This window comes from Falco punctatus (assembly GCF_963210335.1).
Source record: "Falco punctatus genome assembly, chromosome: 5".
In the NCBI taxonomy this organism is placed as follows: domain Eukaryota; kingdom Metazoa; phylum Chordata; class Aves; order Falconiformes; family Falconidae; genus Falco; species Falco punctatus.
This window is the reverse complement of record NC_137584.1, coordinates 34,650,543-35,227,258: the sequence shown is the minus strand read 5'-3', so window position 1 is coordinate 35,227,258 and position 576,716 is coordinate 34,650,543. Positions and strand designations below refer to the sequence as shown.

The following is a 576,716-nucleotide window of genomic DNA, read 5'->3' as shown; positions in this document are numbered from 1 at the left end:
ACAACACTCATTTTTAAATCCACTCTTTTAATATCTACCAAATACAGACCAAACGCTATACACTGTCAGTTTGTCTTATTTGATTCCTAAATGTCTCTCCTAAAAACAGAAGTAGAGATACTGGAAATAAAGGGTAGAGTAAGTATTAAAGCTCTGGTTTGCCTTCTAGAAAATACTTTCTAAATATATATATATAAAATTCATTCTTAATACTGCCTTATGTGTATTTTGAAAACAAATAATGCGTTTTGAACAGTGCTGCAATGTGTATACATAGCATACCTGCTGTGGTTTTTGAAGTGAGTGAAGCAGGTAGGTATCACCTGCTCTGTCCTGAAACTTTACGGGAAATGCTAGGTTACATATAGGTCAGTACTCTTCTGAGTTAAGAAACCTTAAAATTCCAGAAGTATTGAAGATCGGATGAGACTGGTAAATAGTAGAGTGATAACTAACAGCACAAGTTACAAATTTAATTAAAATTGATGTCTGGTGCAATTAAAAGACAGGCCTGACAAAACAAGCAACAGTGCCTCTGTCAGAAGGTAATTACTGAGCATATGAATGCAAGTTTCTGTTTTTAACATTGATTGCATTTTTAAGAGTGAGGATTCAGAGTCAATAATACCATTGCCCTAATATTAGCTTATTTAGATCATAAGCCTGTGATACAAAGGCCTGAGGAAGAACTAATTCCCAGGATTTTCATTGGAAAATTATGTGTTCTTCATAATGTTCACTGAAACTTCTATCACCTTGTTTAACCTGTTTGGTTTACTGCTTAGTTGAATATAGAAACAGTATGAAAAGCAGGATTTTGATCTGCGATGAGTCAAAGTAGGATAAAATAAGAACAATAATCTTGATTTCAAGAGACTTAAATTTTTTCAGTAACTGTTTGTTTCACTGCTAATTAAACATCTGATTTCTTTTCAGATGTATGTAGTCAGAATTCAAATAAACCTATAAAAATTATTTTTTCTAGGAAGTTAGAAGATGTTAAAGTAGCCAAATGTACAAACAGAAAAGGAAGAAAAATAAACTGAAAAGCAAAATCTGTGATCATTCATCAAGAATCCAAAGTAAAACATGAGAATGAAGAGGAAATGAAAGACTAAAAATAAAAAAATGTCTAGAATGGTAAATGGCATAATAACAGGGTTTTTTAAGTAGTGTTGATTTTTTACAGATTCCTTCATAAAATCTTGTGATTTTGAATCTCAAAAAATTTAGATTTCTATTGTAATAACTACGTGAAATAATTCCATAAAAGTGAGTGAATCATAAACATATGATAAGAAGTAAATTTCAAAACCAGTTAGGATTTATAGCATATGTTTCAAAAGAGCTCAACACCCTTTTGAAAGCCAGATTTCCCAAGGAACTTTTTATGCTGGGTGATGTGATCTTTTGGTTCTGTATGCATATGTATATGCATAGCACTTGAAAATCAGAGACTCATCTCTTCGGAGAGTTGGACCAAACAATCAAAATTCAGTATCAAGATACATTGCACATAGCTTGAATTTATTTTGTTTTCCTACTGCAATTAATATGCTTTTATAGAAGATAATAGAGCCAGAAATCAGCATTTTTCATGCTAATTTAAAATTGAGTAGAGAGAAGGGGAAAGCAGTCAATTAGGGCATTGAAGAATTGTTCACAAAAGGAGCATGTGAAGGGGACATCGTGGAGTTTTTGAACACAGACTTTGAAAACGTGTAGTTAAACTCTGAGCATGGCTATAACTCTAGTAACTGAGACCTAGTCATTAGAAGCTCTGTATTAAAATGTAATTTCACTGGCAATCCTGAGCCCTCACCAAAGAAGCTGAACTACTTCTTCAGCTCTTTCCTCTCATTGTATGTGATACAGTTACTCAAGCGGCAAGGAAGGACTTGGATTGGAACTTGTAGTTAGAAGATGTTACTTAGAATGGACAGTGTTGTAATTAAAAGTTGTTGTTTTTTTCTGTCATATTGTTAATTTGTTCATTCCCCATGGGTTGCAGTGAGTTCTAGGCATGCTTACTTTAGAGGCTAGAATGGAAAAATTTATTCCTCTGCATTAGCTTCTATACTGAGAACGGCGTGTTCTGTTTGGAGAGTTCACTGCGGGAGTGAAAGGAATCAGAAAAAGACACAAGCTATACAAAAAAGTTATAAAATCTCTGAGCTTAGATTGCACATTCACTGCGTGTAGGACATTTCTAATACACTATTGAATTAACTTCAGATAAATACTGGAGAATTTTTTTTTCCCCGTCTTTTTAGTATTTCTTTGATTAGTGATTATTTTAGGGGCATTTTTGCCAATGCCACAATGGATCTTTTCAGATACCTGAGGATGTGTTGAGTGACTATAAACCCATGCTTCGAGAACTATATCAAACCTTAGATTTCTTCTTAAGAATCACCCTCTGTGCTCTTATGACTGAGGTTATCTTCAAAATTAAATGTAATAGAAGTCCACTTCCTTTTCCATTTATTTCAATGTATAAACATTTGAAATGCTTGATTTCTGTTGTTTGGATACAAGTCTACTTAATTGTGACATTTTGGGGGGAAAAAATCATTAGAGTTTGCTCTTTCATGTGGAATTTAGTGTTAAGTATACATTTAAGTGGAAGTCCAGGAACCACAAATATATTTAATAAACTTGTTACTTTTGGAGTACTGTAAGAAAGTTCAATTAATGTTAATGAAAATAGGCTTCTAATAACTTTTTTGCATTTCTAGTCACTGGAAAATTGTAAGAAAATTCCACTGCATTTCAAATTCCAAAAGAAAGCATTAATTCTGTATAAGGAGTCAGATTCACTGAGTCTTAATTCTTCAAATTCTTGTTCTTAGTTCCACTTACTACTCGATGACCAGTTTTATTTGTGTGATAAATCAGATGTGATAATTTTGCTCTTTCAGCAGATTCCTGCCTGTATTCCATTTGTAATAATAATTAAGGCTAAGAGCAAAGGAATTTTGTAATTTTCCCTTATTTAAAATGCTTACAGTTCTGGGAAAGTCAATGCGAAGATGGAAAACCAAGCTGACTGAGAGAATTCCTCACCCCCTCCTCTATCTTTTTATCTTATTCTGATACCCTGACAAGACTTGGGGATAGAACTTCTATCTTAAGCCTCAAATATTCCTTGTTTCTTTTCTTCCTTTGACAAGAATACAAGGTTTGACTTTGTGTTCTGTTTGTTCTCAGTGTGTATGTCCTGGCTCACTTATCCTTCTGTTCACAGATACAACAAGTCAGAACTTGTTCTGCTCTTCTTCCTCCAGAGTGTGTCATTAAATTAAGCCACTTAATGGTTAAAATGGTAATGGACTTCCTTCCAACACCAAATTGCTCTCAATCTTTTCCTTATCTGTCTACTAACCCTTCTAGCCAGGCAGGGCTGTGGACTGTGTGCCTTTTGAGGGCTAACTTCAGTGAGTGGTGAAATACAGCCTCTCCAAGTGTCTTAAGTAGAGCACTTGAAAACAGAAGTCAAAGGATCTTGAGGCAGTGATGGAAGATCATGACTTTCCTTTTTCATCAGCAAAATTAGATTCTAAGTGTAAGGCTGGTTTCTGATTCACCTTGTTCAGCCACGTTTCCTTAAACTGAATGGATTGTCATTGAGATTTATTGGTAGGTATAGCTGTATATTGATGACTCTGAAAGCTGTTGGTTCAAGACAACAGAAAATCTCATTCTTAATACTTTCTTTTTGTTGAGCCGTCTCTCCACTTTAAGGGCATATTACTGGTTCATCGTAAGTAGTAAGTGTTCCAGATTATGTCTACACGGTTCATGTTTACCAGTCCATGTACCTTAAGGGTACCTGCAGATGCAGTGTAGTGATCTCATGAGAGTGCTACACTGAAAAAATAAAATCCCACCCTGTACTTCCAAAATGAAAATGGAAAGAATTTCTTCTGGAAAGTGGCAGCTGCGTTCTGACATTCATGTAATGGGAGCAACTGAAAGCTTTATGGTGTGTAACTGTGACACTGCATTCCAACATAAGCTACTCCCTGCCCTTCTTCCAACCAATAAACTATTCTTCCTCTCTTTTCACTCTCTCCCCTCCTAATCTTCTTCTGTTTATATGCTTTAATCATAATAGCAACAAATCCATCCCTGCTGGTATTACCACACCGTTGCAAATTTTGGCCATCTCCTTTGGCACTTCCCTTGTAGATGGAATGATACTGCCCACTTTGATGGGGCTTAATTCTCGATGTAAAATACTGCTCTGTCAATGAATATTTTCTCTATTAAACTACTTTCAGTCCAACAATAAGATACAGATTTTTGGGAGAACAGTTTTCTCATTACTACCTTAACCCATAAAAAGACTTTTTCTTTTCGTGTTTTTTCAAATATTTTGGGCAAGGCTTCAGTTACCCAAATATTTGTAGTACAGAATAATTTGCATTTCATCCCTGTGAGACTTGTAAATGTAATAACAGCCTGTGTGTTTTAATATTTTTTATATTTTTAATAATTTGCAAATAGTTCTGTATGTAGAGCTGACCTGTTGAGAAATAGTTTGCAGTGTCTGTAGAGAACACTTTTGAGTTCTAGTCTTTTGTGTGTTTAGCAGAATTCTGGGCTTTGTCTGGAAAAATTGTTAAGAGTACTTCTTGCTGGAAAATATCTCAAGTAATGTGAAACAACAGATAATTTTTTCCTGTGCCATGACCCACTTGTAAGGTGAGGTATGGATGGTCCCTGTCCTGTTACTGTTAAAAAGGTTTCAGCCTTGGAAGTCAGGTATGGAAGATACTGACAACCTTCTGAAAGGTGTGATTGAAAGTGTATTGATTTCAAAGGGAATTGTCAAAGGTCTCAATTTATTTCTCAATCCATGAGGTTATTCTGTCACTACCATGATAATTTTACGGCAGTCATGGTCTTCATGTCTCCAAGAACAGATAAGAGAATCTTTGTCTCTAGAGCTGGGAATGTTGTGTCTTTAGTGAGATCCACATTGAGTGTAGACTGTCATATTTAATAACTGAAAACTAAATCCTTTAATCAGAATTTATTCACGGGGCAGAATTAAGGCCCATTACGTTGATGGAAATTTTGCCCGTCATTTCAACAGGAGCAAGACCACACCCAGCCATACAGTGGGTGGAATCACAGAGGACCAGAAGCATCCAGTAGGATATTGGACATACTGCAGTCTCGTCAGGGCTCTTCCGTTTTTAGTTACTTGGCTTGTGACCACTGTTGGCAAAAGTGATTTCTTACTCTTAGCAGATGAAGTTAGATACTACCAAGATTTCCATGCCTCTCACTTTCTTGCTACTAAAAGATGTATCCTGAGTTATTTTCATCACATTTTAGTTCTTCTGTAATTAAACTCTGCAGAGCAAGTTTTACTATACTCCTAATAATATTATGTAGAGTTAATGCTGGAGAAGCCTGATCGTGATTCACATTTTAAAAGGCCTTCTTCATACGGCTGGTCCAAAGCGTTTGGATGCGGGATTCCAACATATAAGGCTCAGAATCAAATTTATGCTAAGTCAGTGGAAAGTGGCCTTAAAGTAGACATAAATGTAATCACACCTCACCTTGGTGCAAATGACACTCAGGCCTACATACCTAAGGATGTAATCATTGTACCCAGCACTGTATTCATTGTCACACTGAAGACTACAGTTTGAAATACAAATACATTTTTTTAAAAAATGCTGGTCCTTGAATTTTGTTTCCACCCAAGTGGAACTGCCAGAAAGCACTGGAGGCTTGGGGCATTAAAGATGTACTTCAAATAAAATTGGATGATGTGTGTTAAATAAAGAAGGTGCCAGGACATGGAAAAACTGTGTGATCGCTGTAGAGCATTTTAAACAGATGAGACTGTTGCTTGCTATTCATGTCATCAGGTAGAAGCTGAAAGAAAATAGTGAAAAAACAAACCCAAGTTTTCATTCATTTGAAAAATATGGTTTATATATATTTGAACACAGTGGGTCAAATTTCGATGTTGAAGGAGATGCAATTTATATGATAATATTGGATATATTGAATGTAGGAAACTAAATTAGTACGAGTAATAGATGGGCAGACTGGGAGAAAGTGTAGTTTTTAAAATGGTGTGGAACCAGGTGCATTAACTTTTATTTTCAAGGCATCCTAATAATTGCTTTTTCTGCTAAATTCTTCTTTTTATCACATAGAGTAGAAGCAAAGCTGTGCTACATACACAGCTGAGTTAAGGAAACTCTTTGCTACTGAAAAATTGGTCATAGTTCTGTTGGTTTACACAAGGGTGTCCTGACATTTTTTGTCAGCTGGGAGGTTGAGTTTTTCTGTTTTCCTGTCATTGAATAGCATCAGCTAGAAGTTAACATCTACTTAGATCTTAAAATATTCCTGGTTGTTTTTTTTCCAGTATAGACTGTAGAAGTACGGCACAGGTTAGCTGCCTATGAGGAGCTTCAGTATGTCATTAGTAAGGAATCGCATGGCTATTTGTAGCTAGTGCATGTACTGCAGCTAAAAGAATGCCTTTGACTAACTTGTCCCAGAAACAGTGATGTACCTCAGACAAAGAATATACCAGAGGCAGAGTGTGAAAGCAGGACATGCTTCTTAAGATTTTTTTTCATAATGCGTCTCTGATTAAAGCATGAAAATTAATGAAAAGATGTGGCATTGTCATTGAGCCAGTAGAGTGGGGAAAGATAAAAATGCAATTTGTTGTGATGCATTGTATTACGTTTGACTACTTCAAAATGCAGGTGCAAGAAGACCCGTGGTTGGGAAATCATGAACCAGCATACACAAAAAGGAAGTTTCCCCTTAAATTTCATTAACACTTGCTTGGCTCACATATATTTAGGTGCCATTTACATAAGTGACTTTGTCTAATATCACTGAGGATGGCGTTGTCCATACAACTGTTTAACCTTCCCTTTAAAAAAGGAATATCTTAGGATGACCTTATATTTTGCAACAGTTAATGCCACAGTAGAATACTGTTAAGTTGTGAAGATTATGCACAACTTCATCTGATGAATATCAGTGTGTCCTGTATCTTTCATTGCCCTGTATCCTGAAGGAAATTAATGTTGTTGAAATATTTGGAAACAATGCATTTCTGAGGTTTTCAGGAAGACTTGTACATATGTTGTTTCTTAGAGAAATCTTCTGTGGAATGTATAAGGAAGTATATGTGTATGCATACTGTTTCCTGAAGTACTAATATAGCTGATAGTTTATGTGTATGTCCAAATAGAAATAGCTAAAAACATTGGATATGTGGTTGTTTGATTTTGTTACCCTGAATCCAGTCTGTTGTAGCCTCCAAAATTCTCTTTTCTGTAATTCAAAATGATAGAGACATATGTAAGTTGACCAGCTTCCTTAAGGTCAGTAATAGTCATGAAGTTTTGTAGACATGAGAAGGGGTCTGCGTGGGTTCTCCCTGCAGTCACAGAGAAATGAGTGGTCTCTCTCTCACACACTTTCATAATTCTCATTTTGCCTGTTTTGTTCAAATCCAGAATAGGAATTGAATTGAGTATCCCAATCAATTGAATTGTGCTATAAGTAATTTGAATTATAAAAACATGAAGCTAAGTATGAAAAAAAAATACATCAGATGCCAAGAGGCAGAGACATCCCTGACATCAAAGATAAACAGAAACCAGCACTAGAACAGGCAGCATCTTGTCACACAGCCAACCTGAGCTTAGGGTGCGATGCAACACAATATTAAGGCAATAGTGTTTTGTTAGAAGTATGAATCTCTAGTTACTTTGCAGATCTGTAGAGGAGGCATTGATCAGAGCTTGGCTACCACTTCTTCCATGCCTCAGCTCTTGCTGACTGTGTTCTAGTTTGATCTTTGAGTGAGAATCTGGCCAAGGAACGAGAGTGAGAAGACACCCATGTCAGCAGAGCACTTTAAAGAGGCAGCCTTGTCTATTCGACACATGTTGTAAGAATTAAAAGTCTGGGTGTGCAGGAGGGGGACTTGAAAATGTTATCTTCATATTTTTGTACTTACTATTTCTTACACATCTCATGAGTCATATTTGTAGATAATGTTTAAGAAAAGTCTTTCTTAAGAGTCTCCATCAGTACTTTTGTGAAGCTGAATGACACATGGAGAGAACTCACACACATTTTAGTTCAGCATGATATGATTTATAGGACAGAAAATTGTAAGTACTATCATACAAGGTAATTTCTAGCCAGCTGTGTTGAAGAAAGATGAGTTCAGACTGTAGAGGGAAAGCCTAGGAAGATAATTTATCTTGGCTCATTTAACCTCATCAAACAGAGAATGTGTATTATGAGTGTCTTCTATAAGCATTACAAAGAGTAAATACAGAGAAAAACTAGAATTGTTATGCAGTTACCTATTATGTTATATTCTAATGCAATACTTATGTAGGATCATATGGATATAAATACATTCCAAAATTTAAAAAACGGTTTCTGGACAAAAAAATATTAAATCTGAAGTAATCATCCAAATAAGTAATAGCAAGAAGACTATACTGTTTTTAGTGAATGTGAATAGTTAATGGAGAGGACTGTAAAAAATAGAAGAGAGTATGTTTGTTACCATTGCTGTAGTTTTTGCACCATGTATAATTATGTAAGTTCATATATTTCAGTTATATATTGTAAATGTCATTCATATATATGTATATGTATGTATGCATTCTAATTACTAGTATGAACCCTGTCTTACATTTCAGTACCTGAACTCCTGTTTATGGACTTTCCCATGTGCAGAATGCAGTACTTCCAAGAAATACTTTTTGCCCTTACTGGAGGTATAGCTTCTGATGCCTCAGTCTCCTTCCTTGGAAGCAGTGAAGATTGACCACAGATAGACAGTATATAGTGTTCTGCATAACACTGAAAACTTGTAGATGACAGCTGGTGTATCTTGTTCATCAAAAATTTCAGATCACAAAGCAGTCCTCCATTGGCACTGATCTCTGTGTTTCATTTTGGTAGTTCTGTTGGCTAAAAAAAAACACCTTTCCTGGGATTTGTAAAAAAATTTAATAAGTTCCATATCAGAAAAGGGGGCCCATGCCAGTGGTAGTGCTGTGAGTCTGCCATCTTCTCATCCTGTGCTGGATCATTGGGTTTAGAGGTTTAGATCTTTTTACAAAGCATTATGAAATATGTCACTGGGTGCTGGAGGATTTCTTACGGCCTGATGGGAAGAAAATGCAGAATGCGCTGGGTTTATGATCAGTCTTGTGGTAGAGTGTTAAAAGTTTATGTTATTAACGTAATTCTTTGAATTAGAGAGAAATACATTTTCTGTAGTGTTCTCAACTTCATGTTTCATTCTAACTTTTTAGAGGAGGGGTAAAAACTTTGCAAATAACATTTGATTGGTTTTCTCCTGAAAGGGTATGTTTCTTTTCTAGGCATAACCACTCTGCAAAGGTTCTGCTAGCTTGATGTGTAACTGAAACATGCTGTAATTATTTTTTTTTTAATCGAGTAACCACTTAGACAAAAGGAGGGGTCGAAAGAAAACAAAAATCCCCACGTTCTAAGTCAGTGCATTTACTTTTGATTCTTCCTGAATTATTAGTTCAGCATATATAATATGGTGTAGTTCCAGGACACTGTGGCTGCATGAGAGAAATGAGTGTATAATTAACATTGTCGGGCTTTATGTTAATATTTTTATAGCTTCCTGACACAATATTCTGGTTTTGGAAATTGAGGGTGGCTGTCACATCTGTGTAAGGTGGCATTACTCTCTGTTGCACTGTTCCTGTTGGTAACAGTTCTACAGTTGGAATCTGATAGCTTGGTGCAGCATAAAAGTTGATGAGACTTCTGATACCTCCTTTAACATTTGAATTTTTTCATTTCTTTCTATTTCATCTACTTATGTCACTTGTCCCACCCAAAATATTATTTTGCATCCTTTGCATTTATAACCCTTAAAAATGTGTGGAGTTATGGTTCGCTGCCCATTGCCTTTTTGTTCCCATTTGCCAAGCTATTAGTATTATTTTATATATATTTATATAAAATTTCCATCAGAAATATTATTATCCAGGCCCTTAATTAATTTTTTGCTGTATTTGTGGCTGGCTTGTTTATTTCTCCATAAAAAGCATGCTAAGTCTTCTCTGTGGGACTTAATTCTTATAAAGCACTGTGAAATGTTCAGTGATGAGATTCTTTATTAACTGTGTTTGAGATGCTTGTTCTGTTGCCTATCTAATATGCCCAAACATTCATTTAGGGTGACAGGAGATCTATAAGGTAGAAGGGAAGAAAGTGCACACAGTACGCTCTTACCTCAAACCAGGAGTGAAATAATGTTTTTTCACTTGTGTTCATTCTTTAGTTCTTTTGCTGTGATGAAATCATGCAGGTTTGTTGATATTGAGCTGTAACAGGCAGCTTGCTGATAAACCAACCAGATGGCAGCTTGAACAGCTGAAGAAGAAACCATTCAAGATTTTAAAATATAACTCTATTATATATTATATTGTATTATACTATACTACACTACACTAATCTATATTTTTTATAATTTATGACTGAGCAAAGTGAATGGGCAAGTCCAGAACGTCTTGCTCCAATGAAAGGAAAGCCCACGCCCCAAGCCAACGCTGTCTGGTTTGCCCTATGCATTTTCTTGGAAATCTGCTCGACACAGCTGTGATAAAATAAAGCAAGGACTACTTCCCTGACCCTTGTTGTTTTGCCTGTAGGTTTCTGCATACTGAGTAGAAGAAATTGTGATTAATGTGGCATTCCATGTCAAGCATAGACTGTAGATTACCATTAAGTGCATCGTTATGTTATCTTTGAAAAATTTACTAGCTTTCACTTGACAGATAATAGCTATTCCTCTGCCAACACAACAGAGGAATAACAAAGGAATATGTGGGGTGAACTAATATATATCAAAAGAAGTGTTACTTCTGACAGAGAAACGGCTTTTGCTTTTCGTAGGATTTTGAAGGAATTTTAAATAAAACTTCCTTGCTTTTCTTTCTATCCCTGTGATTTGAAGTCATGCACGTAGTGATGCTGTTGCTACGGAGCAGGGGTGTGTGGCTGCAGGGTCTGTGGGCGAGCTGCAGAACCGTGCTTGGATGCTTTACTGAGTGTCAGTCGGTGTGATGGGTCAGTTATAAAACATAATAGATTGCTTCCTTGCTTCTGCCCGCTGGTTTGATCTCTGGAGTTCCTCGTGGGCTCTGAGTTGCATAACTGGCGTGTGAGCTGAGCCTTCTGGTTTTTGTGTTGGTGGTTATTATGTTAACCATTTCTGCACACCTGGTGATTAAGAACAGATTATGCAGCAGAAGCAAATACTCTCCAAAACCTTCCCCACTCAAAAGTCAGTGTGAGCCTCTAATGACTGCTGCTTCTGCCACTAAAGCAGGGTGTACCAACTGTTTATTTCTGAGGAAGTTTCATTTTCTGATATTTTCGTCAGTGGATCAGAGTCATGTGTTACGAATTTCTTAAAGATCTGAATATGCTTGCAAGGTGTCATGGGCAGGGATGGTCCGTCCATTGGGAGCCAAGGTATGGGACTGAGAAAGCAAATTCACTGACTTGGAGTCTCTTCTAAAGCAAATCTTTAAAATGGCTTCTGCTCCTTTCTGTCAGTTAGCGTCTGCCTTTTCACATCCTGCCTGCTTTTCTCTCCCATTTTGTCACTCTGTATTACGAGCAAGCGGCATGGTGTAACAGCTGTCTCTGGGCCCTCAGCTGTGTGATCTCAGGAAGGTGCACATCTGAGGTGCCTGAATCTGTAACCAGCATTTCATACACATACTCAGGACTACCTGATTTCAAATGTATTAAGCTCCTCCTGGCATTTCAGGAGTTAATTGCTCTGAAAATGGAATATTTTTTTTTAATATGGTTGTAAGTGTAAGTTGTATGGTTTTTAAGCGTGGTTTTACATCCTCAGCACTGTAGTTTACCAGTCCCTGTAACAAATCGTATTACCACTCAAACTTCAAATCATAGCTGATGAATATATTTCAACTCTTTCAGTAGAAGACAATAATGAAAAATATTACTGTGGTGTTTTTTTAGCTTTATCTGATTTGCATATTTTTAGTCTTTTTATAAGGAAACAAACATTTCACAAAAGTCCTTTGCCTGGTATGGTTGAGACTATTATATTGTACAGTGTTAAACAACAATTTACTGTAAATTTAATTCTTCGGCTTTTTATACTCTGTTCTCATTTTAATCAAAACAAAAAAAAAATCCAAATGTTTCTGCAAATCCAAAAACATGCTGAGATAGCCATTAGCTAGCAAAGACTTGAAGGTACTCAGTTGTCACCTTGTCATCTTCTTTTAGATAGGTTAATAGCTGAATACAAACCCCAGATGTACAGAAATATATGTGTTCTTTATTTAAGTAGTTTGGAGGAAGTCTTTGTTTTATTCTTTAGTATTTATATGAAGCGATCATCACATGAAATGAATCATACTCATTTAGGGATCCTGCCTAAACAAAGCTTCTTGGTCAATGCCATACTTTGGGGAACAGACATGTAATATTCTTTGCTCTGAGGGCTCACTTTTCCTGTGAAATAAATAGTTTCTTCTATGTTGCAAAATTTTACCGTGCAGGTCATACATACCTGAAGTTGATGGACTGATTGCTCTAGATACCAAGGTGTATAAACAGTTGATGGACTGATTGCTCTAGATACCAAGGTGTATAAACAGTGACAAAAGTGAAACTTTGAAATTCCCCACGTCTTCCTACTGTGGTGTGTGAAGGAATAACAGGCACAGTATATTGGGCTTCTAGGGTGGTTTGTTCTCTGGACGCATGCTCGGACCATGCCCCATTCATTTTTTCAGTGATACATATTCTGCTTGACTAGGGACTAGGAGCTGCCTTGGCACCACATCGAATTATGTGAAGGGCTTTCAGATAATGTTAGCTTTTTGTTACTTACGTAATATATGTACTTATGTTTACTTGTTGTTAACAAGTTCTAAAACTTCTGAGACACTGTGTCATATTATAGTTCCTTGAACCATTCAGATCTTGAGCCCTGTGTGATTTATAGAGTTAAAAATTAATGATGAAAATAGAAGCAGCTGCCTGGTGACTAACCCAAAGAGCATCTTTGTCTTGCATATTGAACTTTAATGCATGTGTCATCCTGAGTGTTGAAGTCTTGCAGTTTAATAGCATGTTAAATAAGTTGAATGACAGTTTTACAAATACCGTTTATTGTCACAAAAATCAACAGTGACAATTCCAGTATAATGTAAGGATACATGTACTATTTTTAGCGAGTTGACCAAAGCACACCAAGACTAGGTGATATGACCCACAGCTCTCAGTGACTCCTGGGCACAGGGGGTGTTTGCTTTCAGTAGAGTCACTGGCCAACTTTCAGTAGTCCCCTGATCCGCTCAAGTCTCTGTGACTAGTGTCTCTACTTGCCTGACTCTCTGCCTTCGCATGTGTTTAACTGATAAAAACACTGGACTTTGAATTTGGGGTAATTTGGTTAATCTGGATTTCTCTCTCTAGCTGTATGCAATATTGTTTGTATTTTGCCTGATTGGTATCACAAGGAACATCTATCATTAAGTATGAGAATGGTTTCCATAAATAAAGGGGTCATTAACCTTCACACATTACTTAATGGTACGTACTGCGACATTCATAGCTGTGATAATACCTGGTGCTTATGATAGGCAGTGTCCTCCATCTTCAGAAAGACTAGTTTTATAATAATTCTGAAAGTTGTAACTTGGATATAATTCTGTGCCATCTACTTTATTTCAGCTAGTGTAAGTTGGATATAGGTAAGATTCTGGCATTTGAAAGCTAAAAAAATAATTAACTGATATTGACCCTTTGAATCTCATTAATGTCCTTCATTTTACCTGTATATTTCTACTTCACTTACTGCAAGACACAAATATGACATACTTTTTAATGAACATATGTGTCATTATATTAAAATATGTTAAATCTGTTGTATCTGCAGTTGAAGCAAGCCTGCAGTCAAAATCCTGGCTCAGGAAGCTAGCAGTAAGCTAAGAAATAGCTGATAAGTATCTGAAAAATACAGATGTTACATTTCTCTATTACTGTCTGCACAAGATTAAAAAAAAGGAAGACACTAAATAAAATTGTCTTGCATCTTACCACCATTTCATAAATTTGTGTGCCATTAAAAAATACAGGAATGCACGGGACACTCTAACAGCATTCTTGGTTTGTCCTTTTTCCTCCAGGGTTTACCAACTTCCCCCAGTGGTTAGTACAGCACTCCAAGCAACTAGTCCTGTATCTATAAACTGTAATGTCAAAGGATTAATGTGTGCCAGGGAACGCAGGTCAAATCTGCTTTAGATCACAACAGTTTGAGTTCAGCTCCTAGCTGAAGTATCACAAAACTACTATATAATTTAGTACAAGTCTTGCACTCCTATACTTCAGCTGCTGGTTGCCTTTAATAAAAAGAGGCCCAGGACTGCTTTCCCTGAGAATGTATTTTTCTTTGTCTAAAACCAAAGCAGTATCAGCTGGAAAGTTGAAGGATTTCTTAAAATAGTTCTGTATTTGATATAAATAGCACTTTCAAAGTCTGCTTTTGAGACACTGTGGAAAGTACAGCGTGGCAAGTTACTGATGATGGATGCATGATATGGAGGATTCCCTGTCTGCTCTCTGCCTGGATGAACATGGTGACTGGAGGGATGGGGGGCAATGGTGACAAGTTCCTGCCTGCTACAGCAGGTGCATCTCCTCTGTGCCTGCCCCACCAGCCCAGGTGCCTGTGCATGGCAGAGATGAGGCTCGGCAAGTGGAACTGGATGAGGATGGTGGTTGTTCTAGCACAGAGGTGCTGCCAAGTTTAAACAGGCCTACACCCTGCGTCAAAACTGCTGGCAGGTCATTGTCATAGGAGACTCCCTTCTGAAGAGAACAGAAAACCCGATGTGCAGACCAGACCCACTTCTGAGGGAAGTCCGCTGCCTCCCTGGGGCAGCCAGGGTTGAAGATGTGAAGAGAAAGCTGCCCACCCTGGAACAGCCCTCAGGTTATTGTCTGCTGTTGATTATTCAGGTAGGCAGCAATGAAGTTGCAACAAGAAGTCCAAGGGCAATGAAGAGAGACTTCAGGGCCTTGGGACAACTGGTTAAAGGATCAGGAGCACAAGTAGTGTTCTCCTCTGTCCTTCCAGTTGCAGGGAATGATGAGGGAAGAAACAAGGAGAGCCAGGAGATCAAGGGGGTCGAGTGCCCCTCAGTGAGTCCCCTCAGTGAGTTTGCAGATGACACCAAGTTGTGGGGGAGTGTTGATCTGCTGGAGGGCAGGAGACTCTGCAGAGGGATCTGGGCAGGCTGGATCCATGGACTGAGGCCAGTGGTATGAAGTTCAACAGGGCTCAGTGCCGGGTCCTGCCCCTGGGTCACACCAGCCTCACGCAGCACTACAGGCTGGGGCAGAGTGGCTGGAAACTGGCTGGGGGGAAAGGGCCTGGGGGTGCTGGTCAACAAATACTTTTTACAAAATAGTAGTCTAATGTGTGCAATGTGTAGAGTGATATGTGCAATAAGCAGACATATATAAATACATCTATTTTATTTATGCTGTCACAAACAAAGCACAGTGGTTTATATCTAATTATCCGCAAATGCAATATCTAGAACCTCTTTACTTTCTTGATACTTCCGTTACATACTGTAGTCTTCTGTCTGTGAGGCATTTTCCTGTATGAACGCTTACAATATGCTTTTACTTGCAGAAAAAAAGTTGCAGATATCCTTTCAGAATATTTGTTTGATCTTACCATTGGAATATAATTGATAGTAGGTGTATTCATTCATTTTTGGTTAGTGTGGATGGGTTTTTCATTCTATTTTAATGCTACAGTGCATTCTGTTATCATAACTCGTTTTAAAATACATGTGTTTCCCTATGACACAGTGATACTGTGCACCGCTGTGCACACCTTAGTGAAGGGGCTGGGTGCTTAGACTCTTTTTCTGACCAAGCTTACCTATGTTGAGCTGCAGACTGAAAACCCTACGTGTTGTCAAAACAAAGTTCCCATTCACAGAGGCTGACGTGTTTTTAATTTGTTTGGTTGGTTTCCTTAGAGAAAATAGGTTATCAGATGGAATGGGAAGCACTGTACTCCTGCTGACAGGAGAGCCGGGACAGCCCGAGGTGGCGATGCTGCCCGATGCCCCTGGCGGGTCGCCATCCCCTGATGCCGTGCTTCCTCCTGCGGGCCACTCTCCTGCTCAGCATTCCCCCTCCTCACCCATAAAACATCAGGAACATGTATTTGTTTGCATCGTCTTTTAAATAATGTAACCTGGGCCCACCACAAAGCCTAAGTGTCTGAGGTGCTGCATGCCTGGAAAGCCGACTGCATTTCAGGCAGAGACTCATTTAAAAACGCAGCCTCCTAGGCTGGGCTGTGGTGCGTAGGCCTTTGCTGACAGATGTTTTCTCCTGGCCTGGCAGGTTCTTCGCTCTGTGCTGCTGTTTCCAACCATAGAGCGTATGGCTCAGTCCCCTCAAGGAAAGCTCATGACCCCTTTGCTGTGCAAACTTCGTTACGTTCTGTACATGCCCGTCTACCTGCTGTCCTTCCTACCAGAGGGAGTCAAAGCCTCCCTGGTGCGGTTTGCTCTGCGGGGAATGAAGACCTGCGATGAATCATCCATAACAACTTCTGTGAATCTCTTCAGTGTGGACTGCATCGGTGAGCACCTCTTATTTTGTTACACCAACTTTTTTATTGCTTTCATTTAGTAAACGTTGATGTAGTTTTGTGGGCAAAAACTTTATACTAAAGCATGAATAAGTTTTGAAGGACAGATCTAATTTTTCTCAAACTTAAGAGCATGGGTACAGGAAAATCTCAAATGAGTCAGTTAAAAACAAAATCTTAAGGGGAAAAAAATAAAATATTTTTCCAAAGAATATATATATTTTTAAGAAAACTGACCTATATTGCTAACAGTATCTCATGATTAAAACAGTTTTGCAGTCAAGTTTATGTTACTTAATGTCTGTTTACGTTTTGCATTTCATTCATACTGGACGGTGAAAAGAAATCAGTCATCTGTTTCACAAAGTGTTCTTTGCATATGTTTTTTTAAGGCTATGATTTAACCAGCTGTATAGATTTTGTCTTCTGAATTGGAATATTGGTAAATTCAGAAAAGGGGCTTCAGCCTACAGGGATACATTGAAGTTACTTTACGCACAGAAGAATTTCAGCACTTTTTGGGGCATACAGAGAAAGATAGAAGATCAACGTTCCTCCAGCGCGTATTGTACACGTATTTTTCACATTGTAGTGAAAGAAACAGTTTTAACAAAGGGAATAATTTCAGATGAGTTATCTTAAGCTTAGAATGAAAACCAGAATATGTATCATACTGTACTCCAGGTATTTTGGTAAGTCAGCAGTTGAAAATAATTTGTAATAGAGTTTGCATGCTAACACAATAATAATAGCGAGATGGAAGTTTTGATTACATTAATAGTAGTAAGAACACATTTCTACATGACCAGTTACGCTGCATCTGTGATTGCAGCGAGGTCCTATAGCTTTCACGAATATCTGTGGATGTGTTGGTCTGTATTGGAGGCTTGCTGTAGGACTGCACAGAGACTGAAAGACTGAAAACAGGATGGACAGTGAGGGTTCTTACTGCCAAACCTAGACAGCCTTGTTTATGTTGTACAAACCTGGCATAATGACAATCGCTGTGTTGCAGAACCTGGTGCCTGACAGAATCAGGCTCCGGGTTGATAACGTATATTTCTGATAAGGAGTACTGTGGTTTATTGCTTGAGTTCCTATTAATGTATGGCAGTTTTATGATGACCGAGGAGAAAGCAAGCATTCAGTTATATGTACAGTAGCCTTTCAGGCTTCTTCCTTTGATAATTTAGTCTCAGAGAAAGGTATGTGAAGGGCTGTGGGGTCGCATCTCCACAAGCCAGGAATCCTTCTCTGGTCCCCACAGATAAACTTTTACCTCTCAAAACACATTATCCACATCCAGGGTTGTATTGCGAATGGTCCTTGGCCTGCATTAACCTCAAAAAAAAGCACAGCCAGCCATTGTCTGTGAATGCTGTTTGGCCCAGACCACAGCCGTGGCAGGCATAATTTAACAAAACAGATTTTATGTGCTGCTGTCGGAGCCTGACTGTCCAAGCTCTTCAGTCCCCAGGTGAATGAGCCCAGCTGATGTGTGCATGTCAGCCTGTTGTGATTTTCTGTGTGCACCGGTGTCTGATCTGTGTCCAAGCTGTAAGGTAAATTAAGGCAAGAAACCAGGCTGAAGGCTCATAGGATGCGATCTCTGCCTATGTTCATTTGTCAAATATTGACTGAATTTGTTATACCAGAATGAAACCCCCTGTGAGCCAGTGTCCTGAAAAACGTGCATAAATAGGCCTTATTGATGCAACTAGTTTCTTTGGACTTAGGATACCATCTCTTTCAAGCAGAATCCCCTTTTGATTTCATCTTTGGAAAATTACGATGTTTTACAGCCCAGTGACTCAGGACCACATGTGTGGATTAATAATCTTAGGGCATTCCAGATATTGCCTGTTAACCTTCTCTTGTATTGTTTGTGGATAATAGAAAATGTTAGCATTCGGCAAAAATTTTCTAAACCTAGCACAACAACCAAGTCTGTCTTATGGACTGCTCACCTGTGAGTTACTGAAGCCTCTGAATTTGTGGTAAATGTTTTTCTGATTGATTCCTTGTCCCTTAATAAACTGCTAGATATGGTTCAGAAACATTCAGCAAATGAAGTTGTTTCTCCTCTCCAGGAAGGTTGCATGTCAACTCATTAAAAATATACATATTGCCTTTGGCATGTACAGCTGTTGCATTACTGTAATTGTAATAAAAGCTGTGATTAAGGGCAGAAAAGATGGTAAAACTTTCCTTAAAACTAATACGTCCGTTAAAACAAATCAACCTGCCAGGGATTTGTTACCACATCCAAAGCTTAGTCACAACAATGTTTTCTCTCCTCTTGAAAGGAAATGAGATTTGAAAACTTAATTATAGCGGAACTCTAAGACTGAGTGCTGCTCCCATTGACATCCAGAGTGAAAAGCTCCATTCAGTGGCAGCAGAGTCAGACCCTTGGTTGAAAGAGTCAGTGAAAGAAGAATTACATTACCTCTCTGTCCCACTGTTTCAAATTGTGTTTGTTCCTGCTTCTTATTCAAACTCATCTTTCCATTGTCCTAACTTTACGGTTGATGATACATAGAAGCCCCAGTCACACAGCAGAAAGCATTGCGATGACACTGTGCAGAAAGGTTGCATCATGTAACATCTTGTCCCAAAGGGGAAATAGTACAGAAAGAGGAGAGACAGCAGGGACTGTAAAGAAAATGGATTGTAAGGAAGGGTGGGAAGACATAGTGCATAAATAATAAAGGACCTATTATAAATAAGCAGAGGGGTCTGAAGGCAGTTTGCCTACCTGGATTAAACTTCTAGCAAAGATATCTTAGGGCAGAAAAAGCATTACAATGAAGAAACTAGCATTTGAGTACTTGCTTTCATGAACGTAGGAGATGAATAGACAGAAAAAGATGTTAGTGACCTTGATTTATCTGAAACATTGTCACTTTGTTTATTCAGGCTAGCAAAACAAGGCTACCTCTATCTAGCACAGTGGTGGTTGTTCTACAAATCATGTACAGCCCTGCAATGCTGGAATACTTTGGCACTCCAGTCCATTGAAACTGGTAAACATTTCTTTGGTGACAGATGCCAGTAGCAGACTTACAGTGACAGTAAACCATTCTATCTACACGGGACAGGATTTATTGTCCAGCCATTTGACTGGCAAACTTCCTCCATTTGTTTCTGTAAAATTTCCACAAAAGTACAGACATTACATAATGGGTAAACACTGCAAGGCTTTTATGAGAGGCAGGCTCACAGGTCAGAGGTTAACGTCTGGATGACAGTGAAGATACAGATAAGCACAATAGCAAGAAAAAACTCCAACTGGCCCAAATGAAGTGTGTCCTTTGTGATCTTGAACCTGTGACTTGCCCGGAGGAATCTCCCTGTTTGTTTAACCTGTTTGGGGAGCAGGGGAGCACTGTACTCAGGGGCAGGGGGAGGTCTGCTTTGTGCACTTCGGGCAGGTTGGGAAGGAGGGTACTGAGAAACCTGAAATGAGGTTTTCAGATGGGTTTAGACTGTCACATGAATGAAGGCTGGAGACAGTAAATTTGCAGTTTATTTTCAGCGTCCAAGAGATGTTGTAAGACAAGGAACTAAGATTAAAATTAAGAGTTTGGATTAAAATTTTTTCTTGTTCCAGTTGTGGAGACATTCAGATTTCATGTGAAGTGTTTACATTTCACGCATTTTACAGAGAGAAAGGGCTAAGGCAGTTTGGGACATTCCACTTTTATTCCCACAGGACTGTATATGAAACAAGAGTCCCAACTGCAGTATTGAGCCTTGTCTCCCAGCAGTAGCTAATTCCCTCTGTTGGCTGTACAGGATGACAAAATTACATCCCTGAAGTGCCATAGAGTAAAAAGCTTTCTCATAAGATAAAAATTGCAGAACTGTCAAATAGCACCTGGGAGATAAATTTGTATCAGAAGGCAATGAAACATAGGCTTCCAGTTGCTATGAAAATGGAACATAAGCATTTAAATTGACTACGTTATTTCAAAATTTTACCTCCGGGGAGCCAACTGGAAAACTACATTCTGAGTTTGAATTATCCCAACCATGGGATCTGTCATGTCTTGAGATCTGCTTCTATTCCAGTTCTGTCTTCCTAATCAAAGAGATTTTAAACGTGACATTATGGGTGGTCTTCATCTGACCAGTGTGGACATCATGCTGTCTGAATAGCTGACATGTAAAGCATGACAGGGAATCACACCCTACAAATGACTGTTCCTTTTTATGGACTGCAAAGGGACCCTCTGTCTACTAGATACCTAAAAGTAGAGGAGATAAATCCCACTCCGTATTTACTGGCTGTTCGTTTTGCTGCAGACATCAGGAAACAGCGTAGTCTGAACTGTCTGTGCAGCCTTCGCCCTTGCTGCTAGGACAGTAAGATATCCTGTCCTTTGGCTGCATGAGCATTTACAGCTGCTGGTTTCTAGCAAGAGTCCTGTTTCCCACCTTCTTTGAAACTTCGCTTTACATCTTCACCTCCGTTTCCTGTAAGATGGCAAATAAGTAAGACAAGATGGCAGATTTTTGGAGAGCTCTTTTGGGGGACTAAAATGCTGTAGAAATAACTACCCATCTAACTGAAGTACTTGGGTAAGGACAATGCGTGGTTTTATATTAATGGCACTCATTAGTGCCTCCACCTATTCTGCTTATATTTTTGAGAGTTAAAAAACAGTGTTTAAAGTATTAGGTAAGCACTTGATAAATGAATTCACCTGAAATGGTGAAATAAGAGTGCTTTGCCCCATGAAGAGTATTTTTAAAACCTGTATAATCACATAGCTATTTTTTTGTTTGTTTGTTTTTTAATTCAAATGGTGTTCTTTTCTTGCACTGAAATTAAAATTTAACTTGTAAAAGTAACAGAAGATATGATGAGCACCTCTAAATTCAGCATGGAAGGCAAAGCTCTTTTGGTTTTGTTTTATGCAGCAAAATTGAAAGAGCTCTGCTTTCTGTGCTGAATGGAACTAAAACTCTCCATTGGGGCATGCAAGGCCAGGGGGGAGTTGCACATTATATTCTCATCTAGGTTTTATTATTTCAAGCGCTGTACTAGCACATTTAAAAAAGAACCTGACATTCAAGAGAAGCAATGAGCTATTGCCCAGCATCACATAGCTGATAAGCAGCAGAACTGTACATAGACCTATGTCCCAGGGCAACAGTTGATCTACTGAACCTGCTTTAACCATTAGTTTAACCTTATAAATATATATACATATGTTAGTCATGAACAGCTTCCATGAACCACATTGGTTAGACAGACTGACATGCATGCAGTGCATTTTAAAGTAGAGACAGAAACTGGTACTACAAAGGATTTCAGGTAGCACCTTGCGATCTCACACCTACATTTTTTATAGTGGGCAGGAGAATAAAAGTTTTCCCTCCTCCCTCACTGCTGGACAACTGTGCAAAGATCTTTGAATCTAGACCGGTACATTTCCAAGTTGATTTTCCAGGCTAACTGAAATCTAAGTCCTGTAGTAAAAAAGTGATTGTCTTGTTTCTTCTGATGAATGAACATTTTAAACAACTTGTGGCTGTAATGCAGAAATTATTTCAAGGTTATTTTTCTACTTTTACAATTAAATATGTATAGAATTTCAGACATGATGTATAGCTAGACAGAATTTCATGGAGAACAGAATTTGCTGATGTGGGACGTAAATTACATCTACATAAACTAAACACTATTAAATCTCTGCAGTGTAGTGTAGTATATCACAGGCAGGCAAAAAGGATGAATCAGCAGGTCTCCTTTCTTCTTCCTACACGCATTCTTTGATACTCAGTGGGGCAGAAAGAGGTCAAAATGATACAGGAGATAATCTCCCTCGCTCTCACTAGCATCTAACATTCAAGAGAAGTCATCTTTCCTGAAATCAGGTAACTCTACAGCTGTCTCTTACAAGGTGTTTTTTGCCTGTATCTGAATTCACTACTGCCAGTTATTGCCGAGGGTCAAAAAGCTGCTTTAGGTGGCCCAGCAGTCTGGCCCGGCATGCTAAAACTTCTGATTCTGCAGTTTCTCGGCAGGCTTCTGTATGCTGTCACAGTTGAGTCCTATCCACTTCTGACATTTTAAGTGATGATTGTAATATGTATTTCTGCAAAGTGTTTAAGAGCGTGTTTCCTTACCTGTGGAAACACAGTAATATTTTATCACCTGCTTCGCAGGAGAAGGGGCCAAAGAATAACAGTCTTTAATATTTTCATGTTTCCTCTGCTACTGTTTATTTTCCTGTGTGGTGCCTGACTAAAATGTTTGTTTAATGCAGTTGGACAACTCACCTTACCAAGGCAGCACTTAAGCTGACGGAAAAAACTCACATCTGCTTTATTCTTTCTGTGAGTGAACTAAACTTTTCCTTATTTCGTAGTAGGATGCTCATATTAAATTACTGGAGGCAGGCAATGACTTTTATGTATTTATAGTCCTATTTATTTTTTAAAGTCAATCTGCTTCATAATTTACCCTATTTCCAAAAGAAAGAAAGATGTTTAACAAGGACTTTTATTACTTGCAAAAGCTTTTACTTTCCTGTGAAAGCCTTGTGAAAATAATAGTAATAATGTGGAAATTTCTCATTATTTATTTCTGTTAATTATTCCTCTTTTTCTTCTTGGAGGGAAAACCCAACGTAAAAACCTCCCGTCATAAATATTACTCATAAGGCGTGAATGTTTTGATAGTGGAACTGGTGATCGTTTCCATGAAATGTGAGGCACAGTTGGGATTTGGTTGGGAAAGGGGAGATTGTTTATTCACCCCTGGTGGGGTTTCATCCCCAGGGATATGATTTACTCCCACAAATTTGCAGCGAATCTAATGATGTGTTGCAAATGGCATGAAAAAGGAAGGGGTAACATCAACAAATCAGAAAAGATGTTGAAAATAAGTGTGTGCCAGTTAAGTGCTAGCAGCTTTGTGCTAGCCAGTGCCAGATAGCCATCTGCAAATGGGCACTTTTATTTTCCCTGGGCCAAATACAAAGACCCCTGAATTCAGGGGAAGGATTCCCTTCTGCAGTAGGCTCACACCTTTTGTCTCAGAGGTGTCTGTCTAAACTTCCCCAAGGAATATCTGGAGTAGGGCTTGTAACTCTCTCATAACTTGTGTTTACTTGTTGGGAATTTAGCTTGATTCATCAAAATCTTTCATCATGCAGTCCCAGCAAAGCACTTAAACACAGGCTAAATTCATACACATGAGTAAACTATAGGCATTTGTGTCTTGGAATAAGGTGTGGGTTTCTTGAACGTGACGTTTACAAAGCTACTAATGAATGCAGTACCTGTCATTCCATGTGCCTAAAGGGGACACTGGTCTTGATGTAATTCCTTATAGTCAGCTAAAACCATATTGCAATCTGCCTTGCTGCTGCTTCTTGTCATGAAAATGTCCCCCAGCTTTTACCTCTCCCTTGCCTAATTCTTTTGCATGACAGTATTGGCAAGAGGATAATGCCTGCAGAGTCTTCTTGGATCTTTGGAGGAAATACTGACTTGTCTTGAGGAAACCCCATGGTGCAGGAGATTGCTTGCTTGTTAGTGCAATGGTCAGGTCTATTTAAAATGAGCTTTAAAAACAGTGGTTTATGTTTAATGAAGGATGGTGTAGAGTTCACCCGTCAAGCCAATCAAGGCCACTCCACATGAGAGGAAGTTCACCTTGTTCAAAGGATGGGTAGTTCAGTTGCTGAATTTCATCAGGGGTTCCTCAAGAAAGAGTCAGCGTCAGGTCCCTATCCAGAAAAGCACTTAAACTGACCTCCATATGCAACTCACATGCATAAACCCTCATCTAGTAGAGCATATTAATCCTAGTAAAGCTCAGACAGGAACCACAGTGTGGAGATGCTAAATCGCTGCAGTGTCCATCCTGGCCGCTCCCTGTGGGACTGAGCACCACCAACACCAGACCTTTCTATACTCCTTTTGCAGGGTAAGAGAGCAGACACTTTCCAAAACCAAAAATCTGGACTCCAGCAGAAATCCCGTCATTACAGCCATCTGCCAGGGTATGTGAGATCTTAAACTGGAGATTAATTTTTCCAGCTAAGGGATAGTTCTGTCATTTGAAGATGATGGGAGTTGTTCCAAAGTAACTTAGGGCAGGATTTCAGTTTCCATCACACACCCCACTTCACCTGCACATGCTTCATCACACAAAATAAATGTTTTTCACACTCCTCAACAAAGCATCTATTGTTTGTAGAGCACCTGGGTGTAATTGTTGAATAGCTTCTTATTTTTGCCTTCAGTCTCTACTGTGGTTTCTCAAGCACAGCTGCCTGATTTTCTTGTATAGTTTTGATCTTCCTGCAGCTATAGTACCAAGCATATTGTAGAAGTCCATCATAACAATTGCAGCTATTTCTGCCTGTTTATGTCGATCATGGTTATATATTAACTGGTATGTTTTCATTCTAAATTCAAGTGTAAACTTAAGCAGAACCCAAAGTCAATGTTTATATCTTGTAAACCTCTAAACATCAACATTTTATCTAATGTGTGTGTGCATGTGTGGAAGCACATGTTCCTGCATTAGTCATCCTTGATACTAAGCAGTTCCTTCTGTTTGATGTTTTAAACAATAAGTTATACAATATTTCCGAGATTGCTGTTGGCAATAATTACTGGTAGAAAATATGTTTTCCCCATAGGAAATTACACTACTGTTTGGTATTATTAGTTCTTACCACTGTTTTCTGACTCCTTCTGAGAACACAGATTGCTTCCTCAAGAGCAAAGAATAAACTGGAAAGGAAACTAGTGTTACCCCTGAAGAACCTTACAATTAGATGGGTGAACTTACCAGGAAAAACTGTGACCAGCTAGTAGTACATTCCCTGAGTTCAGTCTCCTTTTTGCAGGGCATTTCGATTTAGCCTGGGAATCCAACCTAGAATTGATTCATCACTTTGCAGTTTAAGCAATTTTGCTTTAGAGTTTAGAGGACTTTTGAAAGAGCCATGTTACAGCATGTCAAAGTACAGATGAGCTCTGTTGCACATGAAAATAGTAGGTTTTGGCAATAATTGTCCCATTGAAGTGATACTGTTTTCTTCTAGTACCCTCTGCTTTAGTCTCTCAAAAGGATGAGCAAATCTCTGTATTCATATCTGCAACTCAAGTGTTGAACAGTCAAGAATTTCGAATTTTAGACTCTAAAATCTTTAGAGCAGAAATTGTGTTTTTCCTGATGGTCTGAATAGCCTCTGACACACTGAAGTCAACTCTTGGCTGGGACTTTCAGCATTCCCACACAGTATAACTACTTCTTAGTTGCAAAAAAGATCTAATAAGGCAGTCGGTTAGGACTCTTTCCTTCTGCTACAATTTTCAGCAAATTACCAATTTACTTATATATTTTCCAGTTTACCTTTACAAATGCCAGGAATGAATGGGAATTAAAACTTGCCAATGATTTGCATATTTTTTAAGTATTTCTCAAGCATTTTTTAATACCAGTTTATTGTGAAATTATCCTGCTGCCAGGCAGATTTACTAAGGGAGGCATCAGCGAAGCCTTCTGGGAAAAACTGGACTAAGAATCTGTAGAGGTTCTGTGGGAGTCTCTTGTGTGACAGAAGAAAGCATCCTTTCAAGCTTTTCTATCTGCAGTACTGCCAGTACCTGACAATGTGTCCCCAGTCTCTACTGTGGTCCTTAGCCAATGCAAACAAGTGTCTAAAGTAATAGCAATAATAGCAATTAAATGGCAAATAGTGAAATAGCAGATGCGTTCTGTGAAAAACTTGACAGTAAATGATAGTTTTGTAAGGCAGAGTATCAGAACTGTCCTGGGAAGCTACAGGGTCAACATGGGAAAGAGAGATGTATGGAAACAAGCTATAGAGAGTGAGAGACTAATGAGAGTGTAATGAGGTTGCTTGTTTTTCACAAAACATAAGACATGGTTATTAAAACCACTGTACTTCCTCAAAAGAATATTTGCAAGTATACATGGGTGTATAGAGGTTGGAGCACTTTCAATCAGACCAGTGTCATGGGAGCTTTGGCTTCCTTGACCATGAAAAAGTGATTAACATTGAATCATTTAGTAAAGAAGGCCTGATGATGAGTTTAAGGGGAAAGATAAAAACAAATTCTCTATCATGAGCAAAAGTGCACTCATGAAGGATCTAAAATTATGCTAGAAAAAGAGATTTATAAGACATCAAAGAAATACTGGCAGGAAGATGGTAGATGATCTAGGTGATGTGCAAGTAATGTAAACTTCAAAAGTATGGAAAATAAAGTAGTCTTGCAAGCTTTTAAAAATCATCAAAATTAATAGTTAATTGGCTTAACAGACATAGGTGAGAGAACTGACAGAACTAGAATATCAATATAAAGGGACCTAAATTTATTGGTAAAGAAGAGCAGGGAGAAAGGAGGATGTATGGACCTGTATTTAAAGACAGGGAGACTTGCTGAATATTGTGTCCACCAGACCATGACAGATGGATTCAAGAGACTTTTTCTGAGGAAATTCCAAGCCATCCAAAGAGCAGTATGTAGTGTGCTTGATGTCTGTAGAGGAAGGAATTCAGCAACATTTAGACTGTTCATCCAGTTTTCATAATGCATTGCCTTTCATTTATGTATTTATGCTAGGACAGTAATAGTTAACATGTCTACAAACATAGAGCTCTATTCATCCACTAATCCCCTTAAAATCCTGTCATAGTTGGTGGACGCTTGTCTAACCTATCTAAGTGACTACTTTAGGATAACATGAATTGTGTTCTTTCCACTGACTGTGAAGGAAGAAAAATTAAGCTTTAGATACCCATATTTAATGAGGTGAATCCCATGACAGGTGTCAAGTAACTATGTCCTTCAAGGAAAAAAATATAGATAAGAGTTGTTTAGACTAAACAAGGGACAACTGATAGAGGTGGTAAGAATTTTCAAGTAAAGAACAATTTAATTCACATGTCCATGATAGACAAGGTAACGTGTAATGGAGTACATTGCAACAAAGGTGATTCAGTTTAGATTTTAGTTAGTTTTAAGAATAGAATTGTAGACTGGATTTCGTAGGAAGGTAATAAAACTTTCATTTGTACTTCCTAAGGACAGGATGGATAAGTATCTGCTGAAAATGACACAGTATCATTTATTCTCCTTAAGACTAAAAGACCGATGGAAATTCCTCCAGCCCTGCAATTTCATACACACTAATTAAAGATCCAAGAGTAGGATCCAGAATTTCAGAACTCTAATAAGAGGCAATTTGCCACAGTAAGAACCAAGCAAAACAGATGAACAGACGCAACAGATAATGTTTGAGGAAACCAAAATATAAGCAAAAAACGTCAGGCACTAGTGGAAAGCAGATCTAAAAATTCAGGAAATGTCTGAATATCTAAATGAATCTACATTCTGCAGGTTGAATGTATGACAGAGAAATGTTATAGTACGACCTGGCAAAGATAGGTGGGTTGCCTCTAGAATCAGCTAAATGAGCATAGGACTGGTGGTTCTACTGGCATATGATTATCTGTACTGTTTAATGGGTTTCCTGGTATGGTTTTAGCCTTCTCTAACTAGCATTCTTCTAGTATTCAGGCATGGTTCAGGAGTTAGCACTGCCATGTACCCTTCCCAATAAGCTGTTTGGGTAGAGGAAAAATTAAACTGTGAAAACAAGCCGTTCTATTCCAGCTGGCCTCAGGGCCACAAAATAGTTGCTGGCTTCTTTTAACCTGCAAAAGCAGCAACAGTTTGATTGTTGAAAAGCAGTTGTGAGAGAACAGACTGTGGAAATTTGGCTTCACAGTTGTCAAAGCAGAAGCTGGGAAATTGGTAAGTCCAAGTAAGAGATGGTGCATTTAGTGTTTGAAGGGGGGTAATACAGATTAGGAAAAGGCATTTTACAAAGGTATTGATCAGTGAAAAGAGGAAAGGCTATCAAAAGCAAGCCAGTGTGGAATATGGTCTTTACAGAACACTGTTTATGGGACAACAGAGCAGATTGTTTTCTAACAAATGAGTACTTGATGATGATAAAGGCAGATAAATCATTATTCTCCAAACCATCAAGCCACGTCTGGAAGTACTATACTATGCCTTGGGTTTGAGAGTAAACCTGTAAGTCTCTAACATCAGAGAAGGCAAACTAATAAAAAAGATTTGTTCAGACTTTTATGTAAGAAATGCGGACTAAGTAAGCAAGTTGTAGCCACTTTTCAGTGTTTTACCTGAATCTAGTAGAATTGATGTTCAGTACGTGTGACCCTGATAGTACAGTACTAACCTAGCAGGATATCTTCCTAGAGACAGTAACAAATATTGCAAAAAAATTAGTTCCAAATTTGAGGAATGTAGGCATTTTTATACTAACTGAGATATACCGTTGAGTTACACAGGAACTAATACCTGGAAATGAGATCAAAAGTCCATCCTGTCCAGCCTCTCAATTCCAGTAGCAGTCAGAACAAAATGCTTCCAAGAAGAGGGCAAAAACTCTGCAATGCAAAAGTGTCTGCCAGTTGGTAAAGGCATCATTCTTAGAGGTAGAAGCTTAAAGACCTGAAGCTTTTCTAGTGGTATGTATCTCTAAACTTTGGCTGTAGCTCGTTAATAGAGTTCCCAGTATTTGTTGACTTCCAGTGTCTTTGTTGTCACTTGCTACTTTCTTAGCCCTGAGAGGTTCTCACTGTAACAGGCTGTATCCCACGTGCTGTATCATATGTGGTGTGAAATGGATTTCCTGTTACAGGTTCTGATTAATTCTACCTCTTAATATTCATTTGTAAATGAGTTGCAAAAGTTTTTTTTAAGAATTAAAGCAGTATCTTCTGGGCCTGGCTGCACTTCAGATTTGTGTTTTTTAATCATAATGAGCTGTCTTTTATTAAATGCGCCAAACACAAAGGAGGACAGAGACAGCTGGAAAGTGTTATTTTACTGAAAAATGCATGAATTAACTAAATGACATTCAACCTGGAAAAATAAAGTTAATAGAATACATATGAAAAAGAACCTATGCTTTAGATATTTTTCTGTAGGTGGGGAACAGAATCAAGGAAGCAAGAAGTAGTGGACGGGCAAGGTAGGCCAGGAGGGGTGGTAAAAACTTGCCATGCTGCAGGGTCTCAGAATACCCTATAGAAATACAGAGAATACCCACAGCCTGCACCACAGTCACGAGGGGGTCACTGGTCTCTGTTACAAACTCCTCCAGTTCTAGCTAAAGAAAGTTTATTCATTTCTTGGTGAAAAAAGATACATAGTATACAGTGGTCTTAGTAAGACAGCATAAGAAGCCCCTCCAGTCTCTGTATTCATCTGCTCAGGGAGTCAGTTAGTCAAAATATGGTGAGAGTGGTGGCACCAGATTTGCATTTGGGAAGCATATTGAAGGTAGGGCTGTAGTCCCCTTTTCCTCTGAATTTGTCTACTCTGGGAAATCAGATAGTACGTTCTTCCAAGGTTAATGTTGTTGAAATTGTGCTGTCTGGACCCTGAAGTAGAAATTTGGCTTCATGTTTCTCCCTGTACCCATTCCAGAGCATAGCTCCTACTAACTTACAAAATAGAACAATATTTTGATGTGTGGGACTTAATAAATTTACACCTACAGCCACAATCTTGTTGATAGAGTCAACATAATCTGAAGCCAACAGCAGTAGGGAAATGAAGTGAGCTCGGGTAACCCTTTGTAGTCTTATGTTTATTTTAGACTGATGAACAAGCTGTTGAAGAATGCGTGTGTCCATCCATTAAAGTGTGGAGATTGGGGCTATCTTCACAGCCATTCATTTTTGTTGGAAAAGGAACTATTCTGATTACTTCCTGAAATTCATTAGCCAATGAAGTTAAAAAGGTAGTTGTTTTGTTTGCTGGGGTTTTTTTAGTTTGTCATTGTCTCTGTTGTTTCATTGGTATGGCATCTCTTTCTATTCTTTCTGTCACAGTAAATTCATCTCCTTAGCCTAGCAAAGAATACAATATTGTTTTTATGTAATTAAGATACCGACTACAGGGCAAAACCGCACAGAACAATATCTAGTCATGTCAGCACAATAGAGTTGATTTTTAAATTAATCAAGGGCATGTATATCTCTCAAAGTTTATTAGGGTTAAGGCAGAAATACTTAACCCTCTTTTATTTTTTACAGATATGTGCATCATGTGTAGGTCTTTTTTTTTTTTTTTAAGATTTCTTTCCATACAAACGTAGTTTTAACTCAAGATTGAATTTCCACAAACAACGTAAAGAAAGTAATAATAACCCAGCTAGACACGTGTTTCTTCAAAACTTGGAAATCTTCTATTTCGTATGTCACAGTGCTTGACTGCACTGTAGATATATCAATGTGTTTGAAGTTCAACTCAATAGATACAGGTATTCATCTAACAACTGGCTAATTGAATTGGTGGTTAAATAACCCTAAGCACTGAAAAGCTTGATTGATTTCAGTCGTTATTGTTTGTGAAAACTAATAATTTAGCTGAAGGATATTAAGTCCTTACTGTGACACTTTGGGTTAAAGAGCTACCAATGATATAAAGCACTCTTTTCTTTTCTAGATCCTTGATTTGAGCCCAATCAGGGTTCCTCTATCACAAAACCCCCACAAATAAATCAGACGCATTTTGGCACAGTTTGTCGTCTCTGCTTAGCAAATGTATAAGACTAAACTGACACTGATCCTTAATCACCTTTAATCCATGGAGAGGGAATGATCCTACCAGGGCAGGAAAAAGGTCATTGGCAGGATCATGGGGAGAAACTAAGTTGGCAGTTAATTTTATAAGCCTGACCTGAGAATAAATGAAGGGCTTCCATTTTCAAGGTAATCTGTGTGTATAAAAGATTTTCATATAAAAAGTCAGGACATTTTAAGAAGGTATTTATGTTTTAAAAGCACAATAGACATGGTATTTGTCTATTAAAACTTTTGATTTCACTTTTGAGCTCTAAGGCCATATTGTTTATGATAATTATATAATTAACAATAGATTTTTTTCATTATTAAACTCTGGTGACCTGGTTATGAATTACAAGGGGGTATCATCAACTTGAAATGGAATAGAATGTATTAAAAATGCTTTGAGGTTCTGTAGCTGTCACCAGGTATGTTGACCATTTTCTGTAGATTTGTAACCAGTTTTTTCTTTTTTTGAGAAATGCCTTTTCTTTCCTAGTTGCTATGTGAAAAACCCACATGAAGGAATATTTACAGAGGCCATGATGCTGCAAAGATTCATGTTATATGCTTCACATTCTGTGCTTTAGATTATACCACTGACCCAGGCCAACTCATAATGTATCAGTCCAGCATATGCATACAGATTTGAAGGAATGGGATTAGACAAACAAAAATAAGAAAAAAACCTGCTGAAATTGGCTTTAGACTGTTAAACCAGATAAACGAATTGAATAAGCAAAAATTTGTTGGCACAGAGCTAAAGAGCTTTGATATGTTCCATTCCTAGAAATCCTAGGCTGATTCAAGACAAAATCTTTAGGAGCCTGTGTCCTAGATAGGAATCTAGAGATCAGAGGTACTGGGTTGTTGCCATGCAGGCAAAGGATGAGAAAAGAATAATCTTTATTCCTTTCTTCCAAAGTCTTTTCAGGAGAGGACTGCAGTTCATGTATCCTCAGTGGATAGAGATGGCTTCTTGAGTCAAATCTCTGTGAGTCAGGATTTAGGACTGAACTCCAGCCTTGATACTGCAAACCATCCAAGCCGAGTGCTGTCAGGTCATTGTGTGGGTCTCTGACCAGAGTTCTGAAGCACCCACATTCAAGTCCATGAGAACTCCGTTCTTATTTCAGGATATGAATATCCAGGTTACTAAAGGAACCTGTACATTTGTTGTTCATCTCATTTACACATCTCATCATACCTATGCTGTGGGGTTCTTCAGACACTGAACGTTTTTGTGATTTATCACTGGTTAAGTTCCACCTTCAGCAAGCAGATTGGCTTGCTTTCAGTAGAAAACTTATCAACTTGCCGTAAAGCTCATGCAAACGCTGATTTCTTTTTTTTTTCATTCATTGTATTTCAATGCAAACACTCACCATTTTATGACAAGGTCAGATTATTTCAGTTGAACTGAGTTATCGGTTAGGGATTGATGGAACACATACCTCTTTCAAACTACAAGACAGTTCTAATCCTTCAAACACTTAACATTATCACTTTAAGCATTCCTGTTGAAAGCAGAGGCAGCAGATCTTATGCAGAAGTGTGCGTGTGTGCGCGCAATATTGTGTCCTCCAAGCCTTTTGTGTTGGTTTCGCTGAGTCAGTTTAGAGAAACATCTGAAATTCAGCAAATACAGTTTTCTCATAGGGACACATCTTGACTTCCAGTGCTTACAGGCTTGCCCTTAACTCTGTTTTTGATGTGTTTTTCATTGGATAGCTTTTAAGATTTTACTATTTGCTCACTGTAAAATGCAGCATTCAAGGTAGTAGTGAGCAGTTCTAGAGGGACATGATCAGTCTGGCTCCGTAAATTCCATTATTGTTAAAGAAATACATTTTTCAAGGACTAATTAATAGTCATTATGTTTACATAATGCTTTTCACTTCAAGTATTTTTGAGACAGTCTACAAAAACCACTCCATTGACATAGCAGCCTGAAGTATGTTTATAAAATGCGGAAACTGAGACATACAGATTTTGTAATTTGCACAGGGTCTCAGAGGACTTCAGTGATAGTTCAGAAAAATTCCAGGCCTCCTGACCTTTCATCCCACATTCAGGCTTATCTTTCACATGTAACGATTTTTCAGAATACTAATTTCAAACTTCTTTTGTCTTTACTAAACCCCAGATGTTACTCTCTCCAGTGAGTAGTGAGACACAGTGGTGAATGCCAAACAGATTGAAGCTACATTTTCACCCCAACTTCAGCATGTACACCAGGGTCACAACTCCGATACAACTTCCACACAGCCCATTATGGGAATTTCCTGTGTTTGCATTTTGAGCCAGGGTCCTGCAGACTCCTGGATGTGCTTTATTTTGTGCAGTGACTAATTCTGCAGATTGCGATGAGACAGCTTCATCACTCAGGAAGTTCAGCACATGGGCTCTAGTTTGATTTTTATATTGTACTTGAAATCATGACAGTCAAAACCAATAAATATTTGTTCCAGGACTCTTGGTAATGATTCTGGGAATCTTTAGAGATTTTCTGCTAAAGCAAGCATTAGCACAGGTTGGAAGTCTTTCCAGAGACTGTAACCCCAGAGAACAAGCACTGACAAAGTGATCTCACAAGACGACGTTCCTATGCATAGCCTAGTAAAGATTTCAGAGGCCATTCATTTTGTATGCCTCAGCTTCTGGTTGTGCCCAGTTCACAGCCTGGTTTTCAGAGCTGCTGAAATGCTCATAGTAACAGTCCCTGGGAGCCTTTTGAGATGGCTTTCCAATTACACGCAAAAAGGCAGTGAATTCTTCTGAGTTATTTCCTTTGAAAAAGCAGCTTGGTATTCATGAAATAAGGAAACAGAACCAGTTTTTTTTGAAAAGGAAAGAACTAAATATTCAAAAAATGCCAAGGTTAGCAGAGTATAGCATTAGGAAATAGCAGAGAGATTTCTCCCTGAACTTGTGACTTAGCTTTTGAGAAAAATAGCTTTTCTGAAGAAGCCCAGTTTGACATTCCGCAGCAAGCAAGAGAGAAGGTTACTGTTCCTGCTCTATAATGGTATCTCTTTCAATACAGCTTTCCATAGACATTAAACATCTTACAGTGTAATGTGGATTAGAGGGAAGCAGTAGATTTAGGATATTTTGTCCTTAATAAAGATTTCGACAGTGTTTCCCATTATATGTTCTTATAACAAATTTGGGGAAATATGACATACCTGAAACAAGTACCAGACAGATGTATGACTGTTTGGAAAATGGGATTCAGGAGGATTTTTGCAACTGGAAAGATGTAGCCAGTGGGGTTTTGTAACAGTCTTATCTTCATTCCTTTAGTATTCAGTAGTTGTGGCAGGGATATGACTGACAGAATACAGTGTGTGTTTGCTGAGTTTACGGATAGTGCCATGCTAAAATATACTGCAGATACACTGGAGAGGAACAGGAGCAGAATGACCTTCGCAAGCTAAGAGAAGGGGCTGGGGGGCTGGGAGAGGAGAATGCTGTCATTCCTTAAAAGAGCCGAGTTGTTCTGTACATAAGTTAAGCGCAAGGGATGGTAAATTCACTCAGTAGTTAAGCAATAGTTCTGCAGGACAAAATCCTGGGAATATCGTGGGTCACAAGCTGATGTGGGTTAATATGTCATGTTGTAAAGTAAGACATGATTTTTGTATGTATGAAGAGGTACATGGGCTGAAGCGGCTCTACTGTTGAAGAGAGAGACACTCTCTAGCATGAGCTGAAACAGTGTCAGTAAAATTCAAGGGAGAGATGAGCTGCTGGGCATATCCAGAGGAAACCAAGCAAGAATGATAGCAGACCTAGAGAATATTACATGAAAGGAGAGATTGTGGGAGTGTAAGTTATCTTGCCTTTGTAGATATTTGCCCTAAGATTGATTGTATTAACTGTATTAACAATTAGAGGAGCTCAGGGCAACATGCATATATGTCAGTGCAGCAAATAGGTATACTTATCAGTTTCCTGTGGCAGTAAGCTTCATAGTTAATTGCATGTGACAGTAAAAAAGTACTTCCTTTTATTGGTTTGGATTTTGTTGTATTGTGCTGTAAGAGAGGGAAAAACAGTGTATTGTGAAGTATCATGAACATGATGGCAAGAACGCATCTTTCATTGTGCTGCTTTGATTGTTTTCACCACCATTCTCAGTTTTGCAGTGCCCTACAGAGGTTGTGCCTGTCAGCATACACAGTTTTTCAGGTGTGGTCATGCTGTGTGATTTCTATAATGGTACTGCAGAATTCTTTGTCATCCTCCTCCTACTGTTTATGAAACATAATATATGATTTGATTGGAATTTTGAGTAAATGTGCACAGTGAACGACTGTCATCTTAAGGGTGTCCAGTTTCTGATTCCATTCTTTGCATTAATTTAGAAGCTAGTAATGGAAAATAATGTTATGATTTTTTCCTGCGTGTATGTTGGTTACCATTTCCTCAATTCAGATTTCATTTGCTAGTGCGTTGATTTTTTCTCTCTCCTCTTTAGGTCTGTCCCACACTTCTCACTTCCTGGTCCTCACAAACTGACTAGCATTGTGTCCTGTGCAAATGCTATCCATAATCTACTTATCCATTGACCAGATCATTAAGAAATAAGTTACCCATTATTTTAATATGAAGCTGGACTAGAATCTTAGGTCAGGTTTCATCTCATCTCAGTTTAGGCATTTAATTCAAGTTAAGCTCTAAAGGCTTTATGACTGAAAAGAGAGTCATCTTGAGAAGTGATTTAACCCACCCCAGAAATTATCAAATCACCAGGTATGTTCAATAATTATTTAAAGATTTCAGTAATAATCATGACTTTTTTTTGTATTTGTGATCAATCTAGAACCTATTCCTTGTTGTGATGAAAACCAGCTAATCTAATCTACTCCTAATCTTTTTCCTTTGCTTTCAAACTATTTTTTAACACATTACAACCTTTCATTTTACAGCTGTTTCATTTCAACCAAAGTTTATTGTGTGAAATGTAAAAGAGAGCTTTTAGAAGACCAGTAATTTTTGTCATCTGGTTGTGTTTATTGAAGTGTTCAAGAAATAATAGATAAGTAAAATGCTATTTTCCCTTGTAAAATCGGTAGTGGTTAGACAGTATTTTCTAATCCCCAAGCCACAGGACAGGGTGACTTCTAAGTAGCAGAATTGTTATCAACTCAGCAATTCTGTATTTAAAGTTCTTTAAAACTCTTAAATGTACCTTCTAACCTTGATATATTCTATGTTCTCCACTGTTGCTATTTGTTGATACCTCACTACTCAAAGAGAAATTGTTATTGCCAGAAAAACAATATAGAGAGCAGAAGCCCCCTGAATGTATTGCACAAGAAAGTTGAATGCAAAAAAAAAGAATGCAAAGTAATTTAGCTTCCAAACAGTGTCATTATCCTCTTTAGCTGCTCCCATAGCCTGTACAAATTCTGTTGTAGCCCTCTTGTTTCTGATATACCTGAGGAATATTTTATTGTTTATTTTTAAATCTTTCAGTGTTTGTTCTTGGAAACCTACTTTTGCTCTTTGCAATTTCCTCTTACTTAACGCTTGCTGAAGTTTAAGTTCCTGTTTATTGGTTTCCCTAGGATCATGTTTCCAAAATTTGAAGGATTTCTGTTTGGTTGAAATAGACTCTTGAACCTTGCCATTCATCCGGTTTAGCTTAATCCTGCCTTCCTGGTTCCCTTCCTTGCACAGTACACAAGCCTTCAGAGACAGTTCCTTTTCCATTGCCTTTGCTGTCTTACAGTTTTACTTTTAGGGTATTTATGATTAATCTAAGTTTACTAAATGTGTGAATTCCACTTCATTTCTTTTTTTACTGCAAAAAACACACAAGCAACTCAGAAATATGAGCAAAACCCATCAAAAACAAGAGGTAGGACAGAGAAACCTGTAAGACGGAGAAGGGGAGCAGGGGAGTACTTACTGTTCCCACTTTTGCTGTATGACTGAGCTGGAGGTGCAGAACTGCCTTCAGAATCCTAGTAACATTGAATTGAACCGGTATGTGTCAGGTTCTGCACTGATGGCCACCAGTATTTTCATCCCTGCCTACCATCCACTGCTGATGCTGCAAAGTAATGGTAAAAGTTCTGACTGTGGGTAGGCTAGCCACTGTTTCCTACTAACAAGACTCTTATTCTGGACTGGAAAACAGAAGACCTGGCGTACTAAAATCCTCATATAATGGGTTGGGTAGAAGTCCTGTTGCCACATTGTGCCAAATCCAGGCTCTTGCACTTACTGCTTTGTGAAATCTTGTAAATCCACAGTAAGCCACATCCATTACCTGAAGGACCAGTACCTAGGATAGCAAGGTCTGCTCTCCGTGTTCTGCCTTTCATTCTGACACAGAGCAGTGCTTTTGATGGACAGACAACTTCATTTATACATAGGAGTTTTGAGCATTAAGGTTGTATTTGTCACATTAGAAACAGGAATCAATCTGAAATTGATTCAATACCTATGGAATTCCTCATTGTCTTTCATGCCTGTCATTTAAAGTTTTGCTAGATAATTTTTGAAGGTGCATTCTAAGATGTGTATCCTAAAAACAAAGGTGTATAATGCATCAGCATTTGGAGCTGAATTGAGAAAAAGGCAGCCAATGTCAGGTTATCAACTTAACCATACTGTAGATGGACAGACTTTTGCCAGCTGCGCCACAGGATTAGATGACTGAGTTGCTAGACACAAAACTGTGTGGAGGCTCCTTTGCCCACTAGAACAGGACGAGATGAGCACATTTGCTGGATTGTCTATATGATATCACATCAGCAACCCTTTCATCTTGTCTAGGAAAGGAAGAACTTCCACTAGCTGCGTTCAACATTTAATTAGAAAAGACAGAGCTCTGCAGGCATATAAATGAATTGCATGTTCTTTGGCTGGCTCAGAAGTAGATAATACTTTCTAGGATATTTTTTTTTCTCACTTGAGAGTACTGGCTTTGTCTTTTAACATTTGATCTCCGGAGCCATCACTCATCGGTCCAGTGGTGTTCTGTTTCCGTAGAGCACTGCTGGAATTCAGCCAACTCCATGTTTTGGTCACCACCGAAAACCTGTGTGATTGCCATTTCCTCCCCTATCACACATTGTAAGAATGTATTACTCCTGTCTCAGAGAAGTATCAGATTCAACACTGTCATTAACTATTTGTGCACAAAACGTCATTGGTTCAGATTTACAAAATAGTCAGTGTCTTTTAATTTTCTCCTGTTTTTCAGGAGAGGGTTTAGTATTTAAGAATACTTTCGGTCATTCTAGGACCTGGTAATTGTAATGCTTTAAAGTAATTCAGCCATTCAGGGTCTTCACTGGTTTTGCAAACTGGTGAGAAAGGAGAAAAATATTGCTTTTCATTCCCACATATAGATTATGAATGTCTCTGTAATCCAACAAGCACAGAGGCTTCAGATTGTGTTGACAGGAGAAGCCTGGCCATCTTAATAGCACAGTAAGTTGAATGGGCAGGAAAAAGGGGTAAAAGAGGTGCTGATTCTTTGCATAGTCAGATCTGCACATTTGTTCAGTACAGCACTGATGTCAGAAATGGATAGCCCTTATTAAAACTGGGCAAGTCTGAACAACCTCTGAAGGACCTCTCACTATCTGCAGACATACTGCAACATTGATGGCCATGTAGCGACTCTTGATTCTGCAGTTGAATACATCAGGTTTATTCTAGTAGCAAAACTCATAATCTAATAGGTATGTGCTTGTTCAAAGCCAGGTTTTGGACTGTGCACTAAAATTTCTTGCCAAGCTTCTGCAGGTTCTGTTGTAACAGAAGCCAGGCTAGGTAGACACAGTGTCATCTTGCTGCATCAAAATGTTTAAATTTATGAATATTTTAGGCATCCAGGCAAACTGACCCACTTTTCAGAAATGCTTAGTTCCCACTGCTGTCTGACTTACATGGGACCTGCCAGAACTCAACACCTCATAAAATTAGACTGCTTTTCATTAGGTGTCCAAATGTTAGACTCAATCACTGATGTCTCTAAGACAGTACCTTGCAGACCAACTCACAATAAATTACACTGAGCCATTTTTAATACTTTGCATTCCAGAAAGGTAAGACTTAGACATTTGGTGTCCTGTCCAGCCCTGTCAGGGTAAGTACCATCAGTATTATGCAGGACTGCAGTTTTCAATGATACTTTTATTTGCCATTATTTTTATTATTTATGCTGAATATTTGGATGACTTGCATATTAAAATGACAGCAATTTAATAATCTATTGATTGGTAATGCCTTTTAATGTATGCATTGTATTTAAAAGTCCCCTCTTGCAAACACTTCATGGTTGATTTATTATGCTTACCTTTACCTTTCTAAAAGTATGTAGTGAAAGCTAGTCATCAAAGTTCCTTCTCTGCTCAGGAGAGAGAGAGTCATCACCGTGGGCTGATTCAGAAGTCTGTAAGATAGATGGATAGAGTTACATTCCAAAGGTGACCTTCCCTTTCCATTAATTATGGAATTAATTAAGGGGGGGGGTGACTGAATTTAGTCTATATGCCTTTTTAATGATTCATTTAGGTCAAAGAAATGCTGCCCTTTCTGTCACTGGGATTCTTTTCAGTGGGATAGTTGGGATGATAACTCCTTGAGTTGCCTTACTTCTTTGCAGGGTTGGGCATGTATTGTTTTTCTAAAAGATTTGCTGTGTACTTATATTATTGCATGTTTCTTTTTCTGCAGCCAACATCTTGTATATGGCAAGTCAAGAAATGATGAAGGTTGTGGAGAGAGACAGTACAACCATAAAGCAAAATTTAAAGAAGGTAACTATTTAATCCTCAGAGTTTTCATGGGAAGCCCATATACATGAGGCAATGTTATATTTGTGCAAAACCAGAATTTCAGCAGGCTTGCTTTTGCTGTTACGTGAGTGTCATGCCGTTGACTTTGGAGAAGCCATGAAAGGCATCACTGGTCATTAAAATGTCATTGAACCACATCTTTGTAGACGTAGCATTCACCACTGTCAGATGTAGTATCCCATCTGGTATTTTTTCCTTGGTGGAGGAGAAACAGTCTGTGTTTGCTGAGCCTGAGGTGTCGTTCTCAGTGAGGCTGGTAGTTACCTGGGTTCTGATCAGACAGGCAGATGGTCAGCCAGGACGTGAGTGCAGGCTGATTGACCAGATCTTCCGACTTTGCTGCTGGTCCAGTCAAGCAGAACATGTACCATCTGTGCTGTGTGGTGTCAGTTAATATCATGGGATTCTGCAGGCTTGATTTTTCCGTGGTATCAAAACAATAGAGAGGAGTCAGCAAAATTATTATGACTCCACTGTTTCAGCCACTCAACTGTAGTGTAAGGGAAAGGCACAGCAAGTGTGTTCCTCGGACACTGGAGCTAGCGCTGTACAAGTAGATGAAGTAGTTTTTGCGACCTTTCTCCTGCACTGAACTTTCTTGTCTGTGCGGATTTATTGTTGAAAGAGATGCTGGTACAGTTTCAGTCTGGACCAATAGCATTCACCCAGTCAGTTCCCAGGCATGGTTCAGGGGTTGGCACAGGTCCGGAACTGTTCCTGACTGGAGTTTTGATGTGGTCACTCTGTTTTGGAGGCCAAGAGAATTTAATAGTGTGGCCATTGTCAGGCCATCCCACATGGCTTATGAGCCAGAAAACTGTCACATTTAATAAGCTACTATTGGTGTAGCCTCTGTGAGTAGATAAACAGTACAACATATCATTTCACTGTGTCTCCTTTCTTCTCTCTATTTTTTTGTATCATCCTTGTCTTTTTGCTGGAAGAATGATTCCAGCACTTAGCACTGGCAGAGATGTTCCTTGGAGAATGAAATTTTCTGGGACAGAGGTCCTAGATCTCTGTAAGATTACTTTGTGCCTTGTAAATAGATATGGTACAAAGTTCACTTCATGAATCAGTCTTTCTTTTTTTGGCTGAAAATGGATCTGTTTTTTACTTATCCCATTTGCCTTCTCTGCACTTTGAAAGTTATGTTCAGATGTTTCAGTTCAGGTTTTTTTAAAGGAGCTGAAATAACACACAGGAACAAGAAACACTACAGGGCACTAGGCATTCCTGTTTTTTCACATTTTTATTGCAGGTCATTCAAAATTCTCCTGCACTTCTGGGGGAATCTCAGTGAAGAAACTGAAGGGCTGATCTTGTAGACTGAAAATATTCTCATTTCTCACTTTCCATGGGTTGATCCAAAGCCCAATAAACTGAAGGAAAATGGTTGATCTTACTGACAGAATGACCCCTCTGAGAGTCTGTGAGCTGTAGTGTCTGCCTGTTTCCCAAGGGTGACCCCAGCACAAGTAGTGCCCTCACCAAACAGGGTCCAGTCCCACAGTACTGGAGCAGGGCAGGGTAACAGAGTCTTTCAACTGTCCCAGACAAGGGAAAACAATAAACCAGGTCCAGCATCCCTCCAGAGAATCCAGTCAGGAGCAAAAAGAGACAGGGCCAGGGACAGAACTGGAGACAAGGCAACAATGTAGGTCCAAAGTCCATCCAGGAGGCACGGCCATGACGGAAGGCAGGTTACAAGGTAGGATCCATCCAGGTGACAAGCTATGTACAGCGTAGGTCCGATGTCAATCTAGGACACAGGGACAGAGGCAGGGCCAGAGACACATACTCCTACGACAGTACTTGAGAGGCAGAGACTAAAGGCGAAGGACAGAGATGTAGGCAGGGAGTATGGATCAGGGTCCCAGGCAAGGCTGATAAGGCCTGTTAGTGCCCTGAAACTGAGGGTAAGACGGCAGGTTACTGTGTTAGTCAGGGTAGAGAGGAGAAGAGTACAGGAGCGGGACTTCAGGTGCTTTTTGAAATCTTAATTGCAAGCACATGTGCTTGAAGTTAAGCATAAAAGCTTTGTTGGATGAGGACAATAGTGGTGACATTCAGCTACAGCTCCAGTGACTTCAAGTGGTTTACTCAGATGCTTCACATTACAAAAATACTTGTTTCTTGTACTGAATGAAGGCCTATAGCCAACAGTAAGAGTTTGCAGGTGTCCTAGTCTGCTTCATCTGTGCTTTTGTTGACTCTGTCAATGTAAGCATGCCCTCAGCAGGCAGGAGCTTTTTTAAACCTGTGTTAACTTTCTTTTATTGATTCTTCTATGTCCTCATACTTTTAAAGTGGCAAACATACTCAAGAAAACAAGAAGCTAAAGCAAGTTTATAAGCAGTTGGCAAACTGAAGAAAAAGCAGGTCTAAAAATGAAGCTAAATGCTTCTCTTTTTTCATCATCCTAGTAATTTCTGGGAACATAAGAATTAAGGAAAAAATTTTGAGTTGGCATTATGTTAAATTTGAAGTGTATTGACAATAAAAATGGGCTTAACTTATGAAGGTTGGAAGTTTATAAAAACAGGAACTATAGTCCAAGTTGCTATAGAACTGGCAAGCTGTCACTTCAAAAAATTTATACTGTTTAGTAGGCACTGTGATCGTATGCTAAAAGCCAATCTTAACACCTGACTTTGCCAACTGCTGTGGAATAGAAAAGTTATTTCTGGATCTTATTTGCATTCTGTGATCTGAAGAAGAAAGAAGAAGAGACACTAAATTATTCCGATCTTTCCATGCCCAGGTTTAACTATAATTATTACTAGTTAGGGACCAGGAGAAATTTTATCTCCAGGCCCCAGATTCTTAGTCTAACAATGCTAATTGCTCAGATTTATGTTGAAAGAATGGGAGCTGGAATATTGTTTGGATAACTGTGAGGTATTTCATTTATAATCTTCTTAAGGCAGAAGTCGCGCACGTTAAATAGCAGTGTAACTGTATGAGGAGGATGGAGACCTGTCTTCTAACAAAGTAATGTATGATAGGGCATTTAAAATATTGATTCTAAAGCTATTCATCTGGATCAAGCAGTACATGAATGTAGGCATCTTATTACAATGACACAGGCAGTTGTGATAAATCACAAAATCCAAACAAATAAGGTAGGGGATGCTGATAGAAGATTTACTCAGCTTTGACAGTTAATTATCATTAGCTGGTTGTGTCTAAGCCAGCTGAGCTACGTTCTTTCACTATAATAACACCAACTCCCTTTCCTAACAGAAACTGGAGGCAAAGATACTACTATACTAGAGGAAGTTTATTGTAATTCTTGCACAAAAGGAAGTGGATGTAATTCTGTATTCTTAAAAGATGGATCAGCACTGAGCATCATGGAGCTATTACAAATAGAATAAAAATTCAAAAAGGAAAGGGAAAATGGTTATGTTGTGCATTGACTAGCATGCCTGGGATGGACAATGATATTTCCATATAGAGGCTCTCTACAGCACTTAACTTTTTAAGTCTGCATCATGCCACATTCATTGCTTTACTTTAAGATTTAGCTTCATTGACTTTTCCTGTCAAGTGAGCTTATAAACCCATTGTAATCAAGAAGGTACTGCATTAAAGGGTAAAACTAGGTTCCTTATAGAGGAAATTTTGTTTTAAAAAAATCACCCCTCAGATTTTGTATTTGTTGAGATACATTTTGTTCATTACTCCCTGTGTAATACACAGTAGTTCTATTTTTAATTGTAGGATCTGCTCCAAAGCCCATCTAAATCAACAGAAGAGTTTCCACAGACTTCAGGAGGTCTTGAATCAGTTTGGCAGTGAATTTTCTGTAGTCATTCATAATTTCTTAAGACCATAAATCATCTCCTTCAACAACTGAAAATCATGATTCTTTTGGTTAGTATTTTAAACCCAAAAATGTTTATACATTGAATTTAGTTTTGCCAGTGGTCTGGTGTAGCAGATGCATCAATTGTGTAAGGAAAAAGACATGAAACATCTGAATTAGAGATACAAAGTGGAAAAAAAAATCTGTTGTCTGAGAAAAATAAATTTTAATCAAATAGGAAGAAGTATAAACTCGAGGTTTATGGACACATGAACCTTTTTTCACTTAGATTGAGGAAGTCTGTATTGTGGGTGTCTTATGGCCACCCCTATATAGATGGTTAAGTGGGGAAGAAATTCACTTTTGAAAAAATTAAATGAATGAAGTATATGTTTAACACTTCCTGCTTATTTCAATGGTGTATTTAGAATTAAAAATAATACAAGTTTATATCACACCAGTAATACCACAGAAAAGGTGTTCTCCAAGAGTATCAACTACACGGTGGTATGCAGAGTTTTAGAGTAAAAATGGCAAAAATGAAGGATTACCTTTCCACAGAAAAGTGCTAGGTTTTCCTTTGAAAAATTGCCTTTTCTAGAGAAAATTTTTAAGACTGAGCAACCAAGAATTATTTTGATCCCTGAAGCAGCTGTTTCGATGTTGCCTGCTGTTTTTGGTTGAGTCTCTGTAGACATCCACAGGGATTTAGTAATTATTCCCAGCGACAGGAGCATGATCTAAGATAAGTGGTTAAAAGAATACTACAAATACTTTGCCTGCCCACAGACCGAGTGAGTTGCTTGCCTACGTTTGTGAAAAAACTTCCAAACACTCTTTCTGAATAGGTGCAAAGTGCTCTCTCGAGCCAAGAACACCTCTTTTTTGGCTGGTCTCACATCCTTTTTGGCCTGCGCTCCCTGGAGTTACAGAGTTGAAGTTAGGGAAGTTGCACATGTGCTTGGCGATTTTGGTGCCTGTGTCATTTGACCACAAGGACAACCTTCTCTTTGAAGCACCCAGAACGCCTAATCAGCGATCAGCAGTTCCTCTCCTCAGTGGAAAAGGATCCCAGTGAGCATTCAAAAAGTTCAATGTACCACAATATACAAAGTGACTGAGCTCCTGTTACCATCGTTCATGCTGTGTGGTATTCTAATAAAGAAGTGATGACATGAATTCCTAGGATTTTTGCGATGGGTATGAGGTGTGTGCTACATGCAACGAGCAGACAGCAATATTTCCCCAGCTTTCTGAAGAATAGTTAAGAAGTTACTGTCTGACCTGTACTACTCCCTTACTGCTTACTTTCCCTCCCTTTGCCACAGAGCTCATTGCACAGCAGTGAACAAAATTTATGTCATTTGTGGCCAGATGCTGATCCTGCTGTTGCAAGAAAGATCTGACTGATTCACCTTAGATAAAGTCTCACTGAATGTAGAATCAGGCTTATATTCAGAAGGAAATACTGTTTGCAGTAAATATGGTTGAAAGAATCTGGCCTGGTAACAGTATTGCTTAAATAGTGGTTTCAGGTCTGTTTGTTTTTATTTTGGTATTTATACACCCTTGACTTCTGAACTACTCATGTTCCTGGCACATCTAAATATATACCCTCAAATCACTTTTAAGTCTTGAAAAGTTAACATAGATAATATAAATAAGTTAATCACCCTGGTTTGTTGATAAACCCTGTACATCCTTTTTAAAGCACATTTTTACTTTGCATTGAATTTGACCCTTCATTATCTCTGAGAAAGTGGAAATAGAAGTGGCCTCTCTTGATCGCTTGGATCTATATGCAGAGGAGCCAGCAGCATTGCTAACAAACGACAACAAAGTTAAAGAGGAACCCTATCCCCTTCCTCAATTTACCATATTTGCAGTTAACACTAACAAACGCATGAAAATGGGGAGCCTGCGTGTGCCTGTTTGGTAGAACACCATACCTTCCACTGGGGAGAGGAATAATGCATCTTAATTGCTCTGAAAGTAAATTCTGCCCTCTCTTCCCAGGCAGAGAAGCTGGTTTTGTTTATTATTTCTGTTGGTTTAACAAACCTGACCACATTCCTTACATTAAAACCACCACAAATACCTGAACTACCTATTACACCTTACTACAACCCCTGCAGGTTAGTATTTAAAAATAATGTTGTGTACAGCAGATTGTCAACTGCCTCTTCTCAAAACAGTCCAGCAGAAAAAGGTTGGGTTCACAGTGCCCTTGGGAAGTTGAGAAATTGCAGTTCTGGTAAAACAAGATGAGAAGCATGTTCCAAAGACCTTGCCATCAAACACGCTGATCTCAACCACAGCAGGATCACAAGGGGAGAGAGATGGTGCCTCGGAGAACCAGATCCCACAGCATTTAGGGCTTCCTAGGGCAATGCTAGCTCTTTGAATTCATCCCAGAAACAGATTTGTAAAGCCAAAGTATAACTGAAGCAAGTCCGGAAAAAAAAGTGTGTCCCAAACCAGTCTGTTCCCATGTCATTTATATTATTATTTTTGCAGGATAAGGTGGAGATGCTTCCATAATTCCAGAAAAGCTAAGTCATTTTCTATAAACCATGATTGAAATTGAAATTAATTCTGGGCTAATGCCTTTTAAACTAATTTTCATCCAAGAGTAAATGAAGCTGGTTACTGTTGAGAGATGTCACCCAGAGAGAAGCTGCTGTTTTAACTAGTGAATGCATGTGGGAGTAATACTGATAAGAAGTTAATGTATGAGAGACAAAGATTTCAGCAAGGTCACTGGTACAGTCTTGCTTGCCATTGCACTTGTGCCGCTAGAGATCAGTCCTTCACTCTTTGCCATAAGCTGGAGTAGTGCCTGCCCATGTAATAAGATCCTAAAGTTGTTATAACATGTACCAAATTCCAGTGAGATAAAGGAAAGTCAATTAATATTTTTTAACTTTTTTGATTTGTTTTTCAGTGTTGACCTATGGCAGCTACAGAAGAGGCATAAAAGAAATCTCTTTGTAATTTATACTTCTGTGAACTGTCATACATACTAAAACAAGTGCCAATGGAGTCAACTGCAGGAAATCTTTATTGTTTTCTTAGAAACTCTTTAAAATGTAAACATCCTGTTGATACAAATCTCAGATTCTTCTGATGTTTACTTAGCAGCTGCCATCATTGTGCAGTGTCTGAGTACACATACCATATTACAGGGTACTAGGCTGACAGAGCCCTATTCTGACTTGTGTTTTATTTTACAGAAGCTAAGGCTGAAAATACTTCTGAGCAATGTAATGGTAAAACAGCTTACACATTGCTGTTATTTTACAACCATTTGAAACTTAGAAAATGCATAACTATTTCAAACACAGTATTGAAATAGCCAGCCAAAGATAACCCACATCCCTTTCACTGTGCCCTCGCCATCAGATCCTGAAAGAGGAATGTATTTGTCACTCATAACAAGCAGGGTAGCATTAGGAATCATATATAAAGTTCTTGTTGTCTCCAGTGGTAGCTGCCATTTCCTTTCTGAGTCGGGAATACCTGGATTCAATCTCAGCATTCAATATTGCAAAAGAACAAAAAATAATACTCTTGCCCTCATGGCAGAAAGCTTAAAAAATGCAAATATTGAAAAGTTTAAGCCCAGAAGAAAAAAAGAATGTTCTATTTCTTGTTTTGTAAATCTGTTTATTTTTAAGCTTGTCTCATTATTTTGGGAGCCTGACTCACCATTTTTGAATGCTTAGGTTGGCATCAGTTTTCCATTGCTGGTACAGTGGTTGTGCTGACTCAGGATGTCTTTACAGCTATGCACAGTCCACAGGAAAATATGTACTTTACAGATCCATGCAAATCATATAGTGCATGCCAGTGTTCCCAACCATTAATGGAGTTCCCATGTGCCTCTGGTTGCACATGGTTCATTAACTATACCTGTCTGCTTGCTGCAATAGCAAAACTCCTGATCTTAAAATGAGGATGAGAACATTTGGGTCTTGGAAACTTTTGCTTAAATATGTCTAAAATTAACCTGTCTTAATATGTTAGGAAAATAGGTATCATCCTAACATCTCTATATTTTGTGTCTGTGTATGGCATAGGCAAAAAGCACAGACATTTTGTCATTCAAAGGAAGAAACTCAATGCCACAAATGACAGTCAAGTATCTGTCAGGTTTCATAGGCCTTGTACCACCATCTGGATCACTGAAAATTTCACCGTAATTGAAGTCCTGCTTTTAGATTTTATTGCATAAACCATTAATAGGGAAGCATTTTGAAAACAATTCTGAACAAACTGTTGGCAGTTTGTAATTAAGAAACATGTATCTTAAAGTTTTAGATTTACAGGCATATGCACAGAGACACACAGAATGCACACACCAACATCTGCACATGAAATAAGCGGATAAAATAGCTGCAAGCATCAAATAAGGTTCCCCATGTCTTCCTGTTATAAAATTAGTTCATTATAATGTACCCAAACATTAGTTGCATATATGACACAAGTGTCTATCCTTCCTTGACTGTTAATTTTTTATTTCAATCCAAAGGGTTCCACAATGTCTACAAATAAGGATCAGGGCAAAATGCATTGTTTTCTTATGGTAAGAATTCTTGTCCTGGAGAAGGAAGATATTCATTCCAGTGCTGAGGTAATACAGAGGGAGCTAGTGAGTGAGGGGTGAACAGAGAGGAGGAGGAGGCGGCAGGAAAAACCAAAGGCTCTGTTTGCTTGGCCAGAGGTAGGCTTCTGGTGCTGTATGAGGTGGTGGATTTGATCTACCCAAGCCAAGACTGGCACAAGACACACAAGCTGCCTGTAGCAGCAGTGGAGACCAAACAGGATACACTAGCATATCAGTCTTAAGTTGCATGGGATCATAGGGTGGAGAAGACCCTTAAGATCATCAAAGATCATCAAGTCCAACCATTAACCTAACACTACCAAGTGTTTATGTGTGGCACCTGGATCATGCTTTATGAGTTTACTTGTAGGAATCTACAGGTGCAGTAAGCATTAGAGGTGTGGATGACCCCATTAGAGTCAATAGAACTCTATTGAAGAAGTTAAGGTGGAATTTGGCACTTAAACACGGACATCTGATTTGATTTGGGGCACTGTGAGATATCCCCATCTGGCCTCCAGCTGTTTTGCCAGAAAGTTGTGGGTCTCCTATAAATTCTGCCTGTCATACCTGTCAGTCATGTGCAGGTGCCTCGGATATCCAGAGCATCTTAGATGGCAGTAGGTGCCTACACTTAGGCAACAGAGTTTTTAGTGGAGCCTGAAGTGCAGCTTCACCCACCTTACAGTAGACACCTGCTGTTTCAACTGAATAGCCTTCTAAGCACTGATGGCTTTATTGAGTTTATCTTTCCTGACTGTGTGCTGGGAATTTGGATGCCTGGTAAATATGTAAACACTGCAGTGCAGTTACCTGTATTTAGAAGGATTTATGCTGAACTGAAACCAACCCTGACACTAGGAATGACTGATAGTTTCAGAGATATTTGAGGAGTAGGGCTGGGAACAGAGGTTCTGCTGCTAAAAAAGAACTTTTTTAGACTGCTAAAAAAGCGGAGAATCGCTGGGGGGAAAAGCAACTAGGGTCGAAATTGAGACTCAGAATGGGATGGAGAAACCAGAAGACTAAAATCTAGACTTGGCAGAGCAAGAATGTGGGACAAGAATAAGAAGCAGAAGTAGTGGACATTGGAAATTACTAGGTAAGGAGAATAGAGCTGAAACAATGAGCCAAAGAGTGATAGAGTAGTCCTGAGACCAGAAGGAGACAAAGCAGAAGTCATACTTTGAAAGATGGGGAAAATGACTGGACAGCAAGGCCAGTAGCTGGTAAATATTCTGCCCTTTTCTGCTTGGAATGGAACCTACATTTCCAAGAATCTTATTGTTTCTGTTCTCAACAGGTGCCTTTAGCTACATTTGCCTTAAAAACAGGAGCAGCACAATAGAAGAGAATTCATGGAGATAAATAGCAAGTGGTGAGGCCCTGATGTTCCCAGTATAGGCATCTCAGAGGGTTATTACTTTAGCCAGCAGTTGTCTTACCCATGGACCAAATGTCCATTAGTGACTGGAGTTCACAAAGTGTGATCCTGAAGAGCATCTTTGCCTTAGTTTCAGTTGAAAGGAGTTCAAACACTCTGAGACTACTCCACAATGTGAACCAAAGCATGGTAAATCTGGACAAACATGACATTTGCTTCAAAAACACACAATAGATCCAAACTAAATCACCAGTTTCTTTACTGGACACCCCCAGTGCGACACCCAGCAGGAGGGTGTCCCATGTTTTGGCCAGAAGCTGACAGTGCTGCTTCTTTCAATTACACCATTACTTTTGAGGGACAGAGGCCTAAAGCAGTAGAATTGTAGGTGCTAACACTGTTGCCAATATATTTAGGTGTCACATGTGAAATACCTGGTTCTTGGTTTACCTCCTTGAAGTCTCACAGACTGTATACACAAGCTCTGCTAAAACCAGTTGATATGGCATTACCAAGCATTTCAAAGTTACAGAGCACCGATCCTAATTCAGACACCTTTTATGTATGCATAAAAGCATACATAATTTCTTTCATTAAAACATCGCTTTTCCTTTTTCCTCTTTCATTAACCAAAAGAGCTGTGCAATGAAGGAGACAGCAGGGTGTAGCACTGCTACCTTATTTGTGGCAGAAGCAGTGAAATGCCTGTCTAAAGAAACAGGGAACGATATGAAGTAAAAATGGATAGCTTCATGGTAGAGGCACCTCAACTTCGTATCCAAGAATGAACTTTGTGAAGTCATTAACATTTTTCATGGATGGTCACAGTTTGTCGTCACTTTTCTGAGTGACCTTGAAATCTGTTTTACAGACAGATAGACAGTGTTTCAGAGCACCGCAAATGAAGTCCAGGGTGCTATCCTTTGAGCATAGTCAATACTGTGTAATGCTATACACACTGGAAAACCAGCTGTAGGTGTTTCAGACTACACGACATACTTTCAGATTAATGTATGTAGTTCGACATTGATTTCTGCTCTCCCTATCTGCAAAACGGAGATAGTAATGGCCACTAAGGTGTTGCAAAACTAAATCAAGAAATGCGAGCATGCAAATCCTCTAGTGGTGTGTGCCAGAGGAATGCACATAAGAAAATAAATTCTGTCTGTAAACCATGAAATACGTAGTAAATAAATCTCCAGACCACACACAGAATTTTAAACGAAAAATACTATCATCAAATAGCAGCTCATCAGCTGAACATCATCCTGTCGGTGGATTGAATGAGTCAACGATCCTTTGGATCATGCAGTGAAAGATGAAACCGCAATGCAAATATACCGGAGGCAAGCTAAGAATGCACATAAATCTTTTATTTAGGCATTTCCAAATCTGTGAGTTCTCAAGTTTACAACCTTACCTGGAGAACAGCCCATTTTGCAGCTCATGCAGACTAAGCCAAGTATTTTATCCACCTTTGTAAGTGTAAATGACTTTTCATCTTTTTCTAAATGATCATGCGATGAGACTCTATGACTAGCCTATGAAAATGTCATGGACTACTCCATTAAACTGGAGTTGTTCCATTTCTTTTCTTCTCAGTTTCATAGTCTTTATTTTTGTATTTGTTGGTAACGGAGCCCAGAGTTAAACATAATTTGGTCAGATGTTTGGCTTTCAGAAAGCCTTAATGCAGCTGGCCATTTTATGTTGGCTTTTTTGAAGAATTTTTGCTAGTGTGACATCCTGTGATTTATGAATCGAGGGCGAGATCAAAAGAAATGTTCTGCTAAAGCAAACGACATACCTTGTTTCCAGCAATTAGTGAGTGACAAAGGAAACCAGTAAAGTTTGGTAACATGGGATGCTTTATGTTCTATGTTTTACATGTACATAGAAGTATAACTTGGGTTGGTGTCTGTGCAACTGAGATGTATTTTGAATGCAGCCAGTAATAATGTCCAAGATTTTTGTATGCTTCAACAAGGGAAAAGTGAGTTAGACAAAAACTTGTAACATTTTGTGAAATGCAGTCTGGGCTCTTAGCCCACCTCTGCCCCAGTGGGTGCATTTCTTTATGTTCCACATGGCTACAAAAATGATGGAATTGAAGATTTTTGTGATGAAAGGAAAACTTCTTGTCCCCTAATTTATGTTAGCATTGCTCAATTATTCACTGAAGTACAGAAATGAAATACGAAACAAATGAGAGTAATGGAATTGGACCAAGCTATGTGTGTGATATGTTGAGCAGTCAACATCCTTCTGGTACCTGCATTCAGATATTTCAGTATAAAGAATCCTTGTCGTTAATCTTGTTCCTGTGCAGTTTTAAATCCATAGGTTTTTACTCTCTCCCAGACAACCACTCTCTGTTCAAATACTTTATGAAAATTGAAAAACATAGTTATAGCATGCAAAGTTGAGATGAAAACAGGGGGAAATGATGACTTGGGAAAGAGTGACATTCATTGTTTCTAACAGAGAGAAAAAACACTTCATCGAATGTGGTATTTGCCTGGAATTTATGACTTTTGTGTTTAGGTGGTCCCTGTAGCACCTGCTTCATGTATGTCATTGAACAAGGCTATTAGGGCAAGATCAAAACAAAATGGACTTTGATAGAAATTTAGTTCCACATTACAACACAAAAGAAAATTGCTCATTGATTTCCAGAAGGTGCCTGTGCTTTATACGGGCAGCACTTCACAAAGAGAGAATAAAGTTGGGGTTGTTCAGCCTGGAGAAGACTCTAGGGAGACCTTACTGCAGCCTTTCAATACTTAAAGGAGACTTAGAAGAAAGATGGGGACAAACTTTCTAACAGGGCCTGCAGCAGTAGGACAAGGGGAAATGGTTTTAAACTAAAAGAGGGTAGATTCAGACTAGATATAAGGAAGACATTTTTTATGATGAGGGTGGTGAAGCACTGGCACAGGTTGCCCAGAGAAGCTGTGGAAGCCCCATCCCTGGAAACACTAAATGTCAGGTTGGACGGGGCTCTGAGCAACCTGATCTAGTTGAAGATGTCCCTGCTCATTGCAGGGGGTTGGACTAGATGACCTTTAAAGGACCTTTCCAACCCAAAGTATTCCATGATTCTGTGTTTCTAAGATTCTATGAATATAAAACTCTCCAAGCAAAAAAAGTTTTGCTTCTCAGAATGACCATAGTTGCTGTTATTCTAACATGGGCAAGTGAATCTAACACCGAGGTTAAGAAAAATAGATCCTCCTCCACCTAAGGCCCCAACCAGGCAGGTGGTTTGAGATCATACCTAACAGATGCCAGTAAGACTAAGCTACTCGCAAATGTGGAGTAACCTCCTACTTTCTTTTAGTTTATATCCAGAAGCAAGCCATAACGGTTAGCCCCTTCAACTGAGACATAGCATCAAGTTTACTGGTAATTTTGCTATTTGATTAAATAGCTAGAAAGCTAACACAGAAAACAGCTAATAGCTAGGGAAAACACAGCAGCTTGCTTATTAGGGGTGGACTCCATGGACAGCGAAAAGTTTTGATCCATAATCAATTTTTTAAGACAGCCAAAATTCCATCAGCAGATCTCTTGTTTTCAGAGTTAAGCCTGTATTGTGTTTCACAGTTTTACAGATTAAGAAAATGAGTCAAAGAGCAATTAATTGGCTTCATCGTAATTGCAGGCTTGGAAACAACCAAGAACTACCAGTTTGCTATTCCGCATTGTATATCTTGAGTCATGAAGCATCACTTACTTCCAAATAATTCAGTGCTCTTTGTTTGGATATTGGTTGCTTCATCAGCAACTTTTCAAATTAATGATTTGATGATATGCTTTGATTTCTAGCTGATCTTCTACTATGGAACTGGAGACAGCTGGTGTCCACAGCACTACTACGATGAGATCAAAATGGATTTTCCAGATGGGGACATTCGACTTTGTGAGAAAGGGCTCCGCCATGCCTTTGTGCTGGATGCCAGCAAGGAGATGGCTGCCATGATTACAGACTGGTTACAGGATGATCTGACCAAATTATAAACATAGATTCAGTGATCAACAAGAAAATTATGTAATTATTTTGTGAACATGTAATTTTTTGTGAGAGAGTCTGTCCTATTTTTTTCTGTTTATTATAGATTATGGCTTGTTTTCTATTGACATGTTTTAGAGAAAGCTGAAGAGAGACTGGCTGGTCCAAAGTATAGTTTTATTGATTCAGTGGTGATGTACCTTCATCCTGCATCTTGAAGACTCTGCAGGACTTGGCAGAGGGTGGAATATTTATTGTCTGCTAGCACTCTAGACAACACTGGTACTAGATTCACTGGCTACAAGTGTACCTGAGTTACTGTCACCTCACTCATCTGCTGGGAAACTGCCAGGGATATGTTTAGGGTATCCCAGCTGGCTTGCCTTAGAAAGAAATACCAGGCTACTCTTATGGATAAAAATCTCCCTGGGGACGGATCCTGACAGTGGATCCTGGTATGTTGTGAAAGACCTGACCCTCTCCATATGTCTCATCCGTCCATGTAACCCTGGTGCGTGACAGCCAGAACAGCCCAAGGCTCCAGGACAACCCTAACAGTGTATCCTCCAGGCCAGAGGGGGTTGGTGACCAATCAAAGGTCAGGCTGAGTTCAGGATGAGTGCAAGAGAGGTGTGTAGATGAGGTGTGCAGTCTCTCCAAAGTCTCAGAAGAGGTTTAGGGTGCTGCCAGGACTCCACAGGGTGTTAAAAATACCCATAAGGTAACTGTGGCCACTCAGTGAACACATAACAGAGCTCTTGTCTGGAATGTTGCCAACTGTTTTATATTTTGATTAACTGTAGAGAAAGTAAAGGACACTCATCAAAAGTGCCAGTATTAAAAGGCTAAAATAGATTTCAGAATCCATATATAACTACTTATAGGTGGCCTAGCTCTCATAATGAAGTCCATGAGAACAGTACTTGCTCAGCAACTTTGAGGAATTAAACCAGTTTTGATGCATGCGTAAATTGCAGTTCTTTGCCCTAAGGACTGAAGTATAAGTTTTTCTGCCAAGCCACAAATTAGATAAGCCCACAATGAGGAGATGACTGTTGCTCTCCTGTGATTGCACCCATGAAATGTCATGAAATGTTACTGTTGAGAACCAGATCCTTGCTATAGCACATTGCGGACAAGTAGACTGTTCCTCACAGTTGTTCATCCCTCTCCTTTACAGGTGGCAGAAAACTAGAATAAGACATCCTACCAGTTGTGATAACAGAAGAAGTTACAGGCAATAGCTAGAAATGAAAAATAATGTAAGTGAAAGGAACAGAGCCAAGTGTAATCAGGAAAAGCTTTCTAGCCTTGAACCTGTGAAATAGTCTCCCTGTGGAGTTCATAGAGACATTTATAAATAAGCGAAACACTACAGAATACAGTCAGGGGAAGTCCTGCCCTTGCAAGCAGATGAATTTAGATGATGCACTGGCTATCTAACTTACATGTTTTATTAACAGTTTTAATGTGATGTAGAATGACCAATTAATTCCTGGGTTTTCTTAGACAATTACATACACACCTTCCACTTCTCTCTTAATCACCCTTGAATCTTTCACTAATATCTAGAGCAATTTGTAGTAGAACTCACTTCCTGGATATTTTGGACTAGTTTTCAAACCTGCGGACAGACAGTGGATTTAAGTGACCTTTGCATCAGAAACTGGTTTAGCTTTTGAGACTAGCCAGTGGCTTTTCAGATTACACTGCCACATAATAAACAGATACTGATGCTTGAGGCAGAAGTGCTGCGACCGCAGTTGCAGCAGCGTGGAGAGGAGCCAGATACATTCAAAGTGACAGGACTGTGCCCATGCAACTGATTCTGTTTATTGGAGAGTCATGGGACTTCCCTTCTTTTTACAGGGCCATATTCAGTCATGATCAAAACGATTCTTGTTCTCACTTTAGGAACCCACAGTTGAACGAGTGTGTGTGTGTTTAAATAGCCCACAGATGTTGGCATCTTCTGTTGTTCCTGTTGGATGGCCTTACAGCAGATGCCAAATACATCTGTTGGCCTAGGTGCTCCCTGGGGCAGAGTGAGGTGGGGGCATTCACATATGTGGATATATATATGCACACGTATATACAGACATATGCACCTGTTTGTATGTTAGCAACATAAAAAATACAGTTCACTTGGTTGTTTTGGTTTACACATTGATCTGGTTGAACTAAGCATTTGTTTTTCAAAGTATATGGAATCAGGTAATCAAGCAAGGACTCAGTCTGTAAAAAGTTCAGCTGTTGTAGTGGATCTCCTGAGGACAGAAAAGATCGTGCATTAACCAAAGATGACAAGCAACTATTAAAGTCTGGAAACTGAAGCACCTATGAGAAGCAGTTGTTTACAGTGCATTATTCATATACTTTGTATGAGGAATTAATTTAGCAATACTTGTATTTGACTTGTGTATGCCTTTTATACAAATGTTAATCCATTACAGTAGATCCTACTGACTGCATTAAGACCTAACCTGAGATTACATCTGGTCAGTGATGACCAGATCTACTGCAGGATAATGCCTTATGATTTTCTTAAATGAATTTTCTCTAATATTATCAAAACTATATTGATTCAGTTGCTACCTTCTTCCTAGAAGCTGTTGCTGTAAGGCTAAGATGTGAAAATTTGCTGCTCTCTTCATTGCAGAAAAGCACGAGTCTAGTTGTCACAGCTGTATTTCATCAGGGAGGCAGATCTCAAACAAGGAGAATCTAGCTCCTCTGAAGCCCATGGTGTTCACCGTGACACCAGGCAAAGAGTGTCAAAAGTGCTTGTGGTCCAAATGTGCTAATTTACCACGAAAATACAGTGTGGTCTTGCCTGTTTTAGACTGTTCTAGAATTGTGGGGAAACCTATCACAAATGAATTGACTGTATGCAGTAGCACCTAATCTCTGTCATTCACATTTGTGCTTAATTCTCACCACACGAGTAATCCTGCTAGCTTCAATGACTGACTCGTGTTCAAGTGTTTTGCTAGATCTATACCTTTTATGAAAAAGTACACAAATCCAGTAACAAAAATAAAGACATTTATGGTAAAATGTAACTTGATTCTTTATTTTGATAACTTGTTTAGTCTCTAGTTCACCTTCTTCATTACTTCATGTGTACAAAATTTGCAAAAATACTTGCCAAACTCCAGATTTCACATGCAATGTAGACATCTGCCAAGTGCAGAGAAAATCAGTGGGTGGTAGGCACCTGACTCACTTAAGCATTTTTATCCATTATACCACTCCAAAATAATCAGTGTTTCCCCTTGCTCCCTCCAGCTCCATGTTTGCTGCTTTGAACGAGCTATAGAGCGTCTGGATTAGTGAGGTTTGTCCCATCAGGAAGCTTGATGAGTGTTTGCGCAGTGTTTATGGTGAAGAATTTGGAGCTGGACTCCAACCTAAACACCAGTTTCTTAACTCACAGGAGACAGATTGCATACATGAGCCACAACAGATAATCTCTTCTCTGCAGCTGAGGTCATTTACGTATTTATTTTACAGAAAATGGGTTTATACATGCATCTACTGCCTGTCCCTTTCTTTGGTCTAGCTAATTGTGAGCAAAGACTTTAAACAACATGTTCAATGTTATCATTAATAAAGTCACTCAAACTATTACTGGGTTTGGATAAACTTACTAGACCCAAGAGACTTGTTTTACTCTGTGTCACAGGTCACACTCAGACTCCCAACTACACTATGTTTCTGAGGCTCTTCACTTGGAGACAAATGTTCTCTTTCCTGGCACATTTACAAAATAAGAATCCAGAGAGCGTTTGTGAGTGACCAGGAACTATTAAAACAACATGTATTTCTGGAACAGCTGATGGGGTTTGAGTACAAGCAGCAGATACAGCAGTAACACTACAAGCCAGCTGCCAGAAGCGATCTTTGCTCTCAGTAGCATCATGCAGAAGTTATGAAACAGGCTAACATGCATGCTCAGATGGGACAAGCAGGGAGAGAATTAAAGACTGTTTTCAAGTACTGAAGCTGATAGTAAATGGACTAGGTTTTTCCATTCCATCTATTGCAGGAACATGCTTGCAGGAAAGTAATTGTGTTGTGGAAAGTAGTTTGCAGCAGCTAATAAAATGCAGAATGTTAAAATGCTGATTCAGTCTGTATCTGACTGCAGTGTTTGCCAGTCAGACACTCGAAGATTTTTTGCCAATGTATCTGAAGCAGTTCACAATGAAACAGGCAGTGGGGGATGCCCCCACTCCTCCAGTTTATGAACATCTTCAACAAACTCACCTGAAAGCCCCCAAGCTCTAAAAGACGCTGTGCTTCATGTATTAAGAGAAATCCTTACGTATGAAGATGAGGTGGCTTGGAACTGAGAAAAACAGGCTTTCCCAGTGTCAGGACTCAGCTACTCCTTTTCCCTAAGAGGCACCTTGAAAAATCTATAAGGATTCAGCTCTTCCGATCTAACTTGTTGGAAACAAGGAATAGCATTTACAGAATATAAATGTTTTGGGGTGTTAACGTCATCTGCTCTCATCATACTGCAACTCATCAGTGTTCATTAGGAAGGAACCTGTATTTTCACCTACAAAAAAAAAAACCAAAACCAAAAACAACCCACCAACCAACAAAACCAGAGCAAACAAAAACCAAACAAAAAAAACACACCAGGTTTTGAAGCATCCAGAGCAAACTGGAATGTGTAACTCCAACTACAGCCCTAGTATAGCCTCAATAAAGTCAATAGGATTGCACGCAGGCTTAGGGAGACCCAAATGATCAGTTAACTGAGACTAGGGCAACAGAGGTGGCATGACATGAACAAAGAGCTTCACTACAAAAATATTACATGCAAGACAGGAGTTTCCTTTTATCCTCATACCGCCTTCTAGTTTGCACCAAAACAGGACAGTCCAATGCAGCTGGATTCCTATGGAATTAAGCACTTTGTGATAATGAGGATTTAAGTTTTCATAGTAATGAAAACCTGCCTGCCTATTATCAGTTATTGAAAATAAGATGAAATTCTCGTACTAGAATACTTTGGGACTGCAGCTGAGCCTCACAGCAAACATGTCCTAGTGATGTCCCCAAGCATCTTCTGAACTTGCTGCATTGTGGAGGACTGAGCGGGATGGTACATGAGAGTCTTCAGGTAAGTCTCAAGCAGATGCTAGAGCCTGGTCCAAAACCTATTTACATTAACGTAGACATTAAAAGTAGTTTCACTGGACTTTGGATTAGATGTTAAGAGGAAAACTGGTGTTAAAGCAAAGCTGAGCTGGCTCACCTGACTTACCCCCAATTTGTAAGGCTGTACTCCCAAAATAGTTGTCTAAATTCCCTGTCTGGTCTAACTTAGTATCTGCTTGTCGGGGTACCAGATCTCCCTCTGGAGGTGCTGGCAGGCACCAACTAATTTTTTTTACTCCATAAGGGGCTCAGGCATTTGCTGTAGGGTTAATTCACTAGGTGCCCGAGTGAGACTGTGCCCTGTTTCAGTAATGGCCTGCATTTTCTTCTCACCTGCCTTTGCTGTGCCTCTGATTTCTCTCACATACAAACTGACCATGACAATGCTCAGCTTTCAGAATATGTATGAGGATTAACTTGTTTATGCTGCAAATCACAGAAGTCTGAAGTGCTGTGTTAGTACATGAACTAAAAAACTGCCTCCACTCCACCAAAGGCAAACCTACTGCTCCTGTTGATTTCAGTGAAGACACGATGGGATTCCTGTGGATAACCATTTGCTCTCCCCCTTCAATGTTTTGTTGAAAATAACAATAATATTTTCCTTTAAAACTGAACATAAGGGGGGCAGGGGGGCAATGGCTATCCTGTCTCCCTCCACGCACCTAGCCAGAGAACTTGTGCCAAAAGCCCTCTCAGCCAATGTGACAGTAAAGGAGCATGTGAGGATGCAGGATACTGCCCAAAAGGTGGCTCACGCTTGGTCCATCACTCCAGGTGCCACTGGGAATAGAAATCACCATGCCTTCCCCAGCTTAGCCTTGTATTTGTGGGTGTGCCTAAGATTAAGGGACAGCCTAGAAAATACCAGTCTTGTAAGAAATAATTTTTAAGTCCCTCAGGTAAACCTCTCTTTTCAGTTCTCCATGTGTTTTTTCTGGGTCTTGAAAACTGGGAGTGCTCTGCTATGACTTAAACACATGCCTGATGCACTGAAGACTTCTTCCATGCTTCCAAACATGCCTTACTCCACACCTGCATGTTCACAGTACTGTATGCAGTAGGGCTGTAGCGGAGGCAGTCATAACCCTATTACCTTCACTCGCTGTCTCCAAGGCACTTTAGTGATGTCCACCGCAGGAGCACATGCCAAAGCAACTCTCTCTCCCTGAAACTTCTGGGTTTGCCATTATGATGTCCTAGTGAAAGCAGATGAGAAAAAGGCCGTATAGCTATTTGACAGCCCATTCCTGAACATTAATCTAATCTTACAGATTCCCTGCTTTCTGGGTGTCCCATAACCTTTAAAGTCCACCTACTAGAAATGCAAAAGGATGTCATTTCCCAGGGTGCTTTATTAAGCTATTAAAAAAAACCAACCAAACAAACAAAAAAAAAAAAAAAAAAAAAAAAGAAATTTGAAAGAAGGAAGAACAAACTAATAAAAAACGATAGTCAGTTAAAAGCAATCTTTAACAAAACATTTGCTGAGGTGGTAATAGCAGCATAATCTCTCAAGTATTAGGAAATGTATCATGTGCACCAGTGATACGCAACAGGAATGAAACTACCAGACCTGATTTGAAGGAAAAAATCTCTCTACTACATTTTTTCTAGGTATTTCTTAATTTCTCAAATTTTGAAATTCCTCATTTCCTAAGGGGATGTTTTCACCAGACCTAACCACATCGGGTTCCTCCCTCATCCCTCCAGCAGACCCTTGCCTTGGGCTCCCTCTGCGGGGACCACGGCGAGCCGGGCTCCTGCAGGGTCAGAGTCCTGTGCTCAAGCCAAACCTGTCAGGCTAGCTTTGTGTCATCAAAAGCGTGATGTGAGCAGGGAATGTTCTTCCAGCTCTCATATTTATCCCCCCAATTCAATGTTTCTGAGCCTCTAAAGCTGTCTATTCAAGGCAGCAGAGAGAATCCTGTTTGGCTGACTGGAGCTAGGTAGCTGCTAGTCAAGACAGGTGAACTCTATTCAGAAACACAAGGGAAGAAAAGGGATGTACATTTTGATGATAAAGCCATGGCAAACACACACTGTTCTGCAACTCTTTTTCTTGGAAAATACCTGAGGTTGCCAAGGAAGGCAGTTTAAAATTAATTAATTTAATTAATTAATTATAATTAATGGCTTTTTCATTTTGGGTTTTAGCACCTTAGGTAGCCCAGGAAGTAAAGGTGACTTAGGAAAGCTGCTCTGAAATGAGCTGTCTGGTTTCAGGACAGAGGCACAACTCTTCAAAAGAAAAAAATCTTGCAGAGATCTATTTATCAATAAAATATTTAATAAACTTATCTGTACAAAATATTAAAAAGATTATTGAAGAGTATACAAGAATACTTATTTAACAAATATATACTGCTATATAATATATTCAAGAAAATATAGATTGCTGTTTACAGTTCATTTACAATCCCATATGTACAATCTATTTAAACTTTAGAATACATACAAACAGTGCATTTACACCATCACTTACAGAGCTATCTTCTTTAGAGATATTTCACACACTCAGACCTGAAAAAGCTGAACAAATACATGGATAGTTTAGAGGCACACACAGGGATATGAGTATTGCTTAAAAATTTTTAACTACTAGAGATACAGCTACTGGAAATGCAAGTCCTTTTTCAGTTTCCTTTCTAATCAAAGAAAAGAACATATAAATAAAACCATGACTGACCAGCAGAGAGGCTCATTTTGTCAGAGGAGCTCCAGATAGTGTTGACTTGACTTCAGAAAAAGAGCATGCAGTGATGGGATATGCAGGGACGTAGCAAATTGGATCAACAAGTTGGGCTGACGTTGCTCCTGCCTGCATCTGAAATGAGGAGCACCAAGAGCAGAGCAGGTCTTTCCTGCGTGGACATGCATTCAGTTCTTGTGAGCAGCATCTCCACCAGCTTTTCCAGCAAGGAGCTGCAGCGCAAGATGGAGCTGGTCACTCCAGGTAGGCAAAGCCCCTAACTACTCCTCAGGTTGTAAGAGCTCGATTTGCAAAGGCACTGCACAAATGTGGGTTTGACTGAAACCCATGGGAGCACTGGATATTTGGCACCTCAGAAACTCAGACCCTTCTTTCCCAGTGCTATATAAAAGGTCAGTTACTCACAGTACATCGGATGAATGTAACCAGGGTGATCGCCTCCCTCCCTGGCCAAGGAGAGGATTTGCTGCCCCTACAAAACGCCCCATCCCCAGCTGATCACCACCTACACAACCCCTTAACTTTGGCACCTCTTCCAGGACTAAAGCCCGGCCCCTCCATGTGCGACCATCCCTTTTCCTGGCCTGTGGATGTTATTTCATGCTCTACTGCTGACAGCTGAGCTCCTGTGAGCCCCTTGGTGCCCAGCAGTTCCCAGCACACAGCTGGCATGCAGCTCCCTGGGATGACCAGCTTTGGAACAAGGCAGCCCTAAACTTTGCCTCTATTTTTTTTCCTCCTGCTCCCCTCCTCTCTCTTCACCAAGGCAGGATGGAGGAAATGAATGAAATTCTGTGGGGAACGTTACCATCTCCCCAAAAACTGGGACCAAAACCAATGCCACAGCTCTCGGGAAGGTTCTCATTCCTCTGATGGTGGAGACCTCGGTGGCACCAGCATAGGCCAACACCACAGCAACCTGGAGGGGAAGGGAGACCCGAGCCCTTCCACCTTCCTTCAGAAAACCACTTGAGCCTGTGACCTGTTGTGAGCAGGTCCTCTCCTCCCATTGGCTTCAACCCTGCCAGACCTGTCCCCTCACTGTCCCCGGCTCGAGGGCACAGGCTGCACCCCAGGCTCCTATGCTGAGACTCAGCCTTTCCTGCCCCACTGTCCCCCCACCCACCGAACACCACAGCAAGTCTCCGTGCTCCCCATCCTGAAAACCTGAAGTATCAGCGCAAGTACCAAAGCAGAAGAATGAGCTCACAAAATGTATGAATGAACCAATAACTGGTGATGACAGAAAAGCGAAGAGCAAAACCTGCTGTAAAAACAGTGAAAAATGGCTGGGTTTCGTTTTCAGCCATTTCTGGGAATGGATCGAGCTTCGGTTTAAGATTTTTCAGTATCGACCTCCATGAAAACACTCTGCTGCCCAATGCTTCCTCCTCTAGTCCACTCAGCCAAAAGTTAAACGCGGTGCACCAGCCAGCCCGCTGGTATGCTCCCCCCCACCACCACGTACATCAGGCTCCCCTCCAACACGGTGAGTTCAGGGGGCTGCTCAGATACATGTGCCAGTAAAAGGAAAAAGCAGCTGCATGGCTACACATCTTGAACTGCATCCTTCGAGACGTAGGGTGGGGTCCTTGGTCAGTGGGTTACACCAGCAGGAGTTCCTAACTTTGGTCGTTTTTCAAAGGCCCAGGATGCTTGCTGATAACTGATAAGGATAACTGATTTTCAGAGACATCTTTGTGCCTCTGTGTACCTTGCAACATGCTGTACTAGGAATAAAGAGTCTTAAAAGACCGAATGCAGCTGGTTTTACCATGGAAGACGTAAACCAGCTCATGACAAAATTCATGGTGTCATACATATATCAGCCTGGAACATCTTGCTCTTTTACCAGCCGTTAATTCAAAGACAGGAAAGGCAGAAAATCTCCCCCCACGATGCAAGGTCACAGGCTTCTGACTATCAGTAATACCCCATCCATGGGACAGCTACTCCCAGCTCCTCTCCCTGACGTGTTTTTGTGGAGGACACACTCCAAGTAGTAAGGCATGCTGGTATGCTCTCATGCTGCTACCCAGCATCCTCATTCGGACCCCATGTAGCTGTAGAGGGATCCCCCATGCTGAGGAAGCTGCTCTGATGCCAGTGGGACACACATGGTCTCTCCATCTGCTGGTCATGGTGACTTCAAAGAAGAACCATGCCACTCTCAAAGACCAGAGCCTGGTTTTGCCCACACAGGTTTTTCTGCCCACTCACCTCCCCTGAGGGTGATGTGAAGGGTGAAAAATCCACGCCACAACTTCAGCTTCACCAAAGACAGGGGGGACAGCAAGCAATTTGGTGGAACTGCCCAACCAAGGTCCAAGTGTAAGCCTTTTGGTCTGACCATCTTTCAAATCCAGTGGCACAGCCCATTTCATGACAAGCCCTGTGCAATACCCAGACCCTCATTGCCGCTGCCCCACGCAGGTTTTTTTTCTCCCTGCCACATGGCTGTGCTGCCCCAGTGCAGACAAAAGAGAAGGCACTTGTATTTCAGGGCTCACTATGCGCTCGGCAGGAAACCATGACATTTCCCACTTGGTTTAGTCCAATGTGAGTATAAGCTGAATTGGTATTTACGACATGTCTGTCACATCAACACACATCATGCTTTTTGATGCGAGTAACTGTAGATGCTGCTATCGCAGACAAGCACATCAAGCCAAAGCTCACAGCAAAACTGTTAAGTCTGGAGAGCAAAGACAAAGGCAATCCACCAGCACCCGTGGTGCTCCGTTCCACTTGCCCAGCTGTAGCCCCGTGGGATCCGCATCCCCAGGGCATCTTAAAGTGATGCCCCAGCCTCTCCCATCTCATCCTGCCTCATGTGCCTGCTGTTGCATGAGGTCCAGCAGAGGTGACTCTCCCTAAACACACATGTTCGGGTTTGTGGGATAAGGGCTTAAAACTGCCAACAGTAAAAGGAGTTGCTTGTTCTGCAATGGGAGTGTGACCAATAAATCACTGCAGACCTACCCAGTTTTCTCCAGTAACAAGAGCTGTGTAATCAAGACATGAGTTAAAATCCATATGGTGCAAATATACACAGAAGTCGCTGGCACGCAGACTTGAGCAGAAGGCTCAAGACTTGGGGTTTGCTTTTAATCGGAAGTGGTGCCTTTCCAGTCTTTTCCTTATGGGTACGCCAAGCACCAGCAACAGCCAAAGAGGACATGGCTTCGTCTGCCAGCACTGACCAGGAGCAAGGCTGCTGGGATCAACACAGCTAGCCAGGACAGAGATGCTGCAAGCCTGAATCAAGCCCTTCTCCATATGAACGTCCTTCTCCCTGCCAGGGGATTCTCATTTCCCTTCTACCACTGGATGTGAAGTATGATGTAAAAAAAATAAATAAATAAAGGGGGGTGGGGGGGATGTTAGACAATCACTTTGTTTTAGCAGAATTAAATAAAACATTATTCCTTAAAATAAAAAATGAAAAAGGATAAAATCTGTGTTTGCTGGGAATTATTTCTAGGTCAGAAGCACCCCTGGTCATCAGGCAGTTAAACTGGGCATAAAGCCATTTTTCTTCAGACTGTCCCTGCTATGGGACTCCACTGGACAGGGGGCTTCAGGACACAGAGCAGGCAGTGCCTTAAGCACAGGCTTTAGTTTTATAGAGCTCAAGGAGCCCCAAGGCAAGGCACACACACCAGTCCTGTCCCGACCGGGCGTCCTTCCCCAAATCACTGGTGGGGGAGACAGTTAAGCTTACATATCTAAGTCCTCTTCAAATGCTTAATATTTCTAGCTTCACTGTAATTAAATCCTGCAGATAAAAATGTGCTGAAGGTCAAACAAATCCTCCAGGAGAATATACTCTGCATGGAAACTGGCTTTTTTAACTGGAAAGGTCACATAAATACTGTAGAATGTGAACCTAAAATTATCCATTAAAAACACTCTGAGTCCACTGAATTCATATTTGTCCATGTTCAGTCTCTAGTCTCTTATTTATAATGTTTACATGTGCCCCAAAATCAGCTCAGGCAAGAGGTGACCGATCAGAAATACATTGCTTCTGGACCATTCCTATGGCAGAGGGTGATGCTCTGCGGAGGACCAGCTCCAGGGTTGGGGTACTGGACTGGGCTACCACCACCCTGCAGACGATGCCCAGCTTACCTGCCTCTGAAGGCAGGAGTTACTCCTCCCTGCCCTTTGCAGATACAGCCCCCCATTGCTCCCCAGTGCAGCAGGGCTGCAGCATCTCAGCTGTGGGAACCTCCCTGACCACAAAAGGCTTTTGCACGTCACCAGGGCCTCAACACTTCCATTTGCAACGGCTCTGGTGGCTGCTGGCCAAGCCTGATCCAACTGTCTGGGTGCAAGCTCTGAATCTGCCTGGGGATGGAGAGGCAGACCTTGCAGCCAGCACACAGGTATTCATAATAGGAGGACTAGTGGCTTTTGCTCTGGAAATACTTCTCCAAGAGCAGTGAGCAACATGACCACCAAGTGCTGCAGTCAGTGTGCTTGCCCAGGGGGGAGCAGCACAGTTACTCACCAAGAGCCCCAGCCCCACTCCCCGCCAGCCTTGCCTTGCTCATACTCATCATCCTGGAGCAGTCCCAGGTGCTTCCCTCTCCTGTCCCCTTAGGCAAGCAGAGTGTCCAATGCTACCCTTCACCCTCCCGTTGTCCTCCGGAGGTTGTTTGCCCAGGAAAAGAGCAGATGCATTCTTAAAAGAGTGGCTGGTTTGGTCACCATGGCGGTGTCACCATGGGTGTGAATGCAAAGGGCCACACTGCCACTGGGCTCACCCTGGGTGGCTGAGGTTTCATCTCCCACCAAACATGCCTGTTTAGGGAGAGGTACCTGCAGCCAGGAGAGCCAGGACTGCTTCCCACAAGGGCAAAACTATGGATGGAGTTTCTGCCAGCCGTGGCCTCTGCACCGTCCCCAGATGGTCCCACACACACACTTTTATCATAGCGCTCCAGGTGATGAAACTGCAGTGACTGAGCCACAGGTTTTCTCCCCAGGGCCAGCAAAGCCATCGTGGGGTTCAGGACAGAGCCCCAGCAGCACACAGGACCCCAGCACTGGGGTCCTGGCAAAACATCGTGAGACCCAAACCATCACCCCGCTCTCCATCAGCCATCTCCAGACCTGAGGTGGGTGACATCTATCTATCTGTCTGTTCATCCCCTGCAGCTGTGGCTGAACAACAGCCACAAGGACCAGGGTCACTGGCATCAGCACCCCCTCGGACGTGGTCCCACAGGAGCGGGTCTCAGGCCACTTGTTTGGCCAAGACTCACAAAAGCCACCAGGTGGATAGAGCTGCCTATAACTTGCCTGGATTTGAACTGCTCACGAGCTTCTACTGCAAACACTTGGAGGAAGGGGAGGGGGTAAAAGAAATGAAAACATAGAAAAAGTTGTCTCAATAGTGAGAAAAACTATCAAGCAACCAACGGCAACTGAAAAATTAGGTACTTTGAAAGCCTGGTAACTTTATAAATGACGTAGCGTTCCTAGAGCAAGCAGCTCCGGTGCTGCTTGTGCCAACCTCCTTCCCTAACCGCCTGCGCTAAAGCCAAAGGTCAAAGGAAAGCCTTGAGCCCTCCCGCCGACCCCTCCTCACCACTAGTTGCACCTCGCCCCCCACAAATGCTGACAGTGAGAAAACCCACCAGCACAGACCTGATTCTTCCTCACCCCTGCTAACCTCCACCTGTGAACACCCCCTGGGTATGGGTACGTCGCACTTAACATATATTTACATTCATGCTGAGGTAGGGAGCCAGATTTTCCTCTCGGATACGTGGATATAAAGCCAGAGAAGCTCCGCAGTTGTCAAGGGGGTTACACAAGGCATACGGGTACCACACTTGCTCTCCTGAGCTGCCAATGGCCACAGCCTGAGGATGCAGAGCAGACCTCAGTGGGGTAAGGATGGAGGGGGGCTGGGGAGTTCAGTCCTGCAGATATATATATCACTGTTATTGATGGACATGGTTTACTCCCTGCTGACGTACTATTTTTTTGAAGGGAGGGGGCTTTTGGACCCTCACTGAGGCTTTCCCGACCTTTGAAATCATTTGGATCTCTGTAGAGTTCTTTGAGGTGACTCCCTCTCTGCCCTGGCTAGGTTCAGCCCTCCCTAGCAGAACACCCCCACGATGGAGGACAACTGGCTTTATATAGAAAAAAATCCCACGTTTTCCAGCACGAAAACCCCCAAAAGCAAGCTACCATCACTAATGAACACTGATGTTTACACACCTTGACCACCAGTTTAAAAAAAAAAAATCATCAAAAGCAGAATCTGTGCAAATACATCTCTGGTCTAAGCCAACCTAGCCATGAACCTGAAGTTCGGTACCAAAAGCCACCAAGGTGCAGCAGAAATGCTTCCCAGCATCCAAAACACACCTTGGCATGGATGCCAGCCTTCTCTGCTTTAAAGGTACAATTTATGCTCAGCTCCTGAGTTACAAAAATCCTGTAGCCGTTTCAGCATGGGTCAAAGCACCCACTTTAAGTAGCAGTCTCTGAGGGTGGCATTCAGCCGTTTGCATGGGAAACATCTGTTCCCAGCAGATCCAGGCTCCCTAAATGGAGTGGGGAGAGGCAGGCACACTGGGCAGGGACGGAGCCCACTGGGGAATCGGTGCCAAAGGAAGGTATGGTGGAACTTAGCGCTGTTAGACATTATTTGGGAAAAGAAGAACCCGAGTGAAATCGCTCTTCCCCAGAGAACTCGGGACCTTTGCTTCTCTCCAAACACACTGAGGACAGCTGTGTGACTCATGGGCCTGATGCCAAGTGCCTAGTGTGCCTTGGAAATGGGGTTTCGTGCAGGAAAGGGAGCGGACTCGCCAGCCAGTACCTCCTGCAGGACATCAGCAACAGGGCCAGCACTTTGAACCATATGGAGCCACGGCATCCCCAGCTAACACCTTCCAGGGCCGTTCCCATCCCTGCTGAGAGCACAAGCTCTGCTTCAGACCTGACTCTCACTTTAGCCTCCAGTTGTGGGGGACTTCTTCCCTGTCCCCAACAGAGTCACAAATCTCTCCCCACTGCAAACAGGCATGGACCAAATTATTTCAACCTGCCACAGCCACGGGTTCTCCACGCCCTGCCTTCCCCCCGGGGTACATCCTTCTGACTCTGGCAAACCCAGGGCAGCGGTTTAAAGGCAGCCAGAAAAACTCCTTTAACCCAGAGAAAAGAGTGTTCCCACCTCCCCTGCACCCCACTGCCACAGCTGGAGAGTGATGCTGGCCCGACACCTCTGCTGCAGCCACCGCTCTGGTCCGCCCCCCAACCTCAAGACAATTTTGACCAGACCTTTCCCAAAACCTTTGGGAAAGAAGGTGTCAGCTCAGCTTGGGCAAACCAAGCAGACCAGGTGGAGCTCAGTGGCTGAACGTGCATCCCCTGGGGGCTCTGCCAGGCTGCGTCCCCCTTTCCTGGGGGGAAGCAGGCAAGGCGTGGAGATGGCAGCAGCTCCGGGCAGGGAGCCCAGCCTCCCACCACAGTGCATCAGCCCCAGCTGAGCCTGGGGAAACCCAGCATGGGTGGTGGGGGTCACTTTCTTTGAGGGGGCCCAGGAAGAGGCCAACCTACAGCCTCACTGTCTTGGGACGGGGCAGAGGGGGCATCCCCCATCCCTCCCAGGCTTATGGCCAGCACGGCCCCAGGAAGACAGGGGACACCTGCTGTGAGCTTGGCTTTTGGAAAGGCACAGACCAAAATGTGTATGTGTGTGTGTATATATATATATATATATATATATATATAAATTTATATTTATATATATAAAATGGGGCAGGGCTGCTGGGTGGGGAAGAGCAGAGTGGGGAAGGGGAGAGCTGCAGAAGTTGCTACCTGCAGCCACACGTCTCCACGACCATGTCCTCATACTGTTTGTAAACCACATTGTTCCCAGAGTCTATGTAGAGGATGCTGATGGGGCTGAGCTTGGAGGGCACACAGCAGCTGGGGGGAGTAGACTCCGGGTCCATGGAGTTCATCAGGGTCTGGATGATGGCATGGTTGGTGGGCTCCAGATGGGAGCGCAGGGGGAAATCACAGACCCCCTCGCAGTGATATGCCTCATAATCCAGGGGGGCAATTATCCAGTCGTCCCAGCCCAGCTCCTTGAAGTTCACGTGCAGGGGCTTCCGGCTGCAGCGGGTCTTCGCCTTCTTCCCGTGGCCTCTGCCTCCAGACCGGGCAGGGATGGTGGTCCGTCTCTTCCTCCGCTTGGGGTATGCCTCCTGGCCAGGATCGGGGGGCTCTAGGAAGGGGGGGCTGCCCAGGGCCTTGATCTTATCCCGGATCTCCTTGAAGAGGTTCTCCTTCCTCTGTGTGCGGGAGAAGGCCACAAGCAGGGCTCGCTCATGGGGCTGTGGCCGGGGCTTGCTGAAGCCCAGCTGCCAGGGGGGCAGGAGCCGCCCCGACTGATCCGAGACGATCCTCAGCAGGAAGCACAGCAGCTTGCCCGAGAGAGACCTCTGCCTCTGATCCCGCAGGGCTTCCCAGACATCAAACACCTCCCATCTGGAGGAGCCCGCATCCAAAATGTCTGCAGCCCTAGAGTCCAGCAGCTGGGGCTCCTCGCCATCCCAGGCTGGGCAGGTGGAGAGGAGGAGGTGGTGGAAGGTGCCTTCAGGGGACAGGGCCAAGCTCCGGTTCTCAGGGAGGGAGCGCAGGACCCGCAGCTCTGCGCCTGTCACCTCCTCTGCCTCGGGCAGGCTGGAGATGTCGAAGAGGTATCGCTGCTCAGGGGCAGATGGGGAGGCATCTGGAAGATATAAAACAAAAAATAAAATAAAATAAAAATATATAAAACCCCAACAAGCTGAAGCCAAGCTCTGATTACAGAGGCGCAAGGGACACAGCTAATGGGGCAGATGATTGCCTCGCAGCAAGGCTTGCTGAGCAGCCCAGGAGGGACAGCCTGTGTGCCCTGTGTCAAGGAGCATCACTCTGGCTGGAGGCACCGGGGGGGGGGGGGGGGGGAAACAACAAAAAAAACAAAAAACCAGGAAGGAGAAGGCAGAGAGGGAGGGAGGAATCAATTCAAGCAAGTGGCTCCTCATCAGCACTCTTCCCTGCGTTCTGAGAAGGCTTCTGTGGCTCCTCCCGGGTGTTTCAGTGCCCACAGCTGCATCACTATCCTGTTTTGACACGGAAGGTTTTGACACGGAAGTCCCATCTGAACCTGCACAGTACAGTCCCATCCCCAATCAGCAGGTTGTCACCACCCCCAGCCCCAGCCATGCAAAGTAAAATGCTGTGAAAAAATCTCATTTTCCTTTGCAGGCAAGCACAGGCACACATGTCAGGGAAGCAGATGCTGTACCTCGGGGTGTCTGACAGAGGCATTCCCAGGAGCTGAAATTGAGCCCAGCTTGAATTTGTCACTATGTTTGGTGGATCCAAAGCCCAAACACAGACTCGCACAGTTTCTGGCACTAATTAAATATACTCAATGTGAATTAAAAAAAAAAAAAAACAAACAACCAAAAACAAAGGAGGTGGAGTTGGGGAGAAGAGATGAATGAGTTCTGGGAGGGTTGTTTTTTATTTTCTCCCTCTCTTAACAAGAAATCTGATCCGGACATGCTGCAAACATTGCTGCTGTGCCCAAGTCCCTCCAGCCCGCTGCCAGCAGAGCCCTGCCCGACACCCCCGGGCTGCAGCCCCCTCCTACGGGCACTGCCGCCGGGCTGCAGCCTGCACCGCCCTCCAGGGAGGCAAGATTTTTCTCCCTGTCATTCGTTATTATTATTATTGTTGTTGTTACTTTTGCTACTATTATTATTGTTATTTTTGCTACTATTATTATTTTTATTATTGCTACTGTTGTTATTATTACTGTTATTGTTATTATTAGTTTAAAAGCAGATCTAAAATTGCTGTGAGGAGCAGATAAGGAGATCCCTTTGAAAAGTTCATCTGGTTTCGTTTTGCGCTGAAAATTCCCAGGACCTGTGCGCAGTTTTCCGCAGGCTATCCCAAGCCGGGCACTACCCACCCTCCCACCAGAGCATCCTCTCCCCCCGTTCCGCCTGGCTCCCCCGCCGTTTCCCCACCAGCTTTCAGCAAAAACCTTCCCGCAAAGACTGCCGGCAGGATCCGACCCCTGCTGGGCTTGGGGATGGGTTTGGGGAGCTGCGGGGGGCTCCGCACCACCAGCCGCCGCTCTCCCAGCCCGGGGCAGCCGGCGACGGGCACGGGGGGAGGCTGGGGCTGCTTTTCACTTTGTGTTTTCATTTTATTCGATCGGGATATTTTTTTTTCACCCATCCGACTGAATTTCGTCGGCAGGGCGCAATGTATATGTATGCATACATACATATATATATCGTTAAGTGCATATACCTGTTTATTGCATTATTATCATTAGATCCGCGGGCATGAAGGGGGCAAAAGAGAGGGAAGAACGAGAAGGGGCCCGCGATGCCGAGCTCAGACAGCGGGGTCGGCGGGACCTCCGCAGCCCAGGGCTGAGCCGCCCCTCACGGGGCACCGCGCCGGCTTCGCTCCTTTCCCAGCCCGGCCCGGCCCGCTGTCCCGGGGAGTTTCTCAGGCTGCAAAGACTCTGAAGAGGCTTCTCCCTGCCGGTCCCGGGGACGCTGCCGCCAAACCGCGCCGCACACCTCGGGCGCCGCTCTCGGGCAGCGCATCAGGTGGCAGGAGGTGCCGAGAGCTGCCCGCACCGCTGCCCGCCCTGCCCCAGCTGGGCTGCACCTCGCACCCCGTCCCCAACCGCATCCTCAGCTCCGAGAGTCGTCCTTGACCCCGACTGCATGCGCAACCCCATCGCCACCCCCATCGCTCAAGCACAGCCTCATACTTCTCTCCATCGGCAACCCTCTTCCCCAGCTCCGGGCACAACCCCTTTGTCATCCTCATCACGACCCCGTGCCCGCGCGCAGCCCCCTTCCCACCCTGTCCTCACCCCCATTTCCACGCTCAAGCTCCTGCACAGCTCCATTCCCGTCACACAACTGATGCACGGCCCCCACCCCGTTAAGCTCCAGCTGCATCCCCGTGCGCTACCGCATCCCGTGCAACCACCCCGGGAGCAAACCAACGCACGACCCCGCTCCCCGCACCCCACCCCCTCGCACGACCCCGTGCCCAGACCAACGTGCAAGCTCCATCTCCGTGAGCAGCCACGTCCCACAACCCATGCTCCAAGCCACACGCAAACCCTTCCCCATCCCCAAACCCACGCAGAAGCCCGATCACCACAGCCACGCACGAGCAGCGGCTCCATCCCCGCACAACCCCGGCTCCATCCCCAAACCCATTCCCAAGCCCCGTCCTCAAGCCCAAACCCACCCACATCCCCCCGCCCGACGGCGGGGGCCCGGCGGGGCAGCCCGCCCCTGCCCCCCTGCCCCGCTGCGGGTGCTCCTCGGCGCTGCGCGGAGGGATGCGCGTCCCGCACTCACCGCTGCGCGCCCGCTCCGCGAAGCCCGTCACCGTGTCGGCGCGGCGGCCGGGGGCGCGGCGGGCGGCCAGGCGCTGGTAGAGGGCCACCATGTAATGGTGCGGCACCACGGTGCCGTTGCGGAGAGCCCCGTCTCTCCGCGACGGGGAGGAGAAGGGGGAGGCGGCGGCGGCGGCGGAGGAGGAGGAGGCGGAGGAAGGCGCGGCTGCCGAGGGTCGCTGGGGAGCGGCCGCCGACGGGCCGCGCACGGCGGCAGCCTCCAGCCCGCGGCGGAGGCGGCAGGCGCCCAGCAGGCAGAGGCAGAGGGCGGCGGCGGCGGCGACGCGGAGGCGCATGACGGCAGCCCGGTGCTCGGCGCTGTGCTGCTGCCGCCGCCGCTCCCCGCCCGCTTTTGAACATCGTCTTCGCCCGCCGCCGCCGCCGCCGCGGCCGCCGCCGCCGCCGCCCGCCGCCGCGGAAGCGCCCCCTGCCGGCCGGCCGCCCCGCCCCGCCGAGGCGCCGCCCGCGCCCCGGCCCCCGCCCCGCCTCCGCCTGCAGGTGAGACCCGCCGGGGCTCCCCCCCTGCCGCTCTCTGGGGTCCCCCGGCCCCGGCCTGCGGGGGCACCCGCCGCCCTGACCCGGAGGGCAGCCCTCCGCCCCTCCGCCCCTCCGCCCCGCGGCCCCGCGCTGCGCGGCCCCCCCAGCCTTGTCTGCGGGCGGGGGGCGGCTCTTATTTTTGGTAAATCCGTATTTTGGGAGGCGGCCGTCGGTCCGGGACTGGAGGGGGGACCCCGCCGCCTCCCTTTGCAGGGGCCCGAATTTCGGAGAGGGGACTCCCCTGGGCCGCAGTGGAGGGGCAGCCTTTACCCCGAATCGGGGGGTAACCCGCCACCCCCTGTTGGGGCGGGGGACCCCGATCCCCTGTCGGAGACGGGGAAGCTTGGCAGAGGAACCGCCGCCCCCCGTTGGAGGAGGACACCCCACCGCCGTTTGAGGGGCGGGGACGACACACGGGACCCCCGCCGCGGTGTTGGAGGCCCCCCCCGCGGTGGTACCGGGCGGCGGGGGCAGGGAGGGGGTGCGGAGCGACCCGCTGCGGGGCGGCCCCGGGGGCCCGGGCTCCGCGCTGCCCCGCGCCTCCGGCAGCCCCGGTAATTCCGCCTCGGGAGACCGACACAGCCGCAAAACAAAAGCCCCGGCCGGGCTGCGGGCTAATGTTTTTCCCTTGCACGGAGGGTTTCCTTGGTAAAATTCAGATGTTTCCTTGGGTCTCGATTAAAATAACAAAGTGGGGTATTTACTAGGATGTTATTTCAAGTCTCTTAAGTCCCTGGTTATGTCTGTTGCGATTTCTCTGCAAATACAAAAACAAGTGCTGCAATGATTTATTTGAAGGAATGTAGGTGTTTGGCCAAAACAAACACGGCATTTTTTTTTCCCTCTACCCCCCACCCCACCCCACCGCCCCAAACAATCTCTTCCCATGAGCATTTGTCGCTGCAGCCTCTCGGATTTCTTTCTGCTGTTATTTTACAGGTGCTCTGTCCCAGTATCTCGAGCGGGTTTCATGCCAGCCAGCGGGTTTGCTCCATACGGCCACCCAGCGCGGAGCAAGGGAGGCAGCTCTCGGGACAACATCTCGAGAAACCCCTGGCCTGGCCCGGAGCCCTTGGCCCACCTCACACATCACCTCCTGTTGCGTTCGCACGGGGCTTGCGCAGCCTTCGCACGGCGGTTGTGCGGCGGTTGCAAGCGTTGCGCGGTTTGTCCGGGGCCTTGCGCGGTGCCGAGATGCCACCACCCCGCCCAGCAGTTAGAGGACACCGGAGCTGGGGCGGGAGGCAGAGGAAGGGCAGGCAGAGGAAGGCTTCATTAACTGTTTTTCTTCCGTCAGCCTCTCATTAAATCCAGCCTGATGCTGTTCAAACACTAAAGGTCACTTTAAAAAAACATCCGACAAGACCTTCCACCCCCTGACATCTCACTCCCCGCCCCCTACACGGTACTGGGACCCCAGCTGGGTGCCCTCACAGCACCAGGGCAGGCAGCAACAGGGCTGAGTGCTCAGGGGACCCCGTCCTGAAGATGGGGAAGGCTGAAAACCTGCACCTCTCAATCCCACCTCCACCAGTGGCCCCAGACCCATGAACCGTGCTCCTGATGCCTCCACCATGGGGTATGTCAGTGCTCCCTTCCCTGGGCAGCACTGGGAAGGGAACAAAGGGTCAGCAGAAGGCTGGGAGGATGATGTGATGGGAAGGACTGCCAAGCTTTAGAAAATGGGCAAACAAGTCTATCCATAAACCTCTGGGTTTCTTGCAATGGTTTCTAGAGCCTCCTGCCTGGAATCCTTTCATGCAACCAGTTTCATGGGAAAAAGTGAAAAATACAAAAGCGGTCAATGCAGGCTGTGCCTGGGGCCACCCGAGCCTGTTACCTCCTCCTGTGTGTTGGGTTGTGTGTACCTGACACACATGAGGAACCCCAGGCTTCACTAAATTCCCAGAGACTGGAGCTGTCACTGCATTTTTTTCTGTATATTAAAAGTTAAAATCACATTGATGCAACAGACAGCTAGGCTACACTCTCTGGTTTTTCTTTCCCCCCAGTTTTTTCAACCCCAGACCAGGCACGTTCTCAGCTGCCAGTGTGGGCCGCAGGGCCAAATCCCTGCTTGGTGCGAGCTGCTGGAAGAGCTGAGCAATAGGTTCCTCAGTGGCGATTTGCACCACGCCATCCTCAGCCCTGTGCACAGCCATCCCCGTGGCAGAGCAGTGCACTGCTGGGTGATGAGAGCTGTATCCCTGTCCTCACTGTCTGTAGGGACACCCAAACACAGGCATACATATACTCACACAATCCCAAGCCGCACGTACACACGTCTACACACACCAGGCACACATGCCCGCACCAGCTGGCACGCACACACACACGGGTACACAGACCCAAGGAGCAAATCCTGCCAGGCTACGACAGAGGGGAGACAGGAAATCCCACAGCTCATCCTCTCAACCACACAGCGCCTATCAAGGTGCTCAAGCACTGAGTTTCCCATCTGTTCTCCATTGCAGCTTCTTCTAAACCCTTTTGGGCTTTCTTGAATTTCCATCAGCCCAGCCCAGCCCAGCTGCAGGACCTTCCCAAGCCGCCCCAGCCCTGTGCAGCGGCACAGCAGCTCCTGCCCCCAGCCCTTCCCTACTCCAAGGGCAGGCTCCCTTCTCGCCCAGTGCAAACCTTTTGTGCATAATTTCATGCTGGCAAAGAGCCACCTTCTACCAGCCCCCTTCCAAAACCAAATTAGCACGCTGCTGCAGCAGCAGAAATTGGAGGGGAAAGGCTGCAGTTTTATTTTACAACTCAATTAGCAAGTTTATACAGAAAAAACACCCATATAACCAAAGGAGGTTTTATGTCTGTTCAGCTTCAACAGCAAATAGACTTGTTCCTCTTGAGGGTACTCCTAATTGCTGTGGGTACAGTGATGTGCCCATGGTGGCCCTCAACCAACATGGTGACACTGGCTCCAGCCCTGCACATTTGCTCCATCTCTCTTGGCTCTTACACTTTGCAAATCCTCTGAGTACCTCCAGTACGAACTGAAAAACACAGTTCTGAGACTGTCCCATCACTCTGTTCGCTAAGTATTAAACAAATCAGAAGTCTGCTGGAACCTAAGATGAAGGGCCACATATGCCTCCAATATTTCCCTGAGAACCTGTCCCAAATAACATGGAGCCAATGGCTTGTACACCCAGGAGAGATCCTGACTCCTGTACCTTAACTGCTTGCATGTGTCCCACCACAGTCTCTCCCTTCCTTCACTGACAGGCCCTCCAGGACGGGTGTTTGGAAAGAAGGGGGCAGTCAGCTCACTAAGCCTGTGGGGTTTTTTACTGGGAACATTTTGGGGATGCTGATTCCTTCAGAATCAGGAAGGAATACTTCCCTCCTGGCTGACACTTGGGCTTGTCCCCTCTGTTGCCATCTTCCTCCCTCTGCTCCCTCTCTTGGTCCCAAGTGGTGCCCTGCTTGCCCTCCTGCATTGCCCGTGGTGGTTGGGGACTTTTGTGTGTGGAGCATTGATTCATTTCCATGTGTGGGGTTGAGTCCTGGGCATGGTGGACTCTCCTACCATGGCTGCATCCTCTTTTGCAGCTGTGGGCAAGGTCCCAGCCTGGAACTCTTGCCTGCCAGAGAGGGGTTGCTCTGCAGAGGGTCTTCAGCAAAGGAAAGATGTGGGCATCTGATTTAACCAGAACCCCATCAGCTGTGGAAGACCACTTCTCAAAGGAGGAAACCGAGGCAGAAAGGAAATCCTCAAAATTTCCTCAAAACCCCCCCTCCACGTACCTGGTGTCATAGCCATGTTCCCACAGCCCTGTACCTCCACAGATGTTCACCTTGCCTGTCATCAGCACTTTTTGATGGAATGAAAAATAAACTGCAGTGACAAATCCCCTCCCTGTTTCGAAACTGGAGGTGTTTGTGGCTGTTTCCATTAGCTAAGCCAGTGGGGCTTAACCAAATTTGGAAGTCTTGAGCAAGTTCAGATTGGTCAGAGTGTTGATGCTAGTGGTTATTTGGAAAACTATGTTTTCATGTAGTGACCACAAAAGAAGCTTCTTGTGGCTTCACTTAACAATGTCTTCTAGCGAGATGGCTACAAGTGACAGCAAGGCCAGCTCAGCAAGCAACCAAGTAACAGCATCGTTTTCATTCCGAATCATCCAGCAGCTCCTTCCAAAACTTGCTTAAACTGAAGCCAAGCAGACTTCTTTCTGATTGTCTGCATGGAGATAGCTAGGGAAGATAAGACAAATCAAGGTACAAAATCCATGCATGAAACATCAGATGGATTCGAAGGCCCCACAGGGCTGCTTTCCTTCAGGCCCAGAGAGCTTACGTCACCTCAGTCTGGATGTCTAAAGCTATGTTTGTCTCACATCACTTTCTATTTGAACATTGTATTCTAGCTAGCGGACAGGAGACTTATGGAAACGCTTTGCTGAGAGTTCAATCCTTCTGGAAACATGAAAGCTTTTTGGATTAGACTTTCCATTCCCCTCAGGGAAAATTGTCCTATTCAGCATCTGGTCGACAGGGTCTGGCATAAGCCACCTGAAGATAGCAAGTCAAAACACAGTTGAACACTCAGTCAATTTTGGGGAAAAAAAACCCACCAAAAAAACAACAAAAAAAAAACAAACAAGAAAGAAAAAAAGCCCATTTACTTTTTGAAAAGTGCAGTCAGCAGGTAATTTGTCAATGCACCAAGCCACAGATGCCGAATAAGGGTGGTGCCTCACCCCGTGTCCTTATGGTGGTAGTCTAGGCTAGCATCTGGTTGGAAGGGGTGGGATTCACCTTGCTTCATTTTGGCTTCTTCCTCAGTCTAACTAATCACCTTCCTCCCATTAACAGTTACTGAAGGGAGAGCCGTAGCTCCAGAAAGTGATTCCTACAGCACTAACTGAAGAACTCAGCTGAGACAGCTGTTACAGACATTCTGGTCTTCTTGTGCAGAAAGACCTGAGTTTCCTCCCCACCCCTGGCTGTCCTGTGTGAGATGTCACGGGGGGAAGTGCTCTCCTACAGCTCTCCTCACAATCTGCTTCATGCTTCCTTGTTTTTACATATTCCACACCTTTGACCTCCACGCAGTCCCTTTTTCTTTCATCAATGATTTCCCAGATCATCACATTTCTCCCCAACTTCTTGTCCTGAAACTCCCACGCTCCTTCTGAAGGCTCTTCAGATTTGGGGCATATCAGACAATTCTGAAAAGGAGACCTGGCTGGGAGAGCATCTGCCAGCAGGCACCCAAGGGAGCATCAGAAAGGGAACATTGTACACAGTACTTCATCCTGATCTTTCCAGTTCCCAGGAGACCCCTTCTCTACCCTCTCCCCACCCCTCCCCAGCCAGCACAGCTTGTCATGGCTGTTGTGTCATTCTCGCTTCTCTGCCACTCAAGGCAAAGGATGTCTCCATACCAAACCCAAGCTCTTTGGTTTGCATCTCAAAGCAAATTCTAACCAATAACTCCAGCTCTGGCCCACTCCTAACTTTCTGGATGCAGGTGTTCACCACTATGAATGTGGAGGGAAGGTGGGGATTTTGTCCCCTTTAGGTTATTGTCCCATCTTTTGGTATTCTTTATTCCTTGCCAGACAGCTATTTTTGCTCTCTCATTCACATCAGTGCTCTTAACCCACATTTTTATTTTCCACTGCAGACAAGCCAAATGGAGCTAAACTCTGAAGTCCTTCTTCACAGCAAGACTTCTCAGTGACAGGGGCCTGGCAAAGGAAGTCCTCCCCCCAGGAACTGATTTCCCTCCCTTTTGGGAGTATCATCTTGAGCAGAAATCAACAGGTGGATGCATCCTACCTAAGTGCAGCTAACAACACAAGGTACTTCGTTGGAGGTGTCAGCTTTGGCTTCCTTGACAGTTACTCTGGGGACACCAACAAGCCATGGGGATCAGCTGAGGCATGCGGAGGGCCAGAGCAGACCTGCCACCCCCTCAGCTCCAGCCCAGTCCTCCCTTCGCTCCTCTGTGTCTGCTGCTGGGCTGGGCTGTGCGGAGGAAGGTGGGTGTCTGGTTGGGGAAAAGGATGTGGTCCAAGGTCCTGTTTGATTGCAGCTTTGCATAGTCTGGATCACTCCTCCCAGAGGCCGTTGTCTCTCTGACCTTGCCAGGGTAGCATGTCCTTCCGTGATGGACATGGGTGATTTTGGCCAGACACTTGGCAGTTAGTAGAGATGCCTCTCACCTGAAAGGCTCCACAGAAACCAAACACAGGGTAAACTGAGCAGCTCATAAAATACTTTTTACCACCACTGTGTGTTCTGGCCTCCTGTCCAGTTCTGCATTTTAACCCCACAATTTCTGTGTTCCTTTTCCATCTTGCCTTTTCCAACTTTTCTTTCTAGACATCTCAAGCCCTGGCCCTCTTTCTCCTTCATCTGTTGAGCAGCATGAGGAGCTCCGAGGATAGGAAACCACCCCAGAGGGCTATCTGGACCCACCTCAGCAGAGGGAGAGGGTGGCTGCCGTGGGACAGAGCATCAGCGCAAAGGCGAGTCCCGGGGAGTGCCCGGCTTGCAGGCAGGGATCACTCCCAGGGCAGGAGCACCATCTCCCGGTGACGGGTTTTGTAGCAGCAAGCCTCCACGCAAAGTGTTTCCCAATGCACAGCTGAAATGTAGAGGACACCAGCAGTTTGGAACACAGACACTCTGGTTTCTCTCCCCCTTAGGCTGTGAAGCAGCTGTACAGCGCCCCAGTACAGTGTGTATTTTGTATGAGAGGGAGCGGGAACACTGGCTGTGAACAGGAATACGTTATGCAGCCACATCCCTTTCCCTTTGTGCCATGCTGTCAGATGGACTTCTGAGTGGGAGTCGCAGGATCAGCTGTTAAAAAGTTTTTACTGCAGGTGAAGCTCCATCTTATTTTGCATTGCTCTGACTCTGTCTCAAAGAGCCCTCGAGGCAACAAAATGAGCTAATCACATCTTGCTTAAGGGTCCTTTGCATAGTTTTTCTGTGTAAGTCAGAACACGCTTTTTGTCGATGCCTTTGCCTAGGTAGATGCATTATGAGGGTATATATGCAATGTACTAAATCCTGCAATCCTTGCACATTTATTTAGCGCTCCCACTAAAGTTAAAGGCATGCCTCTAGGCAGTGACAGCTGCATGGATGAAGCCACTGATACATGTCACTGGGTGGGATGTCAAATGCCCTGTTAATAATGACCTTGATTTCCTAATACATTCTAGTGGCACGTGTTCACAACAGCGTATTTACAGCTCTTCACAGACACTGCAGGTTGGTGTGGGCTGTGCTGACATGAGTATTTTGATAACATACATTTCTGCCTTTTATATTGGATGCAGACAATGTGCTTGCTTTGCCTTGCCCACTTGCCTTGTTCCTTCCCATTCATCCACTCACGTGCAGGTTCAGGCACCTGAGACCATCTGGCGGCACCTGAGGCATCCGGACCCCCAGTTGCTGCCTCAGAAAAGGGTGGGACTGTCCTATACCTTCCGCCTCACCTACCAGCACCATGTAGATGTCTTGGGTGCCTTGCAGCCTGCAGAGACACCAGGTACCTCTTTTAGCACCAGAGCAAAGCACATTCCCTTATGAGAAAATAATCATAATTTAGTGGGCAAAAATATATAAGATGGGACTTTCCAATATCGAGGAGATCCTTGAAGAGCAGCCCGCTATTTGTGGGTCACTTCAGCAGTGTCTGGGGAGCTCTGCCTGTTTCTGTGGTTCACGTATTGATCCCACCAGGTTAGCAAGTCAAAATATGCCATTTGGGGCCTTTTGCTCTGTGTCCAGAAGAAAAGTGCAGCTGAAAATTATGTGATATGACTGTCTCCTGCATGAAACAAAATGATTGTCTGGCAGGCAGCTGCCAGTTTGCTAACAAGCCATTTGCACTTGGAACAAGGAGGTGTGAAATTCTGCTTCTATCCTTTCTGCAGGGCCTCACCCTGCAGTGCTGATTGAGTTTGGGCTGACAGTTTTAGGAAAAGCCAAAGGCACAAGGACAGTTAAAGGTCTTCCTGGACCTTGGTGATTTAGCTATGTGGAAGCTGCAAGCAAACCCAGCTCTGAATCTTCTCAGTAGTTTTTTCCCCTGCACAGTGATGGCTTGTGGATACAGTATTTGTAAGACAGGTTGTGAATGTAAAGATCTGTCTCATGAGCTCTCCTGGTGGATGTACTTGTGCAAGTAGAGCTAGCCACTTAGGCTGCACCTATACAGGTAAATTAAATTATTCCATGTCCACATGGATAAATTCCCTTAGCCTCCAAGGCTGATGGCCATGTACAGGGTGTCAGTTGAGAATGGTCCCTCGCCTGTGTCAACAACTGAACTGCCCCCAGGAACCATTCAGCACAGCCCTAGGCTGAACACGTGCCAGGGATCCTTTTAGCAATGTGACAGTGCTGACATTTCTCCCTGGTATTATTTAATTTACCTATGTAAATGGAGTGCTTGGAGACCCTGGAGACCAGAGTAGCTGATGAGCTTTTGAGTTGGAAACCTAGCTCCTTGTCATGATTGTCTGTAGTCTTGCCTTTGTTCCTTCAAACGCCTATTCCAGCAAGGTTGCGGTGAACCTTAGCTATGCAACAAACAGTGGCTTTTCTTTTGAAGAAAGGTCCAGACTTTTGGTATTTGCTGGTGAGCTAGAAAGTTGGCAGCAAGAGCGATGAAGAGCACTGCCCTGGAGATGGACCTAAGCCAGCACTGTCCAGGTTTTTGGGACAGCCACCCTCCCTCACATCCCAGTTTTTCCCCACTCTGTAGTTAAGGGTCCCTGCCTCCCTTGCGGGAATCTTGGGCAAAGGATCAACGAAATACTACAGGTATATTTCCAACCTTGCACACGGTCAGTACAGACATTCCTGATGGAGTCCTGGGAAGGAAGAGCACCTTCCATGCAATCAGTTTTTCCATGATTCCTGAATCTCCCTTTCTACTTCCCAGCTCAGCATAGCCCAGATTGTGTAATGCTTGGGTGGCATTTATCATTCTGGTTTTGTAATCATACCTTTGCAGACCTGAGTGACTGATTTCAGTAGAGGATCCAGCCATATGAAGAGGGATTGGATACAGCTGGTTGTAGGACCAGCTAGAACAACGTGGTCTCTCAAGGAGGCTTCATTTCCCTTCTCCTCAGTCTGACTGTTTCTCTCCACAGGTGGTGAGTTGCTGCTTCTTGTGTTACAGGAACCTGAAAACTTGACTCATAAGAAAAATATCCAAAGTGTGTGCTACGACATTGTACTATAAATGACTACATCTATCTCCAGAGCTGTATTTTCCTCTGTCTTTCTGAAGGACAATCATCCATTTCTATAAAATCTCCAACACCTGTATAGTATCATTGTAGTAGTTACTGTTTTGGAGGAGTGTGGTAACGAAGCACTTAGGGTGGATACATTTCACGTGATCTACAACACAAATGTGAGATTTGCTAGACATGCATCACTTATACCACTCTTTTAGCTCCAGAGACCACATTGACTTGATTTCCAATTACTGTCATAAGTACATATATATTTGATGCACACGAGGACACCAACTGGTGACACCTGCTTCTAAGGTCATGAATTTCAACCATTTAGGTCTCATTCCATTGCCCACACACAGACGCTGTAAACTGAGACATACCAGAGATCCAAGACATCTGTCTGGAGATGCAGACATAGCACAAGACCAGCATGAGACCCACAGCCCTCTAGGGTAGCAGCTGGAGGCCAAGTGGGATACACCAAGGTCTCTTCAATGGCACTAAACCATAGCTGAGCAGCTGAATTGAGACCTGAACACTGGAGCTGGTTGCGACATTGCCCCTATAGCCACTGGAGAAAAGCAGGCACTTTTAGGGCACAAATCATCGTATCTTGAAGTGAGCACCTGAAACAGATCCCAGTACTCCCAGAAACACCCTTTTTTCCATTAACTACAAAGCCAGTCTACCAGATCAGCACAGAGGAAGATGCTGAGCAGGTCAAAATCTAATTTTCAGCATGAGTAATCTCACTGTGTGTAATGGATAGGCAAACTGCTTTGTAACACCTTTACGATTGGAACACTAATATCTTCATTAAAACCCACAGATTTCAGAAGCCCATGCCCATGACCTGGTGAAACCCAGACTGTGATTGCCAGCCACTTTCTAAGTAACAGTCAGAGTGTCTGACTTAAAATGTCTGTTGTAAAACACCTGTGATAAAAACTCAGTTCCTGGATTAAATAGCATTGACCTGGGAAGATCTTCACCTTCCTACTACATCTGTGTATGAACAACTGGTTGATGAGACGGATTGTACTGGTTGTGCTATGAGACAGAGGCACACTTACAGGTCTCCTTTGACAAATGGGTAACTCTAGCCTGGCTTGTTGTCACCAAGAAACGTTTGGGTTGCTGCAATCTTTCATAGCAACTGCCAAATTAGTTATCTTGAATTGAAAACAGAACAGCAGAACTATTGTGACTCAGTTTACCAAAAGATCTGCATTGTACTTCCCTTTTACTTCCATCCCACGCTGGAGGTACGCAAGAAGTCACTAGCCTACTGGCAAGCCAAATCAAACAGGTATCCGCTGAGTTTATGCTTCAGGCTTTCCCTTAGATGGACGCAAATGCTGGCCTCTCACCTCTTGAGCTGCCAGGATTTTACAATAGTTGGAGGAGCTGAAAGCTGTCCAGCCATCTCTTCCTCTGTTGTATTTGGTTAAAACTGGCCATTGGGTTATTACAGCGTTATTAGGCGGGGAGCAGACAGTTAGACTGGCAGACACATGGAGCAACAGACAGACAGAGCAATTGCACACACCTTCTTTTTTTAGGAAGAGATGCTGAAGTATAACCTACCAGCACCCTCTTGCCTCCTAGCCCCTTCTCTTTCCCTTGCTGCTTCAGAAAGTTGAAATTTTTCCATTTGGGAGAATTTCAGTCAGGTCCAGAATCACTCATAAAATGGAGGAATTGTTCCAGCAATGTCCCTGGAAAGTCTCCTAATTTTAAAAAGAAATCCAGGCACAAAATCTGGCCAGCTCTAACATGGCTGGCTTGAACTGTGTTGTGATGGGTAGTTCAGCAGAGGAGCCTGCATCTCCAGGAACCTCAGCCTTTTCTTACTCCTGCAGGCAGGATCTTCGTAAAGGGAGTCAGCTCCACCCTTCACGCAGGTAATGAGCAACCAGGGGTCAGCACCAAAGTCAAGCAGACCTTGGGCTCTTCTTTATCTGCAACCAAATACATTGGCATGGACATAAACACTTCCAGAACTTATTTGGTGGGCATGAGGGAAACCAAGGTAAAGTCCTTGGGCAACATCTTAGGTCGTGTGTGTGGAGAAGATGTACTTGAAAAACTTGGCAATGTATTTGGGAGTCTACCTGGAAACTTGTGCAGTTATTGACTGTTCCTTCACCTTTCCCTGATCTGGGGAAATACTCTTTTCATTGTGCCTATTCAGAGAGCCAACTACCCCAAAACTATTGTTTCTTTTTGGGGAAAAAAAATAGTCTACTGTATCTACCTACTGTAGATGTGATTTTTTAATATAGACAATTTTCTGTATTTTTAAGGCTTGATATTATTAAACTAGGGCAACTCATCTTTTCTTCCTCACTAACTACCATGAAATTTATCCATGATTTACCTAGGACCCCAAATTTAAGAGAGATGGGATTTTAATTCCAGGGCTGCAGCAGGTTAAGAGCCAGGTTAATCTTTCACCAGGGATTACTTATGGTTTCTGCTAGATTATTCCTGACATGTGGCTCATCATATCACAGGTTAACTGTTTAAGGGTGGGGTGGGGGGAGCATGAGGCATAATGAAGAATGGGTATATAACTCTCCTCCCTTCTCTCCAAAATAAATCTATCCTGAGTTTAGGAGGTATGTAGATAAAAAGGCTGTTTTGACAGGCTATCAACAACCTTACCACACCATATAACAAGAGTGAACGTTAAATCCAACATTTTGGCTACCTTTGAAAATCACAAAGAAGCCCAGTCCTAATATAAAGTCTCCTGGTGATTCACATCTGGGTTTTGTAATTGTCATCTGAAAACACACAGCGGTAGGAGTGATAAGTGATTGGTCATCTCACTGGAATCCTAGTACTCTAGTGCAACCTTTTTCATTAATCAAATAATATTGTATTTCTCCCAACATGAATCAAGGCTGAAAAAATTTCATGCTCAGTTTTTAAACTGTGTTTTCATAGCCATTTATTTCATTTTTAAATATGTTCCTCTGTCCTTGCTTCCCCCAACCTCCCCCATTTTATTTACTATACCCTAAGCAGGGCTCCTATTTCTCCTCATCCTGCCATGATTACAGGCAGAGTCCTCTGCCAGAGATTCAAAAATTGGTGGAAAATTCCCCCTGGGTTTTATAAACTCACTTTTGTTTGCCTGCTGTCTTGGGAGAGATGAAAAGCAAATCCACGATCTGCCAAGAATCACACCCAGGCAGGGATGCAATGCTGCAAGAGCTGGTCCCTGCTCTGTGTACGGGTGACAGACGTGACCCTGGGATGAATTCATGAGGTCACACCTTGGCTCTGATGGAGACCCCTGTCCCCTTGTGCCCTCATGGGGAACAGAGGTATTAAACTGCAGGGCTGCAGGCCTTTGCATTGAACTGAATGAACGGATCCCAGCCACAAATCACTGAATATTTTAACAGGCTTTGGGAGGTTTTCTTTCCTTACTTCAACCCTTTGTGGGAGTTCAGGGCTTGTCTGAAGATGGCCGGTGGGCAGTCCTCCAGCACATGTGGTGAAAAGGCTACCTGGTGCAAATGTGCTTTTTCCATGTCCCAGCCAGGGCTGAAAGGACAGGGAGGACTGTCCCCTTCACCTCTCAAGTCTTGGGTCTCCACTACAGCTGCTCTCCAATGCACTCCTTGCTGCCGGTCTTTACCTTTGCCTACTCACCAAATGGGTCCCCAGTTTGGCACCAAGCTGTTCCCCAAGAAGGCCAGGATTTGGTTGTCACTTTATCTCACAGGCATTGGACTGCAAGCTCTGCAGAGGACTTGGCTATCTCACAGGTGTCAGATCACGAGCTCTGCAGCCACTTGCCAGCCCCCAAGCCTTCTAAGCTTGCCCACCTCCTTGCAAACTTCTTTCACAGGTTTTTTAGGTTGCCACAGGTAGGGCCAAGGGGGGAGCTTGTGAGTCACATCTGGCAAAGGAGAGCAAATGCATTTGTGCCCCTTTCTGAGTTCTGGGGAGGGGGATGATTGCTGCACCTCCATCATTTTTCCCTGTACTTCCTTGCCTGTCCTGCCCCAGGCCAGCAGAAGGAGAACGATATATTCTTTGGCAGAAAAGCCCAGTGCTAATGCAGGGAGAGGTCACGGAGAACAGGAGCTGTAGCCTGCTAATTTCTAACCTTTAGCATTTCTTTCTTCTCCCCCTTTTTCATCCCACTCCCACTTGGTCCCCTACAATCCTCTTCATGCTGAGGCAAGTGGCTGAGAAAACTCCTCTGGGCTACGTGTCAGTGAAAGGCTCTTAGTTCAGCTGTTGGAAATAAAACTGTGCATAAAAATTAAATACAAACATCAGCCCCAACTGCAAATGCAGTCATATCATTACTGGCTTCAGCTCCATAGGAAATCCCAGTGTAACTGGTCCCGGAGTCAGGTTTTGAGCATGAGCTGAGGGTTGGACAGGAGGGAGTGGGGTCACTTGTGCAAGTAAAGGGTGCAGGGTGAGACCTGCACCAAAGGGTGAGACCCAGCTGGGGACCACAGGTGGCACTAGCGGCCTGTCCCTGGTGCATAGGTTGTGTGTGAGTGCTCTCTAGTGGACAGAAAAATTAGTCCAGCGGCAAACACAGCTGGCGCTCGCTTCCCCTGAAGGGAAACCCTCAGCTGGGGTGTCTGTGCAGTGTCTGGGAGCAGCGTTTCGGAGGGCGGCTCCAAGCAGGATCTTCTTGGTCAGTGACCGTGCAGGGCAGAGGTCTGACGCGGGAGCAGTGCAGGGTTGCGGGGGACGCACACCTCATCGGAGGTAAGAGCTCGCACATGGCGCACAGGGTAACACCCCAGCCCCTTCCCCGTTACACGGCCCTTCAGTGCTTCTCCTTGCGTGGAAGGAAAACCCTGCAGGGCCTGCTCCTGCCTGCTCAGTCAGCAGGTAGAAGAGCAGATATGTACTGTGGAAGGAGAGTAGAAACATTTTTTGGTCATGAAAGGAATTTCTTGAAGAGGTAGGCAAAAGTAACACTTGGAACAGTCATTTTTGACCTTGCCTTATCTAATCAGAAACCACTGAGGCTCTGTCCTGGTTTCAGCCAGGATAGCATTAATTTTCTTCTCTGTACCTGGTACAATGTTATGTTGATGATGTTGCTAATACACTGACATTTTTACTTGCTGCTAAATAATGTTGACACTAAGTCAAGGATTTTTCAGTTTCTCAGGCCCCCCCCAGCCAGCGAGAGGGCTGGAGAGGCATGGGGAATGGGGAGGGGACACAGCCGGGACAGCTGAGCCCAGCTAGCCAAAGGGATATTCCATACCACTGAATGTCATGCTGAGTATATAAGCTGCGGGCGGGGGGGGGGCGTGGCTGGGAGTGGGGCTGATTGCTGCTTGGGGACTGGCTGGGCATAGGTCAGTGGGTGGTGAGCAATTGTATTGTCTATCACTTATTTTGTTTTTTTCCTCTTGGATTTTATTCCTCTCTCCCTCTCTCTCCTTTTCATCACTATTATTATCATTACTATTATTGCTATTCCTATTATTATTACAATAATTCATTTTATGTCAATTATTAAACTGTTTTTATCTCAACCCGTGAGTTTTACCTTTTCCCTGATTCTCCTCTCCATCCCACTGAGGTGGGGAGTAGTGAGCAAGTCACTGCGTGGTACTTGGTTGCCAGCTGGGATTAAACCACAACAGACTGTAACACAGTACCACACATACGTGCAGTAAAAAAATATGGAATTGTGTATGGGCAGTTATTCTACACAAATCCATTAATGGTTTTGTTACAGAGGTGCTGCAGCTATGCATAAGTCAGGCTACTGAATGAAGACTGCATGAATATGTTGATCCAATTTATTGAGGGTCCAGAAAGGAACAGAAGAAAAAAAGGAAAAAAAAAAAAAAAAAAGAATGGATAAAAAAACCCTCAAGCAACCCACCAAACCAGTCAGCACTGGAGAATTAGGAGGCAGGAAAAAAGCTGGCAGTCCCAAAGAAAAGAGCCTTGAAAATTCAGAGTTTCTTACTCTTCACTCATACACAGTTGAACTGAGGGAAGAGAGACCCATGAAGGTGCGAGGAGCAGCTGAGGGTAACCCAAATATTGGCAAGAAATAATAACTTCATTAGTGATGACTGTTACTGGTATTGGTTCTCAGATTCACTGCACATTCTCCCATAGGCCTCCCCTTGCAGGTTTCCAGTTGACGATCAGCTACACTAACGAGTCCCAGTGCCACTGTGCCTGATGGCCTGGCCGCAGGGTCTGGCCAACACTCATCAGTGTGGTCTTTCTGCCAGGAAAAAAACATAAATAAATGGGTCCAGTGGAAGATATTTTGTATGTAGCTTCCAAAGCAATATGGGAATCAAACTCCAGATATTCCGAGAGTTTGCTTCTGAAAAAGGCAAGTTGGTTGCTCAGCTCCAGCAGACAGCTCTGTCTGCATATTACAATTTTCTTCCATCAGGTTTGATTTTTGTGCACCTTTTGCTGAGATTCACTCTTCAGTCAGCACCTGATGAAAGACCCTGCTGTAACCTCATGGGTAAGTCATCTAATTTTTTCCACAACTTCAGAAGCTAGCAACACTGAGGCATTTGTTTTATTTTCCAGCTACATGATGCTTTTGATGATATGGGCTGGGGAGTTATGAAAATGCCATGTGATGAGATTTGCTAAGAAATCAGATAAATAGGCAGTGCTTGGACTTCTCCATGAGCACACCAACGCGGCACGCACAGCCTCTCAAGGTCAAAGACAGGACCCAGCAGCATATTGGGGCTGAGCAGACACTTCTGTTTGGGGAGAAAAGGCCCAGTCTGAAGCATCTTCACAGGCACTTGGCGATGTTCGGATGGACACTGCTCAGCAAGTGTGACAAGCGCTGCCGCAGCAGGGGCTTACAGCTCAGGTCCTGCTCTAGTTTTGCTGTCTCAAGCAGCAAACTGCCAGCTGCTTACTCCTCGGTACTATCTAAATAAATTGGATCATCCAGGGAGCCAACCGGCAATAAAAATGCCATTAGAGTAGTAATTCATTTAGATATATAACTATTTAGGATATACTCATGCTTTCAGGAACTCCAGCCCAGAGCTTTGTAACCCTTCAGAGGCCACAGGAGAATGATTCACATTTCAAAAGCATTTTTCAGTGGCTTGCGGCACTTCTGGCAACCGCAGCTCGTGCGCCAGAAAAGCTGCAGCCCTGTGATGGTATTCACACTCTGTTTAACAAAAGGTTTCCAGGGGCAACAGCCAGGTAGAGAAAACAACCGGGATTTAGCAAGGCACTCCACTTACAAAGCTTCCTTTTTTCGTTTGTTTTGACTCATGAGTTTCAGGCCCCAGACTTCTCCTTTCACTCGAAGCTGCAGAAGATTGTTCTGTACCTGCCACCTTTGGACTCTTTACAGACTTCCATCGCATCCCCAACTCCTCCAGCTGTTTCCTTCCGGGATGAAAAGTCCTGACCTACTCACCACGTTTTGTTTTAGGGGCTGCTTCTCTCTGGGGGCACCCCTGTGCGCCGCTGCGGGTACTCGGGGTGCAGAGCCCTTTTGGGGAGCAGCTGCACTGATGCAGTGGCAGCGTCTGGCTTCTATTGCTTTTCCAATATTCCTCAGCATCTCCTTAGGTTTCTGCTGTGACATTGAGGCAGACAGCAGAAAGCTGTGCCTGGCATGGTTGGTTTTTTCCTCCGTGCTTCTCTGTGCAGAGAAGCACTGAGATAAAAGCAGCACCCAGGTGCACCCATGGAAAGGAAGCTGGGCTGCCCAGGCCAGCGGTGAGGGGCAGCGGGGAGAGCAGCTGCTTGCTGCTTTCTTTCCAAACTAGGGGCTGGAGCAAACGGCACCTGCGGGCATCACCGGGGGTAGCGTTAGGTCCGCGGGGGCTTGCAGTAGCCGGCGGGGGACAGTGGGCTGTCTCGTAGTGCAGCCAGCGCTCTCGGGCGGCACCGTGCCGATTGTTTTAAGGCAGACGGATGCGTCCGGGCTGCTTCCACGTAGAAGGAGCGCACAAGGGTGCCGCCGAGACTTGGGGGAAACGTTTTGGTGCCGTAAAGGAAAAAAAAAACAACGAACCAACAGGGAAGCGGGGGTAGATTAGTGGAGCTTCCGTGCCAACCCAGCCGCCCGTCGGTGTAGTCGTGGCCGAGTGGTTAAGGCGATGGACTAGAAATCCATTGGGGTCTCCCCGCGCAGGTTCGAATCCTGCCGACTACGCAGCAGGTCGCTCTTTTCACCCCCGGCCCGGCCGTTTTCCTCCCCCCCGCCCTTCCCGGCGATCGTTTTGCACCGCAGCCGCCCGCCGGCAAACATCCGGCAGGGCGGCCAGTGCCAGCCCGGGGGAAGGGGGGCGGGACCCCGTGACAGCGGGACGCGGCCTCTCCAGCCGGGCCGGCACCGCTCCGGAGCGACTCCGAATCCCCGAGCCATGCAGCACAGCGCGGCGCCCGCCGTGCTGGTCACCACCAGGTACCGGGGAGGGGGCTGAGAGCAGCGACCCTGCCGCCAGTTGCGGAGCCGCCCGCTGCGGCCTTCCCGTGGCGGGGCAAGGCCCGCGCAGCCGCCCCAGCGCCGGGGGCGGGAAGGGAGGGGAAGGGAAGGGAAGGAGCGTGGCGGGCGGCGCCTCACGGGGACCCCGGGCGGGCACTGAGGGGCGGCCGAGGGGCCGCGGAGGCCGGGACGAGGCCCAGGTGGGAGGCGGGTTGGTGGTGCGGGGGTTTGTCCGCGGGACGTCTCGGATTTGTGCGGTTCCTCGAAGTGTTTTGGCTGAAATTCCACAGCCGGGAGAGACCCCTGTTGCCCGGCCCGCCCTGTGGGACGCCCGCCGTTCGGTCCTTTCTTCCTGTGGTAACTTCCACATTGACATCCTTTCCCTTCCGCATTGGCACGGCCGGGGACGCAGCCAGTGCTCCCACCCTCTGGAAGCATCTTTCCTTGTCAGCATGGCGAGGTGGGCGGGAAGGAGCTATAACTCGTCCTCAAGCGTACGCTGGCGTCTTTGAGGTGCGGTGTCGCCTGCTTTTGGCTGGCCCCGCTCCCGCCGCCATGCCCTTCCCGTCCCGGTCCACAGGGCCACAGGGAGCCTGTCCGGCTGGCAGTTAGGCCAGCGATGGGCAAAATAAGTTTATTCTGTTTTCCCACATTTGTGACACCGTGCCCTAAGTGGGAGCTCTTTTCAGTTGCATTACATTCTTACAACCTGTATTTTCCTAGATGTGTCAAATGATCCTTCAAGAGAAATGCTTCAAGAAGAAAATGCTTGTGGCAGTCTTTATAGAAAAATTATAGAGCTATATCTCTCTTTCTTTTTTTTTTTTTTAACCCACCACAAGAGATTTGAGACCACCTGTAAGCAGTTTCCGATCAGATGTGACACCAGAAGCAGAAGTGTTGATTCATCAAGGTCCTGGCCCTCACACCTACCTCCTAGGACATAAGTAGCACCTATGTCAATCACATGAACTTCAAAGCCATTATTTTAGTCCTTAAATATTTGGCTATATCAGGGCCTGACTTCCTTTGGAGCAGTGGCGTTGAACTTTCAAGTGTATCTGACTTCTATACATGTTTTCTAGGACTAACTTTATATTATTGTATATTTATTTCCAATATTTATATATTGGAAAGGGAAATCTGAACACCTGGATTTATTTTACAGTCAATAGACTTTGCCACTTGCAAATTGTCCCACCAATACTGGAATGCTTTCAGTGATAAAACTGGCTATATGCATCTGTGTGGAATAAAGGCTTTAGCAAATGAATGTATTTTCTAGTTGTGAGGTAAGATAGTTCTGACCTTTTACACTCTTTTTTACAAACTGGGTTTGGGAATAGGATTCCTAGTTGCTGTGTTAATATAAATAAATATTAATTTGTATATTGTAGTTAAGACTATACAGAGAAATAAAAGTGTTTGCTGGCTAATTTGTGATTGATACTTTGCCTGCACTTAGTGAATAAACTAGTTGTACAAGTTTTTTCTCCTTTTACTATGACCTGGGTCGTCACAGAGGCTGTTGGAGCTGAGTGCTGCTGATAGGGCTGGCTTTTATCAGGACAGAAAGTGCAGAGTCTGCTCTCCTGGCTACACAGACACTGGAATAAAGTTTCTGTCGTCACAGCACTTGTAGCTCTTTGCTTTGCTTGCAATGGCTGCTTTCCCCCCTTTCCCATCTTGGACTTTCAGCACAGAAAGCAGATTAATTAAAGTACAAAGCCTCTACATTGTATGCAAATAAAAAGACAGGAATGAAAAGCTCTTCTGTAGCTCTTCTGTGAACTGTGGAAACTGCTCTGTTCAGCTGACCTTTATATAATTTTTCCTTCCTCTGTCCTGTGCCAATCCTGCATGATCTGATTATGCAAGCACAGTGATATTGGCATGAATGGTCTTGTATTCAGGTGAAGTAATTCATGTTAGGGAAGTTAACCATATGCCCAAGCCTCCCCTGAACAATCTGCATTGTAGACAAAAGTGTAACTGAGAGATACACAAGTCAGGTTTCAATAAGGAATAGAAGCAATAAACGTGTATCCTATTTAAACAACCAGCTTTCTCCTTTTGCTTCTTTTTTCAAAGCTACTACTGTAAAAATAATTGTGTTTCATGTGAAAAATGCAAAGAAACTATACTCTGACTTGGGATTTGTAGGTGCTGCTTCTGTTTTAGTAACAATAACACTGTCAAATTAATTAAAACCCTGGGACTGCTTATTTTGAAACTAAGACATTACAAGGGCTAGTGTGCACTTTGGCTATTAGGCTGTATCTGTCTCAGCCTCCCTGCTGATTTCTGTTAGTTTAGAATCATGTTTAAAAAACTACACAATCCTGTTGCTATGGAAAGGATAATAGGGGTAGGTTTCCTGTAAGAGCTGAAAATGAAAGTGATCACAAAGCCTAAAGCAAACAAACAAAATGTAGCCATTCCCTCTAATCGCTTTCCATTACAGTCGTTTTAGCTCAGACTTTGAACAACTTTAAAGGAAGAACCCTGGGTGTAGTTAAGGTACTTACTACATGACATTTTTAGAACTCTTTGATGCAGCAGCTCTTAACAGTGAAGTTGTGGTTGTGCCATCTCAGAACATCTGTTCATGGGTGGTATTTTGAGCTAAATTAAGGCCATTCAGGAAGGATGGTTTACTGGTGGTTTTTCCTTTTATTTACATCAGAGGTGAAAAGCAGGTTAATTTGTCATCTGTACTCTGTGGCTGTGTTAACAGAAGTCAGTCTCTCATGAGTACCATCTGACAGACCTTTTTGCTGTCATAGCTGCAGTCACAACTTCTGAGTGACTACGCATCTGGAGAGCATTTCCTCTGCTGCAGGTATATTCTAAAAAAACCCAGCTCCAACTCATTTTATTGGCAGGTGTCCTCTGAGTTAGCATTTTGGCTGCCACTAAAGGAGACAACACTCCAGATAATGACTATTACTTACAGGTTTGACAGGCTGCTGTGTGAAAGCCAGGCACCTATGTATTTATACATAAGCACTATTGATTCTGTGTTTAGAGCCCAACAGCATGTAACTGAGAACAAAATTTTGTCTGATAGTGTAAAGTCAAGTCCTTAACTGGCAGAAAATGAGAACAGAATCAGCAAACAGATGGCAGTCGGGTACCTAGTATAAAATCTTGGCAACAGTAGAGCTCTTGTTAAATCCATAATGTTTTAAACATGGCTTGCAAATAGGATTGGGTACAAGTTGGGCCTGTGCCCTTGTATGTTGCTATCCAATTTATAAAGAACTGTTGAGGTGCTCTCTTTAAAAAGTTTTTATTCAGTTTTGCATTGGAGATACAGAGGTTGCCTTCTTGGGAAAACTCAAGTTTCAAAAGAACTAGTCAAGTTTTGACATGAGAGGAGTCTTTTGAAACTTTATTTGAAACTAAATTGTTTAAAAGTCTTTAAAGTGTATTTTAAGTTTGTATGCCTCATGTATCCTTAGGCAAAATGGCATCTGTGTTAATGAATCTAAATTTCCTAAAGAGGCAAGAATGCTGCTAGACACCTCTGCAATCTACAGGAAGTCCAGGGAAGATGGGACGTGACATTAGCCATACGGCTAGGATTAAAAAAGAAAAGAAAAAAAGGCAGAAAAAATGTTCAATGAAAATAAAATTGTGGGTTTTTTCTTAAACAGTCCCTTCTGATTTCATTAAAAAACATTTATGCACGCATAGGAAGGATGCACTCAAAGATAAGTTCAGAGAGTATTCAATGCTCTGGATGATAAACTTCTTTCTGATTCTGGCAGAACACTTGATTCCAGTGACAGCAGTAGTGAGTGTGCTGTGGCTTGGCGTAGGGCTAGCTTTGGGGAAACAGTCACTGTGGTTTCCAATCTACTGAGACAGACTTTATTTCATTAGATGTACAGTTCTCTTGTGCCCCAGCAGCAACTGCTCAGTCTTACTCTTGATGTGCAAGGACTATAATATGATCTTGGCATTCCTGTTGCAAAAATGTCATAAATAATTGTTGCATGGGCATCCAGGGGGAGGTGACACCATGGTTCAGCGGATCTGAAGCTGGCAGGAGAAGAAAATGCATTGAGTGAACTGCAGCAGCAGCTCCCTTGTTGCATTTTCCTCCAAGAGGAACCATGGGTGGTTCTGACTATTGGCAACTCTCAGAGGTTAATGCTGTGATTCTTTGTCTACTTTAACTCATTATGCAAGGACAAGTGGCTTTGTTTCCACTGGGATCTTCTATGGGAAGGCTGAGATACTTTAGCTAGTGTACCCTTTCTGCTATTTGGCAACAAGACTATCAATCAGACAGTCAAAACCAGAAGGCAGTTCAAAGAGATCGTGTACTCCTTTAACTTGGTTAGTCTTGGTAGGTGTTTGTCTAATTTTCTTCAAGGACTTCCACAGATGGAAACTGTGTGGTTGGCACAGCAGTCTGCTTCAGCACTTCTCTTTGTTTCAGGCTTTAGTCTAGTTCCCTGGTTGGCTCTTAACAAACCTCAGGTTGTCCCTGCGCTCCAGCAGACTCCTTCTTCCTTTTGCGGCCTTTTTCAGCTGTTGTCTCTGCCACTCCTGGGTTTGTCCTAAGAAAAGGAGATGTGGACAGGGCTTGACATGAATTCTAGTGAGCGGACCCTTGCTTCACAATAAACTGTAATGAGAGATCATGAGATCTTCTCATCTGCCCTGCTAGGTAGGACAGCACCTTCAAATCCTGTGAGTGAAGTCCTGTTCTGAATGAATCCACATCTGTTCCTAGAAATGCTGTGTTCCTGGCATTTTGTCTGCAGTGGCCAGTGGCAGATGCTTTGGGATAGAATATAGCAGGGGTCCTCAACCCACCCCACCTCCCCCCCCACCAGGGATTGAGGGGGGAAACCAAGCAGCCGCAGATGGCTGCCTGCCACTTCATCCGTGCGCCAGACCCCTGTTTAAAAAGTTTGAGGACCCCTGGAATATAGGAAGCAGGCCATGTCCAAATTTGTATTGTTGCAGAGTAGGAACAGTGCTGGGGTAGGGTCGTCTGGTGTCCTGTTGAAATATTAGTCTTCACATTGACTTTCTCAAGATTTGAATTGGATCCTAGGAGAGGGTCAGTTAAAAGTCTTTGTGCCAGTGCCTGAACTCTGCCTGTATTTTCTTCCCTAGGCAAATTCAGAATACGCACACGGGGCTGGATTTGTCAGTGCCAGAATACCGGGAAATCCGGGGGAAGATGATGTCTGGCCATGTAGAGTATCACATTGTTGTTGTTACCCGACTGGCTGCCTTCAAATCAGCAAAGCACAAGCCTGAAGATGTAGTTCAGTTTATGGTAAGCGTTTAATCAGTGCTGTGTCAATGATCACTTTTTTAATGAGCTTCGATTAACTATTTTGGTCCTGGTGTAGCAGATACTTTGTCATCACAGCCTCCCTGGGTCAAGGTCCTTGGTAGGACAACACAGTCTGTACCATTTCTGCAACAGAAGTATTATACGTATGTTAATTGAACTTTTTATTCCAGGAGCTTAAAACAGCAATGACTCTGGTTGCCTTTAAGGCATTTTGCATTACAGGTCAACAAATAGAAATTAATTAAGCTTTTTATAAGTCTTGCTACAAAATTAGTTTCTCTGATAGGTGTATCAGCACTGGGACTTGGTGCATAAACATGAAATAAATATATAATAGTCTACGTGAATGGAGAAAGAATCATGTGAGGCAATAACAGGAATTAACCTGGCAGTAGGGTTATCCTTGACCTATTAGCCTTGACATGGCTTTTAAAATCCTTAGAATGAGAGTTTTACAAGGAAGTGTCCATATAAAACATTATTGAGTCGAATTGTCTTTTTCACGATACCTGCAGAGTAAAGGTTTCGAAACATAGCACATGAGATTCATTTCACCTGTTTTAAAGTCACCTATAGCATGTGCATTACCACTTAAGCTGTCTCACCTGGGACTGCCTATTGAGTCGATGGAAAAACACACATTTAGGGTACATTGAATTTGATCTGTTTTAGCTGTCTGCTGAACTGCTCCCAAGAAGTGCGTTTCTCTGCCGATTGACTATAAAGGGACTCTAAGGGGAGGTACCCTGTTGCATGCTATGGACATCTGCTCTTTTTTTGATGTTTTGAGGATAACTGTAATGTCAGTGATGTGAGTGTGTGGTTACCTGCTAGACCATTAGCCCTAGTGTAACTCACACTCCATAGAAGGTAGCTCACAAATGGATATTTACAGTCTGATTTGCAGATAAAGCCACATCTGTCAGTGTTGTGAAGAGGTGCATGGTGAGGAGATCTCACACATTTCTTGCACTCCTAATGCTATATATAACTTCATGGTAAAAGCAGCAATGCTGGTGTAAGAGTCTGTTCTGTTCTCCCTTTTTGTCCCTGACTGCTTGTTCTCGCTCCTGCAGTGTTTCCTTCTGTGTGTCAGTGCCATGTGGCTATTCTGTGATGTCAGCTGAGGAACTGGTCCTGGCTAAAAAATGGGTATTTGGGGGGTTGTTATTTGTTATTTAGTACTAATTTACACCTGTTTCTTGAGCCTGTGAGTTGCACAGCCCCATTAAAGTTTGTTTAGGACAGGGGAAGGGCCAGACAGGCAGATAAGGGAAGGGGATGTAGAATTGCTTTTTTTGTCTTCAGCAATGCCTGCTTGTATTATGTAATATTTCTGTGCAGCTCTGTTCAAGAAAGAGCCTGACTAAACCTGAGGTGTTAAATGGGCTGTTGTCATCTAACATTTTGCTTCATTTAAAAAAAGTACATAAAATCAGCTTGTCTGTAATGAGGAGAAACAGAGTTCCTACTGTGGCCCGCCTGCTCGCTGAGATTGTCCATTCCTGTGTCCATTCTCTAGGAGGATCTTCAGCACTTATTTGCTCTTGTCAAGTGAAATGAACTTTTCTGATTTCTTCTCTGGTCAGAGCTCCTGAGAGTTCATTCTTCATAAAGAAGAAAACTGGTGTAGTCTGACAGGAGTAACATTTGTCTCATCAGATCTGGTATTTTTCAACTGACTAAGTCTGATGTATTATGTAGTTTGGTGTGTGAAAGTAATTTAAAACTATGAGCTGGGAGGTTGGAGGATGGAAGCTTTGCATCAATTCATTCTGATGAGTCTTTTCTGTATGTGTTACTGGGAGGAACAGAGGGATTCACCTGTCCTAACTTATCTCTCTGTAAGTTGGATATTTTCATCTGTCTCTCCGTGCTTTTATGGTCAATGGAGAGTAAGGGAATGAGGTGACTCATCCTCTGGGAATGCTTGTCTTCTTTAACCGTAAAGGGAAAGCATTCTACATTTTAAACAGCTGGGACAGGGGGCTTTAACTCTAGGCTAAAATACTTAATACTCAATTGAGTTGCACACAACTCACTGTTTATACCACCAGAGGTTCCCTGGGCTTTTCCATCTAGCTTCAGAAGGTTGTGGGTCTCCTCTAGGTCCTGTGTGATACCTACCAGCCCAGCACAAGCCCCTTGGAGACCCCAAATCATCTCAGATGGCAAGAGATGCCTGTCTTCAGGCAGAACATTCTGTCTCTATGATTAGATGTCTGCATTTGCTGTGGATTTCTAAGCTCCCATCCCAGTCAGTGCAGTACTGTTGAGAATATAGCTGAGCATCTAAAGTGGGGGGAATCCATTTTGCATAACATACATGGTACCATGTGAGAAACCTTAAGTTATCCTAGGTGTCTGCACAGGGCTAGCAGATGTGACAGAGGACATAAAGGCATTGGCAGCACCCTGGAGCAGAATGAAGCAAGATGCAGTACACCATCCAACATACCGCTAGCTGCCTGTGTTCAGGTGAGTTCAGTTTCAGTCACATCTTCCCAAATGTAGTGACTGTATCTGACTGTGATGAGAGCCGAGGAGCCTCCTGTGTGTAGGCAGTTGTCTTAACCCAGAGGCAAGTCCCAACCTTGTGCAGCCAGGTGAGGTGAGTTGCACACGTAGCGTCTGTGTTCTACTGGATGTTGTACCAGCACAAACAAGAACCATGGCCCTTCCCCAGAGAGTTTGTCAGTGCAGTGTAGGAGAAGCAGGTGGCTGGGGACCAGCAGAGAAGAATGAGGTTACATTAGGCAGCAGATCTAACACGTTGAATTTGTATCACAGGGCAGAGTGAGATGAGACATCTGAAGGAGGAGAAAGAAACAACTCTGTGCCTGTTCTGCCTTCCCAAGTATGGGAGCAGGATAGGAGAGGGAACATGGTTTTTTGCTGTTGAAATTGTCAAATTTGAGAGGTTGAAGGAAGGAGACAATGTAAGTTAGAGAAGATGGGTAGGCATGTTAGGATTTTCATTGGTTCTGGATATGTTGAACAGATTTTGGCTACCTCAGAAGCCAGGTCTGTGTTTTGAGACCTTTTGTCTTTCTTATTCCTGGTTCCCCTTTTCATGAAATACTAGCTCAACTGATTTTCCTTGTCCAGCTGTTCCACCTGCTTCCAGTTGCAGTGGCTGCTTTCCACACTCGTGCCCTAGGTGGCAGCAAGGAAACTGGCTTTGTGTGCGTTAGGCTGTGAGCATCTGCAGGCAGCGATGTGACTGAGCAGAATTTATTTCTCAAATAGCTTCCCTGTATCCCCTGGAAAAGGATGGTGAGCAAGACAGCGTCCTGCAAGTTAACTGTGATCTGTGGGCTGCGATTTAGACCACACTGGATCAAGATATGTTAAGGGCCTGTGACCAAAGCCAGATGAACATCAAGAAGATTTCAGATCTGACCTGTGGAGTTACTAGCCTTGACTGTGGGTCTAAACAATCCAGAGTTTCCCGTTCCCCAGCCTTAATGGGACTATGCAAAATCAGTATCATAACGTTTTTAATTGAAATATTTCTGAAGCATTAACAGAAGAAGAAATTAACTTCTGTGATGACTTTCAGATCCAAATTCTTAGAAACAGGAAGGATTTTTTTAATAAAAAAAATGCCATTTGTAAAATAGGGCAAATGGGTTGCAGAACTGCTTAACCATTAGGTTATATTTGGTAATTGAAGGAAAAGTCAGCTGCATTTCTTTCAAAGATCAGAATACTCTTGCCCTATTGAAAGAGTGAATTTATTTTCATCTTTGGTACTGCATCAGAGGTACTGCTGCAAAGGTGGTATTTAATTATTGCCTGACGATCTCCCATTTTCTGTGAGAAGGAAAGGCCTTTTTTTTCTTAAATGTGTTTCTTCTAGCCACACCTTACCTTTTTTAGCGATTAACTTCTCCCTTCACAGCCTTATTAAAAATCCACCCAGCCTATAGTGCCTTTTCTTTCTATCTGTGCCCAATTCAATTGCCTCTTTTTCATAAGTTATGTTTGTTAGCCAAATTCTTTCTTTTTTAAAGCTAAACAAGTAACTGCTGGTGTTTGACAAACAGCACATTTTTGGGAGGAATTTACTATGGAACTGTCTTTCTCTCATTAAATGAGGGGGTGTAAGTATGTGGGTGTGTATTCATCTATGTTTTTATGATTGCCTGTTTGCATATGTTGGCCTTCTTTCTGTGGGCCTCAAAATCTGTGTGTTGGAGTTGCTACTTCCTGACCATACAGGTATGTTGTGAAGAGAATTCCTTCACATTATAACCTCTGTGGTGTGAGGGGGGGGGGGGGGATGAAATCCCTGCTCAGTGTAGCAATAGGTTCAACAGCCATTAAGAATTTGTTGATTAAAAAGAAATATTAGAGTGCTTGCTCTTCTACTGGGCAAAACAGATGGGGAGAACAGCATGTGATCATGTAATTAAAATCTACCATAATGCATACCCACGAGGTCACCAAGCAACATTAATTCTGGTATGGCTTGAATTAGGAGTGTACAAGTGAAGGCTTGGTTTGTGCTGTATGTGAGAAGGGATGCTTTTGATTCCTATATCCAAAGCTAGTGGTTGTTTTAAAGTACAGTGCTGCTTCATCTCAATTTTCTGCAAGTGTTAAGAAGTGGGCTTTGTGAAAACAAAGTCACCGTAGCCATATGTTTTTCATTAAATACTATAAAATGAAGAGTGCTCTTCACTAGCATGCATTGGCTGGCCAAAGGGCTTGAGTTAGCTTTGAGATCTCTATTTTCTTGAAATCCTTGCAGTAGATATAAAGCATATGAAGTTGAGGTCAGAAATGGGGCATTAAAAAGAGCATTAAAGGGGAAGGAAACATTGAATCTCATTAATGCTGAATGGGATGAAATTCTATGCACAACTGAGAGTCCCAGCCTGGTATCCTACAGGCATTCTGGTGTGTGTACTCATGTATGAGGTTCTCATGATGAAGGGAACAAGGCACATGCATGAGATTTGAGGGATTAGCAGCAAACTTCAGGCTTTTGCTTTGAACTTCCCGGTGGTTTTCCTAACCCTCTAGCTATGTTTGATCATATTCAACTTACTTACATGTTCCTGGTGAAAAAAAATATTCAACCCATCCCTGTCTCTTTTTAAGTTCTATGGTGGATATTAATTGTTACAGGCAAATAGGGTCTTGACCTGGCAAATATGCACATGCTTTGCTATATTTGCATGATTAACTCTTTTGAAGTGAAGTAGATTAAGCCTTTGATATTGTGACTTGACAGAACTCCTTGAAGTGCGTGCACTCACGCTGACTTACAGGTGGTGGGCGTTTACCTCCACGGTATTCACAGAGTTCAGTTAGAGGCATGAGGTCAAGACCTAGAGGAGTTACAGGAAGCAGAAGGAAAATATTTGAATATTGATCAGCTATGACTTTGTTTACTTAATAGAATTGATAAAATGGATTTTAAAGCCACATTTATTTTTTATCCTAACATTTTGGGCCATAGAATCCATCAACTATTTTCAAAGGCTTGTGAATGGTAACCAGAAAAAGCCAGATTTAATTTTGTTACATGCTGATATGCCGTTCTCCTGGAAAACTGTCAGAGGACATCAAGTTAAAAGTGTCCGAAATTGTCACAGCAGAGCACTGCTTTCTGACTGGAGAGGTGTGAGAATGCTCTGTGATGCTTGGGCCTCAACCTGAGAAAATACACTCTGCAAGACTTGGCTGGTGCTTTGTAAGGCCCCTCTGCATGGCCTCTGTGCTGCTGCATCCAGCTCTGGTTTCCCTGGTACAAGAAAGATGTGGACCTGTTGAAGCAAGTCCAGAGAGGGCCGTGAAGATAATCAGAGGGCTGGAGCACCTCTCCTGTAAAGACAGACTGAGAGAGTTGAGGTTGTTCATCCTGGAGAAGAGAAGGCTCAGGGGAGACCTTACAGCAGCCTTTTAATATATAAAGTGGGATTATAAGAAAGGTGGGGAGAGAGTTTTTACCAGGGCCTGTAGTGACAGGACAAGGGCCAACAGTTTGAAACTGAAAGAACGTAAATTTAGATTAGATATAATGAAGAAATTTTTTTATAGTGAGGGAGGTGGACAGTGGAACAACTTGCCCAGCGAACTGGATGCCCCATCCCTGTAAGTGTTCAAGGCCAGGTTGAATGGGGCTTTGAGCAACCTGATTTAATGAAAGGTGTCCCTGCCCATGGCAGGGGGGTGGATCTTCAGAGTTTTTTTCCAACCCAAACCATTCTGTGATTCTAAATACATCAGTCTGACGTTGGATTCAGCCAGTCTGTCTTCTGCGTTTCCCGCACAAGGACCGGGGTAAAGATAGCAGTAGCGTTGAGCGGAGATGTAGAGGAGCCAGAAGCAGCCAGGGGTTGAGGCAGGGGGACAGCAGGCGAAGAGCCTCAGCGGACAGGGCCTTGCAGAGGCCAGCATTGGGCATAGGTAGGTGGGGAATGGTTTAGGCTGGAGGTTTAACATCTTGCCTGTGTGGTAGGTTACCCCAGCAGAGGGCATCCCCGCACTGCTGGATATGGGCTTGCATGGTGTGCCGCAGGTGTGGGGTAGCTATTGCTGTGCTTTGGGTGCAGCCTTACCGCACTCTCTGCGCTGTATCATGTGTTACGGTTGTGGTGGTGGTCAAAGCCCACGCAGATTCACAAAGGCTCAATTAGCGATAGGATGCGAGGGTGTGCATTCACTTTATGTTCAATGGTGTAATTAGACATAAATTGAGATTTAGGAATAATTTACAGCGTCTGATAGAGGAGGAATAAAAATTAAGCAGAGATAGGAGTACGTTTGTGTCTCTCAGTTCAGCGTTACTTTTTGGGTATTTTAAAACTGTTTTGGCATAGTCTTGTTTGGCTGCTGACTTGTAATACTTTAAGACATCAATTTGTTGTTTATTATGAAAATTAACTAGATGTTAAACATTTTTCACAAATCAGACTTGATTTGTTTTTTCTGGGTGGAGGGTAATATTGTTCATTCTTTAAAAAAAGTACCAGTAAATTCCTCACTGCCCTTACATTTGTGTTTACACAGTGGTTTTGGGAGAGGATGTGGCATTATACCCTGTTCAGAGTGCTACTGGGACCTAGCAAACTAGAAATGTAAACCAATTCAAAAATTCCGGAGTTGCTTTCCTCTCTGTTTTTGTGGTATCTTTCAGAAGGAGGACTGCCTTATTCTGGGAAGATCTCTTTGTTGCCATCACTTTAGTGCTTGGCTGCCGAATTGTGTGTCAGATCCTGCATGCAGGGCACAGTGTTGCTCACATTTACCTGTGTTGCTTACAGGAGACAAGTCTAAAATTCTTGGTTTTCATTCCCCTGACAACTCGGGTTTGCTTTTGTGCTTCGGATCTTTCTTGTAGGGCTGCTTACCATTTGTGACTGGACACTGAACCCACAGTGAACATTTTACAGCTGGAATGCAAATAGTTTTCAGATCAGCTTGTTTGGTTGATAATTACTGCAAAAGGCAGGGAAGCATGAAAGTGAAGGTGGTTATTACTCTTTATGCCTACATCTGATTTAGTAAGCTAGTCGAGGTGTGTCTGTAATGTCAGGACCTGTTCTCTGGTCTGGAGGGCAGCTAGCACACGCTAGCTGCATCCGTAGTATTAAACTTCCACACCATTTGCAGCGAGCATTAGTACCCAAGCTGGCTATTGTGTGGTCTCTGCACCAGGCTAAATCTTGGGCTGAAGAATTATCTGGAGAAGTGCTAACTGCCCAGAATCAAAATCGTGCTGGACGTTGTCAGGTCCCAATAGATACTATAAGGTTCCTAATAGATACTGTCAGGTTCCAGTGCCTGGGAATATGGCTGATAGTGTTTAGTTTGCTAGTGTAGATGTGGTTTATGGATTCTGGGTTAATCTACAATTTGTTTCCCTTCTACTTCCATGCTTTTTGTTGGGTTAACTTTCTTTTTTCACTGTGTTGGTAGAAGAACTGCCTTCTTGTATCCCAAGATGTGGTGCTTTCCATCTTTTTTTATGTTGCAGTATTAATTAGGATTCACTGCACTAGAGTTCACCAATATGTGTTACAGGAGGATAAGAGCTGGATCCTAGCAGAAGATCTGTGCCATACACACTCCTCTAGCACTAGGTTTTTGGGTTATTTTTTTAATTCTAACTCTGTATTCATCAAAACATTCATAGCTTATAGGGCCATGGAGGGCCATGGTGAATATATTGTCTGTATGATACCACAGTCACAAAACATGACAGTCCTCTCCATTGTGCCTGTAACATCACTTAGAGATAGCATTTTGTTTGTGTGGGGGTTTTGTGTGTTGATTTTTTAAAGTACTGAATTCAAAACTTAGTGTGGCATAGAAGCCACGCAATTTCTAACCAGCATTCCCATGGTTATTGCTTTCCGTGTAATATCTTGGGTCTTATTTCTCCTCAGGCTTCCTGTCTTTGTCTGCAGAAGGAATGACTCCATTTACTGTTGGCATCTTCCCCCTATATGGGAACCTGTAGGCCACGGCCAGGTTGTTGGTTTTTATTTTCTCGTGGAAAAACTGAATAGTTAGTGGTCAGATGAGGTCTCTGCCAGAAGGGTGTTAACAGCCAGAAGGGCACTAAAACCCACGAGGGCTGAGAAATGGATCTTCAGGCTCAATGGTGAAAAGATTCAGGCAGCTTTCTCCATCACATAACTACCTACTTAGGCTTCTTTTCCCTCCCATCTCTCAGGGCTGGGCATTATATAGGTCATTTTTAGTGGACAAGGATTTTTGCTGTTAGAGAAAAGTATCTGGAGCAGTGACCTTCCCAGTATTTCATTAGTTGATGAGTCAGACAAATTGACACTGGGATCTGGCAGTGAACTTCAATTCCATTAGGGAGCAGATTTTAATAACAGGATTAGAAGATGAGCAACATTGTTTGGGGATTCACTGTGTAGATAACAGGCTTTTACTAGGCTATATGTAAAGCTCCTTGGTAATACATGTTTTTCCACTTCATTTTCCAGCATTAATGTTTCACAGTGCTTGAACTGCTGCTTTGCTTCTCATGTCTCCCCTGTAAAAAAAACTTCCTTACCCAGGCAGCACGTTTCATTGCAGGTTTCCAAGAAGTACAGCGAGATAGAGGAGCTTTACCAGAGACTGGCGGCACGATATCCACAAGTTTCTCTTCCACTCTTACCTAGAAAAGTTCTCTTCGTGGGAGAATCTGACATTTGTGAACGAAGAGTTATGTTCAATGATATAATGAAATTCATCTCAAAAGATGAGGATCTAGCAGCAAGTCCTGAGTTACTGGAATTTTTAGGTAACTAAAAGATATGAGTGTACCCTCTCCCATGAATGTGATTGATAAAAGCATTATGAAGTTCTTGATTCAGGTGGTCAAAAACTAGAGAGTACCAGAATAAAGGCTGCTGCTAAAAGTACCCTCTTGTGCATCTACAGTGCTGCATAGTCATGTTTTGTTTGCTAGTGTTTTCCCCTTCTCTCAGTGGACACGTGCCTCATTAAGAAGACCATGCTTGCTTTGAAGGTACCGATCCCACCATCTCTGATTTCCCGTAGGCATATATCTAAGCTGTGATTCCTAGTTAGCTGTGAATTAACATGCAAGTTTCAAAGGCTGAAAATAATCATACATTGACAGTGGAGGGATGGACCCTAAAGGGGCAGTGCAGAGTCTCCCTAGTGGTCAACTGTTCCACATTTTGTCTGGTTTTCATTCCTAATAAAATTGTTAGGCCTTGTTGAAGAGGGTCCTAAAGCAATTTATTGACCCTGAGAAAGATTTGAATAAGAGACAGATTCTTTATTAGTTAAACCCATTCTCTGGGCTCTGGTGGTTTTTTTTAATTACTTTTTGTTAGCCTTATGCCCTCCTTTTGTATCCTCTTCCAGTGATTCATATAGTTCCTTTCTTATGTTCCTTGGACATAGCAGGGACTCACTGAATGAATGGAACAGATGAGCTCTCTGCTTTTAATTCAGCTGAGAGATGCTGAGCAGGGAATATTTCACTCTAGTGCTGTGCAGGATTCTCAGTATAGCATTAGTTTTAATGAAGTGAAGTTGCAAGGTGCTAGCAAGATGCCATGTGTGAACAGCTGATTCTGCAGAAGGGTTAAGTGTGGCCAGATTACAAGTTCTGTGAGCCAGGCAGCTTCCTAAAGCCAAGGGGGGAAGGGGCTGGGGGCGGGGGGGGGCAAAATTGCACAATATTTGGCAAAATCCTTTTGCTAATAAAGTTTTGGAGTTTTGGTTTGGTTTTTGCCATGGTAGTGTTCTCTTTAAAGTAGACCCCTTGCACAGAGAATTCAGAATTCATGTTGATTAATCTTTGCATGCTGATTAACCTAATGATGGTGCACATGTCTACAGCTGAATTAGTCTGGACTGTCTTTTACTGTGGACAGATTGGGTGCAAGCAATGTGACCTGTTCATTGAAATCTGCCTTAGAATAATCACAGTCTCACCCTACCAAACCAGGTGGAACACAGATCCTCAAGCTAATTGTGTATACTTTCCTTACAGGTGCTGGAGACATAGTCAATATATTCAGGGGTGTTTAGGGAGAATCAACATGGTAAAACACAGATGACTGTGGGGATAAGATAAGCAGCATCCTAACATTCACTGCTTACCCCAACCAGTATTGTCTTGCCTGTAAGAGGAGTATAAGACCACTTGCTCAGCGTAGACACCCACATTTAGTCAGTGAAGTCTGCCCTGGGTGATTTAGCAGATTCAAGCGTGAAAAGCTGGGTGAGAGGAGGCTGCCATGTTACTTTAACAGGATGAGACCATTAATTTTATCCATCATGGTTTTCATTAGCCTATTTTTAGGTAGTCTTGTTGTTTTACATTGCTTTCCTGAACATCCAGGAACACCACAGCAAGGAATAGTTCTCTCCTCGTTCTCCTGGGCTTTACATGTTAACAAGTATGGTTAGAAGACTTGGTCAAAGTGCATGTTCCAGTCTGCTGCATTTGCTCAGCTGGATGGATCTTGCATCCTGAAGGGAGTCAGAACTTCAGGGTTCATTTTTGAAAGTAAATTGAAGAGCTGCTGAGTAAACTTTTTCATGTTGTCTGATGCTCTAATTTTAACTTAAGTGAATTAAATTAGTAACAAAAAGTGGACTTTATCTCAACATGCTATGTGAAAGTTAGCTACCTACATCTAAGCAGAGTATTTATAGCCCCTCTGTAGCCAGTGGAGAGAAATAAGGATTTCAGAAGGAAACTCCTTCGCAGAAAACTTTATTTGGATGAAATGAATCACCAGGTGGAATTTCTGTTGTTTCCATTGACTATAGAAGAAACATAAATAAGCAGATTAGACATGAGCTGCTATGTCTCAGATAAAGTTAATTTCCTCTGTCCTTATCTGCTTAACTACTTTAAATCAGTAAACAGATCAGATACATAATGACACATAGTGGATAAAAGGGACAGTCAAGAATGTTGATAGAGTTTCACAAAAGCTGATTGTGTTCGTTCCCCAAACAAAACCATCAGGAACAAGGGCAAAATATTAAATAAAATATGGTTGTTACCCTGTGTACTCAGTTTTGCATTTGTTACTGTATTTTGCAGGAACAAAATCTACTAGTGCCATTGACTTCAAGGGTAAAAACATTCCTGATGAGAAGGAGAAAGAAGAAGAAAATGAAGCACTGGATTTTTTCAAAGAGGAGAAGACACCTGACTTAATCTCACAGCTTTCGTCAGTGGAAAATGCCAAAACGGGGGAGAAAAAAGAGGAGGAAGAAGAGGAAGAAGATTTAGACCCTCTTGGTATAATGAGGTATGGCTGGTGGTGCCTTCATTATTTTGTTTTTAGCCTAGTTTTCTAAACAAGTAGGGCTGTTCTATGTCACTGTCCCCTTATCCCAACATTTTATAACATTGACCACTTTCAGCTGAATTTGACTGAGGAGGAGAGGCCTCTGCAGGTCATAAAGGAGGTGCCTTAGTAGAGGGAGAGACTTTGTAGTGCCTCTTTAGTGCATTCCTCAGGAAATCCAAGTGACAGAGGGACATTGTGAATGCCTTGATAACATCTTGGCTACAGTAGGCACTTCACACTGCAGTGTTCCACCACAAAACATAAAGCCACCAGGGTCCATTGGATGTGCCACTATGGCGTACACTGATGTTTACAGTGTCGAAACTGCTTTCGAGCTCACTTGTGTCTAGAAGGAGGTGAAGTTATAGCAGCATAAAGACCAAAAGAGCCAATACTTCAGTCATGATGTTCACAAATAGGCTTTTCTTTCCTTCTTCCCTTATCTGAACGTGTCACATGCTAAATGCTGCTAAGGCATAAGCAATAACAGCTTGAGAAACAATAACTGAATTGAAACTTGCTGGTGTTAGTGTCTGGGTTTGCTTATCTGTCCAATAATTTTCAGACAGTTATTTTCTTCAAGATGGAATTTCTTACTGAATTCCCAAAAATATTTTTAATGTTTTTGGAAGCAAATTTGGTTTCTCAATGGCTGGGATCATGAGTAGTGACTACTTTTTTGAGGGTGCCTCAGTCTGTATATGCCCAAGTAGGAAAGGCTTAGCTGTGCTTGATCTTCAGTATGCACTGACTGACTGAACTGAATTGTTTCAGCCACCCACAGTCACCAGCCACTACTGAACGTTCTTTGTCTTGGACTTTGACAGTGCTTTCAGAATGCTTCTTCATAGCAATAGGCAGTAACTGATAGTAACAAGCCAGAGCCCTCTCTTGATGTTTCCCAATTACCTTGAATCATTTCCAAGGGGATCATTCACTCCAGGCTCTTAAGCCTCCCACACCAAGTTGGGTCAACTACAATGATTAATACTGGAAGTGCCATTTGGACATTGCTCCTGCTATTATAATCATATATAATTGCTGATGTCCAGGAATCATCTTTTTTTACTTGAAGTACTTAATCCTTTAGATATCACAAGAAAACTTCAAATATTATTCTTTTGACAAAGCACATGCTTAATTACTCAGTATCAAAATTATTCTTTTGTTGAAGAAGAGTTTTAAAAAGTTAAATAACTATTTACAATGAGAAGTTTGATAAAGCAGTGCTTCCCACAATATGGTCCTTAGCTGGTAAGTTTACAAAAGAAGCTGTCCTTTTTTGGATAGGAAAATGATCTACTGGTTTAGCAAATGCAATGTTGTATTTTCCAACTTAAGTAGAAGCTGTAAAGAACTTGCTGTGCCAAAACAAGCAAGAAGTTTGCTTTTCTGTTCTGTACAGTTTGACATAGTATTTGAAAGTCTTGATTATTTTGGTCTTTTAGTGCATTGAAGGATGACAAGATCTGGTATTTAATCCTTGTGTAGTTTATTGCTTCCATTCCTTTTGAGAACAGAATTCTTACTGGATCAGAGTAACTTCTTTTCTGTAAGAAGTTTGGTCTTTACTGGCGCAGGGCTGCAGCATGAAATGTTAGGCAGTTTTTCACTCTAAACCAGTGGTTGCCTATCTATAAAAAGGATAAAATTTCCACATGTATTTATTGTTATTTTTGTAAATCTCACATGTACAGTGTCAAGGCAGAAACATGAAAGTGGAACCAAGAATCCTGTATCTGATTTTACATTGTCTCTTATTCTCCTGTAACTCATCCTGCTTCCATGGAAGGTATTTTCAATTCACATCAATGGAGATCAGATTGCACCTAAGCATTGTATCCCAGCTTTATACCATCTAGTAGTAGGTGTCTAGGTAGGAGACCAAAGGCAGGAGCTTAGCTGTCAGTAGATGGGCATTTCTTGGGTGACCATTTTCAGGTGTCTTCTATGTACATTATAATGTTAGGTGCTTACAGGCTTTAAAGACAGAGCTTGCAGGCCTCACAGCTTCCGTGCCTCAGATGTGCCTGAAGTTACTTTGGGATGGGAATGAATAAAAAAGGAGCTGATGCAGGCTGGATAAATATGTTTAGTAGTAAACTGCTCCCTAATGCCTAGTAAATTCAGGTTAAAGAAAAAAAATAATCCCCTGTGAAAAACCTGTGAAAAGATGTAAAGTCAGCACTGAACCAGGCCAGTCTATTCCAAGTAGTATCAGTGGCCAGGGTGCTTTGAGCAGCAGAGCTCTGACCTAAATTGAATCATGTGTTTGGCATAATCTTACAGGGTGTTTTTTCTGGATGAGGATGAAACTGCTTCAGTAGCACAGGCCTCCATATGTTGTCAGCATGCTTCATTTGGTAACAACTTTTCCTCCTGGGCCAGAAGGCTGTGACTTGGATTTGGCCCAGCACTGCTGCTGTGCTGCTGAACCACCAGATATCCAGTTAAATATACTGGCCTTAGGGGTAAAATGCTAAACTAGGGCCTTTTTTTCTGGTTTTGTATTGCTGGTGATCATCCAGGTGGAAGCTCATAATGGTCTGGTTCCCTTTGCCTTGAGGAGACATCCCAGTTGTGCTCATTCTCTTCCTCACGTTCAAGGCTGTGTCTGAGTCGCTCCTCCATGTCTGGTGGGCATTTCCCTTGCCAATTCTGCTCTTAGCTTTTGTGGGTATAAATGATGATCTACAAACTTTGTGTTTCTCTGCTGTATTGTTTTCATGCCCAAAAGCTTTCTTTCTGTTTTAGCAGGGTGATCTTGGGCCATGTCTTGATCTTAACAGAAAGACTAGTTTTATTCTTGTCCAAGTCAGTGATGGTTCAAAAACTGTAATACCTATTTCTGATTAAGTTTTCTGCTTTTAACACCCCTTCTCCTTTATTTTTTCCCCCCAGGCCTGGTTCTTCCTAGAATAAAAGGTGTGCAAAAAAGGTTACATTTGTGGGGTGCAGTGTTGAAATGCATTTTGAAATATGTTTTTGAGGGGTGTACTTTCTCCTCTTCACCCTTCTTGGTAGTTTGGGAGTATTGTTATTCCAGTGTATTGTCACCAGTTACTCTGCAAGTTTTCCCGGATGTTTGTAGAAATCTTCTCAGCTTTGGGCAGAATATACAGGTCCTGTAAGAATAAGCACTCTTAATACAGAGTAAGATGGTCCTTTGACATCAGCTGTGCAGTATGGAATTAATATAGTGTACTTGCTTTTGTAGTAGTGGCACACGTCTAGCTCTATTTCATTTTTCTTGGCAGTGTACATATACAGTGACTTGTAAGTCACAAGGGCTCATAGCCAAACTATTTTTTTCAAAGTTAACATCTCTTTTTTTTTTTTTCTAGTAAGCCATGAGCAGTAGAATAGCCCTTTATTAAAATGTTTTAATTCCTTTATAAGTGGAAAATCTGATATTTTACCTCACGTTGTAGGGACAATATTAGGTGTATTGACATCTTTGTCTCTATTGTTCTCCTTAAAGTGAGTGCAATAATGCTCTTTATCACTGTTCTCTAAATCTATCTATCTCAATGTTTGCAGAGACCTATTTTTAGTGTCTACCATGGTGCTTTGACAACATACCTGGGTTTTTAGAGGTGCAGTATCTTTCAATACTGCTGTCTTTTCAAGGATTTTCCTTGTAAATTGCAAAATAGTACTGTGTGGCTAGTAACAATTGCAGTCACAAATTTCTCCAACTGGAATGCCTTCAGGAATGAAAGAAGCAAGAATACTAGATCCAAAAGGGGCTAATCCTCTGAAGGAAAAGGCATGGAAGACAGCCACAAGATGGAGGAGCTATTCACCCACAGCTAGGATATCCTTGGTGATACTGCTGAAAGTTCTGCAATGGGAAGAGGTATAATTTGCCAGTGATTTGAGAGAAGATTTTGCATGGAGTGAAGAGAGCTGTGTGAAGCAGGAATTCGGAGTCAGCTCAGCTGTGTCAGGGTGCGTTGCCGAGGCTGACTGGGCAGTATCTGGCCATGTCTATACCATTATGTTCTCCTGTCCTCCAGGTTAGATTTGCTATGTCCAGAATGCCCACTGGAAATGGCTGCTGTCCTGTGCTGCCTCCTGGGCTGTGATTTGGGTGATTTAGGAGAAGGCAGCTTGTCCCATGTCAGGGAAGTATCAGGGACTGTCCTAACAGGTGAATTGTTGAACTGAGCTCCTGTGTTCAGGCCCAAGGTGTGAAGGAATTACTGAAAAAAAATAAAATAGTACGGCCCTGAGCTCCTCTGCCCACAAGGGTTAGCTTTCTGCCTGCTGCTGTGTTTGCTCCCAGTCTGCTCTAAGGGTTCTCTAGGGTCTTGCTTTCTGTAGGGAATTCAGGCAGCCAGTAGTGGATTTTTTTATTTGATCCAAGCACAATCAAGTTAGACGTTTCTAGCTTTGAATCATAAAACAATTTTAAAAACACACCACAGTAACTGAATTGGGTTTTGTCTTCTCCCTCTGTGTATAAACTATACAGTTTTATTGTTTGTAGGTTGAAGCCAAGAGCTTTAGCATCTCTCTCCTCTCTTTGTAGTTAGAACAACTGAATATAGTACTTGTGTTCAGTTTACTCCAGTAAACCTTAGACAGCAGCTGATTAAAATGACTCAGGACCAGCTCCTCTGAACAAAGCAGCAATAATTTTGCAAAAGGAGAGCAACTGCTTCATGGGTTAAAGCATGTAGCAGCCCTTTCAGTGCATGCATTTCTTCAGCTGCAATTTTCTGAGGTAATATTTTGTTCACCAGCTTGGGAGAACCCACCTTTTCCTGTGCTTCCCTTTCCTGTCTTCATCAGCCCTCTACAGCCCTTGCAGGAGCCTCTCCTCCACACATGATTCCCTCCCTTCCGTCCTTTTTCCTTTGCTTCCGTGAGTCTTTCAGTGACAGCATATCTTCCCTCAGACCTACGTTTTTCCTGGCAAACTGCACAGAGCCCAGTGCTGGGTATTCCCCAGGCAAGAGTTTTTCTGTCTCCTCTTGGGTCCTGGAGAGTTTCTGTCTCCACTCTCTTCCTTTACTATTGTTCAGAGGATTTTCCCTCATGGCTTCTCCTCATCTAAATTTGTACTTTTTCAGAGAAATAAAGACACGTGGGCAGGGGGAAGCTTTGCATCTGTTGTGTTTAAATGCAGATACAGCTGAGACCTGACAATACTTAGGAAGGGATGGGGCTGGTGAGGGCTGGCCTTTTGGGAGCCTGCTGCTGGAAGTTTTTAAAAGCCTTGTAGCAAGTTGTTGCTGAGGTCAGGCTCAACCACTCCTGGTGCCAGAGGTTTGCTGTTGCTGGGTTTAGTTGGTAAGGAGATTATTAAAGGACTCAGGGCCTTTTCTGGCTGCAGATGAAATGGCCGATGGCTTTGAGCAACAGCTTGGCAGGGAACGAGCAGCCAGGCAGCCAGCCGTGGCTTTGCCAGAGCCCCCCAGAGTCAGGCTGGCTGCAGGAGGGGGTAGGTTGGCGCACAAGCCAGCAGTTGTTTCTGGGTTGCATCCTACTTCATGTTTCCCAGCCCCTTAACAGCAGCCAGGCTAGAGTTTGTCTCCTGAGCTGTTCATTTCAGTGCTCCTTTTCCCTTTTCCCTTTTCCCTTTTCCCTTTCCCTTCCCTTCCCTTCTGTGGCAAAAGAACCTAGGATAGCCTCAGCCTTTTGTTTTTAGGGGAAAAACTGAATGGCAACGTTTGATCTTGCTTCCTCTGCCAGAAACCTTGGGCTGCCGAGAATGGCTGACAGAGGCAGAAGTTGGTTGCAGGGGAGTTCTGCAGTTAGCATCTTTCCAAGTGGTTTTATTGATGGAGTGCCCTGAGCTGCAATAGGTGAGGGCACTGTGCTTGCCAGTGGATTTTCACCTCCAAGGAAGAAAATTTCTGCAGGCTAGAACAGTGTCGTGGCACAGCTGCTGTCGCCTGGACAAATTGTCTGAAAACAAACTTGTGAAAATGTATGTTCAGCTGCTGTGCCTTCTGGTCCTTGGTTGGCAGGGTTGTACTTCTGCTGCTCCTCAGGCATCCTCCTACTCCTTAGCCACTCATAAATTCACAACTGCCTTTTGATCTAGCCAGGTACATGGATGACTTCCCCTCTGAACACAGTAGTATTCATATACAGTAGAAACACTTGTCTGTCTGTCCTGATCAGCTGAGAGGGAGTGAAGTGTCAAAACATCGAAGAAGAGAGAAGATATAGGTTATTTTTTCTTTAATGAAACTCAGATAGTTTAAACAATGAACAAGAAGAGAAAGAGGGAGCCTTGTTTTCCTAGTAGTGTCTGTATCTGTGCTCACAGCTGTGAAGCCTTTGGAGATTTAAACAGGCAGATCTTTTATTTTTTGTCAGTCATTGAGTCACAAGCTTAGCTTGCAAGGCATGCTCGACCGTCACTTTGCCAAGTGTCACAAGTATTTGTTGCAATTCCAGTCCAGCTGCTGTCAAATTGGCAACTTGCAAAATCCCAGTAAACAACCCTGCTCGTCTTCTACTGAAACATTTCTGACAGCTGAAATTTTCCCAAAAGCCAAGGATATACTTTGGTATACTTTTGTTCCCCATCAAAGAGAGGAAAAAGAAGAAAAAGCAGCAAAAGGTGTGTATTACCTGTCCAGTTAAAGGAAAAGCCTCACTTACGTTTCATAAACTTGTCTGCTCTTGACCCATTTTACGGGCAACTTTATAACCTCTCCTTGGAGGTGTTTTAACTGAGTTGCTAGTGAGTAAAGCAGGATGGCAGGCATGCTCTCCTTCATCCTTCCTGAGGAAATTCAGTCCCTCCAGTTTGTCTGTGCTGAACTTCTTTTTATGTTTATAGGTGCTTTGTGTTGTTTTCCCATGCAATGGGCTTTCCTTTCTCTTCTACTTCCAATCCCATCTCCTGAGCACAGCTTCCCATATGTTTCTTTACTGCAAATTTTGCTCTGCCCCCACGGATGGAAGGTTGAGGGTGATAGGAAGAAAGCAATGGAAAATGAAACCATATTTAGCTATTGAATCTCAGAATTGTCCGTATACGTTCTGTTTTGTGTGTTGAGTAGAAGAAACATATTCTCTTGGAATATGTTTTCCTTGGGAGAGCTCTTCCAAGGCCTGTGTGGCTCCAAGTAGTGGAACTGAGAACCTTTTCTAGCTGTACTTTCCAACCAGTGGAATCAAGCTGGGTGTGTGAAGGACTCAGTCCTGCTCTCTCATTACTGTTCTGTGGTAGTGCTAACTGAATGTAAGTGTGCTTAGGAGAACTGAGATTTTCTGGTACTCCTGGGCTTGTAGTTGGCATATGTTACTAAGCACACCTTCAGGAGCCTGTATTTAACAGGTGATTGCAAAAGCCCTGCTGCTATGTCCACTTCTGGCTATCAGAACTGTACCTTGGGAGTCACTCAGACTGTCAGAGAGATTTGGAGAGGAGTGGGTGCGTAACTGACAGATCTAAAGTTGGCTACTCTGTCTATTTTATTCTGGAAATAGTCACTTCCCTGACCTAAGGAAAAGTTCTGAGAGCCCTCCCCCATGCCAGCATTGTCCTTATCTGCATTCATATTTCCTGGTCTAGTGTAGTTTTGATCCCATAAGATTACGCAGTCATTATTTCCCCAGTTTTTATGTTGCATGTTGAAGCAATTGCTTAGTTAAACTTCAGTGGTGAGTTTCTGTCATGGCTGGCCTGAGTGATTCCAGTACATACACAGCTGGAACACGAGGACCCTTTGGGAAGGAGTTTAACTAATTATTTTAATGTGCTTCATTTTCTTTCTGATTGGAACACTGAATATACTTTAATGGGTCTTATAAATAGTAAATTTCTGTTTATACCATCGTCCTAAACCCTAAGGACTGCAAATAACTCTATAGTCTGGGTAGTGTTACAGCTGTGTATTGCCATCCAGCAGTGTTTCCAAGCAGAACACAAATGTAACTACACCTGGGGTAAAATGCAGCAAGGACTTAATAGCTTACTGCAACACTTCATTGCAGCATCAGACAGTAAGTGAAGAACCTGTAGTTCAGCTGCAAATGCAGGGGGAGTTGCACCGATGTAAATACTCAACTTGGAATTTGACCAGCTTGCTGAAGTAGATAGGTCTGCTTTTAAGAAAGATGTCACAGGATTTTTAACAGGCCTGGTTCCTTGTTTACAATGTATTAAAGCAATAAAGCTTACACTTTTCTGTATATAGAATAATTGTGGAGCCAAGTAATGTCAGGGAACTGGAATGAAATATCATTGCCACTAGCTGGCACCAGCTCTCAAATAATTCCCACAGTCCTCTGAATGAACTCTCAGCTTTTGATTTTCCCATCCTGTTTTAACAGCAATGTGCGGTCATTTGTAGCAGTGCAGCACTGAGCAGTGATGAAGGCGTGCAGAAGCTGCCATGAGCTATTCTGTAGGCGTATTAAGCAAGTCCTTGCATAACTGAGACAGGTTCGTAGGAAGCAGGAGATCCTTTAGAGGGTGTACAGGATAAATTTACAACTACACAGAATCAAAAGTGTCTTTTTTTTTTACTTCTGCTTTGGAAGAGGATTGAACATGATGTAATTGGGCAGATTTAAACATGTTTTGTTTCACAGACTTTACAATAGTGGGATGACTCAAGTCAATTAGAATAAAAAAGCATTACCTCATCGATTAGCCTGCTCCTTCCACCAAGGCACGGGAAATCTTTAATCGACAGATGCGGGGAGCTGCTTGTAGATGAGACAGACTGCTAATGAGGGATGGATTCAGAGCTGCCCCATTGCTTTTCTGTTCACCAAGTATAACAGAATTGTTTGACATAGAAGAAGCTGTCTATGGAGTGAATGTGTGCTTGGTTTAAATAGAGGTGGGAGACTTTTCCTTTCATCTGATGCTGTCAAGTTCCTAATTCAGCAGACTTAATAAAACCATTGTTCTCTTTTCCCCATGGATCTGCTGCAGAAATTTCTGTCTTGGTTTCAAAGGATCAAAGAACTGGCTTTTGGAAAACCATTTTTGGAAGCCATCTGTAAAACTTTGCCCAAAATGCATGAATTAGCAGTTGTAACTATGGGCTGGTACTAAACACACCTGGGGATCACATCTCTTGCCACTGCCCTTTGCAGCAGTTGGCCAGATCTGGGATCATCTGAAATGCCAGTGAAAGGAGAAATGTTTTTTAGGACAGATACACATCTGGGATTCAGTAGCTCTTCGTTTTGTACTTTAATTTCTCAGGTCACATCACAGTACTTAAAAGTTAGATCTCTCCATTATCCCTTTGGTAAAAGGAATAAAACCGATTTTATAGGTCTGCTTGGGGAAAAGTCTCCCTTTGTACAGAAATGTGGCATTCAGATTGTTGTTAATGACAATTGTCATTGAAATGAAAGAACTGCTTTCTGTTACGTTCCATAAATTTTGGATAAGACTTGAAACCTTTCCTTCCATATTGCCTGAGATGCTCAGTCATGTCCGGATCATAAGGGGGAGTACGATTTATCATCACAGTGAAATATGCAGCTGTGGTAGGTGGTTTGACTGTGGCTAAACTAGTAAATAAAAGCAGACAGGAACTGTTCTTACTCTGTGCCAACTAGCATGAAGTAGCTTCTGTCCACAGCTAAATCCTTCCGCTCCCCAGAGCAAGGTGGCCACATCCAAAACAGGAAGGGCCCTGAGCTTGTGCTGATCCCTGAACTATGTCCAGGCATCATTCGGGAAAGCAATAATTAGTCTGGGCCAAATTCATGCCAGGGAGCATGCTACAAACTCACAAGACAGATGCTGTGTACCATTGTCTCAGCCCAAGCCCTGACCATGTTATTTGCTAGTATAGATGTTGGCTTTATTTACAGGGCAACTTGAAGAAGGTGCACATTTGGGAGTCAGGATTGGAGCCACTGGGGCCCTGTAACAAGGCTTTTCTTGGTGCGGGTGGTGCTGAGCGTGTGCCTTGGCACTTAAGGATGCTCTGTGATCATAATACACCAAGGACGTTTTGCAGCAAGTATGTAGCTGGCTGCTGTGGTTCCTATCAGCTAGCACTCTTTTTGGGTGATGGTGGGCACAGCTCAGGAGCTAGCCTAGGACTGCAGGGGTGCAGCCAGCTTGTTCTGACGTATAACAGAGTTCAGTTGTGTGGGTGTGAGCCATGGTGTGTCATTTGTCTAGGAAAAGGTCTTTGACTTGGGGTTTTGCTAGTATAGGCTATTTTCTGAGGTCTCGTCTCTGAACCATGATTTTCTGTAATAACTGCTACTTATTTGGCACAATACACAAACTGGTCAGAGTGGCTTGATGGAAGATTTCCAAGCTTCTCTCTTCTTTGCTTTATTGCTTTTTGTCTGTAATAGCATTGAAGGCATTCTTGAAGGCATCATTAAATACAAAACATGGTGTCATGCCCTCAAAACCAACTTACAACATTATCTAGACCTATTTGCTAAAGGCGTCTCACTTTTCATCTGTGTGATGGGTTATCAGCCAGCATAGGCTGTTGCTGTGTATAACAGTCTTGTCCTGGAAACTTGTTCCTGAGTCATCCATCTTTTTTGTCTTGGCTGTGAGTGATAGAGCCATGGCCCTGACTGTTCATGTAATATGAAAAAAGCAAATGCATTCTTAAGAGGCTCCTGAGGGCTAACCCTCACTTCCTCCCTCAGGGGCTTTTACAGCAAACCCTGACCTCACTGGAGTTGTTTTTATTTGCTCAGTGGTGCTGCCAAGAGACAAGGGCAGTGCCACACAATGCAGGATGCTCAAACGGGAAGGAGAAGAATATGGTCCAGAGCTGCTGGCCAAGGTCTCAGGGGAATGAGTTTCAATTCGTCTTTTCAAAGACATCCTGTTTAGGCTGCAGACAGTTCACTTCTGGTTTTCAGGATTGTGTTTGTTCCCAATCTGTAAAAGAAGAGTGCTGGCATGCCCTGTCACATAGTGGTGCAGAAAGAGTGAATTCTGAAAGGTTGTGAGGGTTTTGGGGGCTATCCAAACATTGCAGCCTGTTAGCAATAAGCATTGTTTTAGTTGCTCCATCTGGGTGGTGAAAGGTGGCTTATCTGTTTTTCCTGGGTGGGGCTGGTACCCAGGACCCCCTCCAAAAGGTGATGATGTGGAGAAGACTGCATCAAGTTTGTCTCCGTACACAGTCCTTTGGCAGTATCTCATCAAGGTTTGCTCCTTCAAACACCACCACATGCCTTTGTTCTGTGCCCGAGGCATGTTGTAGCACAACCCTCACATTATTTCCAGCACTTTGAACTGAAAATCAGGTGCAGAATAAATAGGAAATCCAAGTCACCACAAAGAGAAAGGGAAGACCAAGACTAAGTGTTTTATAGTATGGATACAGTCCTGCCCCAGCTGTCTTTTTCAGCAGGATAGGTGTGTATGTGCTGCCTCCTGTGCTCATTGCATCTCTGCTGTGGAATTCTGCTAGTCATGGGAAGGCAGGCAGCCTCAAAAGCCTTCTCTTCCCTGGAGACACCACAGGCAACTGTGGTGGGTTGACCTTGGCTGTATGCCAAGTGCCCACCACAGCTGCGCTGTCACTGCCCCCCTCAGCTGGGCAGGGGGGAGAAAATGCAATGAGAGGCTCGTGGGCTGGGATAAGGGCAGGGAGAGATCGCTCAGCAATTACTGTCATGGGCAAAACAGACTCGACATGGGGAAAATTAATTTCATTTATTACCAGTCAAATCAGTAGGATAATTGAAATAAAAACTAAATCGTAAACACCTTCTCCCCACCCCTTCCTTCTTCCTGGGCTCAACTTCACCCCGGATTTCTATATCTCCTCGCTGCCAGCAGTGCAGGGGGATGTGGAACAGGGGCTGCAGTCCGGCCATCACATCTCTGCCACTCCTTCCCCCTCAGGGGAAGGCTCTTCACACTCTTCATCTGCCCCGCCGTGGGTCCCCCCGCGGGGCGCAGCCCCTCAGGCCCGGCCGGCCCCGGCGCGGGTCCCCGCGGGGGCACCGGCCCTGCCCGCAGCCCGGCCCCGGCCCGGGCTCCTCTCCCCGCGGGGCCGCGGGCCCTGCCCGGAGCTGCTCCAGCGCGGGCTGCCCGCGGGTCACAGCCTCCCTCGGGCACCCCCTGCCCCGGCGTGGGGCCCTGCCGGGCTGCGGGGGGGGAGCTGCCCCCCGGGGGCTCCGTGGGCTGGGGGCACAGCCTGCCCCGCCGGGGGCTGCGCCGCGGGCTGGGGGGAGCCTCTGCCGCGACGCCTGGAGCCCCCCGGCCTCCTCCTGCCCTGCCCTGGGGGCTGCAGGGCTGCGGCTCTCACGCATTCTCACTCCTCGCTCCCCAGGCTGCAGTTATGCAGGTTTTTCCCCCCCTTCTTAAATATGCTTCCCAGAGGTGCTACCACTGTTACTGATGGGCTTGGCCTTGGCCAGCAGTGGGTCCATCTTGTAGCTGGCTGGCATTGGCTCCATTGGATGTAGGGGAAGCTTCTAGAATCTTTTCACAGAAGCCACCCATGTAGCCCCCCAATACCAAAACCTTGCCACACAAATGGAATACAGCAGGCACCAGCATCGTCCCTTGGTGGTACAAAGGAAATGAACAGAGACAGGACTGAGGCCAGGAGCTGTAGATAGGAGCTGGGTGGGAAGCACGGAGGGGCTTGGCGAAGGGCATAAGGCAGCTGCATGAATCAGCACCTGGCATTTTGGCTATGTTTGATGTACTATATGTTTACAGCCACACTGATCCTGTGGTGTTGGTTCTCTGTCCTAGCCATGTGGCATGTAAAAGGTCTGTAGCATTTCTTCTTATGGATCCAGATCCTGAAATGTCCTGGGTCTGTGTTTTCTGTCTGAAATCACTCTTTCCTCCAGCACTGCCACAGCCGCTGTAACAGCAGGGAGCAGAATCTTAAAACATTGAGCAGTTATTTGTAATTGCTACTCCCCTGCTGTCATCAGCGTCATTTCTTCATTTTTCCACTAGTCCCTCCTACTGACAGGGATTAGCGATATAATTTCTGCTCCCTCTGTGTATTCAACAAGAGATCCCCCTTCATAAATCTCAGTTAATTTCTCACATCTCTCCTATTTACTAGATGGCTTAGTTGCACAAGATTCTCCACTAATGTAAAATAACTTATACTTTAACATACTTTGAGTCCATTTAGGATTTGTGAGTCAGCAAACTGGCCCAAAGGATCAAGTTACTTGACCAAGATCACACCATGAGGCAACAGAAGCTAATCCTGCAAGAGCTCTCCTTGAGCTACTAGAACACTATTCATTTGCTGCTTTTTGTCCCTGCGCAAGCCTAAGGTCTCACAGAGTCTAGCATTTGAGAGCCTAGCATTTGAGAACCTGAGATGTTTACCAGCATTTCAACCAACAGTCTGTGTTCCCTGATCCATTTTCCCTGCTGCATCCTTTGCAGCACATGAATCTTCAGCATTTCTAATCTAGCCAGCCCCAAGGGGGGTGGCTGGCAGTAGCAGATCATCAGGTAGCTACGCAGGAGCAAGGAGCAGGGTCTGCAATGAATCAGTTGGGTAGATCTGCAGGCTTATGTCACTTACGTCAAGTCCTAATTTTCTGGGGATAAGAGATGCTCGTTGGAGGCTTCGCTGAGATCGTCCATCTGCCATTTATGAAGAGTGCTTTGGGAATAGCAAGTGTTGCTCTGGGTGAGCTGAGCTCTGAGAGATTTTTTGCCAATATGAGAGGAATTATTTTGGTTATGATTTTAGAATATTGTCATGGCTGTTAAATAACACCAGTGCTGAGCTGGATCTCATGTGTAAGCCAAAAACACTTGTAAAGACTACTTACTTCTTCCGTCATGTGTTTGTGGATTGTTTGCATTTATCAGGTTTCTGTGATTCAGCCCCTAGCCTTGCTGTGCTCCGCAAAGGGCTCACAGTGCTTCCCCACTTGAACCCATCCATTCAGCATGACAGCCAGCTGTTGTGCGCACTGAGCTCAGTGCCCAGCCCCTGAAATTACTTATGTTCCAAAAGCTTGTGTGCTGAGAAATCAGGCCAGTTAGTGATAAAAACGTAAATAGGAATCCAATTAAAAAAATGCAGAACTATGTCAGCTATTTTTCTGCTTGCAGCAGAAAGAAGCCCCTTGGCAGCTGCCTCTGCAGAGCCTCAGTATCTTGCTTAGGAGGGAGAGTTGTATGTCTCTGGTGATTCCTGGTGTGACTGTTTGACCTCCAGCAGTGTCTGCAACATCAGAAGTGGAATTGCTTCATGCAGTAGGTATATCCATGGTCTAGGGAATATTTTACCCAGAGCAATTTTATCTTACCTCTGTTAAAAAAAACCACAACAAAACCCAAACAAACAAAAAACACACAAGAAACCTCTAGACAGGAAAGCTGCATTTTCTTTTTATGGAAGAGGTTTTGATCTCGTGATCAGCAGGAGAGGCAGCAGCCAGAGCATGGGGCTCCGTCTGCAACAGCGGTATCATTTAGCTCTGACAATGTCTCACTGTGTCCTTTTGTATTTTATTTCCTGTGGAGCCATCTCTGTGTTGCAGTGAGAGGTTTATTTTACCCATGGTGCCGCCAAGAGAAAAAAGTGACCTCTGTGAACAGCAAGAAGTGTGTGTGTGGGGGTAAGGCAGTGGGGAACCAGGCTCAGCCCCATCTTCCCTCCTTGGGCTGTATCATGGAGCAGTCGAGACACTGCGCTTTTGAAGCAGTCTGCCTCTTGAGTGCAAATCCTGCTTGGCTGTTGATGGAATCTGCTCACTGCCTTGGTAACTATCCCTCCTCTGGCTTTTCATAAACACTCTAGATGTGGTGTGACAGGTATGTCAGGCAAAATTTTAGACTGGAACATCATTTGCAGTTTGTTAGAGGTTTTCTGTAGGTTGTGGGTGGATTTGTGCAGGTACCAGGCAAAAAAAAAAAGAAGGGTGCCCTTCAGACAGAGTTTTACAGGGAGCCTTTGGGATTAGAGAGGCCAGAGGTTTTTGATGCAAACAACCTCTCTTTGTTGCATTATCTGTTTGAGGCTTTTCTGTTCACAGGCAGATGAAAACTGGAGTTGTGCCCACAGTCTGGGTTCTTGTACCCATTCTACTTTCGCATGCCATGAGGAGGAAATTCATGTGAGGCAGCAGGATAGGGGGAATGGTCTCCTCCTGAGGAGCACAATATGAGCCTGTGAGGCTGTCAAACATAGGTGGCAGGAGATGCTGCTGGATATAATTACATTTTGTTTGCAAGGAGATAAATATTAGGTAACACAAAATTAACTCTTTATATAGTAGATGTGGAACAGTTAGGTTGCCTGTCCTTGGGAGGAGGTACCAAGCAGTTGCAAGTCCTGCTGATTTGACTTTACCAAGACCTATAGTGACAGGACAACGTTAAAACTTTCAGTTTAAAACTGAAAGAGGATAGTTTAGATTGGACATAAGGAAGAAATTTTTTACAATATTGCCTGGTGGAAAAGGACCTGGGGATGCTGGCCTACAGCCAGCTAAACATGAGCCAGCAGCGTGCCCAGGTGGCCAAGAAGGCCCAGAGCATCCTGTCTTGTATCCAAAATGGTGTGGCCAGCAGGACTACGGCAGTGATCGTCCCCCTGTGCTCAGCACTGGTGAGGCTGCACCTTGAATCCTGTGTTCAGTTTTGGGCCCCTCACTTCAAGAGAAAGACACTGAGGTGCTGGAGCGTGTCCAGAGACTGGCAACAAAGCCGGTGAAGGGTCTGGAGCACAAGTCTGATGAAGAGTTGCTGAGGGAACTGGGGTGGTTTAGCCTGGAGAAAAGGAGGCTGAGGGGGAACCTTATCACTCTCTGCAACTACCTGAAAGGAGGCTGTAGGCAGGTGGGAGTCAGTCGCTCCTCCCAGGACAAGAGGAAACAGCTGCAAGTTACATCAGGGGAGGTTTACATTGGATATTAGGAAAAATGTCTTCACTGAAAGGGTGGTCAAGCGTTGAACTGGCTGCCCAGGGACATGGTGGAATCAGCATCCCTGGAGGGATTTAAAAGACATGTAGATGTGGCACTTAGGGACATGGTTTAGTGATGGACTTGACAGTCCTGGGTTAAAGGTTGGACTTGGTGGTCTCAGAGGTCTTCTCCAACCTAAATGATTTGATGATGAGACAGTGGCACAGGTTGCCCAGAGAAGCTGTGGGTGCCCCATCCCTGGCAGTGTTCAAGGCCAGGCTGGATGAGGCTTTAAGCAACCTGGTCTAGTGGAAGGTGTCCCTGCCTGTGGCAAGGGGGATTGGTCTAGGTGAACTTGGACCTTTGAAAAGGGCCCTTCCAACCCAAACCATTCTCTGTGTTTCTATTATTTAGAGGTGTGAGTGCCCAACGCTTCTGGAAATGAGGCATGAACTATTCAGGTGTTCAGTGTTTTTTCAGAAATTATGCAAATGTCTAACAAGAACCTACAGTGGTATGTTCGTGTGTTTGTTTGGCTTTTTTCACAGTTCCATTGTTGAGGAAGCCAGACGCTTCTCCAAAATGGTCGCTGTTTGCATTTGTCACTTTTACTTGCTAGTTGTAAGAACTATTGCCACAATGCTGGATACTTTTGGTACCATCAATTTCCTATTTGTGAGGCTTTCTTTTTTTTTTTTGTGTTTGCTCCTGAATCTGTTGAGTGTGTGGCAGATAACATGCTCACTAGCTAGTTTTTTTCACACCCTGTTTGTTTCAGCTTGGTTGACTTAGATTGTGAAGCTGCTCAGGACATTTTGTGAAGAATGTCTCATAAAGGGACAATGTTGGCAGGTTGATTTCATTACAGTTGTCATATTTATATTCTTGTCATGTCGCACATTTTATTGCAGTTATACGGCACTAGACATCACTTTACAGGCATGCAACGCAGTACTTGCCCAAGAATTTGTTGTCTTTCAAGCTACAGACCTGTAACAATTATTAATTAGTGTAAGAGGATGGATTTTTTTTCTTAGAGTATAATTTTTATAGGGTCAAAACACAAAGCTAAGGCCTATTCCTGGAAGTAACTCCATTAGCTTGAATAGTGACCTGAAAGGAAATAGATCAAGGAATAATGTCTGGCAGAGTTTGTTAAGTCCAAACTGTTCGTCCTAGTTTTTTTCCTGATAAAACTTCCTTTCTGCAGAAAGATTTTCTGTTTATTTAAGATTTAACATGACTTTTATCTTTTATTGAAAACTGACTGGTAAACATCCTTGTTTATTTTGGGTGGTCAGCAGGTACAGCTGGTTATCATTTGTGATCAGCTTCAGCCTCTTAACTTCCTCTGGCTTCGCTAACTTATCTACTGTTACCTCTGCTGAATTTCATCCTTTTTTTCCCTTACCCTCCCTTCTGCATTTTCCCACTTTCCCATTGCAGCTTCCTGTTTCTCCTTCAGTTACAGCCTGTGGTCTTTTTCAGAAGCATAATTTGACCAATAGTAGTAATCTTTGGAGATAAAGCAGAAAAGAGTCCAGGATAGAGGTCTGGAGGGTAAAAGGTACATGATGCCAATTGGGGGAGAAGCAGGCTGAAGATGACAGGGAGGCCTAATTGTCAGTCTAGAGAATAAGCAATATTCCAGATTCTGGAGGTGTCTAATACTGGCCATAAATTTGGGGAAATGGATTGAGGAGGGATGAAAAGGGGGATGAAAAGGATGATGTGGAGCGGAAATTGCAAGGACTAGGCACAGGGAAAAGAGAATGTGCTCCAGAAGAGGGAAACAGAGCAAAAATCAATGTTTCTCTCCTTCTATCAGTTTGAAATCAAGTACTGCCAAACGTACAAATAGAGTATTAAGGGCATAATAGAAGCTGGTGTACACCAAGCCCTGATGCTGCTATCATCATGCTTGCCTTGTAGCTCTTTTACTAATTCATAGACTGAACAGCAAGGCATAATATTCTCTCCTTCTCATCCCATGAAAGACATGGAGAAGAACCAAAAAGAAAGAATTCTGGTTTTGTCCCTCCTTGCTTGAGGCATCTGAGTGCCAAAGTTAATGCAGAGATAGCTCAGGTCCTCTCTCTACAGAGAAGCAGATACCTGCAATGCTGCAGTGACATCCCTGTCTGCAGGAGCAAAGGATAGGAGCTTCCCATTGTCTTGGTCCCTGCTTTGGAAGAAAACAGTGGAAGGTCTCAGGACTGCTGTGTCAGTCCTTTGATAAGATGTCTTTATTAACCAAGTCCATAGGCTTATAAAAGGAAAACAGCAGCATGAGTCTGGCAAGACTTTAGTAATGAATGCTTTTTTATCTGCCTTTCATTAACCTTACCAAGCATCAAGGCAATGCTCGCCAGCCCATACTTCTTTGTGTTGTACTTTTGTAACTTTTTTCTAGTTTCTAAAATAGCTTTATTTTTAGCCCTCTGTAACCTCCCTGAAATTCTAAAACATGTTGAGTAGTTATATCCAGGGTGCAGAAAGATGCCTGGCAAGTTTTTTCCAAAACATGTTATTGCACATTATCTGGTATTGCATGTTTGAAAATGTGCATCATTAACATGAGTATTAGGATAAGAACTATTTCACTGTTGTCAGAAACCGTGAAAGTACCATTATTCTGCTTTGCAGATGAAACACAAAATAGTAGTGAGTATTTTTGGCTTTTTCACATCGTTATTGGCAACTTTATTACGCCTGTCTTTGTGTCCTTGCTGTGGTTTAATTTAGTCATGATTGTAATTTGAAACTTATCTTTCATTGTCCTTAACTTGTTTCAGCAACTCTCACATTCTGATTTAGTCTAGAAAATCAAAGGAAAACGATAAAGAAATTTCCTTTATGTTAATTTTCTTTCTTTGCAATCTACTCTGTAACCCTTGTTCCCTTGCCAGACATATGAGTGCCTGTGTGCTTTATTAGTTACTTAGTTGAAAACTTTTTAGGAAATCTTTCTGTATTATGATTATTGTAATGAGCTGTCGTCTGTCTGTGATCTTGTTGTCTGTTTTCAAATTATACTGAAAAAGGATATAATCAGAAAGCTTAAGGACAGATTATAAAACCAGCTTGGCTTCTTTTAGGAAGAGCAGGTACTCCTGAGTGCTGAGCCCTTCAGAAAAATCTCTCCACAAAAGCAGGCCCCTAGATGGGACCTGAAAATCTATTCCTTCAGGCTTTCTTTCCATCTGTTGCTCTGCTGACACAATAGTCCAAAGCAGGCCTAATCTGGGGGCTGCAAACAAGAGAGATACTGCCTGCAATTGAATATTCTTCTTCCTAGTGATTTCTAATAGGAGATATATTCTGTCTATCATGCATTATCTTACTTTGGGACATGCCAGGGCCATTTAAAACACTGCAAGTTACTGTGATGTCCACAAGAAAAAATTACTGTGTGAGGTAAAATATCCCTGCGGCCAGCACTTGTCACTGTTGCTTAATGCTTAGCAGTCAGGCTGTGTTGAGCTGACGGGCTTAGAATTTCTATTTGGCATCCCTTGCCCAAAGCAGATGAGAATGACCCCTTTTGTCCTGTCTGTTATTATCAGGCAGCTTTGGAAAATGAGCACTGTTGAATGAAAAGAAAGCAGCAGATGACATTTTGTTTTCTGCATGAACTAGTGTATAGGTTCTTTGTTTTTCAGAAATGGTTTTCAAGGAGATGTGCTAATATTGCTGCTATTTTAGCAGTAGTTCTGTTGTTCAAGCCTGAGCATAGATTTGTGGGAGTTGCGGTGTCCATTTATATTAGTGTGAGCTCTTTCCTTGTAAAATTCCATGGGTTTCTAAAATATGAATATGTATATTCTGAATAAGTCTTCATAAATATTATTGTAACATTCCTTTCCTGGAGTAGAATCTTATTTCTGTAAAAAAGAGATGGTCATATTTTCAGAAGAATAAGTTCTGAAAATTTTTGTCCGTGCGCTGAGACTACATTTACTCTGAACAATTACATTCACTGTTTTAACCCCAGCAGTGAGCCTGGGTTAGGGACTCGTGTCTGTACTGAGCACAAAAGACAAGCCCTTTGGTTTAAGCTATTTGTCACCGAGCATGAGGTCTGGAGATCCAAGATTTCAAAATACAGCTGTCATACATACAGGTCTGGAAATCTGACTTCGGAGTGTCTTAGTCATCCTCATTGTTGTTTTCTACAGCTGACCACTAAGCTTTCTGCATTATTGATGTGCCATTGAGACATGGAGGCAGCCAAACAAGTGACCTACATTGTGTTGGTAAACAATAACATGAGTATTGCGTTTACAAAACGGGCTAGGTTAAGTGAGTGTCTCCTGCATACAGGGTTTTGTTGACATTTTCATGGGTGATTTGAGATTCGTTTGGGAGCCAGGAGTCTCAGCTGGATTTTCCAAGTGTGCCAGCAGCCTGACTAGGTTGATTCATATTCCCTAATTTTTGATCATCCCGTTTTGGCCCATGTCTGATAGCAAGCTAGTCTTTATCTGTAGTCACTTATGAAGCAGTTTGGCTCCTTTTGGACTCAGAGCAGAAGACAGTGTTACCTGAGTCATTCTCTCAGTGCTTTCTGTGTAGAAGTGAGCTCAAATGACTAAATAGGTTAAGCTGAACAAAGGATACATCATCTTTAGGGCTGGTTTGGTTTTTGTTAAGATTTTTAAAATTCAGTAGAGTGATATTCCAAGGTTCACTTGTTTCAGCAACAAAAAATTAGCAATGATACGGGTCCTCTTCTGCCAGTTGGATGCGGGTAGTTTCAAAATGCCTTCCCAAGAGCCTCTGCATCCCTGCACTAGTTTACTGCACCCTGGCACATCATGATCATTGAATTAACTATCCTTGCAGCTTCTCCTCTGCATGCCTACCGGCATGTGTCCTCACAATCAGCTGTTCCAGTGAAGCCCCTGGTCCCCTGTTAATGGGGAGGTAGCCTGAACATACAGAGAGGGGATGAGCGGGCAGGCAGGCACACGCTCAGACCAGCTGAAGCTGATTGTGAAACCAGAACCTCAGACAGACTCCAAACTTGCTACACACCCTTTCTCATCCATTAACCTCTGCTCAGCAGTGCACAGCCTGGACTGGCACAGCTAAATACAGAACCGTGGGAATCCTGTTTCCCAGTTAGAGACTGACCTCAACAGAGTCCCTGTATGGATATGCTGGAATTACTTGGCAGTCCAGCTGTGGCTTCCTTAGAAGGGTTGTGAGGGGAAACAACGTGAAGGCAGAAAAACAACTTCCTCATGTTCCTACTGGTAGCAGTCAAGCCCTTTGGGTTGGCCCAGTGCCTGTAACCACCAATGGAGTCCCATGGCAAAACAGAAAGCAAGCCAGTGTAAGTGGCTGGTTTGATGGCCCGACTAAACAGAGGGTTATTACCAGGACCTTTCAGTTAATTTCATTTTGGTTTAAGTGGTGTTCTTTATGACACTCTTTATGGTTCTCTTCTGTTTCATCAACATTTCCGACCTTTCTGGTACTTTTTGTTGCAAATAGCTAACTATTAGTAAACTCCTTGTTAACTTCACTGGGGTGGAGACCTGTTGCTTGGAAATTTGTTGGCTTATGTATGTAAGTACCTGTGGCATAACAGGACGTTATACATCAGGAGAGCTGTTGTAATTCTGAATGGGTGAGGGGTCTTGTCAGAGTCTTTTTGGCATTCTGTAGGATTGCAAATCCCCATCTGTATTGTCATTCACTTCTCAAATAATACTTTGCAAGGCATGAATTATGCAAATAAAGGTTGCTTCTTCCCCAGTAGATTGGATTTATTTGTGTCTACTAATTCTATTTTTAATCAATCTGCCAGCTCTGAAAGACTCAGTCTTACTGTTCTGGTTTTGTTGTTCAATATAATGGCTCTCGTTTTTTACGTTTTCCTTTAATACTTAGGTTTATTTGAGTGATAGATTTCTTACCACAGTTAATAAAGCAATGAATCTGAGTTTGTGTATAAATCCTGGGTGAAAGCTGTCTGGCTTGTATGTATCATAACTTTAGATTTTGTCAGGTTTTGGAAGAAGGCTCTTTTACAAATGCTTCAGTTTGAGGCAGTTCCTTGGAGCTGACCTTTCAAAAGTAGCTCGGAATTCAGAAGTCACTTGAGGTATATCCATAATGAATATATATTAAAAAAAAAAAAAAAGACACGGAAATTTCATCTGCTTTAAAAAGATTTATATCATAAATAGGTCAGCAAATTAGTTGCTGACAACTGCAGATACCTTTAGTATATTGAATAGGGTGTATTTCCAAATAAGGGTGTATTTCAGTTCTGCATGGGGCTTGCTCTTAGGCCCCTAAAGCACAGCATTTCCCATTGCTAAGAGATGAAGTGGTGGTAGTCAGGTAATATCATCCATGAGTTCTATTTTGGTGATAATAAACTTGTTAAAATAACTGGAAGTAACTGGACTCCACTCTTTCATGTGTAGCTGTAATCAGAAGAGGATTTTACAAGACTCTTTAATGTAGTTGGAATGTATGTGTAATCTTTTGACCTTGTTCTTAGTTTTTGATGACTATGGCATGTTAAGTGCTGATAATTGGGTTTGCTCTAGGCTGAAACCTGACCTGCTCTCTGGGAAGGAGAAGATCAGATCTTCTATTGTAAGAGGCACTCAAAGGGGATACTTTAGAAATGGCAAGGCCATGACTGCTAAAAGTAAGGAACTCTGAAATAATGGCAGTTTCTTAGGAAGAACACTGTCCTAAGGAACTCTTGTCTTTCAGCTTAGTTTGAATTGGACTTTTCACCCAAAGCTTTTTGTCCTGTTCTCTAAATTTTTTTTTAATATCATCTGGTTTGCCTCATAACTCAAGCTACCCTACTGTGAAAGCTGCCTTGTAGCTTCATCTGGTAGAATATGACTCCTAGGTGTAAGAGCAAGAGGCACACGCTTTTCACTCTGTTCTTGCGGGGGGGGGGAGGGATTCAGCTCCCCTTGTTTGAGCCATATGCAAATGAGGCCTGTAATCCAAACTATTTTTAGCTTCTATCTCCAGCCAGCGGGAAGAGGAGGAGATTTTCAGAGATTTAGTGCATCCAAATATGTGTTCAAAATAGATGGGATTAATTGTCCTGTGGAGGTGCATGTCTCTTTCCACTGAGTAGAGAAGCAGCCTAAAAATTAACGTTGTTTCACTGACAAATTTTAGAAAACTAAATTTAGAGGAAGTTAATCCAGTCCTTAGTTCAAGAAAGTACTGAGTGACATTTGTAGATTCTGCAAATAGCAGTCTGTCCAACCAAGCATCTTCCAGTCCCTGCTTGCTTCAACTTGAAGATGATGTAGTCTTCATATCATGTCTCCTCTGAGGAGGATGAGGGGAGTGTCTAACGCCTTTATGAAAGGAGTGTGCAGCAGTCAAAAACAGCAGCAGGCACTGGCAAGGAAATGGAGCCAAAAAGGTTTTTAAAAACTTGTCCAAAGGGATCAATGCAATGGTCCAACCTGTGCTTTGCTTTTCAAGCCATCCCTTTTCTATCTGTCTATGACAGTGTTGCTGGAACTGGTCTTCTTTCTTATTTTAGGCTTTCTGTGTGGGAGGAGTAAAGCTGCTTAAAACAAATGTGATTGAGTGGTAGTTTGTGCAGTACAGCATTGTTAGCCCTGCTCTTCCAGTTCCCATTGGATTTCTTGATAGTTCTTAAGAATACAAAACATAAGTACAGGTGGAGTATGTCAGACCAACAGTGTTTGCAGCTCAATATCTTGTTCCTGCCAGTGACTAACAGATGCCTATGTACCTTTCTCTGATCCTTTCCCAGCCTTCATCTATTTTCAGCTTATGAGGTTTTCTAGCCATAAATCTTCCTTGTTAAATGAAGAATTGTAGCTGACTTTCTTGTCTCTTATGTTTTAGAACTAAAAAACCAAAGAAGGCATCTGCTTCTCCAGCCAAGGAAGAGAAGCCAAAATTAACGATTTTTGAAGAGGACGGAGATCCAGATGAAGGTCTTTTTGGCCCAGAAAAAGATTTCTCATCAATTGGTCCCAGGAAGAAGATGAAAGAGAGTAAATCTTGTTTATATTTGTATATACACAGATTGTTTTATTTAAAGCATGTGTATAACTGAGGTTTCAAAGTGTAGCAATACAGAGTATACAGGCTAAATAATGACTTGGGAATGTTAAGGCAAATCTTCAAAATCACCTAGAATCATTCAGAAAGAATAAATAAGATGTGTAGTTCCCGTAGGGCAGGGGTCCTCAAACTTTTTAACCAGGGGGCCGGCGCGCGGATGAAGTGGCAGGCAGTCATCTGCTGCTGCTTGGTTTCCCCCCCAACCCCTGGCGGGGGGGCGGGGGGAGGGGCGGGCAGGGGGGTTCTGTAAATACCGGGTGCCAGATTGAGGACCCTGGGGGGGCCGTATCCGGCCCATGGGCCGTAGTTTGAGGACCCCTGATGTAGGTATTTACTGTTGACATTTTGGGCTGGGATATTGTAGGTCAGTGGGAGCTGGCTGTCCCACAGTCACTCATGCCACACTAACAAGTGATGTGACCTACTTTTGAGTGCAAGAAGAAAGCAGATTTACCAAGTCCTAAGAGTGCAAAGAATGACTGCACTTGTGGATTTGAAGTCCCTGTAAAAAAAAAAAAATTGTCTACATGATCTTTTTTTTTCGGTCCAGTAGCCAGGTTTACTAGCTAGTATTAATTGTGTTATATAGCATGATTTAACTAGAGCATTTTCTGGTTCCCCATTCTAGATCTGAAATTATTTGAAAATCCAGACCTTGGTGGGGTGGTAAGACTGGGTGACTCACTGCTGCTGCCAGCTGCCTGTAAGAACAGGGAGTATGTGCTGAACACAGGTCCTGAGGAGGACACTGAGGAACTGCTGAGGTACACATCTCAAATCTGTCTTGTCGGATGAAGGTGATCTGAGAAGTTCTTTAGACTTCCAAAGAGGTGAATTTGTGTAAATTTAAGCTGAAAAGGCTTAAATACTTTGAATGCTATCTGAGTCAATACTCATACTTACAGGTAAAAGGTAAGATATGTGTCATGGACCTTGGAAATCACACGCATTAAAACAGAAATTAGGAAGACCCTTTGAGAAAGGTAGGGTGCAAGGTATTATTCTGTGACTGTAAAGGAAGGGTCTTGGAGGCCCAAGGCATGCCATCTAGTCCTTGTTTTCTAACACGACACTTCTGCTTCCTGCAAGCGATCCTGGGGGTGAAAACTGACTCCATTATGAAAAGTGAGAAACGAAGAAGAATTCAGCTTTAGTGAGCTGAAATCAGGGGTTCTTGCCACAAGAGGAATGATTTTCTGCTGGTGGCTCATGGGCACATGCATGCTTCCAGGAAGAATCCTGTGCACACCTCTGCAGCTATAAAAGACTCTCATTAAAATATCACCCTGCTTTTAATTTTTAATCTGGTGGAAAGGAGGGCTCGAGCTCAGAGTCATAGGAGGGAATAATGTACTTGCTCTTACACTTACCTGCCCCCTTGATAGTGTAGCACTGGAACATATCATCACATAATGTATTTTATTCCTGGTATCTCTCACAAGGCTAGTTTGCCTGCACTGCTAATCCTCAAGAGATCAAGAGGAAGGCAATGTTCAGAGAGAACAGCAGCATCAGGGAATCTGTGCTGCAGTAAAGAGTCAGATTCATGCCTTCTGGATCTCAGGCTGGCATGTGAATGATGAGGCCAACCTGCTCTGAGCGCTAATTCTTGCTCACAAGCTCCTGTTAGGAAGTATGATTTCCGCAGCAGGTACTAAACCCAGGAGAGAGAATCTCTGTGTGGTTTCAAACCTCTCCTGGAGCAGGCAGTTTTGCAGGTATTGCTTTCTACATATGCAAAGGTGCTAACTATTTCAGTGGTAATACCTGACTTAATTTAAACAAAGGTTAAATTGGGTTGGATGCCATCTCCCATTACATCCTGACAGCCCACCTGATGTTTATAGAAGCTGATGGGGCAGGACATGACCTGATTTAGTGCTGTGGTATACTGGGAGCAAACAGGTATGTGCTTTCCATATTTTCATGTTTGCTTTCTCCTCTGCTAGCAATCTCAGCACACAATGCTTGATCCAGATTGTTACAGCTAGAAGTGCCTGTTCCAGTCCAGTCCTGGCATTATTGTCCACTAGTGCAGTGAGCTTCTCCATCTGTCATGTTAATATCCTTTGAATTATATGTTTTCTTTTCCTCTGTGGCAGAGAAAGGTCTCTGAAGTCTGCTCTGAGACCAATAGACCATGCTTTTGGATCAGTTTGAGGTCATCAGTCTTAGCAGCACACCCAGATGGTTAAGGATACCCATGGGAAAAGATTCCATTTCTCTTAAATTTGAGAACTTTTCATTTATTCTTGTCCCAGCACTTTCAGTAGTTGACAAGTTATCACGGTCCAAATGCAAATGAAGTAGTTTGATGGGAAAGTTGCTACAGGAATCCAGAGGCAACTCCTGGCTGTGCAAGAAGTATAAGCAGATAGGTCAGGATCTGGTGACCTGTTCAGGTGCCTAACACCCCCTGAAATCACCCTAATAAACCTAGTTCACATTGTTATCTGCACATGATAGAGAGCTGGTGAATGGAATGCAATGTGATTGGGGTTAAAGGAGAAGCTGTTAAAGGGGAGGAGAGGAGTGGCAGTGCTGTTCTAACCTAGTAGAATACTTCACCTCACCTTTATGTAAATTCATTGCAGTCACCTGAAGTCCTGTAGCTGAACTTTCTCAAGTGCTTATGCACAATGCACTTTGTTTTCTGTTCAGCTGGAAGCCTTAGCAGAACTGTCAGGTCTCATAAACATAGAAACAACATTTGAATCATCTCCCACCTTCCCTTACAACCAGACTGGTGTTACATGTTCTTGCAGGGCAGTGCCACAGTCCCTTTTCCAGGCAGTGACCCTTTGTGGTGAGAGAAATCTTCAACATGAGGCGAACCCTGCAATCTCTCTGGCATGGGGGCCTGAGTATATTTTGAGGCCTAAGAATAAATCTTGCCTTTGCCCAGTAGTTGTTGACAATCGCTCTCCTGTCCCAAAGGGGACAGAGGAAGTCTCTCCCCAGCCCTCAGGTCCGTTCACATGCATGTGGTAGATTCAAGAAGTGTCTGACTTACTGAAAAATTTACTTACCAGTGAATCACAGGCAGAGATAGGAGAGCACTGCCTAAGGCAGACAAGGTAGAACCTTTTTCTTCCGAAGGGGAGGTGAGAAAGAGATGATGTTCAGAGTGGAACACAGGAGCAACCAAGTCCTTTGTGATCTTTATGGTACCTGTGTGGTTGTAGCAGCAGTAGCACCACAGCACTCTCAGCACAGCAGTCAATCCCCAGCAGTGACTTGTAACTCTTGAGGAAGAGACTATTATGGAGACAAATGAGTCTGCAAAATGTGCGTGGGCTGTGCTTGTCACAACATGAGGGAGAAGAGAATATGATAAATGTTCTTATTGCAAACTGAAGACTGTGCTTTCTGTGTATACCTGCTCAAGTGAAATGAGAATTACTATTTTAAATAGAATCACCTACTTTACATTAACAAGTGTTAAGCTTTGAGAAGAACCAATTTCTTTGTAAGTTTAATGAAAGATTTATTTCTATGGCAAAATATCCATGTCCATTCAAACAAACATCTTCCCTCTTCCTGTCCATTGATCAGCCTTTTACTGGTTACAAATTTCTTGGCCTACCAACAAATATTAAGTGATAGTGATGGAGAAACTGAGTGAATTACCTCACTCGAGCCACTGGCATTGCAGATGCAGGCACTCTGTCCTAGCACTACGTCTGCCATAATACATGAGTGAGGTGCCTGTAGAGGACTGTAGTTGCAAGTCCTTCCAGAACTTGTGGAAAAGAGGTAAATTGCTGTGGTAGAAACCAGCAAGGTCATGTCCCATCATGTTGCCTTCAGGAAAAAAAGGAGTATGTCATACTCTTCCTTCATGGGATGTGCTTTGAGAAAAGACGGGAGAGGTAACCAAGTCTTTTTGGCTTATCTCTTCACCACAGGGATACAAAGGAACTCAGACTCTTCCAAGAAGTCCTGAGTCCCTTTGCTTTTGACTATTCCAAGGTGGAAGGTGACCAACTGCAGTGAGGTGAAAGGGTATCTGATCAACCCTTTCCTAGATGTTAAAAGAATTATCCTTGGGAATGGATTTAGGATCAGGCTTCTCTTCTTCATTTTCCTGGATGACATCATACTATATAATGATTCTTTCTGGATGCATTCAGCCATCTACCTCCACTCTCAAAGCTCCTCCTCGCGTCTAATTTCCATTTAAGCTAGAAACAGAAGTCAGACGCTGCAGAAATCAGTGTCCTGCAAACTTTCCCATCATGGATTCTCATGCCATCTTATTTTCTCATCTGCATCCACCCAGTGGCCACAGATGTGCAAATTAAGTTTTCATGCAACAGGACTGCAGTTGATCTCTTCTTCCTTATTAACCTAATTTGTTCCTGCCTAGTGTTATGGATCAGGTTTTTGTGGAAAACCAGTGCTAGAAGTGACTCTGTGAATGTTGCAGCAGCATTGTGGGCCCACAGAACAACATAAATTATTACACATCCTAGCCTGAAATAATTATCACAGTTGTCTGAGCAGCTTTGTAGGAGAGATTTAATTAACTGCACCTTTGATAATGAATAGGGAGTTGACCTGGAAGGAAGCAGCTGTCAGCGTTAACATTTGTCTTTTTCCAGTGCTGAGAAAAGTGTCAGCAGCGGGATCCTGGTTCTTCTGCCCTGTGATGGCAGACCTGGTGTATTCTTTCTTAGGATTACACTGATCTAAGACTGCTGGTTTAGAAAGGGACAGACCAGCTCTTATCTTTGTGCTCCAGCTGCATCGTCCTGTCTGTACCCTTAAAAGATTCATTTGGTCTGTATTTACAGGTTGATCTGTTTTTACACAGCTATGAGCTGTGCCATCAGTGATAAAAATGATGACCCTTTCAGAAGCATTATATATTTTTAGAGACTGAAGCTGTTTGTGAAACTGCATCCTGACAATGGTCATTTCTAAACACCATTCAGTCCATACAGCTTCTTGAGCAGGTTTGTTAGCTTCAGGCTTGCCAAGAAACTGTTGCAACCCTTGAAGCAGAAAAAGTTTGTATGTTCTTCATTCTGCAGGCCATTCAGACTAGCCAGGAGTCATATAGGACACCAATCACCTCCAGCACCACATGATGAGTAATGCTTTCTCACTGTCCTGAGGATATGAGAGCAGCACCACAGCTGGGAGAAAAGCTTTGAGAAACTCCAGAGGATTTAAATCTAGATCCTTTGGGCAGACAGTTGTTTAGGTGATGGGCAGGTGGCAGAGGAGGTTGCAGTAACTGGCTTGGAAATTTCCTGACCACTCCAGGGCAGTTTCCCTTGCTTGCGGAGACCTGATTGTGAGGAAAGAACCTTGATTTGGCTGCAGTGGCTTTCAGTAAACAAATAAATTCTTCTTTTCCGACCAATTTTTGGCGGATTTCATTTGCTGCCCAAGAGCACTTTCTGTGATGGTTTTCAAGCATTTTTTTTTGTTTTGTTTGTTTCATTTTTCCTGTGATGTATAGAGATGCTACTTATGAACACTGGAAGAACTACCAAGTAAACTTGCCTAACAGAATAGAAAGGCTTTTACCGCACAGGAAACGTTAATTCTTGCCCTATGCCTAGGAACATGTATAGGTTGTATAGAATAATGCAGAGAGGTGACCTGGAGTCCTAGCCTCTCCTAGTGTAGCAAGAGATGCTTTTGCTAGGCTTGAGAGTCTCCAGAATTCAACCATCTTGCCCCAGGTTACTTATATTTTTGACAGACATCTTTAGCTGGGGGGATAAAAGCTGCCTGCTCCCCCCTTTGCCTGGTGATGGGGGAACTTTCTCAAGAAGCAGGAGACAGAGGTTTGAACTCCTTTGGGCTGGGGGAAAATTGAACCAGCTCTCTGGTTCAAATTGTACAAATTGAATTATCTCATTTCCTGGGTGAGTGATCTAACCAGTAGGCTGTTTTCTTCTTGCAGGCATATGCATGTAGGACTTACCTGTACTAATGAGCCTATTCTCTGGCCCTCAGCCAGACTGCGCCGCCAGGCTGCATCCGTGCTATTAACACTCTCTCCAGCTGCAGAGCAAGGTGACTGTATGCAGCTGCCTGCTGGGAATGGTCCCTCCCATGCCAGCTCCAGGTTGTGCCTGGTAGTTTTTCACAGGAAGGCTAATCTGACCCAGACCAAAGCTGTGCCAGTGGTTCTAAGATTTCAGTAATGCAAACTGTCATGTTCCAGTGTCCAGACATATTTCATGGCACTGGTTAAAGTACCAGTATGAATTTACCTGTAATGGATTGCAGGAGAAAACAGGAAAAGGAGGGGAGATACCTCCTACACAGTCCCCTATGCTGTGCACTTCTGTGGTTAACTCCAGCCTGTATAATTTCCACGGGCCTTGTTAGAACATCACAGCCTCCCTACTGCCCATAGCAGAAGAGGTGGTCAACAGATACTTCAAAGCCTCCTGCCTATTTTTGGGCACAAGTATTTTCCCAAGTCATATATGTTAATACACCTCTCCCCAAGGCTTCACTAAGGTATCTGTCATATTTGGAGTTAACACCAGACAAAGTAAAGACACCAATAATAAGATAGGGAAAGATAAAAGTCTATTCTGCAAGAACTGCTGTGAGTTGCATAACCTAGCTTCAAGCATGATCCTTTTGGATACTTTAATAAATTATGGTAGTCTTTGTCTCTTGATTTCATTACTGATTCTTCTTATTAGAGCAAGCAGAGGTCACTGTCCCCATCATGCTAGGTGCTTACACACATGTAGTCATTCCTGTTCCAAAGATCTTGTCCAGATAGACAGGATGGAGTTCAGGGAAGTGGCATTTAAAATGGTGATGTTCTGATGGCAGCTGTGTCTGTCTCAAAGTCAGAGCTGGGTTACTCTCTTGAAGCCCACATGCTAGCAGTCACATCATAGGGCTTTGCGATACACTTTCTTCAGTAAGGGTTTTGGTTGCTTTCTGTGTCTGGAAACAAAGAAAATTTCCACCAATATAGAGTCTGTGAATCAGCACAACAGTATGGCAGGAATTTTAAACAATGTGCTGCTGCTTTTCCATTACAGAAAAAGAAAGAGACTAATTAGAGAATGATTAATTACATGGATTCTGCGCCTGATTGTTTATAAAAAGATGGGGGTGGGAAGGTTCTTCCTTTAATCTTGTTATTTCAGAATAGTTGCTGATTTTTTTCTTCCTTCTCTGGCCTGGAGTTAAATATGGTGGTAGTTATGCACTGTAACAATTCATTTGCCTCTCAAGAAACAGAATTCCTTGTTTCTATCTCTGCCTAAGGCATTTTGCATTTTCTCTCTTCCGTTTTTTAAAGACAGTTGTGTCTCACATGATCAAACAACAGTGGATCGGTTTGCCTAGCAGTGCAGCACTGAAAAGCAGGTTTTGAGACAAAGGCCACATATTATCTGCTGTGTTCTCTGTAAAAGACTTCTGTCTAACCAAGGTCTTGAAAAAATCCAGGACAGCAGATTTATATGATCCACTTCCAGACTTGCAAAAATCATCTCCTGCATAATTTTGGCCTAAAAAACCCCCCACCCTCCCCACCCACCACCCCCAAAACCCCACAGCCTGCTGGACTGCATCTTTTAAGGGTACTCTGTGACTGTGCTGAGCGGTTTTGTTGCTGTGGTTAGCACAGAAATTAATCTAGAGCTGCACAGGAGCAGAGAGTTCAGGAAGCTGTACCATCTGATCAGGTTCATGAGCTGTATTTACTGCTGCCCCTTCTGGGCAGTGCACCTAGTTCTCAGGCAGCGCACCTACTCCAAAATCATGCTTCCTCTGTATGATATATATGTATATGTATGTATTCTTAATCTGGTTATTATGGTTTCTGTTATTTATGAGCAAAACTTTATGACATGGACACTGATACATTCTGTATTTGTTCATGCCAAGAAGGGAGGCATCAGATCAGCTGAAGAAAACCAGGCTTCAGAAATACCAGCCCTAACATGTTTTGTTTATTACACAGCAAAGAGAACAAGAACATGTCTTGGCAATGTGATCACAGGTGTGATATCTCTTAGATATCAGCGTTTGCAGCAAACAAAAATGCCTGGGCTTAAACTTAATTAATTTCTTCTATGTAGATGAAGTATTCAGGAGGAAGAAATACACTGACAAGGTGCTTTGTAAGTTAGGTGGGATATGTCACCTGCAGGGAATCATGGAAGCTAAAAGACATCAGAAATCTTATCTAAATAAAAGAGAACATAATCTCCAGGATTACTTGGGGGATGAAATTTGAGGTGCTGCCAGCTGGAGTACAAGTCCACAAGGTAGAGTTCAAGGTGCAGAGCTCTGGAACAGTGGCCCTGACTTGCCCATCCGTTGGTCTGTTTAGGTATTTTTCCTAGTTTTAGATATCAATGTTCAGGCGGTTGATTTTACAAGATTAGCCTTGGTTAAAACTGATCCTTCTTAGATTCCCTTTAGGAGTCACAAAAAGATCTGACTTCAACAATGATTTTACCTTAAAGGGTTCTGACCATCTATACGTCAGAAAATTCAGGCTAATCCTTCTTCACTTTATGGCTAATTGATGGTGAGTGTGGTTTGTCTCAGCCTGAAGTACAGTGTAAATTCCTCACAGCTTTTATTAAGGGTGAACGTAAAAAAAGAAACCCTTGAAATTACGCAGTTTTTCTTAATACTAGTGGGATCCTTAGCTGAGGGTGCTAGAGCTCTTGAAGTACCTGTGGTTTTAACATTCAGTGTTCACTAGGGATGGAGTAATAAAGTGTCTCAGAGACGATGATTCTTCTGTTGATCATCTTCCCCATGGTCCTGGCCAGTTACTCTATAATCAGTTGCTTCCCAAATTATGGAAGAGCTCAGCTTTGCTTTAACTGCTTACTTTAAATGTTGGCAGGAGGCCCCACCAATTGTTCTGCTGTGTGGTAGAGGCATTCACAGTATCTCTCCTAAAGCTACTGGTGAACAAAGAAATAAAGGGAGGGATCACAGTCCCATTTAGTCAACAGAAGTTGTCTCAGTGGCTTCACAGGTATCTGAATACCCCCCCCCCCCAAGTCACCCTTGCTGCCTGGCAAGTGAGGAAGATATGAATTACAAAAGGCAAATGAGTGGAAAGACCAAAAAATACCTGCCATGAAATGAGGTGAGACTCATTCATGTGCCAGGGTCTGCCTACATATGGGGCTTGTTTTAAAAAAAAAACATGAAAAGGCACCTTCCTTCGACTCCCTGGAGTATGGTATCCTGTTCCAGTGAGTGGAGCTGCTAGAGGGCTGCTCCAGCAAATCCCTTCCAGTCATCAGGGGCTCAAGTAAGAAGCTTCAGAGAATCCTCCCAGAGAGAAACAGCTGTTGTCTGTTCCCTTAGTCACGTCTCCATTTGCTCCTTGCCATGAGATAGTTATGGTGCTGTGACCAACAGAGAGCATCCAGCCTATCCTCCTGGAGGGAATGTGCCACCTCTTGATGTAGTGCTGGAGCAGAGACGGAGGGAGGGGATGGGCTGCACATGTACTGCCAGCTCCTTCCTTGTTTAAGAATCACTTGACCAGACTTTCTTATCCTCACAAGTCCTCTAAGAGTGAGCTAAATAAAACTATTTGAAGGAAATTTAAGCACCAAAGCAAATTCCGGTCCCTTTGGAATAACTCTGGCGCCTTAATTTTGTCTCCTAGTTCATTTGTAGCTTTCCTGTCAGGCTACCCTTTGGCTGAGGCAGAGAGAGTTTTATTGCTGGCACTGTTACAGCCTAATGGGCTGATTCAGTTGATACTGAAGTTTCGTAAAAACAGTTCTTATAACAGTGCTTGTAAGCAATTAATCAGTTAAATCTTTTCACTGCCTAAGACACTATGGTCGTGGAGAAAGTGTATTTCACTAGAGCTGGGGTCTGGCAAGGAGATACCCACATATTACAAACCTACTGTTCTTGATCTTTGGCTCCTGGCCCCCCATGTAAAAGTTTTTGCTTGCACTTGATGTGCTGTAGCTTTCTTGGGTTTGTATGCTACAGTTAGAGGTGGAGTCTTGTATTTTGTAAGCACATACGAAATACGCATTTTATCAGGGGCTTCACTTTTGTACCTGGTCATTACACAGCTGATTATCTGCGTGGATTTCTAGTGGGGCTTTGACTGCTTAACAATTATTTATCAACCAAGCCTTTGGGAAATTAACAACAATGTTTACTCCTTATGGTGTTTTGATTGACCACTGTGCTCAGAGGACCAAAAGAAGAGGTTATTTTGATTCGGAACACAAATTACTGTGGCCTGTAAAGACTTCTCTAGCTACGCTAATTTTTACTTTGCCATCTCTGCTATATCTTTTACAGATGTTATGTGTCACAACCTTCCTTGCCTTTCCTCCACATACTCACTTGTCTTGTGACCTCTTGAAGTCACAAGACAATCTGTTATAAGGGCTCTCTCGAAATCTTTAAGAGCTCCTGTGGGAACAGAGCTGGGCATGCACAGCAGTGCTCTGTCTCTTGATAAGGTCAAACAATGCAGGTAGAAAACATCCTTAACTGTTTCAAGTGTTTTGGATTATTTCACTAGGAAATAGGGGGAAATGATCACTAGAAAGAGTTGTAGCCATCACAGATTGCAAAACGTCTTCAGTTCCTTGTAAGCAAATGTGTTCACAATATTTTTAAAGCCATTAGTGTTTCCAGTTTCTCGGGATTGAGCATGGGGGATGCTCAGTCTCAGGAGATGGGGATGAAGCGGAAGCAGAGCTGAATGTGAAAAATTTTACTACCCCATGAAAAATTCTGGGAACTAAAGCATCCTGTCACAAATCAAAACCATTTGCTTCCCAAACTAAAATCAAGTTATTTTACTTTTGATAATTGCAAATTGCTTTTAATTGAGACATTTGAAAGCATGCTTTAATATTCATTAACTTTGATGGTGAACTGAAAAACCACATTATAAAAAGACAGTTCTTATTTTGGCAACATTGAAACTTTTATGGAACACTCTTCCATAAAAGAGAAATTAATCAAAGTTGATCCTGCAGAAAGTTTAATTTGCAAGACTGAATTTTCTTACAAAACAAAAAGCAGCTCAGAAATTCCCAAGATTTTACTGATGTTTTCTTTTCATTTCAGAGTTGAAGATGATTTAGAGAAACTTTTGAAAGTAACCTCCAAACCAAAACCTAAGGTACGATCAAAACCACCACTGCCTCAGAAGCCAGCAGTTGCCCCCAGGAGCACTAATTCATCTCCACTGGCAAAGCCAAAGGAAAAGAGGATTCAGACAATGAATGAAGTGGACATTCTCCAGTATATCCAGGAAAATGAATCTATCAACAATCAAGATACAAGTCTTTTTTGAAGATAGTATTTTTAAAATGCAATGATGCCTTCTTGGCCCAAACTTCCAGTGAGCTCAGGTGACAGTAGCAAAAGTTGACCAGATGTCTTTACTGTCACGGTGCTCATTTGTGTACCATGATATAGAAGAGCAACAAGTTTGACTAGTAGAGGCTCAACATGTTTTCAAAACAGTGCAGTTGATATAATGTTGCCTTAGATTTTCAGGGGTTTACAGAGGATGTGGACAAGGACATAGCACTACAGATTTTCTGCTACTATTTTAGTATCAACATAGTACAGTTTTAGCTAGTTTAGTCCTGACTGAAAATGCTAAGTGTGTTGCACACATAGCCAATAAATGGTCTGAAGCAGGGCAGGGTGCTGTTCCTGTCACTTTAGATAGTGTATTTCAGCTCACTGGAAAGGTCATTTTCCTTTTTTCCTGCACATTTTTGTAGCAGTCCTTTCCTCCCTGACTGGTTTTTCAGCGATTTATAATCAGGAACTGTTAAGTATAGGTAACAGTTCCTCTGTAGTGGAGAGACTGAAATCCCAGCTAAGCCTGACAATCTGCTGCCTTTGTTGTTGTGCAAATGCCAATTTATAAGAGAACTTGTAGGACTGCAAACTTTTAGGATGCTATGCACCTCTGGCCCCTGGGGAGAATACCAAATGACAAGATGGCTAAGAGTGCAGCTGCAGATGTATTCGGAGGCTGCAGTGTGTAAGAGGTTTGGATGCTGTAGGACTCTTGTGAACCTACTCAAGATTCACAAGGGCTAATTTTTTCCAGCCAGGTCTTCCTGGGCTTCCACTGCAGTTAGTGGAGTGAAAGAGGTTTCTCCAGGAGGTGATTCAGTGCAAGTGTCCTGATGCAGGAACTCTGAATTGCTGTCTGGAGTCACTCACTTGCTCTTTCTCCTTCCCTTCTCCCAGAACTCAGAAGCCATGGTGATTAATTCCACTTAGATAAAATGATTTTTTTTGATAAAACAGTGGCCTGTTCATTACTATGGCAATAGTTAAAACAAGGGAAGGCAAACTTGGGATTATCCAGAGGGAAAAATCGGAAGAAAATATACTGGAGAAATTTTAATATGCAGGAAAAGAAAAACATAATAAAACAGGTATCCTGGACTATGCCTCTTATTCCCCAGCTCAGGCACTCTGGCTGAACACGCTGAATTTACATCTAATGTGGGTTGATACCTGCTATCATGTCGAAGGAGATTCCTGAACTCATTCCACGTGTTCTATCCAGATGTGAAAACAAGCCACCCAGAGTGAAAAGATTAATATATTTAAGCCATATTACTATCCTCAAGTTTGCCTTTCTAATATAGAACAAAATAAATAGAAAGCATTATATATATATATATATATATGTTTAATAATGAAATTAAATCTTTTAGTATTTCCTTTTTAAGCCAATGGAAAATATGATAAAGGTCTTTTGATTTGATAGGACAGATAAAACGCAAGCATTGGCTCTTACCTATGTACAGTATGTTTCAGTATAATAAAACATTTTGCTAACCTGCAGGTGTTATTATTGTTCTCTAGGTTGTACAGTAGCAGCAAATCAGAGTTAAGAGATGGATTGCATTTAAGATCTGAGGAGCATTACATGGAGTTAAAGTGCATGCTCCACTAAACCCCTGTGTAACTAAGTATGAAACCAAGAATGTAGCTGCACTCATATTTCCTTTGAGAGCTGCTAAAAGTTAAAACTCTATGTGGGCAGAGGTGGTACCTGATTATGTCTGTTCTCATAGTGCAATTAGGAAGCTTGTTGATCCCATCCTGCAGAAGGGGAACAAAAGCATGAGGAGAAAATAGATGACTTTCCAGAGAGTAGGCAGAGAATAGCAGTCAGGAGAAAAATTCAAGAGAGCCTTCCTATTGCACTACCTGGTGTCATGAACTACCATAGTATATTTAACTGAGAGTTGAGGAATTTTGATTGCCACTTTTTTCAGCACTATTTAGGGAGACTGTTTGCATTTCTGTATTTTTGGTCAACAGCCCATCACGTGGCCTGAACACTGCTAAAACTGCCATATTGAGGGCCTTCCTGGTTTCAGCCGGGATAGTTAATTGTCTTCTTAGTAACTGGTGCAGTGCTGTGATTTGGACTTGGTGTGAGAGCAGTACTGACAGCACACGGATGTTTTTGGTTGTTGCCAGGTAATGTTTATACTAAGTCAAGGACCTCTCGGTTTCTCGGGCCTGCCAGCGAGAGGGCTGGAGAGGCATGGGGAATGGGGAGGGGACACAGCCGGGACAGCTGAGCCCAGCTAGCCAGAGGGATAGTCCTTACCACTGAATGTCATGCTGAGTATATAAGCTGCGGGAAGAAGAAGGAAGTGGGGGGACACTGGGCATTATGGCATTGGTCTTCCCAAGTAACCGTTACATGTGATGGACCCAGCTTTCCTGGGGATGGCTGAGCACCTGCCTGCCCGTGGGAAGTGGTGAAAGTGGTGAGTGGACTCCTTGTTTTGCTTTGCTTGCGTGTGCGGCTTTTGCTTTACTTGTTGGATTGTTCTTGTCTCAACCCTCGAGTTTTAGATACCTTTCCAATTCTCCCCATCCCTCTGGGTGGCAGGTGAGTGAGCGGGCAGCTGCGTGGGGCTTGGTTGTCAGCCGGGGTTAAACCATGACAAAGCCATAGATTTAATGATCAGTAGACTAAGTTCAGATCTTCACCCTGAGTGGGGGATCAACAAAGGAAAAGGATTATGATTTTTTTGAAGTAAACTAGAGATATCAAAGAAGAACAGAGCTGGCAGTGGACTGGGAAGACCAGTTTGTCCACCTAAGCAGGAACATCCTGCTGGTGGCAGTTCTTGCTGGCCAGGACAAGATGTTACTGATGTGATGTTGCAACTGAAGAGTAGGCAGATGCCAGAGCAGGACATGGTGGCTGAACACATGGGCTGGAGAGATACTTGAGCGTGGGCACTGGATTGTTCTTGCAGTGGCAGTAATTATGCCTGTGTTATCTCTCATAGACATTTTTCTAACCTGTCTTTAAAAATTTGTCTGTCTGGAGAGCAGCACTGGAGATGTCATAGCCTCCCTGGGTGTGCCATTACAATTCTTTGCCATCCTATTAGAAATGTTTTCCTACTGTTTGACACAACTGTTCCTTCTTGCAACTTAAGCTCATTACATTTAATTCTCATCACCACAGAAAGAGAGCAAAGTGTATTCCTTTCAGTCTTTTTTCTAGACTGCACAATTCTGCCTGGTGAGAGTGGCAGCAAGACAGGTCAGGACATTGCTACGATACCAGCTTCTAACGACTTTCTATGCCCTAGATGAATGTTGACATCTTGCATTTGATTTCTTCCGTTTTTAGACAGAATTGCTACATATCCACCTATCAATTTACCAAGGGCAATGAAGGATGCCAGCATCCCACACCTTTTCATTAACACCACTTGGTGCAGTGACACAATGTACAGCCTTTGTTCCAGCTGGGACTACGTTTTTCTTTCACCATTCCTAGAAAGAATTGTTATAAGCAACATCATCTATCTGCCTTCCACCATCTCAAAGAGCTCCACTCAGCTTTTGCAAAGCAGTGGGAGGGTAGATATTATATATTACCATCATAACCATGGGAACATGCCCAGTAATACTGATGTAACAACAGTATAGCTGTATCCATTTTGAGTGGCCAAGGAATACTTTGCCCCCCAGCCCTCCCTAAAATTGTCAAATTACCTAAACAACACAGGGAAGGAAGAGCTGTTAATTGTTTCCTGTGCTAGGTTTTTAAGATGATTTTAAGGTCAATGCTTTACTTCAGAAAAAATCTATCTTTCCTGTCAAGGAACTAACATAAAAAGATCCTTCATAAAACCCAGCATTATGCATTTGTTTTACAATGCAAATGTCTAGCAGCAGTAATATTTATAGGCACTTTGAGGTGATTTACAGTCCTTGAATAAATTATATATAATGAATCATTACTATACAAGAGAAGAATGTCAGGCACACGTATCACAGAAAAATTGAACATATTATTTGAAATGACACAGGGAAACCACACGACATACTTTGCATCCTGCCAGACCAGAACTTTCAGGGCTTTTTTTTCATGCATCACTTCTAGTAGCCACTATTTTATTAGTCTGCTCTTGACAACTCCTGAAATTCAATTATGGACCCTAATGTGGTTCTTGGCTGACAGGTATCACATTTTGACATTAGTAATAGCTAGCTCATCAGAAGATTTGCAAAGCAAGAGTTGTATTTAAACCCTTTCAAACAAAAGATGTTTTCTTTAGTGATTAGATCTCTTAATAGGTATGTCTGTTGCTTTAGAAACTGCTTCTTGTTTTGCATAACCTTCTGCTTGTTATGTGGTACCGCACTAATTACATTATTTGGGTCACAGTTAAAATACTGGTATCACCAAACTGAGTATTCCAGAGATGAACTGTGGGTCATCTGCTCAGGTCTGTTATGTTGCTGATTTTTTAGGAAAGCTAATTCCCACATAGCATTTAAGGCCTGATTCTTTCAGTCACAATTTGTGTTGGGTCTAAAACTATGTATTAACTCAAACTGGTATTTCTGCTAATATTTGCCCAGATGTTAGCTTCTGTAAAGAAGCTGAGCTTGCTACAGCTGAATACACAAGTCAGCCTGTGATTTAAGGTCATGAAAATCCAGCACACTCAGGGCACTAAGGCATTAGCTAATGAAAGGAAACTGTAAATGACCAGTCCCTGTGGTCATTAGATTTAATATAGAGTAAAAGAAAGCACTGGTATTTCATTTAAAAATGTTGACTGTCACTAATGTCACCAAGGATTCTTGAATCTTTGTGTGTGCATCAACCATGTTTCTTATCGATGTGATCACACGTTTGTGACAATTTAAAACCTCTTGAGAGAGGGGGTTTACTGTGAAGTTTTATCTATATTCTTACTTTTAATCTCTGCATCAACAACAGAACTGGATAGTCACTCAGTTGCTTTCTGTATTGCACCCATTCCTTCCTTGATTCATCTTTAAACCCTTCTGAACCAATTTTTTCAGCCCTTAACACAGCACTGATCTTCCTTTACAGCCTTACACATACTACTGGTATTTGATGTCATGCATTGAACCTAATGAAGAATTCAAATGAAGGGAAATCATGTACCTGTGTTACCAGAGAACTGTCTGTAGGGTATACTGCTTTGAGTAAAAATACCAGCAGTGAAAGGTAATGATAGTAAATTAAAGTAATAGTCAAATTAAGTGCTGCTGTGGGAGTTCAGAAGTCAATGAAGCTGCTTAAAGGATTGATTAGTCATAGATATTTAGGGACTAAGTTTTAATCATACCAGCATGTTATAGATGCTAAAAATTTATATGGGGTCAGGGAGACACTGGTTAGACTCATGAAAGAGAAATCTATCAAGGGTCGTTAAAGATGCCACTTAGAGCTTGGGAAGTCCTTGAGCTGCAAGTTGCTGGAAATGAGGAGAATATTCAACCAGTAAATATTTTTGTATTTCCCTATAGTCATCTGCTTTTGACTGTTGTGAAGAATACTGTATTGAACTAACCCAAACTCACACTGAATGAGTCCCTTAGTGAGGATTTGGTGACTGAAAGATCAGAACATACTCAGTGCTTTATCATCCTGCTTCCCAGCACCCTCAATGAAAGCCATCTACTTGCCTTACAACAACAAAACCATTTCTCCTATTCACTCAGGAGAGATTCCTGAAGTCAGTGGGAATTTTGATTTGCAGTATATACTTTTTCAAAGCCACTTTTGACACGTATGTGTTATATTTGCAGTGAGCGGTGAAAGTCTTACTGTTATCAGAGGAAGATTTCAACCATTCTTGAATGCTCCTCCAGATCCCACCCTTAATGGTAAGACTTAGTAGATACCATGATGTGCCTAGGAAGTCAAATGTAACAGATTTGCCAGGGGTAACGAGGCAACAAACGACATCATCACAACCCACAACACTCAGCAAATTTTCATGGAATAACCCCTAAATAGACCATCTGAGGTTATGTTATGCTTGTGAGGTGCTCAGGAACCTCAGAGTTTGAAGTCAAAAACCAAACACAAAAAGACGTAAGAGCCCGCTGGCCTCTGCTGCATTAACAGCCACTACAGTTTGTTACCCTCAGGTATATTGTTTTTCTTGTCAAGTACTTGGGGATCATAGTATAACATTTAGAGGTTTGGAGCTGTTAAAGCCATGGGGAAGCATTGTGGTCATCATGCATGTGGTCTTCAAGTGGGAGTTTCAGTCACCTAGCAACATCAGGATGATGTATGAAACCATCATTTTGTTGGGTTTTGGTAAAAAAACGCAAGCCAGTCTCTCCTTGAACTTGTTAAATACTCTCTGAATGCAATTTAGCCATTTGCTGCCAAAGGCAGTGTTTCTGTGCCATTTATGTCATGGAAAGGTTGCTTCCTATGACTGCTGGGGGAGCTGTACAGTCAATCTAAGCTGCCAAAATCCCATGCAGATCATTAGAAGCCTGGTGATGCTGATGCTTGAGAAAGGAGGTACAGGAATAGGATGTGACACCACCGACAAGCCTGATCAACTTGGAGAGCACCGCTGAGAATGGGAGAGACAGGACAGAATGAAAGAAGGTATCTGCCCGATTTATACACAGAGCTCCAGAGCCTTTCACATCTCTTGAAAAACTGGGGCTGCAGGGCTGAAAGAAAGAATTCATTTAATGGTTCTTTGGCGAGATGAGCACCATGGTTTTTCAAATGAACATAAAAACAAACAAAATAAAATCACAAAATTCCTAGGGTATTTACTGAGCACTTTTCTTACTTCTCTGTTAATTTCTTTGCTTTTTTAAGTTCTTCCAGGCAATTTGTGCTAATGATCACAAACTTCTCAGATTATTTTGTTGGTAATAACAATGTAAGGCCACTCATTTCACCTCAGAGGAACTTCTAGAAATGGTTGTTTGATAATGTACAGCTATGTTAACAAGTTCTTGCTGTGAACTAGAATAATAATTTCTTTACCTTGAATGCTGATAATCAAAGCTACCTAATGCTCCCCCCCTGCCTTATGCAATCAAATCTGCAGGCTGCTATGATTTGTTTCCCTGCTTATGCCTTCCTGTGTCTTGACCTTTAATAGCATACATATTTAATCTTGTGTACAGACCCTGAAAGGAATTTTTTGTGTCCAGAACTGCTATCTAATTATAGTTGCAAAGCCTTAAGCTAAAAAGAAAACCTAATTGTACATGGAATGATCTGGAAAATTCATCTTTTTCATGAGGAATAAAAAAAAAAAAATCTGGAACTGTCTTCATCAGTGGTTTAGCTTAGTTCAAGGGAGCACTTTCATAGCAAATCTCCTGATTGGCTCCATTGGCCATACGCTGGTTCCCATCACAGAGCTGCCACAGAGCAACCTGGACACTTGGGTCCAAAGGACCCAACTAGAAGTAGAAATAACTTCCCCAAAATGTGCCAATTTTGCAAATGTGCAAATTTGCAAATCCTCCCTGTTGTGTTGCTGCACTTGCTGATGCCATCAGTGCGTGTTTGGTGGTAAACTGAGCCCAAAATCCAGCTGACCTCAACCTGTTTCCTTCCACCTTTGCAGTAAGACATTGTACTTAGCAAAGGAAGGAAGGGGCAAAATCACAGGGAGGTTCAGGTGTCCCCTGGTCTGCAGATGTTGGAGTGGATTTCGCAATACCTATTCAGGTACTCTTAGTATCACAGTTTGGTCTCTGTTCATCTGTCTCTGTGCTCTAGGCAGAGAGTTAACAAGTTTTGCATTAAGCAAACATTGGCCAGAACTAAAGGAGTAATTTAAGTTGTGTGATAATAAGTAAGTTGTGTGAGAGAGACAGGGAGAGGAAAAAAAACTCCTACATCTCTTGCTCCCAAGTAGAAATACAGAAGCAGAGAATGGTTTGGGTTTGAAGCGAGCTTAAAGATCACCTAGTTCCAGCCCCCTGCCACGGGCAGGGTCACCTTCCACTAGACCAGGTTGCTCCAAGCCCCATCCAGCCTGGCCTTGAGCACTGCCGGAGATGGGACATCCACAGCTGCTCTGGGCAGCCTGGGCCAGTGCCTCACCACCCTCACAGTGAAGAATTTCTTCCTTATATCTAATCTAAGACTACCCTCCTTCAGTTTAAAGGCGTTACCCCTTGTCCTATCACTACACTATTGTGTAAAAAGTCCCTCTCCAGCTTTCTTGCAGGCCCCCTTTAGGTACTGGAAGGTGCTATAAGGTCTCCCTGGAGCCTTCTATTCTCCAGGCTGAACAATCTCAACTTTCAGCCTGTCTTCATAGGAGAGGTGCTCCAGCCCTCTGACCGTCTTATCATCTCATATGTAGATGTCCTTATTACTTGCTACAAAATCCCTGTTTCTTATTCTGTTTCTTTCCAGTTTCAGCAGGAAAGGTAATGCTTGATTTTGCCACTGCTTTGCTTCATGTTTGCTGGAGTAATGGCAGATGGACGTTCGAAAGTCCCTGAGGCTGAGGAAGGCAAAAAGCCCACATTTCCCCACCACCCTGGGTGAGTACATTAGGCAGAGTACCAGCAAAAATTTAGAAGAAATAAAAACTTCCTTAATCAACAAGACAGGAGACTGTCTGTCCCAAGCCTGGCTCAAAAATAGTGACTGGGGGTCACTCTGAGACTCTGTGGCTTCCTCCCATTTGCAAACTGGCACCCCACAAACCAGGCCAGATGGGGTGGCAGGATGCTGGTATGGCTGTGCTCCACGCTCCCAGCCTGTGCTCGGGGGACTGCTTTCAGCTGAGGCTGACAAGCAACAAGGCTGTTCTGAATGGTGTTGCACTTGCTAGATTTACCAGCTCCATATTTGCAAGTCTGTGCATGATGACTCTGTTTCGTAGTCACGAGCTGACCCATTTCCTTTTAATGCAGTAATTACCAGATTAACCGCCTTCCCCTTCCAGGTGCTGACCTACAGTGGCTCATCCAGTAATTACTGTGGATGAAATCTGTAATGTCTGAATTTACCACAGCTTTTTTTTATCCATTTCTGTTGCTGTTTCTTTTTTTTTTTCCTTATTTTTCCCTTTTCCTTTTTTTCCCCACCCCTTTTTCTTTTTCCAACTTGACCTGCAGATTTACCAGCTTTGTGAAAGAAAATCATGGCGGTTTTTGGCTCAGCCATATGATAAGAAGAGAAAGAGAAAAACTGGGAGTTTAGTGGAAAAAAATAATACCATTTCCCTAGAGCCATATTTGAATAATGAATGCCATTTAATTCTCCCAGAGATCCACACAGGGAGTTACACAGGGCAGCATTAGAAACCAGCAAGGGATCCCAGGCTAAGAGGTGTCATCGTTGTCTGCTGTCTCACCTTACTGTGAAGACTGTGCTGCTGGCAGGGACATTTCAAACTGTTCTGGATAAGAGTGACAAAGTGAGCACAGCACCACATCCCTGCCCAGGGGCTGGGGTATTCACCTGTGTGTGACTGTCGGAGACCTGCTGCCTCCTTTTCCTTTCCCAGTAGCCATTTTAATAATGGCCATTTCATGGAAACAATATTCAGTTATTTTAGACACTTCAGTAGAGACTGGGATTTAAGACTGAAGTCATTTATAGGCTCTGCGTTTCTCTCTGATAGTACATATGTATATAGTACATATGAGAACATGGAAAAAACAGAGAGGCTTTTTAATCCTCCCACAGTTAAACAGGGACTCTGTAGCACAGCCAGCAAAAGATTTGTCTGGTTTCCTATCTTGGCCATGAACCTCAAGGCTGAACTAAAAATACAAACAAAACAGTCTTGTGGGTTAAGGGATTTTCTGATTTGTTTTCACTTTTTTGTGATGTGCATAAGGATGACCTGAAATATTCTCCCTCTGAAAAACTTTTGCCTGCCTTTTCTGTTTTGTTAGAAATTTAGGAAGATGCTTGGACTGCTGGGCAGCCAGTGAACTGATGACATTGCAACAGATGAAAGGGAGGGAGAACTAGCAACAGGACAGGATATTTTGGTATTACAAGTTTTAATTTCTCTTCTAGTTGAATACCTGTTTTGTGTTAAAATGTCTAACAAAGTTTGTGAGAAAAACAATGTTTGTTAGGAGTGCTAATGAGTTTTCCCAAATGAAGGGTGTGAGAATCTGGGTTTCCTCCTATTTTTTCCCAATAAAATATAAGAAGGAAATGAATGACCTTTAAAAATAAAAAAGGAAAAGCTAAACTGTTTTCTTTATGATGTCACCAAAATAGGCCCAAAGTTCAAATTCCTTTGAAAGTCACCTTTCTCTTCCCATCCAGTCTCAGTCCCTGAACCAGTCACTCTTCAGTCACTACAGACTACTCAGAATCAATATGAATAGAAAATTTACTGAATTCGTGTCAGAACACTGTAAGACAAAACTTTTTAAATGGAAACTTTTTTAAAAATCATAGTCAACTTGTCACAGCAAAAACCACAGATACCTTCAGAGGCATAAAAATTAGAAAGCTGTCTCTGCATGGCTTTCCCCTAAGCACTAGGACTATATCTTTTGTGGTTTCCTAAAAAAAAAAAAATAGGTACTGGATGCAGATATGGGGTAGGCCCCCTTTTTATTTGAGGTTTTGCACAGCTTCGCAGGGCTGCTGTCTGAGCAAAACAGAAAAACACTGCTGCCCCTTCAGCACGCACAGGCAGGGCTGTAACCATGCCTGAAATGGAAATGGTATCAGCCACCGCAGGGGCTGAGTTGAGTTTTCTCTTATTTGAAAAATTTCTTGTCTGAAAGCAAAGTACTGGTGGCAATCCTGATTCTTGGAAATACAGTTATGAAAATGCTTAAAGCATGATTAAATGCTGACTAATGAGCAACTACATAGGAGTGTGACTATGCACAAGAAGGGAAAGCAAGGTCAGTGATTTAACAGAGAAGCTTTCAGGCCACTGAAGCAGGGCAGGCTGCGGCAACAGGGCTTTCTGTCATCACTGTACCTTGCTACGTGTGTGTGTAAGGCAAGGGACTTGCAAGGACAGTGAGAAGTGGGATTCTGGAGTATGACTAAAAGAACATTTTTCTGGGATCTGAGTTGTTTCTAATCATTGGAGGCTTCCTATTATTCTTTCCTTATTGATTACATGTCACAAATGAGACAGTAATCCCATTTGGCACCTGATTAAACCAATAGGAACGTGATCTTTATTAATATTAAGTGGCAAGTTATTCCTGCTGCAGACAAAGATGTCTAGCCATTTCCTTTACAGGGCACTGGTTTTAGTTCCTTAAACTTTGCCAGATTTTAATTGCTCGGGATAACATTTCACATGCTCGGTTATTTGGCTCCAGTTGAGATATTAAGAAAGCTTTAGCTCAAACAGTTCAACAGTCTTCAGGTGAAGATGCTGTACAAAGTTCATTTAGCCCGTATATTTTCTCTTAAAACTGTGTGGATGAAAAGGCTTTATAGACCCATGTCTTGAAAGAATGATTTGGGAATCAGCATAGAAATCACTTGGATGTCAGAGCTGTGCCTTTTGTCTTATTAATTAGAAGCAGACAAATAAAGCCTAAACCTTCCGAAATTTATCTGTACAATAAATGGAAAAAAGAAAGGAAAAAAAAAATCAATGCATATACTGCCAGTACTATAATATTGTGAGCATTTCTGTACATTTTCCTGTGAACATGGTCCCCCCTGACAGAGCCCATCTGCAGCCAGCCAGGGGACACAGCATCTCTCCTCCATAAGCCCAGTGCAGGAGGAGGCTGAGCAAGACTCACTCTGCAAACACATCTTTTGGCTGCCAATGTCCAGCTCCAAAGGGGCTGTGGTGCCTAGCAAGTGATCATTTTGGAGCTGGGGGGGACCTACAAGAAAGACTTTGGCAGCTGCAGGCCAAGCAGATATTAAACATCTGTGTTTAGGCAAAGGAACCAAACCTCAAGAGTAGTGTTTCCTATCTCAGAGCTGGCAGGTGAGAACATTTTTATAGTCAATGAAAACAACTGGCGTTTCCAGACTGCTTCATCTGACCTTCTTCTAACCTGGGGTGAGAGGAGATACCCTCTGGAAGTGCCTGTTTTCCTCTCAACAGGACCCTGGCCAACTCAGCTGCAGACTGTAGGCATCTAAACTTAGGTGAAATGGATCCTGCCCGAGGAGGCTTTCTGCCCAAAAGTCATGACGGGTCTCCCCTGAGCTGTAAGTGGAGGTGGCGGCTGCTGCCACCCGCCAGCTGCTGGGAGGCTGTTCCAGGCTGGAACCATCGGCTGGAGCTGGGCCATGAGCATTATTTTGGGCCTGTTCCTGCACGTGTGCTTTGGGTCATGTGTTAGCAGACAAGGTAGCCAAAAAACATACTGGCAGTGGCTACATGAGGAGGTTCACGTTGGCCAACACAGGGAAAATGGAGAGATGGTGGCTTGTCCCAGGTGGAACTTGTCTCCTCTCAAGCCATGATGAGCAGTCTCCTGTGGGTAAGCAAAGGTCTGTCCCTCTCTGCCTTGCGGCAAAAGTGCATCTTTACAGGGCAACTTTAAAAAAATGATTCATACATGTTAGTCCTGGGAGAGCTGTAGTTGGAGGTGTTGGGGTGGTGGGTCTATGCGTCGGGAAATCTGAAGGTTTCAGAAAACATCTCATTCTCAAATTGCCACAGAAGAGCAGAATCTCAAACAAACAATACCTTCTAACCAAAACCGTGAGAGAAAGCACTGACCAGAAGCAATGGAAGTAGGCTTTCATTTGGAGTATCGCTTTTCCCCTAAAAACATAAAGTTATAATTTAATTTTAAATCTAAACTAAAAGCCAGGGATGAGATATGTAAGCAACTGTGACAGGTTTTTTTTAAGAAAAATAAAAATTTGGAAAACCAGAAATTCATTCAGAAAGACACCGCCCTATTTCAATTCTGTTTCAATAAAATTTCTTTTTTGGGTGTTAAAAATGAAGCAATTTTCTGCCCTGCTACAGAACTCAGCTGTGCTGTGCCACTGCATCCTTGGACAGACAGGACTGCCAACAAGGACAGATGCACTCGACTCCTTAACCAAACTAGAAGCTTTGGTACAGGCTCCAAAGGAGGTAAAGGCCTGAGCTGTAAACAGGCCAAGAACTCCTCTAGATCCATTCTGTCCTCTGAAAACCCACTAAGGAGCAGAGTGACACAGTGAGCATCGATGCAGATGGGCTTGGAACACCAATCATGCAATTAACACAGGAATAGTGGGTGGCTTTTCCAAGATTCATCTATCAAGGAGCAAAGGAAGTTGTGGGTACAAGGAGTCTCATGCATGCCTTTCCCATCACATGTAATTTGATTATGAGCCAACCACTTTATTCCATAAATATGACAGCCTAAGTGAGGCTCCTTTGAGCTCTTCCAGCCAGGCAGCACGGCTGCATGGTGGTGATCTCCCCTTGAGCTGGGATGCCCCTCAAGATTGCTCCTCAAGGCAAGGGAGACCTTTTACCAACAGCAGATCTTCGGTAAGTGACCAATATTGCACATAACCTTGTAGTACGATAACACTGATTTTGTCTTGATAACTTTGATTTGTGCCTTGGTAGTTTTAAATCATCATTCAAATGACTGTGCCTCAGAGTAACAGAGTGAACCTTGAGGAATTTCATATTTTGTATGCCTTTTACATACAAGTTACACTTGTATGTAAAGTTACACTTTTACAACACCATATTAAAACCACTTCTGCTAATACCTTTGACGGTGATTCTTTAAGTGATCTAAATTGCCCATATTTGCAACATAACCCCATTTCAGCAGGAGCGTCACTGTCTCGAGACTGGCAGCTCACGTGAAGAGCTGCCTCCCTGAGCAGAAGAGCAGCAGGCTCTGAGACCTGCCAGTGGGAAAAAAACCACCACATTCTCTGGCTGTGAAGACATTAAATATTTACAGTGTCAGGTGCAGGCCATGGCTGTGGCATGGCATCGGTGGGCTACTTGCCTGTCATGAAGGTGGCCTGCCAGTGATGAATCCAGACCCAGGTGTGTTGCCTTGTGTACCATTAACCCTACCAACATTTCCTTGTCACCGTGACCCGCGGTGGGGGGCCAGGAGGGTGTCTGCATGTCTGGAAGTGGAGATGGGATAAGGCAGCAGCAACAGGAAGGTACATCCAAGTTGTGCAGTGGAAAGCTCTTGTAGCTCTGCAGTTTTTCAGGCTTGCATGAAGGTGGTGGGAGAATTTTTGCAGGGGGTTTCACCCTGCTCTTGCAGAGTGTTCGTGTTCACCCCAAGTTCCTTTCAAAATGAAAGTGAAGAATGTTTTAAAACTCACAAGGTGGGACACGAGGAGGAAAAATACCTTTTGCTCTCCTGCAATCAGTTAGATTAGTGGAGTATTTTGGAAAGCTTGGGTGATAAATATTTCAGGAATAATGAAAGGGAACTGTACCTGCAGCTGGCCTGTGGGATTTTAACAAAACAAGCTCTCTGATTTGCAGTGCAGAATTTGCACCAAAAAAAAAAAAAGCACTATCTTGACTTCCTTGTGCTGACTGAGGGCTGAAGAATGATGCCTCCACCCTTCTCATTCCCCCAAAGGGCCCTTTTTTCCTGATTTTGCAACAGGTGCATTTGGTGTCAGCCTGTCCAGACAAAGAGATGAGATGCTTATCTCATGTAGTGATGGAAAAATAATTCATTGACAAGTTATCCAAAGGACCACACACCTACATAAAACCTTGTAGTGTAGCCAAGATCATGCCTTTCCTCCATGTGTGCAGTTACAGAAGCTCCAGGCTCTTTGCAGGCAGTAATTAAGCTCAGTTTGTTGAAAGGATCACAAGCCACAAATAGCCCTTCATGTCTCCTGTCACACCAAAACTATTCCAACCTGATGTGGGCGCGTTTCTTTTTAAAATAAAACCTCCAGGTCTCCTTAGAGAAATTGAAGGAAACCAAAAAGCACTCTGGTGTGCTCTGACTTGCTTCAGGCCTTTTATGGATCACCTCTAAAGTTACCTGGAGATGATCTCTCAGCAGCAGTGCTGGACTGAGGGGCTAAACCAAATCACACGTGTGTGCCCAAACCCAAGCTACACTGGGCCTGCTCCTCAAGCCAGGACAGAAGTCATACCTGATGGTAGACACGGAAGGAGCCCTTCACCCATTTTTCTATTTTTCATGTGCATGCAAAGAAACCCCATCCAATCCCATCCTGAGAGACTACCTTGAGCAACTGAGTCAGATAAATACATCACACTCTAGGCGAGGGGACCCTGCCTTTGCAAACAGTCATGGGAGGCTGGAAATCAATTAGTGGGTTTGTTCCAACAGCCGCTAATAAGGAGCCCCACTTCCCTTGCTAGCTACTCCTAGACCTCCTCAGGTGTTGCTGTGAGCAGGGGTACCCAGACCTGCGGCTGTGTTGTCTCCTGCTGCCACAGGCAGGGTGGGAGAGGTGCTTGGAAATACAGTCCTGAAAATTTACTTTGTGTGACAATGAAGGGGAAATGTGGGGGGTAGGTGGGAGAAAAAGGAGGCAGTATAGGGTGAGGGGAAGCAGGGTAGGCTGGTGAAAGCCAGTGTCAATGCCCCACTATTTAGTCTGTGTAGGGGGCTACCTTGACCTGCCTCTTGCAGGTCCCGTGGAGCAGGAGCCATTCAGGAGTGCCCTCCAGGGCCACAACACCCAGTCATTTAATCAAAAAAAATTCATTTTCTCTGAGACCTTTCCTTGATGTGAACTGAAGCAATAACAGGGAGAAGAGGGAGAGTATCTTCAGAAGTTCAGACTCCTCCAAAGCAAAACACTCAGGTAGGTGCACCCAGATTGCCTTTGCTAGTTCCACTAGGGAGGCTCATATGGGTACAGACTTGCAGGACTGGGTGTTGTCTTTGTACATGGGATGATACAGATAATTATTGGATGATTGAAAGTACCTGTTGCTGTTAACACCAACACAGTGCCACCAGGGGACAGAGAGATTGAAAACAGCAGTGCTCAATTTTGCTATGAAAAGGCTGAAACACTGTTAGCAAAATCCTAAGTGGTTCCCTCATTGTTAGGGTGCCTCTGTTTCTCCTTATGGGTTTTAGGACTAGGAAGCCATAGGTGATGCTTTGGCAGTTTGCTCATCTGTCGCAGCAGCTAGTAGTTCTTTATTTTATCTGCCCGTTTTTAATGACTGCCACTGTTGCTGCCTGCCAGGGGACAGCCTGCTCGTGAACATGGTGATGGGGGAGGGTTTGTCCTCAGCAAATTTGCAGCCTGAGGGCTCTGTGGCCAGCTTGTAAAAGAAGAGACAAGCCCTTGGGAAAGCCACAGAGAAGCTAAAACATGAGGCTAATACAGCATTTGAGGGGGCAAGCTAGGGTGTGCAGGAGTGGGACAGAGGGCTGGAGCCGCTGCAGGAGTTGCAGCCTGGTACCAGCACCTCTCTTCTAGATGTCTGTTCCAGTTCTGAAGTGTGCATCTCAACAGGCCTGAATTTTGCAAATGACAAGCATTAGCTGCAATGTTGTTGCAACAGTGGTGACCTAGGGACACAAGTAAGGTGTGATTTGTAGGAAAGGTCTGTATTTTTTGATAGTCCATTTTCAGTAGTAACATTGCTGCAACTGGGAGTGAATACAGATCTGCTTTTGAGCGTGTGATCCAGTTCTTACTTCTTGGGGGAAAGGCATACAGAATATGAAATTCCTCAAGCAACAGATAGACTTAAGCCCTTAATCCTCCCCTCTCCTCCTCCCCTTCCACTCCCCACAGCAGGGCTGGAAGAGGCACCATAATTTACTGCTTGGCTAGTAAGGTGTCCCCAGACATGGAAGATTGTAGTTCATATCTTTCCTCTCTCTGAATTTGTTTTAACCTAATTCTCTATGTTAAAACATGTTCTAGAGTTTGATGTTCCCCTAAACACAAACATTATTTCATGGTTTTTTATGCATAAGAAAAGCAAATGTTCTTTGGGCCATTGAGTGCATGTAAATTATTATGTCTTCATAATGTAGACGTGACAGTATGTACCTCATTTTAGTCCTCCCTGAAGATGAACAGAAGGATGTGTGGCCAGCAGGACTAGGGCAGTGACTGTCCCCCGGTACTCAGCACTGGTGAGGCTGCATCTCAAACCCTGCGTTCAGTTTTGGGCCCCTCACTGCAAGAGGGACACTGAGGTGCTGGAGCGTGTCCAGAGACGGGGAACGAAGCTGGTGAAGAGTCTGGAGCACAAGTCTTATGAGGAGCGGCTGAAGGAACTGGGGTTGTTTAGCCTGGAGATAAGGAAGATGAGGGGGAACTTGAAAGGAGGTTGTAATCAGGTGGGGGGTAAGTCTGTTCTCCCAAGTAACTAGTGTCAGGACAAGAGGAAATGGCCTCAGGTTGCACCAGGGAGGTTTAGATTGGATATTAGAAAAAATGTGTTCACCAAAATGGTTGTCAACATTGGAACAGGCTGCCCAGAGAACTGGTTGAGTCACCATCCCTGGAGGTGACTTGTAGATGTGGCACTTAGGGACATGGTTTAGTGGTGGACTTGGCAGTGCTGGGTTAATGGTTGGACTCAATGATCTTAAAGGTCTTTTCCAACCTAAATGATTCTATGATTCTATGAAAAAGGTTCTCAAATTTATAAGTACATATATTTCATTCTTTGGGGCAGCAGCTCAGAAGGCAATCTGACCAACCTTTGATATCTGGCTGGATGTCTGGGTTCAAAGAAATTAGGAGACCTAGGTCCCACCGGCTTCCATCTTTAATGAGGAAACTGTGGCAGTGCCCTGGGAACTGAGAACAAGTGATGCTGGCAAAAAAGGAAAGTGGTTTATGCCTTGCTGACACTTTCTCATCTCATTCCCATTCACATCCTGAAGAACGTGGTGCTGTAATGCAGCAAGCAGATTGCATGTGAAGCTGATAAACATGAGAGAAAGCTACATGTTCCTGAGCATCCCAAAAGCTGCACGGTCTCCATTTCCCTAGAAACAAATTTTCATCTGTGTAGAGATGTGCCTTCAGGATTGTTTAGCAGATTTTCATACCCAAGGACAATGCATACATTAAATTGGTTTATTATCTGATTCTGGGGCTTTTTCACTCTTTTCAGTATGTAAATTGCTCCATCCTTTCAAAGGCTGCCTGTGGTCTGAGCAGCTCCGCATGTGTCTTGGAAAGCCCCATGAAATGAATAAAAAGGCTGGCCCCCTTTTCCTTTAACATCACTGCCTTTGATAAGGTCTACAATAGTCATCACCTAATTCCTCCTATAGGAGTGTCAACATAATGAAAACCCAAAGGAAGTGCTTACGAGACTCAAAAGGAGTGCACTCCATGCTCTGCTTTTGCCACACTGGGATTTCCAGCAATGAGCCTTGGACTGGCACAGGATGCTGAAGCCCAGCAGCTGGGGACCAGCGCTAAGCAGCTGCTAGCACAGGTGATGCTTTGCTGTGGGCAGCAGGACCTTCTCGCCTTCTCCAATCTAGCACGCGTGAACATGAGCTGCTGCACCAAGACTCAGCTACTGCCTTTCTGACACCAGCCTGACACCTCAACAAAATAAATACAGCAAATGGGAGCAGAAGCGTCAAGAGAACCTAAAATCTGTGACTGCTTTTAAAAAAAATCTCCACAGACATTTTGATCTTAAAGGAATTACCATGTGGCTTTTGTATCTCAAGGAATTATTTGGCATCGCCTGTACATCATATAGGAGGGATTGGCATTGAATTGAAGTATTTGGTAGTGAATTTAAGAACAAAAAGACAGATTTGTATCTCTGTTCCCAGGTTTTCCCCAGCGTTGACATATTTCTCTTTCTGGGGGAAAGCCAGAGTCCAGCCTCCATCCACCACATGGACAGACACAATACCTGTGTGATTTGTAGTGTTATGCAAATAAAACGGCAAGACTTGCTGGGTATTACTATTGCTCATTTGCTCTTATAGCCAACTTCAATTTTCCCATAGAAAGAGCTAATGGTAGAGAATTTAATAGGTTTCCAAATGCTTCCTTGCCCTTCAGGATAAAACTGCTGGGTTTAGAGGCTAGATTAAAAGAGTCAGGAAATTGCTTCAATAAGCTCAAATTTTTGTTGATATTGAAACCTTTCAGAAATCTTTGCTGCATTCTGCCAGTTTTGTCCCTAATCTGTGTAACTCCTCTACCACCAGGGTTTAAAAGAAAAAGGTCAGGTTGAGATGAACACAGTCTTTCCTGAAGCTAACAAAACCCTCAGCCTCACAGCTGGCCTGGGACCACGCTCCGAGCTGGAGCTGGGGAGCACTGAACAGCCAGGGTGCATCAGCACATGCCTGGGATAGCAAATGCCACTGCTGCAGCACACTGGGGACCATGACACTGGGTGTCCCAGCAGAGGTGCTGGCACTGAGGGTGACACCTCCTTATCACAGGCTGCGGTGGGGGAGCCAATGCAGACAAACTTTCTCCTTCAACATCTCTCCTGTGGCTGCTGCTTCCTGACCCATGTTCCCATCGCTCCAGTGGGGTGGGTGCAGTTTTCTGCAGAGCTGTGCTCCAGGCCAGCCCTGTCCTTGGAGGTGATTTACATCTGCTCCATATCCTTCTATCCAGCACAAATTGCTTCTTCCTTCTCCCATTCTTCACCAGCCTCTGCTCACCACTGGTACGTAACCATCTTTTGGTAAAGGCAGACCCCTGCCCATACAGAAAACATTTTTTTTTTGGTCTGTTAGTACACCAAAATGATGAAGACATCATTGTTTCAACACACAAGTATGGGGCTGAGTTTTTATTGGAATGGCCCAGGAGTTTGTGCTGGCCTGGAGTTGCAGGTGACCAGCCAGGACAGCCCCATCTGCCTCCCCCATCCCCGCAGTGTGGGAGCAGGGACACCCTCACAGCCCAGCTTCAGAGCATAGGTCTGGACTGCTTGCAGGTGGCACTGGTACATGGGAAGAGGTTGCACTTCAGTTTTCTTATGAAACTATGGGCTATTACCAGCATCTAAAACAAAGTACCTTTGCCCCCATGTTGTCTTTTGTTCCTCCCAGATCCAGGAGGATGCCTGGAGTTGTGATACCCTTTGGTAATGGTGAAGAGCTCCTTCCCCATAGCCCCAGGAAGTCTCATCCTTCAGGAAATGCCCTTCCCAGGCCTGATCCTTGGATTTAGTTGTATATAACATCAACAAACACTGAGAGTAGAGCAGCACAACTGCAAAAAAACAGGGGATGCCACTGACTTTGCTGTGTGAAAAGGCCTCTCTGCGCAGCAGCATCACCCTCGCAGTGACACTGTGTCCTCACCTGAGCTGAGCCAGACTTTTAATTTATTACAGGCTAATCAAGCTGGGAGACATCCAGAGCTTTTTCAGCCATTTTGATGAATCCCCTGCAGGGCAGGGTGGCTTCTGAGGCACTGTGGGTTTGGTCTAGCCATCTTGAATGGCTGTGGATCCAGACGCTGGAGTTCTGGTATGGGGTCCTTGGTGGCAGATCTTAGGTCTGTGCGGCCATGCTGAGCTCTGTACCAGCCACCAATGCAGAGGTGGGACTAAGGGTCGTGCTGCTGGTTTTGGGTTGGAAACCCAACTTGTCTGGCCATAAGCTGGCTTTGCAAAGGGTTGGGCATATCTCTTGCTGTTAGGCACTTTGCACTTGTGCAGCATGGAATGGTGATGGTGTCAGGCCTCTCTTTTCCCTTTAGAAATGCTGCATGGAAGAGTGCCTCTAGAGAAGACAGGCAGTTAAAAATAACCCTGCAGGCAGCCGTGACTAATGTGCTCATACACACAGAGCTGCCTCCCCCTCCCTCTTTTGCCAGTGGTCACGTATGTCTCCTGTGCATGTCTGTGGTCTGCAGCCTTGGTGGGGCTGCAGAGTGATGGATTTACATTCACTGGGAGAACATCCATTATCAGCAATGCTCTGGGGTTTAAGGTCTTCAAGTCACTACCTTAATAACTGCTATAATCTGGAGGGAAAATTGCCTAGTTTCAGCAGACACCCTGCTCAACATTATCTTGCGATGCCGCCTGGTCCTGAGTTCAGCCCCACAAAGGAGAGAGCCATTGGCTGAAGAGTGATTTGTACGTGCAACAAGAAATAAAGCTCTGTGTCCTTTTTCAGACACACTTTTTCATGGCCATGTGCTTGAGCCAGTCTGGTTGCCCTCTCCTGGGGAACATTGTTTCAACAACACATCCTCCAGCATGCCTGCCTGGGATGGCAAAATGTCAGCCTCTATTGTGCAAAGCTTCACACAACGTCGTAAGACTCAGACCTGGTGTGAGAAGGTACCTCCTTACCTCCTGCCATGAGAGTGATGCTCCCTCTTGCCTGCCCCACCCCCCCCCTCCCCCCCAGCGTTGCCTAACCTCTTCTCACTGCAGGCTGTGCTACTCCCATCCTTTCTCTGCTGGCCCAGGGCTGGCCCAGATGGTGAGCTGGGCTCAGGCACAGGTCTCAGCATGCAAAACTAGCCCTGCCTGATGAGGTGTGTGCATCCTGAGGTGCTTACTCCAAGAACATACAGCTGTGGCTGCCCTTTCCAAAACCATGGATCAGTTTATGCTAGAAGTGCAAATGCTTTAGCTCTGGGGTGCCTCGTCCTGCCCTGGCGTGCCCCCGCCGTGTGATATGGAGCAGTTTCATGTGCAGCTGGCGCAGGGCTCACGCAGCAAAGATGGTCCTGTGCTCTTCTGACCAGCATCTGGTCAGGCATGGCACAAAGCAGAGCTGCTGCTAGTCCTCCCTGCACAGCTCAAGTGTTTAAAGAAACCATCCAGGACTATTCATGCTTAAGAATAAGATGTGGCATTTGAGAAATTTCAGTTGGCCTGCATCTGCCGTACAAAGCAGGCTGTGCTCTGCTTTTGAGGACTGACCTTGTTTAGGCCAAGCCTTTCAAGGACAGACTGCACCACTGCTGCTGAGGAAGTGTTTGGCTGGGAGACAACGGCTTTCGCTTTGCACCGTGGCAGGCATGTCCACTGTGCTGAGGCCTGTCTCTCCTGTGCCTCCACCTGGGCACTGAAACACCTGGGTTTTAGTAAGAAAACCTCCAGCACCGAAACACAGGACATGAAGAAGATCAGTTTTCAGGACTGGGAAGTTCTTGGGGAGGAAAGGAAACGAGGAGATGGGTTGGCAAATGACCTGATCATAGTCTATTAATATTTACAGGAGGAGCCTGTACCTGCTAATGAGCAGCTGGTGAGTCTACCTCTTCGGGGAGCAGATAACATTACAGACCAAGAGGCAGACACAAGAATATTCAGGCGTTTATTAAAAAGCACCTTACAGCTCTATTGGTAGATGCAGGACCACCAGCCCCGAGACCAATTGGCACAGGGGACTATGGTATTGTAGGAGTGCTCCATGGTATGAGCTGGCTTCTAGACCTGGGGAGACCATCAGGGCCAGATGTGTGCCAGGGACCACCAACGACCTCAGCATCATAGGCAAAGTCCTTCTGCTGCCTGACCCCCAGGACTGGTGCAGATTGCCTTTCCCCAAGGGTTTGACCCAAGCACTGGGACAGCAGCTTTGCTGGGGTATTTGTTGGAAGTCACCACATGAAGCAATGGCACAGTAGTTCTCATAAATGTCTTATTTCTTGCTGTGTTACACAAGGTTTTTACATTGACTCAGTCCCAAGGACAATGTTTTCTAAATAAAAAAACTTCCCATGCTAACCATGACTTCCCAAAGGATGTTAATGGAGGAAAAAAATGCACTCACCATGGCGAAAGATGACTGGCAAGGACACGTGGAAGACAGCAAAACTATTTAGTGTCACGTGAGCTCAGAAGGAAAGATGTTTCCCATTACACAGCCCATTTCCTGTAAATCTTAGCTTGAAGCAGTTACTTCAATGAGTGCCAGCCAGGCTTTTTTTTTTTTTTTTTTTTTTCTGTACATTTTTGAGTAATGCATGACTAACAGGCCTAGCCTTGCTGATAAATGCACAGAAGGCTCATTGCTGATGCTTTGCAGCAGTGTAATTGACTTTTATGGAGTTGCTCCTGATTTGCACTTGTTAAAAGGCTCGGAAACATGACTGCAGAATGGCAAGTTACCACACAGCACCCCAGCAGCAGCAAGTGCCCAAGTGTGATCTGAGCCTCTGGCAGCAGAGATTAGGTTTGACATCATTTAGCTTGCAGTGAGAGAGGATGCAGCTATACCAAATTACCTCATATCTCCTGAAGGCTGAAATGTCAGTCCAGACGGCCATCACAACTCCCACTCCGCATGGGAGCAAATGTGTCTGACCCTCTTCCAGGCAGAATATGCCTCCCATCCCTCTGGGATGCTCTTTGTGTCCTTGTCATTGCCCCTGGCTATTTTAGGATGTTGCCTCCACTCACATCCAGGAATACTGGCTCCAGCCAAGCTACATGTCCCGCCACAGACACACCACGTCCTGGAGCCTCATACTGGCCAGTGTTCAGCAAGGTCTCATGGCCATTTAGCTCTGTCAGTAAATCTGTGCCTGCTGAGGATGGCTGGTCTCCAACCATTATAGCTAGAAAGAGCTAGCTAGCACGTGGGGTGGCACGTGGGACTGCCGTGCACCTTTTGGAGGTACACCGTTTGGTGGCACTGCCTCCTCAGAGATCTCCACCACCAGAAGCTTCATCCAACTCCAGTTGTGAATAAGGAATGAAATATTCCTGCTGAAACCCGGGGGGGGGGCTGCGGTAGCAAGTGACAATTTTAGAAGGTGAACATGTTTCCCACTAACTGACCCAGCCCCTCACAACCTCCACCCAGTGCCTCACCATGCATGTTGGGGTTGCAGAGCACGAAACTGTGGCCTACCAGGGACCTTCCACATTAGGCAAGCATCCCCGTTTCAACAAACAGCCCTTCTTTGTGAGCTGTAACCAAAAGCAAACGTGTATTTAGTGCTTTTTTTTTCAGCTAGATCAGGCAGTCGGTGCTGCAAGCTTGGATGCAAAGAGGAAACAGGAGAAACAGAAAGGATGGTGTGGAGGGAGTTTGTTAAGCTCCTTGCAAGTAAGGGAATGCTTGGTAGAGAAAGAGAAACATTGAACTTTTGAATCTTACTGGTAATTGATAGTTCAAAGCTTCCAGCAATATAAAACATTTTAAAATATTGTATGTTTCGTGAAGATTTTATACATGGCATTTTTTCCAACAGTCCCAAGTGTTTAATAAATTGTATTTATCTCTCCTTTCATCTGCCCTTTTGCTCATGAACTAGCTAAGTGAGGTCAGACAGAAAGAGTGAAAAAGCATTTTTGGCAAAGGGAAGCTTTCAATATGTCACATTTAATAGAAATAATAAGCACACAAAATCCCAGGATCTATAAAAGGCTTTGTAAAGGGGGGTTAATTTGCATCTCTATTGGATATCTTTCCCTAATTATCTTTTTGTTGTTGTTCTTTCTTCGTTTAGTGTGTGGATGAATATATCAAGGCATTTCCTCTGCCAAGTAGGGAATGGTTGACACAGTTCATCGCAGAACTGGGACCCTTGAGCACAGACCAGCCATCGAGAGTGCTGCAAGCTCCATGTCACACCAGAAGTGAATTGTTAGGAAAAGATGGCAACAGGGACTTCAACTTCTTTTTCCCTGTCTTTGCAGTCACAACATTTTATAGCCCTCAAGACTGCCTGAGCAGAGGCGTGCCAGATGTTATTTCTGAATCTGTGGATGGAGTTGAAACACAGAAGGCTGGAGTCAAAATAATTCTCTTCCTGGTTTCTGAGGCATCCTTTATCTCTGAAATGTTTGCAAATATTGAAGCCTGTTCTGTGCTGGCAAAGCCAGGCCAGAAAAACCCTCTCTTAAATGCAGTCTCTTCAGCAACAATGCTGGTTTACCACATCTTTTAAGGACTGGCATATTTTCCCATAAAATAGGATGAGTAAGTGCCCAAAGCCTGGAGAAAAGCAACTGTCGCTCCTATCTTCAAGAAGGACAAGAAGGAGGACCCAAGGAACTACAGGCTGATCAGCCTCAACTTCATCCCTGGAAACCATTTCCAGGTACGTGAATGACAACAGTAACCAGGAGTAGTCAGCACGGTTTCACAAAAGGGAATTGAACCTTTGACCAACTTGACAAAGTTGTGTGATGAAATGACTGCCCTGGTAGATCAGAGGAGTGGATAGTGTCTACGTGGACTTCTGTGAGGGTTTTGACACTGTCTCACGTTAGATCCTCATAGACAAGCTATTGATGTATGGGTTAGTTGAGCAGACAGTGAGGTGGACTGAAAACTGGCTGAAAAGCCATGCCCAGAGGGTGGTGATCAGTGGCATGGTCTAGTTGGAGGTCAGTGACTAGCAGTGTACTCCAGGGGTCTGTACTGCATCCATTCCTGTTTGACATCTTCATTAATGATCTGGATGAGGGGCAAGAGTGTACCCTCAGCAAGTCTGTAGATGACACAAAACTGTGAGGAGTGGCTGATATGCTAGAGAATCATCTGCCATCCAGAGACCTCAGCAGGCTGGAGAGATGGGCCAACAGGAACTTAATGAAGTTTAACAAGGCAAAGTGCAAAGTTTTGCACCTGGGGAGGAACAACCCCATGCACCAGTATATGCTGGGGGCCACCCCACTGGAAAGCAGCTTGGCAGAAAAGGATTTGGGGGTCCTGGTAGACACCAAGCTGAACACGAGCCTGCAATTTGTCCTGGTGGCAAAGAAGCCAAATGGTATCCTGGGCTGCATGAGACAAAGTATTGCCAGCAGGTCAAGGGAGGAGATCGTTCCCTCTACTCAGTACTTGTGAGGCCACACCTGACTCCTGTGTGCAGTTCTGGGCTCCTCAGACATGGGCATACTGGAAAGAGCCTAACAAAGGGTCATGAAAATGATTAAGGGTCCAAGGCATCTCTACTGTGAGGAAAGGCTGAGAGTTGGGACTTTTCAGTGAGGAGAAGGCTCAGGAGGAATCTTATCAATGTATATGAATACCTGAAGGGAGGGTGCAAAGAAGTCGAAGCCAGGCTTTTTTTTGGTGATGCCCAATGGCAGAACAAGAGGCAATGAGCACAGCACACACTAAAACACAGAAGATTCCCCCTAAATTTTAGAAACTGTGGTAGTGACAGAGCACTGTCACAGGTTGCCCAGGGAGGTGGTGGAGTCTCCATCCTTGGAGGTATTCAAAAGCTGCCTGGACACAGTCCTGGGCAACTGGATCAAGGTGGCTGTGGCTGAACAGGGGTGAACCAGGTGACCTCCAGAGGTTCCTTCCTATGTCAACTGTTCTGTGATTCTGCAACGGCCTACAATATCAGGAAAGTCACATACTGAGGTATTTTGGTGGCCTCTGTTGAAGATGGTTGCTCTGGATGTCAGTAGCTTTTATCAACCCGATTTCAGAGCTGAAAGAAGAGCAGTGAATTGCCACAACACTCAGTGCCTACCAGCCCCCTGGGGATAGCCCTCCCTTGACTTTGCAGCCCAGCTTATTGGCTTCACCCACTGCCATGTGCTGGGGGAGGCCTCCCTTGCCTGCCACCCGCCTTGCAGCAGCTATGACAGCGCTCTGCCAGCTCGCCACAGAACACTTCTGTGGAAGTCAAAGAGGACTGAGGGCAGGATAGGAGCTGTGGTGTACATGTACTTTTGGACATTGTGCCTCCCCACTGTTTGCGTCACCCTTGCCTTCGTTCTAGATGCACACAGGCCTCTTCACTTAAGCTACCATGTTTTGCCTGCCAACTTGCGCTCAAATCCCATGCTGTTTATCAGTGTACTTATTTCCTCTGGAGGAAGGTGAGCAATTTAATTAACACTGAATTTCAGCTTGCAAGAAAGCAGGCTTTCTTACTAGCAGATGAAGATGAATGCAGAACCTTGCCCTTTTTCAAGACTTTATACTTGGCTGGCCTGATTCCTTGCATGGATGCACCCTGCATGTTTGAACAAGGAGCAACTGTTTTTCAGGCATCTTTGGCTCCTGCTGCGCTGAGATCTTTGTTTTCTGCAGCACAGTGGTGATTGATAGATCTTGCACCCTTGCCAGTGCCTGAAGCTCAAAAGCTGAGGATGCTGGGCAAGCTGGAGCTGGTGAGCTGTAGGGGCACCAATAAGCTGGTTTTTAGCACCCTCCAGCCATCTAAATTAGGAAAAGGAAGAAGCACAAAAATGGACTTTCTCTGAAATACTGAGACAAACAGTTTAAATGCTAGATGTTTCTCAATAGCAGAGTCCATGCTGTAGCTTGAACAAATTCACAACCCCCCCTCTGGTTCCTAATATTGTGTTCACTTTACATGGAGACCAGCCCATACTCAGCTGTGAGCCAGAGGTGACATTTGGTGCTTCAGATGTAGATGTATAGTCAAGAAGAGGAAAAGAAGGATCATATGGACCCCCAAGGGACACCAATCATTACTGATCTGGACACCGAGCCATTGACCGCTACTCTCTGAATCTGACCATCCAGCCAATTCCTTATCCACCGCACAGTCCGTCCCTCAAATCCATATCTCTCCAATTTAAAGAGATGGATGTTGTGGGGGACCATGTCAAAGGCCTTACAGAATTCCAGATAGATGTCATCAGTAGCTCTTCCCTGATCCAATGTTGTAGTGACTCCATCATAGAAGGCGAGTAGCAGCAAGACTTGCCTTTGGTGAAGCCATACTGGCTGTCTCAGATCACCTCCCTGTCCTTCATGTGCCTAGCATAGCTTCTAGGAGGATCTGTTCCATGATCTTCCCAGGAACAGAGGTGAGGCTAACAGATCAGTAGTTCCCAGGTTCCTCCTTTCTACCCTTTTCAAAAACAGGTGTAACTTTTCCTTTTTTCCAGTCACCACGGACTTCGCCTGACTGCCATGACTTTTCAAATATCATGGAGAGTGTCTTGGCAGCTACATCAGCCACTTCCCTTAGAACTCTGGGATACACCTTGTTAGGTCCCATAGACTTACGTATGTTCAGGTTCCTCAGGTGGTCACCACATAGAGGAAGAGCTGTGATCAGTGTGAACACTGTGTCTCTTGAATTTAGAGGTGTCCACCACTCCTCCCAAGGATGCTTTCCTCTGCCTGTGTTTGCTGCCTCTCCCTGCATACCTTTTGAGAAGAAGCTCTGGTGCAGGCATGTGTTGTTCTGCAGGGACAGGAGCAGGTGTGATCCTCCTGCAGACACCAATGGAGTCAAATTGGAATGGCAATACAGGTTGCACCCTTCCCTTTGAGCCATCTGTGCCCCTGAGGAGACCCCAAACTTATCCAAGCTAGTTGTTGAGTGGCATGGTGCAAAGGCATCCCTCTCTCATTGCAACTGTACGTCCTTCAGACCATGATACCCCCTTATGGGAAAGATCAAACCCCGATCATCAGAAGGGCCACAGAGAGAAGGAAACTCTTGTAGTTCTCATGTATGCTCTTTGAAAAGAAGACAGCCCTTGTTCCATCCACTTGCTTTGGCAATGAAGAATTAAAGATGGGTTGGGGAAAGATGCAGAAACTGGGAGTAAGAGGAAGCTTATGGAAACACACCGAGTCTTCTGTCACTCAAAGCATCAGCAAGGACCTCTGTTGACCATCAGGCCAGAGGAACAGCTGTGAGGACATAGCCCCTGCAAGACACCTGGCATTATTGCTGCTGCTGGCCCTTTGCCTGTTGTTTTCCTCCCCTGTCCCTGGAGGGAGGAGGCCAGTGGAAAGATATTTGCAACTTATTTAGCACCTATCCGTGCAAAATGTGTGCGTCCGGACAGTTTTCTGGCTCTGCAGGGTCCCAGAGTGGTACCAGCAGCTGTTTGTTGCAGCTTTTGCTGCTGCATTTTTCTTTCTGTTTCCCTCCACATGTTTTTGCTTTGGCTCCTCCCTCCCTTTCAGCTTTTCACTTGATCTTGAAGCCAGCAACTCAGCAGTGAAGGGGAAAAGTTTGATTCAGCTGGCTGCTGGAGAGATCCCAGACCACAAAAATGAGCCACAGCAATGAGGTCTGATACTGACTCTGATGATACTGAACCCCCCAACTCATTTCCCTCCTCCCCACAAAAAGGAAAATAGGTGGATAGGTAGGTACATAATATGGATCCACCAAGTACTGCTGTGTACTGCGGCTGGATTGACCAGAAAAAAAAAACTCCAGGGTTTGGAGGGATGTCAAAGATGTCTCAGTGACCTCCCCATCGTTACCACCATGATAGCCAGTCTGACAGGGGCATCACTCCTGGTAGAGACTGAAGAGGAGGAGGGTGCTGGAGCCTTCCTCTCCCTCTGCAGCATCATCGCACCCCTCTTGGGGAATTGTTGAGGCTGGGAAGGGAGCTGGGCTTCCCCAGCATTTGTGGAGCTGTGCAGAGCCAAGCCCAGGAGCTGAAGGAGCTGTTTGATCTCCCAGCACCTTTAGTAGCTCTTCACACTGTGTTGTAGACGTGTGGAAACACAACACTACTGTGACCCTGGGGTATCACCCATCTGAAAATAACGTGCAGCAGACCTATAGCAGGTGTGCATCCACAGTTGCCCTGGTGCCTTGTGGCCTGAGAGGTTCAGCAAAGCTGCGGTCCCCTCTTTCCTTTGCTCCACAGGAGTAGAGCCAAGTCCCATTCCTACCTGAAAGCAAGTAAGAGCTTACTTTGCAACCAACTCGAAATGCAGTGACAGAAATAACCCTTCTCTAATCCTTCTTCTCTAAGAGGGACTGAGTCTCCTCTTTCCAGCAGGGACGCCACAGTGCGACTGCCTCTGCCTTGCCTAACCCTCCACTTCAACATGCTGTATGCTCTGGTTTGATTCCTTTTCCTCTTCACCTCCTAGAAGTTTCTGCTGTTGTCATGACTTTTCAGATATGCCTGCTGGCCTTCAAATGGGCCTCATTTCCACTTCTTGAACTGTTTCAAGTAGTGAAACTTGTAGTGACCTGTTAAGCCAAGCCTTTATTAACATCACAGTGACAGAACTGCCTTGCACTCAGCACATCACCATCGGGCTCTCCGGGTTCAAGAGGGTGACAAGCAATTGACACTCATGCTCAGAGTGACGCAGTCCTGACACACTGGGTGTTAAAAGTAAGTATGCAGTTGTAGCCAGTTACCTGAGCACTGTCAGGCTATCTATATGATCCACAGGGAGAGATAAGAACCTCTGGAGGATAATTCAACCTCCTTAAGATATATATTATTTTCTGTTTGTTTCCATTTTCTCAATCTCATCTTATCTACCTTCCCAAACATTTCTGCAGAACTTAAATTTTGTTCAAGGTGGCATTTAAGGTAAAATATCCATGCAAATTAGATTAGTTCTGGATTGTTAGATCCCTTCCCAATTTCTGAGCAAACACTGCCAACCATTTTCAGAAGTGCCAACACCCGATGAACAAACCACCATTATCCTTGCTGTTGCAGACTTATGTCTCCCAAGATGTAAGCAAGCAGCCAGCGTTATTCTACACTAGTTAAATAACATCATTTCACAGGTAATTTACACTAAGGGAAAGCATAGCAACAGGTGTTTTAATACCTGGGAATATAATTTCCAATTTGAGAAAGTGAGAACTCTGGGAAGTGGCATAAGCAAAACACCATTACTGCAGATAAAGTGCAGTTTACACGGAGTTTAGGGCTTAAACTCATAGAATGAATGAATTTGGGCACCAGACTACTTTTCCAGGTACCACATTATACCCAGGCTGCTGTTGCTACTCCGTGTCCTCTTGCATCAAAGCCTCAGCAGCTACTACCTGGGCATGCCTGGCACAAACCAAGTGTGTAGCTGTCAGCAGTGTTTTAACACAGTGCAGTGTCTGTGTTCAGGAACATACTAGCAAAGCTGCTATTCATCTTCTGCGTGACAGTGGTCAGCTTTCACCTGGGGGCATATCCTATTTTTGTGACTCCCTTTGCCTCCTCCTCCCCAAAATCTGACACACAGCTCCTGCATGCAGAACTCTTTAACCCACTACAGTATGAAACTATTTCAGGTGAAAAAGCTCTCCGTGATTCCCATGGAGGCTATAAGTTTGGGAGACAAGGCTCAAGGCTTGGGTTTGTAAGTAATGAAGGGCTTCAATCCCCTGAGTTTGGAGAGAGAAGGATGAGAAAACGCCCGCTTTGGCAGAGCTGTGGGGGTAAGAGCCTTTTCCTGTCACCTTAGTGTGTTGTGCTGTCCCTCTGCGGTCCATGGGGATAAGGATGGGGTGGCCAACAGCAGGGAAGTGTCACCTGGCAAGGCAATTTGCAGTACGTCCTCAGTTATCTCGGGTCAAAATGAAACATGTCTCAAGAGGGCACAGCCTTGCCTAGCTAATTAATTACTGCATGGGGATGTGCTTCAGGCAGCTTCATGTAACATACAGCAGGCAATTTCATGTAGCATCGAAGCTAAATTGGTGACCAAAATCCCGCAGTTAAGAGTCCACAAAGAGCCAGCTTCCACATCCATATGCACAGAGTCATTGCAGTATTGCTTTTTAATATCTCAGGGGACACACAAACGTTGGCCGTGGATAGAAGATCTCAGGACACAAGGTCACATAAATCTGAGCAGCACAAAGAAAGCCCGTCAGCTGAGCCAGACTGCTGCAACAAACCTACAGTTCCTGACATTTGCTATTCTGGGACAAAGGAACCCTAAATGATCCATTTAAGCTCTGGCTTTGAAAGGCTCCTATTTAAATCCAGAAGGACGCTGCCAAAGCCAAAGCAAGTGACACAAAGGCACATGGGTGTCTGGCATTTTCCCATGTAGCGCTCCAGTTATCCCCTCAGAATATGTGAAAGCCAGTATCCCGTTTACCAGAAATTATGTGGAAGGGCTGAATTGCCTGTGACTATTTGTGGAAAAGGCTTCTCAACTCAAAACATCCTTCCAAAACTCAGCACACAGAAATCCACTCGTCCCTCAAACAGGGTGCGCCAGCCACAGTGCTAATGAATGAACGCAGCTGGCAGAGTTGCCTCTCACCCTGCTAAATTGCCAGTGGACATGGACAGTCTGCTTTCTGGACTCAGGCAGAGACAGGAGGAAGGTGTGACACGTCTCACGCCAAGAAGGACCCCCGTGTCCCCCCTTGCATGGAGAACGCGTGCAGGGAGCGGAGCTTGCAGTGCTGGGAAGCTGTTGCATTAGCCCTTGTCATGGACTGGACTGGATCCCACAACAGCAACACAGTTCCTGCCTTGAGGTTTGCAGAACAATAGTCCTTTCAATTAGCGATTAAACTGGTATCTTTGCAAACTCCAGTTATTTCTGGTTTGCAATTGGCACAGATAACCGGTTGTTGTCCTTTTTCTTATAAACCAGTTTCAGAGTAAGTGTTTGCATCTTACTGAGCTCTTTTTAATGAAATACTTTGTTCTCATTGAACTGATGCCCCAGCTTGTCTGCAAGCGGTTTGATTTCTATTCTGTTATTAATGTGCCTAACTAAGTATTGCAAACAAAAGGAAGATGGGTTAAGGCACTTCCAAATCAGTGAATTGATTGCAGTCTCCTTCCACTTTCAATCTTCAGCTGTTGCAGCACAAAAACTAATCTTCCCTGTGAAATTGAAACACAAGAATCTAATGTTGTTTGTGAGATTGTTATCCTCAAAAACAAGGAGGTGATGACCGAAGTCAAAGGAAGCACAGTCTCTCCCTCTTATCCCAGCAGGACAAAACTCAGACATGAGGAGGAGGAAAGGATCACTGCTGAACTTTAAAGCCTAAAATAACTAAGAGAAAGGCCCGGAAACTTTTTGGCCTTTAAAGACATCCAGCCTATTAGTAAGAGAGAGCAAAACTGAAGGACAGCAGGTACTGGACAAAGCCGGCCGAGCATGGTCGGAGCAGAGAGGCAGGGGTATTCCCGCTGCTGGCACTGGGAGCGGCAGAGGTTTTCAGCCCCCTCAAGGTGGCTGCGCTCACAGCACAGGGATGGCTGCGGCAGGAGAGCACCGGGCTGCCTCCTGCACCGGCCCTGCCTTCTCCCTTTGCACTGCAGCACTGGGCAGGAGCAAGTTCCAGTAAGGTCCTGGAGGCTGATGTTAGGGAGTGCCACATACCCGCATACCCGCAGTGGTAGCTGATGCCTTGGCAGCCAGCTGACTTTTAAAAATAGTGTGGAGGGGGAGGAGAGGCAGGTGCCTCTGGCTTTCATGCCGGTCCTTCAGCTGCAGGCTCAGGAGAAGCTGATTCAGCCTCAACTTGGTCTTCTGAAAGAGGGCAGATTTAGATGAGATATAAGGAAGGAATTCTTTGCTGCTAGGGTGGTGAGGCACTGGCACAGGCTGCCCAGAGAAGCTGTGGGTGCCCCATCCCTGGAATTGTTCAAGGCCAGGCTGGATGGGGCTTTGAGCAACCTGGTCTAGTGGAAGATGTCCCTGCTCATGGCAGGGGGGAGATGGAACTAGATGATCTTTAAGGTCCTTTCTAACCTAAACCCTTCTATGATTCTATGATTAATTCTGTCCAGAGAAAGAAGAGCAGGCTATCAAGACTGGATCCACGGCTTTGTGCTGTAGAAGTAAATCAAATGAAGGTAAAGTAATTGCTGAGATTAAAAAGATGAACCGGGGCTGGAGTAGGTTTTTTTTTATTTAAAGACAATGGGAAGAGAAGGAAGGTGAGCTTTTAAGATCCTTGGTAGCACTGTTTTCCATTCCTGGAATGCTCTTGTCTGTGACAGTGCTGTTTCCCCAGAACAGAGGTGTGCAGAAATGCGCAGAAAGGCTTTCAGTGCTGTTCACTGCAATACCATAGATCTCACAGACCCGAAAGGAAACCTGTGCACAGTAGAGCCCATAGCTATTGACTGCTAAAAGTAAATGCACAGGAGAAAACTACCGAGTAAAGGGTTTTTCATGAGGTGAGCAACCTCAAGAGGTAGGCTGGGGTGGCAAGCGTCCCACCAGTTGGGATGTACCACACTCTGGCACCAAAACTCACCGATGCCTCTGGTCTCTAAGCAATGCCTGAATCCCCCCCACCAAACATCCCAGTGCCTGTGTGTCCTGGCGATACATACCCACTGCTCCCCAGAAGCCCTTTTTTTAAATATTGAACCTCCTTAGCCAAGAAAACTGGGTAAGAAGACATGTTTCTGAGAAGCTCAGCTGGGGCATTGTCCTGTCCCCCACGCTGCTGGCACTGTGGGTTGTCCCTAATGCCTCCATGTGGGAAGGAGCAGCATATATTGACCTAGAGTAGGCAGCAGCCAGGACAGCACTGTTCCTGTAGAAGATTATTTTAGTGTTTTCAAAGCCATTAAGCTTTGGTTGAACCAGCCAGTACCAAACTTTGATGGGACTAGAACTGCATCCTTCTGGCGATGGCAATTAGCTTATAAATGTTTTTTCTGCACCTTGAAAACTGCAGAACAATGTATGAACACAAGGTCTTGTTATTAAAACCAATCTGGTCCACATTTGTCCCACATAGCCAACTTCTTTTCCCAAAAGTATTTAGACCTCAGCTTGCTATTACCACAAAACAGGAAAGCTTAACAATGGTTAGAATAAGTTTCCCTGGTTCACTTGCAATCATCCTGGCTGCAGACAACATGATTTGAATTAGTGAGAAGACACAAACACAAGTTTGATTTTCTTCTGAAAGGTTGTGTGCATTCCAAGCAGCTTTTAAGAGCACTTCCAATGCTAGCTTTTAAGAGAAACTTTATTACACTGAGATTAAAGGATTAGAATTTAAAAAGAGTTCCTAGACAAGCCTGAAAATCTACAAAAAAGGAAGAAACATGTTAGAAGGAGAATAAAAGATCCGTTGTGAACATGGCAATGTCTGCTTCCAAAAATTGTAGAAGAGAGTGATGTTCTCCACAACCTGCTAAGATGCTTCTTCCTTTACCCATTATGATTTGAGAAACGGAAAACCATCTGAAATGAATTTCATCTGGCTGGATTAAATGGGCTCTGCAGGAAGTTCTGTTTTCAGTTGCTTAATGGCAGGGATTACACAGCGTGCGTGTTCCCAGCAGATCCTTTTGCATAAACCTTGATTACCTTACAGTGGGAAAGCCTGCTCACTCCAGCAATCACTCTGCCCGAGGGGCATGGGGCACTTATAAAAATGCATAATAATAAGCAATTACAGCATCATGATACAGAATTCTTGATAGCTGAATCTGTAGTTTATTGATGGATCAGATTACAGGCTTAGAGCCTGCCTAGGTGAAGGAGGTATTTTTGCTAATGAAACTCCAGATAAATCTTGCAAGTACCTCAGGAAGCCTTCAGGCAAATTTGATTCTGCTCCTGGCACTACTCTTCTCCCTCTGGGCCCTGTTCAGCTAAGTATGTAAGTACATAAATATATACCCAAAGCTAAACAAGTAGGTTATAATAGCTCTGAAAATGAACAAGGGCTTTTGTGCTTTTCTGAGATACCAGTCTCACTTGTGCCCAGGATAGATGGTGTCCTGTGAGTGTAGGAGGTGAGCTCTGGAGAGGTCTGAGAGACCCAGATGCTCTTCAACAGTGCAGCCAGGGAGTTTGCATCAAGAGGACTTCACCAGGGCAAGCCTGTGAACCTGGCGGGTCAAAACATGCTCCTGGTACTTCTCCTGCTTCCAGATCTCTTCTGCTGACATCTGAGTGATGGAGAAGAAAGCCTCCATTGAGTACAAAGAAAACATTCAAACAGGAGAGGAGAACATCATCCAGCTGCATCTTTCCACAGTTTACATGTTGGTGACCTTCCATGCATGCATCATCCAGCAGAGGTGACAGCAACAGCACTTACCTCCTCTCAGCCAGCTGCAAGGCAGGAACAAGCATATCTAGACCACCTCTGGTGAAAACTCATCTAACCTGCTCTTTAAGATCTGCAGTGGAAGAGGGCCAGGAACTCCCCAAGATGCTCCTTCCACCGCTTCCCCACTTTACAGTTAGAAATATTTTCCTACTATCTCACCCAAATGTTGCCTGCGGCAGCTTCACTCAAGCATGTTTTGCTTCATACTACCAGACAGAAAAAGCTGGTTGCTGTTCCCCCTACCACGTTCAAAGAGGCTGCTGCCCACTCCTGTCCCCTCAGTCCTCTTTCCCAGAGTAACTTGTCTGCCAGTCTTCCTGACCCAAATTTCTTAAACCTTCTGTCACATCTGCCTGTCCTGGACAGTAGCCAACTTTTCTTAAACTGGATTTAGCACACAAGCCCAAAACTCATCAACGAAGTGCGGAGCAAAATCACAGCCTGTGACATTCTCATTGATACTACGCAGAACACATGTCCCCTTTTATTTAACATTTGATCTTCTATCTAGTAGAAACTCATGGTTGGGGCTATTCAGGTTTCTTTTTGGGGTTGGTGGGGTGGGATACTGTTTTGCTGCTTCCTTTGTATTTGCACATTTGATCCCCCTTCCCAAATTCAACAATTTACTGCTTTTGACTTTGTTGGTTGTGCTTCTCCTCTGACTTAGAGATTGCTCTGAGTCCTGCTGTGTGCCTCAAGTAGGTTTGCAAATTTCCCTCCAGGGGCTTCATCCCACCACAAATGAAAGTGCATCCTCTGCTCCATTATCTGAACTTGAAGTTAAAACCTAATTGAATAAAATCCCTACAAATTTTTGTAAAGAAAAATTTGTTAGTGAGCTACTGACAGCTTGCCTTTGGGTGCCATATGTCAAGCAGTTCAGCGCCTACCTTGTTATGATTTAATCTCTTTCACATTCTGTGAGATTTTATATTAGAACATCATCTGGCCACGACAAAATCATTTCTGAAGCCATGATACAACATATCAGATACTTTTCAACTGGTTCACGTGACCAGTTACCCTGTCAAAGAAAGGAGTCAGACATGACTCATGTTACTTGTGTCTGAAAAATCTGCTTTTCATATATTTGCATTTTATCCTGCTAGTCCTTAAAAAGTTGAGAATAATTCACACAGAATCCTTCCAGGTACCAAAGCGAGCCTGACTGGTCTATCTTCCCTCCATCCACATTCTTCTCCCTTCCCTCCTGTTGTTTGCTCTTCTCCAGCCTGTCGGGATTTCCTCTTCCACCCTCTTTGTGCACTCAGAGATAATTGCCATTGTTTCAAGGAGTGTTTCAGCTGGTCCCTCACTTACCCTAGGGTGACTGTCATCTGTCCCTCCTGGCTTATCTCATTTCTCTAATGTATGCCTTACATTTAAAACATTCAACTGATCTACACAATTCTACACTGAGGAAGGGAAATACCAAATAATGGTTATTATGCATTGACTTATCAGTCTGCTGACTCAGGACAAGTAATGGACCTTTTATGTCCCATTACTTTCAAAGATAATTTCAAATAAAGATAAACATTAGGTTTATTAGGTCTAAGGATAATAGTATGTTTATAACTCTGTTTAGAAAACAACATTTTTGCTACACAAAAATAATGAAAGATGTGTTTGAATTTCCTCTTTATATAGCTGTGACTCCTTCAAAGGCTATTTTTTATCTTCTATAAAGCCAAAACCTGCTGTATTTTTGCTTTAACATCAAACAAGTTTTTTAACCCAATGGCAATGGAAGTTCATAATTTTGTTTCTTTCTCAAATCACTCAAACTGTTGCCATGGAAATAATTCTATATGGAGATGGGTCAAGAGAAAATAATCTCTCAGAGAAGATTGCTACTTGTAAAGTACATAAATTATAATAATTTAATCAAAAGCATAAAGTAGTCAATCTAAAAACCTATGCAAGTATAATAATTCAATTCAACTGCCTGATCTCCTGTGCATATCTTCTGCACTATTGTTAAAAATCCATTACTAATTAATCTCTAATACAGTTTTCCAGGACACAGCCCAGTTGGCCACTGAAAGTATACTGCAAAGGAGATGAGAAAGGATTGCTGTTCCATAAAATAAAGAGCATTGTTCTCACACTTGCTTGGCACTTTGAGATAAATGTGATTTCTCCTGGATATAGAATCCTTTATCTTCCTCTATTTCTGCCCTGCCATATTGCTGTGGGAAGGCTTGCAACACTTAATCCCTGTCTCAGATGTGGCTCCACATACATTGTGAGTATTTTATCTCCAGGAACCTGGTCCCAAGCTCAGTGAAAATAACCAAGAATTTTTGGAAAGAAAACATTGCTTTTTTAAAGTTAGGAGAGGTTGTAGATACTAGCTGAATTGTAAACTATTTTGCTATTGAAAGTGGTTGTTTTTTTTTAAGTAAAGAAATCCCATATTCATATCATCAAGGAAAGACCTGATTATTTTGGGATAAAATTAATGCATCCCATAAGTTCCAATTTACTTTACTTTTGCTCTTCTCATTAATCCTCCCGTGAACACTTGTGATGTATCTGCCACATCTGTTCAAGTAAACTGTAATAACAGATTTTTCCTGAGCCTTCTCCTGAGAGGTCACATTGTCCTCGTCTTTGTCCATCTCACTATCTGTTCTCTGCATGTTTTACCTGGCCCCAGCTACATTTTTATCTGGGAGCTATGCAGAGCCCTTTATCCAAGCCTGCCCAAGAAGTTATGTTTGAAATGAGCTGCAATTAAAGATTGACAAAAATTCATCCCATGTCAAAGACAGCTGAAACAAGATGGATTTGTTGAGTGATTTTTTTCCTGGCTATTGATCCCATTCTGCCAGAAGTGGGCAAAATCCAAAGTGCCCAACTCCAATGTCATCCTCCAATTCAGCTTTTAATGCCATGTCATTTCAGTTTCAAGGGTGACCCATGAATGTATGAGACCTATTTCTGCCTAAAAACTTTGGAGAAAGATGGAAGGACAATAAAACTTGAAAAAAGTTACAAAATATAGAAGAAGAAAAATGCCAAAAATAAGACCAAGTATCTCAGGAGAGCAAAATTAAGCAAAAAGATCTGAAAGCTTATGATTAATGTCACTAACAGAGGAGAAGTATTTTTCCGTGCACAAATGATGTAGAGGTAAGTCTAAACTAAAAAAAAAAAAAAAAAAAAGGAATAGCAGAGTTATTAAGCCATTGTTTATCTAGTTTTAAAGCAGGGAAGGACAAGCTTTTACCTAAACTGGCGATAAGATTTCCAGAGAGAAAGAAGCAGGAAAATAAGGAAGTCTGTAAGATAAATCCTAAAATAGCTTGTGAAGGGTTTGAGCCTCTTGGTATTGACAAGGCATTAAATGCAGACAACATTCGTCCAAGGATGCAAAGGGAAAAAGGGGTGGGATGGGGAGAGGTCCAGCTGAAGTTTTTCCAAGGTCACACATCCCCCAGCACCATGGACAGACCAAGTAAACACGGGTGAGTCAAAGGCGCCGGGAGCTGTTCAAGGCTGTTCAATAGCAGCAATGGAGAAAATCCCAGAGTATGCAGGAGTACATTGGGAAGGGCTGGAGAAGGGAGATTGTTCGGTACCAAAAGGCAGATCTAGGCTTCTGCATCCCTCCTTGAAGCCCCCAGCTTTCCCCATTAAAGGTGCGGGAAACAGCAGGATTTCGCTTCTAGCAGAGGTGCCTAAAATTTGGCAGCGTGAATGTGCTTTTCCTCTTCACTTTGCCTTCCTGCACCTAGCCAAGGGTGGCCACAGTGAATGACAGCTCACAAATACACACTTTAGCTCCGGAAAGTATCCAGATTTAGGACAAACCCTGGGCATTTCTTTCAATGTCACTGAAGTTAAAGGAAGCAGACACGTGGGAAGTTTTTTATATGAGTTCCTAAACTGAGTCAGAATAATTTAGCTGTTGACTTTTTAATCAAACAAAGCATTTCTGAAGTAATGAAAAAAAGAAATTTATTACTAGTAGGAATTTACCAGACAGTTTCACTTTTTTTTTGAGATGATTACTCATTCTGACATGACAAACATGAATATTGATGGTCAGGTTTAATAACAGGTTACCTAAAGGATGCTTTAGTGTTCCTATTCACCAAATGGGTTTGGCTTTTGAGCAGAGTAATAAAAAATGACAGTATAAGAAGTGCTGTAAGAAATGCAGACCAGTAATGCATTTGTGCTAAATTGTGCTAAAATTCTAAAATACTAAACCACCTCTGAACTCTGAATAATTAATTGTTAACAACAACCAATTTAATAACTCTAACGGACAAATATCACAACACAAGTGACGTGGTGGTCATCCTCCAAATCATTCATATGTTCACATATCTTACTGAACTTTGTCACATAGAATTAATTATTTTGGATAAGAAGGTAGCCTTGTCCTTGGAGGCTTTGATTTTTCTTTGTTGACCCACCATTGTAAAGACATACCGTTTTAAAAGAACACTATTGATTTTCAGAAGGTCTTTGGAAAAGCAGTATCTTGGCTTCATTAAAAACTGAACAGCTTAGTATAGCAATACATCGGGAAGAGGGCTGAGGTGGTCTGCATTTAGCCTGAACTGACTAAAGAAATGAGGCAAACCCCCGGTAAAAGGTATAGAAATCCAACTGGGACTTGGGGTTTCAGTCTCGGGCTTAGACCTGCAGGTCTGGAGATATCTCTGCAGCTGCTGCCTCTCTGTGGAGGTACGTGAACTACATGGGCAACCCAGGATTTTACCTCAGACTTTCTGAAGACCCAGAACTTCTTCGTTGTGGGCTAAGTCCACCTTACACCTAAACCTACTCATGATCCAGATAACAGATATGCCCCTGCCCTCCCCAGCTGGCTTGGGGTTGCTGCCATAGCAGATGCTTGCCTCCATGGTCACACTGCTCATCTTTGACATCGAAAATACAGTTCCTGACAATGCCTCATTTCAGTGTCTCTCTGGCATGCAGGCTACTTCAAACCCTATTTAGGACTTGACTGTCCCACATGTGTGTAAGATCCCTAGATCTCTTCCAGAACTCAATGGAACACATGTTGCAGCATGCGGCAGGAGTGATGAGCAGCCCATCATCAAGGACCGTTGTTGGATGCTTGCTCTGGTCATTCCTATTAGTTTTGGCACCTTCAGGAGACAGAGCCTGAGAGATAAGTTCTCCATGGCTTTCCGGAATTCTCTGGTGTTTAAACTGCTCTGGTGCATCATCTGGGACTTATCAGCTGAGCTCTGGGTTGGCAACTTGGTCCCTGTGTGACCTGGAGGTTCTTGATATTTATTGTCCTGTCTGATGGATAAGGCCATACAAATGCTACATAAACCTCAGAGGTAAAGAACAAAGTAAAAGTCTCAGTCAGGATTTCTGAAAGTTATAAAACTTTTTCCATCAGTCCATTCCCAGCAGGCAGAAAAATCCTGGCTGAAGAGTAAAGGTTCCTGAAATGAATAGCATAAAAAGATGTCTTTTATTATCTTGCTTCAAAGTACGGATCATGACCATTAAGTTATTCAGGGCTACAAGTTCCAGACCTCCTTTTCCCACCCCTTTCATCTAACCAGCAGAGGAAAAGGCTGTAACAACTTCAGCATTTAGCACAAGCTAATGTATCTTTCTCTAGAACAAAACATAACCCCTCCAAAAAAACCCAAATGGCCCGCAGCCCCCAGTCAGCAACATCTGTGCAATATACACAATGACAGACCAGAGACAGTGGTATTTGTCAGCTGTCTCCTCGTCGACCTCTAGGTAAGAGCAGCCTTCCCCACTTCTGGCCACCAGAAAGGAAAAGGTCTGCACTCCAGACATGCCCAAGCCAGGGAGCGAGCTGCAGCGTACGGATTCACTTTCCCAGTGCACTAGGCTTTTTCACCAGCTGCAGTTTGGAGGCCAGGACAGAGTGCCCCTCCGATCTGCACAAAGCCATACTGATGTCATTGGTTGGGCATCCGATGCGTAAAGCTAAGAATGTGAATGTTCACTGTCCTTGGGCTCCCTGCAGAGGCTCTGCTGGAGGACACCAGGCTGCTGGAAACCCTCCTGTCTGGCAAGAAGGAGGAGGAAACACATCTGGTCATTCAAAAAGCAGCATGTAGGTGCCCTCTGCCTACAAGCACCTGGGACCATACTTGTGGATATCCCTGCTGGCATCCCCAGGGACCAGACACCTGGGGCGAGGGCACATATCCTGCTCCATGTGGAATGGCTGTAGGATCCTACTGGATGCCAGCTGCCTGAATGCAAACATACACACCCGTGCTGTGGGTGTCAGCGTCCTGGACCCCATCCTGCCTTCTGGCATGCCTTTGACCTGAAACTCTTGTGGTTCTCTTTCTCCAGGGAGGTGCTCTCCCCCTCTTCTGCTGCTTCGCTTTCATGGAGTTTGTTGGAAGTTAGCACCTTCAGTGCTTCTGCACTAAATTTGGCTAAAGCCGCTGGGTGAAGGTCTTGAAGAGCTGGGTCTTGGTCCCACAGGGAGCAAGAAAAAAACCATACCAGGTATTTCACTGTTGACCAGAAGAAATATCTTCACCTGTACAACAGGCAGTAATGGTCCTGAGGCAAAGCAGCAAATTGAGGAGCCACGAGAGGTCATCTCAGTGCTTATCCTCAGCCCCTGTCACATTAACTGCAAATGCATTCACGGCAGCCTGAGCAGGTCTCCTGGCTGTCCTTTTCCCTCCCCTGCCTCGTCTCCCTGCCTTCACCCCAGCTCTGGGCCATGTCAAACTTCTCAGCACCCTCATCTAACAAAGCAAGGAAATCTTTTGCAACAGCATTAATGCTCCAAAAATGGTTCAGTCAGGCTGTGGTGAAAGTTGGAATACAGGTTTACAGGAGAAGACAGTGGTGAGTTATTGGGGTAAGGCAGAGGCCAGGCCACCAGAGGCTGATAATTAAAAGGCTGGGGACCACCACAGCAATTGTGAGAAGCAGGAGGGGAGCCTGGGCACCAGCAGCTCTCACATGAGTGTGCACAACAAGCATCCTTGCTGGTCTCAAAACCACTGCTGCTAGGCAAACAGCATGAAACAGCGTGTTAGAGCATTTCACGCTTTTTGCAGCAGCTAACTTTCCACTTTAAGTGAGAGCTGATTTGATTTCTTTCTTCAGGTAAAACTACAGCCCATTGGGCTCAATAACAGGTTACATACAGAAATGCAGAGGAGCATAGATGAAATATAAACTATCCAGTCTAATATATTAGCATATTTTTGAGTGATGAATGGCCATTGCCTTGTGAACAGCTTGCTGCTATATCAGCCTTTTGCAGCAGCAAATACATAATATGAGCTATTTGCTAGCATCATATTTAGGCAAAAGCCTCCTGTGTTCATGTGTGGCTCCCCAGTAATCTGCGCAAGCCATATATCATTTTCACACCCTCACAAGGCTGAGTTGAACCGGTGGCCTTGTGAGATGATGGCCATCTTCTGAATGCCTCCAGCTCTTCTTCAAGTGAGCAGGGAGGGGTTTGCACACCCTGCATGTGCTGAGGCTCATTGCACAGACGTAATCAACAAAGGTTGGTTGCCAGCTGGTGCTGCCCACCTCAGCAGGGCACAGCAGGGCTGTGTGGTGGCTCCCACCTCCCTGCCTATGCTTCGAGCCTCTGCCAGGGCTGGTGGTGCAGGGAGGTGAGGCTCATCCAGCAGTATGGCCAGCTCCCACCCCTCAGGGCTTATGATTAACATGCGTGATGGGGAGAGCAGGTGGAGGCAGTGAGCATGCAGAGCGCCTGAGGAGATGCCCACTGTCAGCACCGCACCAGCTGGCTTGCTGGTCTTGAGGTACTTGTCACCAGGAGGTGATGGAGCCGGTAACACCAGACAGATGGCCCTGCACCAGGGCTGGCTGCTCTGCAGCCTCCATGGTGCTTTTAAGGAAACTAATTTGTGAGGTGCCTGCATGTATTGCCGGTGATACCACAACCATTGCCATTGGCCAGCACTGGCGGCTGCCTGTCATGAGCTTATTAAGGCAGTGGAGCTGGTCAAAGAGGCAGCACATCCTCGCTCTGCCACTACTGTGAAACACTTTGGAGCATGATGCAGCAGGAGCTTCCCTGAGAAATACAAGGGATTGCTTGGGGCACATGCTGGATGAGGCTAGGGGCATCATGGGATGTGCGCCACAGCCGTGCCCCAACACTGCACAGCCAAGCTCACACGTGGAAGCCTGGCCAGCTTCAAAGTCTGGGGTACAACAGGATTTTGGAGGGACAAGTGATGCCAGTGGCATGAAGGAGAACGAAAAGAGATGCTTGCTGGTTTAGGCCTTTGCATCCCACATCGCATGGCCGGGAAGGCAGGCATCTCCACCAGCCTTTGCTTTTGGTCTTCATGACTGGTGTGCTTTGGGATTGCTTTAGCCAGAGCTACAGCAAAAGCAAAGCACGCTCTGGTGAATTCTGTGCTACCACTGACCACAGGTCAAAACAATGTCTAGTTTTGTCAGGATCATCCCAAAAAATGCTGCAGAAGTTAGAACTAGGAGAGGACAGAAAATATCATGGGGGGTTAATGCAGAAGTGGAGCTTTATGTGGGGACACAGAAGTGTGGCTTCTTTGCGGTGGTGCAGGTGCTCCTCAGCAGACCTACCTGGTGCAGTGCTGCGTGCAAGGTGTTAATAAGCCATTTTACCATAAATCTTTCCCAAACATGCCTCTGATAAGCTCCAAGGACAGTGATGGCCACATGTGCAGGCTGGTAGGTACTAGGCAGAGGGTTTTGCTGTGGCTGCACCTTCCTCTTTATGACAGAAAGGAGGGAAACTGCCCTTGCATGAAAAAAAGGCAACATTTCCATTTAAAGGCAGGCTGAAAGGATGCAAGACAATTCGTGTGTAGCCACAAGGCAGCTCATTCGAGACAAAAAGGAAAGCTATATCAGTGCAACTTTCCCAGACAGACAAGCCATAACTCAGAGCGCCCTTTTGCCATCTCCTGCAATGCAACGAGCTTCCCTTTAGCTGCTGCAATCTCTGCTCATTCATTTCCTCCCCTACTCTCCGCTGCTTCTTTCATTACCCATTACAAGACCTATTCATGGACATCCCTGAAATGTCCCATTTGTCGAGGGGGTTGCAGCGCTTGGCTTGCTTTCACTTCCAGCTACTGGACGTTTTGAGCCAGGGGCCCAGTCCTAGATAATAAACATCTCCTTTGTCAAAACGAAGCAGAGTTTAAGTACCAGCAAACAGTGTCTGTCTGCTAGACAGGGGGCTGGTCTGGCCTTAGCCAGCTATTGAGATGTCTTTGTGCCATGTTGCCATAGCTACCCTCCAGCTAAATAGGGAAAGAGCTGCTTTGTCCCAGATTAAGACCAGCAGACTTTTGGAGCAGAGCCTGCTGGAGGAGACTGTGGGGAAGGAGCTTGTCTGCAGCTGCCAGGACTTTTGCATTGCTCTTGTGTATGCATTGGGCTGGGCAGAAGAGGAGACAGAGGACTGCTTGAAATAAATTGATGTTATAGACAGGTATATATATGTATGCATATGTACATATATTTTATATCTATATGTATACATACACACACAATGAAGTCTGTGGAATGGTAGTGGTTGAGGGATAGGTTTATCACTAAAGGAGGTGAAACCTGAAGTAAAGAGGACTTGAAATAAATCAAGAAGCCCTTGCAGCACTTGACAAGATGCCCAGGGACAACAACAAAATCCCTTGAAAGGGGACCACAGGTCCTGACCGAATAGGGTATTTCCAGACGAGGCTCACAGAAGACTCACATCAAACTAGCAGGCACTGTCCTCTCTCCCACCTTGGGCTAAGCAGTGTCAGTGCTGGCCCTGCATGTCCTTACACATCCATCTTTGCAAACCCATAAGTGTCTGGGATGGGGGGTGCATGTGTTCTTGCAGCCACTGCTGCAGGGGCAGTGAAGCATGGCCAAACCGGGTCAGCGGGGCAGGTGCAGCAGATGAGGACTCGGAATGAACTGCAAAACCTCCACAGAGGAACAGGGAAGCACTTGCCTAAATGCTAAATATGAAGGGGATTAGTCCACAACTGATATTATTTTCTGCCTCAGCTGGACGTTTAGCTCAGTAGAAGTGGGGCTGAGAGTTCCCACGTTGCACAGTAGTGCCATAGACAGGAGTGCCATAGACCGACACGGGCAGGGTAAAATCATGGTGAGTGGTGAACAATCTTGTGATTGCTGTTTTGCAAGTGCACTGTGATGCCAAGTGTAGCCATTACTTTCTTCTTGAGCACACTGAATGAGGAGAGTTCACAGCTCATTTGCTCCCATTAAATGGGGGGGTCCAGAGAGACAATGAGCATCCTCAGGATCAACAGGCCTGATCTAGCTCCAGCTCAGAGTTTTGTTTCTGCCCACCAGAGACTTCCTAAAAAGACCCCATTTCTTGAGGGTGCTTGAGCAGCAAGGAGAATTTCAGACCTCCTGAGGCTGGGATGTGCAAGTAATACAGACTGCTCGGGGACTGAATTCACATGAATTCAGAGAAAAATGGCTGGATATATTCAGTGCAAATTTTGGATGATACGTAAAATAATTTTGAAGGAAGGACTGAAGACAGGGAAGTAAAGGAAAAAATACGATAAAAATATAACAGGGCTTTACCAAGGTCACTTGAGTCCGTCTAACTTGATAGCTCTTGGTGATAAGAAAAGAAAAAAACATAAAAGAGCAAACAAACTTTTCCATAGGGTTTTTTAGACATGGGAAATGCTTTAGATCTAATCTGTCTGGACTCCAGTAACACTTTTGATAAAAGAGCCACATGGGAAATTATTGTTTGTATTGGAAGAAACAGGGACTGGTATTCCAGCTGAAAGTCTGTCAGGAAATAGCCAAGAACAAACACAACAGGTTCTTCTGAAAGGGAAATGATAGGAGCGGGGGGACATAATGGGTGAAATTCTTTGGAGCCAGTTTTAGTTTTCTTCTGGAACAAAAAGTAAGCAAGGGCTAATGATATTTGCAGACAATACACAGTTGGGAGGCATCAGTGAATTGGGAATATCATAAAGGAAAAATGCGCTACGTTTGAAAGCTGGAACAGTGGACCTGAAGCAAAGAGTTCAAAGTGCCCATCATGTTCTAAGGCTCCCTCTGCGCTAATTAATTAAACCGAGCCAGGGCAGCTTTATGAACTGCCCTGTGACCATCAGCGAGGATAAATGTTTACGTGCCTCCTGGCGCTGTTTGACTGGGGCCGGCCAGCTCCCTGCTAGACAATGCCCAGGCATGGTTTGGGGATTAGCGCCGGCTGCGGACCGCTTCCAGCAGGCTGTTTGGATGAGGTCACTCTGGTTTAGAGATTATGAGAGCTGAGCTGTGTGGATGCAAGCCATGCCGCACCGTCAGTCCCTGACTCACTTTACTGGCCTGCCGTGGATGTGACCTAAGAAATTACATTGTTTTGCTGTAAAGTGGAGTGCACTGATCAACCACAAAATGGCTGTGAGCACCTATGCAACATGCTTGCACAAGGCAGCAAATACAGTCACAGTTTGCATCAGGAGAGAGACTTCTGAAAGAGTGAAGGCATATTTTTGCTCCTTTACAACTTTTTCTGGAAAAGATGTGTATAATCATAGCCTCCCCTAGCCCTGAATATTTCCAATTGGAGCAGGCTGGCAGGCAAAGAAGAAATGTTGGAGGGAGCAGCAAATGTGTCTAATGAGAAGGAATTGAATGAATTTAGCCAGTTTAGTCTGGCAAAACCAAAGCTGAGAAGCAATTCACTTGTGCTGTCTATTAATATGTCAAGGAGGTAAACACTAGTGAAAAAAAACCCACTATGTCATCTAAAGGCAACAGTTGGCACCAGCACAAATGTATATCAACCAGCCACAAATAACTTTAGGCTGGAAATTAAAAGTAGTTTTCTAGTCACTGGAGGAGAGTGCTTCAGCTGCAACTTTGCAGGAGGAGTACTGGAGGCAGAAATGAACCGTGGTTTAGGAGATGGCTACACGCCTGGGAATACATGTGACATGGTGGCTTGTGACAGCAGAGACTGGTCCCACTGACCCTCAAGGGCCCTCAGTCCAGCCTCTCCTCTTCCTAAATAATTCATAGGAAAGCTGGCCAATAATGACCACAAGAAGTGATGCTGAACCTAATTTTTCCCATCACACATCAAGCTCTTTCATTGACCACAGCCCTTGTGTACTTTAGATGAGGCAGGGCTGCTAATGGAAACAGGCGTTACGATATGCACAAGTGCCAAATGCTGTGCTTGACCCGGGGTTGCTGCTTGAACATATTGCTTCCTTAAAGACTTGGCATCACACACGTTAGTTATTACAAATGAAAGCAAGTGAAAAAAAGAAAGGAAGATAAATAAATAAAAAAAAAAGGGATTCCACAGTATGTGTAATAAACTGCAACCTGAAGATGGTTTAGAAGGCAAGAAATTGTAATAATTGCTCTGGTTAATAACTTTGTACATACTATTTACTTCTTTTTGCTTTTCCCATGCTTGCTTGTCTCAGCTGTTAGTAGTGTTCCATTTACTGAACCAGTGCTTTTCAGCCTGTGGTCTATGGAACCTGGAAGGTGTTTGGACTACTTGTAAGCAAGCGTGCAAAAACAAATTAAGAAAAGGACATCTGTTGTAGGAGCCCTACATTTGCTGTACAGAAGTCTCTGTTGCAGAGCAGTCCAACTTCCTAACTAGCAGAGTTCAGCTGTACCCCAAAATGTGTGTGAGCAGCACACGTTTACATAGTGCCCAGCACAATCAGTCTAACTCATCCAGCCTCTGCAGACACATCCACAGCGTATCTTCTTTTTAATGTAGCCCAGAGCTGTAGGGCCTGCCCTCTGAGTTTCCATGATATAAAATATATACATAGCACTCAGACCCTGTAGATGGATAGGAAATACATATCCATGTGAGAGAAGTTAGAGAAGGGTCTTTGCATGTCAAAAGGCAGCAAGACCAAATGATTTCACCCTGCAGTACCTCCTGTGCTCTCATAGTGGGAGATGTCTCAGGGATGCGGGGAGCAGTTGAGAAGCCCCAACTGTTGCGGAGGAGGACAAAAGGCAGCAGGAAAGCAGCTGCTTTTTTTCAGTGCTTCTTTGGACACTTGCCTTTAAGCCAACTCATTCAGCCCCCATATGTAATAGTCATAATATTGCATAGTTTAGTTTTAATCTGTTATTTAGTCATGACCTGATGACCCAAAAGGCAAACTCAGCAGCACCAGTTAAATGCTCCAGTAGGAGTGTCAATAGCTCTGAGATGTCTCCTGAGACACAATTTACAAATCCTTCCTGCTTTTTAGGCATCAGCTGCAAAGTTTGCATACTGATCCAGGGTTATTTGGATCCACGAGCTTGAATCTACTTCTAATATTTGCAATTTGAAGCCAGGTACATGTGTCAACTCCTCTTTCTTAAAAGCTCCCAGTCACTTACAGGTGGCACTGGAATAGAGAGGGAAAGTGAAGGAATGTTTCAGGTCTGGAACTCAGGTGAAACAAATTGATGTCCCTGCTGTGTCTCAGACAGGGACAAATCGTCTAAAGTCTTTTCTTCCTATATCCTGGGCCACTACGAGGAAAAATGCGCTTAAGAACATGGGAAGTTCAGGCTACAATGTTGGGAGCATCCACATCTACAAAGGTCTTAAGGCATGATTGATTTCAAAAAGCATAAAGGCTCCTAAATATTTGGGTAGATCTGGAGGTGAAAGCTTGCATATATGTTGAGCCAATCTCAGCAGTGTATCTACACCACAGAAGAAGTTGCCCCCTTCACAGGAGGACAGCAGAGAGGCAGAGGCATTGCCCTGGCCATACACATGGCAGCAGAGGGTTGCAGTGGCCATGTAGCTTGCGTTAAAGTGAGTGCTGCTTTGCCACCACAGCTGGTTGCCCTGAGAAGTCGTGGAGCCTCAGTCTTGGGAGACATTCAGAACTGACTGGAGACGGCCCTGAATGACCTGCTGTAGCTGGCGCTGCTCTAAGCAAGGGATTGGACTAGATGATCTCCAGAGGTGCCTCAGGACCTCAGTCCTTCTGTGACTGTGATATATACATACAGCTGAGTTGCAGAAGCTCAGTGAATTACCATCCATCAGCTGATGCCAGTGGAGCTTGTGCACCCATCTGCAGGCATCTGCACATGCAACATAATGTAAACCTCTTTTACTGAGGTGTCAAATTGGTCACATTATTTGTCTCCAGAGATGGGCTGGAAGGGCACACCTGGACTACAGCAGCACAGTCACCATGGCTCAGCTGGCAGGCAAGTAACCTGTGAGCTTGTCATAAGCGGGTTTCTGAGCCTTGCAGGTTAAGTAGATTCAACTACAGTGATCGGTGCTCACTGGAGCAATGAGGAGAGGTGGTGAACATTTTGTTAACTTAACCTGATAAAGACTCAAACTCATTTAGGAAAACAACATATAGGCATGTTCTGCCACTTGCTGGAGCATATTTCACTAGTAATTCTTGTGACACCTCGCCCTAAGCCTTTATGGGAAAAATGATCTGTAAAACTGATGAATAAATACATTTTTTTAAGATACAAAAAAATATATGTTTGAGTGATAATGCAGTAATCCACAAAGCACTGTTGCCAACAGTAAAAGCTCCTAATCTGGGTCAACTAGTGATTTAAAGAAAAAAGAAAAAAGCTCTTAAAAAAGATTGCTCTTTAGCAGTTGAGTATCGGGAGCCAGACTCACCACTGAGCTCCATCTGCTTTGTATCACGCTGTGACGCAAGCCCAGATCTGAACATCACTGGGACTGTGTGGAGCAGCTGGAGTAGATGGTGAAGGCTGGGCCAACTAGCCTTCATCTTCTTAAGAGTTTTACACATTCAGGGCCCCGGTGGGTGGGGTGTTCTTTGGTCTGTTTGTTATGGATGCTCTTCAGGTATCACAATGACAGTCTCCCAGACACCAAACCCTCTGAGCTGTGCGATGGTACAGTGGCTGGCCTGACCTCTCAGAGGAGGAAGTTTTCTGCTTACAGGATAGTGGAGGGAGACCCTGCTATGGGGATTCCATTCTCAACCGGGAGCCATATGCCCTCTCCTACTGCCTGGCTCCCCACGGGAGAAGAATTCACATTGCTTCTTCATCCCCAGCCACTTTTTGTCTGTTTTGGAGACCATATCTCTGAGGACAGAATATCTCTTGCCAGGCTCATACAGTGCCCAGACCCCACAGGGCTTGTACTGCAGAAGTAAAGGAAGATGCTTGCTAGGAATCTGAGCAACTGCCTACCTCTAACAAGAAACTTTGCTGGTGCTGTCTGTAGCGGACATAACCTTCTGGGAGGGGACATATAGTCAATACACTTGGTGTGGAAAGTAAAATGTAGGCAGGAGCAAGGAATGAGAGCTCTTTTAATCACTGTCATTGATTTTCTGAAATGGCTCAGTGTCTGTTCAACAGAAGGATGCAGTGACATCCTATGTTTATTCAGTGTCTGCTCTGGGTGGGAGGAGATGGCCAAGCCGATTAAGAAGTTTAATTAAAGCAGCAACCTTTCTGTTCCAGAGGTGGGAGCCTGTCATCTGCCAATTTATTTTCATGAATAAGTCATTAAAGCAGGAGCTGCTGAGGACTGAAACAGCTCAGGTTCGTAGTGCATCTTCCCTCGTTCCTGGAAATCATTGCGAAGCTCATATCAAGGCCTTCAGGTGAAACTCAGGAATATGAGTCTAAACAGATCAGAATTATGTCTGTGATGTTTTACTGCAGTATTGAAATCTCCCAACATCAGAGACACACTGTTACAGTCTATAGGATGATTAATATAACTGAGTTTCATACACATTTCACACCCAATAAATCTTCAGGACCACTGAATCCCCATTTTTTGTCCTGTGCTCACCGTGCTTACCTCTGTTGATCGTGTTGCTGCATCAGACAGAAAAGGTGCTTATCATATCTGAGCCACAGCTTGCTGGCTGTCCATCTGCTTGTGATGTGCTAAGTTCCTCAGTGAACAGACGTAACCAAACTCAGATGGTGTTATGAGAGGAATCGGAAATGGCAGATTATGACCTTGCTTATGACTACCTGATAAATTAATTCTGTATTCAGGCGAACAAACTCAAGTCTGAGTTCAGGCTGCTTTGAACTACCTCTGGAGGTTATTTCATCCCACCTCATTCACTGCATTGAAGCTGGTAACTCCTGTCATAGTTGGCAGAGGTACACTGCTCTGCAGCTGAAACAGCTATTACTGTTTTGATGCGGGGAGGTGAACTCATGAGCCATAAAAAACACTATTTGTTATAGTTTTGTAAGCACTTTGTGACTATTCTGCTGCTTTCCAAAGTAACTGAGTCATCTGTACTGAAGGGCAAAGCTTGTCCCCCTAGACCAGGTGAGACCTGAGTCAGCATTTGGGTGCTGCTCATCATCTCTGTGGACTCCTCCAACCAGGTTGTTTCTTTCACTATTAGGATAGCCATGGCTCTTCCAAACCAGCCTACAGATGAGGAGACACTGGCATTAAAGGAGAGCAACTACATAAGAAGCAAAGCTGGTTTGCTTCCAGGACCAGTAACCAGTCTGGCTTTGTGAGGATTTGTCATAAGCAAAAGAGGCAGAAAGGCCAGCACCATTTCAGTGCTGTTGGCTTACACATCCTGGTGCTTCATCATAGTCTGTTGAATGTCTGCTAAACTCTGCAGATGAAAAAAACAGTAATTTTGTGGAATTGAAGAGATGTCCCCCTAAAATATCAGTCCAAAGAAATTTAACACGCTTATAGACACAGATAAGACAAACCCCATGGGTTCATGCTGGTACATGTGTGGATTTGTACAGGTACACATATAAATGTCTGTGTATGCAAGTACTCATGCACACTACATAACATGTTAAGGGTCAAAATTAAGTAATTTGGAAGCTGACCTAGTCATTGCATTGGTAGTGATGTTAAGGAAATATTGGAACACTGGAGGGGACACAAAAAACCTTAAGAAAATCAATTTGGAGGCTGGGAGAGATGTCCACTCTGTGGAATGACAGGAAGAACCAAAAAGCTGAGGTTTCCAAAGCTAATTTGGAGTGGCAACCATATAACTCTCACAAAAATATATGCAAAATTATATGGCTGAATCTTCTGATCTGTTCCTGTTGTTGAGGTTTTTTTTCCCTTACAGCTGTGGCTGAATCCCTGAGTCTGCTTTTAAAAACTGATCTAAGTGTCCAGGCTAGTCAGACAACAGCAGAAAGGCTCTGTGTTGCAGGTTGTGTAACACCAGGGCTGGAGAGCCAAAATTCAAGCTGATTCAAGCAGGTATAGATGGAAGCAGTGAGGTGAAACTGAAAAAAAGAAGCTGCAGATTAAATGTCAGAACTGCTTTTTCCAAAGCCAAGGTCTATTAGCCTGGGGGACATCATCCAAAGAGAGTTATGGAATCCCCATTAGCTGGCCCTTTTGAAAGCTTAGCTGTACCAATAACACTCAATAATACATTTTTTGGAACAAACTTACGTTGGCAGAGAAACAGGAGGTGAATTAATAGGCCCTTTCTGGCTCTCATTTTTATAACTCTTCACACTGAATCCTAATACAAGAGGTTATCTTTATAGCAGGCAATGAAAGATTTTCCCTGAAGATTACCACTTGAAAAGTACATGCTGCATGTCTTTAAAGTACAGGACATTTTATACTTTCATTTGATTTCAAGTGACTGGAGTACTCTATAGCCAGCTTCAAGTTAATATTTTAGCAAGGATCAATGGCATAATTAAACTTTATGGATGTCCCTCATCAACAGTTCCATGTGACCATGTTTACAACATGGTGGTACTTGGATAAATCATTTTGTATTTATGGATGGCTCATAACAAGTCAGGATGGGGACTTAGCCACGAGGGATGATGGAGTAATTACACTGAGCAGTATGGTTTTAAACATAAATGCAATTTTTTATTAGTGCTATGAACTGAAATGTGTTTGACTTAAAGGGACAGTGCTGTGTCATTAAAAAAGCCTCATGATAGGGCCTGGTGTTTGGTTTAGCCAGTCTTACACTTCACCTCCAGAAGGATGTTTCCTCCTAGCTTTCTGTCTCCAGTGGCTTGAAATGTCAACCTGTGAAAAATGGTCAATCGTCAGAACCATTCTGGGCTGTTTTCTTTGTCTCAGTGGAAAGCGTAACTGGACATGGATATCAGATTTAAGTGCTCAAGTCAGGCACCATAAACAGGTTGTTCGCCTCTGAGAGATCCCAATGGCTCACATGCAGAGCCAGGACTGTCTGGCCTGAGCAGCTTGTTCTTCTTCGCTGGTCACCCCTTTTCAAACCCACAGCTACTCTCAGGACCTCTTCTAAGCCCATCAGAGGAAAAAGATATATTTTGTCACACCTTTCCCAGCAGGCTGGGCACTATTTTCCCCAGTTTGTTTTCCAGTGTTAAGCAGCACATGCAGAGCCCAGCCTTAGCACAGACTAGCCCTGTGGGAGCTACCCAGGACGGAGAAAATCCTTGCTAAAATCACCCACACCAAAGCATGTCTTCAACAGCCTTCCTTGCAACTAACCCAGACAGTACCTGGAAAAACAGGTGGGTTTGAGGAACCATGTATGCTTTTCCAGTGTTTGGATCAGAGCAGGACTTGTCCCCCAAGGGGCAGCGATGCCCAAGGAGATGTGTAGGCTGATTTCCTACCTGCCCAGGTCTCCCTCTCTGCACGCAAACATTTCTGTCCCAACTGAAGTGCAGCCTCAGTGCAGCTGACCATTGCACCTCCTCTTCCAGCCCAGCTTCCCAGCTATTTTTACCAAGAATTAGCCTGCAGTGCAGGTGGAGGTAGACTGTGATGCCCAGGAGAAATAGTCATCCTGCCATGTAATTATAGAGCAACAGCTTATGCTTGATTAACGGCAGTATAAATTAATTCTAATAAATAGATGAGGAGAAATTAAAAATGAGCAAGCTGAACATCACTGGCACAACTCACTGCCTTCTGCTGCAACAAGTGTTGTGCAATCCCTGCAAGTTTATTCTTGATTACTCTTAATGCTTCATTATTGCTTCCCCTAAAAACAAAACAAAACAAAACAAAACACAGTTCTGCTTATCTTCTGGTGTGTATCTTTCTTAAGAAACAAGTAAATGAAGATTTTCTCTCTCCCTAATATACAACCCTGCTATCACTGAGTCCTTTTGCTCACAGTGCAAGGATTTTCATGGGGTCATTCTGGCAAAACTGTAATTACAATGGATTGAAAACCGGAGCAGATCATGTTGCTGATTTTGAAGCAAGTGAGATGGAAGATGAAGGAAGAAACAGGTTAAAAGGGGAAAGCAGGGAGGAGGGAGGGAAAGGATGAATAATTAATGTTATAATTTTCTACACTGGAGTAGCCATGTCAGTTAATAAAATCTGTAGTGCAGAACCGTGATTTAACAAATTCCTCGTAAACTTGATGTGCTCCTTGCATATGTGTGTGTTTGGGGAAGAGGGGTCTCTAGGTGGTTGCTGGCCAAAGCATAAACACCTCTAAACTGAAGACTTGCCTATTTGGTGCTATTGAAAGAGCGCACTGCTATTAGGGACCGGGTTTGATGCATCAAGTCCTTCCATTTTTTGACTGAAAAACATGAAAACCACTGATCTGTGCTGCCAGAGCTCTGTGCATGTTCTTTGAAGAGACAGGGTGCCTTGGTGCTCAGCAGGAGCAGGCATGGGGTGGTGGGGCTTGTGGGTCTGACCACCATCTGCAAAGGCTGGGCAGAGCATCGTCTCCTCCACAGGCACCATCAGCTGCTGACAGAAGCAAATTTGAGAAAATATAAACCTATTTGGGCTCCTTTGGACATAACCTGGAAGCATTAGCAGGCCCTATGTTACAAGTGTAAATACTATCATCAATATTCCAGCATTTTTCCTTAACGTGAGCCTTTCTCTCTTTGGGAATAATAGTAATTTCAGATACTTGTACTCTGATAAGATAGCTGCGTGGTGGGCCATGCTGACTACTGTTTATACCAGCTGGCTGCTGGCAGCCTGCAGCCTCGCTAGGGTGCATGTCAGTCTTTTGAAAGCTACAGATAAACTCATTGTAATGTTTATCTGTACTTATATAAGCACAAAATAACCTGCCAGGAGTTTGAGTTTGCTGTGACCTTCACCTGATACACAGCTACAAGCTCGCAGTATGTTAGTATATTTAAAGAGTGTAAACACAGCCTTGCTGTGCTCCCCTTTTAAAAGACTGTTTATGTTTAAGAAACCAGCTATGGACTGAAATAAATTTGTTCAACCAATTCATTGCATTTCCTTCCTAAGTAACTGCTGCTAATGTGCTCAGAGGAAAGGTCTCCCTTTTTCTGTTTGCTGGAGATTGCTATATCAAGGCTCAAAGCTGCCTGTAGGGAAAATAATCACTTATGAGCTGAGATATACTTAAAGTGGCATTTTGCCAAACAAATGCATTGCTACTGTCATGCCAGGAGCCCTCTCACTTTGCACATCTTTAAGCATCCAGAAAGGACTTAATTATAGAGTGGTTCATATTCTGTTGGGGAGGTTACAAATGTTCTTGGCTGGCTTTTTTTGTTTCATCAAAAAAGCTTTTTCCTTAACCTCCTCATGAAACTGAATCTTCCCTGGCAGCTTTAAAGTGCAGGGTTAGTGGCTTTTCTTTCTGTCCCACAAATTCTTCAGTTCCATCTCCAAATATTTCTTGTTCATTTGGAAACATGTTGAGATTGCAATCTGTTTCCAAGGACAACTAGATCCCCAGTGGCAGTTTTACAGGCTCCTCAAAACAGTGATACTCAGTGTCACACTACATTGAGTATGAGAAAGAAAATACAAGCCCATAAGGAACCTAAAATCCTCAAATTTAAATTGTTTTGGCTGTTTCAGAAAAGCCAGGGGCTGAGGAGACATAGCTGGAACTTCCTTATTAGCCCTGAGCTTCTGCTTTCTGACCAGGTGTTTGAGTGCTTCCTTGGATGATGGCACTGGGAGCTTTGTCCTGCCACTGCCCCTTCCTGACACCTCAGCTCTTGTTCAGGTTTCCCCCCAAAAGGACACCATTTGCCATAGTGTTATTAGGATGGTGTATCCCACCAGAAACACGTTGCTTGTGACCATGGAAAGGATGGTGGTTGCTGCACCTCACTCACGCAGTGGTACCTCACTCAAGTTCTGACCACAAGGAAATGTCATCAATAGCTTGGTGGCCTGAAGTGGGGGCCTGATGCTGGTCATCACTGAAGAACCAAGCAACTTATTTCCCTACAGACAGGGTGGTCTCACTCCAGACTGCTCCTCAGTCGATTTAGTTATTAGGCCTTCCTCTTCAGCCATCGTCTGCAGCACTACTTAGCGTGGAAGGGAAGACAGCCTTGTGAAAGCAGCCTGTCCAGCCACTTTCCTCGTCAGTGGGGACTTGCTCTTGAGTGACATCCTGGATGGAAAGGAGAATTCTTTGGCTTGTCTGGTGTCCAGATGGAGGGCAGGTGTATGGAGAAGGGGATCATTTCCAGTTTGGTGATTTTTTTTTTGAGATTTCAGAAAGAGAAAGGCATGTCAAAACACCCTGTATTAGTAGTTAATGGAACAGTTGCCTGAGCAGTGGCATTTCCAGAGCAATCTTCGCTCTGAATAAAAGAAACAGAGACCTGAACCCAATTCCCTAATTTTATGAGTGAACAGTGTATTAATGCAGGAGTGATTGACTACCAGGCCTACTGCAGAGCTACAAATCTTTATTTGACCCAAATTAACATATTTCCATTTAAAACTTATGTTTTGAAAAGCTAATACGCAACAATTAAAAAAATGAGAGTTGAAAAATTCTCAAACAAACAGCTTCATTTTGGATCTTCTCTCTTCCAAAGTATCCACAAGATACTGTGATAAACTGAAAGCCTCTTGGTATAATTTGTAATGTCTTAGAAGCTTCTGGTTTAGAACAAAAAGCATTCCTTGAGATTAAATAGCCGCACTTTGTCAACATTTTGGAGTTTCCACTCAGTGAACACAAGGATTAGTTCAATGGTCCAGCCAGCTCAGCTCATTGCCAATAAGAACATTATAAATACAATACTAAGAAGACTTTTTTTTTCAACTTTTGACCTCAAGGTAGCTGTGGTAAAACAGGAATATATCTGGACATTGCTTGCAATGGAGGCCTGAGTTATTTTCCTACTTAATGCCAGCTGATACCTCTTGTGGGGATGCATTAAACAGGAGAGTTAACTGGTGTCAAACAATGATAATGCTTAGTGCTTCCTCTGGAGAGAGCCCTAGAAACAGGGTGGGTAAACACCATGCAGTCTGCAGACAATATGGCATGTTTGCCGAGGGGACCTTAAACTGGTGATGCGCAAAGTCTGCATAAACTGGTCTTTTCTGCAACAACAGGCCCTTATTCCAGCAGAACGTGAAATTGTTTCTTCTGGATGAGTTAAAGGCACCAGCAAAAATAATGAGTTATTAAGCTATTCTTTAGCAACAGCTTTGCAAATGCTGCTGAATTCCAGCTGAGTCCTGTTAGCCTGGGAAGACTGCAGACAGCAGGTAAATGATATGAATAGCTGATGAGTCAGGGAAGTATTTTTCATATGGTTTTGAAGAGGTCGAATATGCAGTTTTCCCAAGTGGCTTATTCTATTGTACTTTGCCTTGTGCCAAGCACTTTCATCAGTTTATTTTTACCTGACTTTTTTTTTTTTTTCTTTTTTAATATTGAAAGGTGTTAGATCTTTGTCTCAGCATGTCTGGAACATAAAGGTCATGTTAACCTTTTGCTACCAGGAGAACATCGGAACAAGTCAGAGAAGATGCTTGTAGGTGGGTGGGATGGATGTTTTGACACATCTTCACAGGATGCCCTGGTTTGCACAACCATTATTAGTGCTTAAAGTAGGTCTCATCTAAGACCAAGGTTCACAAAGTTTTGTACACCCATATGTAGCAAGAAACCACCCGGGCTGAAAAGAGCTTTGGCCCAGGTCCTCCATGTCCTTTGGAAACTCTGTTCTCGAGGTGCATACCTGACACATTTAAGGACCTGCACTGCAGCCTAAGTAGCTGATGCACAGTTTGACACAGGCATTATGACTCAATTTTAAGCCTTACAAACTGATACAAAGAAATTCAGTGGTTTAGGCAAGGTCAAGCAAGAACTCTCTCAAGCCTGGATCCACACATCCAAAAGATCACTGAAAAGATCAGTTGCTGAGTGTGAGTAATGGATAGGGAAGGGAGATGTCTGGAGGCCAGCGTAGGGGAATAAGGCAAGTGAGGAGCTAAGCTGATGGGGCTGAGGTTGGCTTGAGAAATAGCTGAGAGGGAGGATACAGGGGGTAGCTTGGATAGGACTGGAGCTCCTCAGAAGGGGTTTGTCTCCAGTCCTGAGCCTGCACACCACAGAGTGCCTTGCACATACCCCAGAGCAGTGCAGACTTAGACTAAAGCCAGGCACATCAAAGTGGAGAGAGCCAAATGAGAGTCTCATCCCTAGCTAATTGCCCCAAGCCTCATCAATCATTTAGCTGTAGCCTCCCAGTGAAGGACAATACCTGATGATCGGTGTGTTTTAAACCTATTCCTTTATGGTTATGGATTTATTTAAACTTTATTTATTTACATAAATGCAGTTATTTATAATTTATTTATTAATAATATTAAATCTTATTAATTTTTGTTTAGAGGTTATTTATAAATTTATTTATTTACATACATGCGGTTTTAAGGCAGAGGCAATTTTTAGGGAGAGGCAATTTACTGCTCCCTCATTTGACATTGGGTACCAACCAAGCCATCAAACAGACGGGGTAAATCCACCCCAATGGTCAGGGGGATGGAGCTGCACTTTTCCTGCACAGACCTGTGATATGTATAATCCGCCGGGGCTGACACTGCTTAATCTGGGCTGGCAGGAAGGCCATTTAGTGGCGTGTCCTTGACACAAGTATCTTTCCTCCGTGGTTATCACAGAGCCCAGACTCTCTAGGTTTCAGGGTGTGCAATACAGTTCAGACATGGAATTTGATTCTTTTGTCTTTCCCTGTGGGAATATGTGTATGTGGAAGGGGGAAGCTGAATCTGAGCCTGCTCAGTACATATATTATTGATTTTGAGCAAGAAGGTTTTATGTGCTAGATGGGGGGATGTGAAGCTGTGGAAAGCAGATTTCTTTTACTGCTTTTTGCTGCTTTTGCATGGATGTTGATCAGCAAAAATATTGCTGTGGGTTTATGAATTGTGGGTGTTCAAAAGGAAGGACTGGTAAAACCTCCCTTTGTCCTCGTGGCAGTGTTCCTTACATGAAGATGGATTGGTTGCTCTTTTTGACATGAGCAACGAGGCCAGAATTTTCTTTTGTTAGGATTGATCATGTAAATGAACAATAGAAGAAGACCCTTCTCCAGCAGATCTGTATTCCTCCTCTGCAGCACTGCAATTTGCTACTGCCTCTAAGTAGAAGCTCTGAGCTGCGTGACTAAAGCCAGCTCTGTAGCCCGTGCACCCCTATCAGCCCACTCCCTGGGCTACCCAGACCTCTGGCATGAAAAGGTTAACTTCACCACTGTATCTCAGTGGTCATTTTTGTGCAGCCTGTTTGTCTTCAGTCCCCAGCTCATTAATAAACATCCTCTTTCAAATACTTTGGACATCTGGAATATGGCTTGCTTGTCTTCTGAGACAGTGATATCCTTTTAGGCTGGTAGGGGAAGGATGAAGACTAAAGCTCCCCTTCTTTGGAAAAACACAGTCAAAATTGTCTTCTCTTTTACACCAATGAATTCACCCATCAATTGTGATTGCAGTCTGCAGGAACATTTAAGCAGGCCTCTGACTTTCATGCACAGCCCTACTGGCATCACCTCCCTTTAACCATCATTGTAAAATGTTATAATTGCACCTTGAGTGCAGGCAGAGTCATCTGGAAGAAAGCATATCTGCTCCTGTTATACAAGACTAATTACTAATATACTTGCAGCAGGACAATGAATCTGGTAATTTTCAGCTCTCTTTACTTCCTTTAATACTTGCTCAAACAAGAATTCCAAAAAAGTATTTTTCCTTTTCTTAAAAAGAAAAATAGCCAACACATGAAGTTCTTCATACAAGAGCTAGGAGGAACACCAAGTGATTTTACAGGCCTGTTCTGCTCACAGGGATCAGCTGCAGAGCTCTGAGAGGGGAATTTGTTTGACCTATTTTACACTTCTACTTGAAAATGAACCAAATCCACAAAAAAGCGTCTTTTTCTGTGTAACAGCCAGAGAGGGAATTTAAAGTTCTTAGCTTAGACAGAGCAGACATCATGAGTTAGGTGAAATGAATCCCTCCACTCCTGGGTTCAGCAGGATGTGGTCAAGCATTGTGGTCCCTTTTGTGCTTTGAATGAAGCTGGTTTTGTGTGATGCTGTGCTGTAGCATCTGCCGTGATTAGTGGGGTTGTGGGACAAGGCTCCAGATACTTTAAATCCTAAATCATCCCTGGGAGGTACGGGTTTGCCCACTGACTATCAAGAAAACCCTACACAGATCAGTATACATGACTTTTTAGACCAGCCCCTCCTGGTGGGCTTCACTTTGCAGGGGAGGTCACAGATCACAACAGTTAACTTAGGTAGAAGATACCACAAAACAGTCCCAGGATTTCCAGCCAGAAGCTGGGTCTTGGCCTTTTCTCCAGCACCTTGTTGAGGAGGCTGGAAAGTCCTGTGCATATGTGCACCCTCTCCCTGCAACCCAGCAAGCCACGCATCCTTGGCTGACTGCATCAGACACACAAATCGAGCAGGCATGGAGCTACCTTCAACACTGCACCTCATTTTCTACCTATAGTAGCTTTTGCCAGAAACATTTTAATGAGGCCTTCTTAGGCTTGGAGCCCTCCAAAATACCGAACTGCCCATGCAGGACCAGCACCTAGCAATGCATCTAAGTAATCATCTATTGATCATTCATTAGCCCCTGACAAACTATGAAGATTGAAACCTCTCACTGCATGCTCTGCAGACATCTGCCATCACTGGGGAAATGTCCTGCAAAATTAACGTGCTTTTGGGGCCACTCTCCATGCCCCCAGGCTGGGGGGGGGTGTGGGGAAGAGGAGAAAAGCTTCTTTGTTAGCCATCTCCCACCAAGCCCTCCCAGCACAGTGTCGCCTTAGAGGAGCAGTGGTTTAGAGACTTCAGTGGCTGCTTTTCATCACTCCTCTTTGAGAACACCCTCTCTCCCACAGAATTGAGGCAGGAAAATTGTGCCTGGAGCTGGAGTGGGGTTAGGGGTCAGCAGGCAGCCCTGGGTGACTCAGTGCTGAGGAATGTGCAACTGGACCTGCTCCTGAGGTGGGCACAGTTCTCCCATGGCTCCCGCTCCTTGCCTGGCATCCAGCGATCTCCTTTCAGGATGAGCACCTCGGTGTCACCTTTGCTAACTGGAGCAGCTCCCGTGGCACGCTGAAGACAAGAAATGGTTCTTAAGGCTTTCCCAGTGTTATTTCCCTATGTGTGGTGCACTAGGCTAGGGTAGCCTCTTGGTCAGGCACATACCCCTACCCCAGAGTGAGTGACCAGGGGCAGAGGCTGCAGACATCTTTGTGGGAAAAGACACAATCAGACCAGCTGTTTCAGCTGGGGGCAGTCTGTTAGCAGCGTTTGTCTCTCCAGACAGTCATCCTGGCCTCTCATTCCTTCCAGTCTCACTGCCAGAGGTTACTGCCACCTCAGTTTTGCCAGATTCACTTGTCCAGCTGTGTAAAATGGTCCAAGTTTAAATAACCCTGTTAACCTTTCAGAGAGGGGCTGCTCTGTGCTCCCCACATAGAAGAAATTCCTGGAGATGATGATGTAATGCTTGGGTAGATCAGAAATCCTGTCTTTCTTCCCACAGCTTTTTGCCAGATTACATCTTTGTTTACTGCCTCCAAACTGGAGAAATATTAGTGAAAATTATTTGCTGATAATGCCACCGGTGCTTGGCTAATTCCCCTACCCTGTAGGAGCTGTTTGTGGCAAATACACATAGCAATCGCTAATATTCACTCAAGCAGCGGAATGGATGATGTAAAAGGAAGTTTTATTGCCTTTAATTTTCAGAGGTACCCAAAACCACCCAGGCACACCCAGGGCCTGTTTAAAGCAGCACTGTGAAGACAGGGATCATTGAAATATGGAGCCTGCAGCAGCAGCTATTTGTTCAGGACCATCTGTGGCTCTCCAGGTAAGAACGAAGAGAGGCTTGGCAGTGCCTCACCCAGTACAGAGGGAAAGGAGGTGGTGTGATTTTGAGACTTCAGAGTTGTGCTATGTCTCCTTTTTGTCTGCCATATCAGTGCTCCTAAAGCCATAGGTTTGTCCCTGAAAAATGTGGATATAAATCCAGATCATGTTTGGTCTGGACAGTCAGCTGATACCATACTAAAATGGTCTACATATGGTAAGGAAGGTTTTTGTGCCAAAACATGCCTGGCTGGTGCTCCTCACAGCCTCAAAGATGTTGTGAGATGCTAAAGGAAATTAACCAAGGACAGCACCTCTCCCCATGAAGCACTGCCCGGTCCAGCCTGTGCTTGGTGTTCACGTCAGAAGTGGGTGCATGGGTACAGCACAGCCTCCTCCTCTCCCGCTTTGTGCTCTGGGTCTGCACCCCTCCGTCAGAAGCAATTTTTCCTGTCAGGTCTGCTTCTGGCTTCAGGTCTCCCTGCAGAGGCACATGCAAGAGGTGCAGTTTCAGCCTGGCTTCCAGTGCATGCAAACTGCAAATGCTTTGCAACGGAAAAAGGATTACCTGGAGAAACTCTCATTTTCTGTGTATACCTGTACATATGTCTATACCTTAATGCCTATTGGAATAGAAGAGTCAAATCCACTGCCTCTGTAGGACTAGAAAACTTTACGTTTTTCCTACTATGTTTCATCTGCTGTGAGCTTGGCTTGTCCAGGATTTATCTCAGCTCCTAATGTGTTTACAATGAGATAACTCTTGGCATGCTCTTTTCCAATTACCTAGACAGGATCTATGACTCTAGAGATAGCAAATGAAATGCAGGACCACAATAAAGAGTATGTATTTCCATGGCATTCCTATAAGAAAAGCCATTTGGCAGATGATGCATTTGTTTTTAGTGTTCCAAACTATTGCAGATGTGATGGATAAAGGTTTACTAAGCAAAACTACATTTGCTAGTGGCTGCTCGGGTACATTTGAGACGGACGAGTTTGCACTGGCTTGCTAGGGAGCAAGTCTTCTTTGTACTGAAATGTATCAGCAAGGCACATAATTTATGGTCTTTTGGGAGTCTGCAAAGGCTTTGAGCCGTAGGGGAAATGCACAATAACTCCCACATAACCTGATTCCTTACAGAAATCAATAACCACCCTCTTTCAAATCAGGCACTTAAACTGAGGTCTTGACCATTTCCTGTCCTTAAGGATTGCAGGACACCCCTCTCAAGAGCTGCACCATTAATTAAAGGCTCTTGGTTAAGTTCCAGCTTTGCATTCCTGCGCTGCATCTGTGGGCTCTGCACTTCTGCTTTGAGCAGCTCCACAGCACTGCTGTGCACTGCAAAGGTGCTACAGCACACCCAGAAATACCACATGGGTGCATCTCACTTGTTGGGGAGAGACTTTCTGTGACAAATTTCCATGGGATAATGGCATCAGAGAAAATTAGCCTGAAAGGGAATTTGAGAGGTCACAGTGCAGATCCCTTGCCCCAAGACAGGATCAACAGTATTGAAGCTAATCCTGACAGGTGCTTCTCTAATCTGTCCTTAATAAAAGATGGTGATGTGAAGACTACACAGCTTCCCTTGGGCATCTAACTCAGTGCTTCATTATTTCTAAGTTGAGAGTTTTTTTCATAATTTGTAAGTGAAATACTTTTGCTGCAGTAAAAGTCCATAACCTTTGACCCCCTTCCAGGCACAAAAAAAAAATTATTCCTTTCCTTTCTGAGGGCACTTTTGCACTGTTTGAAACATTTAACTTTCCCTGGCAGTCATCTGTCCCCCAGACTGATGTTCCCCAAGTCATCTGACTCCACAAACCTTATCTTCTAGACCTTAAAACATTCATGCTGCTCTCTTCTGAAGCCCCTCCAGCTGCTTGCTCTACCTTCAAGGATGTATGAGGCCCCAGGCAAGATCTGACAAATGCCTGACAAATGCCAGTGCTCCAGCTGTCATTGGGGTCATTCCTTGAAGAACAAAGTGACCCAGGGATGATACTATTCAAAGTTGTCACCGTCATCAAGAAGGAACAGGAAGCCTGCACACTTGCAGGTGCTGCAGGCTGAAACAGAACGAGGTCTTAAAATAAAAAGATTAGTCAGGATGAGTTTGGTACAATGCTCCGGGTGATGCTCTGTTTGTGTGAGAAAGGAATGTACCCTGAATAATTAGAAAAGGTTCCACTGAATGTACTCTGAATAATTAGAAAAGATAAGGTGGGCACCTAAAGGAGATAAGGAGCCCATCAAGTCAGGAAATCACTGAACAAAGAAAATTGAAAGGTCTACTCCACCTAGATCCCACCTATTGTGAATTGAATGATTAGGTGTCAAAATCAAATGAGTATGTATTTAAAGATGTCATGTAACCTCTCACGAAAACTAAAAAATACCTGACTTTTCACTGAAAACTTTGGAGCTAGTTTGTCCGGTGCAAATCGGCTAGCTCCCCAACATTGCACGAAATAAGTACCTTTGCTGCTTAAAGACAAAATTTGTCTCTGAACAGTTACTCTGTTCGGTTTTGGAATCAAGGTGTGAATAAATACCCTCAACATGTGAGTTGTGAATACAGTTGTGTGGATCAATTGGTTGTTTTTGGTACATCCCTCACCTTGCTCATTAGCTGTTCATATTTAACAAATTAAAATGAGAACTGGGGCATCTGAGATGGTAACCAAGCCATGGGAAGATAGGTTTCAGGAGGCTTTTATCACTTTTGTATATGTTACATTGGACTGAGAGTGGTCAAGGGAGGTTCTTGACAGCTCACTTGTGCAAAGTCTTTGCGTGTCTCTTAAGAACAAGCCATGTCCTTATAGCCAGCGCTAGGCTGAAAAACACAGACTGGTCCTTGGGCCACCCTGGAATGTCACTCTGCCTCTCTGTCTCGGTACTCCCATCCTTCTCCAAAATGAAAGGAAAATTATTTGCTGGACATAGTAACATTGACTAATGAAGAGAAACCCTTGTAGCATTGACTAACAAGAGAAATCCATGACACCAGGAAGCGATGCATGCTAGGGGAACATAAATGCAAAAAAATGTGCACTAAATCAGTTCAGGGAACTGACCCACCAGAAAATTATTTTTTTTTTATCTTTTCCCTTGAGATGGTTTTCAACCAGACCTCTTCCCTGATGGTACAATGACATGAGCCCTAAAATGTCATAGGTAGCCTGGTGGGAATGAGTGGCCAAAGCCAGGGAGAGAAGGTAAGAACCTGCCTCTTTTAATAATGACTGTAACTTAATGCTGACTAAGTTTTTGTGATTTGGATGATTCCCACTCAAACTATCTGCTCTGTCCTCTGAACCCTCTGACGTCATCTTGTATTGGGAAACATAGAGCACATTTCTACAAGGCATGCAAGTGTCTCCCTCGCTCCATTAAAGTGGTGTGAACACCTGCAAAAGCCCTGATCTTCCAACACACAGAGGCACAGCAAAGCAGTAGATTGCCTTTTTTGTTTTCAAAGGGTTAGAGGATCTAAATATCCAGGGCATTTAGTCTATATTTTTAAAAAATAAGTCAAATCTTGTGAGGTATATGCAAAGCAAATTGATTTTTGGCATCAAAAGATCATATCTGAAAGAAGCATAGTTTTGTAGGTGCCTTTTTTCAATTATGCAGCATCCAAGGCCTCAGAGTAGGCAAAATTTCCCTTTAAGAATCTGAATGCTAATATGTTTAAACACAAAAGAACCCTCATCATTGTGCTTGTTAAATTTCAGCCTTGGCTATGCCAGTGTAATGAATTTATTAAGCCATGACAGAATTAATTGCATTAAAAGCAGAGGCTCCATGCTGTCTGACTATACAATAATTGCCATTTCATTCTGCTGGGTTAGGTTGTTCACAGACTTTTTCTTCTTAAATTGTCACCTTCTTATATAGCCTACAAAGAAAAGCACATCTTTGGTGGAGTGCATCAGGTAGCTATCAGCTGGGACAATTATTTATCCTATTTTAAACAGTGACTGCGGATGATTTAAGCACTGAAGTCCTTTACATGCTGACTCTGCTTAGGTTTCACATGACTCCCTTGGCCCTGCTGCTTTGAAAGGTTGGATGAGAGCCAGAAAGAGATGCTTCTCCTTCTAGTGCTTGGGCATTTGCCCCAGCCAGGGTCTCCAGCCATAGCCAGGCAGGATCAAGCCAGCAACCTCCCTATCATCACAAGGCAAAGGATGAAAACTCAGCCATAGGGCTCAGGTGAGGACTTTGGCATGATGAGGTGCTGTGGCATTAGTTGAGGGACACTGCAGTGCTCTGACCCTAAGAAGAGCAGATGCAAACTGAAGTTCCCCAAAAGTGGGGAATTTTTAAATCTAGAACTGCAACCTGCAACTCCTGTCTCATCCTGGGGCTTCTGAACTCCACCAGTTTCTTGTGTTTTAGCTTCTGAGTTTCTGCAGCATCTAAGAGAGAGCTGGTCCAAGATGTGCTCTGGTCTTGATGGAGTCAAACAGATGGATATTTAACTCCTGCCTTAGTCCCAGGATCCAGGAGCCCTCCTCCTGCTTGACCTGGATCCCATGAAATTTCTCAAGCACCTCGAGCACTCAGCAACCAAACCCAAGTGCAGTTGCACCCTCTCCATGGTGAGCTGGCAGAGCCCAGCCTGAGGCCCGCTCAGATGAGAGCACATTGCAGAAGCACTTGTAGACCCAGGCTCTGTGCTCCAAGGACTTAAGACCACACTGCAGATTCCCAGAGGAATGCCCTGAGCACAAAATGAGTGCTAGTGGTTGAGGATTAGGACAAAGGCATGCTCCATGCCTTGAGTGAAACCACTGAGGTATCAGAGGTATCACCACCACTGAAATGTGGTGAGCTCTCACCAGCCCCTTTCCTGCCACCTCTCACTGCCACCTGTCCATGCCCTGTGGGGCCAAGGCCAGGAGAGCATCTTCCTCTGATTTGAAGCTATTTTAATTTCCAGAGACACGCCAGGAGTTACAACGAAGTATTAAAATCCTAGTGTAGTCAAGTTTGTTTTAAATAGTTAATCAGCTTAGGGGAAGCCTGTAAGGCAGAAGGGAGTTGCAGGTAACACCTGCTAGCACATTGACAGGTCTTGCCGACACCTTAAAAGCACCCTTATTTCCCCAGGGCTTTGACTGACAAACTTTTGTGAGACTCATTGATGCTGTTCAGACACCACAGTTTCAGCTAAAGAGCAAACAAAGCACCGCCAGGGCACATTTTCCATTCCTGGGGGCAGCTGGCATGGTCTGGTTGGGCCCGGCCCACTGAGCCCTGATGGCCTTCAAACAGGAGGGGATGGCCCTAAGCTTGTGGTGACCCTGAGGTGCCAGGAGTTGTTCAAAAAGGACAAGTTAACTTCAAATAAACCACCTGACCCAAGGCTTTTTAGCAATTTAAGAGTGCAGCAGGTGCTGTTGCAGAGACAAGATCGAAGGCCTGTTACTGCAGTTTCTAGAAAAGACTGCAGTGCATCTTCCCCATGCACCAAACGTGAACTCTGGGATCCTACCAGAACCCCCCTCGCCACCACTGCAAGAGGCCATGGCACGGCTCAGACCATGGCCCACTTTCCTCTGGGGACAGTAGGGACGTCTTGGTTCCAGCACTTGTTGGTCAGTTTTACTGTGATAACCTGCTTATCTTAAAAGACCCACTTGTGCCTGATTCAGATACCATCTTGACTTTGAGCATGCCTGCCCTCCGAAGCCTGAGCAGCACATACAGCAGCTCAACACACCTTTAAAGGTATTGTGTGCTCCCTAGCAGAGACCGCCCCCAAACAAACAATGTTTTCTCAGTGATTCGGGAAAGAAGGCTGTTATTTCAGGTCTCTAAAAATAATCTTGACCTCTGCGTGCCTCTGCTGGCTTGCAGCTCTAACTCTTCCAGCAGCTGTTTTTGCAGGGTGTGGTGCAGGGCGCTCTCCTAATGCCTGCTGTGCTCAGGGGCAAAGTGCCACTGCCGTGCTCGGGTCTGGCTGGCTTCAGCGTCCCACTCCTCTGCCAGCCTTGGTGGTGACATTTGCCTTTGCTGCCACTTCCCTGCACTTTCCTTCATGATTCAGCCCTAGACTATGAAATTAATCTTGTGCAGGAGTGGTAGAAAGTACAGTCATTAGAAGGGGACGCACACCCATTATAGCTGAAGAGGCCAAACAGAGGGTTGGGGAAGGTTTATGTTGCCTTAGCTACAGCAGCAACACTATACCAAAGGCCACTGGAGCAAACCATCTTCTGATCTTTCCCTTACTTTGGATTGGTTTATTTCTTCCTTTCCTTTTCTTTCCTAGTTGCTTCACTATGTATTGCTTGGCAACTTTCAGAGTCTTATGCTCGGACATTGCACAGCTACATGCATGTTGGCACGGGGTTGTTATCTGACTGCTGGGAAACGATACACAAGCAAAGAGCTGTCTGGGGAGTAGCAAGAAGTCTGCTCACACATCAGTGGCTATGTATTCATCAGACTTTACAAGTTGGCCTGGGATGTTTCTGAGAGAGAAATGAACCTTTCTGATTTCAAAGGGTGTAATTTATTTTTTTTTTTCATTGAGAGCACTAGATTAACTTTTGTAGTCTATCTTATTTGTTTAGTTTGGCCTAAGGGAAAACATGGAATTTCTGGCCTTTGGTTGTTTATTACTGTCAAAAATTCAGATTGAAAAATGAAAATCTTGCAATTTAGTCTCCAAGAAAATATCTAAAAGCATTGCTATGGTAGCAGAGCATTTCATTTAGTTATTGAGTGCTGGATTCATCTCACTTAGCATTAGATACCTACAGCGAGATATCAACATCTGAGCCAATTTCCCTGCTCTCCTTTTGCAACGTAGGGAGACGAATAGCTTTCATGTTATGGTTCATCAGATTTATTTCAGACCCCCATTACTGGACAGCCTACTTACAGCTCTCCACTAGCTGTAAGAGGATTCTAGACAACTGAGACTAGATTCAGCCACCTCCTCATCAGTCTTGCAGATTTGCTGATGTATCTTTCCTGGTTTCTACCTTCTGCTCCAAAAAGGTCTTCTGTAGGTCTTGTCTTATTTCTGGCCAGTCCTGTGTAGATATCTTGGACTGCCCAGAACTCCTCAAATGGCACCAGGCACCTACTAATACGCAACTGAAACCCTAGTCTGGACTGTGATTGCTTAGACTATGCATTGGCCCATTGAGCATCCATTGAGTCTGATCACAACATTCAGGTAGTCCCAGTGTTTGTTGCAGTTGGTGGCACAACTGTCACCTCCCAGCAATGGTCTGCTTTGAGTCAGGATCAACATTAAACTTTATTTTCCCTGATGGCACAGTGCTTTATTGGAGTTATGGTTTATGAGACTGCACTTGAATTTGTCTAGCTTCAGTTTCCAACCACTTCTTCTTGTAATGTGCTTCTCCATAAAATTTAAAAAGCTCTTTAACATTTTAACCGTTTTATTGACTATAACTGAGTTGCCACTAAATCTTCTTTTCCTGTATAAATCAAACTGATCGCTTTAACTCTCTTAATGTATTTTTCCAGGTCTCCAACATTTGGGGTTTTTTGCTCCTTCTGAATATTGATACCATTTTGTCAACTCTCTAGAAACGCACATGCTGAATGCAGGTCTCCTTCTATTAGGCATCTCAAAGGTACACATCTGAGTCTGACCGCATCATTCAAAGCAGCTTTCAGTCAGTAGAGGGAAACAGGTCTCTCCACAGGGCGGTGCATCTGACTTGAACTTTTATTTTCTAATGAAATGAACCACTGACTGGAGGAGGCTGTATCAGTCATGAAGGCAGCTGAAAAGCACAGCAAGGCAGATGGGAAAAACATGGGAAACAAAGTCTGCCAAGAAAGTGTCTCTGAGTGCAGATCTCCCATCAGTCAGCCTCCAGGGAAATAACAGGAAACCTCAGCGGAGGCTGGACCCCCATTTTCTTGCACAGTCTGGGTAAACAGAGATAGTTTTCTCTGTGATGTGAGTCAGCTTCTCTAAAACTGAAGTTCAATAGGAAAGTAACCCTGGATTTGGGGAGTGTTAGTACTGGACTTCTAAAAAAAATGTGATGGAGACACATTCTTTGCAAATTTTTTGCAAAAAATATTGCTAAAGATTTGCAAAAATGCAGTGTCAACACAGTCCAAATGCATTCTGCCAGCTTTCCCTTATCCAAAGCTTGTTGTTGTTTTACTTCCATGGCCCATCTAAAGCTGCCTTGAGCACTCCGTTAACATGATTTCATGCTCACAGGCGCACCGGAGCCAGCTGTGCATGTGCTGATGCTACCAGTCAGGAAACCAAGCCAAAGTTTCAGGAGGGCAGGAGTGAATGGAGGGGAGTCAGGTGGTGAGGAGGAGGAAGCTGGACAACAGGTCATTTATACTGCTTTGTGCCTGTGTATCATATACAGAAATGAACAGAAACTGTGTCACCGCAGGCAGCCTGCATGGTACTAAGTAATGACAGATGCCAGGGAGTGGTTAAAGAGGTTCACCTCCCTTCCCCTCCCCAGCTCTTCCTTCCACATAATCGTTACTGATAAGGAGAACATGCCAGCCCCTGGGGTACCATGGCATCCTGCTGATACTGCCTGTGTTCCGTGTCCAGACACCATGGTGGCAAGGTGCACATAGCATTAGCACTTTGGGGGCTGAAAATAATAATGTGGCTGATGCAGGTGATACAATGACAGGATGATAATTTTGCTTTATGCCTGTTTTAGCTACAGCCTCTCCGTTTGCTGTCATGGAGGAAAATACCAATTACCTCCTGTAGGGAGGATAGATTACTTGGTGCTGCATCAGTCACCCTACCACTGGTAGCAGGATAACACAAACTCATTTCCCAGAGGTCTCCAAACAGCTGTCAGAGAATAATGACTTTCAGTTGCTACTAGCCCACACCAACTCTGAAGCGGTGACCTAGAGGCAAAAAGACTGAATCACATTACATATCCCTTCAGCTTTCAGATGTGCCTCCATTTGTTCTCTAACACCAAAAGATTTAATTAATAAGGATTATAATTTTTCACGGCATGGCTCATTTTTGCAAAAACTGGTTTGGAGACCAATTTCCAAGAACTCCTTCTCTTTAGGAATTTTTCCTGTGATATATACTAACACTCTCCTTATTGGTATTTTTTTCTTCTGTTTTAAAGCTTCAGGAATAAAATCTAACCACTCAGTGCAAAAGTAAGCTTCCTTAATTGAAAACTGGTATTTTTTATATGGAGGTGAAGGCATACAGGTAAAAATACTCAGTAATGCATCATCAAAGAGCAAGACTTCGAAGCTAAAAAGAAGTAGTTATAATGCCATGCCAGGATTTCTAGATACCCTCAGATTCTCACATCCCATTTTTGTTACTTTTTATGTTGCAGTTGAACTGAAACATCCATTCCTTGGTTTTGAGTTTTATTTTCATTTCTGTCCATCTCTCAGTGTCTGAGGTCAGACTTGCCTCTCATTTATGCTGTTGCATGAAGTAGTCTCACTGAAACTGCTGAGATAAAGCCAAAAAAATGTGAATAATCAGCTACCCAAGCTGTATGAAATTATTTCAGGTGTTATTTCCCTAGCAGACAGACTCTGGTCATGGTATACTCACACCCCTAAAACTGTGATTTTTATCTGCCTTTGATAGGTTTAGCATACATGGTGCTTACCCACAGCAATAACTCTTGGTGACAGTGGCCTTGCAGGCACAAGAGAGGACCACTAAAAGATGGAAGATAAGAAATTCTGTATAAAAGTAATTTAAAAATTAGTAAACAGGTTTGTTTTAATCTTGTTGTAAACAAAGCAGTTTACAAATAAGCAGGTTTTTTTACTGTATAAAAAGTGAACGTAATACAGTGTGTTTCCACCATGCAAACCTAGATGTTAAAAAAGGATTGGATTTTTTCCATTACATTGACAGCTAGTGTTCCAGCCGACTCCGGGTTTATAAAAGGATGCTGCTGCTTTGATGGGTTGGCAATTGGCAATTGGCTCTGGTATGGATTGGAAGAGCCATGTGTTGACATCAAAGGAGCAACAAAAGTTCACTCCAGAAGTCCTTTGGGTTTAGCAAAGGCATTGCTTGTTCTTGCAATTCTATCCCCAGTGATTTTAACGATCACCAAATAGCAGATGAAAAGCTTAATCCTTCCATCCGCACAAGTCCACTAGAGGGAAACCAGTATAGGGAAATCTCTACAGAAGTAAATTAGCCATCCTTTTCCTGCAAGGCTTGTGAAAAGAGCTGGAGGCTCCAACAAAAAATACTTCCATGCTTCAGGAGGAGTAAGAAGAAAGGTCAGAGTGGCCACCAAATATTAACCAGAATCCATAGTCCCTGCAGAGGAAACACCAACAGCATCCAAGCAGCAACCAAATCACTCACATCTACAGGCATCAAAGACAGCAGAAGAGGACCTGAGCACTTCCAAGACATTTGGTAGGATTCAGTTCTCTTATTTGGCATGTATTCAACATAAATGTCTGTTTCTGAGCCAGCTACCATGGCTCCTTTCGGTAGCTTGGCCATCCCCAGTGCCTGACCATCCCAGCTGATAGAACAGTCCCTAGCATTATTTTGACCTGGGCTGTCTAGTGCTCTCTCAAAGGCCTAATGGGCTCAGTTCAGGGTGGTAGCAGTCACTTTGGGGCAACCTCACTACATTTGAGGGCAAGAGCTTTCACTGCCATTTCTTTCCCCTCATCATCAGTGCTAGAGAATGATCTATGGCATTTTAGTTTTCTAGTGCAGACATAGCCTGGACATCTGTATCAGAGTTAGTCACTTCAGGTTCCCTTTACAGCCAGTGGAAAGAAACAGGCACTTTCAGGGTGCAATATCAAAGCCCTTGTAGATATTAGGATAAGGAAAAATGCATTCTGAAGTGCCTGTATTTCTCCGTTGACTATAAAAACAGTCTAGACACTTAGCTCATAGGCAGAAATTGACAGTGTGAACATCTGGAGTTGGTTGGACAAATCCCACCTCTCCTGTCAAACATTTACAAACTTCTTCCATAAAGACACCATTAGCGTGGCCTGCATCTGTAGCACAGTTGCAGGCAAAGATATTTTCCCTTATTTGTTTACCAAATATTTCAGGCAGAAATTTACTTCTCTAATGAATAAGAAAAGAGGACTTGTTGTGAAAGTGCATAGTTAAATGCAATGCTTAATTTAGAAATAACACAAAGCTTAGTCAAATAAATAGAAATGTTTTTTGAGGTTAGCATAATCTGATATAGAAGATGGTTGCAAGGGTTACTCACTAAGAAATAGACCAAGCTCTCAAAAGCTGTATTGGAAGGACAGTCTCTCCCTGACGGACTAGGTGACCTACTACGCCTTTTCCATCTGACATGAAGCTGGAGTCACACAAAACCCCTCTGATCCAATATGGAACATGCCCATAAAAAGTTAATTTACCAAAATGATGTGAGCACAATCGATTCAGTGGACTGAATTTTTAGCAGGTCAGCATTTTGGCTGTCTGACTGCGGTGTTTCTGGTAAGACGTGTACTTACTGCTTTTCTGTGCTATCTGGGATGCTTCCACTGAAATGCTTAATGTTTTGATGAGGGGAAAATCAGATCACAAACATTTTCAAAATCCCATCCTTAATCCCATTTTAAATGTACAAAATGACATGAAGTTTAGCCTCAAGCACAAATGAAAAACTTGTGTGTTGTTGATAACTGGGTTTAAATAGAAGTAGCTAAGCTAATGCTGCTCTATATTTTATCATCTTCACACTCTTATTGATTGCAGACTGCACTTAAAGCATTCCTGTGGCTGAAATAGTCTTTTCATGCTGAGTATGCACATGATTGTGTTGATTCAGTGAATGACAGTGTTTTTAATTTGAAGCTTCTTCCCCTTGATAAACAATTCACAGTAGAAGTACTTTTGTGAGGTGAGCAGGTAGTAAAATACTTAATGCAGCTTGTGAACCAGTGCATGGGTGGACTTGATTGTCTTGACCACAGCCTGCTTTTGTGAGTGATGGAGCTGGGATGGGAGGGCCCCCTTGCTTCCCGGGACCGGGGAGGTGCTGGTGACCATGAACCACCTCCTCCACTGGTACAACTTGGCTGTAGCTGGTCTTTGTGGTGGGGCCACCTGCACCCATTTTGTGGACCTATTCCAGCATAGCATACACATCAGCAAGAGATCCCACAGCCCTTCTTTTCCTGAGTGTGAGGAATTAACGGCAGATGAACATTACATCTGGGTTCCTAGATGACCTCATCGAGTTCCCCATTAATGGTGTTGGGTTCCCCTCTGGCACCAGCAGTGACTGTGTGTCTTGTTTTCTTTCCAAACACAGGAAATCTCCCACCTTAGGACTCTTTTAGACAGGATGGATGATTCACTCAGTGCTACGCTGCCCATTCCTCAGGCTACAGCTGGGGACTTTAAATAGAAAATTGTCTCAGACAGATTGTGCACCGGGGAAACCCTTTTATGACCCAGAAAATGCTCTCTGCACAGTATCTGTTTCATTGTCAGGGCCACAGACTTCCCGAGCTCTATCCTCACTCCCTGGCCTCTGGCTGCCTGACGTCAGCAGTATTTCCTTGCATGCCTGGGATGCCTGAAATTTCTGGGGCTTAGCTGGGAAACAGAGAGGATTTGGGGAAACAAGGGTAAGATTCAGTTTTCTTTCCCGTAGGAGGAATTTGCTACCGGACACCACTTTGTTATGCACTGGTCATGTTTACTCCCCATTTTGCTACAGCTCTTTTGACCGCTCAGGCTGCCACAGTCTGCAGATGTTTCCTGCCCAGATCCTGCTCTGTAAGAGCTGGTGAGGTAGGAGATGGCCCAGTAAAAATATGGCTGCTTAGTTTTGAGCTGATGTGTCTGTGAAATATCTGGGACTAAGAGACCACAGAGGCAGCAGCACAAGCACTGCCCAGCGGGTTCGAGCACCCCTGGTGTGGGCATGGAACTGGGCAGGGGATGCAGCCCGGTGTCTTCCCTCCATCACCAAAAGCCCTCAGGCTTTGTGCCTTAGGTAGGATCTGAAGCATTCCCAGGATGAGGCTCTGTCTTCTAGAGAGAATTAGACTGATATTTTCCCTATATAGCTTACTGAAGTTAGGTAATTTGGGTCATGTCTGATTTAGGAAATTAAATAGGACTAGGGTGCAGGCCTGGAGCCTTCCATATTGATAAGATATTAACCCCATTGCTGTCATGGGCTTTGTCCTGAGACCATCTAACACAAGCAACTGCTGGACAGGGTATGAACTATGGACTGTTCCCACCAGGCAGTTTCTCTATGCCTACGCTGGTTTTAGGACAAGACTGTAATGATAAGCCATTCCAGAGCAGGTGGCCACGTGATGTTCTGCTCAGCATGATGGTGTTGAACACACATCTGGCTGGAGAAAGGAGCAAGGAGAGGGGCTTGTGAGCCACCGACAGCACAGAGCCACAGTGATGGCATGCACCCAAGACCTGGGGAGGTATTAGTGACAACTGAGTTATGTCAGTGATGGAAAATCCCTAATTCAGACCACAGGGCTGGGGTCAAAATCAGTGCTTTAGTATTGAGAGAAGCAGATTTGATTTGCCACCGAGTTGGCTATCATGTCCTGGGAGCAACGTGTCTGGCCAGCAGCAGGCAGGCAGAACACAGCCAGGCAAGAAGTCTCAGTTGCTCTCGTATTAAGAATATCTTCCACCAATGCAGATTTCTAACACAATAGCATGCAGATGAAAACCAATCTCAGGACAAAGGTTGGGGAAACAGCCTGGCCTTGCTCTAACTCTGCATACTCTGCAGCTTTAATCACTCTTATAACTGCAACAATGAAAGCCCAGTTACAGTTCTGGCAGTGGCGGTGCTGGGGGAAGACCAAAGGACAAATACATCTGCAAGAAGCAGGCACTGATCCAGACCAGCAAATGGTCTGCAATAATAATTTCATAAGGAGGTTTTTCAGTGCTTAGTGGGCAGAGTGATGGCTGGGGACACACAGACATAGCTCTAGCAAAGGCTCTGTCCCTGGGGAGGGGTTTCTTGGAGCCTGCTGCACCTCAGCCTGAGAAACACATTTCAGGATGGTAGTGTGTAAAAAGAGCTGCCATTCTCCTTTTACAGCCAGGTTTGTAAAGGAAGGTCTAATCTCTTAGATTAATTGAATAAAATCCTCAACCCACCACAGGTGCAGCAATGCTATTGCTACCACAGAGGCACCATTGACCACTGTCTACGCGTCTCAGAAGAGAGTGAAACCAGCCTAAACAGCAGGATCTGCTTTTAGCAGTTTGAGAGACTTTTCTTCCTCTCCTTACAGTTCCTGTCTTGCTTGTAGCGTCAGACCCTGGCAGTAACACAGCGTCAACTGTTTGGTTAAATCTGCCACCTGCTAGATGCCTACAGTCTTGTTGGCCTTATCTCACCTCCCAGGAAGGATGCCACGGAGCCCCTGTCCCCTGCCTCCACCTTGTCACTCTCCCAAGAAGGGAAGAGCAAGCAGCAGGTTGAGCCCAATAGTGAGGAGGAGCACCGTGCTGAAACAGCCTTGTTCTCTCACGCTGTCATCAGTAGCTAAAAGAGGGGTGTGGGAAGCCTGCAACAGTTCTGTTAAGTAAGCAGGACAAAGCAAAGCAGATAGAGTGGCTCTGCGTGGGAGCCACATTTCTCTGCTTTAGAAATGTTTTTTTTTCTGTGTCCTGGCTATTTGTTCCAGTCCCTGCCCTGCTTTTCCTCCTATTGCCTCTTTCCTTCCTGTATCTTCCTTTTCCACTTTCCTCCTCCATCACTGGTGAAAGCATTGTGGAATAGGTTGATACACATGGCGCTCATAGTTTGTGCTGCCTAAAGTATCATCCTCCTTTTTTCAGTCCATAACAGACTTTTCGGCTCTGACTCATCATCACAGACCCATCCAAACAGTCAGTGACAGTGCTGTGGGGACTCACACTCAGGTGGTGCCAAGGAACTGTGAGTATTAGCTTGGTTAATCAGAATTAGGAAATAAACCATTGGGCAAGAGATGACCAAGACAGTATTTTCCATGCAAGCAATATTTTCCACCATTGGTTTCTCAGATAAAAGGCAGGAATTGCTTTCAAACAGATTGTAGGGCACAGGTCAACAAAAATGATCCGTTTATAATTTCTGCTGTCAAAACAGTATATGTACATAGATCTCAAACAGCCTTGTAATCTGCTATTATCTTTTCTGTTTGTTTTCCAGCTGAAACCTTAAATGGCTTCTCAGATCATGCCACTGTGCAGTGGACATGTTCCAGCTCCCAAGTGCACTGTTTGGTGATTAAACCCATCTCCCTCCATGCCACCACTCCCAACCAACTCTGCAACCCCAGGCCGGGTGTGCAGCAGCACCCCTCTGCATCTCTCTCTGTTTCAGCCAGGGGAAACACACAACTCAGACTCTGACTTTCACTGGCATAAGAAGATAATTTGGGGAACCCAAATGCAATTTTGGCAGTAAGGCCAGGGAACCCCTCTTTGACTAGTTAAGCTGGTGACACCATGGCATTAAAATGCCTACTAATGACATGCTAAACCGAAAGTCACAGTGCAGGATAGTTGTTCAGGGATAGCATCAAGATGAATTTCAGTGGGGACCTGCTGTGAGAACCCTGACCTCCTGGCTGGCACCAGGCATGTACACAACACAATGCTCCTATTTCTAGGAGCCAACCTCCTGTCTGTCCAAGTCATGTTATTGCACAGCTATTGACGCTATCTGCTACGGCAGGATAACACAAGGTGACGTTAATGCACTGAGATACATCAAGGAAGCAAGAAAGCAGGGGACAACATGCTGTTTACATGTCATAGATATTACCTGACATTGCAAGAACACCAGACTGGGCATCAGATTATGCAGCAAGGTGTTTACAGGCCCAGGGAAGACAATCCAGCACCAAGTGTTGACAACAGCAATACTCACTAGCAGCTGCCTTCAAAGCATCATTACTGACACCGTTACTAACATTATTAGATGCAGACATTAGTAGTTACTACTAGAGCTCAAGACTGCAAAAAATAGAGGGAAAATCATGTCCGTTGATGTTGAGATTGACCTGCTAACGTCATTTGCAGAAAGTGTCAGCAGACTGTGCTTTTCTTCCATTGCAGACTGCTGTGCACATAGCAGGCAGAGGCACGGCTCCGGAACAGGGGCAGGTTGTGACAGTGCTAAGAGCTGTGCAGCAGCTCTGCTTCATTGCAAATAACTAAACACATGCTCTTAGCTGGGACATGTGTAATGAAGTTTATCCCCTTTCACCACCCTATGCTGGAAGCAGGGCAAGTCCCAGCTGGGGAGATGGTTTGTGTGCAGGAGAGTGAACACAAACCAGAGATGTGGAGATAGTTCGTGTTCACTTTCCTGGCTTGGTGGTACAGGAAGGGCATTTCACCCTGTTTCACCTCGTCAGGTACCACTGGGGATGGAGCTTGGTCCAGCTCTGCTGACTCCCATATGCTCAGCAAGCGAAAGGCAGCACCGATATCTGTGGTAGATCTGTCAGATCCCTATTACTAACTTGCAAAGAAAAAATAGATCTATTTGCAAAATACCTCCCTGTTTTGGAAAGCTCCTGTTACATGGCTAGTTGGCATACCTTAAATTTAATTTCTCCCAATGAGATAAGGGTATCGTCAGGGGAGAGGTGGTCGTCCCTTAATCTCCTTCCCTTAATCTTCCCAGCCCATAAATAGATATAACAATAATGTTATCTCCCACTTTCTATTTACCTTGTCCATGTAGATTGTAGGCTCTCTAATGCTTTGTATTTCCTCATGGCAAACACAGGAGTGATTTATTAGTTCTTATAGCAAAGATATAATGTAAGCAAATATGAAAAATCTTGTGACCTGAGAAACTTGAGATATGTAGGTTCGGGTAGTCAGGCAAGGGGACAGCACTAACCCAACCTGCACCAGCACTCCCCTCCCTAAAATGAACCTCACCTCTACCCCTGCAGGTGCCCATGCTGATTCCTCTTTGATCTCACACAGTTCGTTTTCCATTCGTCATTTCTTTCCTATCTTGATTCTAACTCCATTTTGGAAACAAAATTTGGTACAACTATGAAAAATATGAGGACAGCTTCTCTTCTGGAATAAACTGGCTCTGCTGAATTGAAGCAGAATATACCTACATACACTAGCCAAATCCCTGGCCCCTAACATCAATATTTATTAATTTCTGTACCAGGAATGCTAACAGCAAGTTTCAACGTGTTGAAAAGCAAATATTGATCTGTTTGCTTGAAAGTCAGATTAGGCTATGTCCATAGGTAAATATTCCTGCTAGCAAGTAGAGGAGAGGTTATTTCCCCTCCCCCCTTCCCGAAGGGAGGCAAACCAAATAAATAATAAAAAAATCTATTTGATACCTAGTGAGTTTTTAGTTAAGGAGGCACCAAACCTGAGGGAAACAGAAACCCTGGGGAGCTGTCAAGTCACTGTTCTGGCAGTTTTGTGGCAGGGAGCAAGGCTCGTAAAGACAAGTACCCATTAGTGCTTCCACTCCTTCTGAGTGGGGAGAAAATGCTCCTGGGGGAAACAAGATCAAACTTCTACATGAGCAGAGGCAAAGGTACTCAAAAAAACCTGGCTGAGCACAAGCATTTCACATTTTGGTCTTTGGTTTGCTCCTCAGCTCTGCTGCTTCAAGGCAATCATTCCCAGTGCTGACACATCCTCCCCTTCTTCCTGGGATGTCTCACATGGAGATAAAGACAGAAGGCCAAATTCTTCTTGGAAGGAGCTCCTTGTTCGGTATTACCAGCATCTCTGACTGTGTGGCAGTCTCCTGCCAGCACCCAGAAACCCACGCCAAGGCCACCCTGAGTCCGTCACAAGATGGGTTGCAAGGATTGCTACAGGGTGATGGGAGAGCTGTGGGCTGACAGCACAGGCAGGGCCCCTGGGCTGCACATGTCCCTGCCACTAATCTTCCGTGTCTGCACAGGGCAAGCTCAACTCGGTAAGAGCCAATCCACCTGACGAGCTTTTGGAGTGCTGCAAGGGTTACTGAAGGTAAAGATTGCTCAGGACTTTGCCAAACATTAAACCTGGACAGAGGATAGCCAGCTACTTTTTCTGGTTTGTGCTGATTTTGCATTACTGCTAATTTCTAGCCCAGCATAAGGTACCTTCAGACCTGATGCCACACACCCCTATTTCCACCTCCATAGGACTGGGGACATATCAGCCTCTTGGCTTCCTGAGGACGAAGTTCTCAGTTCTCAATGGCTTCAGGAAACCTCTCCATCATGCCTCTTGATCACAGAGAAGACTCTCACTCCACTTCTGTCACTTATCACGATAGCCCTACGATGGATGTGCGGGCAAGATGTACCCACACTACAAACTTCCTCATACAGGTGTTGGTTACCCATCAAGGTGGTTTCATCCCCCTTGACAATGATGAAAGGCTGAATTAAGATCTGAATGTGCGGTTCCAGGGAGTGCAATTGGTTCAAACAGGCTGCTAAATATCTCAATAGCCTTCAGCTAGCAACAACAGGTATATGAATGTCTTCCTTGCAAATAAAACAAACCTCTTGCTTTTATTATGCTTATTTTTCTTGCCAGTATGGAGGAAATCTACCAAAATTGGAGGTACCAAATGCACAGGCTCAGTTCATTTATGTGGAGGGACTAAATTCAGCTTTAAGTCATCTTCTTGCTCCTGAAACCAAGATGAGAGTATAGTCAGAAGTTCGCTATTCAGAACCACCCCAAGGCCGCTCTATAGCCACCTGGGCTGGTTCCAGAGGGACTGGTTCCCTCCTGGGAGAGGGGATGGAGATGTCTGCCCAAAAGGGCAGGGACACTCGCAGAAGGGGGTAGCCCAGATTGTAAGTGCTGAATACCAACCACAGCTGGAAATTGCTCTTTGCTGGTGGATCTTGCATGTGTTGCTGGTGGGAACCAAGTTACTCAGTGCTCAGACATTTCAAACCTGTGCATAGAGCAGCGATATCCTACTTACTGGTATAGTCACATCTATTCCCTCTGCTCCTCTCCTTGCTTCTGCTCCTCCTGGAAGAAGGCTGCACAGCACCAACAGTTTGACTCACTTCTGCCTCTGTTCCCAAGATTAAAATCTAGTTAAAATGCAAGAGATGTTTTTGTAATTCTTGAGAAAGCAACTGAAGCATGTTTCATCTTCTTCTCACCTCTGAGCAAGGCTGTGGTGTCTTGGTTTAGCCAATAAATGATCTAGTGTGGATTGGGTTTTGCTTCATACAGCACCTAGCACACTGGGCATCTCACCTGAGACAGAAACAATTAGAGAAGAACCCAAATAAGCAGGATCTTTAGCCATGTGTTTCCCTTGGTTGCTCCATTTCTTCCTGCAGAGAATGGCACTTAACCAAGGAGTAGACAGGATAAGGAAAGGGTTATTTCTTTCACCGTCACATCAGAAAAGATACTAATTTCTCCTGTGGAGGCTGTCTCAATGAGTAGTCACTTGTTCCTCTTCTCCCAGACCACATATTATTTTACAAGTTCACATTAAAAAAGGTTAATGGGGGAAGCAAGCACTGACAGTGACTTTCACTCCCCCAGAATGATTCACTGCATTGCTGTAATTTAGCTCAGTGTAAAGGTCCATATAACAGTAATACCTATACAAACTAGCTGTTATCAAAATATTGTTTTACTTTTTCAATTTCAGTACAATTTTTTGTCTTGACCCTTCTGTGGATGAACTTTGTCTTGAATAAACAGCAACATCTGGAATTCAGCAAAACACACCATAAAGGGAATAATATGTCCACAGCAGTTTTGCTGGAAAGGACAAACCCATTTATTACTCAAATGAAAAGTTACGATTGCTAAATGTCAGATGAAATTAGAAAAAAAAATTTAATCCTCTCTGTGTCCTTTGTGTCCTTGCCAGCTCAGTGTGTGTAGAAAGCTGTCCCTCCGTTATCACTGTTCTGTCTTTCTTCTTCCTGGCTTTGTTGAAAGTCTGCAAGGACTTGCTAATTGCAGACACAAGATCAATTTGGTTACCTTTACACAGGGGCAGAGTTGCAGGCAGTGCTTTTTTAGCTCAGATAAGGAAAATACATCTGACAGAGTGTTTGTGATCATATCATGCCATGACTCTAACCAAGCTGCATTCTCATTGCCCCTTACCTTGTTTGGGCTGAACTCAGAGTGGCAGCACCCTGCAGGCTGGGCTGGCTGGTGAACTGGTGCTTGGAGGCAATCAGCCACCCCAGGAACACCCTGGCTGCTGGGGACAGATGAGGACATGCAGCTAGTGGGGTAATGGGGAGAAGAAAGCACTGAGAACCTCAGAAAATGAATGCCAAATGTCATCTCTCCCTCCCTCCATCCTCCCAGCTGAGCAGCACACAGATCCTCCAGGAGGAGCAGCACCTTCTGCACACTCTGAGATTTTGATGGCACAGGGCACCTGAGCCCCAGGCACAGTGTGCAGAAAGATGGAATCCATCTCCCTTTGTTTTGTTTTTCAGTGGGTAGCTCCTGGTTTCTGGTCTAGACTTGCTTTCTTCAGAGCACGTGTAGAGGTCATGAAGTCACAGCTCCCATAAATCAACACAAGCTAAACACATTAATCCAGAAACAGAAGGAGGTCTTCAGCTAGTTGGGCAGTTTTTGTCATAGGAGATTGGTTCAAGGATTGAAATGCTGCCAGCCTGGAGAATAAACATCACTTCAAAGGGTGACTCTCTGTGCATTTTAATTTTGTGCAAGGAAACATCTTGGGTTTTAGGAAGGGGAGAGAGAGATTGAATTTATTTGCACAAGGCTGGGGTGGGACCTGCTTCTATGCCTGCTTCTTCCAAAATTTCATATGTGATTGCAGATATATTTCTGATGGCCAGATCCACCAAGAGACATGACACTCTCAGCCCTGCTGACACTCCTGGGATAAGGTGGGTGACTTTTAAGCACATGTGACTCTTTTAGTTAAACCAGTAAGTTTAAAATTGAGTATTACTGGCTCCATCTCAGCTAGAAAGCTAACCAGTGCATGCCATTAAGCTGGTGGGACATTGTTTTTGGCCCAGACCAAACTGCAGGCAGCAGTGCCCTCCTCAAAAGCACTGGGTCTGCACCTACAGCCCAGATCTGGGCCACCAGGGTGATGATGCCTGTGGCATTCTGCCACCTTTTGTGTGTCCTTTCACAGCAGTGGTGATGTAGAAAGCCTCTTATCACTTGTGTAATCAAAACCTAAACAGACTTCAGCCAAGCTAATGTATTAGTAAGCAGCATTGTGGGAAAGCGGCATAATAATTTATGTAAATAAGTGAGAAGTTTTTCCTGTTTCCTCTTCTTCCCCATGGAGAAAACAGAGGTTACATCCATACTAACAAACTCAGCCTGAAGGTCCGGGATTGCAGGTTTAGGCCCCCAAACTTGCTCACAGGTACTGTTAAATTGGCAGTGCTGACATAGCACAGTTTAGGTCTGAGCTGTCAGTACTGTCCTCGCAATCCCTGTGGACAGTTTAGGATTTAGCAGGGGCCAGAGGTTATTCCCAGCTGGCTGTTTGGATGTGGCCAGCCTGACTGGAGGTGTGGGGACGACACTTGTGGGCAGGCCACCTGCCTGCGGCTGGAGAACTCTTTCTGGCTGTTTAAATTCACCAGTGAGGATATACCCTAAACGTTTACGTTTCTGTCCTTGGGATAACTGCAACCTGAGAGCTACCCTGCAGGGCAGAAGAGACAAACTCACACCGTCCTGGGTGATACTGCAAGAAAGCAATACCTTAGACCATAAATAAGTAAAATTACATTAAATATAACGTAGCCCTCACTGTGAGCAGGAACTGCTTAATAGTGTGGGTTGCACATCGGTTAACCACAGCAATCACATCTCCATGGAGTACATAATATTATTTTAGTTAACATAACTACCTAAGGGTGTGCTTATATTAGATATTTCCTACTACTAGCGGGGCTGAAGTCTCAGCAGGAGGTGCAAGGGACCCTCCCTTCCCTGGCTGGGTCAGCCACTATCCCAGGGGCATCGCCACCTGCCACCAGCTCCTGGGAATGAGTGCCTGGGAAAACAGCTTGTTTTCCTCTAGAAAATGATGGCTCGTATCCCCCCAGCTGCAAAGGACAAGCAGCCAAAATGACAGTGTGTGCTTTCAGCTCCCTGCATGCTCAGGGTAGGGCATTGAGCTGGGCAGTCCCTCCGTCCTAGCCAGCTCCCACCGAGCCCCCCTCACCTGTCAGGTCCCACAACATGTTTGGACCTTCTCTAGCCCATTGCATTTCCCATGCATGTCCTCATCAGCCTGGTGCAGTCACACCGAGTTCTGCCAGGCAGCAGCTCTGCCTCACCGCCACATCCCTGCCAGTGATGGGGCAGAGCAGAGCACTGGGGCACTGCCTTCAGCCTGGCCTGGGATCCCAGGCTGCTTGGGAAATGCACCCGCTCCAGTCCTCCTCTCTCACTTCCTCTGTTTTGACAGCTTTTCAGGGATATTCCTGCTGCAGACCGGGCATGGTCCTGGATTTTTGGCAGCTTTTCAGGTGGGGGAGTTATTTTACACCCAGCTTGAATGATGAGATGTTGGGATGTGTACAGTATCAGGGAAATGTAAATTTTTATAAAAGCCTTACATATGAAGGCAAGGTTTTACAGCAACAGATATGGAAATGAGGTGGCTGGCTACTGCCTGCTCCTATTCTCTAGTTTCAGGAATCCTGTTCCTTGCTAAGGAAAAAGAACACATATTTTATATTTTACTTTAAAAGAAAATAGACCCAGGATATAAATGGGACCATGGATTACTCCTGGTATCCTTCAAGAAAAAAAAAAAAAAGTTCCAAGAGATTCCCGTAAGAAGCAATGAAGCAGACCTTCAATTTCCAATAATAAGCCTACAGTCCATATAAACATATGGTGCCGTTGGGTTGGAGATGCTGAGAGATATAAATCTTCAGTGGCTAGTCAACTTCATGTCTGGTATGTGCCTTGCCTCTACTGACATATCACATCCATCCAAGGACTACCATAAATTTTAAATATTTCACATTCTCTCGATCTTTTTTCTTACAAGTACCTGGAGGAATGCAGTATTTACCCCAGTACATGCAGCGCTGCTATTTATAACCGTGGACCTATCAAGATGTTTTGGTTTTTTTTTCCCTGAAATCTTGGAACAGTTCAACCAAATGAAAAACAACCATCTTTCATTTCTTTTATTTAATTCATTTAACTACCAGGGCTGAGAATGTGGAAGCAATCCCAATATAATGTCGTCTCAGATGATACTGAATTCTTGCAAATAATTTATCTATGACCAGAAGGACAGATTCAGTGTCTGCTGTATGATCTACAGGGAACCATAAAGAGCCTTGCCTCACAGAAATTAATGCCTGTGTTCAGCCACTGCATAACAGACCAGACCTGGCAATGCCCTAAACTGTGCAGAAAGTCACACATGATCTAGGCCCCCAGCAGTATCGTGCCCACCGTGAAGCTTGGCAAAGGCAAGCATCTAGAATTATCCCATCCTTCCACACTCCCACATTTTCATTTCATTCACTTGTTACATCTTTCGCTAAACAAGAGAATGGGCTCTTTGCAGAAGGAACATTTACTTTATTCCTGGCTTGTACAGCGCTTGGCGCTACAGGAGCCTGTCTCATTCCAGGCAGGGCTTGTTATGGTAGCATTGCAGTGTGAATAATAGCTGTATTTTGAGTTCCTGCCTCCTCTTGCTCAAGTTCCTTTTGCTCACATATGCATGCACATACCCAGGCTCTCCAGGACCCATTAACAGCCCCTCAGGAGGCTTGAGTCTGACCTAACTTACGCCAATTTTATAAGTAACAAAATTTACCTTGATAGAAATTGCTGTTGATTTATACATGAACCAGAAATAGGCACTGGACAGATATTGCTGGAACTGGGTACATGTGATTATCCTTTCCAGGAGATGAAAAACAGAAACAGAAAACTCAAACACAGGCATGAGAGGCTGCGGAGACAGGCGCTTACAAATGCAGATGTGGAGTGAGCCCTGTGCCAGCCTGACCTGCTCTCCCTACACACCCTGGGCACGGTTGGGCATGCATGGGTGGTGCACACCGGTGATGCTGCTGCTTCTCCTGCACCTGCAAGGAGGCCAGGGAGTGCAACAAGCACTACCCTCAATTGTTACTTATTTCACTTCCAAGCAGGAAGGTATTTTCGTGTCAGGTTAATTTTTGCAGCTGTAGGGATGTTTTCTTCCCCCAGTGACATACTGTGATTTGCTTGTGCTCAGAAGAAGTAAGGACCAGGTTTGTCACATGCTTCCCTGGAGGCAGAGGGATGTAAACCAGCTGGGAATTGCTAATGGCTTGTAGGAATATAAAGAGAAAGATTACATCTTGGTAAGTGAAAGTACTGGAAATTCAAACTGGGTTAGCTGAATCCAGGTAGGAGGTAGAGCCTCCAGCTGTAGCCATGAGGTGTCCTGTGGGACAGCAAAGACTTTCTACAGCCTGATCCTTCACCCCAGGTTCTTCCCACCAGGGAGATCATGTACCGTGCTCCCCTTGGCCAGAGTGAAAGGGCTGCAGTCACCCAGGGATGCACTACCAAGATGTGAAGGGTGATTTCACATGCCACGAATCTGTCACGAGGTTGCATGGAAAGTTTCACCCCCCAAAGTGATCCCATCCTCCCAGCTGTCAGACATGGACCCCACTGCAGCTGTACCGGTAACTGCGCAAGGTGCAGAGCACCAGTAAGGCCAGGCTTTCCCGGATGAAAGACCAGGCAGAAAGGTCTCAGCTCAACACATGAAAATCAGGCAGCCACAGCCTGAGAGTCTTGTCTTGCTGAACTGGTATGTGCCAGAAAGGAGCAGCTCCCCATTCACCCCAACACATCACAAGAGAAATTTTACTGTTACTGACAAGTTAGGAGCAGATGGAATTTACTCCAATTGAAACTGAGGAGTCCCAGCAGCCAGCTTCCTAGTGCTGTAAGAGTACACTGTTTGTAAAGGGCAAAATGTAAAATTTCTGGTTGGGAAAGGAAGGCTGAGCCGAAATGAGATCACCGACAATGCTGTATCGGAGCATAAGATGGGATATTTCTTCTTCCTTTCTCTTGCATGTGAATAGTTTTATATGGTACATTTATCTGTAAGAATAAAACTCTGCTCAAGTGCCTTCTGCTTTGTCTGTTTTCCAATCTAGGGAGAAAAAATTAATTTTAAAAGTCCAAGAAGAAGCTCTTTTATCAGCTAAAACATCCCCAGTGTTCTGAGATAAGGATTTATTTCAGCAATTTCAAAACTCTTGCTGATCCTCCCCAGCATGGGGGTTGCTGGACTCTAAGATTCAGTCATAAATTTTGCAAATGCTCCCAGCAATTTTAATTAATGTAAAATTTGCATTTTAATGAAGAGGGTGATGGAGCCCTCCAGCAACAGAAACAATTACATATTGACCTGATGAAATAGCAGCAGGATTGTTGCAGTGAGCACGTTTAGCTTGGTTTGTGATGGATTCAGAGTGTTTTCTTGGGTGCAAGCTGTGGTGATCCAGCCCTGCCCACAAGTTAATGAGCAGAGTTGCAATGCCCAGGAGCAAATGCCTGGGAGTCCTGCTGATCTGGGCAGGTTACATCAGGTAACCTACCTCTTGATTAGAATTGCTCAAGGAGCAGAAAGTGAAATGAGGAACTGAGCCTTCTTTTCTTCCTTGTCCCCAGCATGGGTCCTGGATGTTCTCTGGGAGGATCCAGTGGTGATCTGGGTGCACTGGGAGCACAAGAGAAGGTATTCTGCAGTATTCCTTGCTTTTCCACATTTGCTGCCCTAAACAGAGACAAATGGCAATTTAGCTCAGTTTCTTGGTTCAAATCAGTATGAAACATAGAGAATTCTTTTCACCACTTTTGCAATCCCTCCCTCCAGTAAAGCAATTTTCACTTTTTCCAGGTGATGATAATCTGCATAACTGCATTTCAATATGCAGGACCTGCTATGGAAGCTTTGAAAATCTACAGCACTTGGCATCAAAAGGACAGTCATTTTTTTTGTATCAGAGAGCTTGCCTCAGCATGCATGCTTGAGAATAGGGCCAAGGCACTAGAAAATGTTTTGCATCCAGAAATTATTTATAAGCATAGATTAAGTTTAACATGACAGGAAACATTAAGACTTCAGCCTGTTGAACAGAGAGGAATATTATATAGTTTCCTAGCAAGGTCTTGCTGTTCACAAGATAATTTATACATTTCCCCTCTCCAGATGCTTTACAATAAGTAACAAATGAATGGCCTGGGGTTTTTTTTCATTTAGACAGGGACAAGTAAAATCTCGGTTGAGAACTGATTTCAGATCATCTGAATCCAAACTCAGTCTTACTTGTGTGACCATTTTTTTCTCCAGCACATCAACCCCAATGAGAGCATGAGCTCTACTTATGCCCCAGCCCTTAGAAACAACAGAGCAGTGTGGTGTCTGTACAAGTGGCTCTGACTCAGTTTACCCAACTGTCCCTATCTTCCTGTGAAGTGACACACTGGGAATTGGATCTCCCTAAATGCTCATTCACCTCCAGATCATTGATTACCAGAATAAAAGGGGAAAAACTGGCAGGAGCAATGGAAGAAGGATATTTTATCTGCATATCACAATATAAGAGCTATTTACTCAATCTCCTAAAATGATAAGAGGGTGAGGTTTACACTGTAAAGTCTGGAAGAGAGCAATGCAGGCAGATTTAGCCAACCACAGTAAATGTTTTTTTTTTCTAGACCAACCTTTAAGAAGACCTTTAAGTCCTGACTGTACTGCATTTGCTAAAAACTCGGCTCCTCTTAGCCTAAATAGCAGCTCTCCTTTCCCCACCCCCATTGCTGCGGTCTTGACCTCATGTGCAGTCTGTGCGGTTATGCTGGTATTATCTGATCAATCCCTCTGTACTTTCACTGCCTCCTCTGCTCACTCACCCCCTGTTTTTCCTCTGTAGGGATAGTGGTACATTACTTTTTGTTATTACACCGTCAAGTGCCATCTTGAGCAAACCTGCCTGCAACATATAATCTCTACCTCAGCAATCCTTCCTAAACAGTGATTTGCACAGCCATTTGCAAGTAAGAGCATGTCACAAAGGGAGCATGGGAGCATGCAAACCAAACAGCACTCCTGAACTCTAACCAAGTCATTACAGAAAAGGAGGCAGCTGGTTTTGGGGCCTAGGTTCTGCTTAAGTCCTACATCAGGTGCTCAAGTGAGGATCTCTATTCTAGGAATTGCATCTCAGTCTATACTTGATCTTCACTTCTTTCATTCTCCTTGTTCTATTCATATGGGAAAGAACATTTTGCTACTTCATATCTGTCAGGTCTAACTCATCTCCCCACTCAGCAGTTCTCATTTTACATCTCTTTTTCCCTAGCTCTGACACAGCTGTGTCTGTCAGTCTTTTTTTTTTTTTTTCTAAACTTCATTAATTGTCTACTTACTCTAGCACTGCCCTTCCCTGCATATTTTCTTCTTTGGAATACCATATCTGGATAGTTTTAGTAGCTGTGCCTACCTTAGAGAAATCCATCCTTTCCACTCTCCAGGCTCTGAGCTTCTCAGCCCAGGTGACTTTGTTGTTTCCTTAATTTATCAAAAGTCATCCTTCTGAATACTGACAACCTTGGCAAATTATATATTTCGGTTTACTCTTCATGCAGTTTAAATCGAATCCACTTACAGTCATGCAAGCTGAGGCCATTTCCTACAAGCAGTTCTCTGTCATAGCCATAGCATGACCAACATTAGGTAATGTAAATCAGAAGAGTATCTCCAGTCTGGTCATTAGTCAATTACATCTAAAAGAGACAGCAAGAAAAAGTGCAGCTTATTTATTATCCTAAAGTATTCCCTGTAATTATAATAAAAAGAAAGGAGAAGGGACAAATTCTTGCCTGCCCTCCTGAGAACCAATGAATGCTCTGAAGCATGACAGCAAATTCTCCAGTCTAACCTGCTGATTTATAATTTCAGTGAGTCTAATATCATACTGTTCACTACTTGACCCTGTTACCTGCATTAGGCTCAAAATCCAGGTACCTTTAAAGTGGAGGAAAGCTTCTAAGCTCGAAGAAAGTTATGCAAAGGGGTCCTTGAACCTCTTCTGTACTCATGGGCTGTGGAAGAAAAGCACAAGACAATTTATTACTGCCCATTCTTGGTATCAGGAGATCATTTGAAATCTTGGAGAGATTTTTCAATTCTGTGTCTCAAAATGTAGGGGAAGTTATTCCTTACAGCAGACAATAAACGGATGTCAAAATAGCTGGTTTCTTCAAAGATCTAGTCATTGTTTCCTAGTTTTGTGCTTGGGGATTTGAAGAAACTTTTAAGCTGAATGGATGCTTACAAAATGATAACCAAAGACACACTAACAAAAACATATGCAAATCAAAATTTAAAAATGTCTACTTCCCTGGCTGGTCAAGGGAGGGCATCTTTTACAAAATGTTATCAATATGTGTGCCTCTCATATATAAAATCCAAGCTTGAAAAAGACAGCTTATAATTGCCACTAGTTCTAGAAGGACCAGTGTGCGAAAGATAGTATGATCCCGTTGTTGTACATAAAACACCTTGCTTTAGCTTACAAAAAATGTGCTACATTTAGAGGAGCAACTCCTCTCAGGAGCTAAAAGTTAGCTTCCGATTTGTGAACCTCCACCATCAATAAAGCTTCTTAAGGATAAACTCTCCCCTAACTTACTATTGTGTTGCTCTATACCCACAGATTTAGAATTTACCTATTACCTCTTACAAGAAGAATGGTTATCTTTAATCAAAAATGAGAAAAAATCACCATCTGATCTTGTCACCTGATGAAGAGGGGAAGACAGAGATATGAGACATTTAGGGAAACAGTAGATTTGTTCCCCAAAATGAAGTTTCAGTCATTTCAGTACATTCATCTTATTACACATGAGATAAAGGTGACCTGCCTGAATTTTATTCATGTTTTTTTCAGTTGTAGAGATACTTATCTTGCTGGCAGATGTACAGCTCCTTTTCCTGCCTGGTGGGACCTAATGCTACAGGGAAGTCCCCAACTGCAAAACTACTGGCATTTGTGTGGGACTTTTACTGCTGCCTTTTGACACTTCTCTCCTGAAAACTCATTAATGCAGAACGTGCCACTGAGCTTCTTCTCAGTCAATAACCCTTCAGCTGGAAAGGACTGTATTTCTCATTTGCATGCAGGCCAGCCCAGCAGACTGCACAACCTCTCTAGGCAACCTGCTCCAGGGCTTGACTGTGCTTATGATAGAAACCTTTTCCCCACATCATGTTTGAACCTCCCAGGAACATTTTATGACCACTGTCTCTCTACTTGTTGCTGCAAACCTCCAAAAAGAGCCTAGCTCTGTCTCCTCTGGCAGACACTGGCAAGTTGTCATTAGATTCCCCCAAAGCATCTCATTTCCAGACTAAAGAAAATCATGCCACTTAGTCTTTCCTCATAGGACAAGTGTTCTGGCCATGGTCCCTGACCGATGGCACTGGTAACACTTACCTGAAGAATACTCCATGGCCACACTCTTAAAGTACCTACCAGAAAGCTTCAAATCCACAATTTGCCTAAAATGAAGAATTGTTTACATGCAGCATCCTGAAATATTTATTTCTTATGATTAAACCATGCACAGCTTAGATTATCTGGCAGCATATGGGAGCTACTTTTGTGGGTAGGTGGCAATAATGGTTAGGAAGATAAAATGACATATCTCACTGCAAAATATTTTCAAGCAGAAAAAAAGTAGGTTTTCAAGGGCTTAAATGTATTTCTGAAAAAAATCTGCTTGCTCTAAAATTAAAACCTGGAGGTGAAAAATTCTTCAAACAAACACTGGAATTCCAATTTTCAACCAAAAAAAGGGTCAGTTTTCGGTTATCATTGAGGTAGCAGCTTTTTTTCCCATCAATGGGCAAACAACTTTCTTGAGTAAAAAAGTTCTATTGCACTCTTGTGAACATTATTCATGGCAAAATGTTGTTTTTTTCTAACCAGCTCATACAGAAGACATGATCATTGCCATTGCATGTCATAAATTTGCACAGTGGAGCACTCATGACAGTCTTCTGATGGGACCATTTTTTACACTGTAATAAGTAGATCTCCTCAGCCTCTCCTCCAGTCTTGTCATAAATCTGTCACACCAACCCCTGGCTTTCCATTTCAGCCTACACACACCTGACATATCCTATACTTTCGCTAACATACTTTATTTGTGCATAGCAGCTTTCCTCATGAGGATCTCACAGCTTGGATGCACAGCATCATCACTGCCTGCCTTTTGAGTACTGCTTGACTTCCTCTGGAGCAGGATGAGAAGTGCCATCAAGGTTGTAGTGGCCAGAAGTCATGAGAAACAGCACAAGTTGCACAAAAAGGCTCATCTGTGCACTGTGCCAAAAGCCCTTCTTCGGGTGAGGTCCCCATGGCAAGGAACTTGCCCTGGAAGAAGGAGCAGAGATTGTAAAAGCAGCTGGTGTTCTTTAGCCTTGGCCAACACAAGAAGGCAAGACGAAGATCATAACATTGTATAGGTCTGACAAGAGTATCAGTGTTTTCTTTCCACTTTTGAACTGGAGAAAGGGCCGGAGCCCTTTCAGTGCCACGCTCCCTTGGATCAAAACAGAACTCACCCAGCAGCTCCTCCTCCAAATCCACCTTCCAAACATTTTACCACACCATCTGTTCTTATTTCTGAGTCTGGACAACCACATATACATGCTTATATGTACAAAGACCATGTAGCTCTTACCTTAAGACATATAGGTGCCCAAACTGAGCTGATGACCCTCAGGGTAGAATCATGGTCTTGTACCTATTTTAATCATCATGCCTTCTTTGGGGCACGGCCAAAATTCCTGTCATCAGAAGTCATGTTCAGAAATTTTTAATTTTTTGAAAATCCCCCTCACATCTCCAGCACAGCTGACACCACGGTTCCGTGTAATTTCTGCCTCCCCAGCCCCTCCTTGTCACATCCCAACCTTCCTGGCTCCCACAGCAACAGCCTGCATGCTGCTCCATCACAGACCCCAGCTATGGCACACATGAAAAATATTCTGCAGTAGATTCAACACCTGGAGAGCTGCAGCACCTACTGCCTCACCCTCCTGTGCCCCAGCATAGCCAGTTCTCTGCAGTCCCAGATCTGCCAGCCCCGAGAAGCTGCAGCACTGCAGTCTCAAACCCATGCCCCGGGCATGGCCAAGCCCCACAGCCAGAGCCATGAGGGCAGTCCTGTGGGGCTGTGATCCCTGTTTGCGCTGACACCCCATGTGTCAAGCGTAACCCTTTGGCACAACGTAGCATCCACCTTTCAACTCGAAACCAAAGCAAGCTGGCAGGGAACTTAACCTATCACTGTGAACCATGCAGTGAAGGCTTCCCAGCAAGGGCTTCAAGGTCAGTTGAAGGTGTGCATCAGGCTCCTGCCTCTTGCCACTGCCTTTGCCCAGGCACATCACTCAACACCTTCTGGACTCTTTAAGAACGACCTTTGAGAAGGCACCCCAGTTGGTCATGAGCCTAATATACTGACCCTGTAGCAGAAAATAAACAAGAAATACCAAATGTTGTTAAGTCTATGAGTTCCCTCAGAGCCCCTTGGTGTAGGCATCATTCCTCTAGACTGCAACAGAAGCAGCTCCTCTGCCCTGACTCAGGCTCCCACAGTATCGCAGATGAATTACATCCTCAAACAGACTGTTCCTCTCTGCTGACTTTACTGGAAGCCCCAGACAGCTGGATCACGGGCATCAGCTCTACAGATGCCCACACTCGGATATTTGGATCCACTGCTCTGGGCCAGCTGCCAATGAGAAGTAAAGCCCTGTTCCTTCCCACTCCTCCAGCATGCCTAGAGCTGCCTGGAGATCACTGAAGCTGTTCTGCAGAAAGGGGACATCTGGGACTGGGCTCCAGCTCTGTACTAAGCCCTCCCCAGCCACTTTTCCCTCATTTTTTCTGCTTCCTGTGCCACACCACGGTGGCACCAGCAGAGATCACTTTGGTTCATTTCCAAATGGGAGGCAGCCTGCAGAGGTGGAGTCAATACCTGTAGAGTAATGGAGCTGGGTTAATTAGCATTGATAATATACAGCTGTGGGCTGGCTTCAGGGGCGGTGGGTTGGCTGATGTAGATATGGTGCAGCTGTGGCTGTTCTGTTAAGGGGTTGTGAGCCAATGAAGAGAGAGCAGCTGAGGAAGAAGCAAGAGGAGGGAGAACGCATGCCCTGGGTGAGGTGAGGTGAGGTGAGGCAGCAGAGGGGCTGTATGAAGAGTATGCTGGTATGAGGTGGTGAAAGACTTTGTGGGAGCATGATAGTCTGGAGAGTGCTGTGAAAAATACCCAGTTTGGAGAAGTCAAAAGGCCTTCTAAATTATGCCAAGGGCTTTTTCAGCACTCAGTAGCCTTAGGACTGGGGGAGGAGATCAGGAAAATAGTTTTGATCCACCCTCCTCACATTTCCCAGGTCCCCAGTTTGTTCAAGAGACCTAGCTGAATGCTAAGCCTCAGATTTTCACCCAGAAAAATTAGCATATTTTCAATACAAGCATTTTCTGTGCAACTTGTTGAAGTTATAAAATCAAGTTTGTGTCATCTGTTGCATCCTGCTGTATGGGCATAGCTCAACACTTTTGTTGCTACATGGTACCATGTCAACGGCCATAGGGCTGGTCTCTCCTAATCCCCTTACATGTCACACCCTTTGAATCCATGCCCTCTAAAAATGTGTTTCTCATATTGCATTGCCTTGGCCTCTAAACATTTATTTGAACAGACAGCTACAGCTGGGGATTTTTGTCTCTGCACAGACTGAACAGCTGCTTGTGGTTACACCCAGCCCAGCTCACAGAAGTGCTGTGCTCTGCCTTTGGTGGGAAGCCTGTCAGGCTGGGAGGAATGAAATAGCAGCAATCATCTGAGAGTCATCGAAAAGCAACAGGAGCAGGGGCACAGCCCTGGCCAGGCAGGCAAGGTCAGCAAAGAAGGGGCTGATGAATTACACAGGACAAATGTGGAGCTCACTGAAAGTCATCAATGAAAAATGGGGGCTTTTTATAACACAAATGGTAGATGACCCTGGCTGAGGAACGGCTGACTGCATGGGAAACAGCTCTGCACAGCCAGGCTATACCTCTTCCATGTGTCTGTCAGGCCCAGGGGAGGGTTGCTGGGATGTGCACATGCCTAGATATGTTCATGGCACTTAGAGATGTGCATTGAGCACAGGTGATGGCATCAATATAAGAATTTTTTACCACTTGAAACTGGAGAGTTGCAGAAGACTTTGCAAACAAACTGTGCCCTTCTAAGAATGCAGCTTATGAATGGCTTAACCCTAGCGGATTAGCTGCCAGTAAAAGGAGTGGTCCTGCTCTTCCATTATCCCATCCCTGCAGCCTACTCCTCCCTCATCATTTTTGCTGAGCGACACTGGAAGTTTTGTGGAATGGCTTTGTTGATTTGGCTGGGAATTAGCTTAGTTCTTGTTTTAGTGTTTTTTGATGGGCTGATTTTCAAGCCTGACCACTGACCTCATCTGATATACTGAGCAGGCACAAGGGCAGGCACTGAGCTGACCCAAGGAATGGAGTTTAAAACATATGAAAAGAGAATTGCCTTGTCCGCGCAAGCAAAGCCAAAGAGCAGACAAGGTGTCATTGGTATGGACACTACAACCCGGCACAGTTACATTTTTCATGCAGTGCCTTGCGCTGTGTGTCAGTATGCTGATGGTGTTGCTGCAGTAGAGGTTCACAACTATGCAGGAGAAGACTTTCCCTCAAAGAACCATCTTCCAGGCAAGCCTTAGCCCGGAGTTTGTGTCTCTCTCTGGAGAAATGTAAAATCTGACTTGTTCTGAAGGGGGTGAGAAAACAACCTAGATTTCTCGCAGAAATGATCCCAGAGACACCAAGATTTTATTCCTCTATCCAAAAACCTGTAGAAGAAATTCAAAGCCTTTCTGTGGTTTTATGCAGAAGGCTGCACTAACACATGTCTGGAGTAAGTTGTTCAGATGCTGTCCTTATCAGGGGAAAAAAAATCAATGATGGTTTTCTCTCTCCTCCCATCTGTACAACAGGTCTTCAAGGAGACACACACCCAAGATCAAAATTTGGTGTTGCAAGGGGTATGGTGATTTGAGTTTGTTTTCTCATCAGTTACAGATCATCCTGAAATTTCTCAAAACTATTGTTTTGCTAAGACTTAATTTTTAGATTTTAAACTGTGATATTGAACAGTGCTGTGAAAGCAAATCAAAACCCCCACTTCAAAATAATAATAAAAAAGATGTTTTATTCTGAAATTATGCTGAGACCAAACACACCTACGTGATGGGAACCTTCTTCTATTTGAAGTAAAACTTCACGCTAAATCAACACACCTTTGCAAAGCATTTTCATTGCATGGGACTCTTTTTCTAATGCAAAATAATTTCTCAGTGAGTTACATCCCAAAACTCTGGAATGTGGGAACTCCAGATCAGGAGCAAGGTGTGAGTGTGCCTAGTTGGGCTCTTTGCTAACTGAAATGAATTAAGGTTTTGCTGTGGACTGGAGATTTTCTCAAAGGTGGGGCAGTGAGGTGTTCTCTCTGGTGAGATTAGGAAATGTCTTTTTTTCCTTTCCATTGCTGATACCCCAGACAATATAAATGTGCAGAATGTGATCCTGTAAAAGCTTTCAATCTCAGCTGAGGCTTTGCATTCCAGCTGTCAGGTTTTTACTTGTTTACCTTGGAGACTGGCTTCAAGGGATACGATGGAAGTGATAATTGGAGCAGAGTGGCTGCCAGCAAGCCAAAACAAATGTTTCAATAAAAACTATTTTATTCTGCTAAGGATACTTATATGAACAAATGGCAACCTTGGGTACAAACCAGAAATAATCCTAAGCATTTGTCTCCCTCCCTCTCTCTCCACATACCTCCCCTGCAGCAGGTTTCATACCACACACAGCATCATTGCATGCAGATTTCTATCAATGTTTCAACGCCTCACCTGATGGGCCCCAGGAGTTTTTGGGACCAGGCTTGCCATACTATTAAAGAGGCACTGTGGATGGGGGGAGTTCAATAGCTGGAGATGAGCAGGGGCCTGGGCTGTGCCCCTCCCGGGCACCTGCCTCCCCTCCTCACTCTCCCCAGGGCATCACTACTGTTGCAGATCTGCTCTGGGGAAAGGCTGAGCCCTAGGGCTGCCCCATCTTGCTGTCCTGCCTGACGGTGGCCTCCAGCCCTTGCCCACCCCCCAGATCTGGAGGGTTTGCTGCTGTGGCTTGTCCAGTGCAGAGATAAGAATAAGCCCTGAAACTCAAATAGGACCTCACACTTTGAACTCTGTTTCCCTCCCCGCAGCAACCCAAACCTGGCTTTTACAAGAGATGAAAGGTTTTCAGGTTATGCAGGCCCAACCTTTGAAACATGTTCATGACCAAGTAACCTCCTTATCCATTATTAGCACTTCTCTAAACAAAAGCTTCTGGAGGAAGCACTGTGTTTATGTGCTGAGCCTGCTGTGCCTTCTGCTTCAGCAAGTCAGGAACACAAAGTCTGACTGCAAGAGCAGCCACAAAGTCAAAGGGAAAATAAGTCAAGGCTATGACTGGCTAATACTAAGTTTTTGCTGCTTAGCCCTGCCTTTCTGTGTCCCCTACCAGCAGCTAGGCCTATGAGCTGGATAAACTATTTCAGCTGGCCTATTCAAATCCCCTAACCAGGTATTTAGCAAGATATTTAAGTAGCACAGTGCATGAAAAAACCCTGACGCTGCATGTTTTGGTTGCTACCACCAAATGGAGCTTGAACTCTAGTGAAGATGTGGCCAGTTAAACCAGCTTTTCCATCCAGCGGCTGAAACCCCACATGAGCACTGGGAGCTGCTGCCTCTGTGTCACGCAAGCTGTCAAAGTGTGGCTCCATGCCCGGTCCTCGGCCACAGGATGAAGGACGTCCCTGGGGCTAAAGCTGTGCACAGTGGTAGGATCAGCTGCTGACTTGGGGAGCAACAATGCAGGACTAGTCCTCCCCACACCCTGCAGCATCACAGAGCTGGTAAGGGCTCTCCTGAAACTGCATGGAGCAGTGGGTCAGCCAGCTGCTGCAGCTGCAAATGCAGCCAGGACAAAAACGTGATCAGTTTTCAGGCTCCTCATGTCCCTGCCCTGGCTCCCTGCAGGAGCACCAAGGCCAGCACAGGCAGCCCTGATTTAAAAAGATGTAAGATGCTGTGGCCTTTGCCATCATAATTGCTTGCTAATGGTGTAAATTTGAAAGTTCACTCTCCCCTGCCTGGCCCAGTCCTGCACAGCTGATGGAGCTAAGCAGCTGCACTGTTGGTCTGCTCTTGGTGACTGCATGGGAAGCCAGAACCCACTTCTGCCTGGCTCCTCATCTGGGTGTGCCTCTGTCTTTTGCCCTAAAGCTCTCCATTAGCTTGCAAAGCCAAAGTTAAACCCTTCAGGTTTATCATTTAAATATGTCTCTCTGCAGGTCTGTGTCTTCATTAGTAAATGCATGTATGAATTGTCACTTCTTTTACACATATCCTTCTTACCTTGTCCTAATAGGAAAAGCAATTAATGACACGAATATTTTCATGCCCTTGTTAAGTGATAAATGTCTTTTACATCAACTATGCAAAGATCAGGGGAACGTGCAGGGCAGTGTGTTTCACTGCATGTTGCAAAGTATGACAAAACAAACCAAGTTTCCTCTTTTTTGCTGAGTATCCAAGAAAACAAGGTTTCCTTAATTAGAGTGTTTGGTATGACACTTGTTTCTCAGCAGGAGGAAGTTAAAAAAATGAAGCTACTGAACACCATTGGTGAGTATAAATTTGTTTTTGCTTAACGTTACTATTATTTTCCAGTCACATTTTTAACTGCTGAACACTTCCTGTACAGGATTTCCACCAGTCTCCTTCTGTGTACTTGTCCCAACGTGCAGTTACGACCATCTTTCACTAGATACAGATGCTCACAGAGATAAACTGATTTTTTAAATGCTTATGGTGCTGTAGCAAAACCACATCTGAATGATCTTGAGACAGTTATTTATCCAAGGCTTAAATATTTCAGAAAAATTGCAAATTTATTTTTGTTTTAGTTTTTAATGTCAATAGACAGATTCTGCAGCTAGTGACATATGCATGACACCTGAATTCACCTCTCTCATCATGCTGCTTTGATTTCACTAATTCACTTGAGTGTGGTGTTTATGTACGCAATGGGAAAAGTTGTCAAAGCACTTTGATTTATGCCAGATTTATACTGCTCTCACTAATGCCATGGTGTGGTTTATGCTCTGGGATGTCTGGGAGCTGGTAGTGCTGTGGGCTCCCTTGGAAGGACCTTAATGTCCCACGATGGCTTCTCCCATGGCTGGGAAGGGGCAATCGGCCTTCTTAGATCCCTGTCCAATCTGTAAGGGCTACCACAAAGTCTCCTCTTTGCACTTTTTGTGCTGTAATTTGGCATATAAGGCATAACAAAGAGTGAAATCTTGGAAGAATGCAAAGTTTCTCAAATAAAAATTCCTTCAAAGTCAAGCCCAGTGTGAGGCACTGAGGAAAACATTTCAAATAAGCACAGCACGAGCAGTCATGTGTCAAAATAGCCCTTCTCCAGGTAACCGCAACAATAAAATAACTACCACAGCTGGCACGTCTCAGACCCAGCAGGAAAAGCATGAAAATGCAGAGCCCTTTGTGACAACCCCGGGTGTCAGCTGAGGGTGCTGGAGAAGGGGCAAGGGGCATGAAGGGACTTGCCAGGGTGCTGTCTGCATCGGACTGGTTTCTGGGCTAAAGAGCCTGTCAGCTCACTGCTATTCAGAAACCTGAAAAGGGAAACCCACAAACACAGGCATGAAACAGCAAAGCACAAGGAAGGAAGCTCATACCTGCTTTATCTAAACAGAGCTAGCTGTTGCTTGAACCCAAATGGATGGCAGAAATGCCCCTGAGGTTAGGATCTCAGCTTGTCAGCTCAGATTGTCCTTGTGTAAATCCCACAAAGCAGGGGGCATTCCTGCACAGTGTCAGGGGGCTGCTTTGCTTGCTCAGCCACCAAAATGCCTGCCAGGGTTTCTGAGCATGCTTTGCTCTGGCAACATGTCTGTGCATCCTGACAGTCAGCCCCGAGCCCAGCACATGGTGCTGTGCCACGTCAGGCTCCCTGGTCCAGCATGGGGACAATAACAACAGAAACCACCTGCTCTTAGGGGAAAAAGATGAAACCACAGTCCAGAGAGATATAAGGGCTTAAGCAGGGTGGGTCAAGCCTTTTAAAGTGCTGTATGATCAGATTTGACAGAAGTAATGCTAATAAAAGGCCAGATACTGGTAGATTTTAAGCCACTGGGAACAGACTGGGCAACTTGACCAGGTGTGAAGGAGGGCCCTGCAACAGCAGTGTTTGAGGGGACGCTCCAGGCTTAGACCCTGATGCTTAAGGCTTTCAGCCCTGCTTTAGACAAGGGTGGGAGGCTGATCTGAATTATCCCGAGTCTATGAACATTTTCTAAATGTGCTGAAAAACTTACTGAAATTTCTGAAGTTTCTTGAGGAATTGTAGGGATGAGAAACATACCATCATCGTAATACATGCTCGTGTTGTCTTCTGGTGAGTGGTCTGTGCTGAGGCTGAAAATATCTCAGTTCAGTTGCTGGCACTGCCTCAGACTTTCTGGGTGATGTTGAAAATAAACCCAAAATATCAGACCAGTCAGGCTAAATGTCCCATTAACACAGCATCCTTTCTTTGGCAGGAGCTAAACCAGGTGCTGGGTTAATTGTTTAACTAATATTCCTTGTACTGTGCTTTTGGTGCCCACATGTTCAAGGGTGAGATTAATCTTTTCTTCCTTCTACTGTTTGCCTCTCTCTAGAGCAGAGCCCTGGTTTTGCTCTGTGTTTGTACAGCGCCCAGCAGAAGAAGCCCCAAGTCTTAACTGTGTCCTTGCTGCATTCAGCTGCAAGCTCCTCTATCCTCTGAGTGGCCATGGGCATGGCACCATGAAAATGCTGCTTTCTGTAACTTAATCTATCATGGTTTGTCACTGAAGAGCAAACCCTGCAGGATAAATTAAAATAATACTTCCTCTTTCTTTTTTTATAAAATTCAGAAATACATTTCCACTCCCCTTTGGTTTTGAAGGTGGTTTTATGAAAAGAGTTGGCACACGAGTCAGGCAGCAGTTTCCCCTTTACAGGTTCATAATGTGAATCACACTCTCCTGCTTGAGCTTCATACCGCTGCCTGGCCTACCAATAGTGTAAGGTACAGTGAGGATGGGCAGAGGATGGCCACTGCTACCCTCTGGGATAGGAGGCAGTAAATCCTCCAGCACAGTTCCACTGCCCTCGCTCAGCATGCGGGGAGAGTACCTGTGCTAGGCAAAGGTGCACAACTCTCCTGCCGCAGAGCCAGGGGGTTAGTTTGTTGTGATTTAGGGAATCCAAAGGTTTTGCTCAGGTTTCGTGCCAAACCCTATCCCCAACACTCGTGTTGTCACCGATAACTATTGCAGGAGAGAGCCAGAGGAATCAAGCAGTAAATTCAAGAGAATTAAGACCATCTGCTGCCCAGGACTGCCAGCCCACGGCTCCCTGCAGTCAGTTGGGACAATCAGTAACAATATCCAAGTTAAATTCCCTTGAAAGCCACCTAAACCCAGGTGGTAACCCTGTCTCTCTTGCATGCAGCAATAGGTAAAAACCAACCGAAGCAACAATTTTGCTAGACATCCTAGAATTTCTTTACAGAGAGTAGTCAGATATATGTACATAATAAGTGAATACATTCATAGACATACATGCACATCTTCTGGTTGGATCTGAGTTCTGACATCAGTTGAGTACCTGTCCTAAGGAAGCTCCCACATAAATGGGCGTCCATGTGAGTCTAGTTTCCATAACCTTGTAAATGATGCTCTGGATTCAGTCTCTGGGATCCCAAATATGGACAGAATGTGACCAGAGACAGTGATAACACGGTTCCTTACAAAGGTATATTCGTTATTTATAATTTAAAGGCAAACACCATCAAGGGGACAGTAAGATCATTTATCACTGGACTGCATATGGCTGAAAGATGAGCGTCCTCTTAATCTCTTTCTAAATGTCTCTGAGCTGAAAGCTCTCCTGTCTCAGCAGCAGTTTTCTTCAGAAGCTTGCTAGTGCTATTAGAGCCTTCTGCCAATAGCAGCTATAATTACATTAAATGGTTGATTTGCAGAAGCGGAAGGAGGAGAACAACATGCGCAGAGCAATGTTACACAACAATGCAAAGAGTTTGCACACTTCTGTCACTCCAGCAAACCACTTACAATGACACTCACATACTCCTATTTTCTCACTGTATTTTGGAGATAAGCCTATTTTGAATTCTTCCGTGGGATTATCTGATGGCTGCAGGCAGCTTGATTCATTGCAGCCATTAGAGGGGAGCTGGATGACCCCTGAAACAATTCCCTGCTATGAATAGCCATTGTGATCCCACATGAACAGCAGCACAAGATGTCATGCATCCTTTCCTGAGCTTCAGAGAGGGATGCTCAGATACAAGAACTTAAAACAGCATCAGTTCTGTGAAATGGAAGTGACTGCAATAGGCACTGCCTCTTCTCTGGGAAGCATACTGGTCTTCATGTAAGTGCTTTTTACCTCCAAAAGCTGCCCTTTCTCCCCAGGCCTGTGCTGTAATTAGAATTCTACCTTTAAATCTGAGTGCACTTTGCAGGCTTAATAAGGCAACCAGCAGCAATAATAGCAGCAATTACAAATGTGTGCAGTGTTCAGAACTGAAGAAAAATACACTAAAGATGAAAAATGCCATCACTCAAGATTTTTTTTTTAAACAACACAGGCAGAAATGGGCAAGTTTGTGTGGCTATAAATACCACAAGCACAGAGCTTACATTATTTAGGGCACGTGTGTGATGAGTGTTCTTCTGAAAGACTCTGGGCAGTGTTAAAGCATGAGAGCACAAGCGATCTGGGAAATATCAAAATATTATAATCTGCTACGGAGACACACAGCTTTTCTTTATGGCTTGCAAAAATATACTTGAGATTCCAGATGCACTCTGCTGCAGGAGTGCCTGTTTATGGCAAATTGAGAGTGCACAGGGAGGTATTGCTAAACAAGTTGGCAATGGATCAGCATAAGCGACTCCGTAACAAGTTATTTTAATGGTATTGTATATCCTGTCCTGAGTGTCATAGTGAAATGTCTCAGGGAACAGTTTGTAACAACCACCTTACAGTCATCCCACATGTATCATCAGGATCCAAAACACATGCAAGAATGGACAAAAGACAAATTGGTAGGGATCTTGTTTGTCACGAGGAGTTCCTGGGCTCTGCAGGAGAAATTCTGCTGGAATTTGGCAATATCATGGACACAAACTGTCCCCAGTAAGCCATCAGGAGACCTCAAGTACTCTGTTTTCCCATCTGCCCTCCAAAGGGCAGAAGGATGAATTGGTGTGTCTAAACAACAGATTGCTGTAACTAATCTTATTATTATTTTTCATTTGCCAGTATCCATGAAGCATTTCTCCCAGTAGCTTCTCTCAGACATTACTAAGCCTGGTCCATAACAGAACGGGGAATTTTCCTATTTTTACAGCCCGGGAAATGAACCGTGATAAGACAGAATTTCTCTGAAGCTTTTATTTAACTCCAGGCTTCTCCTTTCTCCAGCCATTATGCAATGTGAGTCCAAGCTGTTCACCCAAGAGGTGCCTAACTCCATGCACTTGGTCTCAGCACATGCAATTCCATGAGGAACAAGCCATTCCAAAGGTTTTGGAACCTTTGCAGTTCTTTGCTCTGTGAGCTCCTTCTGGACTTTCCCACTTCTTTGGCCTTCAGCCTCTCAGGAGGAAGAGGTGGTACATTTTTTCTGCTGTCAGCGCTGCCACCATCCCTGAGCTCTCACATCTCTGCTGGCAGGGAAAACAAGGTCCTAGGCTGAAAACACGACAGATACTGTTGGCAGCTGATGCAATTAAGACAAGACCTTGTTCTGCAGAAACAGGCGGAAGTCTACACAAGGCTCCCCACCTCGGATACGTCAAAATCCAACCTCAAACTGCATGCTGGTGTACTTCTCCAATGCTGTTATCAGTTTAGGTGTTGTTGGCGGTAAGAGAAGCAGCCCTCTTGACATGCAATGTTTTCACATAGTTGAGAGTAGGAACACGAAGTGGTCCTGAAAAAAAAGTCATTTTCTGGCCCTGCTCTGAGTTTTGATGCTGGAAATGCTCTGTTCAAGCTACCAAGGCAACTGCTGCAGAGACGAGGCTCCAGGTACGTGCTAGATTCACCCTTTATTGCATTCTTTGGAAAAGACACAGGACCCACCCAGGTCGCCCACTGCAGTCCCCTAAAGGCTGCTGGAAGGTTGAATCTACTGTCTCCGCAGGCAGCGAGCCTGGAGGAAAGTCCCCTGCTTGAACAGACCAGGTAGGTTAGTTATTCTCAGCCCAGAGGAAGGTCTCAGTCCACCACTGAGGACCCCTCAGAAGTTCAGATGCAAGTGGGTTGTGAAGCCCATGCATGCAAAGTGGCATTAGGCTCAATGCAGTTGCCCAACCAGCAGTGCCCAGTGCTATTTAAGATGCCCTTTGGCCTTTGTTCCCTTACTGCTGCAAACTCTCTGTTCTTCTCCTAACCACTGCAGACATTTTGGCTCCCCTGGGATGTCTCACATGACACAGGGTGCCTACATTTCAGCTTGGAAACCTGGCCCACAGTCCTCAAATCCCTGTTTTTTAAAAAATTATCAGCATCAACAAAACAAGCCCAGACGTACAAAGTAGAGTGCCTGTCAGTTCGTGTTTGTGTGTGTAGGATCCAGTGCATGTGGATGAAGATAAAAATATGCGCCCAAGCTTATGCAAACTTTCTGCCAGGAGAGCAACAGCTCAGATGTACTCACCCACTCACCGGTGGTTTCTGAATCTCATTTTCTAAATATAACTTGCCTGATTCATGGGGGGAACACAGTGTTTGGCACCTCCTGAGGGGAAACACAGATGTTTGGCTCCCAGTCCCTGGAATTTCTTGAACTTCTGTGGACAAAAGGGGAAAGGCCAGAGGTCAAGCAGCACTATTTATTCTGCCCATTTCCTACCAATTGTTCAAAAACACCCAGCACATAGACAAAGCAAGGGCATTTCTTGTCGGCAAGACCCATGGGGGCTGCCAACAGGGTATAACAAATTCCAGCCATTCCTCCAGGCTCCTGGGGGCTGCCTGAGCCCCACTGAGGAAAACTGGCCCCACCAGCCCACAGCCTGCTGAGGAAGGACCTGGCCCCAGACAGACCACCCTGTCCCCATGACACCGGCTCCATTTTTTTGCTGTCATTCAGCAGGGTAAAAATCCTGGGCCTCAAGAGGTGTCTCAACAGCTGGGAAGCCAGGTACCCCACAGAGGCAGCCCCAGTGAGGATGCCCAAAAGCCTTCTTGCTTTTCAAGCAGGACAGCAAGGGAGAGAGGGAGAGAGAAGAAGAGGCACTTGCCTGGACTTTAAATATTTTTTTCTTTTTGTGCCATTAAGCTTTAATTTAATTAAATTAAAGAGGGTGGTGAGACAGTGGAATAGGTTGCCCAGAGAAGTTGTGAATGACGTCCTATCCCTGGAATGATCAAGGCCAGGCTGGATGGGGCTTTAAACAACCTGTTCTAGTTGAAGGTGTCCTTGTCCCTGGCAGGGGAGTTGAACTAGATGGTCTTTAAAGGTCCTTTCCAACCCAAACCATTATGTGATTCTGTGAATGTCAGAGAAAAGAATCTGGAGCACACCCACAATGTAAAAGGCACTTGCTCAGAACTAGGTCATCAGGATCTAGGTAGAAAAAACCTGCAGCCTTAAGAAAAGAGCTGGGACCAGCATCCTCACCTCTTGTGGCTTTCTCCTAAAATGATGACTGCTTCCACAAGGACACAGACTGTCTTATAATTACTTTTCCCAGCCCTAGCAGTCACACATGGCTATCAGACAGCAGCCCACACCCACACCTGGGTACTCACTGGGAGGGGTACTGAAAAGCTGCTGTGCTCTGAATTGCTTCAACCCACACAGAGCAGCAGCCTCCAGCTGTGGCAGTGCTTTCTGTGTCACCAGCAGGTCTGCAGTCACTGCAGGCACTGAGCATGGGGTATCTTCATCTTAAAAAAGAAATCTAGAATGTGCTCCAGCTGCTTTTTCCATAAATATGCTCTCTACTAAAAGCAAAACACTGCAGTAACAACTGTAATGGTTCCCTGAACAGCAGGTCAGGATGGCGTAAAGCTCCCTGGCTGGTGTCCCTGGCATTATTGCTACTCAAATAATGGGGGGACACAACAAATGGTGGCCCGGCTCTCCATCCTGCTCTCACATCACCTGCAAGGATCATAACTGAGTGGTACTTGTCACATGAAAATGCCCCCAGTTTGCAGGATCTCTCTGCCACAGAGATGGCATTCATTCTATGGTACTGTCAGGTATTTCTATGGTGAGAAGAGATAGGACTGAGACCTCTACATCCTCCAGACAGTCCTGATCACTGGATCACTAGGATCACTGGGGCTAGAGAGATTTGTGCATCAGCTGCAACCTCCCCTTAAGGTGGCACAGAATCACCATCTGGCACTGGTTGGTTTCCTAGCACCTGGGAAGTGTGAATGTGGAGCAATGCTTTCTCTCCTTTCCCTCCCTCTGTCTCTGCCCTAGGCGTGTTTTGTGCTTATTCACTGTGTGGGCATCTGCAGCTTCAAGGGCTGCAAATACTAATAAAGATTTAAGAAAATGAAAGCTTCAGCCTGCATTCTTGTTGAATGCAGTCAAGATTTTTTTAGAAAACAGCCCTATTTCATTCACTTATATGTTCCTGCTGATTTAACATCTCACAGAAGCTTGTTGGGGAGCTTTTCAGTCCATAAAGCAGTAACATTCCATGTTGCCCCTCTCCTCCCTTTCTCTTATACCCAGGCCACAAGATGGTCACAAATGCATCCTCATCCACCCCTACTCCTCCAACAGGTAGAAACTCTGTTTAGAAATAAGAGAGAGAGCATGGCCACCTCTCTGGTCATTACTGCCATGCCTGCTGCATGCCAACACCATGAGGGCAGGCTAACCTGCCTAACGCAAGTCCTACAGTGAGCATTGAAGCGACCTGTCCCAGCTAGAATGCACTGGTGATGATACATGGTGGCTGCCTAATGTGTGCTGGAAAAGACTCACCCCTCAGACACTGAGGTGCTGGAGTGTGTCCAGAGAAGGGCAAGGATCTAGAGCACAAGTCTATAAGGAGCAGCTGAGGGAACTGGAATTGTTTAGCCTGGAGAAAAGGAAGCTCAGGGAAGACTTTATCGGTCTCTACAACTATCTGAAAGGAGTGGGTAGCAAGGTGTGGGTAGGTCTCTTCTCCCAAGTAACAAGCAATAGAACAAGAGGAAGTGGGCTCAAGTTGTGCCAGGGGAGGTTTAGATGGGATATGAGGAAAAATGTCTTCACCGAAAGGGTGGTCAAGCATTGGAACCAGCTGCCCAGGTAAGCAGTTTAGTCACCATCCCTGGAAAAAAGACATGTGGATATGGCAGTTAGGGACATGGCTTAGTGGTAGATTCGGCAGTGCTAGGTTAATGTTTGGACTATATAATCTCAGAGGCCTTCTCCAAACTAAGAATTCTACGATTCTATGATTTCAGGGCATGCTACAATCCAAACAGGTGTCACGCAAGAGTTAAAGCAAACAGTGCTGTGTCTTCATCACTGAGTAGAACCAGCCTAACATTTTGCAAGTTAGATGTACCCAGGTCTCTATTTTGTTCTGTATTTCTACAGTACCTAGCACAGCAGTACTTTAATTAATACATGATGTTCCTAGGCAGAGTCCCAAAACAAACAAGAAGTTGCAACTCAGCAACGGCAGGCTTAACTGATGGAGCTTAAATTGCCTGCTGCAAGCCCACTAAAATGAAGAGTGTAACTTGGTTTCTGTTGGAGCAGAAGCACTTTCTATATCACTTCTAGATCAAGAAGCAGAGCCCAGGAGGTCAAAATTCTTTGGCCTGGCCACCAGACCTTAATTGGTTGATTATAGGGGCACAAAACAGCTGGGTTAGTACTTTGCCATTCCTGCAAAGGCATTTGGTCACACAGTTTGGATCACATCTCCCAAGCTAGCAGCGGCCCTGTGACAGTATTGCTGGCATAACATCAGCCAGCAGAACGCTGTGCCATGGCAGCACTAGTGAAACTCCCTGTAGACAGCAGTGAAAGGCTATGCACAGCCGTTTGGGGTCATCAGTGTGGCCAGCACGTGAGCTACATTGCTCACAGGTTCCAGATCTGGAAATAAATAACTAACCATCTGCACCTCCAGCTTGTCTTCAGTTAAACTGTATACCCCCACTACCACTGTTCAAGTGAATTTGGACCCTGACTCAGTGAAGCATTCAAACATGTGCTCCATTTTAACCACTGTTCTTGGTGGAGCACAGACATAAGGTAATTGCATGTGTGGAGTTTGTCTTCTACCCTGGCAGGGACAGATGCCAAGCTCATCCTTGTGTTTTTGCTGATGGGCAGTAGTAACCATGTTTGAAAAGGGCTGGTATCCCCTGCTCTGCTTGTCCCCAGGGGAAGAGCTGTGTAGTCACAGCACCTCTGCTCTCCTGTGTCCTGAGTGCACTCCTCCTTGTCCCTGCTAGCTGTCTTGCAGACCCTGGCGGACTGGTGAACTAGGCTGGATTTGCCCCAAAGTGCTGGTGGGGTCTTGCCATGGTTTAACTCCAGCTGGTAACTGAGCCCCACACAGCCGCTCGCTCACCCCCCGCACAGTGGGATGGGGGAGAGAATCGGGAGGGTAAAAGTGAGAAAACTTGTAGGTTGAGATAAAGACAGTTAAATAGGTAAAGCAAAAGCTGCACACGCAAGCAAAACAAAACAAGGAATTAATTTACTGCTCCCCACCAGCAGGCAGGTGCTCAGCCATCCCCAGGACAGCAGGGCTCCGTCACACGTAACAGTTACTTGGGAAGGCAAACACTGTAACTTCAAATATCCCCCCCTTCCTTCTTCTTCCCCCAGGTTTATGTGCTGAGCATGACATCATGTGACATGGAATACCCCTTTCATCAGTTGGGGTCAGCTGTCCCAGCTCTCTCCTCTCCCAGCTTCTCGCTGGTGGGGTAGGGTGAGAGGCAGCAAAAGCCTTGGCTCTGTGTACACGCTGCTCAGCAATAACAAAAAATTTCTGTATTATCAGCACTGTTTTCAGCACAAATCCAAAACACAGCCCCATATCAGCTATTATGAAGATAACTAACTCTATCCCAGCCAAACCCAGCACAGGTGTCTGCCTGGGGCTGCTCTCCGCGGCTCCCTCCTGCTTGCGGGGCTGGGCAAAGGCAGTGGGTAGGGCAGGCTGCAGCCCAGATCTGTGCAGGCCCTGTGTGGAGGCTGTCTCCTTCATGAGCCTGCTTAGGTGGAGTGTCCCAGCTCCAGAAGGTCCCTAAACACCACCACCACAAAAGCCAAGGGCAGGGTTCTCTGGCCCACTCCCAAGTGAAAAAGGAAGGAAGGGCTATGAAGCAAGCAGCAGAAACTGAGGGTGCTCCATGCCTCAGAATGACTTTCAACCTCTTATTAGATGAAGCCCAAGTGCAAATATGGTCCTGCTCAGAGCCAGAATAAGGATTGATGCCATAAGCAAAGCAACTAGCTCTTAAAACACTTGCTATGAATGTGGGAAGCCACACAGAGGAACTAGAAATAAAGCAAAATGATGGGGGCTATGAACTCAGGAGCTTAGCTCTGGCCTGCTGGGATTGTTCTCATAACTCCAGTCTTAACACATGATCTGTTTAACGGAGATAGGAAAGGAAGAAGGAGTGCAGGGGTTCTGTTATGCATCAAGTGTACATACCACTGCCAGCAACCTGTCACTTGACAATGAAGAGTGTAGTGATGGAGCCTACTGAGTGCATATGGCATGTGAAATGAAGGGGAAAGCATTGAGGTCTCTGCTCTGGACCACCAGGACTGGTGAGCAGGAGAGAGAAATGTTTGGACTGACTCTCAAGCTGCCAGAAAAGATGCAAAGGAGAAGCCATTATCCCTGACTTGGGCTGAGGGTGACTGCTGGAAGTCAGACATCCCTGTGTTTATACTTCAGCTGCCTCCTATGGAAAGTGCACAAAGTCTGGCATTTCATAGGAAATGTGAAACACCAGGGACTTTGATTCACAACTGGGATTTATCTTGGTACTACCCACGGTCCTTGTGGTAAGGCTTAGATTTTACAGTTCACTGAAGGTTGTGATTCATGGTGAGAGAGGCCGTTAAAAAGAGATTTACAGAAGATACAGGAGAACTGCCCAAATTATCCACTAAGGCTAAGCAGAGGAGCAAAGATTTGACTCTGCCTCTGCAAAAGAAAGTCACTTCCCTTCTGCCAGAATTAGACACCTAAGCCTGGTCAGTCCTTTCTTTCTTGCAAAAAGAAAGATGCACAGAGTAGCAGTGCACAACCAGACTGTACCTATACCAGTAAGGTGAGCAGGAAGAGGGCTGGGCCATGGCCCTGGTACTTCACACAGCCCTTGTCCATCCTGCAGGACTCAGCACAGTCTCCAGTATAGTTTTTCCCAGCACAGAAAGCAGCTCCTTATCTGGAAGAGACATTTTCATGGAAGCAAGCTAGGCCATGACGTTGGCATCATAATGAGAAAACAGGGTTTGGACTGCTTTATTTACTCATTAGTACAGGTGCAACATCAAACACTAGAGATCTGGTTTAGATTCCCTTAGATTCAAGTCTTCCATCACTACAGAGAGTGCAGACTATATGATGTGCAAGGATAGGGCTCACTTTGTGTCTGCTGCTGAAGGAGTTCTAGTATTATAAAATGAGTACACATTTATTGAGGCAGACACTGGACATCTCATCCACGAGCCCTGAGACTCAAAACCCCTAGTACAATATAGCTGTTACTGGCCCAAAGAAGAATTAATTGTTTTATGTAAAGTGAAAGATCCACAAACCCCAGGATTTAGAAAGCCACACTCTGACAACAGTCTCGTATATAGGATGCTCTCCAGGGCTGCCTGAGAGACCTGCTTCCGCCTCCTGCCTGCAGATAGTGACCCTACCCCTGACCCTGTAAGCACATGTTCTCATTGGGCACTTCTTTACCCTGGCAGTATTGGACTCTTTTTCACCCATGCCCAGGAGAGCTTGTTCTCCTTAAGACCAGGCTCAGTGTTGCCCAGGTTGAGGCAGACAAATATCCTCAATGCCATGCACATCCCAAAAGAAGTCTAAAAACCTGTAGCTGCGTTAGTGTCCTATTGCATCACTGAGCAGGGATACAGGATCATTTTCACATGTTATACTAGTTAAAATAGTAATATGAACTCCTTGCTTCACGTACTGAGGAATTTAGTCCAGGCAGAATGAAGCTGGCCGCATGCTAGACGGAACTGCATGTAATCTCCGACTGGGCCATGACAGAAGGACTCCAGTGTGCATCCCTGAGGCAGATGCATGACTGTTGTGGGTTGGGTGGGTTGGATTTGGGAATTTTCTTTGCAGTAACATCATTTTTAACACAGATAAAGATGCACAGATGCGTGTGTGGGTCCCATGAAAATGGTGATGCTTCAGGAGTCACAAAGGGCAACCAACACACAGACAATCCTAACTGCTGTGAACGTGTCAGGCAAATGAGAGGGAGGACAAGCTGTGCCTGTGGGAAGAAGGGCACAGCTGAAAATACTCGAGGGCCCATGGCTTGACCCTTAGATGAGCTGAATCTTTGATCACAACAGAGGACTCTCATAAGCTTTGCAAGCTCAACCAAGCATCAGCTCGTGGATATGCACAATTCCCTTATTCCCACAGGGCAATAGACATGCAGAGTACATCTTCACAGCTCCTCACTTCAGGGTCAATTCTTAATGTTTATTTGTTGACTTGAGTGCTTTCTAACATGGCACATATAGAAGATTTATTACTGGTAGTTATTTCCATTAATAGCACAATAAATGGTCATACTTATACACTCGTATCTAGAGGCTACAAATGCGGGTCCAGCTAACTCCAGCCTCCCAACAGCCAGGGAGGGAGGCCAGCCTCCCTGCACTGGGTAGGTGGCATGGATATGAAGTTCCCTTCCCCTCTTATTCGGTCAGAGCTTGCTCTGCCCTCAGGCTGTGTTGTTAGGCTGGACGAACCCCCCAGTTCTTCACATCCTTTAGTTGTCTGAAATAGGACTTTGTTTCAAATCCACCTCCAAAAAAGTCTTGTTTTTTCAGACAAGAGGACTGGGACATCTAGAAATTAAGACCTGATTAGACAAGTGGTGTAAGTTTGAGTCTAAATACTTCATCATCGTTTCTTGGCAAGTCTTTGTGTCCCAGTTTCTTTTTTTCTTTTTTATTTATTTCCTCAAGAATCACATTTTACTCGGGATTAATAGGTTTTCATGTTGTACTTACACCAGTCCTACCTAACCCGCAGACTTTCTCTTGCAACACCTTTAATAGTAACCTGTTTGCCTTCCCTCCTGTCTATCCTTCCAAACACTCCTTTGTTAAAATAAATAACTGCAGAGTCTTGAACATGTTCCAGGGAAGGGTAAGACACTGCACTAGGAAACACAAATGTCACAGTCTGCATAGGGAAAAATATAAGCTTTGTTTAATCTCTGTCTCATTAGAAGCATTGTGCCCTGGCTCTGAGAAACACGAACTCAAGCTGAGTCGATTTCCTTGAGAGTGAGTAACGGACAATCCAGCTGGCTTCCCAGAAAGCATGACCCCAGGGCTGTGCGGTACACAGCCTCCAGAAGAAAGGGCTGTATTTGTAAACAGAAAGCAACAGCACACATCGTCGTTAGCAGAAGCAATCCCCTATTTGACAGGTGCTGAAACAAAGCCACCAAGCTCTCTTCTTAGGGAGCAAGTCTACCAAACAGGAAGGTCAAAGATGTGACAATGTCTGGATAAAAGAATTATGCTGCATACAAGACTAGTAAATATTCCATGATTGTTGAAAGTATGGCATATTGTGCAAGTGCTTTTGTTCTGCGGGATGGTGAAGCCAAGCCAGCAAGGACCATTTTGGTCCCACTCCTCAGAGAGGGTTTACACCTGCCCCGTACTCACTGGCACAGTGGTGAAGGTGTCTGTGCAGCATGAAGGGCTTTGAGCCAAACAGGAACCAGTCCATCTTGTGGGTATCAGCACTCACTGGTCATGTTGTCTAACAAAAGAGCACAGACTCTTCTTCATGCTCCTCAGAAGTCCATAGGAAAGCCAGAGACAGGGGCAGATGTCAAAGGGTGAAATTCTGGCTCCTGCCAAATCCAAAGCAAAACTCCTATTGGTTTTAATGGACTCAGTTATTAATCCTTAGATTTCAAAGCTGAAGCAGACTGCTGAATGCCTTGTCTAAAACTCCCATGAGCAACAGCAGTTCAGCATCTCATGCCCACAGCAGCAGTACCCAGCTTCCCTTGTCCTTGGGCTACACAACAGCAAGTCAGACTCTGAGAGAAACAATACATCTTGCTCTCCTCATAGCCTCAGGTCTGGTTTTTTATTTACTAGGGCATAAGCAATGTCATGCCTTTTATGACAAAGATACCTGCCTGTTATGGATGGAAGGCTGCTGATCTCAGAGACATCTCTTAGAAAGCTATGTAATCTTGCTTTGATGGTTTCAGATAGCAAAGAGCCCATACATGCCCTTGGAAGTTCTTTCAGTGGTTAACTGTCCTCCTCTGTGGGCATTTACTGGATCTGTAGAGTCTTCCTTCCCCCCGGCTGCTCTTGGGGGCACGTGTTTTGGGTACTAATGCTCTACGCTAGCACCAGGCTGCATTTCATGGGGAAAAATATGCAGCCTTCCATAAGCAGATTAGGCAACAAATGCAAACACTGAGATAAGGGGAACAGAGCAGGAAAAGAACTTGTCTCCAAACAACACCGACAGCAAGAACTGAGGTCTCCCCTCAGTGAGGAAAACAGCAAAAATGTGGGATTTAAAACTGCAACTGATAGGAGCCTCTGTTACCTTACAGCATTAAAGAGGTACCCTAGTGCTCCCTTTCTTCTGACAGGCCCATCATGGCCCCATCTAATGTTAAGCTCAGTTCTGTGTGAACGTCAAAAGATGTCCCTTGTTCAAGTCAGTGGCACAGAGTATCATTTGGGAAAGCAAAGGCATCTGGATCATTTAATGTTTACATGGTCTTGTGGGTCTTGTTTTACAGGAGCAAGGTGCCTGGACCCCACTAATCTACTTGCCACCACAACTGAAAGAAGCGATTTTAGCTTGACCTAAGGTGGACAATTGCTGAAGAACTCATCTTCAACAGATGGCTAGTCCACCAGCTGCCACTCTCTCCAGTGTTTGTCCACGACTGCAGATGTTACAACTATTATTAAGTGGGTTTGTACAGTGATATTGCTAACCTACCATAAACCCCTGGGTGGACTCTGTCCAAAAGATCCTCTTGAGTCACACTCTCTATCTGGATCTTTTTCTGAGCTTATACAGGTAGGTGAAACCCACACGCTGCTCCTACCTCCTCCAGACCTTCACCTCTCTTTCTTCTCTCTTCCTCTCTCTGCTTTTCTCTCTACCTTGTCCCTTGGACCTTGCACCATCTCCATGACTCAACATTGTACAAATATTGCCAGCAAAAACTGGGCATTACATTAAATAAAACCAAAGACAAAAAGAAGGCAGAAATACTTAATGCATAGATAGACAAGCTGGTTTGTAGGAATCCTAATGTCATTACTTTAGGAGAATAAAGGAGGACTATAAATTCTAATGCAAATCTCCCACTCAGTTGTAAAACATGCTGCTGTATTCACACTAAAATAATCATCAGACAAACAGATATGTTGGGGGTTTTTTTTCCCCAAAAAGCTGTATCCTGAATTTGTTCTCGGAGAGGAAGTTGCTCACAGCCTCTCACACTCCCCTCTTTGATGCCTGCTATTTTAGGATTGTTCTACTCCTTTGCCCTTCTCCCTGTAAAACCGGAATCACTTTAGCCCACAAGGTTATTTCATAAAGCCGCCTTCTCAGTGTATGAATCCAATTTTAGATTTTTAGGCTTAAAAATAAATATCTGACAAAAAATAAGGTGATCTACAGAGGGAGGAGAGAAAAGAAAGATCCAACATCCATTGTTTCAGCCTTAGCAATCTCCAACATATTCAGCAGTTGCATTTATTTTACTGTAAGGGAAGTGTAATCTCCGGATAAATCTGCTTAGTAAAGATTTAGTATTGAACGGGTGATGCCTAAAAGAATAGAAGTGTGGTTGTAGTGTGCTGCCCAGAATAAACAGTGTATGCATGCAAATTAGAAAACCCTTTGGAAAAAAAAAACACTTACATAATAATGGCCCAGCTCTCAGAAAAGCTGTTCTGTAAAATAATTTATTTGTGGAAGGCTGTACTTGACTTTTATACTTTCTATTAAGTGCATAAAAATACATTATTAGCCTTTTGCAAAAATGGCTGGGCAACATTTGCAGAAGATGTGGTCACTCGGGAGCTGTATTAAGATGTACAAGCATCATTTTCACACAAGCCTGAGACTACAAACTGTTAGCTGGAACAAGGGGCCAGAACAAGCCTTCGGGAGAAAGCAATCTGAAATACATTTGAGGCTGTCTTCCCCATGAGAAATTGTTTCAGCCATTCCTTCATAGTCATCTTCCCTCCCCAAACTACAGTTCTTCGAAGAGAAGGGGGGTTGTATATGAGGTAGGTGTCCAAACTCCAATAAGCAGTGAAGATGTGCCTCAGAGAAAATGTCCACTCCAAAGCTCTGGTTCCCATGCACAATCCCTCTGTTACCATGTGGGACTTGGTTTTCATTTCTTCTTTTCTTGCTGCCAGGCTGTCAGCTCAGCCTTTCCCATCCCACCTCCTCAGCTCCTTGTGAGAACCCCCAGCTCCTCACGAGATCCCCAAATCTTCATTTAGGCAATGGCATTTCTCCAAATTATTACTGGAAATGTGCCAAAATGGATGTTGGCAATGCTCAGATGCTAATGATGTTTTGCTTTGGTTTAAATAATGGAATACCCATTCTAAAAAGCACAGAATTAAAACTTCTGGAGACTTAACACTTTGCCAGGAATAAGCCTTTATTTTTCAATCCATCCTACCCGCACTTGAACAGTCCTGTTCAACTTATTCATAACTGGGCAGTTCTCACAGCACCCAACAGAGAGCAGCAATACATACACACTAACTAGAGTTAATTCCTTACCAGACTTGATCCCTGAAGAAGTTATACGTTGGCTGATAAAATTATCATGCGTGTGTTTATCTCACTGCTTAATTACATTTTAATCAATGAGAATTCTTCTGCTACAAGTACCCAGTAAAGCACTTGAATAAGTACACTTTCATCCTGGAAAAATCTAACTTCTACAATTTTCTTTTTTGCGTGGGGGATATCACTTTTATTTTTAGTTTAATTCCTATCCAGTAGAAATTTCCTACCCTTTTAAGCAGAAACATGGCAGGCAAATTGGATTTTTGGAGCTCAACCATACATAGCAGTAATCCTGTGCTCTCATGACGTGATGCAAGTGGATTTGCACAGTACGGCACCAACCAGCTGCTGGGGTCCCATTTTGGGACAATGAAGGCTGGTTGTTGGGAAGAGACAGCAGCTCATGCCTCACCCTGGGCATGGTGTCAGGGGAGCAGCACAGAGCTGCGACCTGCAGCTCCTGAGGGATCTGAAGGGATTTACCTGGGCATCTTCAGCAGGAAGGACTGTTGTAACACCACCCCCCCTACCCCCTACAATTCCAAACAAATCTCCCAGTTACAGCCTTTTCCTGAACACAGGTTCACACACCATCAGGCAGAAGAAAGGAATTTTCAGCTTGGATTGCTTCTACCTTGGAAGAACCCCGAAAAGCCTAAACTACACTGTAAAAAGGAACAAACACAGCCCCACTTTTTACATCTATGCTCCTACTCTGCTCTTTGTTTTTCCCACAGATGCCAAACATGAGACGTTTCATAGCAGGGCTAAGTTGGCTGGTTTGGCTGAAATCAAACACTATTTTTCAAAAGGACTTCCAATCCAGAGAGATATGCCTACAAAGCTGCACAACACATTGTGTTTGATTGACAGCTAATTTTTCTCCCTACTTTTCTGTCTGGCTGCACAACCAGGAAATAAAATGTTCTGCACAAATCTTCAATATAGAACCTCTTTGCCATCCTTCAGGATATGGTATTAACAGGCTACATTCTCAGGGCTTCCAAAAATCCTGGGATTCATGCCTGGTGGCACAGTACTAGTGGTGGAACTTTTAAGATTCACAATAGATTTTGGGAGAGCAGGGATAAACTTACTGTGATTGGCAACAAAATCAGAAATCACATCCCTGGCTTTCTCCTGGTTTACATCTATCCTATGATGTTTTTTGTTCTTGGCAAGTCATTTACGGCAAAGTTTTTGGAAATGAGTAAGCACTGCAATAAACGGCTTGATCTTCAAATGCATCTAAGAGCCTATCGGTTTTTCAGAAATCGGAGTTGTTGAGTGCTCAGTATTTTAAAAATGAGTCTGATTTTCTCGTGCCCAGCTTTGGATAAAAAAGCTAATTTAAGTGTTCAGAAACAGAGGATTTGCTTGTAGTGCATAAGCATTCTGTAATCATAAGTTTTCTGTGATCCTTAGAGCTTCTAAATGTGAGGTACTGCTGTTAAATCACTTATTCTGGTGTGTGGGGGGTGAGGTGTTCAGTAGAATAAATTGGAAATGTAACTTGGAACATGTTTTAAATGCTTTGAGGAAACAAGATCCAAATGACAATTGACGTGACATACTTATCACCTGCAGCAGAAAACCACCACTGAGAGTGAAACCTTAAGGCTTCTCCCCATGCCCACAGTGTTCTGTGTAATTTGTGGTACAGCAAAAAAAGTCTTTGCAGCCATGTATTTATTTGTGTTGCTTGGTGCCCTCTGTGTTACTCCCACACACCGGACTTTAAAGTTTTCTTTGACAGTTTTATTATCTTTCATATCTTGCAGCTTTTAAAGACATTGATGTTGCAGCCTGTTCCGGGGAACTGGTGGCAAAGCTCTCTTTGTTTCTCCTAAGGGAAGACCCCGAAGGCCACTAAAGCTGCACAGCAATGTTTCCTTTCCTTTTAAGGGTGAGCTGAGGGAGGCAGCCTGCTTTCATCCTTAAATCTTACCAGATGAGAGGGAAGCTAGTGCTGATGACCAGGCAATGGTGACCAGTGCTAGAGTTCCCACAGCCAGTGGAGATGCAGCATCAGCCAGAGGACGGGCGATGTCAGGGCATTGAAAGTTGGGGTCTGTATGCCGCCCTGCTGCTGTCTGCAGTTCTTCCTCAGCATCTTGTCTGTAGAACAGAGTTGACCATCTCTCTGCCTCTGCTGGCAGGATGCCTAGCGAGCCCAGGCATTGCTGGAGGACAAATACTGGTGATGGTGGCACAGATCCACGTGCATGAGAAAGCAAAGCTTTTCCCAATGACGCTTGCTGTATCCTTTTCCCTAGTGGGATCACTGCCATTCCTTACTTAACTACAGAGGTCCCCCCTTTCCAAGCAGGGAAGATTTGAAACTGTATTTGAAAGAGGCTGTATTTAGATGCTTATTTCCCTCTTGCTGAAAAATTTTTTAGTAACTTTGTATTGTAGTAAAGCTCTTTTCACAGGCATAAATGCTAAGCAAGGAAATACTAGCTAATAATAAAAGATGGACAACCTATCTCAAAAATATGAGCACCTGCCTTGAGCGCTGGACTATTCAATGCTGAAAATTAATCATGCTAACATGAGCCTCCACTGTAATAGCAAACTGTGTCATGTTATGACTTTCAGCCCAAGAAGTAAATATGTATACTGCAAGACTAAAAATAAATCATTGTCTAGCAATAAACAACGATCACATTTCCTTCCGGGGGTAAAAAATCCCACCAAACAAAACCACAGGGAGATATATGGGACTGAAAAGGGGTAAGGAGGGAGATGAAGAGACTTCTTACCAGGGCTCGTTGTGGTAGGACAAGGAGCAAGGCTTTTAAACTGAAAGAAGGTAGATTTAGATTGGATATAAGGAAGAAAAATTTTACGGTGAGGATGGTGAGGCACTGGAACTTGTTTCCCAGAAAAGTTGTACATGCTCCATCAATGGAAGTGTTCAAGGTCAGGTTGGACAAGGTTCTGAGCAACCTGATCTAGTGGAAGATGTCCCTGCCCGTGGCAGGGCCTAGATGATCTTTAAAGGACCTTTCCAACCCAAACCGTTCTGTGATTCTATGAGGTTATTCCAGAAAAAGTTATTAGTTAAAAATCCTCTTCTATATGGGCTATTACCCCTCAGCCCATAGAGATGTTTGCTTTCCAGGGTCTCCTACAACAGCATGCCATGTTTTTATGGATTTAAAGATGGTCACCAGATGCTGCAGCCTGATGATGTGGTGTCTGGTGGCCCCTTTTCCCCAGGGGGTCATCTGGAGACTCCCCCAGCACTGGCACTGGCTGCTCAGCAACCCTGCGAGCAAAGCTCAGGCCTCTCTCATGGGCTTCACTCGGTTCCTGGCTATTGAGTTGACATCTGACTTGTCTGATTGTTGCCTGCCTGGACACAAAACAAACACTTGCACTCCTACCAGCATGAAACCAAGGTCCAGGAGGAGGTAAAGGTATTTCAGCTCTGCCTCCATGATGGAGTATCTTGTTCCCAAATACATCCCATGGCTACCTCTGCTTCTCCACCTCTCCCTGTGTAGAGCTGGTTGCTCTCCTGCTGCCTTCTCTTTCTTTCCTTTGTTTCTCCTTTCCCTTCTCCAGATGAGTCAGTACATGCTTTAAGTTTGGTTCAGCTGCTTTGCCTGACCCCTGCAGGGTCCTCTGGGTCATTTTTCTTCCTGTGGATTAATCGTCTAATTCAACATACACCTCAAAATATTCAGCTGTCTAATACGCCCTCCACAGCCTCTTCAAAGCCCTGTCTGAACTCCAGGATCTTCTTCAGCTTTGTCTCCCCGATGCATCTTGTCTCCCATAGGTTCCTCAGATGCTGTTTCCCACCCAAGGAGTTTCCATTAAAAATATTAGCCAGGATTATCTACCTCCTGCAGCCAGGCATCCTTGCTCTCTCTGTCTTTAAATGACATTCACTGCTTTCAAAATTGCCTTCATCTCCCTCCTCACCTCTGCAAAAACACCAAATCAAGCTGTCTCTATAAACTAGGCAAAATCACAACCCTTTTCCCCAGTCAAGGCCTCCAGCAATCATCCTCTGCTTGGATTTTAAAGGGGTTTGCCTGAATCAATCTTGTTTTGAAATGGTAAAGATAACAGCTTGCAAAGTACATACATTTACATACCTCACTTCATTCAAATTAACTAGGAAAGATAAGAATCTCCAGCAAATTAATTCTGCTAATGTTCTAAACTGTGAATTTCAATCAAAGCTGAAAACCAAACCAATTCAGCTAAATTGCTGACTCTTGTTACACTTTAAGTGATCTAAAAGCATGCATCAATAAGCAAAGCAACTTCACTTTTGTGCAGCTGAGCTCCAGACTGATTTGCTGCTTTCCAGGATTGTCTGATAAAAAAAGCTACAGTCAGCTCCAGCTAATAAGAGAAAATCAATCCAGAGCCAAAGAGCAATAAAAATGTGGTAGCAAGTTCAGAACATTTTGTCACAGCTAAAATTGGTTTCCTATGATCCATCTGAAATAATACGGATTGCAAAGCTTTGCAGATCACAGCCACTGAAACAACAAATGCCTGGGTGAATAGCAGTTCCAGAAGCAAGGGAGAAAATCCACTTTTTGCCCCAGAATGAGATGACAGTGCCAAGGTGAAGAGTTAGATGTGTTACACAAAGGGTTTGGAAATTAACTAACTGCTCAGTGTCCTGGGACACTTGAAACCCAGGAGCTGAGCTGGAGAAACTTTGCAATGTTCAGACTATCTGCATGTTTCTTCGGGTAACTTGCAACTGGGCTGCAGCTTTTGAGACAAACAGAGCCTTATAGATAGAGATCAAAGTAATGTGGAAAACAAAAGAGCAAATACAAGTGAAAGGTCTGGAAACAACTGGGATGTTTTATTTCCAGAGTTCCCACACTACCACAGCAGCCGGGTGCCCCACAGCCTCTCTTATTTGGATTTCTAAATATAAGTTACACTGGTGCAGCTAAATCCCAGAAGTGCATGGGGAGAGAGGAGAGCAGCGTTTACAGACTCAAAGATGCAAGACTCCCACGGGGACTGTGGGTTCAGTGTGGACATCCCCACCTCAACAACAGCCAGGGCAATTCCTAGTAGCTGGGTCTTGGAACCCAGAGCAGAGGGCAGGGGGAGGAACACAAAGGGCTCCAAGCAAATAAACTAACCACGCAAGGAGCAGAACAGCTCATGACAACATTTGGTATTTTTTGTGTCCTGGGAGGCTGGGGCTGGTGATGGCAAGTGCAGGTACCACAACACTCTGACAAAGAGGTGCCCGTATGGCAGGGCCATCTGGCACAGCCACAGCCTGGCTGCTGCTCTCCAGAGACCAAGGCCACCTCCTCAACCTCCAGTCCACGTCTCCCACCTTTGAACCACCAATGACTTGATCTTGCTTTTGTAATCAAGAACCAGAAACATTTCCTGCAAGCCAAAGCAGCCCCTGACCTTTTTTTTTTAAAGAAAAACTTGTGTTTCCACTGCTGGAGGAAGCCTGAGTCCTCTGTATGGCCACAAACAGACTTCCCACGAGCAGATGTGCTCAGAGCATCCACCCACACAGCCCCGAAAGGTCGAGCCTTGGGAGGGAGAGGGAAGCTTGGTCTCCACCAACTCTTTTTACACAGATCAATGCGTACTAGCTGAACAGAAACTCCTTTTCATCCACAGCAGTGGAGGCCGTGCTCCAGCCCATGACCCTACAGGACTCGAAAAGAAACCTTGATTGATGATAAAAGACTGCTTTCCCTTTTGTGCTTCTCCCCATGACACCACACAGCTTGAGCAGTGTAGCAGTCTCAAACAATTTTAAAGCAGGGCTCTGCTTCTATTTTTGCGGTAGCATTGCAACCCTGCAAAGTTTGGTGGCTGTTGCTTATGGTATGAATCGTCCTCCGCAGGCAGCGTGGGGATTTAAGCAAACAATCCCCAGCTCCAGAGGGAATATGATAAATAAGTCCATATGATTCACATGGAAACGGTTTTCAATGGATAAAGCAGCTCTGACTCTGCTGCCATCGTGGTGATGAGCACAGCTTCCATGCACAGTGTGGAGGGCTCCATATTATACTCTGTATTACCCTGACAGGGTGTTAATCTGCTGTGGTCCACCTTGTTCCCATGGGCAAATCGTACATTTAATTGATTATACTACACACATTTCATTCCTTGCTGATCGTACAAGCTGATAACTACCTTGATAGGACTATTAATTTAAAGTGTTTGGATATTTTCCTTGGCATCTGCTATGAAGAAATCCAAGTGATGTCCTTGAACACTGTGGGTAACACTTCCTTCCCCTGAGCCTCAGAAATAGCTTCTCAGCACTGTTGGACCTATATCTCACTGATTTTCTATGTAAGATATTTTTTTTCTCAATGTGGAATGATCACACTTCCTTTACCCCCTTGCTCACTCAGACTGCTAACCCTTGGTAGAAGAGTTTATATTTTGCAATGGTCTTGCAAAATGGTTGCACTGCTCTGCTTTTGCTCAGTAGTGCTACTGTGATAAAACTGTAGAAGATAAGTAGTGAGAGAGGAAGCTGCAGGAATCAGTCTAATGACTTTTACATGCACAGTCAACCACTTTTGTATGAATTATAATGCAATTAACAGTTGCAAGATCACACAGAATTTTTGAAGTGCTATTAGAGCAGTGTTTTTATACCAAGGGATAGGCAAGAAATGGAGCCACCACAGGCAGAGCTAAAAAAAAATGGCTTATCACAAGACTGGGTTTGTGCCTGTGCTATTCAATGTCTACATAACTGTCCAGTTGAGCTACTCAGGCAGACAGGATTTTATCCTTGTGGAACATTTTTGAGCAGACACCCAAACAGTGACAGAAAGGACCAGAGATACCTTCAGCAAGTGAGATTGTTCTAAGATAAAACAGATATGCATGTGGGGAAAGCAGACTGCAAATCACCAAAGACACAACCAGGACTACACAGGGGCCGTTGCAGGAGGCTGGGTTTGGGGGGAAAAAAAGAGTATTGCTGCAGTAAAAGAACATAAGAAAGTGAAGAATTTAATGCTGATTATGTGTGTCACAACTAAACTCAAAACCACCCCTGCTGTGAAATGATGGGACTCACAGAGCTCACAGAGAGGAAACAACAAGAAGGCAATAGGGGAAGAGGCAGAACAGCTTCCCAAAACCCACAGCTGCCTTACTGGCTCTGTGCATGACTTAGAGTCCTTCATTAAGATCTTAATTCATCATTTCTGGGGGGGAATGAAAATTACCAAGTGCTACATCACTCCCTCTCCATGCACTGCCTGCTGTCCTGCTCAGCATGGCATGCATTGTCATCAGGAAAATGCTGGCTGGGCAGCCAGCCTCTGCCCATCGATGCAGGTTGCTGCCATGCCCTTTATGTCTACACCTCCTCTTACAACATCCAGCTATTCTGCTAGCCAGGATCCCACAGCACATACACAACACTGAACAATTATGCTTGCTGGTGGCATGGTTTCTGCCCCAAAATCAGATTCTTATTGATTATGATAACTAAACCAGCCTTACAGGGAAACTGTTTTGGCATTTGAGCTACTCTAGCACTATTATTTGTCAGAAAATTAATGACATCCTTCGATTTGCCTTCCAGATGGACAATGTAAGCATCTTTAGGCTCCCCTGAAGCTACCTTCTGCTGCTAGCTTTTTGCAGCTGTGTTCAGCAGAGCCCTGGCAGGCTGGAGCTCAGCAGACAACTAGAACAGGGAGAGAAAAGTTTCTGAGTTTTGACTTGCATTAAAATGTTTATCTGCTTCGTACACAGCTGATGCTACTTTATAATATATGAACATGCTGTTGCTAAAACTTTAATGGGCATAATTACTGCTCTTTGAAAATTCTAATTATATGGTTTATTAGGAAATAAGAACTTGGATAAGATCAGGGGATTTGGATGGGCTGTCAGTGACGCAACCTCTGTGCTTATAACTCCCTGTAAATTAATCATTTTCCATGGTTTAGGTATACATTCCACTTCTCCACGTAATATGACACTGCAGGCAATGTGTTTCATGGGGTGGATTTCACATCCTGCCTTGCTCAGTCACTCCAGGTTTGGCCCTGTGCCTCCCCAGGAACGCCATTGCTTCTCTGCAAAGAGCTGCTTGTTGTACCTTCTTACCAAGCAGACCTTGCCTGCGGTCCCTGCTAGACCCCAGCACTCAAATACTTGTTCATTCTACTGCTTTTAAGGTTTTCTGCTTATTCCTGTCTCATATGAGTAAGATGTAACTTCACTTTAAAAATATCTATCTTGAGGACTTTTCTGATAGGTAATTTACAGGTTTATGTTTTCATATTTTTAGATTTTACACGTTTTGTAATCAGCTCTGCACGATAACAAGAGTCAGAGTTGCAGAGGAGCAAAGCTACAAATCCAGCATAAATCCAGATTTCTTCATTCACCTTTGCCTTAAATGGATTCTTACTCTTACTGTTGGACGTTATGGGATGAAACCAGGAATTGAACTATTGAGTATTATGAGAAACCGGCTTGCCAATTTATATACTGATTATAATTCTTGGTCTAAAATGTTAACCTGCTACTAATCAAATTGCTGACTCCCTGTATTAGAACATGTAAAACTGTTGTCCTCAGCTTGGGGCAGCACAGACCAAAATTTACCTATGTGGTGCCTTTTTTATACCATGAATTTGTCCTGTAAACAGACGAGCCCTATGACAGAGATATTTTTTTCTTTTGAATTGGCCAAAATGTGTTATAAATGAAGATAACAGTGCTTGCAGGCAGAGTTTTCTGGCTCATACTTGGAAACTGCAGGCTGTCATTTCCTTTTCTGAATGTAAAAATGTAGTTAACATTTAGGTGTTTTGTACAAACTCTCAGCTGACCAAGGAAGCAGAGCTCTGGGTGCTGCATGGCATCACCTCTGCTCCCAGACTCCACCACACAGCTGGGACCAGTTATAACAAGCTGTCCCTACAAACTCACTGCCCCTCTCAACCTGCAGATGAGGTTTTGGGGAGGTGAGAAGGACACTGTATCACCTCGTGCCTTGGGAGAGGGAAAATATTTTGACAGGCCTCCTTACATGCTGCTGATTCCGCAGTCAGCTGCACCCACTGCTCATGGACATTAAGATCTGCTTGAGCAAAGTCTCCCTCCAGCCCTCAGAAAGGCTCAGCACATGTGGCAGGAGTAGATACCTGTGCCAGACCACCCTCCATCCCTGCTGTCACTGCTGGCTAGCCACCCAAGTGGGAATCCATGTTCCGGAACCTCTCCTTGTCCTTCCCATCCAGCCAAAGCCCTCTGAGGTTTGTCTGCTCTGATCTACCAGCCTGCCAGCCCCAGTCCATGGTGTTCTTCATGCAGACACAAGTTACAGTACTATCCAGAAAGTTAGAAAGGCTCTTTCTGATTTTCTGGAGCAGTTATAAATTGCCTGCCAAAATTTAATTAAATTTCTGTGAAGACACAGAAAATTTCAGCCCATAATGTTCTCAATATAAAACTCCACCAGCTTTTATTGTGCATGGAAGATTACTTATATAGGTGTTTTTCCAAGACATAAGAAACCTCCGTGTGGTTAAGAAAACTGTTCAGGACAGTCTGGGAAAGAAAGCAAGGAGGAAAGCTGTCAGTGAGGCTCAAGCAATTTCCAAAGCACCGCATGAGATGTTTCAGATGGCCACAAAGTGAAAACTGATGTCTGGGCTGCCCATCGGCAGCATCATTGCCTGCACATTCTTTGCAGTGGAAAAAGCTCAGAAAAGGTCACCAACACAGAAGAGAGGTTGAGTGAAACTGGGAGAAAGTTGTGCACCAAACACTTAGAGCATCCAACATGAAAACACAGGATCAATAATCCTGTCTATTACAATACAAAATCAGACCAACAGGGCTGGCTTTCATCCCACATAAATAGCAGTTCCTGTCACTGCAGCCCTTTCATGGTATGCTTTTAAGTGATTGTAAGCATTTCAAAGATTTTCATTTTCAGAAACGTTACATAAATAATTCTGGGATTTGAAATGCTCTTTGAAACTGTAAGACGAAAAACTGAATAATCCTCCCCTTTCAGGGATTATCCATTCTTCATCTTTACAGAAAATACAGGAGTGCATTAAGTAAAGAACATTCAGGATAAAGTTGGTGGGGTTATTAAACAATGAGTAGTTTTTATTTAAAACTTTGTTACGACTATCAGTGATCAAATACATCACATCAGTATGTATAATTTAAGGAAAATGTCCGAGTTCAGCCTTCAAATAGCCTGAACACAATGTTTCTTTCTATTCAAGACAATAAATTTGGTTCTACAGTTTTTAATTATTTGTTCACCATTATGTTTAAGTGCTCATGACAGAACTGGACAAGTAATTCGTAGGGAATAATTTACTCAATTCAGCCATTTTTCTGCTTGCTTATTGTTCATAAGGAGACTGTAATATTCTCACATTTATGCCCTCCTTGAATGTATTCATCAAATAAGCTCATCATATTATTATCTGCTTGTAGCCCCTGATTTGATCCTGCTGGAGCAAGACATGAGATGTGTTCAGGGGCATGCAGCAATCACTAGAGGAGAGAAGACATAAAGAAGAGAACCCCTTATCTCAGACAAAGGATGATTAGAAGAGAAGGGGTTGAAGTAAACAAAACAATACAAAGGTAAAGTGATGAAAAGGAAGGGCACTTATTTTTCCTCTCATAATACAAAAAGGAGAGTTATTCAATGAAACTGCAAGCCAGAAACCACACAATGTCAAAAATAATAATAAAAAAAGACCTCAAAAAATATTGCAGCATTGGAACCTACTTCACAAGACAGTACCAGTGCCAAGAGCTTAGCACAATTCAGAAGAGGATTAGACATTTATATGGATAATGGGAATAACAGATCTGAGAATATGATTTTAAAAGCAATATAAACCCTTTTGTTTCAGGGCATCAGCAAGTCTTGCAAGGTCAATTCCTTACAAGTGCTTGTATTTGAAATTCAGAATATGAGTGTCTTGGTCTCCCACGATCTAAGGACACAGTTTGCATGGTGTATTTCTGGTTCTTGCTGGGATAGGTGAAGATTCAAACTGGGTGCACAATTTATACACACAGCCTTGTAAATTTATTTTTTTACAGCACTATCTTCAGCAATATCACTTACGTCAGTGTTCCTGAGGGTGAGGAATGTAGCCAGATCATAATCTGGAGCACAGGCTTTCCCTGGGTACACATAGGGTGTGAGCTGTTTTTCAAGAGGACACTTCTGGAGCCATTTTTCAGAGGCTAACCCTGCTCTCCAGGCCTGTTCTGTGGCATCAGCTGTGGCTGCATGGGAAGACAAAGCCAATTTCCATAAGCAAAGGACCAGAGAAGGAGGAGGGCTGGCAGCTGGAGATGTGCTGTGGCTTCACTAGGAGTAAGGGGCAGCACTTGGAAAGACAAGGAGACCAGGGAGCATGATCACCTCCCAGCCTTAGTCTTCTCCCAGCACTTAGTCTGTATCAGATACATGGAGGAGGGACATCAAAAAGGTACCTAGAGGTATCCTTCTCATTTCAGTCCTTAAACGTCATGGGATGTCAATGCATTTGGTAACACCTTTCCTCGTTTCTAGTAACCAGGGTTTGGCAGCTCCAAGAAGAACTGAAGCTTGTTTACAGGTGAGGAAGTTGAAGAACTTTTCCAGACCCTGTTTTCTATAGATTTCAAACTTTTAGAAGTGAACATGCAGATTTTTTACTTCAGCTTCACCATCTTTATGAAATTTTCCCTCCTTCATAGCACTAGCAGGCCATTTTATGATACATGATTTGTAAGACAATAGGCATTTAATCAGCTTAGATGTTAAATAGGCTCTAACATAAGAACCTGGCCCCTGCTTGTGCAGTTCCATTTCCCTCCAGACTTTCTATGAAGAATCATCTTGTGTTTTGTAATAAGAACAGTAAATTACAGAAAGCCCATCGGGTAAAACGGCCACGAATCTCCTGCACTCCTCGGGGAGACCCACAGTAATTAGAAAGGTGAGCAAGGGTTTTCCTGGAGCACAGCCAGGAAGCAGGTGCCCGTGTCACCATTTCAGAAGGTTACCCAGTGGTTTGCAGCACAGGGTTTCCATTTCTCCAGGGTTTTTCAGTCAGCACTGTTGAGGCTGGACCCAGCCATGTTCTGCTGATGCACATTAAATGATGCCAGCCCAGGCCACAGCTCAGGATTCTTCAGGGGAATTTTTCCCGTTCTGGTTTCACTACAAATAAGTGAATAACATTGCAGGTGCAAGGGTCCTAACCATCTGGACTTCGAGCATAGTTTCAACAAACCTGCTTCTGTGTCGATCATTTTGTCTAACATATCTTGTTCAGTGCCTCTGTGTACCTGCACACACACACGAAGCTCCAGGCGCATCTATGCCCTGCCCTAAGACCAAACGGCATAGCCTGGCCTCATTCATGTTAAACTCTCCCAGCCTCCAAAACTGTGTGGCTATCTCCAGGCAACCCCAGGGGAATGCTCCCTTGCTGGCTCCTGACGCAAGCCTGAAGTCCCTGAGATGCTGTCAAGGAGCCTTTGCCCAGCATTAGTTACTATGAGGCAGATTCCTGGGGAAAAAAGAAAACAACAAAACAAAACTATAAAGTCTACTGCCTGGCTCTAATGGGGAACGGGATGCCATATGAGAGGGAAACGTCTCACTTTAAAAGTTCCCATTTTCTCTGGGGCAAGGAGTACACAGTTTGTTCTGGTTTGTCACTAAAAAAAAAAGCAGAACTGACAAATTTATTTAAGACACTGTGATTTTTCAGTCTGTTTGTCACACCATATCCTGGTTGGTCTGTCCTGTGTGAGGCTAACACTTTGTATTGTTGCATCTCGATTGCCACCCACATGTAGGAACTGAAAAGCAACCCCATAACATTAACTCAGCCTTTGACCATCACATAGAGCATCAGGTCACTGGCAGGGAGCAAATATCCTTCCTGTTAGCAAGAGATAACATGCACTTTCTTCATCAGCCTCTCAGTGAAGAGCACAAATGCTCTCTGTCACCAAGAACTGATCTCAGAAATCTCTCACAAAGGGCATCCTAGACAGTAATGAAGTTTCAGGAATATCCAAATAAATATCACTCCTATGTCAGTCAGCTCAGTTGTGTTTAAATAGTATCATCCACACAAAGAACAGAAACAAAAATTTGCTATCTACCCCATTCTTCTTCCTCTTTTTTTTCTGTAAAAGAGGAGCTGGCATGTTGGTTTTTCTTCTCTTTTTAAATAATATCACTGCATTTTGTGGAGCACACCTCCTTCTAGGTCTCCTAGCAGTGCAGAGAGGCAAACAACCCAGAGACCAGAGACATGATCAGGAAGATGGCCAAAGGCTCTTGCTGAAATAGTACAAGTGGGGTGATGTTGAAAACAAAGGCTCCAGAACAGGTACAGATGACAACATGGAACTGTTGCATACAAATGCTACGTCAGCTAATGGTCCATCCTTGCACCAAGTGCGGAAGGAGCCATCACAGTTCCTTCTGTTAGCTACCAAACCTCAGCAATCTATGTGCAGTGGGGGGAGAGGGGAAAGGCTTATTTTAAGATATCACTGTTCTTTGTGTAGAGAGCTGGTAGTCATGTCGTGGAGTTGTGGCTCCCATGGCTGTGACAGCCCAGGAAGCTCTCAGCTTCTCTGCTCCCTCACAATGCCTCAGCCTACATGTCAGGAGGCTTGAGGAATGTTGCAGGATACTGGTGAGAGCTCAGTCCTGTTATCAAGATGCTCTCAGCAGTGACAAACCTTAACAGTTCAGGCTGAGACAAATCAATCAATATGGCTTGGTACCCTTGGTGTCCATCTACTTGAAATTAAGGGCCAAGCTAAAAGAAAAGACTTTTATCTCATAGCAGACATTCTGCTTGCAGCCTGCACACTCCATACATGCAAGGAAATATATATAAAAATATCCATGAATGTAATAAGCATGGAAATTTTGGCAGGCACATTCTCTGGAGCTCTTGAAAAATGTGTGCTAAAAGCCAAACATGCATCCTCAGTTCTAAAACCCAAGGCGCGCTTCGGGAAGATTGCTAGTCTGCCTCAACACACTAGTTTGATGTACATTCAAAATAAACCGTATTCTTTCGAAAGGATGTTATAGATCCAGTGTGAACACTGGAGATAGGAGGCGCAGCATTCTAGTAAATTAAAAGTGCCAGGACACCAGACTGGGCATGAGAATTCAATTTTCTGTGGGCAGACTTTTGTCCTGGATGTGTTATGGGTTTCCTACACATTGCTCAGGAGACAGCAGACAGCAGGGACCATTCCCAGCAGCAATCTGGACAGAGCCATACAGCTCTGGAGGTGAGCAGAGGTCCATAGCACAGACCAGGGCAGACAAGCCCGCCTGCCTCAGGCAGGCACCAGGCTGTGGCAGTGTTTGGTTCACTAGTATTGATGTAGCCAAACTCTCTTGAACATAGGGAGTTGGTTTCTCTTGGGTTTACTTTTAAGGATGATTAAGAACATGAGCTGAGAAGGGAAAAATTTTACCGCTTTGCCATCCAGCCTCTCTACTCAATGTCAATACCAACTGCAACAGCCCAATGATCTGCCCTACCATAACATCTGTATTTTCTTGCAGGCAAAGCATGCCCTCCTTGAATGACATTTATATCCAAAAACACCTTGCAGACACCTCCAGTGGTTTACAGACACTCTAGTACACCAACCAAAATGCAACAGCAGTCAACCCCGTCACCTACAGGGATGAAAGGGAAGGCATCAACAAGGGACCATGATCCTTAGATGTATCCATAGTCACAGTCCCTCCCCTTCCCTCTGTTATGAGCATAGAAGTGCTGAGATCCTCAGAGGTTTGAAAAAGATTCTTAAACGCCTTAGAGGAACTGGGCTTCAATTACTTTCTTCATCTGTATTAGTTCCATTTGCCTGGCTAGCTGCTATAATCAGAGGGAAAAGAGATGCAGTCAGAGATCTTCCCATCTCTTGCACTTCCCCATGTGCTGGCTTATGGTAGTCAATAGGAGCATATCCGTTCGTCACAGCTGGCATTGTGACCTAGAAAAAAGGATGATGAGGAAAATAAGAGTTGCTTGCACACAAGTATGTGTGTACACAGACACAACAGAACAGCAGACCGTAATAAGCAACCTCCGGGGAGGCACACAGAGGAGCTTTGTTGTTCTTAAATTTGGTGTCAGAACACGTAAAAGAGGGTGGTTTTACTTTCTTTCTCATTTATAAGTGTGTGCTCTATAAAGCCTAATTAAAGCCACCCTGTTTCCAGACAGGTGAAAAAGCACAACCTATACATAAATCCTTTCTCTACAAGCTGAAAAGCCAAAATTATGTTATTCATGTCTATTTAAAAAACAAGCACATTTTAAACCTGGAGCAGAAGTAACATCTAGCTATAAAACAAAGCAATGTGAAAACACAGCTTTGAGAAAACATGGCCCTGCCTCTCATTTAACAGACATGTTTATTGATGGTAAGGCATAATGCACTTCAATCTCAGCTGAATAACTCACCTCAAAGGTTTTGAAAAGACACACATTTATTTTAAAAATATATTTCATTCTGTAAGCACAAAACATGTCCAATTTACATTTTTCAAGTATTTCATCTTTTCTGAGCAGAAAAGCACGTTAAAAAGTAAATGCAGAAGTCTGCAAACCTGCAACATTTTGTCCCTAAGAACCTATGTTTTATTTGTGTCCTAATAAACATAAATAAATCAAGGTAGCATCTAAGAAAATTAAGAGCTAGGCAGAAATGTAGAGGAAGGTCTGACAGCAACAGAACAGAATATAAAGTATTGTTTATGTGTAAGCTTTGCAATGTAATGTGCTTAAGTAATTCAGTCCAAAGAGCAGAGGGGAATTGTGGCTACTGGGTTCTTTTGCCAGGAACAGAAAACTCTCTTTTTTTTGGTGGCAGAAAAATATATAACTGACATCAATACTCAGCTGGAAAGAGGACCCAGCTAAGAGACCCTGCTCTGGGCAACACCACTTCTGCCTTCTATGAGACAAAAATTTTTATGGCCTTTCCCTGCAATACTGTGTAGCTCAGGGAAAAACAGGGATCCCCTTCCCCATTTGAGAACAGTTAGCTTTACATTTGAGTTGAGATCCATTTTCACTTTCCTGTGACATTTAGTCATCTCTCCCTGCCTGGCTTTCCTGTATTTTACATCCGTTAAGTACTGAATGTAAGAGCAATTAGTGGCTTCGCATGGGGAGCAACCTGGGAATAAGAGCTCTCCTGCACCTCAGTGCCAGGCATCCCCCACCCCACACCAGCAGCTCACAAGGATAAAGCTGAAGCAGGTTTCTGCCTGCCTGCAGGATCTACCTGCACACAGATTGCTTTAGGCTAGGATTTTACCATGTGCATATGACATTTCATCTTAAGCAGCTCTTGTTGTAGTTGATATCTGATAATCAGCTGCTGGGAACAGCATTGGCACCGCCCCAGTTATTTCCCAGGGGAGGATGTTAAAAATCTGACACTGTGGCTGCTTCCACAGCAGTGTGGGCACAGCTCTGACAGGGATATGCTGTTACACAACAGATCTACATCTCTTCCAGCGGGGATGGGAGGCAGGGGTGATATGGCATCCTTAACCTCTTCTGCTAAACCTATTCCTGCATTTATTTGTTACTAATGCCCAGCAGTCCACTGTAATATTAGAGGTGGCATTTTGGGAAGGAACTTGTGAAAGGATAAGGTACTGGCACAAAAGCTGGGAAACATTTGCTTCTGCAATGCACAGGTGAAACTCTGGGGAAGGCTCTTCCAATCACATGATTTCTGTGATCCCCCTTGCAAAGGGGCTGTGTGTGCAGTGGTCGTCAGCTGTGCCATGACGTGCCACTAACAAACTGCATAAAACACAGAGGAATATTAGCTATATTAAGTCTGCCAGATTCAGTTGTTCTAACAAAAGGAGTTGCAGGACCTGATCCAGAGGGAGGGATGCCGCAGTGGGACCTGCACCATGTTACACAGCTGGGAAAGACTCCCTGACTCTCCTGCACCCAGTCATGGTACCCGGCAGCCCCCCAACCCCCCACCCCCACCCGCCACCCTGCTCCTACACCTGCTGATACAACTGTGCCAGGAGGGACAGGACCGAGCTGTGGCTTGCCCGCCTCTCCACCTGCCCTAGTGACAGGATTTGCTCCCCAAACTATTTTTGCTATTTGCTGAGACTTGTTGAGGAGCAAGGCAAACACAAAACCTAACTACTAGGCCATAATCAGCTCCTCAGAGCAAATATTCTCAAGGATTTGGTACCTTGAGTGTGACAAGTGACTTGCTGAGAGCAAAGAGGCTGAATAAAAGCACTGAAATGCAGCAACAAGCACTGAGGTCTCCTCAGAGAGATGTCCCCATCCCTCTCTCCCTCCTCTCACTGTTTCCCTGAGGATGAATCACATCTCATGGGCACCATGAGCTTTTTTTTCAGCAGATCCCATCCTTTGGCACTTCTTCCATGCAGCCATTCAGGAGCCATGAGTTTGCTGGCACTATGTTGGCCCCCAGCAAGAAAAGCACCTGACAGCAAAACATTGGAAAGCCTGCACTCTTTTTGTAAATTTAGCTCCTAATCATGCTGTGACTTGATTCCCTGTTTGGAAAATGAGCATATTAATCCTTCCTTTATCTCCCTGTTCATCAGCCTTGACTCACAAGACTATAGACTCTCTAAGGCAGCGCTGTCTCTTAGGATGTGTGCTTGGTTCAGCAGAGCCTTGAAACACTTAGAAATTTCTGAATGCTGTTGTTCATATATTATCATATTATTCACCCTAATTAATTTCTGTGTTGCATCTTTAAATGAAGATTCCTATTTCCTGAACCTCAACTCCAGAGCCTAGAATCCAAATTTATCCCTGCTGTAATGCCATTAAGTTACATTACTGTTAATAATTCCTCATTCTGAATGCACTGGCTTGTACTTTCCCATTTTGTATTTCTTTCACAAGTGATAAAGGATTGCTTTGAGGAATTTTCATGGCAAAAGAAATCAGTTCTCTGATAGCAGGGGAAGATAGCAAGCTCCATATAAGGTGATCTCATACCACCACCACTGCCTTGAACAAGAGTATATTTTTTTGCAGGCTGTACATCTGGCTGGCAGCTTTCTGAGTGCTGGGGTTGATCTATCAAACACTGCAAAACAATCTATCTTTAAAATGAATGATGCAAATTGTTCTCAGAAAAGAAATCTATCAAAAAAAGAATATAAATTACAGACCGGACATGTTGGTAGAGGAGGAATGCTATGTGGTTTATATCAAGTTAATCCACTGCCAAAACTTTCACTGATTTATATACTGAAATGGCAACCTTAGGCTAAAGGTAAAAGGGGCACACTGCCAACAAAGACCCTGTTTCTTCAGAGGCTCTGCACATACCTAACTCTTTGCATGCTCTTAGTCTGCTTGGAGGAAAAGCTTCTTAATCCGCTGCCACCTCTGAGGCGCTGAGATGCTCCTGGATGTACCGCAGGGTGGTGGGTGCCTGCAGGGAGGCAGTGAAGCAAAGGTTGCCCAGCTGGATGCCCAGCTCCAGCCATGCTACTGAAACAGGTACAAGGAGGAGTTCAGCGAGTGATGGCAGCTCCTGCAACGCTGGCAGGCTCAGATCCAAGCTCAGCCTTGCTCTCAAACCCCAGGGGCTTATGCAGGCAACATGTCCCAGAGGCCCCGTTAGTTCCAACTCCTCCACCACAGCACTGGCAAGCACCGGCCCCGGGGCTCAACCCCAGCCCCAGTGTGGTGGCTATGGTGCTGTTCACCCTGCTGTCACCCTGCCCAGCGGGACCCCAGACCTGACCTGGGGCAGTGTGCTTATTATTAGCGATAAACTCATTAATAACCATCAACCTGCCCCTGTTGTCAATCCTTCAGCCACTCAGCAGAGCCTCCTGTTCATTTCACTTGTGGTAGCCCCTCTTTTCGCAAACGGGCTCAGAGCAAGTCGCGCCAAGGCTGGCTGAGCCCAGCAGCACCCATATTTCTGGGCTATACCACTGGCTCCTGCAGCAAGGAGCTCCATGCCAGAGAGGACAAGTAATCTGGTTATACAGGAGGGTTGTTCAATGGGACCCAGCCAACCTTGGGCCCTGTGCAATAGGAAAATGACGAAGACTCGTTGCTTACGGTAATTGCTTAGAATATACAGTGCACATCTGAGACTCTTTGATATCTCCGTGACAGGTGTTGTTACTTGGGGGACATTAAATACTGCCTATGTTACACACAAATATTAGACTGCATGAACATTGAAACTGCAGTGTCAGACACTCAGAAGTTGAGAAGTGCCAGAAGTAAGATTGCAAATGTGTCTTTCATTCAGTATACTTTTGCATGTGTACTTGATAAGGTCTTTAATTACATGATCTAATGTTTACAGTTGTAGTATAAAATAAGCATAGGGAAGCTCAAACCAAGCTGTATGGCAACTTCAAACATGGTTTTTACTAAATTCTGAGTTTAAGAACTAAGGTGTCAGCAAGGCAATGTATTTTTGAGCAGAATTTTTGTTCATAAAATACACATTTGCCAAATCTATTTTGTTTCTCACATTTCTGCTTTTCAGTACCTCTGATACAATGCTAACTGAAGCTATTAGCATTGCTGGGAAGAGCAATCAGAAGCCACACATGAATTAGGCACTCTCTATTACAGGCTGAGCAAAGTTTCAGCTAATTGATGAGAAAAGGTAATTTCTGGGATTGAAAGTCTTTACTACAGATAAAGCACCGCATTATTATCAGGTAATGCTTTGATTTTTTGTTAATTACTATTCTAACTTTGGAAAAGGGAGGAAGTATTTATCCCACATAAGGCAAAGAAAACCAAAATGTATACTTGGCACAGTCACAGTGTATTTGTCTGGGCTGAAAAACAGGACGTGTCTGCTGGTAGACAGCTATCCAGTGAGGTATTTTTCCCCTGCTGCACTGTTTCTCTTGGCAGCACAATATTCTAACTTTAGAAGTGTCTGAATGCCTTCGCTAAACTATTAGCACAAAATAAGCTCCTTTGTGTTTTACCCATTCATGCTTCTTAATTTATGTTCTGGCATCACTTTTCCTTGTATTGTGCAAGTCAAGAGCCTGCACATGGACCAAAATCTGTTTGTGCATGGGCAACGATCAGGATAAGTGCTCTTGAAGTCGATACAACTGCACCCAAGAATGCCAGACCCCCCTGTGTCTATTATTTACAATCCAATTCACACATGCCTTCCTTAAAATCTTGCTCAGAAAGTAACAGTCCACCTTCCTCTGCCTCAAGAGCTGATGACAGGCTAACCAGAAACAGGAACAAGCCATGGTGCTTGGGGCCAGAGCCATGCTCCCCGTAGTGTGTGGGTCTGGACTTCCAGTTTGCCCCTTGCTGGGAGAGCCAGGGGCCACCATGAAGTCCATCAGCAGAGCCAAAACATCCCTAAAGTTAAATGATCCTTTTTCTTTTGCTACAGCAATATGTTTTATTGCCTGGGAGTGAGACAATAAAAAAAAAATATCTGCAGCAATAAATAATGTGAAACAGTATATTCAAGAACAATAATCCAAAGCACTGCATGAAGTGAGGGCCTTTTCCTTAAAACACTGGACACTGCAAGTTCCCTGGGGCATCAAAACACATTCTTTCATTGTTCTTTATGGAACCAAGGAATTACTGGTGCTTGACCTATCAAGAAAATATATATTTTATAAAGGGTGATATCAAGCCAAGAAGGCTAATGCCATGAAGCTTGGCTAAGTGACACCACTTGCAGAAGCAACTGTAGCCCAAGAAGTTTAACACTTTACTTTTTCAAACCCAGAGGAATTCACCACCTTCCCAGTGCAAGGAACAGAGAAGCAGAAGTGTTTTGGGAACATTTTGGGAGTATTGATACCCCAGAAGGCTGTGCTGCCTTTCAGCAAGACCTGGACAGGCTAGAGCAGGGGTCCTCAAACTACGGCCCGCGGGCTGGATACGGCCCCCCCAGGGTCCTCAATCCGGCCCCCGGTATTTACAGAACCCCCCTGCCCCCCCCCCCCCCCCCGCCGGGGGTTGGGGGGGGAAACCAAGCAGCCGCAGATGACTGCCTGCCACTTCATCTGCACGCCGGCCCCCTGGTTACAAAGTTTGAGGACTCCTGGGCTAGAGAGTTGGATGTGAAGAAACCTTAATGAAGTTCAACAAAAGTGTAAGGTCCTACACCTGGGGAGGAACAGCCCCACGCACCAGCACAGGCTGGGGCTGACCTGCTGGGAGGCAGCTCTGTGGGGAAGGACCTGGGAGTGCTGGTGGGCAGCAAGCTGCCCATGAGCCAGCGGTGTGCCCTGGGGGCCAGCAAGGCAAATGGCATCCTGGGGGGCATGAGGAGGAGCATGGCCAGCAGGTCCAGGGAGGGGATCCTCCCCCTCTGCTCTGCCATGCTGAGGCTGCATCTGGAGTGCTGTGTCCAGTGCTGGGCTCCCAGTTCAAGAGAGATAGGGAACTACTGGAGAGGGTCCAGTGGAGGGCTACGAAGGTGATGAGGGGACTGGAGCATGTCCCTGATGAGGAAAGGCTGAGAGAGCTGGGCCTCTCTAGCCTGGAGAAGACTGAGAGGGGACCTTATCAATGTCTACCAATATCTTAAGGGTGAGTGCCGAGAGGACGGGGCCAGGCTCTTTTCAGTGGTGCCCAGGGACAGGACAAGGGGCAATGGGCACAGACTGCAGCACAGGCAGCTCCACCTGAATGTGAGGAAGAACTTCTTTCCCTTGAGGGTGACAGAGCACTGGGACAGGCTGCCCAGAGAGGCTGTGGAGTCTCCTTCTCTGGAGACATTCAAAACCTGCCTGGATGCAATTCTGTGCAACCTGCTGTTGGTGAACCTGCTTTAGCAGGGGGTTGGACTAGGTGATCTTCAGAGGTCTCTTCCAACCCTGACCATTCTGTGATTCCATGATGTACTTCTTGGGGAGAGGGGTGTTCTTTAAGTTAATTCCACCTGAGGCGGCAATAAGGATTGTCCCTAGGGCAGGCTGCACAATGCTGGGATGGGAGCTCACCTGGAAACACTAAGTGCTGGATAAGGCCTGGACAAACCCCAAGAAAACAGGCCACTGACACCCATCTGAACCCCTTTTTACAGATGAGTGGCAAAAAAAGGAAGGGCTTATCTAACAGGAATCTTCAGCCTCCTTGGATCAACGTATCCTTTCCCTGACAGAGCAGCCGTTGTACCACCTGGGAGATCAGAGTGGGACATGAGGGCTTAGTGTTGGGGTTGCCTGGCCTCTCTGCCCCAGGGTAGGGGGACGTGGGGTGCTGATGTCTCTGAACCTGCCAAAGCACCTGAGGTTTGGCATCTTGGCAGAGATCTGAGCTCTGACAGTCTATGGCCTTTCCTCTCATGCACATGTCCCCAGGCTGCACACATGACAACAAAACTGCATGCCAAATCCACAAACCTCCATCCTGATTCCTTGAGGGCTTTTCCTTCCTTTTCTGTCAGATTTCAAGTCTTAGAAACAGGCACTTTTCATCCTTTAACTGTGCCTTGTTCCACCCTCTTCACATGATGATGCTTCTCCAACATTCATGAAAAGCTGCAGCCCCAAAGCAAAGCTTAGCTCATATAAGCAGCTCAGGTTATAGATGACTGGTAAAGAGGAAAAGAAAGATGAACAGCATAAGGAGAAGATCTCTCCTGCAAGCACCAGCACACCCAGAGTCTTGTTACAGCCTACCAACACTCAGGCCAACACAAAGACATGATGACTGCAAAGTTGGCAGGTAAAAGTTAAATAGTGGCACCTGCCAACTACAGGGTGAACACGATGCTAAGAAAACATGGCTAAGTACAACACATGAAGCCATCCAAAGGAAAACAAAATAAGCATCTACATTATCTCTTTTGAACTGTTTATAGCTGGGGTCTGATCGCAGTCCTATTAAGGTCAATGGAAAGATTCCAGTTAGCCAGGGCTGAAGCTGGGTTTGGCTCCATAGCTTTGTTCTAACTAACAAATATGTTTAATGGTGTAAGAGGGCTAGAAGCACCACCACTGCCTCTCGGCTGCACAGCTCAGGACAAGGAACTGGCTCAACAGCCTTGGAGGAGAAAGGCAACTCTGCTGCAGAAACACATCGCCTGATTCAGATGCAAAACCTCTAATTTATGCAGACAGACATACTTGTACACATACAAACACACTTTTTCATCATGTTTTTTCATCACAGCATGTGGATGAGTGGGCTAATAAAAAAAGATGACATATCTTTCTCTTACACACACGCCGTCACCTACACAAAACCATGCTAAAAATATTTTGTAAAGGCAGCAGTCAGGCACACAGAATAGGGGATGGCAGAATTAAGACTGCCTGTTCATTTTGATACAATTTTAAGGATTAGAGTTAAGCAATAATAGTATTGTCTTCAGTGTTATGCTAACAATTCCTGCTCTGTTCATTCTGAGAGAACACTTATTGTACTACAAATACCTTCTTTTTTTTTTTTTTTTTCTATCTAAAGTCTTGGGGAAAAAAACAGGAAACAAGCCCCAAGCCTTTATTTGTAAAAGTTCCTGAAGAGTTTTCTCAGGAAAAGCAAAAGCAAAACCAGAGATTAGGAAATGTCAGTTAGGACTGCCCAAACATGGAGACGCCTTTGATTTGCTCATGTGCCCATCTCCAAGGAAAATGAACCACAACTGCATAGCTAGCCCTGACTTTTGAGTGACTCACTTTGCAACCTCAGTAGCAGTCTTTTAACAGAAAACATTTATGTATTTAAATTCGAGGGGGGCATTTGCTTGCTTGTTTTTAGAAAAGCAAGATGAACACCATGTCATGGTGGTGTCCCCCATCCCTGGCGCTAAGCTGAGTCCCTGGCAGTGGTCCAGGCTGCCATGCCCAGTGAGAACAGCTTGAGGGAGACAAGACTTTAGCCAGGTGTTTGGTGACTAAGTTGTCACATTCTCTCCTTCATATCTATTCCCTGTTGGAGCTCTCCTGTCCTTTCCCCTCCAAGCTGTCCCTGCTCTGGGCCTGTCATATCATTTCTTCACTTATCAAAGTCCTAGTCTCCTCATCTTGCCAGCCCCGTCCCTATTCCTCTCCTTTCCCAGCCCTTATCTCATTGTTCAGCCATTCCCAGTTCCCTTGCCCAGTCTCTTTGCTATGCATTTCCAGTTCTCCCTTATTTATCCACCCCTTCTCTCCCTCACAACTCACCTTCATCCTATCCAGCTCCCTCTCCTAATTTCTTTTCCCTTCTCTTTCAGTTCAGTTCAGGCAGCAACATCCGTACTGCCTGGGCTCAGTGGGATTCAGGGACACAGTGGGAACAAGTCCTGTGCTCTCAGACCTGACCTGCCATTGCTGGGAAGGTCCTGTACATACCTGCGCTGGAGCATGCTCTGAGCAAATATGTCATTCAGGGTGCAAATTGAAATTTCAAGTGAGTCTTTGCTGAGCATGTGAAAATCAGAATTTTTCCTAAAACTTACCACTGAGGCAGATTTTAACAACTACTGAAATGGGAGGGAAGGAGTAAAAATACACACTAGACATAGGATCAGCCTGTGGTAAGTATACCCTCCCCACTCAAAAGAAGTAACCTCATCTTCAGTATAGGCAAACACACCATTTAAAATCTTGGTCATTTCAGGAATGATTTGACAGTAACAGTTTTTTGTGTCTCTGTAGCACGTCTTAACCAAGACTTTTGGATATGGCTTGTAAGCCTCAGACAGCTCTGTTCTTCCAAAGGTCAGGGGAATGATGGATAAACAGATGGAGGATGATGAGCAAGCCATCAGTGCACCCACAGCCAGCCCACCAGCTCAGGCTCCTCGAGTGGCCTGAAAGGCACCCCCCTGGCAGCTCCCCAGAGGTGTGATCTTTCTAGATTACCCTTTAACTGTACAGTCACTACGTCAAATAAATGGGGGGAAATATAAAGTTTATGCACATTTATCACCACACAATTAATTGTTTTACTTATGGACAGCACAAAAGCACGTACAGCTTATTAAGACAGTAAGAGACACATCTCCTCCTTCAGAATATAACATCCACTTATTTTCACACAGAAAGCCAGATGTTTGTCATCCCTGCCTTTATTCCCTCCTTAGCTGAGCCAGGACCTCTTGCTAGCGTGCCAGGACCTCTCCCCAGGTAAACCTGACCCTTCCTTTCTGTATGTGGAGATTCTGCTCAAAGAGACTCTAATATATCTCTGCCTGCTGGCTTCTAATTAATTTGTACTGTTCCATGCCTCCCTTTTCTGCTGAAAAATAGGAAAAAATGGTTAAATTTTTTAAATCATCACCTGAATATAGTCATCATCACTAAAAATTCAACCTGAACTTGCAGACATGGACCATAATGGCATAATCTCAGTCTTGGTCTAGAAGGGACAGAGCGGGCAATTTATCAGAAAATGGGTGGGGGAAAAAAAAGCCTTTATGCTCTCCAGTGCCTAGGAGAGATCCAGAACTCTATTTCAAATCACATTTGAAAGGTAAAAACCGTGAAGACTTGAAAGACAGCACTGAGGCTTCCCAGGCTACCTTCTTATACTGACTTTACCACTTGGACCTGAAGAGCTTGAACAACATGTTTTGGTTATTACAGGGAACTTCACTAAACAGGCAGGTGCTGGCATGATTTTAGGACTGTAGATGAAGTTCTCAGAGGAAAAGTGCTCCATTTGCCAGTCTGTCTCCCCAGTCTATTTCTGCAGTCATAAAACTAAGGACGTAGTTTGCATAGCACGAATTGCAACTGATGAAATGCAGTTACATTCATTGGTTGAGAGTGAATGCAAAGAAAGGAGGTGGGTGGAAAGGGATTTCTGTTGATATGTGATGAATTTTGAGGGCTGGTAAACCACAAAATTAGAATCTCAACTAAGGATTTTCTGAGTTTTCATATTTTTAAAACTGAATGCTCACAGTCCTACAGCTCAGTTTGTGCCATTTCTTCTCAGGTCCTCTAAGGACTATACAGAAACAATATTTTTTTCTATTCACACTTTGCTTGGCTTATGTTATGCACTTGCAGCAACAAGTAAATTCATGATTCTTCATGTCACCCCTTAAGTCTGGGTTGACATATTCACATCTGAGATCTCTCAAGACAAAATATACAAAATACACATCCACATGTCCAGGAAGTCTGCAGCTACTGCAGTGGGAACACCCAGCCTACTCCCTCTAGCTGGTCTTAACACATTTCATGATGACTATGTACATCAAACAGCTACAGTCACATCATGCAAGTCCAGTGCTTCCCAGAATTGCAAGTTTACTGTACCTGCAGTGTACAGCCAATACATGCATGTGCAGTAAAACTGGCCAGCACAGTGGGAGTGAGATCTATTGCTGTGCAGGCACAGTAAGTGCAATGTTTTCCAAAGGCATCAGACTTCTCTTGTACATACACCATGGACATGACCAAGGTTTCTGGATGCACAGCAGCCCAGATAGATTTATTGCCTGTTAACTCCAAGCTGGTGACAGAACATCTGGAAAGCCTGGACAAATACAAAAAAGCTCAAGACTGTCTGAGCAAGGTTTCTGGTCAAAAAAAGTGATCATGCCAGTGGAAATGCCAAAACATCATGGTCTAAATTACAGTTTGGCATTAGGATCCACTGGTATTGTCTGCCTGACCATATAGTTTGTAAAGAATTCATTTTTATTATTTGCAAAAGAAAATGTTTGAATGCCTATTGTCAGTGAAGCAGAATTACTTGCACTCAATCTTTTGACTGTCACCTATGGCACATCTACAGGAAAGCATCCTTTTACCCAAACACATGACTGTTGGACATATTTGATGACAATATATTTCAAAATGATCAAAGTCAACTGTCAGAGAAATTAGATTAGTTATTATTAGTCTTCAGTAGTTCCCATGAGAACTTTAAACAGTTGGTGGTTCTTCTTAAAAGATTAGAGTAAGCATGTCAGAATATATGTCAGAATGAAAGTGGGAAAGATTTGGAATAAAGGGCAGAGTGCTGTCTTTGTTTCTAAAGGTAGACGGTTTCTAATCCAGGCTTTTATTTGTACTGAATTTTATCAGCCCGTAATACAGAAAACATTAGAACAGTACCTATATCTTTCCATGAAGTGCTGGAAATGGTATTTTAAATTCATTCCTATGAAAGAATCTGGTTCCTATTGGTCAGAATCAATGCCAGCAGATATTCTTATTTCCACACCATTTCTCTTCACTCTCTTTGATTCTTACTAATGCCAAGATGAGAAATGATGCTGATAAGCAGTCACAGGACTAATTATTACAAACTGAATCCTACAGCCTTATCAGTGAATTTGAAACAAAATTGGCAGTATATTAGCCATGACCTAAATGTAAAGGTGGAGTGTGTCCAAGCAAAATGAGGTGAGGCTTTAGCTATTATGACTGTTGGTCTGCAGTATAACAAAAAAAACTTCTGCACTGACTGTTTTATTCTTTCCACAATGGGAAAGTTCTATGATGTGAAAAACTTGGTGTGTAAAAATGAAAATACTATAAATTCAAATAATAAGGGGTATCACTTAAATAATATTTAATCCAAAGAGGCATTCAGATAATCTAGGATATCTGTAAACAATAATTTCTTCAAAGCAGTAGCCAAGATTTCTCTTTGAAATGGCTTGTTTGAAGTCTCTTTGCATGTCCATAAAACAAAAGGATCTCTGTTTAAAGGATTACATTAAAGGAGCCTTTTCTTACTGCATTTATTTGTTGAAAAATGTTGATGAGAGAGAGACCCCCAAACTGCTATGGAAAGTATTATGACTGTCATTTCAAAGAAGACTGATAAGTTCTTTAGATCTTTCTCCAACAGTGAGGTAATCATGTATCCTTGTCCTTTCATTATGATTTCTTTGCCTAAAATTTATCAAAGAGCATAATTTTACTGCATTTTGATGTTCTTTATTATTAATGCTTTCTTTTTCTTTTTTTTTCTTTTTATACATCACTGAAGCACATACCTCAGATAATACAAAAGGATTTAAACCCTTAATAATAATATAATATAATAGCATGAGACTACAAAAAACAAGGTATGTGTTGACCAAGTGTTCATGCTCCGTATTTGTGCAATCGGTCTACATGATGTTAGTTAAGGCCATTTCTTCAATATGTGAAAGCTCATAATGCAAACAATGCACAGCCATTGCTATACTGTGTGACTTGGTTACATGAGGTCCTTCATGGCAGCAGCTTTTTTCCTGGTTTACCTAATCAGTGCAGCCCCTCCAAAACCACTGAAGCAACAACAGCAGTAACATGTTAAGTCCCTCTAGCCAGAGATTTTTAAGGACAGAAGGGATATCTGTGAGCATTTACCTGGCCACCACCGGCACAAAGACCATGGAAATTTACCCCAGGGACAGCCCGAAGTCAAAAAAAAACAGTGGTCTGAATCTCACTCAGCCTGCATACAGTTGCTGGTTTTCTGGAAGAATTGCAAACTCTGTACGGAATTTAAATTTCCTGACCAGCTACTTGCTTTTTTCTGTTATCTTCCACAAACCCCACTAGAAGCAGTCTCCTTGACTATAGCAGTACCAGTGAAATGATGAGAACTGCGATGCTGGCTCCAGTGCTGCCCCAGATCACTCACACCACTTGACTTTTAGCAGTCTCCTTGGCTTGGGTTTGGCCCTGGCCAGCTCTTCCAAATAATGCTGAGGCACTGTTTGGGAGACAGCCAGGCCAGAGACCATTCCTAGCTGGTGATTATGGACAAGGCTCCCACGTTTTGGGAAGGAAAGGGGATGGAGTCTAGCCAGATGGATGAAAATCAGGCCATGTATTTCTTGCCCTCATGGCCAACAGTCCCTGTGGTTCCGTGATTTCCTGAGTCAGAGTCTTTTTGGTAGTTTAGCTGTTCTCAATTATTTTTTCTTCCATGAATTTGTCCAAATGCCTGTTGGACCCATGGAAAGCTTTAGTATCTGCAACATCCTTTGACAAGCAGTTCCACAATTCATTTCAGTATTATTAATACCACACTTAAATGTAAGTGACAATAATTCTATCACATCTTGGCAAACTCTTCTAGGAGGTAATGGTTTTAATAACTGTTAAAAAGGTTTGCTTTCCTTTCTGTCTGCCTAGCTTCAACATCCAGCTATTTGGTTGCTGTTAATGGCTTGTCCATTAGCTGGTAAAAAAAAAAAAAGTATTACCAAATACTTTCTCTGGGTAAAATCTGATGAAGCCACTCCTTAACCTTCTCCTTTACGTGCTAAATCAATTAAGTTTGTGAAATCTCTCCTAACACGACTTGCTTTCAAAACTCAAATAATTATCCTAAATATGTTTAGACATGATTTTCCTTTCAGAAAGGAGCCCTTTTTTGCTGCATAAAACACACATTGACAGAAATAAATAACATCTACCCTCTCTTTAAGTTTTTGACATCATGAAAAAGTTACAGAGAAACCTTTGGTCTGTCTCCATGAAGAAGCCTTCTAATTGTAAAATAAACAATTTCACAATGAGTATCCCAGAATATCCCCTTATGTGCAAACTGTGCTCCAAAATAAAAGTGTATTTTAGTCCAAAAATGTTAGTCTGGGTTCAAAGCGTCCTAAGTACTATGGAAAATAAACAGCTTATTCAGCACTATATGCTTTGGGACATTTTTCCATGGAGTCAATCTCTTTCCAAACATGAGAATGGCACTAATTTGTCCATATGCATATAATTAACTTAATTCCCCTGATTTTCTTGCACATTAGTTAGAAGATGAGGATATCTTTATGATAACTCCACACCAGCAAATGCAAAACAGATCTTACAAGATACGTATTGCCAAAGGAAGAAAAAATAATGTCAGTATAGTTCTGGTGATTTGGCAGTAGAAATACTCAGTGTTTCATGTAAAATCTGGATTTCAGGTGTATCTTCTCTCACATCTTCATATTGTTCTGTTGTATAAGATTAATGTTGAAACATGACCTTCTGGTTGAAAACTAAGCATGCATTAAATTTCTTTCATAGAGATTATACAGTGATGATAGCTACTAAAAAAATGAACCCTTATTTAAATCTTGATTTTCAAGTTCATACCACTCCTTAGAACTCCAGGCATATACTGTAGATTTCTGACTTATTTGGAAGGAAGAGATCCCCGGAATGCTGCTCATGGCAGGGGGTTTGGAACTAGATGATCTTTAAGGTCCTGTCCAGCCCAAACCATTCTATGATATGATTTTACACATCCACCTTACCAAAATATTATGACTCCATTTACTCTGCAGAAATTTCATTTGCTTTAGTGCTGACACTAGAAGCACTCACTGCATGGAGATGTAAATCACAGATATGCTGTATTTCCAGTATCCTTGCTGAAGCTGAAATGAGTACATTTGAGGAAAAACTGGTGAAAGGGCTTTTCAAAGCAAGTGACTTGGAGCAATATTGCCACGGAGAACTTTTTCTCCGTAAGCGAAAATACTTTTTCAAACTCTCCAAAGTACCTCCACAGTATCAGAGAAGGTGTAAATAAAATCAGTGGAATTTGAAGCTCAGCAGGAACTGTTCATAGCTGCTGTGTGGAAGAAGATCTGGGAGGACATGGGAATACCATGTAGGATTCTCTGCTAAGGACTGAGCACCTTCACTGGAATCCAACCCTCACACTTGTGCATTGCAAAAGGTTTCAACAAAGCCCTGCTGGAAACCCGTGCTTTCACCTTGTGAAATGAAATAACTGAGTTAAAATCATTATCACTGGAACCTGAATCCTGAATATGAACATGAATCTCTTCCATCCTGAGACGTACACCACATACCACATACCACACATTTGAGAAGATGGTCACTTGATTCAGAGGGTGGACAAACTAAATTCTTACTACAATGGGATGTGCAAATCAGACAAGGGAATTTCATTTTACTGATTTTCTCCTCCTTTGTAAAAATTAAACTTTAATATATCATTATTGTCCATTTTGCCATTTACTGCAAGAGAAATAAGACCATGTCAGTTGCACTTACACAACAGCTTCAAAAAGGTACCTCAAGATTGAACAGCATTATTCTGGGAATTTTCTAGGTTGCCAATACTTCAATAGCACTAAACTTGCTTTGCAATTAACATCAAAACAGACATTCAGGGGTTTCAAACCTTCTTTTGAAATTTAATTCATTATCATAAGGTTAACCCTCGCCTTGCAGGCCCTCTCCCCCGTAGTGGTATGCTTTAATCTCAGAGGAAAGGGCCTGGAGCTTTCAAATGAATCAGGCTGGAGTGTGATTCCACTTACTTCCTCTGTATTTTTTTCTGACCAAATTTTCTCATCATCAGTTTCAGCTTCCCTGTAAAATATATTTTCTATTTAATTTTGTTTTATGTCTCTAGCACCGCAATTTAATGCCACCCTCTTAAAAAAAAAACCAAAACCAAGGACATTGTTTTACAGATGAAAAAAAAAAAAAAGCAAGCCTTTTAATCTTTCCTACATTTTTCTCTGGAGGGCAAATTTCTTTTAATCACTTTCCTGAGCACAATTTCGCACATGTAATTATACCTCAAAACAAATGGAAGTGAATCACCTAACATGATGTTTTGCTTTTAGGAAATACTAAATATAGTTAATCTAAGGATTTTTTACTATGCTTTTGATATAGTCGTTATTGTCAAAGACAGAAGTGCTTCTTAGGGCAGAATAAGATAGTGTGGCGCTTGTTACAGAACAATCATTCTGAAATACAGAATTGCTGTCTGGAGGGATCATGGTTCCGGTCTATCATGTAAACGTGCTGCAAAATAACACACTTGGTTTCTGGCCCACTGTTGCAGCCCTGCTTTCAGAAAAATCATTTTTTTATTTTCTTTTTATTACCATTGTTACTGTAGTTCACACACACGTCCTAAAAGCCACACCTTCCTAAACCTGTGCAATGTTGTTAAGCACAACAGAAAGGATATTTCCTGAAAGACAAGCAATCCTCTCTCCACATAGTCATCCAGTGAACATCAGAGTGATAGCCTGCAGGCCATTTTCTCAGGGTCAGAGTATCTCACTCTTAGGGTTTCTTCCCTATCTGACCCTTGTTTTACAACATCTTGGTGCCCCCTCGATGTCATATGTCCTAGCTACATCCTCTGTGGCTGATGAGAAGCTGGTTTGCTCTGTGTTCTTCACAAGGGTCACTCTCCAGCCACGCAAGCTTTTCTTTCCCACTGCTGACTTTGCAATGCCCTTACTCATTAACAATCTATTAACGTATCCACTTTCACTGCCTAAAGTATTGCACACCATACTCTGATAAAACAAAAAAGTAAAATAGTTATCAGGACTAATAGCACTATTATAACTCAATGAATTTGATAGAACTGTAAAGGCTAGGGAGGTGACATTAAATTGCAGTGGAAGAACATATGCAGGAAACACAAGATGCTGAAAACCAATTTTTTTTTTTTCTCCAGAACTATTTGCAATTAAGCACCTGCAATAAAACCTTCCTGTACTCTTTACTATGCCTTCAAGAAAGGGCAAAATGAGCTGAATTTTGCTTTTGGTTTAGTATGTCAGAAGGAGGAAGCAGTTTTGTATTGAGTTGCCCATTTTCTACACCATATGTGCCTCGTCATATGTGGGGGGAACCGACATTTCCAGTAGTGCTGGTGAAGAGCTAAGTAACATTATGCACTTTTGGAGCCAAGATACACTTTTTCTAAGGCACCTGGGACCCACAAAGGGCACAGGCGTCACAGCACCGAGATGCACAGCACTCTGTTCCCAGGCACTCACTGCCTCATACAACAGAGCTGAGCAAGGTGTTTGGGCTCCCTAAAAAGAGGCTCCTGAAAACAGGAGCCACAAACCAGCCCAGTGGGCAAGGAGCCACATAAGCCAGTCACTGAGAAATCTCAGGGTGGCATCAAGCTTCACTCCACTCAAGGGTACCACATTTGGACAGTGTTTACAGCCCCATAGGGTGGAGAGCCCCATTCCCAGTCACTGCTGGAGTGTCTTTTTCCCATAATACACAACCCCAGGATGCAGGAAACAGGAGTTCACATCATCCCCTGGCCTAAGGAAATGCTGTTTGCACATCAGAAGGATGGTTTCCAGGGTCGTTTTTCTCTTCAGGGGAAAAAGGAAGATGCAAAGCATCCAAAATACAAAACTTAGCACTTTGAAAAGCTTTTCCAGTTCCTTTTTTTCTTTTTTTTTAACAAAAGAAGTCAACAGAAGGGAAAAGAACATAAGATTTTGGCCAAAGTAAAAATCTATTCTGAGTGAAAAGGGTATTTTGCCTTCCTCTGCCCCATGAAAGCTACCGAGTGACTCTTGCTGTTCAAGGAATAACTTTAGATACCACTAAAACCCCCCTGCCTCTCAGTTAAAATGACAGAGGTGTATAAGAAACAACCAGCCATACCTTACCAACACTCGACTAAAAACAGAGGTGATGAAACAACCATTGCAACGTGGTCAGAGGTGAAAACAAGAGCTATTGAAAGGCCTGATCCAGCACTGCCATGTGCAGCAGCACTGTGCCAAGGATGATGGCAGAGAGGCAAAGGAGGAGGTTTCCCAGCAGGAAGGATGCTTAGGCAGCCTGCTGTCACGAAGGTGGAGTCTGGTCCTCTCACCAGTCTTCCCAGGACCCACCTTCTTACTGCTCACTCCCAGCAACATTACATGACAACAGAAGGGAAATTAACCCAATTTCAAATGACAACCCTCTGTGAATGTGTCTACACACTGACATCTTCACTGCTACACGTAACACAGTTGCCTACAGGTGGAAACGCACATGGTCCCCAGATACAGTCCAAGTCCCTGGGTGCCTGAAAGGGGTGGAGGCATCTTTTTTTGAGGTAGGCTTGACACCTTGTCCCATTTTGGCTGCCTTCTTTGAAATGTGCTGGAAATTTTCTTTTCCTGATCTGTAGTTAATCTGTTCACAAAGCCGTGCAGAATGTGAAATTATAAATGTGACAGGCATTTTTTGTTGTCTGCTTGTTGACAGAATTTGGAAAAGAAACTGAACTTATGGCTTTTTGCCAGAAAGCTTATGTTCTGTTTCACTTAAGAAGAATGCATTTTTCATAAGCAACTATTTTACATTGCAAACTCTGGGGTTTTATTCCAGACAGATAGACTATTTTTAATAAAGTTTCCTCCAAGATCTCAGCTGGCTTTTAAGTCCATGACTGTTAACCTAGAAATACTGTACTTACAGAACTGCACACAAAAGGTATATTCATCAGGTCTGAGGCTGCTCTCACACTGAAATAACCCTTCAGGGGTTAAAAAAATTCGTAATATATTCATAAATGAACCCATTTGAGTATAACACATAATTATAGAGATCCTGTACTTGGTCTTAGAAGGCTGTGATCACAACCTGTGACTGTGGCTGGGCAGGAAATGCTTTTCCTGCCTTGCAAATATTCCTAGGATTTTAGAAATGCCTCCCATTTCCATAAGAAGAAAAAGAGTTATTTTACAGTTTTTCTTTAAATGAAAGAGGGGAGAGACAGGCAGACAGCCCACAGGGCTGTGGTTAGAACTCTCACCTAGGATGAAAGAGATTTAGGATCAGATTAGCTGTGCTTAATTTGATTTGCAAAGGCAACTGGGGTGCTGGGTTCTCAGGGACACCAAGCATTCATTAGGCTGCTGGCTTTTTCAGCCCATTCAGTTGGAGATTTCCAGTTCTGTACAAACAATTAACTGTTCACCAGATCAGGGACTTGCACCTAATCTCCACAGCAGGCTGATGCCAAAACCATCTGCTTTAGGCATCCAAACTGGTTAGGCAGGACAAGTACAAGTTAGATGGGTAAGGCATCACAAGGGTGATTCAGCTCACCCAAATTTGGTGTCTAGACTCCTGGCAACACTCCTGAGCAGACTCCAGGAGCTACATCTGTCTGCCCACTGTGGGCAACTGAAGGGTGACTTGGTGAGCAAGGACATACCAAGAACAACTAACAGGAATGGGTACTGGTGGTGTTGCATGTTCCTTAAGTGCAAACAGCAGGTCCTTCCTCCAGGAGGAGTTCAGAAAACTGAGTTTGCTTTGGTAGGCGTGTGGGTCCTTCTGCACAGTGGCCTAGGAGTCCTTCACCCTCACCCACATCAGCCCTTAGAGGGACATGATCTAGCCTTCAGGGTAGAAATTGGGCTAAAATAGAGGTGTTTTCTATCCTTCATAAAGAAACCATGTCATTCCTGCAGAAAAACTCATGGGAGTAGAAGAAATGACCCGAGCTGGGTTCATGGTAGTCTCCTGAGAAAGAAGACGACTCTGTGGCTCCCTCCCTACACCCAGCACTGTCTATATGCCCCTTGTCAAAGATGTCAAGCCAAACATAGTCCTCTTTGCTCCTTTCTCACCTCCTCCTTGCATGCCTATATCATGCTCACTGCACAAAGGAAGACCTCCAGGTCCAGAAACTGCCCTTATTTAAAAGATTTCTGAAAGTATTATAGATTCCCAGTGTCATGGGAAGCTAGGCCAGGAAGAGATCTAACTCAATCTCCCACATATGGTAGGAAATTAATTATCACACAAATTCCTTTGCATAAGCCCATTTCAGAGGAACAAAACACTACATTTCAGCACTTGCTTTTTATCCCTCTTTGTTCTCCTTTGCTTCTTTTCTCTGATAAACAAGCAAAATGAGGGTGCAAGAGAGGAAAAATATGAATATAAAACCCTTACCTAGAAGCATTTTATGTTCTAGGTTCTTAATCTGGGGAGGAGAGAAAGGCACTGGGAAAATTCTAGAAGAAAATATTTTATACATTTATTTTTTCACTTTCTTTGTCAAAGTCAAAATAAATTTCAAGTCAGGAAGTTCACTTGTACTCAATTGATTTACAGACACCAGCTTTGCTGTAGAGAGCTCAGCCCCCATAGAATTTTTGTGTCCCAGACAACTCAAAAGGTTACACACAATCAGGGGTTAAAGTATTTCTCATCTTTTCCTGTAGCTGCTCTAAACTGTCTCTGTAATAGGTCTGATGACAGGCTGGCCAGGGATACACTTGCAAATGAGTGCTCTTGAGGTGATAGCCTAATGAATAAAATTTAACAGTGCATGATTTTAGATGTCTCTCACTAAAGAAGTCAGCATTTCTTGTTGAGTTTTTCAGGAATATATTTAGGATGAGTTACAACATACAGCAAGTAAGGGTGTGTTTGCATGCAGATTTTTAGATCCTCCCTTGACTTCATAGTGCCCTGGCTGCTTGTTGTGAAACCATTTCCAGTGTCTTATTTATCATGTTTTCTTTTTAAATACATTATTGCCTGCTTAAAATTGATACTCTGTTTAAAGCAAAAGAAATTAATATCTCAGAGAGCTCAGAGAAGACAGAAATGAAGATACCCTGGATGCAAATGGGAAGGATGAGACTTCCCCCTCCTAGGTCCAGCAGGATCTCTTCCTGAGCACATGTTCTGGGTAGGTCTGGGCTGGCCAGCCTCATCTTTGACCTTTATGCCCTGCATCTCACATCTGTTTAGTCTGTGAATACTTTTATTTAAGGACCTGACTTTAGATTTTGAGCTTTCAGAAGTAGTTTACATAAGCTAGCATGCTTAGGTGAGTAGACCCAAAATGAGATAGAAGAACCCCAATTTAGCCCAGTGATGACAATGCCAAGAAACCCCATATTAATGGGAACTGCTGAGAACACTGCTTTGGTTGGGTTTATTTCTAAAATCCTTAAATATGGGATGGTGTCGGTCTTTCATACTTTTCAGAAAGTTTAGCCAAGACATTTTGCAGAGATGTATGAAGTGAGATGGGTAGACAACACCCCAAATACAAAAAAACCCTGGAATTCCTCTCTTATGCCTCCCCCCCACCAAGAGGGATCAAGCAATGCCACACTAGTCACTGCAGACAAAAATGCAACTGGGGAAAAAAGTAATTTCTGTAGAGGATGAAGTGAGCCTCACTTCAATTCCATTAACTGCCCTGTTTCTCCCAGCCACTCTTCAGGCAGCAAGAGAATAAAGAAGATAAATTTCAAATGGTGAAAAGGAATATTCCTGAAAAGAAACTCCTGAAAAAGTTTGACTTAACGTACAGCAGCTGCAGCAGCTATAAAACAATTCTTGCTATTTAGGTCTGAATACTAATATTTTATGGTGTATCTTGACATAGTTTTCCTAAACATTTTCAGAGATTTCCAAGGTCTCTTGGACCTTCTCTTTTGAATAACGATAGTGAGATACTTAATTCATCTCCATGGACCAAAGGTTCCTATTACGATTGTGTCAAAACCTTCAATCCCTGTTCAAGAACCTTTACTAGACATCAGGTTTCCTGTGGGCTTGGAAGTGCTTTGGAAAGGAGTAGCTACTGTAAAGTAAATCCATTACCATTTTTCTAAAAAACTATTTGTACAAAAAGTGCATCTCAAAATGATTGCTGATCCTTGATCAATGTCCTTTGCTGACATTTTTCTTAAACAAAGGTATTGAGAACAGCTTGTACACAGAGGACAATTATCACTAAATCTTCAGAATCTCATTCTATGACTAAGAAACGATGATAGACTCTTGGGCCTCACCTGAGGCCAACACAGCTACAGTACTTCCAGTTGATGTGCAAGACCAAGGACAGATTTTTCTCCCATAGAACCTAAAGAAGAAAGGGAACTTGGCATCCAAAGAAATACCAGCATGGAGTCAACAAGCTTCTTGCAATTTCAGTGGGTGCCCATCACTGTAGGTCCATTGCCTTCCCACTTATTTTTCCCTACAGGTCAAGAACAAGGATAGTGTGAACTGTCTTAGAAATGTGACATATTTGAGACCTACCACTGTAGTCACCTACACAGATAATTCTCAGGTGTAGTTTCACAACAGTTCCTACTCACTCTTACAAGCCCTAATGCCTGTGGAGTAGCAGTGAGCACCCAGGCAAGACAGCAACATGTGCAGGAAGGCTGGTATGAGGGACCTGACCATGCCACCCTTCCTCACCAGGAGTAATCCCATAACTTCCCATTGCATGAATGTGTAATATGGGACTGCGCTTCTCTCCTAGCTGATGCCCAGACCTTCATCTGATGTCCGTGGAGGTATGTGCAATGACTTTGCAGCTCCAGTGACTCACATGACTGAGTACTCAGCTTCAAGCTGATCACGTCCTCCAAGGTCACCCTCCAAGTGCAGGACAGACACTTCCATACCAGTGCTTCACAAATGAAACATGGTCTCTTTCAGGGGGCAATTGCAACACACCAGTTGGCAGTGCCAACAGACACCTTCACTGTTTCTCACAGTGTTGCTTTCATATCTGAAGTCTCTCTGAGCTCCATCTAAATACAGACTAAGCAGAATCCATGCAGTGGCGTATGCTCGTCTTGGCTAAGACCCTGGAGCACTCATTTGGAAAGACACAAACACCCTTATTCACATCACGATGCTCACCTAAAGATCAGTCAGGTAGTTTAAATGTCATCCCAGTATACTCTATTGTTCAAAGGAGATACAGATGTGCCGTGCAGGGTTAAACTAACATTGCCTAAAAGGCACAAACAGCTAATGGCAATGCAGAAAACTGTAGGAAATGTATAATAATGATAATAATAATGACAGTGTAGTAGTAATAGTAATAATAATAGTAATAATAATGATAATATTAAAAGGACATGTAATAATTGAGCAAAGGAGGGAAGAGAAAGGAGGGAATTGCCTGAGATCCAAAATTTTTTGGCCGATTTCTCTGGGATGTGTTCTCCAGTGCTTCATTAAATCACCCAAAAGAAAAAAAAAACTTTTCCTGACTAAGGATGTTTCATCATCAGAAATATGTTCCCACATTCAGCAACAGCTTTTGCTCAACTTTAACTGACTTCTGTTGCATCAGAAACTTCCCTGGGCTCTTACATCACCCTGGCTGTGGACACAACTGTAAAATCATGCTCTTCCCTAGTCAATGTAAGGCAAAATATTTATTTTAATAGTGCTGGCTAGGCCAATTTCATTCATAATTGAATCAGTAGTTTATTCCTAGGTCTTTTCACTGACCACCCATTCAGCACTTCCAGCCAGAGTTCAAAGAGCTGCTGGAAGGCACACTTTAAAAAATCTGTTCAAAAACTAGCACAAGCAGAATGGCAAACCCCAAGGGCCAGACTGTCAGCCATCCAAGGCAGGCGTGCTCTGCCTTCACAGCCTGTCAGCCTCAAGTAGGACCCCACAGAAGATACATTAGCACGCTCCTGCAAAGATTTCAACTGTAACTGGCACTTTAGGGCATACATTCAGTGGCAAAGGAAAATGCACTGGTTGAATCAAAAAAGGCCCAACACACACTCAACTCATTGTCTTGGTGTCCCCTTAGAGCTGCTGATGGTCCCAGGGGAGCAGAGCTATTCGGGTCCTGTGATTTTCACCCGTGTGACTACACACAATCCATCACAGATGAACACTGAACCCATGTTCTCATGGTATCCGAGACAAACATGGTTTGTTCAGGTATCTGGTGTAGGTGACTGAGGAAGCCGTACCTGCTTTCTTATAATTGTTACCATTTCACAGCTCCTGTCCTCCAGACCTAAGTTGCCAAAGTGCACTAAAGCTCCCCCTTGCACTTCAGTGCGGAGCCACAGAAACAGTGGTGCACAGAGGGATTTTCCAGCTCTGCCCTACAATACTTCACCTCACATATGCTGCAGGAGAAGAGGTCTGCAAAAGATTTAATGCTAAGAGCCTTAGAGCAATGTTTTAGACCAGTGATGTATCTCAAGTGTATCTTGTGGCAACAAGTTCCCATGTACGGTAGTACACAGAGAAGCTTCCTTTTTCAAATAACTGCATTGTACGGGTAGAAGTAAAAGTGATGGCAAAAAGAGGCTATGATTTGGAGCAAAGAACAAAGACACCAGACATTTGTCTCCGTAAGTCCCAGCCCCCAGCAGGCAGGCAGTTTGATATATATCCAGGACAGCTAGGTAATGGTTTTTTTTGTGGATTCCTACCTTTTATCAGACCATATTCTGCAACTTTTTAGACTTCCTTTTCTAAGCAGAATTGTTTACTCTGCTGCAACTCCTGCCCCAGTCCTTCCTAATCTAGCCTAGAGCTGCACTCATAGCAAGAAAATCACTTTTTTCAGCCAGCTCTGTACCTCTCCCTCTTGTAACCACAGTTGACCATCTCCAAAGTGGTTAAACCATTTCCAAAATGGCTAAGATGATCAATATTCAAATTGAACGACCTAAATCTCAATAAAAGACACAAGTTTATTTCCAGTTTTACTGCAAATTGATACCCCTATTAACCAGCCAAACAGCTGATGGAGAATTTGCATTAACACCATAGTTTAAATGATAACAAAAAGAAAAATACAGTTTTTCACAATAAAAATTTCACATTGTTCAGACTCTAATCTCCTTTCTAAGTTCCAATATTGCAAATATTTTGATCAACTTTCCCCTCTCTCCTTCAGTCACTGCTCCACTTCAGCTAAATGTTTCACAGAGCCAGGCTCTTTTGATCCATTAGAAATCTGCCCAGCATCCATTGCTAAAGTCAGTTGGAACACAATTATCAAAAGGATAACATAGATCAAAGAGTAAATCTGTGATTTTCATGCAAACAACACGGGAGCCACTGACTGCTACTGTTTTAGCCAAATCATCCACTGCTCTGACCAGGAAATTCAGAGGCCTTTTTCTCTGGAGAACTATACTGGAAAAACCTCTGATATTCTTGCTTTCAGAAGAGGATACTGAGCTAAGCAATATTTATTTTATTTGAAAAAGTAATTATTTTATAGTAGCTTCTCAGTTGGAAAAAAATCTCTTAAAACTGAGCAGAAGGACAGATATGATTTCCACTTTGGTAACATATTTATCAAGATAAGAAACAATTAATTAAACAGCTCCTCTGAAATATTATACAAACAGAGAAAATGTGTCTATCTGAAAACCCAGAAGTATGTGTCTTGGAACAAATCCAGATGCACCAAATGTCTACTTTTAAACTCAGTGACTCATGAAAAGAGAGCTGCAGTGATTAGTTACAGCAGCTTAAAGTGTTAAATAAACATAAGCTAGGATCGGCTCTGACTGAATCTGTGCAAACTGACCTCCAGAATTGAGAGGTGACCCTCAGACTTCAGAAAGACTTAGTACATGGAAGGGGGAGATCTGCTTGGAAGAGCAGAGCCTGAGAAGCATTGCATGATGTAATTTCCAGAGAACTCTTAGGAGACCTTGCCCCTGTTCTCAAAAACTGTAAACACCTTTGGTGTCTTGCTATGTGAAACTTGCCAATGTGAAAATTTTGGGCCAATAGTCTATGGAGAGGAACAGTCCCACACAATATAACGACCTGTAGCTGTGCGGGAACAGGCAGTAGTGATGATTAGGAACAGGCAACCAAGCCCTAAGCCCAGCACTCTGACTCCTATCTTGTGTGGGTGGGTTTGCTTGCAATAGCAAGCAAAAAGAAATGCTTGCTTTTTTAGCAAGTCCTTTCCAAACAGTTGTGTGGCCTGTGGTCGGGTCACACCTCATTTGCAGAGTCCCACAGCCATTGCTGCACTCAGCTGCCCACATGTGTGAAATGCCCATTGCCCCATTGCTACTCTGCCCTCAGACTTGATCCCGTCAATGCTCTGCTCCCTTCTAAATATTTGGGCACATCTACTCCCATGGGTACTACTGCCAAGCATGCAGTCAAGCTGTGAGCCTGATCAAATGAAACCCTCTTTTTTCTCTTGAGTGAATATAAATGTGAATCCCAGGCCTGAACTAAATGATAACAAATCTTCAAGAATTTGAAGTGCAGACAAGACATACGACTCAAGGCTCAGACCATGTCTATTGCTAAATGTTTTGCACAAGACTTACTTTATCAGATCAGAATCACACACGCTAATGAATTCAGTGAAACAAATGGCATTGCAATTACTGCCTGTGCATTACACAGTAATTGTCAGACAAAGAATGGCAACACAGCAGAGACTCACACAAAATTAGATTAAAAACTTTAACTCTTAGTGCATCATACACACTGTTTCCATGGATCTGTAATGACCCAGGGAAAGAATTTGCAGTGGAAAGCAAAAAGGCTTTCTCTGAATTTGCAGTGAGCAGTTCACTGCTGTTAAGGCTGCAAACACTAGCTATAGACAGCTGACATCTTCTGAGTGCACATCATCCCTGAACTCTGATTTATGTTTAAAGCCTTAAGAAGGATTTATCTTCAGAGCCAGCTCAAGAAGCATTATGTGAAAGGGGAATGAATAAAGCAAGAGTGCGATAAATTTCTCTTTCAGTACAAAAAGCTGGACACTGAGTAACCATGCAGAAGCCGAGAATTGTGTAGAGCACATCAGGATGATTGTTGTGATCCATGTCAAAAAGCTTTTCTAAATTCCTCATTAGCATTCCTTGATAGTGCCAGCACAAGGGGGAGGGGGGTGGGCAGATGTTTATATATCATGAAAGAATATTAATTTTTAAGTCATCAGCTGTTTTAAATCACTTCCTCACTCAGCCATCTAACGAGCAGAGAAAGAAGTTAGGAACTGGGGAAAGAGATGCATATCCTCCTTCTCTCCCTTTAACCAGATTCAATGCACAGACTATCTGAAGCTAATTCTGCTTTCTGCTGGCTTAGAGGGGATCAGGCTTGGCCAGTTGCTTTAAATGTCCAGCACGGCTACTGGCAACAGAAAGGTGCTGAAAGAAGTAAATTATTTCTTTTACTCTGAACAACATAAGTAAACTGGCAGAAATGACTGAATAAAAATCTAGGTTACATAATGCTGGCTTAATTTTATTTCCTATTTAGGTTTTATCTCCTAATGATAAGTTTTTACTAATTCACTCTTGCCCCACATTGCTTCCCCTGTGCTTCAGTAGTGTATTAAAAAGGCATTCTTTGTAAATTTTGGTCTAAAAAACCGAAAGAATTGTCACTGATAATAGTCCTATGGCCACATATAAACAGAAAACTCAATGACTCCCTTTAAGAAAGGGAAACACACTAGTAGAAAGGAAACACACAGGAAAGCAACAAAAATGTTGTACCTACAGAAACTGTAAATGAGTAATCTTTAAAATGTCATTCCTCCCTTGCAGGACAGAGAAAGTAATGAAAACTCAACTCAGAGGGTGGAGCACTCTTGAGGTCCATGCATGAGTGATGTGGGAACTCCAAACTTCTACAGAAAGTGCATAAATGTTAAAAAACCCAGCACATCTCCTGAACATGCCCCACTGTTAATCTCTCATCACTTAGGTTAAACGAGTTTATTTACACTGAATAGCAGTTCTTGTAGAACACAGCAAACAATGAAGAAGAAAAGTAAATTCACCTGGGAGAGAACAGAAGTAGATACACAACAGAAGTAGACAAACAAAGAACATGCTTATGCTAGAGCCAGGCCTCAGCTCTAAACCTGCTCTGCCTCCAACCTAGGCTCAAGCACACTGAAACTCAGCTGACGTCTGAAAAATCCTGGCCAGGTACTTTTCAAACCCCTGAGCTATTGAAGACAACAATTTACAAGCCTCAAGCAAAATTTGGAAGGACAGCAATACTGTGAAAGCTAAGTGTAAACTATACCAACACACAGTCTCAGTACAAGCTAGATGCAAGTACTCAGTCTATTCAGCTCTTCTTCACATTTACTTAAAATATATCTTTTTTATTTATTAGTACTGATAAACTAAAGGTCAGCAATCCATGGCATATTACCATTGTGCTGGACCAAGGCAACTGGAAACAGCAGATTAATAACTTCAGGTTAATAAAACCATAAAATCACAAGTAAATGACTTTCCCTGTTGCCCATGGGCTCATTCTGCAGCAACGTCAGTGTGTCTTCAGAGAATAAATAGGGCCATATAATGGCAATTATCGTCATGGGCTCATTGCAGACATGACCTCACTTTCAGGACTTGGAATCTCCCCCTGTCTGGGCTAGTGTTCCCCAGGAATTTTAATGATGGAGCATGAGGGTCAGACCATGCTCGCTACCTCTTTTGCAAAATAGAAACCCATTTCGGTGAGGCTGACTGAGACTGGTTGCCATCTGATGTTCCCTTAGTGTCTCCAAGGAACATTCTGTGCAACAGGAAGCCAAACTTTGAGCTTACTTTCTGTGCCCTGACAGAAATATTAAAAAAAAAAAGTCTATGGTTACAGCCAATACTCTGAACACTAGTTAATGTTGTTAGGGAGAAACCTCTGGTTAGGGCTAACACTTTCCTCATGGATCTAGAACATCCTTTGCCTGTCGTATTCCAAATGACAGGACAAGGCTGTCTCACGCTCTCAGCTTTTACTCATCGGTAGTTATGTGACTGTTATCTTCTAGGGATCCCCATCTTACCCAGAATGTCAGTAAGGCATTCAGCAGCACCCAGGAACCAGGAGGAAAGGACTTGTGCCTGCACCTTCCAGGAGGTACCAAGCATGGTGGGAAGACTGGTCTTCCATAATGCACAACCACTGTCAACCCAGCTAAGAGATTTCTTTTGATTACTCTGTGGAAAGCTAACTCCAGCTCCCACTTGGCACCAAATATAAGTATCTCTGGGACCCAGTTTAACTGGTGAAGTCTTCATTTTGTCAGCTTCTGGCATAACAATCCATTAACCTTAGCAATTTATTTCATATTCCCCATCTATCAGTGTCTGGTTACCTGATCAGATGAAGAGTTATTTCTTGGGTCTGTCACTGTGTGTCAGCTCAATGGCTAAATCATTTATTCGATATGATTAATCTACTATATCCCAACTGTATTGTCTGCCCTGTCAACCTGAAATTTGTCAGGAAAGTTCCCAGGAACACCAGAGACAATAGCAATGGGACTGTCAAATTGCACTTGTGCATGTCAGGCCAGGGGCATCCAGGAAGGCACAAATTCCCTCCACCTCCACACTGATGTTGGAGCACAGCTTAATTTGAGGACAATGAACTTCAACAGGAGACAGAAAGGGCAGGAACCACTCAAGAGACAGCAAGAAGTGTTTCAGGAAGTGAACTGAGAAGATGTGCAGTGAGAAAGAGCTTTCAGGGTGAAGATAAGAGTGTTCAGATCCCACGATGAGCATCGATACCCAGAAGTGCCATTCCTTTCACCTAGTGAAACATCTGGAATATCCCAGATCCATACCATCACTTTGGTTTTAGGCTTGCTACACCAGAATTGTACCTCACAGCCTGCAGGGTTGCATGATCCGAAAACAGCACTCACTCACTGAACTGAGTCAGTCATATCTGGCATCCTGCCTGCTACCTGCCATTGCATGTAATCTCTATCCACCACTGCAGAACAAGGCTAGCTGTTGCCTTTCTTCCTTCACTGTCATCTAATCCTTGAACCTGGCTCATCTGCCATGAAAGAATCTGAAGTACTACAGCGTCCATCAGTTCAGCATGTGCTAGCAAGGAGCAGGCTATGGACCAAACTCAACAGCACTGGTGGCAGAAGAAAGCATTCAGCACAGACCGTATGTGCAGAGTGATACACATGGAAGGATTGGCAAGTTCTTGCTATTCATTCTTGAATAGTTACTGGGCTTCTTTCAATTACAATGCTTAGTGCCATGAACTTCAGATGTAAAATGGTAAGTATTTTTCTAAGGTCATGGGCGGTAACTGAAAGTCAACTTTGATATTTACATTAAAAGATAATGCTAATAGGGAACTGCTCTGAAATCAGCCCAGCATGATGCCTTTCAGACTTGGTAATAATGAATATACAAGTGACTCGTAACAGTCTACTCAGTGGAAACAAAACATAATTTGGCTGGTCATTTGCTTTTGTTCATCTTTTGTTGGGGGAACGGGAAGGGAGACAAGTCCTGTGGCAATAGCCTTGAAACAGACCATCTCCGTTTTGAATCTGCTGAGATGAAATATCTCCTTTCAACAACAAAGGCTGAACTCTGATCAAAGCCCAACCAGCAGCGCGCCCTGCAGTGGTATACACCAGATCCTAATTCCTCTAAGTGCCCAAGGGGATGTGCGACTCCCATCAGTCAAGTAATACAAGGACAGGAGAAAGCTGTAATTTTCAGTTCAGCCCAACAAACCCTGCAGCCTCTTGGCTTGTAGTAACCTGGAATGCATCCTGTGAACAATTAACAAGATGGCTTTCCAAGCTGATCAACATCACACGACTCTTCTTTGATATTGTTTTATTCTTCCTCCTCTCCCTGAGCTTTTTCAGGAACTCCACGCACATGCTGCTGGGAGTACAATTATAGGACAGCATGTACGGTAGAAATTAATTCAGCATGTTTCTGTTTTTATGCAAGGGCCTCTGTGCCTGTTCTGCCACACCCAGTGTGTGTGCAGTTATATGAGATGCTTGGACAAGCAATTACCCATCATGTGTGAATAAAGGCTTGTTTTGTCAAGCAAATATATATGTGCAAAAATGTGCAGTCCTGTGTTGTAATTGTCTCAAATACCACCATGGCACGACAGTGAGTTACAACATGCCAGAGCACAGGGATAGTTTGTCTCTAAGCAATTACTTGTCTTCTGCACAGACCCTCCCAGAGGCTCTTCTCCAGCTGTACTGCAGCCATTTATGTAGGACAAACACTGCTGTCAACAGACTGAATGAAAAGGTATTTTCTGTACTTAAAACTCAGATAACAAAATTTACACTACTTTTCAAAGCACGGCTCAATTATACCTTTCTGCAGGATGAAAAGGGGGTCTGCAGCAGCCACTCGCAGGCAGGCAGGGTTTAGCAGTGGGCAAAAGTGTCACCCCTACTCTCATCTGGCTCACTTTCCCTTTGTCCCTCTTTCTGCACCCAGAAACAGCAAGTCTCTAACTGTCCAGCCTTTTACCTTACCCACAGGACCATGCTATGGTCAACAGCCCACCAAGTGTTGCTGCTGAGAAATTATCCGTCCAAACAGGCAAGTTCCTCAGACAATGTGTCTGAAAATAGTAGGTTTGTCCGTTCTGTGCCCTCTAGGAGGATTCTGCTGCCAAGCTTTCTGGTTATGGTCACTACATGTAAATGGCAGGTATCAGCTAGAGGTAGCCCCCAGACTCATAAAACATCTCAACAGCTCCTGCTTTCCTGCTGCTGGGGTGATAGTGCAAGGGACAAGAGCACAGCACAAGGACTCTGGGCTGGTAAAGTGGATTGGTCATTTACTGCCCAAGAAGGAAATGCGGCTTCAAATCTAGGTTGAACTACGGATGGTCAATGTGATGTTGACACACTATCTGCCTCTCTATGTCTCTGTTCCAGGGCAGAATCAGGGCTCTAGGAGTCTGTGCAACTCACCATAAGTGTGTGGTTTTGGGAAACCGGCAACTGTTAATGTAAATGTTTCCAAGTCAAAATTTTCTTTCATACCCTTAAATACTTTAGGAAGATGTAACCACCCACTCTAAGTCTGTAGTTTTACTCTGGATCTTTGGTCTAGAAAATATTGAGAATTTTCTTTTCTATTTTTAGCATTTCAGTTATTTTAAGAAAGTAACAAATTTGTTGGACAAGTGCATTTTCATGCACATCTTACAATCACTTCTGAAAGAGAAAACTCTAAAACAAAAGGGCTCTCTCGTATTTGTCCATTAGCACTGAAAGATGTCCTACCAAGCAATTAATAGTATAGACTCAATGACTCAAATATCCCTTATTCAGCAACTGGACTTAACTGCTCTGTTAAATTCCACTGAAATCCATAATATATAAACATGTAGGTGCTTTATCAAACAGGGATGTAGTTACCTGCAGAGCCACGCTGCAATGCAGAGAAGAATGTGCACTGGCATGGATATGTTCTTCTATTTTCTGTGATCCTGTGTTTATCTGTAGGTCTGTGAATTCCCTTTGTGCATACTGACAGCTGCCTGATAAATGCATGGCCACTGCAAAAAGAGATAAACGCTGCTGCAACAGTTTACCGATAGCATCAGTGCTCAATCTAAGGCAAACACTAAACCACAGAAATCAACAGTTCATGCAGAGATCTGAGATTACTAGGTTTCAGAAGGTAAGAAGCACTGTGACTTTGCATTGGAATACAGGAAAACATAGTTCAATTTTCCATATATGTGTCATAGTGTGCAAGATGCAGATTTGGCAAAGTACTTCTGGGAAGTTGGGGGCAGAAGGAAATTGCTTGTGGCTTTAAAAAAAATACTTGTTATTTTGTATATATTCTCCACAAATAGCTCTTTCCTGTAGTTCTTTTAGAGGTGTTTTTTTGTAGTCAGTAAATGCACTCTCAGACTGGGGACACACATCAAACAGCATATTTGTGATCTCTGGCTGGATAATAGTTATTCTCAGGTTCTTATTTCCTGTGCCATATTCATAATTCTGAGCTCAAAAAATCACTTTATGTGCATGATTTGTGTTCATTGCTTAAAAGTCAGTAAACAATTCCGCAGTTAACTCATTCTGCCAAATATTCTTACAGAGGAAATGCAAGTGGCTGTAATTCTGTCAAGGCAAATCCAAAGCATATTTACAGAACCCTTGATGTATTTCTTCTAGACTAACAACCCCATCTGGCTATATTTTGTTGCTTTTCAATACAAAAAATGCCAATAATAGCATGAAGTAATGTGATCAGATAGCTTGTTATCTAGGAAAAGCCTAGAGAATAGCCTGTGTATGTTTTCTTATAGTTTGCTTGGCTGTTGGCTGCCAACAGCATAAACTGTAGTCCCAGGCAGAGTTCCTAGTCCCATTTGATCTCAAAGAAATTTTGGTTTTGATTTGAGAAAAAACAGAATTTCAACTCCATTTATTCACCTGGATTCACACCGCCTTAATTGTCTTGAGAAATTAAAGTTTTACATCATGACTCCTGGTGCAAATCAGTAAGGGAAATGCTTTTGGTGAATTAGTTGGTTGTTAGTCCTACAGAATTAGCTGTCATCCAAAATGCCTTTTTCTCTTTCATTTTAGCAGAAAGCTTCTATATTTTGCTCCTTGACTTTATAGAGATCTTGGGTGTTTCCCAAGATTTCTAAGCATTAATGTTTCCCCTTCTAAACTATACCAGCTGCTTTTTCTATGCATCTTTTCACACCATCATCAGTGCTAGATCCTTGGCATTACAGGGTCTAGCTGTATCTGATATCCACATAAATACAAAGAAGGGTATAATTCTGAAGAGTTCATGCTCACATAAAAGCAATTTTTTAAAAGACAGATTAATATCAAGATATTCCCCTAAATTTATTTCTCATGCTGTCATTATCAACATTAGAAATCAGTATCTCACAGTGAAGGAGACATCCCACTTCAGCTAGGTGCCATGTTCAACCAGTCCAAACTCCAGAGTACTTGAGTATGTTGTTTCCTATGGCCTAGATATCTTTGATGGCCAAGAACTAGGCAATGAGAAGTTCTAGGCACCAACTTGAAGGCCATCTCAACCTTGCCCAAACCAACCAGTCAGTGGCTCTGGTAGAAAAAGTCCTCTGTCACCCCAATATCTGCCTGATCCCTGCCCAGCAATTAATTTTACTTCAGTCCAGAATAATTTCTGTACCCCAATGTGTGCTCATCACAAACAGAAGCAGCTTGAGAAGGTCTGCTCTTCTCCCATCGATTCTGCAGCTTTTCCCTGTGCTTTCACAGGGAATGGGATGGGTACAGCTTTAGAGTGAATCCTTCTCTCAGGTTGGCTATAGGAGGGACAAAGGGAGAAGCAAAGGAACCATCTACCCAGGTGAAGAAGGAGTGGAGCCACCAAGTGCTGTTGAACTTTTCCTGCTCCTTCAGATCCTGTGGGAACAGGATCTTGATCGAGCAGAAAAGCTAGGCATCTCACCTAGGAATTTAGCGACTAGGACAGGCAGTCTGCTTTCAGGTGGCAGTAAAATTTGTAATGCTCAGGGACACCATTTTTCTCCTAGGAGCTACATTTCTTTAGTTAGTAATGTATTATCACCTGGTGCTCTCCAAGCACTGGTTAGCACTGTACATACATACATGAATAAGCTTCAAATCCTTAAAGACTGTTCCAGAATATGTAGTATAATTAATCAACTGTCTTTTCAACAGAGGTCACAACATTGTGCAAATCTCATAGTTTGCTAAGTGAAACCAGAGGGCTGTTCTTTTCCTCCAGCAATCATTCTCCTTGCAAAATCCAGAGCTATTCCATTTAAGTGTTCACAGTTTGCCAAGGGAGAGAACTCTTCTTTTTTCTTAGTATGTGGCAACCAAAAGCTAATAAAGATTTTTCCTGAGAGCTGGAGAATGTACAGCGTCTCTCCAAAGTAATAAATATCTGCTTGGTGTCTGACTAAAAACAGCTCAGGAAAATGTATCCAGTTTTCTAAAGCAATCACACACAAATGTCCATGAACCTACGAGTCCATGAACTGGAGGCCACAGTCAGACCCTAGCTTGGGCAGTGACTTAGGTATTCAGAGAAATGCTGCTTGAGACATGGGCCTGAAAAGAAGGAAAGAGGGACAAATCCTCAAGGATGGATGGATGGGTAGCCCTCTTGCTTTCTTTTCAGCAGAATCTGTGCAAGCCAGATTCCATGTCAGTTTATACCAACACAGTCCATTCCAGGGATGTGTTTTGCTGCTGTTGCTGTGTTTGGTTTTGGTTGTTGTGGGGGTTTTTTGTGAGAGAGTGAGAAACTAGGTTGTTTCTGGTCTCTGGAATGTAGTACCAGGTTTTAGACCTGGGTTGGAATAACTCTCTAAAATTTCTGGTCCTTGGTAGCATAGAAGACAAAACCAGCTTTTTATGTGAGTAGTGGCCTGGGCAGCCTGACAAACCAGTGCCCCACCAGAAGTATGTGCAAGGTTTCCTTGGCTCCATCTGTAGACCAGACTCAAGTCCAACAGGACAGCTGCAGCAGGTTTCTATGGGTTCAGCTATGTTTCTATCTCAGTGCAACAGACCATCACAACACCTCACTGTCTTTAGTACAGAGAAGATTTTTCCAATTTATTGGACAGTTTGCTAGTTAAGCCAATATCCTTTGTATTATTAGGATGACATGGAGACAGCAAGACTTCTCTTACTTTAATCACACATTAGACTCTTGCAAGATCACTGGCAACAGCAGTCAATTATACCATATAAATTGTGCTATGTATAATTCCCTTCCTCCAAGAAGAAAACAGCCATGTGGTTAGATGCCAACTTTATGTCTGGGCATGCATAGCTTAGCCTCTGCTTAAAGCTTTTGATAGGCAGGGGATAAAGTCCTTCTGATTATATCCTTGATGTCTGCCCTGCTCTCAAGATAAGATTTCATGCGGACTTGTTGAGTAATCCAGGTAAGCTTCAGAGTTAGTAATGTGCTGGTAAATGATTTTTGCTTTGCAGACCTTTTTGTCCAGTCACAGAGCAAGTGAGCAATGGAAGCTATGATAAAAGACAAAACTCTTGCTCCAAAGAACTGTTCTCTGCTCTTCTTTTATGGGTACATATCAAGTACTCTAGCTCTTAACTGTCACTGCACCCTTCCCACAGTGACTAAGCTAATATCTCATTAAACCTTGGAGCCTCTAAAACAGGAGACTCAAATCCTATCCCAGCTAGACAATAGCATCACATCAAATCAAACTTGGCCCACTATTCTGACTGTTCCAGAAAGCCTGCTATTTATTTCTCTTCCTTCTTAGAAGCAGAGGCTGAACAACAACTGATTAGAATTCTGTAATTTGCATAATCAGGACCTGTATGCAAAATTTTATCCAACTATTTGTAGCACTCAGTGCCAACCTGAAAATTTTTTGAGAACCCCCAACCTCATCAGGTGTCAGCAACCGCATTTCAGGCTGGAACTTGAACACAGAGAATCATGGCACAAAGTTGTTGAATTGCATTAATTCATTGTTCAATCCCTTCTGTTATAACCACCTCTTTTAAAACCTTTTCCGACTATACAGCAAAGGCAATTTTACAAGATGGTATTAAGGGCTTGGCTGTTTCACTGTTATTGCCATGAAGGTGCCACCCACCCAAGCGGTGGCTGCTCCAGCCTTTGTCAGAAATGCTGCAAGAATAGCTCAACTTGCAGCAAGTGACAAAGCCCTTGCTTGGACAACCCCTTAATGGCCTCCTCTTCTCATAGAAGCGGAGATGTTGGTACAGTCTCTTCACTGAGCTGAGGACAATCAATGAGAAGCGTCTCTGAGTTACAAATTGCAATAACACGGCTAAAGGCAGCTGACTGCAGGTCAAAGCGCAGTGGGCCCAGACACAGCAGGTATCTCACATGGCACCAGCAGGCCAAAGGACAGAGAAGCAAGAGAGAGGGTTATGATGGTGACTAACATAGTCTAAGTGTTGGCAGAAAATGTTCTAGCAACAACAAATAATGACCTTCCTCCTGCTGAGCCCTGCCACGGTGGTTTTGGATGGCAGCACACCAAAACTCAGATTCTCCTGCCCTGACCTCACAATCTCTTTATTGTTCAGTACAGAGGTTAGCTGCAGGTTTTCTTCTCTACCCTGTCACATTCCCCTGCTGACATGCCTCTAGTGCGTGGTTTTAGCTCTGTTTTCCCTGCATCCCTATGCTATCTTCTGAAGCATGGAAACTGTCTGTAAAACAGGCAGGCTCACTGCCCCAGGAAGTGCCTATAGAATAAAACAAGAGAAGGGTGGCTGCAGGTTTCATCATGTTCTTCACCTGTCCTAATCAAAATGAGATACCCTACATACAGTTTAATGTCCTTGTTGCTTCACTTTATGCTGTGTTTTGTTAAGTATGGGTAACTCTGTGTGCCTGGGAGGACAGGGAAATAACAGTTTTGCAAAGGGTCATTTGTATTTTGTTTCAGATGCTTCAGGACTTCTTTTGTTTTTCCTGTCCTCTTTACAAAATGAAGATTGCAAAATCCTGGTGATGTGAAATTCACTAATGAAAGTGCTACTAACATACAATTCACTCAGAGTTCTGCTGCTTCAGAATTTGGGAATTAACTCTAAACAACCAGCACACAACTCAGTCCTCCCCAAATACAGTGTATCCTCATTAATATGAAAATCATAATCTAAATAAAACGTTGAGACTTCTCATTTTTTAAATGTACCTTTTGGTTATTTGGGTTTTGCTGTTTGTTTTTTGAGGCTTCTGAGTTTGTTCATGCAATTTATGAAGATGATGTATAAAAATTTCAAAAGTTAGGACAACAATATTAAGCTGGGAAAGAGAGAGCAAGTCTTGAATTAAAAGAAAGGTATGTTAGTGGGAATTAAGCTCTTTGATCACCTTTAAGTTATCCTTTTGTGATATCTGGAAAAGCACAGCTTGTTTGGGTGGTTTTTTTCTTAGAACAACTAAACTAAGGCTCACAATTCATTGCTTGTCTACAGAAATCTGGACTTTAAGCAAAACACTAAACATATAGGACTGATAATAGAAACACCAAGTGATAAGACTAGAACTTGAACCGCTGCTTTATCGCACAGCATAGAACAATGTTTAGACTGTCTCCAAAACCAACCTGCCCACAAGTCTCTGGACCTCACAACTAGATTCAACTGGGGCAAGCAATGGGGCTCGTGACTTATGTTCTGCCTTTCTAAATGTGTGACAGCATGTAAATGAAAAAAAGGGACATTTCCTTAGCAGCTTTAAAATACTTTGCACTTTGAGTGTTTACTGGTTGCCATGGCAAGCAGGCAGGTTTAAATAGTGAACGTGAAACAGGGACCTGCTTGGCCAATACCATGGGGTGGGAAGGCCCTGCGTGTGCAGCAGTATGGCAGTTTTGCCACTTCAGACCCCAGATATGTCTGGGACTTTGCATCCAACTGCTTCCTTTTATTAGTTTCATGTAAGACAGAAGCATCAAGGATAAATGAATCATTGTTTCCAAACCAGGAGATCAGAACAGAGGTTTGAATACCATGAGATGTTGGCACTGGTGGTAAAATAGCATGTCTTACTTCCCTGTTTCCCTTACACCCATCCCATATATCACAGCCTCCTCAGTTATGCCAATGTAACTGAGGCTGCAGTGTAAACAAATCACTAGAATGATCTGGGCTAAACATCTTTTTGGAGGGCTGTTTGAATATGGGAGAGATGACCAACATTAACATTTAAAAATCTGAAAATCAGCTGCATGATCTGCAACCATGATGCCTTTCCTTGAATATACAGGGAGCTCAAGGCAGCTCCACTGGATGTGCAAATTACACATTTAAAGGAAGTGTGTTGGGGCATGTAAGCAACTTTGAGAATATATCCTCCAAAAAGAGACAAAAAAAGAGAATCATGGCCTGATACTAGATTACAGGAAATAGAAAGGCATAAGCTCAAGAAAGAGAAAAGAATAAAAGTTGGGAAGAGAGAACAACAAAAAAGAGTGTACCAAGGACCAACCTTATCTCAAAAATATAACTGCACAGCATGATTCATAGAATAACACAGATTCGAAAGGACAAGTCATCTCATCCCTCATCCAGCTGCCTGCTCCAAGCAAGGCAAACATAGAATGCATCACTTAGTGCTTTGTCCAGTTGAGGACTGAATGTCTCCAGCTTCTCTGGGCAACATGTGCCAGTGTTTGACCACTCTCAGGGTGAAAAAAAAAAATAATCCCTTACAGCTAATGGGAATTTCTCGTATTCCAGCTTTTGTCTGTTGCCTCTCATCATTTCACTGGGCACCTCTAAGAAGAATCTGACTATGTTTTTTCTATCTCCTCCCACAGACAGTTAAAGAAACTCTCAGGATCCCCAGTTACCTTTCTCTCAAGTCTGAACAAATCCACTTCTTTCTAGCCTCTTTGAGCCACTCAACATATGCTCCAGCACTGTGGTCAAGCCCCATGGTCCAGCCCCCTATCTTGCTGGCCTTTGCTGGACTTGTTCTTGTTCACCAAAGCCTTTATGGAACAGGAAGCCCAAAACAGGACATGGTACTCCAAATGCAGTCTTGCAAGTGCTCAACAGAGAACAGGTTCACAGAGTAATTCTGGTTGGAAAGGACTTAAGGAGGTCATCTAGTCCAACTGCCTACTCAAAGCTGGGTCAATAACCATCTCCCTGGACCTGCTGCTGCGGTCTAACACAGCCCAGGATGCAGCTAGCTGCCTTCACCGGTAAGGGCACACTGCTGACTCGCTCACCTCACCCATCCTTACATGTCTATGATGTAGATCTCTCTAAGCTAGGCACCAAAAGCAGCCTTTGAAAATAATAATAGAATTAGACGTCTGACCCATTTCAGACATCTACTTTAGCAGGAGATGAATCACACTCCAGCAATGCCTGTTTCCATCCACTGACTATAAAGGGAGACCAGGGTGATTAGTTCTGATATAAACGTCCATACTGGTGGTATTGACTTTCAGCCAGATTAATCCTACCTCATAAATTCTGCCACATCCCCAGCTTTTGCTGGTAGATGTTACACATTTGCATATGTGTGTGTGAGTTTGCACTTGCAGGTTTCCTTTGAATGTGAAGAGAATACAATTAATAAGGATATAGCTACACAAATATGCACTGAACTGGAGGTACTTGAAAGAGCCGATTCACATTTCAGTGGCAGATATTCTAGCAAATATCAACCCTAGTGGTTTCTGAAGGTTAGACTGCTTTAAATGTATGCCTGAGATTTTATTTTTAGTACTCTAGGTAGCATGAAGATCCTTTTTCTTTTTCTTTTTCTTTTTCTTTTTCTTTTTCTTTTTCTTTTTCTTTTTCTTTTTCTTTTTCTTTTTCTTTTTTCTTTTTCTTTTTCTTTTTCTTCTTTTAATTTGGTAATATTAATTTGATTTTCTAAGGGGAAATAGAAAATTCTGCGTTAAAGCAGTCAAGAGTACCAAATTCTGCATGCTATCCCCATTGAGATCATCCTTAATTCTGTTTTTTCTCAATGACAGCTGCAAAAAGGAGCATGTAGTCAGCAAATCTGACTGCCTGTAGCTCCTGGTGGAAAGGTCAGATAAAGTTCAATTCCTTTATAACAGAGCAACAATTCAGATCTTTAATCGTTTGTCCTGTAGACTAGCATGATCATCATCTTTCAGTGAACATAATGGTTAAAAATTGCATTAAACCTCCTCTTTCTGAACAATAGCTCTCCTTTTGACCTCTCTGTAACCCTGAGTATGATGGGCTATTATCCAATTTGAATCACAGATGAGTGTTACAGTTTTCAGATGCATGTTAAATAAACTGCCACTTTCTTCTGACTGAAGACAGACACACCATCTATGCAGGAAAATCCAGGCAGATAAGGGAAAAAGCATCACATCCCATTCCCAGAAACCAGTCTAGACAAGCAATGTGCGTATTCTTTTAATAAGTATGTTTTGAAATGTTGAGAAACTATTGATCTTAATCTTAAGAGCTGACTTTAGCTTCCTTTCATGTACTTTGCAGCAGCTTTCTCAGAAGTCCACTGCAAGTCTTCCCAGTCATGACAGTGTCACATCTGAGCAGCAGTCTGCATGCAGAAGGGACCAAGATAAGTATCTCTGAGCAACTGGTGGTGTAAATACAAAATAGAAAAGGGTTTTGTTTATGCTGGTCAGAGTAGATAGGAAAAATGAGTCTGGGAGAGAGAAGACAGGACTCTTACAAACTAATTTTGAACTATGAGATTTATTAGCCTCTGCAATTATTACTCTGAAAAAGATGTAGATATCCAGCCACTTGACTCATAGGGCACAGCATACAGTATTGCATTTAGACTACTGCATTAGAAGAGGATGGTCTAAAGATCTAATTCAATGCAAGGAGGTTTTCAAATCACTTGGTTTGGTCTTAGCCAAATGGTATTGCCAAGCCTTCCTTCAGTGATTAAGTTTTCTGCAGAAACCTCTCTCGGACAGGTCTCTAGCAAAATTCCAGGGGATCTTTGGAGCAACTGTCTTCACAATGGAGAATGAAGCAGAACTCAACAGGAGTCTGGCTGATTACCCTAGGAGGATTCAGAAATGAAAACTGGTGTTCTCCACTTTGTTCCATCTGTTTATGCCTTTCTACATTCTTATGCTCCTCAAGTTCAGAAGCTGGCAGTCAGTTCCTCTCTTAGCTTCCCATTATTTTAATTTAACTTTTGACATCACATGTAACTCTAACCACGCTGGAATTTATACCAGGCCTGGAAGGGTAAAGCTCCATGTTCCTGGGGAAAGAAGTATGGGGCTCAGAAACACGGTGAGATTTGTCCGAACAGCAGTGCAACCCCTGCACCATCAGAGACAGGGAACAAGCATTACAGATAAAACAATTAATGGATTTGAGGCAGTGCTATGCTCCGACCAAGCTCACTTCTGATCCTTTTTTAGCCTTCCATCTCTTCTTAACCTCACTTAATGGTATTTAACACAGAACTAGATATATTCTTCAAGCAGTAAACTACCACACTGTCCATTGCAACAACTCTTCGTATCTCATATCAGGTTTATATGTTGGTTTGTATGAGCCCATGTTTTATATGTAAGGGATAGAAACATGCAACCAAGGTGAACAAAACCTATAGCTCAACTAGTTTTGTGGTGCAGGCAAATCCCTTTTTTATTTTTATGTTAGTTAACAGTGAATTTGTGTTCAGGACACACAGAGCATACTTATTAGCAGTAAACCTGGATTTAGTAGTAGTAGTTCTAGCTGAGGTACATGTCCACCAATTTCATAGATATGCATAACACCTCCAGACCTCCAGTAAGTCTCTCAAAGGATATATAGACCTCAAACATATGTTACCTCTCAAGCTATACATGGACCATATACTCCAGAAACATGACCACCACTTTTGAATGATGCTTATCTTGTTATCATCTGATTGCTGGGGTATCACCAATATTATAGCAGAAAAAAAACTATTTTGAAGCAAAAACGCTGTCACTGAGGGTAGCAACACAGTTCAGCAGTAGCTATTTAAAATAAACATCTCATATTTTGAGCAGAATCAGTAGGATACAACAGACGTTCAATGCAAAAGGACCATTTTCTGCTTGGGGTGTTAAAGATTTAATAATAAATGTGGCCTGAGGATTCAAATTTATAGTCTGGTTTTATGGGAGCTTCTGAGCACTCAGCACTTCTGAAACAAGCCAGCAGTGTTTGTCAGAGGTATTAGATTACCTCTGGGCCAGCCAGATGCTCAGGCTGTAAGTGAAATGCTTCAGCCCAGGCAGTGCCTTGAACAGACACCCACACCCCCACAGAAAGCAGCAAGCCTGTCCCGAGGACTCCTCCAGCAACCCTGTCTCCACCCACTGCTGAACCTGCTTGTGGTGTGCCTGCTCTGGGGCTTCTTGTCATTTCCCGCTACCCATGGCCTCCCCTTTGCAGTTAGGTGGACAGTCACTAAACCTGGCCTGAATCTGTTTTCAAGGTCACCACATCCACTCCATACACCGCAACACCAACTTCCAACAAAAGATGCCCCTGTACACTACTTATTTCACTGTCTCCTTTTATAACTTTTCACGAAAGTTTTAGAAAGTTGCCTGCACAGCAGGCAGAGTGAAGATGGAAGCCTAACACTAACGCAAGGATCAAACAAACATTTTATCACAACAAAACCTCTGGCAGCTAATAGGAGCAAAACAAATATTAAACATCAGACTTCATTGGGAAAAGTCAACTCCTAAAAAAGTGTTGCAGATAGCCCATTTGTTCTGCAGATCACCCTGTTTCTCCAGCCATCTTTTAAGTGGGATATGTACAACCTGCTATAGATGTATATTAAACATGACTGCAGATTAGCTATTACATTTGGGCCATTTCAGCAAGAAAGGCAGCAGTGTTGCAATCACCAGCTGCACCAGTATCTGAGATGGCCTTGCAGTCCTCTAGAAATGCCTGCTGTCAGCACATGCTATCTTTTCTTATGTCTGATAAGGTGTTGATTGTAAAATCTGCATGTTACCTCACCTACCCCCAAATCCAAGTACCAACAGAATATATTCTAGAGTTACTTAAGCAGTTTATTGCAGTAATAAAAGCCATGTGCCTTTCATAAGCAGTTTTGCTAAAACTTTATGCAGATATTTCTACCAAAAATATTTTTAGTGTAATTTATTGAAGTGAATAAAGTCTCATGTGAGGTCTCCCAAGACCCTGATTTGTGTTTATTTGCAAATCTCATATATTACTGCTAAAAGATATATGAAAAGAAAAAATGTACCTTAATATAGGGAATGCAATGAAAGACACACAGAAAGCACAAGCTCAGGCTGGGGCACAGCATCCCCAAAACAAACCCAGATCCTGCATGGGCTTCCCAGCAGCACCTCCATGGCTAGAGAGATTTGTCAAAAGATAATTTGCTTTTCTCTAGCACAACCCAGCCTGGTAAGAAATTAAACTGGGGGCCACTGGAGGCTGGAGATGGACACCTGAGAGAAGATCCCCATGGCAAAGGGGGTAAATGCACCTAGAGAGGCCATGGCCCTGAGCACCCACACTGACGTGGGGACACCCCTGAGAGACTGCAGCTATGGGGAACCCATGCTGTTACAGGAATGCCCCCGAGGGACTGAGGCTATAGGTGAACCATGCCACTACTGGGATACCTCCAAGGGACTTCAACTATGGGAGAAACATACCAATGCAGGGACACCCCTGCAGGACGGTAGCTATAGGTAATGCGCACTGTAGTGGAGACACTAAGAAACAGCTCCATTAAAAGGAGTTAGAAGTAAAGAGCAGTAGAGAAAAATCTAAATAAGCAAATGATGTCAGACAAAATGAATAAGCAAAATGCAGCAGCAAGAAACAGTTCCACAGACAACCCCAAGCTCTTATGCTACCAAAGAAACTGGGACAGACTAACTGTTACATGGGGTGAAAGTCAGGGAAGTTGACGCTAAGAAGGGGAGGGGGGATGATAAGTGTTTGATTTTAAGGTGAGTCAGGGGAAAGAGGACAAAAAGTGTTTGTTTGTGTCTTTTTTTTTTGTTGATACCCTAATCAGTCATCAGAAAATTGTGCTGTTTGCAAATAAATTAAGTAACAATTCCCTGAGTCGAGCCTGTTTTGCCTGCAGCTTCCCTATCTATAAGAATTAGTCTGCTTGAGGCTTTTATAAAGGAGCTTCCCTAGTTATTCAGCTGTCTCTCCTCAAAGAAGCAGCCACAGAGCATTGCCAGTTGTGCCTGATGAAACAGGCCGTGCAAAGATGCAATTTATGCCTGCAGAATTGTTTGGGAGGCTGAGGGGAGCAAAGTGTTTTGCTGAAGTTTGTCTGGAAGCCATATAAGTCTTAGTGCCATTTGCTTTTGCTTTACATAGGTGTTGGTGCCACGTATGCTAGAAGGAGACCAGGACAGTGAAACAGAATTAGCCAATTTCCAGCATTTCCTCGATGCGGTGGCCACATTTGCTGTGCATGCATCCCTCAAACCACCCCAGGCCAGGCTTGAACCAGCAACACTGCTGAGTGAGCCTTTCTGTACTCAGAGTGGTAAGATCTGAGTAATACATTCTCCGCTACAGCTCTTCTTTAGTGAAGCCTGCCTGGTGGATGCCTGGTTTCCAGCCTTTTTTAAGATTTACAGAATTTCAATTAAATTTATGTTCATAAACACATTGAAATTGCTCAGCAAAGTGAGATGTGTGCACACCTATCTGCATTTCAGTTTGGATGGGATGGGAATAATTAACAGCATTCTGCTTAGAATGAACAGGTTATGATCTTCACTAATTCATTTCTTACTTGAGTTGTTGCTTGTCCCAGACCACACCCCCTCCACTTGTGGTGCAGCAACCTTATTTTCTTCCCAAGCACACTACACAATGTGTCTTAGTTCCTTCCTACTGATCAAATGTGCAAGGTTCCCTATTTTGGACCTACTAGCTGCTATCAATGCCACTGACTTAATGAACAGAATAAGTTTTCTAATATGCCTGACTGTAAACACAGTTTCCCTGACTGTTCTGCAGCACAGAGCTAGAGACTGCTCTTTCAGCAAACACTTCTGCTAGTAAATTTTTTGCCAAGATGTTTGTGGGCAACAAGCACAAAGATGAATGTAAGTCAAGGCAAATGTGTTGAAAATTTCAAACATGTTTATTTTTATCTTTTCCCAATATTTTTCTAGCTTTCTAATCTTCCTAAGAACTACATAAATTAGATTAACTCTTACCCACTGAAAAATTCCATGCCAAATTCTCATAAGCAGAGCTGGAGGTGAGGTTTTCAGTCAGGTCACCCCCATCCTTACCTCCAACACACCTCAGCAAAACAGTCCAGAAAGATAATATCTCTAACTTTCACCTTAAACAACATATTGTGGTAAATGAAATACATTTATTCAAAAATCTAAAAAAACTTTTTTCAAAGAAAATGTTTTTCCTCCAGTTCTAACCGTGAGTCATGGTGTCACTCCAGCTATGAGTTTTATCCATTATTTCAGTTATTACAGTCTTCAGCACAAGTAATTTTACCTTTGGTATGCTGCTCCCACCTCTGCCTTTTAAAAACCAAGATTTTCAGTGTGTGCCAGTGTAGATGCCCTGGACAAAAAAACACACGTCTGTTTCCCTGCACACAAAAATCCAAATGAAGCTACCCACCTAGCACTGGTATCTCAGAAATACACCCTCACATTTTCCCTTGCTGTTTTCCCACACTGTGCTGCCTTAAAAGACACAGTAACTTGGTTCCCAGTCACAGATTATGCAGAAATATAAATGACAATAGTACTGTGAAGAACCCCCACTCCAACCCTCATGCCATGCCAATACACACTGGTTGGCCTAACACAAGCTTCACACTTGGTGAGCAGCTTTGCTGTGTCATCCTAGTAAGGTGTTAAGGAGCTGATGTCCTTGCTCAGTATGACAAAGGCACTGGACATAGAGCCAAGAATAGGCCATAAGGGTCTTTAAGGTTCTCAGCCAAGGCAGCAAAATCATGACAAGTTTGACAAAGGGAAGGCTAGAGTTGTTTCTTGTCTCCTCCTGCTTCTCCTCCTTCTTAACATCCGCACAACAGATCAACTGTCACCATGCCCACAAGAGGCAATGCTCCAAAGCAGGACTCCCAAACCTTCCACGGTCAAAACTACAGAGCAGGAAAGCTAAGTATGCACACAACAAAGTCCCATTTGCCCCCAGTACTACATTTGCTGCATGAACTGTGACTTGCACATCCACCAATGGTGTGTGTCACATTCAACAAGATCATCCCATGTGTGGCTTAGCAGATGCCACCAACCATGAACGAGTCTAGTCATGCTGTGACTTCCTCTCATGTCTGTGGGTCCTCCTTAGTGAGTGTGCCGGAATACTGAGGGGGACTTGATTCCTCTGATCAACATAAACATGAGCAGATGCAATTTTGTCCCATAGCATGGGCAGAATAGCTAGAATTTCAAGTCTAGCATGAATCAATGTTGGAATGTTGTAACATTTGCAGCAATACTGCAAAGAACAAAGTGCATGCTGATCTCCACTGGTGAAGAAAACAAAGTTAACTAAAAGAATACCCCTATGACTGAGTCAGAAAAGAAACCTGGAGTATACAGAGGTTCAAGATGGCAATGACCAGATGTTGCACCTTGGGAGGATCAGATTTGGCCCTGGGAAACTTCTTAAGTAGGAGAATAATACAGTCCTGAAACAATACATCTGTCCTATATAGAGGCATGGTGGAGTCTTCATCCTTAGAGATGAAGTGTAAATCAGACTAGCCATGGCTTTGTCTGATGCTGGCAATAGTCCTGCCTTCAGCTTGAGGATGGACTAGAGACCTTCAGAGGTCCCTTACAACCAGCATTCTTGGCAACACAGACTAGAACTGAGAGCTGTATACAATGGTTTGATTATCTGCACAATCCCATCCACTCTTATTTGCCTGAAGTTTATCCCTGGCCTATGTGTTGCAGCATCTTATCTAAATATTTCTCAGCCTTCCTTTCTAAAAATACTGACTGTAGTACCCACAAGCAGTCTGTTCTTTGAAGGCTCCCTTCTGTTAGGCTGCAGCTTCTTCTTCCCTGTGTAGGAATAAGTACAACAGGGAGTAAGGAAAAAGGGGTGACCCCTCAGATAAGGTGAAAACTTAAAGCTGACACACTTAATGAAGTTTGTTATCAGGCAATGGAAATGGATCTGACCTTTCCAAGTATAAGCTCTGCAATGCTACACACTTGCACATCTATGTCATTAACCCAGAGCTCATAAATAATGTTAGATAGATTAATTTGTGATTATACACTAACTTTAATGCCAGAAAGGACTATTTGAACATTTGTTTTGGCCTCTGGAATATCCCAGATTTTTACACTTAACTCAGCCACTCTCACAGAAGGACTACAAACCTTGTGCTTGACAAAGTACATTTTCCAGAAAGACTTATTTTCAGAAATCAGGAAGAGCCATTTACTGCACCCACTGACAGTCAGCATCAACTTTTTTTCACTATCTCTTAGAAAAAGGTGCTCAGTGACTAGAATTTCCTTGGTATCAGCAATGCAGCTCTTGGTTCTTGTTCTCTTTTCCTGATAGATCATTTGGCTTACATATATGTAATATTTTTTCCTTAATTAGATTTAAAGCATTGATCTCAATCTTTCTCTTTGTAAAACAGATTTAACTCTTTAAAATCTTCTACCCTGTGAGTTTTGTTGCATAGAGTTCTTGAATTATTTCTGTACCTCAAAAGACTCCTCTATACCTTCTCCAGGTAGGTACATAATTTTTGACATCATTTTTGAAATATGGAGAGTGGATCTGCTCCCAATTTCACTGTACCAGTCTCACCTTGTAATTGCTAAGTAAAAAAGAGGATTGTGAGGTGCTTGAATTCCCCAATAGAGATTCCATTATGTTGTCAGATGTACCTAACTTCTTCCCAGAGATACATCAAAAGGCAGTAGCTCCTCATTTTGCCAGCTTAATCTTCACTTTGCATCAGCATTGATCTCTCTACTGAAACAATTCAGAAACCTGTGCAGCAGCTCTGTCCACATTAATATTTGCTGTCTCACCAACCCACCAAAATGTTCCAATGTTTCTTAGTTGAATACTTCAGCAACAGTTATTCTACGACTGATTTATATTAAATGAGTGGGACAGTATCACGCTTTGTGCCAGTCATTAGGAGGTGAATAGAACTATTACTTACTGTGGAAAACAGGAACTTGTGTTACACAAGTAATAGAAGGAGGTGGGCTAAAGCCACAAGTAAGCATGTTTCTGTATTACACTGACCCTGCTGGATCTTCCCTGGAAATATCAGTGACTTCCTTTAGTCTGATTTGCCACCCTTCAGCCACTGATGGTGCAGAATTCATGTACGGAAACTAAAGTGTTGTAGGAAGAATGACAAGACCATGTCAGATTTGTTCCCTGTTACTCAGCAGTTTTCAGCATGCCCTGTCATATATGATTCTTCACTCCTTATGCAAAGGGGCTGAAAAGGTCAGTAATTTCTGAGCAGTGTTGACAGTACTGAATTGTAGCAAGGCATGCTCACTAGATTTGCAGAGCTGTTCTAAAGATTAAATGTGGTTTAGACAGCCATCAGGCCCTTTAAGCTGATGCTGTTTCAGGGGAACAACTGTAGCAAAATCCCAGGCACCTTCTTCATGGTATGAGAGGGAAGATGTCCTTTCTACATCTACAAGGATCAGGCAACACCTTCCTTAGAAGGATAGTTTAAAGTCAAGTCTCTACTTTCCCATGGTTCTGAAATAAGTCTGTAAAGTTATTCCTTTGTTCCTACAACACCAAGCCAGAGCAGAGCACATTTAGTCATTTATCTGTTAGCAGAACTGATGCCTTCATTGACTTTTGTTTATAGATCCAAAATAACAGGTTTTTGCCAAAAAAGTCTATCTTTCTCAGTTTTCTCTTTCCTGATTTTGTTTTTGTCCTAGAATTCATAAATCCTGCCTGAGTTCTCTCTCTAGCAGTACATCATTTGGACATTTAATTAATAACTCTTTGGATTAACTGCTTGCGTTAATGCCACAGCTTATATGCTCAGTATTTAGTGGTCCCTCAAGGACCTCTATGCTCCTTCTCAGTTACCTCATAAAATACTTGTTCATGGAGTGGAGTTGCGTAGCTTAAGAAGTTGCTAATGCAGCACAAAGATTTCAGATTAAATTACTGCTTCAAAAGAGATGAAATCAGGAGTCTATCTGGTCATTCAGGTTACCTGCAAAATACTGTCATTTGGCAGGGATCAGGAAATTGTTTTAATCTGTATGGCTTCCTGCCTGAAGCCTTCTTTTTTCTCAGCCTGAGTTCTTTAGCTCTTCATTGCCTAAAAATGGTACCTGTCCCCATTCATAACTCCACCCTTCCTGCTTTGGAATGGAAACATCAGGAAATGGTCACTGTTGCTTTATTTCACAGGCACATGTTGGAAGCAGGTGAGGGACCATATGCTGGTACTTGCCCACAGAACAGTTTTACTTGTCTCCCCTGATGGGAAGATGTGCATTTCACACAGAGAAGCATACTGAAGAGATTCCCCAGGTTACCATGGAATTAATTCCTTATACCTTCACGGTGTGGCACAGCATGCAGCATTCACCATGGGCACCCACAGTACTTCTGCATCATTCTTCTTCTCCAGCTAGGCATAACCAGTCTGAGTCTCACAGCTCTTCTCTACACTTGCATATTACACAAAAATCTCCCCACACTTCGTCCAGCAAGACACCCATATATCTATGAAAAAAGTCAGAAGTATCTACTGTTTTATTGAAGCGAACACAAAATCCATGTGCCTCACTTTTAACCACTGTTTAACGATCACTTTTAGCAACCTGTAACATTTGTGATGCTAACATGTAATGAGGACAAGAAGCAATGCTTTGGTAAACAAATATGATACATTTTCTATAAACAATTATCTGCAGTATTGGCATCTTCAATTACAGTTACAGTGTGATTCTGCTATTGGGAATGCCTTCAAGGACAGCCTATGAAAAAGCTGTATCATCAAAACCACTCCTAAGAGGAAATATTTGGCAAACTGCCTATAAAACCCACAAAAGCAGCATAACCAAGAAACCTTGGTGTTGTGGTTTAAGCCTGGCTAGCAACCAAGCCCCATGCAGCCACTCGCTTACTCCTACCACAGTGGGATGGGGGAGAGAAGCAGAAGAGTAAAAATTAGAAAACTTGTGGGTTGAGATAAACAGTTTAATAGGTAAAGCGGAAGCTGTGCACACAAGCAAAGCAAAACAAGGAATTCTTTCACTACTTTCCATTGGCAGGCAGGTATTCGGCCACCTCCAGGAAAGCCAGGCTCTGTCACACATAAATGGTTACTTGCGAAGACAAACATCCTAACACCAAATGTCCCCCTTCTTCCTTCATCTTCCCCCAGCTTATATACTCAGCATGACATACAATGATATGGACCATCCCTTTGGCTAGTTTGGGGCAGCTGTCCTGGCTGCGTCCCCTCCCAATTTCCCATGCCCTCCAGTCCTCTTGATGACAGGGCCTGAGAAACTGAAGTCTTTCACTTAGTATAAACATTACCTAGTAATAACCAAAAACATCGGTGTGCTATTAACATTGTTCTAGCACCATATTCAAATCACAGCACTACACCAGCTACTAAGAAGAAAATTAACTATCCCAGCTGAAAGCAGGATACTTGGAAAGTTCAGATCAAAACTGACTGAAGGTAATTATCTAAGTGCTTATCCAACAAACACTATGGCAGAAGCACTGCTTCAGGAGAGAAAAATAGCTGTGAGTCTAGCTACCATTCACTTCCAGGGGTGGGCAAGACAGCTAAGATGTGACACAGAAAAAGGATAAAGCTGTAAATTATTGAAACGTTTGCTGAGTTTTTTCTACAAAAATATTTTGATAAATGAAATCAGGTCACAGAAAGTGTTATTAAAAACAATCAATTTGCACTAAAAAAAACCAAGGTGCAGCAGCCTGTGAGCTTTTGCAACAGTTAAAATTCACTGTAGAAAGCTGGACTGTGCCAAAGCTGGGTAGCAAGTGAAAAATGTGTCGTTTTTCTCTGATCTGAGTGGCAAGACACAACCATCTATGGTCAGAAAAGAAGAAAAAGCATTGAATGACAAGGTAAAGAAAACCAAAAAGGCTTGAAGCTCAAGCATTCTTGATAAACATTACAGCAGCTCTTGCCCAACATAGGAGTTTGTATGTGGAAGAAGTGAGAAAGTTTGTGATTTTTGTGCCCAAAAGATCAAACTTAGTTCCAAGATGAGAATCATTCCAATGATGCTTTGGCACATATACTCACACGTAGCTGGTGGGACTAAAAGTTTCAGCAGAATTGCTGGCTTAAGAAAGATCAAACCTGCTCTTCTGATTCCAGAAACCATGAAGTTGAGGTTGAAACTTTCAAAATCCTTTTTTTTTTTTTTTTTAATTGTACCAGTACTGCAAACGCAAGTTGGTGTACTGCAACATGGTTACCTTGTTGAAGAGCAAGAATTTGGTAAGTGCATTTCAAAGTTTTCACCCAAAACTGCAGTCCTTGGCCACAAATATTTTTACAGTGTAAGAATCCAAATATGCACGTAAACTAGACTTCCAGATAATCATGGGAGATCTTACAGATGTACAAAAATATCTGATAGGAGAGTGTAAAGAAGACAAAGCCAAGCACTTCTCTGTGGTGCCAGTGATAGGAAAAGAGATAATGAGCACAAATAGAAATACAGGAAATTTCTGAAATTAAGAAAAAACTTTTAATGTGAAGGTGGGTGAGCACTGGAAGAGGGTGCCAAGAGAAGCTGTGGAGTCTCTGTCCTTGGATGTATTCAAAACCTGACCACACAAGGTCCTAGGAAACTTCCTTTAACCGACCCAACTTTGAGCAAGAAGGGTTGTCAAGACGACCTCCACAGGGCTCTTGCAACCTCAGCTATGCCATGATTAGTCTCTTTGCTCACTTCAATGACATGAGAGTTTATTTCCTGTAAAAGGATGAAGAGATTTGCAGTGACAGAGACATAAGACAGAGACATAAGCTGGCCCATGCAAGAGCTGTCACACACTCTTCAGTGCACTGACCACCGAATAATACTTACAATTGCAAAACAGCTTCATTTATGGCATAGGCCAGGCCTAGTGACAGGCATAGCCTTTCTACTGGCTTGCACAGTGCCATGTCTTGGGACTGCGATGGGATGGTGGTAGACTGGCTCCACTGAGGTTATTCTAGTGGTGCTAGCAGATGTCAAGGGCTTGGATGATGGTTGCTTGCTCAGAAACCCAGGAATCCTGCTCAGGTTTCCCTGATCAGACAATGCAGACTCAGGACACCAGTCTCTTTTTAAGTCCTGGGACAAAGAATCACAGCTGTTTGTGAATTATTTGAGGAGGCTGTGAAAGCAGTAACTGAATCAGCAATGCCTCCTTTGTTCCACATATGAGGAGGTTATAATTTGCCTGTTTGAAGATTTGGCATGTTACAGGGATGTCTGATACCTGGGGAACGAGATTATGCCTACTTCTAGGCACTTTGTCTCCTACTTACATCTCCTGGGCTTCTTGATCCTAGCGCTCAGTTTCTTCTACCTCATAATTTCGGTCATGACAAAAGTACTTCCAGGGACAAGTACCTCTGGGTTCATCAAAGTGATGCAAAGTCCATGGGCTTGAGTTGATGTGGTAATAACAGGTCAAAAACAGATGTAGAAAACTTTCAGTAACAAACATGCAGGCACCTAAGGAAATGATACAGGTTTTATATATCATCTGGTGAAGTATCCTGCCACCAAACGATAATAACTGGGAATTTGATGGTGCCATTATGAATACCTTTGAGGAAGGGCTGTGAAACAGCTGCATAATCAAAATTATATCTACAGGGAAATTCTCAATTAAATATCTGCAAAAGCCATATAAGTAACATGATATCATGCACTTGGTAAATTTTTGAAAAAAAATTGCTAGCACAATGCTGGCTCATGTTCACCTGGTGTCCACCAGGATCCCTCAGTCCTTTTCCGCCAAGCTGCCTTCCAGCTGGCTGGCCCCCAGCATATACTGGTGCATAGGGTTGTTCTTTCCCAGGTGTAGGACTTTACACTTCCCCTTGCTGAACTTCATGAGGTTCCCAACAACCCAAATGTTTATCATCTTTGCTTCCCAATAGCTATACCAGTAATTCTATGTTCAAAATTAAGATAAATTCCCCAAGTGTCCTTTGCTAATGACCATAGTTGGGAGAGTGATTCTTCTGCCTTTATTTCCACACGAGTTTTTTCGCTGCTGTTCTTCCTGTTCTCCCTCCCTGCTTCCATGGGTGCATCTCGTTTCTGTGTGCATAGGGTTTTCCTTGACAGTGTTTTGTAGCAGGGATGTCCTATGTGAGAGAGGGTGAGGGGCTGCCCCGTACTGGTAAAATGCAGCCTTTTCTTTTACTGGCTTTGAATTAACACCTTCCAGTTCTCTTGAAAATTACTTTGTTCCTGTGCCATGAGCCACAGAGCAGCTCCCAAAGGCCCTTCTCTGCCTGCTGTGCAAAGTGGAGCAGAGCTCCTCAGGGTTGCCCACAGTCCCTGCCCAGGGAGATCCCCTCGCAGTGCCTGTGGAGGTGCAGGGAAGCTGGAGCCACAGGGGTGCAGCTGATGCCTGGAGAGACCCTCGCTTTGAGAACCTGGGGGCTACGGCCACATGTCAATGCTGCCCCGCAGAGGGAGCGAGGCTTTGGCATCGGCTAATAGAGGGCTGTGCAGAGCCACACACCGATCCTGCAGTTACTGCCAGCAGCTGCCCCCCAGGAGGGACGAAGTGTGGAAGCTGTGATATTGGACCATTCGAATGGCTGGAGGTGTTCTTGGAGGTGTGTGTCATAGCAAGACAAGGTCAGCTGGCAATGATCAGGCGCTCCAGCTGCTGCATGTCTGTCTTCTGGTGCCTTGCAGGGGCGGAGGGCAAGGGTTGCTGGGGGCAGGGAGGCCTCGTCCCTGTGACCACCCCTGTTCCCCACAAGACAGGTCACGCTTGCAGTGTGAGTCTGTGGAGGTGGTGATGGTGCTGAGGGCAGAGTCTGTCACCAACGGCTGCTCCGGTGGCAGCTCTTCAGCCTCGGCTCTGCAGGGGTGAGGGGGGGGCCTCTGCTGGGCACCAACAACAGGGTCTGGGTGCGGGGTGCTGCAGGCGAGGCCTCTGTGAGAGGCGGCGGGGCCGCCTGTACCGGCCGCAGCTGGTTCTGGTCGTTTCCAAAAGGCTCCGTAACGACCCTAACGGCTGCCAGAGCTCGGCCAATCAGGGGAGTCGATGGCAGCTCTGGGCCAATGAGAGGGGTCCCTTCACGCCCTAGAGAAGTTGCCTGAGGTAGGGCGGCCTGCAATAGGAGGGAGGAGCAGCAGGGGGCGTGCCGCGGCGGGATGGCGCAGCCCACCAGAGCCTGGGGCCGGGGGGGAGCAGCAAGCAGGGCTGAGGTGTACGGAGGGAAGTGTAGGCTGGGCTTAGCGTGGAGAAGCTTTGTCCTCGGTGTTTAAATGTTTTCCGTCTTTGTTTCTCACTACCTAAACCATTTTTCTGCAAGAATAATTTTGCATGCCTGCTTTCATCCCCTGTTCTCTTCTCGGCCCCCCCTTCCACGGTGGAGAGGACCATGATGGCTGTCCACATGCCTCAGGCACTGTGGCGGGGGCTGAGCGATGCTGGGTGTGAACGCTGAGGAGAGCAGCAGAAAAGCATTTCCACTGTGACCTGGGACTTCCCCCGTGCATGGAATGGGGCAGAGTAGCAATGCTAGTTCCAGGAGGGTGGCCTGGGGTGTCCCGAAGGGAGGTCCCTTGTGGCCTCCATGCTGGCTGCTGGGCACTGTCCACCCCAGCCAGCTCCTAGCTGGATACCTCCCCCTTCCGCCGGGCCCGAACTGGGAGTGGCCCAGTGCCTCCCCCTGCCCCAAGCCAGCGCTGTCCTGAAGCAGCTCTCTGGGCAGGGCCGGGGTCAGGCCTGCCCTGCAGTGCGGCTGTGGCACTCCCTGCTGGAGCTGGGCCCATAAGCCCGTGTACATATAGTGCAAAACAAAACATGTTTGCTTTTTGGAATAAACAAGGGAGTATTTGGCTTCAAGAACATCAGTAATGTTAAGGGGGGGAGGGGGCGGGGGGAGGTTAAACACTCATTCCCGAAGCTTCAGTATACTTTCTGGCTCCCTGGCTGTGATACAGGCCTTGCGTGCCTGAAGAAGTAGCAGCAGGCTAGGCACTAGCTACAGCCCAGAAAGCTGTGTAACTGGCCTTTGGAGGGGAAGAGGTAGCAGTGCTCTGTGAAGATTGTACCACGGTGTTTCTTACTGGTCTTACCTCATTTCACATCAATGAATGGAATGGAAAGGTGCTGGAGGATTGATTGGAACAGAAGCAAACTTCTCAAGAGGCACTTGTAAAATAACATGCAAAGTGTCCTAACTGGCCAGAGGAATTCTGTTGTGCAGGATCCTCCTACACATGACGATCAGCGTAGGAACCCACTGTGATAATTTCAGATCTCCTTTTGCTCTGAGGGGTTTTCTAGATGAATAGTAATGGCTCCTTGCTCAAGGCAAAGTTGGAGTTTATGTTGCCCCATGTAAAGAAAACGTGAGGAGCCTGAGGCAAACTTCTATTACTCATTGCAGGTAGGGAAGGGGAAGGATGGTCTGAATCACGTGCTACTGGGGTAACAGGAAAACAAGCTGGAGCAGGCATTAGAGGCAGTGGTGCTTGGTAACAAGGGAAATGAGCTCAACGTACAGAAAACATGCACTTTCTCAGAGCAATTCAGCTTCTCACATTACGGTAATATGTAAGTTCCTGTCCCAGCCTAAACTGCCTTTGCCGGGCAGGAGCCACGGTGAGGAATGGAACCACAGAAGCTTGCTGAGGATTCCCCCTTTCAGTCCCCAAATACAGGGACATCACTTCCAGCAATACCAGAAAGCTGCACTGCCTTGTTCCCAATTCTCAGTTCTCCTAGATGTACTCAACAAGCAGCTTGAATCTAAAGGAGCCTCATTTATTTGTATGAAAGAGACTTTGTTTGTTGCTGACTTGCAATGGGCCATGTGACACAGGCCTGGAGCAAATCAGTAAATTCAGAAGCCAGACTAATGTATAAAGAGAATTTTCTCTTGAGACGGTGAGGGTGGGGCAGAGGACATGGTAATTACATGCTCCTCATGAGCGCTGCTTTTCTTCCTTTGCCAAAAGCAGCTTTGGAGAAAGCATTCCTATTTGTGTATCTCTCATTTGCACTACCTTTCCCCCCCACCAAGACATATTCACATTAAGAAGGTTTGTCATTCTTTCAAGGGAATTCAACAGCAGTGGGAGGAGAACAGAATCCATGGTTGTCTAATTATGATCTGGGACCCTCTCCTGGAAGCCCTGAAGTGTGTACTGCAGCACCAACAACTATCAGAGGCCAAAGCTCGATGCAGAGTGGCCCTACCAAGTCACACATTCCTAGAGGGGATGCTGTCCTCTTTCTCCTTCCCCTCTGAGTTCTTCAGCTTTATCACCTCTGAGAAGATCTGGAGAGAAGGACTTGGAAATCAAGTGCAGCATACGTTGCTGAAGGCCTGTGTAAGAATGAGGTGTAGTAACCTGTAGAGAAGAGAATGACAGTAATGGATGACGGCTTTCTATTGAGTAAAAAGCAAGAGCACTTGCTACAGTCTTTAGTGTCATCTTGGCAATGAGCAAGGGTGTCCTTGCTCCTCACGGGCCTAAAGTTGTTACAATCACAGAGCCCTAAGTCATCATTTGGCATCACCTGCTTTGCCTCAGGTGACAATGAAATAGTGTGGCTAAACACTCTTAACAGTGTGAGTGCGCCCTTGCTGCTAAGACCTGCTGGTTTGGGAACATTGGCTGAGTCAGCTCTACCTCAGAAGACATTGGTTCATGGATCCAAAGTGGACCCAAGGGAGCAGGACACAGTGCTCAGGAAGGGCTAAATGTCCTTATGCAGCCGTTACCACCTGCAGCTTGCTGTCTCCGGCAGCCATCATGCTGACATATTGTCTGGTAGTTGCTTCAGAATGTACAATGCCACAGGGATGCTATAGTCCATGCTTCCACACTGGAAGGTATAAACACAATCAGGTTACGCAGAAAGTGGACCCAAGGGGAGCTGGACTCCTGAGGCTGTTGTGCTTCCTACTGTGACACAGGGGATGCCCTCTCTGTGATGGAGGAGGAAGGACGAGCTCTCTCACAGTAGGTTATGTTGCTATGTTGCTTTTAGGCCCAGGAGTTGTGCGCTGAAGTTACAAGTTCTAAATTAGCAGTCAGGTGTCAGGAGCTGGGAGTTGGGAGTAGGGAGCTGCGAGTCGGGAGCTGCGAGTAACGAATTGCAAGTTGAAAGTTGGGAGTCGGGGGCTGGCAGCTGCGACTCATTCTCATTTGCTGTTCAGAGTGCCCTTGCACTAGACAAAAGCTCCTAAGCACAGGCCAGGCCCACTTTGGGAGCAGGAAGGGGGTGAGCAGAGAGGTGAGGAGACCCAAGGGAAGATGACAAAGGGGATGGGAAGCAGAGCCTTAGTGCCCACCAGGTGCCAGGCTGCGGGCACCACGCTCTTTGGCTGGGTGGGGCTGGTCATGGGTTGTTGTGGGGCTGGAAGTTTGCCTGGGCTCCCTGGGGGATGAGAAAGCCTGTGACCACCTTGCGCTGACGTGGCAAGGCTTTGGTAGCGCGGGGGTTGCAGGAGTGGCTTCTGTGAGAAGAAGTCAGGAGCTGCTCCCATTTGGGCAGAGCCGTTGACAGTCATCTCCGAAACAGACCCGCCACTGGCCAAATACGAGCTGATCAGTGACATTGGTTGTGCCTTTGTTCAAAGATATATTTAAGAAAGGGTCAAAGACTGTGCAGCAGCTGGGGGGGGGGGGGGGGGGGCGGGCAGAGAGACAAAGGTCGGAGAATCAATCCTGCAGGTGCCAAGGTCAGTGGAGGAGGAGGAGGTGGAGACAGTCCAGGTGTCAAAGCAGAGATTCTCCTGCAGGCCATGGAGAATACCATGGTTGAAGCACATTGTCCTCCTGCAGCCCATGGAGGAGCATGCCCGAGCACCTACCCACATGCCAGCCAGTCAAGGACCCTGGAGCAGGCTAAATGGCATGAGGAGCATCAGAGATGAAGCATCGTGGACTGACTGCAACCCCTGTTCTCCATGCGCCTGCACCAGTAGAACAGGGAGGAAGACGAGGTAGAAGAATCAGGAATGATACTGAGCCTGGGAGGAAGGGTGGCAAGGCAGAAGGTGCTTTTATTTTTCTTTTTACATCTCATTTTCCTACTCTATTTTTAAATGGCAGTCAGTTAAATTAGTCCCCCCACAGCAAGTCCGGTTTGCCTGTGATGGCAACTGGTGAATGGATGGTGGTGGAGTGGCCCCGGCAGGACAGCCAAGCTCCCACCCAGATGCTCATGCCCCACCACCCACCACAGGGCAGGGGAGAGCATGGCAAGAACAAGAGTGGGCTCAAAACATAGATATATTGAGAAAGAGGAGGAAAAGGGGGAGAGCAGGGTCCCCAAGTCAGCAGAAGACAGCAGCGAGGTTTGGCAGAGCCAGGGCCCGTCCCAGCACCCCTGCCAGGAGCAGAGCGGGTGGGGACAGCCCCAGCTACGGACACTGGGCATGGCACGGAGGATGGGGACGGGGTGGCTGGGACTCGAGAGAGCCAACAGGCAGTTCACAGGCTCTCGGGAGGGGTGGCGCAGGCCGGGACCCGGGCTTTGGCCCTTCCTAGTGAGAGGCCAGAGGCTTTGTGTGGCCCTACACAGGGCCAGCTCTCGGGACCGGGCGTGTTCAGGGCACTGTCGCCTCCCTCGGTTTGGCTCAGCTCAGGGAGGGTCACTTGCCCCCGTTGCCCCTGCATCACAAACGTTGTCATAGCGGAGCGCTGGTGACATCACAGCTGGCGGAAGGGTGACATGTCTCAAACGCGGGGCCAATAGGAACGTGGGCCTGAGCGAGGCCAGGCAGCACTTTGCCTGTGAGCTGCCGGGCGAAGACAGAGGCTCTTGAGCTGGGAAGGGAGAGCAAGCGCACTGCGAGCTGGGTGCGGCTGCGCCTCCTCAAGCTCTCCTTGGCTCTCTCTGGCACGTGTTACAGGCATGCCCGTCACGCCCTCGGCAATGAGCTGGTACCCCAGGCCAGCAACCTTCGTCGCTTCCTCTGCTTTCGTGGGGCTGCTACTGGTGCTTGCCTACCGCCGCCTCAAAGTGCCCACGGCCAAGGCCCAGGTAGGAGTCAGTGCTGGTGCAGAGCTGTGCCCTGGCCAGCAGGGTGGGGGGTCAGCAGGGGCCCGGGAGCAGCCCCAGGGGTGGGCTGGGGGGCCCTTGCCTGGCACAGGAGGCCGTTTCCCAGCCATGCCCTGGCCGGGCTCTGGGGTTTTGCCGGTGCCCAGCAGGCGCAGGGAACGCTCCCCTCTAACGCACTGTTTGCCCTGCCTGGGTAGGAAAGGAGACCAAAGGAGCGCCCATGCAGAGGCAACAAGGAGGACGCCAGAAGTAAGCGAGCCCTGGGCAAGGGCAGGTGTCCTGCAAAGACCCTCGCTGGCTCCACGTGCCTACTGACCCGTGTGAGGGGGCTCCATCAGCTCATTCCGTATCCTCTACCTGCGGCCTCTGACCCCCTGCGGTCCCCACAGCCCTCGAGGACACGGTAGGTGGAGCCGTCCCCGCTGGTACCCCTCCGGGATACCCCCACCAAGAGAGGTCCCGCTAACGCTGCCCTCTGCCCCTCTGCAGCTCTCCCGTACACCTGGAGATGGCTGGCATGTATGAAACAATCATCCATGAGTTACAGAGGAGCATGGAGGACCTAAATAGAGATTTGGACATGTGAGGCCACTGAGGAGGGAATGGGGACAGCAATGGGGGGCATGGCTTGGGGCTGCTGGCTGGGGAGGGCGAGGGGAAATCTATGGGCCAAAAATGTAAGGGCAGATGCCCTTCTGGAGGCAACGATCTCCATGACGCAGAGCTGCCAGTGTCTCCCCTTTTTCCTGGGGCAGAGGGAACCGCTGTGCCCAGCAGGCACGGAGGGGGCCTCGGGCACATGCTGGGTGGGATCCCACCGCAGAGGGCAGTGACACAGCCTGCTGTCTCCTTGGGGGCTGGAAGGATGGCCCCAGGATGCTCTGGAGTGCTGGGCTTAAGCTTCCCCTCTTCTTCTGCCTCCTCCTCTTCATACAGGTTCAGCCTGGTGACATCTGAGGGCAGCGACACTGCCTGGACTTCCCTCATGGCCAGTGAAGATGGGTACTCTTCAAGTGTCTCTTTGACACCTTCAAGTGACGACTCCCGGCCTTACACCACGGCCAGTGACTTTGGCTGCTCTTCACAGGCGTCTCTGGCTTCTCTTGTGCATGGAGCAGACATGGCTCATGCCTCCAGCATCCACCCTGGCCTGGGCCACCCCAGGGCTGACCTGGAGGATCACTCTGGCCCAGAAACTCTCCCACCATGCAGGGAGGAAGTGGACAGATGCCTTGAGGCCGGCACCGTGCACCAGCACCAGCAAGATCTTGAGATCCAGCTGGGTGCTCCCACTCCACCTCCAGAGGCACCTGATGTTTGCTCCAGGGAAACAGAGATGCCTACCAAAGACCACAGAGGCCAGGACGCCTTGGAGGACCTCATCCCAGAAGCACAACTGCTGAAGGACCTGGGCCCGCCAGCCAATGTGGACGAGACTCCGCAGACTGTCCCAGCCTCAACTCCTCCACCACCTCAGCGAGCAGAAGAGCACAACGGGGTGGTGGTTCCCATGGACAACGACCCACCCTTCCTGGACTATGAGGCTATGAAATGGACACCGGAGTATCGCATTGCAAACCTGAAGACACAACAGAACTACCCACTGCCAACCAGGGTCCTGGAAGACAAGGAGAGCTCTGAAGACATTGCCCTGGGGCAAAATGCCACTCAGCCTCCCCCTCTGCAGGGGTGCACTGAGCTGCCCGAACGCTCTCCCTTCTGGCGCGGGGACAGGCACGTCGAGACCACGAAGCCGGCAGAACAGCTCCCTGGTCCGCAGGATGACCCTGCCGACCCTCTGGATCTGCACACGGCTGGCTCCAGCAGGCTCTGCCCCGAGCGCAGCGAAGCCCCACGCCACAGCCTGCCTGGCAGTGAAGGCTCCCAGACTTCAGCTCCATCTGCTGCAGCAGGCCTGGGAGCAGGAACGGGAGGGATGGTGGAGGAAAGGCCTCCTCCCGAGGACAGGCCCAAGAGGCAGCAGGGCCAGAAGAGGGCTGCTGCCATCCAGCATTCTCGGCACTTCCATGTGTGCGGGTCCACCCTACGGATCCCTCTCTATCGGCATGGGCGGCTTCTAGTGCGGTGGGACCACACCAGGCTCGTGCCCCCCTGAGAGCAGCCAGACCCAGGAGTCCTGAGGCAGAGACACCACCTCTGCCAGGCAGCAGCTGCTGTGTGCTCGCCCTCACCCTGCTTTGCTGTTAGGGCGCCCGTGCACCAAGCTCCTAGGCACAGACACGGCCCAATCTGGGAGCAGGAAGAGGAGGAGACGAGAGGACAGGAGAGGAGGCCCACGGGAAGATGACAAAGGGGATGGGAAGCAGAGCCTTAGTGCCCACCAGTGCGTGGGCCGGTCGCGGGTTGTTGTATGGCTGGAGGATTGCCGGGGCTCCTGGGGGAAGCAGAAAGCCTGTGACCACCTTAGGAGGTGATGGGGAAGGACTTGGTGGGCTCTCAGGGTGAGGCTTGCTCAGTGGGAGAGACAGGTGCCATCCGGACACGGTGCCAGTGAGGCCAGGGGACAGCAAGGTGGCAGCAGCCCTGGGGACAGCAGCTCCTCTTGCTCAGGGGGAGCCTGTCCACATGCTGCAAGTCGGGAGGGCAAAGAGCAGCCCGACCCCGGGAATGTGACCGTGCTCTTCCCCTTGCAAGTGGCCAGAGGAAGCAGGGCTCAGCGGCGTATGGACCCAGGGAGCAGCAGGTCCCCTCCAGGCCCTACCAGGAGCAACAGCCCTCCCAATAAATGTGTCTCCTCTGAAGTGAGCCCATGGGAGTCTTTCTTTGCCTGGGGAGCAGCAGCTCCCTGGCCCACACAAAGAGACCACAGACCCTGTGGACACCTGCCCGCGAGGGATGCAGGCTCCAGCCCGCTGCGGGCCAGCAGCGTTCTTGAGAGCGCAGCGAGAAATGCCTCGGGAGGATGAGGAGACACCCCCATGCAAAAGGGAACACGGGGAAACAGCTGGCAGCAGCATGGCCAGCAGGGACACCCTGCCGGGCACCGAGGACAAGGAGCAGGGCCCTTGGACTCAAGGGGCCTTCCCCTTCTGGCCAGGCAGAATGGTCAGAGAGCGAGGGAGCTCCCCAGGAGCAACCAGGCCAGGTGCCTGAGAGCCCCAGCATCTCCAGTGAGGGCATGTGATTGTTCACTGAAATCCTTGTCCAGTTTTGGGTCACGTGGAGATGAATCATGCTGAGGCCTGACATATGTTGGCCATAGCACCATTGCGTCAAAGTGAGAGCAACACGGGAGCAGGACACGGTGCTCAGGAAGGGCTAAATGTCCTTACGCAGCCGTTACCACCTGCAGCTTGCTGTCTCCGGCAAGACAGCAGCGAGGTCTGGCAGAGCCAGGGCCCGTCCCAGCGCCCCTGCCAGGAGCAGAGCGGGTGGGGACAGCCCCAGCTATGGACACTGGGCACGGCACGGAGGATGGGGACGGGGTGGCTGGGACTCGAGAGAGCCAACAGGCAGTTCACAGGCTCTCGGGAGGGGCGGCGCAGGCCGGGACCCGGGCTTTGGCCCTTCCTAGTGAGAGGCCAGAGGCTTTGTGTGGCCCTACACAGGGCCAGCTCTCGGGACCGGGCGTGTTCAGGGCACTGTCGCCTCCCTCGGTTCAGCTCAGCTCAGGGAGGGTCACTTGCCCCCGTCGCCCCTGCATCACAAATGTTGTCGTAGCGGAGCGCTGGTGACATCACAGCTGGTGGAAGGGTGACACGTCACAATCGCAGGGCCAATAAGAAGGTGGGCCTGAGCGAGGCCAGGCAGCACTTTGCCTGAGAGCTGCCGGGCGAAGACAGAGGCTCTTGAGCTGGGAAGGGAGAGCAAGCGCACTGCGAGCTGGGTGCGGCTGCGCCTCCTCAAGCTCTCCTTGGCTCTCTCTGGCACGTGTTACAGGCATGCCCGTCACGCCCTCGGCAATGAGCTGGTTCCCCGGGCCAGCGGCCTTCGTCGCCTTCTCTGCTTTCCTGGGGCTGCTGCTGGTGTTACAGGCATTCCTCTAATCAGGAATGGAATTGCAGCAGTAACCTTAAAACAAACCTTAAAACACACTTCAGCCACTTCATTACAAGCATCAGCCTTGACTGCCTGAGTCTTTGGTTACCTGAAGGCACCACAAGCTGGGTATAGGCAAATGGTTATACTACATTGGGCAGTACACAGGGTATGCTACCTATAGGTGGTATGTAAGAATCCTTTCAACAGCTGATGTGGCAGCATGGTGATGCATCTAGCCTGCTCTTAGTTCCAGTAAGAATTTGTCAGCTCTTTACACGGTTTTGTTATGCAAGTACACTCTGTTAGTCCTAAACCCCCAAAACCCAACATAGACGTGACAGCAGCTGAAACTGCACAACAGCATGTCCATCTCTGCCTGCACCATCCTTCCCTCACTAACCCACAACACTGCTGTCTTAGCTGGCCCTTCTATGAGCTCCTGATTTGTATCCTTTGTCCCAGGTATTTGTTTCCAACAGAAGCAATTAATCCATCCCTCTAGGTATAACACATGCAATGGTTCTTAGGTTCCCAGAGCTACTGAACACCCTTACTGTCACAATCTGTTGTGACATTAGTGTAATTGTCCTATTCCACAGGGAAAAGGTTGTAGAGACTGCTCATGCAGAACTATCCTATGATCCAGAAGCCATGGGTACATTTTCACCTCAGGCTGGCAAATCCTTCTGGAACTCCGCCAGAAGACTTTCAAGATAACCCTTTGTTCATTTGCCTGGACAGCAGCTCTCGGAAGAGCGGAACGAGGTTTGGCAAGGACAGCTTTTTTGCATGAGGTTCAGTTTCACTGCAGACAAAGCATTTCTTCCAGTAGGGCCTGAAGGCAAGCCACAGAGAAATATCTCATTTCAAGGGCTGGGTTGAGGGAACAGCCAGCTACACTACTGGTGGGCAAAGCACTTGCACAGATAAGGACTATGTTGCCAGCATTTAAGCTGCCAATACCTCTGGGTCTCTGGCATTAGGACTAGCTACAGCAAGGAGGATAAACAACTTGTGTTAGTCAGCAATACCTGTGTTTATATGTTCAGCAGAAGGATCTGTCACCACTTGAGGGAAAGGCATAACAAGTACACCTGAGGTTTCTGACAAGCAGAGGATAGCGAGCTATTCAGATCCTGGTCATTTCTTAAAGTCAGATATCCCCACTCGCTTAGAACTGCATGGCATTCGGTGTGTCACAAGAATTCGTTCAAATTTTTGCGTGTCATCAAACAGCAGTGCCCAATGAAATAGCCAGAGCACTTGAAATGGGACATAGAAGCAGGATTAAGGATCTGACAGTCCTGTAAGAGAGAACAAACTTGGTCTTCTGCTAGAGGGCCTAATCTGGGAAACTGGAGAATGGAGCGAGGGTGTGGGTGTTACACCTCTCTCCAGCTCACTGAGCAAAGTAAGCCTTCTCTTCAGCTCAGTTCCTCTCAAAAAATGAGACGAGTCTACCCTGCCCCTATCCCTGCCCTCTCAGTGCCATCTATTTTAGCCTACAAAAGTATTGTAGAGAAGCTCTCTTGCATTGCATTGATACACTACAGTAGCAGCTGAGGTGGACTTAATCTGATCACATGTATCCACTCCAGTCATCCAGGAATACCTTCATGGCATGTTTGGGATTGTTCACTACATCCTAAAGGAGTCACCTAAACTGGGTCACATGAATTGTTCCATGAAAGACCTGTTTCTCTCCATAAGCAAAGAAGGAAACCCAGGGTGGTATTTCAAATCAGGAGAAAGGAATTACATTCATTTTCTAGCTTTTCTAGTTCTTTCACAGATATCTGAATGATCATGAGGAGCAGGTTGCAACCCGATAGGTAAATGCCTAATGAGACAAAGAAAACTTTGCCACCAATTACGATTTAGCAAAACAATACACCCTAATGGCAAGGAAACATAAATACTGCATTTCCTCTCTGGATAAAGGAGATAGAAAATCAAAGAAGGAGCCATCTGCTGTAAGACTCAAAGAGTCCATGCCAAGTGGGATGGACAAGCTGACTCCCTTTTCAACCACCCTGTGGCATGGATAAAAGAAGCCCTGATCAAGCTCTGTCATGTTGATCTGAGAGATTTCATGTCACGGTGTGGCAAATATAAGAGGTTCTCCTACAGCTCTGAAAACTTGTCTGTGATTGCTTACAAAAGATGTGGCTTCTCTCACAAAATCCTCCCCTGCCCCCCAGAAATGTCACTGCACCAGAAAAACACAGCTTGCTTGTAGAAGAATGACATGTCTGAAAAACATTCACATTAAGGGAAGCCAGAAATATCCTTGGGCTGGCACACAAGGAACATGATGCCAAATGGGGACAGGATGATGATGGACAAGATGAACGGCGTCATCGTGATCTGGCACTGCTCTCGCACATGTTTGTCATTCACTAAAAGGCACTACAGAGGGATGGAACAAAAGCACAACACTTTCCTGGTGATTTAATCTCATTGTTGAATGAACAAGGACATCTTTCAGATATTCAGGCTTTTAACTATTTCCAAAAATTTCAGAAAAGCAGCCTGAGAAGAAGTCTGAGCAGGCGACTGTCTTCGAAGGATATTAGGTACAAGCAGGGAGCCTCTCAGGAATGCAAAAAAGGGATTTGCAGAGTCTAAAACACCACACATCGATGTGGGCCAGACCTCATAAACAAAAAGGGGCAAAAGTTATAGAAAGGGTGTGGAGTAACATCTAAGGATAATATAGGCAAAGCCTGAAAGCAAATATTACCATGTTTTAACCACGATGCCATGGTTCATTGTGTGGACATGGGAATAAGCACACAGGACAGCTTCTGAGGGGAAAAGAAGTCAAGGAATCTGATGCACTTGAACCAGGGCCTAAGTAACATCTATCCCAAATATTATAGATATGCATATTGCACAGGAAACTAGGTCTGGTAGCAAGTTTGTTTGAACAAAGCTGTCAAGGAAGGATGGCTTTCCAAGTGGCATCCAGAGTTCGGCTTTCTGAGCCTAGGAAACCAGAGGCTAAAAAGGTGTGTTAGCTGCTTTCTATAAATACAGCAGGAAGGAAGGGGGAAGCAAACAGAGGAGAGTAAAGGATCCATTTAACCTAAAGCACAGCATTGGCAGGAGAACAAATAGGTACAGACTGTCCACAAATATACTTAGGCTGAAACTTAGAAGTTTTCTTGCCTCTCAGGTGATCAGGATCTCTTCCAAAAGCAAAAAATAACACTTCTTTGAAAACAGACTTTCAAGCTGAATTCTTTCAAAAGCTTATAGAGATTTCAGTGATAGCAGGGGAGCTAACTAGTAAGCTGAAAGGTCTCTTGTTTCTAAAAACAGCTGTCTAGATCCAGAAGAGTTCTAAGAAGATGGTTTAAAAATATTTATTTTGCATGCTTAACTAGAAATCATTCAGCAGGCAATTATGCAAAACCCCACTAGTCCCTCCACTGACTTCAGTGAGGTCTGTTTGTGAATCTCCATCTCATCACTACTTCAGGTCTCTGAGAGCAAAGGAAACAGGGAGAAGAGCCCTGCGGAGCTGACACAAAAACTGACAAATGCATTTCTTCTCCAGGACCATATGAAACAAGACAGAAAAAAGATCTGGCCTTTGTATGTTCTTCTGTGGAGCAGAGGTGTTCTGAGAGTGCCACTGACATCTTGGTTCTTCCAAAATCAGTGCCTGCGCAGATTACTCCAGTGCAGCTGTGATGCTTCAAGTTGATGCTGCACCTCATTCTGCAGTAACTTCACTCCATACAGAAGTCTGCTGGAGTTGGCCAGTGGTACCTGGTGCCCCTGACTACTGTCTGAATATTGATGCTGCATTGGGGTATACAAAACAAAAGCAGGGAGAAACACCTAACATACGCAAATCTTTGAAGCTGCAAAATACTTTGAAACAAAACCGCTAATGGTAAATTTGCCAAGGGACAGCAGTAAGGCGGCAAAGAGCTAAATTTTCCTTGTGTTTCCCATGAAGCCCACACTCTTTCCCAAGGCAGCAGTTATGGGGGGGGGATATAGCTGAGCATTTGACACATGCAATAGTTTGGGCAGTAAGAGATGTTAATAGCTTTTGGAAAAAACAGGAAAAAACACTAAGTTTTCTCCCTGTTCCTTTCCAGCCATTTTCACTGCTTCATTTGCTGGGACTTTTTATTATGATAGAACATTTCATGTGGCTCATTCTGTGTTGAGATATTGTAGCACATCGTTCAAGGCACAGCACTTTGCATTTGAAATAAATGGTGTTGTCCACTTTTCTGGATTTTTTTTTTTAAACTGTGGCAGATGACTGACCAGGGCCAAACTGACCTGTACTTTCTCAGAGCATTTGATTTCTTAAATCTGTATAGGATGGGCCATGGTGGCATGTCGTTTGTACCTCTAGCCATGGACAGGTGTCCCATTCTTTAGTAGAAATTCAGAAATAACTTTTCTTTACATGGGGATTTCCCTCAGTTCTAAACACCACTGAAGCAGTGTCAGCATCAGGGCCCACTTTAGGCAGCAGAAGCTGTAATTTGTACTGGAGCAGTTTCTCCTGCCGTGCAAGGCTCCTGGATCCAGACCAGCAGCCTATTGTGAGAGAGCTATGGCTTTCGCTGAACACAGTGCAGGAGCTGGGACAAATCTTCAGCATGAAAATCTGCAGCAAGAAACCTACCACAAAGAGAGCTACTTCAGGGATCTTGCTTGCCAAAGGGAAGCAACAGGCAGAGCAGTCAGAACACCATTTCCAAGGGGGAAAAAAACGTTCCAGGTTGGAAGCTATTCCACATCAGTTAAGGGTGTTCCGGCTGCAGCCCTTACCTGAGTCCAAACTTATTTTCCTGTCTAAACAAGCTAGACTCAGTTCTCTCAATTTGAACACTGCTGAAGCCCCAGTAGCAAGAGGCCTGAATGTTCTGTAATCTCAGGCAAAAACACCCGCTGTCTTCCATAGGCCAAAGCAGTTCTGCTGAAATAGAGCAGCTAGATCAGGTTGATCCTGTGGGGCTATGAAGAGGCTGCCAAGGGAAGGTGAGAGCCACCAATAGCTTTTAATCCTGGCCACTTCTGTATGGGAGCCCAAGGTGGTGGGTGTCCATTTTAGATCTGTTGTTCTGACTAGGGTGAGGGGGTAAGTGAAGGTGAGGGTTAGGTGGTAGAGCAAGTACAAAGCCCCATGTTACTGGGGCCGTGAAGGTGCTTTCCAGGATCTGAAGTAGAGACTTCCTGGTCTCAAATTCACAGGGTCTCTTTCGTGCCTCTTTTTGAAGATGGATGCTACATCTGTCCTTTCCCAATCTGCAAAGGTTGTACATGTGCTCCAGTAGAGCTCTATAAAACAAACATAATAGTTTAGAAATTCATTCTGCTGGCCCTTAGGTATCCTAGAGTGCATGTCATCAGACCCTTCCTCCTTCGAATCTACCCAGCCTGCCCAGATTTAAAGCCTTGAATATGATGTCTCAGATCCCTTTCAAAAGCAGAAAGCTTTCAGTTCCTATACAGAGCACCACTGACTTCAGGCTTGTACCCGCAAATCTGTATTTCTTATTATTATCAAATTGGGATAGTAAACTATTTCGGAGTCATATCAGCATTTGAAAGAGCCTGAAGATACTGAGCAGAAATGATAAATTATCACACTGAGTGAGAATTTTCACTTTTGCAATTTTTAACAGACTTTACTGAATCAGACATTCCAAATCTGTCCTATTTTTTACTGGAAATTACTGTTTTCTTCCTGTAAATGCCTGATTTGTTATTATTTTCTATTTGCCTTTAGCACACAGGTCTAAAGTCTGTTTATTATGCACACACAAGACTCTTCCCCATTCAAATTAAGTACTTTGGGTGTTTAGAAATGCTGTGCAACAGTTTTCTGCCATTACAGGTAGTATCATAAACGTGTTCAGAGCCTGTGAGAATTTGTTGTAACACAATTCACTGCTAGAAGATGCTCAAAACAGAGCAGATGAACCTGGTATCAAAGTCAACATCCAGTAGAACCAGCAGTGTAAGTTCTACTGTAAGAAATTGCAACTTGCTTCTATTTGAGTGGAAGTTCACAAAGTTGTTACTTGCTCAGCTTTGAACTGACTTCTAAGTCAGTCTACCTGCTTTCACACAATGGAAATGGATAAAACCAAAGGTAACCCCCTGACGTTTTGTGATGTAAGATGCTTTCCATAAAGCCAGGACAAAATTGTAACTTGTGTGCAATAAAGCTGAAGACCCTTGGCCATGGCTCAGTATCCAATCACATTACTTGATGCACAAACAAAGCAAAACCACTGTTCTCCAGCAGGTCACCAGTCACTTCAGGACGCTCACTTACACTTCTCCTGTGTTTTCCTGCCTCCCTTCAGGAAATCTCACTGTGGTAGTATACCAGGGAAGGAATCATGGGACCTTGGCTGCAATATGGACTGAGCTGCGTGAGGGACTTGACTGAGCCACTGGCCAGAGTGTGCGCCAGAAGGAAGGATGTACATTTACGTCCTGTCCCAGAGGGTCTCATTGCTCTAGGACCAGACCAGAATGCAGGTGTCACAAGATGGATGGGCTGCTATATTTCATAGAAAAAGCATTACCTGCCTATTATTTTTCGTTCAGAGTCCTTTTTAATACCAAATTCATTCAACAAAGGGTCATGATTAAAGTTAAAGTTAACAACCTACTTAAAAATATAAAGTTATTACATTAAGGCAAATGGATGAGCTCTCAACTTTGAGATGGAAAGACATTTTGCCAGACCATGGGGTTCTGTGATCCTGAGCGCTGCAGGATCTAAGCATCTCTTGCAAATTTGTTTTTCAGCAAGCACTGACTTGCGAATTAGCAGAACTGCAAGTCCGCCTTGTAGCACATAGGCACTGGCAAGCACTTGAGTTACAAACGTACATTTTAAAATGTTTAACACAATGGCAGTTCCCTGCCATATAATGATGGCCAGAACAAAACCAAAGTGTAACTCTTGCTAAAGTGCTCATCCACTGAGCCATGATAACCAGTTCACTGCACCCACAAAGAAAAACAGCTGCAGAAACCCGCACAGCGGCCCCAGCAAGACTCAAAAATAAGCAAAGAGTCACATACCACCTGCCACTAGAGGAATATGCTGTATGACCCTTGACAGCCATAAATGATGCTCCAGGCTTAGTGCTGTGCTGTGCTCCGCGCCGCCCCACTCTGCTCCCGAGGAACACTGAGCATGCTCAGTTGCTCTCAGTTCAAGCTCATTTTGCTGTTATCACCAGTAAGTTTCACCTGATTCAATGCACAGATGTTAGAGGCAACTTTCTTCTAAGCTGCCCAGCCTTCACCCATTAAACAGCAGAGCTAACGTACAGTAATTTTTTTCCATTGTCCACCAGTCTGATTCATGAAGGGTTTCCAAAAGCTTACATGCAAAGGCAACAAATACACTTTCTGAGCATTTGAAAAGTAACACATTGGCTTGAGAGTTCAGGTAATTTAAAAAAAAATAATAATAATCACTCCTTTTTTGGGGGAAGTCTCATCCTTTCCCTGGTCCTTCCATGAACATGCTAAGTTCTGGCATTTGAAAATCGGCTTGACTGAGGACAAAAAAAATTACAGGAAGGCTTTTCCAGAGGTATCTCCTGCAAGAGGTATTTCAGACTCACATGAGGAAATCTCTGCATGGTGAGCACTGTCCAAATGGCTATGCTATGGCTTCTGTGATTACTACTAATGCTGGCAGCTGCACAGCAAGATCTGGGAGCCCTCATCTGTACTATAGATAAAATACACTTCTACAAAAATATTTGGCTTTCATTTATAAAACAAAGTATGCCATGTAACCCCCCTCAAAGGTGTTTTATCACCAGCTGGTATACCAAACTTAGAAGACATTTTAAAAGTGTACTGTGGCATTCTGCTCTAGGTCCAGTATTACTCCATATTTTATTTCTTTGAACAGTTTGGATGATGAACAAGTTGGTATACTTTGAAAATTTGGTGACAACAAGAACATCTCAGTAGATAAGTTCAGCAATCAACAAGCTTGAAAAAAAAACACCAACAGAAATTAACCAAACTCTGCAAGATTTAATTTAGTACATACATATGCAAAATGCTAAACTTGAGAAGGATGAACCAGAGGCACAGACACAAATGAGGAACATGCAAGTTGGCAGCAGTGCAGCAAAAGAGGGCTTCCAGTTATAATAGGTCAGAAAATAAAGATGCATCAACAATATGAGGCTCTCTGTGAGACAGGAGATAATTATTATATTCTGGCCCATACTGGAAAAGCCTCAACTAGACCATTGTGGCTCAATTAGAAAGAACATAGATAAACTGGAGAGACTAAAGCACGGCAGCCAGAATGATGAAAGGATTCAAAACTACAACCTACAGGCAAAGGCTGAAGGACTGGGGTTTGTTTTGTCTAATAAAGGGGAATCTTAAGCAGTTAAAAATTGCAGCTTTCCTTTATGTAAAAAGGGCAATACTGAGTTATTCCCCAGGTAAAGTGGATGATAAAATAAAACTACCTTTACAGCAAGAGAAATGCTGGTAGGTTATTGTGTACCTGTACAGATGTAGACACCTTGACATACACAGGAGATTTCAGACAGACTAGATATGCTTAATCCCATTCCAGTATTAATTATGCTTAATCCCATTCACAGGCAGTTGCACTGCTGAGGCTATGCCTGTCCAGATTCATATCTGAGCCTACACTGAGCACAGCATCCTGAGCAGGCGGAGTTAGGGCCAGGCAGCCAAGTGGGACCAGGAATGAAAAGCTGCAGTGATCTGCGCTGGATGTGTGTGTGATACTCCACTCTGCTAAAAGCAAAGCTCATGTGTGGCCTTACCTAAACCCTCTATCTTGACAGTACGGGAAAGGGAGCACGCACCATGTGGGAGCTGTATTGGTCAGTCGCGTGATAGTTTCCTGCCTGTGCTTCTGGGGAGGGAGAGTATTATGTTGTGGGATAGGCGAGTGAAAAAAAGAAGGGGAAGTTTTTTAGACCACAGAGATTTGAAACAAGGCCACAACTGTTCTTAGTAACACTGGTATTTTTCTACAGCAAATAGCTACTTCCAACAGTATCCTACTGTCCTGGCATGGGCAAAGCATGACACAGAGCAATATTTCTTGGAATTCTGTCCTAATAACCCCCAGGAGCTTGAAATCTGCCAGGGTAAGAGCTTACTAATACCTGCAATACACTCCTACTATTATTGAAGGGAGTTAAAAACTCTTGAATCAAATCCACCCTAAAAGGCAGCAAATAACTTCCATCTTTTTGCTGGAGCTGCACCCAACTGTGTTGCACCTGGTGTGAAAGCTGTCTCTGTCCTGGGTTGCCCTGTCACACGCAACAGCAAAACTCTGAAGAAAACCTTTCACCCAAGTCAAGTGGTCAACTTCCTCAAAGCAGTTATTTCTAGTGCAGTAGCCTTGATATCTGTGAGCTGTTGGCATAAGAAAGGTTTGGCTGTGTGAAAAGGGATAAAGAAACAGGTCCTTAAACACTTTGTCTGAAACAACTTGGGAAGGTTTCTCCATGCTGTGAGCAACCCAGCACTCAATCACCTGAGGCAGCTGCTCTGACAGAACCTTAAGTCCCCATAATTAGGTCTTTCACATAAAAATCCAAAGCACAGCCTTTCAGTTTTAAATAGTTCTTGCCTGTATTCACCCTGCTGCCTGGGTTTTGTGCTGCTCTGCCTTGTCTGTGGAGGCTGTGTCATTATCCACCCACAGCAGCAGCAGAAATTTTCTTGGGCCTGAACCTAACTTTTGTTTTAGTTCTGTTTCTGACACCTCACTCCCACTCCTGCCCTCAGGAACAACTCCCAGAGAGGGTGTTGCTTCACAGGTTGCAAAGATGGAAAAGAGAGGCTCGTTCTGGCTCCAGCAGCTTCCTAAAACAGTTTGTGAAGTCTCAGGGTATACACAGGTGCAGCCCCTGGAGCACTGCAGCCAGCAGAGACCTTTCCCTTTCTCTGATCGGGGACCCCCAAGGAAATAGGCTTTGCAGAAGGTATCGAGCATTTTCCCATTTCCCCAGAGCATACTGTCCTAGTTTCAGATGGGGTACAGTTAATTGTCTTCTTAGTAACTGGTGCAGTGCTGTGATTTGGACTTGGTGTGAGAGCAGTACTGACAGCACACGGATGTTGTTGGTTGTTGCCAGGTAATGTTTATACTAAGTCAAGGACCTCTCGGTTTCTCGGGCCTGCCAGCGAGAGGGCTGGAGAGGCATGGGGAATGGGGAGGGGACACAGCCGGGACAGCTGAGCCCAGCTAGCCAGAGGGATAGTCCTTACCAAAATCATGCCGAGTATATGAGCTGGGGGAAGAAGAAGGAGGGGAGGGACATTCAGCATTATGGTGTTTGTCTTCCCAAGTAACTGTTACGTGTGACGGAGCCCTGCTGTCCTGGGCATGGCTGAGCACCTGCCTGCTGGTGGGAAGTGGTGAATGAATTCCTTGTTTTGCTTTGCTTGCATGCACAGCCTTTGCTTTACCTATTAAACTGTCTTTATCTCAACCCATGAGTTTTCTCACCCTTTTCTCTTTTGAACCTCTCCCCCATCTCACTGTGCAGGGGATGACTAAGCAGCTGCATGGGGCTTAGTCACCAGCTGGGGTTAAACCACGACACAGGCACATGCAAGCACAGACTGTGTCCACTCTTCCCTGCCCTCTTCCAGTTAAAGTGTGACTGCAAACAGGAAGGCATAAACCTGCGGAATAGGCCACAGGCAAAAGCGGCAGCTGATGGCTGCAGGAGCTGTTGGTGCCTTCTGTTCTGGCTTTCACAGAGCTCCTTCCCTCTCCATTCCCTGAGCTTGCTCATGTGGTTTCATCCTCTGTCTCTGTCCTAGAGGTGTTCTCACTGCCATGCTTCACATCACTTTCCTGGCAGCATGTCAATCACAGAGAAGTCCCAAGACATGAGTACCTGGGAAGGTGGTGATGGTGTTGATGACCACCTCTGGCATGGTGAGAGGATAGTGGGGAGGTCTCTGGGTGTCAGCTTCCAGCTGGGGACTTGCTGTGGACAGAGTAGGCAGAGAGCTGGCAGCTGGTAGGTGGCTCCACAAACAGAAGCAAGCTGATGTTAGAGACTTTTTAAAGATCGGAGAGCGATAGTGATAAGGCCTAAACACAATCCACCGTTCGAAGGAGAGCTCATGTTCAAAGCAGAAGACTTTTGGACAACCTCAGCAACAGATAATCACAACTCTCATCCTTGACGTGAAAGTTTTTGATGTGTCTGTATGAGCTTCAGGGTGCTTCAAATAGAGGTGAAAATTTAGATGTCCTAAACACATGAAAATGAGGATTATTCACAGTAAAGCAACATAAGGCCAACATAACTGGCTTACTGTGCCTGCAAGATTATTTGTCTAGTGAGGGATAATAGTCAGAATATTTAGAACTATGGTTTGGAAAAGCATAAGAGATCTGGACATCAGTCTGAACCCTCTGAACCCTCTCTGCAAACCAAGGCTGGCAAGCTCACAAAACTGGGCTTTCCTGTTCAGTCCGCTGGCACTACTCTGTGTGTTCCTGGCTAGACATGCTGTGAGTGAAACATCTCTTGTGTGAACGTGGCAGCCGTGCTTGCAGTCTTAGCCAGGAAAGCAAACAAAACTGAAATGCATATGTTATCTGAGCACTTCTAAACTTCAAAAGCATTTAAAGTTAAGCTGTGATGTTGGGACATAGATACACATTAAAAAACAGCAGCAGCTGGGAGGCCAGAGCAAAGAAGCTTCCTGTGGTTGGGGTTTTTTCCTCAGACTGGATTTCATGTCCAAGTACAGCCAGCATCAGGAGAAAGGCACAGTTGTGTGGGTCAGGAGGAAGAAAGTCAAAGATGATCCCTGATGAGGACTGAACAGGTAGGTGCTATGGCTATGACTGAACTCTAGGACTCCTTTAGTAACCTCAGCCTGGCAGTGAACATACTCCAAGCAGTCAGTGGCACCTACGATGCCTGTCATCAAGCCCTCTGACACGCAGGCATTTCCTCACAGGCACCTCCCCAAACACCTCCTGTGCAACATGGACCTGCCCATTACTTCATGCTATGCATAATCAAGTAAGAGAGACTGAAACAAGCACAGTGAAACTAGGCACGTGTTAAAATTGCCATGTCAAATTATAACATGACATAGATATTGAAGTTAATTATAGAACTTCCATTTTTTTAACCCACCTACTTATTTTTTTTCTGCGCAAACTCGCAATTCAGGTATTCTTTGCCCAATGAAGCATTATGCAACTTGTTAATTAAGGCAAGTGGAAATTTTTTAATCCTACAATTCTGCCTGAGAAACTGTCCTATGGCACAGGGCTCCCCTAAGCTCCAAAGGGCAAGCAACTGGCTTTGGCCATGTCAGGAGCAAACACTGCCCATCTTCCACGGCAAAGCTTTCTTTTACAGCATTCTCATGGCAACAGGGTGACTAATCTAATATACTTGCAGCCATCTGACCCACAGAAGCAGGAAGGCCAATTTTGTTTGAACTCAAACTTTTTTGTATGAGTGCAAAGTCACTAAGGGATGTGATGTGCAAGACTGGCGAATTCCGTTTGCAGAAAGATTGTGCAGTTTTCTGAGTCTCTGCTGATTGAAAGGCAACTGATCTCAGGAATGAGAGCACATAAGACTCTTTAGGTCTGGTCCTTCCTTGGCACACCCATTCAGAGTCTCCTGAGAGCTCAGCTGGGGTGTTGGTGGCACTAATTCGGTAGCAACAGCCTCATCTCCAAACCAGGCAGCACACTACCTGTGGCTAGCTGGTGTTGGGTGAGTAGGTGCCCTTCCTCATCACTGCACCAAGCAGTCTCCATCCTCAGGACAAGCATTCAGCAAAGCTCTCATCAAGTGTTACCTGCGCTTACAGACAGGGGTCACATAAGCACAAATAAAGGAGTATAAATTCAGGAGCTCACAGAGCTGTGTCAGGCATCTGTTGGTCCACTTGAATGGCGTATTGACTGTATGCAACAGCAGAAAAGTGCCATGGCTGGGAGGAGACTGTTTCAGCAGATCCAGATGGCAGAGGGTCAGTGGGCTGGGACAGCCAGCACTCCTCTAAAGCCTGCAGGGAAGCTAGAGGTGGGGACAATTCCATGTAATTGTGACCATGTGACAACGCTGCCTTTTCCCAGAAAGATGAACCTATCTGCCTGCTGAATACACTGTGGCAGCAGGTAAATTCACCCCTTATAGGTGTACATACAGCTAGCATCAAACTCAGTGACTGTGTGGCCACCCAAAGATGGAGATTCAGCCCTGCATGCATAAGCCTAGACGTTGCCTTGAAAATGAAGCTGTTAATTTTCCCCCTTCTTAGAGGAGATGTGAGTTTTACCACAGCTGACAGCACTGTCTTGTGAGAAGGCACCTTCCTTTCATTTTGAGAGCTAAGAGACTCAGCTCTGTCTCATTGCCTCAAATGAGTGCTCCTTCTTGGAGGCTCATGGAGGGTTGAGCCCAGAGACCTGAATTGTTTCAACTCCAGCCTAGAAATGCCAGGACTGAGGGTGCAGTGGGGCTGACAGCTCAGCAGGCAACAAAAGCACTGAATATCAGCTCTGTGGGTTTTTAGGAACAGGCATGAAAGAGAGGACATGTTTCAGGGTTGCTGTCAGAGAGGGAAAGGCTGTTTTCATGTCACCTTAATGCCAGAGAAGCCTGACTGGGTTTTGTCATTGCTTTCAGCACAGTGCAAGGTCTGCTGCCCTGCCCAGGTGAGAGATGGTTATTCATTCACCAAACTTCAAACACTACAGGAAGATCATTTAGCACCTGAGCACACGCACGTAAATCATCAGCCATGTCAAAGAGTCTGAAAAGTTTTAAAAGGCACCCTGCCTCCTCACACAGCCTCCTTGGTGCACCAGCAAAGGCGTCATCAGCCTTTGATATGGGAAGCAAAGAAAGCAATGACTGGCACAGGCAAAAAGCTAATTCTTGGCTACCAGCTTCAGCCCTGTGGCCCCTCCTCACAACACAGCTTCCTCCTTCAGCCTGTGGAAGTAGAGAGGAAAGAAAATCAAAGTGTTATCCCAGTTTTAATGATTCATTGCTTCAAGCCATACTTTGGGGGAAACAGCAGATTGAAAGTAAAGAGCATGGAAAATACAAGGTGTACCTTTAAGACAAGGTCCCAGCACATGTGTCTTTATGATTGCCCACTCTTGGCTCATTTGGCATTTAATTGCTAAGGCTACTCCTGCTGTGTGTTCTGCATAGCACAAAATAAGGATGGTCTGGGGAAATGAAGGTCACGGCTGGGTAGCAGGTATCTCTGCCACTTAAAGGCTTGGGAGGTGTGAGCACGGATGGCAGGGTTAAGGGAGAGCTACAGCATTACAGCACTTTCCCTGATCCAACACAGAACTTACCAGCCAGAGCAGCATTACAGCTCCCTTTGCCTGGTAAGAAAAGCACCTGTGCTAAGAGGGATCATTTTTGCAAGGGCCAGCTGCACTGGTGCTGTTCCTGTGTTGGACAGCCCTGAAACAATAAGCAAAGCCAGCACCAAGAGAAAATTGTTCTATCCCTATACACAATCACAGAGGCCCACTGCTGAACGCAGGGAATTCCTTAAAAGCCTTCTGGAAGTTTGAAATAAGGAATTCAAGAGATGAAGGAAAAGGGACGTTTCCATGCATCAAGTTCTCCATGTTACATGAGCAAGTTAAAAGATGAATCTGCATTCATGGCACAACTGCCTCCCGGGCACCCCTTCTTTGATTAGAAAGCCAGCCCTTACGGGACTTTGATTTACCAGTGGCTGAGGAGAAAATAATACAGAAGCACAGTAGGACGTCCCTGCCTTCCAGGTGGTTTACAGCAGCCCAAGGCTATTGCAGGAGGGATGAGGGGTTTGTGGATAAAATCAAACCCTGCCCCTTGTTACCTCAAGATAACAAATCATCCCTGTGCCAGCAATGGGAAGGGAAGCCCCCAGATGGCCAGCTCTTGGGCTTCTTGGAAAAATCTTGCCTATAGGAGCTCATTTTCCCCCACAATTGAACTTATCTCCTTTTTAGTTTAGATGTCATTTCCTGTAAAAATTTCTGAGGACTGAAGAGGAGGGGAGGTGAAAATAAAATGAATCCATCAGGCCAGGAAGGCAGCCATTAATTCATTTGCAACCATGGTTGTGTGACTGCAACTTTCTTAGCACAGCCACCTGGGTTTGAGGAAATTCCTCTAGACAAAAGAACAAAAAGTGCTCTAATATGAGTGTAAAGCTTCGGTCTTTCCACCTGTATCCTGGCAAACCCCAGGTCTTCCAGCTGGTAAACAGGGTACTTATCCCTACAGGAAGAGAACATAAAACCAGGCAGCAAAGCACATCCTTTCCGAGGATAGATAAGGCTTCCTACACTTTCCTTTCACCCTCCGTTATGATCAATCCAACCTAACAGAGCATCCGTATTTTTGATATGTATGTCACCCAAGCAACTGGACATTGGAGCAGCATTGCCCCATCACAGAGCATGTTCAGCAGGGGTAGGGGAACATGTCAGAGCAATGACAAGCCTGCCAGTCCTTGCTGAGCCTGCAAGGGAGTCACTACGGTAGGCAAAGATGACACAGGGTATATGGGAATGGGGATGATAGAGAATTAGGCGAGTGCTGCGGAAGAGGCTGAGCTGTGTTGGACAGTCATGGAGCAGAGGCACTGCTGCTGCACCAGCCCCTGCAGACCACGGCCACCTGGTCAAGGGCACGAGCCAACTCGGCCAGGGGACACTGTCCTCTTCTGTGCCCAGGCTGAAGTTGCAGGTGGTCTGGGCTGGCCACCATCAGGCTCTGCGAGCATACTGCTCAAGGCTCACGGCAATACTCGCAGTCAGACACAACAGTCGCGTTTCCATGGTTTTCACATTTGGCATTAAGTAGATATCTAAATATCTCAACTGAAGAGAGGTTTTTCTTCCTGTCTGACTGGCTATGTACATTAGCAAAGGAAAGCTTAACTAGGCCTTTACAGATCTTCATTTTTCTGTTACACTTGCCGTATCACAAGTTGCATCGCTAAACTGAAAACCAAGGCATTTCTTGCGGCATCGAAGCTGCAAATTGGAATGTCAAGTAAAATGAAGACTTATAGGGTTGTAATTCCTCAGGAGAAAAGAGGGGCTGCTTCTATAAAACACTTCTGTCAGCTCCTTCGAAATCTTTCCAGCAGGTTCAGCCTCTGAAGGAGGAATTTACAAGCTGGCAATGATTAAAACCCAGAATTGTGAAAATGGCTAGCAGCCCTTGCTTAAAGGGCTACTTTGGTCCAAGTCATAACAGCACAGCTAATATAAGGCAGTAAGTATTAAATACGTAATTTCACCCACCGTCACAAATGCAGGGTGAAACTCCACCACAATCCTGGATATTCTTTCTGACCACAAGTTTCAGATCTGTCACTTTGCTCCTAAAACCTCTCTGATTCCCTTCCGAGGAACGTTCAGGGCCTAACGTGCATCTAGTTAGATGTACAAAGATGGTGTGAAATCCAAAATGAATGGCTAGATTCTACCTTCCCTATATTCAGGTCAGGTTTTGGCACTAAACAAAGGGGGTAGAATCTGGCCCTGAGGTCCCAAAGACATTGCAAGCCAGGGCAGAAGAGACTGCACTGGCTCTACCCACTGCTTGTTTCCTTCTCATGAGACTCCAGTCATGCGATATTCCCCAAATAGAAGTTCATACCTTTTCACCTTCAGAGCTGGCTTATTTCTGCTCTCTGATATTCAGAAATAACTCTGTCTCCCTCCCAGGAAGGAGCCACGCTATAAATATCTCCATGCAAGCTTCCTGAGTCCTAATGTTTCTTGCAGAAAAGTGCAGCTCCTTGTCCGGCAGCGACAAGCCTGGCTGGCTTTTGCAATGCCTTTAATAATGTCACTGTGCTGCTGTGGCTGCAGAGAGGAAACAGAGATCCATGCAGAGGCAGTAGCATTGCTGTGGCCATGGTGGTTTAGACACGAGCAAAACAAAGTCAGGATAATCTCTTCCAACTTGAATATATCAGCTTGTTCAGGAGGTTGGCTTGATTGTGAAAAATGCATTAACTCATGAGTGTTTTCAACTATGTTTTACATTGGGCTTTCCAAAAAATAAGGCACCGTTTTTCTTAAATGTCAGTCAAACTCATGGAAATAGTAATAACTCTACAAGGGCACAGGGGGCCTGAAGGGATGAAGTGTTTTGCCCAAGGGAATCAGCAGCAAGGCCAGGAGCAGAGCAGAGGGCTCCTGACACCATGCAGCAACACACTAATAGGCCACACTACGTGTCTGACAGGAGCTTATTAAAAATATCAAGCAATGGCAAATTGCAGGGTCTTAGCTGCCTTACAATGCCTACCAAGCAAGTTTAATTGTTGCTTCAACACAGCTTCAGGCCAGTTGTTTGTAACAGAGTATCTCAGCAGATGTTGGCACTGCTGAATTTTGCTTGTAGGAAAAAGGAAAAAACAAGATTTGACCTGTCCATGCCGGGGAAAGGGGGAGAACAGGGAGAGGGACCTGCGGGGAAACCCTACAGCATCAGGGAGTAGAGGAGTGAGGATGAGCCTGGAGTGTTGCTGCTGCTGGTTCTGACCGTCCTCTGCTCCCCAGCTAAACCCTCTTGTCTATCTTGGGCTGGAGCCCAGGGCAGGGAGGCAGCCCACAGTGGGGGCTCTTCTTTGCCGCAGCAACTGCTGCCCCGGGTGCCTGTGCCTGAAGGCAGGCAGCCCTTGCTGGCAACCCCTGACCTGCACCACTAGCCCGGAGCTCAGCAGCAGCTGCCACCGCGCTCGTTAAACTCTTGTGACAAAGCCAAGGAGTGCAGAAAGGACTGAAAGTGGAGGAGGAGGAAATGCTTTCTCCATCGTGCGTAATTAACTCGGCACCACAAGTGTTTCAGAGTCAGGCCCTCCGCCTCGTCTGCACACAAAAATTGGCGCTCCAAAAGAAATACAAACCCTGTATTGCAGAAGCAGTGAGGCAGGCATAAATGTGCTGTAGCTAGCCCCATATGGGAGGGAGACGAGCTAACTGTTGTATAGCACCTCCGCACTCTGAGCTGTGCTGATAGTGCTATTTCAGGGGATTTTTAAATCACCTCCTTGTTCCAAACAGTTTTCACATGAAGCTAATCCCAGAAGTGTGTGTGATCCAGGCCTGCCGAGGAGGATGCAGAGCAGAGCAGATGTTCAGGGTGGCTGAAGGTACTGGGCAGAACCAAGCCAGTAATGAGAAACATTTACAAGGAACAATAGCCCTCCAGCCTCAAGGCACTAATATACTGAGGGGGCATCTCATGCCCAGCTTATTTCTCCTGAGGGAAAGGTTTTCACCAGAAAACGCCTTCTGAAGTGTCAAACTCCTGCTGACAGCCCAGTGCAAGCTGCTGTGCCAGAGCCCACGACTTGGTGACGGCCCTAGAGACCCCGAAACCAGCTGCAGGATTGAATGGGCTGTATAGAAACCCCAAGTTTGGGTAATCCCAAGAAATACAAGCTCAATGACTAAAGAAGATGCTGTCAGACTGTTAAATATTTAGCTGCCAGCTGAGGTTACTAGGGTGGCTCTGTATGTCTTGTGTGTGGTAAGAAACACCAAGGGAAACACAATTAAAGAGCCTGAAAGGAAGAAAAGAAGTTGGGACAAGAATATATGTAAGTATAAGACAGACAGACACAAGACTAACACCTTTCAGGCTGTTCATTTGTATCTCCTTTGCCTCACATTTTCTGGGTAAACAGCAGACACTTGGTCATCAAAATGAGTAAAAGAAATACTGAGAAGGGGAAAAAATTCCTTTGTGAGTTAGCTATAAATGAACATGAGGAGAGGGAAGAGAGTCAGGTGTCCCTGGGACCTCCTCGGCCTCATTTACTTCTTATCTAAAAGGGAAAAAACATGAACAGGGAGAGCTGCGAGTTTCCCCGGCTGTCCAAAAATGACACAGGTGAAGGGCAAGCACAGTGCAGTTAATGTCAGTGGCCAGATAAGAGCTGTGCAGAGATGCAGATAAAGGTGACATTTCTTACTCAGTTATCAGGCAGTGTGGGAGTTTGGCAGGCGTGCCACATGTTTGATGTGAATGAGGGGACTCCCCCCATCCCCTCTGCACCAGCTGCTCACTGCAGTGCTTGGCTGATAATCCTCTCCAGCCCAGGAGGAATACTGCTGGCTTTGGAGGAGCTGAGTATTTTCCTCTGCTAAAAGAAGTATAATTAAAAAAAAAAAAAAAAGAAAATAAAAGAAGAAAAAAAAGAAGCTTATATAAACTGCTTCCAGAGCTGATTAAACTGTTAAGCACACTTGAAAACTACATATATTTAATCCATGAACTCACCTAGAAAGCATCCCTTCATTAAGCTAGTGACTACAGACTAAGCGGGGAGCGGACACACACCTCAGGCTTGATGGCACAGTTTTGTAAAAGCAATTTGTTGATCTCGCAGTACAAAGTTGAGTTACTGAAGGTGTAGGAGGAATAAATGTTCTGCAAGCGCAGTCTAGTTCCATCAGTCCTAACCACTAACAGGCAGTTGCAGGCTTTCACCGCCGGTTTTCCTTCCTCATTTGAAACAGAAAAACAAAGATGCTTTCCATGACTGACAGCTACGGAAAATAAAATCACTTCTTTTGGACACAAAAGTGGGCTGAGTGTGAGAATCAGCAGTGACTCAGCTCCTTCTCACCTTCCGCGCTTCTGGTTTGAAGCCGGCAAGAGGCATTCATCCGGGGGCAGGCAGTGAAGGGGGCTCAGGAGTGTGGTGCACCCTCAGATCGACACATTGCTGCTCAGAGTATCCTTGGAGCTATGCTCACTGACGCTGCATCCTCACCTGCATGTGCCCCTGTATCTGGGAGGGAGACAGTCTGCAGCTGCCTGTGCTGCAGCTACCTCGGTTGTCCCCCAAAACCATGTCTGAGCCTGGCTGCCTTCCCCAGCAGCAGGGGAGTGTGCTATATTTGTGTCTGTACTGTTCCCCGTGACAAAAGCTTCTTCAAACACAGGTAAGATGGTTCCACGTGAAGCCAAAAGAAAAGTTGGAGGCAACACTGAAAATTAGCAGTCCTTGCCTGCTTGTACATACGCTGGGAAACATTGCATACATGCTGCTGCAGCACAGGGCCAATGAATCTCCCTAGAGATGCTCAAGAGAAAAACAGGGACTGAAATATCTCCATTGGAGAAGTCCAGCTGAAAATTTTCCATCTGTAAAAGTGGAACCATCCATCAGGCTTGAGTTCTTCCAAGAGTATTTAGGAAAGGACCAAAACTCAGATGCTTGCCAATACAAAGGACATTTGCCTTCTTTTTAAAAACATCAGAGTCCTTTATGAAGAGTGGGATGAGGAACAACAGTCAGGGTCAGACAGGAATAAGTGGGAAATGCACAAGCAAGACGTGAATCCCAGTGGCAAAGACAACCTTCTCAGCACAGTCTTAAATGTTTCCCATTCAAGATTGGATCCAACAGGTCCTCAATTTGTACAGACAGGAAACACATGTATTCAGTAATTTAGCAATATGGTTTTCCTATACCAGGGAAAAGGTCCATTAATCTTGGCATATTAATAAATGAGCATCTATTAGCAACAAATAGGCTGGAGATCAGATTTCAAGTACAAGGAGGTGATGCTCAGAGCAGCTTTCTGATGCCAGAAGTAGAGGCCAGGGCAGGAAAAAAATTAAATCTGACTGGCTTCCAGAGGGATTTTGATAATATGGAAAAATCACAAGGGATTAGCATGCCCCAGGGTAGAGAGAGCACACAGATACCCCAGATGGGATCCAGCCGGGTTCTACAGCCAGGACCAGGGCTCTCAGGTGCAGCACTGGCTGCAAATGCCCATGAAAAGGGGCAGCACCTGGGACACCGGGGTCAGCTGCGACTGGGCAGGAAGGTGCTGTTGAGCTGGTGTGTGCCCAGTCACATGGTGGGAGGGCTGGAGGGGACTCCTGACCTCCGTGTCTGCTGCATGGCTGATATCCCATGTGGTCCTGTCCCATCAAGGCTGCAGGGCAAGGGCAGAAGCCACAGATCAAGCACATGATCCCTGTCTGGATACACATGACAGCTGGAATGCTGTCAGCACTGCACATTGTGCTAGCAAAATGTGAGGAAAATAGTATTATGTGGCAAAGCAGCAATCAAGTGAGACTTGGCTGGGTGTACAGCTGCCGTCCGAAAGACAGAAGGCAAAAGCATCATGCAGCATGTCTCAGTCTGTCAGCAATCAACAGTGTATTTACACATTGGCAATGGGGAGTCACCTGGGCTCTGCTTACCCCAGGATTCAGCATGCTGCTCCCAGCTGCGAAGGGCTGAGCAGCTCAATGAGTCCCTGACTACTGGCAGGGCACTGTCAGCTACATGGGCTATGGAAGAGGTTCCATCCACAGGCCTGCTTCAGCTGTCCCGCAAACACTGCCTGTTGCAACTTGCAAGTACACAAGGCCCCTAGTAGAGCTGTACAGAAATAGGTGCAAGAGCACATGCCGTTGAGCGATCCCAGCCTCCAATTCCAATGGTCAGTAAGGAAACGCCCTCCCAGTGCATGGCACAGATGTGGGTCTGGAAAAGCTCTGGTCAGTGGACAGAGCAAGGTGAGTGAAGGTCCTCTCCTCTGCACTAACACCTCAATTTACTCATGTCCCACAAGGGTGAGGACTGAATACTCTGGTCCTTGATTCACCTGCACAACTCATTATCCGTCAATTTAAATAATGCCCTCAGAGTTTAGCAAGATGGAAAGAGGTCACTTTTGATCATGCAGGCTTGGTGACTACAAGCATAAGCTGTAGTATGGTGAGTAGGACAGTCACCATGGCATCGCAGCTGTCCCTCAAAGAGGAGAGAGATCTGAACATAGATCTACCCAGGGAGTAATAGGTGAAAGATGAGCTTGATGCCCTCCCAATTTTATGACTGACAGCTAACCCTTGATGTACAGAACCAGCGTAATTCAGGTTGGAAGGATCTCAGGAGGTCACCTGGTCCAAGGGTGGGCTAACTTCGACATTAGTTCAGGTGAAACACTGGCATGAATTTCTTCTGAATTCACAGGCAGCTTCTGGTTTATCAAACCTCTGCTTGGTGGCAAATAAGACATCCAGCAAAGGAAAAGAAAAACAACTGTGGGTCTCACCTTGGGCTGGGCTCTGCCATTTAATGTTCTGCTCCCCAGCAATGCAACCCACCATCTTGGTGAAAGAGTTTGGGTCATAGGGAAGGGGTTAACAAACCCCTCAGCAAATGAAGCATCATTACAAAAAGCAGGACTGCTACTTTCTAGGATCTACAACCCTTAGCCAAGGGACTCAACTTGCTGGGAATCAGTCCCAGAGCACTGCAGTAGCTCAGACAGTGCAGCTGAGCGCTGGCATGATGCCTTTTGCACTGGGAGATTTTTGCCCAAAACATCTAATGGTTTCTTGAGAACTGCTGTTTTTTGTGGGTTGGTTTTTGGTTTTGGTTTTTTTTTTACTTCAAAGCTATTACTTATGTTTATAGCATCATTTTCAAGCACAACAGGAGTTGTCTAATCAGAGTTGTTTACAATATAAAAAAGACTGAAGAGCTTCAAGAGAGATGTTAGGGAACTCTGCAGAACAGTTATGAAAGTCACAAATTCTGGAAAATTTAAATCCTGCTGATATTATGGGTGAAATTTCATTAACATAGCTATTTGCATCTGATCTTGCAGACCTACTTTTGTCCAGAAGAATACCACCCATCTGTGTTATATACAATGTTGCTGAGACACCTCAATAACCCTATGTGCAACAGTTCCCTTGCCCAGAAATATGTGTTACCGTCTCAAATTCACCAGGGCTTTGCCCTGGGTGGACAAAGACTTAAAATATGATTAGGCTGTATCTGTCCAACAACAACAATGGCACACATTGGCTGTATGGACCATGTTCTCATAATTTTGTGAAGGCTGAAATTAATACATTGTCCAATAAATGTTTCTGGAAATGAAAGCAATCTTTTTGCAACCTTTACTTGAATTTGCTTCAGTTTGTTGGTAGTAGGTTTGAGAAGCTGGTGACTGAAGGCTGGATACAGCCATAGCTTTATTTCACGGAGCACGCAGGGCTCCTCAAAGCTGCACAGCAGTGATGCCTGGAGGTGAGTCGTAGCCAATCCACCAGCCCCACAGCCCAGCCCCACTGCTGCTGCCTACCCCCTTCGTTTCATCCACCAATCTGCCAAATGAGTGCTTTCTGGGTTGCTTTTTTTGTTGCTGTTGTTAATTTTTGAAGCATGGCCGCTGGATTGCTCTGCAAAATTAACATGTGAGAATGCATATTTTTCTTGGGTTTATTAAAACCATTCATGTACAAAATTAAAATGGTCTGACAGTAGAAGAGCTGCGAGTACTGAGACCGGTATGTGACTACTTTATGAAATAGCCATCTGGGAATGCCTAATAAACAATTGCTTTTAATTGTAAACATCTGTATCTCTAACAATAAAAGCAGCCGATGTGGCTTTCTATCAGTCTCGGGTTCAAGCTTTAGCTGAGTAAGGACTGGCTGCAGCCTGAAACCTATCTTGTTCCATGCCGGTAATTCTAGCCCTCTGTGGCTTGTCCTGGCTGGTTTTCCCCTGAAACTTGATCCTTTTTCAACGGATCAAAGAAGCAAAATAAGAAACAAGAAACTTTTGCAGTGAAATTTCAGCCACTGCAGCTTGAGCTGCTTCCCCAGTTTAATAGTCACTCCCGGCCAGCCAGCTGCTGCTCCCGGCGGTGGAGTGTGCTGGTGTTTCCACTCTTGTGTCCTCGTCCGGCTGGCATGGTTTGCTGCATGGACACCCCTACCCGGAGGGGGCTAACCTGCAAAAGGGCAGTGTTGCTCCAGATCACTCAGGGAGTTCTACCAGTGCAACAACAGTCCTACAATTATGCTGATACTGGGATGATTATGCTGATAAACTGACCTCCTGGGAGAAACCAATAATAATCCCAAAGTTTAAGGAAGAGTTCACAAGCTTAGCATCACCAGCAGACTGAATCGATACATTATTTACACCTTGCCTGCTTATATAGTATAGGGGAACCCTGCCTCCTTGCGAGGTGCCTGTGGACCAGCCCCCCACCCCTGCACAACAGCATACCCCCAGGGCAGGCGGGGGGCTGGCACCAAATGCACCCACCATCAGCTGCCCAGAGGCAAGACCATGGCAGCTACCCTTGGTCCCCACAGCACTTGCTAAGCCTTCAGCAGCGTGTAGGCAGCGGTCAGTTAGGGGGTAAGCTAGGAAAGCAACCTTTAGCGGGCATTTCTGCAGGGCTGTGCAGAGGAATGGGGGTCCCTAAACCGGCCAGATACCTACACCAAGTTCAAAGGCCCAGCTTTGACTCCTTTAAATGACTGCGCACACCAGTTTCTGATGATCACATGGAAGAAATATGTCCAGTTTATTCTTTTGTTTAGTATGTGACATGTAAAATTTCAGAAGTTTGTGTTTCAAGTACATGCTTATGCTAAGGGGAGTAAGAGAAGTGGCTGAAACCAATGTCTCAGAATACATAGTACCACTGCAATAGCCATGTCAGGTTAAGCATCCTGTCATCCTTAGCAGCTTCCCCGGCATGATGAAGAATTAAGAACATTCTTAGATGAAGAATGTGGGGAGAAGGAATGGCTTTTTATTAAATCCAGTGGTACAGCTGGAAAAGACAGAGAAGCCTTCAGGCGCCAAAACGCTTCCTCCAGTCTGAAATCTTCCCAGCTAAATACAGGCTGAGAATCTGAATTTTACATGACACTGTTAAATCAGTGAGCCCACCCAAGAGGAGAGGCCACTGGTGTGTGGGAACCAGGTGAGGTGGGCTGTTAGCCAGGAGCCCAGGAATTAGGCACACCTTTGCTAAATTCCTAGCTGCAAGGTAATTCCTACAATTTACTTCCTTTTTTACTGTTTTACTAGTATATGTGTGTCTTTGTCATGCCAGCATCTCATTCTAGTTAATCCTTAGGAGTGTCTTGAGTGAAATGCAGCAATCACCATCAATGCAAATGTCCTGTTACCATTGGGAAGGACTGAGCTCATTGCTGTCCCTAGCTGAAGGGCACCTAGTTTGGGAACGCTTCAATGAAGAGCAAACAAGGGAGCAACTCACACCTTCCTGCCCTAGCCTCACCGTGGGAAGCCAGGCTGGTACAAGGCTGTTTTGACATAAGCTCTCTCCCGTTCAGTCTCCTTGGTCCTCTAGATGCTGGCAGCTTTAGTGTCCCTCCCACCTGACTGTCAGAGAAAATGAAAATGAATCATTAGTACTTTTAGAGTAGCCTGAAATTTGGAGTTTCTTTCAGATGCTCACGAGCACACACTTGGTTTAAGCCCGAAACATACAGATTATTTTCTCCTCAGAATTAAAGAAAAATAACGACTTCATCTTTCTATCACTGATGTTGTTACCCTTGCACACGAGGCAGTGATGTTCCTCAGTATCTTCCAGGCCGATGAGGCTGAAAATATAAAGCACCCATTTACTCCTATCAGAATGTTGAATGCAGAAGGCTGGATTTTCATCTTTTTTGATTTTTACACAGATAGTATGACTATGTCTAGCTATCTATGCACATACCTTATGAAAAGCCCTAGTCTAAAACTCACTCTGTTTTCATGGAAGGAGAAAATCGGCTGTCAGTAGGAAGGGTCAGGCTGCTGCTGTCTAGAACCCCAGAGAATCCTGCAAAGCAGGACCTGATTGTGTGAGCCTGGCTTGTCCTGCTGCGGTCAGAGGGAAAAGCCCCACAGGGCAAGGACTGTAGGATCAAACCTCGTTGTATAAACAACACCCCACTGCACAAAAGCTTAGGAGCAGGAGAAAAGGCTTTTCTAGGGCAGACCCCTGCCAGAGCCTCCCCCCCCCTTACGCCCTCGATGGCTCCCTGAACCATCCTCCCCTTCCCGGGAGCCGGGAGGGAAGGGGACATTATCATGCAAATTAGCACCACCAGGAAATCCACTTTGTTTCCAAATTCCTATCTCCAGCGCTGCCACATCAAGCTTTGAATGCAGAAGAGAATGAATGACCTAAAAGCAACGGAATGAAGCACTTGGCACAAAATCCCACCCACTGGTCCCCTTTACTTGGAAGCAAGATTTAGCACACACACAAAAATCACGCAGACTAGCAAGTCAGGGGAGAAATACACACATACATTTAGTACGTGCTGTAGGCACCAACTGAATATTCTTGCTCTGCTGCTGCCGTTCAGCGTATCTGGTTTTAGGCCCCACTTTTACACCCCACCTTCTAGCACGAGTTTGGTGTTTCAATCATGTAAGAAAAGCAGATATGCCCATAGTTATTGCTACACCAAATGGTACTTGATGCTTAATTATGGATGGATAATACAACTAGGCACCCCTTACAGGTAACCGCAAAGCCTCTCGCTTCACGGAACCTCTGAAGTGCTGGAGAGATGTCTGTCCTTCTGTGCAGGCATGAGGGTCTGGCCATGAAACTTGCAGTCCATCTCACTGCTACTTATCACAGACTGTGGCTTGCCAATGGCACTGGGAGCAAACTTGAAGAAAAGTCCTTGCTCTCAACATCAACTTGGAAAATTCAAGGGGGTAGGTAGAGGGGAAAGGGGAAGTGCAACTCATTCTCTTCCTCTAGTGGAATCGAAAAAAATGTCCATTGTTAGATTAGGCTACTCAAATCAAATTCTTAAAGACACAGAACCATAGAGCAGTTCCAGTGGGCAGGGACATCTTTCACTAGATCTGGTTGCTCCAAGCCCTGTCCAGCCTGACCTTGAACACCGCCAATATTTGGGCATCCGCAGCTTTTCTGGGCAAGCAAGGATCTCTCATACAGTTCATACAGGTATATGCACACGCCCTCCAGATCTCAGGCTGGATGATGCTGAGACTATAACCACCCTCACAAACTACGTCACTCTGATCTGTCCTCTCTGGAGTTGGTTACCCAGCTGTAGCAAGTTGCTCAGACTCCCTCCTTAGATGATGCCTCCCTGCCTGGCGTGGCCTGATGCCAGCACCAGTGCTAGATAAGCCCTGCACTGATCCAGCTCAGCTCACCAGCACGGCATAGAAACTGCTGCTTCCCAGCAGCTGCGGCTGGATGCACCCAGCTGCATGTGGGACCATGCCCTGGTCTTCCTGCTGACTGACCAGGGTGTTGAAACAGCGTATGTAGCCCAGACACCTCTCTTTCACTGAGGTAAAACTGGAGGGGATGAATGCTGGTGGTGGGAATAGACCTGCCATAGTGGGAGGTGAGCAGGTGGCAGTCTCAGCAAAGCCCATCCCGCACGGCTTCACCTACTAGCCCTTCCATGCAGTGAGGGCATCTGTTCCCAGGCAGTGGAGAGAGGTCCTCTGGAGCTGCCTGCTTCTGTCTACTGGCAGGAAAGGGACCTTGAACAATTAGCTTAGATGAGATAACTTTGAGACTGCTGAAGTGAGCTGAAATCCTTCCCTCCCTTGAACTCCACATCTAAAGATCTCCACAAGGTTTCAGAGAGACTCCAGTAATAGATCTAAACCTTTCCTTGAAAGCTTCCTTGCAGTAGATGATGCTTATCAGCTTCCTCCACCCCACCATGCCTGCTGGCTGCCTGTAAGGAAGGCTTGAATCACTGACCTGGAGCATCTGTATCTCCATGCACACACTGGGTTAGCCAGATCTGCAAACAGTTTTTCAGAGCTGCATGCACAAAAAGTTAGTTCAATGGTTTATTAATGCAATTTCTATTTATCAATAGGTATTGTTACAGTACCAGCAAAACCAAAAGAACTTGATTCACTAGTGCTACAGTCAACTAAAATCTGAAGGATCAAACTGGACATTTTTTACTTTCTGCAGTCAAGGAATAAGATCTGTGAGTGAATCACAGTTAGCAACACTGATTCTAGTAAATACTTGTGGACTTCCTCAAAGTCCCTTTTTTTCCTCTCTCTTACTGCAGAGAGTTCACGTCAGGTTTTTATAGAATTGCTGAAAAAGACTTGCAACCTGTCCAACACAGTGTAAGGCAGGTGGAGCTAAATTAAGTAATTGCTGCAAAAACAGAAAGCCATGTAAGAGGACATTGCTTCAGATTCTGGACCCGCTTGCACTCATGCAACCCCACTGCACTATGTGGAGTGCATGAGAGCTAAAAAACCTAGCAAAACCTTGTAGTTTAATTCCAACGTATAACAAGTGCATTAAAAAATGTTTTGCCAAAACTACCAAACTTCTTTCTCCTGCCAAAGATGACTTATCCTTTGTTTGGCCCACCCTACAGAGCGCGCTTTCTAAACAGAGAGTCTCTATATGGTCATGCAAGGACTACTCGCAGCTGCTGCTGCTGTATGTCCAGAAAGGGAGGAGGTACTGACCTCCCCTGGGTGGCTTCATCTTCAGGCTGCCCAGGCGAGACACCCTTATGCTGTCAGAGGCTCCAACCCAGTCTCAGGGTGGGAGTGCACAAGTGGCCACCTCACTTGAACAGAGAATGATGGAGATGAATGAGCTTTTCAGTGAGGCTTTTCTACATTTCCAGGATTTGCTGCTAAGGATTCCCCGGTACCATTACCGAGCAAACCCCACACATGTGGAGTACTGGCTCTCACCAGAAGAAACACCTTTTGCAGAGGCTCAACTTGGCTGAACAGAGTAAGGGAAGGTGCTGCCCTTCCTCAGCTGAGGACACCTGCGCAGGCATGTGGACACAGCCGGGAAAGTCTCTGTGTGCCCAGCAGTGTGCACGCGGACTGTGAGATGAGCTGGTTGTTGACCTTCCTGTGATGCTGTGACTAACTTGCTCAGTGTCAAGGGGTTACAGAAGACAGACAGGGACCAGATGAACACAAGCTAGGGGTCCAGATGAAGACAAGCAAGGGGAAGTCCACATGAAACCAATTCGAAATCACCGTGTGGGTTGTCGGGTGGCCTGCCTCAAGCCCAGGCACCTGGCTGGCCCCAGCAGTGGGCAGACCCTCTGCATTGCACTTGGGTAATTGCAGCTATGGGGTGGAGTTGGTGAGCGTAACATCCTCACACAGCAGCTGGTGTGGCCCTGGGGCATCAGCCTGATGTGTCAAGGTGGCTGAGTCAAGGAGAGCAAGACGAGCCACACCTCTTGTCCCCCTCCACCAAAGCAGCTGATGTGAATGAGCAAGCATAGCAACACTGCACAAAGCAAAATGAGTATGGCTCTGATCCCACCATCTGACCCCATCGAGTGGACTCCCACACGGTGATCTCACTCTGTTGGCTTACTCACAGCTTCACAAGTAGCAGGGAAAGGTCACGCTCAGTTAAAACTGAAATGTGTTTTCTTGCAGCTTTTCCCCCTTGGGCCAGATGCTGTAGCCGTGACTTGGGCAAAGGTCCAATTGGAAATAATGAATGTAATTACCTTGTAAGCACCTCAGTGGAAAATATTGGTATAGTTAATTATACAGGGATGCAATGCTAACTCATTTCCCAGTGTTTAAAATACAAATACTAATGCTTTCTCCTTTGGAGTTTTGAGAAGATCAGTTATTGCTGCAGTCTTAACAGAATTTATAAGTTCTGCAGCTATTGCAATCAGTTTAAGGAAAAAGTTTCCAATCCTGATTTTAACATCACTGGCTGATACTGCACAGAACCGTGCTACTGCAACTGGGCTTTTGAGTGCCTCTGCAAGAATGAGGTCTTTGGCTATGGCCCTTTAGACATCCAAAACTGAGAAATTTTTTTCAAATAATGTTTTAGGACCAAAAAAGTTATTTTAGGGTTCTCAGACTGAAGATAGGAAACTCACCCTTGGGATACCAGGAGCATTGACATCCTTGGAGACAGATACTTAGGTACCTTTCAAGAAATCCTGGCTAAATTGTCCGAGTTAAAATGCCACTATCTTTTAGTACGGATCATAGAAACTGCAAAATAAATTCACAGAGTGGACTGAGCACGTACTCTAGCTGAAGTCTTCAAAATGCAAACCTGGCTGTTTCCACACTATTTCTGATAGATTTTCCAGTTGTCAAACAAGGAGCCTGCTATTGCTGTCTGTCAAAAAAGCTCCACTGCTTTCAGTCGGCAGCTGGCAAAGCCCTCTGTGAATGAGTGAGCAAAAGCCACTACATGTGTTGTGCTTGCCTTGGTATTTGTTAACATTTCTGAACAATCCAGTGTACCCTAGCAGATATTCATAGGCCAGAGAAAGAAAAGGCTCAACTCCTTTCTCACACTACTGCAAAAAGAGTGAAGAGGACTTATGAAAATATAAAACTGTCCTGAGATTTCCCTTATAGGCACCTAAGGGAGTTTTTCTGAAAAAAAAAAAAAAAAGAAGAAAAAAAATAAAATAATAGAAAGGGAGACCTCAGCACTTTGGGCCTAGGCCTTGTTGTTGAGCAAAAATGATATAATGCACTTTGCACCAAGCACTTCTGTCAGGAGCTGCTGCTGCAGGCAGCACCCACAGCACCTCCCACACCTGCCCGGGCAGCGAGCCAGCCTCGAAGAAGAAAGACGGCAAGGGAAGAAAGAGGCAGGCATGGTGCCCTGATGGGTATCCCTGACATGGAGAGGCCTAGGCTTTTTAGATTGCTATGGGAATTAATGAGGGCAGCAACTAGGAAATCTAGCTAGGCCGCTTTGGAGACTGCTTCAACAGCGAGCAAAGCCTGTCTACACATCCTACTGCAGCAAACAGGTATTCACCCCAAGCTAAGGGGAGGTCACCATAAAATCTGCTTTTATCTAAGTATTTCGCTTGGAAAATAAGCCCTACTGCTTCTGCTGCTTTTCAGTTTCCACCTTTTGCTGCTACACAAGCCCAGACCTCACCCCAGCCACCAACAGGCAGCAGGGGCAGAGGGTAAAGGAGCAGCAGAAGCTGAACCCAAGCTCACCACACACAAGGCACAGAGAATTCTTGAGCTTAGCAGCAACAAGGATGGATTAGTCACCACCTTGAATTTCAAGTACACTTCCACATGCCATCTGTACAGAAAAAGTAACAAAGCAGCTCCCCCCAAAGGAAAATAAAACCACCACCCTCTGAAAGCTGCCAGACAGATATTTCAGCCAGCAGAGAAAATACAAATAAAAGCATTTGCAGGCAGAGGGCAAACGCTGGTCTAGTTCAATACCATCCAGGTGTATTGCTGCAAGCTGAGGACAGTCTCTGTAAATCACAACACCGCTCTCAAGTGTCAGCATAGAATCTTTTAATACTTTACATAAAAAACTGCATACACAGTTCATAACTTTATGTAAACATCATATACATCTCAGTTTTTGCCATGTCAGTTTATTAAAAACAAAAACAGTCTCAGTACCACTGTTGAGGGAAGAGGGAGAAAAGTAAACAAATAGAAATGGATACATTTGTTCTCTGAACCAGAGAAACACAAAATTATTTTCACCTGGGTTGGCTACCCTGTGAAAATAAGTTTTAAATAAACCGCCATTCTTTAAGCTACCCTTTAATACTGAAGTCTGATGTACTCACTGCATAAGGAACAGTGCTTTCAACCATATTTTTTTTCCAAGGCAAAAAGATACAGTGGTTTGGGGTATTTTTTGTCTTGTGTTGAAATCAATTTAAAAACAAGACCCAGATGAGGTTAGTGAGTAAGATTGTTTCCAATGCTACAGTGTTGTACGCAGATGACAAGTGCGCTATTTAATTTTTTTTAAAAAAAAACCACACAAAAATCCACCAAGTTGTGCAAAGTAATTACTTTTTAAAAATAAACTTTTAAATAAACCCAAATCAACATACTTGCAGAAGACAACAATAAAGGAAGGAGCAGGCACCAAGATCATAATATGGCAATATCAACGCCCTCCTCCTTGCTCATCCTGCCTTGTCCATCAGGAGGAGGATGTCCAGCAAGGAGGACAGAGCAATTCAGCTTTACTTCCCAGCCTGGTGACTTCTGCAGCTGGAGTCAGTTCAAGGCTTGTGTTATCAGCAGACATTGGTCACTCAGGGCAAATTCCTTTGCACAACACAAGTCCCAGCTCAGCACCCCCTCCCCACCTCACTTTAAATAAGCACCCCCGGCACTACCCCAGTTTGCACAAGACAGAAAAGGTAAAGATATATACAGGCTTTGCTTGGAATGACCCTCCCCTCCCAGTCTCGGTCTTCAGGGCACTAACTTCCACTGCAGGTCAGGCTCAGGCCGAAACATCTGCAGGAGAGGCAAGGATGTGCAGGCAGCCCAGGAGATGCAGCCAGCCCCCTTCCCCAGCTTGCCCGGGGGGAGGCACATGCAGGCAGGAGGCAGAAGTCAGTCCCCTGGAGCATCTCAGCTCCACCGTTCTCCTCTTGCAAAAGAGAGGAGGCCAGCTGGGAGCTGGCAGCAGCAGGTGGTAGGGGAAGAGCCGGGTGTGGTGTTCGCTCAGTCCAGTCTCAGCAGCTTTTTGTTGTTGAGAATCTGCAATTAACTCACAGGGGCCAGTGGTAGGAGAAGGCTTCTCCCCACTTCATTCCCAAGACTCCAGGCATGCAATTCCCCCTCCCTCTGACCCCACAGCTGAGCCAGCACAACCCTTTTCAGCCAAGGCTAAGCGAGCATGCTCCCTCCCTTAGCCCCCACCCTGATTCATCGCCAGCCCCCAGGAGAGGGGACAGGCAGATGCTTTGTGTGTGCATAACCCAGCTCCTCTCTGCCTGCCAACAGGTGACCCAGACGCTGTGCCCAGCGCCACACTCCAGCCACACCCTATAGGACTTTGCAGCAGTTGATGCAGCCGTTTTGGGTGCCGTAGCGCTTCTGCAAGGCTGCCCGGGTGGCCGTCTCAAAGACCTCCCGGACACCCTCCTTGGTCTTGGCCGAGCACTCCAGGTAGTCGTAGGCCTGGATACGAATGGCCATGGCACGGCCATCCTCGGTGCGCACCGGCTCCTGCTTCATGCGGGCCAGCTCGTTGCGCACATGCTCATCATTGCGCAGGTCCTTCTTGTTGGCCACCAGGATGATGGGGACGTTGGGGCAGAAGTGCTTGACTTCGGGCACCCACTTCTCTGGGATGTTCTCCAGCGAGTCTGGGCTGTCCACAGAGAAGCACATGAGAATCACGTCGGTATCTGGGTAGGAAAGGGGGCGCAGACGGTCATAATCCTCCTGGCCAGCCGTGTCCCACAGTGCCAGCTCCACCTGTTTGCCATCCACCTCGATATCAGCCACGTAGTTCTCAAAGACGGTGGGCACGTAGACCTCAGGGAACTCGTCTTTGCTGAAGACTATGAGAAGGCAAGTCTTGCCACAGGCACCGTCCCCCACCACCACCAGCTTCTTGCGGATGGCGGCCATGGCCAGGCTCGCCAAGCTGGCCTTGCCGTGCAGCAGGACGATGGCAGCGCCCTCCTCCCCGCGGCCGCCGCCTCCCCCTTCCTCTCGCTTCTCACAGGGCACCGTGGCGAGCCGAGCCCGCGCAGGCAGGCGGGCGCGCCCTCTTCTCTCCCCGCACGGACACCGCGCCTCCGTCCCCTGCCTCGGGGGAGCGCTACGGCCGCAGGCAAGCGCCGCCGCTCCCGCCCGACTCGGCCCGTCGCGGAGGAAGCGCCGCTGCTGCCACCGCACGCTGACCCACCGACCGACCGGCACCACGCTGCCACTGCTGCAAGCTGCGGGCCGGCGCCTCTATTTAAAGGCGCTCGCGACTTTCTTAATATAGCCGGCCAATGGGAAGGCAGAGAGTGAGGTCATCCCCGGCGGAGAGCGTCGCGATTGGCGGAGCGCTGCGGGCGGGAGGCGGGGCACGGGCAGGCGGGGGGAGCAGGGCGCAGCAGGGCGCGAGCGACCCCCGGCCCGCGGCAGCGGCAGCGGCGGGGGCGGCGGCGGGGCGGCGCGGCGCTGGGCTTGGTTGGCGGCTACCGGGTCGGGCTGGGGGCATCGGGGCCGGTGGCTGTGGGGTGGCTGGAGACGCGCTTGGGGGCGGCGGGGCCCGGTCATCCCGAGCGGTGGGGCGGGCAGCGGCGCAACCGGGGCCACGACAGGGACCCGACCCGCCCTGCCGCAAAGCCGCCACTCAGTGCCGGGGTGCCGGCACAAACCGGAGGGGGCCTTGTCGGCCGGCGCGGCCGGGGGATCTGCCCCGGGCTGGTCCCGAGGTGCGGCACCGCTGCCTGCCGAGCGCCGTCAGCCCCGCGCGGAGGCCGCCTCACGGCCCGGCCCCACTCGCCCCGCGACCCGGCCCCGCTCGCCCCCCGGCCCGGCTCCGCTCGCCTCACGGCCCGGCCGGCTCAGCCCCGCCGCCTCACAACCACCGGCCCCGGCACTCGGGGTGTCCGGTCTGAAAAAGCTAGGAGAGCAACCGGGAGCGAGAGAGAGGGGAAATGGCTGCGTCCCAGGTGCTGGCTTTAAAGCCCAAAGTGGAACTGAGGTTATTGCAGGTGGTTAAATAAAAGCCTTCACTGGACATTACTGGAAAAATGTAACAGCACTCAACCGCTTCCCTTCCTTAAAGGAAAAATTCATCGTGTTTGGGTCTCTCTCCTGCCAGCTTTTGACCAAAAGGAAACAGGGGAATTACAACCTGGGAGAAGTAGCAGACGAACTGAGATGCCCTTTTGAACTCAATTTACGGGGATATTGGAAGTCACAGTAATGAAAAAATGAATGTGGAAAATAAACAAGTGCAAAAGACAGAGGTTTCAGATTGGGGGACAGGATGGAAGTACTTTAATATAAACAGATGGCTCACACTGGGTGCGTTAATAAAGCTGTGCATTGTAAAGTCTCACACTGTGAAATTGCTGGTAGTGATTCCCTCTGTCCCTGTCGCAGCTATCACTGTTTCACTGGGTGTTGCCTCAAGCTTTTTCCCTGCAAGCATTTCCACCTAAATGATGTCCTGTGGCTACTGCCTCTCAGGGTTGGATCCGAAGCATCCTCTTTTGCTAGCCAGCACTGGCATTAGGGGATAGAACAAAAAAGAGTGATTGGAGCAATATGGTTGTTACTAGAAATTGTATTTTAAAATATCCATTTGAAGGCCAAACGCATCACTGAGTATATCCAATTGCCTGATGTGTTGTTTGCAGCAGACTGTTACAGAACTGTGTGTCAATAGGGCAAGTGGTTCACTTATGGTTCACTTAAATCCTAGACACTGAAATACAATGCATCTTCTGTGAGATTTTTGTAATTCCCATTTCTCCCTGTCAAAAGAGCACGTCCCTGGATGGCAATGGACGCATTCGTACCTTGCTCTTACATAGTTTGTACAGCATGTTATGCAAACATAATAAATTCACACTGATGTTTGAAAAAAAACCCCAGAAATAAAGTGTAGTCACAGGCATCGGTGCGGCCTTTAAGTTTCTGTTTTCCATCTCCCCTTTGCGTTTGCTGTCACCGCTCAAGGCTTTTAAACTCCACGAAATGAAAATAGTTGTGTGTGCGGGAGTCATCCCCGCGCCGGCACGGCCCCCTGGCGATGGAGCACTGGCAGCCCGTAGCTGTTCTCTCTGCAAGCGCAGCCAGAAGCACGGAGAGCTGCTGCGCTCCGCTGCGGTGCGGTGCGGAGCGGTGTGGTACGGTGCGGTGCTATGCGGTGCGGAGTGGTGCGGTGCGGCGCGGAGCGGTGCGGTGCGGCTCTGCTGGGGCTGGGCGCCACCGTGCGGCCGCGCTAGCCAACTGCACCCGGGGGCGGCCGCGGGAAGGCTGCCGCGCTCAGCGGGCGGGTGGTGAGAGGTGCTGCTTAAATACGCTTTCTAATGCGTTTTTTCCGTGACTTCTGGCTGGCGCGAAGAGTGGTTGGCTGGGTAGGTGGGTTTGTCTTTTCATAAGCAAAGCACTTACTAAATAGAAAAAAACCCAACCAAATAAATCATCCGAGCAAGCAGTTTTGTCCATTATCTCATCTGTGCTGTGCCATGAAAGGTGAGGAAACGGGCAGCATATTCATTTCAGAGCACACGGCTCTGTTGTTCACCCAGCGTGCTGGTGGCAATTATCCATATGCCTCGATGTAAAGAAAGCTAACGAAGTGGCCCACAGTCATACTCTCCAGCTCTTTCAGACTTCAAAGCAGGGTGGCCTCATCCAAAGTGTCTGCTGGTCCCAGCTTCCAAGCTAGCTAAGGAAATGCTCTACAGAGGCCCAGCTAAGACCTTTCCTGTAACAGAACAGCACAGGTACAGTTCCAGCACCAGTTAGGGTCTGAGCCGTAACTGCTTTAGTTTTTAGTGACGTGTTGCTTCTGTAGTCTTCCACACAGTTATGCTGAAGGCAAAAGGCTGATATTTCGTCTCTCCTTGCAAGAAAGACTGCACTAAAATCAGTGTAATTCCTTGACCTAGGGTTTCAAATGCTTTATTTTAGATTTTTCTTCCAAAAGGCTTTGTATCGGGAGACCCAGCCATGTGACTCAGGGTGAGATTGCACTCATTTCACTGTTCTAGGGTACACTCCAAGCAATAGACTCTATAGGGACCATCTAAGTCACTGTGGCTATCACACATTTATACTTAAATGTGTAATACCTGGGACTTGATCAGTGGCCTGGGTTTCATACTTAATATAAATTTGCTAATGCCACCTTTCTCCTGCAGTGGGCTTAGTCCATAAATATCAGTACACTCTGTGGCACCTGCCCTGAGCTGTCTAAGTGAAAGCAAGAAGGCCCTTAATTTATATTATTTTTTCAGTTATATATACTTCTCTTTTCTGAAGCATTCTTTCTTCAGCCCATACATGAAAGCATGAAACAAGCCAGTATCAAGAACAGTGGAAACTGGGGTAGAGTTGTACATAGGAATCCTTTTCTTTTGCTACTTGGATTGATGCATCAAGAAAAATGGGAATCTGACCAGCATGGCAGTGCTGCGAGTGCAGCAGAAATAAGCATGGCCATGGTACTGTAAATCAGCACAGTGGGTAATAATCTGTGGAAGTACTTAGGCTTTCTTCTTGGGGTGGTACCTGAGAGCAGAGGTGGAAAACCTGGAAAGAAAAATAACGAAAAGAAGCTCTGGAATGAGATGGCTTTTTCCTTTCCTTAGGGAATTTTGTATAGGACCAATTCTGTATTCAAGCATGGTTGTGGTCTGAACGGCACCAGGGAATGTAGCCAGTTTACATATTTTAGGGCTGAATTTGAACTTTATGCTGTTAACTTTTATGTCTTCTGACCAAATTTGCATGATATGCTAAACTATACTTCTTTAAGCAAGCTGAAACTTCACTTCCAGTAATCCTTAAATGTGTACTTTCTAAGCAGAGCATTAGTTCTGCTGCACCACACACATCTGTATGACTGATGAACAAAGTATGAAGTAGGAGAAAGAAGACAGCACTTCTTTGGTCTCATTGCTTGTGCTAGTGGTTTTAAGATTAAAACTCAGCCTTTTGTTTTTTACTTGATTTATTTATTAATCTAATTATTAATCCAAGTGGCATTTTTTGTTGCTGAGAAGACAATGCCAGTCAATTATTGGAGATTGTTTCTGGATTATATTCCCCCTCTGCTCTTTCTGTTAAACAGATTTTCTAAAGGGCATGTCTGTAACTCAGATAATTTGTATTCAAGCATAAATCTGTACCAAAAGTGTGAAAGTTCAGTGAGGAAGGTATTCTTTCACTTTTTTGTCAACAAGTAGGCAAGTAAAGTACATTGCCTGCTATGGCATAACATGCTGAGGGAGCCGTATGTGCTAGTAATGGCATACTGAGTCCTGCACACTGCCTTGTACTGTAATGCTAGCAACAAGCATCCTGCATTCCTAATGCAGGCAAAGCTTCTCAGCAAGGTAAGGAAAGCAAGAGCTAGCTAAATATGAGCAGTTTACAGGCTAGTGCAGAAAAGCTCTGAGTAGATGTAGGTCAGGCAGAAATGGTAGGTATCTGTCTCACTAAGCTGCTAAGAGGTTTTGGCATGTATAGGAACCAGACCACTTGTTGTGTGTCACAGCAGGTCCATTGCTTTCCAGCATCCCTGAAGGAAAACAGAATTTAACTCTCAAACCCCCTTGTGACCAGTGGTCTCAGCAGAGAGGCCAGACTGATCTACCTAGAAACCAGAATGCCAAGGCACAAAAAGAGAAGGTGAAAAAGACTTATTTTCATACATAGGTCTAGGCTAAGTGCACATGAAAGCACATTGTCCCAAACAAGAAATGCTTTCATGACCCTAAAGAGCTGTATGGGACCCCCACTGGCATTGCTTTTCCAGGGACTAAGTGGGGCAAGTCAGAAGCTGATGACTTTAATTTTGTCAAGTTACTATGGCAAGACTATAGGATTCATACTTGAATAGACTCAGGGAATATGGTATGGCAGAGTAAAATAGACCACCACAGAAAACTAAAGTGGCCTCAGGTCTCCAGCTGACTTCAAATTAAACAAAACCAATTTCCTTATCCTTAGGATAAAATATTTAGACCTAAATCCCCTCATCCCAGCTGGAGAGCACTTCTGTAGCTGTATGGAATAAATGGGCTGACCACAGAACTATACTAACCAGCAGTTACATATCTGCATCACCAATAATGCCTTTGGAAACAGTTCTCTCTGCAGCCAGACTAAATTAATCTACCCCTGGTTCCCTTTGTTGTCAGTTTTTAGTGGTTGCAGACACCTTGCAGTCTTTGTCTGCCAGGAAAACTGAGACAGAGAATACAAATAACTTCTCCAATAGCCACAAGATAGCAGGGAATTCAGTCTTCATCTCTGGAGTTCAAAATAGTATCCTTACCGCTGGACAATTCTTTCTCTTTAGACTCTCTGGTTGCTAGACTTCATTTCACTACTTTGAGGATGACCAAACACTGAAAAAAGCTTCCTGGATAGATGTGGGGTCTCCATCCTTGGAGATATTCAAAACCCAGCTGGACACAGTCCTAAGCAGCCTGCTGTGGTTGATCCTGCTCTGAGCAGGGCAGGGACACACCTCATCCATTCTTTGATTCTGCAATTAATTTCTCTACAATGCCTCAAAAGATCTGGAAAGGAGTATCTTGAGGGTCTGTCTGGCAGGTCTACTGCCTACACTCCAGTGTTCTACACTCCAGTACTGTCAGTGCGCACACACACCCCCACCCCCACTAGTAGTCTGGCACACTCAACACTGAAATGCTCACTCAGGTTGACTCTTTTGCAATAGGAATGAGGAAATTTCTAAAGTAAACATGCTGTGATTTGTTAATGAATTGTGTAACTTCCACTTCATTGCCGGTAAAGTAGGTTTCTTTAAAAAACAATGATGTCATCAGGTTCTCTTTGCAGATTGGTTGGCTATATTAAGAAACATTGACCTATTCCTTTAAATACTGTGGTCATCATGATGGTCTTTGAACAGTGGTGGCAAGTTCTCTCTGCAGGGGAACCAGTGACCTAAGGAAGCTGAGGCGGCAACAATATTAGAAGAAACCAATCTAATACTGAACATCAAGAAAGACAGTTGATGTTGAAAATTACTATCCTGTAAGTCTAACAAACTTTTATCTCGTATAAATTAACCATGAATATACAAAGAGAACACTCTGAACTCCTACATGACAAGAGATCTAGGAGCAAAAGCAGCATGCATGGGCTTACACAGGATAGCTATTGCCATTGATAGAATTCCACTAGCAGACAATGGCAGGAAAAAATGTAGTCAATAAAACTGATTTGGATAGTTGTTCGGTACAGTGCTTTATACTCCACCTCACTCACAAAATTAAGTCATTCAATCTAGAAAATGAAATCTGTTATGGACTGAACACCAACCATAAAAAAACGTCTGAGATGATAAAACAGAAATATAGGGCACTGCAGGAGTCTTGGTTACATACAGACTTGGTTTATACCTTCATTTTTTGATGTATGATAATAGTCAAGAGCAAGGTACTCACGATTTCAGAAGTTTCTGATATCAGAGAAATTAAAAGGGGAAAAAAATAGAAAGCAAAGGTAACCCAGGGGTACTGAGACAAAAAAGGAGGTAAGGGGAAGAGTTCTAAACTAATGGGTTTTCTCTCTTTTCCTTCTACCCTGCACAAAAACTAAAAAAAAAAAAAAAAAAAAAAAAAAACCAAACCAAAAAAAACCCAAACCAAAAAACAAAACAACAAAAAAAAACCATCAGCATGCACATAATCCATTATGGTAATCCGTTTTGTACTTTATCTTGGTTTTTAAGGAATGGCTGCTCTTAGAAAAAATCTAACTATAGCTGGATATGATCGCTGTTGTAAGACATGCCTCCTCTTTGCTCTGTGTCACAGCTTCCCAAGCCCTATGAGCCAACTCTGTTTGATGCTTACATCACTGACACAGAGGTAGATGGGAAAGAGATGGAACTAATTCTCTTTGATGTGGCAGGGAAGAATAAAGTCAATTACTGAAATCTCTGCTCAGTGTTCTACAAGGACACCGATGTTATTTTAATATGGTCCTCCGTGGACCTGACTCCCAGCAACACATGCTCTATTTTGGGGTTCCAGAAATCAAAGTGTTCTGCCCACAGTACCTATTATTCTGGTGGCTACCAAGACTGAACTACGGAGTGGTGAGGGCGTTAAAAAGAAACTAACTACTCCAGGGAACAAGCCAATTAACACTACAGAAGGAAAAGCTTTAGCTGCCAGCATTGGGGCATATGCTTACCTGGAGTGTTCTGCCAAGATAAAAGAAGGTGTTGATACAGCCCTGGAGATTATTAGTCAATGTGCATTAAATGAGAAAAGGAGGAGAAAGAGGCACTACAGGCACTGCCAAATTTTGTAAGAGGACTGAACATGATTTTGTTGCTGGATTTCATCAGGTGGCAAGGTAAGTAGATGTCTTTGTTGCCATTGTATGGGTGCTATAAGGCCTGCTTTTATGTTATAGGATAAAAAAAATCCCTGGTATCTGCAAACTGTCATACTGGAAAAGCTGGATTTGTTTCCTTCTCCACCTCCAAAACAGACTGAAAAGCACAATTCCAGTTTTGAGCTGAGTACTGGTCTTGAGAAATGGGAATGGCCAAGTTACAGTTCTCCACAGAGGTTTTTTGATGAGGGGAGATATACATGGACTGGGACAGGAACCTACAACAGCACTGTCACTACTGGGGCAAGCACAAGAACATGTCATTGAGTGAATCTACTCCCAGCTTCCTGGTAGCAAGGCTTAGTGGCAAGCAGCTGTGCTGACAAGGTTTCCTAGTATGCACTGCCTTCCCAGTGCTTCCTTGAAGGATGTCCTCGGGGAAGGGTGTCACCACATCCATATCCAATAGTCTGCAATGCCAACAGCAGTGGGTTCCTGACTGGCAGAACAGGTCTGACTTCCTCTAGATTTCATTCATAGAGCTGGCCTGGGCCTGGTTCCATAAATGCATCAGAAATGCAATGTATAGCATAGTGTACAATGAATGCAGTGCTATCTCCGCCTCTTCTTCAGGCACAGGTAAATAAACCGGGGTAAAACATCCTGGATCTGGGGTAGAATAATCCAGTTCTTGATAGAATTGCTACCTTAAAAGTAGATAAGTAAAAAGACCAGACTTCAGTTTCTAAACCTCTTTGTCCTTATGGTCTGAATGTATCTTAATTCTTTCTGTCTTTCTTTAGCACTCGCAGGCAGAAGACATTAAGCGAAAGGAGTGCCAACAACCATGCTTTCAGCTTTGTAAGTCATTAACAATCCGGAAAGAGTCTGAGACATGCTGTCAACCTAAGCAAAAAATCTCAGAAAAGCACAGAGATGGACCAAAATGGAAAGGCTTTGGGTACATCTCCAGACTCCTCCCTTCTGTGAACACCGATTGCTGGCAGCCCGAGGAACTGAGTTACGGACTGAGATTAACAGCACAAGTCTGAAAGGAGGCTGTGACTGCAGGATTTGAAGGCACATGCTGTAACACAGTAAGCGGACAGAGAAACATTTTAAGGTGAATCCCTCCTGATCCTGAGGTAAAGGTATGGGGTTGATTGGTCATAACTGTCACAAACTAGGAGAAGAAGTAAGTCTATCACTTTTCTTTTGCTGAGTTCCTCAGTGTTGGTTTCATCACTCTGGAAGCTTGGTTACAGTTTCCCAGGGGGAAACAAAATGAGAATAAACACAAATATCTGAACTGTTTACGCCACCTGAAGCTGTACACTTAGCAAACTATCTTGTCCAGGTGAGACACCTAGAAAAATATGCACTTAAGATTTTTTTCTTCCCCATTCTTCCCATCAGTATTTGTCTGTTGATGGTATCATGGGTAGAAATACTGGGGCTGGCCAAGTATTCATTCTTGAGTGGGTTGCTGTTTTCCTTCTGTACTACTTTTTAGTAGCAGTTTTGAAGTCCACAATCACACTACGGTACAATAACAAATGCTTCAAGGATGACCCTTCACATTTCCAAAAATACCTTCCTCCCAAGGATCTCTGAGCACTTTTCAATGTGAATTACCAGCCCACCTCTTGGTTATAAGTAGGTGTTATTTCCGTTTTCAAAACTGAGAAACTTAAAACTGCTGCCTAAAGTAACTGTGAACCATCTACTGCTTGGACCTTTCTTTTTCTTGACTTGTTTTCCATGCCTTTCCCCCTTTGCCTCCTGGACCATTCCTAACCTCAATTTCTTCTCCGCTCTGTCTACAATAATTCCCTAGATACAATCTGATATCATACCAAAACTTTAAAACTCTTCTTCCCATGCAACTTGTATGTGAGTGTATGCTGTGCATAAGTGCTCTCCTGATTCAGGCGGTAACATACATTAGTGCATTTCAAAGAACTGTATTTATGTATATAAGTTCAAATTGTTATTTCCATTCTATATGTGTATGTGTGGGTGGAGAGGATTAGACTGCAGATCAGTTAAGGAACGCAGGTGTCTCAGGTGCCTCTGATGTGGGGTATTGAGTTGGAGAGGGGCACTTTTGCAAAGATGCTGAGCAGCTGAGCCGTAAGCACTTCCTTCTCCCACTACTTGAAAAGTTCAGACCACTTTGGTGAATCTGAGCTTACACTGCCTGTTGCTTAGTAGGACACTGGTCAGTATATTGACCGGTGTGTGTTTTCAACCTAAATAAACAAGTATTTTTCTCCAGAAGGGTGCTTTGTTCAAGATAAGGGTAACTGGTTTCACTCCCAGTATTCACCATATGTATCTCTGGACTAAACTGTTGTTATACTGATCTTAGTTTCCATTTCTTAACATTAAACTTTCTATTGTTTCTATGTGAAATAAAAAGTTGGCAACCTGCTTCCACTGCATGCTCCTCTGCGTTTGGAAAAGAGAAATCCGTGGGAGGTTTTTCGTCATCCTTTCACTAAAGGTGTATAAATTCTCTTTTTGCCACTTTTGTCAAAAAAATCCAAATACTCTTCCTCTTTATCTGTCTCAAAGCACTTTTGCAAGAACAGAGTAGTATGCAGCTGTTCAAGAAATCTGTTGGGCAGTCATCCATATTTTAGGGCATCTGGCTTCCCAGAGAAATCCGCAGACTGGATAGTTTCCTTTTTTTTTATTTTAGCATTGGCCTACAATTCAGAAAGAAGGGGATATAGCTTGGTAGTCAGTATATTAGCCTAAGACATTCATATCTGGGGTTGCCTCTCTATTCTACCACAAGCTATGGTCTGTATGACGGTACAGAAGAGACTGTGCATGTCTGCGCTGCAAAGCAACTGGAGGGAAGCAGGGGAGCAGTCCCGCCATAGCAGCACAGAGCTTGACGAGCACTAGTTCATCCTTTACATGTGTCTTCAGGAGCCTCTGCAGCCTGCAACGCAGATACACCCTCTAGAAGATGTTAGGCTTCCTACCCCGAGGGGTGCCTGGGATGGCGGTTGTACTGATGCATGCGAAGAACTCAGCTGTTAGCCATGGGAGAGCTAGAAAGTCTGTATGAGACTGATGCTGGGAAAGTGATACATGCCCATATCTTAGACCTGGAACAAAAATCAATAGTGAGGAATCCATATAGAAGCAAACTGCCAGCAGTCAATCCGCAGGCTAGACTTGAGCCAGAAGTGCTATCTAATGCAAGTCTTTTTTCCAGTGTTGGAGGGGAGAGGAGAGGAGGGGAGGGGAGGGGAGGGGAGAAGAGGGAGAAGGAGAGGGAGAGGGAGAAGAAAGGAAAGGAAAATCACAGACGTATTTATTGACCTTTTTTAAAAAAAATGTGAATTTAAATACGAAATATGAGTTTTTATTAAGGAAAATAAAAAGTAAAGGAAAGTAGTACTGTGGAAGAGAAGACGGAAATTAACTGAATATTCATGTATCATTCAACAGCACCATTTCTAAGATGAAATACAGTGTTTACTCCCCACCACAACAGTTTAAGACAGATGTGCAATTGAAACACCAGGGGAATGTATACAAGATTAGGTGAATATGATGATATGCACTGCAATTAAATAAGAGCTTCTTTGTGGTTTCAATGAAGTAAATATGTAAATATATCATATTAATGTCTTTCAGTATAAATACAGAGAAAGGATGAAAATCAGTATATAACGATAATAAGGCAATATGTGAGAGCAATTCTCCATTTTCTCTGCAAAGACAGTTTATGTATTTCATACAACAGTGGTGTAGTAGCATGCCTAAGAATGTTGTCAAGAAAAGGTTTGAAGACAAGCTGACTTTGTTGAGAAAAAAACAGTCAACTGGACAGTCATGTCTTCAAATACCTCTTCCAGATCCCATCAGATATAAAATCTTATTTCTCCCTACAAAGCTTTACATTTTGTGATAAGCCACGAAAACCACAACAATCTAGAATGTGTTTTGTACAGAGATTTAGGCAGAAGCTGTAAGCTTCAGTAACATCTACAAAGTGATGTATCAGTAGTGCTTTAGCAAAATCATGCCCCCACAGCACACAGTACAGGGCTTGGGAAAGAGAAGTTTGAAACTAAAGAAAGCCCCATATGTTATTTCCTTTTCATTGCCTGTTTCACAGATAGAGTGGAGAGAGGGCAATATGTCTTGCTTAGCGAGACCATTCTCCATTTTGTATTAGTTTCCTGTGTAAATATGTCTTCCTAGTGGACAATCAGTCTGCGTACTAATTCATCTGTTTACTTAAAATTATCATCAGACAGGAAGCATGCTCTATTTTATGAAAATAGATTCTCTTAGGCTTTTGTCTCAGTTTTCTTCATAATATCTTGCCACTTAATCAAATTAATTTCCTGAAATGTACTGCATCTGTTTTAAATAATTCATCAGCTTAGAGTGTATCTCTGCAATCACTCAGAGAATGACAGACTCATACAAGAGCCTCTAATTTGTTGTTAAGTTTTGGTGGAAACATGGGGCTGGATCATGATATTCCTCCACAACAGCTCAGAGTAGCATATGAAAAGGCAGAAGGACTACAACTTTTTTTTTGCCAAAATTAAATTTTAGGTGTCCCTAAGGCCTTTAAAGCCCTTTTGCTCAGCTTCATCTCTGCTAGTAAACTTGTCCATCATTGAAAGCACCTCCACGCTTGGGTGATGTGTTCACATTTCAATATGCTCAGTTCCCGAACACGTGCTTTATGCCAGCTACTTCCTGTGTCAGGGTGAGACGGTTTGGAGGGGGGGACTTGTCTCAGCACATGCCTTGGGCTCTGCCTGTTGAGGAGACAGACTGGCAAAGGAACATCCAATTCATGAATCACACCAGTGGCTGGTTTCTGAGCAGTTCAATGCCATTGGGAGCGACTTTGTCAGCTCAGGTGTGTCTGAACCAAGACGTGTTGCAAAGTGGATGTGCCTAGATGCTGGGAGCAGAGGATTTAGCTGCCTGTCATCATCCAGCTTTGATTGAGAGGGACTTTGCAAGCCTGAAGGCATTAAAAAGAGCGATCTTCTCCCTTTCAATCCTTTTGCTTGGGCAATAAGATAGTCTTTGCAGATGCTATTCTTGGTTCAAACCCAATTGCTAGTCCAAGCGAACAGGTCACTGTCCCAGATGGCCAAATCCAGTGGCATGGTAGAGGCAAGGCTTCTGCAGCTCCCTGCCCCTAGGTCCAGCTGGCAGTGTGGCTAAGCGTGTATTCCCAGTAGGCATATGAGCATAAACACTCATCTTCAACACATATCTATGTATGTGTGTGGCCAGCAACACAGAAACGTTCACCACACACAAACACAAACAGCACCAAGGGCCTCATCGTGTTCTGCTCTCTGGATGATCAGGATGAAAACCCATTAGTAAAAAATATATATATACTTCTATAGACATGTATACAACGTGGATCCCTCTGGCCACTGGCCAGAGACACTCAGTCTACACAGTAGCTGGCCAGCCCTTAGATCCTCTTCTCTCCAGTTGGCTCTTGCTCAAACAGGTCTCTTAGCTGACTTCCAGACCCCATGATCTCCCCAGTAGCTGGCCAGGACCTTCTGGGCTCTCCAGTAGCTAATGCACAGACATTTGGCACCTCCAGCATCTAGCCCAGGTTTACAGTTGCTTCGATACCTGGCTCCCAAAGCCCCTTACCCTACTCACCAGCTAGTCCAGCTTTACATTCACCAGTGATTCACCCAGAACCCCAAACACTCATGTGCACACAAAGTAGAGAGTCCACCAGAAAACATCTGAATGGAGTTTAATGAGAAGACAGGCCCTGCTGACCAGGTGCAGGGCATGGCCAGACAGACATGCCAACCAGGCAACTCTTTCCATGTCATTGGAGCCTTTTATCTGTTTATTCTGTTTTCCCGCCTATGTTCTTTCCCAAACCACACAGATCCCTCCCTTTCCCCACCCTTGGTTCCTCCCCTAAACATCACATAGTCCTGTGCAATCCCAAGATGCTCCTCCTCTGCATCCCATAATGTGTCCCATACCCTTGAGGCAGTAACTTATTACCCTCAGTCTGTAAGAGCTTCTCCCTTCGGTTTAGGGTGCTGGGTGTCCCCCTGGACCCTGGGCTGAGGCTTCCCTGGGACAGCTCTGGGAGGGGCCACATCGGGGTTTCGTGTCCCCCACTGGGTTATCTGGGTTCCTCCCCGCACCCGGCCTCTGACCTCTGTGTGCCTGTGGTGAGGCTTTAGTCAGGCTCCGCAGCCACTATGGGAAGACACTTTTGGGTTTGCCCACTGTTGCCTGGCCCGCAGTCTCTGCCCATCACTGACAGCTCTTTGCCACCACTTATCCGTGGAAGGAAGTGAAATGTGGCCGTGTTTAAAGCCTTTGGCAGCATAAGTCTAAATAAATATTTATCAGCAGCTAAATGTAGAAGAGAGAGCTAATAAAAATGCATCTTTTGGAAGGCTCCTTGTCCACAGTTTTCTGCAGGATGGTAAATTTAAATTTATGTTGCACTAAAACAGTGCTTTGCTATTTAAAACAATGAATGGGTTGAAGTACATTTCCAGTGACCTGCTGTAAACACACTATATGCTGCATTAGTAGTAAATTGCCAACAGATGATGGTGCTCTGAAATACAATGAAGGTAGCTCAGACTTTTGCTTCTCTTCATCACAGTCTTGTTGGAAAGAGCACACTGGCTTCTTCCCCAACAGCTGGATCTAAAGGTCCACAGAACTCGGTAAGCCCCTGTTGCAGTTGTCAGAGCATCTCCATGGTCCCCTTTGCTAAGCAAATGTTTCAGCCTTGAGCAGGGGCCACAGAGAGAAAGCTGAGGGCTCAGGAATGAGCAGCATCCAACACCCCAAACCCAAGCTTGTTACCTCCCTCTGCAGCTCCCCAGACAGCTGTGTTCCCATTACAAGACAGACTTGGCTTTATAGTTAGACAGGTACAGAAAAGTCTCATGGTAACACCTATCAGGCTTTTACACACATATGGATCAAGAGATGAGATTGTGAAGTCAGCACCATCTTTTTGTTATGTGCTTGTACAGTGCCTAACACGAGGGGCTGAGCCACCCCAGAGGAAAGCAGGGAGCTCCTGGCAGTGGCAGGGCCTCCTGAGGTCCCTTGCTGCTGTCTAGCCACAACCCAAACGCTTTAAGACAAGAGCAAACCATCACGGCTGGTAAACTGTGCTAACCAGAGATCTTCCCAAATTCTCAGTCTGTCAAGAAAAGAGGTTAATACAGTGCCAGCACCAGAATTGCTTCTCTATGTGGTCACACGCCCATTCTCAAAGACCCCTGGGGAGAGGAAGAGCCCAGGGTCAACCCTTACTCAGTGTGACTCATCAGGAAGCCATCTGCCCCATGCAGGACCTGATCTGGCACTCAGTCTACTGTCCTAACTCGGCTACAAATTAGTGTTGAACATAAATGTTATTCATCTCTAATTAATTATTAAGGCAGTATGTAACAACACTCAAGAAAGATCACATTGGTATGTGTCTGGATGCAACACACCCCTCCCTAAATCACACTGAAAGCTGATTTCCCTCCTGCTATATAGCAGATTGCTACAGGCTCAGTGCTGGTACAGAAGGAGAAAATTTGTTAGCCTTCTGGAAAATCAATAGGCTCTTAGAAAACTGGGTTTGGTGGTGTTAATCAACTTGATGGCACCATCTGCCTGTCTGCCGAAGGGCAGCAGGATAACCACCCCGCCGCCCATCACAGGGCCCTGCCATGGGCAGCTACACAGGGACCTGCTCAGTGACTGCAAAGCCCTGGCACTGCCAGGCTTGCACTTCTCATCACAGCTGAAACACTTCCAAACCCAGCTGAAATTGCAGGAGGATCCAGGGACTGGAGTTCAGAGCTCACAGAGGACTCTGCCACACCTCCACCAGGATTTCTACTCCATGGACAGGGGCAGTGCCTCTGTCTGGTGCCCAAAAAGCATCCAAATGCTCAGAGGAAAAGTGGAGGAGTCAAAAATGCTGAAAAAACCCAGCTGCCTGAGGCATCACCAGTGGTGGATGCAGCTCATCCATGCCTCACCAGCATGCAGAGGATGTGAGAAATCCCATGGCAGAGCTCACTGGCTATGGACCATCGCTTGTTGCCATATGGGGCTCTGGTACGAGGCATCGCCAGCTGCCCTGTAAGCCAGGGTCTCCTCCCTCCTAACAGAGCTCAGTGCTTCTCCAGCAGACAAAAGCAAAAAGGTCCTGTGGGAGGACCTTCCCTGCAGGGCCAGGATGGGCTGGAGAGGCTGGGGACAAACCCCAGGGAGGGATGAAGCTGGTGACCTGCTGCAGCATGAACAAAGGAGTGCTGGCCGGGCTTACAGCGGGCATAGCCGCAGCAGAAGTCCTGGCTGCTTCCTCTGGAGGTGTGCTCAAGAGCAACAGCTGCCAGCTGCTGGGATGGTGAAAGGACCCTCACACCAACGCATGCAGCTTCCCCATCCATCTGCTGAGTCTCTGCCTTCCCCCCATGCTGACCGGCATCACACGGGACTTGCAGAAAGCCGAGCTGACTCCAATGAGCTGTAGGGAAATGGGCAGAAGCACACGGCAGTGCCTGGCTTCTTCCTGCTCAGTATTAATCAGTGCTTTTCTGCATCACAGACATGGTTTTGTCTGTGGGATATCAACTATGAGATTCAGAAATTAATTCAGCTTGGGAGCTTTGGATGACTCAGACTGCTATGAAAACACCCCAGGGCAAAAATGTGATGTAGAGCAAATTCACCCTAGGGGTATCTCTCAATGGACTTTAACCAAGGATAAATCTGATTTGCAGAACCGAAGCATATTTTATTTACTCTTTCTAAGTAGCATTTTAAATTGAAATATTCAAATAGACAATCAAGAGGTTTTTAATGGGTTGCACTTATTGAAAGAGAGTTTGATTTAAATTCCTCAACCTCAGAGTCCCAGGCAGATTTCTCCCCCCAATTGAATTGTCTGCTGCATTTCTCTATTGCACTAATTATGAAGATCTGAATTCACAAAATAAAAAGGCAAGATGACACAGCACTGATATTAGTTTGCCTGCAACACACCCAGTAATCCTGCTGGAAGATGTCTGGAGGTCTCAGTGGAAAAGCAGGATGCAGTAGTCATATGTGCTTTTAGGAGTTTATAAAGACAGAGCTCTTTCTCATGCATCACTGGGCTCCCAAAGATGAGTCTAAGTTATAACAGCCCTTAGGATTCACTTAACTCTGCTGCCAAATGTCTGCCTGGGAGGAAAAAAAATACATTATGGTAGTTGGAAAAATATTGAGGCAAAGGGTTTGAAACACTGAGCCATGTGAATTCCTGCCTTAGCTTTCTCAGTGCAGCAATACTTCATTGCAATCAATAAATGTTTCATCATCATTTCTGGCACAGGGCAGGGAGGCTGTAAGGAGCCCAGGCTCAATTTGTGGCTCCACTCTCCACCCTCTGTGTGCTTTGAAGCATCATTTCAGGTCAATACAGCAGGACTACAGGGTCCAACTGTTGTCTTCACGACAGGCTATGTGGAAGAATCCTGGAATCATAGAATCATAGAACAGTTTGGATTGGAAGGGACCTTTAAAGGTCATTCTAGTCCAACTCCCCTGCAATGAGCAGGGACATCAACTGGATCACGCTGCTCAGAGCCCCAGCCAACCTAGCCTTTTAACGTTTCCAGGGATAGGGTATCTACAACCTCTCTTGGCAACATGTTCCAGTACCTCACCACCCTCACTGTAAAAAATGTCTTCCTTATATCTAATCTGAATCTACCCTCTTTTAGTTTAAAACCATTTCCCCTTGTCCTACTGCTGCAGGTCCTGCTAAAAAGTCTGTCTCCGTCTTTCTTATAAGCCCCCTCTAAGTATTGAAAGACCACGATAAGGTGTCCCTGTAGCCTTCTCTTCTCCAGGCTGAACAACTCCAACTCTCTCAGCCTGCCTTCATAGGAGAGGTGCTTCAGCCCCTCTAATCACCTTCATGGCCCTCCTATGGACTTGCTCCAACAGGTCCATGTCCCTCTTATGTCGGGGGCCCCAGAGCTGAATGCAGCACTCCAGGTGGGGTCTCATGAGAGAGGAGTAGATCAGGAGAATCATCTCCCTCGACCTGCTGGTCACGCTTCTTTTGATGTAGCCCAGGATTTGGTTGGCTTTATGAAGTGGGGTGAGGGGCTGGTGGGGGGTCTGGGGCAGCTCAAGAGGATCAGCCCTCCACTCCTTGGGCATGAGGGATGACAGGCAGCAAGCTGCGGCAGTGGAGGGGAGCAGACTATTTTGGCCATACCTTCCCCCCTTGGGAAGCCGATGCTGATGGCTGGGACCTGGATGGAAGCCAGGCAGCCATACATCATGAGAGAAACCCTGACAGTAGAATCTGGGGAAAGAACTGGGAAAATTCCTTCCGAAAGAAAAGCTTTGTGCTGGAGGACACATCTGGATCCCATTTGCTCTCCGTTGTCTCTGGCGATACATCAGACTGTTCTAAAGCTCCCCCCAACCCACGCAGCCTGTCAGAGTCAGGGATCTGGATCTGGCTGCATTTTCATAGACTAAAGTCTGGGACAGGACCATGGGCTGAAACTCACTTGGGGGAAGGAGTTCAGAGAGACATGTGTGTCCCTCAGAGCTGCACTGGCCTTTGGGAGAAGTTCAGCAGTAAGTGAGGGGCAGTTTGGCTACATCTGCCCCCAAAATGGCACTGCTTCAACAGAGGGGTGATTTGAAGGTTTTGTGAGTAAAATGATGCAGGTTTTATATCAGGTTTGATTTTCTTGCATTACTAGTGGCTGTGCCTGTTCCACCCTTACACTTCCCAGCCAAGGCTAACACGGTGCATGGCTGTGCCGCAGGAACCAGACCAGGTGTCACAGGGTACAACACAAACCATCAGGCCAGGCTCCTGCAGGAAACCAAGGGATGCACAGTGTTCCACTGATCTGCAGAGAAACACTGAGCTTGTGTGTGCGCTGCAGTGCCAAGCACAGGATTCTCTGTGGCTCAGCAGGAGCACTTGAGGGACAGTGACATCCTCCCACCAAGAAATGACAGAATGGTTCAGGTCACCTAAGCAGACCCCCACTCTCAGCACCTGTCCCTGGCAGCCTCCACCATCCACCTGGGGAGCTCAGTAGCAAAAAAACAGGGCTATAGGATTGGAGGGAGAGGATAGACCAGAAGGTCCATGTGGACATCCCCAGGGGGCCTCTTTAGTTTCATAGCGGAGAGAAGAAGTGAGATTTCCACCCCTGAAGCAGCAGATCACTCCAGCACCAGTCCAGGACAGTCTGCTCCCTGTATCATTGCTTTGGGGACTGCAGGCACTTTGGGGCACAACTGCCATCACGGTGCCTGGCTTTTCATGCAGGGGCTTCAGCCTCAAGTACCATCTCTAGCTACTGCTTGCCAAGCACATAACTAATCCTACTAAGCAACGCAATGCTGGGTGGGAAAGTGTCTGTTTTCTTTGATTCATAATACAAAGATGCAAAAAAACTACATCTCATTTGTACACCGAGTTAATCTTCCCCCTTTCCTCCACTCCTTCACCTTGGTTTCCACCAAATATATTTTATCCTTCTATTTGGTAGCTCCAAATCCGAGGCCTCCCCAGCTGATGACATTGTAGGCTGTGGAGCTGTCCCTGTTGCAACAGACTTCTGACTGTTCCATCTCTTGGTCTGCCTCTCCCAGTAACTCCAAAATGCTGTCCAGGTTTGCCCCTTTAGTCTGTTCTCATTTCTCCCTTCCTCTCCTGACCATTTCTCTGGGACATGCATTCAGCACCAGGCAAAATCCCTGTGGTTTTTTTTCAATAAATGTCAGGACAGAACCCAAGTCTAAGCCAAAGGCACCCACACAGAATGCTGAGATAGTGTTCTGGACGGCTTGGATCCTCCCACGGAAAGGATGCTCAGCATCCTGGGGGCAACATAGCTCCCAGGGCAGTGGCTTGAGTAAAGCCAGATAATGCATCATAACCCTGGAGAATTCACTGCTTGGAGTAGTAACAAAGGAACAGCATCATTACCAGGTTGAAGTAACCTGATAATATCCAAAGTGCTTTTAGCAAATTAATTAGCTATAGCTAATGCCTTCCATGGCTGGCTCGCTACAGCTGCCTGGGACATTTTCAGAGCAGGCAGCCAAATTTTTTTCCCTTTCTGCATTTTATTTTCTATGTCCTCTTAAAAAGAAAGGTCTATCATTCTTACATGTAATCTTTGCTTTGCAAGCTTTATGACATGGGTTACATATCTCTATTTCTGCTTGAAGCTGCACCAATACAAGACATCTCTGTGGCTGCTGACATGTCATGAGCATGGATCCAGGTGTTCACTACAGGAGAGGCAGAGGAGGGTGATATGTCCTTGTGGACAAGCTGAGCTGGTGGACCAATAACTGTTTTTCTTCTGCCCCAGGAGGAATACACTTCCCTGCTGTCCTACCTGAGGGAATGCTGGAAAGGGAAAACTGAGTTTGTTTGCCCGTCCCACCTCTTCTAAGAAAATGCTCCTGGAGGAAACACTGTCCCACAAAGCATTTCCATGGGTCACGCTTTGTATGTGTGATCTGAAGTGTGTTGAACTGCATAGTAGTTGGGGCTCCAGGACATATACTGCATCCACTGAAAACACAAGCGTTTTTCTTCTGCATAGTTCAGACTTTATATGGTGCAGTCATGCTGAGATGGTCTCTGGCAAAAGGTTTCATTTTTGAGAGGGTTTCTGCATATGTACAGTACCTAGCAAAATGGAGGTCCTGATTCACAGCTACAGCTTCTGTGTTATGGACCAACCTATCATAAAATAATGCTAACTTTCTTCCACCAAAGCACTGAGCAATGGAAAAACTACATCTAATTGACCCTTGGCCATTAGGCCACGTGCACTCTGTTTGCACTCATCTTGGACAGTGAAATGAAAGTCAGATTCACTTTGTGCTCAGTTACACAACTCAAGTCTTGAGTTTTACCCTGTGGGTTTCCAGCAAGCCTTGTGCTCAGCTGGGCAAGGTCCTGCACGCTCCGGGAGGCGCCTCCTGCTTTCCAAACAGCTTTGATCTCACGACAAGACAAAGAGACGGGGGTTTTAAAGTGTGCTACAAAACTACCTCTGGGCTTATCCAGCTCCAGCACAAAAGCATTTCATCTGGATTTCCAGCATGGCAGGGGAATGGTTATGTTTCAAATACAGCCATGAATAATTCAGTTCTCATGAATCTGCCTGACTTCATAGGACTTGTGCTGATTTGAGCCTGATAAACTGTCATCCTTTCTAACCGGCACTGCTTTAAGCAAAAAAGCAATGGCCCTTAGGAGAATCTCCTGCCCCGGGGCAGGGAGAGGTTGCTGCCGGGCACTAGTTGCAGCCCTGGAGAGGTCTCCCTGATGATGTTCACCGGGCGGCTCTGGTGGGTGCAGGACCACGCGTGCCTGGGGCACAGCGAGGGGCTCACAGGTGCAGGGACCAGGAGGACCTGCTGAGGAGGGCAGGACCTGTTCCCCCTCCCACTTCCAGCTACAGGATCCTCCTTTTCCCTTGTGCAAGAGCTGGCCTTTGTATGACCAGGAGCAAAGCTGATTGATCTCATTCACTTGCACTCAAAATTAGGTTTTCTGCTGTTTCAGCGGATCGCCCCGTGCGGGGGTAGCAGAGAGCGGGCCCTGGGGGAGCAGTGGGCTGCACGGGGGCTGCGCGGGGGCTGCCTGCCGGTGCACCACGGAGCCACCTCGGCCTGCGAGCTGAGCCCTTCATCCGGGGGCTGCCACCGCCACCTGCCGGCGCCCAGCTCCTCTGCAAAATCCTGTTTCCTCTGCAAAATTCTACCTATTTCCTCCCCGAATTCCTACCTATCTCCTCTGAAAAATCCTACCCAGATCCTCTGCAGAGTCCTATTTCCTCTGCAAAATCCTATTTTCACTGCAAAATCCTATTTCCTCTGCAAAATTCTACCTATTTCCTCTCCGAATTCCTACCTATCTCCTCTGAAAAATCCTACCCAGATCCTCTGCAGAATCCCCTCCATGGCCTGGAGCTGCTCGACTGATGCCCTCAGCTCCAATAGCCGCCTGTTGTTAGTGGGATACTCACCCATGCCTTGGGGACAACAGCATGGGGGACTGCTCACCCACATGTCTGAGCTAAGGAAGCTGAGGTTTGAGCTGAGGTTTCAGTGCCCACCCTGCCCACCGCCTTCCCTGTCAGCCTCACCTGTACCACAGTCAGGTCTCCTGAGAATAGTACTTTAAGTGTTGCCAGGGACCTTTTGCACTGCACATCTAAGGAATGGTGTTTTTTGAACAAAGTAATTAAATGAGAGCGGAAAAACAGGCAGGGGGTTGCTGGGCAGGTTGGCAGCACAGCCCTCGGGGCAGGAGAGGCAGGAAGTCTCGCTGCTGAGGGAGACTGGGGTGAGATAACCCATTAGGAAGTTGGTGAAGACTGCAGGGGATTTTTAAGGACCATCTCTGACCCCACAGTGGCTTTGAGTTCAGGCAGCACCAAGGGGATGAAAAATCACCATATGCTTCTTCACCCACAGTCATGCTCGTGCCTGGTGCGTGGGGAGCTGAATACAAACCCCCAGCAGGATTCAGTATAAACTTTTCTGCTCAATTCAAGGGGCACAGCTGTCTGCCTCTCTGTGGGCATCAGGGATTCCAGGGACCCCAATCCTTGGGATATTTTGCAGCGTCACCTGGACACGTTCAAATACATGCTTCACATCCAACCTCCTTTGCACTTTCTTGCTGTGCATGAGACACGGCTCCTGCCTGCAAGGTGCTCACATGGCCCTGCTGGACTGGCATCCACCCGAGGACACCGAAGCGGTGGCTTAGCTGGTATGACTTACAGGAGTGGCCCTTCAGCCAGAAAAAAACCCTGCATATTTTCTGCAGTCTGTACACACTTAATATAGGTTAGAGGTAAAAGGGGTGCTTGGCCTAGGTAGAAAAGGACTATTGGCATCTCTTGACCTTCTGCTTCCTATTCAGTCAGATGATTTCCTTTTACTTACGAACTTGAATGAACTAAGCTTCACAACAGCTCATCAAGGCTAAAGTCTCATTAGTCTCCTTTTACACAGGGTGAGATGCGAGTGGAAAGCTAAGCATGCAGAGCCCAGGAGTATGGTCACATCAAAGGAAGGAGGACAGCAGGACCAATATTCTGAGAGATCCCTGGGGCAGCTCTGGATGCCTAATTCAGGAACTGCGAGCAGTGAGGCTGTGGTGCTGCCCCTTGTGCCAGGGCTCATACCTTCTGCTGAAAATATGTGTTTGTTCTGGAGCTGCCTCTTCAGAGGAATTGTGACCTGTTCATGAAGTATGGAAACCACAGGCTGAGCAATGGGAAAAGGCAAAATACTAAACTGTTGCTCTATTTTGTCCATTGATGACACAGATGTGCTGTGGAAAAAATAGATTACAAACTAAAAGATAAGCCCAAAATGTACAAACAGAAAGGAAAGAGATTAACGTTGAACAAACAACTTTTATTCTGGCACTTTTGAACTTCTGGGCATGTGTCTTTGCTGCTCAGGTGTTGCCCGTGTCTGGATTTCACATAGGTAATTCAGGCACACAAGCCAAGACTCACACATACAGGAATTTGCTTTCAATCTACTTCTCATTTTCCCTTTTCCCAGCTCCCCCGTTGGCTGTCATATCACCGCATGAAAACCAGGGCATAGTCCATGAAATTAAACAATAAGAATTAATGACCAACCTTTAGAAGAAAGAGATGATCATTTATCTGCCAGACACTCAAGCCATAGGGTTCGCTGCCTCTGAGGACAAATCTGACATGGTAGCTTGATTCTAAAAACAGATGGGCTATTTCACTACCCTCCTAGCCTCACTGCTAATTCACAAACCTAAGACCACCCTTTTATTGTATGACTCTGAGACTACATAGTGTTTTAGCAAAAATCATTCCTTTGTGAGAAATGAGTCACATACACAAAGACCCTGATGATACTTGACTAGCTAGTCAATAAATGATAAAGTGCAAGATATAGATCCCTCTAAACTGCTAGACTGAGTCATCCTGACAGGTAGATTTATCACAGCCTATCCAAAGTTGCTAATACTAGCACCAGCTGTATAAAATGAGGGTTTGACATGGCCTTCCACTGAGTCAGCTGAAACTCTTAGAAGTGTGCACCTTTACGTAGAAGCTACAGCTACATCAGTGACTTGATATCTGGTCACCATCTGGTAACAAGTACCACAACAGTTGAACCTGGAGCCAATGTTGTTCAGTGTCTTCATGGGCAACCTGGATGATGTGATAAAATGTGCTTTCAGCAAATTTGCAGGTGGTAATAAATTAGGGGGAGAAGCTGACATGCCAAATGGTGGAGCTTCGATCCAAAGGCACCCAGAGAAACCCGAGGACTGGGCTGGCAGATGCATCCTGCAGTTCAGCAATGGGAAGCATTAGTCCTGCATCTGGATGCATCTGTGTGCATCAGCACAGGCTGGGAACCGACTGGCTGAAAGGAGCTGGGGTTACATGTACTGGCCCTACATTAGCAGTACAGTCAGCGGATCAAGGGACATCAGTGTCCCTACAGACTCAACACCTGTGAGGGTGCACTTGGAATGTGGCATCCAGTTCTCTGACCCCTGCCAAGTCCAAAAGGGAAGCACAGGAACTGGGGAGGGTCCATCAGAGAGCTCCCAGGGTGGTTAGAGGCCTAGAGCACTTCACCTACATGAAAAAGCTGAGGGAGTTGGGCTTGTTGAGTCTGGCAAAAAGAGGCTGCTCCATAAAGGAGAGTTACAAACATGATGGAGCCAACCTCTTTGGCAGTAGCAGATAGTACAGTGAAGGGCAACAGCCACAAGCTGTGGCTTGAGAGGTTCAGACTGGACTTCAGGAAAATTTTCTTATCAGAAGGGCAGCACAGAGAGATGGTGAGCTCTCCATCCTCGGTGTTTTCCAAGACATGGTGAGACAGAGTCACAGGTGACCTAATCTAAGATGGGGAACAGTCCTGCTCCAAACAGGGCGTTGGACTACAGACCTCCAGAGGTCAATTCCAATGTACACTTTAATGGTCTATGATTCCAAGAGTAGGATGTATTTATCTCATCTCTGAAACTGGAAGCTCTACAATCCCCTTAGCATTGCTGAGAGGGTCCAGTAAGGCCTTGATTACTCCCTATGTCCCAGGAAAGCAGGAGAGACTGAACACCAAACCCTCTGCACTGGCAGAAACTGATACGATAAATTCAGCCAATCCAATCAGGTGAACTGTATTTCTGCAACAGAGGAAAATTAAAATCATTACGGATTCTGTGCTGTCTCACCCAAGGGGAAATTTCTCCTCAGCCACAAATTATGATAATCACTTAAACTTGGGCATATGAGTAAGGCTTATCAGAAAATAACCAAAGGAGGATTTTCTGTAGCTTCTCACACACTGGACCATCCTTGACTGCCCCCAGGCGTAGCCCATCTCTGATGCTTCTGAAGAAGTTGGGAAAAACCCCACTTTGTGCACCAAAGTAAAACTCCAGACTAGTGGTTGCAGGTTGCCAGCTGAAGCATGGGATTCAATTATACTCAGGGTCTTGAGGTGAAGTATAGATCTTATGACTACCTTGATGGCAATGCTGGTAGTCCAGTTTTTCTCAGAGCCCATGAAGGAAGGGGCTAAGCACATGTCACAGGGCTCTGGAGCTTCAGAGACAGACAGGACCAACATGAGCTTACAGTACAACCTGTACACGCCATGGCAACTTTAATGCTCTGCCTGCTGTCATGTTTGTTGCTGTGCTGTAGTAACGAAAAGTAAGGATGTGCTGCCTCTTCCTGAAACTTCTATTTCAAATGTCTAATGAAGGAAAGAGAGATTCTGATTTGCATATGCTGGGTTTGAAAAAGATAAGCAATCATTTTGAAAAATAAGATTATGCACATCCAAGCACCCACACGTGTAGTTAAACCTTCCATCCAATGAGAGATAAGCCTGATGCTGACTGTTTATGTTCATGCAGTAAAAATTTCTATCGAATTGTTTTTCTTGGATGGAAAGCAAACCACCACATCAACTCACTTCATTTTAATGTCCATTTTATTGTAATTATCTTGCCATTCTCTGAGCTTTCAGCATCTTGTTTTGGTACTATAAACACCTGTGCTTGCAAACTCTAGGCAGCATAAAAAGAACATCTTGTTACAATAATATCTATAGAAAATGAGATTGATGCAAAATATAATACTTGCAGCTTTTCAGCTCCCCTTTATCCATACACCAACCAATACCATATAAAGGCTACTTATTCAAAGTGTTAAGTCTTTTTGTGTTCATTATCATTGTTCATATGTCACAGCTGCACAGAAAGAAAGGATGGGTTACATGGTAAGATGCTTGATGAGACCTTGGGAGAGACAGTCACATTTTCCACACATTTCATGTGCAAGCCACTTAACCCTTTCATCTTCTCATCATCTATACTATACCCATAATGTCAAACAGCAGCAATAACTCCTGTTCCACAAGAATTACGTGCAGACAGTATCAACCCTGATTATATTTAGGTACAGAAGGACAGGTGTTTCAAGCCACAAATATCGTGCATGTCTTTAAGCCTTTAAGTTCCCACTTTTTTGATATGGACTGTAGATCTTCAAAAGAGCACAGTCCCATGTGGCTGGTTCCATAAATATGTGTAGGAAACAGCAACTGTTAAAAAAATATATATAATCATAGAGATAGTATTATCCTCATTTTTAGATAAGTAGCTGGGATATAGCTCCTTTGAGAAGCTTGCCTGACATCAGATGAAGAGCCTAGGGCAGTGGTGGGAAGTTAACCTAGAGCTCCTGAGCTCATCAGTCATTTAAGTACACACTCTCTATCAGGGAGGGAAGACAAGGTGGCATTCCAAGAATTTTGCATTGTCATGGGATTCAGGAGGGAAAACTGTTCCTTCATTGGCCTTTGTTGACAACTCCAGTAAGAAGCAGTGGAAGGAAATCCCCCTAAACACTGTTTAAGCTAAGGATTTAGAAGATGAGCAGCAACTGGCCAATTCCATTAGCATACCTAACACTTGGAAAAAAACACTGTTGCATCTGTGTAGCTGCTGGTATCAGCACTCAGAGGAACAGAAGGGGTGGGTGATGTGGCAGAGTTAGATTGTTATCAGATACACAGCTCTGAGATGGGCTGGAAGAGACCTGGAGGATCAAGTGACCCTGTTCCAGGAATGTGGTGTTAGGTACAGGTCTGCAGAAGACCAAGCTGACAAAGTTAACCTGGGTAACATTCGGTACTTTGAGATAAAACAAGACATTTTAGGGACTAACACCTAGACCTTTTTAGCCTATGGCAGGACAGGTCCCATTCAGGAACAACCTGTACAAGTGGAAAGAAAAGTGTGTAATGTCTCTTTCTCCCCTAGAATAAAAGAAAAAGCATTCAGCCTCAGAGTAACGGGAAAACAGCCACTGCAGTGTGTTAGGGGTGTTAGGTGTGGGTGAAAGCACAGCCCCTGACTTTTTTGTGTTGTGCCTTTAGAATCTTGGAAACTGGTGGAAATGGCTGTGGTGGAAAATGTACAAGAACTGAGATCTCACCACCTTCCTGCACACTGACCTCATGGTGAAGAAATTTTCCTGAAGTCCGGCCTGAATACCTCAAGCAACAACTTGTGGCTGTTGTCCCCCACCACCACTACCAAGAAGAGCCTGGCCCTTTGTCTTCACAACTCCCTCTTGAACCCAGCAGGACCCAATGCTGGGTGCAGCATTTCAGGTGTGTCTTCTCCAGTGTTGAGTCCAAAGGGACAGAGCATTTCTTTGATCTGCTGGCCACACTTCTCCAAACGTAGCCTAGTATGTGGTTTCTTTAATTTGCAATGAGAGTATCTTTCTGGCTCATTTGCTGTAGTTTGGGTTTTTTTGCTCACTTTGTCACAAGTGACAAAGACAAATTATTTGTCTTTGGGGGAATTACAGGAAGGTTATCGAGTGACTGTCGCTACTTGAGTGATGTTGCCTGTGTTTGCACTATGACTGGATGGATCCCTGACGACAAGTGCCTTCTCAACTGAGTAAACTACAGAGCTTCAAAGCACTTCTCATCTTCATCAGAAGTTTTTCTACAGGAGATACAGGATGACTTCTGAGACAGAGAAAGGACTGTTGGACTGTGCACCTGGAACTGAAGGAGCAAGGGAAAAGCAAGCTCCCAAAGCAAATACCTGAGTGAAAAAGTTTTTTTTGTTGTGAACACAGTGTATCCATGCTTCATTTACTGGAGGAGCTCTGTGGTCACAGTGGGCAGAACTAGGTGGAAATAATTGAAGGCATTACCAGGAATGGCTTAGGGTCACAGCCTGCTATAGGAATAATATTTCATTTTCAGTCTTTTTTTGCCTGTTGCCTTGAAATATAAGAGCTAAGGGTTTGGTGAACACCTGTTCTTGGGATGGAAAATTCAAAAACATATATTCTTTTGGAACCTGTATGTAATCTACCAAGGCAGAGCTGAAAATGGGAAAAACATGTCCCCAAAATTTTAAGGAAATGTGAGGAGTCATGGCTCTAGTCCCTCTCAGCTAGGCATTTTACTGATGATTTCTTTCTACTCACTCTCCCTTACAGAATATTTTCTAAGCCTTGAAAACCAAGGTGCTGGGATAAACCATGAGGGGCAGGCAGCCATAAGCCAGGAGGGTGTTATCTCAGTTTGCATCCTTAGTGGTTGGAGCAACTTCCAGGAACAACTGGAGATGTAAAGTGACTCTTTGTAAAAAGTGAGAGTGGCGCTTATAGCGAACCAGTGGGAAATAAAGAATGATGCCACTGAAAATGAACAGGACGATGTAGAGGATCTCAATCTGGGGTTGATCAATGATGGGAGCTAACACCAGGTACACAGCTGCTATCAGCACAATTACAGGGATGAGAATTGGGACCTGTGAAAGAAAAAAAATCTGGCGTCAAGACTCACGTAATCATGGGCCACTGTGGGTCTGGACATCCCTGAAACTTTTGCAGGTGAAAACCTGCTGCAACCTGAGGTGTTACCTAGAGATCTCAATTAATCCAGGCATCCTGTTTCTCAGCCCACCCCCACTCCAAGGCTGAACATCCCTTCAAGAGCTACACCATCACCACACACCCTAATCCCTGGTCTTCCCTGCCCTCCTAGACATGAAATTGCAAACTACTGTTCTTAGTGCCAGGTCTGTTCTTGCTCTCCCTACTACCTTGCATCCAAAAGCTGAGCTGTAGATCAAACACACAGCAACGCATACAAATTACATAACTGAACCTTAGCACCCTTGGGCAAAAAAGGTTTATTCATGTGTTGACAACTAGGTGGACAGGCAACTTCAGAGGGTATTTCTGTAAGTCTGGTCAGGAAACATTTAAATTTAAATTTGAGGCCGTTCTCCCTCAAAGGCTAGTGAATGCACAAGAGAAAATGATTTCACAAGGTGAAAAACTGAACATTCAAGCTGGGATTTTCCTTTTTTTTTGCTTTTGTGACCCTTGTCCAACACAAGGGCACTGATATAGACTGAAGGAAATGTTGTTCATGGTTACCTGTGGGGGCAGGGAGAAGACCTGCCGTTGACTTCATCTGTCTTAGTGGGATGCTCTACTCTGCTCTGCTCCCCCCACACCGTGTTCTAACACTTCTGGCAAAATGCTAATAAAAATTATTTTCAAACCAAGGGCAACCTTTCCCTTAAATACAATCCTGCAATACACATACTGATTCTGCAGGACATCAGCCACAGACTGTCAGTTGACCTGGAACCTTTAGGTGTGAGTTGCATCTAGTTAAGGAAAGAGTTAGGCCATCAAGCCAAAGGCTGCAGCAGGCTGACACCCTCACATGCCATCCACAGGCCTGAAGGACATGGGAGTGTTATACAATATATGAAACACTGTTGTAGAAACAGAACTTCTTTTCCTTGAAGCCCATTCTGCCACAAGTTGGGTGAACATCCTCATCCAGCATCCTAATTTCAGGACAGAGCCACAGAAGCCAGCAACTGCAAAACTTAATAGAACACTGTTCTTCATGTTGAGCCCCATAGGACACTTGATATTGTTTTGCACAGCCTGGCAGTGTCGCCCTGTCATCTATATCCTGGAGGAACCCTATGAAAACGGGGCTGTTCCTGTTCATGCATTCTTTTCTGTAAAAATATTTCCCTTTGTTACTGAGGAAGCGCTACAGCTCAACTCACGGCACCGGGGGAAGAACAGGTAACCCCTGATTTCTTTCCAATTAGCTGTTTTACTGGAAACAAACCTGTCCCCTGGCCATCTTAAAAGACTTGGGCCATTCTGGGTGAGTATTTTGTCCTCTGCAAGGTTCTTACACCTGGGCTGCCCTCTGAGGAGTGTGACCAAACTCTGAGACCATAAACAGGTGATTGCATTTTTTATCAGAATCATCCTTCATTTTCCTCTTAAATCTCTTGGAAAAAAAGAGGATATGGTAGATATATTTTCCACACTCAGGGGGCAGAGCATTATTAGCTTATCAAGACAGAATTCAGACTTGACTTATGCCTATATATTCACACTATCTTGCCCCTTGTTGATTTTGCGGAGATAAAACATGAAATTAAAAAACGACCACCACACTAAATCTGTAAGCAACCAGCCCAGTGCTCGCTCTTTCCTCATAATGCTTGTAGTCATTTGGGCAATGTAGGAAAAGGGTTTGAGGGTTTTATGTTATTACTTCACCTTGTAAGATCTTGGCAGTTCTGGTTTCTTGATTTTTAAATACAGGAGGCCAGAAATAGTCATGCCATAGAAAAACCATGCTATAAAACTAGGAGAGAAAAAAAGAAAAAAAAGACAGCATTACATTTGGGGTGAGATCATCCAGGAATGTCAGGCCTGACTTGCAGATCCCAGATGTTCATCTTTCCAATTAAAAAGGAGAATATTGATATAAATTTAGTAGTTCTTCTGTTCATTTCCTTTCCAGCACAAACAATGAGAACTTTAGAATGATCTGAATATTATAGATTTGTTTCAATATGAGGATGAATCACATCCAGTTAAGTATGTAGTGACAGAAGCATTCATGCATTGCAAAGATGCTGGTTCCTAAGCTCTTTTCTTTCTTCCCTTCCTCCCCTCCACAATATTGGTTAGGAAGCAATAGCCCCAGCTCATAAAAAAAACCAAAAAAAACACAATGTAAAAAAACCAGGAGCACGGGGGATGCAAACAGAAACGCAACACATACATACCTGAAAAAGTTCACGATACTGGTGAAGCTTCCTGATACTACCATTATTAAAGACACAGCAGATGTAAACAGCAGAGCAGGGGAGGGCGTGAGGCATCGCACATGAGCCATAGACAGAATGTCTGGCTGAAAGCCAAAGCAAAACAATATACCATCATGTCACACACCCAGACGTACTTACTCATTCCCCTCAGCTGCTGGTGGGAGCTCTGCCTGCAGCCAGAGCCACTCTTGATCATCAAATAAACATAACATAAAAGCAGTTCAGCTCTGAGGAGTGTAAACATGGAAACTCCCCCTCAAGAATATTTTTATTGTTTCTCATTGATTTTATATCAAATATGCTCAGTTTGGGCAGTCAAGATGAGGTTTTCAAACTACTAGTGTGACAGACTAAGGCCAAGTCAAATCAGAGCTTTCCTGGTGATCATCAGGACCTTGTGCATGGTCCCACTATTCTGCTCTCTGTCATGTCCCTCTGGGACTTTACTTCTTTTGGGATGCCTGGAAAATGAGACGAGGAGTACTCCTGAAACAATTATGCAACTAACCACAAAGAAAAACAGGATTTGTTCCAGAACACAGAGAGAATCATTAGCCTCTTTATTGCTTGGTTCATTGGGAAAGTTTAATGAGAAAGGCTTCTCTTTTTCCCTCCCCCCACCCCCCTAATTTCCAACCAAGATATCACGCAAGAACTTCTTCTAGAGCTGAGTGTCTGAGAAATGGCATTAAACGTTCAACTCAACCGATATGGTCAAATTCAGGCCATCTGTGAACTGCTTAGCACAGAGTTGACCACGATAAAGCAGACACCATCATCAGTAACAGAAACTGTGGAACCAGTAACCACCAACCCAGTCATCTCCACCAACCTGGCAACTCATATACATCAAAGATTCCCTCCTATGTACAAGGAGTGGAGCGATATCCTTCACACCTGAGAGCAGAAATGCCAGATGGCGTGGGGAGGAAGGACCAAAGAAGGAGAAAGGTCCAAGAGGAACACAACTTGCCTGCTCAAAACAGAGGACAAATGTAACTCAGCTCAAGCACTAAGAAGGAGAAGCGTGCCTGTGAGTGAGGGGGTCCATACCAGCAGGTGGAATGCAGCAGCAGCCTCAGGAGCTTGTATGGCCAGGTACCAGCAACTGGGGAGACTGGGATTCAGGGGCAGATACTGAGCAGACTGAATGTCTGAGCCCAGCTGCTGGAGGGACCCACATTGTACATATGTATATATCTATATTTCCCACTAACAGAGCCCTGATCAGCCAAAGATGGGAACAAGATGAGGCCCTTGGTGTGGGATGTGCTAGTGTTTGTGTGAGCACTAAGCGTGTCTATATGTAAATCTGTGTGCCCTGCTATCTGTATATGTATATATACAAATATACATGTATGTATGTGTGTATATATATGTTGTGTACTTGTGTTTGTATGTGTGCGCCTATTGGGAATATATGATGAATTTACCGGTTGGACCAGGGAGTATGGAGCTGCAGCAGCCTGACCTCTGCTGGGCTACCAGATTTGGCTCCACCTGACAAAACGAATTAAAAACCCCAGCTAGGGAAGGTGGAAGGCTCAGCATCACCTTGTAATTGCTATGAAGCTTGAAGAGCAGAGACATCCGATGCTACATCTGAACTGGACTACACCACGGGAAGGACGGAACACCCCTGAGACCAGCTTGCGTAGTCTGTATTGCATGCAAAGGCAGTGTGCCAGTGCTGGGCTACCTTCCCAGAGTGAGCAAGGATGCCTTACAGCATGCAAGCATGGCCAGGTTTCCCTTCCCTGGCAGGTGTATTAGCTAGGTCACCACAGAGCCTGTGCCAGGTGCTCCAATACGGCAAGCGGTATTTCAGTTGTTCATTTCAAAGCGGTTCTTAAAATTCAGGTTAGAGGTAATTATGTCTCTTTCCGAAATTACGTGGCTGAAGAAGAAATCCAGGAGACAACATACACATTACATTCAAAAAAGATGGGGAAGAAATTCTTTGAACAAGAAACAAACCCCTAAAGAGCTATCATGCTACAAGCCAGACCCCATTTTTTTGTCCTTACCATATGGCCTTCCCTCGCAGCAATGTAGCACACACGGCCTCCACTAAAGAACGTGCCATTGGATGAACCAAATGTAGACAGTGCCACCGACAGGGAGATGACCCACGCCCAATTGCCCAGGACTTTGTCCCTGAGGTGAAAGAGTTCACACCATAACATCCAGCTCACAGATGTATCAAATACTCATCATAGAACCAGACAGGTTTCTTCCCTCCATTATTCTCACTGAAATTTTTTCCAAAGCCTTTCTAATGATTTAAAGCCTTCTTCCAGTTCCCATATTTAGTCACTGATCCAGAGAAGGCAGCTTTTCTTCCTGCCCAGTGTATATATATCTACATCTGTTGACACTGCAATAGTGTACAAATCTGTCACAACAGGCAAGACCCCATTTTTTGTGTACAGATGCTGTGGCACGAATCCTGGAGATACTGCTATTACAGCAAATAATATTAGCTTGGAAAGCGCAGAAAAACTGTTTCCACCAGACCTGAAGAAATATCCTGCACTATAACCTCTTCCCTAATATGCATAAGAATTTAACCCTTTAATCCCATAATCACTCATTTCTGCTACTCTGTGACTAAGGCTTAAGCCAAAGCAATTGTTTAAATTCCAGGAGTTTGGTTCTACAACATATTCAGACGTTTATGGTTTGCTTTCTCCATAACAGAAGAAGTAGCAGGGTTACAAATAGAGTTTGAGGTAAATATTTGCAAGATGTGATAATCTTCGCACCTGAAAGTGAAGCTTGTCTTCTGGAATGAAGCAGCATGAAGATTATTAATTGAGTAATAAATGCTGGTGTTTGGGGATAACTGTCACATACACATATACACACAAATACACTACTAATCTAATTGGCAAAAATTCCAAATTCAGAAGTTTTTTAGAACACTTTATATTTCCATCTAAATTGTACGTCTTTATGCCCTAAGAACTCTTTTTTAGTATCACCTATCCCAAACATTCAAAAATCAAGAGCTGGGCTTTCTAAAGTCATGGCAGGAGCTTATCTATCACAACAACTTAAAAAATGTAGTTTAGAAGCTTAATACCTGGGTTATGGTCCTTCAGGCTTTGAGTTAAGCTAATTACAATAACCAGAACGAAAATGTTTTCCCTTTTTCAAAATGATGGAATCTGGGTATCTCCTATAATCATGTGACTCCACAACCATAAGGTCTCAAGGGAAAACAACATATATCACAAAAGTAATAGTAAAATCTGTAGCAATTGTGTATTTTTGCTTTTATAAGTTTGGTGCTTTGCTGTTTGGACCCTGAAAATGAACTATGGGCACTACTGTGAGTCACTTCTACCAAGCAAACTGAGATCTGCAGTTGATAAATCACAGACATCAGCAAAACGCTGGGGAGAGTTTCATGAGCTCCTTTGTGGCTGTACCTCTCACCACTGAACAATGTTTCTCTCTGGCAGTTTTCTTATACGGGGAGTAAACATTTAAATGTGATATGTCTTCCTCTGTGGCTTTTTTTATATTCCTCCCACCCTTACTTACTGACCTGAATAGCTACATCTCTTGCTCATGAACCACAGCCGTTACACCCTCCTCAACCAGTGGCCATCCACCTATCCTCCAGGCTTTTGAGTGTCCAGCTTTCTGGCTGCTAGTTCAATGTTTCTTCCTGAATTGCACTCTCAGGGTGAAAAGATTAATCAGGCAGGAAAAGGAGATGTGTTAAAAAGGAGGAAGCTCACAAATAACTTGTTAATCAGGAATGATGGGAAAGGAAGTGCAGAGAAAGTTCATGACACTGCAGCTTAGTGAGGCTTTGTAACCTGCTCAAACAAAGCACTAGACCTTTAAAAGCTCCTATTTATAATGACATTAAAGCTGTTACAGAATGCATCCAGCAAGAGCTCAGTCAGACCTTCAAACGAGATTTTGTGAAATGCACACAGAAGCAAAGTCACTGATGACTTTCTAGGAAGAGGATGAGCAGCAACATAATCTGGATATATTGTGTCACCATTTCTGCCATATGACTCATTTAGGGCTATCACGGATTCTGTGTCTTTGGAAATATTTAGACTAAGGCTGGATGCTCTGGTGGAAGATCATCTGGTTAGGAGTTGATGGTGCCTACATCTCTTATGACAGTCTCTCCCTTCTCTTCCTAAAATCCTTGTCTTGCGGAGAGGTTGTTTAATATCACAAACATTTCAGGCTGACAACAGGTACAAATAGTTTCTTTGCAACTCTGAAAAAACAAATGCCAATTTGAAGATACAATTACCAAAGGCACCCAACTCCTTCTCAAAGGTGGTGTAGAGATCAGTGTCATTTTCCATTTCCCCACAGATGGAGAAACTGAACCAAAAGACTCTGGTCTGATCTAATTCCAGGTGCTGAGTGGACAGCAATCACTCAGTTGGCTCCTGTCTCACTCCCAAACCACTGCCTCTGCATTAGTGGGTGGCATATTGTCCTCTCCACGTTTCTGGAAATATCTAAAATGTGGGGCATCTCCCAGCCCCCAGGTCTGGATATACACCCTTGCTGCATCCTCAGTTTCTGTCCTGAGATGCTCCTGGTGCGCACTTCACTACCTCTTTATGGCCACTTTCCATGGGGAAAAACATGATTTGGAAGGGAGCCACAGGTTTCGAGAGTGAATGGGAAGAGATGTGCTGCAGAGCACCCTGTCTTGGCAGCCTAGGTGAACTTTGGACCCCATGGGCCGAACGGGGCTTGTTAGCCTTGGCCTTCGGTGGGGGCAGGTTGTACAGTGTCCTGAAGGTGACAGAGAGGGGACTGGCAGCACACTTCCCTGCGACACAGCCTGACATGTCTTCCTGGCCTGACCAATGCAGTCCTGCCATTCTCACTGGGAATAGCAGATCCCCTGAAACTCAGGGGAGAACCCGTATTTTACTGGGCTGCAACAGCTGCATTGCCACATGCAGAACTCACCCCCAAGTGACAGCCACAGCTCCTGAAGACAGCAGTTCAGTTGGAGTCATGGCTGCTAAGTAACTCACGTTTACCAGCAAATACAGGCATGTAACCAAAGGAATGGCAAGCATCACAGCTCTGGGAAGGGTCACCTGGAAAGGGATGGCAGGAATGTTAGATGCAGCACATCTATGCCTGCACTGGGCTTTTCTTGTTTTGTCCTTGCCACCACCCACATCTCTCAAACTCCTTTGCTCACTAAGCTTTTCCACAGAACAAGGCTTCAATCCAGATTCACATGACAGTTTTTGTACCAGTGTCCCAAAGACGTCATGCAAACAGTAAGGTTGTACATTTCAAAAGTTAGTCCTGAAAAAAAACCAACAACCTCGAACCAAAAAAACCCACCCAAATCTTATTTTAAAAGATTTTGGTTCATAGCTGCCCAAGATGTCTGTTGCATACTTCTTGATTACTTTAATATTGATTTGTTACTAGCATGTTCTGTCTCCTGGTGTGCTGCATCTTCCCATGAATGTCGCACTGACACGGATGAAGTACCCACGTGTGTTGCATCACATTTAACTCCTCTACAGATTAAATCAAAACAGGGCAGCACAAAGGAGATTTGCTCTAGGAAGGAATTACATATTTCTTTCTAGTGACAGTATGCTGTCTTGGAACACCACAGATCATTTTAAGGCCCAGTAAAATCAACAAGCACTACCTTATGCAGCTGAAAACACTGGAAAAAAGTAGCAGAGCGATCATATAGCAATCATATATATATAAAAACCTGAAATACCAGTTTTTGCATTCCTCATTCCCACCGTAGGACAAGATATAGCAATTCCTTACATTGTTGCCTCCCCCCCGCAAGTGCCCCATGACCCTAGGATCTTTGCTGCCATTTAGGTTAACATTTAACTGTGCACTTTCATTTAATCTGTAAAATCTTGTGTGGAGGGCTGGTAGAAAGCACACTCTGTACACTCTGCACTCACACAGCTCTTTCTAGAAAAGGGTTGTTCACTGCTGTAGTGTCTGATCTGTGAAAATAGGTAATATGGCACAGAGAGGGCTGATGTAAGATGCACATGAGCTGCTTCAGTGCCTATAGCATGGAGAGAACAACGCCAAAGAAGTGGGTGTTGAAAGACAGGGGTCATTCAGAGAGTTAGATTCCCTCTCCAGTGAGGCTTGGCTTGCTCTGAAGTCCCCACTCCATGCCATGAGGAGAGATAAGTGGTTTTTTGATACATACATTATAGATCAAGTCTTTAGGGAGTATGTGGCGTTAAGAAACCTTTATGGATTATAGTTGTGAGTGCTTTTCTGCGTATATCTAGGTATCTATAGTGAGATCCTCTAAACACTAAGACAGAGCTTCATCTCAAAGCATCCAAGTGCTGCCTAATAGCTTTGTTGCCAGTCAAAGGGGTATTTTAGTGCTTTCTTGTCAGTAGGCTGTTAGTTTTGTGTAGGGACTCGGTTTTACCCTTTCTGGACATAGCCTTAAGTGTCTTGCCAAGAAGACAGAACAAATCATGAAGAAAGCTCAGTAGTCTTTCCTCAATGCTTTAAACCCTTCATAGACAGATTCAATCATATTAGCAGCAGGATTAAGTAAGTAAAACTCAGCTCACTCACCTCAGGTTTCTTCAGTTCCTCAGTTACATAGTTCAGGTTGTTCCAGCCATCATAAGACCAAAGTCCCTGGTAAAATGCCACTCCAACTGCCCCAATACCTGCAGTCGTGTTTTGAAAAGCATTTTGAAAACTCTGAGTTTGTCCCTTGGCAAGCAGCACCAATCCGCCTACCACAATCACCAACAAAGCCAATAGTTTGGCAGCTGTAAGAATGTTCATAATCGACGTCGCCAGCCTCACATTGAGACAGTTGATGATAGTTAAAAGCAGGATGCAGGCAGCAGCTGTACATTTGATGACAACCTGCGGAGATGAGCATCCTGGGTAGAACGGTGCAACAGCATATTCAGCAAAGCTCAGACAGACAGCTGCCAAACCAGCTGGTCTCACTAGGATAACAGAAGTGTAGGCAAAAAGGAAAGCAGGAAAAGAACCAAAAATCCTCAAGATGTAAATATATTCACCTCCAGACTCTTTAATTATGGTTCCAAGCTCAGCGTACGACAAGGCTCCGAACATGGCGAGGAGACCACACGCTGCCCAGATAAGCAGGCTGCTGGCAGGGCTTCCCATACGGTATAGCACCTCCTCGGGGGACATAAAGATCCCCGAGCCTATCATGGTACCTGCAATTAATGACACTCCACTAATGAGGCCAACCTCTTGCTTCAATCTTAATTTCTCCTTCCCTTCAGTCAAATCTGTGGATGAATGAGGTGAATCTGTTGTCTTTCTTTTCCTCATTGTGGAAATGTTGTTAGGAGATAATATGGAGCTAGACTGAGGCATTTGAACAAAGACTATCTCAGGCATTTAGCATTAAGTTAATAATTACAAAAGTCATGCTGAACACTGTCAAGAAACACAAACTTACCTTCCGTATTTGCATTCTTTTATTAACCATCTTATCTTCATAATTTATGATGGTTCAGATCCTGCCAACATTGATTACCTTTAAATCTCATTGCAAGCAATGGTAACGGATAGCATTCGGCACCTCAGAATCACTCAGCACTTTACTGGACTGTCCCTCTGGTTACCCCTCCTTTAAATCATGCTTTAAATGGCATCTGAAGTAAGGGTTGAGTAAGCAAAATCCCCAAGCAAATCTGTACTTTATTCTTTGCTTAGAAGTCAACGCTCAAACACCTGCTTTAGTGCTCGATCATATTTTCATTCCCCACTACAAAGTGACCAAACAAACATGCCTGTCACACTACATGTTACAGCTTTTCTCAACGAGGAACATTTCCAGTGTCTTCATCAAAGACACAGAAATGTTCTGCTAAAAACAGTTCAGAGATGTTTTTTTCTGCACAATAGTAAGGGGCAATTCTGGCTTTTTCAAATTTCAGAAAGTGCAGGAGGAGAAGAGTGAAAAGGCTGGAGTGACATTTTTATGGGGCCTTTTTACCAACGTACATGAGGTATGCATATTCTCATCACACCACAATCTTCAGAAGACTTTGGCGCAGCTCATTATATACACATTGCAGTGCACATCCAAGAGAAATGTAGCATAATCTTTTGGGAATGCCACTGACCCCTACTCAGATACCTAACACAGAATTTCAGACTGTGGGGAGGGTTCTGCTAAAAATCTGAGTATTTTTACAGTGCATGCCAGTGTATTTTGTGCTACTGATACGTATGAAGTATTGAACGGAAGGGAATCTCCATATGGATTCCTTTGAACTTTAAACTAAACTGTACTGACTGCAACTGTAAAAAAGGGGAGTTACTGTCCTTCATGGTCTCTTGCAGACTTCTTCTGTGATAAATATCAAATCTTCATGGAAACAGCAGATCTTGAATCTTTAAAACTATCTGTTCTCCTGATACAGGATGACACTTGGGCTCCGGCCTGCACAAGGGCTCAGACCTTGACATTACTGCTGTGAAAGCTTGTCTGTGACTGTGACCTTTTGCTCTTATAAAGGCACAGCTCAAGAGCTGCTAAGACCTAGAAAGCTAGTGCTGTCTTACACTCTAGAGGACAAGTACACAATGGGAAAGTGCACAAAGCACATAATATCATCAGGTTGCAGTTTGGTGCTGTACAGTTTTGTGATGATTATCAGATCTCTCCCCTTATGGTATAAATATTCAGTGTGAAACCCCTAAAATTTGTCAGACACCTCGGCAGAAGCTGCTGCAGAAGCCTCTGCCTTACTATCTGTCCCAGGGGCACCTTCTTACTTTCCATAAGGATTTTAAGTATGGAGCCCCATAATCTTGCATTGCTGCTAGCAGTTTTCCTATTTACTACTTTCTAGTCTTTGCTGTGTCTTGATGTTCATAATCTTGCTTACCATTCCAAAAAATGTTAGTATTGTACTTTAAACTTTGTCTGTCTGTGTGTGTAACTGGGACTCACAGTAGGGGAAGTCAAACCTTCTCAGTAAAGCTCACCACAGACTTCCTGTAAAACTGTAGCTTTAACAAAGTGTGCCAAAAGATGAGCTGCCGGGGAAGATGACCAGCTGTCGCAGCACTCTCCAAACTAGCCAGCTGCAACAAGGTCTTTTACCATCACATACTGACATACTCTTCATGCTGGTCCCTCTGCTGCCTTCTCATCTCACCTCATCCAGGGCACGCTCTCTCTCTGCTTCTTCCTCCTCTCTCTTCCTTGGCTGCCCAGCCACAGCTGCACCATATCTACATCAGCCAACCCACCACCCCTGAAGCCAGCCCACAGTTGTATATTATCAATGCTAATTAACCCAGCTCCATTCCACTACAATTCCCCCCCCTTTTTTTTTTTTTTTACATTTCATACCTTGTGTTTTTAACAATCATTACAACTATTTTACAAATAAATTTTTCATACAGTCCTTTGACTCCTCTACAAATCCCTCCCCCCCCTTGTTTTTTCTTTCTAACATTTCATACCTTAGGTATTTAACAATCATCACAACCTTTTTACAAATAAACTTTTCACACAGTCCAGACAACTTGTCCCTGAATTCCTTCTTCACTTTTATCTTGGGTTTTTCAGCTTCTACAGGTTGATCACCTTTCTTCTCATCTGCTTTCTTAGCATCTGGGATTTTGATTTCTTCAGAGGGGGGTTCTGATGAACTTATCATGCCTTGTCCTTTCACCTCTTGGGTCACACTAGACAGTAACCCGAGTGAGCTTGCAGCAGCAGCAGATCTAGAATACAACGCTAACACATCATTCTGCGTCCTGAAAAACTTCTTAACAGCCTTGTGGTCGCCCATTTCTTCTACAAGTGGAGACACCTTCAACGAGCACATAAATGCCAGCAAGAATACCACCAGGCCGAGCAGCAGCAGCAACGGCAGAAACTGCCCGCGGCACCGCGCTGTTCCCGCGCCTTCCGCCAGCACAGCCATCACCGCTGCCTGGCCGGACACGCTCTGGACCCGCCACCGCTGTGGGCTGCTGCCACATCTGGCTGTGTACTCCGCTGCCATTGCCGATTACCCTCAGCCTCTTAACTCGATGGCAGTCAGCCTTCCTTCTCTTTGATCCCAACGGCTCACCTTTACTGGTATCTGATCCAGGTCCCCAGGCTCTCCCGCCTATCTCAAGGTGATCTAGATCACAGACTATCCCCGCCTGTCTCCACTACACTGGGCACCGCTGTCACTGTTGAAAACTCCAAATGTCCCCCGGCACAGCCATTATTGCTGTCACCACTCATTACACTCAGTCTCATCATCTGAAGGGCCTCACACAGAGCACCAATTGTCACAGCACTCTCCAGACTAGCCAGCTGGAACAAGATCTTTTACCATCACATACCAACATACCCTTCACACCAGTCCCCCTGCTGCCTTCTCCTCATCCAGGGCATGGGCATTCTCTCTCTCTCTCTCACCCTTCTCTCTGCTTCTTCCTCCTCTCTCTTCTTTAGCTGCTCTCTCTTCATTGGCTCACAACCACTTAACAGAACCAGCCACAGCTGCACCATATCTACATCAGCCAACCCACCACCCCTGAAGCCAGCCCACAGCTGTATATTATCAATGCTAATTAACCCAGCTCCATTCCTTTACAACCAGCCCGGCTGAACAGAGAACTTTGGCTGGAACTCAGGGCAAAGAGGAGAGTTTACCAACTTTAGATAAAGGGGTAGGCAACTCTGGAGGACTACAAGGGTGTCACGAGGTTATGCAGGGGAAAAATTAGTGATACCAAAGCCTAGCTAGAGCTCAGGCTGGTCACTGTTATAAAAGATAACAAAATTTTTTTTCTACCAAATAAATTAGAAACAAAAAGAGGGCCAAGGGTAATCTGCATCTTTCATTTTGGGGGGAGGAGCAGTGTGTGTGTGTGTGTGAACATTGCCACAAAGATGAGGAAAAGGCTGAGGTACTGAACACTTTCTTTACCTCAGTCTTCAATAGCAAGACCAGCTTCCCTCTGGGTACTCAGCCCCCTGAGCTGGAAGACAGGGATGAGGAGGAGCAGAATAAAGTCCCCACAGCCCAGGGGGAAATGGTCAGTGACCTGCTGCTCCACTTAGACGTGCACAGGTCTATGGGGCTGGATGGCATCCACTCAAGGGAGCTGGGGGAGAAGTTCACCAAAGTGCTCTCCATTATTTACCAACAGTCCTGGCAAACTGGGGAGGTCCCAGCAGACTGGAGGTTAGCCAGTGTGATGCCCACCTACAAGAAGGGCAGGATGGAGGATCCAGGGAACTACAGGCCTGTCAGCCTGACCTTAGTGCTGGTGAAGGTTATGGAGCAGCTCATCCTGAGCACCATCAATGCAGCATGTGCAGGACAGCTGGGTGATCTGGCCCAGCCAGCCTGGGTTTGTGAGAGGCAGGTCCTGCTTGATGAACCTGATCTCCTTCTATGACAAGATGACCCACTTAGTGGATGAGGGAAAGGCTGTGGATGTTGTCTCCTTTGGACCTTAGTAAAGCCTTTGACACCATCTCCCACAGCATTCTCCTGGAGAAACTGGCTGCTCATGGCTTAGACAGGTGCACTATACACTGGGTTTAAAGCTGGCTGGACAGCTGAGCCCAAAGAGTGGTGGGAATGAAGCTATGTCCCGCTGGTGGCTGATCACACAAGGTGTTCCCCAGGGCTCAGTGTTGGGGCCAGTTCTGTCTAATATCTTTATTGACAATCTAGACAAAGGGATTGAGTGCCCCCTCAGTGAGTTTGCAGATGACACCAAGCTGCAGGGGGAATGTTGATCTGCTTGAGGGCAGGCAGGCTCTGCAGAGGGATCTGGGCAGGCTGGGCTGATGGGCTGAGGCCAATGGTATGAAGTTCATCCAGGCTCAGTGCCGGGTCCTGCACTTGGATGACAGGACACCCACGCTACAGGGCTGGGGAAGACTGGCTGGAAAGCTGCCTGGTGGAAAAGGACCTGGGGGTGCTGGTCAACAGCTGGCTGAGCATGATCCAGCAGTGTGCCCAGGTGGCCAAGAAGGCCAACAGCATCCTGGCTTGTATCAGAAACAGTGTGGCCAGCCGGACTAGGGAGGTGATCGTCCCCCTGTACTTGGCACTGGTGAGGCCGCACCTTGAATCCTGTGTTCAGTTTTGGGCCCCTCACTGCAAGAGGGACACAGAGGTGCCGGAGCGTGTCCAGAGATGGGCAATGGGGCTGGAGAAGGGTCTGGAGCACAAGTCTGATGAGGACCAGCTGAGGGAACTGGGGTTGTATAGCCTGGAGAAGAGAAGACTCAGGGGGGACCTTATTGCTCTCTACAACTACTTGAAAGGAGGTTGTAGGCAGGTGGGTGTAGGTCTCTTCTCCCAGGTAACTAGCAATAGGACAAGAGGAAATGACCTCAAGTTACACTGGGGAGGTTTAGATTGGATATTAGGAAAAAAATATTGTGGTCAGGCATTGGAACAGGCTGCCCAGGGAGGTGGTGGAATGACCATCCCTGGAGGTGTTTAAAAAAAGCGCAGATGCAGTGCTTAAGGACAGCGTTTAGTGATGAACTTGGCAGTCCTTGGTTAATGGTTGGACTTCATGATCTCAAAGGTCTTTTCTAACTGAAATGGTTCTATGATACTATGATTCTATGAAAAGCAAAAGGTTACTTTATTTGCATCAAGTATTTTTCTAAGTCTTCCTAGCAAAGATGTGAGTTTGAGAGTAAACATATTCACCTTTCTACTGCAAGACTGCAAATTAATGCATTTCAAGTTAATGGTTTGTGAAGTACTTGAGAACTTGTATGGAGACATCCCAGTAATGCAGAGTACTTTGTTTTACTTCTACTAAATGACAACGCTCTTCCTGTTAGCTGGTTTAGCTATTTGTAGCGTATTTCTTGTAAAATTGCTAATCACAGTGTTAAGCGATGCTGGAAACCTTCAGAGGTCTTAAGGTCTGGGGTTTTCTGCGCTATGGACACTCTACTTCTGTGTGCATCCATGCATGTATTATGTATACTGATCCTAATTGAAAATGTATTCACAAAATATGGTTTAATTAATGCTAAATTAAAACGTAATATGACTACAGGTAGTTAAGTATCCTTCTAGTAAGGTTACTGATGTATTTCTGTAACTGTTTTCCAGTTTTAATGATGGAGATTCTTTTCTGAAGTGTAAACGCAAGGTTCTTGGAGGGCTGAGAGGATCTTTTCAAACCTTTACGGTGCTTGCTTTTAAAAATTAAGAACTTTTAATCTTATGTTTTAGAAAGAATCAGAATTTCTTCAAACTTGACCATGTCAATTTGATATTTTCTGTAAGACCACTCAGATAGCCAGGAGAGATTAACTGCTATGTCAATAACCTCTGTCAGTTTCTAAAAGGAGGTCTATTTCCAATCCCAGGATCATAGTTATTCAGTTGTAACTGCTTCTTTTCTACCTATAATGAATCTAATTAATCATGGTAAGAATTGAGGCTATTGCTGTGGAAGCTAGGACAGTCTGATTGCTTTGGATCTGTTTTTTGCCATTGACTTGTTCTTTTTTTGACTGATATTAGCAGTAAGGAGCAGCCATAAGATACTGCAGTTAAATGAATGTTCACAATTATAATTTGTCAAAACTGGATATGTAAAAGGGCATCTCACTTCTCTCCTTCAAAAGGCGTGTATAAGGAGGAGTAAAAATAAAACTGATGCTTTCTCTTTATGTGGAGTAGCAGAGCTTTGTTGCTCAAGCTGTCACATAATAAATGCACTACCCAAACAGCTCACTTTTCATTTACCTTTGACATTGCAATGGGTGGTTGCCATCTACTGGTCTCTAAACAATAAGGCAATTTTGTCCAGTGAAACAGCTCAGTCTACATTTGGTTTTGATAGTTTTCATTAGTGATTAAATAGAAACCCTGAAACGTGTACTAGTTCTTCAATACTAAGGTAACTTGTATAGTTAACTTGTTATAGTAACTTGTATATATAAGCTTGAGTCATGAATGAAAATTCTCCTTGAATGTCCTTAGAGCTATTTTTATCTCCATAATAGGTATAAGGACTAGAGAAAGCTAATTTAAGGTAAAGGCTAATGTCAGTGGTAAGAACTAGACAAAACATGTGGGCAAATATTTTGCAATACTTAATGTTAGGTCCCAGGAGTAGTATTTGGAACAGAGTTACCGTTGACTTCCCTGGTCCGTGCTTATGAAAGAGTTACAAATCTCAGAATGGGGATTCAAAACAACCCACAGTCTGAGGATTAAGTGGCCAAAGCCATTGCCCATAACTTTCTTTGGAGGTAGGCACCAATATTAGAATTGTGCAGGGATCAAGACTCTTTTTTTTTAATTTGAAAAAACCCCACCACTTTATATGAGAGGTACTAAAGGTTAGAGAACTCATCCAGGACATAAGATGTGGGTTTGATGGCTTCCTCTACTTGAAAACACAGAAACCCACAAATCTAAGTTGAGTACCCTCACCTCCAAAATGCAGGCTTTGAACTGCCATTGCAGGCAGACCTTGGTGCCTGCACTTGCAGTATAAGTAGAGATGGCTGCTTCAAAAGGGAGGAAATAAAGGCTAGGGAAGCAGAGCTCTGAAATTGGTCTTGAGCCCAGAAGAAATACTGGGGCAGAGAGAAAACAGCCCAGGTGCCCTGTGTGAAAACATCAGAAGGGAAGAGGACTCATTTAGAGGTATCTGCCTGGGGAAGGGGTGCCCTATAGTGTTTGGCTCCAAGACTACCTCCACAGTGCATCCTGGTTCTTCTCACGTCTAAGCCCTGAAACAGAACAGCTTTGGGCCTCCACCCCACTGGAGGCGGCCTGGACCCACCAGCTCCATTTGTGGTTCTGGTGCTGTCAGCCTCTGCGCTCCGGGATCCAGCAACACTTGGTTGTCCCCAGGGGACCAGGGCTCCTGGTAGGCCTTGCAGCAAAGAAGCTCTAGGTGGGATTGTAAAAATGCCAACACAGGCTACAGCTAGCAAGATACCCAGCTTGGGCTACTGGGAGTAGGATGTGGAGGAAAAAAGGCATTTCTGAGGGCACATGACAGTCCTAGGCTTTGCACCAAGAACAATCACTAAAACAGAGCTTGTTTAAGTTTGGACAGTAACTACCTTTCCCTCTCATGTTACAATAGCAGATCTGAGCCCAGGGGATTAAGAGAGGATCTAAAAACCCAGAATTTACCATAGGCTGAGTTAGTGCTTCCTGCCTGGGTCTGCAGGCAGCCTGCAGCGGGGCCGCAGGAAGGTGAGCCCCAGGCTCCCCGTGCTTGCTCACTGGGGGCTCAGCATATTCTAGTTCTGGAGCTATTAAAACTCTGAAAGACTTGCTTTTGTTTTACAGATATTCTGCATGAAGATCCATTTGGTATCCTAAATGTTGCCAGATACCGGATATTTTGTTTAGCTATCTTACTGTATTCAGGAGGAAGCTATTTGTGTCATATTGCATGTTCTCTGGGCTGCTCTATTGAGCTGGGCATAGGGCAATTAACAGTGCCACTCTTACGTGTTGCATGGGTGTACTCTTAAATAAAAGAACTGTTTTAAAAGGCAGTGATGGAATAATACAAAATAAGAACCACAGCTGAAAAGAAAATAATTACAACTTTTGTGAGTACTGACCCCGCCACTGCTTAGAAAGTCAGGAGTTGTGACTTAAAGTTTGGTTCACAAACATTTTATGTTTATTGGAAATAACATTTTTAGAAAGGTTTATAATAAAACTAGAAAAGATAATGCTGCTTGTAATATTATTAGAATAGCATTCCAAAGCTAAACAAGCAAATAAGGATTAGATTTTTACCACCAGACACTGCAAACATAAGAAACCAATACAACCAGGGAAAATCCTAAGTGACCAGAGCAACAGAAGAGTATCTGTGTAAGGGTTCATTTCCCAGGCTGCTGGAGCAGTGACTTCATTTAAAAAAAAAAACAACCAACCTACAAAAACTCAATGGTCTTAGACTGATGCTGGCTCTAGGATTCCACGTTTTGGCACTGCAGGCAGTTACTGTATAAAGTGCCAGTGGCACATTTTCTTTCACCCACTGAGAGAATATTATACAAATGTGTTCCTTCATTCCTCTTCATATCTATATTTCCTGATTTTATAGCTATATAAATACACAGTGTACATATACACAGTGTTCCAAGCCTGTTCTGTTTTCATTTTCTTTTTCTAGCAGTACTTCAAATTAGCCTTAATTGTTTCTTTGCATTTGTTTGTACTCTTGAGAACTCCTTTCAAGTTTGGAAATTTGTTTTTCATTTATTTATTAAGTTGAATTCAAGATTAGATTATCTTGTCCTATATGAAGTCTGTTTTGCAGAATCATTATCAAATGAATGCTGTAATTTTAAATACCAGAATAAAAATAAACACTTTCATTAAAACTCTCTAGCAAGCAAGATTTAAAAAAGAATTAAAATATGGCTATATTTTCAACTCCAAAATTGTTAATTTAATCAGTTAAATGCATTCCTACATTTATGAGTAGGTGTATAGTAATGCTTTCACTAACACTAAACGTTATTTTTAAAATGGATTTTTACAACACAAGCTTAGAGCTTAACCTATAACTTTACATTCACTGTGTTAGGTATCATTCTATAATAAAGTAGTGTCCTCTGTACAATTTTTGTCAAAACCATCATAATAATATTGGCCAAAATCATTCCAGTTTTTCTTAGGTGAAAAGGGGACATAGAAGCTGAACTCAATGCCTTAAACATTTCACCAAAACTGATACCTGTTTTTTAATGAAACTCTGGACGAGAGTGACATTTAAGGCCCCCAGAAGCACCTCCCTTCCCCAGCCTGCCTCACTGCTACCACAGCAGCATCTTCCTCCCAATAATCCAAAAAACTAAAGAGCTGCTGGCCCACCTGCCTCTTTCATTCTTCTTAATTGCAAAAGCAGGGAGGATCCAGCTTTGGGAGCAGAGCACCTGCTCTACTATTAAGGGACTAGGAAAAGCACTCATAGGACAACAGCCAGAAAGAAAAATAGGGTAACGCTGCTTGCAACAACTCATGAATGTTTTGTGGGCTGCCTCTGCCTGTTTTGCTTTCCCCGGGAACACAGCATGAAGTGCAGGGTGGGGCTGGGTAGGCTTATCCCGGCATTGCACAGACTGCTGTCAGCACATGTGGGGCAGATCACCTTCCACTGCTGTTCCCCCACGCAGGGGTGCAATGTGCCTCAGTACACAGCCAGGGCCAGCATGAGGTCAGGCTTTGCCCCTGCGTGCCCAAAACATTTTGTTTGTGGAGGAGGTATGAGCTGTACGATAGGCTCTGGGCCATCCTTGGAGCACTGTGAAGTTGGTCTCCTGGGGTAAGCTAAGTCAGGGACAAGGGGGCTCAGCCTGTCTCCATGCCACTGCCCAGCTTCTCAAAAAGCTAGGACAAGGGGTTAATTTTAACACTCTTTAATTATAATGTTGCTTTGACTCTGCCAAACATCAAGGAAAAAGAACTTTTGCCCAGAAAAGTCACATAGGTTATGACATTTTATACCTTTAGCTGGTGCTTTATGAAGTTGTAACAAAGTATTCTGCAGCTAATGCTTCGTTCTGTACAATTTTACCAATAGAAAAACTAAAGATGTTGCAAAGATAGTGAGGTGTCGAGATTGAAATTACTTCCATCTGTATGCTTTGGTTAAAGTTACAAACTGGTATGAATAAAAGGAAGGATGAAATGGATTGCACATCTTTTCCTGGCCTTCCAGGGGAAGTATGTATGGGAGATGGGGAGCAGGTTTTAATTCCATTTGGTAAATTTTCATTTCAGTTTGTATGAAGAGAAGAACTGTGTTTAAAGGCTTGGAGGACTCCTCCTGGTCCCAGATCATAGCTTCCTAATTACCCTCGTCAGTGATGCAGTCCGCTGATAAATTCATGACATAATGAGGATGTCCAAGAATCACTCTGAAGTAGTACTGTTCTCTTGAATGCAAATTGGATGAATCTACAGCTGTTAGCCCTTAGCCAAAATGAGTGGAAAGGCACTCTTATTTACACATACAAACTTCCTGTTTTGCAGTCCACTAACAGGATGTATTACGAGGGAAGAAGTTTTCCAGCTGAACTGGATTTCTGCCTGGAGCCAGCTCAAGCCAGTAGGCAAAGCAAGCTGCAGGCTGCAGGGTGTGGTGTGGTGCCTACTTTTCCTGTTCCAGGGACATGGGAATCGATTACTCCCATTTGGACAGCTATTTTCAGCTTCCCACTTGCAAAGCTCCTTGTTCCCAGTGTTACAGGAACAGCAAAGGTATAGGTGGGTGGCTGGGTGGTGGGTTCCTGCCCCAGCAGCTCCCGCAGGAAAACAAAGTGCTGCTCTTCCTGCTCGCCCTGCCTTTTCCATTTTCTGCTATGGATGCAGGCTTACCCCTGGGCCCCCACCCCAGCACTGGTGGGTGCAGATGCACAAATGGCTGTTTGGGACCTGATAGGAGATTAGCTGAAGACAGGGGTCCTTTACTGTAAGAGCGGGAGAGCTGACTGAAAAAGAACTTGAATTTTCCAGTATTAAAAATACATTATTTCAGCTCGATGGATTTTTTTGTTTTATTCTGCTTGACTAACTGCCTAGGAAGAGGAATGCACTGGAAACAGAAAAGGTACTTTAGAAGTCTGTGAAGCCTACAGATATAATTAAAGGTAAGCCCACATATGTATGAATACACTGTCGCTATTTATGTAATACTTTATGCAATACATGCATAACATTGACACCTACTTTTCAGTATTACAGTGCTCAACCATTTTGTTTATGCTCAGGAAGCAAGCTAGGATTTCCCTTCCTGACTGTATCTCTGGTGTTGTACATTTACTGCACTATGCCTTGTTGTTCTGAAGGCATGGTTGGCATAGAGTAAGGTTTGCATTCTCTTTGTGGAAATGGGGGCCAGTGCATATGTCTTCATGCCATAACGGTGAGTCAGAATGTGAGTCTTAACTAGCTCTGAGTAAATATGTCTGTGCTGCATTTTTGTATTCAAATGATGTGTCCAGTCATGTAGACGTATGTTATTGCTTGCGGTCGGCCCCCTTGCCACTGTGTAAGAAGAGAAAATTCTGGTGAGCTTCACGTACGGTTAAAACAGATGAAAAAATACATAGTCTAGTGGTTACACCACAAGAGCAAAGATGACCACAGATGTCCAGTATTACCCTAAGCAAAGTCCACTTGGTGTTGGGCTGCTCGTTCAGAACCTTATTAGAAGAACCTACTGCAGCTAGGAGCACCAATATATGATACGGCAATAGGCAGAAGGGTGTTGATGAACCTAAGATAAGATAAATTATATAAACCAAAGTACTGTTGCAGATGTTTATTCTAGCTTATCCTCTGTACTATGGCTTGTCATTTTTGAAGATACAGAGAATTTCTAGTTCACGCAAGTTAAGTTGGTGAGACTTTATGCCACAAAATTAAAACTTACGGATATGCTTTTAGGATTCTTAGAATGTTTTTCCTTAGGAGAGGGGGAAAAAACCCACATTCTGCCCACTCTTTCTGGTTCTGAACTGGCTGAACTATCTTATTCTAAGTGCACAAAAAAACCCCACTGTCTCCTAGTCAGAGCTCTTGTGATTGCTTCCATTGCCTGGGATATTTCTTTGAACTTTTTTTCCCCTTTTTAGAAACTGGAGCATTTACTATTTTCTGCTTAATATATAAAATAAGCGAGAGTCAATTTGACGCTCTTCTTTGAGGTTTCATTCTTTGTACTGAGTGGAATATGCAATCTCCAGTTCTAAGAGGCACAGTCTGCATTCAGCATGAAGTTCCTGGAACTTAATTCTCCACTGGAAAGAAAAATATACTTGTATTGAGACACCCAGTTTTTTTCTTAAGATAAGCATTGATAGCCACTCTGTTGTGAACCAAGTGAATGGGAATGTAAAAAACAGCTGGCGTTATCTCTGCCTTTGCCACTCCAAAGCTATTCACATTCATGTACACGAAGTGATGCCATTAGTTACTCTTGTTGTGTAACTATGTCTGTCTGGCGGTTGTGACTCTGAGGTATGTTTATGAAGTTTGTTTATACCTCAGCCAGTTATGAGGGGGTGAATGACCTGGGGACAAAAGCTGTCTTGCCGGTGAAACAAGTCTTCAGCTGACACCTTGGCCATTCTAGCATAGACTTACTTAGCAAAGCACTCCCACAAGACACACTTCTTTCTCAAAGATCTGTGCTGCAGGGCTGCGCGCTCTGTTCGCTGACACCTCCCCTCATGCATTCCCTTTAAACCTCTTGCAGAACAGCTTCTTTAGAAAAGCTGATCATGTCTACAGGTATGATGACCATGTAACTGAATGGCAAGTCAGCATCTCTGCATTTTAGAATAGCAATATAGTAATGAGCACATTCAAAAAATGGGATTAGTGGTTAAATTATAATTCAGCTGTGAATTTTCTCTTAGTCCTAAACTGAAGTGTTCTAATTTACACTAGCTCAGTATGTTATGCCAGTCGCTAGCTAGTCTGAACACTCCTCCATGCCCCACCCCCACCCCCCGATGGTCTTCCTTGAAGAAACACAGTTGCACAGACAAATGGGGGAAACAAATGGAAATACTAGCACAAATTCGAGCGATGGAACTGACTGGGCTTTTAATTGCACTGAGATCCTGGCTGTTGTCAAATGGGTTTACAGGAATCGTACTGAAGGAAGGCCTTTTTGGGCCAGCTTTTGTGTTAAATGGGATATTTTTGTGTCAGAAGAGAGAGGGTTGAAACAGGAATAGGCCGTGAAGTTTGTAGGAATTAAGGCAACAGTATCAATACAATGAGATGCAGCAGGAGCTGAGTTAATGAACAGGTTAGATGGTAGCAATAGCAATAACACAGAAAAGTCAACCCTGAGTTAGCATGGTGGATGGTTGTGCCAGGGAAAGGCTGGGGTTTCGAAGCAATGGTGGGGCAAAAAGATGCGTGGATTGGAAAGCCACTCAGTAAGAGTCGGTGGCTTGTAAGCACATTCCCCTGACGCCCTGGGCAGGGGCTAGCTAAAGGGGGTGCTTGGCCCACTGGGCCAGTTCTTATCTCGGTAAACTCTCCTACAAATTGTAGTCACTGCCTAAAACATGAAATATTGACCGTTTCCTATAGTGATGCATTTAGCAGCAAGTCTTGTGAATGTAGTACTTCAGACTCATTGATCTTTTAATTAATTAATTGTGTGGCTGTTGACAAAGTGGAATCCAGGGTTGTGCACTGAGTGACTAGATTTGTGACACAGTATGTGGGAAAATTAGTAACTTCAGAATGGGATCTGCTTCTCCAAATGCTCAAAACTAAGGATATAAACCACCATTCCAGGGCCCTACTCTGAAACATGGACAGACAGCTCTAACTGCTTCCAATTGGAGTGCTGTCCTTCTGTGAAGGTGGCAGGTAGTTAACGGCAGCTGTTATTTCAGAGAACTGAGAGAGGCTCACCCATTTATGACTGCTCCTCTTAAGCAGTAGGATAGTAGTTAGGCTGGGGATTAGACTGGAGATAGTTAGGCTTGGTGTTTGGACTAGAGGATCATTAAAGGTCCCTTCCAACCCAAATTATTCTATGATTCTATGACTGCAAGGCCAGCAAGGCCATTAAGTAGAAGATAGGAGACTAAGATCCTGAATTCTTCCCTGCAGAACAGCCCAGCTGCAGCAGAGGGCAGCCAAAGTAGCCTGCTGGTTTTGGGGACTCGCTCTAAGGAAGTCAGAGCTGTGAATCTTGAGCAGAGGAATAAAATCTGGGTGCTCCCCAGTCCTGCGCATGAAGGGTGTTGTACACTTTGTTTTAAAAGAGTGCAAGCTTTTGTAGGGACCCATGTATTTTCTGGACGTGCTCTGAGGTGTGCCACATCTAGTTGTTTCATTTTCACAGAGGAGTACCTTGGTTTTAATTAATATAGGTTAATTATTTGCTACTCTGCTAGATCTAACAGCACTGCCTGTCAAGACTGCTGGGAGACGCGGATGTCGTGGCACAACAGAACAAATTTTTCTTCATGTACAGAGTTTTAGGTCCTGAAGTTTGTGGCTTTAGAGAATGTAGACATCTTCAGGATTAGGCACTAGCTGAGGTGGGAGTGGTTAGGACTGCAGCTTTCAGTTTCTGTGAGTGCTCTTCAGTTAAGTACCTTGCCCAAGGTCTCACAGGAAGACTGCGGAGGAAGGCAACAGCATCCAGGCTTTCCTTATCCTTGGCTACCATTCTAAACTGTAGACTGTACCATTTGTTTAGTATTTTTCACTGAGGATGCTTATTCACAGAAAAAACAAAGCATAACTGTGTTAATGGAGTTTATCTGAAACGTTTGGAGTGTAAGCAGAGCCCAGTCAGCTGTTAACACCTCCTTAAAAATAGGAATAGCTAGGAAAAGCATTTTGTAATGGAGTGATACCGAGTTAAACTGTCTAAAGTATTAAGTACTTTTAAAGTTTCCACTCAGAACAAAGTTAAGAGAGACTTTTTTTTTAACTGTTTTAGCATGAGACAAAAAACTTCAGTGCCATCATTAAATTGGCGGTGGTGGTGGAATATTTTTTGTCTTTCTTTTTTCAGAATATAACCAAGCCATTGCTTTTCTCAGATCAAATCCCAAAGTGACTGCACTTAAACATTTTTGTTTTGTGATCAGGTTGGATTTTCCAGTACTGAAAAGCAAACCAATGTAGAGTTGTTCAAGCTTATGCTAATCAAATGCATGCTGTGTTCTTCCTGGACATTTAATGCTTTATACAAACACTGATCAGAATTATCCAGGACAAATATGGTCCCCAAAAGGGTCTGAGCAAGAGAGCTGGTGTAATGTAGACCAGCTGCTCCAAGTGTTCAGGATGCCAAGAGCGTAACAGGGTTTTCTCCAGTCCCAGCCAGTCTGCCTGAAGCGAAGGGCTAAGTTGGAGCCTGTGACTTGGAGGTCTTGTCTCCTCAAGTAAGCAAAGGAATTGGCTTTCCAGCCCTGCAGCCTCCCTGGAGACAGTCCAAAGGTGGCAGTGGGACAGGACACAGGATCACAGGGATTAGCCACACAAGCAGAGGCAGACTGCAGACATCTGGGTACTTAGCTGACTAGTATTAAGCCAAAGAAATCATTTTCATTTCTTGGGAAAATGTTTCTATCTTTATCAGGAGCTGGGAACTTTCATGTTTTTAACCATGTCTATAAATACTGAAAACCGTGAGGGTTTTTTCCTTCGAGACATCTCTATTTTTAAGAACGCAGTTGGTAGTCGCAGACATCTCATCACCACAACTGCTGCTGCCAGCGGTAGCACCAGTACACGTGGTATTCCTGCACCCTAACTTGCCTGCTCTTCCCCTTCCATACCCAGAACAAGTCACCGGGACTGGCGGCGCCTGCCTCCCTTCTGCCTACGGAAAATACAGCCGGTAGCAGCATTCTGAACAGCTGCTGCAGGACAGACAGCCGGGTTTCGTCTGAAGGTTTGATCTGTGGATAGCACCTGCGTGCCGCTTCCTGAAATGGAGCGCTCTCTAACCAGGCTCCTTTCAGAACGGTTAAAAAGGCAAACCTGTGCATTCACTTGTGAAATCCGCATTTCGAAATGTCACCGACAGGCAGAGCTCCCTCTCGTTTATCAGGGGCAACTAAATAGGTAGAATTTATGCTCGTATTTGAGTGAGGCGGCTTAAAACCATCTCTAGCAAGGTTTTACTAGCATCCAGCACTGTATTTACCAACAGCAACCACCCAGCTGTTATCACAGAGACAGCATTTCTCTCGAGGGAAGGAAATAACTAGCTCTTTTCCCAAAATCATCTCGCAGCAACCACCGGCACAATAGTTAATTAATAACCAGGGTGATGCGTTTCTGTTTATTGTAAAACCACGGTAACCTCCCCCGCGGGCGGCGCTGAGCCTAAGGTCTCAGCCGCTACCGGGCGCCCCTGAAAACGGGCCTCGCCTTCCCCTTTGTCTCCTAACCCCGGGCCTCCGGCCGGGCACCGCCTCCACCGCCACTCCTCCCCGAAGGCGAGAAACGAAGGAAAAACCCCAGCGCAGAGCCCCCACAGGAGCCCCGTCTGAGCGGCCCGTGCGGCGGGAGGGAACAGGGCTCGGAGCGGCCGCGCGGAGGGGCGGGGGCCGGGAGGGCGCGCTCGGGCTGGCCGGCGGCGCATGCGCGGCGCGCGGCGGAAGGGGCCGGGGGCCGCCACCTCCTTCTCCCTCGCCGCCTCCCTCCCGGGCTCGGGCGCGCATGCGCTGTGGCGGCGGCAGGGGCGAGCGGCGGCAGCGGCGGCGGGGGGAGGTTTGCCGCGCTCTCGCTGTCCCTCTCCCTCTCTGCGCGCCGGGCTCGCCCTCCCGCCATGTTGTTGTGAGCCCCTCGCGGCTGAAGGGGGGGAGGGGAGGCAGGAAGGAGAGGCGCCGAGAGGGAGGCGGAGGAGGACGAGGGCGGCGGCGGCGGCGGGGCGGCGGCGAGCGGGCAGGGGTGTCCCAGGGCCCGCTCCGGCTCCATCGCAGCGAGCAGCGCCGCCAGCCAGCCCGTGAGTACCCTCGGGGGCCGAGGCCGCGCCGGCTAGGCCGCGGGCGGGCGGAGCGGGCGGGCGGGCCCCCCCTTTTTCCAGCCCCCTTTTGTCTTCGGCCTCGGCTGCGCGCCGAGGGAGGGGAGGGGAGAGGGAGGGGAGGAGGAGAGCGGGAGGGGGCCATGTTGTGGCAGGTCACCGGGCGGCGCGGGGCCTGCTCGGCGGCCGCCCGCGCCTCGCCGCCTTTGTGTCCTCCCGGCTCGCCGGGGAGCGGCGCCGAGGTGGGGAGGGAGCGCCGTGAGGGGAGGCGGCGGCGGCGCCGTCGGTGTGAGGGGGGCGGGCGGAGGCGCCTCTGGCGGGGGCGGGAGCGGCATTGTGCTCAGGGCGAGCCGAGGGGAGCGGGAACCCAGCGCGCTGGAGGGGGCGAGGTTGTGGCCGGGGGGAAGCGCGGGGGCCGGGCCCTCGGCGGCGGTGGGGGTCCAGGTGGGAGCGGTACTGGGGTGGGTGACGGGAGCTCGGGCAGGCCGGGGGGGCGGACACGCGCCGCCGGGTGTTACAATGGGCTGCGGTGCGGAGCGCCGGGGGCACGGGGGCGGCGTTTCGGCGGCCCCGCGGACAATTGTGTGCGTGCAGGATTTGGGTAATATGGGCTTTGTTTAAACCTACCGAAAGCGTGAAAACTTGTGTTCTTTCTTTTTAGTGCTGTTAAGGATAATGACTGCTTTCTGAGGGTGGAGCGAGCAGACCAAATGCTTTCGGTAGTTGGTATCACACAATGAAGTGTTAGGTTTTAATTTTCCTTCAAACGTGTCTGTGCAGACTACAATAACAAAAAGTTGAGAAAAATGCCAGCTGCCCTGAGTGGATCTTGCTTACAACTAACAGTTCGGGTTTTAATCTCCTTGGCAGTCATTGTGCAAAGATTTTTTTTTTTTTTGGCATTGTTCTCTTTCGCGTATTTCATAACCTTACCCTCCTAATTCCTTGAGAGAAATTAATACACTCGGGATGCCTTATATTCTTCTGAGTTACTGTTCGAAGCAAGATGGCTTAACACCAAAATGTGTAGCGTGCTTTATATGTGATGTGATAAAGAGGTTATATCAGCTGATATTGGGATGCTTTTTTCTGGGTAATGTAGGCATGTATTAGCTATGTAGGTGGTTGCAAATGAGAATCGGTAAAACTATCGCCTAATTGTCATTTTGGTGCTACGTGTGAAGAAAATACTTTGAGATTTATTTTAGTTTCTCTTTTGCTGAAGTCTTTGCTGCATCTTGACTGAGAGATCAGGCCTTTTTAGTTACCACGAGTTGATGGTGTAGCTGTTCGGGTATGTGGGATATGAATGCATTTGAAATATAATCACTATCCCATGCTATCATTTTTACATGAAAAACGTAGTATTTTGTTGTATTTAGTCACGTCTAGGTTTAAAACTAATGTTGACAACCGTCGCAGTTTTGTTGAGAAGCTGAGAGAATTATTGTCTACCTTTCTCTAGTCTACAACTCAGTTTTGTGTCAGTGTGAATATAAATGTCTTTGGCAGGTGGGAGAAGGAAACTTAGAAAAGGGAAATGGTAATTTAGTGGCGCTATAGTTTGGGTTATGTATGTAGAAATGGCACTAAATCACCTGACAGTTTTCTGAAGTGTTCAGAGAGTTGAAAATTTGGAATTTGTCCCAGCAGAATGGTTAGTAGGCAAATGCATGTGAGAAACTGCTTGATAATGCAGATTCTACAGTTTATTATGTGGATATTGCACGTAGGAAAGTTCATGTTATTTGAATAGTATTTTCTTCTGCATTAATAGGGAACGGTACTCCCCCCCCCCCCCCGTATCACTCTGTAGAACTTAATATATTTTTCTTCTATGTTAGGGATATTGGCACGGTGCTAGGCAATTATAATTGTATCTGGTATCATGATTGAGATAATAGTGCAAGAAACAGTTGGCTGAAAAAGTTGGACTCGCCTGTCTTGAGAAGATTCTTCTTATTATGACAGTATATGAGTATATGTTAAATCTTACATAGGATTGTAGTGCACATTGAAAGCTTTATGTATGTGTTTTCCTCAAGATTTTCTCAAGTGTTTCTTTACTGTGTTCTCATTGGGCCAGATATTGCAGATGTATGGGGCAAGTATGCTAACAGGACATCATCTTGTTGAATACTGTGAACTAGATTAGATTTTCAGCAGTGCTTTCTAGTTCACTTTTAGATATTGCCCCCCACCTTGATTTAATGATATGTGAGTGTGCATTGAATAATCAGCATTATGGAGAGCTTTCTAAAAGCATTCTCCTTGAAAACTTAATTGTTTTTTCTTTGTACAGTGGTTTCTAAAAGCCCACGATTATTAGCCAAGTTTTTATACACAGAGGCGAGTAATCCAGTAGATGGTTTGAATTCCTGCTTGTATGTCTTCATGCTCCTTTTTGAATGGTGAATTACATAAAAATTTACTGTCTATTGCAGTAAAATTCTCTTGAATGTTAAATGCTTTCTGTGTTGGGCATCTCCTGTGAAATAATCATTAATACATTGTATTTTCTTTTTTAAAAGTTTCTAATAGAAACTCTGCAAAGGAAAGGACAAGCTGTAGAGTAGACGTGCTTTATAAATACTTCTTATTGTTTGTATTATCTGCATTATATTGAAGAGAGTTACCATTTTTTTCTCCTCTTTTCAGTAAATTTAATTGAAAATACTTATTTAATGTGTATTTTCCCCACCCATAACATAACTGTTGTCTTGATTATTCCACACAATGCAACCCTTCCAATGTTGTCACAAAGCCAGTGCCTGGGCTCTTGTCTCAGAAGTGGGACAAGAAGTCTTTCGTTTAAAAGCTTGTTTTTCTCCTCCTTTAACAACAAATACCAGTTATGTAGTGCTTTTAATAATGAAGTTGGAGGCACTTCATAGTTATATAGTGGAAGAGAGTTTTAAATGACATCAGAACATGTAAACATATTCAGTTCTAGCTGCTTGGGTGTAATTTCAAACAAGTTGTATAAAATTTATTTTATAGTAACAGCTTGCATACCAAAAGTTTATAGCAAGATTTAGTTTGAATCCCACCCGGAATACCTGCTGTGGCTTTTAGAATTGTAGGCAAGAGCTTTTCGGGCTGGTATGTGAAATGTTTAGCTTACAAATAAAGACCAGATGTCATCTCTAGCGGTATCTTTAAAGATTCTATTTCATTATTGGCTAATGGATTTTTTTTCTAAACATGGCTATTTAAGAACAGTTGTAGACATAGAAGAAATATTTCTGAAGAGGTTATGACGACTGTCTTAAAAGTTGAGAAAGAAATGTGGGACTCTGAAATGTAGCAAAACTATCTCTAATAATCTACATTTGACTTTTTTGCTAACTGTTTTGTATGTACATCTATTTCTAATAAACTTGAGAGTGGTGATATGGTCCTCTGTCCTCTACTGAGTGTGCTAAATATCACATCTGCAGACTTTCTAACAGGCAGATTTTTACAACATATATTTATGTACATTGGACTAAGTAATCTGGTGTACATTTTGAAATTCTGATTATTTTCAGTTTTAATTTTTCATACAATTCTGGGATAGGTTACCGCTTGCTTCATCAGTGCTACTGAGGCATTGGCAAAGCCTAGTTATGGGTAATAGGTCTGGCTGTCTTTCTCGCCATTAACAAGCTCTAGGCATGTAAATCCTAATGGAAATCAGGGTTGTGTCAGACCTATGTTCATAACTTTGTTGTTAGATTTTGTACATGGTATTTTGAGGAAGAATTTGCAGTGATGTATTGAGCTAGTTGTATGCAGTTTTTCTTTGTGTGGCTGGTCTGAAGTTATGCATAGAATTTGTTCACAAATCTCTTCAAAGGGGAAGTGAATTTTTAAAAGCTGGGTCAGTGTATTTAGCTCCTTAAGTCTTTACATGTATGTATTGATTAAATACGAAGTTAGAATCACTGGAGATGATTTTGTGTAGTTGAGCTAAAAATGAGTCTATTTTGACTCATTTTTCAAGTATCTTGCTGTTTATCTCCGTTATGATGTATTGCTGAAACTTTGGTTCTTGGCATACCAGTGCCCAGAATATATCAATGGTAGATAGTCACATAGTCTGAAGAAGTTGCAGAACTAATGTTAGTCGGGTATTTTGACAATAAGCAAATACCTACTGTACCTACTAATAAGACAGATCACAATACCATCAAATCATTAGGTTTTAATTTATGCAAAATAATTCATTTAGTTTGAAAAGAGACTAGCTTCTGCTAGGCTTTGTGGGAAGTAATACAGATTTAGCACACAATCTTGTTATGTTTGCAAGTAAAAAAAAACATTCAGGTAAAGTAGTAGAATTAAGTGTAGATCAAAACAACTTTGTCCTTTTGCAGGTAGTAATCTAGAAGAAAAAAATCCAGTTCTAAGGTTTTTCTCCAAATGTTTAACTGATACAGCTTCCTAATTTTTCTTTAAAAACTTCATTCTGAATTTCAGGTAAGAATGGCTTTCTTTCCCCAGGAATCTTGCAATGTGCCACACTTTTGTGCTTTCCTAAGCCCAAGGACTTATGGGATGTGTTCAAAAAATGTAGTAAATATAGGTGCAAATGTGAATACACAAAATTTGCTGTCTTTAAAAGCAGGAATATCTGTTGTATCTGTGTTTTGCTTCATCTGTGTGTTTTTCTCATTCTTTAGTGGTTTTTTTGGTATTTTTTTCCTGGTTTTACTCTCTTACTTTTTCCCCCCTTCCTCTTATATTGCAAAATAAAAAAAATACCCCTTGACATCCTGCTTCATGCTGTATCACAATCTGTATTACACTTATAAGGAAACTGTAAAGCAGTTCTGTAAATATAAAATTCTACAACATTCTGTTTGTCCACTTGGACACAGTTCCTGAGCATGAAAATACTGGGATTTTCCTTGGTGGTGTTCGGTCTGTTACACAGGTTAAGGGGCCAACTTTTGCTAGCCTTACCTGTGGCTGATAGGTTACATAGATAAAATTGTTCACAGATAAGTAAATGCTGAGTAACAGTTGCATCTCTCTTCTGCCACCTGCTTTCTACTCCCAGTGGGATTCAGAGCCATGTCTTAATCAGCAGCTTTATTTAATTCAGTTAGGTCCATCAAAATATTTCTTCATTCCTTCAGCAGGTCAGTGTCATGAACCTCGTGTGTTTTCTGGTAACTTGAATGATGAATGCAGGGGAACTACTCTTGTCTTTTTTTAAAGTGCTTCAGTGGTTTTACATGTTACAGAAATTTAGTGAAGGGGAAGCCACTCTATGCATTGTTACTCATGTGAAAACAGTGCTTTCCGACTTAATACTGCCTTTACGTTGTGCTATTTTTCACTGCTCCCATTCTGCCTGAGCAATCTGAACTAACAGAAAGAAATCAAGTACAGATCAGCAAGTGTCTCCATTTCAGTTCTTTGTGTTCTCTGTGTACCAGTGTTTTGGGGGGATTTTGTGAAGACAGAAGTTACTGTTTAGTTTTTTAAAGAACAGACAACTCTTGAGTTAGGAGTACTTAAGAAGGTTTTCTAAAATTAAATTTATGCAAACTGTATAAGGAGTTTAGTTGTGATTGTGTTCTGTGAGTATTGTGTAAACAGAATCTCTGTAGATTAATATATGAAAGATATTTTTTAATCTATTTGGAGAAAAAAATGGAAAGAAAATTAATAGAAGCAAGTATAGTAGATAAATAACACAGAATGGATGAGGTTGGAAGGGTCCTCTGGAGGTCATCTGGTGCAACCCCTCTGCTCAAGCAGGGCAACCTAAAGCCAGTTGCCAAGATTGTCTTATTTATACATATATATATGAGAAGTAGAAAAGAAGATACAATACTGAAATTCTTGATTCAACATGTGTTACCTAAGCATATCTTAAACCTGTGGATTTTACATAAATTTGAGCATGTCATAGTGCAGTCAAAGAATGTAAGATAATGCCAAAGTAATAAAAAAGTATTATAGATAAATACAGCAAGACTGCGCCGTTTATTCTGTGAATACAGGAGCTGTAGCCCCACTGGTTCAGTAGGAACTCCTAATGCATGGAAAGTGAAATACAAAAATAGAAAATTTTAAATTCAGCAGGGATTGTTCAAACAAAAATAATTACAAAAAGCAAGAAATTTTCATATATTTAAAGTAAGGATTACTTAAAGTATCTTGAGAAATTCTACTGGTCTTCTGGCAAGAAACTGTCATAAGTCTGAGGCCTTAACAGGTGAATTCAAGTAAATGCAGAATGTGGAAGAACCTTGTACTCATTCCCATCCCAGAAGGTACGTAATACTTTTGACTGAGTGGTATGTAGAAGTGAGTTGAAAGAGGAGTTGTGAGCAATTTGGTTTTTTAAGAGAAATCAGCTCAACTTGGCTGGAATTGGTGTTGGATTTTGAAGAATCTTCAAATTACTTGAAGTGCTAAAGAAAGACGTTAGTAAACATACCTGACTAATTCAAAGAAACTAATTCCTGGGAAGACTAGGGAAACATCTTGGTCTTTTGAAAGCCATCTGAAGTGTCTTGAAAAGAACTGAGCATCGTAAGGCAAGACAACATCTTTAGTGAAGGTAATTATTTGCCCAGTAGTGTGCTTCATCTTTACTCTGGTTAAAAACCTGAAGAATGGCTTGTCAGTGTGCCTCATAAGGGATTATTGAGAAATCAACTATGGGAATTGCAAGTGAAGTGTCAATAGTTGGAAGGCAGTTCATGCTGTTAATAACATGCTTTAACTTTTGGTCAGACAGTTGGACTAGAAGGTCCTTCTAACTGAAATATTCTGTATTAATACACAGTAGTGTTAGAGGCTATTGATAGCACAGGGAAAGATCAAGTAGGTTATCCTGGAGTTCCATAGGTAGGACTGAGGCTTAATTATGCTAATTTGGAAACTACCAGGACTGTGATGGAAAAATTTCAGGTGCCACACATTTAAGAGCAGAGCAGGACATAGAAACACACCACAGTTGTTTGGAATTCAAAACTTAGTTGAGATGGAAGAAATCTTTTTGATAAGTGTATGCTAGACACATTGCTGTCTAAATTAACTAGCCACTCTGACTCAAAACTATTATTGTTGGCTCGTAGAACATTTTGGAATAAGAGGCACAGAAATGTGTGACATTGTTAACATTCACATTCTGTCTGTGTTCTTCTATGTTTGCTTCAGCTGTAGCAACAGAAAATTGAAATGATGGACAACAGTTATCCAAATGGCAGAAACTTTGGAATGTTGAACTACTTTGCTGGCAGAGGGAGAGGCTGTACAGAATAATTGGCAGCATAAGGGAGGGCAGAGGCTAGAGGAACACTCGTTTGCATGAGGGGGTGATATCCAAAGATCTTTGGACACTCAGCTGAAAGGTAATGCATACACAACTCCTTAATGCAAGATGTCAAAGCCACAAGTGTTGATTTGAGTCAAGAAACTGCCTTTGCCACCTTTCATTTTAAAACAGCAGTGAGCTTCTAGTTACTGACTAACAGGATTAAGTATAAATTTCTTAATCTAGAAATAACCATCGCTGGCTCTCATTCATTTTCCTTTAAAATAGTTTTTTATTTAGTTCATTATCCTTTATAACTTTTTGGTATAGACTATCTCCTTTGGTTTTTTGACAGTTTCTTTCCCTTAAGACCAGAAAAGCGCTTCAAGCTCTTAGATAGCACAGCATTTGAGGAAGACAGTTGTCCACTGTGGCATCATCCTCTTCCTAACATCCCTATGGGGCTGCAGATAGATTAGTGATCTGTTTGTTATTAATTCATATCACTTCTGTAATGAAGAATTGCCTAGGATACAAAGAGTTGGTGATCAGCAGTCACTGCAATATTTGGAGTTAAAGAGATGAGGTTTTTGAGAAGCTCTGGATTTTCTTAGATGTCGGAGTACTTGCAAATGTTCTTCCCATGTGCTGAAGTGAAGAGCTAAGAGTGTGGTACTGCCCAAGCTGTTTGTCCTGTTTTTTCCCTGGTACTTAAGCACTTCAGCAGTTTAAATACATCAGGTTATAAATTTTAACATGTTGTTTGCTGCTTCTGCTCTCTCTGCCTCCAGCAGAGGAAAAAGTAGGAACTGATGGTGAAAACATTAGAGTCCTGCAGCTGGGTCTACCGAAGCCTTTGTCAGTTCCTGATGAAGAGTTGAAGAGAAGTAACAATGTCAGAGAAATACTCTTGATTGTAGCAGCCTTTTCAAAGCATTGGAAGGATAGTGGTGCTATAAACAAAAAATATGAAGTGTGTCTTTGCACAGAGGTTTGGTTGAACTGCAGTTGCTGTAACTCATTTGTGTTAAAATTTACAAACTTCTCCAGAAGCTTTGTTAATAGCTGCTGTAAAAAAAAAAAAAAACAAACAACTTTTGCGTTGGAGGGATGGAGAGAAAAAAGGAGAGAGTTTGACTGAGCTCAGGAGCTTTTTGACACTTCCGTGATATGGAGGAGAAGCTCTGTGTGTTGGTTTTTGCAAGTATTTGGCATGGCTTTGATGGTGATCTATTAGAATTAATATAGCCATGAGGAAAATGTGTGGATGTTATTAAACTAATAAAACGTGCAAATGTTTAACATGCTTCCTCCAGGATAAAACGGATAACTTCTAGCAAAAATTTTTGCCTTGATTTTAAACAATAAGATTTTGTTTGTTGTTCAAATAAAGATAAGTTAATATGTTTGTGCAATTGAAATGGGGAAATAATTTTCCCATATGAGACCTCACAGTCATGCATCCCTTGGAACAGTGAACATAATCTCATCATTCAAACTGGGAACAACAAAATGTGTTTCCGACTTTACAGTGGGAGTTGCATTTCCTGAATCATTAGTTCTTCCTTTCATAGATTCTACTTAAAACTGTCTGTAGAAATCTAAGTGAGCTTGCAGTCCATATTTTATTTCCTAACTTTGTTTGGAACTTTTACTTAAGTTTAAAAATAAAGTATAATTGCGAATTTTAACTATGTTAAAGTGCTTTCAAAATAACTTTCTTGAAAAAGTCTTAGAAGTATCTGTTTAAGTGCTAAGCAGCTATGTAGTAAATACTTCCCTTTTATTGTTAGTCTGTCTTAGCAAAAGCTTGATGGCTTCTTCTCCGTGTGAAGTTAACATCTGTCTGAAGCTGTTCTGAAGATCCTTTATTTCTGTTTCTGCAATCAACAGGATCTGTAACAACTTTTTTAGTGTTGTCTTCCTGTGTTTTCAATGGTTTTAATTTTTTTTATTTTGCTATTTTCTTCAATTAATTACGGTAGTGTTTAGCTCCACTTAACTAGAAACCCAGATTATGAATTTGACATTCATTAAATCATGTATGATTTAAGCAGCTTCTCAAACTTGCAGTTTAGTAAAACTTTTCAAGGCTCACAATCTAGGAAAAGAAATCTTAGGATTGGAAGGATTTTCCATTGCGGTTAGGGGAGAGCTTGTCGGGGGGAGGGCATTTGATTCCTGTTTTGGAAAATGTTGTATGCCCTGTTAAAACAGCCTTGTTTGATAAGTTCTTGGTGAGATTTTTCTATCATACTAGTGCTGTATAATTTGAAGCAACTGTCCTGAGTTTTTCAGGTAAATTTAAGGTTGTGGCTTTGTGTGTGTTTTTTAAAAAATCTGAATGTCTTGCAGCCTGCACACTTGAGACCCCCTTATTACCTGCTTGTGACTCTCATAGTTCTTTCTGACAGCCGACATAACTAGAAAGAGGTAACTTGTCTGTCTTTGCCCTCTGATTTGAAACAGCTACAAAGGAGTCTTTTATGACATACTGCAAGGTGTTTTCTTGTAATTCAACTGAAAGAAAAACATTGAGAAATTTTCTGTGATATACTGTAAATCACTTCCCTAGCTAAAGAGAAGAAAATTACAGCATTGAATTTTGCAGATACTTGATTTGTATTTGTAGTACTTTGAAGCACATAGTGCATGGGATAGAGATCTTAATGTTAACTGTCATCAGGACAAGGACAGTAATTGCAGTCACCTGATTTGTGCAAGTAAGTTTTTTTTCATGTAACTTCTGTTCTTCAGAGCCTTTTCCTTAATTACCCCTTCCAATCCCATTTCCTGTTTTGATGCATCTGCATAGTTTCTGACTTTTTCACCAGCATTTCAAACTGCAGCTGATAGTTTTAGCTTGTGAGATACTTGACCAGTTCCCACCCACTGCATATTGTACATTATCAAACTGTGAACTGCTACCCGCTCTTTGTGGATTGCACTAGTAGTTGTGTCTTTATTAAGTACATTCACAAGTGTGCTTGTGCTTCCTTCAGATTTTTCATGCCGATTTATTTATTGAGTTAATCTTTGCATTTTCACCTGCCTTGATGTCTCCATGTTTGGCACTCATGCATTCCTGAGTATCTTAATGTAAACGGCTACTTTATGCTTACTTTACCAATTCAGTTTCTCATTGTATCAGTCTGTGTTATGCTTAGACTGAGAGCTCTCTTGAAGCAGTCTTTTGGACTTGTGCTTACTCAATAATTAGCGTAGGGAGACTCTGCTTTGGTACTACAGCAAAACAAATACCATGTGGTCAACTGTGCATTCTTCGATTTACATAAAGATAAATTATCCTGTTTACTTGTGTAGCAGTAACTCTGTGCAGGATTGGTTCAGGTCTGTGAGGAATTTTTGACAGTAGCGTAAATCTGAATGGTAGCACTGCTTCTGGAGGTAATGTGGGCTGGAAGCAGCCAACACATTCTTGCACCTTGGAGCTTGACATAATGGGAACCAAAGACCCGAGCTCGCTGCTTATGGAGCCAGTGGAAGTTTCTTTGCATTTTATTCCCATATGATCTGGATTCTAGGTGGGATTGTGAGGGAGGCCTTGTTTTAAATGTGATCATTATGTGGTTGTGGAGTTTTGTCCCAAAGCTAAAACTTGGTTTAGGCATTCTAGGAGAGTTTAGCATAGACATCCAGGATAAGGTGGTGGGAGCTAGTAAGCTTGGGAAAAAATGGCTGCATATAGTCATTCAGGCATTTTGCATTTTTGCAGTATATTTCTCCATATTTTCTTACTCCCTTCTGTTGTGAAAGGTGCCAAGAAAATAAAAACATTTGAAATTTGGGTCAGTGTTACGTACTTTGCTTAATCTAAGTTCTTACCTGCAGGTTTAAAATGTAGTTTGCTATTTTTTTTTCTCATGTGACTAAAATTGGGTCATGTGAAAGTGTATGACTGCTTTATTGCATGGAGGAGCTACATTTAGTTTTCTGAACCACCTCGGTTTGGTGCAGTTTACATTTCAAGTCAGGGTGGTTTAGAGCCCTTGTGTATCTTTGTGAAGGTAACAGAAGAGTTATATGAAAGCTTTTTTCCCTTTATTGAAGACAATGGAGGTTGGAATTCACAGGGAGCGAAGCAGTGGTGGGGAAATACGTGAAGGGAAGCAGGGGGCCAGCACATAGTCAGGTAAATGATTTAAGGGAATACTTTATTTTTATTAGTATTCCCTTAAATTTTAGAATTTAAGAGTTATTAGAATTAGAATCTAAAAATATTAGAATGAATAACCTGGAATTTAGAAATGTAATAAGAAATTTTGCCTGTAAGATCACCTCTTTGTATCAAAATATGGAAATGGCAATTACCATATTTTTAGCTGGTAATTCAAACATGGGAATTTTTTGTCAAGTCACTGCTTCTGCCTTCCCGAAGTTCTGCTGTTTATGTGCTGGTAGCTGCTTTAAAATTTTTGTATTTTGCAAATTTTTTATTTCTGTAAGTGCTCTTAAATTTTTGGCTGCTTAAGTGAAAAGGTTGAAAAACTTGACTTTAAATCCATTGTAACACAGATGTTTTAATGCCAATCCTTGAACCAGGTTTTGTTGCAAAGCTTTTATCATTTCAATTTGAATTATAAACACCCTCCTTTGTTTCTAGTTGCTTAATTGTCATCAGTACAAATTCTTTGGTATTATTTTAGACTTCTGTTGAAGGACTATGCTGGCCAACATTTAATGAGATATTAATGTCCAAGGCTAAGCTGCTGCTTTTACTGAATTAGAAATGAGACTTATTGAATTAGAAGTAGTCTCTTTAGGTTTTTTACAGTTGGCTGTTTTTTTTCCCAGCTTTTAGGCAATTGTAGAAATCTGTGGTTAGTTTGAATACATATATTGTCCAAAGAGAACATACTTAGAAAACAGCTGAAAAAAGTGATAGCAGCAATTTGTTTAAGTGTCCATTCCCCTGCTGTAGACAGATAAAGAAAGAAACACATACGCTTCCTTACAGTAATTCTTTAAAATACATTAAAAGAAACATGCTTTGCTGCTCTCTGACTGTCCTTAAAATTATTCGGAGTTAAAAGGATGGAAGAGTCAAGGTAGATTTTGAAGCAGACTTTGATGTATTTGAAACCTGTGGGGTTTTTTCACTGGCATTTTATGTTGGTGTTACAGAGAAGTTGTGTGTTTTATCAGCAGCTTTCTTTAGAACAACTAGTTATTCATAGTGAATTGAAAAGTCTAAAAATTTTGGATTGTTTTTGTACAACCTGTGATACAATTAATTGTCTAAAGCAGGGGTCCTCAAACTTTTTAACCAGGGGGCCGGCGCGTGGATGAAGTGGCAGGAGGCCATCTGCGGCTGCTTGGTTTCCCCCCCCAACCCCCGGTGGGGGGGAGGGGGGGGCAGGGGGGTTCTGTAAATACTGGGGGCCAGATTGAGGACCCTGGGGGGCTGTATCTGGCCCACAGGCTGTAGTTTGAGGACCCCTGGTCTAAAGACTACGTAGTTCCATTTCTTCAGCTCTGGCTTTAGTGCCCAGTTTGAGAAGATCAGACTGTATTGGTATTCCCGCATGTCCTCTTGCCAGCTGGAGGAGAAAAAACCCCAACCAAACATCAGAGCTTGTTGAAAGGTTACTGGGGCTTTGAGGGAGAAGTCATGATGCTAGAAGTTTCTGGGCAGGAGAATTACTGGTGGAACTTCAGTTTTTCAATCTAGTGTTCTTGAAAACTGTATCCTTGAAAAATGAATGGTATGGAAATACATCTGCCATACTCGGGAGTGAAGAAAATGAAAGTAAATGCTCCAAAGAAGGGGATTGCTATATATCGACAATTGCTGGGGGTGGGAGAACTTTTCTGATATCAGTGCTACAATAGCATGAAAGAAAACAGTTTCCTGGAAATTCTGTCAGTGACTTGTAATTTCCTCAGCCCTACTTTTAATGAGGGGGAGGTGTGTGTATATGTACAAAATCTTTTTCTTGGTATAAATTACATTGTTTATAAATCAGTTACATTCCATGTGATTCCTTAAAATCACATTCTTCTTAAGGTGGTTCTGAAAAAATAAGTAATTTTTGAAACAAAAATTTAAAGCTGTTTTTTTATTTCTCAGTGTGTGTGTGTGGAATGTTCTGCTTTGGATTCTCTGGCAGCACATAGAGAAGTGGAAATAAATTACATATCTAAGGAAAACATATTAGCAAAAAAAGTCTTGATTGCAGTGTATAATGTTAACTTACAGAAATTTTTACTCTATTCTAGGCCTGTACGTTGTAATTGTTTTGATTCTTGTTAACATGTTTAAGAAAAGCCTGTTGACTTTCTGTTAGAATGGAAGTCATATCTCATTAATCATTACAACACACATAAATGGAGATAAATTGTCCGTAGTTCTTGGTTGTGTATAGGTAAGTATTGGGTTTGTACAGTTTTAATCTTCAGAAAAGGCAGTTTTAAGCCTTTTTTTATAACATATATTGCCTACAGAGCCTCAAGTTTTTCATGGTTTTTTAACTTACTAAGTAAAGTTTTTGAATAAGAGCAAACTATGAACTAAGGAAGGCTGATGTCTTGAAACAGCAATGCAGCAAGTTAGTGTCAGGTTTCCTTATAGAAGTAGCCGTGAGTGTTGCTACTCAACTGATAAAGCCTGTTGGTGTAGAATGGAACAATAATAGTTAGAAATTTGTCTGAATTCCTCTAAACTTTTGTTACATGACCAGTAGCACTTATTACTCTGTTATAGAAAGGTGATGCTGACTGACTAGCTTAACAAGAAAAGTAATTTTCTAAATTGGAAAAAAGAAATTTGTCATGTACCTATATTAAGGAATTGGCACCAATTAAATAATAAGTGTGTTTAGACAAGAACTGAAATTCACCTTACATTTCACAGCGTTGTTTTCAAACTTCTGAATTTATGTAATGTCTTCCTTTTTTTGTTTGTGGTATATTTATGCAGGAACATTGGTGTAAGAGATGCAGAATAATACACACATGTTGAAGTGCAGTAGTGGGTAGGTTAAGAGTCTCACCAAACTAAGTGGGATCACACCTAAACTTTCACACTGAAGATTAAACCTGTACAGTTTCTTGTATGAAAGAGTTCTTCAGTTTGATTTACAAGCTGTAAAGGACCAGTGGACCCCCTTTAAGAATTACCTTTGTTTGTAGCTCATTTAAATAAAAAGTTTAAAAAACGGATAAATGTTATTTCAATCAGTTGTTTTAATTTGATTTTTTTTAATAATTTCCTGTTTATATAAACTAATTGGACAAGTTTTTCTGGGATTTTCTTTAGTAAAATTATAGATAACTTTTAATCAACTCTCTCTTCTCTAGACTTTTATTTTGCAATCTTCTGCAACATCTGTCACCCTGACTTCCTGTTCTGTACATTCTTAAACTCTTTTGAGTCGATAATGTCTTATACAATTAAGACTCTGGTGAGAAACCTGCGAAGTTTTTTAGTATAAACTATATTCCCTACTTGTGTTGGAATATATCACTTTAGCTCCTCAAATGGAGCAAACAGTGTAAATAGTTACAAAATCTGGTTTCAGTACAGACACATTGTTATTGATTTATGTGAGGCTGATAGTTCTGCCACTCTTTGACTGTAGGGTTTAAAATCCTGAGCTTGAGGACACCTGACAGTAGTTTAGAAAAACTTTTTTACCATTCTTGAGGTGAAACTTGGAACTTGTCGTATGGGAAGACAGGCATGAAAGCCTGTGCAAGGAAGAGAGAAGTTTCTTATGTGACGGAAGAGTTCATGTTCAGGGGAAACAAGTGTGCTATTACCTACTTCTTGGAGCATGTTTTGTTCCACAGCTGGGAACAGAACCCAAGATTCCTGAATCTTGTTAGGCCAATAAACCATCACGTGGTTGTGAAGCAGGTGGCAAGATGTCCATCACTTTCCTCTGCTTCATGCTTGCTCTGTGTAGTCTGTCAGCAAGGGGACTATACAAGCAGATTTGTAATTTTCAGATCTGGCAGTGACTTTTGAGATGCTATCCAGCATAATTTTATATAATTTTTTTATATATGTGCACTTGATAAAAACCTAGGAAATTACTTTCTCCTGTGTGCATGCATCCAGATTACTGATACAACAATTGAAAAGAAAGCAAGCAAAACATTGGTCAGTGTTGTGTATGCAAGTGTCAGGTCTTATGATCACCTTGCCCCTTTGACTTAGATTTTGTAGCAGACTGGGCAGTGCTTTTGCCAAGTGTATTTTTTTTCCCCCCCTCCTCTTGCTATGTGCTGCAGAAACCTTCCCTTGAAATCCATTAGTTACATTTTTTTTTTTTTTCATTGTTGGGTGGCCTCAGCACTGGGAGGATGGCTTCTCAAACTACAATACAAAGTCACAAGGCAAAAAAACCACGAGAACATTAAGATCCAGAGTGATTGCTGAGCCAAGCCAACTAAATTGACAAACTAAATTTTGCTGTTGTTAAAGTGTTTCAGTGTATCAAGGGTCATATAGTGGAAAAGTATAGTTCAATCTGAGAATATGTTAAGAAGCTTAAAATACAGGGATTGAAGAATTACTGACTTGCCTGCAAAAAGTTCAAGTTGGGTTTCAGAATACTGTATTTTAATGCAATGATAATTGTTAAATACTTAATGAGGGAAGATGTTATGCTTTTGAGATTATAACCATGGAAATATGTGTCAGAATTTAAAATTGGTTGCCTAAACAATTTGTCAGAAATGCCTAACATCTTGTTTCTTTGGACTGCTTAAGGAGCTTGAACATTTTGGAGTATTTGGTTAAGTCTGCAGTTGTGTTGTTCCATGTGGTCCTCAGAAAATGTTACCTCTTTTCAGAACATAGCGTACCTGTAGAATTTGAATTACTTGGGAGCAGCAACTTTTATTAACCATTTTGGTAGTAATCAAACCTTTGGTTCCTTGGGGCTTGAAAGAGGCATGAGAAGATGCATCTAGCCAAAGCCAGCCTTAATCAAACAAATGCCTTGTTTTCTTAAAACGTTACACAAAATATTTAGTATTATGTAACCATCTTGTGTACAAAACAGTTCAGTTGTGATTCTGGTAGTTGCCTGTTCAGCTGCTCAACAGCTTTTATTATCTGGATGCACTGTTGGCTGCCCTCTAAACCAAAATAATGACGGTTTAGGTAACTTGGCAAAATAGATTCTGGAGCAGACTGCAGTATCTCACGATAGAAGTTTGGGCATTTTGTCCTTTGTTATAAATACCTAATAGATTTCTGTCTCATGTTTAATCTGTATTAAATACTGGTTTTATTTCCTAATTTCAAGCTGGCTACCCATCTGAAATATTTTTTATGTTTTTTAATACCTAATCAAGTGTCTGACATGGCTTTACAAGACAGTGTTTAACTTAATGGAGGGCTGGCAGAGTTTCTATGTATCGTGTTTTAAAAATAGCCATTTTTGTGTTCTTAAATTAGTTTAAATTGCTAATAATGCTAAGTCTCTGCTATAAACATATATCATATATAAGATAAATGCTGCAGAAGAGCCACCCCTGTAGAAACTATTAGGAAGATATTTTGCATTAGTCATACAGCAAAATAAAGAAAAAAAAAAACCCAAGAAAAAAAAGTTGAAGCATTTGCAATGTGAACAGCAGCTTCCCTTTCTTTCCAGCCACTACTGTAATTATTGGGTGTTTTGTGTTGAATTTCTGGCCTAGTACTACAGCTTCAACAGCAAAATGTGTCTTCCTTTTCCTTGTCACAGTGGTTAGGGTAAATCACCTGCAGGGAAGGGGTGAGATTTGGAATTTCTTAATGCAGAAAAAATAGTTTTCCTACTTTCTGGTCAGATGGTTTAACCATTTTTGATATATAAGATTAATTCATATCTTTCTCTTCTATATTTTTGTTTTGCTATTATTTTTCTCCAACTCTTCCCCTCCCCCCAGAAGTGGCTGAGATTTGCTTTTGCAAGAAAATGGTTAGAAGCTTATTTCTGGCAGGATTCAGGGTTATTGGAGAGAGTACTTGTCCTTAGATCTGGATCTGGCTGTCTGGATTCCAGAAACTGGAATTATTTTAAGCAGTGTTTCTTGTCGTAATCCTAGATGACTCTCCAGTCGTCTGCCTCCTGAATTCTGTCCTGAGTTATGTGAGGACACAGTTTCATGTTACTGGTTTATCATGTAGCTGCCGGTCAGCAGGTATTCCTACTTCACCTTGCTCCAGACCAGTTTCTTCTTGTTGCTTTCCCCATGTGAAATATAGTGGTCTCATCGCTGTGGTGTTTTAGCCACTTCATCTGGCTCGTCTGGTGAAATTCTCATGCATGGAAGAAGTAGTAGGAAAACTTCTGAATCAAACATTTTACTTGATCACCAAGTTCATTGCAAGGGGAACGGTAAAAGCTGTTGGGGAAAGATGGAAGGACTGCCTCCATCAGTAGCTGGCTAGATGTGCTTAGCTGTGTCCTGAACTAGATCTATTGGTTAAATGTTGCAGCACTCAGGATTGTCCTGTGAACATAGTATGAGGTAGTAGCAAAATACAGGAGAAATGAGATAGCTACTCTTACTAGGATCTTTGCCAGAGTAAAGGAAGGTTTTTGCATAGGCCTTGAGAATTAAAATAAATTATTTTGTAAAATTCAGGGGGAGAGAAAAAGTGTAAACTTTAGGAAGAAAGTCTACCAAAAAAATGTAATTTTTTTTTTTACTATGTGTTAGAATTTCATTCCTAATGCTGTGATGAAAAATTGACTAATACGTGCTAGTATGTTGTATCCAGTTTGAGTGAAAGTGGAAAAAGATCAGAACTTGCTATTGATATGTCAGGGTAAAAGTTCATGGATATGCTTAAGCTGTTCTATCTATTTAACAGCAGTATGTGAGAAATTGTTACACCTGAAAACTGTTTTGGTGTGTAGTACCCATTTATGCATAATTTGAGGGCCCTGTGGAATGATTTGATGTGATCCGAAGTTTGAAACCATTGCCAGCTTCTCATAGTTGGAAAGGCTTTTTAGTGTTCAATTCCTGAAAACTAAGATTAGATATAGCAACTAATCCTAAAAGCAGGTAGGTGGTGAATGGAGGGGGTGTGTGTCTTCAGAGTGATTGTGGGGGAGAAAAAAACAAGGGAAAAGATGTAATCGACCAAAAGCAGGAAAAAATTGTAGATGTTGTATAGTATGTTTCATAGGCCTTTATTCTTTTTTAATTTATGAGTTATTCTAGGTGACAGGGAATTAATAAAAGTAGAGGGTGTTTTTTTAATGATCTGAATTTGAGATTAAAAATGTATATTTAAAATGTTTCTTTCTGGAGCATATGAATCAGGTGAATGTTGGCATTGAAATAGAGAAAATAAAAATTCCTGGTAATACAGATGATCCAAACCAAAGTTTCTCCTCTGGATAGAGGGCATGTCTTTATATGTAGTAGATCTAGCTTGGCTGTCATGCTGTATGTTTTCTTTTGTTGTAGTGGTAGGGCTAGCATTGAAGACAATAGAGCTTCTGAAGATGGTAGTGCTGCCTGTATTTTCTCCAGTCTGTAAACTGATCTGTGACACATGTATTCATGATACGGGACAGGATTTTGTAGGCTGCTAGTTTTGATGGAAACGGAAATGGAGACCCTCTTTGCTACAGTAAAAGGACCGTATTATTTGTCTTGCTGCTGATAGCAATAGGTAACACTAACTTAAATTTCATGATTGTAAGAAAAGAGCCAGTAAGCAAAGTCACTGTTCAGTGTACGAAAACTTTGTTTCACAGACTTGACTCAGCAGTTCAGGGAAAAGGTGGTTAGCTGTGTTATTACCCTCATGCTTAGATTGTCTTATCTTAGAGACTTTGGAAGTACGTGTGGCCGTGTTACTGAACTTTGCTGTGTTGTGAAAAATAACCATTTGGTATTAAGCCTTGCACCACAAAAAAGCCCCCACAAACAAAACCACCAGAAATTTTAAAAAAAACCCCAAACACCCAATAATGGAAAAAAAAAAATCCTAAACCAAAAGAAACAAACAAATTCAAAACCCCCATGACATAAAACCCAACCAAACCCAGAAAAACCTCAGCTGAAAAACTTAAGCATCTTTCAAGCTTGGTTGTTTTCTGTCTAACAGTGGTTTGGGTCGTGTTTAGGCTAAGTATAGTTTGGCAAGCTTTAGCTACAAATTTTGTTTATAGAGATATCATTAGACCAGAACCACCTTTTGAGATGGTAACAGCTAATTTACTATTTGATTGTAATTGAAACTGAAGTCCATGACTTGAGCATGTGCAGTGGCTTATGGTAAGATAATCAACTCTCTCAGCCATTTATAGAAGAAATGATGTTTTCAGAAACTGTAATATCCAAATTCAGAAGTCTTCAAAATTTTAATTTCTGGTTTTTCTTTCTAAATAATTCCTCTTTTACAGTTATTTTTTTTGTGTGTGCATGCACAAAGATTTGGTTATCCCTTGGAGCTAATAAAAAATAGTTTATTTGTAATTTATGTGAAAAAAACCTTAATTTGAAAAAAATGCCTTTAGCTTTTCTAAGGATACATGAAAATTTCCTTTCAGTTTCTATAAGAATAAAGTCAACTTCATTGACTCAAATGTTCGCATCACTGGAAAACAGGTCAAGGTGCTGATTTACACGCGCACACACCCCCCCCCCCCCCCCCCCGTAATTCACTGTGAAATTAAATTTACTCTTCAGTAGATCACTGGAATTGTTGGGAATTAGTTTCAGAATGAGTTTCAGAATCCATCTTAACTAAAAATTGTTCTTTCTGAGGGAATATTTCTTTAAGCTGTGAAATTTCTTCCTCAAAAACAGATAGACACTCAACCTCAGAAGTTAATGGCTTATAATGATTATGGGGCAATAACAGTATTTTGAGACTAGACCATCTATTGACAGATAATGGACACTTTTTCAGTGCTAAGAACTGGAAAAGTTGTTTGCACCAGAATGTTAAAATTGTGTCTTTGCCTAGTATTTGAGTGTTTTTTTAAAAGTGATCTTAATGTGTTATCAGCTGTATGGAATAACTTAATTTTGTTTTATTTTTAAATGTTAATAGATGGGTTTACTAGGTGAAATTAACTCTTCAAGAGAATGGAATTGGGAGGGAAACTTTACTTTTATTCTGAATAAGCTTACCATTTTACCCTGCTGCTTCTCACTGTTGAGAAAGAAGGGAAGAGAAGAAACAAATCTGAATTGCCCTTTTTTAATTTATTTTTTAAGCTTGTCATGGCTTTAAAAATTCCTTGTGGAAACCATTTTCTAAGGAAAGAATGTACCGACTACATTGTGTCTGCATGCTGTGGAAAAGGGGGTGGTTTGTAGCAGTAGTGACTCTTGTTCTGGTGTAGTATACCTTTCATATTTACAACAAACGAAAAAGACAACACAGAAGGATGAATGCTATTTTGTGGAAGAAGGCATGAGGAAGTGTGATAATGCAGTCAGTTACTAGATTTGAAAAGCAACATATTGACGTGTCTTGGAAGTTTTTCTTTGTTTGCTACTAAGTGTACTCAGTAACATTTCGTGCAATGGCTCATCATCTTTCCCAAGGATATTGTATGTCCAATTCTTTAATTTCTTTTTGTTTGGTTGGTTTTGGGTTTTTTTACATTTATTGCAATTTGGTCATTGTTTCCATATTGAGTGATATCTAGCCGTTTATGTGAAGATTAAAATTTTTAAATCTCTGAATTTATTAATGTGGTGTTATATTAGCGTCGTTCATTAAAGTGGTCACTAACTGTATCTGTTCATGAAATCTAAACTGATGTTTAGCCTAGATTGAGTAGCAAACTTTGTGTGTGCTTTTAATTATGAGAAATCTTGTGGAGTATTACAAGCTCAACTTTTCAAAAGACACTTGATGAATGGATCATTCTTTTGTTTTTCCCCCTACAGGTTCGATCTGTGGATGAAATGAATCATGAGTTTCAAGCTCTTGCCCTAGAATCTCGGGGAATGGGAGAGGTAATGATTGAGGGTTGAAAATCCAGTTGATAGTTTGGAAATGTTGATACAACTTAAGAAGTCTTAAATAAGGTAACATGAAGCAAAGAGCCACTTTTAAGACAGAATTGTTTTTTCAGGCAACTGAAGATTTTTGTTCTGAGATGAAGGTAAACTTGAGTACTTTTCAAGAACACTGGGATGGTTGTCGAATGCATCTGCAGTGTTACTGTGTCAGTATTAACTAGATGCCTAATGCTCTTGGGGCAGTGACAGGGTACTTTGAAAGTTTGTGCAGCTCTATGAAATGAGGTATGTTTTCAGTGTCACCACATACAAGCTAGTGAAACAATTGCTTACTACTCTTTAAGAAGCCAAGGAGACTGAGATCTGAAAAAGGGTTGGCTCCAGAAAAAGTGAAACTGGCATATATCCTAGCAGAAATGTGTGGCAATTAGCTATATTTTGACTGGTAATTACTCCTTAAAAGAAGATTTTAACAAGGGTGAAGACTGCATTTATATAATTTAGCTAGAGGGAAGAAGGAATTTGATTGGTCTGTTTTGGTTTTTTTTTTTTAAGTTGATGTACTTTTGAGGGGCGGGGGTAGAATTTAAGATCATGGAGGATGAGTGAGCTCCTTCAAAAGCAGTTCCCTAAACTGTTTTGAAAGTAATCAACATGCATTAGGGTTACTTGCCCTGACAGGACATGGTAATAAGATAAGTTCACATTGAATTAAGATTTCAAATACTGATCCTTTTGTCTTGCTGGATATTTATGTAAATCAGTTGATAATCAAACCAGTGACAATATTTCAGCTTAACTTTCTTAAAATGATGATACGACTGTGATCTCTATGGAAACCATAACATTGATGAAAAACAAATACTGTGTTCTAGTTGCTGAATGCTTCTGGACTGAACACATGGCTGTTTTACCAATCGGTTGGGTTTTCAGCAATTTTTGCTTCATCCAGGTTTCCATGTTGACTTTGTTAAACCATCTCCCCTTTGAAAAATCAATAATAAATTAAGGCCTGTTCTTTAGAAAGTTGAGTAGCCACATCAGATATGCTTGCTTCCCCCTGCCCCCCAGCTCTTAAATCCTTTGAAAGGTAAAGGTGTTAGTAAGATACCTGTGATAGTACCAACAGCGGTAGAGTGGATAGGTAACATTCATATTGATGATTATTCTTGTGCCACCCACAAAGTACTCTGAAAGATTGAAAGCAGTGAAAATCAAGGATGGCATAAATGCCTGGGTATTAAAACGAGGTATATATGACTGCTCATGCAGATCTTCATTTTAGGGTATCTCAGATTGAGGGAGGTATTTCTGCATGATTATGGTTTTGTTTACATGGTATTCTGTGGATCTGTGAAGATGTTTTAAACAAACAAAACCACATCAGAAAAACCCAGACACACAGAAAGCCAAAGTAGTTCTGGAATAGATTCCAAGGCTGGTTTAATCTTCTTTTTGATTATAACCATCTAAACTATTAAAGAAAATGTTCTCATAAATACCCTTGTAAGCTAGAGTTGGTAGTTATATGTTCCTCCCTGCTGCCCTCTGTCTACTTTGAAAATTATGAAAGGGAGGTGATGTCAAGCATTTGCTTCTAGCTATTGGGAAGTTGTTCTCTTCCTCATCTTCTCTGCCTGGATAGATTTTTCTCTGAACTGAAATTACTTCGTTTATAATTCTAATCCTTCTTGGTCTTTTTTTCCCCTGACGGGGAATCAGTACTTGGCATTAGAGGGCTGTTAAGTCTTACTTTTCACATCATTACTAAAATCAAGACTGTCTGTGAGTCCTCAAGCAAGTATCTTTTCCATGTGCTGAAGTAAAGGAATATGGTATGAAATCTGTTCTCATTGTACGGTAACACATTTTGGAAACAATAGGTGCTGGAAATCCTTCTGTTAAGCTGTCTGAGCTGCATTTGGATGGAGCCTGGTATCAATCAGTATCAGGAATAGGACAGTATAACATGAGCCAGATGTATGGTTTCCTTGATCTGTTTGTCTTGCAATGCTTTGTTAATTTACTCTGTAAAGGAACAAACTAATACTTCAATAACAGATCTGCTGTATTGCAGGCTTCTTTCTCTGAATGTCTCCTAAAATTTCAGCTCTTAGATTGGTTATACACAGATGATGTTTCTGGCTCCAGCTTCTAAAAGCTATTGTGACCCTTAAGGTTGTGATAATATTCTGAAGAAATAATAACACATGGTGCTATTTCTCTTCTCTAGGCATCTGTTGTTTGCTGTTTCAGAGCCAGCATAGTGGATTTCAGGACTTCTAGTGTGACCTGATACAGGCATATATACAATTTATTCCCAAACAGAATATAAAACTAAACTTTTTTATATATATATAATCTCTGTTGTTATAGTAACTTACTACAGGGTCAAAGCACACACAAATTTCGTTTTAGGGACAATATATCAATTTCTGGTGTCAAAATTTCATTCAGAGAAATTGTGGAAGCCCTGTAGGAATAATGCCTGAAACTTAATAAATAAATAAATAAAATTTTAAAGAATTCTTAATTCAAGAGCCACTAATGGAGACTGCGTAGTTACTTACCAGAGAGCTGGTTAAGAGGCAGCTTTAGCATAATTGGTTATTATCAATGTGTAGAAAAGGGCTTTGTTCATCTGGCAGAGACATAACAGGGATCAGTGCTGATACTGGAAAAGGATTCTTAGCATACTGTTGGAAAGAAATACAACAATCTTTAACATTATTTAGAATTAGGATTGGATGTATCTTTGTAACATTTTTTTCAAATTTGATTAAATGCAGGAAATAATGAGCAAGACACATGTTCTCAAAAGGTAAAGCACGATGATTTTAGCTCCTTGTATTAATTTATGATGACTTCTTGATTAAGTCTTTTTCAGTAGGGCTAATTAAATAAGGTGTTTTGTCTGTTAGAGGAACATTTTGCTTTTCTGAAAAATATTTTTTAAAAATATTTTTTTAAGTTCCACAATTGAATAGTTGCTAGCTGCTAGGGCTGCTCATTTATTGCATTGCCACATAAATAAAACATCCCTTTTTTAGAAGTAGTATAATGTATGTCATGTCCATCATCTGTCAAAAGTAATAAATCTAAATCACTGGCCCTCAGGGATGCGCAAACTTGTTAACTTCAAAAAATTCCATTTGTTTAAATATTTGGGGCAGTTTTGTTGTGTAGAAATTTTAAAGGTAATATTTTCTGTAAATGTTTGACTTTCAATACGATACAGTTTAAATTTAATGTTCTGAGGTATAGATGATACATTATGTTTTGTGCTAAAGATAATCTATATTCTCTGTGTACTGGAGTACATGAAGGCTGCAAGCAGTTGAATATATCCATTTGGAATTGAGAATATGTAGTTAAAAAAAACCCAAAACCCAACCAAACACAAAACCCAAAAAACTAAAGTAAACCTAAAAAAAAACCCACAAACACCAAAATCCCCCAAAACAACCTGTACTTTTGCAGTGAGGATTATTGCTGCTCTTTACCAGTGGATAGGGTTTTTTTGCTCTGATGGAAATTCTGTGAATGAATTTTGAAATCAAAAGTGGTATTGCAGTGTGTTCTGCTATAAACTTGTATATTCATAATGTTGTGTTGTCTGAACATGTGTCTGATAGTAGAATTTAGTAATTTCAGGGTAAGCATATTTTAAATTGTTTGTTTTAGTTCACCCAAGATATTACTTGATCTGGTTTATTCTGACGAAGTTGTGTTAGATTGTGACACCTTCACTTCTGTATTACTCATATCTCTGATCTCAGCTGGACACGAACTTGTCTTAGACCACATGTAAAATAAGATGTGATTATCTTTCTCAAAACCAAGGTTGCATATAAAGCATGATACCTGTTCTACCACTGTCCTGCAAAATGAAAAATTAGTACTGCAAATCAATTACAATATAAAGCTGAAAAGGATGCATAGATTGCATAGTCTGATCTGAAATTGGTAATCTTTTGATTTGAGTGGAATCACAGTTGTAAGATTCCATTCATCTATTTTTTTTGTCCTCTAATGATTAACTTCAACCCTTAAAATTGGGGTAGGCTTAATATCCTGGTGCTCCCAAAGTGTGTTTGGTTGACACCTGTTGATGACCTCCCATGCACTGAGAAAGCGGGCGTCTTTGTCAGGGTCCTAACTGTAACACTCTTGCAAATACAATACAGTATTTTCGTTGAGCTTTAGCTGTTTATCATCCTCCACTTTAAGTCCTTCTCAGTTAATTTATGTGAGGAACCCATGAATTTCAGTAGGTTAGCTAGTCAAAATACTTTGCTTCTCGTAAGAGTTCCAGGCAGCAAAAAAAACCAGCTATCAGCAATCCTTAAGTTACTCCAAAGGAATCTTTTATCTCTGTTTCAGTGTTAATATTGTGGCCTGTTCATGGAATCTTACCCTTTAAGCTGTTTCCACAAGCTCTTCCAAAGCTGTACTAAGAAATACCTGAAAAAATACTTCTGTTAGTTTCATCAAGGCTCATACTAAGCTGTGAAGTTCAGAAGGGTGTTTCAGTTGCTTAAGTAACAGGAGAATGAAAGCTTCAGGACATACTTGTTTATTGTAAACAAAGTTCTATCAGATTACATCTGTTTGTGTTTTTTTTTTTTCAAAATGGACAAAATCTTAAATTTTAAATTGAACATTACATTTTGCTGAATTTGACAGATTAGGATGCTGTCTTCAGAGCTCTTCCCTACTTTTTTTGCAATCTGTTTTCATTGTAGTTTCAGGTGATCAGCCTTGTAAGGCATGTAAGATATAGTCAGAATACAGGCTTTTAATTACATATGAAAGAGAAAATGTGATATGCAGTGTTTGGCAGTTATACTGCTACCAATGCAAAAAGTCAGAGGAATAAAGTAAAAGTAGTAAAACAAAAGTAAAAACAAGGTGTTTTTGTTTGTGCATTGCTTCTGTTGTGTGTACTGTCTTTTGTCCTCAAAGTCAGGACAAGATGTCATACTGATCTAACTTGAAACTTTCTCATTTAGAAGTAGTAATGAAAAAAAAATACCATACAGCTGAATGAAATCATTGGTATGTGGAACTTTGAATTTGAATGTGTCATTTGTAACCGGCAGATCCCTGTGGTCTGAAGGAGCTGGTTTGCCACCATATATATGTTAGTAGCTTTCTGGAATTTGGAACATGATGCATTTGTAGTGAACAGAATGTTACAATGAACTGCTGTTGTTTCTGTACATCATGATAGTTACAGGCCAAGCTTTTGAGCCAGCACAGAAAGAAGGCAGCGTTAGTTTCTGAGGGGATTGACTTGGTTTAACACTGGGTTTAATTTGACTGTCTTTTCACATTTGCTTCTATATTCTGTTATCTCTCCCTCATAACTTCAGAATCTCAGCCTTTTGGGGGTCATTTGAGTGATTTCTTTATACAGCGTCAGCTTCAGTAACAGCACAACTTCTAAGTGTTGTTATTCCTTGGCAATGCATGCTTCCTTCTGTGAAGTTGACTTTGGTTTCTAAAATTAATTTCTTGCATATCCTCTTAATAATACTGCTGGTTTTGCCCGTAAGCATATCTTAAATAAAACCATTTTCTCTTTTGGAACAGCTTTTACCTGCCAAAAAGTTTTGGGAACCTGATGATTCAGCAAAAGATGGACAAAAAGGGATATTCCTTGGTGATGAGTGGAGAGAGACTGCATGGGGAACTCCTCGTAAGTGATTGATGTATATGTGTTGAAAAATAGTCATGTTTACTAAATAGTATTTCAAAGTAAATTAATACTATAAATTGTGTATTAAATTTTATTTTCCTTGTGAAAAAGTATAGCACACTGGTGGTTTTGTGCCAGTAACACTTTTTGAAACAGATTTGGAATTTTTATATAACTTAATTTGGATCTTGTTTAATATTGCCTCCGAAATGCAAAACCATTATAAGTTGTATTTTTTTTTTTTTTTTTTTACATACAATAGATTCATTTATTTATTTGTTTTTAACAGACCATTCTATGTCCCAGCCTATTATGGTACAGAGAAAGCCTGGACAGGGTTTTCATGGAAACAGTGAAGTAAATGCTGTATTGTCTCCACGATCAGAAAGTGGTGGCCTTGGAGTGAGCATGGTAGAATATGTGTTAAGTTCCTCTCCAGCTGATAAATTGGATTCCCGGTTTAGGAAAGGAGCTTTTGTAAGTAATGCAGTGTGTTAAGCTTGCCTAGTTACCTGCTGTGGTCTTACTGTCTTACATGGTTATCTTTTCTACTCTATTTGTCCATTTTCCTTTTTTAACTCTTCTCTTTAGAAGGAAGTGTATAGTTGCTATCTGTCTGTCTTTCTTGCTTGGAGGGGGGCAGAAGAGGGAAGTGGCTTGGGAATCATGACTGAATAGCTGTCCAAAAAAAAGTAGTTTCCCAACACCTTTAAATGAAGGTAGGAAAAATTGCAAATAGCTTAATTTAAGATGTGTGATGGGCTTTATTCTAGATCTTCCTATTCTATGTTTCTGTGTGGGTTTGTTTTGTACTAGGATGTTTTAACTGTATAAAATAAATGATCAAATATGAAGTGTTCCTGCTTTAACAGCACCGCTATAGTTAAGGTTGAGTTAGCTCTTCCATTATAAATCTTGGCATTCCTTTTCACATTTTGGCAGTTATTAATTGCATGTGGTTGAAACTTGATGACCAAGTTGCCCACCAAATGCAATTTCATTGAAAACAAACTGTTTGTATTGTTTACGTGCACTGTAGTGTAGAATTAGGTCACCTTGTGGTGCTCCTATTGTGTTCTGTTCAATATTCAGAATCAAACAGATTCTTTTTCCTCAGGGCACTAGAGATGCTGAAACAGATGGACCTGAGAAAGGAGATCAGAAAGGCAAGGCTTCTCCATTTGAGGAGGACAAAAACAGAGATCTTAAACAAGGAGATGATGAGGATGTTACTAAAATAAATGGCAGAGGTTTGCCAAATGGAATGGATGCCGATTGCAAAGATTTTAAGTAAGCTTTTAACTGTTTCTTGAGAAGACAAGCATGTCTCTTAAGGGCATTATTATAGTTCTGGTTTGTGTGTCAGCTTTAAACATTACCCAGCTGCAGAATGATTTTTCCTACCTCACGTCCTCCCTTTCCCACTGTGCCACATGTTTCTTAGGATGTCATTAATGTGTGTGTCACTTCTCATGAGACAAATTCATCTTAATGTAGTAATTATTCAAAGTAAACGGGTACCTTCAAAATGTGGTGAATTAGAGGGATGAAAACTTTAATCCTTTTAATTTAAAACTAAATTCCTTTCTCTGCTTCTTCATAATATTCTAACTTTTGCATCTGATTGTTGTAGAGAATAAGTCCTACAGAATTTTAGTTTTCCTTCTAATTCTGAACACAATTACTTCCCCATAAAATTGTTTATAGAAGCCATTTATTTGACTAAGGAGAAACAATGTATTTGCCTATTCTCACAGTTAAATGTCACCTATACACAATATAGAATGGTGTTGTGGTTTGGTTGTTTTCTTAGAGGAAGAAAAAACTGGACCAGGCTCAAGATTCTGAAATGTGAACTCCTATATGACAGCACAGCCAGACTGTTCTTTCCTAATCTAAACTGCATTTTAAATTTGGTATTTTTAAAGGCCTGATCTTTGTTTTTAAATGACTGTGGTGCATTTGTAACTGTCATACAGAAGCATTAACAAGATCAGAAAAATAGACTGCTGCTCATAAATTTGTATTAATGTGATGAATGTGACCAAATAGTTGTGGTTTCATTAGTTCATATTTGAACAAGTATATTAAAATGCATGTTTGAATCCCATACGTAAGTATTCCTACCCTTTCTACCTGAGGCTAAGGAGGGATTCTTCAAGTCTATTTTTCAAGAAGTATTATTGAAAAGAATAATACCAAGCATATTGGAGAGCTCAAATTAGCTCCTTTCGGATGCGTGCTGCAATACACACAATAAAGTTACCTTCAATAATATTTACGGAAAACGCAGAATGAATTTTGTCCTGCTTTTCTTTACCAGTATATATTTCAATTTTGAAATAGTTGCAAAGGACCTTGTATTTTTAAATAATTTCTTTTAAATAATATAAATGAGTGCAAAAAAGCATCCAAAGCCAGTAAACCTCTCAAAAAACCCCCAAAAAAGGCCATCTAATTTAAATGGGCCGTATAAAGTGGTGGTATAAAGCCCTCCAAACAGAGGTTTATAATTGAAGTATTGACACAACTTTAACTATAGCAACAGAACGCACCAATATAAGGAGCAACCTATATTAGGTAAACTTCAGTATTAACAAAGAAACTTTGTCCTTTCCTCCTCCTCATATTTTTATTGTACTTACAGCTTTTTAAAACTAAAATATGTGCTGAAATAACTGCCTTTTTTCCTTTTGGTCTTCATTTTGTTGATGCTATGTGTCACTTGGGAAGAATAAGGAATATTAAATGGCCTCACACTCAAGCTTTGTATATTGAGGAAGACATGGTCGCTAGCTAGGGTACTTTAGAAGGTAGCCGGTATGTTACAGCTGATCATCATGAAGCTGGTTGTTACATTAACAAATACTCTAGTGTAACTGTGTTATCTTTGAAGTATTTTGTCCAATGTAATAGATCAGACAGTATTGTTGAATAAACTCACTAAAAGACCACTTTCTAGCTATACAGTCTTTGGGGTTGGTGTTAGCAAATACTTAAGGACTGGCAGATTTCTTTGCATTAATCTTGTGCTTCACTGAGGAACAGATATTTCAACTTTGGAGCCCTGAAGAGGGAGGAGAACAGGTAGTATTAAGGCTGTGTCTCCATCCTAGAATTAAGAGTGTACCATACTGGTCTGGCAGTGTACTGCTGGAATAAATGTCATTTCATCGTGCAAGATGGTGTTTTGTATTTGAGCCTAGTTTTCACAAATCAAGCAAACTTAACTGGAAGTTGTTTCTTGAGAAAATAATTAGTGAGTTCTGCCAACACAATAGTGCTATTAAGGGATCATAGATTCTCTCTCATAATTCCTTCCTAGTAGTTAAATTTTTGCCAGTAAAAATTGGTAGTCTAAACGATGTGCCCTGACACCAAAGGTGGGGTACCACTCCAAATCAAAGTACCCTAAATCTAACCAAATATAGAGTTGGGAATCTGTTGACATCTCGCTTCACATGTTTGCCTGTATGTGTTTATAGGTGCACAGAAATTCCCCTGTAGTCAGTGGGAATGTAGTCAATACAGCCAGTGGGAGATGAGAGAGCAATTCATCTTTTATCCTAAAATAAACACCTGATGACTGGTCAGTTGAGTTGCTGTTTAGGCTCTGTCAATGGTATTAACTAGATTTTCATCTCCTCTAATGAGAGTTTCAACACTGGTGCACCTAGAGACGTGTAAGTGTAGCTATTTAGATCTCAGTTGCTGCCAACCCTTCGTATTTGGAAACTGAACCTTCAGGTGTTTGGCACAGTAAACAGTTTCCAGCTCTGTATCTCTGTCTTACTGTCAGCAGAAATCAAACATCGGTGTTTTGGCCCATTCTAAAGATTTTCTTTTGGAACAACAGACTATATTTATTCTTAGGGAAACTGAGATGGAAACAGTGGGATTCTATTATGAACACGTTTTTTCCCCATACCAGTCATCAGTGTAGTGTAGTCAATTTTAAGTGAGTTGTGTAGGAAATGAAATGGTTTAGTCAGATGCTAAATGAGGTGGTTGTTGGTCTGTTTTTCTTAAGGTAAAAAAAAATAAATATATATTGCTTGCTTTTGAGATGTGAAAGATACTTGCTATATCATATGTTTGTCTTCTCCATTTGAGTTTTATGGTGTCTTGCTCTCCTTTGGTGTGAGATGCACTTAGACATTTGCTCTTTTTCTTTTTTTTTTTTTTTTTTTTTTTTTTTAATTTTCTCTTCAATGTATTTTCTAACAATTCCTGTCACTCCCAAAATGCAATAAAGAGCTATCCCAAAAGTTACTGGTGACCACAGTTCACTCCATTTCACTCAAAATAGCCTCAAATATTAGTTTATTTTTCTCACAGTGATTTGAAGAGCTGTATAGTCTTTTAAGTTTTTTTTTAAAGAATAAATAATGTTACGTTTTGAAATTAAATGTGTCCTTTATCTTGAGCCATTAGTGCATGCTGGTTAAAGTTGTTAAAATCAGTCTGTTACTTCACTTTGTAAAGTCTCTGAGTTCAGACATCCTTTTGAAATAGAAATTATGTACTCTGTCCATGGACAGATTTATTTAAGGCTGAAGAGTCTTATCATGAATTTCTTCCTAACAGTCGTACCCCTGGAAGTCGACAAGCCTCCCCAACAGAAGTAGCTGAACGCTTGGGCCCCAATCCCAGCACCACAGAAGGATTGGGTCCACTTCCCAATCCTACAGCCCACAAGCCTCTGGTAGAAGAATTTTCAAATCCGGAAAATCAGAATCTAGATGCCATGGAACAAGTTGGTCTTGATTCTCTACAGTTTGACTATCCTGGCAATCAGGTACAAATGGACTCTTCAGGAGCTACTGTAGGACTTTTTGACTACAGTTCTCAGCAACAGGTTAGTACTGGACTTGAAAACATGCTGGATTGGTCCTTTAAGTTGTACATGATCCTGTTTGGTAGTCATTTAAGCGTATAATGCATTTAATTCTGTTTTGTCTGTGGCTTAGTCAAAGGCAAATAAATATATACTTAATCTAAAAGAATAGTGGTGCATAATTTTCTAGTTTAGTAACTTACTAGGATAGAAGTTTGGCTTAAAATACTTTTTGTAAGTAAATCCAAGTATATTATGGCCCTGACTTTTGAAAACTGAAATGCATATTTTTCTTTTTTTTTCTTTTCCAATAGCTTTTCCAGAGGACTAATGCTCTGACTGTTCAACAGTTAACTGCAGCCCAGCAGCAGCAATACGCACTGGCTGCAGCTCAGCAGCCACACATAGGTGAGGTTTTTGTGAAGTACAGCAGGCATTCCTTGCAAAAGTGGGTGTGTTGCCTTGGTATAATCTTTTCAGCTTACCCACAGTATTCTGATTCAAATAGATACTGATCAGTTGGCCCATTTTAGTGTTCTTCTGAAAACAGCTCAGAATGACTGCTAAGACTATCCTGTCCTTAGAGAAAGTTTTGTTGTGTAAATTTGTCTACTTTGAACAGTTGTATAAAAAGAAAAATTATTTTTACTTGTATAGCACAATAGTTAAACTTCGGAAGAAAAATTCAGAAAGCTTTCCTGCTATAAGTAGTGATAGAAACACACTAGCTTTATTTACTAAAATAAAAAATAATGCAGTTCTGTTATTGCAGTTTAGTATTTTTGATAATCCAGTTAAAAACCCTTGTACAGTAGGATTTTGAAATCAAACTTCTGTGTTGCTTAATTCATTCTTCCTTATTATGGCACCTTTTAAACAGGTAACTCCTTATTCTTGTGGGTACCTTTATTTGTGATGGAATTAGTTCTTTAGGAAGTGTTTTTCTTCTGTCCTTTAAAAGTAATTCAGTGAATTAAATGCATGAAGTTCTTAGTGAGCTGGCAACTTGGCAAGGAGGCTGTATTTCAGTGACAACAGTTTTGTCTGTCTCTCTGGGGATGCTCTGTGTTTAGGGTGAGAGAGATTGGAACGCACATGAAGCAGTTCCTTATTAAAGAAAGGGAGCTCCTAAAATTCTGACACTGTAGAGCAAGTTTAAAGGTCCTGCCCTTCCCATTCTCTGCCACTGGGCTGCTGAGGTGTGTGCACCCATCTCCCTTTTCTTCGAGGGGAAAAAAGTTCTGAGGGTCAGAAGGCCAGATGGAAATACGAAGTAGCATCTCCAGAGGGATGTGTCCCATGTTCTCCTGCAATATGGTGACAGTTGTTTCTCACCAGCTTGTTTAGCTAGCTTGTGAGGCCTGTTCAGACTGGAATCAGCAGTCTGTAGCTGGGGTTTATGTGGCAGCTCTTTAGTGTTAGTCGCTGACTAATGCAGTCTTAGAGCTGGGAACATGGCAGATTGAGATGTTTGTGTGACTCCAGGTCCTGTCTTCTGCCCGTCTTTGACTTCTAAACTGCAGAGGAGCCCCTACTTAGTATAGTGCTGTCTGACAGTCAGTTGTATCTTGCCCCTTTGAAATGCAGCCTCTTCTCATATGCATGTTAGTAGAAATTTAGTAAGAAGCCTCCTGTTTGGAAGGAGGAACATAGTTTGTGCTGTGCTTGCTGCGCTGGTTGCTGCCCCAGTGTTGGAGAAAGTACAGGAACCTGACTGAGAGGGGAAAACTCTTGTGATGCTTTGTTTGAGTTTCTTCAGTTGTCTCCTTCCATTACAATCTTTATATCAAATTTGGATTCTTGAAATAAGATTAGCATCTCATACCTGGCTGTTTAAAAGCCAGGTATCTGATCTAAACTACCTGGTTAGATATTCTTTTTTTTTTTTCTCCCCCCCCCCCCCCCCCCCCCCCCCCCCTCTTGTCAGTGAAGAGAGATCTGTATCTCTCCTAGGTGATTCATTTTATCTGGCTGATTCACTTAAGACACTAGATAATTTGTCTGATAAGGATTTAGTTGTAAGACTAGTGAAATTTTTAGATAAAGTTGGGCAAGGTAAATTCCACTTTGAATAATCCCATCTATATAAGAGTAGGTAAATATGTATGAGATAAATCTCCTTGGAGTCTGTAGATCCAGCAAAACAAAGCTGTTAGGCTGTGGGATTAGTAAGAAAGGTCTGGTGAGAAGACATAGAAGTGTTGATTTCGGTAACGGTGTACCTGCTCTTAGAAACTTCCAAAGTACAAGCAGTTCTGATTTTAACAGATATGCTTTGTGATTTGGTTGGTTTGATTATGATGATGCTTGCTAAGTATGTTAGCTATAATTAAACTCTGTTTATTACTGTAGCAGGCGTATTCTCAGCAGGCTTGGCTCCAGCTGCTTTTGTGCCAAACCCATACATTATCAGTGCTGCTCCTCCAGGTACTGACCCATACACTGCAGCTGGATTAGCTGCAGCAGCTACCCTAGCAGGTAACTGAACACTTTCTAGTGTCTATCTTGATAATTTTACTGAATGAAGTCAGAAAAAAACCTGAAATCCGTCCTGTTTATTCTCTTTAAATGTATTTCTAGGAAGGAGGGACTTGAAGGAAAATGAATACTGCAGTATTGAAAAATTTCACTAAAATGTAAAGGGATTAGGTTTTTGTTATATATCGATTCTCATTATTTCTTCCACCGGACTTACATACACAACAATTTGGTGTTTTCTGTTCTAAAAACATATATCCTCAGTAAGGTTTCATCTGACATTAGTAGTTTATATTTTCAAAAGATGAATCAGCTAGCCTTTCCTTGTATGTTTTTACTTGGCGCATTAATTTTCTCATTCCAGGTTTTCTCATTCCCATTGGGCATGAGAATAAAGATGGTCTCCAGCGTTTTAAGAGGCCCAGACAACAGATAAACCCCAAGCCCAGGAAAATATCTTAAAAAGTTAATAGATATTGCTGTGAAACAACACTATTGAGTATTCAAGGTCCAGCTAGTGCCCAGATCTGAGCATAACGCTTTGAAAAAACCCCCGGTATCTCCAGTTGATGGTTTCACAGGAAAGGCAGTAGAAAGAACTAAATACATGTATACATAATGCATTGTGTGTACAATACAATGATACAGAGAGATCGTTCTTCTACAGGTTCTTTATCAATAGACTGGAAGAGGTAAGTGTGCCCACTCTGAAGTGTGATGTAGTAGGCAGGGGAGGCAGAGGCAGGAGTTGTGTTTATAAGCAAAGGAAGCATATAGAAAAGAGGAGTAGTAGATGATCAAAGTCTCAGTGTATCACTATGGAGGATGGATTTGGTTTGTTCTGTGATGCTCTGAAATTATTTTTTTTTTTTCAGCCACGGAAACTGATTTTAAACGTTCTTTGCTATACAAGCTTTGATTACTCATAAGTTTTTTTTATTGTCACTTGACTCTCACAAGTGTATTTGTTTCTTTGTGGAGAAGGTATGGTTTGATGTGAATCCTTTAAATGAACCCACTTGTGTTCATGTATCCTTTTGGCTAATAGGGGAATTCGTTTCTTTTTAGTACTAATTTCTGGTTTGACATTTAGATCAATGAGGGATGCTACAAACAATATAAACAGTTGTTTTAACTAGCTGCAATAGATGGAATAATGATGTTTTCTGGTTTTAGGTCCTGCTGTGGTTCCACCTCAGTATTATGGTGTTCCATGGGGGGTGTATCCAGCCAATTTATTTCAGCAGCAAGCTGCAGCAGCAAATACCACAGCAAATCAGCAAGCAGCTTCACAGGCACAACAGGGACAGCAACCGGTATGTCCTTCATAAAGATGTGCATTTAAAGCCTTTCCTTAACCTTGTATTTTCAGTATATAAGGATCAGGGTGTAGAAAACTGTACATAATTCAGATGTTGTGTTGTATCAAATAACAAATGAATATTAAAAATTCTCAATTCCCTTACGTTACTGATTATCATTCCCTTACTGCATACTAAACAGCTTATTTTGAAGTCCTGGTTTTTAAATAAAACCCATTAAAAACAGTTCCTTTTTTCCAGGGTAATATGCTGTTATGTTTATGTCTAGATAATGCTGCCTGTACTGTTATTAAAAATTTAATGTAAACTTAAAAACTAATCTAGAAACCTAATATAAGGAGATTAAAAGAGATGTTTCAGTGATTTTAGGAGGATATTTTGTCTTTGAAGCTTGATGAAGAAAAATCTGCATTTTTATTAATTAGCTGGAAAAGAATGGTACACTTTTTTTGTCACTTTAAAAAGCAGGGACATAAAGGTGCTGCAAATCTGTTGCCTTCTGTATTTTTATGTGACAGAGTAATTGTATTACAACATCTCCATGTGCTATGTTATTTTTGCCTCGGTAAATCAGGAGTAAGCAATTGTTACAAGAACTTGTTGAAATTTTAATTTCTTTAACTTTTTCTATTCCACAAAGGAAAATCTCAAATCTTACTTAGATCTTGTGGTTGAATGAATGTAAAAAATAGTTTTTTATGAGCTAGCAATATGGTTAATTTCAACGCCATTCTTACAAACTTAATATGAAAAGGGAATTTGAGTTACTGTAAAGTTCCAGAGTAGCTTCATCACTGTTTTAATATTCATGTGGATCTTTCCTCCTACTGCTTATTGTTATCAGTGAACTGCACTGAAAACTGAATGTGTGTCATCTCTCCAGTGTTTCTTGCTTCATCTATAAAATTAATATCCAATTTCTGCCAATCACATCCAAGATACTTTATGGGGATATATTGTAAATTGTGTTTCCTTCTTATTTTGGACCTGAAAAAGGTTATTTTAACCAAGAGGAATAGAGTAGTGGCAAAACTTGAGATTGCTTTTCAATCAGATTTCTGGAGATACACTGTCAGAACATCATAGTAAGCCTGTGCTGCACCATGATGGGAGTGTTGTGAATAAGTGAATTCTTAAAATTAGTGGATGCGTTTTTTAGAGCACTGTTGGTGGTAATTAGTTAGACAAGTTACTACAAACCCTGAAGTATTCAGACTTAAAAAATTCAGTTGTTTGAAAATGATGTAAACAAGTGCGTTTATCAGGGAAGGTGTTCAGTAATAAATAATGCAGGTCATAAATGTGCCACTCTTACAAATTTTTCTTCCTTTATACTCATAACTATTGATGGAACATACATGAGTTCTGCTGTCCAGAGCAGGGCAGGTATTTTATTGTCACATTTGTCAGCAAAATAGTTTATGCCTTTTGTTCTTTGTACGTGTATACCCTTGAAACCAATAACATGGAGTATTCCTGAAATGAAATTCAGAGTTAAGTGACATTAAATGGACAAAGCAACTGTTCTAGACCTTTTAGCACATAACAGGCTTGCTTTCTTACCTTTTAAGGAAAGGGTGTCATACTGGTCTCTTCCAGGTTCTGCGCACTGGAGCAACTCAGCGCCCACTTACTCCCAACCAGGGTCAGCAAGGGCAGCAGGCAGAGTCACTTGCAGCAGCTGCAGCAGCAAATCCAGCTTTGGCTTTTGGTCAGGGTCTTGCTACAGGCATGCCAGGTATGTATGTTCTCAGTGGATTAAAGAGAATCACTAAAAGTTAAAATACTTGTGTTATCTAATAACAGATTAACTATCAAAGTCCTGTTACATTTATGCTAAGCTGCTTAGAATTGAGTTTATATAGTTTTATATTGTTCAGTTGGATTAAAATACTGGCACAGGATTCTCAGACCGTAAGAAATTCCTCTAGCACTTTTTATTTGGAGCATTTTCTCTGTCCTTACTACGAATGTATGCACAAGGAGTATTGTAGATTTTTGCAGGACAATTTCATATATAATGAAGCAACTACATGCTGTCCTAAAAGGTCATGAGCATCTGGTTACTCTGATGCAACAGGAAGTATTAATTTGTCTTTCTGCAGTAATTTTTTGCTTGTGTCATATAATAAAAAGAACAGTCTAAAATTGAATTCATAATTAGGAAGTTTAAAACAAAAATACCGCTTAATCATCTCTGAAGATTGCAACATGCTTGAAGTGGAAGTACTCCAAAGCTTGAAGCCTCAGATTCTTTTAGTGTGCATGGCTTCCGATTTATCTGGGGAATGGTTGGTTGGAGTCTCACTGCACATGTCATAAATGCATAATGTTAGCTTTAAGTATCACTTTTAGGTGTTTGATACAATTACTGAGCAAGAACAGTTTAAGTATACTTAGCTATTCTTCAATGTGAAGATTAAGATTTTACATAGGTAAGCTAGATAATGTTGATGATAGCTGCAGATGCATTTGACTTGTATGGGTTCTCTTCTGTCACCACTACTGTGAAATGCCTCACAACCTATAGAAGTCAGTTAGTTGCTGGATGCTTGGGGACTGCATTGTGTGCTTTACCTCACACAGTCATATTTTACACGTTTAGCTGTGGAACAGACTGGCTCCTGTGATTTCTTTTGTCTGTTGTGTTTTATAACTGCCATTTTTATTTATTTTCATGCAGTAGTATCTTCAGCTTTTAGCATCTTTCTCTCACCTAAAATGAGGAGTCAACAAAGTGTGCTGTTACAGCACTTGTCAGGTATCTCGGTGCCTCACCAAAACGGTGGAGAAGGCCTGCAAACAGGAGTATCAAAGATGCTGTAAGCATCTTTGCAAAAGCCTCAAAGGTTTTGCTATACCTTTTTTTCTGTGTTTTGGGATGTGTGTGTGTGTTGATAGTTACTTATTAGTTCCTGTTTTGGACATGGAGCTGTAAAACCGTGGAGTGGTCCGTGCCTTGTAAAAAGGCTGTGAGATTTGACTTGAGTCAGATCAACATTTGAAACCTTGACCCAGCGCAAATTTGTGACTTCATTATAGGAAGATGTAAAAAGAGATTATTTTCAAAAAGAAATAATTAAATAATTCAAGGGTTGTTCTTAAACCCACAGAAAGGCCCCTCTCCAAGTGGATGATTGGAAGTAATACCATGTGGTAAAATACATAAACTCAGTAATGCAAGAGCCTGTCCTGCGAAGACTGGGCTGGGACTTGAAGACTTTTTTTCCGCTTCCACAAGCCCCAAGAGGTTTTGTGTGAGGGCAAGGAGCCTTTTTGTTCAGTTTCCATTGTAGGTTGCTTCTTTGTCCCATCTGCTGCATGCTTGGATGGTCAGAGAAAAACTTTATTCACGTGATTGTATTTCAGACTGTTCTATAATAGGAATTGTTTGCAACTGGCTTTTAGCCTTACTGACCATGCTCTTAGAGGAAATAGGGCTCAAAATATAAACAAAAAGGACATTTATTTTCTCAGTCAGCACAAGATGGTTTCATAGTGAGTCATGGGGAGTGCTTGGTGATTCCTTTTTTTAGGTGGAGAAGGCTAAAGGATGATGAAATGAATACAAGCCATTTTAGTTTGGAATCATGATACTCTTTTAGATGTCTGTATTTGAGCTAGATACTTAAGGCTCTTTTTTTAGCTAGCGAAGAGAAATAGGAACTTTTAGTCTTGATTCATCTGCCTCTATTTTAGTTGCCTGATTTAGGATAAAGTAGGCTTGGCTCCACGTGTGCCTCTTTCTAACCACATACTTTAAAATTGGGTCAAGATGACTAAATTACATCTATATACCAAAATGTGATTAAGTGGATCCCAGGTAGTAACCACGAACAACACATATAATGTAATAAACAAGCAGAAAATATGTGAAAATCTTATTTCAATGGACTTAGATGTTTAACAAGAAAGTGTAGGTCCAAACAGTTTTTCAAGTGTTTGAATATTCTTTACAGGGAGAATATTTGTACTTTGGTTTCACTGTGAGCTAATAGATGAGAGTATATTATTCAGCTTGTCCATACTGCTGTTTTTAAATTTTCAGCTGCTTTCTCCTTGTCACAGCCTTCATGTTGCATAAAATTAATGAGCTATCCCAACTATAGGATTGTTTTATTTTTCAAATTTGATATTTCAGGTATTTCTGCATTAATTTAGGGAGGTATATTCAAGTAGCACTTCAGGCACATATCCTAAGTGCAAAGAGAGAGTGTTTGAAATCCAGGTTACTTTTCATGTAATATTTTTAAGTCTCTTTCCAGAAGAATTCAGGTTCTTTTTTAAAACTATCAAAAATTAAATGCATTTTGCACTGGAGTTGTACAATTACATTTTAAATTCTTCTAGTCCTAATTTAACAAGTCTTTCAGTAACAAGGATTTTTTAAAAAACAGGCAGTTTCTGATTGAATAAATATGCAAGACAGAGTGTGCTCCCAGTTTCATCATAATATGATCAGTATGTTCTTTTCTACGAATAAAACCAGTCCTCATCACAGGCAGTGGCTGGGCTCGGCTTAGTCATCCAAATTCAGGAATCTACATGTGACCTCAGTTGTCTAAGGAGTCATTGTGCTCAGTGAAGATCTTCCTAGTGCAGTTTCTGTACAGAGGCTGCAGAGCTGCTCAGTGTACCCTAAAAGAGATGTCTAGTGGCAGGTCAGCTTAATCTCTCTAGAGGCTTCGTTGATTGCATTGGCTAGATCATATGCAACTTAAAATTTTATTGAATTCATGCAAGAGAAGCTGTTAGTGTTGCCTGTAGTGGTGCATCTAGCATACAGGTGGGCATGTAAATTGAGTTGTCTGAATGTGCTGGTTTTGTATAAAGCATTAAAACTCAACAATTTCTATTGGCATTGCATTTTTTTATTACCCAGAGGAATTTGGAGTGTGACATTACGATGGGTCATGGATTCTCTGCTTCCAGATGAAATAGAAGTCAGATTTAATTGTGGTGGGCATACAGGGAATTACAGTATTGGCAAAGTTATAGAAAGTATAAATCACTGGTAAGATAGTAAGTTAGGAATTTGATTTGCGAGAGGGCAAGTGCGGGGATAAGGCATTGCATGCCTGTCAGAACAAATGAAAGGTTACAGTGGTTCGGGTTTTGGTAAGCTTGGGAGACTGAAGACTGCAGCACTTAAGGAAAGATGGAAGACTAAGAGCTGAATAAATCTTCAAATCCGTATGTGGAGGAAAATAACTGGATCTTGGGAATGTTGAGAAGGGAGAAGCTGTAAATTTTCTACACAGGGAGAGATGACTACAGTGAATTGCAGGTTATGCTTCTGAGGGGAGAAAGGGAAAGGTGTCAGGATGGTAGTGTTAAAAGGGGCAGATAATGGAGTTGGCAGTAAGAAGTGTCACATCTGTTAACTTAAATGGAGTAGAGAGAAGTGACAAAGTTTGACATACGTTTGGGTGTCATCAGCAAGGAAGGTTGCATAGAGGGAAGGGAGTAGGAGATCTGGGCAGAGCTTTGTGGTATTACATGCAAAAATGTGAGAACAGAGTGTGAAGTATCCAGTGAAAGACACTAAAGAAATTACTGGATGGATAAAAACAATGCTAAGAATGGGCTGCAGGAGCCAAGAGAACAGACTTCCATGCGTTCTTTAAGAACATTTAAGGTTTGTGTGAAAAGAATCCAAAAAGTTTTCAGTCTGTTTTTGAAGACATTTAGAAATCAATTCAAGAAAGCACACTACTGGTAAATCAGATTGTTTACTTTTATATTCCCTGCTGATCAGGAGGCAGTAAGTGTAGATAGAGAGTTGAATTTTAAAATAAAAGGTGTGATTAGGAAATGATTAGGAAGCAAAGAGTATGTTTTAGGTTTTTGGTTGAAGTGGAAGACCATGGTAAGCTTGAATGTGAATGCACTGAATGAGTTTTATAGTTAATTTGGAGGGGGAATTGCACAGCTGCAGGGAGATGAGGATGTGATGGAGGGGTAATAAAAACTGAAAGGGGAAGAGAAAAGGAAATTAGAGGAAGATCTGGGAAGTTGTCATTTGATCTTTGGTAAGAGTGAAGGCTGGGAAATAGTTTTATCTTTGTGCAAAGTTTGTAGAACACTGAAGGAGGGAAAAGCAGAAGACTTAAGTTTTGCTATGGAAGCTGTTCTTCAGTTATTTAATCTGAGATGGTCTCTCTGAAATCATTTTTGATGTCAAAGCTAATAATTTTATACCTTTGAGACTGGAAATGCACTTGGCAAGGTCTCAGCAATTTCATAAATAGTTTTACATTGCTTTGTTTTAGTAGATTAGAAAGCGGAGAGGCCTTGTATTCTAGGTCAGAATGCATTCATTTCAGAGATTAGGAACATAGATGCACCCATCAGTTCTCATACACAGCTTGAACTTTCTGTGGTGGATGTTATCTTGATGCTAATGACCTAGCTTATTATTACTAATTTTAAATGACCTGTTTGTGGGTGGCATTACAGATAAGATAGTGGTAAGGAAGTATCGAGAGAAACTGGGCATTTTGTAATGCAAAGAGCAAGTGCAAGTTTCCATTTAATTCGGCAGTCATACTAGTCAATTGCTTTAGAAGATCTAAAATGAATGTATTAAACTGCATTAGTGTTAATCCCAGTAGTTTTAATTTATGCAATACTGCGTAAGTGACCTTCTTGGGTTTTTCTTTTCCCCAAGTATTTTGTATTGGAAAATAGACTGGTTTACGTTGTGGACCTAAAGTCATTTAAAATGCTGTGTATTAGTTTCAGATGAGCACAAGGGTGTGATTAGTCCTTTTTGTATACAGCTATAGCATTATCTGTGGGTTTGAACATTAGAAGAGGGTAGGTGGACATGACAGAGTAAATACTGTAAGCATTAGCTAATTGTGAGTTCTGAAAAAGCAGTTTTTTATGATACAGCAGTAACAAATGGCGGGACCAACATGGTATTATAAATTGAATGTGCTATCAGTAAAAGTAGAAACGATGTAGGTACTAATAATTAAATATTACAAATATATGCAGGAACGTATGTGGTATTATAAAGACCTTTCCTGCTGTGTCACTAATCTGATATTCTATGCTGTATTCTGTACAGAAATACAGTAAAACAAACAGCGGCCACTGTCACCTTTCCATACCCTGGGAATGTAGCAGCCTTTCATAGTGGGGAAGGTGGTAGAGCAGTACAGCACAATTTTGTAGGTGGAAGAGGGGTGGCACCTAGAATTTGGACCTGCGTCTCCAGCTTCCCTGCCGAGGACCATAACCACTAGGCCAGTAGGCAGGTGGTGTTTATACCTCTGTTTTTGAAGCAAGTCATCTAGGTAGAAGAGATAACACAGTTGTTTTAGAAATTGAGGAGCAGAAAATACGACATGGAAGCCTGGTGATGGAAGTACTGTCCTGGAATTAGAGGCCCAGGTCTTTATGTTCAGATCCATATATATTTCAGAGAACTCTGCCAGACCTATTTCTGAACATGCATGGAAACTGACTGAAAAGAATATGCAAAGTCTTGGTTCTTACATGTACAAAAATAGATGTGTGATTTTTGCAATCTTGACTTTTTTCTTAATAGCATTAGTATATATTTGAACATGGGAGGAATATCAAAATTCTCTTGGGTCTTGTTTTATTGCTTTATAAGACTAGTCAACCTAAAAATTACATGGTGTTATCTTTGTCAGCACCCTTTCTTAGATTATCCTAGCTCTTGTCCTCCATTTTTTTAAGGGATCTTATTCCAGTTCTTCTAGTTGATTATAAAGTGTCAGATCTATAAAATTAATTCTTCTCTTGCTCTTGTCCTAAATAAAGGGGGTGGGGATGCGTGGGTGTTTGCTCCTTTTTGTCTCTTTTGCCTTCATTCATAGCTTGTATCCTGTTTTCCTTCCTACTACTTGCTTTTTTCCTTTTTCTCTCCTAGTTCCAACTCTTTAACTGTCAACTGAATGAACTTAAACTTGGATTACAGTCTTTTTTTCTGTAAAATTGACTGATCCAAGGTATTCCTGCACTTATTAGCATTCTTTTTCTAATGTTTTTGTAGATAAACAGTTTTAAGTGTGGCTAGGTCATGTATGGAATTGCCAAAGCTGCATTTAGTTCAGCCCTTCAGTTGTACAGATTTCTGTACCTTTTCCACGTACAAAGGAGTACAAGAGAAATGTAGACTATCTTAAAATACTGAAAGAAACTGATTCAATTATGATCCAAATATGACCAATTGTGTTGTTCCTCTACCTTTTCACTGTGGCATTAGAAACTTCCTTTGTTAACCTTGAAAATAAAATTCAAATTTAGACTACTAAATTTAGCTGTTACTCTGTTTTTTGAAAAGCTATGTAGAGCATTCCTAAATGAGATTTTTGTCACACTGTTTTACAATATTCACTGCTTTTTCTTCTGATGTCCAGTTGACATTCTAAGGTAATACGGCAGAAATGCTGTTTTCCCCCTTGTAGTTTGTTTTCAGAATATTTCAAGCTGAGAAGAAACACAGACTATATGAGACTATCTGTACTACTAATTCTTATATTCTATGTTGTGTAGGCTATCAAGTACTAGCTCCCACTGCCTATTACGATCAGACTGGTGCCTTAGTAGTAGGCCCTGGAGCAAGGACTGGCCTTGGAGCACCAGTCAGATTGGTGGCCTCAGCTCCTGTTATAATCAGCTCTGCAGCAGCACAAGCAGGTGAGTACTTAATCCTGCATGGAGGCTTCTTCCACTTTTATACTGAATCTTAACAGTAATGTTGCTTGATTAGTATTTGATATTGTTGATGTGTTTTGTATGCATCCGTGAAATTTTCTAGTTGTGAAGGATATACCATACATACTCTTTTTCTTATTCTGTCACCTCCCATTCTCTGAGACTGCTGTTTCTCAGAGATGTAGTTTTCCTTTTTTTAAATTCAAATTTACAGTCCTCTCCCCATACATATACAGGCATGTTTCTGCAAATGTTGTTGCTTGTCAGATGTGAACATTTTTCAGTTTCCTCTCCCCATGCATATAACGTGCACTTACTCATCAGTCTTCTAAGTAGTGTCCTCTGGGCAGCATCACTTCATTGCTTCAGCCTGGCAGAAGATGATGGAGTGCTGTGGGGCCTTGCTATGCTTTTCTCTTGAAAGTATTTTCTCCTGAAAAGTGTGGCAACAAAAAAATAACTGGAGGGGACAGCAGAAGAGAATTAGTTATATCAAAAGTATCTGGTTTTCTTTTTTTATCAGTGATGAGGTCTGGTACTACTTTACTGAACCATGTATTTATTGTATTTGTTAAATTAAAATCCAAAATACTAACACCAGATGAATTAATCTGTTCAGAAAATTAGGTTTTAAGTTTATCTATAAGCTTCTTCATGCAGAACTCACTTCTGACATAAATAGCTGAAGATGTCTTTCAGTGACTCTTAGCTGCAATTCTGCTATTGCAACCTTGGGTGTAAAAGTACGGTTCAGTAAACAGTAATGTCTTACATGTTTACACTGAAAATTCCCTAAATTACATTAACAATTCTACAGCCTTGATTAGCCTACAACATACACTGTCTGTTTTTTTCCTTGGGTAATTAAGACTGGGTAATACTATAGAGTCTTTTTTAGTTCTTCAGTATGTGGATTTCTGCTTGTTTAAGGGGGCTTCCAGAAAATGTGATTTAGATCTCAATATTCCATTTCCAGTCAGAAATGTCTGAGAGAGTAATCATGATTGAAAACATGTTTTACAGCTGCAGCTGCTTCAGCTGGAGGAACAGGAAACAATCTCACTGGAGCCACGAACGGTCTATTTCGGCCACTTGGTGCCCAGCCACAGCAACAGCAACAGCAAACAAACAGTAGCCTACAATCCAATTCATTTTATGGCAGTAACTCTTTGACCGGTAACTCCCAGAGCAGTTCCCTTTTTTCACATGGTCCTGGCCAACCAGGAAGCACATCTCTTGGCTTTGGAAGTAGCAGCTCTTTAGGAGCAGCTATCGGCTCTGCACTTGGTGGATTTGGCTCATCAGGTAGGTTGTTTAATATAGTGAGGAAATTTTGTGAGACTTTCGTGTTAATCAAAAAAACTATATCTGTATCCAGGCATATTAGATACGCATACATTTCTATAAAGAATGTGCAAAAACAGGTTATTCAAGTTTAAAACAAATTATAGAGGTAGAAAAAGGGGGTTTTAAATTCACTTGGGCTCTGTATACAAGATGCATTTTTGAAGACTATTCTGTAGTCATAAGTATCTCCAAAATATTTTCCATTTTGAGCACTGTACTCTGCTGCAGAAGATTGTTGCTGTTTTTACTGAGCTGCTTTTTATTTTCAAGGAAATCTTCATTCTGCGCTTAAAATAACAATTGATGATGTTTGAGAGATGCATTCTTTTGTTCTAGTTTTCATTGCAGGAAAATTCCAATTTTTTAAAAAAAATTAAAGAGCATATGACTTTCTGAATTTGAAAAGTGTTTGTTTCCATAAGATTCTTAATAGGATATATAGAATGGAAAGACTTAATACTGAAGAACAGTCATTGTTAACTCTAGTAGTTTTAATCTTAGACATAGTTAAGCCTAAATAGTTCTTTGCAAGTTGAGGCCTTAAATTATTCAACAGATGCTCCTAAATGTTGTCAACCTGTTTGTATTAAAAAAAAAAAAGTTGCCTTCATGTTCTTATAGCAGAAATTTCTTACACAGTTTTTAAAACATGCAAGGTAGGTTTTCTTATATTTCAGATGCAGTATTAGTAAGGCAAGCGAAGTATCTTTTCTAAAGAATATTTCCTTTGGCTATTACTCTCTAAGTTACAGCACTGAATTGTTTATTATTTAGAAGTATTTTAATGAAATCAGCAGAGCATGTTTATAATCTTACATATCTTGAAGATGGGTAGAAATTGGGGGGAAGTAATCTAACTCAAAACTAAATTCAAATCTAATTCAAAACTAAACGCCCTAAGGGAAATTAAAACAAAAAGTTGAAAAAAATTTAAAAAGTGAAGATTATTGCAAGATATCTTAATATATGTAAACATTGAAGGAAAAACACATCCTTCAGTGTTAAAACATGATACCTGCTATTTGGTAACTAAGTGGAGGTGAATAGTGATATCAAATACGCTGTGTACCAATACAGAGATTTTTCTCAGTCTTGTTTTTCATCAATCAATCTGAAAAATTATGTATTTTAACAAAATTAATGTGAAAAAATCCAGAATAAAGTTTGGATAATTTTTTAAAAAAAGTAGAGGCTACTCAGTCATGTACAGTTTCTTAGTTTTCCATAACGCCCGAGCAGGTAGATCTTATTTACAAAGTAATTGTGCTATCCCAGTGCTATATTTTGTAATATAACTTGTCCTGAGTTACTTGTAGGATTCTAGTGAGTTCTCAGCAGCTGTGTTTTGCGCTAATACAGTTTCATTACATTGATAGATAGTGATGATAAGTATATCTGCATATTTAATGCAGTGCACCCGTTTTAAGTCATAAAAGTCTTTATCCAGCATTATCAGAAGGACCTCCATAGAATACATATTTTAGTTGTGGATCTACTTAAGAATAATCAGCATAGTTCTTTCTGCCCCAGGAGAGTAAGCCTTTTTCTTGTAGCAAGGATCAGTTCCAGGGCTTTGCCCAAAGCCTTCAGCATAGACAGCATGTGCTGGAACCTTGCAGCAGTATCCTAGGTGATTTAATTAGCATGGTAGTTTCCACAGGGAAGCAGAAAGCCTATGCTTTTGCAGTTTGAGAAGTGCTGATGAAAGGTGCTGTCTAAACCTTAAATATTTTTAGTTGTATTATTGGAATAAAAGTATATTGAAAGTGCCCCTCTGCCAAGTATAAATTGTACTTGCCATAATAAGCCACTTAAAAAATGCTTTCTGATTTATTTTTTTTAAAAGAGCTCATGAGCTGTATGTATATATGCATTGAATTACACAGGCAAGTACTTAAACAAATGGTGTTAATGCATGTTGAGGCAAATGAAAAACAAGTTTAACTTTTTACCTGCCAAAGTTTCAGCTTCTTTGTAACTCAATGTGTTGTAAAGGTTGAATTTCAGTTAAAAAATAGCTGTGAAGACTGATAGATGGCAATATAGGTCTTGCCCTTACGTTTTCAGTTGTTACGTGGGGGAAAAAAAAACCTGCAAAAAATGTAAAGGTGAGCGTATTCTAGCTGAATGACTGAACAACAAAATATAAACTGAAGAGGCAAGCATACCATATAAATGGCTGTATGTACTTTACAGTTACAGTCTATTTACATTATTTATATCTCTTTACATTACATCTATTATCTTATTAAGAGTTAGTCATACTCCATTTTAGGTTTAGGTACATGGTAAGTTACTGCAGCTTAACAGGTAGCTAAGAATTAGATCAACTACAGCAGCTTTCCAGGTGCCTACTTCTGCCTTGTAACATGTGTAAAGTAATTACATTAGCTTAGTGGTGAAGAGGGGTAAGCCAATTTAAATTATCTTCTGGGTTTTGTGAGCGTTGCCTCTGTGTGTGTGAAAATGCCGTTCAGCTGGTTCACAGTAACTTGTTAAGCTGCAGTAATTTAGCCGAGTAAGAAACCCTGAAAGAAAGCTAAAGTTTGCTTAGATTTTTTCACAGTTGGAAAAATAACAATCCATCATGTAGCTTTATATTAACATTCACATGGTTCACTAGCTGAGCCAGAACTTGTAGACCTAGTCTCAAATCTTGAGATTTCTTTCTAATTGTTGCCTTAATTTGCTCTTCTGATTTCTTATTCTCAATCTCCTTGCCTAGTTAGTCCAGTATCTTTTCCTTCTGGCTTCTCCTGTAGTATGTCTTCCCAGTTTACAGGCAGTATTTATCTCCTGCTTCCCCTACCCCTCCCAAATGTTTCTGTTTCTGCTTGTACTGTGTGATGTTCCCATCATCAGCTTACTATTCCAGTCTTTTTGCCCCACAGTCACATATACCTTCTACAGCCTGACTTTTCTTCAGATCTGCTTTCTTTTCATCCTCAGTCCCACTGGCTTTGAAAAGTGCTTGCCAGTTTTTCTTGCAGTCTCCTTGTTGGCTCCTTTGTCTGACCTCTCTCTCCTCCTGGTTCTGGTTTCTTTTTTTTTCTTTTTCTTTTATTTTTCCCTGGTCTATTTCTTGTGTTTGGCTTTTGTCTCCTCTGCATTTGAATTGGAAAACTTCCTTTCCACACTGCCTGATGGGCCTTCCAAACATAAGGTGGGATCTTGGACAGCAGTCTCAGTCCATTTTTGGCATGGCACACAGAAGCCTAGAAGCTCAATTGCAGGGAAAGGTTTATTAGCTATCTCAGATGTGCCATGTATGGACAGGAGTTCTAAGTTTTCAGCTATAAGTCTGTGCTGAACTTGTATGAACTGTGATTTTGCTAAGATTTTTAGCTCAATTGAAGAGCATGAAAATAAAGGTCTCCTGTTGCTAGCATATTGGTCTGAGTACCTGAAAGCATTACCTTTTCAAATAATAGGTAGCTGGATTATTTTGCTAAGGATAAAGCATCTTTCCTTGCCTGTTTTTCTGAAATGGCAGCGTTGTTTGGGCACAGCCTCTTTGAAAAACTTCATTCAAGCGGATACTTGCCATGAAAAGTATTAGCCAAGTTGCTAATGTTACGAGAAAATAAATTAGTGTCTTAAAATGGAAAGTATCAGGAGACCTTTATATTGGGCCATGCCGCCAGCTTTAGTAGGAAAAGGTGCCTGACAAGGGTGAAGATTGTGGAAGTATAAATTCTGACCTTTTTAAGTTGAAGTAGAAATCAATTTTCCAAATTTAGCTTATAAAGTATCTTTGTTAATATCCATAATCTTGGTTTTGTTTGTGAGTATAATAAAGTTCCAGTGTTTATTACAGGCACTGTAGTTGAGTATTTCACTAGTATGTAACAATACTAGAATTTAACATTTCTAAAAGCTTTTTATTGTTCTCCTAATTTATCCTAGACTGTTCATCGCCCTGCTGAATGATGCTGTGCAGGATAACCAATCCTTCACTAATACACTGTTATCCAAAGCTTCTAATCTGATTTGACTTTGAGAAATACTGGTAGCAGTAAAATCACATTTTCAGTTTCTCTCCTTAATTTTCCTATCTCTGCTCTGCTGCTCATCTTTTCCTTAGCCTATTCCCTCTTTATAATATCTTTTCAAAACACTTCTTTGAGAACCATAATTCTCGTAGGGAATTTTAAGCAGTCATTTTTTTCCTACAGGTGAGGGGTTCACAAAGGAGGAAGTTCAGGAACGGCTGAACAGCAACGTAGATTTTCTGAGCCCTTAAACAGCAGTCAATTTTCTTTAGCCTTTTTCCTGAAATCAAGTATCACTGTCTCATAATTTACAGTAGAAAAAAATTTATCAAAGACTTTAGTGGAAATATTTTTAGAATCATTTATTCTATAAAGTGAATAAAGTGACAGTGTAATCTAATCTCATAAATTCCCTATTTGTCCCAAAGCCTGAAGCCAGGTGGTTAAAACAGAGTACTACAATATTGCTGTGAGAAATCTAGAATGAAATGTTGAAAGACATGGGCATTGGTGAAATTACTTACCAGTGGTATGTTTATACCCACTTAGATTTACTTAAAAGCATGTGTGGTTATCACAGTAATTGTCTTTGTCATAACGATTGCTGTAATTATTGTGATCGCATCTGTTATTGCCCAGCTGTAGTTGGGGATAGGTTTTATTCAGTTGACACTGTGTAATTAGGGTCTTTTTATTTCTTCTTCAGTTGGCAGTTCTGCAAGTAGTAGTGCCACAAGGAGAGATTCTCTATCTACTAGCTCTGACTTGTACAAAAGATCTAGTAGCAGCCTAGCACCCATAGGGCAGCCATTTTACAATAGTCTGGGATTTTCCTCCTCTCCAAGTCCAATAGGCATGCCTCTGCCAAGCCAAACGCCAGGACATTCACTTACGCCACCGCCATCACTTTCATCACATGGATCCTCATCCAGTTTGCATTTAGGTAAAAAAAACAAAAACAAAAAACCAAAAAAACACTTTTTGTTTGTATGTGTGTATGTATTTCTATGTGTAAAATATATGTTGCATAAGAGATGTCACATTACCTTTGCTGTTAAACAGTTTTGTAATGAAGAGGGGCCATTCCTGAAAGGTGAAGAGCATGCTCAAATGCTCGTTGATTTGACAGTGGAGGGCACTCAGCTTTTTGCAATATCAGGCCAACAGCTGATTTCTCTTCCCTTGCAGAAGCCTGATAGAGAGTCCAGTAAGACTTACTGGTCCTTTTTGTATTATGTTTCTACAGTATGGAGGAGCAAAGGTGCATTATTTTGTTTCTACTACAGTGTATTACCACTTAAAGGATGTTTTAAGATTATACTGTGTTTAACAGTGAAGCGACTTTCACTGCTGCCCCTTACCATGATAAAGTAGAAAGTGAGCAAAGCTGTCATTGTAAAATGTATTGAAAGGTTACTTTTGAGTGAGTGAGCCTTCTGCCTCATGGCCTAGATGCTTTGCCAGGAAGACAATAGTTTATTACCAGGCTGGTGGAAAAAACCAAAATATTTTGTGAAAGAAGTAGCAAAGGCTTTGTCAGTGGTGGCTCTCTGTTACCAGATACACTTTTTTTAAGGAATGATGATAGTAATCTTTGTAGAAAATTTTTGAGCTAGTTAGGTGACATGGGAGCTCAACCTTGTTTTTATAAAAAATTAAAAATGCAATAAAAATTAAAAATCTACAGAAACCCCACCACAGCCTACAGTATATTTAGAAGATAATGCCTCTAACCTGAGGTACTTGATAAGCTTTCTCTTTTTTTTCCACTGCAAGTCTTTGTGGTCATTTAATTTGGATGCTAAAATCATATATTTCAAGATTGAGTTGCCAGTTGCTCCAGTAACTATTCAGTGCACACTTTCGTGCGTGTAATAGGCAACCTAATCCCCTGTACTTCTCTTAGCACAAATAAAACAGGAAAAAACTCAAGTGCCTACCAAAATACACTTAGAGAGAAATATGTGAATGATTTGTATAACAAGGTTAAAAGTAATTTAAATATATTACATTTACAGTTCAGTATCCCCTTCACGGTTAAGTGCTGAATACCCGAAGTAAAACTGGGCAAGGGGATGTTTCAGCACATTTTATTTTTTTTACTTACCTTTTTTCCTTTTTCAGGTCTACAAAGTGCACCTTTGGGCTGAGACCAAGCATGGAAAGTTTCAGCCCAAATGGAGGCTTTTGAGAAAGTTCTGAACATCTGACAATGGGGTTATCATGGAAATCTTTTTCTTTCTTTCTTTTCAAAGTACTCTCACTATAGTTTTCATATTGCTGAAAACTATACTTAAACAAATTTTGGAAGGCATTATCTAAAATTCAAAACACTTGATGTTTTTATATTGCTTCACATTTGATAAATGTTAAAATACTTTTTTCAATTCTGAGAAAATAAGCTGCAATCAGTATAGAGGATTACCTCTGTTAGCAGAAATTGTTAAATACTGATTTTAATCCACTTCAGACTGTTTGGCAGTGTGAACTAAGCATAAGAGTTTGTTAAAATCATGTACTAGATCATTCTGACTTTTACACGCTGTACAGTTGTACTCTGAAAATTGACACAAGCTTGTTGGCTTCCATGTGTACTGCCTCTTCATCTTGCAAATGAAGTGGACCTTGGTTACGGGTAAACATTTCGCTACCTTACCAAATCAATCTGAAATTTGAAAATTGAGGTCTTCTGGATTTTTGCTTTCACAAAAATGCAGTCTTTTTTTAGCACTTCCTGTGCTCTGCCCTGTGTCGTTTATTTGAGCAGTTATGTCCGAGGTGCACCACTGCTAAAAGTTGAAGACTATTTCTGCAGTTAATGGTCTGTCCTGTTAAATTTATTCTGGTGTGTTCATCAGCTACTCTTGGAAGCATTTATTTTGTTCACACATAAAAAACAAGAAGGCAAAGCTTCCTCACCAAATGAGAAGTTATACCTGAAATCAAACAGGGAGTATATTTTAAGAAGGGTATGATTAAACACAGTCACTTTTCAGAGTAGAACAACACTGTAAGTTCATGTATGCATGCAGTTTCCATTGGTATTCTGATAATGCCTGTCAAATGCAGCTCTCCCTCCACCTTCAAAACTTGTTGTCCCGCCTGCTTTTATCAACAGGTTCAGCTAAGTTTAACTCCTATTTTAAAATCAAACTCGATTGTTCCTGTTATAGCCACCAGAATACTAGAGCACAATACTGGGAAAGGGTGCATGGTTTTATAACCCCTTTGTCAGACACTGCTGCAATTTGTAGCTTAAAAGACCAGTTTCCCTTTTACAAGAAACTTGTGATATTTTACTGGGTTTATCTCTTCTCACCAATTCTTATCCAACATCCTAAAATAGGAATATGCTAATTGCTTTGTTCCAGTGTCAGTTTTCCTGTATTTGAAGGGATTTGTCAGTTGTCTGTAACTGCTGCTTTGCTTAATCAGTTGGAGCAGTAAGGTCATGAATTTGAACTACCCTTTCACTCCCAGGGACAAAAAACAGCAAGAGGGAAGTATTTTTCCTACATTATTAAAAATCCTTTTAGATTGATAGTGCATACTCTGATGGTATATTGCAGCATTTGAAGGGTTTGGTGTAGACGAGGATGTTTAAAATCTGGACTTTTGGAGGTAATTATTTTCTGTGTGTTGCAAGCCAAGTTTGTTAGTAGGTCAGGTTGATGTTTTTATCTTCAGAAGTGGTCATTCTGGGAAAGAGTGAAGGCCCCTTGGCAAGACAGTATGGGGAACTTTGCATTGCCTCTGCTGTGTACCTACTCTGTAGGGCTTCAGTAAACCAGGCATAATAAGCACTTGCATTGATTGGTAAAATATGTACATATATATGCATATATGTGTACGTGCATATGTGTAATTCTGATTTCTATATGAAGATGAAATTTTTTAGCTGAGGATGAGATGAAGCTATGTTTTTTTACAGGTCAACAAATACTTTGTAGAAATTAAGTTTAAAGTGTGTATATATTCATGCATTATTTTACTAGAAAATAATACTGCTGACTGATTTAAACAGTTACTGTGCAGTAAATCTGGTTTATGTCTTAGTTAATTTCAAAATACTTTGATAGTAAGTACTAACAGACTAATGCTATCAAATGTGCTTAGATCTAGTTTTTAGTATTTTTTTCATGTTCTCCTTTACATTAAATACGCTATCCACGTTAAGGAGTTAGTACTTTTAACATGCTTTGTGTCCTTGAAGCTTAGTAAGGCTCTGTTTTAGATGGTCTAAATCCCCTTTATACCTCTGTGCCTCTTCTTCCCTATGGACTAGCCACAGGGTTTTACGTTCAATTAAGCTGTAAAACAAACTTAATATTAATCATTGCATCGGAGAACTCTGTTTTACAAGATCAGAAGTGATACCTAAGTGATTATCTGAAGAATGAACTGTATGCTTTATTCCCCAGCGGTTTGTAATTATGTGGCTGTACTGATGCCTGATAAGTCTTTTAAAATGTCAGCGTTTGCAGAAATGTTTAGACTAGGTGCTTTACTCAGTAGCGTACGTTCCCCAAATAATTTATAAGACCTAGGCTGTTAACTTTGTAGTTTGGAATCAGAATCTGTAGAACAAGTGTCCTTAGTTCTTGAAGAGCCTGGGGATGTGATAGGGTAACTAGAATTCAGATTTCAGTTTTCCTTTTCTAAGCTGTGCACACCCGAAGTTTTCAGAAAAGAGGCCAGGTGTCCTTAAAGTCCACACTAATGCTTTGGTGATTTTGGACTGAGAAAGTAATAAAAAAAAAAATATTTTAAGAGTTGTATACAAGAATTGTATACGTTGTATACAAGAGTATATCTGCATATAATAAGTACCTATGACAATATGCTTTTATTTCGGGGGGTTTACAGTTTTGCAAATCTGCAGAGTTGCCACTGAGCTATAGCACTGCTGCTGTAGTAGAAGCTTATGAGAAGAAAATCTAGTTATTTTATAAATTACTGTTTTTTATGGTAGTGCCCAGGGTTTTAAAAGGTTAACCTTTCTGTGTGCTTTTGAAGTATGACAGGTTCTTCTAGGCACAGTGGATATGTTTTCAGCCTTCCTGAATTATGATCCTGCTTAATATGATTTTCTGAAGTAGTTTCACCGGCTAGACAAGAGCCTCCCAGTTGCAGCATAGTCATCTAGTTGTCTTAGAAGTCTTAAAAAGGAATCATTCCCAAATCAGACTGAAGAAAGGCTTGATAATCTTGAGTGTGAAATGTATATGTGCAGTTCTACTACACATATATAGCATGTTAAAAACTACAAAGTTTCTTAATTTCTGGTTTAAGTGCTGGATAAATTCACTTTTAATTTATACTTGCATGAAAACTCAGTTAAAGAAAAAAAAAAGCAAAGCTGAAACAATTCCTGATACACAGTCATGGAACTGCACATGTGAATGCTAATTAAAGCCATGCAGTTTGTGAACATATAATCAAAACTATTAGTTTCTGGCACAGAATTGAACATGTGATCAGTGGAGTAATAGAGATGCTACGACAGGAAAGTAGCCTGTAACACTTCCTTTTGAACGGACTTTGCTGCCCTCTCGTGGTATTAAATAGTGTTACTACACAGCATTTACGGGGAAGCTAAGACTTCATTCATATATTTAAGAAATCTAGCTGAGAAATACCATAATTTCAGGTGCATAACTTTTTGTTCTTTAGAAGGCTGTTCCTAGAAGAGAAGTGACCATAGAACATCACTGTCCATACTGCTTCACCTGCAGAATATTGGGATTCTTTTTTCTTTTTGTCTTTCAGTATCATGTTGCTGTCAGGTCTTTTCTGGAAATAGTGATTGTCAGTGGAAACTAAAAATGATAGTTTAAAAAAAACCTTGGTTTTTATGGCTGTAAAGAATTAAATGGCTTTAATTTCAAGGAAAATGTAGCAGTTTTTAAAAGGTATTGCGGGGCATAAAGTATTTACTGATTTTTACACTGAATTTTGAAAACTAATTGTAAAATAAATACTAATTATTTCTATTTTAGGGCATAATCCTACACAATGCATAAACATGATGCTTGATATGTCTTGCAGAGCACTAACATCTTAGATTCTGGTATAGTAATTTTGACCTTTCAAAATAGATACTTTACTATTAATACATTACCAGCCCACTGTAACACTGTTGTTGCCTGGCCTTATAAATACTTGGAACCAAAAGAAGGCTTGGCTGGGGCACTGTCAGCTGATTTTTATTTTTTTTAATTAATTTTGTAATAGAGCACCATTCAAACAGCACATACTGCAATTTGTTTTAAATTCAAATGTAGATACTTCTTCTGTTGACTTTGAAAGGGCTTTCAGTTACTGTGTCACTTTCTAGATAGGGAAACTGAAAATGCTTTCCTTCTCTGATTCACACTTGATAATTTTAGGGGTTTTGTTTAAGTAGTAGAGTTGAGGTTTCTAGGTGGGAATTGTCTTTGAGGATTTCTGCTTGTAATATAGTTAGCAGTATCCCTTTTAAAATCATTCTGTAGTTGGGAAAGATGCTTTGTTTGCATGCTGTTTGTGATAATTGTTGCCTGTTGTAAAATAGAGGGGAGAGAGGGCTGTTGGAGGAGATGAGTGACATAAACTGATTAGAGAGCAATATATGAGGAGAAATTCACAGGACTGAGATGATGATAGCTGTAGGTGGAATCCTAGCAGAAAGGACTAGAACCTAAACATAGGAAGGCAATTTAGTTCTTAGAAAGTAAGGGAAGACAGAGTGTAGTGACAGTGAATGTTTTCACAGCAAGGAAAAGACTTATGTTCCTAAAAGTAACTTTATATCTTTGGGTGGTTTAGAATTAAGTAGAGCATTCTTAGTTACCTGGTTTGAAATTTGGCATATTTAGTGCTTACAAGAGGTACCAGATTAAAGCCTGGGATGCTGAAGTCATCAAATATCCTGCAGAACAGGTACAGCACGGCAAGAGGCACCATGTGTGTCTCCCCAAAAATGCCCTTTCACCCTGTAAGTTGGAAAGGTACCTCAGTAGGGACTGAAGGGTAGTTCAGATTTCATGGTCTATTTTGAAACAATTGGCTAACTTTGAGACTACTAACAAAGGTGTGAGTATTATTTATGAAGTGGAAATCTGCCCACTAAGCTAAGGCCCACCCAGTTCTAAAGTTTCTGTAACTCTGAGTGGGTGCTCACTTTACCTGCTTTGTTATATTATTCTAATGGCGTTTCTTTCCCTGGTGCCCTTCACATAAAATAAAAATGAGGAGGAGAATGGTTTTATTATATTGGAAGATAAAGCTATCTAACTTTTCCAACCATAATGAGGTAAATATAAATAACAAGACAACACCGTTGTTTTCTTTGGCTCCAGGGTGTATCCGTAGTTCTAGTACACTTACTGTATTGCTGTTGCTTACTTTCCTTATGGCTTTTACTGACAGAACTGCTTCCTTGTAGGAGGACTGACAAATGGTAGTGGTCGCTATATTTCTGCAGCACCTGGAGCCGAAGCAAAGTATCGCAGTGCAGCAAGTACCTCCAGTCTTTTTAGCTCCACCAGTCAGCTCTTCCCTCCTTCACGCCTTCGTTACAGTAGGTCTGATATTATGCCTTCTGGACGTAGTCGATTGCTGGAAGATTTCAGAAACAATCGTTTCCCTAATCTTCAATTAAGAGACCTTGTCGGACATATTGTTGAATTTTCCCAAGACCAGCATGGTTCTAGGTAATTATGGTGAAGTTAATAACTTAATAATGTTTTACTGTTTTGATATTGTTATATTAACATTAGACATTTGAATGAGCTGGTAGTCATCTTAATACAAAGCATGCCATTAATTGGCACACATGCTCCTACACTGACCTTTTCCTTCTCTAGGAAATTTCATTATAAAACTAGTATAAATTTAGCTGCTTGTGGAAGTTTTCAGTGTTGAAACAGCCTTATAACCAGACTTGTAGACTAGTATTTAGGTATGAAAAAGAGGTTTATTAAGAAAACAAAATATCTGGCATCTGGAATGTAAAACTTTTTTCAGCAATACATCATGAGGTACTTAGCTATTGTTATTCTTTTCATCTTTAATCCTTTTCAAATGAAAGTTTTTAAATATAATTTTACTAAAATGTATAGTTTTATACGCAAAGGCACTACTTTCATTTTAATAAGTTTTATAAGGGTTGAATACTTGCTTTAGAATTCTGAGGTGTCTCATTGAAATAGTGTTTGAGAGGTTTTCCTGTTGTTTATGTAAAGCATAATGTACCTTTTTTTGCACTTAGATTTATACAGCAAAAGCTGGAGCGAGCTACTCCAGCTGAGCGCCAGATGGTATTTAATGAGATCCTGCAAGCAGCGTATCAGTTGATGACTGATGTGTTTGGAAACTATGTAATACAGAAGTTCTTTGAGGTAAGCGTAACACTAAGTGTATGAACAGAAATGCAAATGAAATGCTGTAAAATCTGATTAAATGTAACTTTTTTCTTAACATCATAGTAGAATTCTACTGGACTTTCACCACCAAACCCAGGCGTGTAAGACTGCACACATGTTTTCTGTTCTGTATCCTCTTGGGTTTTTTATTTGTAACAGGCAAACAGGCACAGTTGCTCTTTACATTGGTGGTACATACATTGGTGAACATTGATGAATGTACAGGCTGTGCACTCAGGCTTTGCAAGCCTTTGAGAGTAATTTACAGAGTCTTTTAGCAGATGATAGTGAACATAAAGATTTGAAGGATGATACTTATTGTTTCCTGCATCCTGGTAAAAAGTGGTCTCTAGGAAGCGCTTGCACCCAAAATAAATAGCGGTGTGAACTTTGTCGAGTGCTGTATATGAAGAAACACGTGTATTGGGGTGGAAAAACTTTGAGGAAGGGATGTCATAACATACATCCAATATTACGGGAACTAGTATTTAAAACAGCTTTGGATTTTGTTAAGAACTATGGGGTAGAAAAAAAAAAAGGCCTTATCAAAGAGTTACAAGATTTGATTCGCTGAGAGGAGAATAAGCAATACCTGTGTCGTAGAAAAAGTTACATGTAGGAAAGATATCTGGCTTAGTGTACTTTAAATCAGGGAGCTTGTCGAAGTATCGGGGTGGATAGAAGGTGAAGCTGGAAAACATTCATTAAGAAATAAGATGGTTGCTGTAAACAAAAATGTAGTTTTTAAGGAATAATCTATGAAATAATGTGATTACTATTTTTTTTTTTTTTTTTTTTTTGCTTGATGCTCTTTTTTTACAAATCAGAATACCTTCTGAAAAGCCTGGCTGACATATGGTAAGATCTTGATCTTGTTCAAGGGTCATCAGGTGCTGTTTTTTTCCATAATGTTAGGTTGAATGGTTACATAGATAATCATTCAGTTGAGTGTTTTCATCTTAATTCTGCGGAAGAGTTCTCAAGAAAAAGTGCAGTAGGCCTTAGGTGTAGTAAAGGACTTGGTTCATTATTTAAGTAGGAAGGCGAAGTTGTTTGAGTTTTCTTCAGAGTCTTGGATGACTACAGATGTTGGATTTGAGAGTTCTCAGCAGTGCTGTGTGAATATTGCTGGTGCTACCCAGCTGGTTGTCCAGCTGATTGCTTCTGTGTTGTCTCTTGTACTGTGCCAACTCAGGATCTTACATGGGGATCTGGGAACAGGATTATGTGTACTATTATTATGAAGCTTGACTGGCTTTACTCTGCTCAACAGGGAGCAGCACAGGAGGCTGTAGTAGCCCTGTGGAAGGAATAACATGGGCAGGAAGTAGCTACTGCTGAAGATCATTGGTTGAGTTACACTAATGCAGCCAGTGTTCAAAAACATTTTGACTCTGGTCTGCAGAGCCCAAGCATTTCTAAATTTCTTGAAGTGCCCATGGTCAGAATCATCATTCAAGCCATGTGAAGTTTGAATTTACCAAGAAGCTACTTCAGGGGTTGAAATCTGCCTCCCCCACCCCCTCCTGTTACAGCTTGCTTACTGTATACAAGATGTAATATACACTGACCAGTACGAATTTGAGATATCAGAGAAAAACCGATTTGAATTAGTATTTTATAGTAATCTGCAATTAATCTGCCTGGTATAATTTGTCTAAGTAAGTCGGTTATTGCACTTAAATATTCCTACAAACAGAGAAGTATAAACTACTTCAGTTTCTTCTGTTGTCTTTCAAGGTCATGCATTTGATAGCACGTATGCGACTGGAATGTGGAATATTACAAAATGTTGCATTTAGAAAATAAAAGCTTCTGGTAAATGCACCTACCAGAAATACAAAGGGAAAAATCATTCAAGGCACACAGTAAACATGAAATATATCATGAAAGTACTTACTCTGACATGTAAATTCCAGCATGCTGCACTATGTCTTCACTTGTTAACAGCATTTTTTTTATTTTTATTTTTTTTTCAGTTTGGAAGCCTGGATCAAAAGTTAGCCCTGGCAACACGCATACGTGGTCATGTTCTGCCATTAGCCCTACAGATGTATGGTTGTCGTGTTATTCAGAAAGCACTTGAGTCAATCTCGCCTGACCAGCAGGTAATTGTAAGTTAGAGCAATACTTTTTTTATTTTATTTCTTTTTATTACATCAGTCTTTTTACTTGTTTAAGTTGTTGATCCTTTCCTTCATTATGAAATGCCCTAGGGACTAAAATAGTTGTTTAAATTAAAATTAAAATGTTGACGTACAGAAGTAAACCACCAGTGTATTTGAAGATTGGATAGTTAGGATGAAATGGAATATTCTTTTGAGGGTGAGGAAGAATCATTGTAAAGACAAGGATAATTTTTTTTTTGTGTCTTCAGAATGAAATGGTGAAGGAGTTGGATGGCCATGTTCTGAAATGTGTGAAAGATCAAAATGGAAACCATGTTGTACAAAAATGTATTGAGTGTGTTCAACCCCAGTCGCTCCAGTTCATCATTGACGCGTTCAAAGGACAGGTAATGTCAGCAGTTCATTTCCTTTCCTCTTCTGTAGGGTTGCTTTGATTTGCAGATCTTTTTCCATCGTTTGCCTGTACAATATAGTGTTTGGCACATTGTCAGCTTGTTTTAAGTAGGATAAAAAAGGGATGATAAAATGGAAAAGCGGTTGAAGAGACAGTTAACATGCTGTAAAAAGATGAATCTGTTGGAGATGGGGCTCTAGAAAGGCCTGTTTTGGATGTATTATAAATACATACAAGGTATTGGGCTTAAGGCCAGGCTTTCTGTTTGAGTTTTGTGATACACCATTTCAAATTTCCTTTATAACTTTTAACATTGCCATTTTTGACATAACAATAAAGTATCTGCTCTCTAGCATATACTTTTTCATTAAAATTTCCGTTTTCGATTGGTTATGTTGCAAGTCTCTTTCAGCGTTTCCCAATCAGTGTCTGTCATTAAGGAAATTCTTTGAAGAAATCTATTAATCTGTTTCCTACATATGAGCTAGTGTTAAGTGAAGGGGGGTGGTATTTGTTTATTTAAGGTTGGGGTTTTTGTGTTGTTTCCAAAAAAGTTATTAATAAAAGGTTGATACTGTGCTGCAGGCTAAAGAATATGCTGCAGCTAAATAAGATTTTAATATTCTGAGACAAACGTATACTTTTATAGTCTTAAGAAGAATTGTAAAAATCTCACTAACTTGGCTGTGTTAACTAAATTTTACTTTAATGGATGGCCAAATGTATTTCTGAACAAAATCTACAATACGCTTCTCTCACATTTTACACAACAGCAATACCTGAATTATTGTTATACATAGTAATAAATGGCATGCCAAGGTTTCTAGCATCAGGTCTTTCTAGATCAAAGGGTATAGGGGTAGATGAGATGCAGTTTCTAAACTGTAAATACAGCCCTTTGACTAAAATGTGACTCTCTTTACTAGACATCCACCCTCAGCTCCAAGTAATTATATATAAAAAAATACCAGCTAATCTGAAGTGGCAAATGAAAAATAATAGGCTTTAGTCATGTCATATAATAATATGTATCTTTTTCACCTGCCTGCCTGCATAGTTTGGATCACTGTCTAGTCAGACAAGATTGTGTGTTCAGTTCTGACCAACACTGCCTCTTAAACCTTCTGAATTAATCCCCAAAACACAAACCTGGCTTCTGGAGAAGCAAACAAAAGGAATAAGCAAGATTTTGACTTTATGTTTTGAATACTTATTTACAAACTCTGTATCTGTAACAGGAAGACTGTTGTATATGTTAGAATGTGAAATTAGTGAAAAATCAGCCGTAATAATTGAACTTTTTTTTAAATGAATTTCAAAATCTTAACAATTGAAGATGAAGTACTAAGTACAAAGAAAAGCTTGAAAGGTGAACAGTGCTTAACTAAGGGTCATACTTCCAGGCTTTCCTTTACAGATAAATAGGCTAGAAATACTCTAATGAAACCCTGAGTTCTTAGTTGTATAATTACTGGAATCCTTGACACACAAAAACCTGCATTTTCATTGTTTCTCAGCTTCTCCTGGAGGTGGAATTCTGATATTGGAAGGCAATTTTTTTTTTTATAGTAGTTGACATGTTCAGTTCCATTTCAGACATTTGAATATTACTATCTCTGTAAACTTCAGTTGGTTTAACTTCAGTTTGCAATCCTATTTTAAGGTATTTGTACTTTCAACTCATCCATATGGTTGTAGAGTAATTCAGCGCATTCTGGAACACTGTACTGCTGAGCAGACTTTGCCAATCTTAGAGGAATTGCATCAACACACAGAACAGCTGGTGCAGGTTAGTGTGTGTATTTTTAAATGTGTTACGGAGCTTTTTTTGTTGTCATAATTTATTCCTGTTTCTTAGTTTAAGAAATAGTTTAAATGCGTTTGCCTCTTTAGTTTTTTAGACATTGATTTTTTGTTTTTCTTTCCTTCCATAGTTTTAATGAAAATGAATTTGGAAGTTGGGAGGCAAAGAAGATATAAAAAGCCTTTTTCTTACACTTTTGACTGTAGCTTCGGATACACATTGTAAATGCACATAATTAGTGTAGTTATTGCAAAGATTGCCTTTCTGTAGTTAATTTACTCAGATGTCCTTTAGATAACCTCTGATGTCTAAATACAAATACATTGTCAGAAATATAAATGTTGCATATTCTTACGCAAAAAGGGCATCTTTTCTAAAAGAAGGTAAAAGACCTTACACAACATGATTTCCTGTCATGGTCTCAGACAAACAAAATGTGTGCCACAAATGGCTTTGAAATAGAACCAGTTTTAAAATACTGGAAGGGACTTGGTGTTCCGTAGGAATTTCTACAAACAAAAAGGCGAGAGCTGCCTTTTGCTGCATATTTACAGTCTAGTTTATTTCTCAGTGGTTTCTTGTATATGCAAGTCTACTTAAAACATACTGTCTTGAGGAACTGAAGTTCAGGGAGATATTAGGGCTGTTAAAGAATGATCTTAATTTTGAGGACTTCTTTCTTTAAGAGAAAAGGTAGTCTACCAAAATGCTGGGTTTATAGCTTATTTGCATGTAAATTTTGTGGCCCATTAATTCTTGATGCAATATTTCTTGCATCAATTTGTTTCTATTATGTTGACATTATTATTGTATTTTTCCTTAAATCTGTGCGAAGAGTAATTTGAAAGTTTATACAAAAGCTATATGGATTACTTGGTGTGAACACAAAAGAAAATTGAAGTCATCTTATTTTCAGGATCAATATGGAAATTACGTTATTCAACATGTACTGGAGCATGGTCGTCCTGAAGACAAGAGTAAAATAGTTTCAGAAATAAGAGGAAAAGTTCTAGCTCTGAGTCAGCACAAATTTGCCAGGTATTGCACAGCTGTCATATATTAAAGATTCACTAACCTTTTAAAGTTGTAGTATTGTATTTTTTTGTGTTACAAAAAGGATATGGTAGGGTTTTTTCTGTTGTGTAACTTGCCTCCTGAAGTGTCATATTTTTATAAAGATGTACAGTAGTGGTATTTTTATACTAGATTTGGGAAAGGGAAGGGGGAAGTGCTGTTCTGTAGCAAACCAGAGAAGATTCCATGGGTTTATGGGATGTTTTTTGTTCACCCTGTACAAGCGCAGAGAATGGATTCCCAGTCTCCGTGTGAGGATCCCCAGAGCCAGGTGAAAAGCTCTCCTACGACTTGCTTGATAATGCTGATGGTTGTAAGCTGGGACTTCCTGACAGTCCTATCAATCAGTCCGGCCAAGCAATTTACAGATATAAAAAGGCTATCCTTGATAAGCCGTGATTCAGCCAGGCAAGGATTTTATGCATTAGGAAGTCTCAGAGGAGTTGCAGGAGTCTGTTGCCCCTGAACTGCTCTAAATTTAGAACCTAAAACTTATCCTTCAGCTTTTTGCTGAAATATAAGTTATGTGCCTTTTGCTAAAGCAAAGACACCTCAGAATGAACTCATCCTGGATGATCTAGGGAGACTAACCTTGTCGTCAACATTAAGTAGAAATGCGCTGCGATGTTATGGGGATATTTGTTTTAAAAATTGATTGTACGCAAACTAGCATGTTTATCTGGACTTTATTTTTCTTTGCCTGGATAGAACTGTTCGTAATCCTTTCCTTGGATCTTGCTTAATTTCTAAAGTGCAAATTTAGGACAAGAATCACTTTGTCTTATAAGCATTTATGGCCCTTCCAGCTTCTGAGATATCTGGAAGGTCAGACTTCCTCTACAAAAAGAAATGCTTGACAGTATTTCTGATCTAGGCATGCTCCTGAAAAGCATCTTTATTCAAAAAGCAGAAAGCCTTGTTTCTGGCTTTCTCTGTTTTGTCTTAAAAAGGGCCCACAACAGAAATAGATGTACTAGAATACATCTGCAACCTGAGGTCCAGTATCTCCACTGTAGGTCCAGTGGAAAATCCCTCCTACAAGATAATAATTACCAGAAAATATATATATTTTTTTTACATGAGGAGGAGTGTATAATACTTAATTCATCACAGGCTAAAGATTTGGAAATCGGGACTTGATGCATTTACAGTGTTCTCTTTAGTGATGTTAAGACACTTGAACTATTCAGTGAAATTTTGAAATGCTACTTAAAAGAACATTACATCTTAAGTCACAGAATGCGTTTGTCTTATTTTTCAGCAATGTGGTAGAAAAATGTGTAACTCATGCTTCTCGTTCTGAAAGAGCTTTACTTATTGATGAGGTCTGTTGCCAGAATGATGGTCCTCACAGTGCCTTATACACCATGATGAAGGACCAGTATGCCAACTATGTTGTTCAGAAGATGATTGATATGGCTGAACCTGCTCAGCGGAAGATAATAATGCACAAGGTATATTTGTATATGGTTTTATCGGGTCAGAAAATATTATCTATACTAATATTTCTGCTAGAATACCTTTCCCTCTAGCTGTAAAACTCACTGGTTCTGTAATCTAGAACTTGATGTGTAAACACTGAATTCAGTGGAGCTTAATAAAGCACAATATATTCAGGTCATGGAGCAGAGAGCTAAAAATGTAAATCTACAGAAAAGTTTCAAAAGTTGGATTTCATATCCTCTCTTTATGCCAGCTTTTCTGTGAAGATACTTTCAATATGAAAATGTAGTATCGGTCATCTTTATTAATATAATAGAAGAAATACAGGTTTCTCTCTTTATTTGCTGGTTGCTGATACAAACCTATTCTGTATTTCCCCAAAAGAGAATCCCACACTTCCTAACATACAGGCACGTTTTCTACTTAAGAATATCCAGGCATGGACAAAAGTGCTGTTGCCATAATTGCCCTGGGCTGTTTAATGCAGGGCCCCCAGCGTATTCCTGCAGGAGCTCTGCTTCCGCAGTCGCCAGGAAGGTGCTCCCACTAAATGGCGAACTCCCAGTTCCTGTGACTGGTATGTGAGTTGAGTCCAAATTGCCAGTTTTACATCTTTCCAGTAACTTAGAACGTTTTGAAATATAGGCTTCTGACATTATTTTTTTTTTACATGGTGTTTTTACAGTGTAGTAACCGCTGCTTAAAATTTTTGAAGGGGGGGAAATAAAATAACATGTTTCTTCTCACAGATTCGACCCCACATCACAACTCTGCGTAAATATACCTATGGCAAACACATTCTGGCCAAGTTGGAAAAGTATTACCTGAAGAACAGTGCTGATCTGGGGCCAATTGGTGGACCACCAAATGGGATGCTGTAAAAGACAAAAAGAAATGGAAGAAAAATTGAATTGTGAATGATCAAAACATACAACTTAACTATAAACGTTCTGATTTTTTTAAATCTATTTATTGACTTTGTTCATCCATTTGTAAAATTTTTATTCTTGTGTATATTTTTGGGAGTGAATTATTAAAAAAAAAAAAGAAAAAAATATCTCCAGCCCTGATCCGGAGACCTATCAGATTGGATGGCTGGCAAAGCACAGAATGCCTGTATATGATGTAATTGTATCAAAATAGCTGTCACATATTTTGTAAATTTTTACCTTGTAAAGTCACTGAAATAGTTTTTAAAGGGAAAAAGTACAGTATTCTTTTAATACACTGGCTTGCAATCTGGTAGGTCTACCCAGCACCATAGCACAACAGGTTTATAGAGTTGTATATAGAATTAATCCTTATTTTTTCCCTTTTGTGTGAAGTCTTTTATACCAGATTAAAACTGATCAGATGCATAAACATTATTTAACATGTTGAAAAGTTAAGTTGTATTTTGGTGGTTCACAACATACTATCCAAATAATAAACTGGGCACAGCAAATTAAAGTAGGGAGTAACAAAACAATGGGAACTTCAAAATTAGCTTTCATGACTTGCTGTGGGTAAAGTTGTTTTTGGTTTTGTTTTTTTTTTTAATGGTGCCCTAAGGTTTTCTCGATCAATGTATTAAAAATAAGTGCTGTATATACCTATATATTTAATTGTTGTACAAGGTAGAGGGATTAAAATGATGGTGGTGCTTCCATTCAGTACAATACACTGTTGGAAAAGGAGTGAACCCTGTATTAACTTTACAGTCAGTTTTACAATGCAGGAAGAGTAGAGATTTGTATTTTTTTATTTTGCATATAGAATTGTAAGGGTTTGAAAGTGTTGAGCATTTATTTTGCTTTCTCACTGTAGATGCAAAAAAATAGGTATCGATGAAGAGAAAAGGGGCCACTGAAAAGTAAACTTGATAGCTCAACATTTAAGCATGATTGATTAAATATTCAGATAGCTTTTTTGCTTCCTATAAATATATGCATTGTATACGTGTAGTTAATAGGTGTAAGTTTACAGTTGGAAAACAAATCTCTCGTTTCGATGTTTATTACAAGCCTTGCTAATTTAGTAGTGATGCTTACCTTGGTTGTACAGATGTACATTTGTAAACCTCATGCTGTAAATGTAATTTGTTTTACCCCTTTTTGGGACAAAAATTTGCATTTTAGTGTATATTCATATCCCCACTCCCTTTTCTCCCCCTGGCATATAGTGTTGTATAATATAAATTTATTTCAGCAAATCAAGAGTGATTTTTTTAAATTCTATCTTTATATGGTTTCAGAAATATGAACCGGCTTTCTTTTTATCTATTGTGAGAAACATTATGTTTTGTTTATAACATAGCTGTTGATTCTGTTAATATGGACACTTTGGGAAATCAGTCTGTTCAAATTTGAAGTTGGGACAATAAGCATAGTAAGAAATGGACTGAAATACTCGGTTATCACAGAAACCAGTGCTTCTTCCATCTTAATAAATGTGGCATGATTTTTTTGTACAGAAGAGTACTGTATTTTTGAATAACCTTCTCCCAGCATAAAGCAAATATGTATGATACTGTCAATTTTTTTCTCTGGACATATGACATTGTAACAGTAACATAAAGATGATGTACATTTACAAGCGGCCTTATGTACATTTCCCAATGATCTTTTTAAGGCAGAATTGTGACCATATGTGTATAATTAAAATCCTTTTTAATCCTTTGCCTATGGAAATATTTTGGAAAAAGCTTACTTTGTATATTCAGTTTCTGAAAGATAAAGAAAGTGCTTTGTATGTGTTGAAGTAAGTATTTTGTGTAGAACATTCATTTGGATGGCTTAACCTAAAAGTTTTGGTCAACAAGATAGTTTGAAAACAAATGTCTCAAGCATTGATCAAATAAAGGCTGTTACGGTAGGGGTCTGATCATGAGGAAAGAAAATGGTAGTGGCATAAACTTGTATAAGGAATTCTGTTGTTTTACTGATTATAGTAGGTTTACTTAAATCTTATTAAAGCATACAACTGAGGCGCTACGTTTTCAAGGGTAGCGTTGAATCATTAATAGGCAAATGGGAAAGTTTGTTCTGGCCTACTTCCAGTTTTTGAATCTGTCATTTAGTGCCTGCATTAAGTGATATGGTAGGCCTAATTACTTTTAGTAGTAAGCACAATTCTAATCACAGAGTAGTTTTTGCATAACAGTTCACAAAATTCCTCTCAAGGTACAAGCCCTGTTGTTGGACCCAGAGCTTTCCCATAGTCACATAAAGGGTGGCTTTCGAGCCCCTTCCTTGGACACGTTAGTTCCGAGTGACCATCTTCACCCTGTGTACAGATGCTGCATGTCATAATGCGCAGAGCCAGCACTCTCTTCAGCATGTAAGACGGTAAGTTAGGCTTTCAGGGATGTCCAGGCAGAAGCTGATGATGTCCCAGTACTTCGTCCCTGTAGCATTCGTGCCATGGTTGAATTTAAACAGTCCTATAACGATCATCCTCAGTGCTTTCAGTATCTTGAACATAATTTTCCACTTGCTTTCCAAAAATCATTTTGCATAAATTCTATCCAGGAACATGAAAATCACTGGGTTTCCTTTCAACTGTTTTATGCTTTGGGTAGAACCACTAGGCTTTTTGCACAAGTATTGCTTTTTGATATAGATTGTTTATGGACCAGTTTGATTAGGTTTGACTCCAGGTGGCTCGTATCGAATAATGTAATGTTCACATGTATATATTGTAAAAATCAAAATGTGTGAATAACATTGTGTGAAATATATCTGGTCTTGTGTTTTTCCTGTAGGAAACCAGCCGTTCTTTCTATTCTTAGTTACATGACTTGTCTGCTAGCCGTGGAGCTGCTCTTTGACCAGGTACTGATTTCTAGTGACCTGATGGTAATCGGTCAATGATCGAAGAACCCTGTATTGGATCATTTAGTTTCCAGAGGCCAGTTCTGAGCAGTTAAACCTTTATGTTGTCTTACAAAAACATCTTCACCGATACATAGCTAAGGCTACAGCTGATGACAGTACACCCCTGGATCCAGGATGAGTTTTGACTGTTTGAGAGGGCTAAGATTGTTAGCAGTCTGTGGTGGTGTTGTATCCACACTTGTTTCTGTTACTGTCCAGGATTTTTTCAAAGGAACATTTTTAGCTTAAGATGTGGAGCGAAGTGGTCTGTCTGACTGCAGGGGAAGAGACTGCTTTTGGTGGTGGTAAAGTAACTCGCCTAAGTGGCTCCTTATGGACAGTACAGCTGTAATACTATCTGACTATCACTGACTACTAGATCCACTGATACTTTTTCATCAGAGTATGGGGACGATTGAGGTTCCTGGGGTCATAATGTCTAGATGGTTTAGAGTTCTGATGGAGATTCAGAAACAATTTTAATCATGCTTCTTCCCTCTGCTCTAAGGAACAGGCTTAGGATGCGCTGCGTAGTAGCACGGTAACGGGGTTGATCTGTTGGTCAGTTTTGGCCCATGAGAAAATTTGTTCAACATCCTAGTAACTGGGAAAACAGGTAAACAGTGAGGTTACAAAAACTCCCACCGTGTTAGGAACAATTGCAAAAACATTTTAAGATGTAGTGACTGGTCATTAAAATTGCAGGTTGCACATATGTCATGGACCTGTGGAGGAAAGGCAGTGCTAGCTCCACAGAAAAGCTATCTGCTACTGAGCGGTTGCAGTCAGGGCAGCTGCAGTGCTCTAATGCTGGGTTCTACACAGAGAATGGTCGCTGGTCATGGTGTATCCTGGGAGTGGGCAGTTTGGGGGCTTTGTTCAGTGATGATGTAGTTCTGTGTTGCTGCTTGAGGAAGGAAATGGAAAAAACAGATGCTGTAGCTGATCTCAGCTGTCCCAGCCCTTGTCCCCAGCCCACAGCAAGGCAGGAGCATCTGTCCGTTAACACAATGGTTCGCATAGTACCAAGCTACTACTGGTAGCGCTTGAAGCAATCCTAAGATCTCATCAGTCTTGTGGGCAACACTGATATTTCAATGAATGTGTGCTACAGGCACTGCCTGAAGAATTTCCTGCGATTGTAAACAGTGCCAGGAACACGCAGGAGATGCTATATGTGCCCAGAGACAGATGGTTCAGGCACCTCTTGGCTTGGGGCTGAGGAAGTGTGGTTCCTGTCAAGGACAGCATATCCCTCTCGGGGCCTTGCTTGGTTCCTCGAGGGTTAGCACACAGAATTGGGCTGAGGAGGCTTGGGAGAATGTAACAAATGTAGATCCTGCTGTCCAGGAAGGAACAATTTGATGCTGCAGAACGAGCCTGGGGTGTCGGCGCTCCTGTGTGACACTGCAGCCCAGGCCCCCGCCGCTCCATCGTTGGAAGCGGTTGGAAACCAGCACCATTATCATGGAAAGACCAGTCACAGGTCACCTCCTCCCATATGGAAAGCATGAAAGGATGTCCATCAAGTGTTGATAGCACTCCAGAGCCAATACATTTGTATATACAATTATATATGTAATTATATATATACACAATACAATTTTCCCTGCTAGTACAGTGCCTGTGTTAAGGAAGCAACTGCCTCATCCAAGGGAGTGAACCAGAACGCAGCGTTACGTGTTCCTGCATGAAGGAAGCAAGGTGGTAAGTAGGATTGCAGCCCTGAACTCTGGGAGCGCTAACTTTGGCCTTTTAAAGACCTCCTTGGAGGATCCTATGGTTAAGGCTCTAGAAGGTATGTGCGTCCAAGACAGCTGGCTAATATTCAGGCATCACTTCCTCCAGGCTCAAGACAGGTGCGTTCCTATGAATAAAACATCAAGCAAAGGGAGCAGGAGACCTGCATGGATGAGCAAGGAGCTTCTGGCAAACATCAAACAAGAATGAAGTTTATGGGATGTGGAAAAAGGGACAAGCCACTTAAGAGGAATGTAGGGATGTTGTCTGAACAGGCAGGGAGGTGACTGGGAAGGCTAAGGTCTGTATGGAATTAAATCTGGGTAGGGATGTCAAGGACAACAAGAAGGGCTTCAACTACATGACCAGGAAAAGGATGGCTAGGGAAAGCGGGGGGCCACTGCTGAATGAGGTGGGTGCCCTGTGACGAAGGATGCAGAGGAGGCGGTTTCTGACCGCCGCGTTTGCTTCAGTCTTTGCTGCTAAGGCCAGCCTTCAGGAATGCCAGACCCTGGAGACAAGAGAGAAAGGCCGGGGAAAGGAAAACTTTATCTTGCTTGAGGAGGATCACGTTAGAGGTTATTTAGGCAAACCTGACACCCACAGGTCCGTGGGCCCTGATGTGATGCACCCGAGTGCTGAGGGAGCTGGCAGGTGTTATTGCCAAGCCACTCTCCGTTATCTTTGAAGGGTCATGGAGGACAGGAGGAAAGCCACTGTCACTCCAGTCTTCAATAAGGGCAAGAAGGAGGACCCAGGAAACTACAGGCTGGTCAGCCTCACCTCCATCCCTGAAAAGGTGATGGAACAGCTCATCCTGGAGGTCATCTCCGAGCATGTGGAGGAAAAGGAGGTTATCAGGAGTAGTCAGCACGGATTCACCAAGGGGAAATGATGCCTGACCAAGCTAATAGCCTTCTATGATGGAACGACTGCCTGGATAGACAAGGGGAGAGTGGTAGATGGTGTCTACCTTGACCTTATCAAGGCTTCTGACACTGTCTCCCATAACATCCCCATAGGTAAGCTCAGGCAGGGTGGGTTAGATGGGTGGACAGTGAGGTGGGTTGGGAACTGCCTGAATGGCAGAGCTCAGCGGGCTGCGATCAGTGGTGCAGGGTCTGGCTGGAGGCCGGTAGCTGGTGGTGCCCCCAGGGGATCAGTACTGAGTTGGCTCTTGTTCACCTTGGTCATCAGTGACCTGGATGAAGGCACAGAGCGTACCCTCAGCGAGTTTGCTGATGATCCCAAACTGGGAGCAGTGGCTGATGCCCCAGAGGCTGCGCTGCCATTCAGTGAGACCTGGGCAGGCTGGAGAGCTGGGTGTGGAGGAACCTAATGGAGTTCAACAAAGGCAAGTGCAGGGTCCTGCACCTGGGGAGGAGCAGCCCCACGCACCAGCACAGGCTGGGGCTGACCTGCTGGGAGGCAGCTCTGCTGAGAAGGACCTGGGAGCCCTGGTGCACAGCAAGTTGCCCATGAGCCAGCGGTGTGCCCTGGGGGCCAGCAAGGCAAATGGCATCCTGGGGGGCATGAGGAGGAGTGTGGCCAGCAGGTCCAGGGAGGTGATCCTCCCCCTGTGCTCTGCCCTGGTGAGGCTGCATCTGGAGTGCTGTGTCCAGTGCTGGGCTCCCAGTTCAAGAGAGATAGGGAACTACTGGAGAGGGTCCAGTGGAGGTCTACGAAGGTGATGAGGGGACTGGAGCATGTCCCTGATGAGGAAAGGCTGAGAGAGCTGGGCCTCTCCAGCCTGGAGAAGACTGAGAGGGGACCTTCTCAATGTCTACCAATATCTTAAGGGTGAGTACCGAGAGGACGGGGCCAGGCTCTTTTCAGTGGTGCCCAGCGACAGGACAAGGGGCAACGGGCACAGACTGCAGCACAGGCAGCTCCACCTGAATGTGAGGAAGAACTTCTTTCCCTTGAGGGTGACAGAGCTCTGGGACAGGCTGCCCAGAGAGGCTGTGGAGTCTCCTTCTCTGGAGACATTCAAAACCCGCCTGGACATGATCCTGCACAGCCTGCTCTAGGAGAACCTGCTTTAGCAGGGGGTGGGACTAGGTGATCTCCAGAGGTCCCGTCCAACGACAACTATTCTGTGATTCTGGGAGTCTGTATTAAGTTTCAGAACACAAAGGCTATTAGGAAGGTACCACCCTGCATCAGGGGCAGAGAGCCAGTAGGGAAGCCCAAGCTCACAGGTTTACCTGAACTGCTGGTGTTCCGCAGTGAGGTGGTGCAGGACTGTTTCCTCCACGAGCCCTTTGGACAGAGCCTGCTCCTTTTGCACGCTAGCTCTGTGGTTAGGGAACTTGCCCAGCAAATGAGATGCTTGAATTAGTTTCCTTTTTCAGCCTCAGGGTTTTGAACCCGCCTCCCTTACTTCACAGGAGTATGTCCTAACCGCAAGGAGCTGGGCGGGTTTACTTTCTACTCCTAATTTGGGATGGGCTTTTAGCACAGCGTGAACTATTCGTTGCGTCACGAACAGCACAAGATGGAGCATGACTCCTAAAGCGCGCAGGTGGGAGTGGGTAGGTTCCGCTCTTGAGATCCTTGTCTCCACCTTGATTCTCCCAGACTCACTTAATGCAAAATACATCTTGGGAGCAGCATTCCCCCATCATTAACAAATCGGAAAGACTCCAGAGGCTTTTTATACAGCGGCTGAAATGTAGGAAGACCTAAAGACCCTCATCATTTCATTAGTAAGAACGAGCGTAGCAATAAAACGCTCACCCTCTCACCAGCCTTGGGGCACAAGTGGCCTTCTGCCTCTTCCTCCTCTCCTTGCACAGTCCCTACCCAACCCTGAAGTATCTAGATCTGCAAACAAGAGACAGGGGCACAGTGCAGATGACAGCTGATGTACTAGACCATAGGACAGGGAGAAACCCCTCACCGAGCTGAGCTGGGCAGCACTAATGAGCTTCATTTGAGCTTAAGACCTGCCTGGAGGGTTCAGATTTCCTGGCAGCCTCGAAGCACCACAGCCCTTCCCCAGCTCGGCTGCTGGATCTTTTCCCGGCGGAGCCTAAGGCGGGCAGGGAGGGAGACAACCCTTCCCCGGCACAGCAGTGCCCGGTGGTGGAGGCTGTTTACGGAACACAGCCCGGCTGCCAGCTGGTCGCAAGGCAGGTTCATACGCTATGGTTTCACAAACACTTGCTTTGGTTGCTACCTACAGATCATATCCACAGCAGCACAGAGCTGCCGTGGCATTCCACCACTGCAGAGGAATGTCACTGGTGGGGACTGGTGAGGAATTTTGGCCAAGCCTGCTGAAGTCCCTCTCCTTACAGGTCACGTTTGCCGTGCCCTCTCAGGCTGCAAGATCACATTCTGGTCTTGTCAAAGGGCTTTTCACAGTGTTACGGCAGCAGAGCTGTTTCAGGTGTCACATGGAGTAGGTCCCAAGATAAAGTAAGGTTCCCCAAAGATAAACAACTGCTTACTGAGGGCCAGTAGAAACTGCAGGAAAGGGGAATGTTATGGCAAGGGCAACACACAGGAAGGTGGTGGCAGAAAGCACCGGCCTGGCCAGTGACGGAGGTGACAACAGAAAGCACATTCACAACTATATTCTCTTCTCCCATGAGTACAAATATAGGCACCCTATTCCTTGACTGCCTCAGGAGAAAAAGAAGTTAGAGATTCCCTGGTGGACACGAAGACCTCTCTTTCCTTGCCTGTGTAATCCTTATCTCCCTTTCTCTAAGAGCTGACATACAGCATCAGAAAGTATTTGCAGTTCTCCCCTACCAGGATCCATCCAGCAGGAGAGGTTTCAGGAGACCATCTTCTCGTACAAGCTAGGATCTCAAGGAAGGGTTCAGCCCAGCTGCTTCTCTGTTGGGCTCAGGTCTGGTGAGTCTGCCTCAGTGCTGTTCCCGGCTCCACACCTTTGTATATGAACTGGCTTCCAGAGGCTGGTACAACAATCAGAGCAATTGCTCGTTAAGCAAGAATTACAGAGGGCTGAAGCTAGGCTTGAAGAACTGAGAATGGGCAAACTCAGTGCAAGCCACAGAACCAATTCCAATGCCCTGCATGGAGGGATGGGATGAATGGAGCAGAGTTTACTCCTGTCAGAGTGCCAGGCTATACACTGGTCTCATTCAGCCGGGCCATTTGGCTCTTAAAAAGCCTTTTTGTTCGAAAACTGATGATCTTAAGTACTCCAAAATTCACATGATGTCTCCTATTTCCTTGAAATGTTATTGCGTCTCATGAGAACCAAGAGTCTGGTTATTCATCCCAGTTTGGGAATTGTACAAGCTCACATCCTGCTGGGAAAGGGTCTCTCATCCACCCTGTCTTGCATGCCACCCCTTCCACACATGGGGAACCAGAAGCCCAAAGATGTGACCAGGGTGTTAAAAGTCACCCGCTCTAAACTTCTGTGAAGTGCTGCACGGCTCCTGCTACTCGTTTTAAGAAGGGATACTCCCACCAGGGTCACGCAGCTACACTCCATCAGCAAGGCTAGGGGGGAGACACCATCCCAGTTTAAACATGCTTCAGTTTAGGTGTAGACACTTCCATGCAGACACACTGGGAACAGATCCTGTTGCCTACATGGGTATCTGGTGCCATTTGAGAGACTCCTGAGCATCCAAGACACCTTGACGGGGCAGGTGAACATCCCCTATGAGCTTGCCTCTGCCTGGCCTCTACCTTCTGCTCCAGAAGGGTATACAAGGTGGCACTGGACACCTTCATATAGACAATGGGTCTCTTCACCTAGAAGGTACCAGAAACCAATTTTTGTAAATCAGTGGTTAAAAGCGGGGGGGAGGGAATAGGAGGCAGGAACAGGCCCAAAGGTTTGGTTGGGGCGGGAGTGAGAACAGCTCTATATTGCAGAATAGGATGGGACAAGAGGTGGAGAAACAAAGCATACACATCCACACACACATGCTCAAAGCTACTATAACCACCAAGTAATAATCATAATGACTCCTTGAACTATAAATACTGGGAGAAGGGGAAAGGGAAGAGAGAAGGAGCACCTTTGAAACTCAATGGTATCTTTAAAAAATAATAATAATAAAAAGACAACCTCTGTGCACAGCAAAACCTTCATTCCAGGCCTTCCTGTGAAGGACAGCTGATTTCACAATCACCTAAAAAGAAATCAAACTTCAGAAAGGAAACAAAAAAGCGGAAAATATTAAGCAATTAAAATACCTGCATTCACCGTGCCAGCGTTAGTGCTGCTCAGAGTGGGGCAGGCAGCACGCACACAAAGCTTAAACCCCAGGTAAACCCCCAAGTCTCTCTTCCCCATAGACACGTAAGTCAGTGCTGCAGAAACCCACCCCACAGCCCAAATGAGGTTTCAGCCCGTGATCCCCTCGTCTCTTCCAGTTCCTCACCCGTGTGTGTGTCCCCCTGTGCCCCCCTGCTCTCCTCCCTCTGGCCATGCACCCTGCCTCCCACCCCCAGGCAGATGTTCCTACGGTGATGGTTAATCACCGGTAAGGTGTGGGGATGGGCAGACAGCTCAAGCACAGCTTGCTCTGTCCTGCTCCAGCCTTGCACCAGCTCCATTTCTGTGGCACAGGAGCACAAACCTACCTGGGGCAGGGGTTACACCAACCCCACTCCCAGGTGGGGTGACAGCAGGAGCTGGGCAAAGGTGTTCTCCTAATGAAGTCGTGAGAAGGTCCAGGATGAAGGATGAGACAGGATGGGTGGGGAATCAGTGGGTGAATCAACACTATGACAGCAAGGGCTGAAAGACGCTTGTACTGCCTGGAGGGATAGGGCAGTGGAGTGACTGCACACAGCCCTGAGACAGCTGATATCTGTGGAAATGGGTAAGTGGCCTCGAAATGCTAAATGAGGGATGCTAATTACAGCAAGATGCTTCCTCTTGGTTAATCAGGAAGAAAACCTGTTTGTTATATCATATCAAATTCACAGCATAGTCATGATTGGTAGCAAGAGTAAATGATAAAACCTTAAGTCATCCCCAGAGCAGCATTCCTCAAAGACCCTCAGTGAGTCTGGGTCCAGATCACATCAGCTTGATAAAAATAAAAAAAACCAATGGCATTTTTCACAATTTTGCACGTCTGTTGTAGCTGGCAGCTACTGAAATTGAACCAAAGCCTCTGATGCAGCCTAACCCCGCTCTCACAACTGCTCTGCTACAGCATCTGCTTCTTCCAAGACGACATTTTTTTTGCATACATAGGAGTATTAAACCTGCTTTGACAGAATTCCTGGAGCTGTACATGCTTACTCAAAATCTCCACGTAGCAGAAACACCTAACCAAAGTCACTTGGCTATTTAAAAGTGATGGTGTTGAAGCATACAGTTAACACGTTCCATGTGGACTGAATACTTCTATATTTTGGTTAAAACTCTTTAGTTTTCTTCTTCATTTGGAACTTTCAAACCAGCAGTTCACTAGTTTATGCAAAAACTGATAGCTAACTTCAAGATTACATTGTATATTTGGTACAGTCAGAGAGAAACAGGCGCCACATCCCACAAGGAAAACTTTTATTAAAGTTTTCTGTGAGTTATTTGAGCATCCAGGAGCCTCTATAATAAACCAGGACAGTAAAGGAATACAGAGAGAAAATACAGGAGTTCTTTGATAAGAGATTATACCACATTTGACCTGGAGTCTCCACCTCTCCCAAACAAATAATGGGTCTCTGTGGCACTGCCAGAGCCAGCTGTAGGATTAAAACTATACATACTTTTAGTCTCACAGCAGTCATTGAGGCACTAAAAAGGCTAAGTATCACAGCCCCTGCTTTGCTGGATGGCAGGCAGCTACAAAGGGTCCAACTTCTTGTCCACAGTTAGAGTATGTGCAACTCAGGCATCCGACCTGTGAGTCTTGGTCTCAGCATTTCCTCAGTGGATGCACTGAGGAAAGTTCCCATCCCTCATGGCACCACAGGACTGATGGAACCCCACCCGCTGCCCCTGCAAGAGCCAGGCTGGCTGCGAGAAAGTCAGCAGGTACCAAGCAGGGGATGCTGTGGAAGTAGGGGGGCTCTGTCCTCCCTATGCTTCTTCCATTTTCTCCGAAGCTCTCAGAAGCAGCAGCTGCCCCTCTGTATGATCCTGGGAATCACGATACCCTTCTCCACACACTCATTTTCATGCCAGGGCAAACCCCATTCTGTGCTCAAATTATTTAGGGTCACAGAGGTTGAGGGATCCTGCACTGCAAACCAGTGTTAGTCACTGCAAGCAGGTTGGCTTGAGTTAACCACATGGGTAAGTGAATCACAGAAATGCAGGAGATTCTCTCCCTGGGCAAGGAAAAAAACCCCAAAATAAGTGGTTCTTCAGGTGAGTGCTTTGAGAAAAACCTGCTTAGTCCACAAGTCCTGAGACTGATGGGCCAAAATTTTTGAATACTGAAAGCACAAGCCAGTATTACAGCAAAAGACCTCATTAGGAGAGACTTAGTCAGTCTTTTCTTGTGGGCAACATCCATGTAACTTTGGCCAAACCCCATGGAGGCTAATGGGAAACCCCTCCATAGATCTTGATGCACCAGGCCCCAAAATCCAGTTCTGAGGCTCTCTGTAATGAGCATGCAGGATCCTACAAGGCCCTCACACGCAGCATCAAAGAAATGCAGCTGGGTTTATTACAGCTGTTTATGAAAACTATCACAAAAGTGGCATGCCACTGCCAGCTGGGCTTTTGCCAAAGGAAGCTCTGCTAAATTAGGTTGAGAAATATTCGGTTAGTGGCACAGATACATTTATATATAGTTTTCGGTGTTCACCCAGAAGTTCTCATTAGCAGGACACAGGCAAAGGGGATGGAGGAAAGGAAAAAAGCCACCAAATTCTTGGGAGAGGCAGCCAAGTTGTTTCAGTTGGTATCTGTAAAGCCAGCACTGCTGCTACACTGACACTTGGACCATTAAACATTGCATTGTTTAAGCTGAAAAAAACCACCCTTGGAGTTTTTGCAGGAAGACTTCTTCTTGTCCAAATAAGCAAGGTCATCTCTTCCATCAGAGCATTACATGGGGGAGAAGAAAGGAGATCAGAGCAGACAGCCCCTCAGGCTAACTTCACACTCCACACCTTGGGGTGGGCCCGGGGGGAGCCTCCTTCAGTCTCTCACTTCCTGGGAGTGAAAGCCGGGAGGCAGATGGTGTTGCTCAGAGATGTCTGACTCACTGCAAAGGCAGCTGGACAGAACAAGCAAAATCAGATACCACTGTGCAAGCGTACTGGGTGGGTTCAGGTGATCCTGCTATAAATCACAGTCGGCATTTGAAAGGGTCAGAATCAATTATTTCTACGTCAGTGCAAAAGGACATCCAAAACAAACCGCACGGGATTCACCAGGGCAAGGGAGGAGGCAGGAGGAGGGTTAATGTATTCTGTGCCACCCCCCTGAACAAAGAGTGACGGTCTGGGGACTCGGGGAGGGGACTGCAGTGTCTGGGCTCCCAGAAGATGAGCCAGCACAATGACTGGATGCCAAATGTTGCACGCTGGCAGACAAGCCTTTGGTTGAACGCAAGGCTGAAGGTCCAGGCTGCTTCCTCTGCAAACTTGTTCTTACACTTGGTACTGATTTAAGGAATGGGTGGATTGCTCTTTTGTTACTTCATGGAATTAGAAAGAGGAGGATGTGGTGTAAACCATGGGCAGTAGAGACACTGGCCAGAGGGACTTTAAAGGGAAAGGAGTAGAAAAGCTCTGGGCTAGCAGCAAATGAAACTTCGCAAACCTTCCTGGTCTCCACAGTCTCCAAACAGACCACCAGCCATATTGTCATAACCTCCTCCTGGCCCTTTCAAGAAACCAACCCTTCCTCTTCCACCCCCATGTTTTAGGCCACTGATCAAGACCTGTTGTTGCCAGCTCACCATTCTGAGGCACCATCCGTGGGAAAAACCCGGACACCAAAGGGAACATTAGTGACAGTACTTCAAGGCCTTACCAGACACCATCATTGTTGCGGGTGCATCTCCCACCTCGCTCCAACCACTTTCTGGGGCAGACTCGATCTGAATGCATTTAACTAAACCCTGTCACTGCCCCACGTGTCTGAGGGCACACTCTTTCTTCTCCGTCCTGTTCAGTAACCGCCACACAGATTCAGGTCTTTTACGCAAAGCCTTGCCTACACGTTGTAGCTGAGAAGTGAAACACATGGGGAGTTGTGGGTTTCCCATTCTTATAAGCCCCCTTTAGTTAACTGAGCTACCAATTAGGGCAGGGAAAAAAAGAGTTTTCTCTCGGGCACAAAAGCAACAACAGAGAAAATGGCAATCATCAGCAGGGAAGCCAACTATCTGAAGTCAACCAGAGATCACATCCATTAGCAGTGAGCTGTCAACTCCCCGACCCAGCAGGCAGGCAACTGCCTGTACACTTAAAGCAATCTCAATATTTGCATATACTCTAACCTCCCACCGCGTGTTAGGGAACATACTCCCCTTCTGCATCCCAAGGTGTCAGGCTGTAACATTCTCAAACAAGTTTGTCCACAGGTGAAGTCACTGAGACGCAATGTGTGAACATATCCAGCTTGATGCCACAGGTACGATCCAGCCTTTGTTAAGGAACAGGGAACAGGATCAGCTTTTTCTAACCCCACCCCATCTGGTCACAGCCCATTAATAAACCACCTAAGGACACATGGCACCAGACTTCAGGAGAAGAGGCAATCGTCTGCTCTACAGGCTTCACCGCAGCTGGTGGGCAAACGCAGGGTGAGGACACACGGTGATGGTGGCCACATCCTCACACACTACTCTGGGTAGGTCCGACACCTGGAGAGCCAGGCAGGCACCTCCTGCCCCTGCACGATGCTCACATTCATTAGGGGATAAGGAACGATGGCTTCTGCTGCAGAACGCAGTGAAGAATGGTGGCGGTTGCCCAAAATCAACAGTTGCCATCCCTGCTCCCCCCTTGCCTCTGGTGGTGGCGGAAGCAGCCGGCTGGATTCCTCCCCAAGCTGTGTTTCCCCTCATCCCATGGCAGGACACAGTTCAAACCAGCCCCTTATCCCCAGGGAGGCTGAGTTCAATTGGGCTACACTGCTGGAAGCCCTTGATCCAGTTCTGGGAAATCCCCACAGCTCCACTGTACTGGGCAGAGGCAACCAACTCCTATCATCCCCTGAGCTCAGGGCTGCCAAGAAACTCCTTTCCATACAAGTCTCATCTGGCTTTTCAGCATGGAGCTCTTTTGACTAAAACCACAATACTTAGCATGCTTCAATGATCAAGCAGAGGGCACGGGAATGTCACTGAAAACACTTGGCTTCCAAATGCAGCATTGTTCTTCCCTTACCCCATTCACAGATCCTGACCAGCACATCCCGATCAAGCTCTAGCAAAGTTTTCCAGCAAATCCAGCAAGGAGTACCGCAGCACTATTTGATCCACCATCTCCCTGAATACACACGAGCCCACACTTTACAGGAAACCCACACGTTGCACAAGTCCACCAGTGTCTCACCACTGCTCCCAGGAGCAGCCCTTGTGGAAGCATCTCCTCCCACCTTCGTGGCTGCAGAGGTCCATCAGCCGCAGCCTTGGCCAAACCATCCTCCGTGACGCCACCATCAGCCGGGAAGGCTGGCCATGCCCGCCGCACGTTTCCCGATGCCCACTGATGCCCCGGCAGCTGGATGTCACAACCTGCCCACCAAGCCCGGGTGACATTTTCAGCCTCACACCCTGCAGGCTGCAGCACCAAGCACCTCTGTCCCAAGCCCCGTCCCAAAAGTCTCATCTCCAGTGTTCTGGTTGCATCAGGTTCCAGACGTGGCTCGGAAAGGCCACTCTGCCACCATCCCTCAGTGGCAGCCTGCTTTCCCACCCTGGAGCCACTTTGCCTGCACAGTCATCTGCCAGGCACCCACATCCCCCCACGGCTTTTATTTTGCATCCTTTCCCCAGCCCACCTCGCTGCTTTGCCCAGCTGCCCCGCACACCAGTGGCTGGCTTGACTGTGGGGCCCCACGTTGCCGTCTTCTCCCCGTCAGCCCCACCGTGGGGAGCAGAGCATGGTGGCCATGGCTCATCTGAGAGAAAGGCGGCCTGGTAGGAATCGTTCCTAGGAAGGCTGCATGAGTAATTTAAGAGAGGGGGGAAGAAAGCGAGCTAATTAAAGACATGTGATAACATCACAACAGTTTTAGCCACATTGAATATCCAATTAGGTCTAGTAAGCCTTTGGGCCACAGCTGTGGGAAGGGATCCTGGGCCTGGCAGAGATGGGCCAGCACCCACCGAGAGCCTCCCGAGCGACCAGGGAGCACCAGTTATGGCTCCTTTTTTGGGTAACCCCCCCCGGGAGCAGTCCCGGGGCAGCACAGCCCCACGCCTGCAGCCTTGGCCACATCCCTTGTCTATCCAGCCGCTCTGTGGGCACGTGGCACACATTGGCTGTGCAGCCAGCGTGCGCTCCTGCAGCTCCCAGCAATATTAATTCTGAAAAAGTGCCTTTTTTTTTTTAATATATTTTTTTAAAATACCGTTTGCACACACATGCAGTTGCATTGCTTACAGCAAACACTTCAACATGCGCTGGCATACACACACGAGGGGGGGAAAAAAAAAAGACGAGAGAACTGAATTGACTGGAAGCAAACAGGAACTCCAGCCCTGGGTCTGGAAGCAAGGTAATAAAATTCAGCCCGTGGTGTATTTTTCGTGGGATACTCGCCTGCCTGCCTGGGTTTTTGCTGTCTTACGGTGAGATGTGCAAAGTCCCACCCGCAGCAGCGCTGGAGAGCACCTAAGTTGCTGCTAACTCCAGCAGCGGGGGTAACGCGCGGCAGGGCGCTTCTTTTGAAGCAGCATTTTTTCCCGCAAAACCTCTCGCAGCATTTTGACTCCGCTGGAAAAGCCGCTCCGAAAATCCGCTGCAATGAAGGGCAGGGGCAGAGGGCGCGGGGCCAGCCCCGGGGAGCCGTGGGCAGGAGGCAGGACAACCCCCTCACTGCAAAAAAGAAAAACATCGTTATTTTTTTCAGGGAGAAAGCCCCGCTGGAGGTGACCGGGAGCCTCGGCGCACCCCCGGGAGCAGGGCCGGCGGCGGGGGAAGGGGGGACGGCAGCGTCCCCCCGTGATTTTCCCACAGTGGAAAGGCAAGGGAGGGCTTTTGACGCGATTGTTATTAATTATTATTTTTAGCGAGAAGGAAGGAAGCTCTACGGGAGCAATGCCGCTGCCGCAGAGGAAATGTGGGAAGGCCAGGAGGGAAGCTGCGGGGCGGGGGCCGGCGGCGCAGGTAGCGCGGCGGCAGGAAGCGGGGGCGGGCGGCGGGGCGGGCCGGGGCCGGGGCCGGGGCCGGCGCGGGGAGCCGCGCCGAGGGGAGGGGAGGGGAGGGGAGGCGGAGCCGGCCGGGGGGTGGCCGTAAGGTGAAGGTTGTTGCAGTGGGTTCATTAAAAGACAGAGTTCAACTCCTCGCCGTGGCAGAGCGCTGCTGGGAGGCTGGTTCAGCGGCGTGCGGGGGGAAGCAAAAGGAAAGGGGGAAAGAGAAAGAGAAAGAATCCGGGAGGGGAGGAAACCCGCAGCGACTTCAGAGAACGCGAAGAGGCGCGGGGCAGGAGCGGCGGAGACCGCGGGAAGAAGGGGCAAGGCTGTGCACTCCCGAGGCCCGACGAGGAGGAAGGATGATAAACGTGGTGACCGTGTGGCTGGTGGCCCTTTGCTTCCAGGCTGCTGTCCCGGTGAGCCCGCCGCGAGCGGAGCGGAACGGGGCGCGGCGCACGTGGGGCGGCGGGCCCGGGCGGCCGTGCGGGGCCGGGCCGGGAGCAGCCGGGCTGGGGGCTGGTTCCCCCCTTCCGACAGGTTTTTACCGGAGAGCGCCGGTGGCCTTTTGTGCTGGCGGCGGGCTCCAGCCCGGGCTGCCCCGGCAGCCTTAATTCAAACCAGACCCGCTGCGGCTGCCCCTGACCCGCCGGCGGCTCCGCCCCGGGGCGCTGCTGGGCGGGTGGCGCTGCCCGGTGCCCCCCGTCGGGGCGCGGGAGCCCCTCGGGCCGCCCGCGAAAGGCCGGCGGGGTGGTGGTGGGGGATGCTTACGCCTTCCCTCCGGCGCGGTGCGCCCCGAGGGGGGTGAGCGGTAAGTTCGGGTGAACGCTCGCATGTGGCTCTTTGTGGCTCGACTGTGGCCGGGCAGCCTTCCCCCGCGCCTCGCGGGCAGGGGTGACACGGGGAACGGGGGCGCTCCCGCCGTGCCCCCGGTACGGCCCGGCTCCGACGGCAGCTGGGGGCTGGCTGCTCCCCGACCGCCTTTGTGCCCCCGGAGCCAGCGGGCGGCACAGGGGTGCCTCGTACCTCCGCCTGCTAGAGCTGTAACGCGCTGGTGGCGGCTCGGCACGTGCCCCCCCGTGCCCCTGCTCGGCAGCAGCCCGGGGACACCGGCCCCGCTTCCTCCCCGGAGTGGGTGGGCGGGCGTCCCGGCTCCGTCCCTCCCGCTGCCTCCAGCCCTGCGGAGCCGCCTGGGCTGGGCGTGGGGCCGCCGCGCCGTCTCTCCTCAACGCCGGAGCGCTGCGGCGGTGGGGCTCGCGCTTCCCCAGGACGCGGGGGTTGCGGGAGCGGCGCTGCCGGGGGCGTGCGGAGCGGGGCTGCGGGCAGCCCTTCGGCCTGGGCAGGCGCCGCGCCCGTCAGCCGCTAGATGTCACCCGCGAACCGGGGATGGCCCCGCCGCCCCCTGCCCTGCCCTCCCGCTGGGGCCCGGTAACAGCGCCCTGCTCGGGCCCGGGGCCGCCGTGTGGGGATGCCGAGTGCGGGGCAGGAGCCTTGCGGCCGCCCCTCGAGAAGGCACGAAGCCCAGGTCGCCATCCCCTTCCCCAGTGGCGAGGGACACCCGCTCCCCGTGTGCCCGTTGCTCGTGGAGTCTTCTCCTTTGCATGAAGTAGAAGAAAAAAGTGGAACGTGAGGCTTTGTCTGAGCGGGCAGGATCATCACAGGCAGAACTGGTGGTGTTTTTTCTTTCTGAAAGGGAATAATTGATTTGGAACTTGTCTGGAGATGAGCAGCCGCGGCAGTTGGATAAGGAGTGGCAGAACAAAGCGTGTGGCACGATCTAAGCTGCTCAAAATACCTCCAGTTGTCGCTGTACCATTCTGTCTGTGAGCTCGTACCTTAGATCTGGACACATACCCTGCTAGCCTACATGGCAGCAAGTAGTTACGAGATGGCTAAACCCGAGAAGTGTGTGAGCTAATCAGCCCAGTTTCGTGGGGAGAAGGCTCTGCTCGTAGCTTCTGAATAAAATGGAAAAACTGCAGTTAATTTGTAGCCTCTGTAGTGCATGTGGATAAGGTTCCCGTGTGGTAAATACTCCCTACTAGAAATGAGAAAGATGTGAATTAAATGCTTGTCTGGAGTTTTCCTGTGTGTGAGAGACGCAGGCCTGGATGCAGCTTCAGGCGGAGGGGTTTCCTGGGTGAACACATGAAGCAACAGAAGTCCTTGGGGCTCCCTGGTGACTCAGTGCTGAGGCTGTTTCTTTTTTGGTGATCACGTGGCCTTTTTCCCCGTGTCAAAATGTCAGTGACACAGATTAAGCTGCCTTTCCCACCCATCTGGAATAATCATGCTTTTGCATCAAGTGGCAGGAAACCGTTTGTGTTGGGCACAGAAAGCAAAGTGACCTTACCGCAGCCCTTTGTGTATACCAGATCACGGCGCTGTGGGCGCTGGCATGGCTGTGTTGGGTTCTTGGTGGCCTGACCGTTGGAAAGCGTGCCGCTGCTGCTGGTGCATTGCTTGACTGCTGTTGCTGCCTGACTTTACTTGTCCGTGCTCCCACGTCGTAGAAGTAGTAAGCAGGAATTAGAAAGCGGCCAAATGATGGCTGTTTTCTTTCTGAGTACTCTTACCTGCAGGAATGGCTGGGGAGGTTCCTATTCTTCAAGGTGATGCGCTCTTGCTCAAAATGCCTTGCAGGAGAGAAATTGCCCTTTGTTGTTATTGATGCGGGGGGGGCATGGACTTCCTTGAAGTAAGAAGGCTGATGCATCATAATGGATTAACCTGGTTATTCTCTCAAATGGAAGCTTTGACATGGTATAACCCTGCTGTCAAACTAACTGAGCCGAGATGTGTAGCCTGCTGCAGGACAGCAGTGGACAATCCAGCCTGTACAATGAGGGAAAACAAAGTTTGGATTGTTTCATCTGGTGTAGGTGCATGCTGGCGATTAACACAAGCCTAGCAGAGCAGCCAGAGTGTTTTTCCAAGGGTGATGTCATTCCTATCTGCATGTAAACTAATTAGAAGAAATTGGGTAGCTCAGCTCGCTTATTAAACTTGCAGGCAGTAGATAAGGAGGAAACACTTTCTTCTATAGTATGTGCAGTGCAGTGTCACATTATTTATCAAGCACTATGAACAGCGCTTCTTCATCTGAACCCTCACTTGCTGGTGGCTACCTCCCAGTAAAATGTTAACTGTTGTACCTGGTTAACTGATTAAAGCAGAGACAAATAACTGGTGTGTGTTGTGTAAGGGGGCTCAGGTGTGAGCTTGTATTTTGTTCCAGGTTTCTCTCTGTTTCAAGTGGCTAGAAGAGCTAAAATTTTTAATGGCAGCACTCTGAAACTTCTGGAAACCAAACAATCCTCTCTAACAACCCGAGACAAGTTACAGCAAGCGCAAGAAACCTGTAAGCCTTCTAAAATTAAGCTAGTGTACTAACCTGAAATGTAGGCTGCTGTTTTAGCAGCAAAATTGGTCCATTACAAGTATGTGTTTTGCATTGCTAGTGCTTAGATGTCTCCAGGTGGCCTGTGTAGTAGCACTTCATCCTGACCATGTCTAAAGAGCCTCTGAGGGGGACATTCCACACTTGTGTCATCTGGCATCTAGGGAGCTGGGATTTTAGTCAGGCTTGCTACAGGGAGGAGGGAGCCTCTTACAAGAGAGAAGATAGGACCCCTTTCCTGAGGAGGTGCTGTCAATGATAAAATTGCAGTGCTTCAGCATTGTGGCGTTAGTATTTTTGTCTTGGATGTCTCCTGCTCTTCATTAACGCAGAGCTATTAATACGGCGCTCTGGGATAGCTGGAGATTGATGTACTTGGTGAGACATAGGGCACTTCAAATGGCACTGGCCCCTCAGGGCAACGTTCAGTTGGTGTTAAGGCACCTAAATGTAGGTGTCTGTATGTGTTCTAGGTGCCTAAGCTCTCATTATAGTCATGATGATGTAATTAGTGGAGCCAAAGAGAGCGATTATCTGACCAGCCACTGCACACCTACTTCAAGGTGAGTTGCTTTGTCAGGGTTTTGACTGGATCTCATTTTGCCTATAAGGGAAGCATAGACACTTTTACTATAGTGTTTTTTTCATCTGAGAGCAATTTAGCTCAAGGCTTTTTATTTGTTAAACTTTTATGATAACTCTCTCCAGAAACAGACTGGACAGATGCTGTTTCTGTGCCAAGAGAACTAGCAAAGCAGTGGGAAACATCAGCTTTCAGCTAGAACAACAGCTCTCTGCTGTTCGAGTGCAACTGGATTGGTGCCCCCAAACAATACCATAACCTTGCTCTGCTAAAGGCTGTGGAAGACATTAGGGAGTATAGTTGGGTCCTGCATCAGCGTTCTGAAGTGAGGAGTGTGAGCAGATTTTTTTTTTTTTTTTTTTTTTTGGGGGGGCAGGGGGGAAACAACAGCTTGTGAGCTGTTGAGGAGGCAATGGAGCACTTTAGTAGAAGGCACTGTTTGTGGATTAGAAGTAAGGAACCCTTGTTACTCCCTAAACTTTGCTACAGGCAATGAACTTGCAAGGTGGAAGTTGTTTTGGACTTCTGGTGTTTCTCATTGGTTCTCTTCTGAGCTGAGAATATACTCTGAAATGCAGAGAGAGTGTGGTGTCTCCTTAGAAGCACGGAGTGTCCGTTCTGTTAACAGGTCTCTTAAGTTAGAGTTGGCTAGTGTACTTCATTTTAACTACTGCTCTGTTAGGCTACTGGTGTACCGCAGAGAGAAGCTTTATCTGGCCTGGCTAGAAACCTGGGATAGTGCACTTTCTGCTATGGAGATGCTAGTGGAAAAGTTACTGCACTGTGAAGCCTTACCTCAAGGTGAGATAACGTTTGGACCTCCTACAAGCAACTCCTGTGCAGCAACATCTGCTAATGTGGTAGTTTCCCAACCTCTCAGTTTCTCAAGCAGTGCTTGGCTGTAGTTGATGTTCTGGGTCTTGTGGAACCGGCATGGGTCCAACAGAGTCTGTTAGCTTGGGCTCCTTGCCATGCCTGACTGTAATGTTTGTATCTCACTGCTGAGACCAGTCTCACCAGTGAAGCTTGCTTTGCTGGATGGGAACCAGTGTGTTAGTGGGATTTGGATGGAGCTGGTAATAAACTTCCCGTTGAGTCACTGGAGCTGCAGCTACAACTGAGTCATGGAGGTGTTGTAAGTCATGGCTTTCCCTGCAAGGCTTCTTGTTTGAAACTCCTTTGAGTATTGATCAGCTGAAGAGTTCTGTCCGCTTCACTTACACATCTTGCTGCTGTGCTCTCTGGCAGAACTCTCTTCTCTGTAGCCCTTGTTTTTGAAATATGGTTCTCTTTAATGTCCACTCATTTTGCCACTTACTGTTTTGGGCTTTTTTAATAACTGGAAGGTCTTCAGGATTGCTATTGCAGAATGACTCCTGACTAAATCGAAGGCACTGATAAAAGAGGGAACTGCCTGCCAATTGCAGAATGACTCCTGACTAAATCGAAGGCACTGATAAGAGGAAACTGCCTGCCAGCCAGCTTAAAATACAGGTGTTTTGCCTTTCATGGAGGCTCTTGTGTTCTTGTCGTACTCCACTCCGTAACTTTTCCGCACTGCTTGTGCGGTAATGACAATGTCTTGTATGCCAATCATGGAAGCAAAGGCTGACAGTCTGGATTTCTGGCTGTAGGCAGTCCCAGGTACACACTCCTGTTGACCAGCTTTCTGCAAAGTGCAGATGGTTCATGCAACAACTTCTCCGAGTGCCTTGGCTCCATCACCTGAGTGTACACAAGCCGTAGCTAGAGAACGGGGGGATACCCTTTGTCTGCCTGTGCCATGCAATAAGGAGCTTACTGCCTCTCAAATGGAAGGAAACTTGAACTCTGTTCCAGTTGTGAGGGGAGCACGCTGAGTTCTTTCTGGGCAGCATTATAGACCATGACTGTCCTTGAGCTGTAAGCAGGAAAGCTCTTCTAATTAGTTTCTAATGGTGGTGGCAGTACACATCCTGGTCAGTCAGTAGTTCCAGTCCAGCACCTTGCATCTAGGGGATTGCTAGACAATTAGACTCCATGCTGAAGCCAGAGGTGGGCAGGGGAGCGTGGAGCCAGTCTACCATCTGGAGAGTGAGCAGTGATTAATATAATGATTTCCAGATGAGAGCTGTGGTGAGGCTCCATGTCATAGCAGTGGTACTGCTGTGGCTGTGTTGGTAGGGAGCCTTTGTATGTTCCCCGGGGGATCAGAGCTGGCAACTACAGTGCTGTAGGAAGAGACTACCTGGCTCTTCCCTGTCCCACAACAGGACCCTATTGCTGCCTCATTGTTTGCTTTGAGATCACTAGAGTGGAGAAATACAAATGTAGGCATCTATATATTTATATAGACAGATATCTATCCCTGTAACGTGCTGTTGGTTGACCAGCTCACAGCAGGATTTGGAAGCTGTGTGCCCTGACTTCAGGATGGCGTTCTGGGAGATCTAGTGCCTGTGCTCTGCACAACCACAGGAGCTCAGAGCAGCACGTCTATCTACCAAAACATCAGTCTTGGGTAAAAGCATCTCTGCAGAAGAGAGAACCTGTTATCCCATTAACCAGCTAATAGGTGTCGTCTTTAGGGACAGAGCTCAGGCTTTCTTTAGTCAAGAGGTGGAGGGCTAGGAGGAATAAAAGCCCAAACTAGAGGAACCACAAAGCTTGAATTCATATCTAACATGAACAGTAATATATGTGCTATTTTTCACTCCCCTGCTGTGCTCTCTGTGCTTATGAAACTGCAATAGAGACTCTTGCACTGGCAGATTTGATGGCCAAATGAGATTTGTCCACCTCATTGGCTCTAACAGGGTATAAATGGCACCTACGTGCAGTGGAAAAGTGGTAGTGAGGCTTGCATCGAAACTTGCCTAACAGCCTGCAGCTAGACAGCTTTGACTTCTAAATCTCTTTCTGTCCTAATGGAGGAATCATCTGGATTGTGACTACTTTCCCATCAGTGAACAAAGCACCTAACAAAAGAGACTGACTCTGGCATGTCTGGGCAGTGGCAAAGGAGTGCTCCGCTATCATGTGCTTACATCAACTGACTCATGGCCTCGAAGAGGAAAGCTGCTAGCTTAATCCTCTAGCAGCATCGGCTCTGCTCTGAAGCATGTTTAACTTCCAAAAAGTTCCTCTGTCTGCACCTGTAGTCACACAGAGCTGTGAAACAGTGGTGAGCTTCTTCCTACAGCAGCTGGAAGATGCGATTATGAATAATTAGAAGTTCGTACTGTAGTAGCTGAAAAGTGCTAAATGCTCAGCATGCTCCCACCTCCCCAGCATGCAGCCAAAAGGGGTAAACCCCCCCCCCCCCCCCTTTACACTGATTCTAGTAAGTGAAACAGGCTAAGCACTAGTCATCCTGTGGCCAAATTAAGTGCTAGAGTCCCAATCATTTAGCAGATCTTATTTTTTGACCTGTTATTTTAACACTCCCCCTACCACCAAATTGCCTGCTGGGGAACCTTCCCATGCGTTATTTGGGGACATACCAGTTGGCAAGGCTGGAAACTATGCCAGAGATTGTTCTAATAATTTGATGGTGTAGATTGGGATCCAGTGCCTGGGGATGTTCCCTGATATTGTTTAATATATGAGTATGGATGTAGCCAGTGGGTCTCTGGCAGCAGGCCCAGAATATTATGAAATTGCGAAAACTGCAGTATCCAGTGAAAGAAAGTGAAAGTTTGTAATAGGAGATCACAACATTCTCATTGAAAACTGAACTTTTTTGGAGGCTTCTGAAGGATGAGCAGCTGCAGTTGCCTGAGAAATCCTGTGTAATCAATCAGCTGAGGTTTGCAAAGTGAACGCTACAAATCTGCCAACAGCAAAGCATCCGGTGTAGCGGTGATGGTGCTGGTACGTGCCAGTGATGCAGCCTGTGCTTTTATAAATGGCCCTTAAAAGTGGTCCTTCAGCATTTTATATTCTCTTCAGAAATACATCATGCTGATTAGAGTCAGTAGTCAGTGAGTAGACCCAGAGTTTATCTGAATATGAAGTGTCTTTAACTTAGTGATGTTTGAACAGTGTCCTTCAAGTTTGATCTGCTGTTACGTAGCATCTAGCTATCCCAAAGGTACTCCTTGCCAGAAACTTGCCTCAACTAAGGGACATGTTGTGCAAGGAGTGACTTGGTACTAAAGCGCTTCACCTTGCCTTGCAATTTTTTAGTACTGTTTTATTGACTTGTCTTGATGCCTGATAGTCCATTAGAGGTGGCATTAGTGATGTGTCTTGTCTCTTCACAGCATAGATGTGTAAAACATGGGGATGTCCAAACCACAACTTAAGTCTTACAGTTGCCCGTATGAAGCAGGAGAGCGTTTAGACTCCACAAAAGTGATAGCATGTCCCTCTAAACTCTAACCTCCTTAGCTGGTTTGGTGGCTGCTCTGAAGCAAGGCCATGGGGAAGAGAGGTGAACAAGCTGTATACCCAAAAATGAAGGCACAAGGTTAGCTGAAACTAGTATCTGTTACTACAGTGAGACTTGGCCAACAGCTTGGATCAAAGGGAAGCTCTCTGATTTATCCTGCCTTTGTAACAGTCCCTTGTTTGGGGCTCCGTTGTGCAGATGTGATACTAAACTGTGTAACTGAGTGACTCTAGGTTAAATTAGTTTAATCCACAAGGTGTTTGGTCAAGAAATGCCTAATGTTCATTAATGAAATGAGAAGTGTAGGTGACCAAAGCACAATTGCAGCAGCAGTTTTTTTAAGTCGTTTCTGATGGGAGGATTTCATTTGATGCTTCAGCTTTGAAATGATACTTCAACACCCTCATAACACCCTCATGACTCAGCTTGGAAGTACACCAGCGAGCTTCCATAATCTCACTGAAGTCTTGCATAATTTAACTGTAAATGGGGCAGTAGTAAGCAACTGCTGTCAGAACTTGGTCTTACATGCAGGATTACCAATGCTTTTGTAAACCTGAACATAGAGACCATTAGTGTCCTAGGAAGAGGCGCCACTGCAAGCTTGATCTCTGTGCCATTTTATATGGGTAGATCACTTGCTGTATGCTCCAGTGGTTGTGAGTGTGCACATTTCTTAAAGGGAGTTTATGGAGTCCGAACTGTGTTATATGTTAATCTGGTGAAATGTGGTCCAGCCTGTGCCCAAGGACTATCTGGCCTATTGCTGTTTATTCCAAGGAGACTAGCAGTACCCAAAACATACCCATACTGCTTTTTCTTCAGCACCTGCACTCGGGAGCTGCTAAGATTATGTGGAAGGAAGGGGTGATGCTGAAAGAGCTTCTTTGAGAAGACTTTTGGGATGGGGGGAACAGGGTATTACTGATCTGAGACGTAGCTCCTGCATCTGGTGGAGATGTTTCAGTCCCCTTGTGCATGGCTTAGTCATGCTGGTGTAACTGCATCTGTTTGGCAGGGATGACTTCTGCATTCTAAACAGTCTAGGCTTAGTCAACACTGTGAGATCCTGTGGATAAAAGAGACCTGATAGTATGCCTCATAATGTAGGGAGAGACCCGATTTCTTCATAGCAGTGCTAGTTTACTTGAAACTGGAAATAACGAGACATAGAAGCAAATGCGAAAAGTACACTTAACCATGCGTGTTCAGTGTGAGACCTGCTGAAGCACAGGAACCGCCCTGCATCGGATCAAACCCAAAACCTAAAGCTGCTTGCGTGGTCTGTGTGAGTCCAGCAACTGGCTGCTGATTGAGACTTGCAAGTTCCTTCTTTACAGACTGGCGGCTGACTGGTATAAATCCAGCTTTTCAAGAGCACAGTTTCTTGGAACCGGTTAGAGCTCGGCTGTAGGGAGCGTGAACAAATCACAAGGGAGCTGCCGAATGCCAACTGGTGGCTCATTTTGCTGCCCAAGTCTAACTTCTTCTGTAGCAGACTGACAGATCACAGCACCAGGGGATCAGGTTGTGGGGTGTGACTGGTCCTGCCATCTGGTGAGCACATGTGAGATGGAGACTGGGACAGAGCCAAGCTGCTCTTTCTGGATGCTTCCAGTTCTCTGATCAATCAGCTCTTCGGTGAGGGGTGTGACTGAAAAGGCTTGGTGGTGATGCTATAATAAAGAAGCTGGGCATGAGATTTACAATGAAATACTGCATTCAAAGGTAACAGATGTCTGGAATGTGTGTATGGAAAATACAGATTGTTGGCAAAAACCATTTCACAAGCATTGGAGACTTCCATCGTGCCTCCTTCTGGAGAAATAGTGGAGTTTACAAAAACTATCAAGGAGGCCTTGTCTTGGGTTGTTGAGTCTCAGACTGGCTGTCATGATACAAATAACTTGATGTATGTCCTGTAGGGTAAACTACGAGCAGATCAGCTGGGAAGCTAAAGCAGAGTTCGATAGCAGCATGTGTTACAGCTGGCAGGTGTTTCTGCCACTGAAGTGTCAGAAAATAAAGTAATTTTTGTTTTCTTGTGCATAGGCTGTTGCTATAGGATATCTCCTCCTATAAAGTCTGGTGATTCCACTGTAATTTCATTAACTCCTCAGAATACCTTGTCAGCTTTTTTGTTGTTGTAAGGCTAACTATTTGTAGGTTTAAGTAGTCTCATTAAGTTTACCAACTTTAGTTGCTTTAGTACTCCAGAGTTGTGAGTTCATCTTTCTGTTGAAGTTTCAGTAACTTCATACTGCTAGGAATCAGAAGTACCGCCAGTAAGCCCTTAGTTTGATGACATACAAAGGATTTTTACCTGAAACTTGATTTCACTAACCTAGTGTAGCACTGCAAGCAGTTTGCTCAAATTAGAAACAGATCTATGTATCGCTAATAGAGTGAAAATGCTTCTGTCATCCTTCCAGAAGATCTTAGAGCTTTGTCTCCTGGCTGCTTAGTATATCTCACACCAAGTAATTGCAGGAGTTCAAGGAGCAGAAAAGGGAAACTCCTAGGACTGAGATAAGAACCTGGGTCTTTGCCTAGCTGTGTGCCTGGATGCCGAAGGCTGTTGCACTTCCTCCTGCCTGGTAATTCCTGGAGGCAGGAAGTATTCCTGGCCGCGTGTTTGCTTCCTTTTCTCAGGTGAAGTAGAACAGCTTCTTCCCACCCAGAATACTGTGTAGCATGGTGATGAGGTCACTTCTGACTTCTGGGATCACTACAGCTGCATGAGTGCTCTGACCTGAGCAGGTGTGATGGTTGTGGTAGTTTGCTGATCACACAAAAGCTGGCATGGAGCTCATTTGAAATGGGCAGTAGTTCCACCAGCCAACTGTATGGCATTTGTCTCCAAGGAACCGGCTTCCCTAGGATCAGAGGCACACAAATGTTATTCTGATGCTGTTGAGAGGCATCGGTGTTCTGTAGTGTGCCACCAGGCTAACTTGAAGACCTGAGATGCCATAGAACACGTCGCACTCTCCTGTAAATACATCTCTGATTTCTGAGCTGAATGACTGAAGATGAGAAAACCAAGTTGTGCTCCTGTGGGACCAAAGTCCTCCAACAACCTCTCTTGTGTCCTAACATTGGCATGCTGCAGACTTGCACTGCAGTGATGGCCGCAGCAGGAGGGGAGTGCAGGGTTGAGCCTCTTGGCATGCAGGCACATGGCCTACAGCTGCGTGCTGACCAGTTTGAGCTAATGGGCCTGCTGGGAGAAGACAGTCTCAAATGGGACGAGTGGAGACACTAGCTGCTTTGCAGCTCTTCGCTCAGACCCAGTCCTGGGCTACATTCATCAGTCTTAGTGCTGTAATACTAACTGGTCTGCTTTACTGGGAGCTGGATTGTTTCTTAGCTTTATGGGGAGGGAAGACTGGCTTCTCCAACCAATGCGTGCTGTCAAGGAGCAACCGGGCGGTCTGAAGCTCAGTATTGCACTTGCCAGGAAGTCTTAGTGGTTCTGGAGCAAGTTTCATTCTAGTGACAGTGCTCAGTGCTGATCCTGTAAGACAGGGTGAGCGTGAGGCAAGAGATGAGGCAAAGGAAGGAATTTACACCCAGATGCAAGCAAGGCTGTTTGTTCATGCAACAGAGGTCAATGCATGGATGGGAATAATTGGCTAAGGGTAGGGACTGGTTTTGCTGGGTCTGCTGTTGAAGACATAGGGTCAATGTGTTTGTATCTGTTGGAGGGCAACACTACAAAGTCCAGTCTCCATTTAAGGGGCTATAACTGCTGATGGTTTGTCTGAGGCGAGTTGCTTAACCTCACCTGCCTGAACGCCACAGCAGGGGCTACATGTATGTGGGAGGAAAAAGCACCAGGGACCTTAGATCCTGTCACTTTAAATTTCCTCTTCTGTCAAGAGGGTCATATTTATCTGTGTTGCAGTTACTAGTATGCATGGGTACTGGGGTTTGGGTCTTTTGCTGGATGGGTTTCCATTTTGTAAAGATTTTCTGACCTGTGGCATACTCCCCTCTTTCAGCCTTACCTTGTCAGGGTTCCCGGGGTGGGCAGCCCGCCAACTGCCTTTGACTGAAACTAAGCAATTCTTGGTCTGTACTTTTCTAAACAAGCAGTTGTACTGGCTGTCGCTGTAAGACTGAACATTCTCTGCTGGTTTTACTACACTAGAAAGTAAGAAGTGCTGGTGACTTTAAGTCAGAGACATTTAAGACAAGTTAGTTGGTCCGGTCTCTGTTACGCAGCTCACTGCTCATCTCTCAGGACAGCTGAAATACACTGAAATGAATTCCCCAGAATGAACTGGAGCTCGTAGCTGTATGGCCTCACTGAGCTGCACCTACTGTGTACCATTCCTTGGGGTTATATATTGACTGTGGCTTTCTTGTGCTATCTGAAGAAATGAATGCCTGAACTCTGTCAAGAATGTTAAAGAGCTGCAGGGAAAGTGCTTAAAAAAAAAAAAAAAAAAAAGGCAGTTAAAGCACAGAACTGAACTGGCTGCTGCTCATGAGGTTAGCTGCAGGGGAAAGAGCTTTCTCATTAGACCACATCTTCAAAACACAGGCAGCATTGAATGTGGGCAACAAAAGGTATCCCACTTCTAGCCATGTTGTGACAACCCACACCTGCCACTGATACAGAGTTGAGTGCTTGTTGTGTGCCGTGTCTGTGAATGTGTTGACCTCTCTGTGAGATTTAGTCCTTGGCCTCTGCTGTATTCCTTGGTAGGAAGGCGCAGCTTGGCATGAGTAAAAGCAGTGTGTAGTAACTTGTTTGATACATCTTTCAGGTGAAAAAGCAGAGGCACAGACCCCTTAGCTCACTTCTCTAGTGCTGAAGGAATGACCGGACTTCTGGTGGAGCTGGCTGGGAGACAGCTGGGAGGCAGGGTCAGCTTTTCCGTATCAGAGCTGACATGGTGCTCGGTAACGCTCCTAGCAGCATGCACAAGTGATGTGTTGTCACTGGTGCTGTGCATGTTGCATGGCCACAGGCCTCCTTGGCTATGGAGTCCATGGCCTGGCTGGACTCCAGCTACTGCTGGCTTTGCTCAGCCCTCTCTGCTGAAGGATGTGCAATGTGCTTTTTGTCCAGTACTAAGTAGCAATTGCACTGGGCCTCCTGTAAAGGTCAAGTGGCCAAAGACAAAAGTAGAACTACCACCTTTCTGAATAAAACATCTATCTAGCCTTTGCTACTGTTTTTAGGAGGTCAGGGAGGACTTAAAAGCACTGTTGTCAGACTTTAGAACAAACCTTATCCATATGAACAAATACTTTGCAGAAGAGAGAACTCCATACAACTCCTCTCCTTGCTCCTTTTTGTATAAACGTTTGTGGTCCTTTGAGTCAGCCTCTGCTTTGCATGTTGCCTGCAATCTGAGGGTGCTGATGTGCGTTTCCATAATGCATGGTGGTGGCAGGGTATTTTACTGCCCCTCTGCCTCAGGGCAGGTGGATGTGTGTCACCATCCCAGGAACCCAGGCTGTGATTCTGTATGAATTGCTTAAGCAGCTCTGGCTGCCATGGTCTGCAGTGTGCCAATACAAACACTTGTGCATTCATGCACCGAGCAGGATTGGGGAACTGGTCCTGCTGGAAAATTCTTTGCATGATTTTTTTGTTTGTTTGTTTGTTGTTTAACCAGACCTGTTCCCTGATCTGGTTCACCATGAGACTGCACAAACAGCTATGTAGGGGATGGTGTAAGCATGAAGTGACACGCTGTTGTGGGAGGTGGTAGTTTAAAGGGCCCTGATGCAGAATGTGAAACCCAACCTGATGGTGACAGGCTGATTCATTTTCACTCGTGGCATGTTGATTGCTGTGTTTCAGCCCTACTTAATTTTAAAAGTTGCCCTGTCACAGTAAGGAGAAAATAATGCTGATTGGGCAATAGTGTGCTTACCAAGTGAGCCTCTCGGAGTATTGGGACTGTAGCTGCTTGTGTATGGAGTAGCAGGATGCACTTTTTGCTTGGCCACTGCATCTTGTTCAAAGGATTGGGGTATGCTTCTACAGCTGTGGCCACAAAACTTGACAGAAAAGGAGGATCAAAGCTGAGTGGACAGTGGGCAGAGATTACAGTCTGGTTTGTTCTGCCTGTAGTGGAGTAGATCCTGAAAGCTCTCATCCTGTTTCGAGTAGGTGTTGGAAGGTGTTTTACTGCCTTGAGAGCTGAGTGCCAAGAGGTAGCTACTATGTGATCAGGTGGTTCATGCTTCAAACAAAAGCAACTGCTGTTGTGCCTAGGTCCTATCCCTCAAAGATAGTTCCCTTCTCAAGTTGCCAGCCAAAAGTACTAGAGGAGGCCTGTAAGAACTCAATTAACCAAGATTTTCCAGATTTCTGTATTCTATCACTGATCTGATAAGAGAAGCAGCCACATTAACTGGCATACTTACCTCTTGCTGCTAAGATGGTGCTTGCCTTGCTGAGCAAAAGAGCATCCTTTACTTCCCTTTGGAAGGAGCACACTGTTAAGCCATTAACCAGCCTTGCTCCAGTTAAGAAACTGATGGATGGAAGGATGGGGATGCTGAAGCTTGTTGGTATGCAGCAAAAGCTCATTGAGGATGGGGGAAACGCCACCATCTGAAACAGGGAGGGCTGGTAGTTGTAATGCTTTGAACAGCCTTGATTGGAACACTAGACAGGGATGAAAGTACTGTTCAAGTCTAGGCTATCGGGCTGTTTGTGGGATGGTTTATAGCTGTCTTTTTGCTCTTTGGCCTGTGCTGTTAAGTCTGCATCTTTGGCTCTTCTAGGAAGATGATTACCTCGTTAATCTGCAGGGTCACCAAGCAGCACTGGTGCTTATTTTGAGCAGTGCAGTAACAGGAGAAACAACTGGAAGAGCATTTAGCTGAGATGGTAACACACTTGAGATGGTGCTACTGACTTCTGATGTGGCAGACTTGCATGCAAGCTTCTCTTCTAAATTGCGATAGAAAAGCATGGGTTCTGCTTCAGCTGCTCCAGAATTTATGGCTGACTTAAAACTGAAGGCTAGCAGTCTCTATTCCTGCATAAGAAGGGGGATAGGTGAGAATGCTGGTGGGGGTGGTGGTTTGGTTTTGGTTTTCTTTTTTCTTTTTTTTCCCTTAACTGTTTAAGCTATCTGCAGACCATGGACATCTGGAATTGGAGTTAATAATGCATGGGATATTAACTGCAGAATATCAAGGTTTAACAAAGATAAAATTTCTTTCAGGAGGTGGTTTTGTCTTCCCACACACTAATATCAATATTTTGAGGTTAGAAGCTCTTGGGGCTGCTCTGCCTCAGATAGCATTTCTGTTAGCGGGACTAGCTCTGCTCTTCAATTTGTAGAAAAAAAGTTCAAGGCAAACCTTTCTGTTTGTTTTAGAGCTATTCAGATCCTTCTGAAAGTCTTTTTCTAGATGGCTCCAGTGTCGTATTTGGTAGCCAAGCTAGAGATCAAATGCTTATCTTGTTTTTATGTGTCTCAAACAATAGCAAACCATTGGTTTTGCTTCCCACAAAGTTGGAAGAATATTGCAGGATGCTTAGGAAGGTGTTTGAGGTGGGGAAGCTCATTGCAGCTAATTCCTTTTCAGCTGAATAAGAAGGAATTATTAGGAGAAACATGCAAACTTAACAGCATTATTCAGATAATGGAGGATTTCAAGCGTTTTTGACGCTGTTGTAATAGGCTGATCACTAACTAGGATTAGCAAGAGTGGGATACAAATCATGCTTATAATCTAGTTTAGGGCTTGTAGCAGCTTGTGGCAAAGCCAGTGTTTTTGCTTACCTCAAAAAGCAATTGGAAAAAAGCTGCTTCTTTTTACATATACCATGGCTCCAAATTAAAGAGATGTGGTTCCCAGTTTGGGTGGGGTGAAATCAACTAGTACACTACAAATCTCCCCTTCATCATAGGACAGTACCTCAGATCTGTGCTGTAGCAGGAGGGAACTCTGAGGCAGCTGACAGGGTGAGCACAGAAAAATTCATGTACTGAGAGTGCAACCAAGATGAGGACTGAAGAATAGTTAGAAATGATGAAAAAAAAATAAAAATTTGGAGTATGTCAGACTTCTGGAGCCAATAATATTGCTAATGAGTTGTGAAAGACTGGCCCATTCTTGAGTAAATTGAAGACACCACTAGGCAGCTTTCTTGTTGTCCCAGCAGAACTGAATAACTATTGTTCCACAACAATACAGTGCTCAGCAAGAGCAGAGGCTAACAGTCTCCCCAGGGTTTCCTCTAAACAGGCTGTTTTGATACTTGGGGAAAGGGGTCTTCCACTGGTTAAAGGGAACTGGTTAATGCATTTCAAAAATGCTGTTAAAAATTTTACCCCTCATATGCAACCAAATTCAGTGACACCAAATTAAAAGGGCTGGGCAAGTATTTCTAATCAGTTGTCTGAGCTGCCAAAAAAACCCCCACAAACCAAAAAAAAACCCAAACAACAAACCCAACTAAAAAAATAAGAGCTTGTTAAATGGCGAAAAGCAACATGTTGTAGATGCAGTATAAAAATTGAATGTTTTTTTACTAGAATTCATGAGATACCATCAGAGATTCTTCAAAGGATCCACCACCTGAACTCAAATGTGTTCATCCGGCATCTCTGGTGTCAATTACAGTGTGAATGGTCCACAAATATTCTCAGTTGAATGAGAAATAAAGTGGAAGATTATGGAAGTAATTTCTAAAAGCATGTCGACATTAGCTGATCATATTGAACAGTCTGATAATAAAATTTTGAGCTAAAGTAGTACAGAGTTGTTGGTAATCTTGTTTTAAGCTGGAATTTACTTTCAGCTCTTTTGTATGATAGCACAACCTGGCGATTCGGTCTGTTCTGTGCCCCTAATCCTCTTGACTAATCAAAACCTTTCTCAGTGGTGTAACTCAGCTACAGTAAAATGTCATGGAAAAGCCTTGACCGTGAGATGTTTGTTGTCTGAACGGCACGGTCTGTCTTCCTGATGTAAACCCAAATTAGTTCGATCCCTTCTGATGCTCTCCTGAGTCAGTGTTTTACGTTAACCTTGCTGTGTCTGAAATCCTCCAGCAGCAGATGATTATAGAAGCATGACCTTTCTGCGACGCTTGTATTTTGTGGTGCCACAAGGACAGGTTACTGTTTTTCAAGCCTACTGAAGCTGTGGTCTATGGAGCAAGTCTAGTTTTTATGTAACCATACAGTTACATAACTTAGACTAGTGTTCCGTAATGCTCGTGTGTCATGAAACTGGATGATATTGTGGAGTTACATCACTTTGTGGATATTCTGACCGGTATCCACATGTGCATAATTCTATACTGTCCCTTGAGTATGTGGGGCAAAGTAAGCCCCTCTCAGATCCCAGGCCTTATACTACCTGGTCAAAGGGAGATGCTGCAGCTCCCCAAGGAGCCGCTTAGGACCAAAAGCCTTCAGGACAGCTAAGTAGAAGGGTGCATTCAGTGCAACTTCACCAAGTTCTCATATAAAGCTGTGGAAAGCAGACTTCATTAATCCTGAATCATGTTTTCTAGTATTCTCTTGAATTGCAGTAGCTAACCTCAGGAGACAGGAACCAGTCTGAATCTGCCTTTGTGTCTGCATGGTGGCTGCTGAGCAGCAGCTGGACAACTGTACAGTGGAACAGCATGGGTCTCTTGGTTTAGACTGGGCTGCACTGGACTTTCCTCTTCTGAGAAGGACTTAGCTATCCCTGCTAAAATAAAGAACTCAAACTAGTACACAACAAAGGCTATGGAGAAGCAGAGCATACGGTAGCCTGGGAAGAACCTAAAAACTCAGGTGTGAGGGGAAATGGAGGGGTAGGCTGGCTGAACATGCTGGGTAACAAGAAAGGAAGCGTGGCATGACTGAACAAGCCTTATCTGTTAAGACGACCAGGAGAAGGGGTGCCAGCTTGGTAGTCAAGACTGAGTTGCTATTTCATCTCCTGACAGTCTGTGATCCTTTCAGGAGTGTTGCTGACCATCAGATCTGTCCAGGTATTCTTGGAAATCTTGTATGAGCTACCCCTGAAGATTCCAATTGGGGGGAGAGTTAGTCCTGATCCTAGATAAAGGTGTATAGTCACATGTCTTAAACTGTATCAGCAATCCCTCTCTTCAATAAAAAGCTAGAGAATGCTTTATAACTGCTTCAAGGTAGAGTCTTCCCACTGGGAGGAGAATGCACCCCTGCCTTTTGCAATGCATCCCCCTTTTGTACTCAAACCCAAGCAGATCGGGAGAACAAAGGATTGTGCTTGCCACTGCTAGTGTGAGAAAGGAGGGCGAAAAGTGGTCCCCAACCCCCATCAACCAAATGGTACGGTTTCTGAAGTCTAACTTCAGTTCTGAACGTACTGGAAAGAATGCTCAAAGGAGCAGAGTTTGGGAAGCCTGGCAGTTCTTTCTGTATTGGTTATGCACCAACAGTTAGTACTCTTGAATATTTGAAGTGTAGTGAGATCAGTTTGTGAGAGCCACCAACCCTTGACACAAGAAGGAAGAATGTACCTGACCTACTTTCCATGGATAAGTGCAGAAGCAGAGTGCAAACAAGCAGGGACAAATCTAAAAATCCAAATTACCTCATGACATGCAGCTAAACAAAAGATGGAAGGGCAATTTCTTCTGAGAAATTTCTGCAAGCATATTTCTAGAGTAGCTTGAGGAAAAGTGGTTTGCTTTGTGGGTTTTTTTTTCCCCAGTAGAGAAGGAAAGTGCTAAAAAGTTTAATGTGTATTTTTTTTGTTCTTACTTTCTTGTTATTTAAAAAAAAACAAACACATCTAACTACAATGATTGCCTAGAAGGAGCAAGATCTTGGGCCTGATTAGGTTGTTGGCAGCTTGCATACTTGTCTTCAAAGAGGTCAGATCTAATGGGCTAGTGAAGCAGCTTGGAAACTAGTTCTATGGAAATGTGGGGAATGGATAAGGTATTAAGAGACAAAAGAGAACTGGATAAACCCGGTATCTTTACTGGCCCTATCTCCTTTTCATTTTTTAAATACAGCTATGTAGGTAATAAAGTGATAACGAGAGAGCTCAATTGCTTTGTTTGACAGATCATACTAGTGCTAGCTAACTTCTTCCTAGAAAGAAAATGAATATTACATGAATTTTTAAGTGATGCTGTGTTAATGCAAGCTAGAGAAATACAATGGGCCTGGTTACAAAGTTGGCCAGAATGTATTTTCCTCTTTTTACATAATAAAATGAGATTTAACACTCCCGCTAAAACCATATCAGCTTGGCTGATGCAGTGAAGCATCTCCTAAACTTGCAGATGGGGCAGTGCTGGAAAAGGATGATTAGGGCATCCTGAGGATGGGACAGAATTAAAAATTCTGGAAAATGGGGAATGTAGTTGGATGGGGAACAATGCATTTCATTAAGAAGTGTCTTCCAGGACTTAGGTTTGAAATCTGAGAGGGGAGATTGACTGGTTGGGTAATAATAGCCCTGCGGAAATAAACCTGAGGCTAGTTGCAAACTGAGAGTCAAGCATGTTGTACCAATAGGAACAGTAAGTGGCCAGAGGCCTACAGCAGAGGCCAACAAGATGCATGAAGTAATCATGCAGCTTTATTTAGTGTTGTCGTCTTTGGATATCCTGAACAGCTTTGAACATTGTGTGTTGTGACAAACAGGGATTTGGCCTCTTGTTTCAGCACCTGAATGTCTGTGCTGGTTGGTGTACTCCTTGAAACGTAAATGGAAAAAGCTAAGGACTGTATTCTCCTGCATGGAAGGCTGGCTTCTCTCTCAGGACTTAGTCCAAGTGCCTACACTTATAAAAAGACGATCTCATTCTACTTCTAGTAGATGCTGTAGTTTCAGATATGTGAACAGTGCTGGAAGGACTCAAAAAAGGCAGAGAAGCCAAACTACTTTATCTCCTTTTCTGCTCCTTAGAAGTAATGCAGTAAATCACAGATTAAGTGGTTGGTAGATAGTGAAGACATGAGCATTCAGGACCTGAAGCAGGATGGTTATGTTGTGTAAGGACTGAGCATGATCTGCTACCAGGATGCAGCTCTGAACAGATTCCTTGCTTGCTTCTTCCCAAAGCAAGTGCAGCCTAGGAGCAGTGTAGAGAAGGGAGACAGCAGGATTGGCCTCTCCAACACCAAATAGACTGACCAGAACTACTCTTTTGGGGAGGGGAATGGAATGAAGAAAGATGAGAAAATGCAGTCTGAACAAAGAAAGTTTGTGTAACCTTCTGGAGCCCTTAGACGACTCGGCACAAGCAACATGATAACTTGAAGTAATCTCATCACTGACACACCTTTTCCCCTTCTCTTTAAAGCAAACTACAAATCTGAACCTTCCTCCTGAAGATCTTGATTCATCTGGTGATGACGACGATGCATTCTCAGGTTCAGGTGCAGGTAAGTTACTAGCACTTGTACTGTTAGTGCTTGATCCTTCCAGAATGTGCCAATCAAGATCCAGATGGGTGTCCAAGCTAAAAGGGGGCGGGAGGGAGGAATCTCACACACACATACACACATGCATCCCACAGCCCAGAACATGAGAGTTGGAAACAGAGAAAGAGCCTAATCTATTCGCATTGTATCGCTTCAGATAGTAACAATTAGCAGAAAACGAGCTGCGGAAGAAAGGGAGCAGAAGCAGGTATATTCCATGTGCTGCTAATATGAAATATTATGTGAAGAATGTTATGAAACTGGTGTGATTCTTTACTCATGGGGAAGAGAAAGACCATAAAAAAAGGCCTTTGTCCTCTCTTACGAGCTGTCAGGAGATACCATTTGAGGGTGTGTAAACCCCAACCTGCCAACACACATCAAGTGCAAATTGTATCTGTCATCACACATGCAAGCTCCCATGGGCCATAATTTTTTTAAAAGCAGAATAAAGGGATTTTAGGGTTTGGGAAAGTCTATCGGAATGATGAGTAAATTGTGTGAGAGAGACCTTTGGTGCTAAAGTTGAGGAGATGCTACTGAGGAAAGAGCAAGCTATTGAAAGCTAAAGCATGATATCCTTCTGCTCCTTCCAGCCACATGCTTGTATTTTAGATTGAATTCTGCAGGAATAAGACCCTGAAATCAGTGGCTAATGTGCCAGTGACTAAAGGTGTCGAGTATATGGGCGACTGCTCTGAAACAAATGAAGAAATATTTATGGTAAAAGAGTCAGATAACCAACCTGAGCAACCAGTGTACTGAAAGCAGACATCCTGGTGACCTGTCTGCAAACAGACTAGTGCTTGTGCCTTGAGGAGGAGCAAATGACTAACAGAGTATTGCTGAATAGCTCATTGGTCTGTCCCTTCCTTATTTCACTGAAAAGGATAAGAAATTACAAACTGAACTGGTGTTACTACAAAAATTGGCTATGCAGGTTAGGCATCCTCCTTAGACCAATGTCTGTCACTCACTATTCACATTCTCTATAACTAGCCGAGGATAATATATTTTTTTGTTTTGCAGGTCCCCTGACTGACCAGTCTCACACCTGGAGTTTCCCAGGAGAACCAACTAATTCCTCATTACTGGCAACACCAATGGATTTTAACGAACAGCCATTTCCTGGGATTGAGGGCAGAACTGAAAAGGAAGTAATATCTCCTTCTGCAACTAGTAACGTAGTGACAGAGGAGCCAGTTGTAGCTGTCAAGGATGAAGTATCCATCCTGGGCTCACCTGATGAGAAACCAGCAAATGATGTTGTTACAACAACAGTGAGAAGCCCCACTACTCATCTTCCTTCAGTGGTTCATGTAACTCCTTCAGAAGCCTCAGGCATGGTCCATGAGCCCGAACCTAAAATCCCTAGCTCTTTCATACCAGACACTAAAGACATGTCTGAGCCCTACTCTACCATCCATCACGAGGGAGGCATCATTGCCACCCCCACGATGACAACTCCAAAGGATGTGGTTCCTACACATGAAGAAGTTTCTGAAGATGGCTCTGGAGACCCGGTGAGTATTAATAGCTTGGATACCCTTTCCAGGGAAATGGCTTTAATAGTATGTAGTAAGTTTGTTTTGCAGGAAAGGGTGGTAATTTGTCAAAAGCAATGATTGATTTGATTTAATAGGATATATTGGTGGAGGGTTTTAGAGAAGAAAAAACAAAGCTGTGGAAAGTCTCCAAGATAGATGTGATGAAACATGAATAACCTGCCTTGTATGTCCCAACAGGGAGACTTCATCTTGACCAAAGATGAGGATTTGGTCCCCACCCAGAACTCAGAAGTACCATCTGACTCTGGGAGGAATGCCAAAGCAGCAGGAGCCTCAGGAATTATGGACAGAAAAGAAGTTCTTGGAGGTACCTGATATTCTGGATTTCTAGTTGGTAAAAGCAGCTTCTTGTAGGAGTCTTCCAGGCAGCAGAAGCTGCGGTTCTGCAAATACATCTCTTGAGCATGAAAGCCAACCTTTTATGTCAGACCCCTGAAATAGGAGTGGTGATTTATGATGTCCTAACAGGGACAATAACAACCTGCTAATACCAAAGCAGCCACTGGTAGTTATCTGGACTTTTATGTTTAAATCTATTACTTTTCTCCTCTCCAAAAATTACAGTAAAACTGCTGTAATGCTGCCTGAGTCAAATCCCTAGAGTTGAACAACATAGCCTTGTGTGCTTTGCAGCATGGCCCAACGGGAGGTCTGTTTCTCTAGGCTTACCTCGTGTAGATGAGCAGGCTCTTGATAATGACAGAATTTGGGAGGGGGCAAAAGGAGAAATTAATTTCTGGAAGTCCTGAAGTCAGGGACTGCATAGTAAAGAACAATCTGGATCTTAAAATCCAAGTAGCATTATCTGGTGTGGTGTCTAGACTAATTTGTGGCTTTTCCCCCTTTCTAGGTGTAATTGCTGGAGGACTAGTAGGCTTGGTGTTTGCAGTGTTTCTAGTTGCATTTATGCTGTACAGAATGAAGAAAAAAGACGAAGGCAGCTATTCACTGGATGAACCAAAACAGTCCAATGGAGGATACCAAAAACCACACAAACAGGAAGAATTCTATGCATAAACACTGATCTTTGGGACACTTCTTATTCCATCTTTCTTGGACTCTTCTCTCCCTGCACGTGGACCTCCTAGTGTGCTTTGCATTAAACTTAAGCCATATGATCATTGGATTATTTGCCCTTACCACTTTGCCATTGGAAATTTTATAACTACAAAGTAGATCTGGATTCATTGAACATTCCCTGCTGTCTTGCACAACTTTTTTTAATATTTTTTTTTTATATAAAGAGAAGTGGGACTGAAGTTCCTAAATTCACTTTGGTTTATCTAAAGACTGCTGGGGCAGACGGTGGGGAGAAGATAAGGGAGCACTGTATGTATAAACCTTGATATTTAGTGAAAGGTCTAGCAAGAATAAGCAATTATCCGTGCTCAAATTCTGTATAGCAGGGATCCTTCCTATTTAACTCGTAGATGTGTTTTGAGTGTAACAAATGGCTGCGCTGGGTAGACGTTTGGTACACTGCAATCCTCTAGCTCTTTCTAACTGCCATATTTGGAGCACTTAATGCCTATGAAACATAAAGCTAAGCATGATTTCCAGAGAAAGGAGATGTGAGGGGCAGGGTAAGCAAATGACTGTCACATGGTTTAAAGTAACTTACATTTTGGAAGCATTATCCCATACTCAGAACCAGCTCCTAAGCAGTTGGTGCATACACTAATACAAAACAAACCCCAAAACTAAGTGGAGAGTTCATTCTACCAATAGCATTGGACTGTCCCACAACCCTCTTGCTCTTTCTAGGCTTAGGTAAGAAGTAGATTTTTCTAAGCAGTGTCATCTCGGATATTCCCTCCTAGGTGCCGGATCTAGGCTGGGCTGTCATGCTGCCCATACTCTTATCCCATGCTACTGTGTAGTCACCAGGTGACTGATTGTGTGTTGTAGCACCTACCTCTCTGTGCACTGTTTACAGTGGTTGTCTCAGAACGTGGTTTGCCGTCTGCCACAGAATACCATGGCACACAGGGGTGGAAGGTAGAAAGCAGCATATCATGACTTTGCAGCTAAGGAGTAGAGAAGCACTGCAGCTGGAACAAGCCTGATGAAGGCTTAGTGTAGATGGCCTTAAATATATTCAACAGTTGGCATGCTTGGCTCTCACAACTCCAGAATGGCTCTTCCGAAGCTGTTCCTGCACTTTGGAGAGAAGCAACTTCAGGGATGTCAGACTAGCAAGGGCCAAAAAGCACCTTCTGAGGAAAGTTTGGATGCCTGAAGCTGTTGGTGGTCAATGTGCTGTTAGATGCAAGGCACTGAGGCCTCATTAAGGGTCTGGAGTTCTCCAGAGTATCTCAAACTGAGTGAGAAGAAAAGTGTGGTGTTCTGCACAAGCCTTACTTCTGCTCTGCCTTTGGTTAGCTTCTTGCAAGTTTGGTTTCTCATCATTCAGTGCAGAAGGTATGGGGTGGGTGGAGGAATGTTTACAGCGGATGTAAATATTTGTACTGTTGAGGCAGAGGGAATGATTGGAGAATATTGCAACAGTTGGTACAAATGTTGCACATTAACAGTAAAACTTAAAAACCTGTGTAACTTAAATGAAGTATAAAACACTCCTGAGCTGCTATGCAGCTAAAATTGGTGCCTTCTCAGCAAACCCAAGGGAAAAAAACCCAAACACTTCTTGATTCCAAACCCTTCTTTATGCACAAAGAAAACTTGTGCATATGTGTAGCTGGTTGTTTGCAAGTAACGCTGCAAAGTCCATTACATAGTCTTTTTTTTTTTTTTAACTGAATGAATTTTTATAGGTTAATGCAATGACCAGATGGTGTTAATTTCAGCTGTAATTCTTTGCTCTGTATAGGAATGTAGAAATACTGTTTGATAGGTTTATCTATGAAAAGTCTTGTAAAGCAAAGTCAGATAAAGTGGTAAACTTCAGTTGTACCTCACAACCTTGCTAGGGGGAAAGGAAAAAAACCTGTATATTTTGGTAGTCTAAACTGACGGTTTGTGAAACAAACATGACATTCCGTGTTATTTAAGTGGTACAAATGAAATATGAGTTCTAACAGAAGATGCAGCGTTCAGTTATCTGCATGCCATGTAAAGGTATACTGCAATAAATGGCATTTTGGCAGGAATGAGTCTGATCTGTGAACATTGCTCTATATAATACTTCACAAAGTAGATGCGTGTTTTTAAGATTGCCCAGGTCTTTAAGGAAGTTGTATTCAAGTATGGAAATGTGAATTTTGATGCTAAACATACAGAGGTTCAGCTTGGAATTTGAAGGGTATGAGCGTGACCTGCTTTCCTCCTACCCTGTCCTGGGTGTCTGGGTTGCCATGAGTTGCTCTGCCCTGAGGTAGTATAAGATATGAACAGGGTGAGGGGAGACTTGAATGAAATCTCTTTGTTAGAGCCCTGCAACATTTCATGCTGGCTCTGATTTTGGGAGCTGGTACAGTATGTCACTATCCCCCAAAAGGTAAAAAAGAAGTTGTAAATATTCTACAGGGCTGCTCCTTGCTACCTGTCTTCTGCCTCCAGGACTTTGAGAGCAGGAGAGCAGGGATGGCTGCAGGAGGGGCAGCTCCAAGTCATCCTATTAAGAAATGCTTCCAAAGACAAACTGGGAGATTAAACCTCCAAGGAGGGAGAATAGACCAGGCCTGTTCTAAGGATTCAACTGTACAGCATCAATTACTTTGAGCTGCTATGGCTTGTGTGGGAGTAGGTGGAGCAAAACTGAAGTAGAGGAAAATGTCCTTCACAAAATAGGGAAGTCAAAAGTTGCTGCCTGTCTGGGTGGGTCTCACTGCAGATTATACAATTTTCTTTTACAAGGCTTTGAGCTCTAAGAAACTTAATTTTTTTTGTTCTGTAAGCTAGCCACCATACTTTTAGTTTATAATCTCCTCTTGCTTAATTGGAACCCTGTGGACTCTGTTTCCTATCAGAAAATGTTTGGATGAATCTTGGTAGTCAGAAGGTTTTGAGATCAGGCAAAAGGATGGAAGGCCTGAGTTTAGAAGACTTTCTTCCATAGCTAAACAAAGCTGAAAGTGCTTTCTAACTGCATGCCAACTTTGCTATCCCTTGAACTAGGTAAAACTCCTGTAAGGTCAGAGTTGACTGTTTCGCGTAGCAGTGTCTTGCCTGCTATGAATTCTCTTCCTTGGGGGTTCCCAACACTTTTGGTTCTGCTTTTCTAGTTAGTGATAATGTGGGAGGTTAAGGTGGCAGGGAGAGGAAAAAAAGAATTGCTGAGGGAAGTAGGAAGTTTCTGGGTAAAAACCCTTAGAAGTGAAACACAATGCATGATCCTCAGTGCGCACTTGAGAAAAAAGTTTGTTGGACTAAGAATAATCTACAGAAGGGATAGTGTGCCTCTGTATTCTGGCACAGGTTAGCCTGGGTTTTCCTGAGTCATGTTTATGTTCACTGTGCTTCCTGACTTTCTTCTTCATCCATGCTGGAGCAATTAGCACATTTGCTCTTGTTCACAAGTGAGATGCAAAGAATGTGGCTGGCAGAAAATCTGACCCCTTCTTTCTTCTGGAAAAATAAGCTGGAGGGTGTAAATGCACTGAATGTCACAAGGAAGGCAAACTATGAGAGGAGGCAGACTTTTCACAATTCTCGCTTTGCTAGGTTGCATTAGACCCTGTAATGGAAACTAAAGCAAATCTAAAAGGCTGTATAATCTTATAAGTGAAATAGAGAATATGGGGGGGGGGGGGGGGGGGAAAGGGCCGCGGTCCTGAGAAGAAAAGCTATTTCAGACATTTCATAAATGCCTTATCTGTCTTCATCAGGACTAGTATGTATATTGTTGAAAATGAATAGTGGAATAAAGGTGCAGGGTGAAATTTGCTCCATTTGAGGCAGCAGCAAAACTCAGACTTTAAATATGCAGGAGATGAGATGGAGGCTCAAAACGAAATAGTTACTTGGTGTTCTGGAGTGGTGTTTAGCTCATGAAACCACAAGCCTGATGGACAGCAGTTTTAATAAGCTTGTCAAATTAGAGGACAGCAATTTTACTGCAGAAAATGAAGTGTCTGCACTAAGGAAAGGGGAGAAAAGGTACGGCGTCAGCAGTACACAGGATCTTACAAAAGGACCTGACGGATTGAGAAATTAAAAGATGGGATGCTGATACATGGAATAAAATATAAAACAGATTCATCAAAAGTAGATTGTGCCAGTCTAATCAGATCTCTTGCTCTTTGATAACAGTTTTTTCTGTCAGAGGCAATCTAATCTAATTGAACTTCAGTAAAGCAATTTACCAGTGCCACACAGAAAATGAATAATCAAAAGGAGGAAGCTGGGGATTAGTTGGAAGAGTTGTAAAGTGGTGAGGAATGGGCTAAGGAGGAGCCTGCAGCAGGCCCTGCAAGAGAGGGTTAGTAGGAAGAAGAAAAGACCTTATTATGGGAACACCTTTCTAAATATTGTCTGAAATGGAATACATGGAATTACATTTGCTGTTGGGAATTTGGGCAGCCTCAACAGTATGGAATATTAAGAGATGAACATTTTAATGTTTTCACAGGTAACAAATAGGATCAACTTCAACAGGACAAGGCTGAAGGGAGTAACACCAGGAATTTCTGCTCTGACCTGGGAATAGGAGAAAGGAAGAAAGGATTAGGTGAATCAGTGAATTTTAGAACAATTATCTGTGTGATGCAGCTCTAAGAAAGGAAAAAATAAATACAGTATATAGTAGCCAAGGCATTTCCAGCAAATAAGAGGGAATTTTCAGCATTGTGGGTATCTTTATACAAAAAACTAGTGACTCGTTTGCTTACCATCACCTACATCTTACATCTAGGATTAATTCATGGTGGGAAGGAACAGAAGAAAACACTAAAACAATGTGGGAGCACAGTCTCTTTCCACAGTAAACTAACGGTGTTTGTTTTGTTTGGCTTGGGAAGACACTGACTGATGGGTCCTACAGTTGCTGTCTGCATGCTCATTGTGGTGCAGGACAACACAGAAGATGGAGATGAGCAATTTAGGCTAAATAATAATATGGGAGCAAGAAAAAGAAGAAACTGCCAGGTATGAACACTGAAATAATTAAAAACCTTGAGAATCCTTCCATTAATGGTGGGGGCAAAAGACCAAAATGGATTGAATACAAAGTTTGATGTTCAGAAAGATTATGGTATGAAATGTTCCTGAGCCATTAGGATGTCTTTCAGCCAACTGTCTGTGCAAAGAATACAGAGACCACTTAAAAACCCTTCCTCTTATCCTGTTTTTCCTCCTAACAATCTCTAGATCAAGGCTGGGGTTTTTCAGGCCACTTCACTATAAGCTGAGAAGAAAGTTCTTTGTCTAATACAGATAAGAGCCACATTTCCAGGTGGAGGTTTCTGGAAAGCCACCTTTTTTAACAGGCTAGACTAAATACACAAGTCAGTGTCACTTCTGTTAGGAGAAAATGTGGAAGTCTTCTTCAGTCTTTTTCCTCAAAACACTTTATCATGAAACTTTTCAAACTACACCTCTCTGTAAACCCTTCCCCCCAAAAAATCCTAACTCAAACTTTAAACCATCACATTTCTACACTTAAAAACTATCGCTTATACTATAGCGCAGGCAAGTCAGGCTGGGATTCTAACAAGTTTTAGCCCCACTAGCATAAAAGTAGCAAGTGCAAGAGACAAGTGTGAGGACAGAGGATGATGCAACATATAGCCATCTGGGGCAACGTACTTTTTCAGGTATCAACACTGCTGGGTTTACAAAGTGCCCTTTAGTCTGCTCTGTTGTTCCACACATAGACAATGTCATCTTACCCTAGTGCCAATGGCCTGCTTTTATTTATCACATACTTTATTTACTCTAGTTTGTTACTGTCCTTCCTCTACTGTGCTTTACCATGGGAAAAACAGATGGGCAGCCTCTGGACCATTCTTTGAGATGTTAACAAAACATAATTGGGACCAATGTATTCCACTTTGTGCGTGTCTGAACACACATGTATATATGTGCATGTGCTTATGTGTATGCATGCACATGCACACGCAAGTATGTGCTAACTAGAAATCAAAACAGGAACAAAGTGAGGGCAATCACTAAATTTAAAAAAGTCAGAAAATATGAAGTGCTTTTAGAAGTAGAAAATCCTGCTTCAAAATGGCATAAAGCAAAGAACAAATAGGCATGATTTAAAAATAAAGATTAGCATTTGGCTACATAGTGGATCTTAGAACACAGCTGTTCCAGTTTAACTAAAGCCATGTGACTGTTGTATAAAAAGGTCCTCAGCATGAACCCCTACTTGGCTGCACCAACCATCAAAGCATTTCTGACCCCCAAGAACCTGTAGGGGGGAGAGCTATATGCTTAAGACATGCCACCAGTCCAGGGGTCCCCAAATTGTGGTACATCTACCACTGTGGTATGCAATATATTGCCAAATGGTATGCAGAAAAAAACCAGAAATCAAACCTCCAAAAATCCACCACCAAAACCTGTTACATCTGCCTTATCTCTGGAAGCGATAGGCAGGAGCCAGCTAGATCACTTTTGCTGTACACAGAGCTAGGAGCTGCTGTAGATGATTAAGGTGTGTGCGGAACATTGAGGGAAGGACTGGGGCAGCCCAGAAGAAACTTCTGCTGATGCCACCAGTGCATTTTCTCCCTCTAAACAAAGCCTGGGAACTCATGTCTTACATGACTGGCTAGCTGTTTTCCTAGGGTGGTACACAAGGTCACATTTCTTTCTGAAAGGAAAGCAGGGTTTGAGTGCCAGAGTGACTCCCATCACATTCAGAATTAGTAGGTGCTGTGAGCAAGGGGCTGCTTCTCTGGGAGATGCTCCAGGCTGCTGTGGCTCCCTAAGCCTGAGTACACACTTCATAAACCTGCTGTTGCCATGCTTAGGCAGTGCCCTGGATGCCATTCCCTGCTGCACGAGACCAGCTAATGTGTGACCTAAAGGAATTGCAGTCTTTTTGTTATTCTAGCAAACATACACAGACTTCTTCATGCAAAGTTTTACCTGATGAAAGCTTAAAAGTGTTAAAAATTAGGATATTCTCTGGTCAGAACAAAAATCAAACCAACTAGAATTAAGGCTGAAATAGTTTCAAAAGGATATAATAGAACATTATTGTAATTAAAAAAAAAAAAACCAACAACCCTCAGGTTAGAAGCCCTCAAAATAAAGCAGACGTGTAAAAAGAAAGTTTACATGTATCACAAGTGAGTGAGCTGATGGCCCATTTACTTACCAGCTGCACCTGGAGGGTATCTGAAAAGCCACTTTTGCTGGCCGTCAGAAATCATTTTAATCATCCATCCTCTATGGTCAGAGGCCTTCACAGCTCAGCTGTGTATGGACACCAGGGTTTGGCCAGCCCTTCAGGACCATCACATGAATGAAGCGAGTTGGCCTGTACATGCAGCTACATGCAGCACACAGCCCTCCTGATGGAGGAATCAGGTCCTTTCTCATTCAGTACATCCAGGCCTGAAGTTACTTTATCAATAATTTAAAATAGCAGTTGAGTGTTCAATCGTCATGACCCAGAGCAATGAGTCAATAAGGTCTTCCTGGTGTTTTATTGTTCTCAGGGAGGCACAGGGGAAAAAATGGTTGATTTAGAGCTAATTACCTGCCTTTTAGGCAGACTGAAAATGTGGCTTTACTATTATTGGTATTAATGTTCTACTGAAGCAAAAGACAGTTTGCATATGCTCTTGAAAATGTTGGTTGAGTCTGCTCTTCCTGCTCAAATACTGCTGTTAATGTTTGATAGCAGCCGCCTGAAAACTGAAGCCTTTGAACTGTTTATTGCTCTTGGGAGGTGGTTTGTCTTTTTTGTTATATATGTGTACTGGAGCCTAGCTGCAAGTTTCTTGGGCACAGCATAAATGATTAGAGCCCTGTTCAAAAGTGATGTTGGTTTTAAGTATTCTTTTTGGATGTTACCATTTCTACTTTCAAACGAAGTACTTTCAAAACCTCTACTGCTGAAGCACAGCTATGTGTGCTTGCACAGCTCCAAGGAGTGGTTGTGTGGTTACTCCACAGTAAGGATTAGTCACACATTAACCACAGCTGTAAAAACATGTCTATGGGAAAATCACATCCAAACACTGATGGTCTTTGAGTCTGCTGCTTATTACTGAGGAGGTGGGTTTCTGTACCATTTTTCTTCAGCATTGTGCAACATACATCTGGCCTGTTTGCTATCATGATGCATCATAGCTTTTTCTCTGGCAGTCTTCTACCTCCCCCACTTCCATGAACCAATGTCTACTGAGGTAGAGCTGACTCAGCCAATGTTCCCAAACCAGCAGGTCTTAGCAGCAAGGGCGCACTCACACTGTTAAGAGTGTTTAGCCACACTATTTCATTGTCACCTGAGGCAAAGCAGGTGATGCCAAATGATGACTTAGGGCTCTGTGATTGTAACAACTTTAGGCCCGTGAGGAGCAAGGACACCCTTGCTCATTGCCAAGATGACACTAAAGACTGTAGCAAGTGCTCTTGCTTTTTACTCAATAGAAAGCCGTCATCCATTACTGTCATTCTCTTCTCTACAGGTTACTACACCTCATTCTTACACAGGCCTTCAGCAACGTATGCTGCACTTGATTTCCAAGTCCTTCTCTCCAGATCTTCTCAGAGGTGATAAAGCTGAAGAACTCAGAGGGGAAGGAGAAAGAGGACAGCATCCCCTCTAGGAATGTGTGACTTGGTAGGGCCACTCTGCATCGAGCTTTGGCCTCTGATAGTTGTTGGTGCTGCAGTACACACTTCAGGGCTTCCAGGAGAGGGTCCCAGATCATAATTAGACAACCATGGATTCTGTTCTCCTCCCACTGCTGTTGAATTCCCTTGAAAGAATGACAAACCTTCTTAATGTGAATATGTCTTGGTGGGGGGGAAAGGTAGTGCAAATGAGAGATACACAAATAGGAATGCTTTCTCCAAAGCTGCTTTTGGCAAAGGAAGAAAAGCAGCGCTCATGAGGAGCATGTAATTACCATGTCCTCTGCCCCACCCTCACCGTCTCAAGAGAAAATTCTCTTTATACATTAGTCTGGCTTCTGAATTTACTGATTTGCTCCAGGCCTGTGTCACATGGCCCATTGCAAGTCAGCAACAAACAAAGTCTCTTTCATACAAATAAATGAGGCTCCTTTAGATTCAAGCTGCTTGTTGAGTACATCTAGGAGAACTGAGAATTGGGAACAAGGCAGTGCAGCTTTCTGGTATTGCTGGAAGTGATGTCCCTGTATTTGGGGACTGAAAGGGGGAATCCTCAGCAAGCTTCTGTGGTTCCATTCCTCACCGTGGCTCCTGCCCGGCAAAGGCAGTTTAGGCTGGGACAGGAACTTACATATTACCGTAATGTGAGAAGCTGAATTGCTCTGAGAAAGTGCATGTTTTCTGTACGTTGAGCTCATTTCCCTTGTTACCAAGCACCACTGCCTCTAATGCCTGCTCCAGCTTGTTTTCCTGTTACCCCAGTAGCACGTGATTCAGACCATCCTTCCCCTTCCCTACCTGCAATGAGTAATAGAAGTTTGCCTCAGGCTCCTCACGTTTTCTTTACATGGGGCAACATAAACTCCAACTTTGCCTTGAGCAAGGAGCCATTACTATTCATCTAGAAAACCCCTCAGAGCAAAAGGAGATCTGAAATTATCACAGTGGGTTCCTACGCTGATCGTCATGTGTAGGAGGATCCTGCACAACAGAATTCCTCTGGCCAGTTAGGACACTTTGCATGTTATTTTACAAGTGCCTCTTGAGAAGTTTGCTTCTGTTCCAATCAATCCTCCAGCACCTTTCCATTCCATTCATTGATGTGAAATGAGGTAAGACCAGTAAGAAACACCGTGGTACAATCTTCATAGAGCACTGCTACCTCTTCCCCTCCAAAGGCCAGTTACACAGCTTTCTGGGCTGTAGCTAGTGCCTAGCCTGCTGCTACTTCTTCAGGCACGCAAGGCCTGTATCACAGCCAGGGAGCCAGAAAGTATACTGAAGCTTCGGGAATGAGTGTTTAACCTCCCCCCGCCCCCTCCCCCCCTTAACATTACTGATGTTCTTGAAGCCAAATACTCCCTTGTTTATTCCAAAAAGCAAACATGTTTTGTTTTGCACTATATGTACACGGGCTTATGGGCCCAGCTCCAGCAGGGAGTGCCACAGCCGCACTGCAGGGCAGGCCTGACCCCGGCCCTGCCCAGAGAGCTGCTTCAGGACAGCGCTGGCTTGGGGCAGGGGGAGGCACTGGGCCACTCCCAGTTCGGGCCCGGCGGAAGGGGGAGGTATCCAGCTAGGAGCTGGCTGGGGTGGACAGTGCCCAGCAGCCAGCATGGAGGCCACAAGGGACCTCCCTTCGGGACACCCCAGGCCACCCTCCTGGAACTAGCATTGCTACTCTGCCCCATTCCATGCACGGGGGAAGTCCCAGGTCACAGTGGAAATGCTTTTCTGCTGCTCTCCTCAGCGTTCACACCCAGCATCGCTCAGCCCCCGCCACAGTGCCTGAGGCATGTGGACAGCCATCATGGTCCTCTCCACCGTGGAAGGGGGGGCCGAGAAGAGAACAGGGGATGAAAGCAGGCATGCAAAATTATTCTTGCAGAAAAATGGTTTAGGTAGTGAGAAACAAAGACGGAAAACATTTAAACACCGAGGACAAAGCTTCTCCACGCTAAGCCCAGCCTACACTTCCCTCCGTACACCTCAGCCCTGCTTGCTGCTCCCCCCCGGCCCCAGGCTCTGGTGGGCTGCGCCATCCCGCCGCGGCACGCCCCCTGCTGCTCCTCCCTCCTATTGCAGGCCGCCCTACCTCAGGCAACTTCTCTAGGGCGTGAAGGGACCCCTCTCATTGGCCCAGAGCTGCCATCGACTCCCCTGATTGGCCGAGCTCTGGCAGCCGTTAGGGTCGTTACGGAGCCTTTTGGAAACGACCAGAACCAGCTGCGGCCGGTACAGGCGGCCCCGCCGCCTCTCACAGAGGCCTCGCCTGCAGCACCCCGCACCCAGACCCTGTTGTTGGTGCCCAGCAGAGGCCCCCCCCTCACCCCTGCAGAGCCGAGGCTGAAGAGCTGCCACCGGAGCAGCCGTTGGTGACAGACTCTGCCCTCAGCACCATCACCACCTCCACAGACTCACACTGCAAGCGCGACCTGTCTTGTGGGGAACAGGGGTGGTCACAGGGACGAGGCCTCCCTGCCCCCAGCAACCCTTGCCCTCCGCCCCTGCAAGGCACCAGAAGACAGACATGCAGCAGCTGGAGCGCCTGATCATTGCCAGCTGACCTTGTCTTGCTATGACACACACCTCCAAGAACACCTCCAGCCATTCGAATGGTCCAATATCACAGCTTCCACACTTCGTCCCTCCTGGGGGGCAGCTGCTGGCAGTAACTGCAGGATCGGTGTGTGGCTCTGCACAGCCCTCTATTAGCCGATGCCAAAGCCTCGCTCCCTCTGCGGGGCAGCATTGACATGTGGCCATAGCCCCCAGGTTCTCAAAGCGAGGGTCTCTCCAGGCATCAGCTGCACCCCTGTGGCTCCAGCTTCCCTGCACCTCCACAGGCACTGCGAGGGGATCTCCCTGGGCAGGGACTGTGGGCAACCCTGAGGAGCTCTGCTCCACTTTGCACAGCAGGCAGAGAAGGGCCTTTGGGAGCTGCTCTGTGGCTCATGGCACAGGAACAAAGTAATTTTCAAGAGAACTGGAAGGTGTTAATTCAAAGCCAGTAAAAGAAAAGGCTGCATTTTACCAGTACGGGGCAGCCCCTCACCCTCTCTCACATAGGACATCCCTGCTACAAAACACTGTCAAGGAAAACCCTATGCACACAGAAACGAGATGCACCCATGGAAGCAGGGAGGGAGAACAGGAAGAACAGCAGCGAGAGAACTCATGTGTGGAAGTAAAGGCAGAAGAATCACTCTCCCAACTATTGTCATTAGCAAAGGACACTTGGGGAATTTATCTTAATTTTGAACATAGAATTACTGGTATAGCTATTGGGAAGCAAAGATGATAAACATTTGGGTTGTTGGGAACCTCATGAAGTTCAGCAAGGGGAAGTGTAAAGTCCTACACCTGGGAAAGAACAACCCTATGCACCAGTATATGCTGGGGGCCAGCCAGCTGGAAGGCAGCTTGGCGGAAAAGGACTGAGGGATCCTGGTGGACACCAGGTGAACATGAGCCAGCAATGTTCCCTTGCAACAAAAGCGGCTAATGGTATCCTGGTCTGCATGAGGCAAAGTATTGCCAGCAGGCTGAGGGAGGTAACCATTCTCCTTTATTCAGCACTGGTGAGGTCACACTTGGCTCCTATGTCCAGTTTTGGGCTCATCAGTACAAGAGAGACATGGACATACTGGAGAGAGCCTAACAAAGGGCCACTAAGGTGATGAAGGTACTGGAGCATCTCACATATGAGGAAAGGCTGAGAGAGCTGGGACGGTTCAGCCTAGAGACAAGAAAGCTCAGGGAAGATCTTACTAATTTATGTAAATACCTGAAGGGCGGATGCAAAGAATATGCGGCCAGATTCTTTTTGGTGGTGCCCAGTGACAGGACAAGAGGCAAGGGGCACAAACTGAAACATGGGAGGTTCTCTCTGAACATCAGGAAACCCTTTTTCACTGTGAGGGTGACCAAGCACTGGCACAGGGTTATCCAGGGATGTGGTGGAGTTTCCATCCTTGGAGATGTTCAGAAGCTGCCTGGACACAGTCCTGGGCAACTGGATCGAGGTGGCACTGGCTGAGCAGGGGGCTTGGATCAGGTGACCTCCAAGGTCCCTACCAACCTCAATCATTCTGCAATTTAAACACTTAAGGAAATGCAGGGGAACCTGCAAGAGCTCTTCCATCGCACTCCATTCTGACAATCCTCACTGCACTTTTCTTCTTGTTGAGGGATGCTGCTCACGTCCTGCACCTAAGACTTTCTCTTGCTCCAGTATGTACATGAGAATGTAGAGCTCCTAGTAAGCCCCAGAGCTCAGGGCTGTGATCCTTCCAGTCTCCCAGGGCTTTCAGTCACCTCTGTGCCACAGCCAGAGATCAGCTGCCCTGAAAGGGAGAGGCAGGGATTTTGCAGATGAACCCACCCCATACCACAGCAAGGAGGAGAGTGGTGCCCACAGAGGCATTTACCTCCTATTCCCAGGGTCACTGCTTATTATCATACAGCCAGAACAGGTGCTGGGGCCTCCATCTTCTTGGTCCCATGGCGGACACCAAACTTCATTCCTCTCTGCAACTTGCTGCCTTGAGGGACCTGCACTGCTCCCAGCACTGAAGTGCACTGAAGCAGCTGTGGTGTGCAGGGGACTTGCAGGAAACCAGGTAGATCCACACTACCTCTGGAAGCCTGAGGCATAAGGCAAGCCCCAGGTCCCCATCCTCAGGAACCTTATTGATGGCCACTGTGGTCTTCTCCCCAGAAGCTGGCACCAGAGCTGTTGCCTATATTACTAGTTCAATGAGGTGGAAGAAGTGAGTAGGGCATGAAGCCACTGCTCCTCCACACGCAAAAAAGAATCCCACAGGCACATTGCAGAAGAAATACATTTATTGTGAAAATGCCTGATCCTGGTAGAGGGATTTGCTGCTCCCTGGGTACACAGGCCACAGGGACCTGCTTCCCCTGGCCACCGGCAAGGGGAAGAGCATGGTCATATTAACAGGGAATGCACAGGGAGAGATACATTTGGCCAGTGGCAGGTCTGTTTTGGACATGACTGGTGCAACGGCTCTGCCCAAATGGGAGCAGCTCCTGACCTCTTCTCACAGAAGCCACTCCTGCAACCCCCGCGCTACCAAAGCCTTGCCACGTCAGCGCAAGGTGGTCACAGGCTTTCTCATCCCCCAGGGAGCCCAGGCAAACTTCCAGCCCCACAACAACCTGTGACCAGCCCCACCCAGCCAAAAAGCGTGGTGCCCGCAGCCTGGCACCTGGTGGGCACTAAGGCTCTGCTTCCCATCCCCTTTGTCATCTTCCCTTGGGTCTCCTCACCTCTCTGCTCCCCCCCTTCCTGCTCCCAAAGTGGGCCTGGCCTGTGCTTAGGAGCTTTTGTCTAGTGCAAGGGCACTCTGAACAGCAAATGAGAATGAGTCGCAGCTGCCAGCCCCCGACTCCCAACTTTCAACTTGCAATTCGTTACTCGCAGCTCCCTACTCCCAACTCCCAGCTCCTGACACCTGACTGCTAATTTAGAACTTGTAATTTCAGCTCACAACTCCTGGGCCTAAGAGCAAAATAGCAACATAACCTACTGTGAGAGAGCTCGTCCTTCCTCCTCCATCGCAGAGAGGGCATCCCCTGTGTCACAGCAGGAAGCACAACAGCCTCAGGAGTCCAGCTCCCCTTGGGTCCACTTTCTGCGTAACCTGATTGTGTTTATACCTTCCAGTGTGGAAGCATGGACTATAGCATCCCTGTGGCATTGTACATTCTGAAGCAAATACCAGACACTTAATATGTCAGCATGATGGCTGCCGGAGACAGCAAGCTGCAGGTGGTAACGGCTGCATAAGGACATTTAGCCCTTCCTGAGCACCGTGTCCTGCTCCCGTGTTGCTCTCACTTTGACGCAATGGTGCTATGGCCAACATATGTCAGGCCTCAGCATGATCTCCACGTGACCCAAAACTGGACAAGGATTTCAGTGAACAATCACATGCCCTCACTGGAGATGCTGGGGCTCTCAGGCACCTGGCCTGGTTGCTCCTGGGGAGCTCCCTCGCTCTCTGACCATTCTGCCTGGCCAGAAGGGGAAGGCCCCTTGAGTCCAAGGGCCCTGCTCCTTGTCCTCGGTGCCCGGCAGGGTGTCCCTGCTGGCCGTGCTGCTGCCAGCTGTTTCCCCGTGTTCCCTTTTGCATGGGGGTGTCTCCTCATCCTCCTGAGGCATTTCTCGCTGCGCTCTCAAGAACGCTGCTGGCCCGCAGCGGGCTGGAGCCTGCATCCCTCGCAGGCAGGTGTCCACAGGGTCTGTGGTCTCTTTGTGTGGGCCAGGGAGCTGCTGCTCCCCAGGCAAAGAAAGACTCCCATGGGCTCACTTCAGAGGAGACACATTTATTGGGAGGGCTGTTGCTCCTGGTAGGGCCTGGAGGGGACCTGCTGCTCCCTGGGTCCATACGCCGCTGAGCCCTGCTTCCTCTGGCCACTTGCAAGGGGAAGAGCACGGTCACATTCCCGGGGTCGGGCTGCTCTTTGCCCTCCCGACTTGCAGCATGTGGACAGGCTCCCCCTGAGCAAGAGGAGCTGCTGTCCCCAGGGCTGCTGCCACCTTGCTGTCCCCTGGCCTCACTGGCTCCGTGTCCGGATGGCACCTGTCTCTCCCACTGAGCAAGCCTCACCCTGAGAGCCCACCAAGTCCTTCCCCATCACCTCCTAAGGTGGTCACAGGCTTTCTGCTTCCCCCAGGAGCCCCGCAATCCTCCAGCCATACAACAACCCGCGACCGGCCTCACGCACCCAAAGAGCATGGTGCCCTCGGCCTGGCACCTGGTGGGCACTAAGGCTCTGCTTCCCATCCCCTTTGTCATCTTCCCGTGGGCCTCCTCTCCTGTCCTCTCGTCTCCTCCTCTTCCTGCTCCCAGATTGGGCCGTGTCTGTGCCTAGGAGCTTGGTGCACGGGCGCCCTAACAGCAAAGCAGGGTGAGGGCGAGCACACAGCAGCTGCTGCCTGGCAGAGGTGGTGTCTCTGCCTCAGGACTCCTGGGTCTGGCTGCTCTCAGGGGGGCACGAGCCTGGTGTGGTCCCACCGCACTAGAAGCCGCCCATGCCGATAGAGAGGGATCCGTAGGGTGGACCCGCACACGTGGAACTGCAGAGAATGCTGGGTGGCAGCAGCCCTCTTCTGGCCCTGCTGCCTCTTGGGCCTGTCCTATGGAGGAGGCCTTTCCTCCACCATCCCTCCCGTTCCTGCTCCCAGGCCTGCTGCAGCAGATGGAGCTGAAGTCTGGGAGCCTTCACTGCCAGGCAGGCTGTGGCGTGGGGCTTCGCTGCGCTCGGGGCAGAGCCTGCTGGAGCCAGCCGTGTGCAGATCCAGAGGGTCGGCAGGGTCATCCTGCGGACCAGGGAGCTGTTCTGCCGGCTTCGTGGTCTCGACGTGCCTGTCCCCGCACCAGAAGGGAGAGCGTTCGGGCAGCTCAGTGCACCCCTGCAGAGGGGGAGGCTGAGTGGCATTTTGCCCCAGGGCAATGTCTTCAGAGCTCTCCTTGTCTTCCAGGACCCTGGTTGGCAGTGGGTAGTTCTGTTGTGTCTTCAGACTTGCAATGCGATACTCCGGTGTCCATTTCATAGCCTCATAGTCTAGGAAGGGTGGGTCGTTGTCCATGGGAACCACCACCCCGTTGTGCTCTTCTGCTCGCTGAGGTGGTGGAGGAGTTGAGGCTGGGACAGTCTGCGGAGTCTCGTCCACATTGGCTGGCGGGCCCAGGTCCTTCAGCAGTTGCGCTAATGGGATGAGGCCCTCCAAGGCGTCCTGGCCTCTGTGGTCTTTGATAGGCGTCTCTGTTTCCCTGGAGCAAACATCAGGTGCCTCTGGAGGTGGAGTGGGAGCACCCAGCTGGATCTCAAGATCTTGCTGGTGCTGGTGCACGGTGCCGGCCTCAAGGCATCTGTCCACTTCCTCCCTGCAGGGTGGGAGAGTTGCTGGGCCAGAGTGATCCTCCAGGTCAGCCCTGGGGTGGCCCAGGCCAGGGTGGATGCTGGAGGCATGAGCCATGTCTGCTCCATGCACAAGAGAAGCCAGAGACGCCTGTGAAGAGCAGCCAAAGTCACTGGCCCTGGTGTAAGGCCGGGAGTCGTCACTTGAAGGTGTCAAAGAGACACTTGAAGAGTACGCATCTTCACTGGCCGTGAGGGAAATCTCAGAAGTGTCGCTGTCCTCAGATGTCTCCAGGCTGAACCTTTATGAAGAGGAGCAGGAGGAGGAGGCAGAAGGAGAGGAAGCTTAAGCCCGGCACTCCAGAGCATCCTGGGGCCATCCTTCCAGCCCCCAAGGAGACAGCAGGCTGTGTCACTGCCCACTGCTGTGGGATCCCACCCAGCATGTGCCTGAGGCCCCCTCCGTGCCTGCTGGGCACAGCGGTTCCCTCTGCCCCAGGAAAAAGGGGAGACACTGGCAGCTCTGCGTCACGGAGATCGTTGCCTCCAGAAGGGCATCTGCCCTTACATTTTTGGCCCATAGATTTCCCCTCGCCCTCCCCAGCCAGCAGCCCCAAGCCATGCCCCCCATTGCTGTCCCCATTCCCTCCTCGGTGGCCTCACATGTCCAAATCTCTATTTAGGTCCTCCATGCTCTTCTGTATCTCATGGACGATTGTTTCATACATGCCAGCCATCTCCAGGTGTACGGGAGAGCTGCAGAGGGGCAGAGGGCAGTGTTAGCGGGACCTCTCTTGGTGGGGGTATCCCGGAGGGGTACCAGCGGGGACGGCTCCACCTACCACATCCTCCAGGGCTGTGGGGATCGCAGGGTGTCAGAGGCCACAGGCAGAGGATACAGAATGAGCTGATGGGGCCTCCGCACACGGGTCCGTAGGAACATGGAGCCAGCGAGGGTCTTTGCAGGACACCTGCCCTTGCCCAGGGCTCGCTTACTTCTGGCGTCCTCCTTGTTGCCTCTGCATGGGCGCTCCTTTGGTCTCCTTTCCTACCCAGGCAGGGCAAACAGTGCGTTAGAGGGGAGCGTTCCCTGCGCCTGCTGGGCACCGGCAAAACCCCAGAGCCCAGCCAGGGCATGGCTGGGAAACGGCCTCCTGTGCCAGGCAAGGGCCCCCCAGCCCACCCCTGGGGCTGCTCCCGGGCCCCTGCTGACCCCCCACCCTGCTGGCCAGGGCACAGCTCTGCACCAGCACTGACTCCTACCTGGGCCTTGGCCGTGGGCACTGTGAGGCGGCGGTAGGCAAGCACCACCAGCACCAGCAGCAGCCCCAGGAAAGCAGAGAAGGCGACGAAGGCCGCTGGCCCGGGGAACCAGCTCATTGCCGAGGGCGTGACGGGCATGCCTGTAACACGTGCCAGAGAGAGCCAAGGAGAGCTTGAGGAGGCGCAGCCGCACCCAGCTCGCAGTGCGCTTGCTCTCCCTTCCCAGCTCAAGAGCCTCTGTCTTCGCCCGGCAGCTCTCAGGCAAAGTGCTGCCTGGCCTCGCTCAGGCCCACGTTCTTATTGGCCCTGCGATTGTGACGTGTCACCCTTCCACCAGCTGTGATGTCACCAGCGCTCCGCTACGACAACATTTGTGATGCAGGGGCGACGGGGGCAAGTGACCCTCCCTGAGCTGAGCTGAACCGAGGGAGGCGACAGTGCCCTGAACACGCCCGGTCCCGAGAGCTGGCCCTGTGTAGGGCCACACAAAGCCTCTGGCCTCTCACTAGGAAGGGCCAAAGCCCGTGTCCCGGCCTGCGCCGCCCCTCCCGAGAGCCTGTGAACTGCCTGTTGGCTCTCTCGAGTCCCAGCCACCCCGTCCCCATCCTCCGTGCCGTGCCCAGTGTCCATAGCTGGGGCTGTCCCCACCCGCTCTGCTCCTGGCAGGGGCGCTGGGACGGGCCCTGGCTCTGCCAGACCTCGCTGCTGTCTTGCCGGAGACAGCAAGCTGCAGGTGGTAACGGCTGCGTAAGGACATTTAGCCCTTCCTGAGCACCGTGTCCTGCTCCCGTGTTGCTCTCACTTTGACGCAATGGTGCTATGGCCAACATATGTCAGGCCTCAGCATGATTCATCTCCACGTGACCCAAAACTGGACAAGGATTTCAGTGAACAATCACATGCCCTCACTGGAGATGCTGGGGCTCTCAGGCACCTGGCCTGGTTGCTCCTGGGGAGCTCCCTCGCTCTCTGACCGTTCTGCCTGGCCAGAAGGGGAAGGCCCCTTGAGTCCAAGGGCCCTGCTCCTTGTCCTCGGTGCCCGGCAGGGTGTCCCTGCTGGCCATGCTGCTGCCAGCTGTTTCCCCGTGTTCCCTTTTGCATGGGGGTGTCTCCTCATCCTCCCGAGGCATTTCTCGCTGCGCTCTCAAGAACGCTGCTGGCCCGCAGCGGGCTGGAGCCTGCATCCCTCGCGGGCAGGTGTCCACAGGGTCTGTGGTCTCTTTGTGTGGGCCAGGGAGCTGCTGCTCCCCAGGCAAAGAAAGACTCCCATGGGCTCACTTCAGAGGAGACACATTTATTGGGAGGGCTGTTGCTCCTGGTAGGGCCTGGAGGGGACCTGCTGCTCCCTGGGTCCATACGCCGCTGAGCCCTGCTTCCTCTGGCCACTTGCAAGGGGAAGAGCACGGTCACATTCCCGGGGTCGGGCTGCTCTTTGCCCTCCCGACTTGCAGCATGTGGACAGGCTCCCCCTGAGCAAGAGGAGCTGCTGTCCCCAGGGCTGCTGCCACCTTGCTGTCCCCTGGCCTCACTGGCACCGTGTCCGGATGACACCTGTCTCTCCCACTGAGCAAGCCTCACCCTGAGAGCCCACCAAGTCCTTCCCCATCACCTCCTAAGGTGGTCACAGGCTTTCTGCTTCCCCCAGGAGCCCCGCAATCCTCCAGCCATACAACAACCCGCGACCGGCCCACGCACTGGTGGGCACTAAGGCTCTGCTTCCCATCCCCTTTGTCATCTTCCCGTGGGCCTCCTCTCCTGTCCTCTCGTCTCCTCCTCTTCCTGCTCCCAGATTGGGCCGTGTCTGTGCCTAGGAGCTTGGTGCACGGGCGCCCTAACAGCAAAGCAGGGTGAGGGCGAGCACACAGCAGCTGCTGCCTGGCAGAGGTGGTGTCTCTGCCTCAGGACTCCTGGGTCTGGCTGCTCTCAGGGGGGCATGAGCCTGGTGTGGTCCCACCGCACTAGAAGCCGCCCATGCCGATAGAGAGGGATCCGTAGGGTGGACCCGCACACGTGGAACTGCAGAGAATGCTGGGCGGCAGCAGCCCTCTTCTGGCCCTGCTGCCTCTTGGGCCTGTCCTATGGAGGAGGCCTTTCCTCCACCATCCCTCCCGTTCCTGCTCCCAGGCCTGCTGCAGCAGATGGAGCTGAAGTCTGGGAGCCTTCACTGCCAGGCAGGCTGTGGCGTGGGGCTTCGCTGCGCTCGGGGCAGAGCCTGCTGGAGCCAGCCGTGTGCAGATCCAGAGGGTCGGCAGGGTCATCCTGCGGACCAGGGAGCTGTTCTGCCGGCTTCGTGGTCTCGACGTGCCTGTCCCCGCGCCAGAAGGGAGAGCGTTTGGGCAGCTCAGTGCACCCCTGCAGAGGGGGAGGCTGAGTGGCATTTTGCCCCAGGGCAATGTCTTCAGAGCTCTCCTTGTCTTCCAGGACCCTGGTTGGCAGTGGGTAGTTCTGTTGTGTCTTCAGACTTGCAATGCGATACTCCGGTGTCCATTTCATAGCCTCATAGTCTAGGAAGGGTGGGTCGTCGTCCATGGGAACCACCACCCCGTTGTGCTCTTCTGCTTGCTGAGGTGGTGGAGGAGTTGAGGCTGGGACAGTCTGCGGAGTCTCGTCCACATTGGCTGGCGGGCCCAGGTCCTTCAGCAGTTGTGCTTCTGGGATGAGGTCCTCCAAGGCGTCCTGGCCTCTGTGGTCTTTGTTAGGCATCTCTGTTTCCCTGGAGCAAACATCAGGTGCCTCTGGAGGTGGAGTGGGAGCACCCAGCTGGATCTCAAGATCTTGCTGGTGCTGGTGCACGGTGCCGGCCTCAAGGCATCTGTCCACTTCCTCCCTGCAGGGCGGGAGAGTTGCTGGGCCAGAGTGATCCTCCAGGTCAGCCCTGGGGTGGCCCAGGCCAGGGTGGATGCTGGAGGCATGAGCCATGTCTGCTCCATGCACAAGAGAAGCCAGAGACACCTGTGAAGAGCAGCCAAAGTCACTGGCCCTGGTGTAAGGCCGGGAGTTGTCACTTGAAGGTGTCAAAGAGACACTTGAAGAGGGCCCATCTTCACTGGCCATGAGGGAAGTCCAGGAAGTGTTGCTGTCCTCAGATGTCTCCAGGCTGAATCTGTATGAAGAGGAGGAGGCAGAAGAAGAGGGAAAGCTTAAGCCCAGCACTCCAGAGCATCCTGGGGCCATCCTTCCAGCCCCCAAGGAGACAGCAGGCTGTGTCACTGCCCACTGCCGTGGGATCCGACCCAGCATGTGCCCGAGGCCCCCTCCGTGCCTGCTGGGCACAGCGGTTCCCTCTGCCCCAGGAAAAAGGGGAGACGCTGGCAGCTCTGCGTCACGGAGATCGTTGCCTCCAGAAGGGCATCTGCCCTTACATTTTTGGCCCATAGATTTCCCCTCGCCCTCCCCAGCCAGCAGCCCCAAGCCATGCCCCCCATTGCTGTCCCCATTCCCTCCTCGGTGGCCTCACATGTCCAAATCTCTATTTAGGTCCTCCATGCTCTTCTGTATCTCATGGACGATTGTTTCATACATGCCAGCCATCTCCAGGTGTACGGGAGAGCTGCAGAGGGGCAGAGGGCAGCGTTAGCGGGACCTCTCTTGGTGGGGGTATCCCGGAGGGGTACCAGCGGGGACGGCTCCACCTACCACATCCTCCAGGGCTGTGGGGATCGCAGGGTGTCAGAGGCCACAGGCAGAGGATACAGAATGAGCTGATGGGGCCTCCGCACACGGGTCCGTAGGAACATGGAGCCAGCGAGGGTCTTTGCAGGACACCTGCCCTTGCCCAGGGCTCGCTTACTTCTGGCGTCCTCCTTGTTGCCTCTGCATGGGCGCTCCTTTGGTCTCCTTTCCTACCCAGGCAGGGCAAACAGTGCGTTAGAGGGGAGCGTTCCCTGCGCCTGCTGGGCACCGGCAAAACCCCAGAGCCCAGCCAGGGCATGGCTGGGAAACGGCCTCCTGTGCCAGGCAAGGGCCCCCCAGCCCACCCCTGGGGCTGCTCCCGGGCCCCTGCTGACCCCCCACCCTGCCGGCCAGGGCACAGCTCTGCACCAGCACTGACTCCTACCTGGGCCTTGGCCGTGGGCACTGTGAGGCGGCGGTAGGCAAGCACCACCAGCACCAGCAGCAGCCCCAGGAAAGCAGAGAAGGCGACGAAGGCCGCTGGCCCGGGGAACCAGCTCATTGCCGAGGGCGTGACGGGCATGCCTGTAACACGTGCCAGAGAGAGCCAAGGAGAGCTTGAGGAGGCGCAGCCGCACCCAGCTCGCAGTGCGCTTGCTCTCCCTTCCCAGCTCAAGAGCCTCTGTCTTCGCCCGGCAGCTCTCAGGCAAAGTGCTGCCTGGCCTCGCTCAGGCCCACGTTCTTATTGGCCCTGCGATTGTGACGTGTCACCCTTCCACCAGCTGTGATGTCACCAGCGCTCCGCTACGACAACATTTGTGATGCAGGGGCGACGGGGGCAAGTGACCCTCCCTGAGCTGAGCCGAACCGAGGGAGGCGACAGTGCCCTGAACACGCCCGGTCCCGAGAGCTGGCCCTGTGTAGGGCCACACAAAGCCTCTGGCCTCTCACTAGGAAGGGCCAAAGCCCGTGTCCCGGCCTGCGCCGCCCCTCCCGAGAGCCTGTGAACTGCCTGTTGGCTCTCTCGAGTCCCAGCCACCCCGTCCCCATCCTCCGTGCCGTGCCCAGTGTCCATAGCTGGGGCTGTCCCCACCCGCTCTGCTCCTGGCAGGGGCGCTGGGACGGGCCCTGGCTCTGCCAGACCTCGCTGCTGTCTTGCCGGAGACAGCAAGCTGCAGGTGGTAACGGCTGCGTAAGGACATTTAGCCCTTCCTGAGCACCGTGTCCTGCTCCCGTGTTGCTCTCACTTTGACGCAATGGTGCTATGGCCAACATATGTCAGGCCTCAGCATGATTCATCTCCACGTGACCCAAAACTGGACAAGGATTTCAGTGAACAATCACATGCCCTCACTGGAGATGCTGGGGCTCTCAGGCACCTGGCCTGGTTGCTCCTGGGGAGCTCCCTCGCTCTCTGACCGTTCTGCCTGGCCAGAAGGGGAAGGCCCCTTGAGTCCAAGGGCCCTGCTCCTTGTCCTCGGTGCCCGGCAGGGTGTCCCTGCTGGCCATGCTGCTGCCAGCTGTTTCCCCGTGTTCCCTTTTGCATGGGGGTGTCTCCTCATCCTCCCGAGGCATTTCTCGCTGCGCTCTCAAGAACGCTGCTGGCCCGCAGCGGGCTGGAGCCTGCATCCCTCGCGGGCAGGTGTCCACAGGGTCTGTGGTCTCTTTGTGTGGGCCAGGGAGCTGCTGCTCCCCAGGCAAAGAAAGACTCCCATGGGCTCACTTCAGAGGAGACACATTTATTGGGAGGGCTGTTGCTCCTGGTAGGGCCTGGAGGGGACCTGCTGCTCCCTGGGTCCATACGCCGCTGAGCCCTGCTTCCTCTGGCCACTTGCAAGGGGAAGAGCACGGTCACATTCCCGGGGTCGGGCTGCTCTTTGCCCTCCCGACTTGCAGCATGTGGACAGGCTCCCCCTGAGCAAGAGGAGCTGCTGTCCCCAGGGCTGCTGCCACCTTGCTGTCCCCTGGCCTCACTGGCTCCGTGTCCGGATGGCACCTGTCTCTCCCACTGAGCAAGCCTCACCCTGAGAGCCCACCAAGTCCTTCCCCATCACCTCCTAAGGTGGTCACAGGCTTTCTGCTTCCCCCAGGAGCCCCGGCAATCCTCCAGCCATACAACAACCCGCGACCGGCCCACGCACTGGTGGGCACTAAGGCTCTGCTTCCCATCCCCTTTGTCATCTTCCCGTGGGCCTCCTCTCCTGTCCTCTCGTCTCCTCCTCTTCCTGCTCCCAGATTGGGCCGTGTCTGTGCCTAGGAGCTTGGTGCACGGGCGCCCTAACAGCAAAGCAGGGTGAGGGCGAGCACACAGCAGCTGCTGCCTGGCAGAGGTGGTGTCTCTGCCTCAGGACTCCTGGGTCTGGCTGCTCTCAGGGGGGCATGAGCCTGGTGTGGTCCCACCGCACTAGAAGCCGCCCATGCCGATAGAGAGGGATCCGTAGGGTGGACCCGCACACGTGGAACTGCAGAGAATGCTGGGCGGCAGCAGCCCCCTTCTGGCCCTGCTGCCTCTTGGGCCTGTCCTCGGGAGGAGGCCTTTCCTCCACCATCCCTCCCGTTCCTGCTCCCAGGCCTGCTGCAGCAGATGGAGCTGAAGTCTGGGAGCCTTCACTGCCAGGCAGGCTGTGGCGTGGGGCTTCGCTGCGCTCGGGGCAGAGCCTGCTGGAGCCAGCCGTGTGCAGATCCAGAGGGTCGGCAGGGTCATCCTGCGGACCAGGGAGCTGTTCTGCCGGCTTCGTGGTCTCGACGTGCCTGTCCCCGCACCAGAAGGGAGAGCGTTCGGGCAGCTCAGTGCACCCCTGCAGAGGGGGAGGCTGAGTGGCATTTTGCCCCAGGGCAATGTCTTCAGAGCTCTCCTTGTCTTCCAGGACCCTGGTTGGCAGTGGGTAGTTCTGTTGTGTCTTCAGGTTTGCAATGCGATACTCCGGTGTCCATTTCATAGCCTCATAGTCCAGGAAGGGTGGGTCGTTGTCCATGGGAACCACCACCCCGTTGTGCTCTTCTGCTCGCTGAGGTGGTGGAGGAGTTGAGGCTGGGACAGTCTGCGGAGTCTCGTCCACATTGGCTGGCGGGCCCAGGTCCTTCAGCAGTTGTGCTTCTGGGATGAGGCCCTCCAAGGCGTCCTGGCCTCTGTGGTCTTTGATAGGCGTCTCTGTTTCCCTGGAGCAAACATCAGGTGCCTCTGGAGGTGGAGTGGGAGCACCCAGCTGGATCTCAAGATCTTGCTGGTGCTGGTGCACGGTGCCGGCCTCAAGGCATCTGTCCACTTCCTCCCTGCAGGGTGGGAGAGTTGCTGGGCCAGAGTGATCCTCCAGGTCAGCCCTGGGGTGGCCCAGGCCAGGGTGGATGCTGGAGGCATGAGCCATGTCTGCTCCATGCACAAGAGAAGCCAGAGACGCCTGTGAAGAGCAGCCAAAGTCACTGGCCCTGGTGTAAGGCCGGGAGTCGTCACTTGAAGGTGTCAAAGAGACACTTGAAGAGGGCCCATCTTCACTGGCCATGAGGGAAGTCCAGGCAGTGTCGCTGCCCTCAGATGTCACCAGGCTGAACCTGTATGAAGAGGAGGAGGCAGAAGAAGAGGGAAAGCTTAAGCCCAGCACTCCAGAGCATCCTGGGGCCATCCTTCCAGCCCCCAAGGAGACAGCAGGCTGTGTCACTGCCCTCTGCCGTGGGATCCGACCCAGCATGTGCCCGAGGCCCCCTCCGTGCCTGCTGGGCACAGCGGTTCCCTCTGCCCCAGGAAAAAGGGGAGACACTGGCAGCTCTGCGTCATGGAGATCGTTGCCTCCAGAAGGGCATCTGCCCTTACATTTTTGGCCCATAGATTTCCCCTCGCCCTCCCCAGCCAGCAGCCCCAAGCCATGCCCCCCATTGCTGTCCCCATTCCCTCCTCAGTGGCCTCACATGTCCAAATCTCTCTTTACGTCCTCCATGCTCCTCTGTATCTCATGGACGATTGTTTCATATGTGCCATCCATCTCCAGGTGTACGGGAGAGCTGCAGAGGGGCAGAGGGCAGCGTTAGCGGGACCTCTCTTGGTGGGGGTATCCCGGAGGGGTACCAGCGGGGATGGCTCCACCTACCGCGTCCTCGAGGGCTGTGGGGACCGCAGGGTGTCAGAGGCCGCAGGTAGAGGATACGGAATGAGCTGATGGAGCCCCCTCACACGGGTCAGTAGGCACGTGGAGCCAGCGAGGGTCTTTGCAGGACACCTGCCCTTGCCCAGGGCTCGCTTACTTCTGGCGTCCTCCTTGTTGCCTCTGCATGGGCGCTCCTTTGGTCTCCTTTCCTACCCAGGCAGGGCAAACAGTGCGTTAGAGGGGAGCGTTCCCTGCGCCTGCTGGGCACCGGCAAAACCCCAGAGCCCGGCCAGGGCATGGCTGGGAAACGGCCTCCCCTGCCAGGCAAGGGCCCCCCAGCCCACCCCTGGGGCTGCTCCCGGGCCCCTGCTGACCCCCCACCCTGCCGGCCAGGGCACAGCTCTGCACCAGCACTGACTCCTACCTGGGCCTTGGCCGTGGGCACTGTGAGGCGGCGGTAGGCAAGCACCACCAGCACCAGCAGCAGCCCCAGGAAAGCAGAGAAGGCGACGAAGGCCGCTGGCCCGGGGAACCAGCTCATTGCCGAGGGCGTGACGGGCATGCCTGTAACACGTGCCAGAGAGAGCCAAGGAGAGCTTGAGGAGGCGCAGCCGCACCCAGCTCGCAGTGCGCTTGCTCTCCCTTCCCAGCTCAAGAGCCTCTGTCTTCGCCCGGCAGCTCTCAGGCAAAGTGCTGCCTGGCCTCGCTCAGGCCCACGTTCTTATTGGCCCTGCGATTGTGACGTGTCACCCTTCCACCAGCTGTGATGTCACCAGCGCTCCGCTACGACAACATTTGTGATGCAGGGGCGACGGGGGCAAGTGACCCTCCCTGAGCTGAGCTGAACCGAGGGAGGCGACAGTGCCCTGAACACGCCCGGTCCCGAGAGCTGGCCCTGTGTAGGGCCACACAAAGCCTCTGGCCTCTCACTAGGAAGGGCCAAAGCCCGTGTCCCGGCCTGCGCCGCCCCTCCCGAGAGCCTGTGAACTGCCTGTTGGCTCTCTCGAGTCCCAGCCACCCCGTCTCCATCCTCCGTGCCGTGCCCAGTGTCCATAGCTGGGGCTGTCCCCACCCGCTCTGCTCCTGGCAGGGGCGCTGGGACGGGCCCTGGCTCTGCCAGACCTCGCTGCTGTCTTGCCGGAGACAGCAAGCTGCAGGTGGTAACGGCTGCGTAAGGACATTTAGCCCTTCCTGAGCACCGTGTCCTGCTCCCGTGTTGCTCTCACTTTGACGCGATGGTGCTATGGCCAACATATGTCAGGCCTCAGCATGATTCATCTCCACGTGACCCAAAACTGGACAAGGATTTCAGTGAACAATCACATGCCCTCACTGGAGATGCTGGGGCTCTCAGGCACCTGGCCTGGTTGCTCCTGGGGAGCTCCCTCGCTCTCTGACCGTTCTGCCTGGCCAGAAGGGGAAGGCCCCTTGAGTCCAAGGGCCCTGCTCCTTGTCCTCGGTGCCCGGCAGGGTGTCCCTGCTGGCCGTGCTGCTGCCAGCTGTTTCCCCGTGTTCCCTTTTGCATGGGGGTGTCTCCTCATCCTCCCGAGGCATTTCTCGCTGCGCTCTCAAGAACGCTGCTGGCCCGCAGCGGGCTGGAGCCTGCATCCCTCGCGGGCAGGTGTCCACAGGGTCTGTGGTCTCTTTGTGTGGGCCAGGGAGCTGCTGCTCCCCAGGCAAAGAAAGACTCCCATGGGCTCACTTCAGAGGAGACACATTTATTGGGAGGGCTGTTGCTCCTGGTAGGGCCTGGAGGGGACCTGCTGCTCCCTGGGTCCATACGCCGCTGAGCCCTGCTTCCTCTGGCCACTTGCAAGGGGAAGAGCACGGTCACATTCCCGGGGTCGGGCTGCTCTTTGCCCTCCCGACTTGCAGCATGTGGACAGGCTCCCCCTGAGCAAGAGGAGCTGCTGTCCCCAGGGCTGCTGCCACCTTGCTGTCCCCTGGCCTCACTGGCACCGTGTCCGGATGGCACCTGTCTCTCCCACTGAGCAAGCCTCACCCTGAGAGCCCACCAAGTCCTTCCTACAGTGGGCAGTTCTTCATTCTCTCAGTCCCTGCATTTGCTTTCTGCAACTTGGGGAGTGTGGCTGGAGCACTTGGCAGGGAAGATGAAGGTGATAAAGTCATTGAGTACCTCAGCCTCCTCCATGTCCTGGGTAACCAGGTCTCCTGCTTCCTTCTGGAGGAGGCACTCATTTTCCCTAGCCTTCCTTTTATCACCGGTGTACCTATAGAAACTTTTTGTTGCCCTTGACGGCCCCGGCCAGATTCGATTCTACCAAGGATTTAGCTTTCTTAACCTGATCCCTAGCTGTTCAGACAGTTTCTGTGTATTCTTCCTAGACTATCTGTCTTTGCTTGCACCACCTGTAGGCTTCCTCTTTGTGTTTTTGTTTTTTCCAGGATCTTCTTATTCATCATGCAGGCCTCCTGGCTTTTTTGCCCAACTTTGTCTTTGTTGGTAATGTATTACTGCTGAACTTAGAGGAAGTGATCCCTGAATATTAACCAGCTTTCCTGGGTGTCTCTTCCCTCCAGGGCTCTATCCCATTGTACTCTAGCACACAGACCCCTGAAGAGGCTGAAGTCTGCTCTCCTGAAGTGTACAATAGCAATCTTACTGTGTGTCCTCTTTGCTGCCCTAAGGATCTTTAAGCCCACCACTTCATGGTCACTGTAGCCAAGCTGCCCTTGAGCTTCACAATCCCCGCCACCCCCTCCCTGTTGGTGAGAACAAGGTCTGGCATGGCACCCCTCTGTAGAGGAATGAAGCTGGGTTACTTAGCATTGATAGTATACAGCTGTGGGCTGGCTTCAGGGGGGCGGGTTGGCTGGTGTAGATAAGGCACAGCTGTGGCTTGTTCTGTTAAGTGGTTGTGAGCCAATGAAGAGAGAGCAGCTGAGGAAGAAGCAGAGAGGGGAAGAAGCAAGAGAAGAGAGAGTGTGTGCCTTGTATGAGGTGAGAAGAAAGCAGCAGGGGGATTGTGTGAAGAATATGCTGGTATGAGATGGTAAAAGATCTTGTTGCAGCTGGCTAGATGGAAAGTGCTGTGGCACCCCTTCTCGGTGGCTCCTCTATTACTTGAAGAGGAAAGTTACTGTCAATGCATTCCAAGAAACTTCTGAATTGCTTATGCTCTGCTATGTTGAACCTCCAACAGATATTAGAGTGTTTGAAGTCCCTCATGAAGATCAGGGCTTGTGAATGTGAGTCAGCTTCTGTCTTTCTATAGAGGGCTTCATTTGTTCAATCTTCCTGGGTGGGTGGCCTATAGCAAATCTCCACTATAATGTCACTGATCCCTGTCCCTGCCTTCCCTTTAATCCTGACCCATAAACTCTCTCATTCATCCCCAGATGGAGCTCCATGCACTCCAGCTGGTTGCTGACAGAGGGTGATGCCACCTTCTCCTCTCCACTGCCTATCTTTCTTAAAGAGCTTGTATCCTTCCATTCCAACACTCCAGTCATAAGAGTCATCCCACCACATCTCTGTGATGTCAATCAGATCATAGCACTGCAGGCATGTGCATATCTCTTAACTCCTCTTGTTTATTCCCTGTGCTATGTGCATTTTTCATAGAGGTACTTAAGCTGGACCCCCAATGAACCTGACTGGGCTGGAGCAGCTGGAATTCCCTTGTGCTGCTCTTCAGGCGCTCTCCTGTGGCCCTGTGACATCTCTTCAGGCTCTGGGCATCTCTTGCTGTTGGCACCAAACTGGTAGGAGTGGAATGGACTGAGGTTCCTCTCCCCTGGCAACTTGAAAGACCTCTTCACCAGCTTGGCAGGCCTTTGACCAAAGATGCTCTTCCCCTTATCTGTCAGATGAACACCATCATCCTGCAGTAAACCAGGTTTCTCAAAGCGAGTCCCGTGGTCTAAGTAGCCAACCCCCTGGCTACGGCACCAGTCCCACAACCAACTCTTAATTTGCCAGATTCTGCTAGCCCTTTCAAACCCTTTTCCTTTGACCAGGAGGACTGATGAAAAAACTAGCTGTGCTTCAGAGTCTTTTACCACTGCTCCCAGGGCTCTGTAACCCTTCTTGATGCCCCTCAAACTGCTCCTGGCTCTATCACTGGTGCCCACATGAAACAGCTGCAGCAGATAATAGCTAGTGGAATGTATGAGGCTTGGTAGTCCCTTGGTAACATCCCCGATATGAGCCCACAGTATGCAGCACACCTCTCTAGAGAGCAGATCAGCAGATGGGTGCCTCTGTACCTCACAGAAGAGAGTCACCTGCTACTATCACCCATCACTTTTTCTTAGCTGTGCTGGTGGTTATACAGGGAGCAGACTGGGCTGCCTTACTCAGTTCAGGTGTCTCTCCTGATGTGACAGGTCTTTTCTCTTCAGTTGGCAGTGACAAAGCAGTTCTGCAAGGCCACCTCAGGCTTTGGGGGAAGTCTTTTCCTCCTACAGGTCCTTGCAGTTAGGATCTTCCATTCTTCTGTGTTGTTGGGCCCCCTCCCTGCTGTGAGTGCCAATGCGGGAGGTTTTGGCTGCTTGGCCGTGGGCTGTGGGGCCGCTGCAGACTGCACTTGGAACCAGCTATCCAACCCCTTCTCAGCCTCCCTGATGACACACAGCCTTCTCACTGCCTTCTGCAGCCCAGCCACCTGCTGCAGGAGGTCCTTCACCTGGGCCCAGCTTTTGCAGGCAGGTCCGCTGCCTGTCCACATCCCAGGGGAAATGTCTGGGCACATCCCACAGCCTGAGGCCTGCGCTGCAGCCTCTCCCCTCAGTGGCTCCCTATGGGTGGGGGCATTGGTAGATGGTGCAGACCCCCCCAGCTGGAGCTGCAGCCTTGGTTCTCAGACAAGTGCCCACCATTCTGCCATCAGGGTCAGGTAGGATGAGCACCCCTGACCTGTACAGTAGACACAGAGCTGTGCCCAGCTGCTGAGTAATGTGGACTTCAAGTCTCTCTGCTTGGCCAGTGGAACACTCCTCCTTTGAAGTGGTGCCCAGCCTGCATGCCCTCCACGTGAACTGCTGTGCAAACTACCATGCCAGGCCCTGTTTGCCTGTTCTGGTCAGTGGCACACCTAGGTCTGCCCTTTGAGGGGTGAGGTGGGGAAGGTTGTTAAGCCTAGCCCCCCCGTGGCTTATCAGCCACCTTTGTACAAGCTGCCAGCTCCTGGTGGGTTTCTGCACTCCTCTGGGATCTCGCCAGCTGAGGAAACCCTCCCTGCACACCGTGATGCCGACTCCACTGCAGACACACCTGCACAGGAGCTGATCTCCTCAGCAAGTGCATATATGCATATAATTGATAGAGAGAAGACATTGTTTGAAAGAATCTGTGTTTAATCTTAAATATAGTCTCAGCAGCTGGCATCACTGCTGGAGTGAAAAAGAGAATGAATGCCTGTTTATTTATTTATTTAGTCTTTAGTTACCAGTCCCACATCTGTGGTCACCATGAAACCAACAGCTGGGTTTTGGTGGAGTCATCTTCCTGCCCTGCCTCCTGTCTACAAGAAAGCTGAGGTGCTTGGTCATCCCTGGATATGGCTGGCTTTGACCGGAATAGAGCAGTTCTCAGATGCCTCATCCTGTATATCCTCAAAGCTTGAAAGTTTCTAAGGAGCTTGAACACTATTTCTTTTGAAAAAGAACTTCAGCTATACTCTCCCTGGTGTTCACATGAGGCATGTAGAAAACAAACAAGATGCTATAAATACATAGATGGAGGTGTCCCCACCAGGACAAAAATTCTGTGGAACTTACTGAACTTGAACAAAATGCCATTTTCTTTTCTTGAGAAATGAGAAATAACAATTGTGATGGGCCATGACCAAGAAAAAGGAACACAAAACCTCAAACCAATCATGCTCTGCTTGCGATGTCTTTTCTCTTGGCTTGTTTGCTTGAAGTTTTGTGCTATTTCATGCATCCAGTGCACATCACCTGTGGTGTAAGGTCTGACCCCATTCAGATGTAGCAAATGTTCACTTCTCAGGAAACATCACACACCATCATGATGTCCAGCAAATCTACCAGCAGTTGCTGACTTTGTTGCTAGAAGCTGAAGTTTTTTGATAATAACCTTTGCAAAACAAAATGTATCTGATTAGAAAGAAAGAGAAAAGGAAAAAATAATTGAAATTCAGGATGGAGCCTCTCTGCTGGAATATGTTAAGCACGGCCACCAAGAAGGACAGTGCAAGAAGATGTGAGCAGCTGGTGGTGATGAATCAGAAAAAGGCAGGAAAGAATCTGCTGAGTGGGCAGGAGAACAGCCTCACATCAGCAGCCGCCACATTTGGTAGCATTTCCTGTCTGTCTGCCCTGTGGCTGCTGTGTAGTGCATGGCTTTTGAAGTCCAGAGTGCTCAGGCTGAAGAAGCCTGTCCTATACAAGTTCTCATGTTCCTATTATTCTTGCATGGTTATAGTTATGCAAGGCAGGAAGACCAGAAGGTTGTCCGAAGTCCTTCAGGAGCAAGAATCGTGGTGAAATGTACCACCAGTGTTGTCTTAATTGCTGCAACTTGTGACTTTTTATGCTTTCTTGGGAGAAAACCTCTGGAGGCAAAACCTGGCTAATGGAGCCGCATGTGTGTCTTCTTTCCTTCCTTCCTGCTGGAAAGCCAGTCCAGGGGGAAGAACCAGCTGGACTCTGAGCATGTGCAAAATAGGGTGATTTTTTTATTATTGACAACCAAATTTCAGCTGCACTGATTTGCAGGACAGCTGTAAGCATTTCAGGATTCTAGTATGATTTATCAGTTCTTCTATATATTCCTGGCTGCTAACATCACATAAACACTGTGCATGCTTGTTAGGTACAGGAACTCTTTGGGGCATCCTCCTACACTGACTAAGATTCTAAGTATGGCAAAATGGATTAAACTAACACGATTAAGAAATATGCCCTTCCTAGGGAATATACTCTGACTGTTGTGGTAACCTAGTGTTGATAAATGAGTCGACTACAATAACTGTCCTGGTTTCAGCTGGAATAGAGTTAATTTTCTTCTTAGTAGCTGGTGCAGTGCTGTGTTTTGGATTTGGTGTGAGAATATTGTTGATAATATACTGATGGTTTTAGTTGTTACTAAGTAATGTTTATACTAAGTCAAGGACGTTTTGGTTTCTTGGGCCCTGCCAGCAAGAAGGCTTGAGGAACACAAGAAATTGGGAGGGGACTAGCTAAAGAGATATTCCATACTTGTGAATGTCATGCTGAGTATATAAGCTGTGGGAAGAAGAGGGAGGGGGGGTACATTTGGTGTTATGGCATTTGTCTTCCCAAGTAACCATTATGCGTGACGGAGCCCTGCTTTCCTGGGGATGGCTGAACCCCTGCCTGCCGGTGGGGAGGAGTAAATGAATTCCTTGTTTTGCTTTGCTTGCATGTGCAGCTTTTGCTTTACCTATTAAACTGTGTTTATCTCAAACCATGAGTTTTCTCACATTTACTCGGGATTCTCTCCCCCGTCCTGACATGGAGGGAGTGAGCGAGCGGCTGCGTGGAGCTTAGTTACTGGCTGGGGCTAAACCACAACAAATACCTACACAAAAACCTGCATTCATATGGACAGTTAGGAGCCGGCAGCAGGTAGCAGTTACAAAAGTCTTTGTTTCCCATAGGTTTCGTAGGAATAGGAATAGGAAAAGAAAGCAGATCCCATTAGTGCCTGTACACAGAGAAAGGCTACAGTCGGAGTTCAGCCCATATTAGATAACTGAATGAAGAGAGAAAGAGCTTTGTAGTGAATGCTTCAAACACAGGAAAAGGCCCATTAATCTCATGGTTCACAGGACAACTTGTTTTTCCTGTCAATGCTCAAAACACTTGTAACACAGAGAGACAGGAATGATTTGTAAAGATCAGACAAAACCAGCTGGCTGGTTAGACTAGAGAAACAGACCTAGCTCTGCTGCAGGGCTGGTGAGGGGCACTATTGGTGCGCATGGTCCCAGGTAGGTCCTGTGCTGTGTTTTGCAGAGAGGCAGCCCAGAGGTGCCATGGTCTCCAACACCAGTAAACTGGTAAGCAGCTGTGTTTATGGCAGATTATGGCAGCACACAGAGCTCCTGAAGCCTCCAGCTGTTTTCTGACCACCTGCATGGTAGGGAAAGCAGGACCTCAAAAGGGGATGTGACTTCTGGGGAATTCACATAAGGAACTGAGGGGCATCTTGTCTCTCAGCTCCTCTGACAGATGTGGTATGTGCCATTTTAGCTAATACAGCAGAAGTTTAGAAGTTGACTTCTGGGGCTAAAATCATGACATCCTACAGTTCAATCTAGTGTGACCAGGCTAGAGATGCTCCTATTTTTCACTGGCCCAGGGAGAGCCTTTTTATGAGATGCTCAGAAATCAATGGCATAGGCTGTGAATTACATGGATTGTAATCTGTCTCTTCATTCTTTTGGCCAATTAAATAATTAATTTTAAACCTGCTTCTGCCACCAGCGTATAATCCATTTGCTATGTGGGATGCCCGCCATATTATAACTATGTAAACTCAGTAAGACTTTCTTTTTTGCAAATGAGATTCATTCAAGTAATGACATATAAAGCATCTCCAAACTTTCAGCCCTAGTAATTCCTAAGTCCTAAAAGTAGTTACAGTTAAGAACTGATAGAGATAACACTCAGTGCTTCCAAGTATCTATCACTTGCCTCAGGAGTAATGCAGCTTATTAATTGCTTGCCAGGCCACAGGTAAATAAATTCTTTGGAAAAGATTTTTAGTAGAGTAGCATTTAATTCCTGCTTTGGTTAAGTGCTTGCTGTGAGCCAGGCAAAAAGCCTTACAGTGCTCAGTCACCACAGGAACATGCCCGTAGCTTTCTGCTGTATGGGGCTGCCTGGCAAAACCTGGCCAAAATGTCACCTGCCCACAGCCCCATTCACACCATGGCTGAAGTTATCCAAGACATGAAGGTGTTCAGTGAAGGAGAGAGAGCAAAACAATGGTCTCTGTGGGCTTTATTTCTTCCTGACAATTTATCAGGCTTATCTAGTCCTACTAAAGAAACCCTTCTGGTCCTTGACCATTGGAGGATGCTGATTAGGTTTCTTGTGCTCAAGGATGATGACAAGATCACTGATGAAAATAATAAAAAGAAAGTTTATGATTCTGTAGGGTGAAAGCATCAGTTGCTGTGTGGGTGTTACATTTCCAGATGACTTGTGTTTGGTCAGGTTTTCTTAGACCTTGTCCTCTGACTGTGCTCTGCCTCTTAAGCCATCTGCCTCTGTATTTCTTCCAGTCTTCCACACCTTTGCTGATGCAGTTCTTAAGCTTTTTCAGGTCAGGTCTGCACAGCTTGACACCCTGCTTGACCATAGCCTAAGTACATAAGTCGAAAATTAATCAGATAAATCGTGACATAAATTGAATAAAAATTCCAACTTTCTCCAGCTGTGGTACTTAGGAACATATACTACAAGTACCTAGAAGGTGGCAGGATTTGGAGAACTAAAAGTGGATGAAGTAATTCTCACAAAGTACATTTATACTGGTAAATAAAATGAGGCTGGAGTGGGGGTTCAGTCATGGGCACACAATTACAGGCATGTTCAGTTGTTAACATGTATCCCATTATTGTTGGCTTGTACCAACCAACACCATCCCAACAACACCCCAGCATTATCTGGGGAACACCAGAGGCCAATGGCTGTTCCAAGTGGTTAGTTTTTACTCAGCCACAGTGCGTAGGAGCCGAAAGAGGGTTCAGCCATATGGATCTGAGCTGCACTGTGCCACTTTGCCTTGGGGTTAGCAAGTGGTCTCTGGCCTATTTTATTTATTAATGAAGATTGAAAAGAGAAGCAAAAACTGGATGCAATCTGTTAAGAGATTTTAAAATTGAAGTAATCTGTAAATGTGAAATTGGGCACTTAAAAAATATTAAGTGTAAATTATTTCCATCCTATAGACACTAGGAAGGAACTGGGGTGGACACACTTGTGCACATGTTTTGGCAGAGGGCAAGCGCAGCAGGGATAAAAATTAAGAAAGCAAAGCTCCAGAGTCACTCTTTCATTTTGTGGCTGGATTCATGAGAGCTGTGTACCTAGTGGAGCAGGCTGTGGTGCACTGAAGTGTCCTCTCCCCTGCTGTGACTGTGGGGCAGTAGCTGGATGGTGGCACAGCTCCTCACTGGTGTCCTTGTTGCTCTTCCTTCTTGTGGAAACCAGGTTATTTCCAGGACACATCCACTTGGGCCCAGAAGTTCAGGGGCATTGCTGGCTTCACTAGTCTACCTGAAGCTAGAGTGACCAAGGAAACATTTTAAAGCAAAGACAGGTTTTCTTTCTTAGAACATGTTGTTCACTGGCTTTTGTGGTGCCTGTTGAGGAGCTTTTTCATCATATTTTAATGCAGTAGCCAGGCTGCAAAACACATGCTGAACCTGCTTATCTGCTCTTACATCTTCTGTAATAAATGCAAGCCTCATCTTTCCTGCAGCATTTTTGGAAGAGGATTTTCTTTCACAAAACTCAGTTAAACATCTTTTAATTAAGCATCTTTCAACAAACTGAGTTTTTTTCCTATGTATGAGCAACTAGAAAAAGATGTGCCATCCGTCAGTCTGCAGTGTGCCAGCAGATAGATTGGTGTTTAGCAGGTGGGAAGACTGAGAATATCAGAAAAGGCATGACAAAAAGCCCGAGGGATGAAACATTAACCCAGGCAATTCTACTGAGGCAATGAAGAGGGAAGGAAATAATTTGGTCTTTTTTCATGCACTTCTTTCCCTCCACAATTCCCTCTCTGCAGCACCTGCTTGAAGTGTGCCCTGGTGAGGAACTGTTCCTGGGATCACTGCTCCTTCCCCTTTTTCTCCTGCTGGAACCTTAACCATGAGGATGGGGTGGTACCCCAGGGCAGGAGGGGGTAAGCTGGTACCCCAAGGGAGTTTCCATGGTCCATACAGCAAAGAACAGGAAGGCTCGGGGCAGGCAATGGGCTCTATGGGTTGCTGCATGTGAAGCAGTGGGTCCATCAATACACAGGAGTGTTTGTGAAAAAGTTCAGACTGGTGTACTAAACCACCATACAGAAGAAGGGAGACTGGAGACCTGAGATCACCTTGGGCATCACATCTTGTGCTGTTTCCTGGGCCAGATCATGGGTCTTTGTCCAGTCCTCGTGGGGTTCAGGCTGCTGGGGTGCTTGCATTGCAGCCAGGCCAGTTTGCACAAATACAGCCCAAAGGGCTTCCAGAGTGGATGTCAATAACCATCCAGCCATGGCATAGTTTTGTTCCCAGGAAGCTGCAAAACCTGCCTGGGAAGATGGGGGAGTGCCCAGGGCCCAAGCAGCCCAGGTGCTTCCTTAAAAGGCTTTTGGAGGTGATCCATGAGCACTGTAGCTCATGGGATTTTGCAAAGTGCTTGTCTCCATCCTTAAGTCTGCGCCTTTTACAGTCACTGGTGAGTTTTCACTGAGGGTATGGCTATACCTGAGAGTGAATCACACAAAAGCCTTGTACGTAAAACTTCACAGCCTGTGAGCTGTTGTCTTGGGAACGCTGCACCATTGCTGCCAGCCCAGATGTTCCTGCAGCCTGAAGCAGCCTCACAGCTCCCTGGAGGGCTCCTTGCCTTGTCACTCAAAGGCAGAGCAGAGAGCAAGTCCTACTTCTCCTCCGTTTGTGTAATGCCCTGAGCATGGCATGGGATGAATGCCTCTCAGAAATGGCGTCTGGTGCCAAAACAGCGCACAACAACCTATTCTTTATTACATTTTTATTGTTGCCCTACTGTTTGTCTGGGATAGTGGGATAATGAGCTGCTAACAGACTTGGTCCGTGATTTTTAGTTAGCACAAGTTTATGCAGTGATTTTTTTTTAAGACCTCAGAGAGTAAAGGGTGCTAGGTATATAACTAATGGCATCCTATCAATGTATGAACTGCATTATTTTACATACTGTATAACAGAATATAAAGGATAGTATATTTTATGGTATGTGTGGAGACAGGATTGAGGTAGGACTTCCAAGCTCACCATCTCGTTTTCAGATCAAGGAACCTCTGCCTCACTGATGCATTGTTTCTAGCTGTGTATATAGACTGACAGCAGAAATCTTTTTGACCATTAAGAAACAACATCTCTTTCTGAAATGCAGCCAAGTCCCGAAATGAAAAAGAAAACATAGCCATGTATAATCAGGGTCCCAGCAGTTCAGGAGAGAAAGTATTAAATATCTCATTTACCTGGAACTGTGGGAGGAACAGAGCGTGCTGCATACAGGGACACATCTGGGCACTGGGAAAGAAACTTGCGCAAGTTCTCCACTGCAAAAAATAGGCATAAGTACTCCTACGACCACAGCACTTGGGTGTAATTTTGTTTCATTCCTAAAACTTTCCCTTTGGCAAAACAGTGCATTTTCATGGTTTATGAGTTCATTAGTGACAAAGACAAACTGTTACTAGCCAGATTCTCCCCCTACAGCTATCCCTGACTGTTCTGTGAAGCCAGGGTTACTTGGTTAAGTTTTGCTGAAATCAAGCAGGTATTTTTTTCCAAGATTCATTCACGAAGAAGGGTTGTGCTGAGTCCAGGTGTGGAAAGGAGCCATGTGATGCATGTACCTACCAACCTTTTGGAATCTAGTAAAAAGGCTGCGATCTCTTGCAGGAGCACAGGTGACACCACACCTCAGACCGCACTGGAAATCAGACCCCAAAACCAGATCAGATCTGCTATTTGATAGCTTTGATTCTCTCAGGAAATCTCACACCCCAGAACTGTGTATCTGAACTACATATTTTAAAAAGACTTTGCTGCCTGCGTAAGGGGAACGATGGGAGCTGGCCACTCCCAAACCCACATTCCAACTTTACAGTATATAAATGCGCCTCAGTTTAATTCTCAGTTCAATGTGTTACATTTCTTTGTTGCTTCAACTGTAATAAATTATTTATTGCTTATAATAATACTGAGTCTGTAACATAAAGAAGCACTACATGACTGTTTTATTTCTAACCTTAAATGATGGTGAAACATTTTTAATAAGGTATATATTACATTCCCATATACTAAGTACACTATGTTCACCTTTAAAATATGTTTTAATGTGTTAGTACACACATTTTATGATGGAAATTGTATCATGGTCAATTATTAAAGATGCCGCAGATCTGTAGTTGCCACAAATTACCACAAACTACCACAAGTGTAGTTACCACTTGTGTTCAATTCTCTTAGGTCTTAGTCTTCAGAGATCATGCTGTGCATTAGTGAAATGATCATCAAATATAGGCCTGCTCTTATTCCTTTTAATTTCAATGGAAATATGACTGACATCAATATAGTCATATGTTAATACATTTCATTGATAAAAACATTATTTTCAAAATTACTTCATTATTTGTGGCTAGGAGCTCAGGATTTTTATTGTTTGTATAGCTGAAAAGCAGTCTAGTGTCAGAGTGACTCATGAATGGAAGTTAAATACATTACAGTGGGTGATAATGCAGCCTAAAAGGTTGGGTAAATATAACTCCCAAAAGGGAAATTAACTATATTTTTTCCATGGAAGATCAGCTGAACTTTGTGTTTATCAGTCAGGAACGTAACAAGTTCTGACTAGTTCCTATGATTTAGAAACTTCTTACCCTGTAGTTTTGATGCTTTATTTCCAAGCTCTCTGAGATAATTTCATTTAAAGTTTGAGTTAGTCTGGATTCTATTATAATTTTTTTTTAATAAAACAAAAGCAGAACTTACATTTCAGTGTGGTATGTTTTTAGTTCTTTTTTCATGAAGAAAACACATGATGAAAGAGTAACTCCAAAGTGTTACTTCTCAAAGCTGCACAGCACTTCACATCTGTCCTGACTTGCATAATATACTCTATGAATTGAACAACCATCTTTAACAAGGGAACTGTTAAAATGTGCTGTGTCCTCGTAGTGCAATGTCTGGTCAAGAAAAGGAAAGATTTTCAGCTGTCATTAAGAGGATTCTGGCTTCCTTGGACTTATTATTTTCTTTCTTTGTCTTTCAAATTTCATATAATAAACCCCTTTGGGTGCTTTTAGAAAAATAGATCGCATCCCCATGCCCCTCTTTTTATTTCCATATGTCTCTATGACTGCCTGCTTACAAACATCCTCCATAGGGAAGAACAAAAAACCCAAGTAGACTCCTGCACCATGGTCACTTTTGGTTTGCGCTTTGTCCCAGCCAGAATGTATCCATACACATCTATTTTCCCACGTGTGCGGTGGTACTATGTGTGTTTGTTCAGGTAGTGGTATGTCATCAACAGAGACACTCTTCCCGGGGGGAAGGTTTTCACTCCTCAGAGTAAAAGGACACCTGGATTATCTATGTGCATATGTGAAAGCTGGTGCATTTAGCATCCTGGCTTGTGTCTGAAACAGTGCAGCCTGCAGGACCAGGGCAGTGATCATCCTTCTGTACTCCGCACTGGTGAGGCCGCACCTCGAATCCTGTGTTCAGGTTTGGGCCCCTCACTCCAAGAGGGACTCAAAGGTGCTGGAGCATGTCCAGGGAAGGGCAACGGGGCTGGGGAAGGGTCTGGAGCACAAGTCTGATGAGGACCAGCTGAGGGAACTGGGGTTGTTTCACCTGGAGAAAAGGAAGTTCAGGGGGACCTTATTGCTCTCTACAACTGCCTGAAAGGAAGCTGTAGGCAGCTGGGTGTAGGTCTTTTGTCCCAGATAACTAGTGAGAGGACAAGAGGAAATGGCTGCAAGTTACACCGGGGCGGGGGGGGAGGTCAGATTGGATAGTAGGAAAAATGTCTTCACCGAAAGGGTTGTCAAGCATTGGAACAGGTTGCCCAGGGAAGTGGTGGAATCACCATCCCTGGAGGTGTTTAAAAAAATGCAATTGTTAGGGACATGGTTTAGTGGTGGACTTGGCAGTCCTGGGTTAACGGTTGGACTTAATGATCTCAAAGGTCTTGTCCAACCTAAATGATTCTGTGATTCTATGATGCCATGATGTGATTTTTTCTCCCTTTCTGTTGCAGTCAGCCTTGTGTAATATCTCTTGAATCCTCTGTGGATGAAGGGGTGAAGAACCTTAATCTGGCAGCATGGAAGAGGCTGGGAAATTGGTGCTATTTACAATTTGCCAGACATTATGTACAAGAAAATGTAAAAAGCAAAAAACCCTGTAGTGGGCAAATAATTACACTTGTCCCTCCTATACAAATAACTGCAAATAATAAAATTGCCTATAAATCAGTAGTCACACCCAAAGAAGGTAAAATACTACTGTTTTTCCTTCCTCAAGCATTACACTTTACATGAATATGGGTGTAATAGCCACAATTCACATTCCAAAAGGCTTTTTTCCCCTTCAAAGGTTTTTGTGGTATAACAGAGCACACTGTATATTGTCACATGAATGTTGTCTTCTGCAGTGCATCAGATGTCAGTATTGTGATCAGATTTTCAGGGAACTATAGAAAAAAACAATTTGGAAACAAGCTCTGGAGGTATCTAGCCTGACGCCTGCTCAGAGCAGGGCTAGCTTCAAAGTTAGATTGGATTGCTCAGAGGGTTTGTCCAGACAAGTTCTGAAAAATCTAAGGATGGACGCTCTACAACACCTTCACATTATCCAGGCTGTAAGTTCTGGAGGAAAAAAATTAAAATCTTGAGATGATCCAAGAGAAATATTTGGAAAACGTATAATTAATTAACATTCATGTGTACTGAGTGTGTATTTCTGGTATAGTACGATTTTTTTACTTTAAATTATTGTTATTGTGCCTTTACAGAAATGTGTTTTATTGCAATCTGTTGATACTGCATAAAGGTAAATGCATGAAAAATATGGAAGAGGTGCGATGAGTGGTTGAGAGAAGCTGGGAGATCAGGAGGCACCTGAGAACTTCACCCCCGCCCAGCAGATGGGTGATGTTTTGCAGGAGAGAGGTTTATTTCTTCTTCCTTTCCTCTCTGCTGATCAAAGTTAGATGTAGATCTTATCTGAATGCAGACTCTGTATTGCTTTAATGACAGGCACAATCCCTGGACTGTGAACCAGTTAGGAAAAGAGTTTATTTATTGTACATTAAAAATCAGCAGGAAAGGGAGTAAACTGCTGCTATACAGTATTTTAACGCTGTGGATCATACAGATACATTGATGAAAAATAATACATATGTAAGTGGCATTAAGACAGCAGTATGAAAGAAATGCTGGATGAGAACACAGGTATATAATTATTCATTGTAGTGAAGTAAGTAGAGTTCTATGCTTAATTATTCCATGGACAAGAGAACAGTTTCAGCCAGAAAGGTTGAGGGACGGTCATTCCAGCCATATAGGCTGATGGTGCATTTACCTGCAGAGAAGAGAAAAAGG

General features: G+C 44.1%; 8 protein-coding genes and 1 pseudogene across 28 annotated transcripts in view; 5 read left to right on the top strand and 4 right to left on the bottom strand.

Moving 5' to 3' along the window:
• LDAH (lipid droplet associated hydrolase) overlaps positions 1-57,110 on the top strand; it is a 123,953-nt gene extending 66,843 nt beyond the window's left edge. For both annotated transcript variants that reach the window (XM_080390024.1, XM_080390023.1), the window contains exons 5-7: positions 16,495-16,735; positions 40,114-40,196; positions 53,865-57,110. In XM_080390024.1, the coding sequence (XP_080246150.1) occupies positions 16,495-16,735; positions 40,114-40,196; positions 53,865-54,056 (516 nt within the window). In that variant the 3' untranslated portion in view covers positions 54,057-57,110. The remainder of the gene's footprint in view (positions 1-16,494; positions 16,736-40,113; positions 40,197-53,864) is intronic.
• Positions 57,111-60,485: 3,375 nt separating this feature from the next.
• On the bottom strand, positions 60,486-74,307 carry GDF7 (growth differentiation factor 7). Its single transcript, XM_080390019.1, has 2 exons — positions 73,369-74,307; positions 60,486-70,706 (listed from the first exon to the last, which is right to left on the bottom strand). The coding sequence occupies exons 1-2, from the start codon at positions 73,700-73,702 to the stop codon at positions 69,784-69,786; spliced, it is 1,257 nt and encodes a 418-aa protein (XP_080246145.1). The 5' UTR covers positions 73,703-74,307; the 3' UTR covers positions 60,486-69,783.
• A 536-nt stretch (positions 74,308-74,843) lies between these two features.
• On the top strand, positions 74,844-182,776 carry HS1BP3 (HCLS1 binding protein 3). Of its 3 annotated transcripts, none has more exons than XM_080390020.1 (8): positions 74,850-91,601; positions 96,759-96,924; positions 106,012-106,219; positions 108,512-108,722; positions 132,465-132,616; positions 133,315-133,450; positions 143,763-157,438; positions 168,325-182,776. In XM_080390020.1, the coding sequence occupies exons 1-7, from the start codon at positions 91,561-91,563 to the stop codon at positions 143,989-143,991; spliced, it is 1,143 nt and encodes a 380-aa protein (XP_080246146.1). In that variant the 5' UTR covers positions 74,850-91,560; the 3' UTR covers positions 143,992-157,438; positions 168,325-182,776. The 3 variants fall into 3 exon arrangements, with proteins under 3 accessions (XP_080246148.1, XP_080246146.1, XP_080246147.1); XM_080390021.1 differs by lacking the exon at positions 168,325-182,776 and having other exon boundaries at positions 143,763-146,455; positions 149,059-154,529; XM_080390022.1 differs by lacking the exon at positions 168,325-182,776 and having other exon boundaries at positions 74,844-91,601; positions 133,315-133,516; positions 143,763-143,869.
• A 92,194-nt stretch (positions 182,777-274,970) lies between these two features.
• On the bottom strand, positions 274,971-554,341 carry LOC308064864 (uncharacterized protein). Its single transcript, XM_080390026.1, has 2 exons — positions 541,997-554,341; positions 274,971-274,980 (listed from the first exon to the last, which is right to left on the bottom strand). The coding sequence occupies exon 1, from the start codon at positions 551,548-551,550 to the stop codon at positions 550,708-550,710; it is 843 nt and encodes a 280-aa protein (XP_080246152.1). The 5' UTR covers positions 551,551-554,341; the 3' UTR covers positions 274,971-274,980; positions 541,997-550,707.
• LOC308064865 (rho-related GTP-binding protein RhoB) lies at positions 371,433-373,838 on the bottom strand. The gene has a single exon (XM_080390027.1). It carries the CDS (start codon positions 373,544-373,546, stop codon positions 372,956-372,958), a length of 591 nt encoding a protein of 196 aa, XP_080246153.1. The 5' UTR covers positions 373,547-373,838; the 3' UTR covers positions 371,433-372,955.
• On the top strand, positions 373,933-391,896 carry LOC308064567 (ras-like GTP-binding protein RHO; annotated as a pseudogene). The gene is made up of 2 exons: positions 373,933-380,557; positions 380,665-391,896. The product of its transcript is annotated as a ras-like GTP-binding protein RHO (transcript).
• LOC308064859 (b(0,+)-type amino acid transporter 1-like) lies at positions 391,907-425,560 on the bottom strand. Of its 8 annotated transcripts, none has more exons than XM_080390015.1 (7): positions 414,630-425,560; positions 410,856-411,481; positions 409,224-409,357; positions 406,286-406,415; positions 404,217-404,341; positions 403,702-403,789; positions 391,907-401,906 (listed from the first exon to the last, which is right to left on the bottom strand). In XM_080390015.1, exons 1-7 carry the CDS (start codon positions 414,796-414,798, stop codon positions 401,673-401,675), a joined length of 1,506 nt encoding a protein of 501 aa, XP_080246141.1. In that variant the 5' UTR covers positions 414,799-425,560; the 3' UTR covers positions 391,907-401,672. The 8 variants fall into 8 exon arrangements, with proteins under 8 accessions (XP_080246141.1, XP_080246140.1, XP_080246138.1 ...); XM_080390014.1 differs by having other exon boundaries at positions 410,856-411,635; positions 411,730-414,729; XM_080390012.1 differs by having other exon boundaries at positions 410,856-411,925; positions 413,751-414,729.
• Positions 428,454-497,347, top strand: PUM2 (pumilio RNA binding family member 2). 10 transcript variants are annotated; one of them, XM_080390006.1, is made up of 21 exons: positions 428,454-428,771; positions 449,935-450,003; positions 455,605-455,710; positions 456,000-456,187; positions 456,828-457,000; positions 460,298-460,568; positions 460,862-460,955; positions 462,900-463,025; positions 464,202-464,341; positions 465,947-466,085; positions 472,880-473,023; positions 474,065-474,346; positions 479,087-479,323; positions 485,807-486,074; positions 486,632-486,761; positions 488,765-488,899; positions 489,163-489,300; positions 490,972-491,097; positions 492,029-492,150; positions 493,448-493,640; positions 494,379-497,347. In XM_080390006.1, the coding sequence occupies exons 2-21, from the start codon at positions 449,953-449,955 to the stop codon at positions 494,508-494,510; spliced, it is 3,195 nt and encodes a 1,064-aa protein (XP_080246132.1). In that variant the 5' UTR covers positions 428,454-428,771; positions 449,935-449,952; the 3' UTR covers positions 494,511-497,347. The 10 variants fall into 10 exon arrangements, with proteins under 10 accessions (XP_080246132.1, XP_080246128.1, XP_080246129.1 ...); XM_080390003.1 differs by lacking the exon at positions 428,454-428,771 and adding an exon at positions 428,936-429,031 and having other exon boundaries at positions 462,903-463,025; XM_080390005.1 differs by lacking the exon at positions 428,454-428,771 and adding an exon at positions 428,937-429,031 and having other exon boundaries at positions 462,903-463,025; positions 488,765-488,893.
• Positions 511,603-536,935, top strand: SDC1 (syndecan 1). The gene is made up of 5 exons (XM_080390025.1): positions 511,603-511,914; positions 532,137-532,218; positions 533,287-533,780; positions 534,003-534,132; positions 534,676-536,935. The coding sequence occupies exons 1-5, from the start codon at positions 511,858-511,860 to the stop codon at positions 534,840-534,842; spliced, it is 930 nt and encodes a 309-aa protein (XP_080246151.1). The 5' UTR covers positions 511,603-511,857; the 3' UTR covers positions 534,843-536,935.
• Positions 554,342-576,716: the final 22,375 nt, after the last annotated feature.

Coding starts and splice junctions, on each gene's coding strand:
- SDC1 (XM_080390025.1), top strand. CDS start 511,858: ATGATAAACGTGGTGACCGTGTGGCTGGTGGCCCTTTGCTTCCAGGCT. Junction 533,781..534,002: donor AAGATGGCTCTGGAGACCCG/GTGAGTATTAAT, acceptor ATGTCCCAACAG/GGAGACTTCATCTTGACCAA. Junction 534,133..534,675: donor CAGAAAAGAAGTTCTTGGAG/GTACCTGATATT, acceptor CCCCCTTTCTAG/GTGTAATTGCTGGAGGACTA.
- HS1BP3 (XM_080390020.1), top strand. CDS start 91,561: ATGCAGCACAGCGCGGCGCCCGCCGTGCTGGTCACCACCAG. Junction 91,602..96,758: donor GCCGTGCTGGTCACCACCAG/GTACCGGGGAGG, acceptor TTTCTTCCCTAG/GCAAATTCAGAATACGCACA. Junction 133,451..143,762: donor GACACTGAGGAACTGCTGAG/GTACACATCTCA, acceptor TTTTCATTTCAG/AGTTGAAGATGATTTAGAGA.
- PUM2 (XM_080390006.1), top strand. CDS start 449,953: ATGAATCATGAGTTTCAAGCTCTTGCCCTAGAATCTCGGGGAATGGGA. Junction 460,956..462,899: donor AGCTCAGCAGCCACACATAG/GTGAGGTTTTTG, acceptor TTATTACTGTAG/CAGGCGTATTCTCAGCAGGC. Junction 488,900..489,162: donor CGCCTGACCAGCAGGTAATT/GTAAGTTAGAGC, acceptor TTGTGTCTTCAG/AATGAAATGGTGAAGGAGTT.
- LOC308064864 (XM_080390026.1), bottom strand. CDS start 551,550: ATGGCTCATGCCTCCAGCATCCACCCTGGCCTGGGCCACCCCAGGGCT.
- LOC308064865 (XM_080390027.1), bottom strand. CDS start 373,546: ATGGCCGCCATCCGCAAGAAGCTGGTGGTGGTGGGGGACGGTGCCTGT.
- LOC308064859 (XM_080390011.1), bottom strand. CDS start 411,668: ATGCCTGAGATAGTCTTTGTTCAAATGCCTCAGTCTAGCTCCATATTA. Junction 403,790..404,216: donor AGTATCGTGAACTTTTTCAG/GTATGTATGTGT, acceptor TTTCTCTCCTAG/TTTTATAGCATGGTTTTTCT. Junction 401,907..403,701: donor AACTGCCAAGATCTTACAAG/GTGAAGTAATAA, acceptor TTTCTTTCACAG/GTCCCAATTCTCATCCCTGT.
- GDF7 (XM_080390019.1), bottom strand. CDS start 73,702: ATGCGCCTCCGCGTCGCCGCCGCCGCCGCCCTCTGCCTCTGCCTGCTG. Junction 70,707..73,368: donor CGCGGAGCGGGCGCGCAGCG/GTGAGTGCGGGA, acceptor TATATCTTCCAG/ATGCCTCCCCATCTGCCCCT.